This window comes from Danio rerio, chromosome 23 (assembly GCF_049306965.1).
Source record: "Danio rerio strain Tuebingen ecotype United States chromosome 23, GRCz12tu, whole genome shotgun sequence".
NCBI classification, from domain to species: domain Eukaryota; kingdom Metazoa; phylum Chordata; class Actinopteri; order Cypriniformes; family Danionidae; genus Danio; species Danio rerio.
Window position 1 is genome coordinate 19,863,182 of NC_133198.1, and position 465,066 is coordinate 20,328,247.

General features: G+C 35.9%; 8 protein-coding genes and 3 long non-coding RNA genes across 41 annotated transcripts in view; 8 read left to right on the plus strand and 3 right to left on the minus strand.

Annotated features, from left to right (window-relative positions):
* Positions 1-18,777, minus strand: part of dnmt3bb.3 (DNA (cytosine-5-)-methyltransferase beta, duplicate b.3) — a 20,715-nt gene extending 1,938 nt beyond the window's left edge. Inside the window, exons 1-20 of one of the 5 annotated variants that reach the window (XM_073938094.1) lie at positions 18,449-18,777; positions 17,699-17,797; positions 17,004-17,074; positions 15,430-16,898; positions 15,096-15,225; positions 14,038-14,139; positions 13,828-13,940; positions 13,689-13,742; positions 10,689-10,832; positions 10,493-10,600; positions 10,197-10,338; positions 8,593-8,889; positions 8,476-8,520; positions 8,315-8,394; positions 4,251-4,363; positions 3,309-3,492; positions 3,136-3,220; positions 1,429-1,574; positions 1,251-1,341; positions 862-1,010 (exon numbers count right to left, since the gene is read on the minus strand). In XM_073938094.1, the coding sequence (XP_073794195.1) occupies positions 862-1,010; positions 1,251-1,341; positions 1,429-1,574; positions 3,136-3,220; positions 3,309-3,492; positions 4,251-4,363; positions 8,315-8,394; positions 8,476-8,520; positions 8,593-8,889; positions 10,197-10,338; positions 10,493-10,600; positions 10,689-10,832; positions 13,689-13,742; positions 13,828-13,940; positions 14,038-14,139; positions 15,096-15,225; positions 15,430-16,898; positions 17,004-17,007 (3,456 nt within the window). In that variant the 5' untranslated portion in view covers positions 17,008-17,074; positions 17,699-17,797; positions 18,449-18,777. 5 annotated transcript variants of the gene reach the window in all.
* On the plus strand, positions 2,070-6,602 carry LOC141380474 (uncharacterized). The gene is made up of 2 exons (XR_012398437.1): positions 2,070-5,682; positions 6,163-6,602. It is a non-coding gene; the product is annotated as an uncharacterized lncRNA (long non-coding RNA).
* A 1,379-nt stretch (positions 18,778-20,156) lies between the features above and the next one.
* Positions 20,157-42,698, minus strand: dnmt3bb.2 (DNA (cytosine-5-)-methyltransferase 3 beta, duplicate b.2). Of its 5 annotated transcripts, XM_073937998.1 has the most exons (26): positions 41,251-41,320; positions 41,106-41,145; positions 40,207-40,329; positions 36,474-36,619; positions 36,185-36,356; positions 34,601-36,099; positions 34,315-34,462; positions 34,106-34,225; positions 33,887-34,002; positions 33,762-33,809; positions 29,075-29,218; positions 28,874-28,981; positions 26,890-27,031; positions 26,491-26,754; positions 26,356-26,400; positions 26,193-26,272; positions 25,330-25,442; positions 24,901-25,084; positions 24,531-24,615; positions 24,283-24,428; positions 23,539-23,629; positions 22,352-22,500; positions 21,105-21,190; positions 20,925-20,994; positions 20,721-20,842; positions 20,157-20,621 (listed from the first exon to the last, which is right to left on the minus strand). In XM_073937998.1, the coding sequence occupies exons 2-26, from the start codon at positions 41,137-41,139 to the stop codon at positions 20,465-20,467; spliced, it is 4,392 nt and encodes a 1,463-aa protein (XP_073794099.1). In that variant the 5' UTR covers positions 41,140-41,145; positions 41,251-41,320; the 3' UTR covers positions 20,157-20,464.
* Positions 40,744-46,137, plus strand: LOC141380473 (uncharacterized). Of its 2 annotated transcripts, none has more exons than XR_012398436.1 (5): positions 40,744-44,071; positions 44,170-44,305; positions 44,456-44,546; positions 44,675-44,769; positions 45,211-46,137. It is a non-coding gene; the product is annotated as an uncharacterized lncRNA (long non-coding RNA). The 2 variants fall into 2 exon arrangements; XR_012398435.1 differs by having other exon boundaries at positions 41,685-44,071; positions 44,456-44,542; positions 44,635-44,769.
* Positions 46,138-47,701: 1,564 nt separating this feature from the next.
* On the minus strand, positions 47,702-138,141 carry dnmt3bb.1 (DNA (cytosine-5-)-methyltransferase 3 beta, duplicate b.1). 8 transcript variants are annotated; one of them, XM_005162028.6, is made up of 22 exons: positions 138,041-138,141; positions 127,953-128,043; positions 113,930-114,080; positions 111,908-111,996; positions 109,231-109,374; positions 91,669-91,788; positions 89,071-89,229; positions 87,202-87,309; positions 86,481-86,622; positions 71,104-71,241; positions 70,036-70,080; positions 68,455-68,534; positions 68,022-68,134; positions 66,232-66,415; positions 66,064-66,148; positions 64,070-64,215; positions 56,915-56,996; positions 55,553-55,701; positions 55,379-55,464; positions 51,764-51,833; positions 51,485-51,603; positions 47,702-49,389 (listed from the first exon to the last, which is right to left on the minus strand). In XM_005162028.6, exons 2-22 carry the CDS (start codon positions 128,040-128,042, stop codon positions 49,248-49,250), a joined length of 2,442 nt encoding a protein of 813 aa, XP_005162085.1. In that variant the 5' UTR covers position 128,043; positions 138,041-138,141; the 3' UTR covers positions 47,702-49,247.
* LOC141380470 (uncharacterized) lies at positions 79,307-85,062 on the plus strand. Its single transcript, XM_073938759.1, has 2 exons — positions 79,307-81,794; positions 82,946-85,062. The coding sequence occupies exons 1-2, from the start codon at positions 80,955-80,957 to the stop codon at positions 83,621-83,623; spliced, it is 1,518 nt and encodes a 505-aa protein (XP_073794860.1). The 5' UTR covers positions 79,307-80,954; the 3' UTR covers positions 83,624-85,062.
* A 1,728-nt stretch (positions 138,142-139,869) lies between the features above and the next one.
* On the plus strand, positions 139,870-151,000 carry commd7 (COMM domain containing 7). Its single transcript, NM_001003577.1, is given in 9 exon segments — positions 139,870-140,026; positions 142,209-142,262; positions 144,752-144,854; positions 147,443-147,499; positions 147,568-147,605; positions 147,713-147,803; positions 147,904-147,953; positions 150,586-150,634; positions 150,726-151,000. Coding segments are annotated over 9 exon segments (603 nt in total). The 5' UTR covers positions 139,870-139,942; the 3' UTR covers positions 150,803-151,000.
* Positions 151,001-183,320: 32,320 nt separating this feature from the next.
* Positions 183,321-389,163, plus strand: nol4lb (nucleolar protein 4-like b). Of its 13 annotated transcripts, XM_073938732.1 has the most exons (14): positions 183,321-183,691; positions 183,818-184,183; positions 224,888-225,043; positions 234,304-234,415; positions 248,076-248,185; positions 288,596-288,743; positions 376,104-376,450; positions 377,125-377,304; positions 377,471-377,659; positions 379,800-379,919; positions 380,008-380,212; positions 383,051-384,793; positions 388,623-388,730; positions 388,996-389,163. In XM_073938732.1, exons 2-12 carry the CDS (start codon positions 183,851-183,853, stop codon positions 383,260-383,262), a joined length of 2,112 nt encoding a protein of 703 aa, XP_073794833.1. In that variant the 5' UTR covers positions 183,321-183,691; positions 183,818-183,850; the 3' UTR covers positions 383,263-384,793; positions 388,623-388,730; positions 388,996-389,163. The 13 variants fall into 13 exon arrangements, with proteins under 13 accessions (XP_073794833.1, XP_073794832.1, XP_073794834.1 ...); XM_073938731.1 differs by having other exon boundaries at positions 383,051-388,730; XM_073938735.1 differs by lacking the exons at positions 183,321-183,691; positions 183,818-184,183; positions 224,888-225,043; positions 234,304-234,415; positions 248,076-248,185 and adding exons at positions 258,015-258,116; positions 267,045-267,250; positions 269,967-270,053.
* A 2,945-nt stretch (positions 389,164-392,108) lies between these two features.
* srms (src-related kinase lacking C-terminal regulatory tyrosine and N-terminal myristylation sites) lies at positions 392,109-422,080 on the plus strand. 2 transcript variants are annotated; one of them, NM_001136250.2, is made up of 8 exons: positions 392,376-392,918; positions 399,727-399,848; positions 408,169-408,335; positions 412,017-412,164; positions 414,933-415,091; positions 418,563-418,744; positions 418,820-418,976; positions 421,881-422,080. In NM_001136250.2, the coding sequence occupies exons 1-8, from the start codon at positions 392,575-392,577 to the stop codon at positions 422,078-422,080; spliced, it is 1,479 nt and encodes a 492-aa protein (NP_001129722.2). In that variant the 5' UTR covers positions 392,376-392,574. The 2 variants fall into 2 exon arrangements, 1 of the variants encoding a protein (NP_001129722.2); XR_012398212.1 differs by lacking the exons at positions 414,933-415,091; positions 418,563-418,744; positions 418,820-418,976; positions 421,881-422,080 and adding an exon at positions 414,515-414,675 and having other exon boundaries at positions 392,109-392,918; positions 412,017-414,365.
* A 2,604-nt stretch (positions 422,081-424,684) lies between these two features.
* Positions 424,685-441,455, plus strand: ptk6b (PTK6 protein tyrosine kinase 6b). Its single transcript, NM_001076672.1, has 8 exons — positions 424,685-425,128; positions 427,066-427,187; positions 431,703-431,863; positions 432,371-432,533; positions 437,270-437,428; positions 437,566-437,747; positions 438,622-438,775; positions 440,531-441,455. The coding sequence occupies exons 1-8, from the start codon at positions 424,731-424,733 to the stop codon at positions 440,725-440,727; spliced, it is 1,536 nt and encodes a 511-aa protein (NP_001070140.1). The 5' UTR covers positions 424,685-424,730; the 3' UTR covers positions 440,728-441,455.
* An 8,477-nt stretch (positions 441,456-449,932) lies between these two features.
* On the plus strand, positions 449,933-457,577 carry LOC101885965 (uncharacterized). Of its 2 annotated transcripts, none has more exons than NR_170146.1 (4): positions 449,933-450,127; positions 454,907-455,025; positions 456,922-457,029; positions 457,103-457,577. It is a non-coding gene; the product is annotated as an uncharacterized lncRNA (long non-coding RNA). The 2 variants fall into 2 exon arrangements; NR_170145.1 differs by having other exon boundaries at positions 449,933-450,122.
* The last annotated feature ends 7,489 nt before the right edge of the window (positions 457,578-465,066 follow it).

The following is a 465,066-nucleotide window of genomic DNA, read 5'->3' on the forward strand; positions in this document are numbered from 1 at the left end:
GCATAGATTTTGAAAATGCGTTTAAAAAATTTATGCGCATAACCGAGTAGGATAAACTTTATTCGATAAGAAAAGATGCGCATAAACTACAATGGAAACACTTTTACCGCACAAACTCCAGCATGCGCATTAAAAAGGTCATGTGATTTTGTTGTAAGTGATCATGTCATGATAAAAATGTGTGTGAATGGACAAACCACCAGGCTGAGCATTGTAAACCATCTGAAATGTGGCTTTGGTCATTATAAAATGCCCCTCCGTTTAAGCATTAGTCTTATATTATTAATGACCTCAAGAATCGAGAGCGTCTGTGCTCTGTGTCTGACACCTTCAAATGCCACAGCACGTTCACTGCATCTCAGGATTGCCTTCTGAAGCTCAAGTCATTTATTAGATGAAGAAAAGATTGATGCAGCTACTCCTACCACAGCAAATTCCATTTTTACTGTTGATATTTGGCCCCAGTTAATCAGGAAGTGACGCTTTTGTTCGATTTGACTCGTTGGATGGAAACGCTGCTTTATTCGAATGTATTTTATGCGATAATCCAGTTTTGCAAAAAGTTCATTCGCATTTTTGGATGGAAACATAGCTACTGTCAGTCGGGTAAGCAGAATCACACATACTTAATTTCTAAATTAACATTCCAATAATTTTTGGCGTAAAAGAAAATTGGGTAATCTTGACCCATACAATATAATTTTGGCTGCTGCCAGAAACATACCTGTGAAACGCAACTGGTTTTGTGTCCAGGGTCACATACTAAAGCTCAAAAAATTACGAAACAAACACCCACTAAATTTGCATGAATTGCTGAGAGTCTTTATCAAACCTTTATGTAGCATAAAGTAAAATACTCACTTCCAGAAAGCGGCTTATGTCCGCTCTAACCCTGTTTTCCATTAACACTACATTCTCAAAGAGCCAGAAGAAGGGCCGTGGGTCATCCTCTTTCGGCTTCAAAACGTTCAGAAGCCGGTAGTACTCAAAAAACAGCCGTCCAGAGCCCTCTGCAGAGAGCAAAGCAGACCAATCAATTACATGTAATTATCGGTTTTAAAATGAGGCACATTTAGCAGAAGTCTCTTCAATAAAAAACATGATGTGAACCATGTGCTTGTGTATCCAGACTTTTGATTATCAGCAAAAAGGTTGCCACACCTTTATTAAAAGTGTGCATTCTAGTTCTATAAAGCTGCATGATGCCAGGCAAATCATATTGTGTGTAAAGTGCAACAGATTTGTCTTACCAAACAAGCCTTTACGGCCAGGATTGACTGTGCACAAGTCATTACAAGGACTTCCACCAATTAGAAGATCAAACGGGCCCCATTTATCAATCTGAACAATAAGAAAAAAACTCAATAAGCCAACTGCAGAGGAATCATCTTCAGATACATAATTAAAATACTCATTTTGCAAACATACGTGTTTCCTTGTAATTTTTTTCACATCATCAACATAGGTGATTTTTCCCTCGTGGTTGACCATGGAAATGGTAACAGACTCTTCATCCACTTCAGAGGCCACGTATTTTTCCACTTTGAAGCCAAGATCTCTCAGAACCAGGTATCCTGAAACGACATTGACAAGAACATACTGTGAGCATGTATTAAACTGCAAGTTGTAAGAATTGAAATATTGCAAATATTCTGATATCTTTGACAATTCAAAACATGAGCTGAAAACAGAGACTGGTGACTTCACAACCCACCAGGGAGGAATGCGGGAAAAACCAGTTCCTGCTGCATTTGCATCTGACTATGCTGAGACTCAGCTTGATCCCCCCAACTCACGCATATGGTCATTTCAATGTTTTAGATTAACCAAACTGACTTTAACTATCATGTTTGATATCATTTGAAATGTCTCAGTGCGATTGGTACAATGGTCTCATCCTCTCAGAAATAGACATAATCAGAACAATAAATATATAACTTCAGGAATCTTTTAAATCACTATGAGGGGTGTGACTTTTACACTAAGTGTGAATGCCTTCTTTGTTATTCACACCCCCTTCCTTGAGGGAATTCTTGGATTATTTAAGGTAAGGGTTGAGAAAAACTCAGGGCGATTCTGCCTAACCAGATCAGCCCATAACATGGGGTCTGCCCCATGTTATGTATATTTCAAAGTCAGGAATGCATCTTTTTCATCTTGGATTTATCTTTGATAATTTGATGTTTTGTATTGATCATTTATGAATTGACTGATTGAATTGGCATAATACATTTACCTGACTAATAAATTGTAATGTTTGACCATATTTTGCTCACTCTGTAATTATTAATTCAAGTAGATTACGCTGTATCCTTGTTTCCGCACGTCTTGCGTCAGGTCAGTAGACGGACTAAAATCCAATTGAGATGGAGCATTGGCACACTAATTGTGTTTTAGCGATCCGGCTGACTCTTGATATTGATTCATGTGTACTTAGGTGGAAAGGGCGATAACTTCCGTCTAGGTCAACAAGGTGTTGCACGACTAACCTAGATTGGGTACCCGACCTTTGTTTGAAGGTAATATTATTCTAAATTAAGTTCATATGGGAAACCATGGGCTTGGTGAAAACCAAAGTTACTATAGAGTCCAGTAGTCGGGTACATTTATATTAATGCCCTAACCTCTAATTAGAAATGATGATTGTCTTAACTCAAAGGTGTACATCTAAGCGGGACTAACTAAAGTATTTTAGAACGAGCGCGCTGGTAGCGGCCATCTAAAGTATTAGTCAATTTACCTCTGTTTAATATTCAAGACTGACCGGAGTGTGACCGTGAGGGACGCCTTCAGCCGAGGCGATTTCTCTGAGCGACATGAGCACCCGAATGAACGGATGTAATAGTTACTAGTGAAGACAAACGGTTCAAACATTTATCTAAATTACATATTGATATAATCTTCTTAATGTTTTATAATTGGAGTCAGATAAAACGAGGATAAATATATTAATATTCTAAACCACCTCATACTAAAATTGGAGTCAGATATGAGTTAAGTTTAATATAAATCAACATTGTGCACTGGAAAGACCGAACATGCAGTGAACCTTCATCCACCATTGGATACCGTCATTGGGCCAACTGGGTGGACCCTACAAAGTGAACTATGAACAAGGACTATGAACGGAGTTACCTGTGGCTATGCCATCAAATAATGAGAGGACTCTGACTGGCCGTCGCTGGTCAGCTGGGATTGATGGGTAAACACGATGGGGTTCCTGAAGAGGAGCAATGTCAATCAATAGACAGATCAGAAAGACCATCCAGCAATTTGGTCAAAACAAATAAAATGGAATGAACACTAACAAACTGCATGGCGCTGTTATTGGCGAATAACTCCTGCACTCTGATGCTCCAGTCATGCCTCGGCTTCAAGGCTCCAGAGCTGGTCTCAGGTGCACACAGGTAACAGGTCCAAGGGTCCACATTTTTCAGCTGTTTAAACGTCCCCTTTCCCACTAAGATATCCAGACAGTCCACACAGTAGCAGCTAGAGAATGCAATCAAATTAAAGTAAAATCTTATAAAAATGATTTTCTTTGTTACTTTCGTTCAAATTCCTCATTTGGGCAATTACGTCATCAAGATTAAAGATGAATGTTCATAAACCTGCATCTTAAAATATGTGATGCCACCTTTTGATCTCATTCAACAACTGCTTTTGACATGCATTCACTTTTTACCTGATCTGACTCATGTCACAAATTTATTAGTTACCAAGAAGTCACAGAACATCTGAATTGTAAATGATCGTTTTTGTTGTAAAATGTTGAAAATCCTTAAAAAGAAATATTACCTTTCAACTATGAAACCATTTTTTGATAATCTTAGTAACTGGGTGTCATTTGAAAAGTTTCCACATTTGGTGAACTATTAATGATAATGTATACAATATAATATGATGAATACAAAACATATTAATTTGTATCAGAAAAATATATTTAAAAAAAATAGAGTGCATCGATTTTTGCTATAAGGCCTAATCAACATTTTACAGGAATGCAACTTTTCAAATCTGGTAAATATTTTTTTTTTTTTTAACTAGATTTTATAGTTTGGACCTTTAAGTTAGGACCTACAGCTATGACAATATAAAAATGTATAATCTAATAATTACTTTCTTTAAAAAGCCACCATTAGATCTATTTCCCCAAAGCTTCTATGATTTACAATCATTTACAAATCCTAAAAGTGGGGGGATGGTTTAGTTGTCCTGGGTTTCTTCGTGACCACCACAAACACACTTACCGACAGCAGCTGTCATGACCACACAGAATGACCTCCATGCCAGAACAGCAGACGGTGCAGTACGACTGATAGCCATCTTCATCATATCTGTACAGCGTCTCCGTGAAATTAAACTATGTGTGACACCAAAAAAACATGCAATAAAAAAACCATTCAGCCAGAACTTTTTGCATTAACTAACTAGAGTTTAGTGGTAGCTAGAACTGCAGCAAAAAAAGTAGAATTTGCAAAAAATGCTTCATTGCAGATGGACACCATAGACAGATGTAGTTAAAATCCAATTGGCTATTTAACTACTTGAAAATATACTCTACACTGTAAAAAAATGATATCCAGCAACAGTAAATATGGCTGATTTAAATAAACAGATTTCACTTAAAAAGTTTAGTTTTGGACATTGCTTAATTTTAAACTACAAATGTTACATAAAATATTGATTTCACCGTTTACTTTTTTTAATTAAGAAAAACAACTAGCAATTTTTAGTAAAGTTAGCAATAATTTGAGGTTTAGTCAATTGAACCCAATATTTTAGGATCATTAGATTACCACGTGACGCTGTACCACAGCGCGCAATTTGAGAAGTCCATTTTGGAAAATCAGCTCGGGAGAAGGCTGTTCATCTTTTGGTAAGTAATTGCAAATGTTAGATGATATTCCTTATGCCTGCTTATAAATAATGCATGTCTAAATGTTTAGAAGGCAGTTTACAGTATAACACATGGACGCTTTTAATAAATGACCATGCTTGACTCAACACAACGTGTTAACCCATATCCACACAGGAGTGTTTAAAGCCAGGTCTGTCAGCTGATCTATTATATATCTCCTCCTGTTTGTATCTGTTAAGGTGCTTTTTACTGAGCTTTAAACGATTATCATTGTGGCCAAACACTGTTGAGCATGTGAACATGGTGGGAAATGCTGGTATACTCTCATTGTAAAAATTTCAGTACCGCCTAACTTTTGAAAACTTAAAAGTTTTATTGTATTGTTTTGTTTGTTTGTTTGTTTTTGTGTTGTTTTTTTTATTAAATTAATAATGAAAGTATATTTATAAGTAAATATAAGATTTGTTAATTTTCTTTTCTTTTTTTTAAGATCAAAGAAGAATTCAAAGGATTGAGGGCTGCTGATGTGGAGTCTACCTTCATTGAAAATTTGGACAATTACACAGAACAGCTCGTCCATTTATTTCACAAGAAGGGAGAAAGTGCAGGATGCAAAATCTGTGATGTGATGAAATTGCTGGAGCAGTTATTGTTTTAGCATTTAAATTTTAGATGTTCATTGCCTCTACCATGTAATGCATTGTAAAATATTACAATTTATTTATATATATTTTTTCTATTTGCCCTCACAGTGTGGACATTCTCTGGGAGTTGGTGATATGCTGTCTGACAACCTCGAGAAGCTGATTACACATTACCTGGTTAGTGAATGTAGCTCATTTAGTTCACTTTCAAATGACTTTTGTAGAAGGTTTTAATTGCAAACCTGAAAATACAATTAAGCATGTAAAATGACAATTTAGAAAGAGAAACTTTTTTTTATATTTGGGTGATTTTAGTCATCTTAAATTGAGTTCAACAAAAAATGAAAAATTCCTGTTTTTTTAAATCACCCCAGCCAATCGAAGATGTGGGTAACTTTTTTTTCTTCTTCAGTAGAACAGCAAAGAAAATTTGGAAATGAAGCACCTGTGGTCTTTGATAAAATGCTAGTTAGCAGATGCAAGTTAGTCAAAGACCACAGTTTAAATTCATTTTCTTTACTGTTGTACTGAAGAAAAGTTCTGACTTTCAGGTTCTGATTGTCTTTTTAAGTTTCTTACTTTTTCCCCCTTTTTTACTTGGCTATTTTTTTATGAACTGATGCATAATATACATTTTGTTTTATTGTTTTGTTTCAGGACATCTGTGGGGAAACAGACCAGCTGGACATTGGAGAGCACATACCAAAAACTGTGACCATACGCACACATACACTACGGACAATTTAGCCTACCCAATTTACCTATACCGCATGTCTTTGGACTTGTGGGGGAAACCGGAGCACCTGGAGGAAACCCACATCAACGCGGGGAGAACATGCAAACTCCACACAGAAATGCCAACTGACCCAGCCGGGGCTCTAACCAGCAACCTTCTTGCTGTGAGGCAATTGTGCTGAGTGTTCGACAAGCACAGCTTTGAACGCTACTTTTAAGAATACTCTTGAACCAGTTTTTGAACTATTGTTTCTATTAAAGCAGTACATTTGTAAAAAAAATTGCATTTTTTTGAACACCTAAAAATGTTTTCAGGAAATGTTTTAAGATGCATTTGTCTAATAAAGAAGTTCTTTACTTTAATCCTGTTATCTGTGTTTTTTTCCACCCTTTGTAATGTATAGCTAATTGTAAGTTAACTGATAAGTGACTTAGTATTTTAAAGTTGAAGAACTAAACATTTTCAGTTAAATTAGCTTAAGATTTTATAATTGGGTAAACAGAACTTTAATAGTAGAAATAGCTTAAATTTGTAAACAGAAACTGCTTAAAATATAAAGTTACACCAACCAATAAATGTGAGCAAAACCATTTGCTAGAATACTTAAAATATTAAGCATCACCAACTAAAGATTTTTAGGTAATATTGATTTAAATTTAATGTGAAAATTGCTTAAAAAGAGGGATGCAAAAATGATGCACTATATTCTTAGTAAATCTAGCATATTATTTTTTTTCAGTGTATACAATTATGCTGACAAGACATTTCAATTTATTCCCCCATTTATTCAATTAAAATTAACCATTAAACCTCACAGAAAGTTTGGTGAGAGTACCCAAGATACCTTATACACTTACCGGCCACTTTAATAGGTACACCTTACTAATACTAGGTTGGACCCCATTTTCCCTTCAGACTTGCCTTGATACTTCGTGGCATAGATTCAACAAGGTACTAAAAATATTACTCAGAGACTTTGGTCCATGTTGACATGTTGCTGCAGATTTGTCCGCTACACATCCATGATGTAAATCTCCCGTTTCACCACATCCCAAAGGTGCTCTATTGGATTGAAAGTCTGGGGACTGTGGAGACCATTTGAGTACAGTGAACTCTAGTCATGTTCAAGAAACCAGACTGAGATGATTCACGCTTTATGATATGGTGAGTTATCCTGCAGGAAGTAGACATCACAAGATGGGTACACTGGTCATAAAAGGATGGACATGGTCAACAACAAAGTCAGGTTGTGTGCCAAGAAAATATCCCCTACATCATTACACCACCACCACCACCAGCGCGAAATGTTAATACAAGGCAGGATGGATCCATGCTTTCAAGTTGTTGATGGCAAATTCTGACCCTACCATCCGATGCTGCAGTAAAAATAGAGACTCATAAGAACAGGCAACGTTTTTTCGATCTTCTATCATCCAATTTTGGTGAGCCTGTGCAAATTGTATACTTGGTTTTCTGTTATTAGCTGACAGGAGTCGCACCCGGTTTGGTCTTCTGCTGCTGTAGTGTGTTCAGAGATGCTTTTCTGCATACCTCAGTAGTAACAAGTGGTGATCAGCTCAAACCAGTCTGGCCATTCTCCTGTGACCTCTGACATCAACAAGCCATTTGCGCCCACAGAACTGCCGCTCACTGGATATTTTCTCTTTTTCTGACCATTCTCTGCAAACCCTAGAGATGGTTGTGCGTGAAAATCCCAGTAGATCAGCAGTTTCTGACATACTCAGACCAGCCCGTCTGGCACCAACAACCATGCCACGTTCAAAGTCACTAACAATCTCCTATCTTCCCCATTCTGATGCTCAGTTTGACTGCAGCAGATCGTCTTGATCATGTCTGCATGCCTAAATGCATGGGGTTGCTGCTATGTGATTGGCTGATTAGAAATTTGCATTAACGAGCAGTTGGGCAGGTGTACCTAATAAAGTTGCCGGTGAGTGTACATGTTTTACCAAACGGGCTAACTAAAACATCCAATGTCTTGTTCACATCACAATTCAAGGCTCACTGTCTGGATCATTTTATTTTGCGGAACTATGTTTATGGCAGTTTTACCTTGCATTTCACACACAGGCTTCCTTCGAACAGTGGGTGGATAATGTCAACAAATGTACTCCCACATGACAAGCAGAACTCTGAAAGAGGGGGAAAAAAATAAGTACTTGTTAATACTCAGCATCATCAGTTAACGCAATGCTTATGAAAGAGTGTTTCACCTTCAATGTCCATCTTGTTTTCCAGAAAAGCATGCACCATTTCATCTGTGAAAAGTAATAAACACTAGGTTAACACATTGCAAAATTAACTACAACAAATATTAATGATGTACATACATCTTTCTTGACTGTTCTGTCTGGAGTCAACCTTCATACTTTCCATGTCATTTAGATACCTCTTCCAGTGTGTATATTTCTTTTCTCTAGACTGCAAGGGTCTCAGACTCCTTTTTGGAAGCATGAATTTTCTGTAAACATGAGTTTTACCAATGTCTATTGAGCCTCTGTGCAGATCCAGAGATTCAGGGAGCTTATTGAGAGATACCGTTAAGTTAAACAACTTTTCTCGATGGTCTTTGAAGTTTGAAGATGGTCCATCATTCCCATTCACTGATCGTGGTGTAAAAACCAGTTCTAAAAAAAGGAACAAAAATAAATATACTGTTAAGTTCATATCAAATTAACAAAAAATATAAAACTGAGACATAAGGTGTGCTCCCACTTGGCAGGTATGGTTCTTGGGTACACTGTTAAAGACAGGACACACAAAGCTGGCATCAAAGAACTTGAGGTGAACTAACTGTGGCTGCCTCCCAGAACAATTTTTATGCCCTTCACTTTGACTAGGATGTAAGCCATTGATTACATTACACAAGTATTCACTAGTGTGTCCACTATTAAATGGGTTTAAAACTGAATTCCTTAAACAATTTAGTGCTTGAAAAAACAATGCTGTTGTGATGTCACAATCACATTGCATTCTAGGACATGAGTGTACATACAAAGCAGATTTGCTCTGTTGTCCAAAATCGAGGAGCAGATGGTTTGTCCATGCAAGCTTCCCTTATTCACTTCACAAAGTGGAACGCATTTTAGAATGGTGGCAGGGATTCCCCTGAGGGAAGGTGCCAAGTTTGCGAGTGCACATCCAAAAGTGGTGAAATGCAGCCTGAAAATTTTTTTATAAAAATGTGACAAAATGACAGCCAGCTTCTTTGTGCTCCCTCATGATAAGCATTTTTTGCTTGGAGCACAAAAACAAAAACTGAATTGATGAAACAGATTTGTAGCTGAACAGCCAATCAGGAGTACTCTTTTACAGAATGCCAACGTTGATTCAACATGCTGAATCAGGCGAACTGCCTCTGACGTGAGCCTGACGACCGGCAACACGTGGAACACACCAAGCAAACCAGCTTGACAGATGCTTGTTGATGTTTGTTGTGTCCTGCCAAATAGTGTGGTTGATTTGAATGAGTCAGAGCTAGTCTTTTGGAGCTGTATATAAATAATTAAGTGATTCTTTCCAGTGGTCAAATGCTACAGCTGAACAGTGAATTGGGCTATCTAGTGTGCTGGCTAGTGGTTTATAGCACCTATCGGCATGTGAAGGAGTAATATCCTCAGTAATTTGATTTCAAGTTGAGCTAAGTGAGACATTTAAAAGGTCCCTATTCACGTCCAAATAAACTCTAGAGTGATGAACTGATGAACCAAATAAACTGAGACATGAACAAAAAAAAGTCACAGAATGTGATCATAAAAAAAAACAGAATGCTCAAGCATGACCATATGAATGCTAAGAAAAGGATAAACATAAATTTTATTCTTCATTCCAACCCAAACAAAACAAGAGTGACGTACTGCAAGTGTGAACACACCCTTAAAGTTAAATACTGTAGTTCATGCACTGAAGGTTGTACAGCAAAAAGATTGCATACCATTGCATTCTGATTGAGGTCGAAGACCATCTTCTCCTGATGGTTTAAAGCCTCCAAAGGCCCAGTTCAACATAACTCTAAGCAACTCATCCATAGAGTCCGTGTCAGGAGAAAAAAACATTCTACTACGTCTGGAAGCCACCTAGAGTATATCATGTAGAAAACCTCACGTCAACAACATTTATTTTCGTATTTCCATGGTAAATCCTAAGAAATTAGAGTAAAAATCTGCCCCCTGGCAAATAGATCTTAAAGAGCCAAACAGATGACGCTAGCAAAATAAGAACTTTCATTACCTGCAGAGAATTGAAGATCGCATCTTTATATGTTGCTACCGTGGCAAAGGAATTAGAAGAGAAGCACTTAGCAAACGAAAAGAAGGGCGTGAGATCGTCTGCCTGAATCTACAATGGAAACATATGAAGTATGATCACTCTTAATAAGTGAAATAAGGTGAAATAAAATCTTGCACAAGACTAATAAAATCTCTACCTCAGACTGCATACTGTTTCCGAAGAAAAACACTTTACGCATGGAGCCACAAGGTTTCCTGCTGTCCCAGCTCTGAACCAATCCAGGCCAAAGACCAAAGCCTTCAAGCGGTCCCCAAACCATCTCACCGACTATGTAACTGCCCTGAAGAAATAAAATGCACTTAAGAAATGGAATAAAGTCAGGGGTGCACATAACAGGTGCACTTGGGTGATTTAGATTAAAAAAGCACCACATAAGACACTAAAGAAGTGCTTTTGGTACAAACACTGCTAGCACTATGAAGCCTTGTTTCTCAAGTTACTGCCATATATGGAATTTCCCATGAATCATTGATAAGATTAACACAAATGTGTTAAAATTAATGTGTGGGGTAAGAGGTGCAAATATTGCTCTTGTTTTTGTTAAACTACATATCAGAGCTTGAAATTGCGTTTGTTTTGGAAAAAATTTTTATCTACGCAACCTCAAAATATATTTGGGAGCATTTGTGTGAGTGCAAAAATTGTTGCCGTGCGACCCGTATTCACTGCAAAATGTTCACAGCATGTGCGGCTTTAGGAAACATTTGTGCAGAATGCATCTTTGTACCTAAAAACTTAAAACGCAGTGCTGCGAAATGGTTTATGTTGGTGGTTTATGGTTTAATGGTTTTAGTTGTCATGCCATCCTGCTACAGTAAACAAAAAGCCTTTAATACCCGCCCCGCATTTGCGCTCTTCAGATTGGTCCACTGCGCCAGAACTGAACACGAATGGATTGGTTAATAACAGCTGTCATTCATTGAATGATATTAAATGTCAGCTGAACATCTTCAGGTGACAGTGAGCAACAACTGCGAAAATGTAAATGGCTGAAGATGAGTGATAAGAATAACAAAGTAGATAATAATAATAATAACAGTTCTAGATAATAATTCTAATAATGAATTAGAAACCACCTAAAGTTACAAAAAAATGTCACATCTAATTAATGATCATGTGGCAAATGCTAATCCACAATTTTCACTTCTCGAAGACTACCAGTGGCTGCAAGTCCGCAAACAAAGTGGCTAAAGCCATTCACTGTAAAGTTGATGGGACGGAGTTTGCCACTAAATCTTTTTTAGTGCAAGTGGATTTATTTATTCCTTCATTTAATTGTCAAGATGTGCAGGGACGGTGGGTGCATGCAGATTTTGTTTGTTTGTTAGTTTTGATTAGTGTTGATTTTAAAGAGCCCATATTATACATGAAATAGGGTCATATCCTGGTTGTAAGGGTCTCCAACAACAGTCTAATATGCATGCAAGGTCAAAAAACACTTTCATGGTCTTATAATCTGCATTTATTTTTAGCTAATTATCCCAGCGACTCCTGTATGAATCGTCCAGTGATTCATTTGTTCCCAAACCCCTCCTTAGCGCGGAGCTAATCTGCGCTGATTGGACCGATGACAGTCTGTCGCGATTGGTCGACTGCCTTCAGTCAGAGAGGGAAATGGCCAATAGCTAATCAGCAATTTAAAAAGTAATCACAGTTCATACACGCTGGATAGTGTAGACGTGGATTTTAGCTGCCACACTATGGCGAGTGGATAGTGCCACGGATAACCGAACGAAGGAGACAGTCGTGCACTCGCCATACCACACACACACAAAAACACACACACACCTCCGGATACCAACGCTCCCGCTTCCGCCCGCACCCGCCAGGTTTTAGCCTGAGAACCCGCTCCGTTTTCTGCCCGCCGCGCCCGGTCCCGCTAGAGCGGAGAACACAACCAAAAATCACCCAGTATACAGTCCAGACAGCACAAAGCTCGTTCGTTCGTTCGCTCTCTCTCTCTCTCTCATACGCGCGCGTGCGCACTAACACACACACACACAAGCACCACGCAGACTCTCTCTTTCTAATTCGCATAGCAATATCCGTGATATTGCTAGACAGCCCGCTCCCGTCCCAAATTAAACCCGTTACCGACCGCTCCCGCGATTTATTCGGAAATTTATTCCCGCGGCTGTCCCCGCGCCAGATTTCTGCGGCGCGGGAATAAATTTCCGAATAAATCGCGGGAGCAGAACTCTAGCACGGAGCTCCATAAACAAACAGCACGCGTCGCGTTTTTAACGTGACTTTGCACGCGATAAGATAATATATCCAGTTAACCTGATACAGTACACGCGGTTACAAGTAACAAATCACAACTAAATACATTTGCAAGCTAGAGTCAACGAGGCAACAACTTTAACCGCACGTACTTACACTTGAGAAATGGAAGAAACCCATCCTGACGTCCATCAGTTACTCTTTACTGATCCTTCCTTTAACAAACTCAGATGAAGTATTCTTTGTAGCATGTAGCTTCCAGAAGTTTCCAACTGCTTGGTTATAATGCTGAGGTTTCATCTTTGGGTAGAGACTCAATATAATGTCCATCTGCAGTGTTACTTCAATCGACCGGCATGTTTGTGTGCGTGTGTTTGTGGGAGTGCGTGTGTTTGTGGGTGTGCGTGTGTGTCTGGGTTTCTGCGTCAGAGGGCGGGGCCTCAGGTTTGAAATCTCCCGGGTTTGCGCGTGCACGTGAATAACTTGGTTTCGTTCGTACGTCATGGCGAAACACCTAATGAGTCGGTATCAAGGCGACTCGTTTGAAGCACTTTGAGTCGACTCTTTTATAGATGAATCAACCGTTTTAAACACTGTATTCTTACAGATTTAAGCCTTAGCTGGATACTTCACTTCACTTAGAGCTGTGTTACACACTACATGGAGGGGAATTTTCAAAAACCCATAATATGGGCTCTTTAAATGCTATAAATATGTTAGTATAAAACATGTAGTAACGGTGCTCAGAATTTTTGGTGGGTGTGCCTAAATGTTAGATGATGCGTCTAAGATTTGAAGTTAGGAGCACCAGTGCTACCAAGCAAAAAGTTTAATTTCAAGCCCTTTATATACTAAACATATACACACAAGTGATACAAAATACATTTAACTTTAGAAAGGCTGAAGAAGTTACCTTGTATGGATTTTTTGTTTGCTCATTATTATGGCAGCTATTTCTTTTTCCTTTCTGGTAAAATAACAAAAACATTGCGTTCAATTACAGTATCCAGATTCGCATCACCCTACTGTGCAAACAGTAAGTACACATTTACCTCTCTCCATATGACATCACCATCATCATCACTACTGCTGTAATCATCATGGCTGCTGCTGCACTTATCATCATCATCATCATCATCATTACTTGACACATTCGGACAATTTCCTGATGGCAAAAATAAATATTTTGATTTGAGTCATGTGCCAAATTCTCAGAAAGGACAAAGTAACCGTTATAACATCTATTATATTTAAAGAGGAACCTTTTGTGTCATTTTGGCTTTCTGTGTCCAAATCCGACACCGGCAAAGTATCCTCTACTTCCATTGGCTCAACGTCTTCCTCTTCCCCCAAGTCAATGACATCTGAGAATAAAGCAGATTTTTTAAGGGGGTGACGCAAAAAGAGATCAGGGTCTGGTCGCAATATATCCTTTCACAACAGGAAATGTAAATATACTCCAAGAATGAAACTCATCTTCTCTTTGGTAATGGGGTATATGCACAGCTAGTGTTTTCAGCCAACGATAAACTTCCAGTGAAAGCTTAATGTGAGTATTTTCAATTTCATAAGGTTCCTTTTACAGCATCAATGTTGTAATGTAAATACCCCAACTCCCAATTAAATAGACTTAAGCATTTATTTAGTTGTTTAAGTGTAAAACCATCAGGATCGGCAGACGAGTGCAGAAACTCCATTGAAAATACTGGGATGAAATAAATAATCATCATTATTATATTTTAAAGAGATGGCGGGGGGAAATGGATTTGAATGCAGTGCTTCTTGTCTGGTCTGAGACCCATATTGTATATCTATCAGGTGGTGAAGATCGCTTAATTTTAAAGAAATCAGCCCTTAAGCATGGCAATTTTATAATTTTACCAGAAGCGCTGAGGCTGGCTGGCTGAAATTAAAAGTCTGTGTGTATATACCCCATTATTATGCATACCCGCTCTGTTCTTTTTTTTTCATATTTTATGTTACAATGTGAAAATACTATTGTAAGACTTTACATGCAGTTGGTTGGAAATGTTTAGCAAATATAATAAAATAATATATTTGTTGTTTATTTGTTTTGTTGTGTTGTTATATCAAGTGCTGGGGAGGGATTATTGAAGTACATTTTTTGTGACCAAATAAGGTATTATAAAAAAAGAGAAAATGGTGTTCAGGAACTTTCTCCATCTCAGAGATACTTCCAAGTCAAGCCCCAGGGCTCAGTTCCTCAACAGCCTATTAATTACTCTGTTGTCAAATTGTACGGTTATTATAAATCTTTTTTTCTTTAAAAGTATGAACACTGGTGTCTTTTACCCCTTACCTAGCATCTCTGGGCTGAGATGTGATGGAGCACTTTTATAAGAACTGCTGTCTGTGACATCATCCTCAGACACATGCTTCTTGCAGTCCTTCAGTTTTTTTCTCTTGATGTTGTCAGTGTGTTGAAACAGCTGAAATACAGACAATCGTGCACATAAACAAAAAACTCTAAATCTGAATTCATTTATTTTTCTGTGTGTCCCTGACTGTTCAATGACATCAACATATTAAACACCATCATTAGTTCCTTGATTCAAACTTTATTAAACATTATTTAGTCAAACTGATATTTGATAACTAGGTTTCTCAAGCTGTTCATGAACTCAGTAACTCACCCGTTCAAAATTCTGCTCTTTTTTCAGAGTTGTGGGAAGGGCCAACAAGCTTAGGATGACTTTCCCAAAACTAGATGCCTTCCCCATAATCCTCAGCTCTGTTTTCCAGTACTGCTTCATTGACTGGTCAGCTGGCTGTGCATCACTTTCATCAATAAACTGGTACTCCAAAAACTCGTCTTTGAGCAAGCTGACATTCTCTGAGCAAACACCAAAACCGATGCCTAAATCTTGGACCATTTTGCCCGTCACTTCAAGCTTTTTTCCTGGACTCAACACCAACGACAAGTTTCTCAGGGTGGAATCAGGGAGAGGCAGACGTTTGACAATATTAACAGTAACAGTGGTGTAGAAGGAGATGATGGATCTGTGAAATGTCTCCAAGTAGTCAGACAACTCTTCAGAGTGCTGCTGGAGAAAATCAGCAGCCTGTTCGCCGACTGCAACCTCTCCTCTAGGTAAATGTCCCACTGTCTCCTGTACAAGTGAGGTCTTTCCTCTCCTGTGAAAATACTCTGCTGCTTTTGGTCTGAGGAAACTCTGTGTGTAAAGCCTCAATAATTTAGAAGCATCTTGGAGCAGTTGTAAGACGCTGGCACCTTGGTCGATAATCTCCTGAAAATCACAAAGCGGCTGCAAAGCGTGGGTAAGAAAGAGAACGTTGAGCTTTATTTTGGGATCCTCTAGAAGAAGGCAGACTGCTTCTTCTTCTGTATCCAGAGATCCAAAGTACTTCTCAAGATGTGACCAAGCTAAAGAGATTTTCTTAATTATTCTCCAGAAGAGAGAGCACTGAGATGTCAGATTATCAATGTCTGATCCTTCAACATCTTCAAGCAAAGCTTGTAGATCTGCTGGGAAAGATGGGAAGTGTTTGTAGATCTCTATGATGAGATTCAGAATCAGGTCAGAAAACTCAATTTTCTCAACACCACTGTGACACACTTGTCCTGTCAGGTCTGTAAGTCCACATAAAGACACAATCTCAGCTTTCATTAACTGTAGACCAGCTACAAGATGTTCGTGATCTGGAAAATCTGAATATAATATGGCCATATTGGATATAGGTATTCCGATCTTCCTCAGCAAGTCCAAGATGTAGTTGCAGATGTCTTCAGTGGACTCTTTTGTTGGATAGACAACATCCAGCAGTCTGATTTTGTTTTTTCCAGTATCTTCGTCAAAAAAGCCCAACAAGAGCACACTGGCCTTCTTGTCATTCTCGATCTCCACTCCATGGTATAGATAAAGGCAGTATGGAGTCTGTCTGCAGATGGCAGTAATGTCCTCCCAGTATTTCTGGTCTAATGCTGGATTTTTTGAAACAGATCCACAATCTGAGGTAGATGAAGCATACCTTTTGATGAAACACATTGTGGCTGGATTGCAAGTGAATGCATTATTTGAATTTTGTTTGCCATTTTTAATTTGCTGTTTTGGACATCTGAGTCTTGATGAACGTCTTCTAGCTGAAATAATAATAAAAAACAAATAGCCAAAAAATAGTACAAGACCACCGATACAATTTTTGTTTTTTCAATATAAAAAAAAATTAATCAAAAGTAAACACCTACGCATTTCAAGCTCTGTGAACTGAAACTCTTTGAATGACAGGTTTTCTGGATGTTACCATTCAGCAGAGTTTCTAAAAAAAAGAGGTTAAAAATACATGGGTTAAAGTAATATATATATATATATATATATATATATATATATATATATATATATATATATATAGAACAGCATAATAAAACAAAAAAACGTCTTATTTGTAATTCTATAAAGATACGAGTCTGAACTCAGTAAAACAAAAAGTGCAAAAAGTTCATGTTAAGATTAAGTGCAAACAATACTTAAAGATTTTGAGAAAAATGAGATTGCACACAAATGTATTACTGTAAATACAACTGGTATACAAAAATCACAGAGGTAAAGTTGGATTTATATTCGCACATTCGTTAATTTAACTGTCTTTATACGTTTACCACACTAATTTGAATATTGGGTCTTAAATCACATTTAAATTACTTCAAAACAACATTAGCACCATTTAATTGACTGTGAACAATGTTGTACCTTGATAGTCATGGGCAGCTAATATAACTTCACTATTTAGATTTTTGCAAATAATACTTTTCTGAAATCATATTATTAAGGAGAAAGCCTGAAATAATATAATTAATAATATAATATAATTATAAAATAAACTCAATACAAAAATCAAGGTGTTTTAGACATCTGAAAAAGAAAAACACTAAAAAAACAATACCTGAGCAGGTGATGTACTCCACTAGACTGGTCTGTTACTGAATTACACTTGTAACTTGTAAACGTGTGTTTCTCTACATTCACAACCATTCTCCATAACCTGTAGATAAATGATTTATATTAATATGCAAGTTCTGATTTTAGTTTTTAAACATCTCAACTAAGACAATATGAAACCCTGGACCACAAAACCAGTATTATATTGCACAAGTGCATTGTTGGTAACAAATAAAAATACATTGTAAGAGTCAAAATGATTTACTGTTCTTTGAATATTAAAAAAAGCTGATGCTCCATAAAGATAAACTCGATTTCTGATTAATAACGTTAGTGATCTGCATTCATAACAACTTAATCAGGACAACTGTAAAGGCCATCTTCTCAGTGTTTTGTTCATTTTTACCCCCAGATTTAAAAAATAGTTGACTTTGTCAGCCAAATATTGACCAATCCTAAAAAGTCTAGTTACACCAGTGAAAAGCTTATTTATTCAGCTTTCATGTGAGGTTTAAATATCCAATTTACAAAAACGGACATTTATGACTGGGTTTTGTTGTCCAGGCAGGCTACATATTTGAAGGGCACTAACGATAACCGACCAAAAACGCCCATTCATATTCTGCGAATTTATACGTATAAAATCTCGTTTGAAATCACAACCATAGTATCATACCTTTAAAAGTCATCTTATAGAAACGTCGATAAACTAATGTCATTTAGTCAGCCGGCGGGTGAAGAGAGATTAACCTACCGTTATTTTAAATAAAACACTTGCGCGCGCGGTAACGTACTCAGCAAAAATAAATAAGAGTTGGTAGTGCATTTCTGTGTCTGCGCACACATGGCCTCAACCCCTTTACCGCGAAAACTTAAAACAGAGGAAACGGATGCTGCTGCAAATGAAGCGCAAACGGCCTCACACCAGCACAAGTTCCTCCTCACAGGACATACATGTAAACATGTTACACACGGTACTATTTTTATTTTCCTTCTAATCATTATAAAGAAGGACTAGAAAATTACTTACAGTGGGAAAGACATTGCCATGACTGTCCATCCAAAATACGATCTTCACTTTTCAAAATAAAAGTCCTTACACTACCAGTCAAAAGTTTGGTGCCAGTTTTTTTTTTTAAGAAAATTATTGTTCATCAAGGTGGCGTTTATTAAATGTTTTTTTTTTTTTTTTTTTTAAATATGTATTAAACTTTTTAATAACTGCTTTCTTATTGAATGGAGTTCCAAATGAAATTATTACTTTAGTCATTATTGCTTAAATTACTATTAGCAATTATTATAATTATTAATATTAATGTGATTTCTGAAAGATCATGTGACTAAAGACCTGAGTAATAAAGCTGAAAATTCATCTTTAATAACACTATAATACATGCATTCATTTTCTTTTCAGCTTAGTCTCTTTATTAATCAGTGGTTGCCACAGCGGAACCGACAATTATGGAAGTGTCAGAATCATCATAAATAAAAACGTTTATTGTTCAATTTATAGCTATATCCATTATGTTATTGCTGAAAAGTAGAAAAAAAACATACTTCTCCAATTCTGTGATCCATATGTGGTCATCTTTACCGTTCATGGTGACAGGTAAATGTGTCATTTGTGCCCTGCTTGAGTGAGTTTTGCCAGTTTGTTTTGTTTTGTTTTATGCAGGGGATGCCTTTTCAGCTGCAACCCATCACTGGGAAATTGGAATAAATTATTAAATTAAATGATAAACTACTTTTGAACAGTTATAATATAATGCAATAACATTTCACAACTGTGCAATTTGTACTGTATTTTTGATTAAATAAATGCAGCCTTGGTGAGCAGAAGCTTATTTTAAAACTTTTGACTAGTAGTGTATCTTGGAACATTTGATATCTAAATGAATAGAAGTAATAACAAATAATGGATTTAAATGAATGAATGTGAATTTTATGAAAGATAATAACTGAAGTTAATGCAGTAAATAAAAATGATCAGTGATAAAAAATGGCAACAAGTGAAAAATTTAGATACTTAAAGGGATAGTTCACCTAAAAATTAAAATTCTGTTATCATTTACACACTGTTCCGTTTTTAAAACTTTATGAGTTGGCATGTCTGTGTGGAGTTTGCATGATCTTTGGTTCTGTGGGTGCTCCGGTTTCCCCCACAAGTCCAAAGACATGCGCTATAGGTGAATTGGGTAAGCTTAATTTTCTGTAGTGTGTGTGTGTGTGTGTGTGAATTAGTGTGTGGGTGTTTCCCAGTGAAGGGTTGCAGCTGGAAGGGCATCCGCTGCGTAAACCATATGCTGGATAAGTGGATGGTTTATTCCGCTGAGGTTACCCCAGATTAATAAAGAAACTAAGCTGAAAAGAAAATGAATGATCCCTTTAAAATATGGAGACAAAAATGCCCAATGGTGTTCTTATATATATATATATATTCGTTAAATGTCTTGCAAAAAGCATTGCACACAATTAAAAGGTTTATTTTTTTTAGCTTGGTCTCACATCAACAATTTTCTATTTGCAACTAACATGTAAAACATGATTAGAAATTGTGAAAAATACAATTTTTAAAAAGTGACACGTGATTTTATGCATTATTCAATAAAATACAATCAACCTTCCCACGATTATTCCAAACTACTCTTCGGCTAGTCATAACAGTTTCATTAAAAAAGTTAAAAAACACTTAAAAAGCAACATAGTTGTGTGTCCCTGAGTCTTTTTACATTGACCAAAATAGAATTAAAATCCTCATCGTAGCCTCTCTTCATTTCACAGGGAATTCGTCACAAGCAAAGTAATCCTTCAGTGGTGCTAAAAGATGCCTAATGACAGGAACGCTCCAGGACTTCCCCAATACTCTCTGCCTCTGCGGACGACCCATGCTTTTCACATCAGTGTAATGCTTCGGAAATCCAAATATTCTGTGGAAGTGTCAGAATCATCATAAATAAAACATTCATCATTCAATTTATAGTTCTTTACACAATTTTATTGTTAAAAAGTAGACAAAAAAAACATACTTCTCCAATTCTGTGATCCATATGTGGTCATCTTTACCATTCATGGTGACGGGGAAATGTGCATCATTGGTGCCCTGCTTCAGGGAGTTTTGCCGTGTAGTGATAGTGCGAACTTTTTCATACTGGAAAATAGTACATTTCAGTGTTACGACCACTGTGACATCATTATAGTCAAGTGTACTTTTATTAGGTTAGATGACTAACCTTTGCAGTGCGGCCAGGCTCCAGACATTCTTGAAGACAGAGTTTATCATTCTGAGATGCTATGATTGGTCTGGCAAAATGTAATAAAAAGGTATGAGGTATACTGTCATGTTCATACACTTAAAACAGGTGATTGTATATTTCATGAAGTGTGATGGTTACACGATACCACTGACGCACCTGTTCATGCCAGGTATGTTCCCCCAGAAGTATCTTGCTCTGTGAGCTGGACTCACTTTCACGGCATCAACAAGCACAGGGTTACACTAAAAACAAAAACCACACAAATAAAAAAGCAAACAAATACATTTTTAAAACTATGCCAATATCCACTACCTGACAAAAGTCTTGTCACCTATCCAAATTTTAGGAACAACAACTAATATCTTGACTTTTAGTTGATCATTTGGTATCAGAAGTGACTTATATAAAAAGGCAAAGGCCAATAGATTAAGCTTTTTTTACCAAAATAAAATATGATCAAGCCTTGAACTGTAAGGTCTGACTCCCATGAGCTTGGAGGGCTGCATCCATACATGTCTGCAATGACTCAAATAATTTATTAATAAAGTCTTCTGGAATGGTAAAGAAAGCGTTCTTGCAGGACTCCCAGAGTTCATTAAGATTCTTTAGATTCATCTTAAATCCTCCATCTTTTCCCGGAATTTTCAATAATGTTCAATTCTGATCACTGGGCTGGCCAATCTTTGAGCACCTTGACTTTCTTTGCTTTCAGGAACTTTGATGTGGAGGCTGAAGTATGAGAAGAAGCGCTATCCTGCTGGAGAATTTGCACTGTCCTGTTGTTTGTAATGTAATGGGCAGCACAACTGTTTTAATACCTCAGGCTGTTGATGTTGCCTTCCACTCTGCAGATCTCTCGTACGCCCCCATACTGAATGTAACCCCATACCATGATTTTTTTCTTGACCAAACTTGACTGATTTCTGTAAGAATCTTGGGTCCATGCAGGTTTAAATGGTCTTTTGCAATATTTGTAATGATGGGATGAGGTTCAACAGATGATTCATCTGAAAAATCGACCTTCTGCCACTTTTCCAAATGATCAACTAGAAGTCAAGTTATTATTTGTTACTCTTATTACTGGGATTGATGACAAGACTTTTGTCAGGTAGTGTAGGACATTTTTAAAGGATTAATTCATCCAAAATGTAAAATTCTGTTATCAATTACTTTTATATGCCAAAAAATGGACTTTGAATGTCACACACACCTTGCCATCTATAGAGGATCATAGAGCTCATCTAAAATATATTAGTTTATGTTCAAAATATTATCGAAGGTCTCAAGGGGTCATGAGGGGTATCATGAGGGTGAATAATTAACACAAATTAAATTTTTGGGTGAACTAATCCTTTATATTGGCAATAAAATGTGCCAAACCTTTATCCAACATAAACACTTACTTCCAGAAAGCGGCAAATGTCCGCTTTAACGTGGGTTTGCATGAAGGTGACATTCTCAAACAGCCAGAAGAAAGGTTGTGGGTCATCCTCCTTTGGCTTCAAAACATTTAGAAGCCGATAGTATTCAAAAAACAGCCGTCCAGTGCCCTCTGTAGAGAGTAAAGATGATTTAACATCCAACAAACAGGGCTTGACATTAACACTCAAGAACACGCCAAATGCAGGTAAATTTCATCTAAGAGGATGATTAGGCATACGGTGAGACACAGGCAATCCTCGCTCACTGACGTTGTGAGCAAGGCACAGCTGATGAGATGTACGCGAGTGCTTAAAAGCTTCCGTTTCATTGCGCAAAACAACCGTGCCTGAAAATGTAACTGTTGTGATAATTTCTCTTAGAAATAATTGAAAAAAAATAAGCGCCTCTCGAGCACCCACAGTCCTGCTGCTTTCAAGAGATCTTCGGATTTTTTTGTATGCAGCAGTTATTGCCACTTTCGCTTTTACAATTCTTTGAACAGATTATTACTGGGCCTAACATTAACCGTGTGCATGTGATCATCTTTTTACCATCGCACACAATGTTTTTCACCAGCTTCCATTTGCTTGCAGTTATTTTTGGTAATATAGTTTAATTATTATCCTTTACAATAACATTGCTTTAAAAAGAGATTAACTCTCCATAAACTGATGATCTGGGACCTTTAGCCCAGACAAACTACTGTGTATAGTTTTAGATAAATGATAATAATTTTTTAAATTGTCAATTGTTTTCTTTTTTAAATTATAGAATAAAAATTGTATATATACTGCTACATTTAGCTTGTTTTGCCACATTATTTAAAAAAAATTGTGGCAAGGAAATATTTAGTTTGATGTGCAGAGAAAAATCGGTAAATCCAGTGTTGGGCCCTAAAAAGTCATGAAAAGTCAAAAAAGTTAAATTAATAAGGAGACGTGGATATAACAAGAAATGTCAATTTTTTAGCATGCCAAAGTAACATTTATGCATATAAAATACATTTTCCCAACAATAAAATTGGCTAGTGAAAATGGCGAGTGGCTAGTAACATTATAAAACTACTGGCATTAGTGGCTGGTGATCAAAAAAGTTAATGTCACGCCCTGGCAAATGAATATTTTATGATTTAATGCTTGAACTTTGTCTTTCAGTACTTTTGTCTTACCATACAAGCCTTTCCGAGCAGGATTGACTATGGACAAGTCATTACATGGACTTCCACCAATGAGAAGATCAAATGGACCCCACTGCTCTATCTAAAAAAATGAAGAATACAATCAATAAGCAGACTGCCGAGGAGTCTTTTTGATATGCGTGACTAAAGTCCCAAAAAGTACGAAGAGATGTTTGAACTCAAAATGCATCTCATAATTTACCCTCCCTTATATTCCAAACCTATAGAATATTTATTTATTGACAAAACAAAAAAATAAGACATTTAAATCTGAGTTATTTCTGTTCCTTCATTGAAAGTCAGTTCACTAAGTAAATCTGATGGTATAAAACATAAACAAGACTAAATATAACACATAAGTATATAGAAAGGTTTAATCCATGTCTTCTAAAGAGACAAATCCCTTTACCTGAACAGGTCTTTTTTATTTACAGATTATATATATATTTTTATTTACATGATTGACAAACAGCGTTTCCTGCCTTTACATTTACCCACAGAAGCTAGAGCATGCTTGCTGGACGCATGAGAATCGATGATATTCATTCTTGCCCACAGCAACATGTGTGAGCTACTACAAGAACCAATTAGATTTGTTCATGATTGTCAATCAGTTATCAGTTAAAACCTCTGATTGCTTCATTTGTGTTACAAAGAAGAGCAAGTCTTATGGGTTTGGACTGACAAGAGAGAGTAAATGATGACTGCTTTTTTTGTGACCAATTTGTAACTCACATGTTTTTTCGTAATGTTTTTCACATCATCCACTTGAGTGATTTTCCCATCATGGTTGACCATAGAAATGGTAATTGACTCTTCATCAATTTCTGAAGCCACATATTTTTCCACTTTGAAGCCAAGATCTCTCAGAACAAGATATCCTAAAAGATACAATGCACTTAAGTGAGCCATATGACTTGTATAAGAACAGACTACAATAGAAGTGCATTCAATTATAATTGAAGATATATAGGCAGTTTTACCTGTGGCTATGCCATCAAATAATGACAGGACCCTGATTGGACGTCGCTGGATAGCAGGGATTGATGGATAAACACGATGGGGTTCCTGCGGATGACAAAAATCACTAACTATTTTAATATAAATATAAAATCACAGAGACCATCTGCTATTTTTTGGTCTATATCAGTGGTTCTCAATCTTGTTCCTGAAGCAATTTCTATACTGCAGATTTTGCATGTCTCCATTGTCTTACACAACCATTCCAGGTTCTGGGGTCTTTGCTAATGAGCTGATGAGTTGAATTAGATGTGTTTGACTAAAATAATATGGTTGAGGGCATGGTTGAGAACCACTGGTCTAGATGATGAACAATATAAAACAAGCACTAACAAACTCCATGCCGGTGTCATTGGCAAAGAACTCCTGCACTCTGATGCTCCAGTCATGCCTGGGCTTTAAGGCTCCAGAGCTGGTCTCAGGTGCACACAGGTAACAGGTCCAAGGGTCCACATTTTTCAGCTGGTCAAATGTCCCCTGACACACTAAAATATCCAGACAGTCCACACAGAAAGAGCTACAAAGAGGAAAGATATACTTTTTAGCAGAGTAGGATTCAGAAGCCTGAAAACCAAACTAAGGAATCGATAAATGACTTATTAAAATAACAGTTTTATGAGTGGATAAAGCAACAGTTCAGTCTGTTTAAAATGCTATATTTGTATTATTACACCCTTGTTTTTATTCCTGTCACAAATTAGATTTTACGGTACCTTGAATAAGGCCTACAATCTAAATCACCAATTACTTAAACACACTTACCGACAGCAGCTGTCATGGCCACACAGAATGACCTCCATGCCAGAACAGCAGACGGTGCAGTACGACTGATAGCCATCTTCATCATATCTGTACAGCGTCTCCGTGAAATTAAACTACATGTAACAAAGACACACAAACACATCACTGTAATCTTTCACCTAAAAGTGTTGCTTCTTGTATACCAAGGTCTACCATTTATGTTTGTCAAATGGCAAGTTGACACTAAATGCGAAATTAAGCATTCGCACAACTTATTGCAAATTATATGCAAAGTAAATGCAAATAAACAAATAGAGGCGACTTTCTACAGGGCAATGCGAATGATGCGGAACGTTTGATCCGTTTGCACGAAAACATGGAATTCACCTGAATCACTTCTTTCGCATTAAAAAAATCGAGTTCATAAATGGTTCTGATCTGCATTTCCAGCAGATGGCAGTAATAGCAGGTAATCAAACTGAGCAACCGTAACCTTCAAGAAGTGCTGGAAGTGACTGTCATTCAGACATTTCCTAAAGGATATGGTGAAATTCAGAGTTTTGTGCGCCCCTGGATTGTGCCATGAATCTAAAACATGCCAGCATTTGGCTTTGTAGTGTTTTTGGTACTTTAACAATAGGTTCAATGCAGCAAACGTACTTATATCCATGTCTGAACTTGCAGGATGTTTTTCACATCACTCAAACAGATAAAAACATTGGTGTGAATGAATAAAGAAGATCAGGCGAGTAATTTAGAGGACATGAAGCAATGTGAACCCAGCATGAGGATGTTTTATATTTGTAACATTTAGTTACAGGTGTAGCTGAAATAACTAAATCCATGTGTGTTGAGAACTAAAGCTGTTAAACTACATGTAATACCTTGCAGTTTGTACACAGCTTTCCTTCGAAGAGTGGATGAATGATGTCAACGGACATACTGCCACATGATAAGCAGAAATCTGAGGAAAAGGATATGACATACGGTTAAACTTTCCTCATTATCAACCTAAATTAACACAATACTTATAAAAGAGTGTCCCACCTTCAATCTTTCTCTTGTTTTTAAGAAATTCATGCACCATTTGATCTGTGGAAAAAGTTCAGTAAACATCAGGTTTCTTTGTTTATTTGTCATCACAGTTTTAATAGCAGCAATGAATATAAAGCATGCACATACGTCTTTTTTGGCTGTTTTGCCTGGACTCGATCTGTACAGTTGGGATGATATTCTTATTCCGCTGTTTATATTTTCTACGGATCTTAACGGTCTGCATTGATCTGCCATTCCATTTTGAATACAAGCGTTTCTTGTCGGCGTCTGTTGTCCCGAGATCTACTGAGCCATTGTTCAGGTCCAGAGATTCAGGGATTTTATTGAGGGGCACAGTTAAATTAAACAACTTTCCTGTAGGGTTCTTGCGCTTTCCCTTTTTCACTTTCACTATTGTATATAAGAAAGTGTATAAGAAAGAAAGAGAATAGAATAAATTATATGAATACTGCATTGAAAACAATATGCCGCATACTGAAGTAAAACACTGAGGTCAAAGAAAGTCATTCAGTTGTTGTTGCATACCACTGTATTCTGCTTGAGGCTGGAGTCCATCTGCACCCAGTGGTTCAAAGCCTCCAAAGGCCCAGTTCAACATGACTCTAAGGAGTTCATCCTTAGATTCACTCTCAGGAGAAAAAAACATTCTACTGCGTCTGGAAGCCACCTAGAATCAAAGACATTTGTGTGCTTAGACTAGAATATTTAAAAAATTCTGATGCAACAAACTATCAGTATAAACAGATGATATTAACTGACATTGTTCACTCAAAAATTTTGTTCCAAACATAAAATAGTTTTGTATACAAACCACAAATAAAGCACTTTTCTACATATTTGAATATTGTTAATGACTTCTTCATTTCGGAGAGCTCATGTTGTTACAAAAACATGTAGTGTACGCACACTAGGCTATTCGAACATTTCCCGGGCGTGTTTGACCAACATCTACTGATTTATTTGACAAATGTGTGTGCTCCGTTCTGCACCCGGGTGCCGTTTGCTTGAGTGACCCTGGCCCAGTCGGATCAGGTGGGCCAGAGCTAGGCATGGGACCATAACCGTTTTATCACGGTTTGGAAAAGCCAAGGTTTTAAAACCATCAAAATTTTCTGCTACACTGTTCCAAAGGTATATGTTAGATTTTTTATTTACATTTTTTGTTTGTTTTTTAGGATAACAGTATCTCCAGCACAAAATACATGCAAAAATGCCATTTAAATTGTAAAGAGATCTGTGTTTTTAAAACAAAAGAAGACAGAAGTTAATTATCTATTTAAAAGAATTTAGCCTAACATGTTTACTGTTATAAAATATTTTAAATGTCTCTTAAAATAAAAAATATTGTGTTCAAAGGGAAAAAGTTGTATTTTTCCCCAGACATTTAAAAGGAACTTATTTTAAAGCAATAATCACAATACTGTGATACAGCAAAACCATGATATTTTTATCAAAGGTTATCATACCATCAGAATCTTATATGGGCCAAGCCTAGCCAGAGCATCGTTCGGTCGGGCTAGTGTGAGTGCAAAGCATTCCCAAGTGCAAAACTGTAGACGCTGCATTACTTTTAAGAGACTGATTTATATAAATTTATAAATCATTCTCATATTTTCAATGAACACAAACTGTCATAGTTTGTCAAAGATCCAAACCCCTTTCTGGACATTAGCTGCAACAGCAAACCTCCTAATACGTGCAGCACAATGATTTTATGAAAATGTATGAGTGTCAAAAGTGGTGGATCTGTTCAGCAAAAGATTTAACTGTGTGCCACTGCATCCAAAACGACTTACAAAATTACAAAACAATATAAGGAAAGCAATATCCAAAGTATGGAGTGAGAGCACTTCTCTTCCAAATTGAACAGTCACATCATCGATGACATAAGTGTGTTTGAGCTCAAAAAGTAAAAATGCAGTATGAGTCTGAGTAGTTGGGGGAACAGGGGACAATCCCACCCAGGCACTGTTCATGGCAACTGTGCCTAGTGTGAGTACACCTTCAAAAACTCAACACTGGTTAACGGCCAGCTATTGACACTTTTTACATTTGCGGGTTTTTCAGCAGTAGAAGCAGTCATAGCTGGGTAAACTTAAGAGCACAATGAATGGGAGAGTTTTTTACTCTGCTATCAGTGAGACTGATGACGGCAGCCAGAGGAGAGAATAATGTCAAATATACTCTAAGACCCATAGACACTGCATTAGAAATAAGCTGTAATTTGTTTTTTTTATAATTTGACGCAAAGATGACATAATACATACATAACAGCATATAAATGTTCATACGTTTTTTAAAAAATCTTAATATTTTAGCTTTTAAATATTTAAGATTATGATGACCGTTAAACGCGTTGTTACAGTCTTGTGAAAAGGGTCCTTTGGCTAGATGTGCTGGACCTTATCGTTTCAATATTTTCTTATGCCACAAACATAGTCAAGAAGAACTGCAAACAATGTGAAATAATATTATCACTACAGTGCACTAGAAACAGAATTTGCCTTACCTGCAGAGAACTGAAAATTGCATCTTTATATGCCATTACTGTAGCGAAGGAATTAGAACAAAAGCACTTGGCTAATGAAGAGAAGGGCAGAAGACTGTCTGCTTGGACCTGAAATAGATCATTTGTTATGTGTATTTTTTATTTATAGAGTGAGTAAAACATTCAAAAGCATGCATACATAATTAATTTTAATTTTTTTACTTCTGTCTGCATCCCGTTCCCAAAGAAAATCACTTTACGCATGGAGCCACAAGGCCTCTCACTGTCCCAGCTCTGAACTAGTCCAGGCCAAAGACCAAAGCCCTCAATTGGTCCCAAAACCATCTCACCGACTGAAAAACCACCCTAAAATGAGGAACACAACACTCATTAGATGATAAGAGTCTTACTATATTTTGTTACACTTTCTCCTGTTCCATGTTAAATTAACTGTTACCAGAATGTTATACTTTACAGCATAGGTGTCAAACTCAGTTCCTGGAGAGTGGCAGCTCTGCGCAGTTTAGTTCCAACCCTAATTAAACAAACCTGATCAAACTAAATGAGTCTTCGGGCTTGTTTATCTGCGTCCTAATTCGCATACTATCCATCCTAAATAGTATTTGAAAATAGAATTAGTATGCCCAAAATCGTAGTATTTTATAAAGAGTATGCCAAAGGTTCCTGGATGGTTTTCGTTCATTTCTGATGATATTGTCCACAGTACATTGTGTGTTGGACATGAATTCGACACTACAAACTACAACTACAAACTACAAACGCGGGTGAAAAGTGTAAATAAACTACAAACGTGATGTACGAGTAAGACCAACCGTGATATATACAAGCTTCAGTAAAGATGTTTGTATGACTTAATTAAAATCCAGCCAACTGGAAAATATTTAAATCGAGTTTTCTGTGTTACATTTCATCTGCAACAACAATATTGACCTTATTTAAAGACAAATTTCGACATTCGTCTGAATGCAGAATTATCCAAAAACCTGAGGAGATTTTTCTGCAAGAAAGGCCTGTGAATGGGAGATTATCCTGCTGCTGCTTCTCTAATGAGGTAAAAAATTAAATATGACAGAAATGTGGATGACTGACAGGGCTCATAACTTAACAACACAACGATCTGTTAACGAGGAAGTAGTATGTCCCAAAGCTTGCATACTCTTCTGCTACACACTCAAAAGTATAAACTTTTCCTTCACAAAAAAGTACATACCTTTAGGGGGTAGTATAAGTATGTAAATTGGGATGCAGCATTTTAAACCTATGGGTATGTGTGTTGAAGCATGGTTGAAACTAAACAGTGCAGGGCTTTACAGCAATAAAGCTATTTAAAAACCTAAATTACATGTTTGGCAAAATTGCTCTTTTGAGTCTGTAAGTTGTAGTCAAATATCTTAAAACACACAATAAATACATTTACAGGGGTTAAACTTTTTTTGGGGTGGAACTGTAAACTGTAAATGAAAACCTGGCTGGGAACACGGCAATAACAAGGATTATCTGTTCTTCAACGAGAAAAAAAAAAAAAAAAAAATCGCAGAGATTATTATACAACGCAGGTCGTGTTTACGATCATTGATAGTAACAACTAATATTAATAACATATTAAAAACTCCTTGCTTTAGACTTTACCTTCTAGAGCTTGTTCTTGTCGGCACAATATAAGTTTATTGCATGTAGGCTACAAATCAGATTATGAAGAATGATAAGAGCATGCTTTTCCTTCATTGCATCCTTTCCGTAACGTGTTTTATTTATTTATTTATGCACTTATAATTTTTTTAAATAATGATGACAATATTCACTGTCTATATATTCCTTCCGTAAACCACCAACAAATTACGCCCCTGTACCCAAGTAGCCTACCTAAGTTAATTTACATTTCATGTAAAAATTAAGAAATAAAAAAGACAAAAGTTTTATGCTAAATATTCATACAAACATACATGTTTATTGTTTAACTTTCGTTGATAAAACAACACACAGCCTATGATAATGTAAGCTAGTTAAAGATTAAATAACTTTAACTGCTTGAAACAGGAAACGTTACATTATAAAAACTTCACAAATAGCCTAAATGACACTATACTAATCAATAATAATATAAATAGTAACAAAGAACAAAAATATTAGCGGAGGCCTATTTGGGATTACAATGCTTCCAGCAGCACTGAATGCCCGTTCTGACGGTGTGCCTGTAGTGCAAGTGCAGATACTTTTTCGCAACCGTGGCAAAGAGAGGGTATCTTGCTCCACCGCCCGCATTTCTCGGAAACCAGCTCTACATTGCGGAGCAGCGCGTTCTCAACTACCAAATATGCTGCTCCATTTCTCATCAACGCCTACTATTTATCAGTTTATCTTTTGTATTTGGCCATTTTTGAAAAGGCCTCTCTGCCATACCTGGCTGACTAGCTGGGCGTTTACATTGAGAAGATGAAACCGGAGCTGGCTCCGCATGTCATGGCAGGGTGACATGACTGCAGATGGCTCTGGAGGTTCGACGTGTTTGTCCATTTAACAATTATTTTTCTAAACAAGCCCTACAAATAGCTTCATCCTAATTATTGATTCGCCTTTCTCGTTCATATTGATTCCAAAATGTTTCCAGATTGGCGATGTAAGAAAGGTTTTCCAGCGAGGTTCATGGCTGAACTTGAACTTGCTGTATCACGTCTAAGTTAAAGTTATATTCATAAATATAGTACTTGGCAACATAACAGAAAAATTGTATTCTAGAGCGATTGTCGTCACCTAGACCAGGGGTTCCCAAACTTTTCAGCCCGCGACCCCCAAAATAACAATGCCAGTGACTCGCGACCCCCAATATCCTCTAAGTTGGTTATAAATACAGAAACTTTGCATGCAATGATGCAGACACACCAATTAAATTTGTGTCAGTGCTTTAAATGTGCCAGAAAGTATAACCTGATGTTATAAAATCAAAATGCATCTGACGCTATTGCTGCCTTTAATATAATGTAATTACCCCAGGGGTCGCAATCCAATAGAACTAGTAACTATAAGCTACTATAGTAACTATATAGTATATAGTAACTATAAACTACTATTTTTATTTTCAATATAGTTATGGATAAAATAAGTTATCCCCCTTCATTGCCCCGCGACCCCTCGGGGGGTCCCGACCCCCACTTTGAGAACCACTGACCTAGACCATCACAGCCCTTACATATGATATTGCATGCATTTGCATACATGTTTTATAAGCTATAAAATGAAAGCCTCAGTTTGGTGCAAAGTTATCATAGACAAAAATCAAGAAAATCTTTGGATTTGTTTGATTCGTAGATTGTAGGCTATTTTAAAAGCTGATATTATATAAGAACTATTAATAACTGTAATTTTCCAAATAAAAAAAGGTTTGTTAGTTGTAGCCCACCCTAAATCATCAATAGCCTGTTTTTTAAGTTTATGAAGCGGCTCCAGACAGCACAGAGGTGATCAGAGCATCAGCGCTGGTTAATGTCAACTCATCTGTGTGAAATTGTGACCAGAAATGTCAGTCTTTCATTTTGCTTCTTTGGCAAAATACGTTTGTATAAATGTGTGTTTGCATGTGTTACCATCCCAAGAGTTAACAAATATTTGTTGTACATTTAGGGGCCGATCACAAAGCGCACGCCTTTCTGTTCCAAAATGCCTTTTATGTTGACGAAAAAAAGAAGCCCGCGCTTTTTTGTATGTCACTAGAAAATGACTGAATCAGCTGGTATGCGCGAGACGAAATGCGGTCGATGTTATAATTGTAAGTTTAATAATATTGTGATATTCAAGATCTGTAAAGTAATACAGCTCTGGATAACTTGAAACAGTGACCTTAAGTCTCTCCTCCATCATTAACAGTTTGCCATAGTCATCTTGACAACCCAACCCCCGCTGTCACCTCAACAGAAACCCTGCAGTGCTTTCATTTGACTGAAGAATGAAAAAGACTGAGGTAACACGCTTTTTCCACTCGAGCACACAGCGCGCAACGGCAAAACTTGAGGCGCACAGAGCGAGCATAAGCAGAGTGGTCGTCAGTAAACCATTAAACAGATGCCCCTTATGCAACTAAACTTTAAAAATATATAAAGCATATTTTTAATCGTTTAACTGGTACCATTAATCGGTTACAAACGCGCTCTTTTGGTTAACGGATAATCGGTTATTTTGAGCATCCCCAATTAAACCGCATGTGCAAGCTCTAAAATTTTTTTTTTTCTCTCGCGGCCGCACGCCAGAGATCCAGCATGGTGCCGGAATATTTTAAGCCCTGAATTTATTGTCTTAAGCACATCAGTAATGTGTAATTCTACATGATTTTTATACAGGGTAAATCCAGGAATCAGAGATTGAAATTCTATACTTTTTTTTAAAACCTTTTTAAAGATCTCTGCATACATTTTAAGACCTTAACACCACTTCAGGTTTCAATCAGTAACATTGCCGACATTTTAACTTGCAGTATATTTTTACTAAATACTGATTTCAAGAAACGAATCCTAAACTAAAACTGTATTTATATACTCAAAAAACTGGTAATCCAGCACGTACTGCCTTTACAACAGCAGGATTAACAGTGTTTTCTCTGCTTACTGAAGTAAACAAAGCAGTGTGGTGTCAAATCTAGCTGGATATTTTTTATTTCATAAACTACACAGCATTCATAAAAAATATAAAAAATTAATTCAGGTAAACTTTAACATACTGATATCGAATTAAAAACCTTGTAAAATAGCATTTAAGACTTTTCAATACTTTTTAAGGGCCTTAAATTTCTCTAAATTGATTTATCAATTTTAAATACTTTTAAGACCCCACAGATGCCCTGTTATAAATGCTGAAATTGGGTCATAATTTTTTTATATATAAATATTAAAGAATTTACCTGGTATGTATTATCTGTCATCTCATTTTGTGTATTTCCTTTATTTTTCTAGGAGAAAAACAAAAAGTTTAATCAAGACACCCAGAAATAAACTTAAAACATAAAACCAATGGGAAAATATTTACCGAATACTTCCACATGACTTCGCCAGCTTCACAGCCATAATCGTCATCATCATCTGTCATTTCATCATCATCATCATCATCATCATCTAAGACTATAGATACATGTGGAACATTGACTGTAAAAAGAAGGGAAAGGTAAGTTACTTAGACCTGTCTCACTGCTGCAAAACTGCCGGACAAAATACCCCTATTTTGGTATATCTGAAGAGCGCCTGAGACCTTTCTGGTTTTCTGTTTCGGAATCAGAAGAAATTGACACAATATCATCCACATCCATTGGTGCAATGTCCTCTATTTCCACTGGACCTATCTCATCCATTTCAGTAAGGTCAATGACATCTGAAATAAAAATTCATTTGTGATCCAAAGTCAGTAGTACAGATTGGCTTCTTGGCATGTTTTGATCTTTGTGGAGTTTGTATTTTTACCGGATATGCTGCTTCCCTGCGTCTCTGGGCTGAGATGTGATGGAGCGCTTTTATATGAGCTGCTGTCCGTAACATCATCCTCCATCATATCCTTCTCCTCACAGTCCTCTTTTCTCATCATCTTGAGATAGTCAGTTTGTTGAAACATCTGAAATATAGATTATTACACACACACAAAAAAACATTTAGATGTCTGCGTGAGTGAAATGTACATGGTTCTAGATGGATTGACATATGATCAATGATAATTAGGTTTCTGAAGCTCTTCATAAAGTCAGTAACTCACCTGTTTAAAAATGATCTCTTTTTTCAGTGTTTTGGGAAGGGCCAGCAAGCTAACAATTAATTTCCCGAAATTAGATGCATTTCCCATAATCCTCAGCTCTGTTTGCCAGTACTTCTCAGTTGGCTGGTCGACCGAGCCAGTGTCACCCCCATCAATTAACTGGTACTCCAAAAACTCATCCGTTAGCAGGCTGACATTGTCTGGCCTTATGCAAACACCGAAACCGACGCCTAAATCTTGGACCATTTTGCCCGTCACTTCAAGCTTTTTTCCTGGACTCAACACCAACGACAAGTTTCTCAGGGTGGAATCAGGGAGAGGCAGACGTTTGACAATATTAACAGTAACAGTGGTGTAGAAGGAGATGATGGAACTGTGAAATGTCTCCAAGTAGTCAGACAACTCTTCAGAGTGCTGCTGGAGAAAATCAGCAGCCTGTTCGCCGACTGCAACCTCTCCTCTAGGTAAATGTCCCACTGTCTCCTGTACAAGTGAGGTCTTTCCTCTCCTGTGAAAATACTCTGCTGCTTTTGGTCTGAGGAAACTCTGTGTGTAAAGTCTCAATAATTTAGAAGCATCTTGGAGCAGTTGTAAGACACTGGCACCTTGGTCGATAATCTCCTGAAAATCACAAAGCGGCTGCAAAGCGTGGGTAAGAAAGAGAACGTTGAGCTTTATTTTGGGATCCTCTAGAAGAAGGCAGACTGCTTCTTCTTCTGTACCCAGAGATCCAAAGTAATTCTCAAGGTGTGACCAAGCTAAAGGGATTTTCTTAATTATTCTCCAGAAGAGAGAGCACTGAGATGTCAGATTATCAATGTCTGATCCTACAACATCTTCAAGCAAAGCTTGTAGATCTGCTGGGAAAGATGGGAAGTGTTTGTAGATCTCTGTGATGAGATTCAGAATCAGATCAGAAAACTCAATTTTCTCAACACCACTGTGACACACTTGTCCTGTCAGGTCTGTAAGTCCACATAAAGACACAATCTCAGCTTTCATTAACTGTAGACCAGCTACAAGATGTTCGTGATCTGGAAAATCTGAATATAATATGGCCATGTTGAATAAAGGTATTCCGATCTTCCTCAGAGTGTCCAAGATGTAGTTGCAGATGTCTTCAGTGGACTCTTTTGTTGGATAGACAACATCCAGTAGTCTGATTTTGTTTTCCCCAGTTTCTTTGTCAAAAAAGCCCAACAAGAGCACACTGGCCTTCTTGTCATCCTCGAGCTCCACTCCATGTAAAAGATAAAGGCAGTATGGAGTCTGTCTCCAGAATGGTGTAATGTCTCCAAAAGATTTCTGGCCTGGACAATCCTTACTATTCACATTGTTTGATTCATCATCAGTTAAGGTGGATGAGCCATACTTTCTTATGAAAGATGTGAGTGGACTCCAGGAGACTGACTCTTGTGACGTCTTCTCAACATGTTGCGTTTTCTGGTTTGAACTGGTTTCTTCAGTATTGTAGAGGCTTGACACATTTTCCTTTTCAACTATGAATAAAGAAAATAGATGACATCATTAAACTTAAATATCAATTTTACAGAATTATTACAAACACAAAAAGTAAACACCTACTTGTTTCAAACTCTCTGCTTGATTTCAATGAAACTACTTCAGGTTTAATGAAGGCCACCTGTGGGTTACATTTCTGCTTTGCAAAATTGTGATCATACATGTCTTTGAACCATGTAAGCAAATCACACGTTGTCATAATATCTCCATTCACCAGCAATGTCAGCTCCAGCTCCTATAAAGACGAAAAAAGATGCCTGTTGCCTGTGTTGACCACTATAATTCATTCATTTAACTGAAATTGTACATCATAAACTTTCCATTCTACAGTGGAATTCTATTGTGTACTCACTTTTTGAATCTGTGCTTTGCTGAAAGCTTCCTGTAGCAGATTATAATTATTCAAGATGTCTAGGTTCTCCTCTGCTGTGAAATTCACTTTAGTTACGTCAATAGATCCAGGTTGAATGATGTCCATTAACTGACAAAAAGCAGCACCTGAAAAAGTGTAAACACCATAATATCTTATATTTATTATTAATATATAAGAGATATAACCCTCAAAACATGGGCGACACGATGGAGCAGTGGGTAGCATTGGCGCCTCAAAGCAAGAGGGTCGCTTGTTCAAGCCTCGGCTGGGTCAGTGGGCTTTTCTGTGTGGAGTTTGCATGTTCTCCCCGTGTTCGCGTAGGTTTCATCTGGGTGCTCCCGTTTCCCCCACAATCCAAAGACATGCGCTATAGGTGAAATGGGAAAGCTAAATTTTCTGTTGTATGTCCAGGTTGGGGGTTGAGCATTTGGCTAGCGACCCACCTCGTGAAAAATTAGATGTTACGAAACACCAACATGGTGTGGCTAAATATCAAATTCGATATAAATTACAGAGAGCTTAACATGCTGCAATTTAAGAAAAAGCATGCAATTACTAACAACGCCAGCAAATTAAGAATAGATCTTCATCAGTTTGACAGCACACATGCTGCAAATCCTTACAATGTAAAATAATAAAAAAACACGCTTTTGTGTGTGCTTATTTACACAACGCAAACATTTTATGAAAATGCACTATTTTCTCAAAACGAAAATGTTTCGAGGAGACCCTAAAGGCTGATTTGACAACACACACCTGTTAGCTGTGATCAGTGTGTTTGGGACTGAGAGCCACACAAACCCATTGGAGCAAGTGTTTACAAGTGTCGAGTCTAGGGGGAAACTGTTGTGTTGTGTTTACCTAATGATTAAAGTTGTTGCATGTCCGCCAGTTCCCACCTCTGAATCAGAGTTTGAACTACTTGTACATAAATGGCTCATTTCCACTGACTGGTACAATATGTTATGGTTTGGGTCGGTACGAGTCACCTTTATCAGGCTTGCTTTTCCACTAGCATGGGTACCTTTTTGGTGGGTGTGGTGTATGACAAAGTTTCAGTCGACGTCATGCTCGCTCGAGAAAATGTCTACATTAAAGCTGCACAGGTCGCTCCCATATCATATGAAAAGCAGTTCTCACAAAACAGACGCTTAACACACATAAATACTTCTGTATAAATGTTTATTACTAACTTTTCTATGAACATGAGTTACCAACTACAGAAAAAGTACACACAGCATACATTTCGTCCTTAATTAGGTTCAAAACAACACAAAGTATAGCCTACAGTCAATGAAAACCTCTCATCTGTGTCTGTAATCTTCAGCAGCACATGTAGCCTGTTAGAGAGTCATTCCATCATTCCCAGTTCATATTAGTCCAAAAGGTGATGATAAAAATTAAAACAAGGCAGTTTGTTCTCGTTTGCTGAAGAAATAACGTGCTCCTTGGCTTTCCTTTTTTTCCGTGCTCCACTCTTGCGTTTGTCCTTTTCTTTCTGAATGTGTCATTCTCGCGTTTGTCAGCTTCTCACAGGATCGGGTTTCCAAAGCTTGTCAATAATCAAGTGCACAATATTATCATCAGCTCAAGAAGTTAGTTATTTCAGATATAGACGTGCGGTGAGCGCAAGTAATCTCTCGCTGTGTATTTCAAACATGGCGGGTCCTTTGTTTACATTCTGGCTTGTTGCGAAAGCGAATGACATATCTCTGTAAACCAATAGCGTTCAGCTGCACATCTAGCTGCGCCTTTTGGTACCCTTTCTTGTGTTTGGGACCCTTTTGAAAGGGTGCCGAAAAAGTGGTATGGTACGGTTTGGTTCGGTATGCCTTTTGACTGTGGAAACAGCCATAAAAGCGTACCAAACCGAACCGTAAGGGCTGCTTGATTTTGGAAAAAATCATAATCACGATTATTTTGGTCATAATTGAAATCATGATTATTTAAAACGATTATCAGTTGAAGTCAAAAAAATTGGCGCTCCTGAGAATTATTTTTTTTTAAATAAATATTTCCCAAATTATGTTTAACAGAGCAAGGAATTTTAACAGTATTTCCTATAATATTTTTTCTTCTAGGCTTATTTGTTTTATTTTAGCTAGAATAAAAGCAGGTTTAAATATTTTGAAACCCATTTTAAGGTTAATATTATTAGCCCCCTTAAGCAATATATTTTTTGATTGTCTGCAGAAGAAACTACTGTTATACAGTGACCTGCCCACCTACTCTAATAAGGCCTTTGAATGTCACTTTAATCTGAATGCTTGTATTTTGAAAAATATCAAGAAAAATATTATTTACTGTCATCATAGCAAAGATAAAATAAATCAGTAATTAGAAATTAGATATCAAAACTATTATGTTCAGAAATAAGTAATAAAAAAAAACTTCTTTCCATTAAACAGAAATAGGGAGGAAAAGGGTTGCTAATATTCAGGAGGGCTAATAATTCTGACTTAAACTGTATACATACAGTTATTTTCCTCCCTGCAAAGGAAAGAGAAATAAATACAATAGAATAAAATATGAAACAAACTGTGCTTTAAGCATCTTAACTGTAAGAAAAACACTTTAGCTACAAAAGTCCTTTAGTCAGGAGCAGTGAGAGATTTTCTCCTTGTTGTTTGATTAATGATAAAAACAGGCGGCAGCAAGAATAGTGCGCTGTCTCTTTAATGGTTTCTCTTTCACGTTTCTGTTGATCATCAACTCGTTTGTTTATTACACAAATGAGGGTTAATATGAATAATCACTAAACACCGCGTTTTGAAACATATTTGACCATTAAAGCGCTCACGTTAAGATGACTTTAGATGTCTGCGCTCCTCTGCTCGTCTCAGTGTGCGAATGAGACCGAATGCTGACCGGTTGCATGCTTCTGACTGTGTGTGCAGGCGCGCGGTCTTTCGCACTTTTAAGCTGGAAAAGAGGGTGGTATATGATGCAATAATCATTTATCTCGATTAATGTTTTTTCATAATCGTTTGAAGCCAAAATCGAAATAGAAATCGGATTTTTGATTAATTGCACAGCCCTACGTACCGTACCACTCAGTGGAAATGGGCCATAAGGTAGTGTTCAGAAAACAACAAAACACCCACAAAGAAACGCGACACAGAGGAACATAAAAACCTGCCAGCTAGCATTTCAGAAGTGTTATTGCAGAGCAACACTAACAGCCCGCGGAATAATAAATGCATGACTATGTACAATGCACATAGATCACATCGATCCGTGGGTCACGTCGATCACTCGATGCAGAAGTATAAACCAGTCCTAAAACGTGAATGACCCGACTAATTAGGTTATGGTTATTTAGGCTTAAATACTAAAGACACTTCAATCGGGATATTAAAATAAACAAACAAAAAAAATATTTTTTTAAAATCGCCTACAACTACACTGAGCAATAGTCACAGAACAGCGGCGCTCTTCACATTTTTGGGCCCCCTTAAAACATTTCCAATGTTTTCTGTTCTTTTTGTGTTGTGAGAAAATGCAGCGTGTTTTTGTAATTTGTTTGCGTTGTGAGAAAATGCATTATATTGCTGGGGTTTTTGTAATTGCACAAGTTTTTCTTAAATTGCAGCATGTTAAGCTCTCTCGGCCACCGTAATAATAAACGATCTTGGGAGTAAGTAATCCTCAAAACAAGCTTTAAAATTAGCATCTATTTAAACATGTTTTAATTAGCCAGAAACAAAAATACCTGAGCAGGTGTCCTCCACTTGACTGAACGTGGCTTGAAGTAATCCATTGAGCCAGTCCAACAGCTCACAGAGACTCTGTTTATCATCTCCGATCTTTACATCTGCCACCATTTTTCCATAACCTGTGGAGATAAAATAATGTTAGTCTGAAGTCATTACTGTAAATTGTTTACACATAAATAACACTGACACATAACTTACATAATCATGTTACTATGCGATATTTAGTATGTATTAACTACTTTACAACACAAAAGTATTTCCAAGAGCACAGTTAATAAAATGCAATACATATGTAGCAAATATTTTGTTCATTATATATCTTCAAAGAACAAGACCAAATAGGACTGTTGTTCTTTACACGAGAGCGTCCATATAAAGTCGATTGGGAACAGTTAAATACGTTTCAAATAAGAGCGCTGTGAGAATGGCAGATACATTCAATGTTAATTTAGCAAGTACACGCATGCGCACACGGACCCCTCAATTTGCCGCGAAAACTTAAAGGGATGCCTCCCTGATGCCTCCCAGCAGTCATTCCTCCACACACTCGCTGCTCGACTGGACACACGCACACTACCCGAGAAACAAAGAGACGAACCCTTTTAAAAACGAGTTAACGTTCAGTTACTTGTCAGTACTAAAATGTGACTGAATCTAAACAACTTATTCAGAAGTTTGAGGTATTAACACAAGCTAAATGCAACTGGAAGTAGGTTTATAAACAGTTTTAGGAGCATTATATTTGTTTACCAGAATGAATATAGTGATCTTTTATTTGTAAACACGCATGTTTTTTGAAAAGCACGAGCATTGGCGATAACATTCACATGTGTTGCAATTACAGTCGACAACTATATTCTGATGTCGCAAATAATCTGTTTTTAAAAACACTCACTTGGCTTCATGTACTTTTCCCCTAAATGAAACATTTTGCGCTACAGCAGTGTTGAGAAAATGTAATTGGCGATTTAAAAAAAAGTATCTAAATGTGTTAGTTTTTAAGAGTAAGGTAGGATTCATTTATAATATAATCATTTTACCAAACACTGGTTAACAATTTGCAGCTCACGAGTACAGCAAAGTTAAGTTATTTCCGCATCCACACGCCGCGCGGTCTGCTCTTTACATACAGGGTTATATACGTTAGATCATGCAAAATCTATTGTGTTCGCCACTACTTACCACCACCGTCCGTCCAGTGTTTTGGTAATCGGTCTCCTCGGCGATACCGCGACTTCAGCAGATCATCGGATTGGTCGCTATCACGTAGGGAGTCGATTTTGTTAAGATCCAAAATCGTTCATAACATATGTGCTCCTGCAGAGCAACGTGGAAGCGCGTTGTTTCCGTGGAAATGGTGTTGATTCATCCAAGTGATTCGAATCTTTTGAATCAATTGACCAAAATGATTTGTTCTCGGATTGTTTAGTTACATGCTCACACCGGTAGGCGGCGACCAGTGTCTGTTCCCTGTGTGTCCTTTGTGTGTTTGTTCACGGAGGAAAATTAATAGTGTTGTCTTTACAGCGCAGCTTGAAAAGCCTACACGTTTTCACAAATCCCCAATTATCGGCGTTGCTTTAATCGATACTTTCTACTTCGCAAACTAAATTAAAGGAACGACGTGCCCCTCTCTTCTCGTGCTGACGACCCTGCAGACCTTTCCTCAGAGTCACTTTCAGTCTCAAACAATGAACGACTCCGCGATGGGGGCGGGTTCGTTCAGCTGGTTCAGCCAATGCTTTTGTCGCGCAATACTTTAAATACAAACGTCTTAAAAAAAGAAAAGAAAGGGAAATAAATAAAATTCGCAATTGAATGCTACTACGTTTACAGGCTACAAGCTACATTACAGTTACGTTTACACTATCCTGAATACCACATTTAATAGCGAGTTTTGATTGGATAATCCGGTGGAATATAACGTCAGTTAAACATTGTAAAAGTAACTTGTAAAAAATTAATAAATTATGAGCTTCCAGAGCGTCCTCAAAACCGCGTTGTTGAACTTTTGAATGAATCGTTTGTTTCGAGTGATTCATTTCGAGCCGCTAAAGTCACGTGATCATACGACCTTTTGGACTTTTTCAGTGTGAATTTACAAACCATTTTATTATTATTTATTTATTAGAGAATTCTGTTTTTTATTATTATTTTAATGGTAAGTTAAAAAAGTTATAGCCTATACGTTTTTAATCTCTCTTAACAACAAAAATGTGTTCTTGTTCTTATAGCTGTTGGCCATATATTATTATTAATAGTACTAGTAGTATTTATTATGTAAGCCCAAACATTTGTAACTTAGTCCCTTAATTAATCAGGGGTCGCCACAGCAGAATGAACCACCTACCATCATAGCTTCCAGCAACCAACACTGGGAAACACCCATAAACTCTTGCATTCACACGCACGTTCACTACGGCCTATTTAGTTTATTCAAGTCACCTCTTCTTCGCTGACGAGCGGGCGCCGCCATTCGAATCTTTTTGGCTCGAGACTTCCGGTTTCATTAACATCCATTTAATTTTAGACATTAAAACAGCTCGTTTCGCTGTTTGATGTTACAAACTGATATGTCCTGATTAGGCTATATTATTCTACTTGGTCTGTATAGTCATGCAAACATTTGTTTGTAGAGCAAGTAGTTAACGTAGATCGTTTTCTGCCGTTTATTATTCCTAGTCATTTCTCCCATAGGCGACTGAATCGGAAGTTCTAAGACAATCGCGAAAACAGGCGCAATTCTGACTGTGGAGGAAACCAGCACCTGGTGGAAACCCACGCCAACACGGGGAAAGCATGCAAACCCTGCAGGGGCTTGAGCGACATTGCACCACCGTGACGGCATTAGCACACTTTTTTTTCTTTTTTTTTCAAAACAACTCAGGAAAGATCAAACTATGAAAACACGAACAATATAAATAACAAATTGCAATACATTTTTTTTTTGCTTTTACAAATAATGATAACAACTGTGTGTCAAACTAATCATTCTCAAGACATGAATCAGCAATTTAGTTCTTGATATCAACAATCAGCATTCTTCAAGACTTGAAGTTGATTTGTTGATTTATCAGGTATTACATTTAGTAACAATGTTAATTCTTGATAATCAACAATTAAACGTCACCTGTGAAATTCACTCTTGATATCAAGAATTGAATTTCAAAGTTAGAAATATAGTTCTTTATTGTATTTTCACTATCATTTATATTCACTTTACATTGTGATTTAATTGTTTATATCAAAATCCAGCCACTAGTGCAAATGTCTGTTCTTGTTATCAACAATATACAGTCAAGCCCAGATTTATTCTTACCCCTGAAAAATTCTGACTTCAACCAGTGTAGGGTCCAGCCAGTTGATCCAATGACGGTGTCCACTGGTGGATGAAGGTTCACTGCATGCTCGGTCTTTCCAGTGCACAATGTTGATTTATATTAAACTTAACTCATAACTGACTCCAATTTTAGTATGAGGTGGTTTAGAATATTAATATATTTATCCTCGTTCTATCTGACTCCAAAACATTGATAAGATTATTTTCTTTTAATATTATTTTAGATTATGATTGAATATTCTCTTTGATTTGTTATTAGATATTATTCTCATTTACTCAGATTCCTATAGCATCCTGAGTCTTGTACCGGCCGAGTATACAATCTTGTCAGTCTTGGTCATGGTCTATATAGAACCAAAAATGGATCTATCAAGCGCTTCATATATGGAACCCCAAAAATGTTCTAAATAGAACCATTTTAAGGGTTCATTAAATAGAACCCCAAATGGTTCTTTCACTTTTAAAAGAAACGGTTCTTTATCTAGCCTGGAAACTGAACTGCATCATAAAACTTGTTCTTGGTATGTATCATTGTTTTAAAATCCATACAAACTGTATTGTGGTCAGTAAAATGAAATGAATATTATAAAAGACTTCAAGATTGTATTTATCATTACAGAAAAGTGTCATGGGACCCATATTAAGTTCCCAACTTTGGTCTGCAGGACACAAGTAGCTTTGAAGAAGAATGATCCCAGCTTAAAGAAAAACACGTCACATCCATAATTGTTTGACATCTTCTTCAAGCACACCTGGTAAAGTATTGTATTTTATAACATGCGTATTTCAGACTTGTTGGTTGTTGTGTACTGAAATATGTGATAAGTGAGAATATTAAGGTCGTTGCTTAATAAAAAGTCCTGCAGAGAAGAAATATGTATCGAAAGGTGTAAATTTGCCTACAGGATACCTTGTTGCAATGTCTTCAAAACAAACTTAAAAATGATGGGATCAAAAGGAAGTGAACTGGACTCTAAGGGAATTAACACAAGGCAAGTTCATTTCAATACATTTTATGTCAAGATTAATTCTGTGATTTAAATTCTTATTTACACACTCTACAAATGCTGTCTTCCTACCTCAGATGGTGATGCACCTAGAATGCGACACCGTTTACGAATAAGTCAAGAACCAAATGAAACCCACTATTTGAGTACAGATTATGGAGGGGTCTGCAAAACTAATGGAGCAGTTTCTTCTTTTTGAAGTGCCAAAGCTTGTGAGTAACCAAACACTGTTACATTGTGTGCCAAATATGAAAAATCTGTATATGACATTTTAAAGCTCATTTGGTAAAGCAATGCATTAGCAATGTCAAATGTGTTCCAGAGCTCACATATTAATAAATGTATAGATTAAACACAATCTAAGTCCCTTTGGATAAAAGTATCTGCCAAATATGATGTATGTTATTTGATATACAGTTATTTTGTTTTGTTCTTATTCTAATTTTATTGTTTTATTTAATGTACATACTGAATTGAGGTCACTCAGAAATGTCAATTTCATTAAATTCTGTAACAAATGAAATGCAGATTAAATAGAAAATTACAGCTGTCTACACTGTATTTCTGTATTTTTGATGACTTTAAAGTACTTGTATTGCTGAAAATGTGTTACTTGGAAACTTACACAAAGTAAACAAAATGTTTTAATTTAGGATGCTGCATGTAAGGACTTAGTGAAGAACACAGAAACATCTTTAAAAGAAATGGCCCAAAAGAAGGGAAGGAAAGAAGAAAGTGCTCTATGCTAGTCTCATTGGACCAGCAGAGGAAACCACAGAAGGTAACTACACTTTCCACTTTCACTTTCCAGCCACAACCCAGCACTGGGAAACACCCATATACTCTCTCATACACCTGATTCACTGATTCTCTCATTCACTCATATGGCCAATTCACCAATACCGTACACATGCCTTTGGACTGTGGGGGCAACTGGAGCACCCAGAAGAAACCCACACAAACACTGGAAGAACTTGCCAACTTCACACAGAAACACCAACTGACCCAGTCGGGACTCGAACCAGTGACCTTCTTGCTGTGATGTGACGGTTCTAACCAGTGAGCCACTGTGCCACCCATGGACAAAACTATTTACGTTATAAGAGAGGCCGGCAAACGTAAACATGCTACAGGTTGTGGAATGGCTGTTCTCAGTGTTTTGTCTAATCATTTTGCGATGATTTGTATGCCATTAAGCACTTTCTTAATAACTTTCATTGAAAATTATGTATAAACATGGATGTTGCCATGACCAATACGTACATGTACCGTTTGTTATTTAATAGATGTTTGTGTATTGTTTCTATCTGCATTGTAATACATTTTCATCATTTTAGAGATGTTTGAAGGTTAAGTTTTGTATTTGTTCAATCAGTAAACAAGCTTACAAATGTTTATTAAAAAGTGAAATCATTAGAATTAGATTGTTGAATGCCATTAAGCTGTTAATTATGTTCACTAAATAAATAATAAAATGTAAACTGTTTAGAGGTAGATCTTATACAAAGTACGCAGAGGTGCAATTTTAAATATTTAAAAAATTATTTTGTAAATGTAAATTGAATAAATTGAAACGATTAGAATTTTCTGCATTGGTTTTATTTTTTATTCAATAATAAATAATATTAATTAAATAATAAATAAAGAACCCTCAAATGGTTCTAAATAGAACCATGTAACTTAAATTCAAAGAACCATTTGGGGTTCTATTTAATGAACCCTTAAAATGGTTCTATTTAGAACCTCTTTGGGGTTCCATATATGAAGCGCTTGATAGAACCATTTTTGGTTCTTTATAGAACCGTTTCTTTTAAGAGTGCACACTGAATTAAAAATTCTGAAAACTGGACTGAAGCAGTTTCAATTTACTAGAACTTCTATTTTAACTGCTTTGACACAATCTACATTGTAAAAGTGCTATACAAATAAAGATAAATTAAATTGAAGTCTGTTGAACACAAAATAAGAAAATGCTGGTTGCTTGGACCCAATGACTACTTGATGAAGATGATGTACCAGCAACCAGCATTTTCAAAATATCTTGCAAAAGAAACCGATAATTGTTAAAGAGAGAGTAAATGATGATATAATTAGATTTTTTAGTTGAACTATCTCTTAAGGAATAAAAATGTTTGATTAAATTATAATTTTTTTAATCTTGGTTTAGAAAAAAACTGTTTCATAGGTTATTTTACATAGCAATTAATTTGGTCTGATAAACATACAGTGCTCAGCATACATATAAGTACACCCCTCACAAATCTGTATTTTATTGATAAAATGTTTTATTATAAAATATTTTCATATTTTACTAGGAAGCTATACAATATTGTATTTGTGCATGTACATAGATTAGTCAGTCCTAAAGACAAATCTGGAGCTTATCTAACAAATAAAAAACTTACAATAACGGTCTAAAGACTAGTACACACACATTTATATGTTCATTCATTCATTCTTTTTCTTTTTTCGGCTTAGTCCCTACATTAAAATGGGGTCGCCACAGCAGAATGAACCGCCAATGCACATGGCAGCATATGTTTTATGTAGCGGATGCCCTTCCAGCCACAAACCATCACTGGGAACACTCATACACTCTCATTCACACACTCATACACTACGGACAATTCTAGCTTTTCCAATTCACCTGTACCACATGTCTTTGGACTGTGGGATAAACAGGAGCACCCAGAGAAAACCCATGAAAACATGGGGAGAATATGCAAACTCCACACAGGAATGCCAACTGACCCAACCGAGGCTCGAACCAGCAACCTTCTTGCTGTGAGGCGATAGCATAACCTACTGTGCCACCGTGTCACCATTTATATGTTATAAAAAAATATTAAATACAAATTTAAAAATGAGGAAAATCAAGAAAAGCAAAAACATTTGAAAAATTTGTTGACATTTTTTATGTTGTATTTTTTTTTGCAGTATTTTGCTAGAATGTAATTGTTTTATCTTCAATTTCTAAAGATTAGTGACTAAAATATTATTTTAATTAATATATCTGTTTAATAAATCTGTTTTGTTTAAATCCACCAAAATACATTTTTTTAAACTGACAGAAACTAACATTTCATAATAACCACCTCCTCAAAAGCGAGCACTTCACACAAAACACAAGCTTTTCCAATAAAATGGCTTTGCAGTCCGTTTTTATTGTTTTTCTTAAGATACTAACTTTTTTTTGGTTATTTTTGTGTTTTATACCATAAGTCCCAAAAAGAAAAATACACTGTATACAAAACTACAAGAGAAAACGTATAAAAAAATAAAAATTGACTGTATAAAAGCACTGTTAATGTTCCAAAATACAGATGAACAAGTTTGTTACGTTACCACATAAACAAGTAAAAAGACACCTTTATATATATATATATATATCAAATTGTAAGAATCTACTAGGCAAAATAATCAGCCTATGATATCAAAATTGTGTTTACGCTACAATGATAAAAAAGGTGAAAATAAAAGGACAGTAAGCACTTCTCTTGTGCAGTTTTACATGCATGTTTTGCCCGTCAAGATGTGTACAGGACAAATAAGTGTAACTTGCATGTGATATCCAAAGTGTTCCACGTTTTAAAAGTATTAAAGTTACTTTAACTTCAAGCTTTGAGTTTGGACAGTAGTTTTCATTAAGCATATAATCAGACAAATAAACCATTTTCTTTTTTTCTTTTTTTTACAGCAAACAAAGGCAGAAAGTTTCTTCGCAACGCCCGTATGGCAGGCTGTATCTGTTCTCTTCAAAAGGCACCACACATTAAGGCATCAGAGTGCTACAATAATACAATGCGTTTGTTATTGTTGGCAGCAACAGTGAATATTAAAAACAACAGCATCAAACATTTTACATCTAAAGCAGGCTAAAAAACAAAGAAAGTATGGTAAGAAAGCTCTAAAAACTTGTTGAAATGTGTTAAAGTTTGTAAACATTACTTTCAAAGTTAAAATACAGTACACTGATCTCTATCTTGAACGATTGCTTGAACGACACAAATTACTTAAGGAAAGAACTGTAATGTTTAACAGGCTAATGCCCTCGAGTTCTGCTAATGATATAAAAGAAAACACCTTCTGGTTACTGTTATTGTGCAACGATACAGAGGGCATGGAGGCTTTATGAAACACAAATAGGGGCGATCGACTATTTGAACGCATCCTCTAAAACGCATTCTTTAAGGGTTCACAGCTTGGTGTTTGGAAGTTTGCATTGATACAATTTTTCAAGTATTTCTTTCACCCCGATAATATGGTGAACATGAGTCACATGCATGAATGAGGAATTTAAAGTTCACACATTTCAGCATTGCTTAGCCAGATTTGCTCTGGAAGAAACTAAAATGTTTTGTTCGATTAAAAATTATTATTTTTTTTTTCTCATGATAATAAAAGATTAATCTACCCGCATGTGAACCCTGGCCGTTTTCAGGCACATCCATTTTAAAAACGTCGAGTACAAAAGCTAACTGTGTTTTCGCTCTTAGCATCACAGTGTCTACCTTGAGTTTGGCCTGTTGCTCAACACTACCCTCGACCTCAAGTCACAGCTTCTCATGCTTGTTTTTCCAAAGCTGAGATGGTCTTGTCAAATTTGTGGGTCTCTAAGAGCTCCTTTTTGAGGACATTTGGTCTTGTACTTTGTGTTTGCTTTAGATTAACTGAACGCGGACTACATGTGCTATTCACACGCAAAGTAGTCCTTCAGTGGGGCGAACAGATGTCGGATAACTGGAACGCTCCAGGATCGCCCCAGCAGCTTCTGTCTGGCGCCACGGCCCATGTTGGAGACATCTGTGTAGTGAACAGGAAAGCCAAAAATCCTGGGAAGACGAGAGAAAGAGAGATTTATTTAAGTAAATTAACCCTTTTACCACTAATAACATCATTTTTTTTAAAACAACACATCTCTGGGTTTGTCAATTTTCATGTAATGGCCAATTTCACTGTTACACAGAAGAGGGCGCTATTACACATCTTCTGAAATTGTACAAACAGTAGCTAATGAGCATGTAAGCCAGGGGTGACCAAACTCGGTCCTGGAGGGCCGGTGTCCTGTAAAGTTTAGTTCCAACCCCAATCAGACGCACCTGGGCTAGCTAATCAAGCTCTTACTAGGCTTTCTAGAAACATCCTTGCAGCCCTCCAGGACCGACCCCTGATGTAAGATAACATGATTATTACACAGCATATACATTTTGACCGAATATCATTTGTGATTTCTCAGCTTTTTGTTCAAAATGTTGCTTTTCTAAAATTAAACATGCCCAAAAGCGTTGATAAGAACAAAGAATGCATGAAGGTAGAAACTGAAATACACTCATGTGTCCTAATATGAGCTAAATAAAAAGGGAAAATGAAGAGAGACTGGTTTGTAATAATACTTTATTATTATGTCAATAAGACAAAACTATTAAAATCATTCAAAACCAAGACCTTGACTGTAGGTCAGAAATTATTACAGGGCTTCTACAAGGTTATTCAAATCAAATTTAAGACATTTTAAGACCTTTTTAAGACCAATATGAATGAAATTTCAGACTTACACAAGGCTAAATGCTAAGGATTCCTTTAAACGGCACAATTAAAATATAAAAATGAACCTTAAAAACAAAAGTTATTGTAAGGAAGATAATAAAACCATATTGGTAAATTGTGTTAATAAATACATTTTTGTTAAAACTTTTGTTTTGTTTTTTGAGATGGAAGGTTAGTGATTGCATGGTTGTTAGCCCGATTTGGTAGCTTTACATGGATTTAGAAAAATTAAAACCTGTTTAAAGTGATTAGTTTTTGTACTTTTTTTTCACTTTTTAAAACACTGCAAACACACTGTATTAGATTATTTTACTTTATGACATAAGAAGGTTTGTTTTGAGCTTTGGTTAATATTGGAAATGAATGGGGACTTGTGCAAAAAAAATAGTAATAATAATTATATAAATATATATATTAGGGCTGCACAATATTGGAATAAATCTGTTATTGCGATCTTTTATATATACAGTTGAAATCAGATTTATTAGCCCCCATTTTTTCATCAATTTCTGTTTAACAGAGATTTATTCAACACATTTCTAAACATAATAATTTTATTAACTAATTTCTAATAACTGATTTCTTTTATCTTTGCCATGATGACAGATATTTTAAAAACATTTTAAAACGCAGGTTACGGTAATTAGGCAAGTTATTGTATAACAATGGTTTGTTCTGTAGACTATCAAGAGAAAAAATTGCTTAAAGGGGCTAATAATTTTCACTGTAAAAAGTTTTTTTTTAATTAAAGCTGAAAAGTTTTTATTCTAGCCGAAATAAAACAAATAAGACTTTCTCCAGAAGAAAAAATATGATCAGACATACTGTGAAAATTTCCTTGCTCTGTTAAACATCATTTGGGAAATATTTAAAAAGACAAAAACATTCAAAAACATAATTCTGACTTCAACTGTATATTGCAATATGACACAAATGATAAACTTTTACTCTATTCTGGTTAAACTAATAAACAATGACGTGTTCTGAACTGTGGTGTCTGGTCAACTATAATCCTGACTTAACATTGAAAATGATGTTGCGGACATGCACTATGTAATATCAATGCTGAACAAAATTTATAGCAGTCAACATTTGAAGTGGATCAAACCTTTTAAAACTGTTCAACAACACCTTTCTTGTCTTAGTACAATTTTGACAATATGACATTCATTTTTTTTAAATCATGAAGGTTAAATATTGTATAAAAAAATAAAAACTGTACTGCAAGTAACGATTAAGGAAATAATGTTTTACTTAAAAATGACAGCAAATTTTGTAAATGTTTGTTGAAAATGGCATAAATGTTGTCAAAATTAGCATAAATACAAAAAGCAGATTTTTACATCCTTCTAAAATTGAGATTTGCGGTTGCGAACACACCTCTCGAGCTCTGTGCACCACAGGATATCCTCTTTGCCATTCATCATGACAGGGAAATGCTGGTCTTTGCCTTGTTTGATGGAATTGGAGCGTGTTGTGATGGTACGTACCTTCCCGAACTAAAGACAGAGACTTAGAATTAAGACACTAGGCCTGATACAACACCATTCCAGGTCAAGAACTGAATAAAGTAATATAAAAGGCTCATGAGTTTACATTATGACCAGAGCCATTCATAGATGTCTTTCAAGGTTATGACAGATATGGAAAATAAGTCACCTTGGCAACACGGCCATGTTCCAAACAGTCCTGAAGCTCTAATTTATCCATCCCAGAGGCACACAGAGGCCTGAAAGAAAACACCCTTATTTCAGACTTGCAGATATGAATCAACTTTCTTGTGAGGCTGTGTTATATCATTCTCCTCCTCAAAATAGTCCCCTGCAAGTTAGCTAGGTAACAGCACTGCATAGTATAATTTTACCTGATGCAGCCAAGTTCCGTGATTATTACTTCAGAATGAGAGCATAGTTCCTAGTCATATTGACCTAGAAACTAGCAACCTCCTAAATATGGTCAGTTTTATTACCAGTGATGGGAATAATAGCATTATAAATTACAAATGGAATACTTTTTTCAGTAACAAGTAATCAAATAACATTACAACACTGTTATTGTTACTGACAAGAAAATGCAGCATTATCAAATAGATATATACTTAGCAATAGAGCTCACTGAAGAGCTTTTCATCTGACTCTGTCGGCCTGCTCTGGTGTGTATGAATGGGGCATATAACAGATGATGATTGGTGTGTGTTTCTAGGGGAGGGACAACCACATAACTGATAATGATTGGCTAAAAACGCAAATAAAGCCTATAAAAGGTAGACGGAGCCTAAAATACAAAACAAAACTAGTTTAGTGTTGTTCTGACATGCGGGAATAATCAACAGTAGCAAAGCAAGTCAACCATGTCAGTATATCTTGACAAAGTACTTTACAATCACATTTCCTTATCATCAGCTTGCTGTCAAGTGCCGCGTCAGTGCCAGTCATAGAAAGTGTGAACTCACGATTATCACGGTAGACCAGAGAGCAATTTACTACCGTTATACCATGATTAAAACATGAATGAACATTTGAAGGTTAAAAGAAAAATGCTGAAATGTACTGCATGTTATGTAATCATCACAGAATCTGTTTCAATCATGGAAATATGTCAATACTATTTTTATTTTTGACATAAATATACTAATAATACTCAAATTACTACTGTAATATTTACACTGAGTCATGGAACCTTAAAACTATTTTTTGAGATGTTAACAATATATGTGTGGTACATTGATAAAAACACTATTAGGACACCTACATTTCATTATCGACTGAAATTGTTTATTTTTGTGTTGTTTAGAACAAATTTGATCTTTTTAAAAACGAAATTTCGAAGCAACATCATGACTATTAGGTAAATGGTTAATTCTGAATTAATGATGAATGGCTGCTAGTACACTGTGGCATCAAATGATAAGCGTTTTTGCATATTAATTTATGAGAAAGAACTAGTCCAATTCCAATCACTGCACACTAATATGAATCAGATCTTTCATCTGACTCTTCCGTCTTACCTGTTACAGTGTCATTGCTCAGAGACACGGGTCTTCAGTGCTCCGTTTATAATTGTGCCAACACAAAAAAAAATACACTTTCCCAGTGACTGCAAGCTGTTGGTTAGCTGTGACCTAATAACACACGAATTTGTTTGTTTACCCACAAGCTTTTTTAATCTGGAATTGGTGAAATCCAGATATGCGAGTTGTCTCCTTAAAACTAAAGATGCAAAAAAGACTGTGTACTTAGTAGATTGCTGTTTATTCAGATGGCTATGTAAGATATTATCATATTGTCAAAAGTACCGTTTCAAATTTAGAATACATAACGTAGTCAAAGTGAATAAAGTTACTAATTAGTTTGCTTTAATATTGTATAATATAATATATTATAGATATTGTGTGCAACAATACGACACAATCCACATTTGTAGCCTACAGAGACCCAAAAGGGACAGGATGGTGGGGAAAAAATAGGTGGAAGAAAAAAAACTGGGTGGGAGAAAAAAAAATTATAAGAAAACATATTACTAAGGTTTTTGGGTTCCCTCGCAAGGATTTTGCATTATCTCGCAAAGATGTTTTGCGTTATCTGGCAAAACTGTTTCTCCACAAACACTTCCTGTTCACTTCATTCATGTAAACCCTCCCGTTTTTCCTGAAATTCTCCCGTATTTTACCTTTCTATCCCACTTTCTTTTCATTAAAGCTGTGCGTCGATCATCGCCTTTCATACGCTACCTCTGAACCAGTGAATGCATGTATAAGCGCTGACTGACAGACGCGCGCCGTATAATAAACTGATCCCAGATCAGTTTCTGTACATGCCATTTAAAGTGACACCTCTGTTATCAAACAAGTGAGCAGCAAATAAATCTCAAGTTTTGCTTTGATAGCAGAAGTGTCACTGTAGGAATGCACAGATCAATAATAAAGCATTCCATTACTTTAGAAACAGTTTGTGCTCATTTAAGAGAAAATTAGCTGTTTAAAATTAAACATGCAGGACGGAGATGTTTATATATTATTCAGTGTATTTGTCTGTTTAAATGTACACTCGAATCCAAAAGTGTCCTGCACTTTTGCTCCTCTGCAAATGGCGTGTACAATAGCTGATCTGGGATCAGTTTATTGTACGGAGCACTTGTACATGCATTCAGTGGTTCAGACGTAGCATATGAAAGGCGATGATCGACGCAAAGCTTTAATGTAAAGAAAGTGGGATAGAATGTAAAATACGGGAGCGTTTACATGAATGAAGTGAACAGGAAGTGTTTGTGGAGAAATGCAAAAAAAAAAAAACGTAAAATTTTCTATCACTCTGTTTTTTTTCCTCTCACCCATTTTTTTTTCTTCCACCAATTTTTTTCCCCACCATCACGTCCCTTCCGGGTCTTCGTAGTGGCCAAATGGTCATTGCATTCTTTATTTATTTAATCACTTTGTGTGCAAATTTACTTTTTTATTCATGCAATAAAATTCCGCTTTCTATGCAAATTCTTCCCTCTTTCCACATGCAACACTCCCACCTCAACATAGCTGAAAAAAATCCTTTTCCTTATGAGACAAGGGGTTTCATGACCCTTTACAAAGCATCATTTATTTTTTGACTTATTTGTTAGCCAGTTTTGTATGTTAAAAGTTCTAAACCATTCATTATGTTTAATTGTTCCACTATAGAAATGATCATATTGACAATAAAATCCTCAATTTTAAATTTGATCTCTCACATTTCCCCACAGAAACATTAATAAAATATAGAATAGTGTCAAATGTTTTATAATAACATATTATTTAATTTATTCAACACACAGTTTTGACAATCAACATATTTTTTTGGACATATTTTCTGTTTTTTAGTTACTTTCCCTGCTAATTAGTTACTTTTACGATGATGTAATTAAGTTACTAGCTCAGTTAATATTTGTGATTACTAAGTTACAGGTTACTTTTTCTATGTATTGTGCCCAACACTGCTTGGTACCTAATCTAACTACAAAAGAGTCCAGCTTTAAATAGGAAAATTATCTAAACTCTTTTTCTCTTATCTAAAATTTTAAGCAAGATGCTAATGGTTTAACCAGATTCAATGATTTATGCTAAGCTAAGCTAAAAGTGCTCCACCAGACCTGCAGATTGGCTGAGTGGATTAAAAAAAAAAAAATCGAATGTTTAACTCAAGGGGACTTGTAAAATGTTGTCTTGTTTTAAAAGAAAAGTGGAGTGTTTCTTTAAAGCCCACAATAAACACACAAGGAAGTGAATTGAAATCAAATGGCAAATACCTCTTCATTCCTGGCAGGTTGCCCCAGAAATAGCGTGCCCTGTGAGCAGCCGACACCTCTATGGCGTCAATCATCACTGGATTACACTATAGAAATAAGCAAAAATGAACTGAAATAAGAATCAACCAGAAAAATAGTAATTTCTAACAGCAGTAACCATGAAGAAACTCAAACCTCTAGAAAGCGTGAGATATCTCTCTTGTCATTGACGCTCATGGCCACCACATTCTCAAACATCCAGAAGAAAGGCCGGTCTTCCCCTTCCTTTGGTTTCGCTTCACTCAAGAGGCGATAAAACTCAAAGAACAGCCGTCCAGTCCCCTCTAAACACCATTACAAATCATTAGCGTATGTCTACACTTCAGCAGTTTTTGTATTTTCTGAAGAACATGTGTGTTTTATTAATGTACCCAGAGTGGTTTCTAAGGTGTTGAGTGGTTGCAAGCATAATTCTATGTGATGCCTAGGGTGTTTTTGGTGGTTATGCTCCCTACTTGGAGTTTATATTTCAAGGGCTAATTTAATGGAGCTAATTTGCATGTGACATACAGTCTATTTAAAAAGTTGGGGTAGAAGGTTTTGGTTAAGGCTGAATTTACTTTAACACTTTAATAGTGTCTAAAAGTATTACATTTTTTATTAAACATTATTTATAATGTTTCATTTTTTTAACTTTATTTAAATAGATAAACTGTCATTTAAAAAGGTAAAGCTAAATTGTTAGCAACATTACTCCAGTTTTCGGTGTCACACAATCTTATCATTATTTTAATGTGCTAATTTGCTTTTTATTGAATATTTTCAAATATAAATTTTGCTAAATATTGATTTTAATTACTGTTGAAAATAATTGTTATAACTGATATACGACAAAAAAATTTGAGGACTGTTAAGGGTTCCGTAATGAATAGAAAGAGGATTTGTTTGTTGTAACTTATTAATAACAAATAGGTTGGTGTGAATAAAATATTTATAGAAAATAGGAGGTCAAATCCATAGAACATGTTTCAAATATATGGTAAAAATATTAAATACACGTCCAAATTTCCAAATACATATGTGAAGCCATAAAGAGCATTTATGCATAACACAAATAACTTGAATTTATGCATTTAATTGTCTTTTTTCTTTAGTTCAATTTATTTTCTTATTTTGTATCATTTACATTTTAGAAGATATTTGCAAAATACTCGCTATTCGAAAATGTATGGTTCTAATTCATAATCTGCCTAATATTACATAAATGATGACTTAGAAAAGCTGTCAAATCTCCACTAAAGCTGCTGCATAATTTAAAGTATTGTTCGGAGCTGTTAAAATCTTAAGAAACAGCAATAGAAAAATAATATTGTAAAAAAAAATGACTGTGCACTCTGCAATAGCCTTCATAATACTGTAAACATACCATCATAATAATCAATGTGCCACAAAACAGATAGAATTTATAATAAATGGTAAAATCCACAAGGGTTTGTGTGGGAAGACTAAAGATTTCCATATAATGATTAATAAGCTATAATGTCTTACCGTACAGACCTTTCCTAGCAGGGTTGACAATTGAAAGGTCATTACAGGGACTTCCACCAATCACCATGTCAAAGGGCCCCCATTCAGCAATCTACAAAACATAAGACCGCCATCTAGTGTTAGAACATCCGCACTGCACTTTCACCCCAGCAGCTCTCCAGATCCATTAGATTCTTTCCAAATGTTTTTGGAAAAAACATTGGAGTGGAACACTCTACACCCCCTTTTTCAAGCAGCTGCAAGTGTTTCCAGAATTTCATTCCCATCATCTTTTTTATAGTCTTGTAAATGTGAACTTATGAGGTGAATCACACTATTGCAATCCTTTAATTTGTTGCAAAAAAATATAGAAAATTGGAGAAAAAAGGTTGAAGATTGTGTACTTCACGGCATTAATGAGGGTGAAAGCAATCCTATTAAGCACTGCAAATGACATCAGGTAAAAATCTTTGATTATCTATAGACAAAAACAGACTTGTTGTGACCTAAATTGACATTAATAGAATAATAGCCCAATAAATCCACTATGTTGAAGCATGTTGTGTAAATGTATTCCCACCATACTATTTAAAACTAATTATGCTTTGGAATTTTGCATTGGAATTTATCCTAATCTCACATACAGTTTAGCATGAATAGTCTCCAAATTGAAAAACACAGGACTTACCTTTTGAGATTTTCTTCTAGAATCATAGTTATTAGAGTACTAAGTTGTAGTGATGTATACAGATTAATGAAAAGCATAATCCATTATTTATTAGCTTCATACCAAACAGGTCTGAGGAACATTCCAGATTCTGATGTAAACAGAATTATACTGACAATTCTGCAAGCTGAGTAGGCAACCTCCTAAACATGTCCAATGAGTAAATCAGTGTATTACCGGTCACTGAGCCTTAGAGCTTATGGACATTTAATTTGACACCCCAGATGTTCTACTTCTGCCTGTCTTTCTGTGGAAATGTCTTTACACATCTGCGTGTGGCAGTGTGAGAGTGTGTTTGCAGCTGGACCTTTTTCAGGCCTTCTCATTCTTTCAGTGTTTCATAAATAACCCAACCCTGGGCCCCAAAACCCCCCTCTGATATATCCCTTCCCTCTTTTCTTCTATGACAAGAGCCCTTTTCATGCGCTCCTCTCTGCCCTCCCGCTCAATCCAGCCTGCCAGCAACAATGGCGGCGTGAATGAGTGATTGAATGGGAGGGTGAGGTGGTGAATGCATGAACTGAGGAGAGGGGATTTGGGAAGGGAGAAAGCGCTTTTGTGTGCCTTCCCTAAGGCTTAAGACAACTCGCTGCTCTCTGTGTTTGAGTGTTTAAATGCGAGATAATGGAAGCCAAACAGAAAAATAGAGGTGTGACGACAAAGAGCAGACTCAGGTGAGGCCATTAGCCTTATCAAGTGTTGTTGGAACAAGCAACATGATACTAAATAAATAATCGTGGCCAGGTGTGTGGCCTGTGATGTGTTGGCACCAATCGGCCTCTATAAGATTTTTTTTTTTTTTCAAATAAAACAGCTGAAGGAACAAGGAATTACTAACCTAATCTTACTGGGTTCATATAAAAGCAGTAAAACTGGTTGCTCAGTGCTGAACAATCATTAATCTTTCTCTATTGGAAACATCAAATGTAATGGTGTCAAGAAGCAGTGTTTTAATCCAAAAGGATATCACTTACAGTCATCTAAAATAAAGTGAACATGCAATATGTCATAATAATGACAAATCAATTTTTCTCTCAGGTTGTTCTTTTTTGTTGTTGTTGTCAGTGGATGTGCTGAGTTTTTTAAATCATTGTTTCTCAACCACGTTCCTGGCAGACCACCAGCAATGCATGTTTTATTTGTCTCCTTTGTCTGTCAAGCCCATTACAGGTCTTACAGTTTCTGCTAATGAGCTGATGATCTGAATCAGGTGTGTTTGGTGAGGAAGACATGGGCTGCGTCCGAAACCGCATACTTCCAAACTATATAGTACGCTAAAATCAGTATGCGAGCCGAGTTGTATGTCCAAATTCATAGAATTCGAAAATCAGTATGCGAGAAGTACCCGGATGACTTACTACTGATTCTGGAGATTCTGGAGTGCGCATCCCATGCATGCTGCGCTATCCCATAATGCCCCTTGAGAGAATTCATGAATGGAAGTGAGGCGACGCAACTGATGCAGGTAGGTCACGTGATTATGACAAAATGACGGATGTAGTACGTCCGAATTCCATTCAAACTTTTCACAGTAGTACGTTTAAATTCAAATGCAGTACCTACTGAGTAGTAGGCGGTTTGGAATTCCTCCCACCCAAATGGAATTCGGACGTACTACATTCGCCATTTTGACAGTCACGTGACGTACCTGCCTAATTTGCGTCGCTTTACTCCCATTCATGAATTTGCTCGCAGGGCATCATGGGATAGGTCAGCGTGCATGGGATGCGCACTCCAGAATCTCGCCGGTAGTAGTAAGTCACCCGGGTACTTCACGCATACTATTTCTTAAATTCTATGAATTCGGACATACTACTCGGCTTACATACTGATTTTAGCATACTATTTAGTACGGAAGCAGGTGGTTTCGGACGCAGCCATGGAAAATATGCAGAGCTGGTGGTCCACCAGGAACATGGTTGAGTAGCACTGTTTTAAATGACAGCAGTGTACCAAACAAATAAGCATAGGTTTGTTAAAAAGCGTTTTTAAAAGCTCTGACAGTTAGAAAAGTGCCTATTTTCGGAACAGCACTGGCATTTTCAGCTGTGCAATAACACTTCTGTGGGCATACGCATGTCATTCATTTTCTTTTCGGCTTAGTCCCTTTATTAATCAGGGATCACCACAGCGGAATGAACTGCCAACTTATCCAGCATATGTATTATGCAGCAGATGCTCTTCCAGCCGCAACCCAACACTGAGCAACATCCATACACACTCATTCACACTCATACACTACGACCAATTTAGTTCATTCAATTCACCTATAGCGCATGTCTTTGGACTGTGGGGGAAACCGGAGCACCTGGAGGAAACCCACGCCAACACGGGGAGAACATGCAAACTCCACACAGAAATGCCAAATGACACAGTCGGTGCTCGAACCAGTGACCTTCTTGCTGTGAGGCGATCGTGTCATTCTCGGCGCCACTGTGTCGCTCATGCACATGTCCAAACTTCTAAATAAAGTAGCCAATTGCTAACTGATAAAGTTATGCATCACTGAAGCTGCTATTAGAAGCAACAGGTGCTAGACAGTCCTAAAATGTTCATATGTATTTGACCATAAATAACTTTTGTTGAACAGGTTATGTCTTATATAGTTTGCTAATTTGAAATATGCAATTGAAAGGGGTACTCACTCTTGTTGTTTTCATATATTTAGTCCAGATTTGCAGAAAGTGGTGGTAAGACTTTATTTTGATGGCACCTATTGCACATTTTGTTGACTAAAAGTTGCATTGCAACTACCAGCCAATTACTTCTCATTTGAATATGAGTAGACTGTCTGCCGAATATCTGCTGATACTGCTCCTTAAACAGACATTCAACTAACTATAAGAAACTTTGCAAGTACATGTCAACTTACACTAACCCTAACCTAACAGATGGTTGTGTAGCAAACATGAAAATCTGCTGCAAAGTGACAGCATTTTCTACCTCAGTATTGAACTATTATAAGCAATACTGCTACCATGAAGTGGAAAAGCAGGTGTGCTTGAGCATTCTGTCTTCTAAACGGTTACATCTAGTGGCATGACACCCTGATTTTGGTTTGTTTAGATGTCTTTGGTCAATTTTGCGTTAATAATTCAGTTAAACTGCATGAGATTTCATTTAGAAGGAGACTAAGGGTGCTTTCACACCTAGACTTTTGTTTCAGAACCTGGCACATTTCCTTCATTAGTGCGGTTTGTTTGGCTGATGTGAATCTAGCAATTCCACTCAGATCCGCGCCAAGACAATCGGTCCAAGATCGCCTGAATGAGGTGGTCCAATGAACAAATGAACTTAGATCCAGGCAATAGCAGAGTGTATTATGGATTTGTAATATGCATACTGTTTATGGCTATATGAAAAGAGAAAGATGATTAGGGAGGGATGTCATCATTCCTACCGGTAAATATGCGTTTCATGTCAAAAACAAAAGTGAAAGTATGCCGAACTATTAACAATAGCTGTTTATACTTTAGTAAAATTGACTAAACTGCAGTCCTGGTTTTCTCTGTTATTTCTCTCTATAAAGAAAAGCCTCTAATACATACTTTTAGCCAACGGCTATGTATGAGAAAATCTTTCCACTAATTTAAATTTGATAACGATGTCTGTAAGTGTCACCAATCAAAATTAAAGCACAGCTTTTTGCTTATAATGTCTAATTGATCATCGTCATAACTTAAAATAAAGAATCATGACAGCTGAGCGAGATTCTGAAAAATAAACCATGGAACTCTGACCAATGTGAGAAGAGTTCTCGCACATGACTTATTGTAGCTATTTTGGCTCGTTTAGAAATGTTGCCATGTGAAAGGGAACCGCTAGAACAAAGAGCAACATTGTAACAATTTTAATCCCTGTTTTAGAACAAAACAATCGATCTACAGGTGTGAAAGCACCCTTAGACTTATCTTTTCAGTGATTTTTGTCTGCTGGTTTGGATGGAAGTGTTCACACTAATGCAAACGAATTGCACTAACAAAGCAATCACACTAGAGTTTGTTTTTCAATCCTGAGTTATATCCTAAAACACATGCTGTGCCCTCTATGGTCTAAACCGAACAGGTGGGCAAATCTAAGCTTATAATATAATATTGCTAATAATAATAACATTATACAAAATCAAAATGTCACGAATAAACCGAAAAAGCCTCCCGGGATGAAGAAGATTTTTATATTTATGTAGGCTAGAAAATAATATGTTTTGTAATCCTTTATATTTATATCCTAAATATATCCGTATTATATCCTTAATATTTTAATTCTTTTTCATATGTAAAGATATTTGCATATTGCTCTTGTGGAAATATAAATTTATATCATCTAATTTCAAATTAACAATAATCTACTTATAACTAAAAAGTTATATTCTCTGGTTTTTAATTATATAATTTCATTAACATTCCAGCTAGGAGGGACATTAACCTTTTGTCTTTCTGACTACAGGCTAAGCCAAAGTGATGCAATTATCAGTTTCACAGCATGGGGTGTATATTGTTTTCTCTTTTCGATCAAATGGTCAGGCGGTTTCTGTCTCCAGAACATGATGAGATTAGACCTGAGAAGCAGTTTACCCTGCCGACCACAACCCTTAATTTGCATGCTTTGTTTAGCCATATCCCCTCCTCCTAAGAACACAATATAGCCATGAAATCTTTGTCTTAATTCAGACTAATTCAGACTTGTGTGAGACTTGTGAGAGACTTGTGAAAGAACTTGCAGACTGCGGACCTCTAGTAGGCTCTTGCAGACACATAGACATCTTAAAGACGCTGTATGACTGCAGATTAACCAACACGTCTCAATTAAGGAATTCTGCTTGTTTCGAGTCTCCTGGACTGGGTTCTCTCTTCTTTTGACTCATTTTTTTTTTTTTACAACACTCTACATCTTGTGTGTATTAAGCAATGTGTAAGCGATAGGGTTGGGTACCGAAACCCAGTGCCATTATAGCACCGGTACCTTTGTAACAAATATATAGTGGATCAAATCAGCATATGAATTTCGGTGCCTAATTTCTGTGCCAATGGTGCTGCGACAAGGACGTAAGAAGCATTAAAAGGGGTGCATCAAAGGCATCTCTAAACATTTCATTCTAAACAAATTTGAGGAATATGGACAGGCGATGTCAGACGTTTGTTATTGTCGCTAAGGAACTGACGCACGCAACGCACGCAGTACAATGCATTCAGCCTGGTTTTCGCTGAGCGAGAGCGACACTCTTCAGATCAACATGCATGATCGCGTTCATCAAATTTGTTTAAACTAAGCATTCTTAAGTGTATTTTACAACCAAGGATTCAGACACAGCAACGTGCTTTACAAAAGTTGCGTGTAAGGGAGAAACATGTCAAAATTAATGACACATTTGAGGGCTCAAAAAGGCAATGGAATGCCTTTTTGAGCCCTCAAATGTGTCATTAACTCTAGTGCTCCCTCGGGCACTTGCTCCCTCTGCTTTCAAGGCCCTTGCTCTCTCTGTGACGGTGCTGCACGCATCAGTTCCATGCATTCATCAGAAGTTGACGCCTAAGCAGAGACCATTATTAATCAGAAATCTAGTGTACATAGTTTTACTAAAGGAAATGCAGTCTTGAATTTACAAACAGTCGGCAAGTACCAAAGAACAGATGCAACACATTGATCAAATGAAGTTTTCAGTCACGCTCATGTAAATCATATTCAACTCGTTTAGTTTTGCCTTCACTCATTTTTGAATTTAACATATGGTTTGTTTACAACACATTTTTAAACATAATAGTTTAACTAACTCATTTCTAATATCGACTTTTTTATCTTCCCCATAGTGACAGTTAGTGCAAAACATTTTACTAATACAACTAGCAAGACAGTTGTATTCAGACAAAGTCCCTTTTAGTATTTTATAGTCTTTTATTCAGATTAAATTCTAATTTAAAGACTTAATCAGTTAACTACAAAAGTTAAAATAATAAGTCAGATTATTTTGTTACTGATTTGTTGTGTAAATCAAAAATATACAGTAAATATTTCTTAAGGAGGCTATTAATACTGACCTTCATTTTTTTTTTTATTAAAAACTGCTTTTATTCATGAAATAAACAATAAGAAATACGACATATTATGACTTCACAATAATAATTTTTTAGCAAACACTGTAAAAAATTTCAGAAACGGGTGCAACAGGTGCAACAATGTGCCTTGATGTACTTGAATGTTAGAAATGTGTTATCCTACACTAGAACAAAGTTACTTGTCAAATATATGAACAAGGAAGATTGTTTGAGTTTAAATTATTTAATTATCTGGTTTATGAAGACTGCAAAGTGATGCAGGAAAAAAATGACTTCGAATAATTTTGTGATATATATGTTAAAATGTTCTCTCAAAAGTACGTGACCCCCATTTATTTTACATATACATATATCTGTTAAAGTCAAACTTGTGGTGCAGTCAGAAAATGATGACAGTAAACTCACGTTTTTTCTGGTGATGTTGCGAACATCATGCACATACTGGATTTTTCCTTCATGCCGGACAGCTCCCACTGAAATCGAGTCCTCGCATACTTCTGACGCAATGTACAAATCAACCTTGAAGCCCAAGTCCCGAAGCACCAGATAACCTGCAAATGTACATGAAAAACATCCCTAATATCAACTAGAGTGAATTTCACAATTATAATCAACAGTATCTGTATCCAAAAAAAAAAGTCACTATATTATATACTTAATATCACACATTCCTTTACATCATATGAAATCACATACTACATACATATTACTGATATCTGAGCATCCCTTTTGGTAAAATTAAGTAATTATTAGGGGCGTACGATATTGGCCAAATATTGTATCTCAATATTGCTTGGGTTTTTTCAATAATGATAATTCATGAGTTCACACTTATCTGATGATTGATAAGTAAGAGCGAGTTTGGCATGCTGTCCCGAGACAGCATAGATATATACACTAGATATCACATACAGACCCTGAGCATGCGTTAATAGCGCACCATAATTGTATAGTGCCCCCAGGACAAGTGACATTCAACTGCACTAGTCAAGACAGTGTTATTACGTGAAGATGCTGGACTTTAGCTCTGTCGTCGCGTGTAACGAGCAACCAAAGAAAACAAAGCACAAAAGCAGAACATTTCAAAAGTAAGATTTAGTTTACATTTTTATATGTTATGAACTTTTGAGCTAAGCAGGTAACGTTATTGATGATAATGCAGTCGCTTACTGCATTTACCATAAGGCAAAGTAGCACCAACTTGCACTAAATACACAAGGTTTTTGTCAGGAATGCCTGTATGGTCACTTATCCATCGATATAGGAAAGTGATGTAAAATTATAAGTTTCGTAATAAAAAAATTTGCATACTGACCTCAGGGAAAACTCCTGATCAAAGATATAAGTGTGTATGTGTATTTCTCTAGCTCTGGATGGCCACAGTCCTCCACTGCAGCTTGGTCCTGCATTCATTTCAATGGAGCGCTACCCTGTACTAAAATGGCGGCTGTATTGACGCATTCCAGACAACAACAGGGTAGGCGACATCTAATAATATATATATATATATATATATATATATATATATATATATATATATATATATATATATATATATATATATATATATATATATATATATATATATATATGCCGGGAGAGAGCCCTGAGTTTGGAAGATCTTTGAGCCTGGGGCTCCCTCCTGTTTCAGGAGTGAAAGGGGAGTTTGAAAGGGGAGTTTGAGCTCAGGTGGGTCTCTAGAGTTCCCCCGTGTTTAGTTAAGAAAGAAAGGAAAGAGTAGGGGTGGATGGGGGATCCTTCAAGATGAAGATGGCTAATGTAAGAAAATCTGGCAATTTATATGTGTTTGAATTTATCTGATTGGTATATCATGTGATTGCTAATACGGGACCTGCTGTCGTCAATCATAAGCACATGATCCTCTTGGAAATAGTTTATATATAAACTTCACTTAAAAAAGCCCATCATACATAAATATGATATTAATTAAGTGACTTTTGATCATTATCTTTGGTCATATTGATTCATTAATTTGTTCAAACAGTCTAATTCATTTAGAAACAAATTCATTTAGGAACAAAACGTGTTGCGTTGAGACAAGACAAATCTTGTGCTCTGAATTCATTTGGAACTATCTTCATTAGAGAAACAAACTAATAAAAAATGTAATCATTTACATGTTTTGGTGAAAAAAATCACTCTTTCATAGATGGATATTATTTGACTGTATATTCTGTCGTCTAATATACAAATAAACAAAAATTGTATTCATAACTTGAATTATAAGTTCAATCTATATAGTCTATTAGGCTTCATGATGCAGTGAATGCTTCTAGAGATGCAAATTGAGGGACACACTCAATAATGTCAGCTTACACATCAATAAATCAATAATTATAATATTATCAGAAACGTTAAACATTAAAACCCATATTAACCTGTGGCAATGCCATCAAACAACGAAAGCACTCTGATTGGCCGTCTCTGCTCTGCTGGGACTGCAGGGTAAATCTTTGGACTTTCCTGGAAGAAAAGAATGCAATCCTAATGTATGTATGATAAAAAACACAACTTCCCTCTATAGAAAAAGTGAACGTGAGACTTACAAATTCCTGGCCGCTGTCATTGACAAAAAACTCTTGCAGTTTGAGGCTCCAGTCATGACGTTTCTTTAAGACGCCATATTGCTGCAGAGGTTGGCACATGTAGCAGCGCCACGGGTCCAGATTACGGGCACTGTTAGCTGCTCCTGCTCCCACTAATATATCCAGACAGTCCACACAAATACACCTGCGGACAGACATAGTGATCAAAGATAGCCTCCAAAAAGGCAAATTAAATGAACCATGTCAAAGGTAAAGTGCACTTTTTTCAAACACATTCTGCTATTTGAGATTTATGCACAAGCCATTTATAGACTGAAACCGTGGCACATTTAAAATAAAGCTTCTTGTTTTGGTGGCCTCACATGCGTTTGAATAGTGAAAGTTTAAACTGTTTGGGAAAAAATCTCAGCATGTATGAACAGCAATACTGAAGACAAGCAGTTTATGTAAACAGGCCTATCTCAGTTTACACTCATTTACAAGTGGTGACAAAACTGAAGGAGAAAAATGCTGTTTGAAAGTATGAAAAAGTTTGTTTTATGGAAGATTGTGTGTCCAGGAAACAGTTTTAAATATGTTAATTCTTAAGAGACAAAGTTTGGGGACACAGTTTCCACAAAAGCATTAAGCAGCATTAGTAATTCTTTTAAATAAATCTTCCTTAAGCAGCGACATATAAGAATGATTTCTGGTCTCACTAACGAGATAATAAACAAATTTTGACAAAAATGTCAGATAGAACCTTATAATTCTAAAGTGACAATATATATATGGGTCAGTTGTTTCTAAGTGAAGTTTGTTCTCTTCTTGTTCGCGTACATTTCCTCTGGGTGCTTCGGTTTCCCTCATAAGTCTAAAGTCTTTACTTATTGGTTAAATCTGCCCCTGGTTTTATGTACTTACTATACTAATTACAAGAAATTTAGCATAATTACATGCAACTAACCCACATGCTTATTAGTTTACTCAGCAGTTAAATAAATAGTTTCAATGTAACAAGGACATCAATACATTGTAACCGAATACTATTTTCCAAGAAACCACAACGTATCACAGTATCTGGTTGCAAAACGTTAAGATTTAAATTCCTTAACAAATAAGATAATCTTTCACACATAAAAATGTTTTGTCCTCTATTTATTTATTTAATATCATTTATGTATATATTATATTTATAGCTGCAGGCTGTGTTAGCTTTGAAAACCATTATTGTACTAAAAACATCTGAAAACTACAAGGTAAAATGCATTTAGTAAATCCAAAGCAATACCTCAAAACATGTTCATAAGAGCTGTTTCATTGATATATCAGAGCTATAAACTGATATAAAACATTAGCAATTTGCAAACTAAATTGTTTAAAAATTGTCAGTTTGAGGCTAAAGGTAAATAAATGATACAGTAACACAAGTTCCAATTATCCTTATTAACTAACTTGGCTTATTACCTGTCTATTATTAAGATATTAGCTGTTTAATCTTCCTCTACCTTAATAACTAATAATAAACAGCAAATTAGGAGTTGATTAAGCTAATAGTGCTAGTTATTTTTTTAATAGCAAACATTTTACCTTAAAATAAGGTGTGACCAATGACACACTTGTCATTATATTCAAGGGAAGTAGACAAACATTTGAACAGTGCACAGATTGCAGGGGGGTGGTGGTACTTGAGCGGTTATGGAAGTGAAGTGTGACGAAATGCCAAGACGCAGGTAGATTGAAATGCGAGATTGAGTGAGAGACTGCAGGACAACCATGTGTTTTTGTGGGAATCGTGATGAGTTTCGTACCTGCAGCAGTTGGCGTTTCCACACAGCAGCATCTCACGGCCGCCACAACACACGGTGCAGTACGATTGGTAGCCATCGTCATCGTACATGTAGGAGTTCTCTAGATAAGCATCCTGACACGTAAAGAAAACACATGGGTAAATAACCAGCAGTGCCTGTTTGAAGTAGCGGATCATGTTGCGGGTGACAGGACTATGCATGCAGCCATAACGGAAACAATCTACGGTGAAATCAATACGGCCCAGACACTTCCTTTGTCCCCTTAAGGAAATCGATAGATGCAATACTGGTGTCCAGGTGGAAGGATCCAGGGCTGTTCTTTGACACTTTTATGAGCAATCGTGTCAGCGCGTGTTGGAGAAGCACGTTCCCAGACTCTCGAGTTTGTTGTGTGTTGTGTTTCGAGGATGTGGAGAATTAGGGCAAACCTTACCTTGCATGTTAGGCAAAGGCCTCCTTCAAACAACGGGTGAAAGGTCGCAACTCTTGTCTTTCCGCAAGAGAGGCAGAACTCTACGAGACAAAATCAAGCAGACATTGTGTTGATTGATGGATGAGCAAAACACAATCGACTCATTCTTGGAGGCATTCAAACAGAGGAACTTTAATATCATGGCTACTGTTTTGCTGTTGTTTGACTTTCTTCATAAACTAGTTGTCTAATAAACCTAATATTGTTCATATTAAAAGTTCTTTGAGAACTGTTTTCATTAGTCAGGTCAAAAGTGAATGAAACTTGCGGTGTAAATGGGGTTTAAAATGTTTTGAGCTTGTTGCTAAATAGTGGTGATCAAGTTGTAGCTGTATGGCGAGTGTGAATGTTGAAAATGAGAAGGTTTCATCCTAATTCAGTCGTGCTAGCCTGCAAAACCCAAATGTCTTGGCCATGTTGTCACATAGGCAGCGAAATAGACAATGATTTTCTTTGTTTAATTTCAGTGTTTTAAATGCGATTTAACTCGCTTGTAAAAGTGTCTGGAAATGACATCCACCAGTCGCATCCATTGGCACCATATCACTGTGCCAGAAAATAAGTGTATGAAAAAACTACTACTACTACTACTAATAATAATAATAATAATAAATATATATTTACAGTAATCAACATTTTAAGTGAATCCTCACCTTTTGTGAAAGTTGTCAAAGAACTATTGAACAACATCTATTCAGAAAAATGTTTTTTGACACACACACATATATATATATGTGTGTGTGTGTGTGTGTGTGTGCATGTGCGTGTCTGTGTGTGTGTGTGTGCATTCGAGAAAGAGCAGTAGTTCATTTCTAAATTGTCATTTTGTTCATTAAAAGCATGAAAAAAATCACATTGTGAGATTGTATTTTATCATAAGTGTTCAAATGCCTTCAAATTGCGACAAATGACCCTCTGCCAGATCCAACATTGTTATAAGACGTGTGGTGAGAAAATGCACCAAAAAACGTTATTAAGGTAATTCTATATAAGCATTAGATGACAACAAAGGTGACCTCAATTTAATATAATCGTATATGCAATTCTGACAGCCATACAAGCACAAGCAAAAAATCTGTCAAAATAAAATGTATTTAGCTAGTTGTCAAGCCAGTAAAAACACACTCTGCCAAACCAGCAGAATCTATCCCTACCAATGAGCCCTTGTAGAGTTAATAGCTGATTACATTCTATATTGCGAGAAGATAAGTTATCTTGAATGGTTGTTATTTTTTCTGCCTTTATTTAATAAGAAGAAGTGTTGAGATTTAGATAAGGACAGAACAGATGAGAACAGACTGGGAAAGGACCCTAAAATTGAGTCATCCCTGTTATTTTACGCTAGTTGTGTTTTTGTATTTGACTGAATTGATTTTCTCATTTTTTCTATGCAAACGTGTGTTTGACTACTGCGTTCTGTCTTCTGCCACATCTCAAACATTCTTAAAATAATTCATTAACACATTTTGAAAAACAATGTGCGAATTTTGTGTTTTAATGGGTGAACACAGTGCATGTAACAGGTACAAACAATATACATACCTTCTATACTTCTGTGATTCTTCAAAACTTCATTGACCATTTGTTCTGAGAAAAAAAAAACATGAAACGACAATCAAACTCTATCATGAGTTTAATCTGAATACTGCATCAAGGTCAGAGCATTAAACTAAATGACATCATTACTAAATGACATTTGCATACAGAGCTCAATTCTAAAAATGTATAATTCAAATCAATATCAAGATTAGACTCAAACAATTGTTTTGACATTCAACAAATAAACATAGTATTTTAATTCAATTTCTTTGATACCTCGTATGACATTTAGTTATCAATTAACATATATGTGACCCTGGATTACAAAACTACACTGTAAAACCCAACAGTCAACCTTATCAAATAAAATGAGTGTAGTTAACTCAAAGTTGACTGAAAGTTAATTGAAAAGAGTTTTGAACTCAGTGATGAAGGTAACGAGCTAATTAAATTGCTCATTTGTTCAACTTAAATGGAGTTTATAGTACTCTTATAAATTTGTTTTTTTACTCAAATGGTTTATTGCAATCGGTTTCCTCAAATGGTCTGGGTTACCTTAACTTTTTGGGTTTTACAGTGAAGCTATATGTGTCAATTTTTAGAAATTGAGATGTATACATCACATCAAAGTGGAATAAAAATGCTTATCAGTGATGTATAATTTGTCAGCAAAGGACAATATTGGACCAAGATCTGAAAATCTAGAATCTGAGGGATTCAAAAAATCTCAACTCTAAGAAAGGTTTGCTTTAAAGTTCTTAGTAATGCATATTACTTGTAAAAAACTAGTTTTCTTCACAAAAGATAATCATTACTAGAAAATCATTTTATTTAATTTTAGCTATTTTCAAAACATATTTGTGCAACAGGGTCCAGGTTCACAAATGCCAATCAATACAATAGTTTACCCAGAAAATTACAATTCTGTCAACATTTACACTGCATTCTCATTCCAAGCCTATTCAATTTTACTGCCTAGACTAGAATGAACATAGAGAAATTTCTCAAGACATCACATTTTGCTCGTTGACACCCATCAGCATGAATTTCAAGCTTTGTGTGACTTCTGACCTCTGCTGTAGACCTCCTCAATGCCAGGTTTAGCCTTATTAAGGGGGAGTCGAGCTCTTTTGGCAGAGGGGGGAAACTCTGGAGGGCTGGATTCCAGCAGCGTTGAGCTCTCTGAGGCCAGGGGGAAAACACAATACTCTGTTGGAAGAGACAACACAACACTGACATTACTCACTCTTACCATCAAACATGCTCGCACATGCATAGAGGAATAATGACATGTAGATTTCAGAGATCAGATAATGAAGCCACTTTTTTGTGTTGTGAGAACTACTTCAGCAGGTAGATAAAGGTGGTTATTATCAAGAATGTTCACAATGCAACAGATGTTATTATTTGAAATAGTTTGTGGTTGATTTCCAGGAATTTCATAATTATTAAATAATGATGTTAACCAAAATAATTTTTAAACAATAATTAAATTAATTAAATATGGCAAATTTTCTTTAAATGGATATTTTTCAAATATTATATTCTATGATTTCTCCTTTCATTCAAATGACTTTTTAATGTTTGTCATAAAAGTACTGACAGTGTTAGTAGATTGTGCCCTGACAAGAACTTCATATCACAAAAAATAATAACAATTTTTACTGTATTTTCTTATTTTAATATATATTTTTTACACTTTCTATGTTTAATCAGCAATTCCTCACAAAATGCAATTTGTGTCATTTGTTTTTGTAAAAAATTTAAATTTTGCACAAAAACAAACAAAACATGGCTGCCAACAGTCAAATTCCAGCAGTTAACCTAAAGAATTTGAATTTTGTGCCAAATTATGACCCCAGACATGAAGAAATTGTTCAAGATATATACAACACATCAGACAGGCAGCTGTTAGACTCGTACAAACCACATCTGTAATGACTGTGGGAAAAATCCAGCAGCCTATAAATCGTACAGGAATTAGATATGCTATTTCCTTTTTCTGATTCCATAGTAAGACCGCATTACCAGAGAATGGCACTTCAGCATGTTCATGCAGAAATATTACATAGTTATAAAGCTATGATGCTGAACTGAAATATCATCTAAGACAAAGTGTTGAATATTTGAAAGCAATTACTCTTTGCAAAGTCGTCATAGATTAAATATTTCTTTGATACACTTCAACATAAACATTTTAGAGGAATACTAATGGGCTTGACAAACTTGTTTAAATGGGAGGAGGTACAATCAACCTTGCCAACATATGACAGCACCCGCTCTGAATCTATGAACAGTTATGAATGTTTTAAATATTGCCTTTAGTAGTTGTGAAATCAATGACCGGGAAATAAAAAACCAGATGACAGTAGCCAACAAAAATGTTTGTATCTAACATTTTTTCCTCATTACTAAGATAAAACCAGTGTCATTTAATGTAACTGGAACTATATCCAAATGCAATGTTGTTGATGAAAAAGACAAGACTAAAATAGAATTATTACCAAATTATTTACCAAAACCTCTCTTGCTGAAAACAAAATATTAACAATCCTTTCTAAACTCACTTTTCATTTCAAATGCTTATTAAGTTTGATTCATTCTTGTGTTAAATTCACTTTACAATAGATGTAGATTCACGTCGTGGACAGGCCTTCTGTCTGCCTGGTGACTCTAGCTTTGTTGCTAACAAGGATTTTATTGAGAGAGTAACAGTGCTTTATGTGCTTTAGGAAGGCTGAAAAACAGTGTAGACTCGTTTGGAGCCGTGTCTGAGTCCATTATGCCCCGTTTACACTGCCCATTAAATGTGACCCAATTCCGATTCTTTGCTCATATGTGACACAGATTGGATCTATTCTATGACTGTGTAAACACGAAAAAAAGGCATGCATTCGGATATTCAGAGATCAATTTCAGGCCTCCTTCATATGTGAAAATAAATAGGATATAGATTGGAAATGTGACAATGCGACTGTCATGTAAACAGGCAGATCGAATTTATTGAGGCATTCCATTCTGTACATCATTAAACTTGCGACAATGTGGTGGTTCTCCGCTGTTTAATGACAGAAAGAAGAGCATTTGAGGAGATGTCGACGCGGTAAACAACATCAGAGGAAACATGGAGGAGGAAAGTGGTCAGTCACCACAATTTGCTCCCACCAGACCTCAGATCTCTCTCGTACCCACAAATTCCTCTGAATGGTGGAGGACATCATAAAGCATATAAACCATAAGCTTAAGCTGCGATGACGGCCCCCACCTCCTCCTCAAAATCATAGTAAAGTTGGGCAAACAACGTGTTGTAACTTTTGCTTTTTGTTGCTATTAATACACGCAATGCGGGCTACACACAGAATAACTTTATTCTCTCCAACACAAGTGCGCACACAGGCAAAGGCTACATCTTCAACTACACACACACACATCAGGGCCATACCATTACATAAACTGCGTGGGGGTAAATCTGGACCGAACCCTTCACTGCTTATACTTCGCATATTTCGCAGAGCTAAAAACAAGACAATTTCTTCCATCGTGGCTAGTCCCAGATAGCAGGTAGTAATCGGAAAGAGCTCGGCTGCCCTTCGACGCCTCTGGCTCCAACTCAGCTTTGGCGAGTGTTATCCGGGATGAATATGGCCCGCAGCTCACTCGCGCACATGCGTTTGTGATGCGGCTGTAAAGCACTGGCCCGATTCCTGTTAACCATATCTGGCCCGAGTCTGTGTGTAGAGTCCGGGCCGCTTCTAGCAAGGACTCAGCTTGTTTAACTGATGACAACTGATTAAATTCTTATTTTATCTAGTAATTTATTAGCTCCATGTTTAATGATAATTTGAGAAAATATCCATGGTATGACAGCAACAAAATAGTATGAATATTTTGTGTGGATGGTCGCAATGTTTAGATGCAAACAAAACAATATTATTTATAAATGGATTATACTTATCATCATGGCATAGATGCTAGAACCCGCCTTTATGCATGATCAACATCGTAAATTGTATAGCAAGTGTAAACACATGAATTGGATATGGGTCACAATTAAAACAACGTGTAAACAGACAGGCAACCAAATCAGAAATAGGCAACAAATCAGAATTGGGCATCAAGACCTGACAGTGTAAACGGGGCCTTAGATCCTTTCAGAGGTGCATCAGGTCTGTGAGGTCAAAAACTCCTCCAGAAACTGAAATTAGATTATGGAAGCTTTCAGCGGTGCTTCTGGCTAAGCCAAACCCAGTTTAATGAGCTGTTGTCTATTGTCTGCAATAGGATTTCCCCTTGTGCTTGACACTTCATTCATGTCTGGTATGAACGCACCCTAAAAATAGAAAATAAAATGTGGCCAGGCAGATTTAACTAGGATCTATACTCTCATTCTGACGTAATGGTCAATGAACTTTGTTGTTGTACCATGGCTGTAGCTAGCACAATGGTATTACAAGTTCCCAGCTACGTAACTACTAGGTGCAGTACTACATAATATCATTGTTCCTGCTGCAGCCATGGTATGGCAGCAAAGGCCCTTGATTATTATGCCGGAATGAGTTACACAGAAACACCCTGATATCACCTGGAAAAATTGAGGAAATAGATATAAATGCATGTGTGGGCGTTTGCTTTCAGGCTTTGCATGTATGAATCCATCTGAACCCACTGTGCAATATGTCTTGTGACGCATTGTTAAAAATGCTTTTAAATATAATTGTGCAGCTCTAATGAATCCCAAACGGAATCCCAACGTGTAAGAGTGTAACCTGACTGAGCCCTGGAGCTTGAGGGTTAGCTACTTAAATTTTAGGCAACTGCACAAAGATTTCATTACAGATTTCCACAGAATTTGATTTGTTTGTACATTAATTATTTCCCTTATTTTTTATTTTTTTATTTTGGGTGTTGTCAATGAAAGTGTTTGTGTTTCTGCAGCACAAAAAAGCTTGAGAGAAATTGCAATTTGTGTGTCAGTACAATATTTATCACGGCTGACACAGATTTACTCTGCTGCCATGTAGCATTCAAGTTAATGTTTAAAATAATATAAATACTTAAATAATACACTTTTTAAATAAAAAAATTCTCTGTGTAAATCAATTGCTGGATAAGCTGCAGTCTGACATACCATTCCTACTTAATGACAGCCTTTTATAAGTGGAGAAAAACTTGACCAACAAGTTACATTACTTTCCTGTTGCTAACGCTATATATGACTTAACAAGAGAGCAATGCAACAAGGCTTGGAGTTTTGCCAGTAGAAACTGCTGTCTTTAAAAACAGTTTAAGGCAGACTTTAACAGTTTCTTTTTATGTTTTGTGTTGCTTCACAACAGCCTTTCATTTTGATATTTTGTATTTTATTTTGACAGTTTGAAAACTGAGTGACCTAAAAAATCATTGTTTTAGAAACAAAACATCAAACCACATGAAATCACAATGAACATAGAACTAACGGTATATTCTCACCCATTTATGCTCCTCTCACATTATGAGAGGTCCACTTTTTGTCTGTACCACACTGATCACTGACATTGATTAAACATTTATTGTTTTTATTAAAGTTTTTCAGATATTTTATTAAAGCTGCACGATTTGGGAAAATTAGGTCAATGTTAAGATATGCAATTAAAAATGGTATCGTCAATTTGATGTGCTTTTAAGGAAAATGCACACACAGATGAGTAATAATGCTGAAATGTGTGTTTGTAAAACTAGAAATGGTTTCAAAAGAAATATAATTTTTTTACTAAATAAAATATTTGCATTAATGTAAACTTATTTAAAAACTTTTTTTTTTATTATTTATTTAATATAACAGCAAGATTTTCCTGACATTGTGATTGTAATACGATTAGAAGAACCAGCAAGAGTGCAGGACTCTGCAAGAGTCCTGTACTGTAAGTGTCATGGTCCTGACCTGACACTCTTGTGTGTCTTAATTTGTGTTGGCCATGTGCTCCTCTTGTCTTTCCTCCCCGTTTTCAGCTACCCTGCTCACTTTTTTAGACCTTGTTATCCTGATTGTTTTCACCTGTCTCTCGTGTGCTTTGTTCTAAACATTGTGCTGCATGTTCTTATTTCTTTGCTGGTTTGTTCCATGTGAGCTTGTCTTTGCTTATCTTGTCTCCTAGCCCTGTCTCCTTACATAGTATTTTGTCTTGCCTTTCTTCTAGTTCTCTTAATTATTTATTGTTTGTTGGTTTGTAGCTACTACTTTCTTTTGTTAGTTCCTAGTGTTTACTTAACTTTGTTCCTATCTTTACCTTAATTTTATCCTAAAGCATATTTTTGTTCCATTTTTCTGTCAATCCCAGTCATGTATTAGTAGTTGATTATTAGTTTTTTTTTTAATTGTTTCTCTCTTTAATAGTCTTAGTGTTTAATTTTTTGCAGTTTTATCTGTCGTCAGCCTAGTCGGTCTAGTTTCCTTTCTACTAGGATTTACATTTATTTAATATATTCTTTTAGATTTAGTTAGTTTTATTACTGTCTTAGGGCGTTCTCACATTATGTACAGTTGCCGGGCCTTTAACAGGGCCAAAGCATACTCGTCCCCCCTCCCATTTCCCCTGAAGGCCCGCACTCACATTACATTTGGGTCTGGGCACGCTTACGTCATCAATGATGCTCTGTTCATTAAGTGCTCAGCTCTGCCCAAGTGGCTTTGCAGTGAGCACCACTTGCTCTCGCACAGCACAGTGGAGATTTCTTTAGTTATATTGTTTTAGTCGTTTAATATCCAGTAACACGCAGTAAAATATTTTCCTGAACAAATCCGCCACATGACGCTCATAAACAATCATAAAGTCCAGGTGCTGCAGGAATTAGGAGGTTTGCTGAAGGCGCAGCTGTCGCGCAGTTAGGGGTTTGCATCTTTAATAATCTACAACAGTTTGCGTTTATTGAACAGTAAGAATGATCAATTAATCCATATGAAACAGTCTCTTAAAAGTCACGTCTTGCTTTCAGTGTCAAGCTTAAGCGCATTTTGCACTCACACACAAGCGTACCGCGCCAAAGCCCAAGTGAACCGTGCTCACCGTGCACACCTCTTCCAACCAGGCCAGGGCTGGCCAATTAAACTGTGCCTGAGCCCAATTCAGAGCAGTCGGATTCAGAGCACTCACACTTCTCAAACGATCCGGGAAACTGGCCTGGGCACGGTTTGGATAGCATAGTGTAAGTAGGCCCTTATACTTTTTCCTGTCCTATTCCATGTCCTAACTTCCCTGGCCTGCCAGTCTGTAGTTTACGTGGCTTACTTCCAGTACCTATCTCTGGTTTTGACCACTGTTGCCCCTACTCCTTGATGGCTGTATATTCTGATGCCATCTTGCTCCTGCCACTGGCTTCCCAGTGTTATTGCCCCTACTGTTTGGATATTGCCATCCCCTTGTCTGTCTACTTGTGCTTAATCTCATCAATAAACACATTTTTGTTTATTGCTGCAACTGAGTCCACTATCTTGCAACCGTGACAGTAAGGCCGTACTCACACTAGGTACAATTGCCTCGAACCGGGCCAAAGCACGCTTGTTCCCCCTCCCGTCTCCCCCGACGGCCCGCGCTCACACCATATCGGGCCTCGGCACGCTTACGTCATCGCTGCTGCGCTGTTCAGAAGCGCTCTCTATGGCAAGCCTTTTTAGCATTTAAATCTTTGTTCTGACTCCATAAATATATTTAGAGATATCTCTAATTATATTTTGACTAGTCATAATTATAATTCGACTAGTCAGAATAACAATTAGAGATATCTGCAATTGCAATTGTACTAGTATGAAATCAGATTGGAGATATCTGCAGATATATTATGACTAGTCATATTCCTCCATTGACTTCCATTGAAAAATATTTGCAGATATCTCTAAATGAGTTTTGACTAGTCACAATTGTAATTAGAGATATCTCTAACTGAGTTTTTACTAGTCATAATACATTTGGAGATGTCTTTAATTCATCATATTTAGAGATATTTACATATATATTTGAAGATATCTCTAATTAATTTACTAATAGTCGAATTACAGTTGTAGATATCTTGAATTGGATTTTTGACGAGTCAAAACTCAGAGATATCTGCAAATATTTTTTCAATGGAAGTCAATAGAGGAATATGACTAGTCATAATATATTTGCAGATATCTCCAATCTGATTTCGTACTAGTACAATTGTAATTGCAGATATCTCTAATTGTCATTCTGACTAGTCGAATTATAATTATGACTAGTCAAAATATAATTAGAGATATCTCTAATGGATAGTCAGAACAAGGTTTAAATGCTAAAACGGCTTGCCATACGCTCTCACCCAGTAGCACAGTGGAGATTTCTCTAGTTATATCGTTTCAGTCGTTTGATAAGCCGTCAAATATTTCGCCAAACAGTCCTTAGGGATGCGGGGACACGCAGTCAGATATTTCGCCGAACAGATCCGCCACTTTTGGCGCTCATAAACGATCATAAAGCACTCGTGTTGCAGGAATGAGGAGGTCTGCTGAAGGCGCACAGCTGTCGTGCTGTGAGGAGTTTGCGTCTTTAATAAACTACGGCAGTTTGCAATCACTGAACAGTAAGAATGATTAATAAATCCATATGAAACAGCCCCTTAAAAGTCACGTCTTGCTTTCGGTTTGGGGCTTTGGCGTGTTTTGCGCTCACACACAAGCGTACCGCACCAAAGCCCAAGTGATCCGCGCTCAGGCACACCTCTTCCAACCGGGCCAGGGCCGGCCAAGTGAACCGTGCTTGAGCCCGATTCAGCGCACTCACACTTCTCAAACGATCCGGGAAACGGGCCTGGGCACGGTACGGATGGCATAGTGTGAGTAGGCCCTATGATGCGATGAAGACCACAACTCCCATGATTTCACACTCAGTCATGACATCATCAAACTACGCATTTGTTTGTTGTGAATACACGCCATCTAGAGACAAAAATTATATACAGCGCAGTTAAACTTTACAGGTGAAATACATGTGTTCAGGAATTTGGGATGAAATTGAAAATGTTCCCAATGCAAGTTCTTGAAAGATTATGTGCATTTTAGTTCAGTTGCATTTACATTGATTAAACTCTGATGTGATATGATGGGGTGACCTGTGCCTCGACCCCCACAAACTGATAGGTGTGAACTAAATGACCCTTTTACAATCTCAATGGGTATTAGCAAAACAACAGCTGAAACATCTGAAGAGGGTCCTGCTGAGCCTCGTAAACAGAATGGTTTGTTTGATGCTAATATAAAGTACTGTCTCACAGACAGTACTTTGAGTTAAGTTACTTGAAGACCGACGGGTTAACATCACTGCTGAGGAACTGCACTATTGATTGTCTTCAATAAAGTCTTCTCTCTGTAAGAACTTTGGTCAGCTTACTTATTTTATGTATTAGAGTAATCTAATACATTGGCGAGCCACCCAAGAACGGTTAAGCCAAATACAGCAAAATCTAACAATTTGGCGAAGCCAGCCAGGAGAGACTGAAAAGAGGAAAACTCATCAACTGCAACAAGAAATGAACTGAAGAATCTTGGAGAATCTACAGTTAAAGCTGAAGATAAACGGATTTTGTTTGTGGACGAGTCCTGGATCTACATATTGTATCTGTGGACACACTTTATTTTAATCAACTGGATCTCATCTCAAAGATCCTAGTTTGGTGAGTGAAACTTATCAGCTCTCTTAAAGAACCCTTAAAAGAAACAACTTTTATAAGTAACCATTAAAGTAAGCAGATCGACCTGTATATGTAGTGCAGTAATAAACTACAGTGATAGTATTGCTGAAATTTCAGGCTTTTTCTCGATATTTGCAGAAATTGTTAAAGAAACAATTTGGTCCATTTATCAAAAGATTTTGAAAGAGCAGTGGAAATTTTAGGCTTAGTCCATTCTCAGGGTACTTGTAGGAATTATTTAAACAATTTGGTCCTTTCTCATGGAGATTGTAGGAATTGTTGAAAATAATTTGGTCCATTTCCCCAGGGGACTGTAGGAGCCGTAAAATAGTTTGGGACTGATGTTGCTGCAAGAATTAGGAATTTTTGACTGGGTGCTAATTCAGTAGCCACTATTTTAATTTTGAAGGTAACAGAGCCTTCTGTGATAGAAATCTTAAAACATTGTAGGTTTGGTTCGTTTTCTAGAGTTTGCATGAACTGTTAAATAATCATTCTGGTCCAATCACTAAGATTATGCAGAAGCAGAGCTTGGTCCATTCTCAGCTGTGATTGTAGAGATTGAAAAATAACAGTTTAGCTTATTTTTCCAAAGATGGTTATGAGCCATATAAAGCAAACATAAATAGTTTGCGACTGATATTGCTGCGAGAATTAGGAATTCTTGACTGTGGGCTAATTCAGTAGCCAGTATTGGAATTTTGAAAATTCTAACTGTGTTAAAATATGATGGCATGAAACTGTAAGCTGTTTGCCTTAGGTTTAAGGATACAGTAAGATTTAAGTACATTGTATTAGGGACAAATCCTAAAGAAAGTTACTTAGCCTTCTAAGATAATGCTCAGAAAGAATTGTTATTAGACAGAAGCTTTCAGACAATTTTAGGCTTGATTCTTGCTTTGAAGATTGTAGAAACTGTGAAAAAATAATTCTGGTCAAATCACTAAGAATGCAGAAGCAAAGCTTGACACATTCTCTGTTGGGATTGTAGAGATTGTAAAAGTAATAGTTTAATACATTTGTTCAAAGATTGTTAGAAGCCAAATAAGATTTGGGACTGAAAGAACGAAAGTGCTAATTTAATAGCCACTATTTTAGCTTTGAAACAAATGTTGAATCTGTCTATGTATTTGTAATGGTTTAACAGACTGCTGTGAATTTAAATTGGAATAAGCACCTTTGATAGCTCTAACACCTTTTGTTCTGTTTCACACCTCTGAGGGCACTGTCCTGTACTTCCCATGGCTGAGTCTGCAAGAAACTATGCTAATGGAGCTACCCTGAGAACAACAACAGAAAAGCATGGAACAGAACCTCCATGTGTTACCATTGATCAGATGTTGGAAAATCTGAATAAATATTTGGACAAAAGGCTGGGACTGAGGAAGTGTCGTGATGATGTATGCAAGAAGCACAGCATCAAGCACTCACAGAGTGGATTATGGGCATTGCCGGACATTAAAAGGGCTTATGGAAAGACACAGCGCTTATGCACAACCACCAAGAAGGATGGATTGTCTGTGATTTTGGTTAAGCAAATTCTTCAACATGAGCATAAGTGTGAGATTGACAGATTGGAACGTGAGAACAAAGCGGAGAAAGCTAAAGTTCGAGCACTGGCTGAACAATTGCAAAACTTAAAGAAGGATAAAGAAAGACTGGAAAAGGAAAACAACAAACTATTGACTTTGATCTCTAAACAGCTGGAATCAAGATCTTCAAGCAGCTTTGTTGACAGTGAGGCTGATCTTTCCATCAACACCTGTGTTCATGACCCAGTGAACTCAAAGATTAGATTAGCTCCTGTGATTGTCAAACACAGAAGGACTAACGTTGAAATTGACAATGAGGAGGGCTATGAAGACAATGGAGAGAGACGAACTCGCACTGTGACAAAAGTGGTAAAGAAGTATGTTCCATACAGGACATACCATCCAGCTACTCCAGAGCAAGTTGACAAATGGTCAAAAGAGCTGCCAGATGTATACAAACAACCACGAAAGGTTTGGCAGTTTCTTCAACGACTGCAGAAAATCTACATTTTACATCCACTAGACGGTGTGATGATTCTTAATGTCACCCTAAGGCCCCGTTTACACTAATGCGTTTTAGTTTGAAAACGCATAAGTTTTGCTACGGTTACGCCAACCGTCCACACTACGCCGGAGTTCTCGAGCGCCGAAAACGGAGCGTTTCGAAAACGCTGGAGAGGCCGTTTTCATTCTAATACGCTGCTGCTCCGTCTCAGTGTGGATGATGGAAAACGGAGACATCTGAAAACGGAGGCGGGGCTGCAGACGTTCGCCTCTCTGATTGGGGCTTTTCCTGAATATTAAGTAGCCTAACACACAGTTCAGTCCTGAATCTTCTCCGTGTAAGTTCAGACTTCGCAAGTTTGATCAAGGCTGCAGTCTCTTCTTCTCAGTTTGATATGGAAAAGCAGACTATACCGAGGACACGGGTAAATCTTCAAAGGGAACAATGTACTTTATAACTTCATTCACATCACCTTGGCTTCGTTGTTTCACTTTCTCAACAATAAAATGTAAACATGATTTAAGGAACTGCCTATTTTCATTTTAATATTAGCAACTTAGACAGCAGACATGTTGAGGCGCCGTGCTGCATATATGAGCGTCATCTTCACTGTCTGGATATTTATAACAAAACGGAGCCGATAACAACTGCCTCCTTTCAATTTCAGTGAAAATACAAAACATACCCTCTCTTTAGCTGAGTATCAGTTTTAAGAATCGATAATGGCCATTTTAAAAGTATAACATACAATAAGTTTATACATTATAGGAAATAAAGGCAAGCGATAAGTAAATATACAGAATGTACGTGGTTTCATTAATCATTAACTTATCTTTGCGCTCAGCCAAAACACGTTACCTGAGAACAAGTAATAGATTCCAATGCCCAAAGTCAGGGAATATGTCGTTAGATAAAGACAACAAGATGAATGAAATATCCCGTTTAATAAATATAGTGAGATTAGATCCAGCGGGAGATGCTTGATGAGAAGTCCGACCAGCAGAGCTCTCATCTGGGTAGATGGGCTGCAGCGCTTGCCCGAGAGCGTCTGTGTGGTCACGTGATGTGCGTTTTCAGCGTTTTGGTGTGGACGGAGAGCAGTTCAGAAACGCTGGGTAAAACGCGAGTGTGGACGCGGATCGTTTTCATTCTAAAACGCCGTTTTAAAACTAAAACTTACTAGTGTAAACGGGGCCTAAGAGACAGTGACCAAAAGAGACTCACAGAAAGTGTTGAAAGAAGGATTGGTGAATCACAAGAAAACATAGAGGATGGATGGGAAGCCATAAAAAACTTCTTGTTTGAACTGAAACCTGCAGAGGTCAATTGGGCAAGAATTACCTCATGCATGCAGAAAACTGGAGAAAGTGTTGCAGAGTTTGAAGAACGCTTCAGACAAATATGGACGGAACATTCTGGTCTGAATACAAGTGAAGATCTTGACAAAGACACTGGAATTCCCCTGAAAACAGCATTTGTCAATGGACTCAATCCTGAGATTTCTAAAGATCTTAAAATCAGGTATGATGACTGGGACAGCACTGTAACAACTTTCATCCAGATTGTTGAATGGTCAGCTAAACTGGAGAGAGCACAAGATGTCAGACTCAGATCTTTGCAATCGGAAAGTTTGTTTTACAAGAACAGAAGAATTGAGGATGAGCAAAAAGAACGTGAGTATATGGGATACTCAAAACTACGAACTAAAGGAAGATGCAGAAATTGCAATGAAGAAGGACACTGGGCCCGTGAGTGCAAGCTCAGTTTAAAACATCAAAGCAAGGATGATGACCACCTGTTCAAGCAGTTTCAGCAGCTAACAATACAACAAAAACAGACTCTGCTAAATGCTGTACAGCCACAAGGAAACTGAAGAACCTCTCTCTGCAGCACCAGCTAGTGACGTCTTTTCCAGAAGCTGATGAACTGAATGTGTATGCAAACAGTAATATAAAAGCTGACACAGAAGTCTCAACAGATGAAGACAAGTTTGATGTCCTAGTAGATGGTGTTGCCAAACAAGCCGTAAAGGAGAGAGGTGAACATACAGCGGCATTAAGACAGCTTCAGCAAGACCACCGATCAGTCTTAGACAGAAAGCAGACTGCAAATGAAAACTCAACAAAAGAAATGCTGATGGACGATGCAAAAGAACTGCGTGATGGCAACCAATGCAGTATGGATGGAAACAGACTATGCCCTTTTGAACATGCCCCAAGCCAGCCCATGTCCACTGAAAACCTGACATCTGACAGCCTTGTCCAAAATAAGGCAAGACGCAGCCTGGCCGTACATAAGGACATTAATCAAGTTTTGTCACCTCTGAAGAGGGGCCATAGTTTAGAGCCCAGAAAATGGGTAAAGATGCAACAACCTCAGATATTACCATTAAAATCTAGGTGTGAGAGCTCACATGAGAAGGTTTTAGTATCTGATTCAATAAATAAAGTTCAGGGACTTGATGAATGGATCAACGTGAGTTTGCCTAGAGACGAGGGATAGATGACAGTAGTGTTTTTCAGAGTCCAGATATGGCGGGACTAGAGTTTTTAGGCTCTAGCTTGTCGCCTGAGGATGAAGACATAAACCACCACTGATAAACACTGTAGTGTCCTGTCAATATTAAATAGGGACAGTTTCTATAGTTTCTATAGGCAGTTTGACAATTTCTCTGAAATCTTTTTCTGGGCAAGATACGTTTCCCTTTTCCCTTTTGTGTGATTGCAGGTGTTCCAGAGGATGACCAGAGACACACAACACTAGACACCTAGATGAACAAACCTGAACATCCACAGAACACAACCACATCCGCTACTTCCACAACATCACAACTTCAAATAGAAATGGACTCTGGCATTTGAGGAAATGCAAGCTTCACCATGACTTCTTATTCTGTCACTTTAAGTTATATAGCCTGTATTGCAGATTGCTGTATACATGATTAACTTGTTTTATGATCAAATATGATCAGAGGAGGGATTGAAAGATTATGTGCATTTTAGTTCAGTTGCATTTACATTGATTAAACTCTGATGTGATATGATGGGGTGACCTGTGCCTCGACCCCCACAAACTGATAGGTGTGAACTAAATGACCCTTTTACAATCTCAATGGGTATTAGCAAAACAACAGCTGAAACATCTGAAGAGGGTCCTGCTGAGCCTCGTAAACAGAATGGTTTGTTTGATGCTAATATAAAGTACTGTCTCACAGACAGTACTTTGAGTTAAGTTACTTGAAGACCGACGGGTTAACATCACTGCTGAGGAACTGCACTATTGATTGTCTTCAATAAAGTCTTCTCTCCGTAAGAACTTTGGTCAGCTTACTTATTTTATGTATTAGAGTAATCTAATACATTGGCGAGCCACCCAAGAACGGTTAAGCCAAATACAGCAAAATCTAACATTCTGCTTGTGTTCAAGTTGTTCTGTTAATCTACTAATCTGACGAAATGAGAAGCTGCTTGTTTCTGTGAACTGTTCTTTATACACTTCACTTCAATAAAAAGTTGACAACCTGAATATTACCTTTACTTAACCTTATCCAAAGTTATGCTATAATACATATAGTTTATTGCTTTTTTGGAGTAGAATTATTTCATAGATGTTTGTTTTTATATATCTGTTATCTGTTAATTGTCACTGAGACTCCACTAATGCCATTATTTCAGAAGTGCAAGGAGCAGGGGCCTCATGTACGAAGACTTGCGTTGAAATCATACTAAAACATTGTGTACGGACAAAGTTGTAAATGTGTGTACGCAGTAAAAAAATCAGATGTATACAACACTGCGTATGCCGAATCCCACGCATATTCTCTTTGTACATCCGAATTAACGTAAAACTGAGCGCACATGCACCCTTCCCTGCCTCCTCCCCTGTATGAATATGCTAATGATTCTACTTTGGCAAAATCAAACGAAAAAGCAATGACAAAAGCAAACAAGACGAGAAACTTTGAACAGAATGTGATTTGGAGGTGCTCTATCGGAGGTAGACCAGAGAAAAACGGTGTTATTTGCAAATTTGTCGTTGGAATGAACTAGTTGAATGATTTCCCCCCGTTTGACAATGTCATTCCTGAAACCGGTTTAAATCCAGCGTCCAAACTCATTCTTCCTTTTCCCCAACTACATATCAGATTTTACCTACTCTTCAACACGAGGAAGACAAGTAGGAATCATTAATAAGTGTGTGTATTATGTTAAGCGCATTTGAGCATCATAGTTTATTTGCACATTTATTGAATGGAAATGTTTCTGATTCATGTATGCAAATTCATCTTTAGATGGCGCCTTTATAGCAATGTGCGTGCAGTCGATCGCTCCGATTACATTGGGAAAACCGGCGATCGCTGCAAGTTGTGCTTTAATGTTTGGCTGGTCAACTGCATGGTATGGAAAACTTATATACCTGCTACACATGCGGATGATCCCGTCTCATACAGCTGCTATTGCACGGCTCAAAGATACTTTGTAGTGTGCAACTACACATAATTACCTCTAGGAGTTGCCAATGGAAATAAAACAAACACACACAAGAAATGCAAGTACGCCAGGCATAAAGTTGGCGTGGACCAGCGCACATTGTCACGTTAATTTCATTGTAAGTAAATCCAAATGTGAACGTGAAACCTGGCCAACGCAAAGTTTTAGTGCGTACGCAGCATTGATACATGAGGCCCAGGGTGTGTGATCTGAGATGCTGTCACTGCCACATGTTCTTACCTGCATTCTCTTTGGGTTTAAGACCCTCCTGACCCTTGGGCAGGAAGCCACCGTGAGCCCAGTCGAGCATGGGCTTTACCTGTTCTTCAAGACTGTCTGCCTCAGATGGAGGAAAAGTCTTCTCTGCACGTAAACTAGCCACCTGAGGACACACAGGAAGCACGAGAACAGTCCGTCAGAGTAACTTTAAGAAAACAGAAACCATTTATGAAACAAATGTCTCAGATGGAACAAAGCCAACTATGTACTGTATCTAAAATAACACACAATCAGTAAGTTTATCCTCTCAGTGGTAATGGAGACAAATCGCAGATATTAATCATGCTGTATAGAGAGAGAGAGGGGGGGGGGGATATCAACAGAGAATGAAGAAGGGAGAAAGTAAAGAACAACCAGTCCTGTCCTTCTGGTGCGTGTCTGAACTTGGATGCTTTTGTTGAGTTTGTTAGGAGCTACGATTCACAGAGAGATAATTAAGGAAGCTCAGGGGAATTCCAGATGAGTGTTTGCCCAGTCACCCACAAACTCACACACAAACACATACGCACTTCAAAACCACAATCACACTTCATGCTCCCAGATTTGCGAAGAGCAGGTGCATATTGGTATACATGTTTTGTATTAAATTACTTAATGGTGTTGTAATTTGATATGTTTTTTGGCTAATTGGGTAAGCATGTGTTGGATGAAAGTGCCATAACACAGTGGTCTCGGCTCTCACCTCAAGGGCCTGGAAGATCGCTCGACGGTAGGAGGCCAGCTTGGTGTAGGATGACTGGTTGAAAAATTTTGGGAAGGCTGTGATAGAGTCGAGTTTGTCAGCAGACACCTGCATGGAACACATGGCAGCAGGGTCAAAACGTAAACAAGGTTCACGGTAAAACAACTCAAAACACACCATGTTTAAGAAATATTGGGTGTTTCTATTTCTATAGTCTGAAGTTAAAACCATTGCAAATTTGAATTCTTTTTCAAATATTTTCAAAGTGCTGATTAACAGAGAAAAAACATTTTTAAACATTACACTAATAAAACACTTTTTTCTTTGCCGTGATGACAAAACATAACATTTTACGTGTTCTTATTACTAGTAAAGCTGCGGTCACACTGGACTTTTTGCCCCAAGGACTTTCATTCATATGCACATGAATGGGCCAGACCGAAAACGTAAGGTTGTGCAAAAGTTTCGCAGTTCGCATCATTGCAAAGTTCAAGCTTGGTGAACTCTGACCTGCGAATTCGCATCAGTTGACTGCGTGAGACCAATCGAGGATCCAAACATGACCTCTATAGATAGAAATTTAAAATATGGACCAATCACTCACCTTTTTAAATGTCTAATCATCTTGTTTAATCCTGCCTCTTTTCGCAGCGCCGTGCTACAGAATTTCACAAGCTCAAACTCTGGTACGATCGCAGCTTAATTCAGCTTACAATGGAATTTAAAAGCTAGACTGGGTAAATTAGTTTAACTAGGCAAGATAATTGGGCCTGTCATTAAACAACAGTGGTTTGCCAATTGAAAATTTTAGAAAATTTTCTAAAAAATGTTGAGCACTTTTTACATTTTTTTATGAAATATATATATATATATATATATATATATATATATATATATATATATATATATATAAATCCCTGCTCTGTTAATCATCACTTAGGAAATATCTGAGAAGATTCCACAGGAGTTCTAATAATTTTGTCTTCAACAATTACCTCACACACATTTTCTTTAGTTCTGCCAAATGTTTTGTTCTACAGTGCATATAATAACAGATATTAGTTTCAATCTAGTAATGTCAAAGGTACCAGCACTTCACAAGGAAGGAACAAATCAAAACATCAATAAAACAATGCAACAATACCAGTTTTTCAACTGCATTAGTATAACAAAATCTATTTGCCATTCAAGTGTTTCACCAAGGTCTTCCGTTGTTTATTTAAGCTTACACTACTGCTGCTGTATGCGTGATTCTGATTGGCTGATGAACATTCCTTGAGCAATTATTTTTATCATCAATTACTCCTTATATGATCAGTCCACTTGTAATACAATTAGCAATAAAATTAGTAATAAAATCTTAGTTTTATTGTCTTTGGATTGGCAAATTTTCTAGGATAATACAAAAACTATAAGCAATTAAGTTTTTAATGGGTAGGATTTCCAGTGATAATAGAGCAGCCTCTACTCGCTGCAAAAAACCTTTTCTTACTCAGATTTTTTGTCTTGTTTGTAGTCAAAATATCTAAAGATTCTTTAATCAAGAAGCATCCTCTAGACGAGCAAAAAAATATTGTCTAGTTTTAAGAATTTATGTGCCAAAATGAAGTCGGTTTTCCCTAAAACAAGCTAAATAATCTGCCAATGAGGTAGGCTAAACACTCTTGTTTTTCATTTTGACAGATTATTTTGCTGGGTGGGTGAACTATCACATTAAATCAGAAATGTCTTAATAAATGATTAATATTTACATAAATATTTAAAGTTTTTTTTAAGTATGTTCAAGCGCTTTTATTTTTTTGCTGTGCTACTGAAATTTTACCACTAATCGTCTTAGTAATAGTACTGCAGGCATTGTATTTTAGTTACCTCTGAGAATTTCCCATCACCAAACCACTGTAGCCAACGCATGCCGTGGGAGGCCTGCCTCCTCCCAGTTGCTCTCCAGGTCACCACCATCCCTGGCCACCACGAGAAGCCCTTTATCTTGCCCCAGACCAACTCTCCAATACCAAAGCCCTTATTATCCTGAGAAGAAAGATGCGCAAATAAGATGCAATTCTACACACTGGAAAATTTTTTATCAGTTTCATGTCCATCACATCCAGTTTAACTAGTTAAAAACTCATGTTTTACACATATAGGCATACTTTACCTGGCAACCAAAACAATAAGGGTGTGAAGTCAGTTTGTGAATTATACATTGACTATTGGTGGTTCAGCTTTGTTCTTCCAGAAGTTTGTATAATACAGATCACATGCTTTAGAGAACCAAATTCATTTTATATTTATTTATAATTCATTATATTTATTTCAAATAAAAATTTTAATGAAAATAGTAAATTAAAAAGATTACAACTTTCAGTCTCATGAGGGATAAATAGTGGATTCTGACCTACAGTAACCATTGTTTTACTGTTTAACTTTCATGTTTAGCGAACATAGTTGTCTATTATACACACCATGAGTCTGATTTTACTTTACTTTTAGAGTAAATGTAGGAACAAACACCTGGCTTGCAAGAAAAGTGCTTTGTGAACACTTTATAGGCTGGGACACACCAAGTCATATGTTCAAATAAAAAAGCAGGCTACCTCAAATCGGTCGCTCCACAGAAAATAAGCATTTGATCAATGTTCCACTGTAATTCTTATATCACAAACCTCTGTCAACATTTTAATAGAGGTCTAGTTAGTTTAAAGATTATGTCTTGAGCGTCTGGTTTTACCTTCGAGCTTGTGTGATTTTATTTCCTATATCACTCACGGTTCATGTGCGTGCGATGTGTGTGATTTAACACAATGTCATGATCACCAGCAATCTAGCCTGTGCAGATCGCTGGTATACACACAGATCACTATAAATCTGCCATTTCTAAAACTAATTTCCAGTCTAAGTTTCAGTCATGAACCACACACACACACACACCAGTTCCTGATCCCATTTGAGAACACTCACACAGCTGTAGCAGCTCAAAGACTGATTAGTTGGACTATTTATACAGCACACAAACACACAGTCTTTGCTGAGTCTTTGTTAAACTGAATTGTGAACATTACGATGTGTTATTTTTTGCCTTGTTTGTTTGTTTATTTATGTTGTTCTGCTGCCTGCCTTTTGACCATGTGCCTATTTACTGACCACGACACTGGATTGCCTGTATACATCTGTTTACCCCTGTCTTGATCGTTGCTCGCCTGACTATTCTTAATCAACTTTTGTTTGGCTCTGCACTCCTTTTGTCCAGCGTGACTTCACATTACAGACAATGATACTGACAATAACAAATATGAGTTGCACATTTATGCAGCCCATTTAAAAAAAATAAAAAATAAAATTATATATATATATATATATATATATATATATATATATATATATTTATATTTATATACATACATACATACATACATACATACATACATACATACATACATACATACATACATACATACATATATATATATATATATATATATATATATATATATATATATATATATATATATATATATATATATATATATATATATATATCTTTTAACTGATACTATCAATCTGTTAAAACGCACCCTTTCGGTTAATGGTGAATCGGTTATTATGAGCATCCCTAAGTAAGATCAATGCAAACTATTTTCCATCCCCCACCCCAAACCACCCCTGTAATTCGTACTCTTTGTGAAGTCTATGTAAAGTATGTGTACAGGTTTAAAGTGAAGTGACATAGTCAATTACTGGCCTATTGCAAAACTTTAGTTATTTCTGCAGATTCACGTAAATAGGGTGAATAGGGATTATATTTGTGGGCATTATTGAGTCCTTCTATGGTGTATTTCCTTCATGCTCCCATTTAGCTTCAACATAACTCCTAAATACCTTCCTCTGTATTTCAAGGAAACAACCGATCCCACAGGCTTCGACTAGTGCATCTTCAGTTTGGGGAGAATTAATCATGTTAAATAAGACGCACATTAACATTACCTCCGCACGGATTTCTTTGATCCAGCTATTCAAAGAAAAACAATCAACTTCTGTGTATCATTCAGAGAGCTGGAATGAGCCTTGACCGAGACACAAGCGAAACCTCTGACACTGAGCTTGTCTGAGCACGACTCTCAATCAATCAGGGCTATTTCAACAGCGCTGTTGTTTCCTCACCTGTGCAAGTGTTTGTGGGTGTTTATGAGAATGTGGTCAACACTACAAACCCACAAACTCTCATTCAGTGTCTTTGTCCCGGTCATCAGTGCTCTCTATACATGCAGCTGCCTGGCTTAGTGGCACGCAAAGGAGAGGATACACCGCAAGCACAAAGACTGTTATCTTCACATTCAAACAGAGCCACTCTTTGAGGTTACTGTTACATATCTAATGCAGGTGGACAAATATAGGCACTCAGAGGTTGTTTGTCTATGAGCATAAAAAGACGCGGGGCATGACCGGATTGATGTTTTGTGATGTCTTTACCTTGTATTCAGGTTGACTGGCTGTTTCAGTAGTGGAGGTGGATGTGGTGCTGCTCTGTGCAGAGTCTTTAGAGTCCTGCTCCATGAGCTCCAGTGCTGGACCTTCAGGGACACTAGCAACCTGCAAACACACACAGATTTAAAACTCAGTCAAAGCAAAGTAAAACAAAACAAAACAAAAAAACTAAATGAAGCAAAAAACAAAATATAGGCCCCCAGGAGCATTAAAAACATACAAACACATACAGAGCCAGAGCAAAGCAAAACACAAATATACAACAAAACAAAATGAAACACAAAACACTTTTCTGAAACACTAAACCTACAAACACAGCTATAAAACTTAAAAATAAATAAAAACAAAACAAACAAACAAACAAAACAAATTAAATACAAAACATAGGCCTTCAGGAGCTGTATAACCCTACAAGCACACACACAGCCATAGCAAAGCAAAAAACAAATATACAATGAAACAAAATGAAACACAAAACGCTTTTCTAAAAAACTAAACCCACAAACACAGTTATAAATTAAAAAATAAATAAATAAAAACAAAACAAACAAAAAATAAACAAGTGAAATACAAACATGGACCTTCAGGAGCATTATAACCCTACAAGCACACACAGTTATAACCCTGAGCCATGCAGAAAAAATCAAACACAAAACAAAATAAAGTAAATAAAATAAAATAAAAAATACTAAATGAAACTAGAAAAACTGAGTAACAGAAACCTACAAACATACAGGTCTATATCGTGCAGAGCGCGTTAGTTATGCCCATATGCATGTCCAAACGCTTAAACATTGCTTAATACACACAGAATGTACAGCAATACACAAATATCTTTATACATGAAAAATAAAAGGATTAAAAAGTTACAAAAATTATTATTTTCTACTTATATATAAAACCACTGCCTCCATGCCTTCTTCGCCTCGGGGGGCTTTTTTTTCAGTTTATTCATGACAACTTGCATTTGTATAATGTTATTATTAGTAGTGGTAGTAGTATTTATTATAAGCATATTTTATATTTGCTTTAATTAAACCAAGTTTAGATTTGTGCACCTGTCGGGATTTGCAGACCTATGCATTACCATATGGGGCATAAGAAGGGGACGTGTGTTTACACAAATATACAACAAAACAAATAACAAAATGAAAGACAAACAAAACACAAGACTTCTGAAACACTAGAAACTTACAAACACACACAGCTATAAAACACATTCAAAACAAAGCAAAATAAAACAAAATAATAAATACAATAAATTAAAAAACCAAATGAAGCACAAAACAAAACATAGGCCCTCACGAGCCCTAGAAACCTACAAACACATAATTCGAGCCAGAGCCAAGCAGAGCACAAAGCAAAATGAAACAAAAACAAAAAAAACAAAAAAAAAAACAACACAAATATATAACATTATGAAACACAAAAGAAAGAACAGCATCTCTGAAGCAGTGGACATGTTTGTCTACTACTACTGGCATAACTACTGCCGCCATTCAAATTCCCCATCTACCACCTGTGCACAAATCAACAGTGCAACTGGGTTGTAGTTTATGTTGCCAGATTGAGGTAAAAATGCATTAAGATTCAAATATTTCATTAATTGTATGAGGTGATGAGCTTCATAAAAGATCTGGCAACTTGACAAGCATGGACAAAAAAAAGATTTTTCGAAACTAGACTATGCTAATTATAGGGGTTTCTTGAAAGAAACAACAAAACAGGAAGGTGGGGGGAGATTGGTGTGAAGTACGGGAGACTTAAAATAGGAGTGTTGGCTGCTATGGAGTTCGACCATGCAAAATTCTGTAGTCCAGCAGTGCAAAAACAGGCAGAATAAAAGAAAGCAAGTGATTGCTCTACATTTGAATGTGTGCACAGAAAGATTATGTTTGGATCTTCTATGTTTGGGTCCCATGCAATCATGTGATGCAGTTTTGCAGGTCTGAGTTTACCAAGTTTGAACTTTGGAATGCAGCGTCATGCGAAACTTGTCACACGAGCTTGCGTTTCCCATCTGCCGCATTTGCATAAATTTAAATGAAAGTCTATGGGACGAAAAGTGAAGTGTGACAGTAGCTTTAGTCAAAGCAAAGCAAATTCAAAAAAAAAAAAAAAAAACATAAAACAAGAGACCCTAAAGAACCACATTAAAAACAAAACCCTCAGACCCTCAGAAAACCCTAAGACCCTCAGAAAACCCTAAGAGCCTCAGAAAAGACAGACCACAGCAACCACAAAAGTTCAACCCTCATTCAAAGCAAAGTTCATTAATTCATTCTTTTTCTTTTCAGCTTAGTCCTTTTATTAATCTGGGGTTGCCACAGCGGAATGTGAGACGTGACTTTTTTTAAAGAGCCCATATTATGGGTTTTTGAAAATTCCCCTCCATGTAGTGTGTAACACAGCTCTAAGTGAAGTGAAGTATCCAGCTAAGGCTTAAATCTGTAAGAGTACAGTGTTTAAAACGGTTGATTCATCTATAAAAGAGTCGACTCATAGTGCTTCAAACGAGTCGCCTTAATACCGAGTCATTAGGTGTTTCGCCATGACGTACGAACAAAACCAAGTTATTCACGTGCATGCGCAAACCCGGGAGATTTCAAACCTGAGGCCCCGCCCTCTGACGCAGAAACCCAGACACACACACACACACACAAACACACGCACACAAACATGCCGGTCGATTGAAGTCATACTGCAGATGAATATTATATCGAGTCTCTACCCAAAGATGAAACCTCAGCATTATAACCAAGCAGTTGGAAACTACTGGAAACTTCTGCAAACTACATGCTACAAAGAATACTTTATCTGCGTTTGTTAAAGGAAGGATCAGTAAAGAGTAACTTACTGATGGACGTCAGGATGGGTTTCTTTTTCCATTTCTCAAATGTAAGTACGTGCGATTAAAGTTGTTGCCTCGTTGACTCTGGCTTGCAAATGTATTTAGTTGTGATTTGTTACTTGTAACCGCGTGTACTGTATCAGGTTAACTGGCTATATTCTCTTATCGCGTGCAAAGCCACGTTAAAAACGCGACGCGTGCTGCTTTGTTTACGGAGCTCCGTGGACGAGGGTAGTGTGTGTGTGCGTGCGCTGTCATCCAGAGGTATGTGTGTGTGTTTGTGTGTGTGTGTGCGCGCGTTGTCGGCCGGAGGTGTGTGTGTGTGCGCGGACAAGGGCAATGTGTGTGTGTGTGTGTGTGTGTGTGTGTTTGTGTCTGTGAAAAGAGCAGAGTGAGACAAGCTATGTGATCTCCTCGACAGTTTTTGGAGTTTTTGCTCAATAAAATAGTTAGTCGTCTGAATTTTCAAGTCCATCGACTGTATTTACATTGACCCACTGGCAGCTAAAATCCACGCCTACATTATCGAGCGTGTATGAACTGTGATTACTTTTATATTGCTGATTAGCTGTTTGGCATTTCACTCTCTCACTGAAGGCAGTCAACCAATTGCAACAGACTGTCATTGGTCCAATCAGCGCAGATTAGCTTCGCGCTAAGGAGGGGTTTGGGAACAAATGAATCACTGGACGATTCATACAGGAGTCGCTGGGATAATTAGGTAAAAATAAATGCAGATTATAAGACCATGAAAGTGTTTTTTGACCTTGCATGCATATTCGACTGTTGTTGGAGACCCTTACAATCAAGATATTACCCTATTTCATGTATAATATGGGCTCTTTAATTATATTGGTCCATTTAAAAACAACAATTTTCATTCCTGTTTCAGCACCCTAATCATCAACACATTATTGTGAGACAATTGGAGTTTTTCTGTGGCAACTGACAGCAAACCACAGCAATGTCAACACAGCTTAAGTACATTTTCCCTGAAATACTCCTTTAGAATTGATTTATGTTTTTTTTTTTAGGTTTTTTAGGTTTTTTACAAGGACCCTTGAGCAAGACAGACTGTCAAGAGTGTTTTCCCTGCACAGTTCCTCAATTCACTGCTAATAACGTGATACTTTGCTGGAAAAATAAACAGTCTAGTCATGACAGTTTGCCAAAGTTGTATTAATTGTTAAGCTGGATCATAGTTAAGTGCCATAAATTGTTACTAACACTCGCAAAACACGGGAGGTACGCTGCAGGCGTAATCCTCACAACCTTCGTTCAATACATGTATCTACTATTTCACAACTCTCTCTCTCCGTGGGCCTCTGGAATTGTCAATCAGCTGTTAACAAGGCTGATTTTATTACCTCCATAGCTACATATTCTGACTATAATCTCATGGCTCTAACTGAGACCTGGTTGAGGCCGGAGGACACTGCTACACATGCTACTCTTTCTGCTAATTTCTCTTTTTCCCACACTCCTCGTCAGACAGGGAGAGGGGGTGGGACTGGACTACTAATTTCCAAAGAATGGAAATTTACTCTGATACCGTCCCTGCCAACAATCAGCTCCTTTGAATTCCATGCAGTCACCATTATCCACCCCTTCTACATAAATGTGGTTGTCATCTACCGCCCACCAGGTAAATTAGGTCACTTCCTAGATGAACTGGATGTTCTTCTCTCATCTTTTTCTAATTTTGCCACTCCCTTATTGGTGCTAGGTGACTTCAACATTTACGTTGACAAACCGCAAGCTGCAGACTTTCAGACTCTGCTTGCCTCTTTTGACCTAAAAAGAGCACCTACTTCTGCTACCCACAAATCGGGTAATCAGCTAGACCTTATTTACACACGACACTGCTTCACTGATCAAACAATAGTAACTCCACTACAAATATCTGATCATTTCCTTCTGTCTCTCAACATCCACATTACTCCTGAGCCGCCACACACTCCAACACTGGTCACCTTTCGCAGAAACCTACGATCTCTCTCACCCAATAGACTATCCACCATTGTTTCAGACTCTCTTCCTCCATCTCGCAAACTCACTGCACTTGATTCGAACAGTGCCACTAATACACTCTGCTCCACACTAGCATCATGTCTAGACCGATTATGTCCTCTTGCATCCAGGCCAGCCCGTGCCAGTCCTCCTGCACCCTGGCTCTCGGATGCTCTCCGTGAGCATCGCTCAAAACTTCGGGCTGCAGAGAGAATTTGGCGGAAAACTAAAAATCCTGCACACCTCTTAACATACCAAACTCTTCTGTCCTCTTTCTCAGCTGAGGTTACTTCTGCAAAGCAGACGTATTACCGTCTGAAAATCAACAATGCCACTAATCCTCGCCTACTTTTTAAAACATTTTCCTCCCTCCTCTATCCTCCTCCTCCACCCGCATCCTCCACACTTACTACTGATGACTTTGCTACATTCTTCTGCACCAAAACTGCAAAAATCAGTGCTCAATTTGCTGCACCTACAACAAACACGCAAGATACAACACCAACACCACACACACTCACCTCTTTTTCTCAGCTCTCTGAGTCTGAGGTGTCCAAACTTGTGCTATCTAGCCATGCAACCACCTGTCCACTCGATCCCATTCCCTCTCATCTCTTGCAAGCCATCTCTCCTGCAGTCATACCAACACTGACTCACATAATTAACACATCTCTTGACTCTGGTTTATTCCCCACTACATTTAAGCAGGCTAGGGTAACCCCACTGCTAAAGAAACCCAACCTGGACCATACGCTACTTGAAAACTACAGACCAGTATCCCTGCTTCCATTCATGGCCAAGATTCTGGAGAAAGTAGTGTTCAATCAAGTCCTGGACTTTCTTACTCAAAACAATCTCATGGACAACAAGCAATCCGGCTTTAAGAAAGGCCACTCAACTGAGACTGCCCTGCTCTCGGTCGTGGAGGATCTCAGACTGGCTAAAGCAGACTCTAAATCATCAGTCCTCATTTTGCTGGACTTGTCAGCTGCTTTTGACACTGTCAACCACCAGATCCTGCTATCTACGCTTGAGTCACTGGGCGTTGCGGGCACTGTTATACAATGGTTTAGATCTTACCTCTCTGACAGGTCATTCAGGGTGTCTTGGAGGGGAGAGGTGTCCAACCTACAGCATCTAAACACTGGGGTACCTCAAGGCTCTGTTCTTGGGCCACTTCTCTTCTCCATCTACACATCATCTCTAGGACCAGTCATCCAGAGACATGGATTCTCCTACCACTGCTATGCTGATGACACCCAGCTATACCTCTCTTTTCATCCTGATGATCCCTCGGTTCCAGCTCGTATCTCAGCCTGCCTGTTGGATATTTCACACTGGATGAAAGATCATCATCTTCAGCTGAACCTCGCAAAAACGGAAATGCTTGTAGTTTCTGCCAACCCGACTCTACACCATAACTTTTCAATCCAGATGGATGGGGCAACCATTACTGCATCCAAAATGGTGAAAAGCCTTGGAGTAACGATTGATGACCAACTAAACTTCTCTGACCACATTTCTAGAACTGCTCGATCGTGCAGATTTGCACTCTATAACATCAGAAAGATCCGACCCTTCTTATCTGAACATGCAGCTCAACTCCTTGTTCAAGCTCTTGTTCTCTCCAAACTGGATTACTGCAACTCTCTACTAGCTGGGCTTCCAGCTAACTCTATCAAGCCTCTTCAACTGCTCCAGAATGCAGCAGCACGAGTTGTCTTCAATGAACCTAAACGAGCACATGTCACTCCACTGCTAGTCCGTTTGCACTGGCTGCCAGTTGCTGCTCGCATCAAATTCAAAACTCTGATGTTTGCCTACAAAGTGACTTCTGGCCTAGCACCTTCTTATCTGCACTCACTTCTGCAGATCTATGTGCCCTCCAGAAACTTGCGTTCTGTGAATGAACGTCGCCTCGTGGTTCCATCCCAAAGAGGGAAAAAATCACTTTCGCGAACGCTCACGCTCAATCTGCCCAGTTGGTGGAATGAACTCCCTAACTGCATCAGAACAGCAGAGTCACTCGCTATTTTCAAGAAACGACTAAAAACTCAACTATTTAGTCTCCACTTCACTTCCTAAGCTGCAATTGCCTCTTTGAATATCACACTAATTGTACAAAAAAAAAAAAAAAAAAAAAAAAAAAACTACTAACACTTCCCTTCTTAGACTTTACAGACCTGAAACTTGCCTTTAGTACTTATTCATTGTTGCTCTTGGTTGTGTAAATTGCTTCCTTGTCCTCATTTGTAAGTCGCTTTGGATAAAAGCGTCTGCTAAATGACTAAATGTAAATGTAAATGTAAATTACGTCACAAAGTTGGTGAATTATTAATTTGTGCTATTTAATCAGTTAAAGATTGAATTAATATCACAGCATCTACAAAGTACTATTTTTGATCTCTTGTTTTGCTGATGTCTGATTCTATGGTAGATTTAGAGCAAATATTCATTCCAGAAACAACAAAGAGATAAGAGATATGTATATAATACAATTCAAGAGTTCACACTTTGCTGGGAGAGAGCCACGAGCTCATAAGATCCTCGAGGCCGGGGCTCCCTCCCGTTTGCAGGGTGAGAGAGGAGTTTGAGCTTAGGTAGGTCTCGAGAACTCCCCTGCTTATTATGCCTAATGACAAATTAGGGACTGCACTAATACGGTTTAGTTTTTAAACGCCGTTTTAAAACGAAAACGAACCATGTCCACACTGGCGTTTCATTTAGCATTTCTGAAAAGATCTCTGTCCACACTACACTGCTGAAAATGCATATCATGAGTTATTTGACAGATCGCTTGCATTTATTTCCTATAATGTATAAACTTATTGTACGTTATAATTTTATAATAGCCGTTACTGATTATTGAAACTGATATTCAACAAAAGAGATGGGGTGTGTTTCATATTTTCCGAAGAAAATGAAAGGAGGCAGTAATGTTAGAGGCTCAATTTTGTTATAAATATGCATACAGTGAAGATGACAGTCATATAAATATGTAGCTAGACGACGCCTTAACATTTTTGGTGTCTGTTAAATTGTTAATATCAAAATGAAAATATGCAGTCCCTTATATCAATTTTTTCAATCTATTGTTAAGGTAGTGAAACAGTGTAGCCAGGGTGTTGTGAATGACGTTATAAAGTACACTGTTCTCTTTGAAGATATACCCAACGTGTCCTAGGGCAGTGGTTCTCAAACTGTGTGGTACGCGGGCTTCCTCCAAGTGGTACGCGGAGGAACTGCTGAATAATGAAAGAAACAATTAACACTTTTAATCCTTTAATGCGTAATATAACATCGATGTGATCAGCAGTGGCTGTTTTGTGAAGCGTACGATCACAACGCTGTGCTTAGAATGTTTATTTTAGTGCATTGTGTCATAAGCTGCTGAAAATCAGTTTCCGAAGTTTAAGAATTGATTCTGAAGCGTGATTTGACTGACATGAAAAGTAGCCAATCACAGTCGACCTTGTCTAGTTGCGTGAAACGTAAGGGCGGGACAAAGGCTTTCTGTGTTGCAGAGACAGAAAAAACAACTTAAAAACAAATGTTTTGTTGGAATAATGCTTCTCGGATGTTTTCACTATAGAGATGTCTAGCAGAGTAATTTAACCGCGGACATATTTCCTGCCTTTTTGATGATCTACATACACGTTTCGGTTTCGCTCTCCGACAGCCAGTCGACTCGCCTCTCACCTGTCACTCCTCTAAATACATTCTGAATGGCGGCGCGGGAATGGAGGTATTGCGCAATTACTCATTTCTGCAAATGTGGCGAGTGCTTTATTTTAACACGACAGCGCAGTCATGTACGCAAATCGCTAAAACAGATATGCGAGCTTTTAAATATGCTTTTTTCAAATGAACTGCAAGACCTCTCATGATCGCCTGTGTGCTCAGATTGAATATAATCGCGATCTCTCCACTATTAAAGTAGACATTATTTATCTTTGCTCCTTGACTAAATTTAGTCAAAAGTATTCAAAGTTATCAAGTATTTAGAATTAGATTGATGCATGATCGATGACAATGCTAATGGTCTTCTTGTTTGGCTGTGTTGTAAAGTGAAACTTACTTTTAGCAAAGGTGGAATTTTTTTTTTGTTTCTTTACGACAAAAGAATTATGCTGGAAATGTTTCTGGATGAGGTATTTGTGTGATTTATACATTTAGCTGTATTCTGATCTGTCTTAAAGCATTACAGGTCAAAGCAATCCGTTGTTACTGTACTTGTTTATTTATCAAAATTAACAATAAGACTCTTAAAGCACTGCTTTGATAAATGTATTGTTGTCACATTTTAAATACCTCAAGTAAAATGAAGCCATTTGTTTTATTTTTTTACTGACAGTGTACTTGTATTTTTTTTAAAGTTTCTATTTTAGATTAAAATCAAGTGTAAAATAAAATCTACATGTGATGTACAGCTATTTAAGAAACAAATTTGCCATATTGTAAAGAAAAATAGTGTAACAAATGTAAATAAAAGGCTAAATTTAAATCTTTTTACCATATACTTTAATTTAACCTTTCAAAGCTTGAAAATATCGTTTAAAAATGGGCAAAAAGTGTCTATATGGCCTTTAAGATTATGTGGTAGTTTTACCAGTGCTTTTGAAAAATATTAATTGTCATGAAAGGAAAAATTGACCATACTTCCTTTGTTAGTGCAAATTCCTATACATGTAGCTTTGGGATTTAAGCAATTAAACCATTCAATCAGGTTTAAACTTAAAAAACGTGATTTCATAATATAAATCTGATTTTTTTTTTTCAAAAGTAACCAACTAGTACTTTTTAAAAGAGTACTTTTACCTAATATTAGTATTATTTACTAAAATTTGTGTTATTTTAGCAGTGTAATAGTAATTTTACTTGAGTACAAAAAAGATATCACAAGCATTTAGTGCAGGTTTATTATAATAATAATATATGATTAATACATATTATTATTAATGGTTTTTATTTGTATCTATTTGTATGCAGTGTTTTATGGGTTGCTGAGAATACATTTCAGGTCTTCAATACATAACATGTCAGTCTTGAAAAAAAATTAGGTGCTGGAAAAAGTGCTTAAAATTCCTTGATTTTCATTAGGCTGTGCCTGTATGAACCCTGTCATATGTACATTTAACATATTTTTCAAGATTTGTCTGAAAGTGTAGGAATATGACATATAGCCTATATTCATAAGGTCCAAGCAACATCTCCAGCTTTTGATGAATAGGCTACTATGAATACTTGAGATTTAAGTACAGCAGTTTTCTTTTTACTTTTTAAGAACTGGTAATTTTTAATGAACTTTTAAAAGCACATTTTAACTAAAACTTTTTTTTTTTAATCTGCAAGCACAGTTAATGTTCAGACTATTAAAAATGTTTAAAGTGATTGACAATAATACATATTCTTAATAATAGGAATTAATTTGCATCATTTTTAAACTGTGCACACCTGTAGCTGCTTAATTAGGCCTACGACGCTATTTTTTAATACTGGTTAAAAAATAGCGTCATAAGGTGGTACTTGGAGAGACAATTTTTTTCTAAGGTGGTACTTGGTGAAAAAAGTTTGAGAACCACTGTCCTAGGGAGTTTGTTTTCCATATAAAACTTGTGAAGTCTGAATTTCAGGCCTCTTCAGCCTTTTCAAAATGCTCAGTTTTCAGGGCTTGTAAAACTCTGGGGTATTGTAGACGGAAGGCATAAACGTAGCAAAACTAATGAGATTTAAAACTAAAACGTATTAGTGTAAACGGGGCCTACGAGTTCATCTATCCTGGCAATTTGGTTTGGTCAATTCACCAATGTCGCATGTTTTTGGACTGTGGAGAAAAACCTGAGAACCCAGGTGTAACCCTGGCCAGCATGGGGAGAACATGTAAACTCTGCACAGAAACGTTGACTCGCCTGTTAAGCTGGAATTATACTCGTGCCTGGCGCCGCATAGCGCGCCTTCACTGACTGCGCGCGCACCTCGCGAAACGGTCGAGGCTTTTATACTCGCAGCGTTCACCGTTGTGATATTCTTTAAAATGACAGGGGGCGGTCAAAAGAAACCCACCGTAAAGTCAGACGGATAAACAGAGAAGTAGAAAGTTTCCGGAACTACGTCATATCATAATATATGGTCCCACTTTATATTAAGTGGCCTTAACTAATATGTACCCACACAGGATTACACAGGATACTTATTGTGTAAATACATGTATTTACTGTGTACTTACGCTTGATTAAATACATGTATGTAATTACATCTGTAATTAACTTTTGTAGTTATATTTGTAAATACACTGTTGACCATCCCTTACACCTTAACCCACCCTTAAACCTACCCATGCCACCAAACCTGTCCATAACCCAACCTCTATCCCAACTCCAGAGCTCCACAAGTGTTCTCAAATACATCATAAACACAGTAAGTACATTGTATTTATTTTTTTAAGGTAAGTACATAGTAGTTAAGGACACTTAATATAAAGTGGGACCTAATATAGTTCAATATTATTAATCTATTGATTTTGTATTGTTTTTATTATTTTAATGATTATAAGTATTTTTTATAACAATTTAAGATTTATTTTATCAAATCACTTGCATTTGTTCATATCTCGGCCAGTTTTACTATTTAAAGTTTACTATAATATTAATCACAAGAGAACATGAGTTGCTTTACACATATATCTTATTATGGCAAGAATAGAAGCAAAAAAAGAAAAGATTTTTTTAGAAAAAGATTCTTTTTTAGATTTAGCCCCCTCCACAAATATATAAATAAGTGTTAATGGTGGAAAAACATATTCTGTATTTGTAATTAATGACACCAGAACATGAGTTACTCTACAAATATATGTTTTATTATCGCAAAAAAAAGCACACTTAATAAAAAATAGAGATTTTTTTTTTGATTTAGCCCGCTCCACAATTTACACATTATTGTCTGGCTAGTTTCTGTCTTCTTATGCTAAAAACGCAATGATGGTCCAACATTACAGATCATTATTACCAATAAAGCCCAGAGAAACAGGGCATCAGTATATTGTAAACCGATAGGTTTAAATATTCCTTCCCAGTTATCAAAGTAATACTTCTGTGACTTCATTAGTTTTGTAACTATTAAACTGTTTTAAATTCAAAATTAAACAAAATACATCAGTGTAAAACATATAAATGGTGGAAAAACATATTCTGTGATTGTGTACCTGGTCTCCACTTTTGCCATGGCCTCTTTTGGTTTTAATGAATTTAATCTTCAGGTTTTTCCAAACCTTTTAACAAAAACTTTCTCCTTTCCCACGCTTTCCCTTGCTATTTCTAGCCAAGAATTATTAATTATTAGGTTATCTCTCTGATCACGGGTCATTAGATGTGTGTACAGTCGTACTGTTTCAGACAAAATCTCTTCAAAGTGTATCATATTCCACTCAAATCAGTTGTGGCGCCACGCGCACTGTTCGCTCGAGTCTCAAAAAATGCCTGACGCACCGCCAGCCGAAATCATGCCGCGTGCACCCAAAGTGAACCTCCGCAAACTCCGCGATGACGTCACATTCGCCGCGCGCACTCAAGCGAACAAGCGGACGCGTCGAGTATAAACCAGGCTTTAGAGACTTGGACCACTGACACTCTTGCTGTGAGGCAACAGTGCTAACCACTGGGCTACTGTGCCGCCTTATCAAGGAAAAAGGAGTAGGAGTAGGGGTGGAAGGGGGGATTCTTTAAGATGAAGATAACTAAAGTAAGAACTTTAGGTTAGGTATCATTCAATTGATAAATTATGCATAAATAAACTTCACTATGAAAGCTGTAGATTCAGTAATTGCACTGCATGTTAGCTGGCTTTTTCCACATCAAATGAATGAGAAACTATGCTTATAATCAAAGTTCAGTTATACAAATTAGCAAAGCTTCTTTTCGTGTATGATATAACTTGATAGAAGCAAATGATAGATATAAACAAGACAGAAGTTAACAAAGCTTTTGTGAAAAGATGTTATTCGAAAATTAGACCTTATGTATATATTCGATTTCCATGACCTTAGTACTATATGCTAGAGGTGTGAACCTATACTGGTCCCACGGTTCGGTTCGGTTACGATTATCATGCCTTCGATTCGGTTCAATTCGATATCTCGGTGCATCACGGTGCATTAACGATGCTATCTATATACAGTGTTATATTTTAGGGGGGAGGCTATAACAAGCTGTCTGTATAAACACATAGACGCACAGCACCACACTGTCTCTCATTCAAACACATACACAAACATAGACAGCACCAATCAAGCACACACACACATACACACACTTAAGCCCTCGCAACAGGGAGAGCTCGCGCTGAGCGGAGCAGAAAAACGCAAAAAAAAAAAAAAAAAAAGCACTTTTTCGACGGTCCCTTACAGAGAGCTCCTCTCAGCGCGAGCTCTCCCGGCTAAACACATATTGCGAGAGCTTAAACAGAGCAGTGATCGTAATGTCGAGCGAAAAAAAAGAAAGACAACTGTGAAACATAACCAGCTTTGTCTTTTTGTAGGAAACACACTTTAGATCTTTTTAGGGTAAGAGGTTTTTGAGTTAATGCCGTCTATAACTGAATGTGTGTCAGGAAAATCGAAAACAAAACCAACTGAACCGCGCTCATTTCAGGCACCCCCCTGGATGTACAGCGCCCTTAGCATATGCCTATGGTGCCTATGCCACGAGCCGGCCCTAAGTTGACTGAATGTTGTAAATACTCGCGCTCACCTCCCTCGCGACAGAGCGCATAGGAGATAAATGACGTCAGTACATAATAACCGGTTATGATTATTACTGAACCGATACAGAATTAATTTTGACACCCCTACTATATACTCTACATTTAATTTCTAAACCAAATATCTCTCCAAATTGAAATGCCACACATTGGGCTCTATTGTGACGGTCCATGCGCAGAGCGCAAAATGCAGGGCGCAAACGCTTTCAGGGCATGTCAGAATGCATTTTTACTATTTTGAGGACGGGAAAATCCGCTTTGCTCCATGGTGCATGGTCTAAAAGGGCTGAGTTTATTTTCTTAATGATTTATAGGTGTGTTTTGAGACTAAACCAATCAGTGTCTCATCTCCCATTTCCTTTAAGAGCCAGTTGCGTCGCGCCATAAGCGCATTTGCTATTTACATGACGTAAAGTAAGTGTAAGTGTAAAAACTGAGCATTTCATTAGTAAGAAAACAGTTAAACAGAGCATCTAGAGATAAAAGTAAAAAACAGAGAATGAGAGATAAAAGATCTACTTTCACTTTCACTCTCGTGGATAGGGAAACCTTTTACGCACAGACATCAGTTAGCCTATAAATAATTAATTTTGTTTGTTAAGCGCAAAGATTTGTTTCAAAACTATTTCTAAATTCAGTTCTAATTTCCAGCAAACGAATAAATGAACAATAATAACGAAGTGTGCTCAAAAACCTGAGCCATATCCTAACACACATGCTGTGCCCCATATGGTCTAAAACCTGCAGGTGGACATATCTAAGCTTGTTTTTAATAAAACAAATATAAATATGGATATAATAAATAATACTGCTAATAATGATAACATTATACAAAAGCAAATTGAATGAACTGAAAAAGCCTCCCAAGATGAAGAAAGTATGAAGGCAGTGGTTTTTAAACTCATGTAGGCTAGAAATTAATATGTTTTGTAATATTTTAATCCTTTATATTTATATACAGGGCTTTACATTAACTTTTTTAATCACCGGCCACTGTGGCTAGTAGTTTTCCAATGTTACTAGCCACTCTGCATTTTCACTAGCCACAATTTTGTTGTTGGGAAAATATATTTTATATGCATAAATTTAATGTTGACATGCTAAAATTACTTGATTTAAATTTTGTGTTATGACCACATGCTTCCTCATTCATTTAATTTTTTGTGTGTCGAGTATGAGCTTGCTCAATGAGCATGAATTAATGGGTTGTGGTTTCATAGTGTTATATTGCAATTAGTTTTTTTCACATGACTTTTTTTTTAAAGCTCAAAATTAACGATGTACCAAATTTATCTCTATAACCACACTATAATTTTTATTTAACAAAACATTTCTCAAAAAGAAAATAAAGCAATTGACTTTTAAAAAATACTATTGTCATGTATCAAAAATATGCACAGTTATCTGTCGTGGCAAAAGATCTCTCTGATCAACAGTTAAGTGCACATAAATGGAGAGTTCATCTTTCATTAAAGCAATGTTTTAAAAAATAAATAATGATAATTAAACCATTTTAACAAAAATAAAAGCAAATAAAACCGTAAACAAATAAAAGCAGGTGAAACATACCATGTATGATAATGAAAGAATGATCACATGCTCACGGTTAACTTTAGGGCATTTAATTATCTGTTCAAAGTGAAAGCAACCGGTGCTGCTTACATAAAGACACATTTTGAGCTCTTAAAAGCATCAGGACTGTGGATGCATGTTCATCACTTTTTGTCTAGTTTATTTGAAAGAGAACCGATGACAGTTGCGTTTCCAGAACCTGTTCCAGACACGGTTGCTTCACGATTCGGGAGCGCGCACGCTTTAAGCAGTCGCGCGCATGCGTTTTAAGCAGTCATGCGCATCACATCAGCTGTTAGCGCAAGTGATCATCATCCTCTCATTCGGTATTCATTTGCTTTCTTCTGCTCGCGTGATCACAATTATTTTACTTCTCGATTCTAAGATCACATTTGGATGCATATTGGGCCATCCTTATATTGCTGAACCCTGCTTTTAGTTAAACTGTGGCTAGTGGCTAAAAGTGGCTAGAGGGATTGTCTGTCTAACCCGCCAAAGCTGAAATCTACCCGCATTTGGCGGGTGTTAATGTAAAGCCCTGTTTATATCCTATATATATCCTTATTATATATATTCTTAATATATTATATCTTTTTCATATGTAAAGATATTTGCCCTACATCTTGTGTGTAGTGTGTAAGCCAGGCGCACTCTGCGCCAGACAATAGACCGACTTTGTTCTAGTCTAAAGAACAGACTATTTACAGTTTCTCAAAATAGCAACGCGCCAAAACACGCCTGCTTTTTTAGACCAAAACGCCTATGGGCGCACATATGAGCGCAAATGCATTTGCTATTTAAACAGCGTGGCGCAATGCCTCAAAATGACCCTTGCACTGAGCTGAAAGTAGCAAATAACAATTGCGTTGCGCCTTGCGCCACATTGCGCCAGATATATGATAGGGCCCATTGTCTGTCTAACCGCACCGCTACACAAGCAAAAAAAAAACCAGACCAACTACAACCAAGTCAGGACATATTGAAAAAAGATGATGAGGAGACTTTCCGTGCTTAAATTTCCAAGACCACTGTTGTTGTTGTTTTTTTTTGGCTGGGTTCAGGTAACATCACATGTCAGATCACATACATCAGTGATAGACAGTTTTTCTTAAAGGTGTTGAGTTAAGTGCGAAATACTGACAGTAGCATGACAGCTTTAATCTGCCGCCAGGGTGAGTCTCAAGTTAAGCTTCATCTGAAATTGCATATTACTCATGTAGGTACTACACTTGAATTTAAAGGGCTAGTTCACCCAAAACTGAAAATTCTTTCACCCTTTACTTCTTTTACTGATTCCGAATCTGTTCTTCGTTCTGCTGACCCCAAAAGAAGATACTTGCTGTAAACCATTGATTGCCATGATATTTGTTTTTCCTACTATGGAAGTCAGTGGTTACAGGTTTTCAGCTTTCTTCAAAATATCTTCTTTTGTGTTCGTTCATTCATTTTCTTTTTGGCTTAGTCTCTTTATAAATCTAGGGTAACCACTAAACTAAATCTAGGGTAACCACTAAACTTATCTAGTAAAACTTATGCACCACATGTTTTACGCACTGGCTGCCCTTCCAACTGCAACCCATCTCTGGGAAACATCCATATACACTCATTCACACTCATACACTACGTACAATTTAGCCAACCTAATTCACCTGTACTGCATGTCTTTGGACTGTGGGGGAAACCAGAGCGTGAACAGAGGGAGAACATGCAAACTCCACACAGAAACGCCAACTGACCCAGCCGAGGCTCAAACCAGCGACCTTCTTGCTGTGAGGCGACAGCACTACCTACTGCGCTAACGCGCCGCCCTCTTTTGTGTTTAACAGAATAAAGAAAATCATAAAATCTTGAAACAACACGGGGGTGAGTGAATCATGATTTATTAAATTTTTTTGGGGTGAACTACCCCTTTAAATTTAATTCTCAAAGGTTAGAAAATGACATTCTATATAGTATGAACATGAGTAGTATGAATGGAACTTAGATTGTACAACTTCCGCCATTTGTCATTATCACATGACCTACCCGTTATCAGTTGTGTTGCTTCACCTCCATTCATAAATTCTTTAATGTGGCCTTTATAGTTAATATGGTAATATTTAGTTAATATAGTTAATATATTAATAGGGTATGTAGTTAATATAGTAAAGTATCAATTAGATGCACATTTCAAGATCTCGCTAAAAGTAGTAGATCATCCTGGTACTTCTCTCCTTCTGTTTTTTGAATACTATGGATTCGGACACACCATATAAATACTATGTAGTAGGGAAGTGATTTCAGATGCACAGTTAGTGTCTAACGGACAGATCTTCACTCAAAGAACAAAGGCTTTGTGTGTGTGTGAATGTGAACACTACCAGGTCGCTGTGATCCTCTTTGCTGTGTCCCCTTTCTCTGCTGCGGGGTTTACTGTGAGCTGTTAGTCCTGCCTGGAAAATAGTCCTGGGGCGAGGCCTTTGCCGGAGACCTGTCTCACAACCCGACCCAACCTCAGCCTTTTCCTGAAACCATAATGCCATGACAATAAGCTGATGCATATATCCTACAACTTTACTATATATTTTTAGATGTGACTGTCTCTTATGAATATTTATTATTTATGATTAGGATTTATCTGAATTATGACAAAACGTTTATATTTACGTTCATACACTGAGCAGACGCTTTTACTCAAAGTGACTTCAAATCATCAGAGAGCACAATATGTAGCCATGCAGGTCATATTTGCCATTAGAAGTCCAAGCTAATTTAGAATTCATTTTTATTATCAGCTGTTTTTTTGTTTATATATTATTATTATTATTATTATTATTATTGAATCTTTGTAGGAAAGTGTCTGGTGCATATAGAGATGAAAAAGAGTGTCTCCTAGTTTTCAATGCCTAAACATGTCCGAATTTGTGATAAATAGAGATAAAACTCCTAGTGCTAACACTACAATAAAAAGAAGTTGCTTGATGAATCTAACAGTCGGAAACAACAAAAAGCAACGCAGGCTCATTCTGATTACATACCCCTATATACATTTCTGGAGAGAGCAAAATACGTCCTAGGAGCTACATTTTTTTTTTTTGGTGTTTTTGTTTTCGAGAATCCACCAGATGCCGCTGTGTATGCTTTTTTAAGATCTCAAATTTCTCTCACGAGTGCCATTCATGCCTGCTGTTCTCACATAAATCCACCAAAGGCTGCTGTTGATTGACTGACCGACTGATTGATCCTCCCCCACCCACCCCCGTCCCTAAACCCAACGACAGTGTTTTGAAAAGCAATCCAGAAAAAGAAAAGCCTTTTACCTCATATTTTACCACATTCTCACCCTGTTATTTACTTTATCTTTCATTTTTTGTTTTCCCTGCTTTTTGGAATCGTTCTTCACCAGACTCGAAACCCTGTTGTCATGGTCAACTTTACTCTGGATTTCAAGTCGGCCAACCTACATGTCGAGCTACCGGACAAACTGATAACTGCAGAAAAGCTGTCTATACGGTCAGCTGGTAAGCGAAAAAAGGAATGGCATCATACTGCCCCGTGGCATTCATTTTAAAGATGAAATGCAGCCATATGTACTTCTGGCAACATAATTTGTGATCCCTGGAAACATATGAAGAGTTTAAATGAAAAAACCTCTAAGTGCCATCTGAAATTATCTTCTAATATTACCATTTTTCTCAGGCTCCATTGTCTTGATTCAGTCATTTCAATTTTATGGCAAAGAATAGATTATTTTCATAGCTTTTACTATAAAATAACTGAACATAAACACAAGAGGCTGAGAAAATTGCTCATTGAAGAAGAAAATTCCAGATGGCACTTAGAGGTTTTTGCATCTGAACTCTTCATAAATAGGGTTACGTTTTCAGAATGAGCCTGTGTTGACAAAAAGCTGTCAATAAAAAACTGACTAACCAATGAGAACTTGTCCCTATTAGCCACACCCACAATTAAATATAGCTGCGAATTCTGATGGTTGGAAGACTGTATGTTCATGCACAAGTTTTTGACCTCCAAATTCTGAATCAATCACATGAAATTACAGTACAAAAACATGGGAAGAAGAAAACACTGCTTTCATTGCTTTCTCTCTCCCCTATAATAGCTACTGATGCAAGCTGTGAATGTACACAAAACATACAGGTTATTTTTCAGTCCCGGGACATCTGATTATCCTGTGTGTGTGAATTTTCCAGATGGGGAAAAAATTTATGTACAAGCTCATGCAACAACAAAAAATCGCCCCATTTACACCTGCCTGAAGTCAAAATATTACACAAAGGCAATTTCATATAGATCCCTGCTCCTACTGGCTTTACACATTTAACACAATCAAATTCTGTAAACTGGCCGTTTCTCCTAATTTGACCTAAAATGTTATATACACAACAGCACCTGTTACCTGTAAACTACATCAGTTCCCATAATCTGACCTCTGTTTTCTATGTTATTCTCTTTTTTTTCTCTTTGCACACCAAAGATTAGATAAAAACGGATATATAATACACTCGTATCTGCTTATCATGATTTATCTAATGTTAAGGACTGTCAGAGACTGAACAGCTCTTATCATCTTGAAGGGTGAAATGTGTTGCTGGTACAGATATGTATCACAACAACACATAGACATGCATACACATGCACACAGTTTGCAGGTATCGCGCATGTGGAAGAGTGTTTGTTTAACGGGGCAGCACAATGCATTCTTCTGCATGTCTCAGTTCAGTATAATGCACAGAGGACCCAAGCTTCACATTCAATTTGTTTTCGTTTTTTCATTCATCTGGAGGCACTAACACACACACATACACTTACAAATGCTATTTTTTATATTGACCTCTATGCATATTTGATTGTGTCATCTTTAGTTTTTAATTGTGTCAGTTATTAAATACTGTTGTCATTGATTTACCACAAAATATTTCCTGGATTTAATTATTGAAGCAGGAAGTTGGACTTTGGAATGTCAGTGTTGTAATGAACCGTTCTGTCAGAGTGAGATAAGATCAGATGTCTAGTGTCTAGTCAGTGAATTCTCACCTCGCTGTAGGAGGAATCCCAGGCACTGTCTTCCTCAGTGTCAGAGCGCTTACGAGACCTCTTTCGTCTGATGCTGTTCACACTCTCATCTGAAAGAATAGCAGAGTTAATGCCAATGTTTAAGACATTTCACACACTTATATAATGCATATCTCATCCTAGCCTCTATATTGATCCTACATTCAAATTCGTAAAAGTTCGCAAAAAAAAACAAATAAACAAAAAAACTAAACAAATGTGAATTAGCTACATTTCCATTAAAGGTGCAGCAGATGATTGTCTTCAGAAACATTTTTGTTGTGCTGGTTGAAAGTCTCTTTACATTTCAATAGTTTTGATTAAAGTGAATTATCTAAATGTATTTCAAGAGTTCACATTTAGCTGATGATTGATAATAAAGCGTGTATGCTGTCCTGGGAGAAAGCCCTGAGCTCAGAATATCCTTGAGCCCGGGGCTCCCTCTTGTTTGAAGGGCGAGAGGAGAGTTTGAGCCAAGGTAGGTCTCGAGAACTCCCCTACTTGTGAACTGCTGAGATATATCTGACTAAGAGTTGCCTTAGGATGTTATTTTGAAGTATTCAATTTACTTATGGTGTATGTCTTTGGACGGTGGGAGGAATTTGGAGAGAACATGCAAACTCCACACAGAAACGAAGACCGGCTTGGAGAAAGCCGAACCAGCGGCGTTCTTGGTGTGAGGCTACAGTGCTACCCACTGGGCTATGGTGCTGCCCTATCAGAGAAGGGGAAGAGTAGGGGTTGAAGGGGGGATTCTTCAAGACGAAAATGACTGTAGTAGAAAGCTCTGGTAATTTATAGTGTGTCAGTATTTATCTAACCAGCTGTGTTCAATCATAAGCAGTGTTGTAATGAGCCATTTTGTCTAAAACCATTTCAACATGGTTTTAGCAGGTTTCATCAAGTCAAATTTAAGACATTTAAAGCCATTTTAAAGAACATTGGAAATAAAATTTCAGACCTATACAAGGATTCAAAAAACTGCTTTTGGATTTTTACTTCAAAATAAGCAAAAGCATTATTAAAATTGACAAGTTTTAAATATTAAAATAAACTAAATGTTTGCACAACAGTCTGTTCAGTTAAGTCTCCTCACCAGGTAGCTATAAATATATGGATAATTTTTTTTAAACAAATGTTATTGTTAGTAGTGAAAAAACTTAATGCGTACCATTAAGGTTTTAACAGTATTACTACTTTTATTAATATCACTCATTGGTTCGATACTTTAACTGTACTCTTATCAATACTTTTAGTGGTGTTTTTTTGTTTTGTACTTTAACGCCATTCTTATCTATATTTTTATTTAACAATATTTCTCCAGTACCAATAGCAGAACTGTTAACGTCAGAGCTGATTAATACTTCTGTCTTTTATAATTAAGCAGTACCGAACAGTATTTTAAAGTAACGAGTTTTGGTACGCATCCTTAAATGTAAGGAATATTATATTGGTAAAGGCATCACGGTGGGCAGTGGGTAGCACGATCGCCTCACAGCAAGAAGGTCTGAGTCCCAGCTGTGTCAGTTGGCATTTCAGTGTGGAGTTTGCATGCTCTTCCAGTGTTCACGTAGATTTCCTTTCCTCCAGGTGCTCCGATTTCCCCCACAGTCCAAAGACATGCGCTATAGATGAATTGAATAAACTAAATTAGCCATAGTGTATGAGTGTGAATGCAAGAGTGTATGGGTGTTTCCCAATGTTGGGTTGTGGCTGAAAGGGCACTCGCTGCGTAAAACCTATATTGGATAAGTTGGCAGTTCATTCCGCTGTGGTAACCCCTGATAAATAAAAAGACTAAGCTGAAAAGAAAAAAAAGGATGGGATATTTCAAAATGCAGATTAACACAGTGTGATGGAAACCCATCTAGTGATAACTGCATTGGAAAAGGGTTGTTTATATTACTAACATGTTCTTTTCTTTTAAAAACCATTGACTGAAAGCTTCTTCAGGGAACTAAAAATGTCAGTAATTCCTGTGAGTGATTGGATGGGTGAGTGTACCTGCGGGTGAGGCTGCACCACCGTTCTGTTTGGGACAGAATGGTGACGGGGGCTCTGCTGGGGTCAGGGGGCTGTTTTCACTGGTCATTTCCAGACCGCTGTCATTCTCTGACAATCCATCGCCCACAGATGTGTCTCGATTCATGGCAGCCTGAAAAGAGGGAGCCACTGTGTTGTTAATAACATCCAGATGTCACAGAAAACATCTCATTTGGACAACTCACAATCTTCAATAAAAAGTCATCTGGGAAAGATGTGTGACAGTACAAATGTTTGCAGTGCTCATTCATAAATGGGACAGTAAAAAACAGTTCCAAACATCTCACTGTCACGCTAACACAAGGCATGTTATAATTGTGTCTGGTTTATGTTTACCAGGCAGACCATGAGCCCTGGACCCTTACTTCTGTTAATAGATGCTGCTAGAATAACATTTTTTGCTTGTCATTAAAGCTGTATAAAAAAAAGCATAACAACACCCCCCTCCTCGCCTTCACTTCACATTGAATTTATTTCACATTACAACCAACAGCAGAAATGCATCTTGTACACACAGCAAATTTGCCACATGCTACTTCCCTACACAAACTGTTTACTATGGCCGTACTCACACTATGTACAGTTGCCTCGAACTGGGCCAAAGCACGCTTGTCCCCCCTCCTGTCTCCCCCGAGGGCCCGCTCTCACACTACAATTGGGCCTGGGCACGCTTACGTCATCGATGCTGCGCTGTTCGGATAGCATAGTGTGAGTAGGCCCTAAAAGTCACGTCTTGCTTTCAGTTTCGGGCTTTGACGCGTTTTGCACTCACACTACAAACGTACCACGCCAAAGCCCAAGTGAACCGTGCTCAAGCCCACCACTTCCAACCGGGCCAGGGCCGGCCAAGTGAATGATCTGGGAAACGGGCCTGGGCACGGTTCGGATAGCATAGTGTGAGTAGGCCCTAACAAGACGACCGTGCCAAATAGTGGCCTTAAATTTATTTGGGGGGCATGGGGGGGGGTGTGAATGTTTAAATGCAAATCATTTTGAAAATGTTGTCATTTAAATGTAAAACCTTCTTTAAACATAAGGGAAAAACATTCATTTTTGGCTACAACGTTGTAGAGACCTGTGTGCGATACCTCGAGTTGTCATAAATGCGATGTGCCATGATGCTGTGTTTCTCTTCTGGTTTGTGACCTGCTTTAGGCTATGATGTTTCCAATCTGTCACCTGTTCTATAAATCTATTACAAACTGTAATCTACAAAGCACAAATAACAAAGTGTTATTTTCTCTTATTTGTTTTGATGATGTACAGCATTCAAAAAACCTGCCTGCCTTGCCTGTTGTACGTTCGATTCTTCTAATGTAGTATTCATTTGTTGTTCCAGAAGCGGCTGTGTTGTGACTTGAAGAAGAGACAGTTGGATGTCTTGAGAAGATCAGATTGCTGGCAAAGTATCAACACAAGTGTCAACACTAAATCCAAAACTGATACATGGCTGTGAAAATGAATGTATCTATGTGTTGAGTCATGTCACTATAGCATGCAGATGGGTTGATGTTCTTAATGACTTCGAAAAATCTCTGAGAGATTGATGACTATTTAAATGCCTTCTTTTGATGCTGCTTGGTTGCACGGTTAGTGTGATTTCACCAAGTCGGACATGTTCCTGGATCAACATCTATGTTGATCCTGGAACAGCATTTCCATCAGACAATCAAATTTAAAGAGCCCTATTATGGGTTTTTGAAAATTACCTTTCATGCAGTGAGTAACACAGCTCTAAGTGAGTGAAAACATCCAGCTTAGATTTAAATCTGAAAGTGCAACGTGTTTAAAACTATTGATTCTCAAACAAAAAAGATTTGACTCAGAGTCAAGTTTCTGAACAATCTTGAGTTCTTTTGCTGTGTTGTATTGACATGGACATTAGGGTTGGGCGATGTCGACCAATCTGGCATCGTACGATATCTAATGTGAAACATCGCAATGGACGATGGCATCGTCGTCATAGGTGGAGATGAATTAATTATTTATGAATAATTAATTAATTCATAACGTATTAAATATTTGTAGACTACCGTTTCAACTACCTGACCCGCATGTCTTTGTTTTACCCATAACCAAAGCATAAATAAATAAAAATAAGTTACACACAAATTACCACCTGTCAATGGTATGAGTGATCTGTGTCGTTATAAGGGCGTCCACAAACTTGGTCAGTAAAAAAGGTGCCCAACCAACAGTATCTGAGGTTTTCACTAAAATGACTAAGTACTGAAAGCGAAAGATTGAAGCAGTGTACTGACGCTGTGACACGTTACCTGATAGGTTCAAAAGACTATAGTGAGACGCGATTTAGCTGTACATCCTTGATAAACTGTCCGACATGCACTGCTCTCTGGAGCTCAGACGACCGCATGACAGTGTGTGTGGCTGTGTGTGTGTGGCTGTCTGTGTCTGTGTGTGGTCACGTAATGTGCGTTTTCAACTGACGGAGGGCTGTTCAGAAATGCTAGGTACAACACAGCGTGGATGTGGATCATTTTCGTTCTAAAATGTTTTTTTCAAAACTAAGACGTATTAGTTTAAAGGGGCTTAAGTGTGTATTTTTGCGCAAGCAGGTTTGCTCTGGGGGCAGGGCGGAGGATCGGAGAGCCGGCTCAGTATCGTGTTGTCCAACCCTAGTGGACATGAAATATATCCAAATATGAGGTGCTGTATCCGGTAAAACTTGAACTTGCGTTTCCCTTCAGACATGTCATTGCTTCATGACTGAAGATCAGTGATCACTGTGAGATGGCTATAGATGCAGTGTTGTGGAGAATAAATGTTTACAGTTAGTTTTTACAACAATACCACAGTATAACCAAGCCAACATTGTGCTGTGTTTGTTCCTGTAATTTTTCTAATGATTAATACAAAAACCTACCCTGCAACACAGGATTCAAAAGTCGTTTGCTAAAGGATGAATCACCACCGAAGACTATAATATGTATTGGACTTCGTCAGACCTTAACGGAGACTTTGTCATTACACAGTTCATATAGACCAGTTGCTTCTTCCTCTGGATCACACCCTGAAAGTGTGATTAAAATGGTCGCCTCCTTGTTCTCTCTAGATTGCAAAATATATATTTTGTTGTGTTTTGTAACTTGTAATTGCTCTGCGTGACTTGTACTGTATCTCTCTGGTTAACACTCTATGGAGCATTTTACATATCAAGTGTAAAACCTTGTGGAAAATGCAATGCGTGCTGCTTCCTTTACCAATTTAAATACATTCCTGATTTTGCAATCCCCTGCCATTTTGTCCTTGCCATGGGCACCATCAGCTGTTACCACACCGCTGGCCTGGTAAAAGTTTCACTTTTGCAGATGTGTCAATTAATACTGAATGTGTGTCATTGTTATTTTGGGGGTTATGGTTAAGAATAGAGCAATGTGCTGGTGTTTACATGAATTGCTTTAACACATTCTTGCATTAAAGTGCTTCAACAATGTTAATAAGCTGTGGTGGGCATGTCTATCTTACGCTGAATGCAGTCAACCAATCCCTACAGACTGGGTCATCATCAAACTAATAACCACAGACTAGCATCACACAAAAAAAGGATTTTGATAAAAAATGGATTGTTCAACAAATCATATGGATGTTGTTGGAATAATTAGGTAAAAACAAATGCATATTATAAAACAACTGAATAGTTTTTTTTTTTTGACCTTGCATGCAAATCAGACCTCCAAAATATGACCTTTTTAGTTAGGGTTACATGCCCTACATCATTGTTATCCAACTATTTATCCTCTCTGATTTCGGGAATAATTTACAGTTGGGGTTAAGGGGTGTGGGTTAGGTATGGATTACATTTCTGAACAGTAATGATGTTCCAGGATTGTAAGTGCTGTTATCAAGCATTTTTGCATAATCACGCATTTATTTTTACATATTTGTTTCATATTTCATTCTTCAGTGATTTAAGGTCAGAATATTTTGTATTAATTTAGCTGAAGTGTATTTATAAATGTAAATGTGTTGGAAGGTTTAAATGTGTTATAATTTCATATGTTGTACTTTAGGACATTTAATATGGAAACGTGTCACTTTAAGGAAATGACGTATAATGTGAGTGACTTGTTTATGAATCTCCGCATAGACTGACGATGAACAGATGCATGTCAATGCTGTGTAAAGTTACATGTGTTTAGAAACCTTAAAGTTACTGCTCTCATAAGTCAAAGGGACAGTGAAGAAGACTTTATTAATCCAAGGACCCTTTTTTTACGACAAGCGACAAACAAGATATTTGTTTTGCTTATTTAATGTATAAGATAATCGTGGTTTGTATAATTTCTTATACGTTTGTTCTGTGTTCATTTACTAATACAGTACTCATGGCGTCATGGCGTCAGGCGCAAAGCACATTATGGACAACCTTAAATAAACACTGTTCTGGAGAAACATCCTGTGTCTGTGTTGTAGTGAAGAAAGTTACAAGGATGAAAAGACAGAGGTTAATAGAGAATTGCATCCTACTTGGCAAAATCACACCCACCATAATTTTATCAAGAAATGTTTTATTAAGGCAGGATGCATCAATCAATGGTGAGCCATTTTAAAGTGACTGATACTCTTCAACAGCAGGTTGTCTAAATGAAGGCCAGATATCTTACCATTTCATCCACAGCAAGAGAAGTTGGTCATATCAAATCTGTGATTTTTAAGAATATTGCATTTTTAAAATGCAATTGACAGCTTACTGTATATTGACATGGGATGTGCCAGTTGTGTTAATTTAATTAAGTGGTTCTCAATTCCGATCCTTGCCCTGGATTTGTATGTCTTCCTTACTTAACACACCTGATTCAGGTCATCAACTCGTTAACCGAGAGATTCATGAACTGATCCTTGTGTCTCAAATAAGCAAGACATACAAAATGTGCAAGGCAGAGGGGGCACGAGGTCTAAAGAGCCTCTATTATAGTTTAAAAAAAATGACCTTCAATGCAGTATGTGACACAGCTATAAGTGAATGAAATCATGCACTGCCTTTCTTTTTTTGACTGTTTCAATTGGATGTCTGTCAACATATGGGAAAAAAGGACTCTTATCTACAATTTCATAGCGACTTTAACAATTTCAATACGCTTCTGTGCATGTGTATTTTTTTTCACACTAAATACATTTTACAGGTATGTTATAATGCTGCTCTGTGCAGTCTAATAAAACGCAACATATTAAATGGTATTTGATGTCTCCTGTTCTCTATAGGGTTTCTTGGATATTTTAATGACAAAAAATATTGTGCCTTTCAGCTTAAAGTTTTTTCACATTGTCCTCATAACACAGTTTCCATGATCAGGAGAATCTGCAGACATCCATGCACACTGTCTTTGTCTAGTCCACGTGGACAGACAATGTGTATATATAATTGCAGAGATGCATGGTGAATGTTTAAAAAAAGAATAAGTCCACTAGTTAGCACTGTGCTCACTTGCAGTCGAGTATCCTTTAAAATCTGTCCAGCTGTGCACAAGAACATGAAAAAAGCAGTATACCTAGACCAAGCCGTTAAAACAATGCACATGAAATCACCTCATCCCCCCAAAATTGTCATCACTAGCTTGTTTCCCAAACTTGATGCGTTATAAACTAGACACTCTGTATTTCTACACAGTAATACACATTCATTCTTTGCTACATTTTCGTAAGATGATTTGGATAAAGACATCTGTTAAATGGCATAAATGTAAATGTTTATCAAGTGGCCCCAGTCTGGACAAAAAGAAGCATGTGGGAATTTGCATATGCACATGTGAAACTGCTAACTGCTAAAACTGCTAAACAGGCACAAAAAATCTGAAGAACTCAATCTGAAGCCTGAGCTTAAAGAAAAAACACATAGAGAGAAGACTGTGTGTTGGTGGATGTGGGAACAAACCGGGCTGCTGTCGCATTTCTGGAAACGTCTACTGGAATGCCAGACATCTTTCATGCCACAGCTGTGCTGCAGAGGATCAGAGGCCTTGCCAATACTCAACTACGCACACACAAGCACTCACACACACACACTCCTACCAACCAAAGCCACAATGGCTGAGTCAGTAGATAGTCCTTACAAGATCGAAATAAAAATCTCATTGTGCATGCAAATATTCTTCTTCTTCAACTTTTCCATTTGCAGTCATTTTACAACAGCTCATTAAATCAAATTCTGTCATAATTTATTCTCCATTATGTTGCTAAATCTATAAGACTTTGGTAAAACTGAACGCTGAAGTACAAAACATTTGCATTTCTATCTCCATCTCTATTTGAAACATTACATTTCTAGTTGCTTTGTATTACTATTGCATTATCTTTATTCCCTTCAGATTTACAGTTTTCGCCACCTCTTACAAGCCTTGTTGATATTTACTCTAGTATTTTCACAGGCTCTGTAGCTTTTCCTTTTTATTCTTCGGATATTCCATAAGAGGTTTCTAGGTTTTGATAATATCTGATTCACCGATGGGAGTGAAGACAGATGTTTTACTAGTTAAAAGCAGCTATCTAGAAAAAACAAAAAACTACAAATTATACAAGTGACACAGAAGAATTATTTACAATGGGTTCCCTTGAGATCTTACTGTGGGTTTTAGGAGGGGATTTTTCAACTTAAGAGAAAAATAATGTTTGTGCTAAACAATAAAATCTATAGACTCTCACCACCAAAGCACTCTAACCTAGTATAACTTAAAACAGACATAACAGCTACAAAATTGACATTTTTGTCTTAGAAAGTGTCTTATTATATTTATTTATTTTAGTTGTTATATTTGTTTATTTATTTTAGTTGTGATATTTGACATAAGATATGGCATTTTCACAAAGAAATGTGCAGCATTTTGTCCCTATCCGATATTGTGAAACCAGTATGATAAGCTGTATTGTGGGAGTCAAGCAAATTGTAACATCCTTAGTCTCTGCTTTACAACAATACAGGGACATAACATCACATTTTGGCTGTCATGTACCGTCAAGTTAATAATGATGTTGAATTCAAGCGCTTGCATTATCATATCATTATACTGTCACATTATCAGCCTGATGCATAAAAGCACATAATGACTAGAATTTGTGATAAAATATATATCAATAGCATTTGTATGAACTCTTCAGTTCAGGGCAAAATTATTAGCCCTCGTGTGAATTTTTCTTTTTTCAAATAATTCTCAAGTTATATGTAACAGAGAAATAGTTTGTCTTTTGAAGAAAGTCTTCTTTCATTTTCTTTGTCATTCAGGTTTTACATTTTTTTAAACCCTTTTAAAGTCAATATTATTAGCCTCCTTAAGAAATATATTTTGGCCTGTCTACAGCAGGGGATTCCAAACATTTTAGTCTGCGACCCCCAAAACACAATTTTTAATACTCATGAGTGCCACAAAGGTGTCAGAATGTTTAACCTGGTGATTGATAAAATTAACCTGCTGCATCTGACTATATTGCTGTGTCTTTAATAGAACGTAAACACAGCAGAGGTCGCAATCCAATGGAAAAAATTAAAATATTAAATTTGAAAGGCTGATATTTTATTTTGTTGCATATTGTTTTTTTTTTTATTTAACTATTAACTACTAATTTGTCTTCTGTAGGTTATGGATGAAATATGGTCATTCTAAAAGATTTATCAAATTAATTAGATTATTGGAAATTACAAAGAGACACCCCCTCATTGTCCTTTGACCCCTGGGGGGTCCCAAGCAAGGGTCTATAGAACCAGCTGTAATCCAATAATTTGCCTATTTTACCTAGTTTGCAATTTAAGCTGAATACTAGTATTTTTGCAAAATAAGCAGTAAAATGTTATGTCAATATTATGTGAGTTGTTAAAAATATTATTTTAAAAGTGTGTTTAATAAATCTTCTCTCGAATAAACAGCACTTAGGAAATAATTGAGAAAAAGTTTCAATTTGACAGAGGGTATAATCATTTCTACTGTATATTACCAGAAAAAAATAAAAAAATGAAGAATCCTGAACTGAAACACTCAGCCCTTTAATAAATCAATGCATGAGCTGCTTGACTCCTCTTCCCCTTTACACAAAGTATAAACTTACATAAACTAAAGCATATATTCTGTTTAATGAGGCAAGCAGAGGCTGGAGAGGTGAAAGGGTTTATGGGCTCCCTCATTCATTCAGTTGATCTTCCTGCTGGCTCCTAATGACACCCCCTGCACTGGTCTTGCCTGAAGGGGCCCCCGGCCCCGAGCTAAAGCTTTTGAAAAGCCGAAGAAAGTCAGTGGATCAAACCAGGTGGCTCAGATCCCCTTTATACAGACACTACAACACGGCACACAGAGGAATATCAATGTGTTGAAACTCACTGGTATTTCCCAGATTTCTGTGTGTTGTATGCCTACAGACCATGTGAACACACACTTTTTTCACAGAGCCAAAGGCACAGCGGAGAGACGCATCAGATAACAGTTACGTTTAAGCAGACATGCATAATTACAGACAAGATGCAACATGAGCAAAAAAGTGGAAGCACATGTCATGTCCTCAAACCTGTATGACAACTTGTTTTAGCCAGTAAAGCCTGTTATGGCGCAATTAATCCATGAGTGAAACTCAAAATGTCAACATAAACCACAGAGTATCCAGCCTCAAAGGGATATATCACCCAAAAATTAAAGTTCTGTCATTCTTTAACTCGTTAACCACTAACTCGTGTTTTTAAAAACCTGTGTGACTTCTTTTTCTGTGAACAAACCATTTTAGTGACAGCTGACTTCTATAGTAAGGACAAAAAATAGATTTGTTTTCTAAAATTAGATGAAAAGTGCAAAAATAATTAACTTTTAACTTTTACGTTTACAATAAATGGTCACGCTTTACAACAAGGTTTCATTAGTGAATGTTTTAGTAACATGACTTAAGAATGAACAACACTTGTTCAGCATTAATCAATCATAAGTTGTGCTTGTTAAAACTAGTTAATGCATTGTTACCAAAGATTAATGAATACTTTGATCAATGTATTGTTCATTGTCTGTTTATGTTACTAAATATGTTAACTAATAATAACTAATCTTTATTGTAAAATACTATCCAATAAATTATTAAAATCGTTACATTCTGAAAAAGTACCACTCCATATATTTTAGGGGAGCGTTAAATATATCCCAGGAACTACGTTTTTTTGCTGTTTTTGATTTCGCAAATCCATCAGAGGCTGTTGTGTACGCCTTCTGAGATCTCCAATTTTTATGTGCCATTCGAGCCTGCTGTTCTCGTGTAAATCTACCAAAGGCCTCTGTCGACTGACTAACTGACTGAACGACTGACTGATCGACTGACCCCTTCCTTCTTCCCTAAACCCAACCAATAGTGCTTATGAGCACCAACTGACCAGTGCCCACCCACTTCCCTAAACCCAAGCCACAGTTTTAAAAAGCAATCCAGAAAAAAAAAGCCCTCGCCTGATTTTTATTTTTTGGCTTCTGTTTTCGTCTTACCTGCGTTCTGGAACCGTTTTTTCGCTGGACTCAAACTACGTTGTCGTAGTAAACTGCTCTTTGCCTCTGAAGTCCGCCCACATACATGGCGAGCTACTGGTCAAACTGATAACATCGGGAAACCCATGCATAAGGAGGTAAGTGGTCAGCTGGTAAGCGTGAAAAGGAACGGTGTCATACCAACCCGTGGTGTTCATTTTAAAGACGAAATGCAGCCATTCATACTTCCAACCCAAGCTCATTCTGGAAACGTAGCACGCGGACGTTTCTGGAGACCGCGATTTATGTGGCCGGAGGTACGTACGGACACGTTTAGTTTTTTTCGAGCGAACGCTGTGGGGCGGTGTGGTGCCGCTCCGCTCCTCCTCTTCGCGCTCGCTGGCCGACGGCTTGCCTCCGAGTGGAGGGCTTTCCCAATGCAACCAGTTTGTTCGCTTAGCTCACAGCGTTGCGTCGGCGGAGCGGAGGCCCCGGAGGAGGAGGACCGGGATCGAGTCCGGAGAACAGCGGTTCCGGAAATCAGGTAAGACGAAAAACGGAATCCGAAAAATAAGGGCGAGAACACAGCGGGATCCGAAAACGCGGTCGAAATCAAAGACGAGGGCTTTTTTTTTCTGGATGGCTTTTGCGAACCGTCGCTCGGTTTTAGGGAAGGAGGGAAGAGGAGGGCGGCCGGGTCGGCCGATCCGGCGGCTTTTCGCACGAGAACGGCGCGGGCGCGAACGGCGTGCGCTCCCGAGAGGCGCCCGAGACGCGAAAAAGCGCGCACAGCGACCTCTCGTGGATCCGCAAAAACAAAAAACGCACGAATACGTACCTCCCGGGACGTATCTCGCGGCCCGCATAAACGTCCGCGGGGCTACGTTTTCACAATGAGCCCGGGTTGCATACTCCTGGCTACATAATTTGCGATCTCCAGAAATGTAAAAAGTGCTATATTTTCAGAATGAGCCTATGTTGTTAATTTGTTATGGCCACAATCACTTGACATTTCAGGAATTTCAAACATGCTATCACATTAGTTATGTTTTTGGCATGAACGCTTAAAAAGAACTTTTCAGCTAACAACTCTGAGGAACTGTTGGCTTAAAACATGCACCACAAAATCATTTCGGATATAGCAAGCCTGCATTCACTTGTTTAGAATTTCAGAAAAAAAAATATATATATGGGTATCGTGACAACCCTACACCACAGACTTCCTTTTCTGTCAGCTCTTTTTTTTTCTTTACATACTACAAAGACACAAGCTGAAATTGTTCTCTGCGATAACCGACAGCTTGTGATAAATGGTGTAAATAGCTTAACCTGTATTTAACCCTGAACATTCCTTTAAGAAATAAGAAATAAGCACTTTTCAGAATGCTGACATGTTGCAACATGAGCAAATGAGGTCAGAACCATTTAAGACATCTCAGTGAACAGATTGGCTGCTTCAGACGAGTTTCAGATGTGCTTGAAATGACAAGGCGCAAGTTCTTGGGTATATGAATGGCCAGTGTGCTCGCCTCTCCTCCACAGACCAAGCAGCTGCTCCATGGGATCAAGAGCACTTCCTCGGCCAGGTGCAGCGCTCAACGACCTTGCTTTTTATCTCTCTCTCTCTGCACTATAAGGAGAGCAGGATCAGAAGACAGTAATGAAGCGGTCTTGGCTCATTTACAGTCGCAAAGAATATGGAGGAAAATCCGAAAAAAAATGAGGTCAAAGTTGAATAGACCTTCCACTGAAAAACCTGTTAGAGCAGCTCTTCCACCCTCAGAACAAGACACAACCATTTTTCCCTCTCTCTGCTTTCTCTAATCCCATAAATTCCAGTGTACTTTTGGCCTTGTACTGAACTCAAAACACCAGAGATGAGTAAGACACCCACGCTGAGTGGCGCCTCCGTTTGTGCGCATACAGGAGAAGAAAGTGTCAAACGCATGGGTGGTTTGTAAAGTAAAAGTAAGGATGATAGCATTCAAGTGAGAACCAGTATTGTTTTTAAGAAATAACGGTCAAAGCTATTGCATAACGGATCAGAGTTTAAGGCCTAAAAGTGTGGTCATGCTTAACATTGTTGCAAGCCTTAGGTTCAGTCTCAGATCATTTAAATAGAAATGAAATTCTGTGTAAGGGCATGATATGAATTTGCAATACTAACTAGAAAAAAGCTGTTTGGTTTGAGAAGAGTTTTCTGTGAGCTATGATTCTAACAGTGAGTATGTTTACACGGACACTAATATTACATTTAAGACACTACTCTGACTACGAGTCTACGATCCTTAATCCGATGACCTTAATCCGACTAAACTCATAATCGTATTCAACACAAATCAAATTAAGATGTGGAGTATTCCTTTCATGTGAAGGATGCTGACAACTAAGTTGCAGATCCAAATACAGGATATATAACACAGAGAATGGTCAGGCAAACAATGGTCAAAATCAGGGGAAAACGGTCACATACAGGAAAATCTAGAAGAGACCCTTCAATCTAGACCCTTCAATAGCAGGCGAGTGGTCGATCCGGGTGGCAAACAACATAAAAAACTAACAAACAAAGCAAAGATCGGTACATGGCAAAACAAGGCAAGGCCAAACGCATCGCAATTTTCACTTGACAGCTTTCAAGGCTCAGCAACGTGTGTGTGTTTGAGAGGTATATAAACAGTCTGTTTAATTAGTCCTGAAAAGCTTCAGCTGTGTCTGTTTGCAATCATGGAGGATCTAGGCCAGGTGTGTGAGTGAAATACATCATGGGATTTGTAGTGGTGTTGAATGCGAGTGTTGTCCAGCAGCCTGCAAAAGCAACACTGCTGTTGATTATAACATAAATCTTACATCTTATTTTAGTTGCATTATTAAAGTTCATCACAGACATGCAAACACCTTAATTAAACTATTACCATCATGTAGGATCTTTCTCTGCAGTTTGCGACAGAATAGTCCATACAGTTCTACTTTTATTCAGCAACATTTCATTCATGCCCTCACAACAAACTTTTGAGTCTTGTTTTAAACAAACTTAATACCGCACACCAAATGGAAAAAAAAACTTATGGATTTACCAAACAGTATTTGTAAAATTGTAGTTCACTGGATGCACTTGGAGATATGGGTGTCAAGTGGTCCTGAACTGATTTGGTCAAACGGCCATGTGTGACTATCCTGTTGCAATATGTGTCAAAAAGTCCCACATGAAGGTAATAGTTTGATTAAGATGTTTACATTTGTTTACTGCGATAAGGAATTTAGTCAGATTAAGGTTATCAAAAATCTCTGTTTACATGGTAGACTCTTAGTCAGAGTATCGTCTTAATCATATTCAAAATGTTACACTACTGACAACAGTAATACATTTCACTAATGTGACCACATTAAATCAGGAAAACATTCAGAATTCAAAAATCTTTGTTATTTGCAACAACAATTTACACACATACTTATTCACTAATGTGACCACATTAAATCAGGAAAACATTCAGAATTCAAAAATCTTTGTTATTTGCAACAACAATTTACACACATACTTATAAAATTACAATTGTAATGTTATAACAGTTTAATATTAAATTATATTTGAGACTATAGACTATGCTATACATTTCTGTCTGTGAGACTACAGTTTGCAGTAATTGATTTGTATTTTTATGACATATTGTATGGTGCCCAGATGTCTTGTTTTTTCCTAAAACAGTCCTGTATTTGAGGTCTACTTTTAGTTTCTTATTTTCTATTTGCCATTTTCAAAATTTATGCACACCTTGGCATTTCCAATAAGAATTTTTTATGTGATAGTCCAAAATGCACATAAAAATAGGTGGAAAGAAAGAGTTGACGAGTGATAGAGAACCCAGTGGAGATGAAAAGCAATTTAATATAGTTATAGCAATATAACAAATAATTACTATATCAGTGTTTTAATGACAAAACAATGTGATTAAAACATCTTGTAAATTTTGTCACGTAACTTGCTACATTTACCCTAAAAAAACACTCAATATCCAAAACTCATTTGATATCAGGGAAATAAGTCATATAGAGAGAAGGATTTTGCTAAGTTTGTGGACTTTATTACACAAGTCCTATAAAACATAGTATAACAAAGGCCAAGCCATGTTGAAGCTAGATAAAAAAACAGATAAAACACCACTATTGAGTGTAGGGTAGTGTTTGGTATTGGTGATATGTAACAGGCATCAACAACTTGTATAGGTGTCATCTAAAATGTGCAAAAATAAATACCCAGAGCAAAATATTTTCAGGTTTTGTAAAATATAGAGGCCCATGTTTCCAATAATTCTCTACTGAATTTGGAATCTATCATTAAATGGCATAAACGTCATATAGGCTACTGTTATGATTCTTTTGTAGTGGTTTTAAAAGCTTTAGCTGCCATTCATTGTAGTTGAAACCTGCAACCAGAGCGTTCTTGAAATAACCTTCTATGTTCCCCAGAAAATAGAAAGTGAGAAAGGGTGGCTAAATCTCGACAGAACCTACAGTATAATTGCTAGTGTAACAGTCTTTCTCCATCTTACCGTGGCAGTCATCTTGTCACTTTCCGCGGAGGGGTACTTGTTGGATGGCATCACTATTTCAGTCGACTTTTTTATTTCTTCCTTCCTCATCCTGTGTGTAAGCATAAATAAAACAATACTATGAATACATTTGTTTTAATAAAGGATAAATAATATTCAGTTACACATAAACATGCATGGGAAAATAACAGGATGGATGGATAATGTGCTTTATTCTTTAACATAGAATAGAAATCATTGACCTGTCTTAACTGAACATGTGCTCATATTACGACTTAGGAAATGAGAATTTAGCTCCTTCAAAGATAACAAAATAATTCAGATTAACTGTGATGTCATCACTCTGAAACATTACATTACAACACATTAGTGACAGATTTAAAACAGTATAGATATGTATCACCTTAAATTTCCCTTGCGGTCGAGATTACGTTTACTTTCAGTTTCTGAACTACAGTAATTTGATTTAATGTCTGGTGATAGCTGTACGATCATAGAAGCCTAGAAGAAATAGTTATTCTTAAATGAATTGGCTGTTGTGTTGAGACAAACCGTCAGACCTCTCTAGCTATATGCAACTGCACGGTAAAAAAATTGTTGTTGCAACTTAATAATGTAAGTGTTCGTGCTAAGTTTCCTCCACATAAATAGTGAAGTTGTCTAAACTTAAGTTAATGTTGTCAGGACTTGGCAATGCCAGTGTAATAGGCATTGTGTAAGTTTAGTTAACTGAAACAGACAGGTTGTAATTAAGAATGATGTTGAAAGTACTTTAGAATTCAAGTGTATTAGGCATGGTTTAAGTTTAGTGAACTTAAATATTAAAGTTGTCTTAACTCATGTTGCACTGTTCATACACTAAAAAATATCCTGGTTGCCTTACATTTTTATGCTGAATTAAATTAACCTTTTGAGTCCATTGAACTTTAAAAATTAAGTTAGAACATGATTAACTTAGTTTAAGAAGTTACAATGACCTAAAAACATATGCTGTCAAGACTAACTGATCATATAACTTTTTACAGTGTACACACACACTACAATTTGCCCAATTTTTTTTTGTTTATTCAGTTCTCTAACAGAGCATGTCTTTGGATTGGGGGAAACCAGAGCACCCTGAGGAAATATATATTTTATATATATAAAAATATATATATTATAAATATATTATATATATATATATATATATATATATATATATATATATATATATATATATATATATATATATATATATATATATATATACAGGGCTCGAAATTGCGACCATTTTGGTCGCATATGCGCCCGAAATTTTATCTATGTGACCTTGAAATATATTTGGGTGCATTTCTGCGAGTGCTTAAAATTGTTGTGTGCGACCAGTTTTTACTGCAAAATCTTCAGCACATGCGCAGATTCGGGAGACATTCACGCACAAAGCATCTCTAAGCTTTTTGTTTGCACTTGAAACGTGAAACGCAGCGCTCAGGAATGGTTTAAAACAGTTGTCATGTCAACTTGCTGCAGTAAACAAATCTAAGTCCGTAATGCTTGCCACCCCTTCGCGCTCTTCTTATTGGCCCACCACTGCTCTAGCACTGAACGCGAATGATTGGTTAATATCAGCTGTCAATAACTCAGCGCCTTCTGGCTTCGGATGACAGAAAGCTACTACCGCGAAAAATTGTAAAGCGCTGAAGATGAGAATGAAGATAACGCTGACAGATTTAGTTTTAGAAACCATCTAGTTAACAAATAATGACACATCTTACTAGTGATCATGTGCTGAATGTTAATCCACCATCTACACTTTTCTAAGAGTAGAAGACTTCCATTGGCTTCAAGTCCGCTTTGGAGTTTTCAGGTAACTGTTTGCCACATCTAGCACGAGAGCTTCTATTTAATACTTAATATAATCGCAGATGCTGTCCTCCGTGCAAGGGGCAGCTATATGTCAAATTGAACACCACGTAGGCTACACCATCGCAAATGGGCTTACACTGAGTAAACTAATATCGCTACTCATGAAAAAACTGGTATTGCTATTAACATGTATGCATATAATAAGGTACAGTATGTGTCAAAAGCATTAGTGCAATATCAGACAGCACTTGTGAGAACAGCAAAGTTATACCGTTAACAGATTAATTCAAGCAGTGTTTGCACGGCCGGTGAGCGCTCCGTGTATCTTTTGCTCACTCAGTTCTGTTATAAAAATGTATTTTCTGGTGATAACGGGATTTCGTTGAGACATATTTTCCTCACGCTTGCATATATGTATTTGTTTTTTTTACTTGTTAGTTTGATTAGTGTTGATTTCAAATACAATAAATATGCTTGTATAAAACTTGTAGTAACGGTGCTCATAATTGGTGCGTGCGACTAAATTTTGGCTGATGCGCCTAAATTTTTTAAGTTAGGAGCACCGGTGCTACCAAGCAAAAATGTTAATTTCGAACCCTGATATATATATATATATATATATATATATATATATATATATATATATATATATATATATATATATATATATATATATATATATATATTGTAGTTGTGTCAACACATTCAAATCTTGTACTTAACTTGACTCTTGACAATCATTTTGTACAGTGTGTGTGAACCACCAAGCTTTTTATATACCGTTTTCAACAGCTAATAAACTTTACTTGGAAAAGCAGTTGCTGTTGTATAATAGAAATATGCACATTTGTACACTTAAAGTATTTATTTATGTGATACCTGAATTAATAATGTTGGATGTGATGATCGTATGATGAAAGATTGTTTGCGCAAAACAGTTTCACAAAAAAATCAGCTGATCAGTTTTGATCAGAAAGCCACGTGCATTTAGCTATTGTGTAAATTGTAGCCAACTCTATATAGCCTTTCACAAAAATAGTATTTTAAATGAATGAGAAATGTAAACCTTGCTAAATGTTCACCTGGTAAGAATAAATCAAATGAAATGATTCCAAATAGGTAAAACACAATCCAATATGGAAAATTCCTCCAGATTAACTCAACAGAATCTAATGTTTTTACAGACTTCTTTAAAGTTCCAGGACACACTTAAGTCGACATCAAAGATCTAGCGATTCACTTGAGAAAATGAGCCAAATACTTAATGACAAATGTATTGATATGGCAGCGGGCTTCTTTGTGTCCACTTTTGAATTCATTGTTTGCTTGGTTGCCATTTTTCTCCTTGTGGTTTGATTTGCTAGCTGAACTGTAGCTTAACAGCCCTCTCCCTCGTTGGTAGCTTCAATGCTGACACGTGGAAGTCACGAGAGTGGAAACGAGAGCCGACACGTGGAAATAACTAAACAAACTAGCCTGACAGACACTGCCCAATATTCAACACCAATGCCCAACTGTCGGCTTTTAGGGTATATTTGCACCGCAGCATTTCAAATAAAAGTAGAAAATCTTGTATGTGTCGTTTAGCACTTCAAAATGTAAACAATACCACTGCACAAACAGCAACTTATTGCGTTTGTAGATGCATATTGCGTTTGTGCAAAATGGTTTGTGCACTGAAGATGAGTTTATGTGCAGACACCAAATGTTTCATCAGAGACCTTACCACTAATAACCTGGCATGCATAATACACCATATTTTGAAGGGATGAAACCACATGGACATTTTTTCAACTTTATTTGACTTTATTTTAAATCGTAAAGACTTAGTTCACCCAGAAAATTCATTTATTTTATTAACTTACCCTCATGTCGTTCCAAACCCAAAACCCAAATTAAGATATTTGAAATGAAATCTTAAGAGTTCCCTCATCCTCCATAGTCAGCAACGACCAGAAAAACAACAAAAATTATCCTTAAAACAAACTATATTGCTTCAGTGGTTCAATTAAAATATTTTCAAGCTACAAGAATAACAAAAATTCTTGTATTCTCAGTGTCAGTATAGGGCGCATGTTCTCAAGAGCACAAAAACAACGACCAACAAAAACATTAAAAATCTGACAGCCAATATATTCTGCTTCCCTATTTTTTCATCAGTGTGTATGATGATTATTTTTGACAATGGTGTTGGTTATCAAAAACACAAAAAAATGTTCAGTTATTAAGTGCAATGTTAATGAGTAGCTGAACAACTTGGACTTGAATTTGACTGATATAAGGAATAGATTCAGGAATTGAGCTAATGGGTTAGGGAAACACTTTTTTTTAACATGATGTTTTATTCATTCATTCATTTTCCTTCGGCTTAGTCCCTTTATTCATCAGGGGTTTCCACAGAAGAATGAACTACCAACTTATCCAGCATATGTTTTATACAGCGGATGCCCTTCCAGCTGCAACCCAGTACTGGGAAACACCCATACACTCTCACATTCACACACATACACTACGGCCAATTTAGATTATTCAATTCACCTGTACTGCATCTCTCTGGAGTGTGGGGGAAACCGGAGCACCCGGAGGAAACTCAAGCCAACACGAGGAGAACATGCAAACTCCACACGGAAATGCCAACTGGCCTATACGGGACTCGAACCAGCGACCTTCTTGCTGTGAAGTGGCAGTGCTAACAACTGAGCCACTGTGTTGCCCAATAGTGTTTCAACGAATTTCATATTTTGTCTTGAGTTCCACAGAAGGTATGAAATGAAACTGTTGTCTGTTTTAGCTACAATTTTATATTTTTTTCTCTGTTGTGATTTTTACTGTGCAGCACATTGGTCAAGCTCTGGTTCTGTTCAATAATGCTATATGGATCAAGTTAATGATAGTGATGACAAAATTCAAAATGTGGCTAAAATGTCTTTACTATTGTCTAATATCGATTGTCAAGTTTCTCTGTAGCTCCAAAAAACTCACAAAGGCAAGAAACATTTAGCCTGCAACACAACAGTCATCAGTCATTTATAGCTTCAGAGCACAGCTGATGTTCATGTTACACCCTGAGGGTGGTGATGGCGAATGTGTTTGGGTGTCATTGTAACTCTTAATGACTTTTTCCCCATTGCTCTGGAAGGCAGTTTTTGCTCTACAGTCTATATCTGATGTGCACATTATATCTTGAGAAAAGAGAAAACCAAATGCAAACAGGAAAAAGGCAAGCCCTCCAGGTGCATCCTACAGGCAATGGCTAATGACATGCAGACATGCATGTGCAAGTACACACACACATACACACTAAGGTATTTACTACTTAACTTTTTCTATGGATCAAATTTCAGGTCCATTATCTTAGTGACAATGTAAACATTTTCTAAATGAGTTCTTTAAACACATCCTTTCTCCACAGCCCAGTGGGAGAACCAACAGAGTCTGTGAAAGTGAATAAGGCTGAATAAAATATGAGGCAAAGTCACATCAAATATCTGAATGACATTGTATAGATTAATGAAGTGTTGTGTGTGTGTGTGTGTGTGTGTGTGTGTGGACATTTAGGATCCCAAATACATTAATTTTCACATAAAAGACAGGCTAGGGCTGGGGGATATTAAATTATCACAATATTATGTTTCATATGATTAGGTATCGATAATGATTGAACATTTTCTAACGATTCATTGAGGAATAATATTTTTTATTTAACCACTTTATTTTAATTTACCTTACTAATGCAAGTAGTTTTATTAGTCAAAAACTAAAGAATTAAACACAAATTTGTCATCTTTTATGTCTTACAATGGGGATATCGATTGGTCAGTCAGTCAGTTAGTCGACAGCAGCCTCTGGTGGATTTACGCGAGAACAGCAGGCACGAACGGCACTCGCAAGATAAATTTGATTTCTCAAAAAGTGTACACAGCAGCCTCTGGTGGATTGCGAAAACAAAAACTGCAAAAAAAACTTAAGCTGCCTTTCCACTGCAAACGACATTCGTACACGACTGTCGAAATACGCCCCCTTGTGGCAGTGGCACAAAACTTTCTTGATTCTTATGGTGTCCGAAATAAAGGAGTGCGAGACCCTTATTCTCTGTGCATTCACCAGGGTTGAAAAAATGAATGAATGAATGAATGAATAAATGGATGAATTAATGAATGAATAAATGAATGAATGAATGAATGAATAAATGAAACTCATAAACCCGCAAAGATTCTTGGAGGGAATGTGGAGACAACATACAGTTATAAAAAGAAATGTTTTTTAATATAAACTTTTTTTTTAGTTTCAAAAAACAATAAAAAAACGACTATTTTTTATCACGCATGGACAGATCTGTTTGGATAACACTGGAATACATCACATCCGGTCAACTGGTCGCACACGGTTTAGTCGCAGGAGCTCAAATATTTTAACGGATCGGATAAATCTCATATCTCAAATCGGAGATGATCAGAACTCCATGCAGCTCCCGGACTACTCTCCATTGGAAATTACTTCGTCTGTCGCTTGTCATTTGTTGTGTGCAGTGGAAAGCCAGCTTCACTTACTGGGACGTATTTGGCGCTCGCAAGAAATGTGTATGGGGTGCGTAGGGCTGTGGAATTGCAATTGCAATTTGAACACTGAAAGGGGCTGCGATATGAAATATATATTATTTATCTTCCAACACCCAGAGCAAATGCATGACTGCTGTCTATGTGTGACAGTCTTACTAGCCCAATTAAGTGCGCACTTTCGTTCTTCTGTCCAATCAGAATTGTCCAACCAAACTATGCTAAACACCCACAAAAAAAAACAAGCAAACAGGAAAGAGCGAACGAGTGGGATGATGGCATCTGCCGCTTCAGAAGTATTAATAGATGAAATAATATTAAAAAAACAGCATGTCGGTAATATGGGAATATCTTGGTTTCATAGTCAAAGACACCAAACAAAACTAGGTAATTTGTAAGAACTGTTGCAGAATTGTTGCCACAACACAAGGAAATACAACAACCAGCACCTAAAAAAGCTCCACAGGCGGCTGCAAGGAGCGTCTTGCTAAAAAGTCAACTAAAAGTACCGCCAGTGACACTTACTCTAGTAGCAAGCAACAGTAAAGTACAATCTCAGAGTTGTTTGCTAATATAAGTTCATATTTTTTCATCCATTCATTCATTTTCTTTTCGGCTTAGTCCCTTTATTAATCTGGGGTCGCCACAGCGAAATGAACCGCCAACTTAGCCAACAAGTTTTTACGCAGCAGATGCCCTTTCAGCCGCAACCCATCTCTGGGAAACATTCACATACACTCATTCACACACACACTACGGACAATTTAGCATACCCAATTCACCTGCTCCACATGTCTTTGGACTGTGGGGGAAACCGGAGCACCCAGAGAAAACCCACGCGAACACAGGGAGAACATGCAAACTCCACACAGAAACGCCAACTGAGCCGAGGCTCGAACCAGCGACCCAGCGACCTTCTTGCTGTGAGGCGAACGTGCTACCCACTGCGCCAATGTGTCGCCCATAAGTTAATATAATTTAATATATTTTTATTTCCTTTTTTTAACTAAGAAGCTACAATACAGATTATGGAGCTGAAGTTTGACTACAAAATTAAATTGCAAATTAAATTGAACGCGCAATTTCTGTCAAGAAAATTGCAACTAGACAGCATCCCTAAATCGCACAGCCCTAGGGGTAGGTTTTCAGAATGAGTTGAATGATGAATGGGTTAAATTTAGTTACGAATTCACCGAGATTACTGAATTGCCTCATTTATTTAGATAGGACTTGGGCTGTGTTCTAGTCTACTTTCAGACACACACACTTGCAAAGTTCCCTTTCCTTGTTCCCTTGCTGAAATCCCCAACACCATTTTGAAGTTCATTCCAATTCATCAAGTGAAAGAGGGAAGCTTACATGGACATACCCTCGATCTTGTAAAATTATGTCACAAAAGTGTAGTTCCAAGTGCTCACAGGTTTAGGGTTCTTCTTTTAAACCCATTCAGATGTTCCGCCGTAGTGAACAATTGCGTAATGTAATCAATGACGTACATCTGAGATATCGAGATGGAGGAAAATTAATAAGTGAAGAGCATAAAAAATTGGACTGGAATGCAGCTATGGATAAACTTCTACAATATGCATAGGTAGTGTTTTTACAACACGCCAACTAGTGGTCTGGCATGCATAATACAGGTTTTTTTTTTATCCTTTTTCGCGGATCCGTACGACAAGTCATCTTTCCTGACAATGCAGTTAGTTGTACGTAAAAATGTTCAAATACACAAAGGGGAAAAGATTACACTTTTAGTACCTTTTTTGTACCCTAAATGACTGCAAAAGTCCTCTTTACATTACCAGAGGGTTCAGTTGGGACATTTGTTTAATTCATTTCATATTGATCTCAATTTATTTTTTGTATTTTCATTTAAGGCCAGTATTAAACAATATTTGTTGGTACCTATTAGAAAAAATGTTCATTCACTAATCTAACATTGCTACTTCCTTCCATTTTTGAGGACTATGACTGCAGGTGTGAGCTGACAGAGACAGAAAGTGAGTTATTGAATGAACGACTGAAAGTTCCGTGTGCAGATTCATTGTTACTTTAGGTTTGATTAAAGTCTGAGTCATTTCTATGCAGCAGCACAAAACCAAAGTGACGGCGCGGCATTCCTTCGAGAGGCCCCGCGGGCAATGAGTGCGCACTCTGCCGTACAGTCTACCAACACAAATTAGCACGTTACCCTCGCTTAGATGCACTCGCAACTCACATTCACCCCATGCAGAATTCACCTGCACTGAGCTCCGCTCACACACTTCTACTGCTTTTAAAGGGTTAGCTCACTCAGAAATTAAACTTCTGTCATCCTTTACTCGGCCTCATGTTGAACAAAACAATCAAGCTTAATTATCTTCTGTGGAACATAAAATGAGCAGTTAGACAGAATCACAGCCTAAACTACCATTTAATTTCCTTATACAGAAACAAGTAAGTGACTTATTTAGTGTTCCACAGAAGAAAGTTAAGTAATGACAGAACTTTCTAGTTATTTATAAATTATGCCCAAAGTGCAAATTTAGCAGTTTTGTTTTTTCTCATGTCCAATATACTTTGTGAACAGGACAGGGTTAATGGCCTATACTGCAGCCAACCACCAGGGGGCAGAAAAACTGTGGCCTCACTTTTTAGGACATGTGAGACACTTGTTAACAACAGAAAAAAAGCAATTCTGTACATTGTTATAAAATTTATACTTCAAAAAAACTTAAACTAAAAATTTACACTTTAATTTTAGAAATCTGCTATCTGATGGCTTTCTCCAAAATAAACTAAAATATCTGTAATAACAATATACTTATATTATATCATATAATATTATACTTCATACTAAGATATGTAATATTGTAGTGTACTAATATATATATATATATATATATATATATATATATATATATATATATATATATATATATATATATACTAATGAAAGTATGATAAATGAGTGCACTACATTATTAATATCCTGTGTTTTAATCATATTAATTAATTATTTTGTAAAAGTGATGTTGTTATGTTGTCACAACAGAAAAATGAGTACGCGCTCATATAACAAGTATGGCATTAACGGAATAAATATTTTTTTAATAAAACAGAAAGGATTTTAGAGTCCAGGGCCCTTGGGCACACTATGAAAGCTCGCTACTGTCTCTTAACAAAAAAGTTCACAAAATAAGATGCATAACTTTCCGTTATTAGCTATTATCTTGCCCTGTGAGGAAACCGTAACGTTACCTTACATTTCCTTGCACGCCGTCTTCTTCACCAACATCTGTATTTTCTTGTCAACGTGTAATGTTGAAATAATAAATTTCCCTGTAAGTCTAAACGAACAGACATTCGTTTGAATGTGCGCACGAAAAGCTAAATTACTCAAATAAACGAAAATAAGGAATAAATCTACCAAATCTTCCCCACGCTTTACTTACACAATCCCCAACACAAACCTTCAGCACGCTTCAGTCGTGCACGCGCAAAAACCTCACATTATAATATAACACGATAACTAGCAAAACAACATTAAATGTATTCTAATAACAAACATAGTCTATGTTTCAAAGCAACTGCAATATAATTAAGTTTAATAAAGTAGTCTCTATCATCAAACACGTGCAATCAAGCACTTGAAGTCTCCCCGTAAACGCGCACCAGTGCTCCGTGCAGAAGAGGCTTGAAACTTACCTGTCTTGTGGAGAAGTACTGATATTAGTTAACGCTTGATAGCAGAGATTGAAGGTGCCGTAAGAGTAGTCCACTGCCAAAGTGCCGAGGTATGTCAGGCTAATGTTTGCTGATGCACACGCCTTTAAAGCCCAAGGGTGAATATGTAAATGGAGTCTCGTTCTCAAGGACCGCTCGGTCTTTCGCCTCTACTACAGTCAGGCGTGACTTTTCCCGGGTCTCGAATCGCACTCCCTCTGAATAAAAGCTACTTTTACCTCCTACTGTTTAACCCTTTCTCAGGATGATGATGACATGTGTTGCCTGTGACAGTCTATCTTCAGCAAATCAACCATACGCATATTGAATTGTTGTAAGGACCATGTGACACTGAATACTGGTTATAAAATGACATTTGAAATATTTAGAAAACACCTATGTTAAATAATATTTCACAGCTACTCTGTTTTTATTGTATTTTTTAAGAGAAGAAAGGCTTCTTTAAAAAAAAATAATTTTAATAAATTATTTAGGTTATTTTAAATTGTTGTTTCAAACTTTTGCAGCTATTATGTTAGATAATGATTAAATATCTACTTATGTTGTACTATATTATATACAAATTAATAACTTTATAACTTAATATTGTTATACAGATATTGAACACATAGGCTATAAGATAAATTGTCAGATTTCTAAATTAATATTAGACATAAATGTTGGCCCCTTTTGTACCAAATCATCCATTTAGCATTGCTTAGAATTGAGATTATTGATGTTTACATTGTATTTACAGACTAAAGCATACAATATGCAGTAATTCGAACAAAATCATGAAATTTTATTCAGTTCAGATGTTTATATATATATATGAGCAATATCACACGAGTAGCAGTGCGATATGGCTGTATATCGGCACTGGTGGGAGGTGTGCGTTGGCACGAGGCCGCAAGCCGAGTGCCTTAGTGCCCCCACCAGCTCCAATATACAGCCATATCGCACTGCTACTCGTGTGATATTGCGTTTATACATCAGTTTGACAGCAAAATTGTGTATATTAAAACAAAATCAAACATGGAGAGTCTCAAAAACCTTTTTGTATGAGGAACTATTTTCTTCCGTATTCAAATCATAAGCTGACAGTTAAACAGCTTATGTAATGAGTATGTAGAGTAATACACAAAGGGTAAAGAGCCTGTAGGAGTTCTGATATTGCAGAATATCGCACGGCCATCAGCCAGTCAGATTTGAGAACCAGACATAACTGTTGTATATATATATATACATTCCCGGAATAAAAGAAAAAAATACTACAGTAATTTATAGTAAGTATAACCATACCATAAAGTAGGCTAATTACATTTATAAACATTTTTAAATTACATTAAATTCATAAACACATGACCCAATACTGTAGATTTCTACAACTATAATGTAGCCTATATTATAACCCACACTTACTGTAGCCAAAGCTAACTGACAGTACTTTATCGGTTAATACAAACTTTATCATTCATTAACAAGAGTTGTAAATCGTAAAATATATACAGTACAATACACTTGAATCCAGTATTTTTTAAAATGATATTACTATAATAAATTTTTAATGTGGACCCTTTTAAGGGTTAATTTCATGGAAGTTTACTGGCACAGAATTAATATGTAGTCTGAATTAAAAGAAATTAAACTGCTACTTTCTCCAATGTAAAATATATATAGGTTTAATTCATGTATATGTTAGATAGTATAGTTATTGCACATTAACACACCTAAATTGCTCAAAGAACTGCATAAAGTTCATGGTCACGTGCGCTTGAGTGTGCGGGTGGCGAAAGTGCCGAGCTGAATCTCTTGATTGAATGAGTGAGCAGCGGAAGTGCGGAAGCAGATGTGACAGTTCACAAGCGGAGCTGCAAATAAACAATGTTGCAGTTGCATTTCACCAATGATGCTTTACCTGACAATGTCAGCACTGACTTTCAAAATCTGAATAAATTCAGTGAACAGGTAAGAATATTGTTTGCAGGAAATGAATAAGGTATACTGTGATACTAATAATGAATAAATCAGTGTATTTGTTATCAACGGGCACTGTAACGTTTGGCTGTAGTTAATTGAGCTGGATGCAAATATTTTTTTTTGTTCGTCGCGACTTCAGAAAACTGTATCTAACTTTATGTGTAGCTAATCACGTGAGATTTAACGTGACACTTAGCATTAGCTCGACTAACGCGAGCTTTTCAGCATATAAACTCTCACTTAAAATAACACGTTTTGTATATTTTTGACAACGTCGTAACTAATACGCTTGATATTTTGTATATCCATATCTTAATTTAACACTGTCCACCAGCGAAATAAGGCGCTCATATAGAGGTAAATTTGATTTTATATTCGCACATTCAGACTTTCCTCCTAATAATATCCTAAAACTATTATTTGCAAACTCTAAATAGTGAAATCATTTTAGAAGCCAATGAATATCAAAGTACAACATTGTTCAAAGTCAAATAAACAGTGTTAATGTTGTTTTCAAGTCACACTTGCATGCTAATTCCGATCGAATATTCAAAGTAACATGGTAAACAATACAGAGACTTCTAAATGAATGAATGTGACAATATAAAACCAACTTTACCTCTATGGCGCTCATATTTGTTTTGCACATAAAATTTGAGGAAATCTACAACTTCAATATACTGTAGGCCAGTAGTTCCCAAAGTGGATAGAGGTAAAGTTGGTTTTATATATAGCAGTGTCAGCTGCAGCAGATTTATTATTTAGCACCAGGTTAAACTTTCTGACACCTTTATGGTATTCAAATACATTAAAAATGTAACTGAACATTTGTGGCTGTCTCCAAAGTTAAACCAAGAAAAGACTTGTGCTGAAAAGTCTTGTGCCCACCAGTCTCTTTAGCTAAGGTTAATATTAAATTAAACAATTTAAAATAATGACGAAAACAATTTTATTTTAGTTAGACTGTTGCACTTTTTTGTGTTGTCTATATGCTCGTGTTTATATATGCCTATTGTTGTGTGCGCAATATTTATATATTTCTAACCACCTGCAAAGAATTTGGGGGGCGCGAGTAACTAGTATTGTTATTATAGGGGTCACTGGCTGAAAAGTTTGGGAACCCCTGCTGTAGGCTATTTTCCCATTTAAATGACAACTTAGACATGCTCTCTATAATGTTTACCATGGTACTTTAAATATTCGGTCTGAAATCAGTTGTATGACTTCAAAACAACATTAGCACTATTTATTTGACTTACACAAAGTTCACACTTAATTTGGTCTCTACTCTTTTCAGTTTTCATTCCACTATCATCCTTTAAATATTAAATCCAGTTAACAGTACAAGCTCACTGTGCTTGTTTTTAGTTTTTCTCAGGTTTATATGTTTTTATCTGCATTTATGAAATGGTTATTGTATTGTGTCCCTGCTGCTTTGTATCTGTTTTTATGTTGCCTCTTGGCCAGGTCGTCATTGTAAATGAGAAGTGGTTCTCAATTGACTTACCTGGTTAAATAAAGATTATTAAGAAAAAGTCTGAATGTGTGAATATTAAACTAAATTTACCTCAATCTATTTCCTGTGTTTTACAATGTCATTTTTTCCTCAGCAAGAATCATTTTGCCATTTTTTTTACAAAGCTCATCTAAATGTCACTCAGTGTACCAATAGTTTACATACCAAAAAAATCTTGTCATGCATATTTAGAACAGGATTCATTTGATCACATGTTAAAAGACTCTATTTAGAGATCACAGCGTGGCCCCACACTATTAATTATTTGTTATTTAAAACATTTATTACAGTATATTTGCGGTAAAGTTTGAAGACATTTATATGATGTAAAAAAATGTCTATAGATATTTTAAATGCACGACATATGTTTATTTGTTTATGTAAATGTTTGGATTTTTATTTTATTTTTGTCTACCCCCCCACCCCCGTACTTATTTGTGTTTATTTCACAATTTATTGTACATCTAATATTATAACAACTGTTATTACAAGTTAGTAGTTGTGTAATTAGTAGTTTGCTTTAATCTGCATGCTTCTTTACTACTTAAGGTAATATCTGGTTTGATATACCTTCATTTTAGTTTTTCACGTATCTAGTACAAATATTGATCTAGGTTAAAGCTACTTAATTTAACTTTTCCTTTTTCTTTGCAGCAATTTGTGAGTCTGACAGATATCTTATACCAGTTTCTTCTAGAACCCAAAGAGGTGAGTCCACGCTTGCATATTACACCTAAAATAAGCCAAGAAATGCATGAAAATAAAATGGCTATATAACTTTCAGTCTTTTTATTGAGATACAAACAGGACATATAAGACACATGTACACAAAATTTGAACAAGAAATAAAGAAAAAAGTATTCTGAACAAAATTACTGTCCACAGAAAAAAATTCAATGTTAATGTGACACTGGGCAGACTGTGCTGAAGTTTTCTGAAGTAATGTGTAATGTAATATCAGGCCTCTTTCAGCACTTCTCAGAGTTCTTTACCTTTAGGCTGTTGGATCCTTAATTTTCTGTCCAGATGATCTCATACTGCCCTCATAATGTTACAATTTGAACACAGTGGAAGCTGTTTCATGACTGTCTTTTATCAGCTGTTTTTCTCTCTAAACATGATTTTATTAGCAGTAGGTTTGGAATTATCGTGCTGGAATATAAAATCATTAACAATGAGTGCTTTCTAGAAGAAAATACCATAATGGATTAAAACCTGTCTATATATTGTAGAGCAATTACATGTAAATGTCAACCGTGCCATTAAAAAAAAGTTTTAACCAAAATAGCAAACCGTTTCTAGGTTTTTTTTATGTAGGCTTGTATTTTACAGTACTGTAAAAATATTCAAAAATGTCTGTCAATGTAGACGTCACATTCATAACAAAGCTTTTTTCTCATAAATGCAAAAATGTTTAATAATAAACAATAAACATTAATAAAATCAATCATGTTTGTTCTGTAGAGAGCCAACTCTTATCTTATTAATTAGCATTGTTTTTTGGGGTTGTGCAGTTTAGTTCACAGAATTTCTACAAAGTCAGGCCCGTAGCCAGCCTGGTAAAAAGGGTGGTTGTTTTTTCTCAAAAAGTGGACCATCTTGCAGTTATTCGCCTTATTTTCTATTCAAGTATGTGGTTTAAATACTGCAGTTTAATAAAATTTTAAACACTATTTTTAGCTGGAGTAGCTTGTTGGATGGTCATCATAATTACACTTTTTGATGTACCAAAAACATTTCCTAAAGATTTAGAATAAAGAAATCTAAAAAATAAATAATGTTAATAATTACTATTATTTTTAAAATACAAATTTATCACATCACATATTGTTAGGGAAAAAGGAATCTGTTATGGCTTTAAATTAAAAACTGCCTATTAAGGCCAAGTATATTGTCGATTACTAGGCAAAGTACTAACTGGTCAGCACATTCAACTTCACTGTCAGACTTGGCCACGTCAATAATAAAAAAAATATTATAATAATTATGTAAAGCTTCCTGATTTTTCTAACCTCTCTTGTAAAAAGTACATTTGAAAGTTCATATATAACAACAAAAGCCTAATTAGTATTAAAATGCACTTTTCTAAGCTTCAAATTTTACTTTTGGTGCGTCACACCTTTTTATTGGTTCATTTTTCTTTCAAGAAAAAGGTCCAAGATTTATAATAAAAGTTACTTGTAAAATGATTTCGCTATTTAACAACAATACAATTGGTCAGTAGTGAAAGATGGCTTCACTTACCTCAGATTCTTCTCGACCTTAAAGCCTTCTTAAATGCGTTACTTTCACAATTTATGCTGTCATTGAAGTCAAAAAAGGAAAAATCAGCTTATGTATGAGACTAATTCTGGACCTTTGAGCTGGGTCTTTCGATCCCCCTGAACCCCCTGAATAAAGTATGTTTATTTTCCTAATTTAAAATATAAACACACTTTTTACAGACTGATATTTTTTCCGATCCTATAACTATGTCAACAGAAAACATCGGAAAAATAGATGTTTCAATATAATGTTAACAACATACTTTCTATGTGAATTCATGTTTTGAGTGTTTACTGCAAATGTCACATCTATAACGCTGGAATTGCTCAATAGCATTTGAAATCCCATCAATTCAGGTAATATTGCATAATATATATGCACTGGCAGAAATGCAACTCAATCTAAGAAACACCAAATAATTGTAATTCTTTTTCAAACACCCGTTATTCCATCTTACTCTGAGTCTTTAATATCATGTCATAAAATGTCCATCTTTAACCAATTTTTTGATTGTACACTTATAAAGAGAGTGAGAAATAATCCTATTGTGATTCCATTCATCACTAAAACAACAAATGTATTAGTGGCCTAAAACGTTTGTGTAAAGAAAATGTAAAAACATGCTTTATGTAGTTAAAGGGATGGTTTACCCTAAAATCAAAATCTTCTCACCCTCCAGTGGTTCCAAACCTTTTTAGTTTCTTCATTCAGTTGAACACAAAGTAAGATATTTTGAAGAAAACTGAAAATCATCAACCTCCATTGTTGAATAATAAAAATACTTTGGAAGAAGTCAATGGGTAGATGTTGTCAGCATTTTTCAAAATATCTTCTTATGTGTTTAACAGAAGAAAGAAACTCATAAAGGTTTGAAACAAGTAAATGATCACAGAATTTTGATGTTTTGATGAAATAACCCTTTTCCCTCTCAGTCAGAGCGATTTCTGCATCAGCTGACGGAGTTTGCTGGAGAGAATGGGATGAGCGCAGGGCCACTGAGGGCTCTGATGAAGAGCATCCTCCTCCTGCCTCATGGTAAAACTTCTGCACCCTCCTCTTAAACAGATTCGCCATTTTAAATGTAGCTGTTGAATAATGCACTGCTCTCCTCCTGGTGATAACATCCAATGTAGACATGTTGCCTGACCTAGCAGTGACTGCTATGATCCTAATCAGAGAGAGTGATTGTTCGCTGTATTTTACACTAAGCTGCTGCATTATGCGTCTAGAGGATCCTAACATATGCAAATGGCCTTGTTGTAAATTGCCCTTGGGAGTCTGCAGCTTATGTCACATGTAGACTGACCGACCCCTCCCAATCAGTATGCATCGGTGTGCTGCTCCATTTGCATGCAATGGCTGTCCCGCTGCCTGCGCTTTTATTCATTAGCATGCAAAGGACTGGATTAGATCAGTAAAAGTACTGATAAGGGAAAATGATCAAAGTGGCTGTGTAGAATAATACTGTACAAATTTGAAATCAGTTTGGAGGTGTCTACGTGAAATGTCCTCACCATTATTCTCATTCTCAAACTTTTATGACTTTCTTTCTTCTGTTGAACACAAAGCTAGGGAATTCTGTAGGAACACAAACACTGTGGAGGTCAATAGCTGCTGCTTTCTGAACATTTTTATGTTTAACAGAAGAACGAAGCTCTTAAAAGGTTTCAAACAACTGGGGTCTGTTGTTTGTTATTGGATTACTTGATTTACTTGATTTGATTGTTGATGATCTTACACGATCCAGAATAGTTTCGTTCTTCAGAACTGATCCCGGCGTTGTGGTAACTTAAAACTGCTATGTTAATATTAACATTATGAGATTCTGTAATTTCAAGCAAATGTGATACTGAAAGTATGTACCCACTGCTAATATTAGCTTACAAGAGTGCTTTATTTAATTTGTCAAAATAAGAATATTGTAAAATTATGTTTAAAATATGACCTTACGAAATATAGAAACTATCTGTGCGTTCACACCGAAGGCAGTGAAAGCGGCAAAGTTCGCTCTGGTCGCCCTGGCAACAACGCTGTCTCCCTTCAGCTCCGGAGGCGAGAGGGTCAAAATTCACTTTTGTATTAAAAGGGGCCGTTGCAGCATATCAGTTACATTCCCATATAAAACATGCTTTCTAGTGTGAAAATGTTGCACAATGCACACTTTTTTTTAATCAAATTCATAAAACAGAAATTGAATGACTTTAATAAAAAAGTGAAAATAAATGACTTTCAGCTACTTTGATGTTCTCGCTGCTTTCGGTGTGAACGTACAGTAATACTCAATTTTAGTAACTAATTTGTACACTTTAGGTAATAATATAAACATTTAGGTTACCAATTTGGATCTTTTAGATACAAACGTGTACTTTGAAAAGGTACAACCCCATCTTTAGTACAATTTATAGATAAATAATACAATGTATAGATAGTATGGCCAATTGTCTCATTGAGTATGTTTACTTCTCATTGAGTATGTTTACATGAACACCAATAATCTGATTTTAATAGGATTAAGACAATACTTTAATTAAAAGTCTACCATGAAAACAGTGATTTTTGATTAATTTAATTTGATGAAGGTCATAATCATACTAAACAGAAATCAGATTAAGACGTGGAGTATACCGATTTTAGTCAGTGCTGTACAGACATACAAACACCGCTATCAAACTATTACCGTTGTGTCGGATTTTCGCTGCATTTTTTTGACAGGATTGTCTATACACACAGCTGTTTGACACTATTCTATGCACCTACTGAGTCAGTGAAGGACCACAGACATCTGGATCGTGAAATGCAAAGGTTTTTTTTTTTTCCATACAGCGTGCGGTATCAAATTCATTTACAACAACACTCTTCTAGCTGTTCATACTCTCATCCAATATCTCGTTTGTCATGGGGGGCGTGCATGAAATGTTCCTGAATGAAAGTGAAAGTGCCAAACTGCAGTTAAATTCGGAAAAAAAAGGAACATTTAAAAAGCAACTCATGTAAACATCTTATATATAAAAAATCTTTCCTGAGGTGGCACAGTGGCTTAGTGGTTAGCACTCACGGCAGGAAGGTCGCTGGTTCGATTTCGGCTGGGTCAGCTGGCATTTCTGTGTGAATCTCACTGTTCGCGTGGGTTTCCTCCGGGTGCTCCGTTTTCCCCCTCAGTCCAAATTCTTGTGGCATAGGTGAAGGAATTAACTAAAATGGCCGTACTGTGTATTTGTGTGTGTGTGTGTGTGTGTGTGTGTGTGTGTGTGTGTGTGTTTGTGTGTGTGTTTGTGTGTGTGTTTGTGTGTGTGTTTGTGTGTGTGTGTGTTTGTGTGTGTGTGTGTGTGTGCGTGCGTGCGTGTATGTGAGAGTGTATGGCTGTTTCCCAGTACAGGGTTGCGGCTGGAAGGGCATCCGCTGTGTAAAACATATGCTGTAATAGTTGGTGGTTCATTCCTCTGTGGTAACCTCAATCAGGCGTCTAATCTGACTAAGCTAAAGGAAAATGAATGAATGAATAATCTTTGCAGAGCACTTTTTTTGTTTAATCTGTATTCATTTGAATCAAATGCATGTGAACAACTAATTTGACATCAGCGATTTTGTAATTATATTATTATCAATGTCTACCTCCGTTTCAGGTGCTTTAAAAAGAAACCTAACAGCTGAACAGATCAAACTGGACCTTCTCTCATTAGGTATGAGTTTTCAAGTTTAATTCTTTTTCCATGTAGTTAATATTTAACAATATGATAAACTCTTACAGGATTAAATGAAGACAAGGCCAGTCATTTCTCTGACCAGGTACTACTGTATATCTGTATGATAAGTTATTTCAGTGTCTCTGTTGGTTCAATGCAGATGTGGATGACTGTAAGATTCATATTGTTTGCATCTTCCATGTATTTTAGTGGAGAGTGCACTACCCTGTTTTAGCCAGGCTGGCTGTGGGACAGACACTCATGGTCAACCAGCTTGTTGACATGGAGTGGAAATTTGGTGGTAAGTAAACGATAAATATCTGTGTAAAATCTATATTTACTATAATGCAAATAAGGATGTAAATAATATATGGCTAATTAAAAAACATGATCCTTTGCAGTTACTGTTGGTACAAGTGAGCAGCAAAAGACTGGAAACATTTTTCTACAGGTAAAACTCCTTCATTCTTTTGAAAGCCAAAACAAACAAAAGGACCAAGAACCATAGCAAAATAGCAAAATTCTACCTTTTTATTTAACAACCATATGCGGCATAGCACATCTGATTAAAGACACAATCATAAATGCAGAAGTGGTCAAAGACTTTGTTAATTAAAATATAACAAATATGTTCCTTTATGTAATACAAACAGATGTTAACTTTTTATTAAAATTGGAATTGTTAGAACGCTAACAGTAAAAAACAAAAAAAAAAAACACATGTTAGCAATTACCACCTTATTGCAGACTGTGTGGGAACGTGAGTTAACGGAAAGAAATGCAAGATAAAAATGTCTACCCTAAGCAGTGCTGGTGCACCCTGACTGAATAACACAACTAACTCTAAGGAGCTTTCAATATAATGCATCCAATATAAAGTTGAAGACAAAATGATTAGTCCTTTTGTAAAATTGCCATACTTTTTCCAATATTTCACAATTGCTGTGTAACAAAACAAGGTCATTTTCCGCAGTATTTCCTGTAATATTTGTCTACTGGAGAAAGTTTTATTTTTAAATTTTTATTTTCTTTCATGTCAAAATTATAGCCCTCATAGAATTTTTGTTTTTTTCTTTCTTTTTCAAATATCTTAAAAATGCTATTTAACTGAGCAAGGAAAAGTTCACAATATTTTCTATAATGTTTTTTTCTTATTTGTTTTATTTTGGCTAGAATAAAAACAGCTTTTATTAAAAATGTAAACATTTTAGGGTCAATATTTTTAGCCTCCTTAAGCAATGTTTATTTTCATTTGTCTACAGAACAAACCATGGTTATAGAAAAGGCTCTATTTTAATGATCTAGGCGCAAAATCTAGAGCGTATGGCGCAAAACCATTAAGGTCATGTCTGAATCCACTTTTGCTATTTAAAGGACGGAAAAATACATTCTGCGCCATTCCCATTCAGTCTCTCATTCCCTTTAAGAGTCAGTTGCACCGTGACATGGCACATATGCTATTTACATGGCGGACTTTGTAAGTGGAAAAACTGAATGAAAAACTGAACGCTTCACTAGGGAGAAAATGGTTAAACAGACCATCTGCAGTGCGAGGATAAATAGTGAGCCTCCTCCATTCAGCCTCTTTACTTTCATCTTTTTTTGTTTCAAAACAAATCTTTGCTTTTTTTTTTTTTTTTTCGAAATTCAGTTCTACTTTCCAGCAAATCAATAAATAAACAATAATAACAAAATGGGGTCAAAAAACACACATCCAAAAACGCGTCCTATTCTTGTGCCCCATATGCTGATGCATTCGACTCCAAAACCCAACAGGTGGACAAATCTAAACTTATTTTTATTAAAACAAATATAAATATGCATTTAATAAATACTACTACTAATAATAAAAACATTATACAAACTGTTATGAATAAACTGAAAAAATACCCTCAAGATGAAGGCATGGAAGCAGTGTTTTTATATTTATGTAGAAAATAATAATTTTTGTAACATTTTAGTAATTGATTATTTTTCATATGTAAAGATATTTGTGTACTGCTCTTCATTCATTGTGTATTAAGCAATGTTTAAGTGTTTGGACCTGCGTAACTAACGCGCTCTGCGCTGGACTTTAGACTAGGTTTTAGTTGATCAATGGTGCAGTCTATTTTAGTTCCTTTAAATAACAAAGCACCAATGCGCCTTAACACACCTCCTTTTTAGACCAGAACACCCATGAGTACACAAAGAGCCACAAATGGATTTGCTATTTAAACATTGTGACTGAAAACATGTAAATTACTGTTGCGCTGGTTTGAAAATTGCAACAAATCGCATCATACATGTCTTGCGCCTTATTGCGTCAAGTGTATGATAGGGCCCAATAACCAGCCTAATTACCCATACTTCCCTAATTAACCTAGTAAAGTCTTTAAATTGCACTTAAGCTGAATACTACTATCTTGAAAAATAAGCAGAAAAATATTATGTACTTTCATTATGGCAAAAATAAAAGAAATCAGTTATTAGAAATTAATTATTAAAACTATAATGTGTTGAAAAAATCTCTGTTGAACTGAAATTGGATAAAAAATATAAAAGAATTCAAATTTAACAGCAGGGCTAATAAATCTAATTAAACTTCAGCTGTACATGTATAATAATATACAATAGTTTAAATAATAATAATGTACATATACACCCCAACTATGGGATAATCTGCACAATAATGTAAAATAATAAATATTTGTTTTGAAAATAACTGAATTCAATTGTATTTCTACTGTATTTTATTATAGATACAAAGGAAACTTAAAACAGAAAAATGTAAAAGAGGTAGAAATGTACGACATAATATCACTATATTTACTATGACACTAGTCTAAAATCCCTACAGATACGCTCTAATAAGAAGAAAATATAAGTTTTCAGCATTCTATATTATAGTGTTTTTGTCCTAAATGATTGGCCGTATTTGGCTGAATGTTTGGTGTTTGTGCTTTTGAATGGTTGTGTTTGCAGTCTAATGTTTCATTTGGGGATCAAACTCTTAAACACTAACATATGTCTGCTTTGTGAATGGTTCAAGTCACGTATAAGATTATGAGGCTCATTATGACATATTTCCTTTGTTCTGACAGCTGAAACTAGTGATCAGAAAAGGAAACACGACAGAAAATGTATACATGGGTGAGTTTGCTTCAAATCAGTGTTTTTTAAGTTGTCTTGATTCGTTATATGATGTATTTTTTACTCTTTTGTTTGTATCTCTTCACCTCAGAGCTCACTTTACCGCAGTTTTATAACTTTCTTCATGAGATGGAGCGAGCCAAAGCCAGTATGGATTGTTTCAGTTAACTGCTTCAGTGGTTTGACTGCCTACTGATAAGTAAACAATTGTAATAATGTTTTCACAAAATGTTTCATGATTTCAACTATTCTCAATCTAATTCCGTAACTTGAATGTTTATGTTCTTGTATGTGAGTTTTTGATTTGATCACTTTCCACTCCTTTAATCATTTTTTGATTACGTGTTTAATAAACTTTTGATGAAATGATTCTGTCATGGAGTTCATTAGAAGCCAAATATGTGTTGTGTTTATTATTATATTAATTTATTTGCAGCTATAAGAATGATGAAGTTTTAGTTTTGCTTTTTCAAATGGGTTTTGTTCTAATGATATTTGTTATGAATTTCAGTTTAATTTTAGTTTATTTTGTAAACGGTTTTGCTCGTTTATTTTTTATAGTGCTGCACAAAGATTGATCTCAAAGAATGACGTCCAAAATAAAAGTTTCTATTGACATCAGTGTTGGGGGTAACGCTTTACAAGTAGCGCAGGTTATGTAAAAGTATTACTGTTCTAAGTAATGACTAAAGTAATGCATTACTTTTAAAAATTAAGTAATAATATTTGAGTGACTTTTTAAAATGTAATTCAAGTTACTTTTCAGTTTAGTTAATTTGCTTTTTTAAAAATAAATTGCTGAATTCAAATGAACATCACATTGAATCCCTCACTCAGTGAGAGAATGCAGGAACAGACAGAAACCAAGATAGCAGTGCCTTACATACATTTGCTGGAAATATTCTCATTATTTTGAGCACATGGAAGAAAAGGAAAAGACGATTCTATGAATGGACAGTGATTTTAGTTTTTTAATATAGGACAAAAATGACAAAAGCAGCACATTGCTTTAAACTTTGATTAATCTGTATGCAGCATGTAGAGCTCTGGAGTCCGGATGTTCTCCAAAGATGTTAATATTCTACATTAATTTTGTGCGTTATTTTTTTAAAGGTAAATAGAGGTTATACAGTGTCGTTATACGGAGGGCACGTCTATTTAAAAAAAAATTAAAAAAGAAAAGAAAAAACTCTGCAAGTTCTGAAAGAGATCAAGCCTCAGCCAGGTCAGAAAACATGACTCAAAAGTAACTTATAACTAGGGCCAGACGGAATCTGCGTACATCTTTTGCTATTTCTGCGCAGAATTTTGTTAAAAATCTGCGAATTTATGCGGACTAATTTTGAGAGTATCATAACTAAAACCTTAATATATGAAATGAAAAATAACACCTTTTTAACTTGTATTTAATGTTTACAAAGTAAATCCAATTAGATCCACTTTATTTGGTAAACAAAGCAAGTCACTTGTAAAATATATCTACTAAACGACAGAAGATATTACTTTACTAACTGTATTGTAAATAAATTATATGAACATTTTCATATTAGTCAATAATATTACTAAATTTATTTTAAAAACTAAATTAGTATAAATGTACACACATTTACACAGGTAAATAAACAGAATCAATGATGAGCTAAAATCTGCGGAATTCCGTGTGGTCCTACTCATAAGTAATGTAACGCATTACTTAGTTACCATAAAAAGTAACTAACTAATGCAACTAGTTACTTTTTTGGCAGAGTAACTCAATATTATAATGCATTGCTTTCAAAAGTAACTTTCCACCTGGACATAATATACAGCTGAAGTCAGAATTGTTTGCCCCCCTGTTTTTTTTTCTCCCCAATTTCTGTTTAACTGAGAGAAGATATTTTTCAACACATTTCTAAACATAATTTTAATAAGTAATGTCTAATAACTGATTTATTTTATCTTTAGCATGATGACAGTAAATAATATTTAACTAGATATTTTTCAAGACACTTTATACAGCTTAAAGTGACATTTAATAGATTAACTAGGTTAATTAGGTTAACTTGTCAGTTTAGGGTAATTAGGCCAGTTTTTGTATAATGATGGTTTGTTCAGTAGACTATCAAAAATATATAGTTTAAAGGGGCTAATCATTTTGACCTTAAAATGGTTTTTAAAAAAATTAATAACTGCTTTTATTCTAGCCAAATAAAATACATAAGACTTTCTCCAGAACAAAAAAATATTATCAGACATACTGTGAAAATGTCCTTGCTCTTTTAAGCATCATTTGGGAAATATTTAAAAAAGAAAAAAAATTCAAAGGGGGCTAATAATTCTGACTTCAACTGTATGTACAGTATGTGTACTGTGTATATTTATTATGTATATATAATACACACATGCATATATTTAATAAAATGTTTATATATTTAAACAAATATTACAAATTATATTTAAACAGATAATAAATATATTTAAAACATACATATCTTATGTAAAATAAAATAGCATTTGATTAATCACTATTATTGTTTGCCCAGCACTCGTTCTATTTCATTTTTTATAGTTAGTTTTAGAGTTTAGTAATTCTAGTTAAGCAGAGTTAATTAGAGGCCATCCAGCGTAAACAACAAAAAAAGATAGACCATGTTTTATATACACATATAAAAGACATTTGTGTATATAGTAAACATGCTCTTGACTAAAACGCCATCTACTGTTTTTTTTTTTTTTTTTTTTTTTCTGAATAGTCGCCACAGAACACAGTTTTTGGCCACAGAACGAGTGCTTATTAATTCTGAAAAAAAGAAGTTCTCTGTTATTCACAGTTTCGTGTGACACATTACTTTTTGTCCCACATGAAAATTGCTTACAGATTGAGGGATAAATGCAGACTCTCTTCTATCTTCATGTAATAAGGCCTCTATAAATCACTTTTTTCAGCAAATTCTATTTTCCCTACTTTTGAAAAAGACACATTTAGCATTTAGTGTTTAAAATTCAACTACTGTATGCATTCATTCATCTTCTGCCACTTTTCCGGGGCCGGGTCGCGGGGGCAGCAGTCTTAGGAGAGAACCCCAGACTTCCCTATCCCCAGACACTTCCTCCAGCTCCTCCGGGGGGATCCCGAGGTGTTCCCAGGCCAGCCGAGAGAAATAGTCCCTCCAGCGTGTCCTGGGTCTACCCCGAGGCTGCCTCCTGGTGGGACATGCCTGGAACACCTCCCTAGGTAGGCGTCCAGGAGGCATCCGAAACAGATGCCCGAGCCACCTCAGCTGACTTCTCTTGATGTGGAGGAACAGCGGCTCTACTCCGAGCTCCTCCAGGGTGTCAGAGCTCCTCACCCTATCCATAAGAGTGCGCCCTGCCACCCTTTGAAGGAAACTCATTTCGGCCGCTTGTATCCGAGATCTTGTCCTTTCGGTCATGACCCAAAGCTCATGACCATAGGTGAGAGTAGGAACGTAGATTGCCCGGTAAATCAAGAGCTTTGCCTTTCGGCTCAGCTTCTTCTTCATCACAACGGACCGGTACTTCGACTGCATTACTGCTGCCGCTGCACCAATCCACCTGTCAATCTCACGTTCCATCCTTCCCTCACTCGTGAACAAAACTCCGAGATACTTAATCTCCTCCACCTAGGGTAAGGACTTTCCTCCAACCTGGAGATGGCAAACCACCTTTTTCTGGTGGAGCATCATGGCCTCGGACTTGGAGGTGCTGATTCTCATCGCAGCCGCATCACACTCGGCAGCAAACCGCCCCAGTGCATGCTGAAGGTCCATGTCTGATGAAGTCAACAGAACAACATCATCTGCGAATAACAGAGATGAAATCCTGTGTTCCCCAAACCGGACCCCCTCCAGCCCAAGGCTGCGCCTTGAAATTCTGTCTATAAAAATTATGAATAGAATTGGTGACAAGGGGCAGCCCTGCCAGAGTCCAACATGCACTGGAAACACATCTGACTTATTGCCGGCAATGCGAACCAGACTCCTACTCTGTTCACACAGGGACGAGACGGCCCTCAACAGATCGCCTCTGACCCCATACTCCCCAAGCACCCTCCACAGAATGCCGCGAGGGACACGATCGAATGCCTTCTCCAGGTCCACAAAACACATTCAAATATGCAATACATGATTAAACATTTCACATTCGATTGTCACCCAAATCGAATAGAAATGAGTCTAGCACAACTAACCTGTCTCTGCACTAGTGGGTGAAGAATTCAATGCTGGTCAAAGTCTTCATTAAATTAGGTAGATCTGACACTAACCAATCATAATGTCACCATTAACTCTCAGCCACCACAAGCCATTTTATACTTCTGGTAAATTTTCATTTGGTTTTTCACAATTGACCTCTTAATTTACCAAGATAACCCCTGTCATCCATTAACATTGTTATGTTTCTGTCCGCTTTAAACAAACACATTCAAGCTGCTTCTATATCAGATACATGCGTTTTATGGCCAGTTTATGAGTTGACATATGCATGTGTACAGGAGGATTAGTATATATTAGAAATCATTATTACTTAACTGATGTTATAAGTTGTATCTGCTCGTTGCTGTAAAATAATATTGTTAATATGTTATTGTTATTACAGTGACATATTAATTAGTATGATAATGTTAATAAAAATAACATAATTAATGATATTCAAAAAAATTATATGTAAATAAAGAAGGCGATTTGGAGTATATTTTACACGTAAGAAGATAACATGTTCATGTTTAATTTAATGTGCTACTTGTTAGTTGTTATTATTATCATTGGTAAAATGTACTAGCAATTTTAGTAAGGTCAGATTGTTTTGCTTTCCAGTAAATTCTACTTGTTTCCAGTAAAAACTACTTGTTTCAACAAGCACTTCTGAAAAATGGGAGAAAGTTCAGTTAGCAAAGAAAATAAATGACTCAAACTTTTCTTTATAAAAGGTATCAGTGTTAAATCGCCTGTACTCAAAAGTAGATCACCTCAATCCAAAGAGTAAATCACTACAGGTAAAACCATCAGTCATATCTTATATAGGTGACAATAACTGCTATTTACTGCTATTAGTAAGCCTATTCCAAAATGTCAAAATACTACAGTAAAGCATATTATAGCCTACTGAAAGGCTACATGTTTTTCTTTCAGGATTATCTTCACGAATACGAAGGTAAGGCAATATTATATTATTATATATATTAGTATTATATTGCAATCGCCAAAATAAAAATTATTATGTTAAATATTATATTATAAAATATAATATATAAAGTTTAAATATTATATAATATAATTGTTGTTTTAGTAAAGTGTATTATACTGTATATCTACAACACTTTGTTTGTATAGTAGTATTTACAACACTTTGAATACTACAACACACTGCAGTATTAACTAAAGTAAAATGATGATCTGTAACCAATATTGTCGTATACTTTAGTTTGTGCTATACAGTAAACTGGTGCATTGTAGTAGCACTTAGTATACCCTTGAGTTGTAGAAAACAAGCCTATTGGTTAATTTGTTACTATTGTTGTTGCATTCCCTATTAAACCAGCCTAAGCTGGTTGACCAGCCTGGTTTAAGCTGGGCATGGCTGGTTTTGGCCGGGCTTCCAGCCTGGCTAGGCTGGTGAAGCTGGTTTTTGCAGGTCATCTCCCATCCTGACCAGCCCAGGCTGAAAGTGGCCAAAACCCCTCTAAAACCAGGCTGGTCAACCAGCTAAAACCAGCCAACCAGCCTAGGATGGTTTAAGCTGTTTTTTTCAATGGGGTTACCACAGAAATAATTCCTATAGACTTCACTATATTTCAGTACACTGTAAAACTCAACATCTGAAAAGAATTTTGAACTCGGTGTTAAAAGTAATGAGTCAACTTAAATGGAGTAAGTTCACAGTACTCATATAGATACATTTTGAACTCAAATGGTTTGTAGCAATCAGTTTCCTCAAACGGTTTGATTTACCTTAAGTTTTTGGATTTTACAAAATTGTTTTCATGTGGGCTGTTAATTTTAACATTTGGTTAAGTTTAGATTTTAACTGGGTTAAATTAACAGTATAAATGTTAAAAGAGTAAAGATTGATGACAAACTTTGATGTTCAGTTGACAAAACCAGTCTGGTAGTTTAAAACCGCATGTAGAAAGCTTGAATAGAGCAGAAAAGACATCAGTTAGCATCTTGCTAACGTGTTTTTAGCATGTTTATCATTTTGATTGCACGCACTGACATATAGGATGTTTTCAGCTTTGTTTCACCATACTAACATGTTTTAGCATGTTGCTAGCATATTTCTAGCATACTTAGCCTAGGCTTTGCTTTAGTTAGCTGGATAGTTTAATAAATGAAAATCTAAACGTTTTGAATATGTAAGATAAATATTGGATAGATTTGACTCGCTCCATAACATTTGTGGAAAGCTTGAATAGAGTCGAAAAACATCAGTTAGCATATTGCTAACGTGTTTTTAGCATTTTGAGTTTATAATTTTGATAGAATGTAAATGAACATCTAAAAGTGTTATTGTGCATGTAAGATAAATATTTAAAAGGTTTGACTCACTCAATAACATTTGTGTTCTGTTTTACAAATTTGTCAAGCTTCATAATTAAATGCCATCACTGATGTGTACATACCAGTAGCTACATAATTGATATAGTATTTTAAAGGGTTAAATACATATACAGTAGTGGTTAAGGCCATCTCAAAGTCTGAGCAAATATACCAACCAGCTGTTTGCACAGTTTAAGATGCTGTTCAGTCAATACAGCACCAAATTGCGTAAGTAAAATCAATCATCACTAACCTCAGTGTGGCCTCAAAACTTACAGTGTAGCCAAAGACGTACAACAACAAAAAATCATGGCAGTGTTTTTAGAGTGATGTTTTCATGTACGATTATCACTTTGAAATGCTTTTGAAGAACACATTTGTCTGAAATCATATGAAACTCTGTCAGTTAAAATCAAATCGCTGCTTTCTGGGTTTAGGGTGTGTTGACATCCACGAAAAATGGTGCGTTCATTTTTGAGAGTTAATCCTGTGTGCTCCACCAAAATATTACAAAACTCCTGCTCTTCTTGCGCAACTGGTTCAAATGATCCAATGTTATCTGATGTTTATGAATGACAGTAGGCTCAATAAAATTTATTAATCTGCTGATTTTGAGATATATTCTTTAATGTCTTGTAAATCGTGTTTTATGCGTTTCATTCCAATGTTGTGCTCGATGTGCTATAGCATTTCTCTATACCAACAGAATTGAAATATTGTGAAATACTATTAGCTTTTCTTTGACTCTGACTTAGGAAGTGAAAAAGCTTCAGGCTGTGAATTGTTGTCATGAATCTGTCAGTGGGCAATAAATATGAGTGAAGACAGTGGTAATGTGCGTATGATGTTAAACAGACTCCATCTGAATAAATCCCGACTTGTTACTTGTCCTTTGATTTTTTTTTTCTTCCTCTGCAGGCCTGGCATGCTTGTTCACACCTGCCAAGCACTAAACACCTGGTGTGTGCGTGTGTGTGTGTGTGTGTGTGTGTGTGTGTGTGTGTGTGTGTGTGTGTGTGTGTGTGTGTGTGTGTGTGTGTTTGAATCGAAAAAGAGGTATGTGTGTAACTGAGAGTAGAGAAAGGATAGGGGAAAGTTACTGTTACTCTAGACTGCAAAAAGAGGAAGTTCAATTCCCACGAGAATTTACTAGACACCCTAAAGCAATTCCCCAACATCTGCCATTCACTTCTGGCAACTTTTGAGATAAAATGATATCTCATTGTCCACTGTGTATGTATAGCTGCACTTTTGGTGATAAGGAAATACATGGTGGACAGATTTCCATGGAAGTACTTGACTTGTGGGCAGTTGCATGACATTTAAAGAGGGTTTTTTTATATAAAGGTATAAAGGTTGAGAAGGGTTTCAATCATTAAAGGTGGTTGGAAGATGTTGTAAATCTCAATTCTACTGCCCAAATTGGTAAATGGACAAATGAGGGAAATGTTCTAGTTTTCTCTAAAAGTTTAATATTGACTCTTCAAAATCATTGAAATTAATCATGTGAAATTGATCTCTGCTTTTGGGCCAGATTACAGACTTCCTGGAGGTCACTGAGAAACGTGGGATTTTCTTTAAGTAAAAGAATGCCAGTTCTACCTTTGTTCAAAATTGTACATTTTACTAATGCCTGAGGCAGCAGAGAAAAACACTAAACTGTCATTCAAATCTGTTAGAGATATTTTAGAGATATGATGGAGATATTGATGCTTTTTTGTGTTCTTGTTTCCCCCATCCAAGTTGTGTAACAATAAAATAAACAAAAATACAAAATAATAAGTAAATCAATCAATCAATTAATAAATGAGTAAATAACAATGTCTTATTTATTAACAGCGTATAAAGTACTTGTTCATGCTTTTATCAGCAGCAGGGTGGATTACTGTAATGAACTCCTTACTGGCCTTCCCAAAAAGAGAGTCAGACAAATGCAGCTCATCCAGAACTCTGCTGCCAAAATTCTGACAGAAAATCAGAGTAAATCAGGTCTTTACACCGGCACCAGTTACATGTGCTCCAACATTAGGCATGATCAAATCAAGACTGAAAACATGTCTGTTAAGCCTTTTCTAATGCCTTTACTAATTGAGCACAGTGCTATGTGCGACAGACCGCACTATTATGTCTTTTTTTTCAACCCATAAAGAGTTTTCTCTTGATATGTGTGAACAGTTTTTAAATTATTTTGTTGATAAAATTGTCACAGTGAGATCACATATTTTACTTCCCTCGGTCGACCCAGCTACCACTACTATGTGCTCTGCTGTTTTTAAGCAGTTTGAGCCTGTATCTCTTGCGTCTTTAAGAGATATTCTTGTCAAGATGAAACCATCTACTTGTGGTACTGATGTTGTTCCTGCACATTTTTTAAAGAGTGTTTTTGAATCAATTGCTCCTTCAATTCAGAAATTATAAATGCCAGTCTCACTACTGGTGTTGTACCATGCAGATTTAAACATGCAGTAGTTGAACCACTGATCAAAAAGGCAAATTTAGGAAAGTTCAGTTCTTGCTCATTTTAGACCCATATCAAAACTCCCATGCCTTTCTAAAGTTTTAGAGAAGGTGGTATTTATACAACTGCATTCATTTTTAGACCTACATTGGTTTTACGAAGTGTTCCAGTCTAGTTTTAAATCTTGTCATGGCACTAAAACAGCACTTGTAAAAGTTTTTAATGACTTGTTGCTAGCCACTGACACAGGACATGGTGCTGTTTTTTTGCTCTTAGATCTTACAGCTGCTTTTAACACAGTAGACCATAATCAATTCTTAATGAAATTAAATATCGCACATTTGTGTGTGTGTGTGTGTGTGTTTAAGGTAAAGAGGTTTAAGGTGTGGGTGTGTGTTTAAGGTAAAGAGGGGGGAATTAAGGATTGCTATAAGGATATGCTACTGAAAGAAGCTCGTCTATGGTGCTGATTTGGTTTAGTCCGTTTACTTATGTCTCATGTCTTTGGACTGTGGGAGAAAACAGGAGAACCTTGGCGAAACCAACACGAGCATAAAATGGACTCCACACAATACTGTTAACTGGCCTGGTAAAGATCCGAACCAGAGACAATCTTGCAACAGTGAAGCAACAGTGCTTACCACTAGGATGCCGCACCCCCCTAAAGAGGGAAAAAAAAGGGGAGAAGGGGTGGAAGGGGGATCCGTCAAGATAAAAATAACTAAGGTAGGACACTTTGGTTATTTATAGTAAGTTAGGAATCTTCTGATTGGTAAATACCTTAGCTAATGCTAGACCAGCCGTGTCAATCATGAGCATGTGATCCTCTCGAAATTAGTTTATAAATAAACTTCAATCAGTTAAATATACTGTAGATTAAAGATTTTATTTGGTGAAAATCTACAAGGAAATTTCTCTTCAGAAAAGGTTTTCATTTGTTGATAATGTAAACACTTGGGACATCTGATCGCACATTTATTTTACTACACAGCTTTTATAATTTCATAACTAAGAATGTGTTTTTTTTACTATTTAAAAATATTTCTATTGAACTGTAGTATCATAATTTACCAACTACACCAACACTGGAAATATATCACATTGCAGAACAAAAATAGGACTAATAGTGTCCGGCTTCAATATGTTTTATATTTTTATTTGTTATATTTATTTTACTATATTTCAATCCTTTTTGCAGTTTTTCTCCCAACAATCAACACACACTCACACACACACACACACGCGCACACACACACACAAACGCACACACAATACTTTAAAAAATAAATAACAAATGTTCTGGCTGGCCTGTCAATGGCACCATAAATAAGCCAGGGTGAGAAATGGGACTTAAGCAGTTGCTCAGAAAAGGAAGACGAGGGTTTAGCACTTCAGCAGCCCCAAACAGAAGCTCATGGTCTGAACAGTTTCTAACAGGAAACAAGGCCAGTGTGGCTCCTACAGTCTTCCTCTTTCATACGTGTATATACAGCCCTGCTCTTCTCCCATCTGCGTTTCTCACAGCCGCTCTCATTCAGACTGTTCCTTTCACTCTCTCTCGCAGTCTCTCGTCCACTGGAGAATAATTGATGGCTTCTTCTGTGAGTTGCAGACCACAGACATCAGTGTGCCGTGTAGATTGGGACTGTGGTGCGCTGCGGGATTTCTGCAGTATTTCAGCCCCCAGGCACTTTGACCTTAATCTGGGCAGAACAGACGGAGGAAGGAAGGAAGAAGGGCCTCAAGTTGACCGCCTTGAGAAAGTGTGATTTTAAGTATGCTGAATATTACATAAAACACAGACAGTGGAGATATATAGATAAAAAATAAGACAAAAACGGCCATGATTATTTAACACCTGCTATTAAAATAAACATTCGGTTTTAAATACTCCTGTATACCTGTATGTCGTCTCAGTACCCTGAAACCTTCCTTCATCTTCAGGACACAAATTAGGATTGTCAATTGTCATGAGATGTTCAAAGTCCAGAAAAGGTAGACACGAGGAAGAGAGGAAGACACCATTTATTTATTTTTTTTTTGCACAAAAGTAGTTGTGGAGCTTCACATAATTACCCAATACAAATTTTGGGTTCATTTTCTGGACTTTAAACGTTAAAGGGTTGTTTTTTGGAGGATGAGAGAGCTCTCAAATTGCATCTAAAATATTTTCATTTGCCTTCTAGAGATGAATGAAGGTCTCAGGAGATTTGAAAGGCACTCATGCGGAAGAACGTGTTCAAACAGCTACAGAAAAGCCAGATACTCCACCTATTGACCTGATTAACCTTCACCCTAATCCCAAACTAACAACCAAAGAGTGCTGGTCAGATGTGGCTAGTCTTTGGTTTCATGAGTCAGTTATTTTCATTTATTATGATTTGGCCAGTTTATTATGTTTTGCCTAAGCACAAAATTATTTTCATTAAAAAATACTATATTTCCATGTTAACCTTATAAATTTAAATAAATAAGCAGTGCACCCAACCTGGATGGATTCAAACCTGGATGCTTTTTTTTTAAAGGTTATTTTTGAAGATATTGCTTGCCAAATAGTTTTTTGGCTGGAATAACATTCTGTAACAAAACAAAAACACAACATGTACAGTTGAAGTCAGAATTATTAGCCCCCCTGAGTACTTAGACTGCTTGTTTATTTTTTCCCCAATTTCTGTTTAACGGAGAGCGAATGTTTTCAACACATTTCTAAACATAATAGTTTTAATGCCAGGTAATCATCTTAACCACACTTTTTAAAGAACCAAAATATGTCCAAAACTCTTATTTTTAAAATACAAATTTATTACATTATATGCAGTTGAAGTCAGAATTATTAGCCCCCTTGAATTATTAGCCCCTCTGAATTATTAGCCCCTCTGTTTTTTCCCCAATTTCTGTTTAACGGAGAGAAGATTTTTACAACACATTTCTAAACATAACAGTTTTAATAACTCATCTCTAATAACTGATTTATTTTATCTTTGCCATGATGACTGTAAATAATATTTTACTAGATATTTTTCAAGACACTTCTATACACCTTAAAGTGACATTTAAAGGCTTAACTGGGTTAATTAGGTGACCTAGGCAGGTAAGGGTAATTAGGCAAGTTATTGTATAACGATGGTTTGTTCTGTAGATTATCGAGAAAAAATATAGTTTAAAGGGGCTAATAATTTTGTCCCTAAAATTGTGTTTAAAAAATTAAAAACTGCTTTTATTCTAGCTGAAATAAAACAAATAAGACTTTCTCCAGAAGAAAAAATATCATCAGACATACTGTGAAAATTTCCTTGCCCTGTTAAACATCATTTGGGCAATATTTAAAAAAGAAGAAAAAAAATTGAAGGGGGCTAATAATTCTGACTTCAACTGTATATGCATAAAGTGCCTGTGCTAGCATAAAAGTTCATGTGTATTAATTTCCATGTTAAAATAAAAATAGTTCCTTATAATAATGTTCAAAAGATCGCTCTTTTTTTACAGTAATTTGCTGTAATTATGCTGCCAGCCTTAACTTTACAATAATATTTTGAACACAAAAACATATTACTGTGAATATTTACAGTTAAATCCTGTAAATTGATAGATAGATAGATAGATAGATAGATAGATAGATAGATAGATAGATAGATAGATAGATAGATAGATAGATAGATAGATAGATAGATAGATAGATAGATAGATAGATAGATGATAGATAAATATAAAAAATATATATATTAAAAAATATAGACACAGCTGAAGTCAGAATTATTAGCACACCTTTGAATTTTTTCCTTTTTTAAATATTTCTCAAATGATGTGTAACAGAGGAAGGAAATTTTCACAGTATGACTGATAATTTGTTTTCTTCTGGAGAAAGTCTTATTTGCTTTATTTCGGCAAGAATAAAATCAGCTTTTAATTTTTAAAAACCATTTTAAGGTCAAAATTATTAGCCCCATTAAAATACTGAATTAAGTCAGTACTAAAGCCAATCTAATCAAGCTAATCTAACAAAATTAAAAAAAATTCAAATTTATGTTACAGAAAAATATTTTTAAAATAGCAAAAATCAAGAGAAACAAAAAATATATAAAATGTTTTAGTTTGCGGTCTGTAGGGGTAGTTTACAGTTTAACCCAAAGAAACAGTGGTAGAGCTGTCACCTCACAGCAAGAAGGTCGCTGGTTCGAGCCTCAGCTGGGTCAGTTGGCGTTTCTGTGTGGAGTTTGCATGTTCTCCCTGCGTTCGCGTGAGTTTCCTGCAGGTGCTCCGGTTTCCCCCACAGTCCAAAGACATGCAGTACAAGTGAACTGGGTCGACAAATTGTCCGTAGTGTAAGAGTGTGAATGAGTATGTATGGATGTTTCCCAGAGATGGCTTGCGGCTGGAAGGGCATCCGCTGCAAAAACGTGCTGGATAAGTAGAGGTTCATTCTGCTGCGGTGACCCCGGATTAAGAAAGGGACTAAGCCGAAAAGAAAATGAATGAATGAACCTAAATGTATTAACTTTCTATTTCTAAAAATAAATTTTTGTTCAAGGGCACCAAAATATATTACTATATTATAATATGTTTACTGAAAAAAAATTTATATATATATATATATATATATATATATATATATATATATATATGTATATGTATATGTATATGTGTGTGTGTGTGTGTGTGTGTGTGTGTGTGTGTGTGTGTGTGTGTGTGTGTGTGTGTGTGTGTGTGTGATTATAAGAGAAAAAACTACCACAAAATAATCATGTCATGAGAGGTTATTAATTAATTTATTTTCTTTTAGGCTTAGTCCCTTCATAAATCTAGGGTCGTCACAGAGGAATGAACCACCAACTATTCCTGCATATGTTTTACGCAGCAGATGCCCTTCCAGCTGTAACGCATCACTGGTAAACACCCATGCACACTCTTTCACACTCTACAGCCAATTTAGCTTATTCAATTCACCTGTATTGCATGTCTTTGGACTTGTGGGGGAAACCTGAGCACCCGGAGGAAATCCACACCAAGACAGAAAGAACATGCAAACTCCACACAGAAATGTTAACTGACCAAGCCGAGGCTTGAACCATTGACCTTCTTGTTGGGAGGTAACAGCGCTACCCACTGCACCACCGCGTTGCTCCTCCTGATTGTTTATTTTATATAAAAAATGTGTGAAAGATATGTGATAACAGGAAGATCACAAAATATCTTAATTCTCACAAGGATGTGTGTTCTGTGTTCCCTTGTCTTTCAGATTTCATTTTTCCAAGGTAACCCAAGCTTCACAAGTCCATTCTCTGCATTCTTGGAATTGAGAAACAGCTTGTTTTCATTGCTTTGTTTTATTTTGTGAAACCTTGCTATATATACACAGAATGATGGTTTATAAAAGCTACAAGCCCAGTGAAGCATTGATTTACAGTCAGTTTATAACAGTAAAGGGGATCGTCTAGCACCTTGCAAATCCCTTAATTGTTACTATAATATCTGATGTAAAGAGAGTTTATTGACTATATCTTGTCTATAAACTGCTACATTATCTAACACTCATCTCTTGTTTTCTCTTGTCAGTTGCTCGTCTGCTGATATTCAGCCTCTATCATCCCAATGCTTGCCCTCCTCTTAGAAGCCCATTCTCTGTCCCAAGGCCAATCCTCCCCCTCTGCTCTCCTGTCCTCCACCGCTCAGGCTGGCGCAAGGAGGCAGGGCACAGAATAATGTCGATGCCAAAACACACTTCAACTACAGCACTTCTCTTTGTTACAGCCTCTTCTGAGGGAATTTATTTGCTCTATGGTGGTTCATGCTGTCAGGAACTGAGAGAAGGAAAACAAAACAAAAAGTTTCAAAAACACAGATATTCTATTTTAAGCATAATCAAGAAGGCAAAATATGTTTGCTGTAGATACATACCTTACAGATGAAAGCATAAAACACCTTAGCAAAATTAATTAAATGACAATTGTCATCTTACAATAGAGAATACTTTATGTAAAAGTTTAGTACACAGCTCTCAGGAATACTTTATTCTAATTGGTCAATCGCGACATTGCACTGTATATTATAACAAATATAGGCTACTGAAACTAGGCTTATCCGGGTGCTACGAGTCATATTGAAAATATTCATATTTATTATATGTTAATTTAAGCTGCCGTTTTTGACTGTTTGGCGCCATCTTGCGACTGAACTATGAGTAGGTTAGTGCAGGGCAGGCTGCATTAAGCCGTTTTTTTTTATCAGCTTTACATTTGATGAAAGCATCAATATGTCTGATTGGTAAGTTTAGTGGCGACTAACTGTGTAATAAGCGGGATATTGTTCATCATAATATAGTATAATATAATATAATATAATATAATACTATATAATATAATATAATATAATATAATATAATATAATATAATATAATATAATATAATATAATATAATATAATATAATACTATATAAAATAATATAATATAATATAATATAATATAATATAATACTATATAATATAATATAATATAATAATATATAATAAAATATAATGTAATATAATATAATATAATATAATATAATATAATATAATATAATATAATATAATATAATATAATATAATATAATACAGTATAATATAATATAATATAATATAACATAATATAATATAATATAATATAATATAATATAATATAATATAATATAATATAATATAATATAATATAATATAAGGTAATTTAATATAATATAATATAAAATAATATATACATTATTTGGGCTAAGATATGTATACATGTTTTATTTATATATTATTAGGCTATTGAGAAAATAATACTATTATAATATATTATTTCGGAATCGAAGAAAGAGGATAAAATTTCTCAGTTTAGTAATGTATTAAAGTGGAACATTTTATTTTCTTTAATATGGTACTAATCAGGATAATCATGTTTTATAATATATAGTTTATTCCATACTTCTGCAGTATTATAACCTTTATTTTAACAGCTAAGCTGATACATTGAGATTAAAAATCTATTTTACAAGAGCGTCCTGGTCAAGACTAGGTGGTCTATGTCACATAGGTGTAACAGACAACAAACAAAAAACAATCACCACTTACAGTAACATGAATCACACATTGACAAGCAAGATATTCAAAACATCTACAAGTCTGTGTTTCAATTTCTAAATCATTTATACTCTTTTTACAAGCATTTAGTGAAGTCAATCCTTTAAACTGCAACTTTGTTTGTTGATTGTTCCATGCAAAAGGAGCTGTGTATTTAAAAGCCTTTTTTGCATGTCAGTTCACACTTTAGAAACAAACAGTAAACACATATCTTGTGACTGAAAGCCATAGCTAAGGACAGGTTTTGGAGATATGATGGGAGTAAACCCAATAAAGATTTGTAAACAAAGATATGCCAATGCTTGAGCCTACGAATGAAGTCTATATTTATTATATTATATTATATTATATTATATTATATTATATTATATTATATTATATTATATTATATTATATTATATTATATTATATTATATTTATTTTATTTTATTATATTATGTTATATTTATTATATTTATTATATTATATTATATTATATTATATTATATTATATTATATTATATTATATTTATTATATTATATTATATTATATTATATTATATTATATTATATTATATTATATTATATTATATTATATTTATTACATTATATTATATTATATTATATTATATTATATTATATTATATTATATTATATTATATTATATTATGGCGAGGCAATGGCGCAGTAGGTAGTGCTGTCGCCTCACAGCAAGAAGGTCGCTGGTTCGAACCTCGGCTCAGTTGGCGTTTCTGTGTGGAGTTTGCATGTTCTCCCTGCCTTCGCGTGGGTTTCCTCCTGGTGCTCCGGTTTCCCCCACAGTCCAAAGACATGCATGTCTGAAAATTTTATGTAGATGTTTCCCCGAGATGGGTTGCGGCTGGAAGGGCATCCGCTGCGTAAAAACTTGCTGGATAAGTTGGCGGTTCATTCCGCTGTGGCGACTCCGGATTAATAAAGGGACTAAGCCGACACGAAAATAAATGAATGAATGAATATTATATTATATTATATTATATTATATTATATTATATTATATTATATTATATTATATTATATTATATTATATTGTGTTTCCCAGTGATGGGTTGCAGCTGGAAGGGCATCCTCTGCGTAAAACATGTGGTAGATAAGTTGGTGGTTTATTCCGCTGTGGAGACCCCAGATTAATAAAGGGCCTAAACGAAAAAGAAAATGAAAAAAATGATTGAATATATTATGTATTAGTGTAAAAAGTGTTCCTTGTATTATATACGTACCAGACCTGGCTGACTGCAGTTATGCGCATTAGACACTAGAGGCCAGCATTGACTATACTGTTCTAAAACTACGGGTCTCATTAAGAACGAGACTGTCTGCAACAAGAAAGGCCAAATTAGGGTGAAGAAAACGAAGGGCAGATTACAAAAGATGGAGCTGGAGCGAAGGATGTGAACATGGGAGAGAGGATGGTGAAAGAAGGAGAGGACAGTCTAATTTAAGTTGTGAGAAAAGGGTCATATGGTGAAGCCAAGGGCACAGAGCTGTAGCACCTCAAATGAGACTTCAAAAAACACACTTCCTGTGATGGCCTGCGCAGACCAACCCACGCCTGCTGCACTGAAGAGAAGTAAAAAAGAAAGAAATAAGAGTCTGTCGGAGAGAAAAGAAAATTCACTTTGTATGCTGCTGTGGACAAAGGCTGGAGATTTTCACCTTTCCTCTGAAATGTTCAGAAAAATAACAGTGAAAAGAAGCCGAAGTAAAAGTACAAGGACGAGAAAAAAGGGAAGCTGAATCAACACAAAGCCCAAATAAAACAACTGGTTTCCTGGAAAGAAAGTAACTGGCCGATTGATTCCTCCATCTAACACATTATTGTCTGTAAACACCTTGATACAGGGAGTTGAGAGGATTGTACACTGCATGCTTGCTTGACCTGAAGGCAGGTAAGAGGGAAAGTTCAGAGAAAAGGGACTGATAATAAATCCATCGAGAGTGTTACTGTTAAGGAGCATCTTTAATTGCAGGTGATCCTAAAAGAGAGATGTGTTCATTAGTGTTTATTAGTGTTTATTTCTGGACGTTTCTGAGTGGGTGTTTCTATAAATGGATCTGAAGATGAACTAACATGTCAGTTTCTGTTCTTGTTAGCCCTCGTGTAAGTTAGCTATATAACAGACTACATCATTTATTTACTTAATATTTTAGTTATTTTCTTGATCACATTAGCCTCAGATTTGACAGATATCTTTAGTATAGAGGAAGAACCATATGTCGGCCAAATGATAGCCCTTGAAAAAACGTAGTTATTAACCATCGTTTTACTACAAATCTATAAATGTGGTTGTAAGTCAAGAATTGAGCATTTGTAGCTGCAGTTAGAAACTGCTTACTAACGTTTATTAATGTAGATTTAATGCATAACAGATAATAAATTCACTATTTGCTAATGCTTAATAAATGGTTTATAGTGTGTAGTTATTATAAAGTGTTACCCTATTTTTTTATATTTAGTTAAACAATGCAGGCTCGCAGCCAGTCTGGTGAATCTTTTTTCACAAAATGGAACCTTTTTGCAGTTCTTCATCTAATTTTAGAGACATTTTAGCTCTTTTTAAGTTAGCTTAGCTTGCCAGATAATCATCATAACCACACTTTTTAAAGAAACAAAATATGTCCAAAACTCTTATTTTTTAAAATACAAATTTATTACATTGTATGCAGTTGAAGTCAGAATTATTAGCCCCTCTGTTTTTTCCCCAATTTCTGTTTAACGGAGAGAAGATTTTTTCAACACATTTCTAAACATAACAGTTTAAATAACTCATCTCTAATAACTGATTTATTTGATCTTTGCCATGATGACTGTAAATAATATTTTACAAGATATTTTACAAGACACTTCTATACAGCTTAAAGTGACATTTAAAGGCTTAACTAGGTTAATTTGGTTAACTAGGCAGGTTAGGATAATTAGGCAAGTTATTGTATAATGATGGTTTGTTCTGTAGATTATCAAAAAAAAAAAAAGCTTAAAGGGAATAATATTTTTGACCTTAAAAATTAAAAACTGCTTTTATTCTAGCCGAAAAAAAAAAATCAAAATATTATCAGATACTGTAAAAAATGTCCTTGTTGTGTTAAACATAATTTGGAAAATATAAAAAAAAAAAAAGGAAATTCAAAGGGGGGCTAATAATTCTGACTTTATCTGTATCTTTAGAAAACAACAACATAAGAATCTGTTAAAGTTTTTAATTAAAACTGTAGCCAGTTGTAATTTATTAGGCAAACAACAAACTGGCCAGCACAATCAACGTTCTGCATTTCAATTACACTCCCTCAGTCAGAATTTGGCTATTTAAATAATAAAAAAAATTTAAATAAAATAATCATAAAAGAGGTTCATGACTTTTATTTGATTGAAAATTCATGGTATATTCATTCATTTTCTTGTCGGCTTAGTCCCTTTATTAATTCGGGGTCACAACTTATCCAGCACATTTTTACACAACGGATGCCCTTCCAGACGCAACCCATCTCTGGGAAACATCCACACACACACAAACACTACGGACAATTTAGCTTACCCAATTCACCTGTGCCGCATGTCTTTGGACTGTGGGGGAAATCGGAGCACCCGGAGGAAACCCACACGAACGCAGGGAGAACATCTCCACACAGAAACGCCAACTGAGCTGAGACTCGAACCAGCGACCCAGTGACCTTTTTGCTGTGAGGCGACAGCACTTCCTACTGTGCCACTGCATCGCCTCATGGATAACAACAAAAGCCAAATTAGTATTCAAATAATTGTAATTTGGGCCACTTTTGGTGCTTCACACGTTAATTTTTTTTAGGTCTAATAAGGTCCAAGATTTAGAATAAAAGTTACTTGCAAAATGTTTTTTCTATTTACAAACAGTAACTAAAGATGACTTCACTAACATCTAATTGTGTTTTGGATGTTGGACTCATGGAAAATACAAGTTTGCATAGGCCAAAACTGAGCTCACATTTTATTTTGATGGTCCGATTGTTGAATTTAAGTTACATTGAATCTACATGCCAACTAATTCTCAATAGATTATAAGTAGACTGTAAGGTTGGGGTTAGGGTTAGTGTAAGTTGACATGCTCTTGCAAAGTTTCTTTTAGTCAGTTAAATATCTGTTGAAGGTGCAGAATCAACAGATATGAAGCAAACAATCTACTAATACTCAAATGGACCATCAAAATAAAGTGTTACCAAAACTAATTAACTGCAGTCACACCGATGTGACGGAGGATTTGACTCTTAAAGCCTTTTTCAATGGGTTATTTTCACAATTTATCACAATTTATTAGCAATAAAAATATGACAACTTAGCTCATGTATGGGACAAATTCTGGACTTTTGTCATTGAAGGTTGGCTCTTTCTAACCATCCAACCCCCCAATGCACATAATGTTTTGAGTAGAATAAAAATAATGGAGGGCTACACTGTGGTGCAGTGGGTAGCGCTGTTGCCTCACAACAAGAATGTTGCTGGTTCAAGCCCCGGCTGGGTCAATAGTCATTTCTGTCTGGAGTTTGCATGGGTCTTCTCCAGGTGCTCCGGTTTCCCCCACAGTCTAAAGACATGCGGGACAGGTGAATTGAATAGGCTTAATTGGCCATAGTGTACTGTATGTGTGTGAATGACTGTTTCCCAGTACTGGGTTGCAGCTGGAAGGGCATCCGCTGTGTAAAACATATGCTGGATAAGTTGGCAATTCAATCCACTGTGGCAACCCCTGATTAATAAAAGGACTAAGCTGAAGGAAAATGAATGAATGAATGAATGAATAAAAATAATGAAATCTGATTCAAGTAGATCATCCAAATGGGTGTTTAGTCCATGTCTGTTGGCTTTGCAACTGTTTATAGTAAGTATATGCCCAACGTTAAGTAGATGATGTTTTATTTGTAAGATATGCCCCCCCCCTCTCCCCCAATACTTAGCTGCGGCTGGAAGAGCATCCACTGCATAAAACATATGCTGGAAAAGTTGTCGGTTCATTCCGCTATGGCAACCTCTGCTAAATCAGTGACTTAGCTGAAGGACAATGAATGATTGAACGTAAAGCTAACCAATCGATCTAACACACATCCAATCACCAACAATACATCTCAATAAAACTTTTAGCCGAATTATATTCATAACTAATATTATAACAATCTGTTGTCTAACGCGTGTTTGTAGACAGCTACAGTAGGGTCTGCTTGTTTAAATATATAAGAAATATACATACAGAAATGTACATATTTTTCTGCTTGGCCATTAAACATCTTTATCGTTTAGTCCTATATAAGTCTGAATTTTCATTTTTCATTGTTTAAAAAAATTCTTAAGAAGTCCTAAATTTGACTTGGTAAAACCTGCAGAAACCCTGATGATGCAAAACTAGTGAGTTAGCGGTTCAGGGAGGCATCTGTAAATTTATATTAGGCAATTGAATGTATTATACTTCAGTTATTAAAAAACAACAGTCAGTCACAGAGCTGAACATATTCGTAATCAGCTGTTGGCGTCGATGCTAACACTGTAGTCAACACTGTATTTATAGGTCACTAAGGGTCTTGCTTTATTTTTTTTTCCATTTTTCATCAGTGTACATATGTGTTTGTCTTTTGTTTTTAGCATTGCACTGTTTTTACAGGTGTTACCTATGAGGAAAGGATCTCAGTGTTTGGGTCTTATTGTTTTTAACAGCAATTATGGAAACATCTAATACATATCCCTTTACGACAACAAATCTATAGTAATTTATGGTAAATACTGTAGTGTTTTTGAACAATACTATAGTAAAGTACATCAATTAATCTGTTTGGTAGTTTTGTAGTTGCTCTGTTAATACAACAAATATACTGTAGTATTATAAACACTTTTCTACAAATATAAAGCAATATAAAGCAAATCCCCCTCAGCCATTTTATTAGGTACACCTGTCCAACTGCTTGTTAATGCAAATTTCTTATCAGCCAATCACTTGGCAGCAACTCAATGCATTTAGGCATGGTCAAGATGATTTGCTGCAGTTCAAACTGAGCATCAGAATGGGGAAGAAAGGTGATTTAAGTGAATTTGAACATGGCATGGTTGTTGGAGCCAGACAGGCTGGTCTAAGTATTTCAGAAACTGCTGATCTACTGGGATTTTCACGCACAACCATCTCCATAGTTTACATAGAATGGTCCAAAAAAGAGAAAAATATCCAGTTAGTGGCAGTTCTGTGGGCTAAAATGCCTTGTTGATGCCAGAGGTCAGATAAAAATGGCCAGACTGGTTCAAGCTGATAGAATGGCGACAGTAACTCAAATCACCACTCGTTAAAACCAAGGTATGCAGAAGAGCATCTCTAAATATACATTCAACCTTGAGGCGGATGGGCTACATCAGCAGAAGACCACACCAGGTGCTCCTGTCAGCTAACAACAGGAAACTGAGGCTACAATTCACACAGACTCACCAAAACTAGACAATAGAAATTTGGATTTTTAATTTTTCCATTTCTGCTGCGACATTCGTATGGTAGGGTCAGAATTTGGTGTCAACAACATGAAAGCATGAATCCATTCTACCTTGTATCAACGATTTAGGCTGCTGGTGATGGTGTAATGTTGTGGGGGATATTTTCTTGCCACACTTTGGGCCCATTAGTACCAATTGAGCATTGTGTCAATGCCACATTACACACAACAGTATTGTTGCTGACCATGTCCCTCCCTTTATGACCATAGTGGACCCATCTTCTGATGGCCACTTCTAACAGAATAATGTGCCATGTCATAAAACATGAATCATCTCAGTCTGGTTTCTTGAACATGACAATGAGTTTACTGTACTCAAATGGCCTCCACACTCACCAGATCTCAATCCAATAGAGCACTTTTGGGATGTGGTGGAATGGGAGATTATTAGCATCATCATGGATGTGCAGCTGACAAATCTGCAGCATCTGCATGATGCTATCATTGTCAGTATGGACCAAAATCTCTGAGGAATATTTCCAGTACCTTGTTTAATATATGCCACAAAGGATTAAGGCAGTTCCGAAGGCAAAAGGGTCCAAACCAGTACTAGTAAGGTGTACCTAACAAAGTGGCTGGTAAGTGTATGTATACAGTACATTATGCTACAATGCACCACAGTTTACTGTAGTAAACACTAAGGTATACTACAGTATTTATTGCAGTTTATCAGTTCACTATAGTTGTAAGACTACAGTATGATGTTGCATTAATTAACAAAGAGTTGTAAACACTGTAATATATACAGTTCATAATGTTTGAGCATCGATATTGCAATGTGTGTATCTGCAATAGTCCTAATGCAGGATTGAATTATTTATTAAAAATTTATTAAAAAAAAGATTAAGATATTGTTAAATAATATTATTATTTTTGTTATTATATCATGATTGTTCAACTTCTGTACTTAAATACTGTTGGATTCCCCAGAAAACCATAAAGCACTGTTCATTTTTTTTTTTTTTGCTTATAATTTATTAATTTATCATAATTTATTCAGATGTACTGCACAGAAAAATACTTGATTATCCCAGTCAATCTAAATTAAGATTTTTTTTTCCAAATACAGCTATTCAGATCTTCTGCTAAAACTCTATTCATATCACAATATATATAATGGCAAAACAAAACAACGCAATGTTAGAGTTTTCCAATATCGAGCAGCCCTACTCTTTACTATTGTATTTACTATAGTATTTTATTCATGTGGGTGAGCATTAAAACATGGTAAAAGACAAAAACACTTTCTTTATAGTCATCGCAAAGAATCTTACACTGATGAAGGCTTATCTAATGCTAAGAGTTCCACCATCTTGATCGCTATCTTTTCCTCTTCGACCTGGGGAGCATCATGGCACATGCATTTGAAGTGCATTCCAGGTCTTTGGTGTCTCCGGGCACCATTTTGATTATGGAAGATGGATAGAGGATCGTTAAACAGCTATTATGGCCGTGTACAGTCTTAGGACAGCCCGGTAATGAGGTGCAGCGCATGGGATTGATGGGTGTTTGGCTCCATAGTGTTGCAAGAGACCAGGGCTGCCCTAGATTTGGCCACTGGGACAACGCGAAACAGACAAACAATGAATCGGCGTCAAGAACAGATCATCAGTTAGCCTGTATTTTTGCTAGCGCTCATGCAGAACACAGGTCAGGGTATAAACAATATGACCCACCCTCACCTCCACACATATCTCAGCAATCATTTTGGTGTTTGATATGGGATGTCTTGTTTCGGTTGTGAAAAGATTGATTGCTCTGCGCAGTAGTCTTGTTACCTCAGTCTCACTCCTCATCTGTCATTCTCAACATCGCATCTTTCCGAATCAATTTTGGTACTTTTATTTTCAACTGCTGCCTGACACACAGTCGACACTCTTGTGATGACACTGTGAGATATTGATCAATCAGACATATCTAGAGTTCTCCCCCTATTCAGCTTCCTGTAAAAGATGAGGCTGGAGATCTGCTTGTGCATTGAACACCTGCTGGCATGCAAACGGATGGCCACAGCAACACTTGTGGTGGATGTTCTCTTCTCAAACCTCATAGATAGTTATGTGGGGTGATGATAATGATGATGATGATGATGAAGGGCAGTGCGGTGGCGCAGTGGTTAGCACTGTCACCTTAAAGCAAGACGATCGCTTGTTCGAGCCTTGGCTGGGTCAGTTGGAATTTGTGTGGAGTTTGCATGTTCTCTTCTTGTTCGCGTGGGTTTCCTCCTGGTGCTCTGGTTTCCCCCACAGTCCAAAGACATGTGCTATTGGTGAATTGAGTGAGCTAAATTGTCCATAGTGTGTGTGTGTGAATCAAAATGTATGGGTGTTTCCCAGTGATGGGTTGCAGCTGGAAGGGCATAAACTGTGTAAAACACATGCTGGATAAGTTGGTAGTTCACTTCGCTGTGGAGACCCTAGAAAATAAAGTGACTAAGCTGAAAAAAAAATGAATGAATGGTGATGATGATGATAATGATGATGATGATATTGTCAGCCTATACTGATGGGCTACAAAGATAACAGGTTCCAGACAATTCCTTCATGTTGTCCCAACACAGATCGATTAAGATAACAATTGTTTTTTAGAAATTTAAGTGGATTAAACATTTATTAAATATTATAAAACTATTAAGTTGTCCCAAAAACCCTTTAAGAATTGTTTTGTTTCAACTAATTTTAAACAAGTAGTTTAAACAAACAGCAAAAATCATTTTAGTGTACTCAGAATACTGCAGTTGATTAGTTTCTATCAGGAATTGTACTTTTACATTTACTGCACTACTTTAACCAGCACTCACTACTTTTGATTTTTTTGTTCTCCTCAATTGGGATTGGCTATAAAATAAAGATGTTTGCTGATTGTTATTATCATTTGTTGAAACAACACAGATTATTGTGGGGTAACTTAATTGTTTCATGTTCAACCCAATTCAATTTGTAAAAACTAATAAGTTAACTTAATTTAAAGTTTAACTTAATATGAGTGTTAACTGTCAACTGCTGGACACTCATATCTTATTAGTCCTAGGAGTTCAAGGTGCATAATCATTAACATATCGTCACAGCTAGATTTTTGCAGCTTTTTTTTTTATTTAGAGATTTTGATATTTATCAGCTTGCTCTCTGTCTGCTTATTATAGGTGAATTGTTGTAATGCATTCTTACATTGAGTTAATCTCACATTTTAATGTTATAGTTCACAAATGGAAAATAAATTAATTTACACTTATAAACATCCTTTAAAGAAACGGCACATTTTTAATTTGCAGGGTATAAATTATTTTCACAGCATACTAATCACTACTTTTTAATCATACTAAATACACTAATATTGTTTAGAACAGATACTTTTAATCTACTTGCACTACAATGAAAGGTACTTTTTACTTGAGTATGATTTTTCAATAATCTTTCCACCACTGAGGCTACATTCACACTGAAAGAATAAGTGCTCAATAGGGATATGTTGCTCGGAATAATTATTTATTCATTTATTTATTTATATACAGTTGTTGAAGTCAGAATTATTAGCCCCCCTTTAATTTTTTTATAAACCATTGTAAGGACAAAATTATTAGCCCCTTTAAGATAATTTGTTTCCGATAGTCTACAGAACAAACCATCATAATAGAATAACTTGTCTAATTACCCTAACTTGCCTAGTTAACCTAATTAACCTTGTTAAGCCTTTAAATGTCACTTTAAGCTGTATAGAAGTGTCTTCAAAAATATCTAGTCAAATATTATTTACTGTCATCATGGCAAAGATAAAATAAATCAGTTATTTGAAATGAGTTATTTAGAAATGTATTGAAAATCTTCTCTTCGTTAAACAGAAATTGGGGAAAAAATAAACAGGGGAGCTAATCATTCAGGGGGTTTTATAATTCTGACTTCAACTATATGTATTTTTGGTTTGGCTGTTTAGATGATTTGAACTGAACTATGCAAAAGACGGATATGCATGCAGCATGCTGTCATATACTGTAAATATATATTTAATAATCAAATTAATCAATGGTTAAGTGTCATATTGAAGTAGCCCTTCAATCGGAAAGCAAGCGCATGGCACAATACCTTCAATTTTAGCTGAAGGAGATGCAGTTTTAATTGAGGGGGTCCAAACAAAACTTCAGACATTTACTATCAGATTTATAGGCCAAATGGAAGTGCCCCAAATCAGAATCAAAACTTGATTCCAAGAACAAAGATTCCATATGGTTTGGGGATGTTTACACTAATTGTGAAAAAAAAGAGTAAAATAATGTCTGAATGTAGCCGTAGTGTGTGCTCACACTTTTGATTTTTGAGGTTTGCTGCCATTATTATCTCATAAGATGCTACCATAAAATAGCATGCTTGCTACATTGTATGTTATACATTGAAAAACAGGAATTGCTGCTGTTATTTGAAATTATTTTAAAGCTTCATAAATGCCCTTTTTTGATGTAAAATGGCAGTGTAAATGCTAAGCAAAGCAGGAACAAATGTAGTGTTTCTTTTGGCCCGGACCAAACAAACTGCAAGAGCAAACACATGCTTAATTATATAGAAGAATAAAATAAATTTATATAAAATACATGCATTTCATTATTTTAATTATATTTTTTATTTAGATTGTTGGTAGAGCTGATCTGTTTGTGAATAGGTATTATAGGTATTTGAAATGCTCTTCGCAGTGTTTCAGTAATATTAAGGCACTATGTAAAAGTTAGCATCATCTGTTAAATTTAACTTTAAAGTTAATTACTCACCTTTGCTTCATGCTAACTGTTTGCTATTGAAATAATTTGCTTAAATTTCATTAATAAAATGACAAAGAAACAGAAAGATATAATTTTTATTAAACACAAAATGTAAAATAAATTAAATGAATAAAATATAATGAATATGATATAATATAAATTAATGTGATATAATTCTCATAGACAGACTTGTTGAACTAAATAAAAAAAATTAGATTTTCATTTAATATGTCAGGATCAACATAATTAGCATTTTACATTTGCCTTAACGGAAGCAGTCCGAATTGCACAAACCCATGCACACAAGTAAGTCAGCAGGGATAAGCAGCACACTGTACCCTACACCCACTCACAGCCTCTGCTGATGACTGCCGTCATAGCAACAGATAGACATAACTACCCACCCTTACACAGAGTCCTGTATAGAGCAGAGCCTCACGCACATACACGTATCTCCAGTCCCATGTGGAGCCAGACACAGACATACTGCACAGGGGAGAAGAGGATAACAGAAAGCCGACACTCCACACATACAATACATTTCAGACATTAATGTTTACACACATTCTTATAGTACATTTCAACGGATCCACTGATGAAATGTGGCCCACAAGGACTGCTTAATACACTGTTAAAAGTAACGAAGCCTAAAAAAAAGGGAGTTTTATTCAAGTTTTTTATTATCATACAATAAAAAAAAGAAATATATATATATATATATATATATATATATATATATATATATATATATATATATATATATATATATATATATATATATATATATAAAATTAAAGAACCATTTTTATTCACAGTTTAAGGAACAATTTTATCAAAACAATCCTAACTTATTTCTTTTTCAGAGTCGATTTTAAAGGTTCTTCATAAAACCATTGATGCCAATAAAGGATCCTTCATTTTAAGTGTCTATAAACGCTTCAAATAGTCCCGTATGCTACTGGAACATGGTGCTGGTACTGGAACAGCGGTTGAGATTTCGACAGACAGAGTGACAAACATTTCAGGGAAGAGACTTAAGTGGGCTAACCACAGATGACTGACCACTTTTCTAGAAGCAGATGCTCGCTTCTCTCTTGGGCCACAGCTGAAAAGGGGAAAAAAAGGCAGGGAGGGAGTCAGCAGGGTTTTGAAACCCACTTTCACTTCCCAAAGCAAAAGGCTATTTCAATACAGCTCGTTCTAGTGCTTTGTTTCTCTCTGCCTGTACTGATAACTTTTGCTGAGTGCGAGCGTTCAGGATGAGGGCGTGTAGAGGAGACAAACCTACCAGTTCCAATTCAGGAACTGGAGTTCACCCAAAAGCGAAAATTTGCTGTTCATTTTTCCTCAGCCTCAGGCCATTCAAAGATGTAGGTTACTTTTTTCCTCAGGAGATCGTTAAAGAAGATTTTTAGCTGAAAACATGGTGCTTGGTGGTTCATAAAATGGAACTTAATACACGTTGAGAAGCTTTAAAATCTAAGAGAGAGTTAAATAACTACAGTATAAGCCTTTTTTTGTATAGGTTTGGTGCTAAAAAAAATAATGTCGGCAAGATTGTTGCAAACAATTTATGTGTTGAATTTAAACAAACAAATGAAATGTTGTAATATTCAGTTTAATTTGTTTCTTTAAATTCAGCCCAAATAAATTGTTTACAACCACATAACTTAAAATAAATTGAGTAAATCCAATGAATATTAAAAAAAAATAAAAATTTCAGTGATACTGCGTTAAACTGTTGAACAACCATACTGAAATTTAAGGGATAGTTCATCCAAAAATGAAACAAACTCGCTTTTTACTGACCCTCAAGTATTTTCAATCCTGTATGAGATATTTTGAAGAAAGCTGAAATCCTGTAACCATTGAGTAAATGACTTCAGCACTTTTCAAAATAACTTATTTTGTGTTCAACAGAAGAAAGAAACTCTTAAACATTTTAAACAAAGACCAAGTAAATGATGAAGAAATGTTAGTTTTTGAGTGAACTATCTCTTTAACGCAGAGATGCCCAAACTAAGGCCCGCGGGCCAAAGTTGGTCCGTGGTAACCTTTGATTTGGCCCACCTTCTCATCTGAGAAGAAAGGTAGAATGATGGCGATAGTTAAGAGATTGTCGAGTACAATTTTATGTAAGCTTATATTTGTTTTATTGTTAAGCAACAAAAAAAGCTAACTGTAGTTCAATGTTTCAATTTAAGTGATTTTAATAAGTCTTAATTAGTTTAAAATGTGCATACTGTCACCTGACGGACAGAGAACAATGCAGAGACTTTGGTGAGTGAATCAAGGCAAAGGCAGATTCTGCTTGGCTAGTGTATTCAGCATTCAACTCCACTGTAATAAATGCGATTATGTTTTTATGACATTTTATTGCAAGGCATAATTAAAAAATATTTCAGTATTAGGTAGTATGATTTAAAGGAATGTTTTCCATTTATTTATAAATATTATGAAATGAATTAGTAAATTACCTATTGCAACTTAAATGTTAAATAGTTTGGTATATTTATCTTCGGCCCATGACTTGTAATAATATTTGGTTCTTGGCCCTTCATACGAAAAAGTTTGGCCATCCCTGCTTTAACGAGTTCTTTTTAGTGTATATAGCACCCCAAAAAAAAAAAACCTTTGAAGACAAAATTGTGTGTGTACAGTAACAGTGTAATGTCTGTCTAGTGTCTACACTAATGCATGATAATGTTCTGTTTAAATGTTTAAATGCTTGTGCTCTTTAAAAGCTGAATGAATTCTAAAAGGTTGTCAGAATCATTCATCAACTGGAAACAAAATGCTCGGAAAGAGATTTCAACAATATATTTCATCCTTGTCTTCTGTATAAATGTGGAGGTGTTATATAACGCATACATGTGCTGCTACTCCTTTCTATTTAGAATGAATTTGAAAGCATTGTCTTTAATATTGTAACTATTATAGACTATTTTGAGGGATGTGAACGGAAACAATGGCCCCAACATATTTCCTGTTTTACATTTTTATTTCTATAGTTTCCAAGAATCCAAACAGCTCCACATATTAATAAATAATATTATGATAGCTGTTTTAACATTCAGTTATGATTGAATTGCCTCTTGTTAGTTAAGACATAGATTGATAACAAGCTGGAAATGTTCATTGGCCAATGAAATGACCACATTGAAATGGTCTATAGTTCCCAGTCCTGATGTGTTTTTTTTTTTTTTTACACTTTTGCATTTATTAATTAGAAAAAATCCCCAGCAGAAGCTGATTTTATGAAGTCTTGTATCCTTTGACAATACAATTATCATTCTGGTTTTGACATTTTGAAACAGGAAGTTTGAATAAGACATATTGAAGGCTTGTCTCTTTCTTGACAATAGGGTCTAATACTAATTGCCTGCTGGCGGGGGAGGGGCATGCTTAGAGTGCATCTGATTGGACACAAATCATTATAGTGCTGGATAAGTCATCAAAAAGTTTTGTTTGTTTTCCTGGAAAAAGTATTTTGAAAACTTTATTTTCAAGAGTGCACTTGAAAGTTTATGCCTTCGATATAAACAGATATGGAACAAAAAATAAATAAAAATTAAATGAGGTCAAGCTGTCCGGAAACTGAGCAGTTTTCCTGAAACATCAATAAATATGCGGAATTAAAACTTTTGAAAAAGGGTTTGAAAGCTCTTTTTAACTATTCCACACAACTGTTTGTAGATTCAGCACACTGCATGTGTATCTGTATGTTGTGTCTGAGCTGGACACACAGCACTCAGAGTTACACAAACGCACTCAGCTCAGCACAGAATGTCCAGGCTCACTGTTCACTCAAGGTCTCCTCCATCGCCCACAATACTTCATGGGCTGCAGTAGTATTTCTCTCTGATATCTTGGATGAGTTCTCCAGCAATGGAACTCACAAAGAAAGATTATTAATCATTTTCATTTAATTGAATTATTTAACCTTTATGCTGGTGAATGCTTAAATATTATCAATTAATTAAACCTGATAACAATTCAAATACTAGAGACTTGTGTTGTGTGTACATGTGTGTATTCATGACAAATCAGAAAAGAGATGCCACCTTAGTAAATCTGGTGTTCTAAGTGCACATGGAGTTTTTGTGTAGATTTTTTTTTTTTTTACTGTTAAGTCTGTCTAATCTCTTAGGAAATAGCCATGCTTGATGCAGAAGCAAAAGTTAATATTAGTAGAACTTTAATTTAATAAAACTCTACAGTCTATATACTAAAAATACATAATATATGATACATACAATAATCTCTTAATAGTCTTACAGTATGTTAATCGTTTCATTTACTTCTATTGTATTTCTCCTTAAGCATTGTAGGAGTAACTTCTAATAATATCCCTCCAGCTTTATGGAAATGAATAAATTAATCAACTCATCAAGGCACAGTTTTTCTTCTTTAATTAACTTAATTTTGGGATTTTTCGTGATTTTTTTAACACAGTTTTTCCATGCATGTACAAAGTGCAGTTTACATTTTTTTAAAGCTGAGAAAACATAATCAAAATGTAACCAATTTCACACACAGACACAAACACACATGTGCAGGTATGCGTGAAATAATCTTGCATGTACTGTATGTATAACTTGTATAAAGATTAGAAGAATGTGCATTTCCTGGTAAGCAGCTGTTTGATCTACAGGTATTTAATTAAATAAATAAAAACAACAAGTGCAATATCTCTATATCTGCCATAATTTTTATACGCTGGAATCTAGTTAAAATAATCAAAAATATATGCAAAAAATATGATGATGTCTATGATCTATATAAAATCTTATTCAGCAAACAATGATTTATTTCTGAAAGTATCTTGTCAGGCATGTTTAAAACAAGAACCATTTTATGAAATGTTTAAAAACTATTTAAGGTTTACGGTCAGGTAAAGGCTGTTCTGAACTGGTTTTGTCCTGCCTTCAACTTCTGTGTAAATACAGGATACTTAAAAAAAGGCCAAGAAATAAAATGCACCTGCCCTGCTCCAGCTCAGCCCAAGTGAATCAAGACAACGCCCCACATTCATTTGATGTATATTTTCATTTAAGAATAATATAAAATATTTTATCAAATATAATTGATATAAAGTGAATTCGGCTTTGTGTACTTTGTATGACATACAAGGAAATACTATATAAATAAATAACACAACGCAGTTACCTCCTGCCCAAAATTGGTTTCTATGTACTCGCGCTTTGTGTTGTTTTGGGCATATGGGTGCGTGCACTTCCTGGATCTGGACTGTCCCACCGCGAATGTGGGACATCGCTGTTAACGCATCCGTCCAACCGCCTCGTGGATCAGCTCAGCGCTGCGCCTCATCTCTCCCATTACCGCAGACTCCGGTGCTCCTCGTGGACGGGCGCGCGAATCTGCGAGCTCATTCAAACAGGTGGTGAGCGGTTTCAGGTGGAGCAGCAGCTCATTCACTGAGCGACCGGCGCAAGAGCTTCAACACGCCGATAGGACCACTTGCTTTCCGTTACAAGGACTCAATTGTGGCTGCTGCGCGTATTAACGCAATCTAACCGCCGTGCTTAGGTTATTTAGTCGAAGGACAGTTTGCTTTAATTAGCCCTCAGCTTACAGGTGGGCGAAAGCCGTACGTAGGACGGCCCCTCTTTCAGTTCCTCAACAGGAGACGCGGGACTGTCATTTGTTTGTCATCCTGTGGGACAGAAGAAACGGCTCCGTTAACAGGTGCGAGATCAAACAAAAAATACTACAAGGGAGTCAAGTCGTGTATTTGTGCAGTGAATAGGTTTAATTTGCATTCGCGGTAAATCAGGAGCTATCTCTTTATTAAAGCATTTTTTTCTTTCGAAGCCTCTTTCGTTCCGGAGGAGGACCGACAAAGCCATGTCAACCAAAAAACGGGTGGATTTAACGAGAAGGAGCCGAAGCCCCGCGGTGTCCGAGGCGGAGATGTTTGGTGATTTTCAGGAGTGGTGCCTTCGCACTTACGGGGACTCCGGGAAAACAAAGACCGTCACCCGGCGAAAATACAACAAAATTCTGCAGACCCTCTTACAGAGCGACGACTCGGAGGGCGTCATTATCGAGAGCAACCACATCAACGCCAAATTTAAGTTCTGGGTGAAATCTAAAGGTTTCCAGGTGGGCAGGAGCGAGAGCGAGAACGAGAACGGGGCAGCGGACAGACCGGTCCTGTACGTCCCCATCAAGGCAACGGTTAGTATGGGTGCCCTTCTCCCGTCTGCTTGTCACACGCGTAATAGTGCGCTATATTTGCCTATGCAAATCCTGCGCCACGCGCACAATGGCGCACATGTTTACGCATCGCTCGGCCGGTGAATCTCGTTTTCGGCTGTATGTGTGTAGTTGAGCTCATGTCACTTTCAGGTCTCTGATAACCACTTGTTCGTGTCGTGTGCCACTCCGCCCGGTATCCACGGGAACGGAGGCAGCTGTGCCACAAAATTGTCCCTGAGCTCTTTTTGTTACCACTATGTGCCACAGCTTACAGACAGCAATTTAATGTTATTAATATTAATAACATTTACAGCTAATAAAACTAATATGCATATTTCAACTAGATCGGGCATCGACACAGCCTGCTTGACCTGTTGTCCACAGGTTATCATTATTAAAACTAAATACTACATTTTCTTAGAATGGTGTCAGGAACCCAATGCAATTAATAAATGTTTTTCTTTTTCTTAGAGTGCTAGTTAAAGAGGTTAAACATAAATGAAATGTGCCTCATCAGTTCTTAAAGTGTATACACAGTTATGATGATGCTTCTAGTTTTTAAAAATAGTAGTTAAGTGTTACCAGCATGCAGCAAGGCATTTTGTTATCGTGTAAGATTTATGCAGATAACAGAGAAGGCAGATTTTAAGCCTCATGGGTGTTTAAGAAGTCTTTTATATAGTGACATGTTTTATTTATTCTAAATGTCAAATTGTACATATTGGAATGTTTTATTATTTTTTTGTCTTTTTTCACTTTATCAATTGAACTTGAGTAAACGTAAATGTATTCAGTGTTTATAAGAATATTTTATTACAATTCACTATGGTTATACAAATTAACATTTTCCTCTTCTTTCTTTTGTACATCCATATCTTTAATTAGTGGACAGTATGTAGGGTTAGATTGATCAATGTGTGTACAAATATGAATTTACACCAGTTTGCCTAAAAATAGTTAGAAATTGTTATTTTTAGTTATAAGTTGATGATTTTTTTCTTTGCTTGCGCTACTGGTTTATTGATTATTTTTTGCGCATAATAATGTGAATTCATTATGTTTGTGTATGTTGTTCTTATGCCAGGCTGAGACTCAGTCTTTTATAAATATCTCTGTGCATTGGTTCAATCTCATTCATACATTTTTGTAATTTTAACTAAATATCATTCATTGATTCATATTCTTGTCGGCTTAGTCCCTTAATATTGCGGGGTCGCCACAGCGGAATGAACCGCCTTAACTAAATTTAACTAAATATAAATATTTTACATTGGTTCAGTTAACTTGGGAATCCCAAGTCTCTTGTTTTATGCTCTGTTCAGTGACCTGAAGTCCTGTTTACATCTTACATTAAGATGCATTTGGTGGATCAGATCACAGTATGCTCATTGGGAAGGTGTCTGTTCTCTTTTTGATCAAATAATGTGAAATAAACATGGATACAATCACAAAAGGAGACATAGAAATCAGTAACAGTAGCTTTTGTTTCTGCTCAGATAGCCACCAATCTATGCTAAATAGATGGTTGGCGTTAAGCATGGAAAGATACAGTAACCGTTTTCAAGGTATATTGCGGATTGGAAAGGTCAAGGTTTTAAAACCCCAAGATTTCCCCCAAGATTTTCAGTGTTTTTGAAACTAATGAGGACAGAAGTCAATGATTGATTTAGAAGAATTATTGAATATTATTTGTATAATTGAATTATTTTTATTTTATTATAATATTAATTATTTAGCTTGACATCTTTACTGTTCCAAATGATTTTAAATCTTTCTCAAAATAAAATATATAGTGTTCAAAAAGGTAAAAAAGTAAATTTTTTTAACCAGACATTAAAAAAGAATTTTGTTTTAGAGCAGTAACCACAAAATCCTGAAACCTTGATATTTTCATTTAAGGTTATCAATCAGAATCTTACCCAGTTAAAGAACATTGTTCTTTTTACATTAAAACAAAAAAAGAATTTTCTAGTTTAAATCTCATTTGGCTAGAGCACTAGAGCAGCATGTCCCGTTATGTTTAAGAATTAGGTCAGTAGACAGAGAGTATGATGTTTTTTATGGCTGTTCGAACACGTGTTTTCAGCTAACTCTAGAAGTGGTTGAAAATGTACAAGCTTAAATTTTTTACTTCTGTATTTAGCATTGTCATCTATGTCATCTATGTTATTAGGTATGCTTTACAGAAACATTTTAATACCAGGTGTAGATTCTGGCGGTATGATAACCTTGGATAAAAATATCATGGTTTCACGGTATCACATTATTGTGAATACTTACCTCAAACATCTTCTTTTTAAATGTCTGAGGAAAACAGTTAAAAAGATTTAATTGTTTTATTTTAATACAATAGATTTTAATTTTTAAGAATTTAAAATATTTTGGAGCAGTAAACATGTAAGGCTAAATAATTAAAATAAATCTTTGACTTCTGCTATCTTCATTAGTTTAAAAACACAGAGTTCAAAAGTGTGGAGTTTGCATGTTCTTCCCGTGTTCATGTGGGTTTCCTCTGGGTGCTCCGGTTTCCCCCACAGTCTAAAGACATGCGCTAGGTGAATTGAATAAACTAAATTGTCCATAGTGTAGTGTGTGAATGATAGTGTATAGGGGTTTACTAATGTTGGGTTGCTGCTGGAAGGGCATCTGTTGCGTAAAACGTATGCTGGATAAGTTGGCGGTTCATTCCGCTGTGGCAAACCCTGATGAATAAAGGGACTAAGCCGAAAATGATGATGATGAACATAAAGTAAGCCACTCCATTGTTCTGGTCTATAGCATGCTTGGATGTCTTGTTTTGACCAGTAGCTTTTGATGTAAACGATCCTTTTATAGATACTGGTGCCCTAAAAAAATAATAATAATAATTTAAAAAGCAACTTAAATATACAGTAGGAACAGTATATTAGAAAATGTTGGCGGTTTTACAACCTTGACTTTTCCAAACCGCGGTAAACCTTGAAACCGGTTATTGTCACATGCCTAGTATAAACAGGGGCTGAGTGTTACATTTAGGGGTGATCCCTTATGCTTAATTTATGATGTGCTTAAAAAAGAAGTCTTAATTTCTTTCTTTCTTTCTTTCTTTCTTTCTTTTCTTTCTTTCTTTCTTTTTTTCTTTCTTTCTTTCTTTCTTTCTTTCTTTCCCATTATGAACAGCCTTTAGTGACATGAAATGAAATTCTTTCAGCATTTGCACTTGTATGTATTGAGAGGCGTTTTGCAGACATGATGCATGTGTTTAATAAGAACGACTCTTGTGCTTGTGTTATCTTTCTCCAACGATTAATCTTCATAATGTCTTTTTTTCTGAGCTAAGGAGTTAAGGTTTGGAGCTGTTGACTTTATTATAATAATTGACTAAACCCAAACACACCTGCTGATTTGGCTCCGTGAGACAATATGGCAGTGTGTGGTGGTGTTATTGGTTAAAAGACAAGTTGGCGGTGCGTGTTTGTGTGAGTGCAATAGAGAGAGAAGCAGAGGCGAGGTGAGCAGGTCAGCTCTCAACTGAACAAATGGAATAATGAGGAACCCAGATGGAGATTCATCTTCTGACCGTTTCACTGATAAAGGAAGGGAAACTGGTATGATGGAGAAGTTAAGATGGATGCGCCCTCCACTCGCTCTGTGTACCCTCATAATGAAGAGGCTGCCCCAGATTTGTCCTATTCAAATACTATTTTCGCTCACTCTCTCTTGCTTTGGGTCTGTGTGTGTGTGTGTGTGTGTGTTCTGCTTTCTATATGAGACGTGGCTCCCATTCAATTCACTCAGGGGGGCTAATTGACAGGAATAGGAAGAACCAGGAGTGATTCTCTCACTGTTCGATTAACAGCACAGGGACTGCATTGCAATGTGCATGCAGGTAACACAAGATCCTGATTGCATATCTAGACACACCAACCACTGACAAATGGCTCTGACCTGTTGGTGAGCTCAGTTTAAAGCTAACTTAAAGCTGTTGCAGGACTTGTCTCGCAGTGTGTTCATGTTATATGCATTTTTTGGAGATTGTCAGTTTTGTGTGGTGAAAAGTATGTAATTTTAAATAATTTGAACTTGTAAAAGGTGACTTGATGACCTTTTTGGTTGAATTTTAAAGGAATAATTTAGTTCATAATGAAAATTCTGGTATTTATTCACCTTAATGTTGTTCTAAGCCCATGTTTTGTTATATATTTTTTAATGAAGCATAAAGTTAGATAATTCTCTAGAAAAGGTGTGTGTATAGTTTCCATACACCAACAATATGCATAAAGTCTTGTAGGAATTTATGCATAAATGCAGATAATATTGACTGAAACATTGGTCAGTCCATCACATAAAACTATTGAATGGCAGAAAGAGATATTTTATTAATATTAAATTGTTATAATTGGGCAGCTCAGTGGGTTAGCACTGTCACCTTTTTTGCATGTTCTCCCCGTGTTGGAGTGGGTTTCCTCTTGGTGCTCCGGTTTCCCCCACAGTCCAAAGACATGCGTTATAGGTGAATGAGAGTAATTGGGTGTTTCCCAGTGCTGGGTTGCAGCTGGAAGGGCTTCTGCTGGGTAAAACATAGTTGTCGGTTTATTCCGCTGTGGCAACTTCTGATAAATAAGGGACTAAGTCAAAGAAAAATGAATGAATGATATTGTTATAATAATTATTATAATTCATAATTATTAGCTAATAAAAAATCTGAAATTAAAAATATTTTATTTAAAACAAACTGCATAAAACTTCTAAAAATGAAAGTGAAATCTGAAAGATTAAAAAAACCTCATTTATTTAAAAAAAAATAGCTAAAAGCTCATAACAGGTCATGTAAAGATAGGCTGTTCTTGTAATTTTTAAATGTAGGCAATATCAGATTCCAGTGTGAACTGAACACAATGCTGAAGAATTACGGTAGTCAACACAACATGAAGTCACTCTGAAAACTGTAAAAGAAGTCTTCGCAGCCATGCATATTAATGAAGTTGCATCTCATTCTCAATAGAGTGTGCTGATTGGTTGAAGTCTTTCTCATGAATGAATAAAAAGATGTGCTAAAAAGCTCTATTACGTCACTTTGTACCGAAGATACAGACGGTCAGCCTCCATGCTGGAATTTACGCAAGGATCTCATCATCGTGATGTTGCTAAAAAAATTTCTTTTCAAACCGGAAGAACGAATTTGCTCTAAACAATGATAAAACAACTAATTTTTACTTTTTGTTGAAATATGTCTCCTAGTGACGCATATTTTTAAACTAATTTCGAGAGAAGCACACACTTATAATTGATAGCAGCTGGTTCATTGGCTATCGCACGATCCACCAATCAGACGATTGCTTAATCACTTTAAATAACCAGAGTATCTTACCTTAGCCATCTTCGTCTAGAAGAATCCTCCCTTCCACCCCTACTCCTTCCCTTTCCTTGTCAGGGCAGCATAGAGGCTCAATGGTTAGCACCATTGCCACACAGCATGAATGTCACTGGCTCAGGTCTTTACCTGGCCAAGTTGGCATTTCTGTGAGGAGCTTGCATGTTGTCACCAATTTGCGTGAGTTTTCCCTGGGCTCTCCGGTTTCCTCCCACAGACCAAAAACATGTTACATATGTAAATTGACAAAGATAAATCAACATCATAGACAAGTGTTTCCATAGCCATTCATAATCTACATTCACCATTATCAAGCAGGGGAGTTCTCGAGACCTACCTGAGCTCAAACCCCCCTCTCGCCCTGCAACAGGAGGGAACCCCGGGCTCAAGGATCTCATGAGCTCAGGGCTATCTCCCGGGACAGCATGCCAAACACGCTTTATCATCAGCAAAGGGCAAACTCTTGAATTTTTGTTTTTAGCTGTCTGACTGTCAACGTCTCAAAAAAATGTTTTTTGGCGTTTCGTCACCCTTTAATTTCTGTTCTGATTGAAAATCTGATTTGGGCCATGTTTCCCTGCAGTGTGAAGATACTGACTATATGTTTTACAGCTTCACAGCCTCTAGAAACAATGAACTCTTGTAGAACTCTTAAATTTCTCTAAAAGTTCTACTTTTCTGTTGTGTTTTAAAAAACTAAGCGAATGGGTTTGGATAAAACACAAGTAGAAGTAAATAATGCCGTACTGTATTCGTTTTATTAACATTACTGTGTCTAAAATGTCTTTTTCCAATGATTTGAAGTGAAATCTACTGGCAGTTCTGTATTGTTTACATATTTCTGGTATGATTGTAGCACAGTAGTAGTTTTATACGGGGATTGATCAGCGGCACGCAATGAAGATAATAATCAGTCTGTTGTTACAACCGACAAGCGGTTTTCTCTCAGACACTTGCTGTATTACTCATCAAAACACAGAGCTCAAAATAATGGGAATAACACAGACATCATCCATACATCAAAGTGGGTCCTCATCTGACCTGTTGCACTGCTTCATAACATACATAAGTGAAGGAGAGTTATGTGAAAATGATGAGGTAAAATCGCTTACGGGGATGAAGGCGTGACAGGAGAAGAATGAAAGAAAGAGAATTTGTCCAAATCAACCCAAGACAGAAACATGACAGTGAGACGGAGTGAGAGAAAGCAGAGGGGATTTCAGGAGAGAGAGATAGAAAGAATAAATGATGAGGGAGAAAGAGGTGGCTGGAGGAAACAGTCACACAGCCATCACATGCAGTTGACACCAGCGTCTGTGGACACTATTAATAGCCCCTAACGTTCCTCTCTTTCCTCCCCTCTTTCTATCTCTCTCTCTCTTTCTCTAACACACTGAGCAACTGTTGCAAAAAAATGTTGTTCTCTATTTTTTTTTGTCCTGGAGCTTCTTTAATTTGGTGGGGTGGGGTAGGAAAGGGAATTGAGAATTTCAGGAGACTATGACAAGATTAAACACAGTAACTTCAAGAAATATTCTGGCTCTTACACAAATTAGTACATTTTATTTAAAATACTGAGAATACCTCTGAGAAAAGTTGAATGAAGGTACCTTTATTTATGAAGACAAGATCACAAGATGCTAGTTCAGTAATGTTATTTCAGTTATAATATTTATTTTGCTCAAACAGATGATTCACCTCAAAAAACCAATAAACCAAGAATGTCCTCATTATTTACTCCCATTCAAGCAGTTCTAAACTTTTTCTTCTACTGAACACAAGACAAGATATGAAGAGTTCAGATATTAAAACCTCTTAGTTTTATAATTTCTATCTAAAATCCTTTGTGTATGTTGACATATTTTACTTTAAAGATCAAGAAAATGACTTATTTTTGCCATAAAAGTAATATTATTGAACATACACAAAGGAGCCTGATAAAAATGCTGATTTCAGACGGCATTTAGAGGTTTTTGCATCTTAACTCTTTATATTCAGAAGAACGATGGTAATCAGCAGCCATCGACATCCATAGTTACCAAATATACTATAGCAGTCATTGGTTGCTGGTTTTCCAACATTCTTCAGAAAATCTTGTTTTGTGTTAAACAGAAGATAGAAACCAAACAGGTTTGAAATAACTGGATCCCTTTAACTGTGACTGCCAAAACTTAATTTAACCAGGTAAATTGTTTGTTGACTAGAGTCGTCATAGGGCAGTAGTCTCAAACTCAATTCCTGGAGGGCTGCCTACTTAGTTTAGCTCCAACCACCTCCAAATCACACCTGGTTAGTAGTCTTGAACACCTTGATTAGTTTGATCAGCTGTGTTTGATTAGGGTTGGAGCAAAACGGTGTTGAGCTGCGGCCCTGCAGGAATTGAGATTGATGCTCTATCTAGGGAACCAGAATACATTCATTTGATTCACTTGAAAAACAGCTTTTTTTAAAGGCAGCATTTGATAAACATAACTTTAATGATACATTTTATTAATGTCACTCACTAACAGACAGTGTTGTTCTGTTTATTCATGCTGCAGTTCTGTCATCTGTTTCTTTAAAATATCAAGCTCTTTAAAAAGGTGGATTTTGATTGGCTATTAATGTTTTTATCAAACATCTTTTAGATACATTTTTATCTTTACATCATGAATCAGATTATAGTTGGGATGTATGGCTGTATTTACAGTACATGCAGTCTCTCAGGAATTTAAGATAATTTGTATTCTTTATTTATTTATTTATTGTGTTTTTAGTAGAAGAACATCTCATAGGCTCTTTTTGTGCATGGCATCTGCAAAAATGTTACTCTGATTTACTAAAAATAACAAACCTAGAGGAGTCATTTACCCTGTAGGTACTATTGTTGTCCTGTATATTTTTTTATTTCAAGAGTTCACACTTACATATGCTTGACATCAACTCAACTCAACTCACTTTATTTCTATAGCACTTTCACAAATCACAATGGATTACCAAAGTGCTGTACATAAAAACATCAAAAGCAGGTTTGCCATGCTGTCCCAGGAAAGAATCTTATGCTTAAAGATAATTGATAATTGATAATAAATCGCTCCTGCCTGGTCAATAATCACATAAAGGGAGTCTAAGATCAGGTACAGGAGATCTCGAGACCTATTCCCCCTTGGTATAGGGAAGAAAAGGAGGAGATAGGGTGAAAGAGGGGAAATTTGGTCTATATATTGTAAGCTTGAATCTAGGGTTGTAACGGTATGAATTTTTCACGGTATGATAATCGTCTAAAACAATACCACGGTTTGACGGTTTCGCGGTATACGGTATGTTACAAAATAATAGAACAGTGAAGCAAATTTGACTTTTTCCAAATAATATATTTTTAGTTACTATAAACAACACCACTTACAATGAACAAATAAAAATAAGAAAATAATAAATAATGTGTCAAAGTCCAAATAAAGTCCAAATAAACATGGTGCAAATCCTCAGTAAAAAATAGATATAAATATTTACTATACTATAAATAGTTACATAACGAAACTAGATTCAATATGGAACATCCTTAGGTTTTATGTGCCAGCATGGATATGGTTGTCTATCGATATGGATTTGGATATGGTTGTCTGCAATGCAGACAAACAGCTGCATCTTCATTTGCGTCTTTTGAAAACAGCAAGAGCAGCAGTTCGTCTTTGCTGTGTCACTGTTTTGTCATGTTTCTGTGCTGCTGTGCATGCAAAAGTACTTAGTATGAGAATTATTTCATGAAAAACTTTTTTTTTTTTTGCGTTTTATTTAGCCGCGCATAAATGTACAGCCTATCTCTCATTCCGTGTTGTTCAAAAAGCTTGGTCCACAAACAAAAGCGAAACCTATACTTATTGGTTGTGATATAGCGAGTTTGAACCAATCTGGGCATGGAGGAGGGACAATGCATCAATGTATCATGTCTGATTTGTCCGGAGACACAGTGACGAGCGTTTCTTTGTCAAATCAGCGTTGTCAAATGTTGATGACGTAACCGCACTGGTTCCGGAGCCTCTGAAAGTCCGCGAATGTTATGTGATACAGCACTGGAAAGCTGAGATTCTCTTCTTTATGCCAATCTTTGAATTGTATGAATCGGATCAGCGGATCAAAAGTTATTAAACATTTAAGAGCAATACTTATTTTTAGCCGCGGGCGGCTGTCTCGGTCTTTAAGGGTTAAAACCGTTGATATGCAATTGTTCATGGTATGATAATCGTGCACGTTCAAATCGTGGTAAACCGTCATACCGGTATATTGTTACAACCCTACTTGAATCAATCTGTTTGCATTATTGCTGATTACGGATGAGAGGCCAGCTGTAATCAATCATATCACATGCTTCTCTAGAAATTAGTTTGTGCAGCTTCACTTATTCATTTAAAGGCCCCATGAAATTAAAATGAAACATTTTTAGATGTTAGTTTGTCTGTTCATTTTAAGTATGTCTATTAGCTTTTGTGCTCAAAAACAGTGACAACATTTGCATTTAGAAAATATAAAACAATTGTCTCCTCTGCCTAAATGGATCAATGATTTATTTCTCTTCAAATCTCGACCAATCAAATTCTCTCTAGTATCGGACATGCCACGCCCCCTTCAATATGCTTCTTACCGTACGTTCACACCGAAAGCGGCGAGAGCGTCAAAATAGCCGGAAGTCATTCATTTTCAATGAGAGCCGGCGGCGATAGGCGACGATAAGCGGCGAGGAGCAGCGCGGCGCGTCTTCGCCGGCGTGAGCGTCGAGGAGAGTTGAAATGAAGTCAACTTTATGGTAATGAGCTATGACGCGGTTCGGCGGCAAGCAATCAGAATGAAGAAGTCCATCGATTGATAGCAGTTCAGGGAACACAGACCTGTGAACTTTGGTTCCGACCACAGTTGTTCCCAAGGGTTTGATTATTGCGGTCGCCGGATTTCCAATTATTTACAATGTTTTCTTACAGGAACATACATTAAATAAGTTACTGGCGAGTTACTGATGTTCATCAATGTTATGTAAATTTATCTTTAAAAAGCGGGAATCTCACGCGATGTGACAGTACAAAACAGTATAGCTGCTTCAGGATATTTCAGACATATGGACACATATTGGATAAATAGAGCAAAGCCACACCACATGCAACTTGATCTTCCATTGTTATATGAATTTGATAAGAAGTGCGCAACATTTTCACGCTAAAAACATGTCTTATGCAGGAATGTAACTGATAATGCTGCAATGGCTCCTTTAAGTACAAGATCAATGTAGCGAGTTTTGACGCTCTCACCGCCGGAGCTGAAGGCAGACAGCGTTGTCGCCAGGGCGGCCAGAGCGACCTTGGACGCTCTCGCCGCTTTCGGTGTGAACGTACGGTTATTTGCTTTTCATTTGATGTGCTTGCGCTCAGCCACTCTCACCGGCAGAGCGGTGATAAAAACAAAAGACTTGCCTATTCTTTTTAAAGGGGAGGAGCTAATCTGTGTCCCACCCTCTCGTGGTTTTTTCAGTTGAGATTAGGTTAAACATCGAATAGAAAATGCACATATCAAAGCACTTCATGGATCTTAAAGGAATTGTCTGCATTTGTCAAGCTTTACACCATGTATGCAGCCTCTGAAAAAGGGGCAAATTTACAGTATTGTTTTGTTTTAGACTGTGTTTTATTGCATCATATTCATCCTTTAGCTAACTGAAATATGTGTAAAATGTGTTCCTCTCTGTCCTTAGTTCTCTCTGTGTACAGTATGTGTGTGTCTGCTCTGCCTAAGGGAGCATCTCAACTGGGATGGCCTGTTTTATCAGTCCATTCATCTCAGTGCCCTAAAGGAGCTCCAGACGCCGTGTTTCTGAAAGACCCTCCCTCAGCACACATTGGGTGGGAGTGTTTGATGGTTGTTTGTGTTTGTGGTCGGCCATGTGCAGGTGAAGAGTAAAGAGGACGTGGTTGTGATGGTTAACATCATTGTGGGGCGTACCCCTGCAGATGAAGTGGGTGGGGTATATGCAGTGTCTGTTTGGGCAGTTGGTGTGCTTTGACATGTTTACCAATGTTTCTGTTTAGGGATGGGCATTTTGGGTCTGTTAGTGTGTGTGTGTGTGTGCGCGCGCCGCGTGGATATTATGAACTCCTATTTGTTAAACAATCTCTATCTATCTATCTATCTATCTATCTATCTATCTATCTATCTATCTATCTATCTATCTATCTATCTATCTATCTATCTATCTATCTATCTATCTATCTATCTATCTATCTAGCTATCTAGCTAGCTGCCTGCCTGCCTATCTACAGCATCCATCCATCCATCCATCCATCCATCCATCCATCCATCCATTTCTCTGTCTGTCTGTTTATCCATCCATCCATCCATCCATCCATCCATTTATCTATCTACAGCATCCATCTATCTACAGCATTCATCCATCTGCCTATCCATCCATCCATCCATCCATCCATCCATCCATCCGTCTATCCATCCATCCATCCATCCATCCGTCTATCCATCGGTCCATCCGTTCGTTTGTCCGTCCGTCCATCCATCCATCCATCTATCCATCCATCCATCCATCCATCCGTCCGTCCGTCCGTCCGTCCGTCCGTCCGTCCGTCCGTCCGTCCGTCCGTCCGTCCGTCCGTCCGTCCGTCCGTCCGTCCGTCCGTCCGTCCGTCCGTCCGTCCGTCTGTCTGTCTGTCTGTCTGTCTATCTATCTATCTATCCATCCATCCATCCATCCATCCATCCACCCGTCTATCCATCCGTCTATCCATCGGTCCATCCATCCATCCGTCTATCCATCGGTCCATCCGTTCGTTTGTCCGTCCGTCCATCCATCCATCACCTTTTTTTTTCAATGTACTTTTTCATGCGGACGGCAAAGATGAGCTACCTCACGATAGCCCCTACCCCCAGTCACTGTTACCTGGGGCTCAAATATCTCTTACACACACAAAAAGCAGGTGTAGGGGAGCAGCTGGTAAGATTAGTGTCTGTCTGTGCGAGTGTGTGTGTGTGTGTGTGTGTGTGTGTGTTAGCTGGTTCAGGACAATGATCTGAGTGGCTAATCTTTCAGAACAAGTAAAGAGCCAGAGTTTGCCACTTCCTCCGACTGCCCTTCAATGCCTCTTGCTTTATTTGGCTTCACAACACCGAGAGAAGCAGAGAAAACATCTCACTCTCCTCTTTCCCTCAGATTAGCACTGCCACACACATACACTTGCGGTGGTCCTGACCCCCCTCTGGTAGTTGAGCAGCTGTAGATGTAGCTCCAGCGGTAATTGTGGTAGTGAGTGTTCAGGCTAACAGGAGCAGAGGAAGGAGGGGGATGCGAGGAGAGCTGATAAAAAGACCAATGTATTGGAAGAGAGAGAGCAGTTCTGTTGCAGAAGGGGCCCTACGGATGTTTGCAGAGCAGCTCGTGGTCAGCATGTTCTCTAGTACACACACAATGTCCTCTACTCTGTGGGACTTCATTAAAGCCTAATACAGATAACTGAATGATTCACAATAGAGAAAACTCTATTGCCTTTACGAAACTGTCAGTGGCATTTGCTCACATAGAACGAATCATGAAGATGTTTGGGTGTTACTATGCTGTTTTTAAAGATGTTTTGGGTGGTTGTTTTGCTTATTTGCTCTCTAGCACCATCGTAAAACCCATCTTGGTGGTTATATGTCCACAGCTAAAAAAACAAGCTGCTCATCTTAAAATAACGACACACTGTGAAAAAATATGCTTTTCTTGCTAAGATCTTTTGTCTTGTTTCTAGTCCAAAGGTTTTAAAAACTTAAGCAGCATCTTCTATCTAGACAATTGAAATTATATTGTATTGTTTTCAGAAATAATAAGTCCTAATTAAGTGAGTTTTTCCATAAAGCAAGTAAAATAATCTTATTTCAAACCAAAAAACAAGGTTATTGCATCATTGGGAGTTTATTTAGCTTGTTTAAGAGGAAAAAACACTTAATTTTGACTTATTTCTAAACAAAACAATTTTACTTGTCTAGAAAATGTTTCTTGATTCAAGGATTTTTTGATATTTGGACAAAATATGCGATTAATACACATTTGATAATACACAACTTGATTTCAACAAGTAGGGTGGTCCTGGTCTGAAACAACATTCCAATCAGCCAATCAGAATTAAGGTATATGTTTACCAAGTTTAGGTTTACGGTTAGGTTTATGCACTTCTACATGAGTGTTGTCCAACTGTTGTTATGTGTTTGTTAATAGTTTACTGTTATGGGGTAGGGAATAGGTATGTATTACATATTCAAGCAAAAATGATGTTCCAGGATCAACATAGCTGTTCATCCAGGATTGCATCATACTTGGCAAAATCATGATGTACATTTGATGCACCCATGTACAGCTCTGTAAAGCCAAGAACCCATATCATACACCTGCCACAATAAGGCGCAAGACGCGCTTGGCGTGATTTGTTGCCATTTTACGACTATCGCAACCCTAATTTTCCCCCTTTGCAACATGCTTGGTTAAATCAGTTTAGTCATGACAATTTGCATTTGTATAATGTTATTTGCAGAATTATTTATAATATGTATATTTGTATTTGTTTTAATAGAAACAAGATTAGATTTGTCCAGCTGTAGGGATTTGGACATGTACGCGTCACTATATGGAACATAGGAATAGGATGTGTTTGGATAGAGCTTATTGACCACACTTTGTTCTTATTGTTCATTTATTCATTTGCTGGATTCATTAGAACTGAATTTAGAAATAGTTTTGAAACAAATATTTGTGCTTAACAAACTAAATTAAATATGTAGGATAATGGATCTATATATGGGTCTTCAGTGAAGTGCGTAAAACAGTTTCCTTCCTCCACAAAAGTAAAGGAGTAAAGTAAAGAGTAAAGTAAAGAGAAAGTAAAGAGGCTGAATGGAGGATGCTCACTCTTGATCTGCGCTGCAGATGGTCTAATGAACTGTTTTCTTGCTAGTGAAGTGTTCAGTTTTTCCACTTAAAAATTTAGTTTCATGTAAAGCAAATGCTGCATGGCATGTTGCAAGGGAATGGTAGACGAGACTGATTTGTTTAATGCACGTTAAGCTCAAAACACAACCATAACCAGGGCTCGAAATTAACCTTTTTGCTTGGTAGCACCGGTGCTCCTAACTTTAAAAATTTAGGCGCATCAGCCAAAATTTAGTCGCACCCACCAATTATGAGCACCTATATGACAAGTTTTATACAAACATATTTATTGTATTTGAAATGAACACTAATCAAACTAACAAGCAAAAAAATAATACATATATTCAAGCGTGAGGAAAATATGTCTCAACGAAATCCCGTTATCACAAGAAAATACATTTTTATAACAGAACTGAGTGAGCAAAGCATACACGAAGCACTCACTGGCCCTGCACACACTGCTTGAATGAATCTGTTAACGGTATAACTTTGCTGTTCTCACAAGTGCTGTCTGATATTGCTCTGATGGTTTCGACACATACTGTACCTTATTATATGCATACATGTTAATAGCAATACCGGTCTTTTTAGGAGTAGTGATATTAGTTTACTCAGTGTAAGTCTGTTTGCGATGGTGTACGTGGAGTAAAATTTGACATATAGCTGCCCCTTGCACGGCGGACAGCATCTGGCGATTATATGAAGGATTAAACAGAAGCTCTTGTGCTAGATGTGGCAAACAGTTACCTGAAAATCCCATCCCACTGACTTTTAATACTGGACTTGAAGCCAATGGAAGTCTTCTACTCTTGGAAAAGTGTAGATGGTATTGACAGCTGATATTAACCAATCATTCGCGTTCAGTGCTAGAGCAGTGGTGGGCCAATAAGAAGAGCGCTAAGGCGGGGCAAGCAGTACGGACGTGGATTTGTTTACTGCAGCAAGTTGACATGACAACTGTTTTAAACCATTCCTGAGCGCTGCGTTTCGCGTTTCAAGTGCAAACAAAGAGCTGAGAGATGCATTCTGCGTGAATGTCTCCCGAATCCGCGCATGTGGTGAACATTTTGCAGTAAAAACTGGTCGCACACAACAATTTTAAGCACTCGCAGAAATGCTCCCAAATATATTTTAAGGTCGCATAGATAAAATTTCGGGCGCATATGCGACCAAAATGGTCGCAATTTCAAGCCCTGATAACTCATTAAGAGAATAAGCACAACCCTGTTAGACCATGCACCGGGGGGCAGAGCATTTTTCCATTCTTAAAATAGCAAAAGTGTATTCCGAGACGCCCCTAATGCTTTTGCGCCATGTGTTTTACACTTTGCACTTAGATCGTTAAAATATAGCCCCATATGTGTAAACATTGGTTTCACCTACTCCCCCTTTGGATGGTAGAAATAGTACTTTTACTTCTATAGTTTAGTAGTTTGCTTTGAAGTACTGTATTCAGTAGTACTACTTGTGCATTACAATGAGCAGTCCTGTGAAAGAGATGTAGAGTGAAGCAAAACAAGAGGGAAAGATCCTAACTAAATCTGAATGCAAGTGGTCACAAGAGACACATTTGAATTCATGTTAATGCCAACTGGAAATGGCAATGGGTCTCAGCTCTCCACTTGTGATCAGATCACTGTAAACACGTGCTAATACCAAAGTACCGTATGGGCTTGCTAGGATGTTCTGTGTGGTTGTTATATACAGTAGGTAGTTTTTAACTAGTGCTGCACAATATATCAGTTCAGTATCAATGTGCGCATCTGCAATAATCACTTTGCATCACTTTGCTCGTTAAATCTGGATTATAGTTGACCAGGAGCTATAGAATTGTGTTAAAATAATGTATTTATACTGTATTTATACAATTTATGCAACAAAAAAGTTTTTATCTTTGTTTCCAGTCCAAATATCTACATTTCAAAGTGAAAACATGATTATTTAACTTACCCCACTGGCAGATAATTTAGCGTGTTTTAAGTAAAAACTCCTAATTTTTGCCTTATTTCATTTGAATTTTAAACAAAACAATATTTTTACTTGATCTTTTTTTTTTTTTTTTTAGATATTTGGACTGGAAACGAGAAAAAGCAAATGAATAAAAGACACAATGCATTTTTTTGCATAGGGATTATTCAGATACTGTACCTAAAAACTGTTAAAACCGTCAAGTAGTGCTATTCAACTATCTTATGAAAGTACATTTATATCACAATATTTATTGCTGAAAAATAAAATATTTTTTTTCCAACATCCTTCAGCCCTAGTTTCTACCACCATTGTTGTTTTATAAAGTGTGTTATTTGTAAAGTGTGCACTTATCTTAGCTTAGCATAGATAATTGAATCAGATTAGACCATTAGCATCTTATTTAAAAATGATAAACTAGTTTTGATAATTTTCGACTATATAAAGCATGACACTTCTGTAGTTACATTGTGTACTAGGATGGACAGAAAATGAAAAGCTGCTATTTTCTAGGCTGATTGAAATTTTGAATCTAAAGGCTGATTCATACTTCTGCGTCGAGTGTTCGCCGTGACCCACAACGCCTGCTTTGCAGTAGTTATGCATTTATACTTATGTGTGCTGTTTGCGTTGCTCTGCAATAACACTTCCGAAACGTTAGATGGCAGTAGAGTAGTGTTCCTCTGTGTTGAGTTTCTTCACAGGTGTTTTGTTTTTTCTGAATGCTACAAGGAGCTTAATCTCGCCCATTCATCGACGGGAACCGGCGGATGTGCAACAACTTTAATCATGAGGTAAAGACAAAACAAAAGTTTCCATCTGGCTCGTGGCTCTCAGCACTGCCCACGCTCATGATCCGTAAAAAGTCAACCAATCACAGAGCTTGCGCTACACTTTGTTGCAACATGTAGTTAAATTTTTTGAGAGGTGCGCATCAGCCATGGTGAGGGCTATGTGACCATACGTGTTCTTGACACAAAAGTATAAATCAGCCTTAATGGGTGGTGCATGTATAGGGGAGGTGTCTGGCTGCAGACCTGGTGCAGTGCAATCTGGGCTGCATCCAATGCTTTTTAATGGGCTCACCTAACCCCACTCCTAACCCTACCCATCACAGTGACGTTACCTGCTCCATTTGAGTGCATTGTCTCTGACATTGCATTGCTGAGTGATGCAGTCTCAGCTTGCATCATAAAGGCTGCATCCAGATACTTTTGCAATTTCAGGTGTTATTTAGTATTAGTTTTATTATCCTCAAAGTTTCTTGAAATTTTTTCCAGAATGATAGTATACTACAGTTTGTGCATTTGCCGTGATCTGATTCAATGATCTTTGCTAAGCTAAGCTAAAAGTGCTCCCACCAAACACAAAGATTAGCTGAATGGATTCAAATATTTTAAAACTCAGCTATTTAACTCTCTTTTCAAAAAAGTGTAGTGTTCCTTTAAGCCCTTTGGGTCACTGACACAATAAAAAGAGCAAATCCCCAAGCATATGTAACTATGTTTAGACTATATGATGTAAAAGTGAAACTGAAGGTGTGGTATGGTTGAAAGTTGCCAGTAAAGTTGCTATGCTTTTTTCTAAGGTGCTTTTGATGGTTGATTTAAGTTTGTTAGTGGCAGTGGGATATACAAACACCTTATACAAAATACTTGGCTGGTAGAGTGTTGCTAAATAGTTTATGAAGTGCATTAATAGTTTGTTCTCTATGAATTTTTGGATAGTGATTGATTTGGGTAATTGTTTTTTGATCCAAGTTGTTGATGGCTACACATCCCACAAAATTGCTTTTGTTTATAAAGAGTCCTGCTGCTTATAAAAAAAAACATATGCATAAGTTTAATACTAAAGCTTAGTGGCTTGTTCAAATCACCATTTTCAAGTATTAGCATCAGCTTCAGCAGGCACCACCAATAAACTGGTCTCATGACATTGACACAGAGGTTGGATGTGGAATAAGAGATTAGAAGGTAACACTGCATCACACTCTATCATAGTGGAACTAATTGATTTGAATATTGTTGGTGTGAAGCTACTTTTGATATCTGCGAATAGAGAGACCAGTCTTGAATATTCATGGGGGGTTCAGAAGGTTCATGTCTAAGGCAAAGATCAAATCAAGCCTTTCATTCAGAGGAGGGTCTCTAATTTGGCCTCCCCAGGAGACTATCTGTGGCCATAGATTCAGCTGCGTAGCCGTGAGGACACGATAGTGAGACCGAGAGAGTGATTATTTATGAATTAGAGAAAAGAGGAAGTGTCGTTCCACTACCCTGGAAGTCCAACAGAAACACACACACACACAGCTGGAGGGAGCAAATGACAGGCCAAAATGATTAGTTTCATTTATCACCCATGAACAGAGAAATGAAATAAGTCTAATTTTCCTGTTAACTAGAAGAAGATTAATTTTATGCCACGCAATACACTCTAGGTATTCACCCAGTTCAGAATTAACTGATGCAGTGATAGTGTAGAGGGCTTCTATAGACTCCCGGTAGCCATGCATTATGGGGTTTACAATGCTGATGTTGTGGATATTTACGATATGAAAAAGATATTAAATAGCCAGTTTCCACCCCAAGTAACAAATTTAACTATAATTCTAATAATATTAATAAAATTTCCTTCGGCTTAGTCCCTTATTTATTAGCAGTCGCCACAGTGCAATGAACTGCCAACTATTCCAGCATGTTTTTCGCAGAAGATGCCTAGCCACAACTGAGTGCTGGTAAACACTCATGCACTCTCACATTTATTAAGTTACATTCATAAAGCAAATTTACCGCATGTCTTTGGACTGTGGGGGAAAGTAGAGCACCAGGAGGAAACCCATGCGAACACCAAGAGAACATGCAAACTCCACAGAGAAATGCCAACTGAATAATAACTGATAATAATAGCTTTATAAATATACATTATATTACATAAGCTGAAAAGAAAACGAATGAATAATAATAATAATGATAATAATAAATGTTATATTGTGAGATGTATAGTCACACTATAGGATATACAGTATATTTGCAATTTAATATCTCATTGTGACTAATATAAAAACACAATTTGCAGTTAAAATATTAAGGATCTGATTGTCAGTTCAAGACAGAGAATTAGTTCCTGCTATATGGAAAGATTTAAGAAACCACTTAATTTTCTCTAGATTTATATTATTCTGTGAACTACTGACCACATTTTTTCAAAGTAAAAAAAAAAAACTATATAATTTAAAAAATGTTGCACCCCACAAAACGTTATAGTTTTCAGATGTTTTATTTATATTTTAGAGAACAGTACCAAACCTCAGAACAGTTAACTAATGAATATTTGGTGTAATAACCCTGATTTTCAATTTGTAAAAAAAATGTTGTAATACCTTTTTTTTAAACTGCCAGTTCTTTATTTAACCTTACATTGTAATTGTCACAATCACCAGCGGTCTAATCCTGTCAGATTAGATCCTGCTGGTTAACAGGCAGATTGCTAATGGACTACAAGTCCGCCATTGCATGGACCACAAGTTTCAGTTATGCACCGATCACACGCACCTGTTCCAGATTACGCTGATTGCACACACTCACAGCCGGAGGATCATTATGGACTAATAACAAAGACTATATACACAGCACACACACTTCATTGCTGAGTCTTTTGATCAGTATTGTGAACATTATGAAACGATTACCAGAGATCTGCCAGGGTTAGATGATTTTAGATCATTTATGAAATACACTTTTTTTGCCATCATTTGTTTTTAACATTGCAAGTCATTGCTAACATTTTTGATGATTTTCACCTAAAGTTTAATGACCATCAGAATAATTTCTACAAATTTCTATGAAGATCTAAGCATCCCTTGTCATAATACACCTGAAACATGGATTGCTGCAAAAACTGTGTTGTAAAAAGCGTTTTCTCTCAATTGAAACATTATATTATCAATCGTGGAGAAATTAGGAAGTTAATATGGTAATTTCCACCTGACAGTGTCAATAATGTGTTATTTTATATTGTTATTTTACTATTTAAAATCCGAGTCTGACATGAAGTGTTTTAGCTTTGTATGGAAAGATATCAAGTGCACTTTCTTTATTTACATTTCTTTCACAAAAGAATATACTAGAGATGCTCCAATCGAGATTTTTGTAGCCGATATTGAGTAGAGATTCCTCGTCATTGTGATCAGCCGATACCAGGTACCGATTCTGATGCTTCAAGCTTTATATAACGTTGCCATTGCATAAGCACATTTTCCCTCTATGTTTGAGATCTCGTCTTACCTAAGAGAATAAATTAAGCATGTTGCACTCATATAATGGTCAGAAGCAGCAGAAAAAAAAAAACAGTAGATAAAAATGGTAAGAAAAATAACTGACAATACAATTTGGAAACATCGCTTACATGTTTTAGCGCTGTGAAAAAAAAAAATTAGCGAGTATAGATCGAGTCGTGAAATTTGATTATCAACTGATCGATCAGAGCATCCCTAGAATATACTATTTATACTACAAAATGATGTAAAATGTGATGCATCTAAAGCAATGACATAGCTATTGGTCAGTTTTGGACAAAGACATGTAGTCATGTAGTAAATGCCCCTAATAATGGAAAAAAAAACAGCACAAATATAGGCTGGTCCATTGGCCTGGATTCTAATGCTGCATCTCTTGCGTGAATGCAAGAGCTAACAATATAGCGGTAGTCACTCATCTTCATTTCCAGTGTCAGCATCTCAGCGTGTCTATAGTGACTGCAGGACAGCCTGCGAGAGGTGAGTGCCTGTATTCTGCTCTCCCTGCATTCCTGCCGTTGCCATGGCGAAGAGTGTCTGTGCTCTAGAGCAGGATAAATTAACAATGTTTTAATTGGCTCCGGGCTCTGAGTAACAGTCCCTCTTATCGCGACGCTGTCATTTGCTCTGCATTTCCATACACTCTGCATATGCATTCACTCAGGTGTGCGTGTTTGAGGCCCTTATAAATCCTAATGGAGCAGTGTAAGCCAGAGCGTGTGTCCAGTCTTATTTCCAGCTCACACACACATACACACAGCTCATGCCCCGTGAGCTATTACAGCCAAAACATACAATGTCAATGCACTTCACCAATAGAGAGCACAGCACTCCATCGAGCAAGCTAATCACGCACCTTACAGAAGCACAAGGAAAGAAAAAGAGATGGCGAGGGGAATACGGGAAAGAAGAGAAGAGGACAAAGAAAGAGTTGAGAGTATATAGGTGAAAAGCCTTGTGGGACTGAGAGAGGGCAGATCAAGAGAGAGAAGGTCTGCTCTGAAAGCTACAGCAGGTCATATTTAACATTGCTCTGCTAGATTTTGTGGGGATAGTTCAGGCATACCAATAAAAATCTTCATGAGTGCAAATTTTGTTTGGGTAAAGTTCCCCAGTTTGAAAGACTTCTGTGTGAGCTGAGGTTTATACATAGGTATGCCATTTACAATAGACAATGAACCTTTTTTTTCTTATGATAATACACCTGAGGCACTGTCCTACATTAAATTGAACCCTACAAGTATTTTGAGGTTTTGAAGTCTTCAGGCAAGGCTAGGAAAACAAGCGAAACAAGTATATGAAAACATAAAAAAGTAAACAGTTTTCTGTAACACTTTACTTGAATGGGTGTTCAACCTTTATAATTATAACATGACATGTCTAAGTATAATGTGCAATCAGCAGAGATGTATAGTAATGAAGTACAACTACTTCACCACTTAAGTACTAAAAGGCTGTATCTGTACTCTACTGGAGTATTGATTTTTTTCTCCTACTTCCACTTTTACTTCAGTACATATTTTCGATGAGTTTAATACTTTTACTCTGATGGATTTTTTTTATGTGCTGCATTGTTACTCATTACTAGGGGTGTCGAAATTATTGATATTGGTTCAGTAATAGATCATAAACAGTTATTATATTTTGACGTCATTTATCTACTATGCGCGATGTCGCAGGAGAATACTATGGCAAAGGAGGCGAGGGCGAATAAATAACGCTCCTACTACAATGAAGGCGGCACAGCACACAAGCCGCTATTTCACTACTATGGAGAAATCTTTACCTCTCTCTCTCTCACACTTTGGATATTTGACCCACTGGCTTGTTTTTCTCTCCTCTTGGCTGTTAAAGCGATACTTGTGGATCCTGACACAAGCGTGCCTGTGGTGCGAGTTTTCTCCACTGTGTCTATTACGGATTAACTAATATCCGCGTATAATGCGCATATAGACTGTAACCGCGGCTGTTCTTCCCGCCATCTGTGAACAGCACTTTTATTTCTAAAGCCGAACGCAGCCCTTTCTGTTGAGCAGGTGAAAACAATAACCAATCATATGGGTGTAAGACCTCGCCTGTCAACGATCAAAAAGCAAGATAATATAAGTTAATATAATATATAGTATATATTATATTATGTATAATATAATATAAGTAAGATAATATTTACATGAGTTCATTTGATATCAATGCTCTTCTGTGCATGTGTTGGAGTTTTGTTTGATACATTCAGAAAGAGTGTTTTCTTTGAGCAAATTAAATTCTTTGGTCAAATTAAGGGTACAGTTCATATACTGTATCTTACTGCTGTATTAAAGAACAAAATTGTATTACAAATAATTTATAAATATAAATATATTCATAGATTTTAATAATAAAAAAATATGTGTTGTGAAGAAAAAATCTAATTATGTATGGAAAGCATCGTCAATGCACCGAGATGCACCGAGAAATCAAATTGCACTGAACGAATGGCATGATAATCGTAACCGAACCAAACCGTGAGACCAGTGTAGATTCACACCACACTCGTTACAATTATAGACCTTTTTCTTGGCTGCTATTTTAGAACTTCAGTTTACAGCATTTACAACCGATAATTTGCGCTCCAAAAATGGGTTTCAATAGCGTTTTGAGTGGATTACGGAATGTTTTTGTGACACACAGCTTTGAAAGGTGTGTGTTAAAGCTGTTATAATCTGTCAGATCTGAGGTTCAAGCACGATAGAATCACGTGCCCCTCCTAATGCCTTTTGACTGCTTTTTTTTTAATAACAACACAATACTTGTACTTTTACTTTCAGTAATTGAGTAGTAAATTTTGAAATAAACTACATGCAATACAAAAAATGTTGAATACTTTAGTACTTCCTCTTAAATATGGTGCTTAAAGAGCACTTCAACTTTTACTTAAGTCACTTTTTTGATAGAGCACTTGTACTTTTACTTCTGGGTCTCTAGTACTTTATACATCTCTGGCAATCAGTGTTCAAACTATAACGTGGCCTTTGGGGAGCCCATTTTTCTAGGGAGTGGTGGTTGGACAGGGGTTGTCCCTTTGTTCTTGAGAGTCCTTTGCCATTTATGGCCTATAAAACGCACAGGATCCCTGTCCTTAAACAGCAATGTATAAACAAATCTGTAAATATAGAACTAATATTTATATAACTGAACTAATATTACAAAGTAGGCTAAATGAACAAAGCACCACAACAGTTTCGGTTTACTTTCTCGCTAAAAAGTGCTTGTTTTTCCATCAATAACTTTTTTGACCTTTAAAAATATCTTTTGCAGGATTTATTTTTACATGAACAAACAACAGCAGCCTAAACAACAGAACATGTTGTCTAATTTAACCTGCAGTGCTTCTGTGAGAGAAATTAGTTTATATAAAATCAACAAACACGAATATGTTTTACTTAACATCAAAATAAATAACCCAGTCTACTTTTTTTCTATTTGCTCTATAAGATCAAGATGATGATATTAAAGACAGCATATGCTTTTTATTTTACATAGGGCTAGAGAATGTCATGGCATCTCACTTTTCACTCCAGTAAAACATGATTGTGAATTGGAAAATGAAAGAAACACAATTGAAAGGGGTTCTGTTTTGTCAAGTTTACCCTGCTTTCAGCTTAATTGTCCAACATGTTTACTACAGCAATGTCATGGTGTTTAAAAAAGAAGAATTGTGTTGGCCCCCTGTATGAAGTAAATAAAACGAAACTAGGGATGCTCATAATAAACGATCAACCATTAACCGAAAGGGTGCATTTTCAACCGATTAATGGTATCAGTTAAATGATAAAAAAATATTATTACATACATTTTTAAAGTTTGGCTGCATAAGAGCCAATCACAGTGAACGCGCATGAGAGAGGCATCTTTTGAATGGTTTACCAATGTGCTCGCAGTTGAAAAAAGTCAATTCTGAGCAGTAAAAGCGCCTTACGTCAGTCATGTCTTTTTCATTCTTTAGTCAAATAAAAGCAGAGGCAGGGTTTCCGTGGATTAAATGCATATTTTCCGTGGAGCGACTCATTTGAGGGAGCCTGCTATTTTTATTTGAGGGAAGAAAAAAAAAACATATGATTGGACAAACAGCATATGCCGGTTCTTAAAAAGGATTCAGTCAGTGTTTTTGTTTTGTAATCTAAACTTGCCATTTAAGTGAAAAATATCTAAGGCATATTTATTTATTTTATTATTTTTATTTAGTTTATTCTGTTTTTCTATGCTGTTGGAAATGCTGCAGGAGCTTGAAAATGTGCTGTTGTACTGTGTGCTGTTGTTCACATGTTAAATCCTTATTTTAAAATGCAATAACTAATTTTTCAGACACAAACTGGACACGTCAATTAAAAAAAAACAATAATAATCTGACCAGTTATTTCTTAATATTCGGTTTAATGAGCGGCGGTTGTCAGTAGGTAAAATGAAATGAAATGAGCATCCCTAAACGAAACGCAACATCACATCATTTGTTCGGAAAAATGAATAAGCATTGTCTCAACGTCCATATGAAAGCATCTGGCTGACTTTGCTCCTCAGCGCCCCCCACACCTTGATGCTCATGACAAGAATAGAATGTGTAGTTATCTTTTTGTGAGGTGTAAATTGCCTTCATGCATGAATAAATTATGGCATAAATGGAATAAATTTTTGCACTTTTACACACTATAATCTATGATTACATTACACAATACTGAAACCGCACGTCAAAATTACACTTTGTCAATGTTTTTTAAGACCCCCAAAAATCACACTAATCATATTTTTAGAGGAGCACATGGCTTATTTAGAGGAGCCGCGCTCCCCCTAGCTCCCCTGTAGTTCGCTCCCTGTGTGCAATGGTGACATTGCTTGAGATGTGTTTGTTATGACAGCATGACAAACCTGTCACTGACTTTGACATGACTACTTGACATTATCAAGACAACATATCTTGTCATAAATCTGTCATAAACATAATTGTCATGAGGCCATTATGATTGTGTCAAATTTTATTACAGCGTCATTGAGGGCTGCACGATGTTGGAAAAATCTGAAATTGCAATAATTTTTTTTCTCTGCTATATAAATTGCAATATAAATAAATTTCATCAGATAGCTTGAATAGCTCTATTTGGAAAGAAAAGAGTATTTTAGATTGATTGGGTTGATTTTGTAAAGGAAAAACAACACAGTAGAGCAAAGAAAAAAATCAAATAAACAGTGCCTTAAGGTTTTCCGGAGAGTCAAACAGTATTCTGGTACAGAAATTGAATAATGAAATGTAAAATAACACTGTATAGTCTTCATTGTAATAATAATTCTGAAAAAAATTATTCTTCATAAAAGTTACAGGTGTATTTTTATGTGCCTGAATTCTTTAAACTCTTGAAATGCCTTTAAATGCATGCAAATTATAAACGTTGAGTCTGTTATGGTTACACTTTGCAATGACTCCACAAATCCACAAATAACTACAAAGCCAACTGCAAATACTGTGATGTGACTATTGCTGACACACATATTGCAATATCGATGTTGAAATGAAATATTGTGCAGCGCTAGCGTCATTAATATTTTCTTGACCTCAACTACAGGGGTACAAATTGATCATTAAAATACCGTTAAATGTTGTTGACTGTTGTCGTGGGTCATGTCAAGATTATAAAGGTTTCACAACAGTCCTATGAGCACCCCATCAAGTAAATTACCCATTGTGTCTATTAATAGAAATAATTCATTCATTCATTACTTCATTTTCTTTTCCCTTTTATTAATCCGGGGTCGCCACAGCAAACTCCACACCAGCGACCTTCTTGCTGTGAGGCGACAGCACTACCTACTGCGCCACTGCATGGCCTAAACGAAATAACAAACACAACAAAACTACAATTTCCTAAATTTTAGACAGAGGTCTGGTTGCAGACTTGGTGCAGTTGAAATGTGAGCTGCATGCAATGCTTTTTTAATGCTCACACCTAACTCCAACCCCTAACCCTACACCTTATAGTGATGTCATTAGCTCCATTGAGAACATTGTGTCTGCCATTGCAAGTCTGAGATATGTAGTCTCAGCTCGCAAATCCATGTCTGCATTCAGATGCTATTGAAATTTGGAGGTCACTGTGTAGTCTTGTTTAAGTTATCCTATTATAAATTATATTGTAAATAAAAACTCCTAAAAAAGTACTAATTTCTTTCCAAACAAATCTGAGTTTGGCATTAGCATGTGGCTATGCTAATGAACTAACACTCTAATTAAGGAGCGTTCATGTAATTATGTTATCTGGTAGTTACAGAATTACAGCTACAAACACTTTTTGCAGAGCAGGGAATTTTTTTCGAGCTTCAACTTGTACCACTTGAGTGCTGCAGATTAATTTAGGCATTGAAAGTGTTGCCATAGAAGCAAACCATTCTGAATCTGGGGACATGAGCCGCTCTGAGTAGAAGGTTGTGTGTTGTCATTTCAACATAGCGTGAATGCAACATTACTTTTGCATTGCCGGGCCTTCTGGTCTGGATGGCTTTGCAGCTTTCGTTGGCCAAGCACTGGCCAAAAGGCCATTTGACTGACAAAAACAATCAGTCGAAGTTCATTTTGTTCAGTGTCATGTTTGTGGTGTGAAAGTGTAGACGTCTTAACAATTATAGAAGCGTGCAGTCAGTAAATCATTACAACAAGAGCGACATCTTTAGTCAACAAGACATCAATATGGCATGAACTTCACACTGTTTAGTTAATGACAGTAAGGGTGTGGCGACAACAAATGACAGTGTTGTGTAAATTATTAAAGCATATCCACACTAACAATTAAAATGACTGGATTAGACATGGCAAGCCAGTACTTGGTGATGTTGTGTCATCGCAAAACATTTTTTGTTCATTTTAGTAGGGCTTGGCGATATGGCAAGAATGCAATCTTGATAGTTTTTTTTTTTGCCATATTGAATGATAACAATATATATTTCGATATAAGCTGTGAATGCTTCCAGATTCAATAGAGTTATCCAAATATGACTGAAACCACAAAATCTAGAGGGTTCATTATATGGCAGAAGATTTTTGTTGGCTAAAAATTCAGTACATCTCTAATATCAGCTCACTTTTAGATTCTCATTGTTGCACTTTTTTTTTTGCTGTGTGATTGGCTCCTAGATTAATATATAGTAAAAAAAAGTCCAGAGCTTATCATTGTTATTGACATAAACTTTGTTGCAATGTGATATAATATAATTTATTGGCCCAGCCCTACTTTTTAGCAAATAAAATTTACACTTTAGCTATTGATATTTCTTTAAGATATAAATATGGACTATTTAGATACAAACATGCACGTTTAAAAAGTACTTCCACAGAGTTAAGTACAGTTTCTAAGAGTGTATGATAATTGACATATATTCTCATTAAGAGATTTTATTGTATGGAGGAATAATTATATAATTATGTCCGCTGCCTGTGAATTGGTGCATTGATGATGATGATGATAATAATAATAATAATAATAATAATAATAATAATACCTTTAGGCGCCTTTCAAAGCACTTTACAGTATATAGAAAGCACATCATAAAACACAAGCTGTGTAAAGCAATCTATTCAAGCTAATCATTAAAGGCTATCATGAACAACTGAACAAACTGAACAAAAAAAAAAAACTGAACAAAAAAAAAGCCCTGCAACCAAATGAATTCATCTTAAAGTTTGGAACAGATAACAATTCAGCAGAATATAATCTCAGTGAGCGCACAAATGAAGAAGATCAGAAACATAGTGGGGTGCCAAGTTATGATGAACTTTGCATGTTTGTATGAGTAGGGTTTTGTTTTGTACATGATAGTTAACAGGGAGCCAGTGCAGGTGCAGAGAATTGGAGTTATGTGATCAGAAGCATGTGAGCACTGAGCAAGTAACTATCTTAGCTGTGAAATTCAAAATATTCTGAAAAATTCTGATGTTGCTTATCATGGATGCCAAATAAGAGAGAGTAATAATAATTCCTTACATTTTTAAATAGCGCTTTTTCTGGACACTCAAAGCACTTGAAACATTTTTTGGGGGAATCTCCTCATCCTCAACTAGTGTGCTGCGTGATCGAGGAAACAATTATCATATGGGGATGGTTAGGAGGCCATGAAGAACCTCCTGGGATTTTTAACGACCACCTCGGTTTAAAGTCTCATCCAAAAGATTGCGCTCACTGAGCAGTGTACAGTCCCTGTCACTATACTGGGGTGTTAGGATCCACACAGACCACAGGTTGGGCGTCCCCTGCTGATCTCACTTCTAGCAGCCATCTAGCTTTCCCATGTGGTCTCCCTTCCAGGTTCTCACTAGGCACAGCCCTGCTTAGCTTCAGTGGGCAACCATAGGCGAGTTGCAGTAAGCTAGCTGCCAGCTGAGTTATAGTAATCAATTCATGATGTAACTAAAGCATGGACAAGCAAGATGATTTCGTGTGGATATCGGGGGATTTGTTTTTCATAACAAAAACAAGCACACGTGATCTCAAATCAAGTCATCCAAATATTTTAATCTGATTCGCAAACTTGTTTGAAGCACCTACATGTGATACTCGGAGATAAGTTATCATTATTAATGATCTTTTAAAAAATATTTCTGTATTGAGATTTTACATTTACAATTTAAAGCTGTACATTATCACTCCCCTATCACAATCATGGCATTAAAAGCAAAAAAATAAATAAATATAGTAAAATAAAATATATATCGTTCCAGACTTTCTGAGTTGACAGTGAGAAAACAGAGAGTACTATATTTGTTCAGTCCATATGTTATCATTTAACATGAGAGGCTTGGCAACATCTAAAAGAAGGCATATTCAAAATAAGTCCATCTTAATAGAAGAAAACTAAGACAGGTCATATCATCTTGAGTCACAAAATCTTCATCCAGGAACATTTTAAATGCATTTGGAGTGTTTGCATGTCCCCAAAATTCTTTTGTACATAAAAGGCCAAAAAATAACAAAACACAATATTTTTTTCCTATTGTTGGTTCAAGGTTTTGTCATGTTACCACCCGAAATCTGAGATGAAACTCTTGTATTACAAAATTCAGCATTTTTTTAAAATGTGCAATTTTTTGTTTTCACTTTTTCATTTGTAATCGTTTTTTTTGCAATCTAAGTTTTCTGCACTAATTTGGGCTAAATAATGTATCTTAGGTGATTGCATAATTAAGTTTTTGGAATAGTTTGCGTATAGGGAGCTTGCCAACAATGCCTTAAAACGCTGCCTCTGTAGGACACTGGTTTTGGAAACATGCAAATATGTGCATACTCCTTCCGTCTAGCTCTCTTAGTCCTGCAAACACGCACAGACTCCATGATTTAGCCATCAGCTTGTTTATCTACGGAGCCATTTGCCAAGATTAGCCCATAAACTGTGACCGCCTGTCACTATTAGCACTAACCCAGTCAAACTCATTCCACTCCCACTCGATCCTGTCCGTCTACAGATAAAACCCTCTTCACGCCTCTCATGCTGCCTCTTCTTTTCTGTCCTGTTCCTGTTTTGTCTTTAAAACTCTAGATTTACTCAAGAAGCTAATCTGCCCCCTGGACGTGTTCCAAAACATACAACACTTGTCCTGGAAGGGGTATAAAGACGCTGCTAAAAAATTAGGACAGACAGGTCCGGCCAGGCCCCCCAGTCTTCAATATTTCACTCTCCCTTAAGCGTACATTTTTGTGTCACTATCAGCAGGTTTTCCGCCCTGAATTTGCAGTGCCGAGCTGGGCATGTGGTGCAGGTGCGCATATGTACTTTGCGAATTTGTGCAATTTTTGCCGTTATCGTTTGTTTGTATCTCTGTGTTTGGGCGGGGGGTCGTGTCTGTCTCTTCCTTTTGGCTGAGCACACATGTCTGAAGGGCTTCTCCCTCCACTGAACTCTTCCAGCATCCCTCCATCCCTTGTTTCCAGAGAGGCGGAGACGTGGGGGAGCTGCCGTCGCCAGCACTCCTGCTCCGACCCAGCCTGTCTCCTAGCAACAGGGCTGTTTGGTCCGGGACCTGGAAGCAGGAGAGAAACAGAGTAGCAGAAAGGAGAGAGTGTTGAGGGAGAGATTAAAGAGGGAAAAAGGAAAAGCTGTAATTATCCGGTGCTGCTAGAAGGGACGAGGGGCCTGGAAGAGCGGAGGAGAGATGGAGCGAGGGAGAAAGACGGTGAGGTTCTGGGTTAGAGGTGCTGGTGCTCTGAGAGGGGGGTATAGGAGAAATTAAGGCAATGGGGGAGGTTTCTGCTGCAGGGATGGAGGGAGAGAAAAGTATAAAAACGCACAAGCATCTGATTATAGAGGTTGGAGTGGAGAGAAGGAATGATTCCCCTTGCTCCTTTTGTCCTATGTCTAAAATGGTGGCCTTCTGCCCAGCCGGTCAGTGGAAATTTGACTTGACAAAAGATTTAAACTTTAGAAATTTTACATTTAGTTTCCCTGCAGGCACAGGACATCAACATAATGTCAGATTGACGTTGTACACCAACGTTGTGGGGACGTTGGATTTTGTTTGGAAAAGAAAATCAGGTTGACCTGAAAACCCAATGTCAGGTCGACGTCAATGTCCAACATCCAACCTAAAATCAACCAAATATCAATGTCTACTTATGTTACACCTTGACGTTGTGCGGACGTTACTGCTATGACTGCTATCAGATGTTGGATTTTGGTCACTTTCCATCACAACCTAAAATCAACCAAATATCAACATTATTTGACGTCGTTAATGTCCTTAGACGCTGGTTAGACTTTACATTTTGGTCACCTGACATCATGGTAAAACCTAATATTAATGTCCTATTATGCTGTGTGCCTGCTTTGTTAGCTCTCAAACTATAAATAAATGCTAATTTCTACTGTTCAACTTCGAAATTATTATTTTTTGGTGCTCAAAAACATTGTAAATGTTTGCCTAGACTGAAAATTAAAATGAGGTGGTCTCAGCTAGAAAAATACAAACATAATTGTTAAATCAGAGACCAGAGATCTTTTTGGCTCGAGACTTCCCGTCTCATTCACTTTTATTCATTTTTAGACATTAAAAACTGCTCGTTTCACTGTTTGATGTTGCAAACTGATATTTTCTTATTAGATTATTCTACTACTGTATAATCACGCAAACATTTGTTTGTGGAGCCAGTAGTTTGATCGTTTTCTGCCGTCTATTATTCCTAGTCATTTCTCCCATCAGGCGACTGAATCTGAAGTTCTAAAACAATCGTGAAAATAGGCGCACTTCTGCATTTTAAAATAAGGTAAAAAATGGAACAGTATGCAGTTTTCTGGCAGCATTTCGGTTTGTAGCTTTACCAAACATCAGTAAACCATAGTAGACCACACATTTTGTTTATAGACTAGGTGTTCTTAAAACAAGCCCAAGCACGTCACCTTAGGAAGATCACTTGCATACCTTTGTATGGTTTTGAACATTTAGGGCCAGATTGGGCAAAACAGGGCAAATTTGAGAGTTCAATTCCAAAACAGGGCTGATGGGCATAGACATTTCTTCAGATGATTTGCAGACATTTCTCCGGGTGCTTCGGTTTCCCCCACAGTCCAAAGACATGGGCTATAGGTGAATTGAATCAACTGGCCGTAGTGTATGTGCGTGAATGAGAGTGTATGGATGTTTCCCAGTGATGGGTTGGGGATGAAAGGGCACCCGCTCTGTAAAACATATGCTGAAAAAGTTTGCTGTTGATTCCACTGTGGCAACCCCTGATTAATAAAGGGACTAAACAGAAAAGAATGAGTGAATGAATGATTTGCAGACAATGCACACATTTACGTAACATTTCATTTACAAATCAAACAATGCAAATTAATGTATGGTCAAAAAAGCCAAAACTCATAATGTTTGGATGATCTACACTCTCAGAAATAAAGGTATGTGAGCTGTCACTGGGGTGGTACCTTTTCAAAAGGTAAACATTTGTACTTAAAGGGTCTATATCGGTGCCTCAAAAGTATTTATACAATTTTTAAGAAGAACACTTTTGTACTTTTTAGGTACTAATATGTCCCCTTGAGGTATTAATAGGAACCTTTTAGGTATTACTTTGTAAAGGTACCACCCCAGTGACAGCTCACAAACCTCTGTTTCTGATGACGAGGCATGGCGCAAGGTTTTATTCTCTTCTGGGAGTTGGTGGGACTTAGACTAATAATTCATATGAATATTTTAGCCTACTTCATAAAAAATTGCTATATAATAGAAGCAGCTAATATATTGTACATATATTAAACAAAAGAATAGCTTTAATTTGAATTCATTTTACATTTTCTGGTTTTACTTAAAGTAAGCCATATCTGTTTGTGTTTTTGAAAGTTCTGGCATTAGAACAGATTGTACGCCGTCTGAGGGAATGAAGATTGTGCTACCATTACGTGATTCACAGTAGTTGATTATTCCAAGTCATTTTTCATTTCCTATAGCAAATTAAAAATTACATGTTTGAAAAACATGTTCCTATGATATGTTCTTCTGGCATTCCAAAAACATTCATGTGGGAAAAATCGTTTACCTTACAATACACAGTCTCTGTTCTCTGTGCCGTCTCCTTCAGCAACTTTTTTTTAATTGTTAAACAATGGACCCTTTTCACAAGACTATTATGGCGCATTTGATGGTCCTCATAATCTTAAACCTTTGACAGATTTTAATATTTAGATTTTAAAAATATATATGAATATTTATATGCATTTATCAATGTATTATATCATCTTTGCTTCAAATTACAAAAAAAACAATGACCCCTTATGTTAGGTGTTTCTAATGCACCGTCTATGGGGTTGACATTAAATTTGACTTTATTCTCTATTTGGCTGCCGTTATAAGTCTCACACTATTTTTCCCTCTTTTCTGTGTTCTTGATAACTGTGCTCTTGTTCTGTTTTCTTTTATTATTTCAGAATATATATATATATATATATATATATATTTGTATACTCTCCGAGTATACTTCGAGTATACTCTTCTAAGTTTACCCAACCATGACATCTTCCGCTACTAAGAAACTTAGAAATGGTGGAGTTATCCAAAATTTGAGGTGTGCAAACATTAGTAAATTGCATTTCGTGATTCATGATAAATGCTAAAATTTGCGCGTGACCTGGTAACTTATTTAAATGCATATTCAGTAGGGTCAGGCACAAAAATAGCTGTGTCTGACTACTTTATTAAAACTACTTTTTAAAAGTGCTATAGAAATAAAGATGAACTAAATAGTAAATACTGGAAGCAATGTTTTAATTTCTAAAAGAAAATTTGGGCTGGCACGAGATGTTAGTAAATCTGGCCCCTTGTCTGTTTTTGGACCATATCAGAATCAAATATTTGACAACAACAGACCTCATTCATTGGTTGACAAAACTATAAAACAAAAATGTAATAATTAATTTACTATGCTCAATCGCTCCATCAGATATATATTTACCTCCAAGCAAACACTACATAGGATTTTAGCAAATCACAAGTAGTGAGAGATACTTTTATGATGCCTTCATAAATCTTTATAGACACTGAATTTTGCAAACCTGAATTTGGACCTTTACTGATGCATACCCTCTTCGATTTTACAAGCAGCCATGATGCTTTCATTTTCGATCCAACAAAATCTGCTCTTTATTTACATCCATGCATGTACATGTTGTGCACGAGATGCCATGTTGCATTGGCACAAAGAAAATGCTAATGTGGGACTGTGAGTGTGTGTTCAGGACAGCCTGGTTTTGACCTCTCAGGGTTCGGTGACTTTGACCCCGAGCGGGCATTGGGGGAAGGGGTATCTTTCTCTATCCTGCCCTCTCTGCCTTGAGGTGCACCCTGTGTGTTAGTACAGGCATGCGCGAGTGTCCTGTCTGCTGTGCCTGAAGGTGCTGCGCTGACCCCCTCCCTCTCGTGTCCCACATTGGCGCGTGTGGTCGGGCTGCTGCTGTCACACACACTATCGTCCCAGGCCGCTGATGTGCCCCGCAACGCTGGGAAAAGGGGGGTGAGGGGTTGAAGGCTGGCCGGCATCATGCTACAGCAGCATGAATCTCTAACAAACACACACACATTGGCAGAGCCTGGCACACGTGTCCTATCTCCTGAAGTTAATGTACTGGAGTGGAATCCAGCAGTAAACATGTGTGAGTGTGTGTGTCACATTACTGCAGCGTTTCGCCGCATGCCCCATCGGAAGTTTCTTGCTTTGTGCAGCGCCATCCTTACATATCCGTCTTTTTCTACACATGCCTTCTACGTTTCAAATCATGGGTTGCATGTCTAGTTTGGGGGACAAAAGGAAATCACTTCCAATAATACGGTTGTGCTATACATAATTCATCTACATAAGAAAAATTAAGTGACAGGTTAGATTGGGCATGAGCTGTGATTTTAAACATATAATAAATAAAAAGAAATTGTTATTGAAAATACCATCACAGTTTTTTTTTCATGGCATTAGCATCACAAGCAAATCTGTGGCCAAAGCTCTTTTAGTTTATGGTGTTTTGTTCATCCAGATTATTTTCTCTTTGCATTTCCTACAGCACACATATATTTAATATCCAGTATGTCTGTAATATTGCCTTAGACTTGTTTTTTGGGATATTTGTAGTCTGTCTGGAGTAATTTGTTTATTAATTCATTTTCTTTTCGGCTTAGTCCCTTTATTAATCTGGGGTCGCCACAGCAGAACGAACCGTCAACCCATCCTGCACATGTTCTAGGTAGCAGATGCCCTTCCAACTGCAACCCATCCCTGAGTAACATCCATGCACGCTCATTCACACTGATACACTACGGACAATTTAGCCTACCCAATTTACATGTACCGCATGTCTTTGGACTGTGGGAGAAACCGGAGCACCCGGAGGAAACCCATGCGAACGAGGAGAGAACATGCCAACTCCACACAGAAACACCAACTGAGCCAGCTTAGGCTTGAACCAGTGACATTCTTGCTGTGAGGCGACAGCACTACCTACTGCGCCACCACGTCGCCCGGAGTAATTTGTTAATTAATTAATTAATTCATTCATTCATTTTCCTTCGACTTAGTTCCTTTATTCATCAGGGGTCGCCACAGTGGAATGAACTGCCAACCTATCCAGCATATATTTTACACAGCGGATGCCCTTCCAGCTGCAACCCAGTACTGGGAAACACCGATACACACTCATTCAGACTCAAAGATACATACATACGCTACGCCCAATTAGTTTACCCAATTCACTTATAGCGCATGTCTTTGCACTGTGGGGGAAACTGGAGTGCACGCCTGGAGGAAACCCACGGCAATACGGGGAGAGTATCAAATCTCAACAAAGAAATGCTAACTGAACCAGCCGGGATTCGAATCAGCAACCTTCTTGCTGTGAGGCGACAGTGCTAACCACTAAGTCACCATGTTGCCTAATTCTAATATGTTTCCTTTTATATTCAATGGAGGATCTGATTTACGGCAGTTTAATGAAATGTATTCCCATAATTCAGACCAGTGGTGTGGGCTGTTGGGAAAAATTTAGATAGGCAACAGGATGATTTAAGTGGAATAAAGGGCTTTATACAGTATTTATATATTAACACTTTCAGCATTTAAAAACCAACAGCAATTTTTTTTTATAAAATTGTACAAATATCTGAGCATATAAACATATAAAAAAGGAGCAGATTCTCTGCATTTAGCCAGCAGGTCACAAGATGTTAATATTAGGTTAGATTTAGACCGTTATGTCAGGTGATCAAAATTTAATGTCTAGCCAGCATCTAAGGGTAATGTTATTTTGACATCTAATAGCAACGCCAAATGACATTGATATTTGGTTGATTTTAGTTTTTGTTGAAAAATGACCAAAATCAAACGTCCAGCCAACATCTTAAACCGTCACATTGCTGTCAAATACTGACATTTATTTATCAGGTATGGCAACCTAAGTCCAACATCTGATAGATGTCACAGTGGTAACGTCCACACAACATCAGATGTAACTTCATTAGACGTTGATTATTGGTTGATTTTAGGTTGGACTTGGACATGCTGATGTCGGCCTGCTGTTGGGTGTTGACGTCAACCGATTTTCATTTCCAAACAAAATGCTACATCCCCACGATGTTGGGGTAATTCTGATGTCATGTCATGTAATGTCATGATGTCATGATGTCAGCCAGATTTTTTTTATTTATTAATTAATTAATCAATTATTTTTATTATTGGGATACCACAGTTATGGCAAGGTGGCAAATGGCAACACACAGATATATCAACAGTATCTCAGTTTTGCGTTATGTGAATGTAAATGTAAATAGTCCATGTAAATAGTGAAGCGAGCTCAACTGGCTTGTAATAAGACCCAAACTCACCCACTCTCATTAAGAGAGTAGGGAAAAACCTTTTTGACAACTTGTGGGGCGCCTTACCAACCATGTTATTTCCATTGTTAAACTAGCAGTAGTGTATTGAGACATGTCCTTCTGTAAGTGCAGCTTACGCCATTAAAACAGGGTCCTCTGTTTACAGTCCACACTAACACAAATACAAACATTACCAGATTAATCCACTGTAGAGAAGGTCTAAAAGATTTATTTTGCGAAAGCATCTCACTGTAGATGATACACCATAACATTGAGGATAAAAATACATTTTTCATATAATAATTTATGATGAATAAATGTGATACACCTTTGCGTTCATGATCAAAATCCCTGTATGAGGTGTCTGGGGGGTCTGAGCAGAGACCATGTTGGAGGTGAAGAACTGAGGCTGCAGTAGTGGGTGATGAAAGGAAAGGAAGCTACAGATGCTGGGTTGAGTTTCCTACTTGCTAGTCCAACTTCGCCTTGATGCTGTGTGTCACATGACCCTTCTGCCCTGCACATCTACCCAAGGGGCCAGCAGTGGTTACCACGGTAATGAGGTTGTCCCTCCGGTGGGATCTGGATCCCCAAACTACCATTTACTGTTCAGCAGACCTGATGCTGTACAGACAAATAAAAAAAGATCAGTATGTGTGAAATATGCCCCTCATTATTTTTTAAAGCATGGAGTTTCATAGTTTTACATGAAAGCACCATGCTGTGACCATAAATACTGTATATATCATGGACAATGTATTTGTGATGATTATTCTTGCTTTAAGTCTGGTCTCTCCATTGCTGCTCCTCATATGGGACAAGAGAGGGTCTCCCCAGAATTGCTCTTTCAGCATTTAAAAGTCCCGCTGAGAGCCAGAGCCTTTGTAGTTCTCGGTTCTTTCTCCATTGTTTTGATTTTAGACAGCCTTCTAAATTCAAATGAGTTATTCTGCGCATTATGTATTCTGTATTATTTATATTTAATTATTCCTCATTTTCTTTGTTTAAGAGGACAGTTTCTCTTTGCTTGGGCTTTCTGTGTAAATAAAAATCTAAAGTTGCTATGAAATGGAGGTATGACAGATCGTTTCATCCTCATTCTCAGTGACATAAACCAAGAGGCAGTTCGAAATTCAAGCTTGCAGTCTATTTTCAGAAAGTGAAGGGGTTTTTAGAGAGGATACTAATTGGAATCAGTGTTGTGACAAAATCAGGTTCTTCCTTGAAATCATGTCTGCATCAATTATCAGTTAATAATGACACAAAGAAAGCACATGGCAATTATCTTAATGTAAAATATGTATATTTAACTTATATGTATCACAGTTCACTGACTAATGGCTAAAAATAGAAAGTGAATTACATTTTTTCTGTGATTAAAATATTTGGTGTTTAACATAATTAGATTTCTGTTATATTTATATGTACTGTAAAAGTATCAGTTTATTAACAGCTGCCTATTGCTTCAAGGGTTTTTTCTGTTTACTGTTTTCTGTCATTATATTTTCTGTGATGATGAAAATGCAGTTCAACACTTTAATAAAACCTTTAGCAGTGTTGGGGGTAACGCATTACAAGTTACTCGAGTCATGTAATAATATTAGTTTTCTAAGTAACAAGTAAATTAACACATTTCCAAAAAAAAAAAAAAAAGTAATAATATTTGAGTTACTTTTTTGAAAATGTAATGTGAGTTAGAGCTGGGATAAATATCGTTATTATATCGAATCGCAATAAAATGTATCTCAATAACAATGATATGTTAACTTTTTTTAACCTCCTTTTCCCCCAATGTATCTTATTTTCTATTTTTATATGCTACGTCTCTGTCTACCCCTGAAATGAGTGATGGTCGAAGGGGTCCAATTTCGCCGCATGTAACAGTGTTGTGACAAATAAAGGTTTTTCTTCATATTAGAAATGGAAATAGGCTGAAAATATGTTGTTGTTTAACAGACCCTCTATTTTTGTGGTTTCAGTCAATGTTGGCGTACTCTTTTAAATCTGAAAGCATTAACAACTTATATCGAAATATATATCGTTATCATTCAATATGGAACAAAAATGATCAAGATTGCATTTTTGCTATATCGCCCAGCTCTAATGCAAGTTACTTTTTAGTTTAATTGATTCGCCTTTTAAAAAATAAATTAAAATTAAAGTAGTCACATTGGATTACGCAGTCAATGAGACAATGTGTTCATTATTTTGAACGCATTTAAGAAAAGATAAAGGGGATTGTTTCAATGTACAGTGGTTTTACTTGAGACAAGGAAGTTCTGAAATAACATTATGCTAAAATATTATTTTTTGTGGTTTTTTTTAAGGTAATTTTAGGTGTAGGTTATACAGTGCATTGTTAAATACAGAGCCCCTTCCATTAAGTTCTGAAAGAGATCAAGCCTTAGACAGGTAATAAACAGTGACGCAAAAGGAACTCAAAAGTAACGTATTGCATGACTTACTGTAAAACAAGTAGACAACTAACTACTTTTTGGGGAGTAACTCAATGTTGTAATGAATTACTTTATAAAGTAGCTTTCCTCAACACTGATCTTTAGTAATTTAAAACAATAAAGTACTGGCAGCTCAGTACCCTGCACAGTATATCATTAAAAAATGAGTTAAAGTGTCCATAAAAGTCACTTTGTTAAACTTTTCAACATCAAAAATGCCCTGCACAGAAATCAAGGTTCAATTGCCCTTTTTCTTCACATATGACCGGATGCAGGCATTTGAATCTTTTTGTCTCATTCACTTCCATTGATTTTTAGATGGTAAAATAGCTTGTTGTGCTGCTTTACTTTGCAAACTGACATTTTCCTATTATATTATACTAATTTTGGCAACTAATTTGGTTGTTTGTTCAAGTCCCGGTCGAGTTTGCATGTTCTCCCTGTGTTTGCATGGGTTTCGTCCGGGTGCTTCGATTTCCCCCACAGTCCAAAGACATGCTTTAAGTGAATTGAATAAACTAAATTGGATATAGTGTATGGGTGTTTCCCAGTGCTGGGTTGTTACTTTAAGGGCATCCACTGCGTAAAGCATATGATAAAAATGTTGGTGGTTCATTCCGCTGTGGTGATCCCTCATAAAAAAGGGCCTAAGCCGAAGGAAAATGAATGAATGAATTTTTCAAATTTGTATGTACAGTAATGAACTCACTTGTTTGTAGAGCAAGTAGTTTTTGTTTATTATTTCTAGTCATTTATTAATCTGGGGTCGCCACAGCGGAATGAACCGCCAACTTATCCAGCATATGTTTTGTGCAGCGGCTGCCCTTCCAGCTGCAACCTATCCATAGGAAACATCCATACACACTCAAACACTGTATACAGACAATTTAGCTTACCCAATTCACCTAAAGCGTATGTCTTTGGACCTGTGGGGGAAACTGGAGCACCCTGGAGGAAACCCACGTCAACGTGGGGACTCCACACAGAAATGCCAACTGACCCAGCTGGGGCTCAAACCAGTGACCTTCTTGCTGTGAGGCAATAGTGCTACCCACTGCGCCACCGTGACTCCCATTAAACCCAATTGTGTGTAAAACAGACATAAATGGTCATTATGGTTCAAACTATAATCGTCACAGCATGGTTTTGTCAAATTTGTGATCAGGGGTTAATAGTGTACCCATTATAAATAATCTGAGATAAAACAACCCAGCTTTTTTAGTGTATGTTTCAGAAATCCTGCCGTGATAATTGTTGTTGTGTCGATGTAAAAGCATAACAGTCAAATCATTATAAGTAAATATCCTGTGTCTGTACTTCCAGTGTGTGGATGGGGTCCTGGGACCGGACGGCTCCTCTCTGAAAAGGGTGGCAGTGGTGGAGGACTTCTATGACATCATCTATGCCATGCATGTGGAGATCAGCAGTGACCCGGCCAAAGCCCCCAAACACGCCGGACAGAAGAAAACCTACAAAGCGGTGGGTAAAGCGAGGGGCTTCTTTCCCTGATAAAACATGGAAGTGTGTTTTTTGGCCTCATGCAGTTTAGATTTAATACCCCGTGTGGCTCTTTCTGCCCGCCTGTACATGTGTGTCAGGGAAAGTGTCCCGTACTCTGTCAGGCTGATTTATTTCCCCTGTGGTTGTTCTGAAGAGCAGCGAGGGGCTCGTGGTGTGAGCTGCTCTCCTGCTGTGTGTGTTGTCCTGGTATGATTTGTAGCAGAGATTCGCTGGCCTCTGTGAGTTTTGGGTGAATCAGTCAGAATATGCTTTATTAGACAATAAAGAGAAGCTGGAGGCAGTGCTATGTGGGAACCTCATTTCTTTGCGGCTTTGTTTTTTTGTAACTTTTTTTTCTGCATTCGTATTCTAAATGTTTTTTACATGTCTTTCTTTCTTTCTTTCTTTCTTTCTTTCCTTCTTTCTTTTCACTCTTAATGTCTTTGTGCATTTTTTTGTATTCCACAGTACATTCATTTTCCTTTGGTTAGTCTTTTATTTATCAGAGGTCACCACAGAGGAATGAATTGCCAACTTTTTGTATTCCACATTTCCTTTTTTATATATTTTTTGTCTTTTTGAATTGTGTGAATGGTTTTCTATTTTGTTTCTGCAAATGTTTTGTTCACTTGGTTTCTTTTATTTATTGCATGTTTTGTGAATTTATTAAACTTTCTGCTTTTCTTTTGGCATTTTGCTTTTTCCTTTTTTTTCTGGATTCTCAATACAGTTTTCTTCGGCCACAGCCATATCAACCTGCAGCCCAAGACCGATTACTCACTGAAGCTAAGCAGGGCTGAGCCTGGTTAGTATCTGGATGGGAGACCACTAGGGAACACTAGGTTGCTGTTGGAAGTGGTGTTAGTGAGGCCAGCAGGGGGCGCTCAACCTGTGGTCTGTGTGAGTCCTAATGCCCCGGTAAAAGTGAAGGGGACACTAAACTGTCAGCGGGCGCCGTCTTTCGGATGAGACGTTAAACCGAGGTCCTGACTCTCTGTGGTCATTAAAAATCCCATGGCACTTCTCGTGAAAGTGCAGGGGTGTTACCCCTGTGTCCTGGCCAAAGTCCCTCTATCGGCCCTCACGATCATAGTCTCCATCACCAAATATCATATCATCTCCTTCCACCAAATTGGCTCTATCACTGTCTCTCCACTCCATCAATAGCTGGTGTGTGGTGAGCGCACTGGCGCCGTTGTCCTGTGGCTGCCGTCGCATCATCCAAGTGGATGCTGCACACTGGTGGTGGTGTGAAGAGACCCCCCCCCCCTCATGATGGTGAAGCGCTTTGGGTGTATGGCCATACACAATAAATGCGCCATATAAATACACATTACATTAAATTTTACATTACATTACATTCTTTTCTTTTCAGCATTTATATATTTTCTTTCTTTCTGCATTTCTTTCTTTCTGCATTTCTTTCTGCATTTCTGCATTTCTTTCTAGACCATTTCAGTGTGGTCATGCCATTGGTCCATGAACATTTCCAGCTTCTTGTCAAACTATTTCACTGTAATGAGGCAATTTAATCATATCTTCATGTTAAAGCAGCCACCATAACATTATTTATTAATATGTGTCTCATTTTGGATACTTGAAAGCTATAGAAATTAAACATGCAAAACAGGGAATACATTAGGACCATTGTTATCGTTTACCTTCCTCAAAATGGTCTATAAATATCTTTATGAATTTCTTTATGTATTGTTGAAGTCAGAATTATTTGCCTCTCTTTGATTTTTTTTTCTTTTTTAAATATTTGCCAAATGATGTTTAACAGAGCAAAGAAATGTTCACAGTAAGTCTGAGAATATTTTTTTCTTCTGGAGAAAGTCTTATTTGTTTTATTTCAGCTAGAATAAAAGCAGTTTTTAAATTTTTAAAAGCCATTTTAAGCTCAGTATTATTAGCCCCTTTAAGCTATTTAACCTGCCTAGTTAACCTAATTAACCTAGTAAAATGTCACTTTAAGCTGTATAGAAGTGTCTTGAAAAATTTCTAGTCTAATATTATTTACTGTCATCATGGCAAAGATAAAATAATTCAGTTATTAGAAATGAGTTAATAAAACTATTATGTTTAGAAATGTGTTGAAAAAATCTTCTCTCCGTTAAACAGAAATTGTATAAGATGTATTTTATTTCAGCATTTTACTTTATATTTGTGCATTTTCCATTTTTTGGTATTTCTTTGACTTTATTTTTGCATTTCTAAATTCATGTTGTAAAGTATTTTATAAACCCTTTATTACTACTTTTATTTACTCTTCCTACTGTATTTCAATTTATTTTTTTCATTATATTTTTATTTTATATAGTTTTTATATTTTCATTTGTTATGCTTTTTTGCATGATTTCTTTTCTCTTTATTTTTGCCTATTTTCTTCTCCTGTTCTGCACTTCTTTTTTTCTTTCTTTTCTTCATTCATTCATTTATTTTCCTTCTGCTTAGTCCCTTTGTTCATCAGGGGTGACCACAGTGGAATGAACCGCTAACTTATCTAGCATATGTTTTACACAACGGATGCTTTCCAGCTGCAACCCAGTACTGGGAAACATCCATACACACACTCATTCACACTCATACACTACGGCCAATTTAGTTCATAAGATTCACCTATTGCGCATGTCTTTGGACTGTGGGGGAAACCAGAGCACCCGGAGAAAACCAACGGCAACACTCAAACTGGGCTCGAACCAGCAACCGTCTTGCTGTGAGGCGATCATGCTAACCACTGAGCCACCACTTCCCCCCTTTTCTTTTCTTTTTTTCTGTCAGCATTCATTTGCAGAAGAGACGAGCTGTAGGTCAGACGTATACAAAGTTGCTGTGAGCATCTTCAGTGCTGTCAGGAAAATTGAGTGTTATAAGCCACTCACTCTCACCTGCCGTTTATGCACATCTCCAGTGCTGCTGCCCTCTTTTGGACACTAACAAAAGTGCATTCAGTTTTTTTGTCACAAATATTACCAATAAATAATAAGTTTGTTTTTTGGTTGTTTCATAAATCATTTATGTTATATGCGATGACATGCAGATATTGTGCTCTCCATGCTAGTGTTGTCAATCGAAGCAATATTTTGATAGAATAACTACAGTATCCTGAAACTATACAAAATCTCTCTTCTACAGTAATGACACCTGCTGCACTCTTTTATTTCTTAAAGGGACAGAAACCTGCTGCCATCATTACTATGAAATGAAATCACTGTGAGGTCTACTGGAAGAACACTGGCTTAATGTGTATAATTATTGTAATGCATCTGGTTGTTTTATTTGATTTAATTTGCTTATGTGCATACTACTGACAGCTTGGTTGTCTTTAGTTGTTAGGCTAGTACACAGGTGTCAAACTCAGTTCCAAAAGGTCCGCAGCTCTGCACAGTTTAGTTCCAACCCTAATTAAACACACCTTATCAAACTAATTGAGTCCTTCAGGCTTGTTTGAAACCTAGAGGTAAGTGTGTTGGAGCAGGGTTGGAACTAATTTGTGCAGGGCTTCGGCCCTCCAGGAATTGAGTTTGACACCCGTGGGCTAGTACAACCCCAAATCAGAATATGTTGGCACTGTATGGGAAACGCAAATAAAAAAAGAAAGTAGGGATTTCTAAACTAATGTTGACTTGTATTTCATTGCAGACAATAGACAAACATTATTTAATGTGTTTCTTAAGATTTGTATTGATTAAACATGTTGAAAATTGGAATGTATGTTTATTTTGGAAAAAATAATAATAATGAGGAACACATACATGTTTGTTGCAAAGTAAAAGTTAATTTAATAATTTTAATAATAAATTTGTGATATTTATTATAGTTTTATGTGGCATTATTTATTTAAATTTTACATGATTTAAAGCAAAGCACTAAAACAAAACTACTATTTTATTTTTTTTTTAAATTTAATTTATTTTATTTTATTATTTTATTTTGGTTTATTTTATTTTATTTTATTTGGCTTATTTTATTTTGTTTTTTATTTTATTTTTATTTATTTGAATTTATTTTGGTTTATTTTATTTTGGTTTATTTTATTTTATTTGGTTTATTTTATTTTGTTTTTTTATTTTATTTCATTTTAGTTTATTTAATTTATTTTATTTTATTTTCATTTTATTTTACTTTTATTTATCTTTTGTTTTTATTTTATTTTATTCTGGTTTATTTTATTTCATTCGTTTTTTTATTTTATTTTATTATTTTTTATTTTATTTTATTTTGGTTTATTTATTTATTTTTTGGTTTATTTTGTTTTTTATTTATTTTATGTTATTTTATTTTTCGTTTTATTTTTCATTTTATTTTATTTAATTTTTTATTTAATTTTATTTAATTTAATTTAATTTTATTTTATTTTATTTTAGCTAGTGAAAATTTAGACATGGAAAATAATTTAACTAACTGGACCCATAACAAATTTAATAAAGTAAATTAACTCCGAAAAATTAGGAGAAATGAAGATGTGCCTAAATATTGTAAATTTAAGTAATGCTGTTGTATTATTTCTTTATATCTTTAGGTTAGAAAATGCTATTGAGTATCATTATTAATATTTAAGATTTTATTTAAAAAAAAATATTATTTTTATGTTTTCATAGGCCAGTGAAAATTTTGCAGGGCAAATAAAAATCCAAACAACTATTCTACATGAACCAGTAGTAATTTAAATATTTTAATTTAAGATTTTAAATGAAGACATGCGCAAATACTGTAAACTGAGTTAATGCTGTCTTAATATTTCACTTTGGTTTTAAAAACACTATTGAGTAACAATATTTGATCTATGACATCGAAGTTTAAAACCCCAGACTCTTTATTGTTCTCTTGATTGTTTCTGACAGCTATTCTAGATTTGCAGGGAGGACAGCCATCTGGGTTTGTGTTCCTTCTCATAGGATCTCCTGCAGGAATCAGAGAGCTGGAAAGAAGAATGTGGAGTTTTTTCTTTTTCTGCCTCTTGTTTCAGAGCTGTGGTGGGGTTTGTGTGTTTAGTTCTGCTTCTGCCTTTCGTAATACACACACACATACATGTTATACCCTCCAGCTGTGGTTGCTCGGCCGCTCATGCTTGTTTGTTAGAGCCTCATGGGAGATTGGAGAGGCACGAGGGACGCTCAGTGTGGGGGTGTGCTTTATTTCTTTGTCCACTTTAATGGCAGAAAGGTGGAAGACGGAGAAACTGAACACACACACACAGAGACAACTGGGTAAAATGATACATATAGAGAGTGTGCATATAAGGGAAAATTATACACTAAGAATATGTCATTTGTTTTCTACACGTCGAGAGCCGATGTTGAATAAATGGCTTAAAAGCTGTGTTTGAGTGTGGAACAGGATTCGTTGTGATTTATAGTTGTTAATCATGTGCAAATTACAAATGATGCACTGTGTAATAATGAATTACATTGTTTGGCTGATAGAGTGTTTGTGTGAAAGAATGTAAGACCATGCTGATCTTCTTTCAGTGTGTGTGTAAGGATTTATGTGCAATTATAACAAGGTCCAAGGAGTTTTATGGAAACTTACAAGTGTTACTTAAGGATAATTGTGTATTTGGTATATGATAAGTGCTAGAACAGGGGTGTCCAAACTCGTTCCTGGAGGGCTGGTGTCCTGCAGATTTTAGCTCCAACTTACCTCAACACACCTGCAAGGATGTTTCTAGAAAGCCTAAAAGCTTGATTAGCTAGTCCAGGTGTGTCTGATTGGGGTTGAAACTAAACTTTGTTGGGTACCGGCCCTCCAGGGCCGAGTGTGAACACCCGTGTCCTAGATTAAACTGCTTGTTTGAATTTGAAAAGTAATTTTGGTGACGTATATAAATAATAGTTAACATTAACACCACTGTTTTGTCAATGGATAAACAGTATTACAGTACAGAACAGTAATACAGTATTAATGTGTTTTCTAAGGTGTTTTCTTTATAAAATCTATCTAAATATAAGCTAATTACACTCAAAAAAAAACATTTTAGTCGCAGCCAGCCAGCCTCAGCGCTTCAGGTGAACTGTTTTTCCATTATAAAATTGCCATGTTTAAGGTCTGATTTCTTGAAAAGTCTTCAATGCCTGTTTAGATATACGATATGAAGTGGGTCTCAGACCAGACAAGGACCACTGCTTTCAATTCCTTTTTTCCCCTGCCATGTCTTTAAAATATGACTATTTATTTTACCCCGGTATTTTCAATGGAGTTTCTGTGTTAGCCTGCTGATCCTGGCAGTGCTAGTGGTTACGTGGTTTTTCATCTCGTTTTATTCTTGAACAACTAAATGAATGCTAAAGTCTATTTAACTGAATGTATTGTAATTACGTTACAACATCGATGCTGCAAAAGCAACCTTATGAAATTGAAAATCACATTAAACATATAGCAGAGGTTTATTGTTGGCTTTAAAACTCTAGCTGTGCATAAAGCTGTGTGTAAGCTAGTCCTGGTTTTAGCTAAGTCCTGTTTGTGAAATCATGCATTGATTGATCAAGTTTATCTCATAATTAATAATTTTCTTTTTAGAACTGTGAAGTATTATCTTAAGTTTTATGTAAAAAAAAAACAAGTTGATAATTTCCTGCAAACTAAGAGATACAATCTGAAATTACTGAGAAGAAAACTGCGAAAGAAAAAAGAAAATGCAAGAGTTAAAGTCAGATTATCAAGATACAAACTCAGAATTACATGAAATAAAGATGGTTAAGAGGAAAATGTCAGTATTTAGATGTAACTGCATGAGAGTATTGTGAAATCTAAGAAAATATTCGTTTTTTGTAAAATTGCTTCTTTTGTTTTTTTTCATCATTAAATCTGGTAACAATGTAAGGAGAATGTGTACTTTTGTAATTAAGTCATTTGAAAAAAAAATCTCAGATAATAGCATTTAGGTGATTTACTTTTGCACATTTATTTGGCTTAGTCTCTGATTTATCAATGGTTGCCACAGCAGAATGAACCATTAACTACTCTGGCCTATGTTTTACACAGCCCTTACAGGCACAACCCAGAACTAGGGAACACCAGTATAATCTCATTCACAAACACACACACTACGTCCAGTTTAGTTCATCCAAATCACTTGTACCGCATGTCTTTGGACTAGAAACCCACGCAAACACAGCGAAAAAAGCCACCGTGCCACTGCACATTTATTTTAAAAATCTAATTATATCTCAGTAAATGAGATAAATAAATAAAGTTAAACTAGCCTAGATGATTGCTTGTGAAACATCATGTAAAATGAAGTCAACAAAAATTAGAAGATTTTCCTCTCAAACAAATTCCAAACACACAAGATCTGAAAATCACGATGCATCATATTAAAACAGATTTTTTTTATGTGCTTGTTTATTTCACAGGGACAATACAGTTGACATTGTTTTACAAAGATAACCAATGTTGCGTACATAGAGCATATAGCATAAAGCTAATTTGCAGCCCTCGTCCCTGGTTAGGTTTTACATTAAATAAAAAAAACGAAACAATCAAGAATAAAACACAATACAAAAAACATGCACAATATTTACAGAGCCACAAACATAAAATGCAAGTCAATTTGCATAAAGAGAAGTGTAAACGTGGCCAACCTGAAAGAATAATACTTAATGCTCACATTGCTGTAAAGATTTTAACAATTCTTTCAGTTTTACAGAAAAAAAAAACTGTTGAGTTCTGATAGTAACTTTAAATGAACAGGCATGGCATTCCATAGATGTGAACCTTTTACTGAAAAGGATGACTGACCCAGAGCGGTTCTGCATCTGCGGATTCTACAATTCCCACTTACTGTCCCTCTAGTCTGTGCCACATCACTGCTGAATTTATGTACAAACTCACAGACTACTTAAGGGGCAAGACCATGTATACACTTAAACATTATAGTATCTTTTAAGATATTATAATACTCAATGAAATCAAAAGCTTTTGGCTTTTATAATGTATGTGTTAGCTTTAGGGTTCTTTAAAAGCTAGTATTCTTCAAAATGAAAAAACATTTGAATCAATATAAATATGAATCAACAAATATGTACTTTTATCTCAATTTACACCTTCCTGAAGACATATATATTGGATTTCATAAAAAATTGTAGATTTTTATGATTATTGTTTACAATAGTGCACATATATAATTACTATCTATCATTCATTTATTCATTCATTTATTTTCTTGTCGGCTTAGTCCCTTTATTAATCCGGAGTCGCCACAGCAGAATGAACCGCTAACTTATCCAGCACATTTTTACGCAGCGGATGCCCTTCCAGCCGCAACCCATCTCTAGGAAACATCCACACACACATTCACACACACTTATACACTACAGCCTACCCAATTCACCTGTACCGCATGTCTTTGGACTGTGGGGGAAACCTAAGCGACCGGAGGAAACCCACGCGAACGCAGGGAGAACATGCAAACTCCACACAGAAACGCCAGCTGAGCCGAGGATCGAACCAGCGACCCAGTGACCTTCTTGCTGTGAGGCGACAGCACTACTTACTGCGGCACTGCTTCACCATAAATTACTATTATTATACAGTATAATAGAAAAAGCATAGAAGCTGGTTAATCAATTGTGAAACATTAAATCGATTCTCCTAAAATGAAAAGAATGAATAAATATACTGTACAAACAACCCATTAAATAAAAATAAATTGAAATAAGTATATGAATATACAATAATATAAAAATAATATAAGAAAGAAAATAAATGAACATATCTCTAATTTAAAAGAAAAAGAATAAATAAACATTTAAAAGTAAATTAAAATCATCCAGATATTAACATCTCCAAATATGAATATAATAAATAAATAAATGAACATTTATGCATTCATTTAAAAGGAATCAATGTCTACACATTTCAGGTTATTTCAAAAATGAAAAGTATAAATAAATCACATAAATGACTATAAAATTGCATGTAAAGCTAGATGATTACTCGTTCACATCTCTTGTACAAAAAGAAATCAAGTGAATGAATAAATAAACAAACACTCTTACTGATTTATGGCTTTCATTTCTTTTCATGTTTGGGTAACTGTTCTGCATTTTTTTTCATAATCACCCTTGTTCCATCTTTCTTATAAATTGCCACTGTCGCCTCTGATCAGAGAACAGTTTACCTTACAAATAGCACAAAAGCTTTGCCACTACAGAATCAGATTTCTTAAGCCCTCAGAGTTTGAATGTGTGAAACCAATGAGTGTTGAAGTGTTAATACTCTTTGTTTTTGTGTGTCAGATAGCGGAGACATATGCGTTTCTGCCCAGAGAAGCGGTGACCCGTTTCCTGATGAGCTGTGGTGAATGTCAGAAGAGGATGCACATCAGCCCCAGCGGAGCAGAGTTCAAAGGTAGCCCTCCAAAACCACACATACACATAACGCAGGGTTACATATTTAGTGAGTAATGCCACCAGATTGTAAAGTTTACTTATTTACATGACTACTGCTTTGATGTGGCTCCAAATTGCATGATGTCACAGCATTTAGTCATTGGAAATACGTTTCTCTGCTTGCAGTACATTGTTGTGAAACATGAAATACATTGCTCCTGATGCATGTCGTTGCACGTTTCAGATTAAAAATCCACTAGAGGGTGCTGTATACATTTTTGCAAATCTGAAATGTTTTTCTTAGGGTTTGTTTTGTTATACGTTTTAAATACACATTCTTCTTGTACAGTTCCACAAAAGGCGGGGCTTATCATACAGATCACCGCTATCTGATCTAAACCCTTCCCTAAACAAAGCCAATATTGTTTTTAAAAACAATTGAAAGAGAAATGTGCACTTCAACTACATAGTTTCACCTTGATTCTACTTTGTTTTTATCTTCTTTTGTGGAACCAGACTCACCAGGCTCAAATCTGAATACATAAACACAACATCATACAAAGTAAGCTATCAACAAAACTGACCTCATCAGAAAATTTGTCAGTTTGGAAATAGATAGTTGAGGCAAATTTATTCGGTAACAAACTGTAGTCATTTTTAGATAGTTTTGTTGGTTTTTATTTGGCTTTGTGCAAAGAACTACAGGAAAATATTATTATTCATTATTATTTCACAAGTGTCTGGAAAACTTGAATTCGATTGGTCAATCACAACATTCCAAGCTATGTTATTCCCCGATAATAACCACCGAACTAATAAAACAGGCTCATCCAGGTACTTCAAATCTTCGAATCTTGACTATCTATAAATACATTCATTCATTTATTTATTCATTTTCTTTTCGGCTTAGTCCCTTTATTAATCCGGGGTCGCCACATCGGAATGAACAGCCAACTTAGCCTATTTAGCCTGCCCAATTCACCTGTACCGCATGTCTTTGAACTGTGGGGGAAACCAGAGCACCCGGAGAAAACCCACGTGAATGCAGGAAGAACATGCAAACTCCACACAGAAACGGCAACTGACCCAGCCGAGGCTCGAACCAGTGACCGTCTTGCTATGAGGCGACAGCACTACCTAATATATATATATATATGCTTGCATGTTTGCTCTGCTGTTTTTAACTGTTTTTGGTGTCATCTTGTGACTCAATAACAACTAGGTTAGTGTATGCTCCAATCAGTCATTTTCATTTTTATCAGTTTTGCTTTAATTAAAGAACTATAAACTATTATGGCTCAGAATAATGTTTTGTTTAATTTTTAAGTAGCCATGTAAAAATCAGGATAAAGTACTGCACATTAAGGCTGTTGTTTTTGAAGAATGAAGCCTTTCAGTCTTATACAACAGCCCTTGGCTTTGCGTCAGGTGTTAACGAACCAGTGCTTATTCTGCGATAACGCCTTTATCCCTTACGCCGGTATTTCTCAACCACATTTCTGGAGGACCACCAACACTACATGTTTTGGATGTCTCCTTTGTCTGTCACACCCATTACAGGGCTTTTAACCTCTGCTAATGAGCTGATGATCTGAATCAGATGTGTTTGGCTAAGGAGACATAGCCTGTTTCTCAATATGTGTTCTTCAGTGATCTTGCATCCTCGTGTTCTCATGTAAAGTCATCATCAACTGCCAAAGTTCAGTTCCAAAACTCAAGACCGCAAGAACAGAGGACGTGTGAAAGTTCCCGCATGTGTTCTTGATATAGAGAATGCACCGATGCAGACTTAAGTGGAAAGCCCGCTCGAGAAGTCACAGAAGTGATTGCGGCCGAGTAAAGGAGATGGGAAGCGCAGCATTTAATTTAGATTTATTATTAAAGTTCAGAGATACAACTTATTTGTCTCAGGAGTTTATCTAAATGAGATGGTGAAAGTAAACATCTCCATGAGAATCTTAATAACGTAATAAACACATTAAGGGTGTTTATTTGCTGATATTTATATTAAAATCTGTTTTTATTTATTTTGTCATACTGTACAGTATTTATTTGTCATCTCAACAACATAGCAAGAATTAGATGCTTTGTTTCCAGTGAAGACTTAGAAAAACTTGTTCATGCTTTTATCAGCAGCAGGGTGGATTACTGTAACGGCCTCCTCATGGGCCTTCCCCAAAAAAAACAGTCAGACAGTTGCAGCTTATCCAGAACGCTGCGGCAAGGATTCTGACTAGAAGCAGAAAATCAGAGCACATCACATCTGTCCTCAGGTCTTTACACTGGCTCCCAGTCACATTCAGAATAGATTTTAAAGTATTATTACTGGTCTATAAATCGCTAAATGTCGGCTTTCAGCTACTACGCCTCTCGCTGCTGGAATCAGCTTCCCGAAATGATCAGATGTGCTCCAACATTAGACACATTCAAATCAAGACTGAAAACACATCTGTTTAGCTGTGCCTTTACTGAATGAGCACTGTGCTGCATCTGATAGATCACACTATTGCGTCTTTATTTTCTTTTTCATTCTCTTATAACCTGTTTTACCATGTTTTACTCAGTTTTTATCTTTTTGATTATTTTTATGTGTTTTTTATTTTCGTATACTTGTCTTTTTTTTATTCTTGTTTATGTAAAGCAATTTGAATTGCCACTGAGTATGAAATGTGCTATATAAAACAGCTTGATTTGACTATTGTGCAACATATATTTGTAAGGTTTTTATCCGTGGAATATATTGTGAAAAGGGGAAAAACAAGAAAACGTTGTATGAATGCTTTAATGTTTAAATCCGTTTCCATTATAAATGCGTGAAGGTCATGTGTCCATCAGGATGAACGCAGCATCTCATTTCTCACAGGACGCGTTCTCGGTTTCGCGGTCTCCCATATTCGTTCTTCTGAGGTAACTTGGCAGGATCAGTCTTCCCAAGAACACAAGTCTGTGAAAATGTGCAAAGCTGGTGGTCTTCCAGGAACGTGCTTGAGAAATGTCACCTTACGTAATACATCCCTGTAAAATTATTACTGTCCTGTAGCTTTAATTTTACTTAGAAACTGCAGTCAGATGTTTTTGCAGTTTCACAACAATGTAGGATGAAACAGGCATTTCCAGTGAGCCTGTATTGGTATTATGCCACTGTCTTCGGAAAGTAATGTCTAGAGTGATGAAATTATTTTTTTTTTGTCATCAACTATAGTGCTGAGGCAACCAAAGATATCTCAAACCATCAGGCTCATCATCACTCATCGCATTTAATGCCTTTAATACCTGTTTGGCATCCATATATCGTCTTCATTTATTCATAGTGACTGAAAATGTTTCCCTGTAAGCTCAGTTTGTCAAAGGCGCTGCCTAGCAACATAGAATGTTAAATATAAGCAGCACAAAAAAATGACAACATGAATATAAAAGCGTTATGCAGGTAGATTTGACCTGCTGACACTTATAGGTATTAATGGCCTCTTTTAATCAGATTTGAACTGAACAACATTTTGTTCACAGGGGTTGTAAATAACAAAGTTTTGTTAAAATGACTAGTTTTAGGCATGATTTACTGAAGAATGAAAACTCTGTCATCATTTACTCTCCATCCATTGTTTCCAAATCAGATTGAACACAATATAAGATAATTTGAAGAATGTTGGAAACCATTAGCTATTGACTTCCATAGTAGGAAAAAGCTGCAAGTCAATGGCTGTCTGATTCCAACATTCTTCAAACTAAATTCTATAGTGTTTAACAGAAAAAAAGCTCATGAAGGTTTGAGTATGGAATAATGGAGTAAATGGGGAGTAAATTTTCATTTTTGCATTACCTCTGCTGTTTCCAGAGAGTTGACAGGCTAGAATCAGTTCATCCTCTTAATTTTTATACATATTCATTTGCATAATGCTTCATCGGACACTTCATTGTCTTTGTTTAAAAAAAAACCCTCTCGTCCCTTTTGTCCCCTGCCCACCCTGTAACGAGTTCCCCCCCGTCACGCCAGCCTGAAGCTAATGAAACCCCTATGGCCACACACACGTGCACACACGCACGCTCACCCAACACCCTCTGATTAGACCGTCATCACTGGAGTGTCCCGCTTGCCTCCCTACACACTGCAATTAGCCCAATTACAGGCCTTTTAACAAAGAAAATGCCTCTGAAGCCAGACTGTTTCTACAGAGAGAGAGAGAGAGAGAGAGAGAGAGAGAGAGAGAGAGTTTGTGGGTGGAATCCACCAAGGGGAGGGATTTGATAGGGAGATTTTCAGTAGGACGGAGAATTAAATTGATGAAATTGGTCTTTTTTTCATAATTTCGGCTATAAGCTGTGAACCCAGTGTGTTTAAATGCAGCAATATAGGCTGTCTTTGTGCTTTTTCTTACTGTATTTCTTTTTTTTTCTTTATTTCTTTCTTTCTTTCTTTCTTTCTTTCTTTCTTTCTTTCTTTCTTTCTTTCTTTCTTTCTTTCTTTCTTTCTTTCTTTCTTTCTTTCTTTCTTACTGTATTTCGTTCTTTCGTTCTTTCCTTCTTTCTATCTGCATTTCTTTCTTTCTGCATCTCTTTCTTTCTGCATTTGTTTTTTTCTGTATCTCTCTTTCTTTCTGCATTTCTTTCTTTCTGCATCTCTCTTTCTTTCTGCATTTCTTTTCTTCTGCATTTTATTTTGCATTTCTTTCTGCTTTTCTTTCTTTGTTTCTTTATTTCTGGATTTTTTTCTACATTTTCCGATGCATTTATGCAATTCTTTATAATTTTTTTTATTTTTGCATTTCTTTCTTTATGCAGTTTTCATCCATTTCTTTCTTTTTATATCTTTTTTTAATGCATTTCTTTGGAAATATTTTTGCATTCTTTTTAAATTGATTTCTTTCAAAGTGTGTTTGCCTTTTTCATCGATTACACATTTTTACACTCTTTCTGTATTTCTTTGCATTTTCATTTCAGTTCTACATTTGTTATTTTCTCAATTTCATTCTGCATTTCTTTCTTTTATGACTTTAATTTCCATTAGCATTTATGTCTTTATGCATTTCTTTGTATTTGTTTTTATCTCCATTTCATTCTCTTTCTCTTTATCTGCATTTCTGCCTATTTTGTGCATTTTTGCTCATTCTGTACCTCAACTTTTTTGCTTTAGCATTTTAAATGCATTCTTAAGGCTTGTACACACTGAGATGCTTTTCGTTTCTGTTTGTGATCAGCGTTTTTTGAGATTTTTTCTGCATTTAAACCCAGATGATTTTCATAAGCATAGAGAACATGCAAAATCACCGCCTGACATTAGATGCCGCTTAATAAAATTCCAAGTGATGAAAGAAAGAAAAGTGAAATGAAACTCATCAAATTCTAATTGCCACTCTCAACTCCTACTGACATTATTGTAGTTGTGGTTATCATACAGCTCTTTGTGCTCAGACACCAATGAAAAAAGCAGCTCCACATGACTCAGTGCATCATCTTCTTCATTGAATGAAAGTGAAACTGGAATCGTGCCTCCAAGTGGTGTTTACTATTACTTCAGCAGCTACAGGCGTGTGAACAAAGGTGTTTATATGATTGGTGGAGAATTTTTTGACACGGCACATCAAAACAAAAAAAAACGAGCATGAGTATGAGCATGACTTTTATGTCTGGCGTTTTGCACGTTGGTGTGCACGATCACATTGGTGCCCTTTGATTAGTCACGAGGCTTTAAACGTAGATGAAAAAGGCTAGCAAAAAGCATCCCGGTGTGAACGGCACTTCATTCTGCATGCTTTTGCATTTTTCCTTCCTTCTTTCTTTGCTTTTCTTTTTATTATATTGTTTAATTATATTTTTTAATGTTGTTGCTAATTCTTTAAAATTATTTCCTCTTAGTATTTCTGAATATCACCTTTCTTTCTACATTTCTCTATGTTTCTGCATTGTTTACACCAGTACCTAAATGATCCATTGGAACTTTAAAGTGTACCGCACCAGTGACAGTATTTGTACCTTCATTCCTGACAGTGTTTAGTCAGAGATTCATTGGATGTCACTGAGCAGAAAATGGAACAGATCATTTGTCATTTTGGTGAAACTTCGATCCCAGTTAATCCAAACCCAGCAGTGCAGGTTACCAATCATAAGCTAGAGCTGCCCTCAAGTGTCCCGCTTGCTGAGATAAACAGAGAGGAAACACCTCGCAGGCCTGAGCTGTCAAGCGTCGTGTCAGCTCTGGGTTTACTGTAGGTTGGGTGTTGCTCATAAAGAGAGCGGCTAATTGGCTTCTTGCCTATGGGGTGCACAGACCTCCCCCATCAGCCGGCCGGACGAAAGTTCACTGCTGAATTATTCAGAGTAATTAATTACTGCACACTCACTCTCTCTTTAATTGACACTCAGGTTGAAATCAGCCGTGATTTCGGCTCTTTTATCCTAATATAGCTGCTGTTGTTGCCGTTTGGCTTAGTTCGGTTTAATTTGTCTGATATTGTACTAGATTTCAGCTCTTTTGTCCATACATATATTTTCTTTTGTTACGGTTAGTTTAATTTGTCTGATATCGTTCTAGATTTCAGCTCTTTTATCCACATATATATTTTCTGTTGTTGCTGTTTGGCTTAAATTGTCTGATATCGTTTCTAGATTTTAGGTCTTTTAGCCACGTATATGTCCTGTTGTTGCTGTTTGGCTTCATTTGTCGGATATTGTACTATTTTACCTCTTTTATCCACATGTATATCCTGTTGTTGCTTTTTGGCTTAATTTGTCTGATATACTAGATATTTGCTCTTTTATCTACATATAGATTTTCTGTTGGTGCTTTTTAGCTTCCTTTGTCAGATGTCATACTAGATTTCAGCCCTTTTATCCACATAAAAAAATCTGTTGTTGCTATTTGGCTCAATTTAAAAAAATAAAGATATCTTACTAGATTTAGACACTTTTATCCACATATATATTTGTTGTCGATGCTATTTGGCTTAATTTGTCTGATATCATACTAGATATCAGCTCTTTTAGACACATATATAACCAATTGTTGCTGTTTCTCTTCATTTTTTGGATATTGGACTAGATTTCAGCTTTTTTTATCCTCATATATATTTGCTGCTGGTGCTGTGCGGCTGTTCGGCTTAATTTGTCTGATTTTGATTTTGATTTTGAATTTGTGCTAGATTTTGACTCTTATCCACATATATAGTTACTGTTGTTGCTGTTTGGCTAAATATATCTGATATCAAACTAGATTTCAGCTCTTTTATCCACATAAAGTTGAAGTCAGAATATTAGCTCCCCTGACTTATTAGACCCCTTGTTTATTTTTTCCCCCAATTTCAGTTTAACAGAGAGAAGATTTTTTAAACACATTTCTAAACATAATAGTTTTATTAACTTATTTCTAATAACTGATTTATTTTATCTTTGCCATGATGACAGTAAATAATATTTGACTTGATATTTTTCAAGACACTTCTATACAGCTTAAAGTGTCATTTAAAGGCTTAACTAGGTTAATTAGGTTAACTTGGCAGGTTAGAGTAATTAGGCAAGTTATTATATGGCGATTGTTTGTTCTGTAGACAGTCGGAAAAAAAATTAGCTTAAAGGGGCTAATAATTTTGACCTTTCAAATGGGTTTTAAAAAATGTATAACTGCTTTTATCTTAGCTGAAATAAAACAAATAAGACTTTTCTCCAGAAGAAAAAAAATTACCAGGCATACTGTGAAAATGTCCTTGCACTGTTAAACATCATTTGGGAAAATATAAACAAAGAAAAAAAATTCAAAGGGAGGCTAATAATTCTGACTTCAGCTGTAGATATTTTCAGCTGTTGCTGTTTAGCTTGATTTGTCATTTATATATAGACAAAGAAAATGTGGTATTAGTAGCACATGCAGAGGACATGAAAAAATCCTATCATTTTTTCCTTTCGCTGACAGGTGGTTAAATATAAGCTATTATTAGATTTGGTTTAACTCGACATCCATCTCTTCCATCTTTAGAAAGTAGAATATCGTTTCAGAATTACTTTTAAGCCAATTCTAGCTTCAACACCATGTTGATGCCTTTACCACACTTTTGGCAATATACTGTAGGAGGCTTATTTTTTTTTTTAAATGGAAAAACTTATCTCCTCCTTCCTATGAGATATTGATAAATGTTTAAAAAAAATTTTAAAAACATTTTTTTGCTTTTTAAACTCATTGAAAGGGTCTTTAAAATTATTTTTAGCTTATTTACTCTCTATTAGTATTTTTTGTGTGTAATTGTAATTTTATTTATGAGGGAAAGTTTGGCAATAATATTAAGTTCTATTTCCCATGCTATCCTGCTATTTTTGTAAAGGTTTGATAAACAGATAAAAATTTTTAACTGTTTAACTGTAATTGTCTAAATGAAGAAAATCATAGACTGAGAATTGCTTGAGGATGAGTAAATTATGGGGTCATTGTCATTTTTTGGTATATCTCTATATTTCTTGAACTATTTTTACCAAAAACAAACCTGTGGTCATTTTCGTCCACATTTTGCTTAGCCTTTTCTTAATTTGTGCAATTTCTTTGCTTAACATTTTAATACTTGGATTTTATTAGACATTTTGTTGTTTCAGGTAGGGCTGCACAATATATTGTTTTAGCTTCAATATTATAATGTGCAAATCTGCAATAGTCACATCACAGGAACTACAAGTTATTTTAAGTTAATTTAAACCATTTGAACACAAGATATTACAATGTTTTCTGCTTTAACAATTAGATTAGAATCAATTGTTTGGGTTTATGTGTTTAAAAATAGAAGAAAAAGTATACAAAATATATATAAATATATATAAACTACATATTTATTAAAAGAAGACATCACAAGCAATGTAAAATTGTGAGTTTTTTTCAAAATAGTTTTCTGAAATTATATTCATGTTGCAATATATATCACAGAAAAACTAAATATTGCAATCTCAGTTTTTTCCCAATATCGTGCAGCCCTAGTTCCAGGTGAAAAATGTGTTGGATGAGTTTATCAATGTGTGTGTTTTATTAGCCTGACTAAGCTGAAATCTTAAAATCTTTTTAGTTTTAAACATTATGATGTTGTTTTTGGTGGTGATCTAATTCCCTAAGGAATGTATTTTGTCTTGTGGTGAATCCATATGAAATGAGAAAATGAGGTTGATCAATATACTGCAAACAGCTCATCCATTACTGAGGGAATGTGTGTGTGTGTGTGTGTGTGTGTGTGTGTGTGTGTGAGTGTCATTATCAGCAGGTAATGGGTTGTTCATGGCTCTTTTAACTCAAAGCTGATAAAATCTATAAAGGAGAAAGATGTTACATGACTAAAATGCCTCCACATTCAAGAAGTCAAGAGGAAATTGTTGTCGCTTTGTGTTTACAAACTTTAGGACACTCAGGAGCACCATGAGTGTATAAGCGCGCATTAATCGCACACAACTACACACACTGACGAGTTAAAAACAAATCAGTCATCATTATTATCACCGTCAGAAGCATTACCATCACGATCCTCACACACATTCACAATGGTGTTTCACACGACTCCCAGGACATCATTACAGTTGTGTGGGAGGAGAACGGGCTTAACTTTTTGTATGCATATTAAAATAATTTGCATATGTAAATTTTATAATTAGGCCTTTGTTTGGCATTGTTAATTTGACAGAGGCAAAGTGTGCCTGCAATAAAGAAAAACTCTGGGGCAGATACTGACCTCTAGTGACTGCTTATAGAAATAACACACAAATCTCGCGCACATATCAGGCCTTAGGATAAAAATGTGGGCTCTTTTCCAAACAGCAGTCACTAGCCGCGTTTCCACTATCGCGCCTAAAGCGAGCGAGCCAGGGCGAGCCAAGGCCAGTGGGGTTTCCACTGTCACTTCCGGGGCCTAATCGGGCCAAAGCGGGGCTTTCTTGGGGCCAGCGGCCGGCCTTTTTCGGCCCGCCGAATACCTTGGGCCAAGGAGGGCCAGCTGGGGCTTCGGGGCGGAGTGAAAGAAGAGGCGGGCAGTTTTCTGATCGCACATGAGTACATGCGCCAAACAAATAAAGAAATAAGGGAAAGAAAACATCTAGCCTTATAGTCTGGGGTCTTTTTGCGTATGATCACCCTTATGTTTCCCTTTTAAATGTAAGGCTGCTGCATAAAATGATAAAGTAGTTTTAATTTATAGTGACGTTTTTTGCTGCGTCCTGCTTTGTTTCAATAACGCATATAATAATCATTACACCATATTAAAGACACAGCAGACAGTAAAGGTTTTCGAGAGTTTTTGTCAAGTTTAAAATGTTTGTGCGCGTTTAATGCCTGTATGTGTGTGTGAGACCAGGCAAGAGCGCTCCTTCACAGCTCTGTTATGCCGCGAGCGGCTTTTTTCTTTCTTTATTTTGGAGATAATACACAATATAATTACAACAGAAGGACATAAAACTTAACAAACTACGTGCCCACTTTCGTAGACTTTAAACAATATAGTGTCATATCTTGATAAAATAGCCTAAGCTATAATGAAATATAATTTAAAGAATTACAAATATCGGATAAATATAAAATCACATTAAATAAATAAACCAATATAAAATAAACAAAAGCTAGCTATATGTAGGTAGCCTATATACAATACATAAATCGAGCCGTTTTAAAGCATATATAGCCTATAACTTTCATTTTACAAAGACCTGTCTGAAAAAAAAAAGATTTTCGATATTTTATAAAAACAATTAACACCGGAGAAGGTTTGAAATATTATTTATAAAGTATTTGGATACGATGATATAAATCAAATCGCGCAAACGGAGCATTATTTGGGTGAGTGAAAGCAGAATCTCCTATACCTTTTTTTCTGTCACCCAGTCATGCGCAGCGCTCGCTGCTTTAAACGCATATGGGGGAAAGCCCAAACACAAAATGTGTTCTATATACTCAAACAACTGTTTATGTTTTTATATGACGTGGTTAAATTTATAAATGAAACTTTAAATAAAGAGCTTTAGTGAATAGCTGCCGAGCGCAACAAATATGGCTATATTATATAAGGCTACTCGCTCTTATGCTGAAACACTTAACACGACTTCTATCAAAACAAGGATGTTATAAAATACATGCCATATCGAGTTATAAAGGAGAATTTCTGTGGCTTTATATTATGGATGTGTGCGCTCTCTGTGATGGGTCCCTGCGTTCGGCGAGAGCAGTCGAAGCACAATGCCAGTTGGTCGGCGAGTAAACAAATGTAATGAATGGAAATACACAGGTCTGTGCGTATAGACATTTCATGTACTGCTGAACAGTAACGTGTCATTTGTTTGTTTCGGATGTCTTCATTTTAATGGTTTCGTTTCGTGATGATTCTATGGTGTGCTTTATCTGCCTCATTCCCGCTGGAGTGGGCGGGTTGTGTGACGTTTGATTCGGGGACGTTCTGGGGGCGGTGTTTGCGTGACGCGCTGTGAGCTATTAGCCCGTCAGTGGACACGCGACATGATTTCGGCCTCATTTCTCAACCTCCCGGGCTATTGGCCCGGCCCGGCCCGATTAAAGCCCTGGCTCGCACTGGCCCGATAGTGGAAATGCGGCTACTGATTAATTGAGTCTTATATATGTGTATATATGGGTCAAAGACAAGATGTCCCATTTTGGTGTTCCCCCATTTAATTTAACTAAGTTCATAAAGATGATTTATTGACAAAAAGTATATTTCATGCAATTAATTATTTCCTTAATTATTTGTGTAAATAAGATTTAAACTACGTTAAAAAGTCCAGTCATCAATTATGTTTGTTCTTATAACATAATATATAATAATAATAATATGATATAATATAATATAGTATAACATAGTATAATATAATTTAATATAATGCAGTTGCGCAATGGGTAGTGCTGTCATCTCACAGCAAGAAGGTCGCTGGTTCGAGCCTCCGCTGGGTCAGTTGGTATTTCTGTGTGGAGTTTGCATGTTCTTTCCAGCTCCGGTTTCCACCACAAGTCCAAAGACATGTGGTACAGGTTACTGGGTAAGCTAAATTGTCCGTAGTATATGTGTGTGAATGCAAGAATGTATGGTTGTGTTCCTATGACGGGTTGCAACTGGAAGGGCATCCGCTGCGTAAAACATATGCTGAATAAGTTGGTGGTTCATTCCGCTGTGGCGACCCTAGATTAAAAAGGGACTAAGCCAAAAAGAAAATGAATGAATGAATAATAGAATAGAATAGAATAGAATAGAATCTTGGATTCATTATTTGCATTCAGGTTTATCATTTAACTAAAACCCCAAAAGTTAATCATATAAATCTTGTTACTTTTATTAAAATAAATGCTAACTCAAGAATAAATTTGTATGTATATAAAATTACAGAAAATATATTTCATCATCTGTGCTAAATTACATTGTTATTATATATTGTGTGTGTGTGTGTGTGTGTGCGTGTGTGACTCATTCTAGAATTGCAGGCCAATTTCGAGCATGTTTTCTTGAACTGGAAGGACATACAACAAAAAAATAATTTATAGCAATCTGAATCCATTGTTAATGTTAAATAATGCAAAATAATTTTTAACAAAGAGTTTCAATTCACAAAAATCTAACCTCTTATTGAGGAAAAAAAACTAATTGGAAAGAAGTGAAGTCTCATTTTAAAATGAATGTTTTTCTTTAATATTAGTCTGTTTCACAGGAGTGTATAAGAGAAAACATAAAAAGCATGGACTTAAAGCTTTTGTGATGGCATCATTGTGAGGTTTTATGTAAACATAACCTTTTAATTTTGGTAGTTTTATTAAATTTAATCATCTTAAATTGTTTTTTAAATGTTTAAATAATCTTGTACACTTTCAGAAATAAAGGTCCACAATCTGTCACTTTTCAAAAGGTACATATTGGTACTTTAAAAGAATATATATTGGTGCCTAAAAAAATTTAAAGTAAATAAATAAATAATTAAATGCAAATAAATAAATAAATGCATCACAATGAGTGAATCTTAATAGTATATGTACAGTTTGAAGTCAGAATTATTAGCCCCCTGTTTATTCCCCCCCCAATTTCTTTTTAACGAAGAGAAGATTTTTTCAACACATTTCTAAACATAATAGTTGTAATAACTCAATTCTAATAACTTATATATGTAATATAATGTGTATTTATGTTATGTAGTGCATTTATCGTGTATGTGGCCATACACCCAAAGCACTTCAGAATTATGAGGGGGGGGGGGGGGGGGGGGGTCTCTTCACACCACAGGTCAACGGCGCCAGTGCATTTAAAGGCTTAACTAGGTTAATTAGGTTAACTAGGCAGGATAGCGTAATTAGGCAAATTATTGTATAATCATGGTTTGTTCTGTAGACAATCGAAAAAAATATATTGCTTAAAGGGGCTAATAATATTGTCCTTAAAATGGCTTTTAAATAACTAAAAACTGCTTTTATTCTAGCCAAAATAAAACAAATAAGACTTTCTCCAGAAGAAAAAACATTATCAGACATACTGTTTTTCCTTGCTCTGTCAAACATCATTTAGGAAATATTTAAAAAAGAAATAAAAAATCAAAAGGGGGCTAATAATTTTGACTTTAAATGTAAATGTGTCTAAATAGTTAAAAACAATTCAATTAATAAACAGCAGATTTCTTTCATAATAAGTGAGTTTATGTGGCCTCACTTTTTCTTTCTCTTTGTCTTATGTTTTTTTTCTCAGAGAATAACCAGCCGAGTTCTTTGGCAGCTGATCTTATAGACTACAACATGCCTCTTACCACAACATACCTGAAGCAGAAGAAACTGCAGTGCATGAACAACAACGAGCAGGTAAAAACACACTTCTCTAACCTGTGGGTGCACTGGCTGACATATACAAGTCAGTGTGCTGGCATGAGCGTCCTTTTCAGTCCATCCAGATGGTGCAGAAATCACTGTGGGCGTTGTGCTTTACTGACAGCAGGCCTTTTTTTTGCTTGAGTTTGTGTTTATTTATTTTTATTGGACAGCACTGTGTAGTCACCATTTTGTTCTTGTTGCCCTGTGCATTTCAGGGACTGCCTCCAATGTGCTGAAATTCACAGTTTATATACTTTCGACATTTTTTTAGTTGGACATTTTTATTACTTGCATTATTAAAGAACATTATACATTATTGTTCCCAGTGATGGGAAAGGCTGAAAGGGCATCCGCTGCATAAAACATATCCTGGATAAGTTGGCGGTTCATTCCGCTGTGGCGACCCCAGTTTAAAAAAGAGACTAAGCCGAAAAGAATTATTTCTTCATTTGAATAATTGCTGCTAAAATCATTGCATTTAATTTTTTATTGATTTTTAAATTATGCTTTTATAACTAAAAATAAACATTTTGCTTCATTGTGCATGTTAAATAAAATATTTAATATATTTAATAAAATAATTTATTATTTTAATGTTTTAATTTCAGATTTTATTTTAAATTTATAAATGTATTATTTTAATATTTTAATATATATTTTATTTTAAATTATTACATTAATTATTTTAATATTTTAATTTAGAATTTAATTAAAATTTATACATTCATTATTTTAATATTTTAATTTAGTTTTTATTTTCAATTTATTCATTCATTATTTTAATATTTAATTTTTTTTATATGTATACATTTATTATTTTAAATTTGATTTTATTTTTAATTTATACATTATTTTAATATTTAAATTTAGATTTTATTTTAAATGTATACATTTATTATTTTAATATTTTAATTTTAGATTTTATTTTTACATTTATAAATTTATTATTTTGATTTTATTTTAAATATTGACAGCAGGCATTTTACTTAGGTTGAGGTTTTTATTTTTTTTTATTTTTATTTTTATTTATTTTTATTTCAGCAGTGTCTGTAATGTGCAGGATGATGAACTGTGGTCAGCTGTGGGTGGATGTGAGTTTGTGTGCTGTTTTGAAGGAATGGCAGTCGGTTAGTTCCCGTCTAATTAACAAGTGTGTCTTGAGCAGCTGGCTAATTAGCTCAGGTGTGAGAGAACCGGTAGAGTGCCAATCTTAACGGAGAAAGGCAAACTCCATTAAGCCAGTTTGCACACACACACACACAGACAAATATCTTCAGCTCTTACTTCATTTGAAAGTTTGTTTTCAAAAAATGCTGCAAGTTTTCCTCAGAATTGGATGTATTCAGTGACTCTGCCAGTTTCTTTGCTTGATTTTATTAATTTATTATTTCTAAAAACAACATGTGCATCATTTATATAATGTATACATATTATTTTTTGGCTAAATGTACTATTTATTCAATTTTATATTTTAATTTAGTATATCATTTTATTTAATATATAATTTTATTCCATTTTTATTTAAGATTAATTTATATGAAAAATAATAGAAAAACAACATAATAAAAAAGCTACACTAAGAGTATTTATTTAAACTAAATGTATTTAGTTTGATTCATTTAAAACTCATCTTTGTGTTTTAAAGGGGATCAATTATGCAAAAATTACTTTTATAAGGGGTTAAAAAAAACTTGTGCGACAACAGTGTGTGAAAATAGCCAGTCTCTAATGGTAAAACTGTATTAATTCTATCTTTAAAAATCACACTTTATTAAAACTGCGGACACAATTTGATTAACATCTTTTCTTTGTACAAGTCATCAGAGGGGGAAAGTCAATCTCTCTTTCAAACATTCCTAAGTGAGAAGCAGTTGTCCGCCATTTGAGTTTTAGCACCATACCTGCTGAAGATAGTGTCAGTGACTAAGAGGCATTATAAATGTTGAGTTTTAGGATGCACAAATGAACACCATAGTCACCACAGACCTTCTTCTGAGACACTTTTTTGACATTGTCAGTTTTTTACACAGATATCATTAGTCCTGTTTTTAAATCTGCCTCTATGCTGGGGCTTAGGCATTTGAAAAAAGGGGTGGGTGGACAATCTCATTTTAATTTAAAGGAACAGTCATCAAAATTACAATTTGGATCAAAGCCTAAAAGGGGCAGTTTCAAAGAGTTATAAAAAAATCTTCGGTGCTGTATTTTGTTCTAAAACGTTACTTACACACTCTAGGGACCTCAGAGACTTGTCTTCTATATTTTAAAAAGAGAATTAATAGGTACCCTTTAAGATGACAAAACATACAAAGCATAGTTTTAAACAACATTAAGATATTGTTATGACCATCTATCTAGAGGCGATCACATACAAAAACATAAAAAAATATTTTATTATTTTTTACATTTTCAAGCAATATTTTAGAAAAGAAATATATAAATTTATTTACAAACAATAAGATTAATGAAGTATTAACAATAACAGGGATTTATTAAAAGCCAAAATAACAAACAAAATAATCTATTTATTACCTGATAAAAATGTAAATAACAAGAAGAAAAATATATTCACATCCTAATCCAAAAACAAATATCCGAACTACAGAATGAGTAAAACATCTCACTCCCTGCTTCTCATAACATGCATACAATAAATCAGCCTCGGTGGGTATAGTTTGCATGACTAGGAACAGATTCAAAGCAAACAGAGTCAAAAACAAAACATCAAAACAGAACGCCATGCAATCGGCTACTTCTAGAGTTGGGGAGGGCTTTTTCACATAAACCAGAAACCAATCTATTTGCGGATGAGCAATAGGATTCTCACTAGCTGGATGCAGATCATGTCTTTTCATCCATAGAGATACTCCAAAAATACAAACACATTTCCATACAAAAATACTCGATGTAACATTATTACTAGACCAACTATTAATAACAGGGTTCTAAAATACCTTTTCACTGCTGTAAAAACCTGTCTGAATCAGCATTGACCCTGGTCTACTGGTCTTTTCCACCTCGGTGCATATAAAATCGTTTTATACTCCGTATTTTGCTTCCATTTTCCTGTTATTGTGTGCTGGATGCGGGACAAGACATGCTGAAGTTTGATTTCCTCTCATTACAGAGTCTACCTGCGCACTGCAGTCATTTGCTTCCAATTTGCTGAGAAAATTCTTCCAAGATTCTTTTGTATCAAGCGTCCTAATATAAAAGCCCACAATACTTAGAAATCTATGTTTGGAAACGCATACCTTGTTTTTATGTAAGAAGGTTTCGCTTAGAGAAAATTGTGAGGAGCAGACCGGAAGTGCGTGTTTGTGCGTGTGTTGAGGAAACTCATTCCAGAATTCCATTCAAATTGATTAGACCGGAATGACATACAAAAATGTGTCGTTTAAAGTAAACTGAATCTTTTTTTATTGTAAAATAATAATGCAAACTGCTTAAATGTGATGACTAATGGGTTGACGTTTTCCTATATTTTGTGCTTAGCTAAAGATTCTAACTCCAAAGCCACATGTCAATGTATTTTAATCATATTATTTTTACTAGTAAATGAAATATTCACTGAAATAGCACAATAACTGAGTTGACATATGATTATTCTAATACTGATATATCCTAAACATTTTGCACAAATTAACAAGAGAAGAATAAAAATGACATGGCTCAATGCCTTCCAGAGTTTCCCACCAGATGAAGTGACATCCTATGAAGTTACGTTTTTTTTTTTTTGGTTGTTTTTTTATTGTTTTTTTTTTTCTATCAGTGCTTAACAGATTGTTATGCTGTTTTATAATCAGTGTAACAAAGTTGACCAGAATATATATGGACAAAATTACTGGTATTGAAAATATTACTGAGCTTCATATATATACAGTATATATATATATATATATATATATATATATATATATATATATATATATATATATATATATATATATATATATATATATATATATATATATATATATATATATATATGATGTTTTAAAACTATTAATGTAGAAATATTATTTAGATTATTAGGTAACATTATCAATAAAAATGTATTCAATACATGACAAAGACATGCACCTTTGGCATACTCAGGATTTTGGCCTGCTTTACCTCAAGAGTTACCTCATAATTTTGATATGAGCTGATCATTTGATTTGATAATTATTTAATATTAAGATATTAATTAATATTCATGCTTATCTACAATACAACATTTTGTTCTAATCTAACTAGCCTCTACTATAAATACTACTATATATTACTGTTATTATAGATACATTAGGGGAAATACGTATCGAACATGGGACAAATTCTTTCAGAATTTGCTGTTAACTTTAAATTTTCCCCGGATAATGGTAACTACCATAGGAATTCATATAGGCAAAGAAACCAAATTTAATTTGTTTACAAATTAAGTTCTGCATAATAAAATGAAATGACACACGGATGAACACGTGAAGAAAGAGAGGTGTAGAAAGGCAGTGGAGGCCCAGACAGCAGCTGATATCTCTCGGCAGTTCTTCAGCAACAATCTGCCCTTCATCATTGTAAATTAATATCAGCTGCTTCAGTCTAACATCCAGGGTGACATTTCAGCAGGACAATGATCTAAAACACAGCCAAGTAAACTCTCTAATGCTTTCAGATATAGAAAATCAAGCTGTAGAATGGCCCAGTCAATCACATGACTTGAATTCAATAGAAAACACAAATTAAATATTTCAGATGACCCACAGAAACATCAAGATTTTTACACTGAGTTGAAGTCTGTGAAAAAACTCACACCTGAGCAATGCATGACTTCATTCTCCATGTGAGAGGCGTATTTATGCTGCCAGCCCCCCCCCCCAAAAGCCTTTTATATTAAGTATTAAATACATTTCAGTAGTTCAGTACTTTTTCCTTGTGTCATCTCATTGTTATTACACACAACTCATTTTTCAGATTTTTGTTTTGTTTTAATTTGATGCTTTTTATTAATTTGAGCTAAATCTGATTTGATTCAATATCAACAGTTCTTTTAGAAATGTTATTATTTCCAAGATAAAAAACGACGTGTTTAATACTCGTTTCCCCCACTCTGTATCTGATATAATACAAGTAAATTTAGTCTAAATTTGCAATTAGGTTTAATAAAAAGACACAAAAAATATTAAGACACAATAAAATTTTTTTTTTCTTGCTAAAAAATAAAAAAAAGATTTGAAAAATTGTAAAGCATTCCTTTTTAATAATAAGTTTGCTAACATTATAAAAAAATATTGAAAATATTGGTAATTAGAATAATTAAATGAATATAGAGTATACTGTATATTTTACTTTCTAAAGCTGGAGGATGATCATTTTGAAGGTTAAGTTCCTCCTTTCATCATTAAAGGCTCTATTTTATTTTCCCCAAAGTGCCAAGAGGCTGATGGAGAAAGCCAGAGTAAGACGCACAGACTAAGTGCTGAGATATACAGTAGAAATGGCAAAAAAAGCAACTCAGAAACTGTGCAAATGGCACAAATAAGCAGAGTAATTAACGGAGAGGCCCTGGGCTGAGCACAGGAGCAGAGGATGTGTCTCGATCGGCCCTGCAGGACGCGAGTGTCCAGCTCAATTCAATAAAGAAGGAAATTAGCAGCATCCTTCCTGCAGGCTGCAGAGGGGGATGGAGGAGATTAAGCAGAGAGGGGATCTTCATTATCCTTTATGGCCTTCTTTTCCCCATTTGCTGTTTCTCCTCTTCAGGAAACTCATTTCATGCTCTTTCCTCCCTTAGCTCTTTCTCTCTACTCTGGGGAAAGGTGTGAGATTATCAAATATTCTTGCAAATGATGTTGGTGCGCTACTGTCATAGATAACAGATGATCAAATTTATTTCTTATTAGCTTTACTTTTACATGCATAAATGATCTGTCTGTCTGATTATCTATCTATCTATCTATCTATCTATCTATCTATCTATCTATCTATCTATCTGTCTGTCTGTCTGTCTGTCTGTCTGTCTGTCTGTCTGTCTGTCTGTCTGTCTGTCTGTCTGTCCGTCCGTCCGTCCGTCCGTCCGTCCGTCCGTCCGTCCGTCCGTCCGTCCGTCCGTCCGTCCGTCCGTCCGTCCGTCCGTCCGTCCGTCCGTCCGTCCGTCCGTCCGTCCGTCCGTCCGTCCGTAAATGGCAGCTGTGGTTTCTGTAATTTACTGTACAATATATGGTTGGAATATAAACTGTAAAAGAAACGTCTACCTTACCGTCACTAAAATTACCGTAGCCGTTCATTCATTTATTGTCATACACCAATGCTTTGAAGTACTATAATCTGAACAATGTAGCTTTGTTAGACAGACAAAAACACAACCATATACAGGTGTGAATAGGAAAGACTTACAATGAACCACAGCTCATCACATACAACTTTTCTCACACTATAAAACCTGATAAGTTATCTCAAACTCTTTGAGGAAACTGATTGCTGCAAACCATTTAAGTTTTGAAACAAAATGGTTTGAGTACTGTTAACTTATAAATACGGTACTATATATTGAGTAACATACATAATATGAGTCGCAAATATATCATTTGTGTTAATATTGTCAAACATTTACAGTAGAGTATTAGTAACTTAAATAAGTTCAGTTATCAAATCACTATTAGTTCAATTATTTAAATGAATTAGATCCAAGCAACTGTATAACTGCTCAAATGGTTTAGTATTGCTTTTAGAATTTAAATTAAGTTAACACACAAAAATATTATTAATTCATTTAAAACTCATTTGCTTTGAGTTCTGTTTAATATAATCAGTTACCAAAACTAGTTTTCGTTGATTCAAAAAATATTAATGAAGTTAAACTAATTTATTTCATTTGGTGATTCTCACTGTTAGGTTTTACAAAGCACAAGCAGGGAAACATACTAATATATACTGTAGAAGGGTCCCGGTGTCATTCACACAACTATTAAACCCTAGCATAGTAGCAAAGATAAATTTAAAGTAATGTAATAAACATTTTATATCAAAGTTACATGTAACATAAAACTCTAATTTTCATAAGGTAACTGTAAAAAAACTAAATACAACCATAGTTATGTCAACGAAAAAGCATAAAAGTGACGTGTCATGCAGGGAATTATGGGCAAGAGAAATTATGGTTATTCATAATATACATTAAGGAAAAGTACAGTTAAGCAGGTTATGGATTTTTACAGCACATTTTTATAACTTTTTACCATTAATAAAATCACCGACCTAATTTACAGTATATAGTGTGTTATGTTCTGTTGTATTTGGAAGTGTTTGGTCTAATATTTCTGGGTAAAAGTGTTAAGAATTGTTGAAAGATTTGCCTACATATATTAGACCAGGGGTCGGGAACCCTTTTTTTATAGCAAAAAGCCATTTCTGATTTTTTGGCAAATACAATTTTTAAGAGCCATTGGGGTGTGTGTGTGTGTGTGTGTATACACGCAGTAGGTAGTGCTGTCGCCTCACAGCAAGAAGGTCACTGAGTCGCTGGTTCGAGCCTTTGCGTTTCTGTGTGGAGTTTGCATGTTCTCCCTGTGTTCGCGTGAGTTTCCTCCGGGTGCTCCGGTTTCCCCCACTGTCCAAAAACTTGCGGTACAGGTGAATTGGGTAGACTAAATTGTTCGTAGTGAATGAGTGTGTGTGTGTGTGAATGAATGTGTGTGGATGTTTCCCAGAGATGGGTTGTAGCTGGAAGGGCATCCGCTGCGTAAAAACTTGCTGGATAAGTTGGCGGTTCATTTCGCTGTGGCGATCCCGGAATAATAAAAGGACTAAGCCGACAAGAAAATGAATGAATGTTGGTGTTGCAGTGCATGTTTATCCATTGGCTTAAACGTCTATTCATTGTAAACTTTTTTAATTTTATTTTGCTGTAAATTCAAATTACAGTAAAAAGGGAACTGAAATTGTATTTTCAATAGGAAACTGATTTCTAGTGACGGTTTGTTATTGTTTAAACTGAAAAATATTTTTGAAGGGAGACGTGGCTCGTTCCCTACCGCTGTAGATTGTCTCATGTTAATTTTTAAAGCTTATCTTCATCCCTCTTTTTTTCTTTATCTTTTTAAATCTACTGTTATGTATTTCTGGCATATAGTGGATGTTTTATTCTGTTGACTTGGACTATTAAAAATTAATACAAAGACCCTTTAATCAGCAGTTGCTGTGTAAAATGTGTCTTGTTAATATTTGACTTGCCGTAATCAAGTATCCTTGCAATCTTTATATTTATTGCAGTCTTTTTCATATTAATATTGTCATAGATTCCTGATTATAGATTTTATTCCATCAAGGTTTACATTTTCATGCAATACATGAATAGTCAATGTTTTCTTATAAGGCTGTCTTCGGTTTTGCTGTTGTTTGTAAGTGTTAAATGTATGTTGTTCATTGTCACGCTGAAATATTAGTAGTGTTAAATATGGCAGAGGTGGCAAGTCTTACAGTGTGAGTGAATGTGAATGTCATTTGTTCCTATTAAAAAATAGCTGTATTGTGCCATTTTGTCTGTAGGTGGCAGATTTACCAAGCAATTCTTTCTGCTAACTAACAACCCTTACTAGCTGCACAAAGCTGCCTCACATTTGCTGGCTTATTTTATACACAACTAGAGTTTTAAAAGTGGGGATTTTTCTGTTAACATGATTATTTTGGCTAATTGCTAATGCATTTTTGAGTATGCATTTATTTTGACATGTGTCATATATAATCAATTATAAAATGTCATATTTCTATGTTATATTTTATATAAACGTGTATATGGGATATTAATCCTAAAATTTAAAACAGGTGTCTATATAGATTATAAAACATATAGCTTACTAATAATTAAACACTTTTAATTGATCTAAAATATTAATTTATTATTAATATCACTTTATTATTATTATTAGCTATAACACCATTACATCACTTATTCCATTTTAAAATTTATTTTAGCACTGTATTTCCTGTATTCAGTTTTTAAACTTACTTATTTATTTTTCATTATTCATTTTACTTTGTACTTAGTTTGATTTATCATTTTATATATTTTATTGTGTAGAACATTTTTGAACAATTTTTATGTTATTTATTAGTCAAATTTTCATTTATATTAATGAATTTATCTGATTCTTTTACCCATATTGACATACGATGCATTGAAAGTTCAGATTTTATGTTTATTTTATCTCTAGTTCTTGATTTCACTATGAATTGAACACACAACTTTGGCATTGCAAAAATATGCTATGATTGTCACTTAAAATACAGTAATACATTCAATCTCCGAGCATCAATCTAAATATAACTTAAGAACAATATAATTGCTGTTATGTACAGTTTGCATTATAAGCCACAAAACTGTATTTTCCTTTTCCTTTGAATGTGTGTGCTTCTCTTGAGGGCTCCATTAGTGATTCATGAATCAAAGTGTGTGTGTGTGTGTGTGTGTGTGTGTGTGTGTGTGTGTGTGTGTGTGTGTGTGTGTGTGTGTGTGTGTGTGTGTGTGTGTGTGTGTGTGTGTGTAGGCTATATGAGTGTGTGCATGTGTGTGATGTTAACTGGGTAATAGGAACAGTATCACGATGGAAAATTGATATAGGCTATGTAGGAAAACTGTCCCGATTCTTGTTTGTATTTAATATGAATTCAGTGGAGTGAAGTAAGATGGAGGCAGAAAGGAGGAGATGTGAACTGCTGTAAAGTGATTTTGGTGATTCTGTCCCCTCACTGTACAGTAATTATATCAGGCGCGTGACGTCGGAGTGCGCGGTCCCGCCTCCGTCTTCGGGCTGGTTGCTTGCTGGAGAGGCTCTCGCGACCGCGCACAGATATTGTAGCGATATTAAACGGATAGAGAGAGTGGAGAGGAGAGGGGCTCTGCAACGAGGGGAGACCCTAGAAGAATATTAACAGCACACCCGCGAAGGTAAGGATTCAATTAGACTGGCATGACTTCATTATTTTAAATAGCAACATATTACGGATTTCCCTTCAACTGAAAACGGCGGTTTGTTGACTGGTGCTGCAAGGAGCGCGTGAGAAGGTCGTTATTTGTGTTTATTTGTTCAATAAGGCTTTTAATTCAGAGTTATGACATATGTAACGTAAAGTTGCACAGTTCAAATGAGTGTTGTTTATTAAGATGGTTATACCCTGTACAAACACGCAGCGCGTTTGCCGGTCAAGTTTAACTGTATAATTTGCTGACGGAATTTAGTATTATTTATGAAGTGGGGTTTTTATGTTTAACGAGTCGCAGTAGGGATACCTTGGCAACAGGATAGCGACTGTAGACGCTTAAGATTTGTTTACCATTAGTCAGCTTTTATTTAGTTGTGGCTGTCATATCTGCACGCTTGATGCATTATTGATCTTCCACGCACGTATGCTGACAGATGCGTGAATTTACCTTATTATGTTCAGATATGGGACATTCTACTAGAAAAGTACATTATCAGTCCCTAAAATAAAAACACAAATACAGTGTATAAAGAGTATTTCATCCCACAAATTTCTAAAATGGACTAATGTTTGATTTCTGTGAGTTGTTTTGTAAAATAATATGTGATTCATTTGGTTCTCAGATGTTGTCTTTATTAAAAAGACTTTACAATTTGTACAAACCCTGTCGTTGTCATTGTCCTCCGCCAAATTGAACCTACTAATAGTTTTGTTATGTTAAAAACTGTAATTTAGAAAAAAATACTTCAGAAACAGCAAGTTTAAGTTGTTGTCATTCACAACAACATATTACAAACATGACATTATGAATAAATTCCTCCAATAAATACTAGAAATATTTAATGCAAATAAATTGACAATTGTCCCCATGTTTCTGCCTGTCCTTTAACATTTGCATTAAATTTAACAGAAAATGTGTGCAATGCTATGACTCGGAAATGACATCATTTGACGGAGAAGAAGCTGACAATGATCAAGGGTGCTTTCTATCATTGAATTGTATGATTTATGCTTGTTTTGTGTAATTTTTTTTTAAGGAGGACAAGCTTAAGTCAGGCCCTGTCACATTTTTTATAAGTGAAAATGTACATTTCTGGTAGAATGTCCCATATATATGTGGGAAAAATATGTGTAGGACATTGAGTAGACTTTATGCAAAGTCCTCTCCTTGTAAAAACACTGCAGATATAGGAAAATGTGAGAATAGCATATAAATATGAGAATCTTCAGGCTGTTTTGGAAATTGTTTATGGATCATGACATTGTTCTAGTTTATTGAAAGTATGAATTGTAGCTTTATGAACTGATAATATAGTAATATTTTTTCATTTTATGTTGTATGAATAGATTCACGTCAGATCAGCTTGTTAGAAGCTTTAATGGTGAGAATTTTCCTGGACAATTGTACAGACAACATGATATATTGGATTAAATATCCACTTCCTCAATGCGCTTTTGCTGAACAATTGAAGAGTACGGATGCAAAAACCTCTAAATGCCATCTGAAATGTTCTCCTATAATGAGAATTTTTCTCAACCACCTACGTTTATGTTCCGTTATTTCACTTGAAAGGCAATGAAAAGAACTTATTCGTCACTATAGATGTACAATTACTGAGCCAACACACAAGAGTTGAAGAAAAATACAAATTTTAGAAGAAAATATCAAATGGCTTTCAGAGGTTTTTGCATCTAAACTCTTCAATTATAAATGTGCACTTAACTATGAGAACTTGTTTTAAACACATATTGCTTGTTGATTAGGAAGCTGCAGAACAAGATTCAGTGGTATAACTGTTCTTATTGGATAACTGTGTTTTATTCAAAATGTGTCTGGCATACACTTTGAAGCGTTTTTGTTGTGGGTTTTGTGTAGATCTGGCAAAGCTGGTTCTGCAGGCTGTCGTCGTTATATCGCATGATGGCCTGAAACCAGAGAACCGCTTGCTAACTCACAGATCTCACAAAGTGCTTTTTGCATCATTACATTTCAGAGATTTATGCCTTTGATGATCTTTTTAGGGTGTGTATGATACCATTTCACACACTACTGCTTTGAGTCACTATAAAAATCTTTAAAATAAAGACACTTTTATATTGATAGACATTGTACTCTCGTGTGAACAAGTATTGCAAAAAATAAAAAATAAAAATCTTTCCAAGAAAAAGTTACTCTGCATCGTTTTGCACAATTCATAGACAGCTCAGCAGATATTCCGGAGTTGTTTCTGTCTCTTCTGCTCTTCTGTGCCTCTGGCAGGTGATTTGCAGACTGATGTGGGCGTCTAAGAACCAGAGAAATGTGACACTTGAGTCAAATGCCAAAATTTATTTTTTTCTTAACTTTTTTTCCACATCACCTCATTTTGGCATGATACACAATTCATTTTTTCAGTACTTTTTCTCACATTTTACAGAGCCTCTTACATTTTTTTTGTTTAATGGCTTTATAAATAAAGAGCGAAGAGGGTTGACGAAGGGTTAAAGGCTTTAAAACCGCCTTTATCATCCTCTGCCTTCTGCCAGAGCTTCACAAGGATAAAGCCTACCAAAATAAAATCACTTTTCCTGACCCCCACGTCACACTGTCCAGCAGAAGGGAAGCTCTGTGAGCCATAATCCCTCCCTAAAGCCAAGCTGTTCGGCAGTGAGGATCTCCCTCGCTCCTTCTCTCCCTCCTCCTCGTGCTTTATAGGCATCTAAATAGTCAAACTCATCCTCTCCCATTTTTTTTTCTGTTCCCTTCTGCTTGTTCTCCTTATTCTCTCCCCCTCTGCCTTTCTCAGCTTGAATCTATTGTTCTTTGTATTGTCCCTGCGGTATTCCAATGACTGTCTCTTTTGCTTCTTGGCTCTCCGAGAGGGTCTGTACCATCCTCTGCTCTTCTCCAGCTATTACAAGACACATCAAAATTCCCATCTGGAGCCTCGCGATGCGCGTCTTTCTCAGCGCCACTGTTTTAGTGTCCCATGGGTCTGTATGACCACTTGTTCTCACATCTCTGCAGATGGGACGTGTCGTATCTTAAAGTCAACGTGAAATTTAAATTGACGCTATTTACTCTATTAATGCACACATTTTTGTTTTGAATGTTATTCCAGAGTAAAAAATGACTCATTAAAGGGATAGTTCACAAAAATGCTTACAATTATCTCATCATTTATTCTTCCGCATGTGGTTTTAAACATTTATGCATTCTTTCTTCTGCTGAACACAAAATAAGATATTTTGAAGGATACTAGATGCACATTGACTTTCATAGTAGGAATAAAATTATTATGGAAGTGAATGGGTTTTAGCAGCCAGCATTTTTCAGATCTTTGTGCTCAACAGAAGAAAGGAGCTCAAATAGGTTTTGAACAAGAGAATTTGAGTACATGATGGCAGAATATAACTTTTGGGTGAACAAGCCCTTCAAACACCACTTTGAGAATGATACACATTGAGTGATACATATACTGTATCTTGAAAGAACTTTCTGCTTACCAAAGCTACATTTATTGATCAAAAATACAACAAAAATATATGTATTTCTATAATTTTACTTTTTCTTTATTATATTTTGTTTATCTGTTTTAGTCTTGTCTTTTTTTGTCAGTGATATTGCAAGCTGAGTACTGTCACTGTTAAGCCCAATCACAATTCTGTTTTTTACCTCTTCCCCTACCCCTTCCCCTTGGCCCTTAAAACACAGGGTGAAGGGGAAGGGCTTTAAATTTGACCCCTAAGAAATGGGACACCACTACAACACCCGCACATGTCATTACAAGTCAGCGCAAGCTCGTACTTAATATGAGATTGATGATGGTGACTGCTGTAGTTATTCCAGTTGCGTTATTTTTTGGTATTTATCTACAGGAACTGAAGGCATATATCATGTTATCATAACAGTTTAATGCGGCAATAAGCTCGTAAATGTACTATGTATTTACACCGTGGCCACACCAGACACTGTAAAAAGCTCATTCCCACTAGACTTTTCTGACAGGGTATTCAAGTGTCATCAAGTGATAGATGTGAAAGTATGTTGCGGGACTAACGTTACTGTACAAGAGTTATTATTTAGAATTTTTTATATAAAAAGCATGATGGTAAAAGACAAATTCTGTTATGATTGTATTAAAACATATGCTTGTTAAATGTAAAATGTTGTAATAATGACTAAAAATTCTAATTTGTGCATCTCCTTACTTCCGTGTGCAGCCACGCTGCCGTTGTTGGTGGTACATTCTGGGAAATTCATTTACCCTTTGGGCTGTGTCCGAAACCGCCTACTACTTAGTAGGTACTGTATTTGAATTTAAACGTACTACTCAGCAGTTAGAAAAGTACATTTTATACAGTATGAATGGGAACAGTATGAATGAAATTCAGACGTACTACATTCGTCATTTTGTCATGATCAAGTGAACTACCCGTGTCAGTTGCGTTGCTTCACTCCCATTCATAAATTCTCTTGCGGGGCATCATGGGATAGCGTAGTGTCCATCCGATGCACACTTCAGAATCTTGCTGGAATTAGTAAGTCATCCGGGTACTTCACGCTTACTGTTTTTAGCATACTATATAGTATGTAAGTATGTGATTCTAGGATACAGACTTGGTTTCAGGCGTGGTCAAGAAAAATGTCTGTTTTATCTATCTAGCCCTTTCCCTTAACCTTACACCTTCATGCTAAACAGAATTGGGACCCCCCCCCTCCCTTGCACGTTTACGTATAGGGATCAGTGTTTCCTCTAGGATTTTTTCCAGCTTTTTTACACAAATATACCAACTACCTATGGCGTTATTTCAATAATTCAACAAATGGAGAATCACTTTTTTCTTGCATGCCGATTTTCTCTGCTCGTGCACAAAACTTCTTGCAGCCCTAAAATATATGTTACTCAAGTGCAGATCGATGCTTTATGTAGTACGTATGTCTCCAACATTTATAAGATTTGCTAGGAATATTTATGAATTTCTCCAATAGACCCAATGAGCGGCATTAATTCGTCCTGAAGTAAAGTGAAACGGCAATAAACTCCATCACAATTAAGTTACTGTATGCAAAACTTTATCTATAAATAAGGTATAATTATGGAAACTGTTCAGTTAACTGAAAGCTACGCCGTGTTTGCTGGCCTCACGCATCACGCACCCGTCAGTCTCTCAGCACGTCACCTTGAAGGGTTAAACAAGTAAAGCGCAGCACTACTACCGTTACAGAGAAACTTGCATTGTTTTAATTCACTTACCTTTTAATGCTTTTTGGTGCGATTATAACCCACTATTAAAAAAACAACAATGACTGAATGTCTTGAATGAGAAGCTATGTAATGTAGCTGTGGCTGGATGAATTTTGGTGTCCCCCGCATGGCAGAATGAATCTAGCGGAAACCATGTGGGTGGGGTGTCCCAATTCTGTTTAGCATAAGGTAAGTGGAAGGGCTAAGGGGTAGAATTGGGATTGGGCCTTAGTATGTAATAGTATCCACATTAGCCTTTATTATTGTCTCGCTTTTTTGTTGAAACTATATCACTGTTTACATGCATTCATCATATTACAGTTTTATAAAGCATTGCAATTTACATTACATACCAGTTTAAAGGTTTCCCTTATAAATTTTCTTTTACAGGACTTTTTTTTTTTTGATTTGTCATAGCATTCCGATTACCCAATAAGACACAGCAGGTTTGATCTTAATCATTTCTGCTTGTTTCTGTGCATCTGTGTCACAGAGCAATCTATTATCATTACATCTAAGTGCCCAAACCCAGTATGTTTGTTTGGATTGTTATTGTGGGTTTTTTTCACAGTCCATGTGAGCATCCAACTAACCAATGAGTTGCTCTGCTGATGATGGATCCCCCACCGTGTAATTTCCTGTCTTTTCACGGCTCGTTTCCTCTTGGGCAACATGTGCCTAGACCTGAGGGAGGAATCTAGGATATGACACACAGGCTCCCCAATGCCCTCTCTGCTGCTCTGTGCTTTTCTAGCACTTCACTGTATGTAAGACTCATCCAGCAGAACGTCAGGCCTCCCTGCAGGCCAGCCTGTGCTTTTTCATACTAATTTAAAGTCTGAAAGCGGTCCTTAGGGCGACTTCTCTGCTCAAAAGAAAGCTGGTACTTCTTTGGCTGAATGGCATCTGTATATTCTAACCATGATGGAAATAGATAGATTGCATTCAAAATCCTGTAGTTTTTGAATATTTGGTATTTTGGTAAAGTTTTTATATGTTTAAGCTTTCTGTGTTTCTGAGCATAAAGATACTTTATTTCAAAGGGACTTTGTCATCTGTACTTGATGCAACAATATAAAGTTCAGAAAAGTTTGCTCATATTTGCCAGGTTAACATTGCTTTTACATATTCTGACTAAACAGCACTAAAAATTATCATATTTTAGTTTTAGGTTTGCAGTTAAATAAGATAATATACACTCACCGGCCACTTTATTAGGTATAGTAGTATCGGGTTGGACCCCTTTTTGCCTTCAGAATTGCCTTAATTCTTTATGGCATTGATTCAACGAGGTATTGGAAATATTTCCACAGAGATTTTGGTCCATATTTACATGATAGCATTCACACAGTTGCTGCAGATTTGATGGCTGCACATCCATAATGGTAATCTCTCGTTCCACCACATCTCAAAGGTGCTCTATTGGATTGGGATCTGGTGACTTTGGAGGCCATTTGAGTACATTGAACTCATTGTCATGTTCAAGAAACCAGTCTGAGATGATTCGCGCTTTATGACATGCTAACCTGCTGGTAGTAGCCATCAGAAGATGGGTACCCTGTGGTCATAAAGGGATGGACATGGTCAGCAACAATACTCAGGTAGGCTGTGACATTGACACAATGCTCAATTGGTACCAAAGTGTGCCAAGAAAATATCCCCCACACCATTATACCACCACCAGCAGCCTGAACTGTTGATACAAGGCAGGATGAATAATGTTGTTACGGCAAATTCTGACCCTGCTATTCGAATGTCGCAGCAGAAGTTAAGACTGATCAGACCAGGCAAAATTTTTCCAATCTTCTATTGTCCAATTTTGGTGAATTGCTGTCTCAGTTTCCTGTTCTTAGCTGACAGTAGCCTCAAGATTGGATGAGTTGTGCATTCAGAGATGCTCTTTTGCATACCTTGGTTGTAACGAGTGGTTATTTGAGTTTCTGTTGCCTTTCTATCTGCTTGAACCAGTCTGGCCATTCTCCTCTGACCTCTGGCATCAACAAGGCATTTACACCCACAGAACTGCTGCTTATTGAATACTTTCTCTTTTTTGGATCATTCTCTGTAAACCCTAGAGATGGTTGTGCATGCAAACCCCAGTAGATCAGTGGTTTATAAAATAAAAAAAAAGTTTATGACCAGCCTGTTTGGCATCAACAACCATGCCACGTTAACAGTCACTTAAATCTAATTTCTTACCCATTCGGATGCTTGGTTTGAACTGCAGAAGATTGTCTTGACCAAGTCTACATGCCTAAATGCATTGAGTTGCTGCCATGTGATTGGCTGATTATAAATTTGGGTTAACAAGCAGTTGAACAAGTCTACCTAACAAAGTAATAAAGTGGCCGGTGAGTGTATGTGCGAATTATTTTTTTATTCATTCATTTTCTTTTTGTCTTAGTTCTTTTATTAATCTGTCTGGGTCGCCACAACGGAATGAACCATCAATTTATCCAGCATATAATTTATGTAGCGGATCCATCTCTGCAATCCATCTCTGGGAAACATCCATACACACTCACTCACACTCATACACTACGTACAATTTAACCCAATTCACCTGTACCGCATGTCTTTGGACTGTGGGGGAAACCGGATCACCTGGATGAAACCAGGGAGAACATGCAAACTCCACACAAAAATGTCAACTGACCCAGATGATGCTCGAACCAACGACCTTCTTGCTGTGAGGCGACAGCACTACCTTCTGCACCACTACGTCGCCTGAATGATTTTTCACCAAAATGTATTCACTCTTGTGCAGACAGCAACAAAGAGTTGAGCAGTGTAGTCTGATTTGAGGATGATTGACTCTCATGCTGTTTTTTTATTTTTATTTTTTATTATTGAATGAGTCAAAGCAACTCACAGATGAGTCACATTCAAACTCATCAGTTTATACTACTTTATGAAAATATATTATATTATATTATATTATATTATATTATAACTTGACTAAATGGAAAGAACTAGGTGTTTTGTATAAACCTTTGAAAATGTATTTATTACTTTCAGAAAGTTACTTTATAGTTAAGAAAATAACATAACATATGATACCACATTTTTGTTATATCACCCAGCCTTTATACAAACATGAACGCAGCCATTCAGGCACCAAACAAGGTGACAGAGACTTTCAGTTTAAACTAATTATACCATCACTGAATTTGACCCATATTACAGCACGTAAAAAGAGTTTGAATCAAAATTGCTAAATTCTTGTCCTTCACTTCCCTAAACAGCAATGCTTGTATTTTCAGCAAGGTTTCAAGGAGTTAAATCTGTGTTTTATTTGTGGGATTGTTGGTGGAGGAGGGAAAGGGGTTAATCGTTGAGATAGATTTGTGACTGACTGGATTAGAGGAGAATAGCAGTAGTAGGACCTACAGTAATCCGTGTGTCTGTTGAATGCAGGGTCTGACCTCTCCGAGCTTTGTGTGTCATCTGCGCTTGAATACTGCTAAGTGCTTCTTGCTCCCACAAATCAAACCGCAAATCTTGATCATCATTACTTTTTTCATTGCTTTCAGTTTTTCTTTAAATGTTAGATCTGAAAGAGTTGCTCCTGTAGTCTTCATCCCGCGTCGAACCTCGTCTAGTGTTCCTTGTCTAGTGTTCCTGACAAACCAAATTGATCATGCCCCTTTTGTTCACGCTAACAGAAAGGCTAGGACACTGCAGGCAGAGATGACGGGATCAGTAGCAGAGGTCGTTCACAGACAATAGTGCTCGGCTGCAGAAGCCGCATTGGAAGACATCAGTTGGTCACTGCATACAGAAAGAAAGGGCTGAGATCGGTTGCAGAGGTCATAAACTGCACGGCTGTGCCAGTCGTCTCTGCTGACCTGGATAAAGCCGTTGCTCCAAGGTATATCTTACAGGAAGTGAGGTCATCTCAGATATCAGTATTCTTCTAGTGACATTTTTTGCAGCGTAATCTGGTTTATATATACGCTACCGCTCCTATACGGTCCTGATGGTCAGTTTTACAGTTCGTGAGGACATGAGGACATCTATGCTAGTGCAATCTTATTTCACTTCACACTAACAGCAGGTTGTTAAGAGATTTCCAAGCATAAAAGGCGATAAAGCAAGCCTTTAATGTCAACATTTGTCAAGACATGCCTCACTTTAAAATTCAAGCAGCAATGCATGTGTCTTAGAAAAAAAACATCTATGCCAAAGAAGAAAGAAGAGAGTATGTTTTTGTCTTATCTCAGCAGGAGTATGCATCAAAGACTTATGTGCTTCACGGTAACATGAGACACTTGATCGAATAGAAAAGATGCCTGAATGTTTGTTTAATGACTTTACAGATGATCCGCTTTAAAAAAGCACATTCTTGTATCAGACTTAGAATATACCAGACACAGCCGACATCCCAGCAGAATTTCAGTTTTTTTAAGGTTCTTTGAGGTCCGTGTATAGTGTTATAATCAGGGCTTTACATTAACTTTTTTGATCACCAGACACTGTGGATAGTAGATTTCCAACATTACTAGCCACTTGCCATTTTCACTAGCCACAATTTTGTTGTTTGGAAAATATATTTTATATAAATAAATGTGACTTTGATATGCTTAAATGACTTGATTTAGATGTTGTGTTGTCCCAGATCAGCAGTTACTACACACAAATGGTTGGTTAATCTCATATTAAAGAAATGTTATTGTAAAGGATGATAATTAAACTATATTAACAAAAATAACTGTAAGCAAAAGAAAGCAGGTAAAATACCATGAGTGAAAGTGAAAGGATGATCACGTGCCTGAGAATAATTAAAACGAAAGCAGTGACTGCTGCTTACAAATATATATATTTTTCAATCTTGAGCTCTTAAAAGCAGCAGGACTGTGGGTACACGAGCATCGTTTTTTGTCTAGTCTTTTTCAAAAATAACCGAACGAAGGTGAACGGAAAAAAGCGCAAGTAAACGGGAGCGCGCGCACTTTAAAGTCGCGTGCATCACATCACCTGTGTATCATCCTCTCATACGGTATTCACCTGCTTTGTCTCGCGCGAACACAGTTGTTTTCAGTCGTGCTGTTTCTCGATTCTAAGATCACATTTGCACGCATATTGGGCCATCCTTATTGCCGAGTCGAACCCTGCTTTAAGAAAACTACAATGTAAAAATTATTTCCAACCCTGCCAAAGTGGCTAGCGGGAGCAGCTGTCTTACCCGCCAAAGCTGAATTATACCCGCATTTGGCGGGTTGGCGGGTGTTAATGTAAAGCCCTGGTTATAAAGCATTTAAAATGTTATAATTCCTAATTTTTAACATTAAAAACCTTTCAAAATATATAATAATTTAGTCAAGCTATATTTAATATATCTAGAAAAGTTAAATAAGAGTTTTTGCACATTCAAATAATAGATGGAAGCAGGTTTGATGTGCTGTGAAAACAATACATTATTTTGGTTAAAATAATGTATGTAATACTTAGCAAACCAGCGCTAGACTAGCTATAAGGCTGTTAAAGTGATGTATGGCTGTTGATCACACTTGTGTGTTGTGACATTACTGCCAGATCCAAGTATAGTTGGCAATGCATCACCTTTTATTTTTAGGCAAACTGTGTCTTTTTTTTAAAGATGAATCCACTGTAACATGAAGTGAACATACACAACTGTGTTTTACTAACACAATCTGGAATGTTGCACCATGGAAAAAGACAAACTAGCCAATTATAATCAGTGATTGTGTGTACACTAGCCGCAGAGCGGCACTTTGCAACAAATTCAAGACTGAAACCTGATGCCCTGAATTTCTAGCTGTACAGAAGCACTTATGCTACTTCTAAAAGAGAAATGGATTTGTGATGCAACAGTGGTCATGTCTGGTGTAGACAAGTTCTTAGGACCACAAAGAAAGCAATGTAAAGCAGTTCTAAGAACTGATTTCAAATAGATTCTTATTGATATGCTTTCGACTTTGATTCAGTTCAGTATTTAACTTAAGTTGTTCATGTTGTCTTTGAAATCGTTCATGTTGATGTGTTTGGCAGCACAGGTCTGCTATGCTGCTGATACTGCTTTGATTATTACAAGTACCGAGACTTGCTACTGCCAGTATATTCATAGACTGCATATTCACACACTGCTGCTGCAGACATAACACCTGAAACCCCTCAACAAAGCTGGAGAACATGAAGACAAAACAAACCAATGAAAATCTGATAAACAAACAGTTGCATTAGCAAACATGTACATATCCACAAGTGAGATGATTGAGAATTAAATAAACACTGCACTGCATCTTCTACTATGTGTGCCTGGGCTACCTTGCCAAATTGTTTAACACTAGTGGCCTTGTCGTATCACTGTGTGCCTGGGATAACTTACTGACTGGCTTAACTCTAAAACCATGCACTGTTTTGCCTTGTTATAAACGATATCACGTTGCAGGCTGATAGAAAAAAAACAACAACAACCACTTAAATAGGAATAAATTAGAACCTTGATAAAATAATTTCTATCTTGTAGTTAAATTCAGAATTGTGTTATCATGAATATTTCCACACCGGATGTTTTCATAGTGCAAAGACCTCTGACACAAACATGTCCTATTTGATTCATTTAGTAGTGGAGCAGGGAGCAAACATGCCTTCTGCAAGGAGGGGGGAGAGATCACATGTTTGGAGCAGCTCTGATTCAGGAAGCAGTGCAGGTACAGTAACCCTCCTCCAACCCCCATAAGCCATTGATTTAAAGCTGCGGTTTTATCATGGCTACAACGAACCACTCTGGGTATTCGGTTTTCGAGGTTATTTCCGCCCGTGCAGAAGTGAGCTAGTGAACTGTGGCTAATTTATTTTACTAATGAGCTACATAGATGTCATGATGGTTGACTGGTTTACCTGGATTTATTTTGAAAGAATTTATTTTTAGTAGTGTCTCTGTCACTTTAATTAGCATGCTGTGCTATTGTGTTGTGCACTTTTTGCACCTACTGACATGAACATTGTTGAGGTAAAAAATAATACTGTGCACTGGAGGGTCCTGCATTTTGTTACTCCATCAGTTTTGTGTCTATTGCAAGCTTTTGTGTGACATGCATGTGAGGTTCAGTAAGCTCAACACTAGTGTGATTATACAAGGCTTCCCTGTGGCCTATTCATTTACTAGTCATGAGAGGTTAAAGGGTTACAGTTGCTTGTTACAGCAGATGCTTGTGATCCATGAATTACGTAGAAATGTTTAACCGTCATCTGCATCTTCACAAAGACTGCAAGTGATTTGCATTTTTATTCAATGTTTGACGTAATCTTAAGCGAAACACAATGAGAGGGTGGGACATAGAGTAGCCCTTCCCCTTTTAAAAAACAGCCAAGAATGTTTTGTTTTATCACAGCTCTACCAGTGAGAGTGGTCAAGATCAAGCTCATCAAATGTAAAGCAAATGAAAAGCATATTTAAGGGGGCGGGGCATGTCAGATACTTGAGAGCGTTTGATTGGTTATGATGTGATGTGAAACTGTAGTATGGGTTGGCGTGAATAAAACTGCTGATCCATTTGGGCTGAAGTGAAAAACTACAAGCTTTATATCAGTTTTATATCTTATAAATGCTAATTTTGTCATTGTTTTGGTGTGCACTAGCTTATAGATATTTTAAAAAACATCTAAAGAACTTATTTAATTTCATGGAACCTTTAAGTTAGATTCCTTTTGCATATTCTTTGACTTGGATGCACAAATAGAAAAATAGTGGAAAAATACTTAATTTGTTTTTTGTTTCATTTTCTATTTTTTATTTAGTTTTTACAGAATTCTAGAAGTAAAAAAACTAATATCAGTTATACAGAACTTAGCATACCTCAAAGCCATCACACATTACATACTGTATCTAGTAATAATCACTCTCTCCCTCTCACTCACTATCCTTCGGCTTAGTCCCTGATTTATAAGGGGTCACAACAGCAGATTGATCTGCCCTCTTATAATAATGATATAAAGCATATTAGTAATATTATTAAATTAAAGAATACATGTAAGTAAATAAACAAATAAAAAGATGTTTACAGAGAAGACCAAAATATTTATAGTAACCTTTAACAGCATTGGATCTTAGCTAGGGATGTAGCGATTCACTTGACTCACGATTCGATACGATTCACAATACTAATCTCACAATTTAGTGACGATTTTTTTAACAAAATTATTTGAAACGAGTTTAGGTGAAGAGCCCTTTTATTTTTTCTTAAATGCTACACATTTTTTTTTTAGCAAACAAAACATCTTCTGCCATAAAGCGAATGCATTAAAAAAAGAATAACACAAATTAAAGAAGACTCATTAATATAAAAAAAACTAAAACAGAGACTGTGCTGGGATATTACATTTTTAAAAAGAAATGTCAGCAAATCTCTGTTTTCTGGTATAAGCTGAGGTCTTTGCACATTTACAATGCCCCCTGCTGAAACAAACTCTTTTATTGGGGACTGAGATGGCTGGTGTGGAGAGGTAAGCCTTTCCTAAACCAGAGAGAAGTAAGTACAGATGTGGTCAATAGGCCCTCTGCTCCAGGGAACTGTCCACTGGCATAAAATCTGATTATAAAATTATTCATGATATAGTAGGATAGAGACAAGAGTTGAACATGATTATGAAGATGAATAATTAATATTACCTGTATAATTAATTATTAAAAGTATCAGTGTGATACACTTAAGAAGAGATAATCATATTAAAATATTTTATTTACGTAAGTATTCAATAATAATAAGCAAATTATTCAAATATGCATAAACTAATTTGAAAAGAAAAGGGGGAACCAATCTTATTTCTGATCTGTAACCGATCAACTTTCTTTTTTTGTCTCAAAAAAATCTCTTCACACCTTCGCTATGAAAACACTGATGCACTGTGATCTCTGTAGCATTTGGAGCAAGCGGAGCTGCAAATCCACCGGTCCGTGTGTTTTGGTTTTTTGAGAGTTTTTTTGCGTATAGATGTCTGTGACAGTAGTTTTTCAATCTGCTGACGGTTTATGTGCATCATATTCGTTGTTCTGTTAATCGACGTCTTTTCACAGTCTTTGCACACAGTTTGTGTTTTGTCTGGCGCACTTCACCTCTGTCATTTTACTCTGCTGCCCCACCTCTTGCTCATCTCTGATGTGTAGATAAAGCGAGTTTGCACTTGTAAACACAGCGCCCCCTCTGTTCAAAAAATGTATTGCGATTTGTTCAACATTTCTACCAGTTCGTGTACCATGGGGTTCGTGTATACATGAAGTCACTTGTAACATTACGATTAGTTCATAGGTGATGGAGGACACATTTGTGGAATGTGAGGTTTTAAAATCAATTCTTTTATTTAACAATTACTATTAACTTGATGATACACACAATTACATTGTTAAAAAGAAAAAAAAAGAAAAACTAATTCCAAAATATTAAGAAATCAGCATATTACAATAATACTAAAAGATTCTGAACTTTGCCACTACAGCAAAAAAAAAATTTATATTTAAATAGTAATTGTTCAGATTATATTCTGATAGAAAACATTTATTTTAAGATGTAATAATATTACCTTTTTTACTCTATTTTGACAAAAATGGTGAATTTCACATTAAAAAATATGGCTCTCATGCTTTTTAACTTTGATGTGCATGTCAATGTAAATAAATGTTTATTTAGTTTCATGCCAACTTTCATGCATAAGGTGTTTATAGACATATTGTAGACCTGACTTTTTTTTTTACTAGAAATTAGCTTATTCTCACAAAGTCCACTTTCAGAGCTGCTAAAACCATAATCTGCACAGTTAAAGAAAAAGATTTTGACAGGACAAAGCATTTAATAAGTAGCTTCAAGTGTTGATTGGGAATGTAGCTGCTGGTTTATATGCTGGTTTCCAGGAACAACGGTACTGTACTTACAACCACAAAAGCTGGTCTGGTGTGCTCTGAAAAACTGGCCTTGATCTGGAAAGTGGATTCACTCAGCTTTTAGTGATTTATATTCACTGTGAAAGCGTTTTATTTCACAATGCATAGTTTTTTTTTTTGTTACCTGTTAATATTGCATTGATTTTTTTAAAGAAACGTTAATGGGAGCTTTAAAATAATATCATTCTTTTTCCACTGGAATGTTTAGTTGTCATTTCTTAGACTTGTTCTGGTTTATTGGCAAATTTGAGGAAAATTGAACTTGATGTTGGTTGTCATATTTGTGAAAAGATGGGTTTGATCAGCTCAGAATAGCTGAGGTAAACAGCGACTGTTAACAGAGACATGCAGTGAATTTCATTTCCAGAAATGTTTCATCTTCCTAGTGACTGTACTGATGTCTGTGCATACATTCATGCTTATTAATCTACAACGCCTACTGGTAAATGCTCACGTCATTCAGTGAAATATTGCGCTTGTTATTACATTCTGTGAGAGGGTAGTTGACAAGCTTGATAAAATGACTTTAATTAATGCTTTAAAAAGATGTTAACTTCTCCTAAATGTAGAAATAAAAAAAATAATAATACACAATATTTGAGATTGAAAATGATTTTATTCTCACCTTGTAGTCCTTTGCCAATCTCTCTTTCCCTCTGTCCAATCTGTGAAACAAAAAAAGGCCAAAATAAAAGTATGACGTTTTTGTTCATGTAAATTAAGGGTAATGTAAAGGCACGGTTTAAATACTTGACAATTGCATTCACAGCATAAAACTTTTACTGAAACAAACAAAAGTACTGTTTTATTTAACACTTTTTACATGTTATTGTTTCTTTTCAATAGGATAAAATAAAAAACGAAATAAAAAGCGCTCAGGGGTAGCTAAAATAATGTGTCGGTGCTCTTTGGGTACGTGATTCATCAGAATAAACAGCAAAAGTCAGTCCAAGGCACTCGAAAAATGTGGAAAAAAATATTGACAATAAAGGCTTTTTAATATTTTTTCCACATTTTTCAAAAGCCCTAGATTGACTTGTTTAAACTAAAATAAAAAATAAAATATATATAAAAAAGATATATATATATATATATATATATATATATATATATATATATATATATATATATATATATATATATATATATATATATATATATAATAAGAAAAATCACTTAAAATGAAAAAAAAAATTGCACAATCTATTGTCCCCAAAAAAGGAATTTTCTGGTCATCCTTGTTGTATTATTAGTTATTAAAAGATATATACTTATATATAATTTACTATTAGGTATATTAAAGTTAAATAAATAAAAAAGTAAGTATATTCATGACAACTATAGCTGAAAGTTAAAATAATAAAATAACAAAATAAAAGATTCCAGGTAATGTTTCATTTATTTCAAATGAAAATGATTTTAGTTGTACATATATGTAGTTGTACTATATTTGTGTCTTTTTTTATTTACTTGAAAGCCCAGCCTTGCATTGTATTGAAATAAGTGGCAAGTTTTTTTTTAATTATATTATTTTAATAATATTTTATTAAGTATTTTTTTAGTTTAGTTTTATGTTTCACAGAACAAAGGAACTGATTTTAACAAACAGCATCATTTAAACAATGAAGAAAGGGCACACTTTACCTTAAAATCTCATGCAGTTGGAGGGTTGGATGTGTAATGAGGGACGCTCTTGTCTGTCTTCTCTTTTTTTGGCTTTTGTTCTGGGCTCTGTGTGGAATAATGGGCAGGGGTGGAAAGCAAGCGTGCAGATTTGGTTTCTCTGCTCTTCGGAGAGGGAAAAGGGGGCATCGGCAGGCAGAAATAGCTCCCCTCCCCTCGCCTCTGGATCAATGAAGGTCCAGTCAGAATCATTGATCATAGCCCGTCTTCATGTAACAGAATGCTTTATGTTTTTTAGCCTGTGGCTGACAGTGGGGTGTAATATCACAAACAGAAACTGATATCAAAAAGTCTGTTTGTCCTTCCAGTGATTCGATCACATCCGCACTCACATTTTTTTTTCACAGTCCTTTGATCTAGCGTTTTTTTATGTACTTGCTTTGGATAAAAGCTCACCAACTATTTTGCCATCATTTTGTATGTATATCATGTGTGTCAGTGCTGGTGCTTTCCCAGTTTTCCTGCAGGATCAATATTCTGCAGTGGAAGCTCACCGTCTGCAAGATGTTAATCCTCATCGGGGCTTCACAAGGTGTGTTTTTGTGTGAGTGTTTGAGGGTGAATGGATCTGTGTATAAGCGTGCAGGCTTACATGCCTTAGTAGAGTAACGGCACCGTTATCAATACGCTCACCTTTCTGCGTTGAAATGATACAGTGTGCTTCCTTAGGAAACTATTGATCCGACTGAGCGAGGGAAGGCGGTCAGAGACAGAAAGCTCATGTAACATGCCCAGACATCTGTTGGATGTGAGAAATTAGGATTCGACGTGACAGACAGCTGTCAATGTTCATCTCGAAGCTCAGAAAGATTTTGTGACCTTGCGTGTGTTGTGACTGATGGATGTGTGAACTGTGAATGCGCTGTCATGATTTCTTGTGCCAAAACACTTCCTGATGCAATCTTGGCACTTGAAAGTCCTTTGCTTTTGAGGAAAATAGAACATTTCTTCAACAAATAAATGGGTGTTGATATTGCAACTGTATTTTGATAAAGGATTGAAAAGGAAAAAATTAATCAAGGCATTTGATTTGGATAGTTGCTAAATTTGACAAAAAGGTAATATTTTATTATTATCATCTTAAGACGTTTCATTTTAACAAAAGTTTGTGTCTAGATTTTTATATTTTATTTTCAAAATTAAAATATATTAGGGCTGTACAATATATTGTTTCAGCATCGATATCACAATGTGATCATTCACAGTAGTCACATTAAAGGATATGCAATGTTGGTTTTTTATCATAATTTATCATTTGCATGTATTATTGATGCTTGAGATTTTACTATGATTTAAAAAAAAAAAGTTGTACCACTTGTGACATTAGCTATTTATTTATGTGACCTCTATTATTTGTATTTTTATCATTCTGGTACAGTACTTGAATACTGTTAGACTCGGGAAATGATAAAACACTTTGTTTAACACTTTGCAGGGTTCAAATAAGGATTTTTTTCTACTGGCACAGTCTGGCCAGTGGTTGCACTGCCAAAATTTTCACTGGTTCACCAAAAAAAAGAAGTTAATAGCCCCTTTCACACAGTAATACTATTAAATATCCAGAAAATTACCAGAAAGACTTAAGTTCAAAAAGGCGCTGTGCACACAGACAAGGACGTTCCAGAATTTTTCAGAAAAAGACCTTTCACATCCATTACAAAATACTGGTAAATTCTGACCTCATTAATCAGAAATGAGCTCAAAACGTAATAGGGATCCGGCTTGATGGTTTCTCTTTTATTTAAAGCTTTAGCATTCTTGCAGCTTATTCCAGAGACATCCAAAGTCAGAAGTGCGAACCGCAGCTATATGTTTACACATTTGACAACATTACAAATTCTCTGAATAGGTAAGTACTGTGAACAGCTGCGATGAAAACATATGGAGGAACACTTTCGCATGTCGAGATGTACATAATGTGTGTGTGTGTGCTGGCGCTCACCGGAGCACTCCTGCACTTCACATGCACACGCGTCTAGCAGAGCTTTTTAAACAAACAGCGGTTTATCGTAAGCATTTTATTGATCATTTTTTTCCACAGTTAGCATTAAGAAGGAACATAGAAACTTTTTCTGACTAATATCTAGCAGTTAAATGTGTCTGGAAAAGTATCCAAAGGCTTTTATTTTCATAAACAGCATGTATGTGAGTGTGTCTATGTTCTGATTGGCTGGAGTAGACGTCTCACGTCAGATCATTCTAAGTGTGAATGTGCTCTTTCCGGCAATCGTCCTTTTGCGTTCACACAGTGGAGCATTCCGGCAAATTACCAGTAATGGTACAACTTCTCTTCTTGTAAAATTGCCGGAACGAATTTACCAGTATTTTCTAAAAGGGCCTGTTCACACATATAGACCTTTCAGGAAAATTGCAGGTAATTTTTAACAAAAGATGGCTGACTTGCCAAACTGAAGCCAAACTATGTAAAACACCATTTTTTTAGTGTGCTGCCTACGTAAATGTCTGCTTTCAATGCATTGGAAACAGACGGTTTCTTTTAGCCTTATAGTTTGATGTTGCCTCTATGTTACCGTCTCTTTGTTGTACTGGTTGTTAACAGGTTACAGAAAAAACAACTTGCTCACAACATCCAATCACATAAGAGTACAGAAAAGGTAGCATTTAAAGGCTTAAAAGCACAAACTGTTTTTCAATTCTAAGACTGTATTTGCATGCAGTTGACAAATAGTCACATTAATTAAAAATAAAACTTTAGTGACCGATCGGGCCAGTAAAAATCCTGTCTACTGTCCCAAACATCTCTCATGCTGTCTTCAAGCCATCGAGCAGTTCTTATTGTCAAGCCCTGCTTTGTTGTTATTCATGAAAATACTCAAAACCCATTTAAATACAGAAATGCACCGCAAATAGCACAGACCACAACGAAAATGTGTCCATAGTTTACGGAGATGCACTCCCACTGCAGCATCATCCCAATATATCATTAACATTATAAATTCTTTTCAAATAGAGATATTAAATCATCTGGTGAATATGTATTCATATCACAATATATATCGCAAAATAAAATAAATATCGCAATGTTGGATTTTTTCAGTATCGACCAGCCTTAATAATAAATTACATTTAATTAAGTCATTAAGTGTAAAAATAATAAATTAATACATAAATAAATTTATTTAACTTATTGTTATTATTATTAATATTATTATTATTATTATTAATAAAAAAATTTATTAGAAAAAACATTAATGCTAGTTCAGAAAATATTCCTTTTTTCAAAGGTTAAAATGGTTTCTTTCCATTTCTTTATATTTTTTCAGACCACACATACATTTCTGACCAGATAAAAAATGTATATCTGTTTTTTATTCCCTCTAAATCAGTTTCAGTATTGCAGATCTTGATCAGTTTCCATGGCAGCACTTCTATATGCTTAGAATTCCTCCCTTTATTTATTTATTTAAAAGTCTTTAAATTTATTTCTTCATGCATAGGAGCCATGTCGCTGTCCTTGCCATGCTAAGTATGGGCAGAGAGAGATGAAAGATGGAAAAAGGAGGGGAACTAATTGCAGGCCAAACAAGACGAGACACCGAGAACTATCTCCAGTTGCAGCCGCACATGCAAAACAATCACGCAGACACATAATCAATCATTTATACTCAGGAAATACCATGACCGCCTCACTCTTTTTGTTGATGCTACTTGCACGTTTTCCCCATTGCTGAATGAATCATTGCAGAAAAGGTGCTGTGAAAAGTCTAACCCAATTATATCAATACTAAGGGTATTTTGCGGGAGGTGTATTGATTTTTACTGTACGTGCGATGCAAACGCCATTTATCAGGTTAATTGTTTTGGACTTGCCAACTAAACCCAAGGGTTACATTTACAGCACCGGCATCTCACAAGGACACCGGCTTGCCGATATGAGGAAGGGAAGGTTGAAGAGTCAGACAGGAAGGGTTGGCTTGCTAACTGGATTAGCTTTAAATGGCCCTGGTACCAAAAAGCCTCCCCGTAACCCAGCCTAGAAGATCTCTCATCTCTCAGAGCAGCCGGAAGGAGCCAATCTCCTTACAAAAGCCCTTTTACAAGCTCAGGAAAGCAAGTTGCCCTCATGCTTTTTTTAAAGCGGTCTCAGGGAAAGATGTTCATTTGTATTCATATTTCAGTCCCTCTGTGCTTGACAAAACAGCACACCACGCTTCTGAAGGTAAGCATCAATCATTGAAGGTACATTAGGCGTATGCGTGTGCATGTGTATTTGCGCGATGAACCAACCGATACATTAATACACTATCTGTTTAGTTTTCTCCCATTTTTTAACTTGGAAGAAGAAAATAAACAACCAGGTAGTCTGACTCCCTTCGGCAGGCCATTAAAAATAAACTCTCTCCTCCTGGAGTTAATGATTTTTTAAAGACTTTACCCCCTTCACGTCTTAATTTAGACAATTTACAACTCTGTATACAGCCGGGTGGCTAACAGGCTAACCTCACTAATAAAGTCACTCTGCAAATGCCCGCACTCCTGGCTCGCAGGTTCACGCCACGTGAACATAAATCAGTTAAAGCGATAAAAGGCTCCTTTCATTCTCTCTCCCACCCAAAAGCGTATCATTATGAAAGCAAAGTTAATCAAGTAAATGAAAAAAAAAGCGAGACGGGACAAAGGTAACGCCCAGCCCTGGCTGAGAGAAGACCGTCTCCCAAGGACGTCTGCTCTTTGTGTTTTGTGTTCACACACGCCGCTGCCAGACAAAAGAAGCCCTGAAACACACACACGCACATCCCACAGAGCCACTCAGACCCTCCGCAAATGAAAGAAAGCAGGTGATTGGACTCGTTTCTTTCTGTTATTCTCATTAAAGACACAGTGGAGCCGGGATGGAGGAAAATGCCAGGCTGTCCCCGCTCTCTTTATCTGCATAGGCAGCAATTTGTCAGAGAAAGAGAGAGAGGGAGATAGCAGGGTGTCACCTGCATGCAGATGAGAGGAGGCCAAAAGCATGATCATTAATAAACAATAAAAACTAATAAAAGAGCGTCAGAATTGAGCCGTCGGGCTTCAGAGAGATGGAGTCGGACAGATTTGGCCGCTGATGACCTGCATTGTTCTAAATTGGATTAGCCGTGCGGCGCTGATCACGGGCTTGAAGCAGTTAAATGCGATTTTATAAGATTATAATTGAAAAGGAGTTAAATGTCAGATTAATAGCGGCTTGCGTTTGATGTCCTGTTGGACGATGATTAAGGAGGCGCAGGGATCGTCCGTTTCTGACTTCAGCGAGGGAAGGAAAATGCGGCAGAATACATTACGCTGAGTTTGGGGGGGTGGGATGGGTGTGTGGTCCGCTCCTCTTTGTTGTCTACCTGATGGTTTGAGCCACAGCACGTTGCCTTGTGACCTTTTAAGGGTGTTTTTGACCCCTCCCTCTGCTGTCTGTTCCTATCAGCTGACCCCGCTGACTTCTGCTGACCCCTGGGCATCCTTCTTGATCTCTGGAGGCTCGTTTATACACATACATGTATCCGGTTGCTGTATTTGTATGATGCATTATTCAAGTGTTGGATATTGCAGTCGGCACAGGGCTCAACCATAAGGGTGGCCTGTTGGTCGTGGGTCAGCGTGAGAGACTTTTAAGATCACTTGACGAAGAGCAATCACTTCCCTTTTCAGCCCAGAGCTATTAGATTTGTTGGTCTTGTGCATGCCTTAAAAGCTTTAACATTTGTTTTTTTTCCCTGCTGATTTTTCACCAAGATAATGTTAATATGGCCGGCTAATGTAGATGACTAACTAAATTGAAAGATGACTTGTGGTATTCTTGAGTGCATCAGAAAAAAAGCCAGTACAAAGCAATTGCTAATTTCTGCAGGTTATCATATTCTAGCATATGTGCTAAAAAACATAAAATAAAAATAAAATAAAAAAAGATTTTTGAGGGGTAAAGCTTGTTGCAAGTACTCTTTTTGATAACAAAAACATTAAGTTTGAAATATGTCATACATAGGCAATGTTTTTATGAAAGATATGTTGTGAAGTTTTAAATTTGTAGTTTTGAAATTGTAAATAAACCTTAATATAAATTAATATTAGGGCTGCACAATATATCGTTTCAGTAGTTACTTAGTTTTACAGTTGAAATCAGAATTATTAACCCCGTTTATTTTTTCCTCAAGTCTGTTTAACGGAAAGATTTTTTCAACACATATCTAAACCTAATAGTTTTAATAACACATTTCTAATAACTGATTTATTTTATTTTTGCCATGATGACAGTAAATAATATTTTATTAGATATTTTTAAGACACTTCTATACAGCTTTAAGTAGCATTTAAAGGCTTAACTAGATTAATTAGGTTAACTAGGTTAGGGTTATTAGGCAAGTTATTGTGTAACAATGGTTTGTTCTGTAGACAGTCGAAAAAATATATAGCTTAAAGGGGCTAATAATTTTAAAATGTTTTTTAAAAAGTTAAAATCTGCTTTTATTCTAGTTGAAATGTAACAAATAAGAGTTTCTCCAGACAAAAAAAAAATATTATCAGACATACTGTGAACATTTTCTTGCTCTGTTAAACATCATTTGGGAAATATTTAAAAGAAAAAGAAAAAAAATCAAAGGGGGGCTAATAATTCTGACTTCAACTGTATATAGCACATTTTGTAAATACAGCGTTGCCCAAAGTGTTGAGCACCATCAATACTAATTAAAATACTAAAATAAAGTCCTACAGCACATACGTAACAATGAAAACATAAGACAAACCCTCACCATTACAAAGGCTCAGTTGCTAATGAACAAAGATGCAGTTTTAGAAGGGTTTCAAAAACAGATAAAGTTGGAGCGTATCTATTATGGGGTGGAAGCTTGTTCCTGTATTTTGGGGAGATAACAGCAAAAGCCAGATCCCCACTTCGCTTGCACCAAGACCTTGGTACAGAAAGAATAAACTGATCAAAAGACTTTAGTGACCTACCAGGATAATAAACATGTAGGAGATCTGATAGATAAGATAGTGCCGGATCGTTTAAGGATTTATAGAAAAAAATGAATGACCTAACAGGCAGCCAGCCCAGAGAGGAAAGAACTAGGGATATATGTGTTCATGCTTTCGAGTCCCTGTCAGAAGTCTCGCGGCCGCATTTTGGACTAATTGCAGTCTATTCAGGGCATTTAATAGTCACATCGCAAGATATGCAATGTTGAGTTTGAATTGTAGTTGACCAGGAGCTACAGAATTGTATTTAATGACTGTATTATACAGAACTTATATGACTTCTAGTTCAAATATCTACATTTCTCAGTAAAAACAAGATTATATTGCTTACCCCACTGGCAGATAATTTAACTTGTTTTAAGTAAAAACCTCATTATTTTGAATTATTTCTTCTGAAGGTGAAACCAATATTTTTACTTGCTCTAGTGTTTTTTTTTAGATACTTAGACTAGAAATGAGACAAAGCAAAGTAAGAAAAGTATTTTTTTTCATTGTGATTATTCAATTTCTGTACCTCAATACTGGTAAACATCTTTTGAAAATCTTGTGAAAGTGTATTCATATCGCAATAGTTTTTGCAGAAAAATAAAAGATGGAAACATCAGATTTTTCTATATCGTGCAGCCCTAATTGATTTGATTAAATAAATACACTACAAATTTTTGAGGGGTAAAATGTTTTCATTTTAAATAGTATGTTTTTCTAAAAATCCCCAAAGCCACATTTGTTTTGATTAAAAATGCAGTAGGAGATATTATTGTAATGTAAAATTAAAGATTTATTTTATTTTATTTTATTTAAAGATTATTTTTGTTCCTGTAATCTTTTCTGTAGCTATTACTCCAGTTGCCATTTCTAAATTATCAGTTTAAATAAAACTGCATTAAAATTAAAATATATGATGTATTGTAATTTAATGCATTCTTTCTGGGTAAATGTACTAGTTTCTTTTTTTTTTAAATGTACTGAGACCAAAGTTTTGAACAATAGTGTACATAAACATAAGAACTGTGAAAGTGTTGAGATGGAATGTAAAAAAATAAATAAATAAAAAAAATAAATAAAAAATGAGGGTTATAATTATGTTTGAAAACAATTCCAAGAGCTTAAGTGAGACCAAAGTCTAACACATGCCAATGTGTATACTTCCTAATAAACTGTTGATGTCGAAGTAGTTTATGTTTTACTACCTGCATTAAACAGAATTAGTTAATAGACAAAAATTGTATTTTATTATAATATAATTATTGTATTATATCATATATTAAAAACAGGTTTCTCAAATGCTCTATAGTTCTATAATATGTAAATAATAAACTTTTGTCACCATGTTATTAGTTTCGTTGTCACAAAATATGTTGCAGATATGAAACAATAATGTATTATGGTTAGCTGGCTAATCATTTAACAGGTTTTTAAAATCACAGACATTTTTTACAGATAATTCTGTATATATATATATATAAATAGATATATGTAAATACCTTGCTTTATAGTCAAGTATTTGTATTGTATAAATTATTTAAACTGCAAAATCTCCTTTACAGGAGCAGCCGGAACGAAGTGGCCAGAAGAGTATTCCCCATTAATAATACACTGTCAAATTTGCATGTAAAGTGCCATAACCAATCAGAGTCGGCGCAGGGCTGGTGGTGGGTGGTATTGTGTGATTGGCAGCTCTGGGGGGAAAATGCGTCTGTTTAAACGGAGGTCTTGCCGTGTGGCGGGGTGGCGGGCTTCCCTACAACAACAGCCATGAGCAGATGGGTCCTCGCCCGCTGTCCCTGGGGCAGCTTTTACTTTCGCCTGTCTAATAAATCATCCTTTTCCATCCAGCACATTATACACAGGTATTTCATTGCTTTACAAACCCCGGCACAGCATGCGCAGGCCATTGAGCCGGTTTGAGATGCTCATGTTGATAATGAACACATGTTCCAGATTGTAACTACCGAACGGAACCGTCTGGGCTCTTGAGAGTATTCCGAGACATTCATTTGAGGATATAGGTGGTTATGTGATTAAAAGGAGATGATGGCCGTCCTCCAGAAATGGACAGGCTTGGCATGATGCTGTCCAACTGAGCAGGTTTATCAAATTGAGGAGCAATTTTATAAACCAAGGGAACAAATTAACTTTAATAGCCATTATTAGATAGTCATTACCTTTGCATCTATATATTTGTCATATCAAGAGGGATAAGTTCATCCAAAAATGAAACATTGCTGTCAATTTACTCATTCTCAAGCCATTTAAGTTGGAGGTTTTACTTCAGTGAAACAATTAAAGAAGCTTTTTGACTGAAACAGTGTTTCTTGTGGGTTTATTAATGCAATTCAAAGACTACTGGCAATTTGAGAGCCAAAACAAATACAGTCAAAGCCACATTAATACTTCTGGCTCTAGATGATACATTGAGGAATTATTTATTTTTTATTTTTTTGATTTTATTACTCAAAAAAAAGTGAATAAAAAGTCACCTACTGTACATCTTAGATTACATTTAAAGTGAGTTAATTAACTGTGGTTTGTCATTTATGCGTGAAGTATCATTTCTATATCTTTGTCTTTTCAGCATAGTAAACATTTGTTAAATTGTATTTAGCCAAGCCCACAGTTTGCATGAGTGTTTATTCTGGATAATACTTTTGACTGGTAGTTTTCCTTATCCAGCATTACAGATGTACTTGACAAGGATAAAAAAAACACTCATGTAAAGGAAGTGATGCTGTCAAATGTGGCAAAAAACATTACACTGATTTATTTGATTCATATATTTAAATAGCTGCAGTCATCACAGTCGGTGGGTGCTGCATGCTGTGCCTTTAATATATCGAACAGGAAAATGGACTTATTCAGGGAAACAATTGCTACAAATTGCTTTTCAGAACAAATGATTAATTAAATTTCAGGAAGAGATGAATAGACTGTGGATGTATCAGTTTGAGCTTGCTCCTTCTGTTCATTGAGGTTTAGAAATCGAAATTAAGACTATACAAAACTGTGCAGTTTAAGTATCTTAAGGATTAGCACTTTGTTTTCTCAACATAAATGATGCTTTAAATCGTGTATATTTTTATAAACTATATGGCGATATGGCAAAAATCTCAATAAATATATTGCATTTTGAATAATAAAGAAATATTTTTCAATATAAGTTGTTAATGCTTTCAGATTTAAAAGAGTACCCCAACTATGACTGAAGCCACAAAAATTAGAGGGTGCATTATAGACCATTCTGAGGGATGTATACAATCAATACATCTTGTTTACATCCCTCAAAATGGTCTATAATGCACCCTCTAGGTGACGTATTTCATGTTTCACATTTTACATTTCTATAGCTTCTGAGAGTCCAAAAAGTTCTCCATATTGATAGATAATGTTACGATAGCTATTATAACATCAAAATACAGTATGATTGAATCGCCTCATGTTACAGAAAGCAGGAAATGTTGATGGGCCAATGACGTCATCACATTGAAATGGTCTAAAGCACAACCTATTTCCGGCTGATACATTTTCAGTGGCAAAATTCAGTTCATTTCTAATATCAACACACTTTTAGATTCCCATTGTCGCCTATTTGTGATTGGCTCTTAGATTAATACAGAGTAAAAAAGTCCAGAGCTCATCATTGTTATTGACATTAAATTGATCGCTATTTGATAATATCGGTTTATTTGGCCCATCCATATTATGTACCACCATTTAAATGTTTGTGGTCTTTTCTTCTTTTTGGTTTTTATTTCTTAGAGTTCTCTCTTGCTTGCCAAGGATGAATTTAATTAATCAGAAATCTACTGAAATCATAACAATATGAAACTTTACAACTTAGAAAATCTGTGTAGCTTTTTCACAATGTTACGTGATCTTCAGAAATTATTCTGATGTGTTGATGTACTGTTTGATGTTCTGGGCTGGCTGCCTGTTAGTCTTTCTCGTCACTTTTGGCCAATTGAATGCATTCTTAATGAATAAGAGCATTTCTTTCCTTCAAAAAAGTCTCACTGACCTCAAACTTTTGAAAGATATACCACATTCAGGACATCTATACTACTAAAAAACAGTTTCCCTGATGATAGAAAAAGTTTTTCATCTGAACTTTTCACAACCTTACCCGCAGAATGAATTTGTCTGCTAATAAAATATCAGTTTCACATGCGCACCTTAGAAAATATTTCACACATGTTATTTACTTTTAGATGCTTCAATGCATGCTCTTCAGCAGATAAATGTTCTTACATAGCTATACATACAGTAGTGCAAACCGTTATTGATGCGCGTGAATTAAATATTATCTTGTACATGTTCCTTTAATTACAAAATGATTCATGCGCATTCAGTTGATTTTCAAAGCATTCACACTGGGTGCCTTGCCTTGAGGTCAGTCAGAGTGTAAGCATTTCAGAAATGAATCATATTTTTCATCATAGTAGAATAGATACTGGTTAAAAGTTTGGGATCTAGTAGAGTTTAAAAACGTTTTTAAAAAGACTATTGTGCTCACCAAGGCTGCGTCTATTTAATCAAAAATATAATAAAATGTGAATTATTATTACAATTTCAGAAAATTAAAAATGATTTTTAAATGTCTGTATTTTTTTATCAAATAAACACAACCTTGGTGAGCAGAATAGGCTTCTTTAAAAATATTTTAAAAATCTTACTGATCCCAAACTTATAAGGTGCGTCCCAAATTGCAAACTGTTGCATTATTCTACGCCATTTTGTAGTATAACTAGTTTAAGTAGTGCATTCCCACTGAAAACTCTAAAAATAATAAGTGCACTTCAGCTACCTGGACTCATTTAGCCACTATAATGAACTGTGGAATGAGGGACTCTTCACACACTCAATAGTCGCAGCTTTGCCCACGTAGCGGAAGGGGTAGAGCTTTCTGGCGCTCATGTTGGATTACGTTATTTATTTTGGATTGTGAAAGCAAATTTTTTTTTACGAGAGTAAGTATGCTAAAGTATAATAAAGTATAAGTATAATAAAATTAGTTTATTTCACTAATCTGGCAACCATCAAATTTCGTCAGAGAAACAGTTGGAATTTCCGTGTGCCATTGTGTGCCATTTGAGACACAGCTATAGTGTATATTAAAGGTGCAGTATGTAAGTTTGACACCCAGTGGTTGAACTAGGTATTGCATTCCTATGTCAAAACAAATGCAAGCGCAGGTTGCGAAATTGAGGACCAACAGGAGTGAGTGTGACGATCGAGCCAAACAGCTGATTTCAATTGTCAAATAAAAGCAATGGCATGCGTTAGAAGAAATATTTTCCATATTAAAATGAGTTTTTTGTTCTAACCAACACCTCGAATTAATATGTAAGAAACAGTGGCTGCGTCCGAAACCGCCTACTAATCAGTAGGTACTGCATTTGAATTTAAACCGACTACTCGGCCGTTAGAAAAGTATGTTCTATACAGTATGAATGTGAAAAGTATGAATGGAATTCGGACGTACTACATCCGCTATTTTGTCATGGTCACGTGACCTACCTGTATCAGTTGCGTCAATCACTTCCATTCATGAATTCTCTCGCGGGGCATTATGGGATAGCGCAGCGTGCATGGGATGCGCACTCCAGAATCTCACCGGAAGTAGTAAGTCATCCGGGTACTTCTCGCATACTGATTTTCAAATTCTATGAATTTGAACATACTACTCGGCTCTCATACTGATTTTAGCGTACTTTATAGTACTATAGAGTACTATTTATTTTTTTTGCAACTGAACAACAGTATAAACTGTCAATGATCACCTCAGGTACACTTCATGTGCTTTATTCAGTTTAAAATGCTAAAAATGTGAGTTTGATTGCCATACTACTGAAAGCAGCAGCAAATAGTTCACCTCACATCATGAAAATAAAATAAACGATTTGAAATAAAATTTTAGACTCAAAACCAATACATATCAGTGATTCAGCATGTACATTTAATTATGTTAAAGAGGATTAAAAGGGAATAATTAAACGATAAACCTTACCATTTCGCTGGAGTGCAGTAAGAGCACTATTCTGTGCTTCTGAATAACCGTATTTAAATTTCTGTTGTGTTTCGTCTCTTGCAAACAGCCAAATTGCTTATCCCTGCAAATCTCATCACGAAGCATGTTGTTAGGAAACATGATTACAATGTAACCTGCTCACCTAATGTTTACGCTCGTAATATTTATATTATTTGCTAATTAATAACCTCATGTGGAACTCTGAATCTGCATTTCATTTCGGACTCTTCTACTGTCCAAGACAGTAATAAACAAGAATATTCACTTAGCATGTTTCTTAAATATCTGCAAACATATTTTGGTATTTTTATGCTTTAGAAGAGTCAAAAACTTACATACAGCACATTTAAAGCCCCTCGCAGTTCGCACTGTGCTGTATCTGGCCTGTACCTTTGGTGGTCTCGTTGGGCCTGTGTGTGTGTGTGTGTGTATATGAGTGATGCTGTCACTCAGCAGGGGGTGACTGCTCTCTCTGACAGGCCTCCTCATGGGCCTGTTTGCCTGCCAACATCACAGCCCAATCTGACTTACACATCTATTCTAGTTTTTGCACACACGCCGATATGAGCAATCTTGCTTCAGCTGTCGCACTGACATCTCTCTGGCTCTGTCTCTCTCTTTCTCTCTCTCTGCAGGATGAGTGTTCAGTGAGTAGCGAGGAGTTTGATATGAGTGACCCCACATGGATATCAGCTGAACGTCACGGCACTCTGTCTGACCTGAATCACCCCTCCAGCGCGGATAGGATGCACAGCCCGCAAAACGCACACAAGGAAGAGGACGGTAAGAGTTAACCCACTGATTACTCTAGAGGCTCTAGTAAAGCGCGTGTGTGTAATAAGTCATTTCCTTAATCAGTATTTTTCTCTCGTTGTTCGGTAATTAAATATAAACATCTCTAAAAGGGATGCATAGTGTTGCGTTACACTATATGCATACCTGCCATCGTTTCTGCCATCTCTGAAACTCCGGGAGGGTGTGGTGTGTGGGTGGTGTGGGATGTCTAGGTGTCGGGGGTGAGGTGTCTGAATAACACAGCTAAGTAACTGTACTATGCAGCAAGTTTCGGGCAGCCACTGCGATCAGATACTATAAGTTGGCAATCTGGCGGTGTTATAAACTGTACCAGTAAGCTGAGGATGAAATTACGCTAGTTTTCCTGGAGAAATAACAAAACGGGAGGGTGGCAGGAGATGGGTCTGAAATACGAAAGACTGCCGGGTAAAAATGGAAGTGTTGGCAGGTATGTAAATGTTGGATATTTAAAGTAATAGTTTAATTAAAAGAAACATTTATGAATAAAAGGAGGTACAGTAAGATTTTTTTTTTCGATGACTAAATATTTTTAGCGTTATTTTCCTTGTAGTCAAGCCTGATTGTAGTTTTATGTGTGTTATTTGTGTAGTTTACTGCACTTGTTATTTATTGTGTTTAGAATAGTTGAATAGTTTAGAATTAGTGTGATTGTTACTATATCTGCTACAAAAGACAAATGTTTTTATTCTTTATTAAACAATTTTATTATTATTATTATTTAATCTGTTGTATAAAATGGTCTTAAAGTGTCAAACAAGATTATAGCATTTGTTTGAGACAACTTATCGCATACTAAAATGCCATGACAGGCCTAAAAGGAAGATTCTAGTTTATAAATGCATTTATTTTGTCAAATTACAAGGAAAACTAACGAACAAAAAAATATTTCTATAGGAAAAATGGCTATGATAAAGCTAAATTTTAGTGTCACAATATCTTTTAAAACTTAATGTGACATACTGATTTGATGTTCAAGTATTTGATAATATAGGCATCTGTTGTAACTTGTAAATATTATTGAAAGTATGAGTAAAAAGTACTCGAGTAGTGAGTATTACACTGTGCAAAGCAGATGCTTTTACATGCATGTGTTTGTGTAAACGTAACATTCTGTAGTGCATTTAGATATTAAGGCTATTTGAAGATTTCAGTCATTGTACAGTAAACATGAGCCTTATTCTCATGAAGAGATGAATAGACCATCTTCTCATTAGTGACATTCAGATTGAACAGTCATTGCGTGTAAAGATTTTGGACATCTTTGGACATCTGATCAAATTGTTCATGATGTTGCAAAATTATTATTATTTGATTGGATGGGAATCACAGGACTGATTTTTCATATCCCCATAGACAAGAACAAAATAAGGTAGTGACTGCAGGTTGAAGGAAATTAGTGGAGTAAAAGTACCAGTACAGCACTATAAATGCATTCAAGGGAAAGTAAAAGTACACATTTTGAAAACTACTTAGTAAATTACAATTCCTGAGAAAAAACTACTCAATCACAGTCATTTGGGTAGTTGTAATTTGTTACTTTACACCACTGCCTTTCTTATCATCAGATGTAATGCTTAATATTTTTGTGAAAACTGTGATACATTTCTCACTACTATCACTTCTAGCCAGTTTGATGCATTCTTGCTGAATAAAAGCCAGTGCTTCCCACACATAGACTTCACTTGGGCGGGCTGCCCAGGTATAACAATGGCTGTCCTAGTATACTTAGTAACTTTTTTTACTGTTATTATGAGGCTTTTACACTTTTTTGTATCCACCCAATATATTCAATGATCTACAATACAATGATCTATGTGCACGAGACCTGTCAACACTCCCACAGACAGTCTCACATGCTCTGCATACCCACAGAGACATGTCTTTTTGGGACTTAAAAAACTCTGGCTGGGGTTTCTACATCTCCTAAAATGTCTGGGATTCAGCTTTTGCTTTTGCTTTTGCTTTTTAAAGCTGTCTTTAATCGTGTGGGTTTTTGCATGAAAGCGAGAAAAATATTAAATAATTAATTCTTCGATCTAAACGTCTCAGAAAAACTTCACTATATACTCAACTAAACTGGCTGCTAAACAAGTGTACACCATTAGTAATGGTTAATCAATGCATTTGCCTTATTTAAATAATCTACACATTTTATTATTAAAATTTTTAGAGATATTGTCTGTTTTTATTCCCTTTTTTGTCATTTATTGTTTTTAATTTAATAATGTTAATGTAATACATTTGCTTTTTTATATACAGATCTAAAATGCTTTGGCATTCAAGTTTGCTTTGAACTTGAGAGAGAGAGAAAGAAGCAGATTTTACCTGTCAGTCCTGAATAGCGTAAAAGTAAGAAACATAGTGGATTTCTTTTTTATTTCAACAGATTTTTATTTTTTATTTTACTTTAACCCATTAAAAAGAAACAAAGTATATTAGTGTCATAATACATAAAATTACACTACCTGACAAAAGTCTTGTTTTAGGAACAACAAATAATAACTTGACTTCTAGTTAATCATTTGGCAAAAAAGCGTTCTTGCAGGACTCCCAGAGTTCACCAAGATTCTTTGGATTCACCTTCAATCCATCTTACCCCAGACATGCTCAATAATGTTCATGTTTATTGACTGGGCTGGCCAATCCTGGAGCACCTTAACCTTCTTTGCTTTCAGGAACTTTGATGTGGAGGCTGAAGTATGAGAAGGAGCGCTTTCTTGTTGAAGAATTTGACCTCTTTTGTGGCGTTTAATGTAATGGGCAATACAAATGTCTTGATACCTCAGGCTGTTGATGTTGCCATCCACTCTGCAAATTTCTCGCACACCCCCATGCTGATTATAACCCCAAACCATGATTTTTTTCCTTCACCAAACTTGACTTATTTCTGTGAGAATCTTGAGTCCATGCGGGTTCCAATAGGTCTTCTGCAGTATTTGTGATGATTGGGATGCAGTTCAACCGATGATTCATCTGAAAAATCTACCTTCTGTCACTTTTCCAAATGATCAACTAGAAGTCAAGTTATTATTTGTTGCTCTTACAACTAGGATCGTCGACAAACTTTTGTCAAATTGTATAGTTCAATTATGTTTTGTTTGTGGCTTATAGTTAGTCTTGTGATGTGGGTAAATAATGTGTTTCAATCCAGCTTCCACCGCAAGTATATTTCAAACCTATGGGAAGCACTGAAGCCATTCCAAATTTTTGACCAGTGGTGTAGATGAATATATATTCATATATGAATAAAAATTCATAATATATTAACTGGAAAACATATTGTTAGAAATGTACAGTGTTATTTACTTCTGCTAAAACTTTAGGTAAGGCTTAAGGAAAATTCTTATTGAGGTTTTGGGAAGTGTTATTGAGAACAGAGAAAGAGAGAGAGAGAGAGAGAGAGAGTATGTGTGTGTGTGTGTTTTTGTGTGTGTGTGTGTGTGTGTGTGTCAGCAGATGAAGCATGTTCTTTTATACACATGCTGTTTGAGAGCAGTGGAATGGCCAGAATGAGGCGAGAAGAGATGTAGGTATCGATTGTGATCGAGTGGCCTCCTCCCTGCTGCTTTCAAGGGAAGAGAAGGATCTGGACAAAGAGAAAAATTCATAGACGAATGGAGATAAGGAGAAAAAGAGCGATGGAAAGAGAGAGCAGCGAGTATATAGAGTGGTGTGGGCATGTTTTTAAATTGCTAAAGGAAAAGTACAGTTGAAAAAATCATTTATTCACACTTGTATCGTCTCAAATCTGTATTCTCTTCATGAACTTCCATGACCCTGAAGGCTCTGCATTTAGATAATGACGGGCAAAGCAGAGAGCGTTTTTCCTCTCCCTCCCCTTTTCCTCCACCTATGGTGCAAATATAACTGTAATCTTTCTACATTGAAGGCAAGTGCAAAAAGCTGCTTTTGAAAGACACATACATACAGTTTTCTTTTCAGATGCTTAGGATAAACATATAGGCTGAATGCAGACGTGGACACACACCCACACACACATGCGAACACTGAGCTTCTGAATCACAAATCGAGCCCTCCCAGCAGACACCTTTTCTTGCTCCTTCAGCCATGACAAGTGAACTCTCTCTTCAGAGAGAATCAATGAATTCCTATCAGAAATACATTGATTTCGAATAAGATTCAGCAAACTCTCTCTGCTCATGACAGTAATGCTGCAGTTCTTAAAGGGTAATTCACCTTACAATGATCATTTGCTCTTCTGTCACTCGACAATATCATTTAATCTTATGTCACTCCAACACTGACAAAAAGAGATACATATTGATGAACGGAGGTTAACTTTCATAATATGGATTTATGTCTATATTTTTCGGTTTTGCAAAAGAAAATAGTTTAAAGCCCCATTCATATCACCAGTGCTCCTATTCATTTCAATGGAGAGCTGGCCACTTCAAGCGACATGAGTGACAGTGACCATTTGCGACAAAACTTTAGAAAGGCTCTACTTTATGCAAATAAGAAGCGACTTTCACAAGTGATCACCAATAGGAGGGAAGTTAGTGGAGAGCATATGATTCATCTGCTGCAGTGGGGTTATGGCTACACAATTCAGGTTGTGCTCACTGTGCAGACAGACTGGCATTTTCACTTTATATGTAGATATTTAACTTCAATGGCAAACTTCACGCATTGGTTTCTTGTTGACATTAAACTCTTTATCTACCAATTGACATTTCGCTAAGCCCCGCCCTCCCTAGTTACTATTGTTACGCCTGTCAAGCTTTCGTGCCTGGCACATCTTTTACAATATGTATGCGCTGGTGTCAGACATTCCCAGGGATATAACTAGTCATTTTTGGAACACAGGTGAGATATCCAGGAAAGCCAGACAAAAAAAGACTGCAGTATGCATTGCAGGTGTATATTCACGACTTAATGTGCAACCGATTAGAAAATGATTGAATCGAAATTGAAGCTAGGTTAGCCTAGCCACCTCATATGCTGACTATTCAACAGTTTAGTTCATAATACCAAATTAAACCTCTTTTTAAAATTTCTCTATTTTTAGCCAAAAAAGCCTGATAGACTAATTGTAGTGCAATGAAATATAGAGTGACTAACCGACGAGGAAACACGCATGGACAGTGCTTCTACATAATTCATTCATAGAAAGAAAAGGCCAGAAAGGGGAAATTGATGGATTTGTGCCAAATATTATCACCATTGACCCATAACAATGCACAGTACCTATAACTGTCAGTATGTTTGTGTGCTTTTTATACTGTTTCTATTCTAATTTGCAGTTAGGTGAAATAAATAATTTAAAATTCAAATCAAAGTGTCAATAGCAAAAGCGAACAAATAAATCCCAGCAAATATAAATCAGACATAAAATATAAAAGCAGACACTAACCTGCTAAAACATCATCCCCATTAACTAAATCTCCAAAAGATTGCCATTGCCATCTATCACTGAATGTTTCAGCAATATTGAAAACAAAACCAACCTAACTCCGCTCCTTTAGTGCCCCTGCTTGATCCACGCTGACATTTCTCCCCTAGGATTTTAGGTTTTGAAAACTTAAAAAATGTCACGACCCCGTCCAAAATTTTAGGATACCAGTATCAGATTTGTACATGACTAGGTTGGCATTAGTCCCTATGTATTTTTAATAATTATCTAATTAATTAATATTTACGAATTGCATTATAAATGTGTCAATCTCATTGTAAATTCATAGCAGTGAGACAGACCGTCCACATGATCTTCTGATTGGCTGTGATTTCTAATTGATTTTTTTTTTGCATCTCAACTCGCAGTCCAATTTCTTGTTGCAGAAATCCCATCATGATGCTTAGAGTCGAGTGTAAGTTTCAAAAAACGTGCTGCAACTTTCTAAAGTGACTTATATAATGCTATTAGCATCAAGAAGATCCATAAAGTGGACACTTTTGTTTGTTTGAATAGTGCATTTTCAACATGCTGGTAAAATACTGCCATCTAAATGTGCGGTTCCTGGTCAGAATGAGCTGCAAAGTGCATTAGATAGAATGGCATTTCTATTTGCATTTATACAGGCATTACTACATTTTCTATGCTTGTTTGTAAATTAGATTTGGTGCAAGAGAATTAGAGAAGAATTTTAAATAGATGTTAAGAGTAGGGCTGCTCCAAAGATCAGTATCGGCCAATAATCACATTTCATGACTCGATCGGTAGTCGCCAGTCTGGCCAATCTCATGGAGCAATCACAAGTGTTATAGTTTATAGTTATAGCTTACAAGCAGAGGAAGATGCACAGGCGCTCTCATATAGCCTAAGCTGAAGTAAAATAAATGAATTGTTTTCTGTAAAGCTGCTTCTGGCCATGACATGTTCACACCTAAATGGTTATAAGGTATTATATGCAGCATCCTTAATTTATTCTCTTAGGTAAAACAAGATCTTCCCTTAAGGAACATTCATAGAGAAAAATTGTGCTTAATTCATTATGAAGCTTGAATCATCAGAATCGGTATCGGCTGATAACCATGACAAGGAATCGGTACTCCGTATCTGCTGCAAAAATCCTGATTAGAGCATCCCTAGTTAAGAGAGTAAAATAGTACATGTTTCAAGCTCTCCATGTCTTGAATTTCATGGTAAAAGTATGACATTATAAATTATAGAACATAATGAAATGTAAGCTGCTTTGGATAAAAGCACCCCTGGAATGCTTTAATGTAAAACTTTAAAATGGACATAAAAACAGTTGGCGAGTGCTGCTGACCTTTGAATCTTCTCTCATGGAGGTCCGGCGTGGGCACAGGCCTCACTGAGGCCCATCAGATGAGAAAGACCCACTGAACCCTTCTATCAGCTGGAATCTGACAAGAATGTAAAGAGTTGATGATGATGAAGGAGGAAGAAAGATGGAAAAGAGATAAAAGAGAAAAAAGAGGGAGGTCATGTAATCAAGACCACTCTCTTTGGCTGATTAGAGTTGCTCTTGAAAGTGAAATGTTCTGCCACATGAAAAAACCTCAGTCACCTCAGGCTGATTTCAGATTGTCTGAATAGGCAAATGCGATCTTATTTTCTTCTACAAGTTTCTTCTTATAGGTGCTCACATATTAGGTGTAGTCGTCTCTTTTCTTGTCTTGTACCTATTTAACCTCTTGTAAAAAGTTAATGATTGTCTAGAATGCACAATTGCTGTTAATCTCAAGCCAGCTTTGCAGTTTAACCTGTGGACTAAAAACAGATGGTATCTTACTTGAGTAACTTGTTAATTCATGTAGCTGTTGCATTCTTGTCATTTAAACTGGACAATTTGTGAAGTGACTATTTATTTTATATTTAGATGTTGATCTTTAGTAGTTTGTCTAGCTAAATGCTTTAAGGCCTTTGGTGAAAGTACATTTGAACAAAACCATGCCAAAACAAAGTTGCTACTGGAGTTTAAAACAACTTGCTATGGCAGCTTTATGGAAATCTGCAGGAGTGTCTTTTTACACCCACCTCTGTTCACCTTTTTGCAGAGGTATTTTGCACTGACTTTGCCTAGTTTGAACATTAAAATGATAATGTCTTCCCCCTCCTCACAGCACAAATGGTGTAGAGAGTAAGATCTGTTGTAGTGGAAACTTTTGACACGATTGACACAAGTTCAAATCCAGAACTTGCCAAACTCGTTGTTTCCCCCCCCCTTCATTACTTACCATATCACAAAAGCATTTATGGATAGTTGTAGTTGATTGTCTTATTAACCCTAACTGTCTGCTCTACCAAGTGTTTGACCGTGTTTTTGACTGATTAAAATAATGACTGTTAAATAAACTGTTTTAAATAATGCTTTACACTACACAGCATTGTTGGTTTGCAAAAAATCAAACAAACACAATCCTGTTGCATTACTACACTTGATTTTGGTTTTGGTGTAAAAAAAAAAAAAAAAAGCAAAAACATGTTAAATGAGAATCAGAATTATTTTACAGAATAATTAAATAAATAGAGATTATTTAGCATAAAAAATGTTTTATTTTGATTATGTTTTAAATAAACTGGTCTAAAACTTTTAACGCTTCTAACTAATTTTCTGATTTTCATAGTATATGTATTCTTGTACTTTTAACATAATCCAACATATCAACCATGTGCAAGAAGTTGATATTTTAAAAATTAAGTGTAAAAAGCTTCTAAATATACTGCACATAAAAATGCAGTTTTTACCTGCAATATGGTGTAAATAGAATATATTGTTATAAGCAGATGCTGCTGAAAAGTTCTCTCTGGCTGGCATCTCCCTTGAACTACCATTGGTTCATGGAGATTATGTAATGGGGAGGTGTGGCTACGTGGCTCTGCCTTTTTTGATTTGAAAGTCCTCTTTTGCTCATTTATTCTGTTCAGTCTATTGAGTATAAAAAACAGAAAGAAGAAACATCTCAGAGGTTGACATAAAGTGTTTTGTGCCTATGATTATTGGGCCAAATTTTTTATTATTATTATTTTTTAAGGAGTTCAAAAGAAAATTGCTGTTAGTTTACTTGCCGTCAGCCCATCTAATGTAGGCAACTTTTTTCTTTAGCTGATAATTAAAGATTGTTAGCTGAAACCCAGTGCTCGGTGATTCATGAAATGAATGTCATTGGCTAACGGGACCTAATGGTTCAAAAAAGGTCCAACAAAACTAATGCGATGATTGGAATGTGCAAGAAACTGAACCTTATAGTGCTCAGCATATATAAGTACAGCCCTCACAAATCTATCTTTTACTTTCGTATTTTTAATAGAAAGCTATACAATGTTATATTTGTGCAGATACATTAGATTAGTCTGTACTGAAGCCAAATCTGGAGCTTATCTAACAAAATAAGTTACGATAACTGTTCAAAAACTAGTACACTCAAATTTATGTTATAGAAAAATATTAATTACACATTTTTAAAAGAAGAAAAATCCAGAATTTTTTTTTTCAATATTTTGCCTGAATTTAATTGTATTATCTTTTAATTTCTAATTATGTTTAGTGACTAAAATATTATTTTAATAAATATATCTGTTTAATAAATCTGTTTTGTTTAAATGCACTAACATACATTTCCTATATTCATTGAGAAATTGATAGAAATGTTCATTTTCAATATTGGGTGTACTCAATTATGCTGAGCACTGTATTTACAACATTATCAGCTTTAATCCACAGCTTCTGCAATCCCCAGCCTTCGCTCAGTATGTTCAGGTGTACCGGTCTTGTTTGTGTAGGTGTTTTACATGTGGTTTGTGTGTGATCAGAGTGTTGTTCCTGACACTGAGGCTCCCGCTGCTTGTAGTCTTGTTTTGGTGTCCTCTCTCTGTGCTAGAGCCCGAGGTCAGACTGTTAAAATGGAGAAAGAGAAGAGAGTGGGGGAATGATTGAGATGGAGCTGCAGAATGAAGAAAATTTACTTAACACCTCAGTATGAGGTAGAAACACACATGTAGTGGAGTTCACTGATTTAGATAAAGGAGCTGAGAACAATGGAGCCATGTTCTCTGAACAGATGCCGTCAAGGTCACGGTCTGCCCCAAAGCACTGCACTTCTCCTGTACATCACTGCACCCCGTGATTGGCCTGGAAAGCTTCATCAGATCCCTCTGTTGTGGTGTATAATAGAGCTGAGATACTGCATTAAACCAGCCTTTATTAGTGATTGAGCCCTGCAGCAGTAAGGTAACTAGTATTTAATAAATGGAAACAAGTGATTCATATTCTTACCTGGCTAGTGTGCATTGAAAAGGGTTGTTAAGCTACATCAATGTAGCCAAACAGAATTTATTTTCGTTGAGTTTTAAAAAGTTCCACATTTACATGACAATGTTTTCAAAATGGTCCATGTTTGCACTTTGCACTATAGGCAAAACACTGTAGGTATACCTGTTCAGTATTTGGCTCTGTTACCCTGGATGTAAACAAGGAGGTAAGTTTATGAAGGAAGTGGTGATCACTTGGCGCTGATGTGTATGTAGAATTTACCATCTTTATAAGATGCATCTTTGCTTTTGGTTGTATTGTGAAGTAAATCCACTCTTTGCTTAAGGATCATTAGCAAACATGAGCAACAACAACAACAACACTATCCCTCACTCCACCTGTGTTGTGTGTTTGTTCATGCTTGCCTTTAATATACACCTGTCATTGTTTTTAATAACTCTCGTTTTCAGGTGTTTACATCGATATTACAATGGCGGTGTTTTAAAAAATTTCTGCTTTTTACTTCATCTTTTTATAGTACTAAAAAAAGACGTTGTCGTGTAGATTAACAGGCAAAATGCATAAAAAGTGCCCAGTTTTTGCCTATAAACATTGTTGTGTAAATGGCTTCTTAGTTAGAGCCTTTACTGTTTAGTGTGGAAATATAACTGATTAATTGTAATTGAGCATGCAACATGTTGCTGACAGCTAGCTCTCTGCAACTCTCATATAGTCACCCACTGAAGCTAAGCAGGCCTTCACCCGGTCAACACCTGCATGGGAGACCACATGGGAAAGTTGTCATGTTAGTGAGACCAGCAGGGGCGCTCAACCTGCGGTCTGTCTGGGTCCTTATGCCCCAGTACATTAATGGGGACACTATACTGTCAGTGAGCACCGTCTTTCGGATGAAATGTTAAACCTGACTCTCTGTGGTCGTTAAAAATCCCAGGATGTCTTTTGAAAAAGAATAGAGGTTTAACCCTGGCATCCTGGCCAAATTTGCCCACTTGCCTCTGTCCATCATGGCCTCTTAATCATCCCCATATCATAAATGTCTTCATCATTCTGTCTCCTCTTCCACCAATCAGCAGGTGTGTGGTCTGGCGCAGTATGTCTGCCGTTACGTCATCCAGGTGCTGCACACTGGTGGTGGATGAGGAGATTCCCCCCAAAAATGTGTAAAGCGCTTTGAGTGTCCATAATAAATATAAATGTAAGGAATTATTATTAATTATTATTATGTCTACATATCACAAAATATCCCCAGGACACAACAAATGTATTATTTACGGTAAATCAATAAAAAAAAAAAATAATACAAATAATTAAAAGTAATCTTATTTCAGACAGTGTTAAAATAGGCTTCACATCATACTAAGAGGAATATACTTCAAATATCAATATTAAAAAGACAGCCTTAAAAATAATATGATTTTTGATCACAAAATATAACATGTTAATGACACAGACAGGTACCCTTTGAAAAGATACTCCCCTGAATTTGTACTTTTTATTTGTGATCGGCATGTTCTTATTATGTATTGTAGAATTTTTGTTGAATCACTCTAAAAAGTATCAAACTGCATAAAAAGAGCTCGCTGCACTTTCATAATGTCCAGATGAACACTGGTCACGGTGCACCTTTGTGTCTAATGACAGGTTTCCTGTGTCTCATCAGAGTTGGTCATAAGCTGAAGCTCAGGGTCGCTCCAGCTTGAGTGATTCAGACCTGCTATTAGTGCTTGGATGGATTTGAATGACCTTTGTCATTACATGGGTGGATTTGTTTCAACCCTAGTGGCAAAGTAACTCAAAGGACAAATGCAGCCGAAGCCCAGAGCCTGTGCCGAGTGTCGAGTCTGTATATGTGTGTGTTTGAGAAAGTAGGCCATGTGAAAATGGCAGTGTGACTTTGACGGTTTTCCCTCTAGAGGCTAGGGATAGAGGTCAAGTGTAAAAATAAATAATTAGATAAGCGTGTGAAGCTCCTACTTTTATTTAATGCTCACTAAAGGTGTGATTGTCCTGGGGGCTATTAGACATGGATATCACAATACTGTCCTTATGTCCAACACTTCTCCTGCTCAGAGTGGTCCATGGTGGTGGTATGAGCTTTAGTTTGAACTCAACTGATCATGTGACCAATTTGTCAATATTTAAATGTTGGGGTCATTCATTTTTTTTTGTCAAAATACAGTAGACTGGTAATACTATATGAAATGTGAAATATTAAATAAAATAACTATGTTTACAGATATTTTAATTAACGAAGAAGTAATAAATGTAGTTGATCCTTTTAAATATTTAGGTATAATTATTAACCTAATTTAAATTTTAAAAAACACATTAAGAATGTTTTCTAAAGTGCTAGAGCAAGTCTGAGGATTTAGAGAAACAGTAGGCATCAGTTAACTGTGGCTGCTGTTAAACTTTTTATGAATACAATGATTTTCTTTTGTTTATCTTATTGTGCTACTAGCTATTGTGTAACATTAATACTACATTAAAACTATTGTATGTTATCTATAAACAAACTGTACAAATTTTAGCTAAAAAGCCAAGGAAATATCATCACTGTAACGGTATTGAACAACATGAATTACTAACATTAGGCAATTTTTAATTTGATGCTGATTAGGTTAGATTTCCTGTAAAATTTGTTTTTTCAAGACAGTATCTCCAGCAGAAAAGATGTCTAAAGATACCATTTTAAATTGTTAAGAAACCTGTGTTCTTAAAACTAATAAAGACAGAAGAAGTCAAAGATTCGTTTGAAATATTTAGCCTGAAATGTTTACTGCTCCAAAATATTATAGATCTTTCAAAAAATAAAATACATTGTTTTCACTTTGTAAAAAAAGTTACATTTTTTTACCTAGACATTTAAAAAGAATATATTTTAGAGCACCAAAGATGGAATAAAATACCCGTGAATATTAGTGAGAGCACCACTTTCAATCATTTTAAAACTGTTTTTAAAATTTGGCTTAAAAAAATCAAATACGCAACCACTGATTTTTATTTTTTTGACTATGATGTATGATATGTATTGTATTGTATTGAAAGTAAATATTGCATTATTTTAAATTGTTAAACTTGTTACAGGGACTACAGATGTAAATTAGCTATATAGCTAAATCTGGCACAACATGTCATGTCGTACATTGTCCCTGTATAAATAACTAAAATAAATAAATAAATGAATAAAATATTCTATTTGAATATAGGTTAAAATGTGATGCAGTGATTTTTAGTGGGATTTATTTAGCTTTTAGTCACAAATCATTCTGATATAACTGTTTGCTGTTTTAGAAACATTTCTGAATGCGGCAAGTATTGAAAACTAGGGATGTCCAGATCGGTTTAAGTGATTAGATATTGGGCCCAATCACGCGGTTTCAGACTCGATCGGAATCTGACGTTACCGATATATATATATATATATATATATATATATATATATATATATATATATATATATATATATATATATATCGGTAACGTCAGGTTCCGATCGAGTCTGAAACCGCGTGTTTGGGCCCGAAGTTGAAGTCAGAATTATTAGTCACCCTGTTTATTTTTTCCCCCAATTTCTGTTTAACAGACAGTATATTTTTTCAATATATTTCTAAACATAATAGTTTTAATAACTCATTTCTAATAACTAATTTATTTAATCTTTGCCGTGATGACAGTAAATAATATTTGTCTAGATATTTTAAGACACTTTTATACAGCTTAAAGTGAAATTTAAAGGCTTAATTAGATTAATTAGGTGACTATGCAGGTTAAGGTAATTAGGCAAGCTATTGTATATTGATGGTTTGTTCTGTAGACTATCAAAAAAGAATAAAAAAAAATATTTATATATATATAATTTTGACCTTAAAATGGTGTTTAAAAAATGAATAACTGCTTTTTTCTAGCCGAAATAGAATAAGACTTTCTCTAGAAGAAAAAATATTATCAGACATACTGTGAAAATTTCCTTACTCTGTTAAACCTCATTTGGGAAATATATAAAAAGAAAAAAAATCAAAGGGGGGCTAATAATTCTGACTTCAACTGTATGTATATATATTATTTTTTAACATATATTTTTTAACACTATAGTTATGCAGTGGCACAGAGTTAGACATCTTTCTTGACTTCACATGGAATCAAAAACGTGTGCAGCATGACACTGTTGCAGAGATGCTATTGGTTAAATGCTGGCAAAGTAGAACACGGAAGCAGCTTGAAGCAGAAAGCGCAAGTATGTCTGCGGTCTGGACTCTGGAGGTATTATAATGTTGATAAAGACAACATTGCCATAGCCAACTATGAGATATGGAAACTTGGGATTCTTTGCCAGGTATTGTTTGAGGTGCTATTTGTTTTTATATTATATTATTTTTATATTTACTGTTGCACTGAAGTCCAAAAGTGTAGAATTTATGTTATTTATTATTTGATTGTTCAACCTCTGCTCTGTTTGTTAACAGAGTTGTTGAATGTTAAAATAAGGTTAGTTAAAAAATAAGGAACAATTGGATCTGTTTCTTCCCTCTTCTTTATTTTTTTAAATGTATTATAGACGTATCAGATAAAATTTCGGTATAAGTAGATACTCAAAATCAAATGACTTGGACTCGGACTCGAGGGCAAAAAAACCTGATCGAGACATCCCTGTTGAAAACAATAGAGTTGCTTTTAGTGAAAGACAAACATAAATTAAAACATTAACATTGCAAATTCAGTGTTCTAATTATATTGTAAAATATCTAAGTAATTATAAGAAAGTAATTATATTATATTGTAAAAAAGTTTTTACTGCCACTTTTGAACACTTAATTACATGTTTGCAAAATATAAATGTAATAAAAAAATTATAAAAGTGTTACCAACTCCAAACCTACAAACAGTTGTTGATGTATAGTATAAGTGTGCTAAATATGTTATATATTATGTTATATATATATATATATATATATATATGTATATATATATATATATATATATATATATATATATATATATATATATATATATATATATATATATATATATATATATATATATATATATATATATATATGTGTTATTATGATATATTAAGTGTATCGAACTGAGTAATAACTGCAACAAAATGATAAAAGTTCAATCAATTGTGATGAAGAGTTTTGTTCCAAAGCATAAATGAAAATAAATGAGCCAATTCTGTTTAAATACACAGTCATACAACTGTTCGTAAGCATGAAAGATGTGTTTGTGTTTGTGTGTGTGTGAGGATACCTCTGGCTGCACTAGAATGCTTGTCAACAGGACTTGCAGAAAATCAGAGGCCCAAACATCAGTAGATCTGTCAGAGTTAAATGCTCTATCAGCCCTCTCTTTACCACTTCTCTCCTGTACTAACCTCCGTTCATCATCACAGCTCCTGTCACCTCCTCTCTCTCTCTCTCTCTTCTCTTCACACCAGCGCTCTCTGTGTTCATCCTTTAGACAGCAGATGTCTCTGATCTGCTCTGAACTGTCTCAGGGTTTACAGAGATGTCTAATGACAACATCCGCAGCAGGTACAGTCATTAAAAGCAGAACAAGCGAGTGTTGATCCACATTTTCCACCAGGAAACCATTTTAGTCTTGATTGAATGGGCAAGCTGAAGCCCCCAATCAGAGCTGCCACTCACTCAGGGCCTGTTTACACCTGGTGTTCACGTGTGTTTTGGTCAGTTGAGTCACAAGTACACAGGGGAGACACATTCCCGTTTAAATCTGACATTTAAATTCATTTCTACCACTTTCCTACACTTCTCTGATGCAGTAGGAGGCATTTACTGTAGACTGTACTCATTTTTTTTGTCATTTTGTCAACATTTATAAAGCTTAAAGTACAAAAGAAATAAAATACATCATTTTTTTTTTTACATTTGTTTGTCTCTAATACAAAATGTATGGTTATCATAAGCAAAGTTTAAATCAGTTTGGCCAGCAAATCACCAATGCAACACATTATATTTAAAAGAAATGTTTTGTGGCTGTTTGTACACATTTGAGTACATACTTTCAACCAAAACAGTTGAATTTAGTATAAAATTGTGTGAAATCCTGTTGTGCACCTTTGGATGTGATACAAAATGGTCAATACTAGACATTCACTGTTATTCAGTAATTCAATATATAATAATAATAATAAACTTCCACAATATTGATGTCATGGACACTTCAAAATACTGTGAATAATGAATTATTATTTAAACTTTTAGAGTGCTTTTTAAGAATATTTACGTTGTATTTGTGTGGTGTTTATACCAGCACCAAAGGTTTGGAGACTTACTTGGTTAATTAGCTTAATAGTTCAAAAATTTATATTTTAGCACATTAATCAGGATTAATTAATAATTAATCCTACTACATGCACAAATATTGATTGAAAATTTTGTGACTACTTATAGGGCTATTGAACCCTTGCTGGCCACTTTAATAGGTATACCTGTCCAACTGCTTAGAAATGCAAATTTTTCATAAGTGCAGCAACCCAATGCATTTAGGCATGTAGACATGGTCAAGATGAAATGGAGCATCAGAATGGGGAAGAAAGGTGACTTTGTACATGGCATGGTTGTTGGTGCCAGACGGGCTGGTCTGAGTATTTCAGAAACTGCTGATCTACTGGGATCTTCACGCACAACCATCTCTAGGGTTTACAGAGAACCGCCAAATAAATAGAAAATATCCAGTCAGTGGGAGTTGTGTGTGTGCAAATGCCTTGTTGTTAACAAAGGTCAGTTGAGAATTGCCTCAGTAGAACCTTCGAACCTTGAAGCGGATGGGCTACAGCAGCAGAATACCACACCGGGTGCCACTCCTACAGCTACAGTTCGCACAGGCTAACTCATCCCCTGGTTGGATGAGTCTGAATTTCTGCTGCGACATTCGAATGGTAGGGTCAGAGTTTGGCATCAACAACATGAAATCATAGATCCATCCCCAATCTCTGAAGACTATTTCCAGTACCTTGTTGAATCTATGCCATGAAGAACATAGAACTCGGTACCAGTAAAGTGTACCTTATAAAGTGACCGGTGAGTGTATGTAAACACAATGAAAACCTCAAAAGCTTTTATTAATGATTTTAGGTAATATTAATTTCTTAGTTGATTAATGTGTTAATAGTCGTAATAGTCATAATCTGATAAGTTGTAATCCTTTGATGGAATGGAGTTAATAACTATTAAGTATTCTATAAAATGTTGTCTTTTTTGCAAATAATAATAACATAGTAACTGTTATAAATATTTTCACTTTTGATTTTAATCCTTCAACTAACATTTTATAATGAGGCTTTATTGTTAAGTGAAACTCATTGTAATTTAATACGTAGAACATGTATATAAATAAAGGAGAACACAAAGTTATTATACCTGTTTTTTTTGTTTTTTTTTGCAGCTTAGGTAAAAAAAATGTACATCCTCAAAAGCCTCAAGATGAAAATGCAAGATAATACTAGGAATAAACAGGCCTTCACTCACTATTTGCTTTTGGTTGGTAACATAGTACAGACTCAAAAGTGCTAAAAAAAACAACAACAAAAAAAGACTATCTGAATGACACTGCACACGGTTTGGACAAAGAGTGTGAAAAAGACTTTGTATGTGTGTGACTCAGACTAGCAGCAGACTAAAACATGACAGTGGAAGCTTCACAAAAAATGAGTGTTATGGCCGTCTAGTTGCTTTGTGTGAGTAGACTGCGATTATGTGCATGTGGGACTGAATTTACAAAGAGTTCTTTTCTAAAGAGCACAGCAGTGACTGCCCACTTTTTCAGTGGCCTTGGTTCTGGAAGGATATTTTGCTATTCAATTGCTCAATGGGACTTTTAAAAAGTAGCTTTATAAAAGTTCTTCGATAAAGAAATCCAACATGAACAGCTCTGACATCTGCAACATTACAAACTTTTTTTTGTGGTGTTGATGTAGAGCTAGGACTTTAACCTCAAAATCAAAATCTTGATTAATTAAAAATTTAAACTCGATTATGATTAATGAATGATTATTTTATTTATTTATTTACTTTTTGCCCTCATACTGTAGTTTACTGAAAATAAATATGTACAGTATTTGTACAGTAAATATGTTCACACACTCAAAAAGAATATTTTGTATTGCTCATTCAAACTACTTATTTGAAATGAGCTGAAACACAATTCTTGAGATTTCATTGGGACAACTCAATTTTTTTATGTTCAATCCACAAAAATTTGTTAAAAACATTAAGTTAGCTTAATCAATTTGTGTTGGGACAACATTAATGAATTGTGTGAAACCATGCATTTTTTACAGTGCATATTAGAAATTGTTGAATGAAGGGTGCATTACTTGATTTTAAAATAATTGAATGAAACAGACACTACTATCTACTATCCATGATTATTTATTAAACATCGACAATGAACAACTGAAATTAATCAGTGCCGCTCACTCTCGTCACCACTATCAAATCGACTAATTACAAAGCCTTTGAGAGGTGCGTGGCCTGGGTATACGGCCGCATAAAGGCAGTGCCGCACCATACGTGTGAGCTCTACGCAGAAGTATAAATCAGTCTTAACAGAGCGGGGTCACGTGACTCCACACGTGGTAAGGAAAGTGATCGAAAAAATCGGCAAGGAATAATGAGAGCGCTTTTAGGCGCTATGACTGTCGATTTCGATTCATTATTCGATTAATCACCTGGCCCTATGCAAAGCCCTGTTATATGCCACCCATGTTTAAGTTTATGATATTTTGATTTTCTTCTAATAATATAATAGTTATAATTGAATTAATAAATGAAATAACAATGCAGCTTTATCCTGCAAAATACTGGGTTTTACCCATTTGTCAGCAAGATATTCAAATAGTTTAAATTGTAGTAGGATCACTTATTCTTTTGTATATTTTTAGAAGTACAGCTCATAATGAGTTAGTTATTTTGCTAAATGTTGATCAGGTGTTATTTACCAGTTTATTGATTTTACTTTCTCAAAAGACATTTGAAAAAAATGAAAGCAAAGATGTCTGGTATTAATGCACTTTTATTTTGAATATACTTGTTTACAGTATAAATCACTTCTACATTAAATTGAGGGATACACTTCCCTAAATGGTCAGAGTTTTGTAAGGGAATGTATAACTAATTAATTTACAACTATGTAAGGCAACGTCAAATTATTATTATTATCATTTAAGTTTTTTGGAAAGTAATTTTTTCAACAGTTCATAGCAAAGTTTTGTTCCATTGCTTAAATAACAACACAGGCTCATTGTGAAAATGAACCCCATATACAGTTTTGGAGAACTCGAATTATGTAGCCAGAGGTACATATGGCTGCATTTGATCTTTAAACTGAACGATACGGGGTGGTATGACGCTGCCGATGGCTTCTGTTTGTTTTCGCACTAACAGCTGACTGTTTATCTTTGTGTGAATGGCTTTACCGCTATTACCAGTAGCTCACCATGTATGTCGGCATACTTGAGACACAGAGAGGAGTTGACTGCAGCAACGAGGTTTGAGTCCAGCAAAGAACGGTTCCAGAAAGCAGTTAAAACAAAAAGCAAAAAATTAAATAAAGAAGTAACACGGTGAGAATGTGGTAAGATCTGAAAGCTTTTTGCTTTCTGGATTGCTTTTGAAAGCACTGTCGGTTGGGTTGGGTGAAGGGGATCAATCGATTGGTCAGTCAGTCAGTCGACAGCGGCCTCTGGTGGATTTACATGAGAACAGCAGGCACAAATGGCACTTGCAAGAAAAATTTGAGATCTGAAAAAGCATACACAGTGACTTCAGGTGGATTCATGAAAACAAAAACTGCAAAGTAACGTACGTCCTGGGTTGTATTTCAAGATCTGTAGAAATGTATATAGGGGTATGTATCAATATTGAGTCTGGGTTGTTAAATAACCTCAATGCTCAATCCTAGTCTTTTGTACAGACCCTTTTGAGGAATGTAAACAAAAACAATGGTCCCAACGTATTTCATGTTTACAATTATAATTACTATAGCTTTCGACAATCCAAAAAGAGCCACATATTGATAAATAATGTTAGGATAGCTGTTTTAACATAAAGTTATGATTGAATTGCCTCTTATTACAGTTATGAAATAGTTTAATAAGAAGCAGGAAATGTTCATGTGACAGTCACATGACCACATTGAAATGGCCTATATTGGAAAGAAATTGTGATTTTCATCATCTTTTGCTTTTATTCTCTGCACTTCCCGTATCAACATGGCTATCACATGCTAACATCATAGCATGACCTTCTGAATCTATAATGAAGCAAAGTCGTGTCCTTCGGTGAAGTTGATGGCATATGTTTGAGTGACAGGCAGGAGAGGAGCAGGCAGGTTCATTAATGTTGTCAGGTCATTCTCTAAGGTTTCAGCAGGTCGCCGATTCTTATCTGAATCAACCGTCCGACCGGGCAGCTATAGACAGAAATCCCACCCATGCTGATGAGTGCAGCTATTTCCATTAAGCCGCCCTGTCAGTCTTGCGCATAGATGGCCCGGCAAGCAGTCATTTGAAACAGACGCTCGTCTTCGTCTGCTTCCGAACATGATTGTGTGTCCTCCCAACATGAGCCTACGAGGGAATAAAGAGACTGTGTGGGAGAGACCAAGGGCGATAATCACATGATCACCCTAATGGAAATGTTATTAAAAATGCAAGGCCATTAACATATGACATTTCCCAGTGTGTGTTCTATTTGATTATGAGAATGTTTGCCGAGTTAATCTGGAGGACCAGGAGCCAGATAGCGAGGCACGGTGGGGAGGAATACGGATGGCTGATAAAATCTGAAGGCCTCTTCAAATGAGTCCTACAAAAGATTTGAGTGTGAAGAACAGGCCAGTGTTTTCTCCTCCACCCCCCTCTTTAGCACACATGATCAGGCTTCCCCCTCTCCCGTAATGACTGCACATGGGGGCAGCGGCTCATAAAGATGCATTTGGAGATAAAAGGACGAAGAGAATGTGAAAATGTGCCGAAGATCCCTCCCTTGATAAATCTGTAGTCTTTTAAGAGTATAAATGTCCCCTTGCGTCTGGGGCTGTTCAGATTTCGTACTTCCATACTACTCTGCGTGAGTGAATTCAGGGTGTATACAATATCTGACCTTCTACTGTATTTTTGTAATGCATGTGTACTGTGCGTATATATCTGGAATGCTGTATCACACAATGAGATGCATTCAACTTGACCTTCCAATTTCACCGTGAAAAATGTGTAAGTACAGTGAAGTGCAGTGAAATATTTTGTTTGCTCCAAGTAAATGCAAAAGATTCCTTTTGAGCATGGGGTTAAACTGTTGACATGATGTATTGCTATTTCTTTAAAATCGGTATATATTCAGACACTCAAGTTATTGGAGTCACAGGCGGCGCGACTTGTTGCTTGTGCACACAAAACCAGACCAAATCACAGAGACTAAAGCTTTTTCAGTGCCCATATACAGTATACTGGACATTCATGGGTGTAGTTCTATTTCGCTTTTCGATAAGAAGTAAAAAGCGGTCGGAAATAAATTTGCTGCAGTATATATATGTATATACTTCATATAAGTATATATGAATATCTTGCCATTCACAATGACAAATTTGTGAGAAAACGGCAGAGAGCTTCTGATTATAGTGACATGTTTGCTCAGACTTTCCAATTCACTGCCATCTTGTTGGCAGATGAAGTGGATAAAATCGATTGATTATGAAGTATATTTAAAAGTATTGACTATATAGATCTGGCAATGTGGGACTAAAGTTTTAATATTTTTTCTTTACATGACACATCAGCATTATGTAAAGAATAAAACTTTAAGCATTGTCTTCAACGTTGTGCCACTGGATCTCAGGATTGCTGCGAATATCAAATCCTTTTTTTTCATCAAAGAAAGTCCAAAGTCCTTTACTTGAACTCTAGATGGTCTTATAGACTGATAAGTAGGTAGTTGGAAAACATTTTAAACATTTTTTTAAAGGCTGTTGAAACACTGAAAATAAAAAGTGATTAATACATGAAAAATCTTACATATAGCCTATTTACTACTAAGTTAGTAAGTTTTTACTTAAATATAAATTAAACACCAAATAATAGTCAATAGATATCTTAAATGAGCCAATATCTGATTTAAATAGTGGACTAATTTAGTAAGTATATTATGCAGTTTGAAGTAGGGCTGGTCGGTTAAATCTGTATTGGTGTTCATTGACCGTACACCATAGTCTATAACGATAAAAATAAAGTTTGGTAAGAGGGCTATAGTTTTATTAAAATGCGGCTGCTGAGTGCACACCTTGGAAGCAATGCCAATGCCAGGGTGTAAGTTTGTCATTTCCAATGGAGGTGTGTGATTTGCGCTTGCTAATAAGTAGCAAGGCGCACATGGTGTGAAAGTGTTGTTCTCGTGAAGCGTGCGCATTTTCCAAGTACACCTAGTTGAAAAACATCATATTTTTTTACAATGCCCCGAGTGCACTGCGATTCATGTAAGTAAAACTAACTAATCTGCTTCAGACTTTGTATGGAATATATACATTTCAGCAATAACGTTAGATTGATTATCTCAGACAAACATGCCGCATCCAAAACTTATATCAGAGCTGAAGCAATGGTTTGTCTGTTTGTCATCCTCTGAGAAAATACTTTGTTGGTCATCTAGTTACAGAAAGACGCCAGGGAAGCGCGAACGCAAAGCGCATTAAAAATGATGAGGGAAACTACACACTTGTGCTTTTCATGTGCAAGTTTTGGGTTGCGTCATTTTCACCTCAGGTCAGAATAACAACATGTGAAAATGAATGCCGTGGCTGGTTGCAGTGAGGAGATAGTAAATAAAGGATGTCACTGGAGTGGCTTTTTGGTTTCTTTTCTTGTGCATCCAGCCACTAGCACCCCATCTAAAATATGTTTTAATGTAAGGGGTAATATAGTCATCCAACTTCACAATTTGTATTGTTCAGTATTTGAATAATGGTTGGTTCATTTACCTGAAAGTTCAGATTTGATTGTCATAATTTGTTTTATTTACAGAGTTTGAGGTTTACTCTATCATAATTATACACACCTTAAAGTTTGCATTTACACTATACCATTAAACACACTTTGTAACATTTTGTTTATCAAGTTTGACAGTCTCTCTAACCATAGTTTTTTTATTATAAAGAGAGCGGATATTTTGTTTAAATATTTTTGTTTTTGACTATAACATTTTTTTTTGCCTTAGTAATGTTGGTAAATTCAAAATAAAGTGGTTAAAAAATCAATACACAATAATATGAAACATGATATTGTAATAATTTTATTTGCAATATCGCCCTACCCTTGTGTGAAGGATTCACGAGGGCTGCTTAAGTAGTATGTTTATTTATTTATTTATTTATGTTCATATAAAATTAGTTTCGTTTGTTATACTTTTTTACAAATGGATAAATTGATAATTGGAGAAATTATTACGGATAATTTAACTAAACTAAGTGAAATGATATCACGTGGCAAAAATTACACTTTTTTTTTATATAGTACTATGTACACTACCTTAATATGAACTTGTGAATATTCTTATATTACTTATAGTGCATGAGCAAACTGGTATTGTATATCATATATATTGGTTTGTGGAGAATATAGTCTTACTGTACACTGCACTGCACACTGTTCTCCATTTATTTAGGTGTGCACATTTAAAGAAAAAGATGAATGTGTGTATTGGTGTGTGTTGGGGTGCTGAAGGGCTCATTTATTGTGAGAGAGGACGCTTTCCACTGAGCCAAGGCCAGAGGTTGCTTAATTATTAACTGCCACCCCTCAACGCCACCCTCAAATAACAAGCCTTTGAATTAATTATTACACTTATAGGTTTGTGCCTGTGACCGAAGCCTAACAATGTGTTTTGTTTGCAGGATTGACAGCCTGCTGTGATTTTTTTTTCTTTCTTTTTTTTAAGAAGCTACACAAGTTTTTATCTTGGGGCAATTAGATGGCAGATCTCTGATTACAGTGTTGCTTGCTTTTAATGAGTTGTGTGGACTGCTAGATACAATCGTGAATCATGAGGTGAAGTACAAAATGCATGTATTTGGTCACCTGTTCCAGCATGCTCAGCATTTCAGGCCTCGGTGTGTGTGTGTTTGTGCACCTCTGCCTGATTGTTTTATTGTGAGTGGGGTAGGGAGGCTGTGTAAAGGTTGCTCCATAAATCTCCAAAATGCCCCTGAAATTTGGACCCGGTGCTATCAGCTCCTTTTGCTTTTACTGGAGGGTGAATAAAACACCCTATTGGAGCAGGGAGATAAGATAAACTATTATAAAAAGAGGCATTGCACCGTGCCTGTTTGCTCTTCTAAATTTAAAGCAGGTGTGTTCGTGGCACCGGTGACCTTGGTTCGATTGGCACTCTTCAGAGAAAGGGTGACAAACATGGGTGTTTCCTCAGGAGAGATTAGGTAATAGTCTTCCTTTAAAGGAACAGTTCACCCAAAAATGAACATTCTGCCATCTAGGCCTGTCAAGATATCTATTTTTTGTTAGACGATGTATTTCACAAATAAAAAATATATATATATACTGCAATAAACATTTTTATTGTGATTTTAAGGCTATTTTCTGCCAATTATATAATGCCAGAATGACATGAAATATAATATCATCACAGTGCAAGTACACTCTTCCAAAAAACACATAATATTTTATTCATTCTTTCATTTTCTTTTCAGCTTAATCCTTTTATTAATCTGGGATCACCACAGCAGAATGAACCGCCAACTTATCTAGCATTTGTTTTACGCAGCGGATGCCCTTCCAGCTGCAACCTATCTCTGGGAAACATCCATACACACTCATTCACGCTCATACAGTACGGACAATTTAGCCTAACCAATTCATCTGTACCACATGTCTTTGGACTGGGGGGAAAACCAGAGCACCCAGAGGAACATGCAAACTCCACACAGAAACGCCAACTGACCCAGCTGAGGCTCAAACCAGCGACCTTCTTGCTTTGAGGCGACAGCACTACCTACTGCGCCACCGCGTCGCTGTAGTATTTTGTTTGTACGAATATTTAATTTAATTATAGTCATTTTAACAATGTAATAATTGGATTCAGAATGTGAAAACATATAACCCAAATAAATAATAAGAAATATTTAAAAAATGGTGCCAGGTAAAAAGTAACTGTCATGTGGGATTTGGTGGTCAAAAGAGTGGTCAGGTCACAGGCAAAGAGATCAGGCCAGGTGGCAGACTACACTGTTTAAAAAAATATTTTTTAATTTTTTTTATTTATTACACATACAGGACTGAGTCTTGTTTTACTGTTACTGTGGACATTACGACACATTTTTCTTGACTTGCCGAGTTTGACCTTTACTTTGTATCTTTGCTTTTGTACACTGTAAAAATTTTTTTAGTTATTTTACGTTAAATAATAAATAATAAAATAAAATAACGGCTGTTAAATTACAGACATTTACCGTAAAATAAAGTTTCTGTAATTTGCGGTCTGTTATTTTATGGTTAATTTTTGTAATTTGCGTTCTGTTATTTTTCGGTAAATTTTTATAAATTAACGGCCGTTATTTTTACATTGTCAACTGCAAATGTTTTTTTTCCGGCAACCCAGCTGCCAAAAAAAAAAAAAAACATTAAATAATGGATTTTTTTACTGTTTATGAAAACAAATATACAAAGCATTGGTCGAACTCGGAAAGGCAAGGCAATGAAACCACGTCATTATGTCCACTAACAGTGAAACAAGACTAAGCCCTGACTTTCCTCTCTTTCTGCACCAGGCACTTTCTTATAAACTCTCCATGATGCACTCAATAAGATTAAAATCAATAAAAATACAAAAATAGAATAAAAATTACCTTTTTGAAAAAGTACATTATAATGTATAACTGCAGATTAGCTATGTATACGCTCGACAGCTGTATTGTCCACCTTACTTAAACTTTTCTGTTTTTTATTGTATAGTGTAGTAATTGGTTATTGTGAATGTCATGTAATTAGTGTTGTAGTTTTTGTGAAAAGAAAAAAAAAGGATTTTAATTTTTAGGTTTTAAGGTCTGTAAGGACAAAAATCACCATAAAAATGTTCATCCTGAATTAATTTTTTCTGCATGAAGAGTGGACACATTCTAATAAAACTTACATTATGACGTTAAACATCAATAGAAGTCTTTAATAAGAAAATGAAATTAACCACTACAAAAATAACAATGCAAATTAAAGTGGCCCTATTATACCTTTTTTAAACAGTATCTTTCATACTGTGTGTAATGTAGATGTTTTTAATCAAGTATTAAGGAATAACAAATCACGTCATGAAAGAATTCTAAACTGCCGAGAAATAAGTCAACTGTCATTCCAGTTTCACTTCTATAACTGATCAATGTAGATGCATACAGTAATATGATTTTATATAACAAGACCTTGTGCTAATTTTAACTCCAGAAATAATGTTTAAAGCTAGGTGTTAAAGCTTTAGTAAGCCACAGCAATGGATAAGGCAAAAAAAAAAATAAAATGGTAAGAAAACAGATAAAAAACTGCATGTACTGATTTCTGAAGCAATTGACAAATTCAATCAGCTGAAAATAAATAATACAACGTTTTAGAGAGAAACCTTTTTTTGTAAGTTAATATTGGTTTTTAGGATTTTCCAATGTGAGATCTTACATCAAGGGACTGACTATATTTTGTGAAAGACCCAGTCCCATTATGGAAAATATCACCCAGGAAATCTCAACACTTTTGTGTTCCTCTGAAGAAATAAAGTTGATAAGGGTGGGTGAATGATGACAGCATAATCTTTTTTGGGTGAACTATTGCTTTAATATGTGATGTGCCACCAGCACCAAGGGCTTTTGGAAAAATAGCAGGCCGTATTAAGAGGCGAAACAGCTTTGGAAAGCAGCATCAAGTGCTGACCTTTGGCACATTTTCTGTGTTAATATCGGTGCGATGTAGCTGTAGCGCCAGAGAGGGATCCATTAGAAAGAGTTGGAAAGGCACAGATGTGAGATTGAGGAGAGGCAGGATAACATGGGATCACCCAGTGACCCAGCTGTTGGTCACAAACAGATGTGAGTTTAGATCAGATTTTAAAAGGGTTGTCGGTCGTACAGTAAAGCCCCACCACACCCACCAACTTTCCCCATCCTAACCAGGCCAGAGGATCAGTACATTACACTATCTGTATCTCTCTTCCAGCGCTACTGAAAACCCTCTTATTAATGTTAATGAGGTCTGCGCCCAGGCTTTTACACTTTTAACCCTCATCCGGTACAATCAGTAATCTCGATGATGCTTAGCAAGGGACATAACAGGGTTTTTTTCCCATACACAAACAAGACTCTGATCTCTTACGTTGTAAAGTGTAAAACTAAATTTTTCATTGACTTGTCAGAAGGTAGTCGGAGAAGATCGATGATTTGTTCTTAAAAAGCTGTTTAGTTAGGATTGTACAGCATTTGTGTAGACCAAGTTGGTGAATTTGTTCCACCCACATTATTTTAAAAACATAAATGTATCAAGAATTCTCAATGTCATATTGGTTATCAGAATAAATAAATGTGATTTTAAGGGTGGTGCATTTGAATGCTACAAAAATGAATGGGAAAAAATCCAATTTTGTTGTTAAAAATATGGTGGAAAACAATAAGAAATCTATGGTAAACTAAAGTATTTCCTTATGTTATGCAGTGTTCATACAGTGTTACAGAACACCAATGTATTGACAGACTAGCACACATTCTAGTCATTTTCATTCATTCCTTCCTTCATTCATTCCTTCATTTTCTTTTTTGGCTTAGTCCCTTTATTAATCTGGGGTCGCCACAGCAGAATGAACCGCCAGCTTATTCAGCATATGTTTTACGCAGTAGATCCCCTTCCTGCTGCAACCCATTTCTGGGAAACATCCATACACACTCATTCACACTCATACACTACAGACAATTTTAGCCTTCCCAATTCACCTGTACCGGGTGTCTTTGAACTTGTGTTGGAAACCGGAGCACTTGGAGGAAACCCACGCGAACGCAAGGAGAACATGCAAACTTCACACAGAAACGCAAGCAACCTACTTGCTGTGAGACGACAGCACTACCTACTGCTCCACTGCGTCGCCCACTAGCATGCATTACTTGAGAAACGTCTTTTCGCCTATCCAAGTTTTAGGAACAACAAATAATAACTTGACATCTAGTTGTACATTTGGTATCAAAAGTGGCTATTATGAAAGGCAAAGACCTCTAGATTACGCTTGTTTTACCAAAATAAAATATGATCAAGCCTTGATTTTTATCTATTTAATTAGGACAGTAAGGTCTGACTTTGACAAAAGTCTTGTCATTTAAGAGAAAAAACATACAGTATCGAATATAAAGCCATGGTGCAGTGGAAAAAGAATTAATATCGTGTATGACTCCCATGACCATGAGCTTGGAGGACTGCATCCATACATCTCTGCAATGACTCAAATAACTTATTAATAAAGTCATCTGGAATGGCAAATGAAGCGTTCCTGCAGGACTTCCAGAGTTCATCAAGAGTCTTTGAATTCATCGTCAAAGCCTCCTCCTTCATCTTACCTCAGACATGCTCAATAATGTTTATGTCTGGTGACTGGGCTGGCCAATCTTGGAGCACTCTGACCTTCTTTGCTTTCAGGAATGTTGATATGGAGGCTGAAATACTGTATGAGCAGGAGCGCTATCCTGCTGAAGAAGTTGCCCTCTCTTTTGGTTTGTAATGTAATGGGTAGCACAAATGTCTTGATACCTCAGGCTGTTGATGTTGCCATTCACTCTACAGATTTCTCGTATGCCCCCATACAAACCATGATTTTTCCTTCATCAAACTTGACTGATTTCTGTGAGAGTCCATGTGGGTTCCAGTATGTCTTCTTCAGTATTTGTGATGACTGAGATGAAGTTCAACAGATGATTCATTAGAAAAATCTACCTTCTGCCACTTTTCCTAATGATCATCTAGAAGTCAAGTTATTATTTGTTTCTATTCTTATAACTGGGATCGACGACAAGACTTTTGTCAGGTAGTGTACAATGTTGTTACTCTAGGGCTTGCAGATTTGAACATTGTGATAACGATGCTGAAACTACATATTGTGCAGCCCTTTGTTACACTGAAAAAACAATCAAAAGCAGGTGGTGATGGGAAAGTGATGAGCAAATGATGAGCCAGTCCTATTCATAAACCGCTTATTCACAAACAAAGAAACATACTAATAATTAGAAGATGTTCAGTGTTAATCTCACAACTGCTAAACTCTATCATGGTAACCCACGACACTACAGCGCAATAAATATTACTTATTAACATTGGATACAGCAAAAAACTCTTAATATACATCACTGATGTGAAATAAAACTAAAATGAACCATATTAACGTCAATAAAATAACATCAAACATAAATGTGTTGTACAGGGAATTCTGGGAAATTCAATTCATGGTTATTCACTTTATGGAAGATTTGTGTTACCCAGCTAACAATTGTGTGTTTAATAGACATCTAATAGACATCTAAATGTAGACAGCTTGGCTAAAACAAAGCTAAACTTGGGCTGTCAGTGAACATCTAATAGACATCTAAGAATGGCCCAAAACTAGACTAGTTGTGAAACAGACCGATCAGACAGACTTTATATGTGTAGTCATTCATTTCTGTTTATTTAATGACTATAGTTTTGGCCTTTTCTTAGGCGTCTATTAGATTTTCACTGACAGCCCAAATTTAGCCTTGTTTTAGCCAAGACGACTAATGTTTAGACATCTATTAGACATCTATTGGTCATCTTTTAAAAAACAAAAAGTGCTTGCTGAGTAACCAGGTAAAACATTTTTACTGTAGACTTTTTACATTTTATTTACCGTCAAAGTCAGTGCCATTGCAGTGTAAAGAAAAGCACTAGCATCCTAAAAAGGAGCATCTTAAAATAAGAAAAAATAATATTTATTTGTACGCCTAGTGTTTAAATCAGTACATGTCAGCTGTGTGTGGAATTAGCAGTGTGTGTATGTTATTAATGCTAGAAGTCAACTACTGATAATTATGTTAAAGGACGTATAAAAAGGCTAATGCGGGGTTAAATCCTCTTCCAGATCGCCATCCCATGTAATGCCTCGTCATGTGTCTGTTGTAACAGCAAACCTATTAGTCATACAGGATTAAACGGTAGTCTGTAGGTAAACTTACACCACATTCATTGTGTGATGATACGTTTCGGTCAATAGCAGCCATCAGGATCCCTTCCTCTTTTCCAGAGAACTTCCTGTTTTTTTTTTTTTCCACAAGAAGTGCTGCATAAGTACTGATATCTTAGACCTTCTCCCTCAGCGCTGGCACATTAGTGCAAGTGGGTTTGTGTGTAATTCTGCCCCCTACCCGCTGAGATGATTGGACGTTGTTTTGTGCCGAAGGGAAATTAGATCAGATAATGCTTTCCCACAATTTTGCTTCAGACCCACAACTGGTGCCTACACAAGTATACGATGAATGAAGTCTGAAATGATTGCAATTTCATCCAGTCAATAATGTGAATTTTTTATACCGGATGTACATTCACCACCTACTTTCTAATGTTGCTCAATAATAGAAATATCTGAACTCTTGTTCATGACGATTTGATTTTTGACGTTTAAACAGACCATTGGAAGAAAGAAAAGAAAGACCAAAAATTTTGTGTTTAAAAGATGTTTAATCGACTTCCAAAAACAGATGTCTTTGCTAAAACAAGGCTAAATCAGTAGTTATGTTTGGAATATAGGTTTTTTCAATCACGTGATACTGGTGACGTGTGAAATTCAGATGGAGGCACGAAGTAAAAACCTGAACGGGAGACATAGAGGGAAGTCCGTATTTTTGTGATTTATACCATATTTCAAAGGAGATATAAATATAAAATAACCACATATGTTTGCATAACTGTTTTATCATGAAGAGGGAAGCGTTTTTTACTGAACTAAAACATATTTGCCTGTCATCGTGGCCGTATATACTGTATAAGCTGTTAAGTTACATGAAAAAAATACTATAGTAAATGCTATAGTATTTGGAAGCATACTATAATTACTTGAATTAAACTGTTGTAGTAATTATATTGTTGCTGTGGTATGAAATAATAATAATAATAAACAAATTATTCAATAGGCTTCAGCTTTCTACGCTATAATTATACACTATCATAGTTTAGTATGCTAGAGTATTCTGTAGACAGAGATGTACACATTATACGCTTTACCATGTGGTTCAAAAACATGTTATTATAAATTACTATAATTTTTAACATTTTTACCAGACATCACAGATTAAAAAACGGATTAAAGCATACAAAAGCTTGGGGGCATTTTCTACATTATTATTTATTAATTTTTGTAAGGGGGAAAAGAAGTGCTCAACAATAATAACCATCTAGTTTTGTCACAAAGGTTGCCTTATTCTTTGGTTCTGTCGATGAACTTTCAACAAACATTCTCGATGTTCATGTTACAGTTGTTTGTTTCACCAAATGCCAGTAAAGACATGGATTATTGCAAAGCAAGCCTGACATTTCATTGCATCGATTACATGTCAGGGTACATTATTTATATTCTTCTGTATTTTATATAAGTGTGGTGGGGTTTGTATCTGATTTTATATAGCACGTTACATATTTATACACATAGCTTGGACTGTAATTTTTATTAGTGCTGTCAAACAAATTATCGCATTCAAAAAAGTTTTACACATGGATGTATTGAATAAATGTTTATTACATGCCGCTCTTCCATTTTTCAGACAGTTTATTGATCTTCCTCTCGTTTATGAGCAAAAACTTTTGGAAGTCTATAAAAGCTGTTCGGCATTTCTTATTTTGACCGATTTCAACAATAATAAACAGCATAAAACATAAACATTGGTAACACTTTATTTTGATGGTCCATTTAAGTTTTAGTAGACAGTCTGTTTAATATATGTTGATACTGCTGCTAAACAGACATTTAACTGACTATAAGAAACTTTACAAGTACATGTCAGCTTGCACTAACCCCAACCTAACAGTCTACTTATAATCTATTGAGAATTAGTTGGCATGTAGATACAATGTGACTTAAATTCAGCAAATGGACCATCAAAATAACATGTGACCTAAACATTTTGATGATCTGACAGCGGTTTCTATGTAAAAGAATCACTTCTAAATTTCACGCGTCATCGATATCGTCATGTAAAAACAACCTATTGCATTTTTCTTTAATAAGAAAAACAGACATAAACTACAATAGAAACGCCTGTATTGAACGAAATTCCAGCATGTGCATCAAAAAAGTCATGTGATTTTTGGTTTCACAGATCATGTGATAACTTAAATAGGTGCAATGGGACAACATTAATGAACAAACCAGTGGACCAACCTCATTGCACATCTGAAGTATTGTTTAGGTCCATCATCCTCAAAAATCTAATCAAAATTGATCAAATCAAAGTGGTTCAGTGTTATTACCTTCCAGAACTGTTTTGAGTGGCTGCGCTCCCAAAAGCAGTGTCTCGTGCCTCCAAAAGCTAGCACTTTTGCATTTTGTATTTGCCTTCTGAGGTGCAAGTAATTTATTATATAAGAAAAAGGGGCAAAGATTCAATTTTTCCTTTGGATATTTGGCACCAGTTTATCAGGAAATGAGGATTTTGTTTTCTTTGAGTCATTGGAGGGAAACATTGCCTTGTTTACAAATGTGTTATGGGTATGTGGGAAGTTTTGCACAGACATATTTGGATAGAAACATAGCTAGTGAATATCTAATAGACAAATAACAATAGTCTATAAATAGTCATCAAATAGACCGATTCATCAGACTTCACATGCGTAATCATCATTTATTATTATTGTTAGATTTTCAACCCCAAATTCAACTTTGTTTTAGCCAAGATGGCAATGTGGATATCTTTTAGACGTCTTTTAAACACAAAATAAAGCTTGCTGGGATGATGTTAGTGACGAGAAACTGCTGATCTACTAATTTTCACATACAGCCATCTCTAGGGTTTACGAAGAAGAAAATATCCAATGAACATACGTTCTATGGGTGAAATGCCTTGTTGATGCCAGAGGTCAGAGGAGAGTCACTACACTGGTTTTAGCTGATAGAAAAACAACAGTAAATCAAATGATCACTACTGAGGTCTGCAGAAGAGCATCTCTGAACACAAAGCCGTTGCAGTCATATGCTTTCTAAAACATTTCATTTCTAATGATTTGTGACGTCTGCTGCCCTGAGCATTGAATGAAAACACACTTGACTGCCCAGAATGTCTTCACTGATCTTGGATGATCAAAGCTAATGTTGAGAGAGATGTACTTACCTGCATTAAAGCTGCCGTACTAGCATAATTATCTACATTAAAGCTATATCATGAAAATCTGCAATGATATAAGAAGATGGCAATTACAATAGCTAGTCTTTGGATGTCTCCTCTAGCGGTAGGCACACAGGGATTGCCCTCTTAAACTGACAGTGGGGGCTTATCCTCAGAAACCAAATTGCCTAATGATATTAGCACTAATTATAAAACTGCTACTAAATTTACCAGAGTGAAACAGGGCTGTTCTTCATTTACTGGTTGAGCTTTTGTGGAAATAAACGAAACCTGCACTAAGGAAGTATTATTCAGACGTGCCATCTTTTTGTTTTTATGATCATTTTAGCTGTTAATGCTATCAAGTATTTTCATTAAATTGTTAATATTTGACCCCAATTCCATTTGCTTTCTGAATTTTAGCTGTTTTTTAAGTAACTTTGTAATATTTTGACATAATTTATTCTGTTTTCTACCTTCCTATTTTTATTTCTGCTCTCCTGTTTACATGCTTTTAGGGTATGGATGTCAGACTTTTTTGTGTGTGTATTTGCATTATATGTATAAAACATTTATTTTGATTAAATGATTGAGTTTTAAACATTATTACACCTCTTTAGTGGCACGTGACTATCATATATTCAGTTTGGATTAGCTGCTAAAGAAACACTTTTTATTATCAATGTTAGAAAATTCATATTTTTTTGTGGGAACTGATATTTTCAACTCATTCTGAAAACATAGCCCTGTATACATTTCTGGAGATTGTGAATTATGTAACCAGAAGTATGTACTGTATGGATGTATATCCTCGTTAAAACGAATGCTACAGAGCGGTTTAATGCCGTTCCTTTTCATACTTACCAGCTGACCGCTAACCTCTGTATGGATGGCTTTTTTGCTGTTACCAGTTTGTCCAGTGACTTGTCGCATACGTCGGAGGATTTAAGATGCAGTGTGTAGTTGACCATGACGACGGGGTTCGAGTCTGGCAAAGAACAGTTCCAGAAAGATAAGATAAGACAAAAGCCAAAAAAACAAGTAAATAACAGGGCGACAATGTGGTAAAATCTGAAGAACATGGTAAAAATCAGGCTGCAGCGAGGGCTTTTCTTTTTCTGGATTTTTAAACTGTCAGTTGGGTTTAGGGAAGAGGGTAGGTGGTGTTATCGGTCAGTCAGTAAGTCAGTCAGTCAGTCGACAGCGGCCTCTGGTGGATTTACGTGAGAAGAGCATAGGCTAATGGCACTCGCATGAGAATTTTGACATCTCAAATAGTGTACACTGCAGCCTCTGGGTCATTCGCAAAAACAAAAACTGCAAAGAACAACTCCTGAGATGTATTTCGTTCTTTCCTGAAATAAATACTGGGGTAAGTAATCAGAATGAGCCTGGGTTGGATGATTTTCAGGATCCTCTAAACCACATTTATATGAACTGGGAAAACTTTGATTAAGCTAATGCACCCTTGCTTAATAAAAAATAACAACTTAAGGGCTAATCACACCGAACGCGTTTTTTTGCGTTAAGTGTTGCCTTTTTTGAAAGATTTACTAATGGCGCATTTTGCACGTTACTTATGAGCAGAGAAGTCAACTCGGAGTGGAAAAAGCAAACGTCAGTCACATCATTTTCATTCTCCAATCAAATGAAAAGCAGAGACGGGGTTTATGTTGAGGTGACAGCAGTGACTCGTGGTTGCTGTTTTGAGTTATCCGGTGCTTATTGATTATTAAATATTAAAATTATACTTTTATACTTTATGCTAAAATTATATTTATATTTTATAGAATATAAAATATAATTTTTTCTTGTCAACAAAAAAGGCAGTGTAGTGCGCCTCGCATTTTTGGAACTCAAAAACGTGTTCGGTGTGATCTGCCTCTTACATTTGAAATTACACATTTGTTGTCATGAAAGCCACATCCACTTGTTAAGTCATAACTAGGGTCAGATAGAATCTGCAAACATTTTTTTGCTATGTCTGTGGAGAATTTTGTTAAAAAATCTGTGGATTTATGTGGAATTATTTTAGAAGTACAATGTAAATCTAATTAGATCCACTTTATTTGGTAAACAAAGCAAGTCTCTCATATGATATATCTACTAAAAGACAGAAGATATTACTTTACAAACTGTATTGTAAATGATATAAATGAACATTTTCATATTAGTCAATAATATTACTGAAATTTATTTAAAAATTCAATAAATATAAGTTTTTATACATTTACACTAGTAAATAAACAGAATTAATAATCGGTTAAAAATCTGTGGAATTCTGCACACACAGATTCTGTATGGGCCTAGTCATGACGTATCGGTGACGTATGGAATACTGTTTCTAGGTCCAAGCCACTACTTATTTAAATTGAGAAAATATTTGTTTATGGCCACTTTTTAGTCATATCAGACATTGAAGTGAATTTTATATATCGGTCTCTGGACTTGCTGCATCACAAATACCAACATTTGAACAATTTATAAAAAATGAATCTCCTTCTGGCCATCGTATATTAGGCATGGATGTATATATAATGCAATATTGATTTTCAAAAGTATTGCATCTACAGTACATCGCTTTGTAAACATTTATTATTACCATTTGATTCGTGTGACGTCACACTTAATTAATTCTAACATTTAAACATTAGACAACATTGCAAAGGATTATTATCAATCTCATTTATTGGGTTTTGAGAATGAATCTGTACAAGCACATTTAAACACGTCACCACAGAACTGGAAACCTGTATCCTAACACCATGTTTTTAGCTTAAACCGTAGATTGCACTCTACAGAGCTGTGTGAAGGCAGTAAAAGCACAAGGTCTCTGTAAACAGCGGCTCTCTGTTTATTGCCCTGTAGACTTTTCTGTCCCTGACAATGTGAGGCCATTTTCATTTTCACCTTCACTGTTCCCCTCCCTTCCTCCCCTCTGTCCTGAATCCAGCACAGTTTATCTTCCGTTCAGCCTTGAGGAGGAGGCCGACTGGAACCTGTGTCTGTGTGTGTCTGTGTGTCTGTGTGTCTGTGTGTTTCAGGGTTGTAACGTGAGGGTTCAGTCCTCATTGGCATACAGATATTATTCTTAATACGAAAGTCTGCTTTATAACTTTATATAATGTAATGTTGGCCAAATCTATCTCTCTATAGAGGGCCATAATCAGACATTGAGGGAGTGTGTACGGGCAGTCAATCAATATGGTGTTTTTATCAGTTGATTCTTACACACTGCTGCTCGTTCTATTGGCCAATAAAGTGAAAATAATGGTGTGTTACTACAAATTCTCTTTAAAGCAAAGTGATTCTTATTCTTAACAGAAAAAACACAACTAAGTGTTTTTATCTTTTAGAAATGAAATGAAAGTGACAGGTTCAAGAAATTGATTGAATAAATAAAATAAAATAAATGGAGCTAATTAAAAATTAAGCTCATTAACATTTTAATGCTGGTAACAAGCTTGTTACTTTTTCTTCTGTTTCACCATGAAATGGAAGCAGGGGCGGACTTAACCAATAAGCGAGGTAGGCAGTCGCCTAGGGCCCCATGAAATCTGAGGGGTCCCCAAATAAATGCCTAAAAGTATAAATTATAGCTATAAACTATATTTATAAATCATTATTTTCCATCATGTTTTTTATGGTGAGGGTCTAACAAATAAAATTTAAACTTTAATTATTACATCTACGCAAACTTGTCCCCCACTCCCGACCTTGAAGCTGTCCAGACAGTCAAAAAAGTTTATTATTTTTAGTTGTGAATTCATTTTAAGGAAACAAATCATTTAAAAAGTAGAAATTGCATTACAATAAAACAGAAAAAGAGAGAAAAACACCAGTATTAATAAATAGAAAATAAATAAAAGGACAGAAGGTGAATTTTAGGACTGTTGGGCACCTTGACTGGAATTGCTTAGGGCCCCCAAATCAATACATCCGCCCCTGAATGAAACATATTATTTTCTAATTTACCAGAATTTAATCTGTATTTAAAATGTTTTGATGTGTAGCATCTGCAACAGCGTTTAGTTAACAATCTTTATAAGAATCATTTTTGCTTGCTTTAAGTAGCATTTTAACATAATAAAAGATGTCAAAGATTTCTCATGGAAGAAACTTTATTTTCAAAAGTGAAATATTTTAATACATGAAAAAAGGAAAGACATGCAAAGACTAAAAAAGACTAAAATAGGGAACCTTCATTTGTCTTTTAGGATAATTGTTTAGATACATAGTTGTAGTAGTAATATAATGTAGTGCAAATATATGGCTTGAGCCCCAGTTGCAGTCAAATTTAGATAAAGAGCTGCTGCTTGTGTTCTCATCTATCCGCCAGAAGACCCCTCCTCCTCCTCCTCCTCCTCCTCCTCCCCCCATCTCTGTGATGCAGCACTGCCCCATCATCAACACACCCACCCGACGCCAGTGCCAACACCACTCTCACACATCCTGTCTCAAAACCAGCACTCTGACTGGCCTTTTCATTTCTTTTGTTTCTCTGTAATAAAAGCAGCTCACTTTTGTTCATATATATATATATATATATATATATATATATATATATATATATATATATATATATATATATATATATATATATACATATATATATATATATATATATATATATATATATATATATATATATATATATATAATTAATAACTGCATTTAATCTAGCCAAAATAAAACAAATAAGACTTTCTCCAGAAGAAAAAATATTATCAGACATACTGTGAAAATTTCCTTGCTCTTTTAAACATCATTTGGGAAATATTTACAAAAATAAAATCAAAAGGGGGCTAATAATTCTGACTTCAACTTTTAAATAGTTATATCTTAGCCAAATAATGTCCTGGTATAACAAACATTATTTGTTTTTAAAAATGGCTAACTGGTTTTATGATCCAGGGTCACATATTGCACTTGTTAGGGACCGAGCACCAGTGGTGCGTAGGCCTTTTGCAATTGCTTTGTTTCTTCTTCTTCTTCTTCTTCTTCTTCTTCTCTTAAATGCATTTTAGAGGGTCTAAACATGCCCAAAATAGTGCAGTTTTTGGCATTTTCAGGCGTTTTAATGAACTCCTCCTAGGAATTTAATTAGATCAACACCAATGTTTGGTATTTTTATCTAAACGCCTTAGCGATGTTAAATTGCGAAGATCTAGAGTTTTGGTTGAAGGGCACGTTCGTGGTGGCCTCACAAACTTTGATGTTTCACCACAAAACAGAAAGTTGATTTCAGGCATGCAGTGTCTGATCTGCCTTAAAATCCACACGTTTGATAAGATTCTTGACCTGAACACATGGTTTACATGCCAATATCTAGTTACAGTCATAGTGCCACCTGCTGGCAACAGGAAATGACATGTTTTACAGTGTACCAAACTCCTCCTAGAAACTTTATTAGATCAAATCCAAGTTTTGTCAGCCTAATCTAAAAGCCTTTGTGATGTGTAATTGTGAAGATCTAGAGTTTTCGTCGAAGGGCATGTCCGTGGCGGACCGACAAAGTTCAGTGTATCACAATGGTGGACAAAGTATTGATAACTCAGCCAGATGTGCCTGAAAAAGCAGTTGGTCAATGAGATTTCCCTCCTGAAGACATCTACATGCCAAAATTCAGTCACAGTCATGGCCGCCACCTGACAGAGTGAAATTTGGCATACATTTATGATTCATACATGGTTCATACATACATCTCAGCTTAAATTATTATTATCCACCGTTCTCCTTCATCCTAAGGCCATTGAACGTTGTTGAGCCGGGGTGTGAGGTCCCTTTCATTGCTGCTTGCAGCTTTAATAACTCTATTTGAGTTATATTTATTCCCATACAAATCAATCTGTTCCACCTGAAAACAGTACATTCCTAATGACTAAATAGGCCATGTTATGATTCCACAATTACCATATTTAAAAAACAAAATTAGCCACATCTACTTCAAAAATTCATTGTTGACAGAGACAGACACACACATGCAAACACACAAACAGGATTCATTTTATAAGTCTATAAGTTTAATTATTTAACTTATTATTAAATTCATTTGAAATGAACATGATCTATGAACATTTTGTAATTGTTATTTTAACGTTGTTTGAGCTGACAATGTGGATGTCTATATTTTGAGAAAGAAAAACACACATTGACAGTCCATAATTATTGACTGCATGATATAACTTATTAGAATGCTGTTAAAATAACCCCATAATTCAGGATATGAAAGCAAAAAAATAAATAAATAAATAAAAAAATGTAAAAATCAATGTATGTTTTTTTTTTTTGTGACACATGAATGATATGAAATATATGAATGAAGTCTTAAAAATGAATACAAATTTCTCACTAACAGGCCAAAGCATAAAATGGTTGTGAATTGTTATGGCATTGTGTTGCCATAAAATGTTTCAAATTGTTTAAAAATAAATAAATAAAAACACAACAATTAATTATGATTTCTTTTTAATTAATTGTGAAATTTTGTATTAATTACTGAGAGAAAGTCTCTTTTACAAAAGTGTAAATTAGCTTAATTCCTCTACAGTTCCACCTGTTCCTCCTGCAGTCGGTGTAATATGTAAATCCACAGCATGGTAATTTCCTGACGACTGAATCAGCCGTGTCTGGACTCAAATTAAAGATGCATATGGAAAGTCCTTTAGAAAAGCGTGTGCATTATTGTGCCCACTCACCGCGGAGAGTCAGACTGGGCTGTTCTCTGGAGGGAGGGAGGAAGGGAGCGAGGGAGACACAGCATATGGAGGTGTGGAGGAGTGTTTGTTCACCAAACAAAGAGAATGAGAAACTGTTGTCCACAATGGCACACAGGCTCCAACCTGACCAAAAGAGAAAGAACAAGACGGCGTGTGTGGTTTTTGTGTGTGTGTCTTGATGGTTTAAGACGATGTTTTCTAGCACTGCCTCAGGCTGGAGCAAGATAGCCTTACAGACAGAAAACAAAGGTCATAAACTCAGCCTTATTATTCTCCAGGAATATAAAAGCCAAAGTTTTCTTGGCTCATCCTGTGTTTTTGCTATTGTTGTGTTGGTTGTGATAAGCCGCCCGCGACACCTGTGTGAATGTAAATGAGACTGTTCTCTAATAGAATCCAGAGGCCTTGACTGGCTGTCACAGGTCAGAAAGACTTCATAATGACTGCTGGATTGCGGCAGGCTGCTGTAAAGGTGCCATCAGTGTGCTGTTGCTAATGGGACGCATGAACCCAAAATAACCACTCTGTGCTGTTCCCACATCACTTGTGTTCGGACTCAATCACAGGCTGAATAACAAAACGGCTCTTTATGCACCCCCCACACGCACTGGGTGGATTCACTCTACGGCACAGCTGAACCAGACTGGCTTTCTGTCTGTGCACATTTCTGTATTTCTGTCAGCATTTCTTTCTTTTTGCATTTTTTATTTTGTTTCTGTATTATTTCTTTCTGACAGAATTTGTCCTTAAATTTATTCTGTATATTATAATATTTATTAATATAATATTAGTTATAATATTAGAATATAATTCTGTATATTATTTTTTCTGTATATTATTTTCTAAATTATTCTATTTAGTTCTTTTTTTTTTATTTAGCCTTTTGGCATATCAACAGTTGCTTCTTTCTTTCTTTCTTTCTTTCTTTCCTTTCGTTTCTGTCTTACTTGCTTCAATTTGCCTTTGTTTGCATTTTTAGCTGGTTTTCTTTGCACTCATTGCTTTCTGTATTTCTTTTCTAAATTTTCTGTCTATTCACATTTTTTTCAGCATTCATTTATTTATGTCAATTTCTATCTTTTTGCATTTTCTATATTTTTATACAGATTTTTTGCCTTTCTGATTTTTTAATTTTGTTTCTGCATTATTTCTTTCTGACTGAATTTTTCTTTAAATTTATTCTGCATTATTCTACATGTTTTTCTGTTTTCTGTATATATTTCTTTCTTCCTCTCTCTTCCTTCCTTCAATCTTTTTTTTCAACAGTTTCTACATTTTTGCTACTTTTTATTTCTGCATTTTATCTGTATTTGATCGATTCTGCAATTGATCCTTCTGTCTTTCAGATTTTTTCTTAAAATATTTTTCTATTTTCAGTTTTTCTGCTTGCGTCTAGATTTATTTATTTTTGCATTGTTTTTGGCATTCCTGCAGTTGATCTTTCTTTCATTTATTCTTTTTTCCATTTTTGAATTTCTGCATTTTCTTTATTACTTGCTATCATTTGCCTTTGTTTGCATTTTTAGCTGATTTTATATTTCTTTATTACAGATTTTTTTTGCCTTTCTAAATTAAAAATTTTGTTTCTGTGTAACTGAATTTTACTTTAAATTTTTGAAATTTTTTTCAGCATATTTTTCAGTATTTTTCTTTAGCTTTTTGGCATATCTGTCATATTGTCATATCGAATTTCTCTCTTTTTTTCTTTATTTCAATTTTTTTATTCAATTGTTTCAGAATTCTTTGCCATTTTTATATCTGCATTTAGTCCATATTTTTGTCTGCAATTTGACCATTCTTTCTTTCTGGGTGAATTTTTCTTCAGATCTGATCTTTCTTTCAAATTTTTTTCATTTCTGCATTTACTTTCTTACTATTGCATTTTTTGCACTTTTAGCTGATTTTCTTTCTTTGCATTCATTGCTTTCTGTATTTCCTTTCTGAATTTTCCAAGCTTTTTCTATTTTCCCAATCTAAATTGAACCCTTTCTACATTTTCTTCCTGTCTGTATTACTTCTGCTAAGTTGCATTGTCCTGAATTTCTGTATTTTTTATACGAAATTTCTTTTTAGTTTGTTTTCCTGCATAAATTCCTTTATACATTCTGCATTTCTTCAGCACAAGTGACATAAATGATAGTGTCAAGTTTATATGTGCTATATCATTGCCTAAACAACTACACTTTTAATGTTTGCTTAACCAACAATAACCCATGAAATGGCCAGCCATAGAAGATCATGAAGACTTGATCTTCAAACCACCCAAATTTTCCACAGAATATATAAAAGTCTCATTCTTTGTTTTTTTTCTATACCTATGCCTTAAGACAGTACATGCTATCAAGAAAACTGTACAATAGTGCCTTTCATGTGTTTGGAATTTGGGGCATAATCTTCTTCACCTCCATGTGTCTGCAGACAGTGTTTCTGCACACACACATACACACACACACACACACACACACACACACACACACACACACACACACACACACACACACACACACACACACACACCCTACCCATCCTCCTCCATTGCAATCCATTAAAATGAAAGCGGCTGTTAGTCATTAAGAAAAAAGGAGCGCAGTGGAGGCTTTGTGTCATATGGGTCCAAATAAAAGGCTGCTACCTCTGTTTGCCTGTGCGTCCTCCTCCTCCATCACCACTGCTACTCTCTACATCCTCTCCTCCCCCCTTCACCATCTCTGGGATGCGGCAGTGACCCATCAGCATCCACCACGGGCTCCAAACAGCAGCTCAGGACATGCCTGCCTTCCTTCCTTCCGTCTCTCCTTCAGTGGTACTGTATTGCAGCTCATTCTGCCACTCGTGAAGCCATTGTGCATGTCTGTGCATGTAACATTTTGTGAGCGAAGAATTTTGCAATGATTTGTCAAGTACATGATTGCGGTAATTAGGATTCCACAGGAAGCTTGTTGATGTCACGGTCGGGCACTATGTTCGTGCTTGGCGCTGCGGGCTACAGTAATAGTGAATGAGCATGCGGATTGAGTGGGTGACACGGGGTGAGAGAAAAGGTGGAACGTGCCACTCCCACTCCTACATATTCATCCGCTTAATCGCTTCTTAAACCAGAGGAGCCACAGGCTGCGTCTGCACTCTCAGCTGACCCCCAGAGTTATGTGGGCTGCTCAGACTTCGCTCCTCCACAGATACACACTTGTGTGAGTTTTCACAAGTTAGTCCGCTGAGTGTGTGTGTGTGTGTGTGTGTGTGTGTGTGTGTGTGTGTGTGTGTGTGTGTGCAAAGCTGTGGGGTTTGAGCTTGGAAAGTAGTCGCTGAGGAATGTAAAGAGCTTCTCCCAAGTCTTTGTTTTTTCTATTTCTAGTATAATTGCTTTGGGATTATCAGGGCTGATGTGATTATGAAATTGCCAGTGATTAATTGTTATACAAATAACTTTTGCTTAATTTGGTTGATTTTTTTAAAAGTATAAATGTAATAAGTAGTAGTAGTTTATTCATATTGATCTTGGAGGAATGTGGCCCATGGGAGGAATGACATGGGTTAGAGCATGTCGGTGTTACATTACATTACATTACATTTACTTTCAAATGCTTAAAAACATTTTATTTAAGTTCAACTTCATTGCAGAATTACATTTTTTTAATTATCATGAATGTTTTTTTTTATTACATTATTTTTTATACTTTTTGTAACTAAGTTACATTTGCTGTTATTGCCATTTATAATAATACAAAAGTAAATGGATTTTTGTTAATTAAAAGTTTTAGGTAAATGTTATTTTAAAGTTTTTTCAAAATGTGTTTTGACTGGTAGATATGACTAACAATGTTTAATTGCACTGAAGGCGTGGGCTAGCAAAAAAACAATAAATAAATAAATAAATAATATTTTAAAATATGTTTTCCTCAATTTCTGTTTTACGTGGAGCAGATTTTTTCAACACATTTCTAAACATAATAGTTTTAATAACTTATTTCTAATAACTGATTTTTTCATCTTTACCATGATGCCTGCACATTATATTTCATTAAATATTTTTCAAGACACTTCTTTACAGATTAAAGTGACATTTAAAGGCTTAACTAGGTTAATTAGGTTAATTGGGCAGGTTAGGGTAATTAGGCAAGTTATTGTATAGCGATGGTTTGTTCTGTAAACTATCAAAAAAATTAATGCTTAAAGGGGCTAATAATATTGGTTTTAAAAAATTTAAAACTGCTTTTATTTTAGCCCAAATAAAGACTTTCTATAGAAGAAAAAAAATGATCAGACACACTGGGAAAATGTCCTTGCTCTGTTAAACATCATTTGGAAAATATTTTAAAAAGAAAAAAATTTAATGGAGGGCTACTAATTCTGACTTCAACTGTATATTAAACAAAATAACATTCAAACATCCTAAACAATTCTGTGTGCTGGGCTGAATGCACATGCTGTACATGTAGATGGTATTTTTAGCAGCCGAGAACTCACAAAGGAGTCAAATCAACTTCCAAGAATTCTTCTGTTGGATTTCACACAAAGATCTTTTGAAAGAGACTTTAGAGATGTTTTAAAATGTAATTGGAAATAATGCGAGTATGATGAAAAAAAATAGGTGCTTGAGCATTTTGTCCCTTATATTATCACATCTTGTGAATTCATGTTGTGCTTTTGGATTAGATATCTTGGATCTGTGCTGCATATTTTTAAGCAGAATTACACCAAAATTATTTTAGAAGTGGACCGATATCCATCATTTAAACAGCCTCAGTCCACTTACTTTGCAGGATTCAGATGGCAGCGTTCACACTTGTCCAAATGATCAATCAGACCATTCACCTCAGCGCTTTTGGAATTTTAACCAATCCAAAGCTGCAAAAGTATGATTACACCCTAAGGCTAATCAATAATAGCATAAAATAAAAGAACATATGAGTAATACCAACACAATCTCACGGCAATTCGTAACTTTTTGATTTAGTGGCTATTTCGCATGAATTTGAACGATCTAATTTGTACAATTTAGTTGGACTTGCTCATCCCTCAATGACGGTTGGGTTTAGGGGTGGGGTTTAGGTGCCATGCCTCCTTTTTAAAATCGTACAATTTCGGATGACTGAACTCGTACGAATTGGTACGAATTAACATAAAATACTTACTTTTTCTCGTGAGATCAGGCTGGTAATACTGATAATTATTAGTCAAAACACTCAGACCAGAGCACTTTGTATGATAACTCAATGTGAAGCACACATTACGAAGTCCACTTGAAATTTTCACAAAGCATCCTACAATTTTAATGTGGATTTCACAGCATTTCTTTATTCACATCAAATTCTTTCTGACAGATATGTGCGACTGACGTTGAAAGTGCAGAATATATGTGGTATTTCAGACGATCGCAATCAGATCAAATAATCTTCTCAGAACGTAAATGCATCTGGTGAGAGCTCAGGAAGAGCGAGCAGAAGTGAAGAGCGGGTTTCTTTATGGCTCAGTGTGTTGGGGAGGGGGTGTCAGCTCTCACCCGTTCAAGGCCACAGAGAGAGAGAGAGAGAGAGAGAGAGAGAGAGATGGTTAGAGTACTATAATACACTCCTGCAGCACCACATGCCTGCTCTATCAGTGGAGACGCTGTGGAAAGGACAGTTGGTGACGGGGCAGGAGAAAAACATGGTTGTAGGTCATGAGACGTTATTTGGAATGAGAGAAGAGGCGAATGGAGAAGAGCGATAATGAGAGATGACTCAGAAGATGGGCGATCAGAGTAACTAGGAAGGAGAGGACAGCGTTTAGCTCTGACAGATCTGGTGATTTGCGTTTGTGTGTGTGAGTGTGTGTGTCCTTAATGTGCTGGATCTCTCAAAGGAAGTGTGTCTGAAAAGTCTCTTTAGTGTGGAGTGTGACCACTTTCAGTTTTACACTCGATCCAATTTTCCACTACTCTTTTTAAATGTTCAGCATTATGCAAAATTTTTTTGCAGAATATATTCATTTATTTACATACTGTATATGATAAATAGGTAAAATGTAGTTGTTTCACAGATTGTGGAAACTTTAATGTTGGAAAATACCTATAAAGTCTTTTAGTATGTCATCAAATAATTATTTTCAGGGTGTGAATTATACATTGATGATCGGGCTGTGAAACTTTTTTGTAATGTTAGTTTGTGGAATAATTGCTTCAGTGAATGAAATTTATGTATTTATTTAATTTACATCTAATCTATTAATAAAACGTATCTAAATGTTTAGTGTTTTAAGGGATATTTAGTGTATTCTGACCTACAGTCACCTTTAATTAGCTATTTTAGAGGCTACTGTAGGTCAAACTTTATAAACTATGCATTTAATTTGGCTTTACTTTTATATGTAGATGCAAACACCTATTTTACAAGAAAAGTGTCTTGTGAACACTTAAAAGGCCTCTTGGTGCTCTTGATCTGCAGTTCTTGAATGTTGAATGACTTCTCGTATAGACTGATTGGGGTAGATATGACTTGAAAATAGAACCAACCTTTTTGGGGTGATGAAAAGACTATTTATATTTTAATATTTTAATTAGGGCTGTGGGATTAATCTAAAAGTAGTTAAAATTGACATTCAGAACCGTTAATCGATCAAAATTTTCCAGGTCAATTTTTTGGATTATTTTTGCTGTCAAGTTACTAAACCCAGCTGAACTGAAAAGTGTTCAGCATTTTGCAGCCAGATCTGATCTCTATGGCGTTATTTCAATAACAAATGTTGTGAGTGCAATATTACAAGTTGAGAGCGCAATAATGTAATAGGAGCATGCAAATCTCTTTGCCTCGTGCCAATTTCCTCTGTTCGTGCACAAAACTTATTGCACACTCTCAAATATTCGTCGCTAATTGATTTTTCACTTTTTTAGAAGAAAGAAGAGACTGCTGGTTTCAGGTTTCAACGTTGTATACATAAATCGTTGAGAGTAGATGTGTGTTTCTTTCAATTAACTTAAAATCAAGTAATGCACCTTTCATTCAAAAAGCTATTTCGGTTATATATTTCGGTAAACTATGAGGCAAAACAATTATAATAAAAAAATGATAACAAACAAAAAATTATAATAATAATCGTTCATTAATCGCTAGAATGTTCAATTAATCAAAATTTTTATTTTAGCCCTAATTGCGCAGCCCTAATATTACTTATGGATGTTATTTAGGATACAGATCAGAGAAAACTATTTAAAAGGCAGACCCCCCTATACATTTGGTTTTGATTTCTTTCAGGGATATCAAGCATTAATGAAGGGGGTCAGAACAACTCAAACCCCCCTGTAATTGGTATCCTAATTTCATTTCTAAATATGATTGTTACTTTATAAACTACTGTTACGCTGAATGACATTTTAGTGGATGTCTTTTGTAAATCATGGGGGGAAAAGGCTATATTACACTTTTATTTGTTCTAATGCTTGAAAAGCCCTCATCTTTGACCACTTTAGGTTTATTCTTAATTCCTTATATTTTATTATTATTTTTATTAAATTTAATTTTTTGATTAAATTAATTTGTGGTCGAGTAAGTAATTAGTACACTGTAAAACCCAACAGTCAACCTAATCAAATGAAACGAGTATAGTTAACTCAAAATTGGCTGTAAGATAATTCTACTCATTTGAAAAGAGCTTTCAACTCAGTGTTGAAGGTAATGAGTAAATTAAATACCTCTTTACTTCAACTTAAATGCAGTAAGTTCACAGTACTCGTATAGATTAGTTTTTTCTTTAACTCAAATGGTTTGTAGCAATCAGTTTCCTTAAAGGGTTTAAGTTGCATTAACTTATTGGGTTTTACAGTACTCAGTTGGTTTGAGATCTCATCATTTATTGGGTTTTACTGCGCTCAAATTGCTTCATTTACTCAAATGGGTTAAGTTCACAGTACTCATTTGGATTCATTTTTTAACTGAAATTTTTGTTGCAATCGGCAATAGTTTCCTCAATCAGCAATCATTTCCTCAAATGGTTTGAGTTACCTTAACTTTTTGGGGTTTACAGTGGAAAAAAAATGCAGCAATTTATTCAAAATTGACCATAAAGACATTAATAATGTTACAGTTTTATTCTATCTTAAAAGTTTGTTAACATGAGAGACTTCTTAAAGCATTTAGCAGAGCCCAAACTTCTGAATGATAGAGTATATGCATTCACAAAGAGACATATGAGCACAAGAGCAACATCCAATAGAGTCTTACTGATAGTCATCTAGCATCTGTGATCAGGAACAGCACATTCATCAATATAGTACAGCTCATGTGTGTATAAGAGGAGAGAGAGATCCTGCAGTGCGTAATGAGACGGAGAGGTTGAATATTAAACATGATGAAAATTCTAATGGGGAACAGGCGCAGAATGCCAGTGACCCAGATTAAGATCACCTTTCTGCTAAATCTTTTATGAGGAACAAAAATGGGAGCAAATGTAATTTACAATAGAGAGAGAGAGAGAGGAAGGCTGACCGGAGATGCCAGTGCTGCTTTTGGAGGACACACATGGATGAGAATCAGTGAAATGAATGTTTCGTTGGCTTGTGTTTGTTTGTGAAGTATGAGCAGTTTAATTGATGGTTTAATTTGTGAATTAGGAGCTCACAGAGCATGTTTTAAGAGGTCATGGACTACAAGTGTTGAAGAATGTACTTGACATACATGATAAAGCTCTTATTAAGCTCAATACAGTAACTCTCTATGCCAAAAGTGTCCATTCTACAGTGTGGGCAGATCTGTTGATTATAGATGAAGTGATTTAGTTTTGTTTACTCTGCAGATCAGGAAGTTTGTAGATGAATTAGTTACTTAACAACTTATAGTAAATATGTGAATGTTTGTGTTTTTTATATTACTGAAATATTACTGTTCTGAAATATTAGTATGTGCACTAAAATATTGTTATTGTATTACTAAATAAATACTTTTTATTTGGTTTTTATATATTTATAGTGATGTATTTTAATAAGTATTTTATTTATTTATTTAGTAATTGTACTTTTCAATATTACTATCATCATTATTATTATTATTAGTAGTAGTAGTAGTAGTAGTAGTAATAGTAGTAGTAGCATTATTGTCATATTGATAAATAATCAAACTATTATTTTTTTCAGGGGCCAAATTTAAAAAAAAAATCTATCTATCTATCTATCTATCTATCTATCTATCTATCTATCTATCTATCTATCTATCTATCTATCTATCTATCTATCTATCTATCTATCTATCTATCTATCTATCTATCTATCTATCCATCCATCCATCCATCCATCCATCCATCCATCCATCCATCCATCCATCCATCCATCCATCCATCCATCCATCCATCCATCCATCCATCCATCCATCCATCCATCCATCCATCCATCCATCCATCCATCCATCCATCCATCTATCTATCATCTAATCTGTCTGTCTGTCTGTCTGTCTGTCTGTCTGTCTGTCTGTCTGTCTGTCTGTCTGTCTGTCTGTCTGTCTGTCTGTCTGTCTATCAATTTTAGCAAAATCTTGCACATTACTGGCTATGTGGTGTTCAAAATGTAAGAATATTTTTGAAATTACAATTAAATTCTGAAAAAGCTGCAGACAGGATGCAAAATTGAGAAAACTTGCATAAATTAGAGAGATTAGCATTTTTAACTGAAAACATTAGTGGACATTTTTTTGTGTAGGAATTAGCTTTCCATATACCACACTGAGAATAATTTTGATAATATTTATGTTATACTTATTTATATAACAATATATAGCATAAATAGTTTGTTTTCTTTTAGCTGTTTAAATTCAGCTTTTTGGTACATGATTCATCTGATCATTCAGACTGTTGATTCAATTATTCATTAAGGCAGTTATGATTATGAAGCATATGAATCTAATGATATGAATCATTTATATTTTGCAGATCAAAATAGCCGCCCCATGCTTGTAATAAAACAAAGTGCTGGAAAAGGTGCATTTGTTGTGGATAGAATTGACTGATGTTGTTTGTCAGTGATAAAACAGTTGTTGTGTGTATCAAAAATTAATTTGGGGACTTTGATAGGATATGTGTGAATCTTCTTCAGTGCAAATTACAGGTCATGGCATACAATAAAATGTCTGGCAGATCAATTCCAGCTGTGGTTTTAAAGCTGTCTTAGGTAGGGAGGATTGATGGCCTGGTGTGTGGATTGAGCCACATTATCTTCATGTTGCTGGATTAACACAGGCTATAGTAATCCTGGGATTACATAGTAAAGTGAGATGGTAAGACCACTTACGTCTTCAGCCTGCTGATGAAACTGAACAGAATCAGATCTTGCTGCAGGAACCACTTGTTTTTATTTCTGCACAGCTGGATCTGTCTTAAAAACGCAGTCATCTCCTTAACAACAGCCATGCAGATTCCCTCACATCTGCCGATGATTGCAAACGTCTCCTCGGTAAATGTAGTTCTGCACGGTGTGGGCTTGTGTTTCTGGTCCAGTAGGTTGTCTCTTCCATTTGTTCCAGGAATTTGTGCGGTCCAAAAAGTGGGTCAGTTTTCAAAAACGCTGCTTTAAAAAAAGTATTTTTGTCTTTTGAGGTATCATGAATCATGAGTCTGACAGTGGCAGAGGATAACTATTAGTGATTTCCCTTAAATAATCTGTTAACAATAACAGTTATTAATTGTCATTTTTATTGCTTATGTGGGAAAAGTTTTCTGGGTTATCTATATGAAAGGTGGACATATCCATTGCTATGGTCAGTGACTTTCTTTTCTGCAGTTTTTAAAAAGGCATGAACTTTCCTGTGCTTTTATTTTGATATTTAGAGGAAAGAGTGCAGAACAGATTTTTATAGTCATTTAAATGTACTGGACTGCATCTGGATGTTCAATGATTTTCCCCACTTCATTTTACATCTAAGGCACTTTTACATCTAGTATTAAGATGTGTTTTTGTCAATTCAAGAACAAGTGGACAACACTAAGTACAGGTGTGAATGATGTGTGAAACGTTTTGAGCTTGTCACTTTGACCGCTTTCTGAGGTATTCGAAAATGCATTTGACAGGATTGCTCTAGCAGTGTGAATGCATATTGTTGAATGTGTTTGAACAGCAACTAATCACCTTTGTTGTTGTTAATCTAAGTCTTGTATTCATAAAGTAGAAAGGTTTCTGGCCAGTTCCGATATGTTAATCATTTTCTTTAGAAAGAATAAATAGGCCTTGAAAAAAAGTACTGTTTCTCTTGAAACAGCTGCTCTAATGTACTGTAGCGCGCTCGAACATGGTGTTTTTCATAAGATACAACTTTGTGAATGTTTTATTTTGATGTTTACTGTTAATAATCTTATTCTATTCAAAGCAACATTCTGGGATGCCAGTTTCACTCTTGAAATCTTTGGATGATTCATGTTTTGGATGATCGTTTTTTTCTGCATGATCAATTTCTGATCATTGGTGTAATGCTTTTATTCACTTAATTTAATTACTTTTGATGTTGTGAAAAGTAAACAGATTTATATAGAAAGAAACAAATTTAATTGATGTGGAAAAGGTTGTGTAGTTTCTTTGCTCACTTGTGATCGACTCAACGAAACCACATCAACACCAGATGAACAGGGCGTAATTTAAACCAACATTGCTTTGGTCCTTCTTTAAAAAGTTCAAACTAGGTGATTCCTGATTGAATATCACTGTAATTACATTTCTTGTGATATAACATTTCCCTCGAGACTTTACATTTTAGCTTTTATTTATGTAATGCTTGTAAATCAAGCAGTTTATAAACATTAATAGCTACTTGTGCTGTTAGTATTCATTTTTGGAAGAACTTTGGCACTAGTCAGTAGCATAAAAGCACTTACTGGGGAGGGGGGTATAAAGATAGTAAGGCCCTGTTTGAACAGTTTTGGATAAAGAATCGATGCAACACATAAACGCTTGCCTAATAAAATACATTTCATTTACCGCACATCTAAGTGATTCGGATATTGCATGATTTTGATACACTGCACATTTTTGCGATATACTGCTTGGCCCTACTAAACATGACAATGTGAATGCTTAGTGACCCCTGACTAAATGTATCAAGATAAATATACTACAAGCATGAACACAACCTTGATTGCTTGTTGATTTTAGAGCGATTTTGTGTTTATAATTTGTAGAAAGCATAGTACATGTCTGCAACACATAAGTCAACACATGTATTGGGTGTTGAAAACTAGTCTCAGAATTGATTATGAATAAATATTAAGAAACATTGAAGAAAGATTTGCAATGATTCTGAGAAGTTTTCTTCCCCTACCACTTCTACCACAGTAGGAAACTGCTCACCTCTGTGACAAACGCTTTAACAGGGCACGTCAGATGCTGTTTGAGCTTCGACTATGTTATTTTACCTTAGACTGATTAAACTGCAGCCAGTCTTTCACCTACGCTCTGTGTCAAGGTCCACGTCTGCCACCTGTTTTGATTGAGTTGGACTTGTTCAAGACTCCCCAACTTCCTCAAACACGTGGGCTGGTGTCGATGTAAATGTGAACTTCAGATGGATTTAGTCAAGACTGAGACAGAGGAGTGTTTGGCCCATGAAGCACACATTAACAGAAAAAAGCAAGAATACTCTGCAGGTGCTGACAGATCAAGGCCATTATTACAGCTCAGGAAATGCCAGACAGCTGCTTACGCCAAGATGAAGCTGCTTACTACTTTTAGTCCTGATGTAGTTTCAGCCTTACGTTTTGACTGCTCACAACCGCTTCAAGTTTATTACACACAGAAAAAAGGGCAGAAGCTGGTAAAAATGGAGTGAACCAGATTTGTCATTCGACTAGGATATAAGTTTGTTTACTAGTGATCAAATCACTTGTAGTGGCTAGATTTTCTAATCTTTGTTAGTTTGTTTGTTAAAAATATTAGTTCTGTTTGAGAAACAAGACACTGCTTAGGTGTTTCTCAGCCAGTGTTTCTCAGCCACGTTCCTGAAGGACCATTAGCTCTGCACATTTCCAAGTCTCCTTAACCAAACAGACCTGATTCAGATCATCAGCTTATTAGCAGAGACTGAAAAAACTCCAAAGGAGACATTTAAAACATGTAGTGTTTATGGTCCTCCAGGCACATTTTTGAGAAACACTGCTTTGGACAGTCACATATAACTTTTTTATGTGATTTTGTCTCAGTAAATGAAACAATCCAATATTTTGGAATTTTAGCGATTGGTTTGACATCTGTCTGTACAATGCGACTGCAATTATAACTATGTTGATACTGGTTTATTTATTTTAAGCACACACTGCAGGTTTTTTTCTCCTGCCTCTTTGTTGCCAAGCTCTTCAAAGCAAGGTAAATTCTGCCTTCGAAATTAACCTAGTTATTTTAACTATCAGAATATTTAACCATACAGTCACAAAACCACAACATAACCAGGTCACATCGAACTCAATGTTGTATTTAGATTATTAGAGTACTACATATTAGAGTATGTTTTACTTACAAAGTGGGGTATAAATTTGTAACAAAATACTTGTTGTCAGTTGCAGAAAAAAAAAAGATTGATAGAAGTGTCATTATAAACCGCTGTGAGTTTAACTGCACGCGAAGGGGAATCAGATTTGTCCCGGAGTCTATTTGTGATACAACTTTCCTTCACCTCCTCTTACAGGTAGACCCACACAACTTGTGATATGCACTGGTCACTAATAACAGAATGGAGTAGGGGCACACAGTTAGGTTTTGTTAAAAAAAGTGGCATATAAAATTTACGTTTCAAAACCGCCCAAATTTGATCTGCCCGCCAATGGCATTTTTTACCTGCACAATCAAATTCAAAACCGTCCAATCTGGCAACACTGAGTCTGGACTCTATTCTTCTCTATACGATATTGTAACTCATTTAAAATTCAATCTTTTTTGTTGTGCATATGTGGATTTGTCCTCGCTTTGTCAGCATCTGCTGTTCTGTTACATTCTTATTTTTTATTATTGGCATCACTGGTACCTTGAAGAACCTTTAACATCTGTGGAACCTTTAAATTCCACAAACCATTCTTTATCCCTGTTCTTTGGAATATTAATATTTTAGTTAATCAAAGAAAAAATGCTCACTGAAAGGTTCTTTGGGAAATCAAAGGTAAATTAAATGTAGTTTTTTTATGGCGTCATAGTGAAGTCGCCCTTTTAAAGGTTTTTGTTTTAGTATACATGTAAACTAGATGAAGGGCTTGTAAATTATGATTTAATACACAGCACAGTACTATGAATCTATTCCAGCCATCTTAAGATACTAATGTATCCTTTCAACCCTTCAATGTATGTAAAGAGTATGAGGATGAGAAGAGAATATGAAAGAGGACAGATAGAGGCGGAGATCTCTGAATAGACTGCTGAGTCACACACTTAAGAAGCACAAACCACAGGAAACCTGACCCTCACACACTCCCAATCAACCTTCATCACTAATATTCCATATATAATATGTGTGTCTTAGGATGCACGGCTCACAGTTGATTGGCATTGTTCGCTAAAGAGAGGATGAGAAATGTATGATCATCAGGGTCTGAACTACAGTAGAAGCGTCTCTCAGTGGGCTTTCTGCCATCTCTCTCTCTCTCTCTCTCTCTCTCTCTCTCTCTCGATCTCTCTCTCTTTCTTTCTCTCTGCTGGAACATGAAGAGGGGAGGGGTTAATATGTTTTGACAGCGGCATGTGACTGCCCACCCTAAATGAGGACTCGCCGCCAGTGGCCACACTCCCACTCCATCCCACTGTGTAATTAAATTTAAAAATTTTGTGAGCTACAAAACAGCATACAGTAAGAACTGACCCATTACTGCACATTTAAAGAGACATCCTCCTGCTGTGCCTTCTGTTTGGAGTCTGGTGTGGGATTCCAATAAAACTGCTGTTTAGCATTTTAAGCAGATACATTTCCACATGCATGACAGAACTGAGCAGAACCCAATTACCAATGATGAAACCAGGCAGACCAAAGGCATTTACACTTGAGCTGTCGATTAGAAGTTTGTTTGTGTAAATTACATATATATATATATATATATATATATATATATATATATATATATATATATATATATATATATATATATATATATATATATAATGTAAACATGCAGAGCTATGTAAAAAAAAATAATAAGAGACCCCTTATTTTTTCTGGATTTATTTAATATGAGTTTGAATGTTGTTATGATTTGAGAATGTTAATATGTTTTATTATATGAAGGTGTGATAAGATTTGTTCAAAATTTTAAATGTAAAAAAAGACTAACAGTGCTTTGGTCACTTCAAAACAATTTCCTAAAAAATATATTATACACATAGATATCACATTTTGAAAAGAACACTATTTATACAGCATATATAGGACACTATAGACAACATCTTGATCATCAACTTTCTGATGTTGACTGTAATGTAATAAAATGCACTTTTTATAAAGCAACTATTTTCAAACGTATTACACAAATGAGTTTGTATTTAATTAAATTTGTGTTATGTAAGCTATGTGCTTTATTATTGCAGTATAAAACCTGACAGGTTTATCAGCAGCCTAATGTGAAGGGGAGGGTTTTTGTATGATCTTGTGCAACAACAACCGGCTGGATGTACATTGTGCAACTTATTACATGACTACTTGCCACAAACTAAGAAATTAGACACATACTATGGATCTGAGCTGTAATTATTTACTAGCACTTTAATTAAATGTAAAGCTTGCTGAACAAAATTTGTTCTTATCAAACAGCTGGATGCAGCCTATACTAACCTGCTAATTATTATTATTATTATTATTATTATTATTATTATTATTATTATTATATTTACTTGTGTAGTGATGTCAAACAGGCAAAAACAGTGGAGTAAAAGATAAGCAAATTATATTTAACAGTCAAGATCAGGGGACACAAGTCCTTGTCCTGAAGGGCCGGTGTTTTTACATATTTTAGCTTCAACTTGCCTCAACAAACCTGCCTAGAAATTTCAAGTACTGCATACCTAGTAAAACCCTGATTAGCTTGTTCAGGTGTGTTTGATTAGGATTGGAGCTAAACTCAGCAGGACACCGGCCCTCCAGGACAGTCGATTTGAATGTCATCACTCAATTGAATGGGGGTTATTAGTGGTCATCAGCTGAGAGATATGTGCCAGTAGACATGCGCTATAGGTGAATTGAATAAGCTAAATTGGTTGTAGTGTATGTGTGTGAATGAGAGCATATGGGTGTTTCACAGTGATGGGTTGCAGCTGGAAAGGCATCTGCTGTGTAAACATATGCTGGATAAGTTGAAGGGACTAAGCCGAAAAGAAAATAAATGAATGAATAATCATCTAAATTACATCTAAATCAATTTTTTTGATTTATTCTGTAATTACTGCTGATATTTCTTCAAAATTGCATCAAAGCCTTTTACACAATACCAATCTTTTAATGTCAAAAGAGTTAGTATGTATGTATAAAATGTATGTACAATATATATGAGAGCAGCATTATTGAGAGGTGTCACTGCGGTGTTCAGGCTATGCATGTTAACCACAAATGTGCTGTGTGCTGACAGTAAAGGTATTTGCTCTCTTTGGCACACACCACCCCAAACTGCTTTCTCTCTCTTTCTTCATCCCATCCTCTATTATTTTCTTGTTCAGCTTTGGCTTTTCTATTTTTCTTGCACATTCTCCCTCCACACCCCTACAGTATATCGGTTTTGCCTATTACTGCTAGTCCACACTTGTGCAAAGATGCAATAATTCAGTCTCCCATTCTCTCTCTTGCTCTCTCCTGCACTTTCAATATTCCTCCTCTCTCCCTCTAGACCACCGCAGCAGGAGGAGGACGGTTTCTTTAAGACAGCAAATGTTCCCCATAACCCTCCCCCCACCCCACCGCCAGCACCCGTTCCTCCTCTCAGACTGGTGCATTGCTAAAAACCCCCATCTCTTACTTTCCTACCCCTCCGCTTCCTGCATATCTCTTCCCTCTCTCATGACCTCACATCCATTTTTTTGTTTTTCAATCTGGTCTGGCACCAAGACGTGCACCTGCATTCAGAGACAATCGGACATTACGCAGGTCTCCTATCGCGTCAGCTCAACTAAAATTGGAGAACGTGCTTGTGTAAAGTCGTAGCTTAGGCTTGCCGGTGTGTTAGTATGTATAGGGCCTCCGACCAAAGGCAATTTAAGCACAGATTCGCCCCCCGTTAAGTATTGGAAATCATTGCTTGTTTTGAGTTGCACTACAGACTTGCAAATGAGCATGTGTGTGACAAAAGAGAGAGAGATAGGGAGCAAAAAAAGGTTAGCTGCACCTTGTTCTCTCACTAAACTCCTCCCGTCTCTGGGATACAATATTCATTTGCAGTAAAGTGTGACGGTGTGTGTGAAGCTCCTCAACCTGTTGTTCATCTGCTCTCCCTTGTGTATGTTTAAAATAGAGGAGCTCTTGCACATTACAGAGATGCAAGGAGTTGTGAGCAATTATCCGGGCTGTAGAAATACGAATGATCTGAAAAGTCAGAGGCACATTATAACACCTTAACTCATGAATATTAACTAGGTGATATAACATCCAGCTGGTAAATGCGACTGACTTGTTGAAAAGCAGATAAGTTGGCGCCAGCTGTTTAAGCGTGTTTGTTAGTTTATTCTTCTGATAGATAGAATTGTTTATAACACTGGGACCATTCTTTGTTTTTAAACAGCAGCTAAAAACAAACCTTTGCTTAAGGTGGACATTAATGCATAAGTGCAATTTATTTTATTTTATTTTTTTAGGGGGGTTTCAACTTTAAAACCTCTTAAGGCCCAAGGTGTTTTTTACATGCATTTTTTTCTCCTTGCTACTTGGACTTATTAGAACCTAATTAGAATAAAAACCTAAGGATCATCTTTTGATACGATGTACTTTTAGAGAAAAATGATGTCCATAAATGTGGACTTGTGGTCTGAATGTACATAAAACACTTTTTCCTGGCTGTTTTTTATGCATATTTAACATAGATTTTTTTTTTAACATGTTTTGACTATCAGAGTAAAAACTATTTTTTTTCCCATTTTGGACAGTAAAAATATATATGTTTGGGACATTTCATATGCATTTCAAAACAGTTGCAGGATGGCACTGTATGTCTGTAACAAAATATAAAACATTCAAAGTATTTTAAATCAGGAGTTTTCAAACTGTGGGGTGCCCCACCAGGGGGGCGCGAGACATTGAGCTGTGCACTCGAGTAAATTATGATGACGATTTTTATGCGTTCACTAGAGAGAATAATATGATTAACGTAGGCTTTACAGCTAACTATCAGGCACCTTTAGAGTTAATGCGTTCCAGTAAAATATATACAAACAGAATGGAGCGGGTGCTTTTTAAAACGAATGACGGTGAATGAAAGAAAGTCAAACCAGTGAGCCGTCTGACAAAAAAGTTCCTTTCTGAATCAAATCAGCAGGATGCCCTTCTGAATCTTTTACTTACTTTGAAGACATACTGACTATGTTTTACATGGACATCAGTAATAGTTATTTGCCTTAATCTGAATAACACAATAATATAATAACCTGAATTGCTTTTTGAATGTTGTGTCACCAGGCTATTCGTGTTACCTACAGAGTCTCATGTAGGCTAATTTTGTTTCATTATCAATTTCTCGACTTTAACTGCAGTTCCGCAGTTTAACTTTCACTCATAAACATTTCATTCAATCTCCCTGACAAACTGGGGTATTTGGCGTGAATATAAAGTAAGGACTGGTGGAAGAGTGTTTATTTTATTGATACCGCACGTTGCATGGACAGGAAAAAACTTCTGTGTTTTGCGATGTGTGTGTGTGTTTGTGTGTGCGGTCCTTTACTAACAGCCGCATGTGTTGATCTTGTCACAAAATGCAGCGAAAAGTCCTACATGACGGTAATAGTTTGATTGCAGTCTTTACTATAATAATGCCATTAATATATGCATACTCCACGTCTTATTCCATTTCTGTTTAGTTCAATTATGACTTTAGTCAGATTAAGGTAATAAAAAAATTGCTGTTTACATGGTAGACTCTTAATCAGAGTATAAAAATTGTATTAACGTATTGTTGTCCATGTAAACATACTCAATGTTCAACTCAATCACACTGTTCAGCGTGAGTGAAATTGGACATTTGGGGGGTGTTCTAAAAGTTTGAAAACTCCTTAAGAGCTAAATTGTGCTGTCCACGTATGTGGCCACTAAGCCCTAGGACAGGGGTGTCAAACTCAATTCCTGGAGGGCCGAAGCCCTGCACAGTTTAGTTCCAACCCTGCTCCAACACACTTACCTGTAGGTTTCAAACAAGCCTGAAGGACTCAATTAGTTTGATCAGGTGTGTTTAATTAGGGTTGGAAGTAAACTGTGCAGAGCTGCGGCCCTTTTGGAAGTGAGTTTGACACCTGTGACCTAGGAGGTTAATTTGGATAGGATAGTGAAGGTTTCAGGAAAGTATTGGGAGCAGAGAGAGGGGAAAGATCAGCAAAGGACCTTGAGCCGGGAATCGAACTCGGGTCATCGTAAGCATCATGGTTAAGCAGCACTTAACCATTAGGCTATTGGCACCGACAAATGGTGCAATTTTTAATGATGTATGAGCTTGTATCCAATTTATTGCACTGGCATCAATGACTTCGATTACATAGACATCAGTTTTCAAATTATTTGCCTTAATTTGAATAAGACAATAATATGATTAAGGTGTTTACATGTGTTTACATTCCCTTCATGATCACGTTTGACATGTTATAGCACATAACTCAATTAACGTCTCTGCGCTATCCACATGTCCACCAGAGTTTCATGTAATGTTGTGTGTTTCATTTTAAATTTATTGACTACTGCAGTTTGGCACTTTCCCTTTCATTCAGGAACAGTTTATGCATGTCCCCGTGACAAAAGAGATATTGGATGCGAGTATTAACTGCTGGAAGAGTGTAGTTTTAATGGAATACAGCATGCCGTATGGGAAAAAAAACTCCTTTGTGGTCTTTCACTGACTCGGTAGGTGCAGATAATAGTGTCAAACAGCCATGTGTATAGACAAGATGTCCCAAAATGCAGCGAAAATCCTACATGACGGTATTAGTTTACATGTCTGGACTGCTCTTCAGTAATGTAACTAAAATCAACGTACTCCACGTGTCTTAATTCGATTTCTGTTTAGTTTGATTATGACTTTAGTCTGATTAAGGTAATCAAAAATGACTGTTTACATGGTAGACTCTTAATCAGAGTCTTAACCGTATTAAATTGAATTATTGGTGCCAATGTAAACTTCCTCAATGATTCTCGTATGGTCATGGCTCGTATTTAAAAAGTTTTGTAGTTGTCTATTTATTTGAATTTGAACAATCAATAGGACAAACTCACTGAACAGTTTAGTGTAGTATTGTGTGTCATGCATGACAGAGTCATCTCAGATGATAGTTTACATTGGAAAAGGATATAGTATTTACTTTATAATTGTGTGCGACCAGGTGTACTGGTTTCCTTGTGCAGAAAATGAACCTGTATGTTTTATGTACATTCGAGGCTCGCATCACTAGCTGTTATAAAAGACAGAGAGACACTAAAAATGAAAATGAAAACACTGTTTTTCTCTGTCAATGTTTTAGGCGCATAACTTCATGCAAATCGCAAGGTATATGACTGTACTCAAGCGCTTTTCATATAAACTCATGACGTATGTCTGGATCTACAATCTTACAACCATCAGAATTTGTACCATGTACACCAGCCTTTAGAAAGAGTGCAATATGTACAAAAATATTCAGATTTTCTGGGATACCTATAGCTTTACACTCGGTTAGGTAACTGTTTTAGCATTTATTTTTTATTTTTTATTTGAGCTTTTCATCAAACTTCCAAATTTCAGTGTCGCAGCCATGACACTGTTGGATTTTTAGCATCAACCACCAGCCTATGGTGTCACAAAGAACAGACTGAGATCCGCATGTAGCCTTGGACCACTGACAGCAGAACAGACAAACAGTGGGCTGATTCTGGCACAAGCTACTGTCTGTTGCCCTCTCTCTCGATGTGTGTGTATGCACACTTTATGACTGCTATTAGCAAGGCTACAGAGGTACAGTGTACTAAGCTGAACAAGGGAGGAATGGTTCTTCACGGCGTGTAATTTTGTCATTCCTTCAATCTCATGATAGACCCTCCACTCCCCCCTCCACCATCCTTCCCTCCATCTGCCTCTCTATCCATCTCCTCTGCTGTCGTCCATTCTACGCTAAATGCTCTATTTGTTTCCGCCCTCAGCACAGTCATAACTATTCAGAGCAGAAAAATGGTGCACACGCACACGAAACATACCCTGACACTTTTCCGTCAGATGTCTTTCTTATTCCTTACGCTCGCTCATGCCGTTCCTACGGTATATGGCGCTCAGAAAAGATGGAAAGAGGGAAAACAAAATGTGACAGGGGGAAAGTCACTGCCTTGGGCACTCTCTGTCTTTACTTCTCTTATTCCGTCTCTCATTCTCTCTGTCCCATCCCCCTTTCCCTCTCATGGAATTGGGTGAAAGGCCGATGGAAAGGCTTTCACGGGCCTGTCTGCTCACATCCTATTACCAGCTGAATTGCTGCCCAGATTCAGCATCTCAGCTGACCGCAGCTCTACTGTACCTCGAGCCTGACCTCCTCATTTATAATGCGGCTCAGGCCGGCCGCTCAGACCGCAGGGTGATTTTTCTATAGCACCTGCCACTTGTACAATCATGAAGATGTGAAGCGGACATTGCAACATATCATTTATTTCGTTTTGTGACAAGAAAGAAACAGTGGCTCTGGTTGCATTGCTTGTTGATTGGATTTTGATATGTGGGTGATGCTCTCAAAATATGAAGGCAGATGAAGGTGAGCTTGCAGGGTCTGAGTTTAAGATGAGCTTAGGAAGGTGTAGTTATAGTCTAGCATACATTTTGATTAAACACATCAAGGCCAAAATATATACACACATAATTTGTTGACACACTATAACATTCAAATGTGTTACAGAAACAGTACATCTAAAATAATAATAAATTGAGCATTTATTGCAGTGGATCTTAAAGGGCCATGACACCCCCCTCTTTCGATTCAAGTCTACCTCAGAATTTTTTCAAAAAGTGCATCCTAATGGGCGTGCAGCTCCGCGATCAGAGGCAGGAGTGGGCGTGGTCAGCAGAGCAGGGGAGAAGGAGGGGAGCGGACAACTGTTGTCAGCCGGCTTACAAAATGAGACACAAACTGTGAGGAGACTCATGATTTTTCAGTAATTTATTTTCTTGTCGGCTTGGTCCCTTTATTAATCTGGGGTCGCCACAGCAGAATGAACCGCCAATTTATCCAACACATTTTTACGCAGCATATGCCCTTCCAGCAGCAACCCATCTCTGGGAAACATCCACACACACTCATTCACACACATTCATACAATACAGACAATTTAGCCTACCCAATTCACCTGTACCACATGTCTTTGGACTGTTTGGGAAACCGGAGCACCCAGAGGAAACCCACGTGATTACAGGGAGAACATGCAAACTCTACACAGAAACGAGGATCGACCCATTGACTTTCTTGCTGTGATGCGACAGTACTACCTACTGCGCCACATGATTTTATAGTTTGCAAAGTTCAAATGCAAAGAAATAAACAGTAATTTAATGCCCTGCTTCATTGGTTGTTCGTAATTTCATACACACAACCACAATTTATATAATCATAAAGATAATCTTGTTTATATAAACACTAATGAGGACTTCTATTTCAATCCCCGGGTCTGAATGCAGACTCAGTGCCGCAGGTCTCTTGTCTTGCACATTTCAACCATTAGCCCTGTTGGTAATCTAGAGGATTTAGGCAAACACAGCAGCACAACGATGTGTCTAAATGTGAACGAACTCCACTGATAAAAGACAACGTCCGCCATTCTTCAATTCTCATGCTCTCCAGACAAAAATGCTTGCTGCACACAAACAGCTTTGCTGGATCGGCCCTGAAAGCATTGCGGGGAAAAACATGCAACACAAACCCCGTGGATCATGGAAACAAACACATACAACCCTTCATGAACAGCTAAATACTGTGTGCCGTGGGTCCGTGGACACGGTTTCATCCAGTCATCAAGATAGGATCTAACAGCTTGGCACTGGCAGCCTTCCCTTTGAAAAGCACACGCAGTCATGAATAATCAAGAACCAGGCTCGTCTCATAGGATAAGAAAAATCAGCTATGAATAATAATGAGAAACCGACCGTCATTTTTGCACTTGCAGTTTCGCGCTACGTCACCGATTTTGATCCCGCCCCAATAATCATTTTAAACCTGGAATCTGAAATTAACTGAAAAAAGCTCAAAATTATTCAGTTTACTCCACTGTTACAGCTAACAGGTGCTAACATTGTCTAAACAGATGCTCAACACACACAACTCTGTTAAAATCTCAAAAAAAGTACTCAAGAGTTTCTTGAATCTTTAAAGGAACACCGCTTTTAATGAAAATAGGCACCCCCTAGTAGGGTTGGACACTTTGCTGGTACTATGGTAGCATCGTGCTAATATGGCTCCAAAATATAGGTGGTACATTTTTGACCACTTTATATAGCCAAATTTTCTCTTTGTGTAATGAATTTTGTTTGGTATAATTTGCATTTTTATTTTAATGTATTTTTTTGTTGGTCAGTTATCTACAAAATAAACAAAAAGAACTGATGCATTTTAGGTGTAGTGATGTGCAAATAGTTTTTTCAATAATAAGGGAATTATGAATTCAATTCAAGTAGACCTATTATAACATATAAAATATAGTATTTCTGACAAATTTCTTTATTTCATAGATTTGAGTTATGAATTACAGTTTTGCAATACTACTATCACGATATATCAGTTGGTATAGTATCATAATGTGAATTAACTGTATCGTGACAACCCTACCACTTAAAGTTAAACAGTTTTATCATTTTTAATCCAATCAGATGATCTCCAGTTCTGGCAAGAGCACTTTTAGCTTAGCTTAGCATAGATCATTGAATCCGATTAGATCATTAGCATACCATAAGCAACTTTAGATACTGGACAAAGTAAAATGTGTAAATGTGTACAGTATGTCAAGCACCTGTGTTGACACATGCATCAAATGAAGTATACTTTAGCTGTACAGTATGTATATGCTAAAGTTGACATGCCAAGTTTGATGCTGTAAAACTATAAGCAACAAAAGTGTCTCAACATTGGCCGGCGACCAATCGGCGACTTGTCACGACTCTGTCTCTGCATTAACACAGATGAAAAGCCTTTAGAATGCATTCAGCCACAGTGTATTAGTACTTGTGTTTCTTGGGAATTCAACCCATGACCTTGGTGTTGTTAACACTATAGTGTGTCTGTTGAGCTACAGAAAGTTAAAAATAATCTTATTTTTACTAGTAACAAGAAACATTATAAATGCATTTCTTCATAAATTCTTCATGAAAATACTTAAATGGTTTAGAAATATTTTAATAAGAACTCAAAGACATGACTAGTTCACAATTCTATGTACATAAATAATTGAATGGTGTAGTCTTGTGGTATTTTGTTAGAAATTGTGGGTAAGATGACACATACAAGCTTTATTTCTTAGTTCTGTGTAGAGTTTAGACTCTTGGGTTTAGTGTATTGAGGTATTACAGATAAACAAAACAGCCCATTTAAAACAATCCAGAAAAAAAAAAACTCTCTTCTAAAGAAACCCCAGCAGTCCTAAGAGAGAAACTAGGAAGAGAGCAAGGGGGAGGGAAGCAGAAATTAATAAATGACTTTTGGTTATTAGATGTGAAAGGGGGTTCTGAGCCCCTCTCTAATTATCTCTGCTCAGTTTGGAGCCCAAACTGGGGAATTTCAGCCAGGCCCATTAAATCTACCTGATTACGGTCTCTCATCAGCCGTGCCATTAGGATTTACACATTAAGTGTATGTGAGGGGCATAGTTAAACTTCTTAAAATTAAACCCTGCATTCCTCATGTAGATGTGCATTCTCTTAAAGGGATAGCACAATAAAAAAATGAACATTTTTATATATGTTTTTTATTTTATTGAATAATTGTTTATTTAATATAATTTCTAATCTTTTAAATGTAATGAAACTGAATAGAGATTTCAAAGCAGCAAACTGTAAGAGTACCATAAACGTGGTTTGTAACACTAGGCCTCATCTTTGACTCCTCTTTGTCCAATATTAGGGCTATTCACACTGCTCTTAACCCTGGGTTATCATCAATCTAAACACTGCTTTTAACCCCAGATATAGGAATGTTTTACACTTGTCGTTTAGAATTGAAAGCATCACCCCATTTTACCCAAGGTTATGATATCTTGTTAAATAGCAGTGTTAGCACCACTTTTGCATCATTAATGTGGAATTGCAAGGCCAGCCATTTACAGTGTGAAATGTTCTGTTATTTGAATGTTATGGATAGATGGATAGCAACTGACAGTCCATTACTTGCCTTGTATGTGCATGCTTTGGACAGTCACAGAACATGTGTGTTGCCTGTTAAGTCACAGCAAGAAGGTCCCTGGTTGGAGCCTCTACTGAGACAGGAAGTTTGTCAGGAAGGGTTTCCTGAAGGACATGCAGGTTAGGCAAATTGGAGAGTCAGAATTGTCCATGCATGTTAGAGGCATCTCTCCAGGGTGGCTTCCCCTGCCTCTGGCCGAAGAAACTGGGATAGGTTCCAGCCCTATGACTCAAGAAGGTTGTAGAACAATAGAGAGAAAAATATTGTGTGCATGGTACCCGTTTCCTGTCCTGCTTGTGTAATACTTAAATGGGTTACATGACGCCTTTTGAAAATATGTAACAAGTCTCTGGTGTCCCCAGATTGTCTGTGAAGTTTCATCTACAGTACCCTACAGGTCATTTATTATATAATGTGCAATTTGCTACATTTTGTGTGATCAAAAATGCTTCATTTTTAAGCATGTAAGCCTGCTCCCCACCTTCCTTTTCCAAAAGTGCAAAAATTGAAGTGTTTTATTAGTTTATTACTTTTTATTAGTTTGTACTTTTAAGAAACTCTGTATCTCTTTAAGTCCTTAAACAATCACACTAGCACCTTTCACACATACAGACCTTTCCAGAAAATTACTGACAAATTTCCGGAAAGGGATCATGTGTGAACAGGCCCATTTTCACACCGTTAAATGCATTCCAATAATTTTCCAGAAAGAGAAGTTGTAACGTTACCGGTAATTAGCCAGAATGCATCACTGTGTGAGAAAGAGCGCATTCACACTTAGAACGCGCTGACGTGTAACGCATTCACATCCACTCTGTTTATAAAATTAAGTGCCTTTGAATATTTGTCCAAACACATTTAGCTGCTTGTTGTTGGTCAGATAACATTTCTATGTTCCTTGTTAATGCCAACTGTGTAAAAATTCTTTATAAAACGCTTATGATAAACTGTTTGTTTACATTCAAGCTGTAATTTAGTTGCTTGACGCATGTGCACGTGAAGCAGCCGTTGAGCGCCAACACACACACACACATATATTATAAACTTCTCAACAAGCAAAAGTGTTCCTTTATATGTATTTATGGAAGTTTTTCACAATACTTATCCATCCACAGAATTTGTAATGTAGTCAAATGTGTACACATTTAGCTGCGGTTCGCGCTTCTGCCTATGTATGTCTCTGGGACAAAGCAGCTGCTTGAATGCTGAAGCTTTAAATAAATGTGTAACCATCAACAAAAGATATTTAGAGGTAATTTCTGGTTAACGGTGTCAGAATTTACCAGTATCATGGAATTGATATGTGAACGGTCTTTTCCAGAATAATTCCAGAATGTCTTTTCCTGTGTAAATAGCCTTTTTTTTATGGGTGAAGTCATTCTGAAAATTTTCCAAATATTTAAAGCTATCACTGTGTAATAGGGGCTACTATCTAGTATAATAATAATATCACAGAGCTTAGCATGAATTGTCACTTTTTAAGACAAATAAGTGGCATAATGCGGGGATTTTTTCATAGTAGCGTAGAAACTGTATGTGAGGGTAAGCATAATCAAGGAGTTTTCAATAGGCCTTCATATTTAGAGTCCATTAATGAGTGACTTTGAGTTGTGTAACTTTGCATATATTATATATAAAGATCTTATATGTAAACAAAAACATCTTCTGTACATAACTCACACACAAAAAAAACAAAAAACATGTGACCTCTTAAATAAATCATCAAAGGTGTTTTGTGAATAAAATGCATTGTGAAGGTAAAGGGGGTGGGGGGACTATTATGTTCATATTATTTGCTCTCCACTAATGCTTCTTGACTTGTATAATAGATAAGTGTAATATTATTTAAAATTACATTTCACTGAAGAAAGAAAGTCATGCAGGATTGACATGAGAAAAAGGAAACAATTATGACCAAATATTTAAAAAAAAATGTCCCTTTAAGTTTCAGTTTCATAAAGGGGATTGGATTTGAGAGGTCTGTCATGTGTTCATGCTGAGTCTTGCACAGGGCCGCAGCTCTTGCTAGGTGTGCCCGCAGTGAAGATTATCTGCAGTGTCAGGAGCACCAAGACAGTAAAGGACAAACCCGGGAAGATGAACCTCTCACTGTTTTCTGTTTTCCTTTCATTCCAATGCAGGCTTGATTTTACCTCCATCTGTCAGTCTCTCTATGTTTTTGCACATTGCCAGTTTATTTCAAATTCTCTCCTTTCCTCTGTCACTCCATTGACCCGTCCCTCTCTGTGTTTTGGGTAGGGGACAGCTGGCACTGCTACAACACTGGCTTTTCCAAGTAGGGGGGGTACAGGGGAGGGATTGTTGCTATGGCAATGCCAGGCCTTGTGCCGGCATGGGGAGCAGCTCGTGCCGCGTCTTAGCAGGATAATCCATTGTAATCCCACAGAGGGGAGTCCGACACACACACACACAATTGTGCCGCACACACACACACACTCCCTGCAGGGCTGCTGGGGAAGTAGAAGTGAAAGAATTAGCATCTGTTACCGCTTGTGCTCAGGTCAGCTCCACTGAGGCTTGGAGAAAAGCAGGCTGACAGAAGCTTTTGGGCCTCATGTGAATAAAAAATGAGACCCTCCTCATATAAAATTAGTCACATAAGTGCTGTATGACCAGTTTGACTTCCTATCAGGTTCTCATACTGTCCTGTCACAGTGTTCATAAAGACACAATTCTGTCATTATGAGTGGAAACCTTATGGGAATGGAAACACAATTTGATTATGTATTAGCTTACTTCATTTTATGCGTTAAGCACTGGCAGACATGATATGAAGGTAAGCTTCCAAGCGATTTAGAAACAAGTAGAAAATAGTGAATTTTCCATGAATTTTTATTTTTGTACAAGCCCTTAAAACAACATTTGGGCTCTATTTTAACGTTCTAGGCGCAAAGTCTAAAGCGCATGGTGCAAAAGGATTAAGGGCATGTCCGAATGTACTTTTGCTATTTTAAGGACGGAAAAAAATGTTTTTAGCCCCAGTGCGTGGTCTAACAGGGTTGTGCTTATTCTCCTAATAAGTTATGGGTGTGTTTTGAGCACAACGTGCATTAAACCAATCAGTGTCAGCTCACATTCCCTTTAAGAATCAGTTGCGTCGCACAATGGCGCATTTGATATTTACATGGCAGACTTTGTAAGATGAAAAACTAAATGCTTGAGTAGTGAGAAAATAGTTAAATAGACCACCTGCAGCACGAGGATAAAGAACAAGCCTCCTCCATTTTGCCTCTTTACTTTCTCTTTATAATACTCTTTACTCCTTTACTTTCGTGGATAAGGAAACAATGGTGTACGCACTCAACTGAAGACATTCATTAGCCTATATATTTAATTTTGCTTGTTAAGCACAAATATTTGGTTTAAAACTATTTCTAAATCAGTTTGAATTTCCAGCGAACAAATAAATAAACAATAATAATGGAATGTGGTCAAAAAACAGAGTTATATCCAAACACACGTCCAATTTTTTTGCCCCATATGGTGACGCATACGTCTCTAAAATGTGGACAAATCTAAACTTGTTTTTATATCATAAATCATTGTTTTTCATATATTAAATAATACTGCTAATAATAATAACATTATACAAAAGCAAATTGTCATGAATAAACTGAAAAAAGCCCCCTGAGATGAAGGCATGAAGGCAGTGGTTTTTAAATCTATGTAGTAAATAATAATTTTTCTATTATTTTAATCCTTTAGCCCACAATGCACCTATACACACCTCCTTTACAGAATGACACAACCATGAGTCCACAAAACAGGGCAAATGGATTTACTATTTAAACAACGTGGTGCAAAACGTATAAATTAGGGTTTCGCTGGTCTGAAAATGGCAACAAATTGCACCAAACACATCTTGCATCTTATTGTGCCGGATGTCTGATAGGGCCTATTACTTCTTGAAATTGCCTTTTAATGTGTAGTAGAAGTCACATGATTTGAAATCAGACAAAATATAGCAAAGATTTTTTTTTTCGACTTTTGGTGACAGTAAATGAGGGTTTTTTAACTGCACATAATAGAAAAATAGTACATATTGCTTGTGTATAAATACTATACACACTGTATCAGAACAAAGCTGGTTGAAAACTTTAATTGTGTCTAAAATTTAGGTTTACAAGTTTAGAAAATGTAAGTTTGATCAGTATGGTTCATTGCTGTTTTGGACTCTGTTTGACTTTGTATGCACAGATAAAATAGGTGTAAATGATTTTATATCTTTTGATCAAAAGTCATTTTTTATTGTTATCGCTCATAATTGTGACTGTTGTTGGCTGTACAAGGTTTGTGTGTACTGTCCATTAGGAATAATTATAAATTTTGACAGAAAGTACCAAGAATTTAGAGTTTTTATGAAGCTAAAGGCACATGAAACATTCCTTTCGTTCTCTGTGCTCAGATCTGCCAAATGCATGGATAATAGTTAATACAATCAATTACATACCTTTTGTGCACATTTTGTTAAAAAAAAAAACCTCTTTCTTTCCCCCTTTTAAGTGACAAAGAAAGAAAATTATATGAAATGTCCACGTGTCCTTGCTGCTCTGACCAAAGCTCCTTTAATGCACTTCATAATTAGACTTCCGAACATCTCAGTAGGAATTTCCAGAAAAACTCCTGCCGAGTTACTGCTTAGTTAAACTCAGTAAAACGTCAGAAAAGAATAAGTGCCTGAATATTATAAAACTACTGTGGTTTTACTTGAGCAGAAAGTCTGAGCTTTAGCCTTCACACTGGTCATTTCAGCATAACGTCCATAAAATATACAATCTTAATTGCATTTCTTTCTTACACACCTACAGTGAGATATTATGCTGGAATGCATATATTCATGAACATACTGTATATTATTTGGAAAAACAGACATTCTTATGCATGAATATATACATGGATAAGTGTGCGCGGGTGTAAAGAGCTCTGTTCTTTGTCCAAGTGTGTGTGCGAATGAATCAGTGTATTATATGATTGTGACAAATGGAATCCGAGTCACGCCGTGTGTAGTCTCATGGTCTCATAAATTGACCATTGAGTGAGACGTTTGTGTATTTTTTTTCTGCGTGCATTTTGATTTGTTAACATACAGTGACCCTGAAAGTTCTTTGGACATGCTTAGACATCATTTCATTCAATCTGGAAAGATTTTTTTCTTACAGTAACGTTTAAATAAGAGCATATTTTATTGACATTTTTAAATTTCTTTTTTGAACTCCTGAATTTTCAGTGTGTGCGTTCCTAAAGGCATTTCACCATGTGTGTTGAAGCGTGTTTGGTGTGACTTTTGGCATGCTCATATGTGCACGTGAACGCGTGTGCATGTGTGAAGGCCCACATGGTTAAGTAGTATTTTTAGCTCTGTGATTCATGCTTTAGTTGTTCTGATGTGGTGGAATAAAGATGATTTGGTGAACTAGATGTTTGTGTGGCCCGCTGTCCCCTATACACACACTGCAGGAGCCACAGGCTACGCTCTGTACATGACATACTGTAATTTAATTCATTGCCCCATTCCTGCATTAAAGAAACAATTCCCTTAATTAATGCCATGCTTTCTCTGTAGCGTTTATTCAAATCAATGTTCTCCGACTGCACTACAATGAAAACATTGATTTATGCCGACTCCTGTAAAATATGAAATCGCTGTTGTAGATTAAATCATATTGATTAAAATGTTTGTGCTTAATCCTGAGAAGTGTCAGTGTTTAGTCCAAGTAAAGGTTGATTTATGGCTCGTTTTAATTAACAAGTTGTTCTTACAAACGGTGTAGAGAAGTGCTTATTTCTTTGATTGGATAAGAGTAAGACTTAAGCTGTTTTCAGAGGCCAAAAATCTTTTCTAATGGCCACGGACAGCAGAAAGACACAGATAATTGAATATACTCTTTATGCTCTGTTCCAAAACATATAGGCAACTCACCAAGACTAAATCCCATCTTAATAGACCGTCTTAAAGGGATAGAAAAATGAACACCCAAAAATGAAAATGACCTTATCATTTACTCTCCCTCATGTGATTTTAAAGCCTTTATGAGTTTCTTCTGTTGAACACAAAAAAAAAAGATATTATAAAAAACTTTGGTTTCTGGCACGCATCGACTTCCATATCCGGAACAAAAAACATTCCAAAAAATATTTGTAAAATTCTGCATTGATATTAGGGTTGGGTCCATAAATTGTGCCATCGTCCATCACTGATGGCCAATAGACATCACGGTGCTTAGCCTGCCCCTCCCTGCCCTGTAGAAAACGATACATGTCCACACTGGCGTTTCATCTAGCATTTCAGAAAAGATCTCCGTCCACACTATACTGCTGTAAATGCACACCACGTGACCCCATTCACACACACATACACTCTGGCATGAGCTGCAGCATATGAGCACGTCTGAGCTCTAAGCAGTCAGAGGGTGCTTTGAGCATTAAACCACAGAGAGCAGTGCACGTCAGACAGTTTATCGAGGATGTACCGCTGGATTGCGCCTCACTATTGTTGTTAAATGTGATATTTAATTAATCTTTTTTCTATCTAACAACTCTTCTGTCTTTTGAATCAATCAGGTAATGTGTCAGCTTAAGTACACTGCTTCAATCTTTCGCTTTTGAGCTTGTACTTAGTCATTTATGCGAAACCCTCAGATACTGTTGGTTGGTTCTTGTTTGTTGGGCACTTTTTTTACCAACCAAGTTTGTCGTCGCTATTATAATGACACAGATCACTTTGCCTATTTATGTCAGAGTCCTGCAGAAAAAGTCATTGACAGGTGGTCATTTGTGTGTAACTTATCTTTATTTATTTATGATTTGGTTATGGGTAAAACAGACTATGCGGGTCAGGTAGTTGGAACGGTAGACCACAAATAATTAATTTGTTATGAATTAATTAAATATTCATAAATAATTAATTCATCGCCACCTATGACGACAATGTCATCGTCCATCACTTTGTTTCACATTAGACATTGTAAGATGTCAAATTAATCAACATTACCCAACCCTAACTGACATGAAACCTACCTTGTGTCGAACATTATAGCAATGTGCTCTATCAAAAGACCTAATCATGCTAAAACATGTTAGCAATGTTTTAAAACATTCCAGCTGTGGGTAAAAGCATGCATGCAGACCTGCTTTATACTCACCTACTACTATATACTACATTTAATCATTTCATAAATTTAGTCAATGCACTTAAAGCCCTGGTATACTTCAAATTAGGTTCTTTTTCCTTTTCATTTGTGGGCAAAAAGATGTTTGAAAAGGCTGGGTGATGGTCATAATGTTTTCAAACTTTCTGACACTCCCGTGCTGCAGTAGGTGGAGTTATAAAGGTGTTATGCTGCAAACACACAGTTTTATAAAGAACAAAAGAACAGTTTTATAAATATCTGTCAACCTTTAGCATATCAGACGACAAGCACCACATCCTTACATTGTTTTCTATGTGTCGTGAGCAGACACCAAATGGAACGATGTTTAGAACTGTATAAGACGTGGTGCTCTTCTCATCAGTCTTTAAAATCTTTCCACGAGTGATTTTACAGGTGCGGATACATCTGTACTAGCTCTGCTACACGATACTCCAGCTTTTGTATGTTGCTAACTTGGTGATTTTGTGTCGAATGTTTTTCCTCTGTCCGACCTCCGACCTCTGAGACACGAATCACATCAAAGAAGGCTGAGTTTTACCCCCCAACTGCGTGATTGCTACAGACCATTTGTAGCTCAAAGATGTTTAGGAGCCAAAATTAAAGATCCTCTTAACTTAAAATAAAGTTTTTATATAAGCAAATAAGATATCTAGATATTTAGATTTCTTAGATGAACATATCTTAGTTTTTAGATATCCATAAGCTAGTGTGCACCAAAACAGTGACAAAATTTGGATTTAGGGAAATTTAAAAACGTATAACATAAAATCATTTATAGCAAATAAACATGAAAAGCTTGTAGTTTGTCACTTCTGCCTAATGGATCATCGGTTTTATTCACATCACCTCATACTACAGCTTCTCATCAAATCATGATGACCAATCAAATGCTCTCTACTATCTGACATGCCCCGCCCCTTTCAATATGCTTCACATTTGATGCGCCTTCACTGGCAGAGTGGTGATCAAACAAAGCTCTTTTGGCTGTTTTTTAAAAAGGGAAGAAGATACACTATGTCCCACCCTCTCTTTATGTTTCGGTTGAGATTACATCAAACATTTAAAGATTCACATTTCAAAGCACTTCACGGGACCTTTAATTCTCCAGAAAGGAGTTGTTTTGGTGAGCTATTTTTAATTGGTTAAACAAACTCAAAATGAACTTTGTTTGGCTGGATTTTATTTAAACTTGCATCATTTCATTACCCGTTTTTGTGTCTGTGTTTCTTAAGGAAGTATTTTATGATGAGTCTGTTGACAGTTGGTGGCTGATTCTGCACTTTATTCTCCTAAACCCCTGGAGAATCATGGGTGTAGCATTGATTGACTGTCTGTGCAGCATCTTCAACTCAACAAGCCTGCTTTCAATCAGCATGTTTGTGTGTGTGTGTGCCCTTCTGCCTGTTAGACCCTTGCCCTCTTAAACACACACGCGCTCCAGTGTTGTCCTGTCCCCTGTGCACTAAATGCCCCAATGAATCACTGTGACATTCAGAGCAGCCGGACCGCGCTGTCAGCTCGTTCTCTTTCACTTCCTGTGTCTCCGCTCGGGATGAGGCGAGGAGGGGTGGAGAGCGCACAGTGCAGGGTGGGTCTCTATTGTGCAGATGTGAGAGGCAGAGGTCAAGGTGGAACTAGAGGGATGGAAAAGTTGAGTAATGGAGTTTTCTGTCCTTCACATCAGCTTTCATTTAGAGAAAATATCTAAAACTATGTTTACAAGAAATATTAAAATTGTGATCCCATCGGCACCAATAGCCTGGTGGTTAGGTGATCTGACAAATAGCACCATGATATCCTGTCTGCAGCTTCCACTGTTCTATTCCAATAAAAGGTGAAAAAAAAATTTAATTAATTAATTAAATTGTGGTCTTGAACCATAAATCAGTCATAAGTGAAATCTGGAATCTGAGGGTTGAATAAAAAATCTAAATACATAGAAAATCATTTTTAAAGTTGAACAACTTATTTTCTTAGCAATGCACAATACTAATCAAAAAGTTAGTGGGCCCACACAGAATCTGTGCGTGCAGAAATGCGCAGATTTCAGCAGATTTTCAGCCCATCATTGAGTCTATTTATTTACTTGTGTAAATGTGTGTAAATGTATAATAATTCAGTTTTTAAATTAATTTCAGTAATATTATTGACTAATATGAAAATGTTAATATGATTTATTTACAATAAAGTTTGTAAAGTAATATTTTCTACCTTTAAATAAATATATTATATGATAGACTTGCTTTGTTTACCAAATAAGTGGATCTAGATGAATTTGAATTGTAAATATTAAATAAAAGTTAAAAAGCTACTATTTTTAATTACATATATTACATTTTAGTTACGATTTTCCCAAAATAATTCTGCATAAATCTGCAGATTTTTTAATTTTTTTTTTACAAAATTAAAAAAAAAATGTCTGCAGATTCTGTCTGGCCCTAGTTATTATATATTTACAGTAGGACATTTACAACATATCGTCAAGGAACATGTTCTACTCTATTCTATTTTATATTGTATAGATATTTGGGGATGAAAGTGAAATCAATCATCTTTACCCATACAGTGTGTTTTTGGATACTGCCAGATACATATAAATTACAAAAGAATGATCAATTTCAGACAGCAATATATATATATCATCGGGTAAAATTGTATATATATATATATATATATATATATAATTTTACCCGATGATATGAATATCTCTATTTGGAAAGATCTTATCATTTTAGGTTGATTAGAATGATTCTGTAGGCATTTATTATAATGATGATGATGAAGCCCTTATTTGTCACATACACTTTTACATGTAGCGAAATTGGACCCCCGACCATACACAAACATCACACATTTCCATACACAAACATCACACATTTCCATACACAAACATCACACATTTCAGATGACAAAATTTCTTTGTTTATTAGATTTCATAAAAAGATACAATTGAAATAAACAGGGTTTTATTATTTTTTGAGTCTAACAGTATTTGAAATATATACAGTAATTGAAAAATCACTTACTAATGGTACAATTCCTTATAGCTGAATGCTTTTAAAGCCCTCATACAGTCACAGGCCTCAATCACATACAAATTAATAAATAAATTCCAGAATCCAACATTGGATATCCTCCGATGTGACTATTGGGAATGATCACATTGCGAGATCGATGCTAAAACGATATGTTGTGCAGCCCTAATATTTATCTATTTTTAATTAATTAAATAAAACAACTAATTAACTAATAACATTAATTGAAATCGGTATATTTGCATTAACTAAACTTTTTTCCATTAGAATATTTCTCATTTAATTAATTGCATTTATACCCATTTATAGTAATTATTTGGAAATTTAGCAATTTCAGAGTAAAACAGTTTCGTCAGTTTCTTCAGTTGACATTGCAGATTTATTTAATATTGAACCACAGCACTAAAGTCATGTAAGTTGTGTGAAAAATCCTCAAGTGGTAGACACAAACGGCAGATTGTGTGTGTATGTGGTGAATGAGATCGTGTTGGACTGCAGTGGGGGATCTGACTGACAGACTCTGGCTTATCGGAGGAGCACACTAATTGGAGGTCATCCGCATGAATTAAAAAAGCAGTCAATTACACTGCAAGGAGAGAGCGGAGCATCTCTCATTCCCTCCCGCGTGCTGCCACCCTGTTTAGACAGCATGTACATACGTGTGTGCTATTCAGGATGTATGCAGTCTCTGCTCTGTGTCGATCACTGCGGCTCCTGATGAAATGTTTGTGTTACGGCGACTCCTCTCAGGCCCTGCTGTGTGCACTGGATCATTACGCCTGATTGGTCGTTACTGTGAGTCTGAGACAGGAAGCACAGCGGTGCTATCGACTGTTGTGCCTGCACCCCTCTGTGTGTCTGTGTGTGTCACATGCAAACACACACACCTGCTCGAGTAATTGCACAAATAAACATAGACACAATCAGCGACCCACAGACATGTAGATATTAATGTACTGTATTAAAGCAAGACACTGCGGGCAAGCACATGTTTTGTTTTTTTTTTCTATCGTATGTAAAGATAACTGAATATACACTGCTACAGGGATAGTTCACACAAAATGTATTCTCTATTAAATGTGTAATTTCTAAATATATATGTACTTGTAATACAAATTCGTCCTTCAAAACAAGCTGTCGGACATAGGAACTCTATCTTCAAGTTTACATGCTCAAAGAAAACACTCTGCATCAAACAAAACTCAAGCACATGCACAGAACAATATTTAATGTAAATGCAAATGTAAATATTATCCCATTTGATTTTTGAGAGTTGTAGTGAGTTCTTATTCACCTTATTCTCAGCTGTCAAGCGGGCGCTGCCATTTGAATCTTTTTGTCTCGCGACTTCCGGTCACATTCACTTCCATTCATTTTTGACGTTAACAACTGCTCGTTACGCTGCTTGATGTTGCAATTTAATATTTTCTTATTATAATATGCTACTTGGTCTGTGTAGTCATGCAAACATTTGTTTGTTGAGCAAGTAGTTTGGCCATTTTCTGCCGTTTATTATTCCTAGTCATTTCTCCCATAGGCGACTGAATCGGAAGTTCTAAGACAATCGCGAAAACAGGCGCACTTCCGCATTTTAGAATAAGGTCAATACACCCATGATTGATCACACGCTCAACAGAACAGGCTGCGATTGGCTCTGGTGCTGTTCAGCATACAGTAAAGCCAACACTGATGTTAAACAGCCTCAGCGATCAGCTGATCCATTATAGATGGCGACACAGTGGAGGAAACTTGCTCTGCAGACACGCTCGTCTCTGGATCCACAAGTAACGTTATTGTTGTGATAGTCGAGAGGGGAGATAAAACGTTATCTCACGAACACCCCAGCAGGTCAAAGGAACCACAGAGAGAGAGAAAGGCCCAATTCCAGTTTTACCCCTTAGCCCTTCCCCTTGCGTTCACGTGAAGAGATAGGAGTGTCTCTATTCTCTTTTGCTTGAAGGCGTAGGGCTAAGGGGAAGGGCTATATACCCCTTAGAATGGAGATTTTTCTGGACCACATTGAAACCAAGGGGTCAGAAAATTTCCCAGAATACACCAGCCAGCCACAACGACAGCATAGCTGCACCCGAAAGTAAGGAGATCCACAAATTAGTATTTTTTTATCATTATTACAAATTTTTACAACAAACAAGCACATTCTTTAATACATTCTTATCCGCGTTCGTGTTTTACCTACATGCTTTTAAAAAATATTGCTAAAATAAAAACCGCTACATTTTGCGATCTATCATCTATAATAATACCCTCTATATAGCAGTCCCACAACATTCTAACACTCGATGACACTGAAATACCCTGTCAGAAAAGTCTAGTGGCTGGAAATGACCCTTTTACAGTGTCTGCTATAATGCAGGGGTGATAGCGTTCCGGCACCACGCCGGATTTCCGGCGTACTGTGGCTGTGGGGAAAAAAAAATCAGGTTCACGGATATTGATCTGTCATTTCTCTAGATTCACAGAATTCACTCACTGCTGAAAGCGGCGGATTGGTTTTTATTAAGTGCCATTTTGTGTGCTCGTGAGTCATCTTTTGAGTGTAGACGCCATGTAAATAAAAGATTAATTGTGTAATTTAGAGAGCTTTATAAATTATAACGGATCTTTGTGAGATCTCTATGAACTAAGATTAGTGACGCTTTTAGTGATAATAAGAGGAGCGTGCTTTGCACTTTCCAGGCTATAATCCATTCAGAATTTGTATGAAACTTTCGTTTTCGGCACATATACGCTGATATGTTTTGGGAATGACATCTGCATATTTACGCTGGGTTTATTCTCGAAATAACGGTGAAGCAATAGACGGGACAAAAATATATTTCCCCCTTCTCCTTAAACAACTTAGTGTTTCAGCTATGAAAGAGTTCAGTTTTGTATGTAGCCTAATGGCAAAGTGTTTATATTTAGTTTCGTTTTTTATTCAGCTTATTTAGAAAAACGTTTGGAGCATTTTTATTCGTTAAAAATAAGTTTTTTTTTAACGAACAGCGCCCAGCGGAAGACCATCATTGTCTGTTTGATCAGTTTGCCTTCTCAGATCATCACGACTTGCCTAAAATAAAAGATATAAAACAGTTCAAGTATAAAACAATGGTAGCTTAAACGTTAAAGAATGTGTGCTATTAGGCGCATAGTTTGCTTATAAAAAGCTTGCAGGACATCGAGGCGCCAGAGCAATCACTTGCATTTTTTCAGTGGGAGCAATTTAAAGTTATCCGTCATTTTTGCTCACAAAGTACGAGTAATACATCAAAAAACGTTACAGCGTTTTTATAAAATAAAGAAAACCAAAATTATGCGCTTTCCGTCGTCTGGTTTTTGAACAGGAGCGCTTAACAAAATGATTAAAATGTATATGCCTCACAGACATAATAAATATATTTATAGAAAGCTTTAAATTATTACTTAACGAAATAAAACAAATCGAAAACAAAAAAACTCCTTAATGTAATCCGTAAAGATGAATTTCTCTCTAAAGGCGAGTCCAAGAGGAGATTGCCAGTCAGGATCTTTGCGACTCAGAATAAGTTTATTAATAAATAATTATGATATGATCCTTACTCTTTCCTCGACACATTCATTGTTATTTGTTTTTGCCGGTGCTTGGGGCGAGTTTTAGCTTATTGTGTGCGCATGAACGCGGTTTCACAGTAGCAGTTTTAACATGGAGTGACACGACATCTGACGTACAGATGACACTGGCACATGCCACTGAGTGTAGTGACACTTCCGGTGGCAAAACCATATTTAATCATTACGCGACTTTTAACCTAATTTATCGCGTCGCAAGTTAGTTTATTTGCTGAGCTACTCTTTTAATTTAAACGCATTTATTTTATGTATTCGTAGTCATACTTCCGTACGTAATATAGTCATTTGACAGTACATGTCAGTCAAATTTATTGTGGCATGCTTATGTATGGGAGGGGTTACACTTATCTGTTGTACTGTATATTATTGCATCCTGGCAGTTCCTTTGTTCCCTACAATATGGACTTCTCTATGTTTTTAATTCATTCATTTATTTTATTATTTAACTTATTTTCATTTTAAGGTATTTTAAATAATATCCTTTACAAAGTTATAATAAAATGCATGTTGAAAACTCATAACATATATGCATGTAAGATAACAGGTGTCATTTGTCTAATGATTTTTAAATATTAAAGCAAAGAGACTTATAAGATTAAGGTGCTTATAACGTGCTTATACTGACACCTACTGGCACATGTCACAAGATCACTGACATTACTGGAATGTGTCACTGACATTACTGGCATGTGTCACTGACATTACTGGAATGTGTCACTGACATTACTGGCATGTGTCACTGACATTACTGGCATGTGTCTAAAAAGAGCCACTTGACAATAATGATGATCAGGGTTACACATAGGCTGTTAATATATTTGGGCCCAGGGGCCCACAAGTTATGTGTTAAAAGTGCATTGCATACATAGTACCCCCACCCCTACTCACCTCAGGGGCAAGGAAAAAAAGTTCAGGCTCAGGAATTTTTTCCACTATCAGCCCTGTATAATGTTAATGCTGTTTTTTGTGTGTTAACATAGATGAATATGGCCACGGTGTAAATGCAAAGTATAGTTCCGATCTTATCACCACATTAGATCATTATGATAACATAATATATGCCTTCAGTGATTTAATAACAGAACTGGAATAACTACAGCAGTCGCCATCGTCTGATCTCATATGAAGTAAGAGATTGCCATGACATATGATGACGTGTGCAGGTGCTGTAGTGCTTCCCATTTCTTAGGAGTAAATTTTGAAGCCTTTCCCCTTCATGTGTGAAACATTAAACAAAACTAACTATACAACTATAATATAAATTTATATAAATATAACTTTTGACGTTTAAACATAACATTTTTAGATTTAAAAATAATTTGTTCTTTAATTATTGATTTATTCAGTCAGCTGGGGCGGAATGATGTCAGTAAGTAGGATTAAAAGATCATATTTACCTGCAGTGTTCAGTCTTAATGTATTTGACATTGAATAAAGTAGAATGTGGAGATGCAGCAGAATCTAAATAGCCTTTGACTTTACATTGGAAAAACTGGTAGGATTTTACACTAAAATCGGGATGGATGGATGGATGGATGAACAGACGAACGAATGGATGGATGGATGAATGAATGGATGGATAAAGTCCAGGATGTTCAGATGTGCATGTCTGTCAGTATGGCTTGTACTCTGGATGATTAAGGAAAGTGTCCGCAGGAGTGAACTGGACCGGGGCCAGTTGAGTGACATGAGCCGGGGCTAATCATATTTCACGCTTGTCTCACGGTTAAGAGGTTTTATTGGCTGTTATTATTTGCATCAAATGAGAAAGGAGAGCCTGAGGAAGCTGCCACCTGCTTTCAGGGATTCAGATGATGTAAAGACGGTTATCAAAGCCCTTTCTTTTGACAATGACAAAGCATGAGTGTCTGAATGCAGGCTTCTCTGAGCTTGTCTTAATACTACAGTATTGTTATAATAACTCCCTTCAGTCCAGTTATCTCAAAGATTCATTTTGTGTGTACTCATAAAAGTGACAAATGAGTTCTGACCTGCTGGCTCTGGAACTTTGAGCTTAATATTCCCTTTTCTAATTGGTTATCAGATATTTATTGTCTGATCTACTTATAAATGCTGTTTCCTAATTTCATGTATGTTGTTTGCATACAAAATAGCTAAATTGATCTTGTTTTAGTGGAATCATTTAGACTGCAAAACAATGTTTTTTAATAAATGTAATGAGATTTTACTAATAAATTTAGTATTAATGTTATGTATAAATTACTAATTATAAGTTAGAGGTCAAATCCTTTAATTGAGCAAGCATTCACTAAATAGGCTGAATCAATTTCTCCTCACCTGCAGCTGGTGTGTGGTGGTGGTGTGCAGAGACCCACTCATATGATTGTAAAGTGCTATATGTGTACTGCAATTGGCAAATCATTCATTTATTAATCCATTCATGCATTAAATAAATGTCACTAAGGTGACTGTAAATACATTGTATCATGTTTTTTTACAGCCAAACAGCATATTAGAAAACATTCTAAAATAAGTTTGAAGCTATAAATGAAAGAATAAATGAATCAAATAGAATTCAAGTATTTAAAATGATAAAAATTTGTCGGTGGAGGTAGTTTGGTGGTCAGTGTGTCGACATGCAGTATAGCATAACTTACTGTAGGTCTGCATGATATTGTAAAAATCAGACCAATATTTTGTTTGGCCACGATATATATTACGATATCAATTTAAATTCACCAGAGGATTTGAACAGATGTTTGGAAAGATTTCATTAACTTAGATCAACTGTTAATGCAGAACTTTTTTTACATTTATTACAATCAAAAGTAAATAAATAAACAGTGCTTTATGGTTTTCTGAGGAGTCTAATAGTATTCAAGCGCAGAAATGAAACAATCAAATGAAAAGCAACGCTGTCATCATTGTATAAATAATGAAAAAAATTATAATATCTTTATCTAGAATTCTTTCCTCAATTATCTAATCCTGCGATGTGACACATTGCGATATCGATGCCCAAACAATACATTGTTCAGCCCTAGCGTAATTTCACTGCGGGATTTCTAAGACCAAATCCCTACTTGAGGATCTTCCCTGCTCCCATCCCTCTATTTCTCTGTCTACATATGCCTTTCTATCATAATTTGGACAAAAATGTATTGTAAGGCAAAATTAATATTTAAATTCTTACACTTTTGCACAATATTTATGTTTTTCCTGTATTTTTTTTGTTCAATTTAAAGTCTGTCTAAATGAGTTAGTCATTAAATCATTCATTCAAATGTTTCTTTCAAAATGACTTATGATTTAAAAATGAAGAACAAATTAATCATTGAATCATTTTCTTAAACGATTTTCTTAAATGAATTCAGGAACCGCACAGTATATTTGTTTGTGTAAATGTTTTGAATATCATATTTGTTTAACGGAGAGGAGACAGAATGATGAAGCCAATTATGATATGGAGATGGTTAGAAGGCCATGATGGACAGAGGCCAGTGGGCAAATTTGGTCTGGATGCCGAGGTTAAACTCCTACTTTTTGAAGGACATCCTGGAATTTTTAACGACCACAGAATGTCAGGTTTATTGTCTTATCCAAATGATGGCACTCACTACGAAGTGTAGAGTCCCCTCACTATACTGGGGTATTAGGGCCCACACATACTGCTGGTTGAGTGCTCCCTGCTTGCCTCACTAACACCACTCTTAAAAATGGTGGATGAGCAGATTCCCCCAAAAAATGTGTAAAGTGCTTTAAGTGTCCAGAAAAGCGCTATATAGATGTAAGGAATTAGAATTATTATTATTATTATTATTATTATTATTATTATTATTGCTATTGCTATTATTATTATCATTATTGTTATTATTATTGTTATTGTTGTTGTTTTATTATTGTTGTTGGTATTATATTAGTGTTGTTGTTGTTATCATTATTATTAATTTATTGTTAATTAATAATTATAATAATAATAATTACTAATAATAGTAATAAAACATCATAGTAAGGATATTTTGTGCTTTCATAATTTCATAATCATTTTATTTATAGTTATAGTTTCAATCTAACTGTATTATAATAGGTTTCATCAGTCAGTGAATGCTTTTAGATCCTCAAGGTGTATTTTTGTTTGTTTTTGTTTTGTTTTTTGTAAAGAGAAAGATAAAATGAGACATTCTCTTAGTGTTAGAACAAAAAATGATGACATCACAGCTGTCAAATATCACACACCCCTAAACACAGAGCGCCAGTGCATCCCCCATTTGTCAGCTGGCTGAAACATACCTGAAAGAAATGCTCCAGCTACAGCCTCAGTCCAGTATCTGCATTTCAAAAGCCTGACTGCTGCAGCCGTTCACCGAGCAGACTCAAGCAAATAGTGTATTCAGCACATCAGTGCACAGGAGACACACGTCCACCGCAGAACACACTCACACATTCATGGACATTACACGAGCAGCTCTCACATCTGTCATTCAAACACCTCTCCTGAAAAAGCAACGACAGAGGGAATAGCAAGAAAAAGTGGGAGTGTGTGTGTGTGTATATGTGGACGCTTTAGAGCTTTTTAGCAGAGCTGGCAGGCATTAGTCCGGCCTTCCTCTCCCTGCATGAATACTCTTTATACTCCAATAAATATGCGGCTGTCTCTGCCACACTCGCCCCCTCCACACACTCCCTCTCACTCTGGGGCTTATTCTTCCATCCGTCTTTCTTTCTGCCCTTCTCCCTTTCCGTACCACCCGGCTTTCCTTCATCGTCCTCCCTCTCCCATCCTCTGCTCCAGTGTCCTCCAGTGATGGTTTCCCCCTCCCCCAATCCTCCTCTCCCTTCCTCCATCCATGTTCACTGCCCCTGACTCTGACCTGCCTCCCGAACTCACTCCACATCACCCCCCTCCCCTCCCGTTGCTCATCCAATCTCCATCCCGGCCCGTGCCCTCGCCTCTACATCCAATCCATCCTGTCCTCCCTCTCTCTATATATTTCTTTCTTTCCTCTCTCTCGCTTTTTCCTGCTGGCACTGTAGGCTGACCCCAATTCTGCCCTCACTGTTGTTTCCCCCTATAGCTGTGTGTAGACATTACAAGTGCGTGTGCATGTCCTTTTTTTCAGCTCTTTGCATTTAGATTTGTCAGCCAGTCATGTTTTTGATGGCTTTTAACACTTAAAGAAGTGTTTAGAATAAAAGATTAAATACTTTAAATTAACATAATGAATATAAGGCTTTTTAAGTATAATTAAATACAAAATTATGACAGTTTATATTTGTATTAGATACAGTTAGTGCACCTTATAGGGGATAGTTCACCCCAAAACTATGTAGGTAAAACTAATTATTGGTGATTCATAAAATAATTGCAAAAAGAACAGTCTGTGCTAGGAACTGAACATTATTTATAACAGGGGTGCCCAAACTTTTTTATATAAAAGGCCAAAACCAAATATCATTAACAGCCCTAGGCCGAAGATAAATATACTAAACTTTTTTACATTAAAGTTGCCATGGGTAATTTCCTAATTTATTTTATAATATTTAAAATGAAAGTCATCCTAAATCGTACTTACTAATGCAGTGTAACTTATGTAATTCTAACTGCAATTGCAATAAAAACATAATCACATTTATAACATTGTGGTGCACACTGCTGACACTGGTCAAGGACAGTCTGCCTTTGCCTTAATTTGCTTACCAAAGTCTCTGCATTTTCCTGACAGTATGCACATTTTAAACTAAATAACAGCATTTAAATTTCACATTTAATTTCAGTTCAAGTAGCTTAAAATTAAAACACACAAATAAAAGGTTACATTACATTTGAACTGAAAATCTCTAAACCATCCCCATCATTCTCTGTCTATTTTCAGATGGGATGAAGGGCCAAATCATGGGTTACCATGAGCCAACTTTGGCCCACGGGCCCTAGTTCGGGTATCTCTGATTAATAACATATGTAAATAAATTCTTTATTACTTCAGTTAGCCAGTTATTTAATCTGTATGTCTTCTAAAATACACTTTTTAAGATTTGTAGTACATTACAAGTGCACATTCAGTAAAATCAAGTGCACTTCTTTTCATAAGGCTATGACACAATATAATGCAATACATATATACATATATTGATTCATTCATTATGCTTTCGGCTTAGTCTCCACAGCGGAATAAACCCCCAACTTATCCAGCAGATGTTTTACACAGTGGATGCCCTTCTAGCTGCAACCTTATACTGGGAAACAACCACACACACTTATTCAAACACATATGCTACGGCCAATTTAGCTTATTCAATTCACCTATAGTGCATGTCTTTGCACTGTGGAGGAAACTAGAGCACCTGAAGGAAACCCACAGCAAACACAGGGAGAACATGCAAACTCCACACAGAAATGTCAACTGACTGGAATCTCGAACCAGTGACTTTCTTGCTGTGAGGCAACAGTGCTAACCACTGAGTCACTGTGTCACCCTACATATAATTAAAAAAAAAGATTTAATGCAATACATGAAGTGTCCATGTCATTGATTAAAAGAGCACTTGTATTTTTGATGTGTGTATCTGGAGTGTGTTTATTTATCGAAGTGTAATCTCATTCATACCCAGGGGCAGATTTAGTGATTTGGGGGCCCTAAGCAATTCCAGCCACGGGGCCCGAAAGTTCTAAAATGCACCTTATTTACTTTAATTTATGTTTTTTAATGGATTAACATCACTCGATCACTTCTTTTCTACATTTTGTCTTAATGCAAATTGATAATAACAACATGTAAAGCATCTTGTGAAACTTTTTAAATGATTTGTTTTCTTAAAATGATTTCACTACTAAAAAGTATATACATTATATAAACTATTTCATTTGTAAAACTAAATCTTTACCTAATTTGACTGCTGGGCTTCTCCATGATTGAGCATGGGGGATACATTTGCGCAGATGTAAAAGCATTAACCTTTTATTTGTTTAGACACTCATCATACAAAATATGATAAACAATGGTGTCATACGTAATTTATATGTATAATTTATACTTCTAGGTATTTAATTGGGGGACCCTCAGATTTCCTGGGCTCACTTATCTTGCTTATTGGTTAAATACGGCCCTGTTCATACCTCCAGCTTGTTAAACTGGACAGTGTAAATAGCACTGTTACTCTATCAGCTGCCATCTGGTAAAACAGACTTCGTATTGCATGCAGATACAGCCTGACTTTCATCTGTGGATGTTACTAGTACTTCCTGTGTAGTACATTAGCATGCTAACATTGTTAGCATGACAAGAAGAAGTCCTGGCAAGGGGAATCATAAAATATGTACGTTAAAAGGGTCATCATCCAAGACAGCAACATATATGTTCTTGGACATTGCAAATATGGAACTGTCTGTGGCAAGGATGCATGGCGCTTTGGCAAAAACTATTACTTCATGGATACATGCAATAACTAATATAAAAGATATGCTATTGTGATTTTTTTCTTTTCATTTTATTTAACCTACTGTATGTGTAAAAGTCCAATGTATCTATCTTTGTTAAAAGTGTTCTTGTAAGAAGTTAAATACAGAGGTAAATTTATTTTAATTTTTTTTACTTTATTTTTATTTTTTATTTTATTTATTTATATGTATTGTAACTTTTTTTTATACAAATTTTTGTCTTTTCTTGTTTTTGGCTCTGATTTGTTTCCTTTTTTGTTTAATTATTTATCATTTTCGCTAAGGGTGAGGTGGGTGTGGTGTGGTATTAATAGAAAATGCAGTTGGTTGCTAACCTTGTCTATAACAATGTGTGCCAGATTATTTCCAACTGTTCAGTAAAAGATTGGTCACATAAAAAAATCCAAGACAGCAACAAATAGTAATCGCACTTGTAGTCAAAAGTTTCCTGTGCAAAAAAAATTGAGCTGTTAGCTATTTGCTTGGAGCAGAATGCATTTAACACACAGTAAAATATGACCAGCAGTTTATTTGTGTGTTAAAATACGTTTTTTTTCCCCCTCAAATAAAACAATTGTAAGTAAACAATTACTTTGTTCATTTGCACAAAGGTTGTAGGAACAAATTGAATTTTGTATTAGTTGTTTGAGGATCTCGATATTTAACGTTTTGGTCATAGCCACCTATTTTTCTGACCAGTAATTGAATGTTTAGGAAGCTAATGATAATATATTTTGGAGAAATTATCCTGATATCCTATCCTATATAATAATGTATTTTATTGTCCAGTGTGTTGTAAAACTAATTTAGCTTAATATTGTGTGTATTTTCAGATGACTCATCTTCTGAAAGTGGTAGTGGCAATGGCATTCGTACACTGACTCCTCCTTCGGTCGGCGCGGCTGGTGTGAATGACAGTACAGGACCAGGATCGGGCTCATACGCAGAGGTTAACGGAAACAGCACCGCAGCACCACTCGACTTCAGCACCACTTCCTCATCCTCATCCTCAGAGGACCAGCAACCCGTCAACCTCAGTGACAGACTGAGTCAGGCTCTGCCCACTGCTGCCGCCATGCTGGCAACCTTTACCCCCGAACACACAGAGGAGCTGCGCAGAAAATACCCCAAATCCACAGAGCTGCGCCTTGACAGAGACATCAGGGACTACAACAACAAGGTACATACATTTGCTTATGCTAAAACGGTGATCAAAATAACATCCATGCTGTTGGTAATCACCTTTCAATGGCATCAGAATTTTTTTTTTATTTAGTAACAACTTTCGACTTTATTATGGATTGACTTCTCATTAATACAGTATCTGCACACTTGCCACTGTTACTTTTCCTTCACCCTTTGCACAAAACATATTGTGAGTTGTTTTGCGCGTACAAAGCCAGTTGAACCAACAGTCGTGAAAGGAGCTCAATTAAGCCTCATTCATTGGTTTAGCTAGTTTGGCAGTGCAGCGTTTTCCATTCAGCTTGAAGAGCAGAAGAGGTTTGAACACTCAGTGCAAGGCTCCGGTCTGAATAGAAACGTTCATTTCATTCCTCCTTTCCACGGTCAACCTTTATTGCTTCCGTCTTCCTTTTTAATTGTATTGTTTTTGTAAAAAAGAAGAGCTCAAAACTTTCTTTCAAATGAGCGGATTCTCAATCTGAAACGCAGAGCTGGGCACCAAGAACGTCTAAATAAGACGGTTAGACCTTGAAGAATCGGTTTTCATCTTTTCATCATAATACACATCAACTTTCTGATACATCTTTCAGTCCGTGTCCTCCTTTGAAAGGCGTCTATTGGCTCTGGCACACAGATGGCTTACCTTGGTTCCTTTGTGTGTTTGTGTAGTCTCCTCAATACAGCTCAGGCAGCTATGATTCGATAAAGATGGAGATATGTGCTGAGGATCTGACTGTCGGTCGCTCTCAGGCGGCAGATGATGATGACGATGACCATGATGACCACGACGATAGCGATAAGATCAATGATGTCGAAGGAGTGGATCCAGAGCGGTTGAAGGCCTTCAATGTGAGTAGTCATTCAAGTCTGCATAAAGAGCTGTACAGTCTTCTTGTAAACCATGTGGTCTGTCATGGCCTTTTGAATCATGAGTCAAACTGCAAATTCTCAATACATTTCACATTTAAAAGATTTCATTTGTTGAAATTGAGCTGTTTTTTCGTTCTCTGTTTAGATGTTTGTACGTCTCTTTGTGGATGAGAATCTGGACCGGATGGTGCCAATCTCTAAACAGCCTAAAGAGAAGATCCAGGCCATTATAGAGTCCTGCAGCCGTCAGTTCCCGGAGTTTCAGGAGCGCGCTCGCAAACGCATCCGCACCTACCTCAAATCCTGCCGCCGCATGAAGAAAAACGGCATGGAGGTACATGCACTGCTAAACTGAGCTGTCCCTTCTGCGATGGTTAGATGGCTTATATTGCTCCCTGGTGGTCAATACTATACATTGCAGATACTGGGAAATGTAATGAAAGGTTTTTAAATACATTTTTAACTCAGTTTTAAGCTGTTTATTTGTCCATATTTCATTACAACTTATTTATTATTATTAACATATTTTTAGATTGTAGTTTTGTTTAATTATAAAGCAAACATTCTGAATTAATATGTTTCTGTTTTCATGCACATTAAATAATGCGGTGTATAAAAGTCGATAAAATTAGTCACATTTACCAGAGGAAATTCATTTGTCCAAATTTTAGAATGAATTTAGAGGTGTTATGGAAATGTATTCAACGAAATGTATAGCCACATTTTTTAAAATGTTAACACTTATTAATTGTGCTGTATTCACAATATAACAAGACATAATGTCCATCATTTTGTCAAATTTTTTCAGAAAACCTTGCCATAAAAATTGTATGTGCACACTATTGTTTGTACATATACAGTAAGAATTACTAGCCCCCCTCCTAATTTTTTTTTCAATTTCTGTTTAACGGAGAGATTTCTTTAACACATTTCTAAACATTCATTCATTCATTTTCTTGTCAGCTTAGTCCCTTTATTAATCTAGGGTCACCACAGCGGAATTAACCGCTAACTTTTCCAGCACATTTTTACGCAGCGGATGCCCTTCCAGCCGCAGCCCATCTCTAGGAAACATCCACACACACACACACACACTACAGACAATTTAGCCTACTTAATTCACCTGTACCGCATGTCTTTGGACTGTGGGGGAAACCGGAGCACCCGGAGGAAACTCACGCGAACACAGGGAGAACATGCAAACTCCACACAGAAACACGAACTGAGCCGAGGTTCGAAGCAGCAACCTTTTTGCTGTGAGGCGACAGCACTACCTACTGCGCCACTGCGTCACCCATTTCTAAACATAATAGTTTTAATAATTCATTTCTAATAGCTGATTTCTTTTATCTTTGCCATGATGACAGTAAATAATATTTGACTAGATATATTACAAGACACTTTTATACAGCTTAAAGTAACATTTAAAGGCTTCACTAGGTTAATTAGGTGAACTAGGCAGGTTAGGGTAATTAGGCAAGTTATTGTATAACTGTGGTTTGTTCTGTAGACTAACGGGAAAAAATATTGCTTAAAGGGGCTAATAATAATGACCATAAAATGTTTTTTTAAAAATTAAAAACTGCTTTTATTCTAGCCAAAATAAAACAAATAAGACTTTCTCCAGAAGAAAAAATATTATCAGACATACTGTGAAAATTTCCTTGCTCTGATAAACATCATTTGGGAAATATTTAAAAAAGAAACAAAATTCAAAGGGAGGATAATAATTCTGATTTCAACTGTACATACAGTACTGTGTACTTTTTGTTCAACTAAAACATTTAGAGCAGATCTGGGCAAACGCGGTCCTGGAGGGTCGGTGTCCTGCACATTTTAGCTCCAACTCTAATCACACACACCTGCTTATAGATTTCTAGTGATCTTGAAGACACGGATTAGCATGTCCAGGTGTGTTTGATTAGTGTTGTAGATAATTTATGCGGGACACCAGCCCTCCAGGAACGAGTTGGCCCACCCCTGATTTAGAGTCAGTAAGTATTTATGTTTGTTGTAAGTTCTTTTGTTCTTTCAAGGATGCATTAAATAGATCAAAGCTGAAGTAAAAGCATTCATTAATTAAGATTTAAATCAAAGAAACCAGAAAATGTTTCACATTTAACAAAAAAAATTATCTAGATTTTGATGATTTTAAGAAGTGATATTTATTGAGCAATAACTATTTTGGAATGGTTTCTGAAGTGTCATGTGACTGGAGTCATATTTTTCAAAAATATTAGAAAACATATTTTATATCAAAATTATTTGAACAGTTTTCATCAAATTATTGCAGCCCTAACATAAACAACACAAACCAACTTTGAAGTAAAACAGCTGAGCATTACACACTTAACATATCAAATTGAAAAGAATGTTCTCACTATGACCCATACAATTAGTCCACAGAAGTTAACTGTGCTGTGTGTGTCTGCCTGCATGTGCTTGTGTATCTGTGTGTGTATGTGTATCAGCAGACTCGACCCACACCTCCCCACCTGACCTCAGCTATGGCTGAAAACATCCTAGCAGCCGCCTGCGAGAGCGAATCACGCAAAGCTGCCAAAAGAATGCGCATGGATGTCTACCAGGCACACGTAAGGAGCCTTGCATAACTTTGCTATGTACGTTCATGTGTCTTTATTTAAAAAGCGGGTCTGATATATTGGTGTGTTTGTCCCCCAGGAGGAGCCGGTATCTTTGGATAAGGCGGTCTCTCGTGAGCCGGTCTCACTGACCCACTCCGCTTACTCTCTCGCAGCCTCAGCCTACAGCCAGGACCAGCTCTATATTAATGGAGGCCTGAACTACAGCTACCGCGGTTATGGAGGACTGTGTGCCAGCATGCAGCACCCGGTGACTCTGAACACAGCTACTGCACAGACCAACGGTAACTGATCTGAAAATATCATTAATGCTTAATCACACTGTTGCCTTAGCTGTGAAGGATACAAAATGTGCCTTTGTAAGTCTGACCCAAACAAATAACAAATGTATGATGCTTAAGCAATGGTTCTTATTAGGGGGGCCATAAACGGGTATTTTTGGAACTTCTTTTATTATAATTAAGAATAATAATATAGTTTTTGGCATATTAAAGTATGGGAAATTATAAATAAAATAAAACTATAAATAAATTATTTATAGTTCATTAATTTATCTATATAGGCTTTCCTATAGCTTCAACTACTAATATTAGTATTATTTTATTTACCTTAAAAACAATTTCCCCAATTTTTTTTTTTACTGCACGTCAAGTTAAGCCGTTCTAAAAAAAGAAAAACAGTCGAATATTTGTATAGATCTATCATAATGTGTGCAGTATAGGGTTAAGAATATTTAAATAGTATTTGACATATTAAAATTTGGTAAAATGTACTGTCAAGATGTAAATAAATTATATATATATATATATATATATATATATATATATATATATATATATATACATATATATATATATATATATATATATATATATATATATATATATATATATATATATATATATATATATATATATACACACACATATATATATATATATTTCTCTCAGTAAGTTTTGTTTTCATTGAAGCAGTTTTGAAATGTTTGGATAGCATCAAATTATTTATTGTTCATTAATTTACCTATATAGACTTTCCCAGCTTCAATAAATGGGCTATATATGCACACAGACTTTTAATTTTCAGACTTTTGTCTTTCCATTACAACATTGTCACGCTTAAGACAAGAAGCACTGCAGTAAACTCCATTTCCCCACCATGTTTTTAAAATTTTACAATTAATTTTACCCCAGTATTTTCAATAGCATTTCTGCACTAGTCTGTTGCTACTTACGGCGCTAGCGGTTACACCGTCTTTCATCTCGTTTTACAATTCAACAACTAAATGAACGCTTAAGTCTATTTAACTGAATCTAATGTAATTACATTACAACATTGATGCTGTAAACAACCTTATGAAATGAAAAATAGTCACATTAAGCTTTCATCGGAAGTTGATCGTTGACTTTAAAACTTTAGCTGTGCATAGAGCCCATTACTAATATTGGTATTATTTTATATGGAGCTCTGTTACAGTCAAAAATAAAGCTTTGATAAATTGTTACATAATTTTACAGTTGTTGTAATAATTTGTAGTATATAGTATTTATTGTATAGTGTTGCCAGATATAGCTGACTTTTTCCAGCCCAATAGCTGTCCAAAGCCTGCCAAAACGCAATTTTATGTAATTTTTTTTTTTATTTAAATCTAAATAACCTAATTACTTTAACTTTCATAATGTTTAACCATACAGCAACCAACACTACCAGTCACAGAACCACAACATAACCAGGTCTCATTGAAACACTGCCCCCCTCTCACTTACACACTGCACTTAATGTTAGAGTATTGGGGAATCGAAATGGGTAATAAATTTGTCCTATTTGGCGTTTTAAATTCTTTTAAACATAATTAGGTACTGCTTGTCCATCAGACAATACTTTTGTGTTTGTTCTTGCTGTCAATTACAGAAAAATTATCAGTAAAAGTGTCATGATAAACCGCTGTGAGTTTGACTGCAGGCGCTGCTTGATGCTCGTGCACGCGAAGGGGAGTCAGATTTGTCCGGGGAGTCAGATTTTGATGCAACTTTCTTTCACCTCTTCTTACGTGTGGGCCCACATGGTTTGCGCTATCCACTGGTTACAACTAACTACTGTAAATGGCGTTGGAGCACACACTTATGTTATGTTAAAGTTGCATAAAAAGTTACATTTCTAAACCGCAAAGGTATGAAAACACCCAATCTGGCAACACTGATTGTGCCATTATTATGAAAAACTAGACAGCCTAATTGTATAATGTTTAATATAATAAAATATTAATAATATTTGCATAGATGTGCTTTCTCAATTTGTTTTGTCTGTTTTTAATAAAATAATGCACATTGTCATGGCTAGTAAAAAAATACTTTTAGCAGTTAAACAGGAAATGTTTCACCTCTCAAATTACAAATAAATTGATCATAATAACATGACAAAAACTATTAATTACAGTTGCTACATTTAGTTTTTAATGATTGCAACTAAAAACCATCTGCGAAGTCAGTCGAAACTAACTAAAGTAACTTTGAAATGAAGTTTTTAATTTAATTGTAAATATAAAAATGTGTAAAGTATTATGAAACTTAATTATAAAGCCACTCTTTTCTCCCCGTGTTTGCGTGGATTTCTTCTGAGTGCTCCGGTTTCCCCCACAAAGCAAAGACATGCGCTATAGGTCAATTAAATAAACTAAATTGTCCGTAGTGTATGTGTGTGAATGAGAGTGTATGGATGTTTCCCAGTAATGGATTGCAGCTGAGAGGGCATCCGCTGTGTAAAACATGTCCTGGATAAGTTGGTGGTTCATTCTGCTGTGGCAATCCCTGATTAATTAAGGGACTGAGCTAAAGACAATGAATGAATGAAAGAATTGGTTTAAAAGAGTCATTAAATAGTATCAGATGCTGGTTGTTTCCAGTAAAAATAACATTTTAACTGACATAATTTCCTGTGGGACTTGAGATTAGAGCTTGAAACGAGTGCAGTCTTGGGTTTTTAAGAATTGATACCGAGATCATTCAAATGCAGTTAGCAGTTTATCATAAAATCAATATTTTTTTATCCTCCCCTTAGATCTACCATGTCTGTGTTTTTATCCCTTTTCATGTGTGTAATTACATTTTACTCTCTCCTTTCAGGGCCTACTGATCTCAGCATGAAATCTCTGGCCTCGAACTCATCCTCGTCCAGCTCCAGCAGTCTGGGCAGGAATGGGGGCGGAGCCTCAACTCAGCTCAGCCATACAGAAGTGGCGGCGGTGCGTCAGCTGATCGCAGGATACCGCGAGTCTGCGGCCTTCCTGCTGCGATCGGCAGATGAGCTGGAAAACCTCATACTGCAACAGAACTGAACCCGTCTGCAGCACTCTCGCTCTCTCTCTCGACTACACACAACTGACCCATCATCATCATCATCATTCTCTCTGAGGAAAAGCATCTGGCTCTTAAAGAGAAAACACGCAGCTTCTGCTTTCATGGCTTCAGCGTGGAAAGGAACCTCTGAAGGACACTGCAGTGCTAAAGCTCCTGCCTTTCAAGCCTTCTCCACGTCCCTCCGAGAGCCATCGATTCCTCATGTTCTTTGTTTTTAGCTACTTCAAAGGAGGCCAATCCTCCTGACAGCACTAACTCCATGAAGACACTTTTGATTTGGAGGCGTAATGGAAAGAAACAAAGAAGAAAAAACTTAAGAGACCTTTGTATTTGCTGTAAATAAGCACTCGCTGTGTCCTGAAGCACTTTTCCATTCGTTCTGACCTCTGAATCATTAATTTATGCATATAGATACGCAGGTGGAAGCTCACCTGGAAATACCTCAGCCCGTCTCTCTCTCTCACAGCGTCCCCTTCTCTGTATGTGGGAGAAGAAAATTATCGCCTGTCCGTCCTCGACTTTGCGGTCCACTGATTTGGACATGGAAAGCAGAGAGTGGGAGTGAATTGGTTTCTGTAATTGAAGTGCAGATTTTTTTTTCCACCTCCTCCTAATGTCTTGTGTATATATGAGTATATATCCGATCCAATTCAAGGTATTGATTGCAGAAAAAACACTGGACTTGTTTTGGGACCGGTTTCGCAGATGCCAACACTCTCTTTGTTTTTTTTTTCCCCACTGTACGGGTCGCCTCCTGTTCTCCCCTGTCCTTCCATTTCTCCTCGACGTTCCTCTCCAGGGAGAGGCGGGATCCGGAATGGAAGATGTTAGTCTTTTTATCTGTTGACTTTTCTTAATGGCCATTAATCCACTCTGCTGCTATGGACTCCAACGTAACGCCACAGACCTGAAACCTCAAGCCTCCCAAACACAACCAGAGCACCTCAAGGCGACAAAAACAAGGCAAAAAAAGACTAAATGGAAGCCAAATCCAAACGAAAGATAAAAAAAAAAACTGCCGAGCGTTTGATTTAACACTGAGGGCTGCTTGTGTTTGTTTTCGTTTGATTTGTTGTGTGCTTAAATCTCGCGATCAACTGGGATCGAATCGTCTTTGGCACAAGAGCTTGGCGCAACACACACGCACATGAACACGCATACGACACACTTTCAAGGTCTTTAGTGAAGTGAATATTTAGCAGGAGAGGTTTGAAATCGTGTAGTTAGCGAGTGTAGATTTGTTTAGGGACTGAATGACAGTAATGTCACTGTAATTTGCTCCATTTGCACACAGAGGCAGTGCTGATCTGTGATTGGGTTGCACTGCTCGTGGGGGATGGAGAACCGATATCGCAATGCAGAAGATAATCAAACACATTTATTTCTGGCCCTAAAGGAGACCGACGAACACAGAGAGTCTTTCATGACCCCTGCTGAGGAGCCTTCAGAATCAGTACATCCGTGATCAGATGACCGGGACCGCATGATTGAAAGCCACGATGATGAGGAGTGAGTGTGACCAGAGACTTCACTGCCCTCTTTAGACGCATTTGTGTGCAAATTTTTTTGACAGCCTCGCTCAAAACAACACAGTGCTACACGTTCGGTAATCATTCCTTAATGTGTTATATTTATGGTAGACCTTCACAGTCCAGCCACTTTTGATTTGTGAAGTGGAATGTTGTGCTATAGATGTGAGGACATATGCAAAATCGACAGCGTGAGGCCTCACTATATCTGTTTAATGTCGCTGTGAGACCCTGACCTCTCTCATCATTTCAGACTACCTTCTTTAACGGAATGTTTAAAGTGAACTAGAGTAATTAGGGTGTTTTTTAGGGGAGAGTCCATATTGAACATCTTGAACATCTTCATTTAAAAATAAATAAGAGATGTGTAAAGAAAATTACTTCTATATATAGAAGCAAGATTTTTGCATGGCATAATTGTAATGTCAATCACCTCATTTTTTTCCTTCATAGGACTAACATATCAGAGATATTCTTTAAATAACACTTTTTGTAATTGAAATTACAATTTTGTATTTGAAAAATCAGAATATTGGTGATATAAGTTATAGACATTTAGTCATAAGATATTTTGATTAAACACCAGTATTTTAAACAAATGTATTGCAGTAGGAATTGACAGTAAAAAAAAAAACTGTAATAGTTTGTATTGAACTACTAAGAAGTTTAGTTTGTATGTAATTTCAAAATGCTGAAGTTACATATTAAAATATGATTCCGTTTTGTTTTACATAAATGAGAACTGCTGTAAATTATGCACAGGCATGTATAAATACTATTTACCTACACACACACACACACACACACACCTTTTAGTGTTTTGACATGTTTTTCTGTCCAAATATCTTCACAAGTTTAAAGCAAAATACATTTCATGATTTTGTATGGTGGCGGAGAGAGCTTCATGTGCTGCAATTTAAGAAAACATGTGCTATTACAAAAATGCCAGCAAATTAAAAAAGATCTTCATCTGTTTGGCAGCACATGTGCTGCAAATCCTCACAATGCATACATATCAGAAATGTGCTGCAATCTCCTGCAGCACAAACAAATGAATAAAACATGCTGCAAATATTCACAACGCAAACAATTTACAAAAATGAGCTACATTTGCCCACAACGCAAACAAAAAACTTTAAAACACACTGCGTTTTCACACAGCGCTTTTAAAAACATTGGAACGCAACGAAAATGCTTCAAGTGGACTCAAACGTGATGGACGCTGCTGTGCTGTAAATATTGCTCTGTAAAGTTGTAGGTGATCTTTGAAAGGTGAATTTTTTGTTTGTTTGTTTGTTTGTTTTAATATCCCGGTTCTAGTGTCTTTAGTATTTATTAGCCTAAATATCCATAACCTAAATAGCCGGGTCTGTCATTTTTTAGGGTCCCCTTGAAACATTTCTGTTGTGTTCTATGCTATTTAAAAGTGTTGTGAGTATATGCAGCACATTTTATTCATTTGTTTGCATTGTGAGAAAATGCAGAGCGTTTTATTAAATGTTTGCGTTGTGTGAAAATGCAGAGCGTTTCCGTAATATGTTTACGTTGTGAGTAAATGCAGTGCATTTTATTTTATTTTTGCGTTGTGAGAAAATGCAGCATGTTTTATTAATTTGTTTGCATTGTATGAAAATCAGCACGTTTTCAGAATTTGTTTACGTTGTTTGAAAATGCAGCACGTTTTATTTTTTTCATAGTGAGAAAATGCAGCGCATTTTTGAAACATTTGTATGCGTTGTGAGGATTTGCTGTACATGTGCTGTCAATCCAAATTATATAGTAAAAAATTTATTATTTTAAAAAGCGACAAGTTGACTTTACTTAAAAAAAGTGACTAAACCCATTGTTACTTGGAATACTTAAGTTGACTTAATTGTGTATATTTATGCACATAGCTAATTTACTTAATAATTTGAAGGCAACAGGTTAACTCCCTTTTTAGAGTCAACTAATCATATTAAAATCAGTAAGTTTAATCATCTTTTTAAAGTAAAATCAACTAATATATTTTTGCAGTGTGAGTTAATCTTATTTTTATTTCTGAAGAAAACAAAGCTATATCTTAAGTCTAATGCTATTTTAAATCTTAAGTCGTTTATCTTGACTTCAGAATGTTTAGATATTTGGACAAAAAATTGGAAAAAAAATACTGCGCACATCCAAATACAGACATCCTCTCTTTGATTTCTGTGTTGTGTTCATCTCTCCTACACCTGCTCATGATCTTTTCCACATAGTTCTCATGGTGTTCACTGGTAAACACTGATGTTGAGAGGTCAGGTTGTAGATGATTCTCTGTCTCTCGGTCATCTGTCTTTCTCTCATGGAGGTCTAACACGAGTCCCACTGCCATCACACTCTACTGATCACACATCAACCTCACACACTCTTCTGTGGATTTCAAACACACATCTGATGGAGATGAGACTGCAAAGCGCATCAGTGTGGTGGAGACGCTTAAAAACACATCAGAAACTCTCCAGCTCACTACTGAGAAAAAACAAACAAACAAACAAACTGTAAAACGAGGCAAACGACAATCTTGAACAAGGTGTAAACTTGTCGACGGTTTTGTTTCCATGCTCTGTGTTCTGTGTGTGCTTGTTCAGCGCAGCGCGTCCCGGGGCGGGAGAGTGAGGGGGGATTTCAGCCATAATCAGAGCATCTCTGTCTCACTCTCAGATCCCAGGACTCCTTGTGGCCCACTGTCGAAAACAAAAAAAAAACCTTTTTATCTGACTCCTATTTTTATTATGATTATCTCGATTACTATTATTTTGTAATTCTTTTTGTATCGCAAGTGGTCTTTTCAGAACCGTTTTGTACCGACATCACATGTGACGTGTGTCCTGTATGCCTACACATTCCAGACGAGGATGTCAACATGCCACGCAGCCAGCCAAAACCACGCTCACATCCGAAAGTATAGACGACACAGTATTAGTCCCACTGAGAGCCTGAATCTCCCCAAACACACACCCCAAAGAACGACTATCTCAGTACTGTATGTTCTGGAAAAAATTGTTTAAAAAAATAAATCTGTTTTCTGATTAGCGCCGTGCCTTTAAAGGGGCTGAACACAACTGATTGTCATTAATGTCCCTTTATTGTATTGAAAACCCCTTCAGCTTGTACCTCAGAGCCTTTTTAGTTTAGTTTTGTTCGTTCAAGCAGTACCGCGATCTACTGTGATATTAAAAACGGTCAGACATCGCTCATCATACGGGTTCAGGCTTTGCGTTCAGGTGTGGCGCTGGTTATGGTTGCTGCTAAACTACACGAAATGCTCTGGTTTGATCAGATGTATAGCTCTGAACAACAAAAAAAGACAAGTTGACTTTTATTTTTCTACCACAGTGGTGTACAGCTGCTTTCAAATTCACGTGGTTCCCTGTCTGTTCTCTTTTCTGATTTGTTGGTGCTTTGGATCTTTTCCATCCCGTCTCGGTTTCCTCCTGATTTTATATGTATACCGAAAACCAATGTGAAACTGTCTCTTTCCTTCTCATTTTGGACTCAGTGGAAGTGTGATGTTTACATGTACAGATTTTTGGAGATTTTTCTCTCTCTCTCGCTTATTTTTGTTGTCGATGTTCCCCTTTTCTTTTCTCTTCCCTTCTTCTTTTGATTGCTTAATTCGATCTGATTGCTTTTTTAGTGAAGGGAAATGGGACTTGCAGCAATTTCCATGCATTTACAGTCTGGGAGACCCTCGTCATTGACCCCAATCACTGCTGTCAACAGATACACAAAATGAAGAAGGCTGGTTGTAATGAATCTTTTTCTTTTTCTCTCTCTCTGAGCGTTAGGGACAACGTGGCCGTCTGTTCCTTTATGATTAAAAGCCATTATCACACCCTTCGTCGGGTGCAGACGTCAAGTATTAGAGGACAAGAACAGCAGAGTGAAAACCTCAGGTAAATGATTGCTGTTTTTTAGGTGAAAATATTGGCAACCCATTTCCCCCTTTAATACCATAATATATATGAAATAAATCTTTTTTTATATTTATTGTGTTATATATATATATAAATATATGACGGTGAATACTTTTTTTCAGTACATGTGGCTAAATATTTTAATTCTTTAGAAAAGTGTTGATACATACATATGTGAAGAAACTGAACGATTGAATGAAAACGAAGACTAAAAAATGGATTTTTGTTGTTTAATTCAAAACAGCATGGGCGGCTCCTAACATATCACTTTCATTAATGAAAACCAATGATTTGAGATGAAGCTTTCTCCAATGGGATGTCACTGCTGAAATGACATTGTGACTTTTTTTTTCTCCCAAGCTGTACGTCACAAAGCTAAATATACTAATAAAACCGTGTGCTATATATCAAACTGTGTAGCATTTTTTTCCCACCTTGAATCAGCATCAATATATTGGATCAGACTAGGTCAAATGTGAAACCCTTGACATAAGATTAAAAAAAAAACATCAGTACTTTTTAACTTAGTTTATCTCATATAGGGTATATGCCGAAGCATGCTAATAGGACTTTTAATTTGCCAGTAACCTGGGTTAATCGTTTCCGGCGAACAGTATGCCATTGCAAAATCGGTGCGCTTAAGGTCTGTTTTCTTTAAAAATCAACGATCTCCACTGGCTGAGTGATATCCGATATAAAGAGGGACTCAGATTGTATAAGAAGCACTGCAGTAAATTACATTTTCCCAGCCATGTCTTTATAATATGAGCATTTATTTTACCCCAGTATATTCAATGGAGCTTCTGCGCTAACCTGCCGATTCTGACGGGCGCGTGCGAGCAAACGGCTTTTTGTCTCGTTATACGCTTGAGCAACTAAATGGATGCCAAAGTCTGTTTAACTGATTGTATTTGAATTACATTACAACATCGATACTTTAAAAGGAACCATATAAAATGGAAAAAAAATCACGATAACAGGTCACCGGAATTGTATCAGCATGGGAAACACATTAGCTCGGCATATACCCCGTTATATTTTAAGGGCTAATCTCTGGTGCTTAGATATCAGTTGATTCCAAAAACCGAGATGTTTCTTACCGTTTATTCACACTCAAACAGTTCCAAATCTGTAATAGTTTCTCTCTTCTGGTGAACTTATTTTAAAGAATGTTGGATATTGGTTGCCACTTTCATATACTAATTTAAATAGCTACCTGTTTTGAAAATTCTTCAAAATATCTTCTTCTTTTCAACAAAAGAGAGAAACTCGAACAGGATTGGAACGAGTGGTGGTGAGGTAATGGTGGCAGGCATTTCATTTTTGGGTGAACTATCCCTTTATAAGTGCTTGATGTAAAACTCTTGCTTTTAGCGACACCTGTGGCTGGGAAGTGAACTGCGGCCAGTAGCATTGCTGGTGTAGAATATAGATTTCATCCGTTTTCCCACTTCCCTCACAATTATATTATATTATATTATATTATATTATATTATATTATATTATATTATATTATATTATATTATATTATATTATGGTCCTATTTTATCCTTCCCCACACACATTAAGCATGTATTTACTGTGAGATACTGTACTTAAAGGGATAGTTCACCAAAAAAAAATTACATTTACTTAGCATTTACCTGTCCTCAAGTAAGCTATTTTTTTCTATAAAACACAAATGAAGTTGTTTTAAAGAATGTTGGAAACTGTTAGCCACTGACATCCATAGTAGGGGGGAAGATACTATGGATAATAGCTTCCCTGTCCAACATTCTTTAAACTATTTTCTTTTGTTTTCAAGAGAAGAAAGAAATGTAAGGTTATTTATTTTGTCAAAATACCTGCTCATCAGAGTAAAAATGTCAGTCCGGTTGCTTTTATGTTATTAAAAAATTTAAAACTGAGCCAAAGACTAGAATATGACCTATTCTAGAATGTTCTTTCTCTCATGTTTAGGGAGTGATTAATATGTAAAGTATCAGTAGTCCTGTACATGCAAATCAACAACATATATACTGGAGTTTTAATTGCAGTAACCTTGCAATTTGAGAAAATTATGCAAACCTATGCAAAATATTGAGGGATGTAATAAAGGGATAATTCAGCAAAAATGCACTCACCCTTTTTTATCGAACACAAAACATGATTTTATATATGTGATATGTTATGTATGGTTATTTTTTATATATATTTTATATATATTTTACTTTGAAAGACAACGATTACTGTTAACTTTGTTGTTCCCAACAGTCTTCTAAATATATCTATAGAAGAAAGTCACAAACTGAGGGTGTGTAAATTGTCTGTGAGTAAATTAAGGGTAAGTAAACTGTCTATTTTTAGATGAAATACTTCAGGACGGGGACTTAAAAGAACATAAAATTATGAAAAAAAAAAAGATTTAAAAAGCAGGATATGTATAGTCATTTGTTATTTCCTGTAATTTACACTGAATATGCCTATATCGTTTTTGGTAATACTTTAGTTTAACTAACAATTCACACTATTAACTACTGGCTTATTAACTGTTTATTGGTACTTAAAAATGAAGATCTTATTCTACATCCCTATACTCATATCCAAACCCAACTACTAGGCTACCTTACTAACTATTAATAAGCAGTTAATTGGTAGTCTATTGGTTTGTATAGCGTGATTTGTATCTTTTAAAATGAAGTTCCAGACAATAGTATTAAGATTCCCTGTGATAAAAAGCGAAAGAGATTAATTTCCCCAAATCAGCTATTTTTTATTTGTTAAATGAACAAAGCAATATGTACAACAACAGCTAAATAAGTAAATAAAATTAAAACAAAAGTAGCCTAAGGAACAAACAGCTGCAAAGATGTTTTATTGTATAACAACAATAGCATACAAAATATTGAGGAATACAGTACTTACATTATTTTTACATCAAATCAATGGAGATTATATGTTTTAATTACAGGGGACGTATAAATTTAAAGAAATTCGTATAAAAAATGATTCCAAAATCGTACACATCCTTATAGCTGTTTTGCTTTCAATGTCTTTTAGGGACAAACAGCTCCAGAGGAGTTTAATACAAGCATGACGTCACCTCCATTATTTTCGGGTAGTGGTTTTAAAAGGAGCCAATATGTGCACGTTCAATGAAAGTCCCCGTCATGTACAGTAATAATAACGTGAACACGAACAGTGTTATTTCTCTCTTGCACGATTCCCCTGATGCATCTGATGTGCACGCAAATATTCCTCTTACAGAAGGGAGGTGTATTTTAATAATTGCAGAGCCTACGTTTAATGAGTGGATCTAAAAATAAACACACGCTGCTTTTGCCAGCTCAAGTGTGCGGCGCTTGCTTTCCAGTGAACAGATGATCGCACTACAGGAGCGAAGCGTCGCTCTCCGCCAAGTTTACGTACTGCGAAGCGTTTTGCTCCGGAGCGGAGAGAAGAGCGGCACCAAACACTGCGGCGCACTGCACCGCTCATTATAGGGCAGAAGAGGGACGCCATGGACAGATGCAGATGAAGAGAGCATGTTCTCCAACCACCACATCCATCCTCTCATCGTCTTCAAGTCTCGTTGAACAATCCAGCATGTCTTTTCCGCATACCTTGATCCATCCTGAAGCAGAACCGGTTTCACCTGATCCTCCGCTATGATCGCAGCAGCCCGTGCTTTAGCTCAACAAAGGCGATCCTGGTACAGAGTCAGTCGGTCACCCTCGGTGAGAGACCCACACGCCTCTTTAATTTTGCTCTCAACCCGTTTCGCTCGGTGGACGGCGGCCAAATATTCTGGCTACGCTGGAGTCCGTGGAGAGAGCGCGCTGGGATGGAGACGTGCTGTCGCTGCTGTATGCCATGCCTGAAGCGGTTATGGGACAGCATATGGCCCGAAAACTATCCGAACCTCCATCGTCCGGACGACATTCGTACCGTTTCAGGTGATATCCGGGTCCCGGCGCCCAAGAAGAAGCCCGCGCAGCTGTACGCGGCTCTGTTCGACTTTGTAGCCCGCAGTGAGGAAGAGCTGTCGGTGAAGGAAGGGGACAAACTGTCAGTCATAGAAAAGAGGGGAGATTATGTGTTCGCCAAGAAGCTGACGGGGTCCCTGGAGTCCGGACTGATCCCTGCCAATTATGTGGCCCTCTTGAAAGACGAATTCGCTAACTACAAGTAAGTGCTGTGCGTGACTATAGCGAGATACAAAACTAAATTGGTTTTACTATTCATTTTGTTGACTTTCAGTGCACATTCTCCAAGAGTCGAAGGAATAGCTGGAGTCAGCCACACACGTTGGCTACATTTGTTTTCTCAATGGTTGAACTTTCAATTGACTTCTGTTGTTTTTATGCTAAATTCACAGAAACATTGCTCTTTAGAATTCCGCCAATGCACTATTAAAATGTAAATAGGCCTCTTTTAGGTTTATGGTCTATGAAATTGGCTTGTGAAAATGGTTTTGGGTAGCTTAAACACTAATTTAGGGTTAAAAACCAAACCCTCACAATATTATAACAATGGCTTTACTGCAAAAATGTAACAAAATTATGTTACAAGTTAATTGAACATGGTTTTGCCATTTCAATCATGATATTTGTAGTAAAACTTGCACAATAGTATCAATACACCAAAGAGACGTGGTTACACATTTACTATAATAAAACCAAGGCTATTTTTGTAAGTCTGTTGTGTCAGAGGTTTTGACAGGCATTCGTGGAATGTATGTATGAATGAATGAATGAATGAATGAATGAATGAATGAAACTGAATATTTGCAGGCCTGGATACCTGGGAGGGCAACATATTATTAGAACCACACACATCAGTCAGAACTTTCGATTCAAGCCACAAATATTTACGTTGATTCATCTCTAATAAAGAAAATGTATGAACAATCTATAATAGTATTTCAATCTATAAAAAAATATGATGGCTTAATGTATTAAGAGGATGATCAGATAATAAATAGGCCTATTATTGATGATGCACATAGATATGCAGATCTATATAAGCCACATTAAGCATTTTCTTTACAATAGTTTTCATCATCATCATCATTTACTCACAAGCAAGCCAGGAGTTCTAAACATTCATGCACTTCTTTTTCCTGTAGACAACAAAACATGATATTCTGAATAATATTGGGGGAAAAGCAGCCATTGACATCTATACTATGAATGAAAATGACTATTAAAGTCAATGGCTGTTTTTTTTTCTTCAAAATTCTTCAGTATATCTTTATTTGTGTTCGACAGAAGAAAGAAACTCAAACATGTTTAAAATAAGTGGAGGAAGAGTACATTTCTGAGTGAACAATTCCTTTAACGTTATTTAGTGTGCCCATGATTATATTCTATAGGTCTGTTAGTGTTAGGTTAGTGTTAGGGTTTGGGGGAAATCTGTTCACCCATATGTAGTTGCATCGTCAGTGTTTAAAGAAATCATGGTTTAATATCACTCTCTTAATGCGCGAGTACTTAGTACTAAAAATGAGTGATGGTCAAAGACAAAAAGGGCTTGTTTTATCCTCAATGTGGGGGTTTCCATAAATATGTGGAGTCATGAAATGTGACACTTCCAACATTTTCCAGTCAATAATTTTGAAGTCATTTTCCATGACACAGAAAACAGTTCATATTCTTATGTCAACAGAAAATGCCTGCATTGGTTTTGAAACAGCTGACAAGATGCAGAAAATAAGGTAACATTAAAACTAGCATCTAAGTAGTGATGTCAAATAGTGTCTCACTGACGTCAACATTAATCATCGATCTTCTCAAATTTAAAGGTTAAACATCCAAATTCAAATAACACTCCAGACATTATTTTCAAGTAGGGTTTGTGATTGTGTATTTCTTTATTATATATTATTATAACCTTTTAGTGTTTTAGTTAAACAGACATTTCACTCAAAAATAAAGCATTTACTTGCAATTTTTTCACTATCAAGTGGTTCCAAACCTTTGAGTTTCTTTTTTCTGTCAAGCACAAAACAAGATATTTTGAAGAATGTAACCATTAACATCCATAGAAAAATAAATACTATAGAAGACTCTAGTTACCGCTTTCCAATATTTTGCATTCAACAGATGAAACAAACTAAAATAAGAGCAAACTGAAGGTGAGTAAATGATGACAGAATTTTCATTTTTTGGGAAAATATCCTTTAAAATGGTGTAAATCAATACGTTCAGAAATGACTTTTGCTACTTGTTTAAACTATTTAAAATGAGCTGAAACAAAACAATTAGTTTTTTTGGGGACAAATTAATTGTTTTAATAAATTAGTTGTTTTACATTTACAAATTTACAAATAGCCATTTTACAATGACATTTACATTCCAATAGGGATGCACAAATATTTTGCCGATATCGATAACCAATAACACCTAAAATATGGAGGCCGATAATCGGTATATTAGCCGATAAATATAAATATTTCAAAATGTTACATTTTTGTGCAGTGAACAACTTTACACTCTATCTAAAACATCTAAATGATAAGGAATATGGTTACTTACTGAGTTATTAGTGCACAGCAATAGCACACAAAGAAAGGATGAACTTTGAAGGAATAAACAATGAGGAAAGCTCTGTTATAGTGCGATTGACAAGTCTGAACAAATTCCACATGTGCAAGGCAGGCAGTTCTGTACAATTAAATAAGTTATCGGCACAAAGATATCGGCCTAATTTTGATATCAGACCAGTAACGACAACCTTAAAAATAGCATTTATCGGCCAATATCGATATGGCCGCTGACATATCGTGCATCCCTACATTCTACCTCACCGCTGTCAAAGTTATAATTGGACATTTACCTACTGGGACATTTAATACTATATATAATTGGACATTTACTTTTTTAACATCAACTTATAGAATCTAAATAACTTAAGTATTTTAAAGTGATTATGGCTATTTGCATTATTATGCGTTTATATAATCATAAAATGATCAATGTGACAAAAATATCGCTCATTGCAATGATTTCTGTGACAATATATCACACAACAATCCTTATCATGACAGGCCTATTTAATTCACTTAAATCTGTTAGTTATTTTAATTGATTCGAGTTGGGACTGCATGAAGAAATTGTGTTGAACCCAGAATTTAAGTGTAGCTAATATTGCTAAACCAGTCACAGAAAATGTGTAAAAATTCCGAACGATTTCTAAAACACACTTAAAACCACTGTATATTTCAAATTGTAACAATACACTGTAAAACCCAAAGATTTAAGGTAACCCGATTTCCGAATCCGAAACCGATGGCAACAAACCATTTAAGTTCCAAAACTAATCCTAATGAGTACTGTGAACTTACTCCATTTAAGCTGAAGTAATGAGCTGTTTAACTCATTACTTTCTTCACTGAGTTCAAAGCTCTTTTCATTCATTCATTTTCTTTTCGGCTTAGTCCCTTTATTAATCTTGGGTCACCACAGCGGAATGAACCGCCAAGCTCTTTTCAAATAAGTAGAATTAACTTTCAGTCAGTTTTGAGTTAACTACACTCATTTCATTTGATAAGGTTAGCTGTTGGGTTTTACAGTGTAGGTCAAATCCTGACCTTTATTGTTCTTAACTTAACAGAACTGTTCATATACCTGCAGGCTTTTATCATTGTCTATGTAAACAATGGTCTGTCTGCTGTTATTTGCGCTATCCTTTTCTTCTCTTGGGTTACTGTAACAGGGTCAGTCGATTGTGTTCGCTACACAGACCTGGTGATAGTGTGGACAGGTAGCAGGGTTGTTATGTCAGTGTTGTGCGCACCTGTCACCAGCCAGAGTTTCACTGAAACTGAAGCACCATGGGATTGTGCTAAACAAGCATGTGCACCTGCCGCACCCATATTTAACATGGCAACACTTTGCATGACTCTGCAGTGTTTACTGTGCCTAGCCGAATGTGGTTCATGTGGACAAAATATGAACCTATATCTTTTTCTCATTTGATTAAATATGAGCAAATGAAGGACATCAGAGGCTTGAGTTTATAACAATGTTTGTGTGATAGTGAATTAAGAACCTCCCAGTATATATTTTCAATTGTCCCTGTAGTTGTGTATGAAATCTGTTCATTTCTGAGTGCTTCTATATACTCATACCATATACTGATTAAGCATTTTGTTTTTTGTAATCTTTAGTATATCTGACATTATAATATGCTACTGTTATGAAATATTTGTCTCTTACTGTATTTCAGATGTTTGTAGTCAACAGCTTTTTATGTTACAGTGCTCATACAATGCACACGTTGACATAATTATGTAAGAATGTGTCAGCTATAATTACAGTAAAATACATGTTGTTGCGATGCCTGTAATATAAAAATAAGGGATTGAACATGTATCTTATTATTATCCTGATTACTGTATGCTATTATTATTGTAGCTGCTCGTTCAAAGCTATTAGCTAAAAAGTGTGCTGTTTTTATCTATCAACATCAAAATTGATTTATATTGCAGAAAAGTAACTTTATGGCATTGAAATGTAGTTCTGATGGTTTTACTTAGGCAGTAATAAATATACATATAGTCTGACTGTTTTACACAATATATCGTTTTAGCGATCTGTGAGTCTGCAATAGTCACATCACAGGCATTAAAGTTGACCAGACAAAATGGTTAACAACATAGTGGAGTCATTTCATGTTTATACCTCAGGGTGAAAGTTTATTATTATTAATATATATTTTTTTGTTATTATTATTATTATTATTATAAAGCCTGTGACTGTGTAAGCATTTCAAGATTTAAGCCATTTGGGCACAATAAATTAGAAGTTTGTTTTACAACAACTATAGATTAATTGTACATTATATAATTTTTTTATTTAATATTAATGATAGTTTTATTATTATTATTATCATTAATATTATTATTATTAATTTATTCATTCATTCATTCATTTTCTCTTTGGCTTAGTCCCTTTATTAATCAGGGGTCACCACAGTGGAATGAACCGCCAATTAATCCAACATATGTTTTACGCAGCAGATGCCCTTCCAGCTGCGACCCAGCACTGGGAATTATTATTTATATTTGTATATATATATATATATATATATATATATATATATATATATATATATATATATATATATATATATATATTTTTTTTTTTTTTTTTTTTTTTTTTTTTTCGTAATACTGTTTAACTGGCCAAAAATCATAAATCATTTATTTCTAAATCGAAAATTATGAATTAATTACAAAACGGGCTATTCAAGTCATCTGGTGAAATTACATTCATATCACAGTTTTTATCGCAGTAAAAAATATTGCAATGTCAGCTTTTTCCAGTATCGTTGAGCTTTATTACATACAGTTGACAATTTTTTTTACTGTGAAATTTTTTATTTCCAAAGTGATGTTGTAACAGGCCGAGGAAATTTTTCTCAGTATTCCCTATTTTATTGGAATATATTGTTATATTATATTCCCTATTATATTGATCTTTTTAGGTTAATTTCTTTTTGTTTGACTGGAATAAAAAAAGTACAAAAACTAAGATCAATATTATAAGACTCTTTAGAATGATAATTTTATTGATCGGTTACAGACAGGCATGGGTCGCTATAAGTTTCTGACGGTATAACCTTGGATAAAAACATCATAGTATTGTAATTAATCATGCTTTAAAATAAGTTATGTTAAATGTCTGGGTAAAAAAAACAACAAACCCCCACCCCCTCCCCATAACAGTAACCTTACGTTCACACCAAAAGCGACGAGAGCGTCAAAGTAGCCGGAAGCCATTCATTTTCAATGAGAGCCGGCAGCGAGGAGCAGCGTGGTGCATCTTCACTGGTGTGGGCGTTGAGGAGAGTTGAAATCAGGTCTACTTTATGGTATTGACCTATGAAGCGGTTCGATGGCAAGCAATCAGAAGGAAGAAGCCCACCGCTTGAGAGCAGTCCAGAGAACACAGACCTGTGAACTTTGGTTCAAACCACAGTTGTTCCCAGGGGTTTGATTATTGCGGTTGCCGGATTTCCAATTATTTAATGTTTTCTCACAGGAACATACATTAAAAAGTTACTGGTGAGTTACTGATGTGCATTAAATGTTATACATATATTTATCTTTAAAAAAGCGGCAATCTCATGCGACTATACAAAACAGTATTGCTGCTTCAGGATATTTCAGACATATGGACATATTGGATAATTAAGTGGAGCAAAGCCACACCACATGCAACTTGATCTTCTATTGTTAAATGAATTTGATCAGAAGTGCGCAACATTTTCATGCAAGAAAGCTTGTTTTATGCGGGAATGAAACTGATATGCTGCAACATCCCCTTTAAATACGAGATCAATGTAGCGAATTTTGACGTTCTCACCGCCGGAGCTCAAGGCAGACAGCATTGTCCACAGGCCAGCCAGAGCGACCTTGGACGCTCGGACCGCTTTCGGTGTGAACACAGTAAGTGTGTCAGGCTAAATAATTAAAATAAATCATTAACTTCTGCTATCTTCATTAGTTTTAAAAACACAGATTTCTTTACAACACATAAAAACCAGACATATACCTTAGGAACGGTATAACAGAAATTTTTAGTGGTTTCAAAACCTTTTCCAAACCCCACAAAACTTATTTACGTTTTTAAAATTAAATTTAAGCTAAATACTAGTGTCTTACAAAATTAATGGTAAAATATTATGTAATATCAACGTGGCAAAAACAAAAACTTAGTCTTTTCATTGTTGAACAATATAACAAAAAAATGTGTTTTTATATTCTATAACAAATTAGGCGGTTCATTCTGCTGTAGCGACCCCTGATTAACAAAGAGACTAAGCCGAAAAGAAAATGGATGAATAATAAATTAAATTATTTTTTTGTTTATTTCTAGATGTTTTTGTTTGTTTTCTATAAAATATGTAGAGTATTTGAATCTGGACAGCTTATGAAGTAATCATTGATTGGTTGAGATATTCAGCTCTTCTCTGTGCGTCTGCTTTACAGATGGTACTATGGAAATATCAACAGACAAAAGGCTGAGAAGCTGCTTTTGTCTTCAGAGAATAAAACTGGCTCCTTCCTGGTGAGGATCAGCGAGAGCCACAGCGATGAATACACTATCTCTGGTACGTCCCCTTATTTCTGTCGTTTGAATGTTGTCCAGACCTGCAGCTTCTACACTTTTCCTTGTCTTTCTCTTATAGATCATTTTCATCTTCTTTCTTTTCTCATCTCATCTGTTCTGTAGCCTCCGCTTTATTAATCTTATTATTTTTCTGCATAAGACATCCACTTTCAGCTTATCCTCCATCCATTCAGACCAGCATATCTTTCTCTTTTTCTTTCTGTTTCTCTCTCTATCCTTTCTAACCCACAGCTTGAAACCCCATATTGGTCTTCCATGTGCAACTGACTAAGCATTTTTTTTTCAACAGGAGGGTAGCGGGTGTTTGTTACTCACATTACATCCTGTTTAGGATCTTAAAAACACCATGTTTTCATATACCCCAAAAACAGGTTTAAAATAATTAACTTTTGCTCATCTTGTTAGAAATTATAAAATGCTTTTAAATACCTTTATTTCTGGTCGAGAAAAAAAATAAGGGATAATGGTATGTATTGATACTTTATGTTGAAACTGATCTCTTATATCTACATTAAAGGTGTGTGGCTTGAGTAGGTGTAAAAAATCTGTAGAAATGTTTTTTACAAGTCCATTTAAATCCCTAGAAATTGGCCTTATAGTGAAAGCTCAGTTTTGACCTTATTTGGAAGGGTCATGATGAACATTAATGAGCTCTTCTCGCATGCTGCGCTCGGCTCATGTCTCTGATGTGCATATTTATACACATATGTACAATAATCATACTTCAGTTGTCAAAACACATTTGAACACACTGACCAGATGTCTTGTTAATGACAGTCATTTTAACTGAAGTGGAGAAGAGGTTCATGTTAGGAGTGGGCTATTTGTAGTCGGTTTGTTCCATTACTGCTCCTTAAGTGTTAAGTGTTATGAATAAAATATAGGCTAAATTATAATTCTATGTAATAAAAGGGACAGACAGTGATGTATTTTTTGAGTTTAACATGTATGAAAACCTGGTTAGCAATTTAAATTAATGTCTGCATAAACAGATGGGTATTATAAAGTGTATCGGGGTTAGGAATGCTAATTTCGGTTAATTTTGCCAACTGACTACCGCCGCTCGTTAACCGAATATTAAGTTAACTGGTCAGATTAATATTCAAATATTATTTAATCAAAAAATAAATCAATAATTGACGTGCCTATTTTGTGTGACACTAAATAGGCTATTTCATTTTAATATACTGATTCATTTAACATGCGAACGACAGCATAAACAACAGAGCAGCTTCACTCACCTGCAGTGTTTCCAACAGCATAGAAATAAAGAATAAACTAAATAAAAAGAATTAAACAAATGCTTAAACAAGTGCTCTGCGTGTGATGAAATTCAATCTTTGAAAATCTTTGGAGTTGTTTGATTCGTAGATTAGGTAGGCTAATTTAAAAATTGATTGTTTATAGGAACTATAAATAACTAGTTTACAAATAGAAAAAGGTTGGTTTGTTGGATGTAGAGTAAATCATCAATAGCCTATTTATTAAGTTTATGACGTGGCTCCAGGCAGCACAGAGGCGATCAGCTACAGCGCTGGTTTGTGTCAACTCTGTATCAAACTGTGACCAGAAATATCCTTCTTTCATTTAGCTTTTTTGGCAAAATATGTCTGTAGGCAAGTGTGGTTGCACGTGTTACTGTACTGCGAGTTAACAAATATATGTTGCACTGTTGCACATTTAGGGGCCGATCACACCAAGCACACTTTTCCGTCCCAAAAACCAAGGTGCACCACACTGTCTTTTTTTGTTGACAAGAAAAAAAAAGCGTGATGCTCTTTTTTTATGTCACTAGGAAACGACCGAATCCGCTGCGTAGTGATTGTGCGCGAGTGTTGCTGTCAGTGTTGTTATAATTCTAGTTTTAATAACATTGTGATATTCAAGATTTGAAAGTCATACAGCTCTGGATAACAGCGACCACAATCATTATCTCAATCTCTCCTCCATCATTAAAAGTTCATCATTAAAGTCGTCTTGACAACACAAACACTGCAGGTACCTCATAGGAAACCCCGTCTCTGCTTTCAGTTGACTGAAGAATGAAAAAGATGTGACTGAGGGAACATGCTTTTTCCACTCGAGCACATATTCCGCAACAGCAAGACGCACAGGGCACATAAGCAGCGCAGCTGTTAGTAAACCATTCAAAAGAAGCACCTCTCAATGCAAAAAGCACGCTCCCTGTGATCAGTTTCTAGCTGAACTTTAAAAATATATAAAATAATAGTTTTTAATCGTTTAGCTGATACCATTAATCTACAAACGCACTCTTTCGGATAACGGTTAATCGGTTCTTTTGAGCATTCCTAATCGGTGTCCTTTCACTCCAAAAAAAATCACAGTAAAAGCTGAGTGATGTGACATGATGCATAATAAACGTGCATTACACACTGACGTTTAACAGTTAGATATATTTGTTGCCTCATTAAAAGCGTGTAGAAATTTTTTACAATATAAATGTTAAACTAACAAACATTGTAACTAACAGACTATTTGAGGTGACACTGAATAAATGTATAATTGCAGAATTTTGTGATCTGAGAAACTGTGAACAGACGAGATAATAGGGTCCATGCATGGCTGCCTGCTTCCTACTATTTCTGAAAGCCTGTCCAGTTTTCAAAATAAGAGTCCACCATACATAGAAAATGCAATAAGCTGGGTTATACTTAGAAAATAAGGAACATAAAATACTCTGGAAGTCAGCTGCTGTTTTTTTATGATGGTATGCTGTGACATGATGCACAAAAGTGCATGAAACACTATTAGTCAGCAGTTTACATTTATACTCAGAAAATAAGGGTCAAAAATGCATCATTTTATAATCTTGGTTGTGGCCAATCAAATGCAGCCTGGGCTGTTATATGCATTTATTATATTTCAATGAAAGATATTATCAAGCGCTCTCAAGATATTTCTGCAAAATGTATTGATTAACTAATTTTACTTCTAATCAAAGGGCAAAAATATGCTTTTTTAAGTGCACTTAACTTAAAAGAAGAGTTACAAATCCTCACCACTTTATTCACACTCCAGTGGATTCCTTTCTTCTTTTCAACACAAAACAAGATATATTGAAGAATGTTGGAGAAAAAAAGCAGCCATTGACTTCCATAGAAGGAACTAAAATACTATGGAAGTCAATGTTTTCTTTCAACATTCTTCAATGTATCTTCCCTTATCTTCGACTGAAGAATGAAACTTAAACAGGTTTTTAAACTAGTGGAGGGTGAGTAAATGGTTATATCAATTACTTTTTTAGGGTGAACATAATTTAAGTTCACTTAACAGTCACCGGTGTCACTAATAGCAAGGGTTTCTTTTTTCCATCAATTCCTTGTGTTAGTTCAATATGTATACATATCTGCTGAATATCAGTGTTTAATACACGTTCATGCATCATGTCATATCACTCAGCTTTTCTTGTGATTTTTCTTGGGTGAAAGGAAACCATTAGTTTAGTTTTAACTTTATTATGTGTTCTCCTTGGCACAGAAGGAAATGTGTCTTTAACACTGGATTTAAGACAACAACTGCATAAATACAGCCATACAACAATCGCACAATAGCAACACTCATCAAGACAACAGCATAAGTTAAAAACTTAAAAACCAAATTAGCCCCATACATATTACTGCAGATCATTCTTGACAAACCACTCCATTCACTTTGAACAGTGATCTGATTTAAGACAACAACTGCAATTATGATAAGTGATTTTTATCAGCATTTCTTCAGGCTTTAGGAATTTTCAACCTGTGTCCTGATAGTCTCTACTTCAAAAGCTGAGTTAAGGGGATGCATATTGTCTTTAAAACTTGCAATTGCTGTTCTTTCTATAAAGGAGTCAAATAGAATCTGCAGTGAATGTTGTTTGTAGACAGTTATCTTATTTGCCTGATCAATAAATAATTAATAATTGATTATACTTTATAAAATCTGTTAATGATGAGGTAATTCAATTCTGCCAGTCTTATTTTCATATATGTTTGACCCACAAAATACAACTTTAAATGCATCTCTCATGCTTCTTTTTGTTTTAATATAATTTAATTTAGCACATATATCATCCACAACACACAACTCAGCATCAGTATTGGAGAAGTAGATTTATACAGATAGCTCACTCTCTCCTAACGTTCACCTCTTCTAGACTTAAGTTGTAATGGTTGTTTGACAAGGCATCTACTCACTTTGAAAAAATGTTTTTGGACAAGACAAAGTATGATTATTTTGCATGTGTGTATTTCAGGTTACATCACACTGTGCATGTGTATGTGTGAGAGCAGGCGAGCTGTAGAGTGTCAGAGTAGAGCTCATTACTATTCACAAAGGTCACACTTTAGTTTGATGGTCTGTTCCTTGAAATTTAGTTACACTGTATCTACATGACAATTTATTCTCATTATTTTAAGTAGACTGTTTGGTTGGGGTTGGGGTTAGGGTTACTTTAAGTTGATAAGTACTTGCAAAGTTTCTTATAGCCAGTTACATGCCTGTTGAAGGAGCACATCAACAGATATTAAGCAGACAGTCTACTAATACTCAAATGGGCCATCAAAAAAAAAGTGTTACCTTCATAACCATTCCTTATATGGTCAAACCTGAGATTTCATTTTAGAAGTAGTTCTGTTTATATATGAGCTTATGAAGTTTACATAAACTGTTTACATACACTGTATAAAAAGGCACTTAACCATTTAAAAAAAGTCAGATGTTAATGTGACTAAACGTTTTCTCTTTTAGATAAGTTAGGATTATCAAATTTGTTTCTGTTATGCTTAATATCAGAATAATGAGAGATTTTGGTAACACTTTATAATACTACACACTATAAATCATTTATTAAGCATTAGCATCTAGTGAATTCATTATTTGTTAAGCATTAACTCTACTTTAATAAACGTTAATAAGCAGTTTATAAATGCAGCTACAAATGTTTAATTCTTGACTTATAAGCACCTATATAACATGCTTATTAATTGTATTTTCATACTTTGTTAAAGATTTATTTTCATTTCTAAATTGAGTATCACATTATTTACAAACCATTTGTATTTAAGAGTAGTTGAGGGGTTTTTGAAAAATTCGGAATGAGTTAGTAAATGATTAATAAACTATTGAAATCAACATTTATATATCTTATTATTCAGGCATATATTAATAGTTAACTAATATGTTAATAAATGCTTTATTAACTCAACTTCATGCAGTTTTGTGATAATCTAAAGTGAGGACTATTTATGCTTTATAAATTCCTTATAAATGACCATTTAAGGCTCATAATCAAATGAACAATAATCTTTGCAATCTTTCTAAAAAGTAAAATTACTGTAAAGTATAAACATTGCTGAATAACAGGAGTATCAAAATCCGACATCCAACTGGATAAAACAACAACAACAATATAATAATTTAACAATATAATAAGATTCAATGTTTTAACTCTACACTGATTTTAGATAAGGTTGCAAAGATTTATTTTTTATTTGAAGTACAGTTTCATTTGAATAATATAGTTTGCCATTTTTCTGAGCCTTTATTTGTCATTTATAAGGGATTTATAAAGCATAAATAGTCCTCACATTAGATCAGGTCACAAAACTGCATGAAGTTGAGTTAATAAAGCATTTATTAACATACAAATTAACCATTAAAATATGCCTGGTTAATAAGACATATAAACGTTGATTTCCATAGTTTAATAATCATTTACTAACTCAATCTGAATGATTCTAAAAACCCTCAACTACTCTTAAATACAAATGGTTTGTAAATAATGGATACTTAATTTAGTAATGACAAATAAATCATTAACAAAGTATGAAAGTAAAAGTATTAAGCACATTATAAATATGTTTGTATAAATAAGTCAAGAATTGAGCATTTGTCGCTGCAGTTATAAACTGCTTACTAACGCTTATTAATGTAGAGTTAATGCTTGACAGATAATGAATTCACTCTTTGCTAATGCTTAATAAATCATTTATAGTGTGTAGTTATTATAAAGTGTTACCGAGATTTTTTGAGATTGTTTTTCTTGAAAGTCAAGTTTACATACAATAAGGTTATTATGCCTCTGAAAAAGCTCAGATGATGGTGTCAAGGTTTTGGAAGTTGCTGATTGGCTAATTGACAACATTTGAGTTAATTGGAGGCACAACTGTAAAACAGTATTTAAGGAAAACCTCAATCACACTGCTTCCTTTTGTGACAAAATGGGAAAATCTACAAGCCAGTATCAACAAAAAAAGCCAGATTACAATTTGTTAAATTACACTTTGAAAAGAATAATTTTTGGAGACATGTCCTGTGGTCTGATGAAACTAAGTTTGAACTGTTGGGCCATAATGACCAGTGTTACATTTGGAGGACAAAGGGGAAAGCTTACAAGCCTAGGAACACCATCCCAACTGTAAAGAATGGGGGCGGCCGCAACATGTTGTGGGGCTGTTTTGCTGCAGGAGGTACTGGTCCACTTCACATGCATAGATGGCATCATGAAGAAAGAACATTTTGTAGAAATACTGAAGCAACGTCTCAACAGCCAGGAAATTAAAACTTGGCCACAAATAGGTCTTCCAAACAGACCATGACCCTAAACATACTGCCAAATTAGTTAAAATGTGCTTTAAGGACAACAGAGTGAATGTTTTGTAGTGGCCATCAGAAAGCCCTGACCTCAGTCCTACAGAAAATTTATGGACAGAGTTGAAAAAGTTCTGTCAGGAAGAATGGGCCAAAATTCCTGCAAACTATTGTGAAAAGCTTGTGGAAGGATACCCAAAACATTTGACCAAAGTTGTACAGTTTTTAAGCAAAGCTAAAAAATAACAAGGAAATGTAGGTAAACTTTTGACTGTCTAGAAATTGATAAAAAAATGCTCAATTTTTTTTCTCTCATTATTCTGGCATTTAGCAAATATAAATCATTTAGGTATTTCTAACGGACCTAAAAAAGTAAACGTTGAGTATGATTCTAACAGACCTAAAAAATTAAACGTTTAGTATGAATTACTATCATTTTTATCATTACTATCATGAATTACAATTACATTTAAAAAAAATGGTTATGTTCCTTTTTTTAAAGTGTATGTAAACTTCTGGTTTGAATGGAAAAGACGAGGTATTTTTTCAATCAAATGTTAATTGGAGTATGTAGGATCATATTCAGATTTTTTCAATGTAATAGTTTGTACAGTAATTTGTACATTATGTCACTTTAATCCTTTACAAATATCACCAGGATTCTCCTCCACTTTAAAAATAATGGTGGAGGAAGAATCTGACAAAGACAGAGCCAATTCGATGTAATGAAAGAAAGTCAAATCTGGGGTGTGCATTGGCATTATGGAGCGAAGGGGCTTCGATAATCCTCCACGAAAAAAAAATCATCAGACATAAATCGTCCACATTACTTTTGTGAGCCAACTTCAAAAATTCCTCCACATGCTGTTCGATGGAGCGGTTACCTTGTTGCAGGCGAGTAATTTTTCCCTGTGCTGGATCCATAGTGGCGGAATCTTTCTGTCACCGGATGTCAAGGGAGCAAGGACAAGAGGTTGGATCCAAATGCAATTTTTAATGAAAAAAGATTATTCGTGCAGGCAAAAATCAATGAGGTCAAAAAACAAGAACTCGGGTATCATGAAGGGCATTGAAAAATGCAAAAACAAAGCGATGATGTAAGTACAAAAAGTTACAAAACAATCATCAAAACATGACTAGAAAAACTATAAACAGGACAACACTCACTGAAGATCCAAAAGTTTACGTTCATTTATTTATTAATCACCTGTTTCTTAATGGTCTGTCTCTAAAAGTGAGGGGACGTATCCCCCCAGTACCCCCCGTTTGCTACGCCCCTGCTGGAATCACTCGTTTTTTTCCAGAATCACAGAAGTCATTTTGAAATGTTATTACTGAACGATCCAGCTAATCAAACATTTTTAAGGCAACATGTTACATAATACAGAAAAGAACTAGTGATATTTTATGTCAGTAATACTGATTAAGAAATTATTGAACATTTCTGATTAATCATTGCCTTTTGAAAGCTTTTATACTTTTACACTCTTAAGTGTTTCATGGAAGGCAGAAAAATATTTAAAAAAAATGCTTATGATTGCATTAATAAATCAAAGCTTTCTGATATTGTTTAGCAGTTTTTCACATATTTAATCAAATAGCTTTATACCATGTTGCAAAATAATCAATCAGTTAGAAAAACTTCAAAACCTTTAGTTTCCTAAAATATTCATGCTGGAAATTTCTTATTTGATTTTTCTGCTTCACAGCCAGAAGTGAAAACAGTGTCTTCCATTTCCGTATTCATCGCTCGCCAATTGGTGCTTACTTCGTGTCTGAGAAGATCTCTTTTGGCACTCTGGACGAGCTCATCAGATACTACCAGCAAAACTCCAGAAGCCTGGGATGCCACATAGACCAGCCGTGTGTACAGCGAGTATGACACTCCTAATATTCATACACACATATATACACACACACACACACAACCTTCAGCTCTTAAAGGGACAGTTCACATAAAAAAACAACGTTTATTCACAATTTAATGAACCCATGAGCGGTTCCAATCCTTTATAACTTTCTGTTGAGCACAAAAAAGAAGATATTTTGAAGAATGTTTCGTACAGAAGAAACAAACTAGTGGAGGTGTCAGTAAATAATGACAAGACTTTATTTTTGCATTAACTATTCTCGTTTTGTTAGTGTGAAACTATCTCTCATAAATGTGCATTTCATTTCATGGTATCAGTTCTGCATTAGTGATCCAGTTAGAGATATATTGAGAAGCGGCCTGTTTCTGCAGAAGTAGCCCACGGCGAAGGCTCCAGTCAGTCTCAGCGGTCACTAATCTCTCCTTCCTTTTAATCAGTGGCTTCGCGCATAATATATATATATATATATATATATATATATATATATATATATATATATATATATATATATATATATATATATATATATATATATATATATATATATATATAATTTTTTTGTGTGTGTGTGTGTTTTGTCCATCTGGGTTTGGGCTCGTAGTGATAGACTGCTTTTCTCTCCTCCTCACTGAGGCTAAATAATAGAGCCGTGGACAGGGGTGTTACTGGACATAAAGCTCTACTGAGACACAGGCCCCCTCAACCAACATGGTTGTACATAGAGAATAATGTCTTCATTACGACTCTTAATAAATACACTTATATACTCTAACTCAAAGCATTTACTGGGGCACTGTCGATGGGGTCTAGAGATGCCCCTGGCCGTGGACACATATAGTTAAAGTCAGAATTGATAGCCCTCCTGTTAAATAAATTTTTTTGTATATGTGTTTTTTAGATTTTACTAGATATTTTTCAAGACATTATAATTCATCTTAAAGTGATATTTAATGCTTAACTAGGTTATTAGGCAAGTTAGATTAATCAGGCAAGTCATTGTATAATGATGGTTTGTTCTGTAGCATATTGAAAAAAATATAGAGCTTTAAAGGGGGCTAGGATTATTGCCCCGTAGAAGCTTGAAAAAATTACAAACTGATTATATTCCAGCCAAAATAAAACAAATAAGATTATTATTTAAGCTCTAGAAGAAAAAATATTCTCTGAAATACTGTGAAAAATTCCTTGTTCAATTAATTATCACTTATATTTAAATAAGGGATAATTTAATATTTAAAAAAGAGATATTTCTGTTTTGAGAAATATAAAAAAGAGTAAATATTTCAGAGGAGGGCTAATAATTTATAAACTGTAGATCCACTGAGACACATTTACTCACTCATGGGCTAAAAAACTGCGGAATTCTGCTCGCACAAATTCCATGAGGACCTACTAAGAACACTTTATAAGAGTTGGTAGGAACCCCACGTTTATAGAACCACTTAAACTGACATGGAGGTAACAAAACTAATGCAATACTAAAACCACACATCTGTCTTTGTGTAAACATTTGACGGCATGCAAATACTTTCACTCTGTGATGTAGATATGTAAAGGACAGTTTGACTGAGGTGTTTTTTTTTCGACAGTTAAACAGAAATAAATATTTTGTGTGACTTTGAGCTGTGAAACTGCAGATCTTACACATATTTAAACAGCTACATACACTAAAGAAAATATGAAAACACATCACATGACCCCTTTAAAGTCTAATGTCAGGTTCAGACTGCACAATATCAGTGTTACGTCTGTTTGACGTAGGATATCTGGCTGGTTTATAAATGACAATGAGGAGTGTTGGGAGGCAAGAATCGGTCATTTATAGCAGCGTGTCTTTGCAGACAACAAGCAGCACAGTGTCTGGGACAGAAAGCTTTTTCTTTTGGTCCTCCATGATTGATTCTTTCACCCTTTGACACTTAACAATAAAGCACAGGAGCTTTTTTTATACACAGCTTTTAAACATAGAGGAATAAAAGAGAGACGGTGCTAGATGGAATTATGCAATAGATAAATATAGGTGTATGGAGATAAAACAATACAAACACACACCTTCAGTGGCTCCTTCAATGTTGATTTATGATCTTTTTTTCTGAAATCAGTCGTACTTTGGCTTTCTTAATGACATCATGTAGTTTTTTTTAATTTAAGTGTCTTGATTGTTTACCCATAGAAAGCTATCCTATAGAATACATTACATTAAAAATGGTACATAAGATTACCTTCATTATTTAATAAAATTCTCTCTAAGGTAAATAAGCAGCATTGCTATAACCCCTTTTAAGGGCTTAGTCTTTCTTGAACACGTTAACTTTGGATAATAAAAGCATCACAATATGGACAGTTTTAGATTAAAAGTTGTCTTTTAAGTTGGTTGTTTCGATGATGACTTTGTATTACGTTTGTGGTTTTTTTTGCCTGTTAAATTTAGTTATGTAAAACTGCATTGTCATTTTTGTATTTAAAATGCAGACCTGTTATCGAAAATTAAGTTTCACACACAAAAATAGTGTGTATCTGAACCAAGCGCAAAGCTTAAGATATAAATTAATAGTATATAAAATAATTTTTTTAGGGATAGGGCCTTAATGAAACTTCCCATATCAGTGAAAAACTTGCCTTAAATGTACACAGTAATACATTTAAATATGACAGTGCACATATGAATCAGTTAAGCATTTGTTCATTTTTCAAAACATTTTGGAAATTAATATGAAGCAAAAACTCATGCCGACTCATCCAGTTATGTTTTACACTCATTTTTATAAACAATTACAATTATTATTATATATTTTGACCAAAGATGAAACATCCGATTATATTGCGTGTATCAGAATTACAGTGTTTTTATATATACATTGAATGAATAACTGTAAAGAGTCAATAATTTTTTTTATATTTTAGCAAAAATAAAATGGGTATAGGTCAAATAATTTTCCATCATTGTTCTGCGTAACAGTGCATTCTTGTAAAAATTAAACACTTTCTAACCAATACTTAATAATGTATTCATATTTAGGACAAGAATCATTAGATGACAGACAGATCACAATGCAGCCCTAAAATAAACATTAATTGTCATTTTATATTTTAGACATTGTCACGATCCTTCAAATTACTAGCTTTTGCCAATATAATTGGACTTTTTGTATTGATGAAAAAATATATTTTTAAAAATATTAAAAAATTATTATTTTAAAATGACTGATAAAATTGTAATCTGGAATATGTTTTTGATTTATAATAATTTATTGATGTTGTACTCTAAAAACTAAATTAAGACATGGTTCCATTAATTAAATGTGTTATTTTAAGGGGGCTTGTTTTTTCACTTGCTTTACCTTAGAATTTAAGATCTTAGATTTTACCTAAGGATTTAGATAAGAACATATGTGGATCTAGCCATATGTCATATTTGTCAAAACCATTTTCTGTTTAATTATGTAAAGCAAATGACAAAATACATATCATTTTCTTGTCCTACATTTCAAGCTGCATGTCCAAAGCAAACTCCTCAGTGAACAAACGGTCTCTCTTTCTCTTTTTTCTGCCTCATGTTTACACAGTTAACAAAGTGGAACCGTTCCCTAGTCTTCTACTCACTGTGTTTAGAGTAATGTGATGTAAGGGCTTGGTTCCTGGAAGAGGTGTCTGGTAACCTTTGTTTCGTGTTTGTCCTTGTGCAGAGGGAGTTATTTGACATGGAGCCATGGGAAAGACCCAGAGAGGAGTTTATGCTGGTCAAGAAGCTTGGAGAAGGCCATTTTGGAGAGGTCTGGGAAGCCATCTGGAAAACACAAAAGAAGAAAGTGGCCATCAAAATGCTCAAACAAGGTAACAGATTACACAAAATTCACTGTTTTAAAGTGACAAACCAAAATGACACACACAAAAAGCTCACAGAATTCCTCACTAATGCTCATATTTGTGACATTTGTCATTTTATGTCCACCAAAATTTACTTTAGGGATTGGGGAAATCTTATTGTTTGCGATATATTGGTAAAAATTATCCCCATGACAAAAATAATTGATGTAATGAAAATGATTATAATGAAGATGTAAAAAAAAAACTGTAATTGGTATAACTAGTCGATAAAAAAAAAAGATTTACTTAAGACATAACATCAGTATGAAATAACTAATCATGCTATTTTATAGAAGTATTTATAATTACAAGTAATAAAGGCTAGGTCAATTAGCATTGCATTATAAATATAATCCTGATATTACACCGTGTTTGTTTATTGTCTTCATGTTTGATCGAATTTTTATCATCTTCATCTTCTTTGCTTAGCTGCCATGATAGCTGATGTATTTTCTTTAAAAGTCAATATGTAGAGTTTATGCACTTGTTCACCCTCTAGTGTCTAGTATGAATGATACAGAAATAAATTCTCAATGTATGTTGAACTCACATTCACACTGCAGGAAAATGTGACCCAAATCTAATTTTTCTGCCCACATGTAATCTCGGATCTGTTTTTGTCATGACAGAATCTGATCTTTTCAATTCTGATTTGTGCCACTTTCATATATGGTATTAAATCTGATACAAAACTGATGTTTTGCAATCCGACTTGAACATGAACATTTATGTAGGAATTCGTGTGACTTTTACATCATTTTCAATCGACACACGTCATTATTCTATACTGGTTTAGGTTCCTAAAAATACTTTACCAAAAATTAAGGTTGTTCATTTTGAATATCTTTTAAATGACAATTGACGCTTGTTAACCAAACATTAACTATTAGCATGTAAACCAAAAAAAAAGTATTGTTCAGTTAGATTTACAATACCACCATAATTCAGGGTTCATACGGTCATGGAAAACCTGGTAAAGTCATGGAATTTTGACATGGCGTTTTTCAGGCCTGGAAAAGTTTTGGAAAAGTCATGGAAATTACATTTACATTTAGTCATTTAGCAGACATTTTGTCCAAAGTGACTTCAGCTGCAGCCACACTAGAGCTTGTGCTTGTAAAATTCTGTCGTATGGCCAGAGAAAAGGGCAGGGTTAAACAATATGATTTGACACAAATACAAGTGAGCGATTGCTCTATATTTTAAATTTCTTACTTTAAATAGTCTTTTATTGGACTCACGCAATTACCTGAAGTGATTTCGCAGTTGAGAATTCATCAAGCTTGAACTTTCGAATGCCATGAAACGCGAAACAAGTGCTTGCGCTTCTGGTCTGTCGCATTCGTGGAAGTCTATGGAGCGAAAAGTGCTGTGTGATTGTATATTTATAATAGAAGTAGTTTTGCCTACTAATTCTAGTTTAACAAACTATTAAGATTATCTAAAATTAGTTTTATTAGTTCTTGGCCAAAAACATGCTCTCACATTATTAGTGCTGTATAAGCTGCATCTACTTTACCTAGATATAAAAATAAATTGAAACTATGGCGTGTTTTATGATATGCTGTAATAAACTTGAACATTTCTTATGATTTACCATGTACAGTTAAAGTCAGAATTATTAGCCCCCCTTTGACTTTTTTCTTCTTTTCAAGATATTTCCCAAATAATGTTTAACAGAGTGTTTTATTTTGGCTTGAATAAAAGAAGTTTTTATTTTTTTTAAACACTATTTTAAGGTCAAAATGATTAGCCCCTTTAAGCTATATATTTTTTCGATAGTCTACAGAACAAACTATCTTTATACAATAACTTGCCTAATTACCATAACCTGCCTAGTTAACCTAATTAATTTAGTTAAGCCTTTAAATGTCACTTTAAGCTGTATAGAAGTGTTTTAAAAATATCTAGTCAGATATTATTTTCTATAATCATGGCAAAGATAAAATAAATCAGTTATTGGAAATTAATTATTAAAATTATTATGTTTAGAAATGTGTTGAAAAAACCTTCTCTCCATTAAACAGAAATTGGGGGAAAAAATAAACAGGGGTGCTAATAGTTCAGGGAGGCTAATAATTCTGACTTCAACTGTAGGTCAAATCTTTTTCATCTTTGTTCTGCGTGTGCATTTATGTAAAAATGAAACATCATAGTTTGTAACAATAGTCTTTGTGTTAAAAAAATAATTACAAGTCATAAAAATTTTACAAGTCATCTAGAATTAAAACAATGAGTTTTACCGTCTTTGAATCCATTCATCCAATTTCCAGGCCATTACATTCGTTTGTTTTAGAAAAATATACCATTCATACAGCTTGTTTGTTTCATTTGATAAAAATCGAATATTATTTGGTATTTTGACCAATGGTCATTTGATGCTCTTATTGACAATTGACATTTTTATTTTAAATAAAAAAAAACTGCAACTAGTTAGCAGAACAAATCATAGATTACGTTATACTCCAACATGGAACTAAAAAATGCTAATCCAATTATACTAAAAATTTCTAAGTGCTCTCTTATTTTTCCTCATAGCTGTTTATCCATCTGGACATATTCAGCACAATAAAAGTCCTTATCTGTCTGGGATTTATTTGCGGAAACAACCGAATGGCTGTATATTATTCCTTTCTTTGTAAATGGGACCTAATTGAAAAGTGTTAACTAAAAAATAAATAGACATACATTTTTTTTTAACTTTCCAACCTTTATTCTCTGTCTGCGCTCTATAGAGGACACAAAGCTGGATGAGTTTGTGAAGGAGGTTCACGCACTGAAGAACCTGCACCACCCCAAACTGATCGAGCTGCTGGCTCTGTGCTCACGAGGCGAACCCGTCTACATTGTCACAGAGCTCATGGCGAAAGGAAGTCTCAAATCATACCTTTCATGTAAGTGACATTCGTATCTTGTGCTGGCATGTGTTCAATAACATTACTCAAGATTACTGTATATGATCGGAGAGAGAATTTACGAGTGTACGAATTTACGAAATGTCTTTTTTCTCTTATCAGACAATCACGTCCACACTGGCATTAAACATTAATAGCTTTATATCACTGCAGGGTTTTATGGTTATAAGAAGTCTTTGAGCACAAATGTGTTTATATTCTTGACATAAAGCTCACTTCCTTTAAAATAAATATAGCTCTCATAATGCTGTATGACCACTTAAATGCTTAAAAGTGTTTCATTTTCATTTCTGTGAACTGATGCGTTAGTTCTTAAAATTAGTGTCTTCGCTTTATTACTTAAAGGCCTGTAGTAAATAATGGTTTAAATGGTTTATTGACCTTTAAAAACTAATTTACTTATATGATTTTTTTTTTTCATTTTTGGAACACAAATTGAAATATTTATAAAAAAAAAAAAGAACTTTCTGTCTCTCCATTGATTGAACATTTGACCAGAACTAGGAATGTATTGATGTATCAGCTACCAATATTTATTGGTCAATATTGGAGTGAATCAAAGCCATCAGCATATCAGCAATATATGATAAAGGTCATTGGTTAATAATTGCACATAGGCAAAGAGTTGCAAATACAACAGTTTTCTCTGAGCAAAATCATTTAGGGCTCTATTTTGAAGATCCAGGCACAAAGTCTAAAGCATTAAGGGCATGTCCGAATTAACTTTTGATATTTTAAGAACAGAAAAATCTTCTTTGCGCAGTGCCGCATAGTCTAACAGGGTTGAGCTTATTCTCTTAATGAGTTATAAGTGTGTTTTGAGAATAAACCAATCAGAGTCTCATATTCTATTCCCTTTAAGAATCAGTTGCGTCATTCTCAAAACACACCTATAACTCATTTAGAAAATAAGCTCAACCCTTTTAGGCCATGTGCCACTGCGCAAAGTGGATTTTTTCGTCCTTATATTAGCAAAAGTGGATTCTGACATGCCTTTAATGCGTTTGCGCCCTGCGCTTTGCAGTTTGCACATGGATCGTCAAAATAGAGCCCTTAGTGTTTAGTACTGTCGCCTCACAGTAAGAAGGTCGCTGGTTGGAGTCCCGGCTGGGCCAGTTGGCATTATTTATTTGTGGAATTTGCATGTTCTCCTCTTGTTGTCATGGGTTTCCCCTGGGTGCTCCGGTTTCCCCCACAGTTCAATGACCTGCAGTATAGGTGAATTAAATCATAGATATTTACACTAGATGCTGCCTACTCTATTGTTGTCTATTGGAAGAAATGCGTCAATAGAGCCACCATTTTCACACAGGGTAGCGCTCCATTGAAATGAATGCGGGACTAAGGTGCAGTGGAGGACTGGAAGAGAAATACACAAATACACATATATCTATGATGGGGAGTTTTCCCAATGGTCATTATGCAAATATTTTTGTTAAATTACGAAAAATTATAATTTTTGATCACTTTTCTATATTGATGGATAAGTAACTGCACAGGCATTTCCTGACAAAGATCAAGTGTTTGTGTGCATGGAAATGTACTATCCACTTTGCCTATTTAATTTGATCTAATCCATGTCCTGAAACACACCCCCTCTCATTCTTTCACTTCTCATTCAGATGGAGAAAGCGATTTGTTTGTGAATGAATCTCCATTATGAACGACTCGTTCACTGAGCCGACAATAATCCAAGTTTCTGGCAGCGCAGCGTCTCGTTGTCGTATTTCATTTACATTGTTTATCTATTTTATTCAACAAAAATACCATAGTATTTAATGCAAGTTGGAGCTACTTTGTCTTATGGTGAATGCAGTAAGTGACTCTATTATCATCAATAACGCTACTTTTTTGCACAAAAGTTCATAACATAAAAAAACGTAAACAACTAACTCTTACCTATGAAATGTTCTGCCTTTCTGCTTTGCTTTATTTGGTTGCTCGTTGCTACACTCGTATACAGCGCTAAAGTCCATTATCTTCACATTGTCACACTGTCTTACTTGTGAGGTTGAATGACTTTTGTCCTGGAAACACTCTACAAATATGGTGGCGCTATTGATGTATGCTAATTCCGTATGTGATATTTAGTGTATATATCTATGGAACTGAATAAGCTAAATTGGCCATAGTGTATGTGTGTGCATGTGAGAGTCTATGGATGTTTCCTAGTACTGGGTTGCAGCAGGAAGGACATTCGCTGTGTAAAACATATCCTGGATAATTTGGTGGTTCATTCCACTGTGGTGACCCCAGATGAATAAAAGGACTAAGTCGAAGAAATATTAATGAATGAATTTGAATGTTAAATGAATCCATGCCATGTTCAGTCAAATTAATTCAACAGAGAAAGAAAAAAAAAAACCATTGACCAACATCGGCAACGGTAGCAACCAAAAGAATCTTCTCTGTGCCAGAACTCTGATGCAGACATTCATAATAACAATTGCATTTGAATTAAGTGGTTTAATCCAAGTCTTCCACAGAAACATTGGTGAAGAAATTTATGTTTGACTTTTATCCATGTATAAATATTGTTCAGCACACATCTGACATGCACCTGTTAAGTTCATGTCTTAGAATATATTACATATTTCTCTTTTTTGGAATTAATACAAAATTGTTGTTTTGTTGTCCTTTGGTTTTAATATTTATTGAAATGTCCATCAAGTCATGGAGAAAAAAACATTATTCATAATTTACTATTAGGTAAATAGCACTATATGAAAATTATGAAGTGTCTAACAATAAAGATAAATCGATCTCACAGTAATTGTATATATTATTAGGAGTTCATTCAATCTTTTTATTCTTTTTCTTTTTGGCTTAGTCCCTTTATTAATTTGGGGTCGTCACAGCGGAATGGGTTGCCAGCTTATCCGGCATATGCTTTACTCAGCGGATGCTCTTCCAGCTGCACCCTATCACTGGGAAACATGCACACTCATTCACACACATACACTACAGACTATTTAGCCAATTCACCTATACCATATGTCTTTGGACTATGGGGGAAACCAGAGGAAACCCACACGAACACGGGGAGAACATGCAAGCTCCACACAGAAATATCAACTCACCCAGCCTGGGCTCGAACCAGCGATCTTCTTGCTATGAGGTGATCGTGCTACCCACTGCGCCACCGTGATGCCCATTATTAAGAGCTGTTTTTCCTAATGTTTTTCTGTCATACCATAGGACGTGTTTAAGGTACAATTCAGTAAAATCATTTTAAAAACACATTCGACTTCAAACTACATAAATATAACATTCTTTTCCTCAAAACACTTGTCAACTACCCAAATTCTGTTTTATCCAAGTTAGCAATCAACCTGAATGTGATTGCAGATTTTTATTATCGGATTATTTTCTATCCCATATGCTTGGTGTGCTCTCAAACATTCAGACTCATGCTCCTACTGATCAGTGTTTATCCATCTCTCGGAGCAGCAGCGGAGGGTCAGCTGTTGACCTCGGCTCATTTGATCTACATGGCTGCTCAGATAGCAGAAGGTATGGCTTATCTGGAGGATCGGCACATTGTCCACAGAGATCTAGCAGCTCGAAACATCCTGGTTGGAAATGACCTGGTGTGTAAAGTGGCTGACTTTGGTCTGGCGCGCATCATCAAGGTAACTGTTGGATGTTATGATAGAGAAATGCATGTAAAGTCGATTCCCAGTTTATAATGATGTGTTTGTGTGTAGGATAGTGTGTTTACAGCAAGTAAAACCACCAAGATTCCTGTGCGCTGGACCGCTCCAGAAGCTGCTCTCTATCAGAGATTCTCCGTCAAATCTGATGTCTGGTCTTTCGGAGTGCTGCTGTATGAGATGATGTCACGGGGAAAGATGCCCTATGATGGTATGGGCCTCTGTTCATTTAAATTTGAGGTCTCACATTATATTAAGTGTCCTTAACTACTATGTACTTACATCAAAAAATAAATACAATGAACTTACTGTTTTTATAATATATTTGAGAACACTTGTGGTGCTTTTGAGTAGGGATAGAGGTTGGGTTATGGACAGGTTTGGTGGCATGGGTAGGTTTAAGGGTGGGTTAAGGTGTAAGGAATGGTTAACAGTGTATTTACAAATGTAATTACAAAAGTTAATTACAGATGTAATTACATACAAGTATTTAATCAAGCATAGGTACACAGTAAATACATTGTAACAAACTATTAAATCCTGTGTAAGTACATATTAGTTAAGGCCACTTAATATAAAGTGGGACCAAATTAGAATACCCACACACACACACATACTTGAATATGTGATTCATGAGGATTTTCTATTGGTGTAATATAGACTATTTCAATGTGGTCATGTCATTGGCCACTAAACATTTGTTTGTTGTCAAACTATTTTAATAACTATTTTTAATAACAATTCAGTCACATCCTAATTTGTCGCAACATTATTTATCATTTTGTGGACCTTTAAGGATTCTCAGAAGCTATGGAAATTCAAAGTCACCTCAGCTGACTTCTCTCGAGCTCCGAGCTCCTCCTGGGTGTCAGAGCTCCTCACCCTATCCATAAGAGTGCACCCTGCCACCCTTCGAAGGAAACTTATTTCAGCCGCTTGTATCCGAGATCTTGTCCTTTCGGTCATGAATTAAAGCTCATGACCGTAGGTGAGAGAAGGAACGTAGATTGATTGGTAAATCGAAAGCTTTGCTTCTTGGTTCAGCTCCTTCTTTACCACAACGGGCCCGTACATCGACCGCATTACCGCTGCCACTGCACCAGTCCGCTTGTCAATCTCACGTCCCATCTTTCCACACTCATGAACAAAAACCCAACCTCAATGTGAACTTTCATGCCATATTAAAATAGCCACCTTTAAAATGTGGTTCTTGATGATATTCACTGCCTGATGGATATAGATATAAAGTGGGTCTCAGACTGGACAAGAAGCACTGCATGAAATTCCTTTGTTCTGCTCCATGTCTTTAATTATGAAAATTTATTTTACCACAGTATTTTCCATGGAGTTTCAGCACTTACCTGCTGCTCCTGATGGTGCTTGCATTTAAAGTTTCCATGAAATCAAAACTAACCATATAATTTTGTTAGCTCACATTGTTAGTTTTGTATTGACCAATTCATCTGTGTAAGTCATTAAGAAAATAAAATAGTTTGCCCTTCTAATCTTTATTTGATATCTGAAAATGCACTTCCTGTTATTTTTTCGGTTAATTTGTCAGATTATGTATATTTTAGGAATTGGGCGTAGCTAACATATTTAACCACTCCCTTTCAACTGTCAGTTTTGATATCAAACAGAAATGGTGAGCAGGAGGAGTCTGGCTGTGATAACTCTCCCTAAACTCTTTTCCCGATCTTTCTGAATGAAATACCTACTTTACTACATCCAATCAGCTCGCAATATAAAAAACAAGCCACGCCCACTGTTCTCTCATTTAAAATTTTGTTTCTCTAAGAACTGCATCACAATACGAAAAACAATACGAACGGTCGCAGCTTCTGGTTCATGAGGACTTTAAATGCCTTTCATCTCATTTTACGCTTGAACAACTAAATGAACGCTCAAGTGTATTTAACTGATTTTATTTCCGTTATATTTTCATTATTGATGCTAAAAAACGGAAAATCAAATCTTCACCAGAAGTTTATCCATAGCTGATAAACTCTTGCTGTGCATTTAGCCCATTGTGTTTTATCACTGACAACCCACTAGAGTTTGAGTTTAATCAGTGAATTCCACCCACTGATCTATATATAATAAGATACATAGTGGATTATATAATTCTCTAGTATAGATCAGTGATTCCGCCATCACTGACACGACACCAACTCGAAAACTCTGTGCTCAAAGAAAATGTCCGATTTCCCACTCGTAACAACCACCTTGTAGTGGCAAACATGTGCATTCAACTCATAAATATGATTCATCTGACATAACTTGAAGGCACTGTGTGGTTTTCTGGACTGCATGGGCCGGGGGTGGTAACTTTATTTAAAGCTAGCAATTATAACCCACCACACCTGCATCTATTGGTTTAGAAATAGTTGCACGGCATAACAAGGGTTTGATGTTGTAATATTAAATAAAAAAATAGCAAGTGCCAAACACAAGGCAGCAGTGAGTTTGTGTCCTGTACACACACTGAACAATAATTTAGGGAATTTTCTCACTCTAATTAAAATCCAGTGACTTTTATAGTATGTATGTTGCATAAACATCAGATTGCATATAGTGGAACTTTGTTTATTAACCCTTTTTTGTGAAAACCCATATAAGGTCACTTCATTGACATTGATTACATCTATAATTAATGTAAAGTCATAAATGTTCAAAAGTCTTGTAATAACTCCCTGTAACACTCCACATTCCTGGGTTTTTTCCAGTAAGTGCCCGAGTTAACAGTGATTAAGACTACATATAAAACAATTATAACTATGGAAATGTTGTGAAAATCAATCACCCTCTAATTGCTCCTTATTAGCCTGCTTTATTGTTTTTATTAATTGTATGATTGTTATGATATATTATATTGTGTTAATATTCATTTTATTCGCTTTTTATTATCTAGAAAATAAAGGTAAAATAATCCCAAATTTAAGATTGGATAAATGTTAAAGTATGGCCATGTATGAAACTGAAACGCTTCAATCTAGTGATTTGAAACTGTAATGTGGTCAAGGTCTACTTGGAACTACTTCAGCTGTGTCTTTACTAAAACTTAAGAGGATGCGCATATATCTCATGCACAAATACCACAATCTGTTTCCCACAGGGAAGACTAATAAGGAAGTGATGGAGGCCCTGTCGTCAGGTTACAGGTTAGCGTGCCCAAACCACTGTCCACCAAACATCTACCGCATTATGTTGGAATGCTGGAACAACGAAGCTTCCAAACGGCCCTCGTTTCATGCCCTTCACAGTCAGCTGGACAACATCTACTCCAGACTTTACTTCAAAACCATTGAGGTGTGAAGATGTGGACAGAAATACGTACAAAGGAACGATTTGCATGGACAAAAGTGCACATATGATAGACTCTCTTTTTGAATGCTTGTTTTAATGAAGTTATGTGCAATGGTAAATGCTTGCTTAAGAGGATAAAAGAGCATGAAGAGTGGAGGAAATAGTGGATTAGAAATTGTGAAAAGGTGAAATGTGCATCTCCTTAATCTGACAGGGCCAGATTATCTGTAGCTTGTCATAGCAACCCTTGATCATAAGTGGATTTAAGTAGATGTTGAGCACTGATATGCACCATTATAATACACATCTTTTGAGCTGCACTTACTTTTTTTTTTTGAGCTAGAGTTGATCTGGCCCATTCAGTTTCTGAAGCAGTACTCTGGGGATAAAAGTTATAAAAGCTGTCACTGGGCGGTATCAGCGGTACCTTTGCTAAATATGTACCTTAAAGTCTATGTTTAATCAAAATTTAGTTCATTTTGCTTGCACACATTGTTATTCTTTAGGTCAGTGGATCTCAAAGTGGGGGTCGTGGGACAATGAAGGGGGGTCGCTTGGTGATTTCCAAAAATCAATTTATTTTTATTAAACCATAAGAATTACCATATTTTATCCATAACCTACTGAAGAGAAAAAATTGTCATTTATATTTACTATATACTATATAGTTACTATAGTAGCATATAGTTACTAGTTCTATTGGAACTACCCAGGGGTAATTACATTATATGAAAGACACAGCAATAACTTTACATACAGCAGATTGATTTTATAACACCAAGTTCTGGCCCATTTACAGCACTGACATTCATTAAAAAATCAAACAAAGAATAGACTTGGGTCTATGGTGTGTGTGCGCCATTGCATAAATGTTTTTTTGTATTTATAACCACCTTAGAGGATATTGGGAGTCGCGGGTTGAAAAGTTTGGGAACCCCTGCTTTAGGTGAACACTTCCAATGAAAAATTTGGTCACCCTTTATTTTGATGGTCCATTTGTTGAATGTAAGTTACATTGCATCTACATGACAACTAATTCTCATGGGATTATAAGTAGACTGTTAGGTTAGTGTTAGGTTAGTGTAAGTTAACATGTACTTGCAAAGTTTCTTATTGTCAGTTAAATGTCTGTTGAAGGAGTAGTATCAACAGATATTAAGCAGACGGTCTACTAATACTCAAGTGTACCATCAAAATAAAGTGCTACCAAAAACGTTTTGTAATCTTCAACCAAAGTCGGACCATTTGCCTCTGCATTTGGAGTGGCGGTCCTTCTCTGTTGGTTAGTTTGAAGGCTTCAGCTACTATATTTTTAACTACGTCCCTCTTACCATTAGTTTGTTATGAGGTAACGATTCATTCCGCCCACTACTCAATATTTTATTTCATTTAAAAGTACATCAGCATACTGCAATAACATCATACTGAAGTCATTACTGACGCACTAAACTTCAGTTTCATGCTGACTTTATGTTACTAGTATGAACAGTTGGTTAAATTTCATACTTTTCACACTGCACTTAACCCTGAGTTGTGTTTTTAAGCACTGCTGTTATCCACGGGTAAATGAAGGTTTTATGTATTTTATGTGGAACCAGGGTTACCACTGCTGTTTACCCTAGTTTATGAAACCCTGGAGCAACTGTCAGCTAATTAAATCCTTTGTACAGTCACACAAAAATTGTGTGTTATATAGTTTTACATAATCTAAATTAAAGACAAATAGTGATGGAAAAGGCACCAATTTGTGTACAGAAGAGTTTCAATCTTACCTTTATAGTCTGGATAGTGCAATGGGTCACATACTGCATATTTCCAATCGCTGACACAACAATTAATCATGTGAATACCCAGGAATATTTGTGAGTGGTGTGAATTGTGATAACCCAGGATTTCCTATACCCAGAGTTAACAGATTCAAGATTGTCAAGCCCAGATGTACCTTTAATGTAACATTATGCACTCTTGTAAAGTAAATAAGGAACAAAGGTTTAGTCTTTACAAGCTGTGACAGCTTTTACAACTTTATTTCAAAGAGTGTTGGTACAAGAGGTCTTATTTGATCTGAAGCTTTCAGGTCTGAGTTTATGTTTACAAAAGTCTCACCTGTCAGAGTACGGGCAGGTGTCAAGATGGTGAAAACTATGGCCATTTTAAGTTATAACTGTTGAGTGTCTTGAGCCTATGTGAAGGCAGGCTGCACAAATAACTGTTTTCTACCAGGTAAACTGATCTTGAAACACTGTGGTGAACACAGGAGCCATATGACTAAACTACCTGGGTAGCTTTCTTTGTGATCGGTTTCGTAGAAATCATCCATGTCAAAAGTCAATTGTCTTCCAGTGCATTATTATATAAGATGAATTCTTCAGATGACACTTGTGAATAAAGTATTTTTTCAGTATTCGTGTTTCTGCCGTCTCTTTATCATTTGTTTTCTGAACCATGTACCCGCATTGACGAGAAGTCTGCAAGCATGCTGATAGCCTGTAAAGCAATTAAACTCAAATAATAAAGTATGCCTGTTTAGCCTTTGAACTTGTGTCATATTGTCGTCCACAGGCGTGGTTCAAATGCGGAAGGTTTCACTTTAGTGACAGTTCCTCAAAGCATCGCGCTCATATGGGAATAATCCGCGAGAGCAGGTGCTTTTTACCTCATGGGGGAATGTTGTAGGAAAACTTGCCCATGTCTCAAGACAATATGGGACAAAATATACGGACCACCACAAGCGGAGGGGGAAAATAGCGTGAAAGTTGACGGTGACTTTACGAACAAGGGCTTCGACAAGAATGAGACTGAACGCCGTTATTCGAAGCCGAAGATCAAGCCGCCTTTACCACCGAGTGCAAACAACAATGCTGCTATTTACATGGCACTGTGGGACTTCAAGGCGCGCAACGACCAGGAGTTGTCCTTTAAAGCTGGAGATAAGTTCGAGATTACCGACCGTTCCGGTGACTGGTGGACTGCCAATAAAAAGGACATATTCGGCCGTGTGACCACCGGTTTTGTTCCTTACAATTATCTGGCTCGAGATTCCGTAGAGTCTCAACCGTGAGTGTGAAAAAAGCTATTCCTAAATGCAGTCTGTGTTGACTTTACAGCGTACATATTCAATTAAACGTGCAGGGATAGTTGAAAAGCCAAAAAAAAAGATGATCCTGTCATCATTTACTCACTTTTATTTGTTTCAACGTTTAAGAATTTCTTTTTTCTGATGAACAAAATATACTTTGAAGAAAGCTGGAAACCTGTAACTATTGACTTGTATTTTTCTTACTACACTGTAAAAAAACGCAGGGTTCCACACTATTCATTCATGTTGTCCCAACACAAATTCATTAAGTTTAATTAGCACTTCAAACTAATTTCTGTGGATTGAATATGAGAAATTAAGTTGTCCTTTTAAGTTTGAACGAAGAAAAAATTATATATATATATATATATATATATATATATATATATATATATATATATATATTTATATTTATATTTATATTTATTTATTTATTTATTTTTGAGTGTATGAAAGTCATTGGTTAGGTTTTCAGCATTCTTCAAAATATATATTTTAACTGTTCAAGAGGAGAAAGAAAGGTTTGAACCACTTGAGGCTGAGTAAATATCGAGTAAATTTGCCTTTTTTGGTCAAACTATTTTTTTAAATGATCTAAATTACATTCTCTTGCAATTATTTCAGTTATTTTATTTAGGTTTTGGAGTCATTGTGTTGTATATGAAATGTAATGGGCATTTCAGTGGTTATTCTAAATGCTGCCAGATTTCATGATTTCAGTTTTATTCCAAATAATAAATCATTTTTTTTCAAAGACTGTAAACCAGTTGTTGGTTAACCACATCATCTCAGATGCAATAACAATTCTGACTTTTGTACTGGGCGTGACGTTCATATGACATAAATAGATAAGACATGGAATAAAAATTCAAAGAAAAGAATACAATACAAAAATGTTTTGGAATTTGCAACAGTATGCCTACCAGTATCATAAAACTGATTTGTTTGGAATATTGCAAATAAACTACAAATATAGTGATACATGCATAATAAAAAATGTAATGATAAAAAATATCTATTAACGTACAAACAGACAAGAACTTGCTGTTCATAAGCTTGCATCGTTGTTATCTGTTGTTTTAAATATTCCAGCTCTTTAAAGCTGGGTAGTTTTAGGTGGTTTTGTATAAATCTGAAACTGATTTCAGTGATGTAGTTCCTCCATGTCACTATGATCATAGCTGTGATAGGATTTTCTCTCATATAATTATCTAATATAATTTCAGTTATTATATTATTATTTAAAGAGTTTTTCATTTTTGTAAAGTTTTATGTAAAGATGAAAACATTTTTTTTGCCATGTCACTTTTGTCTTCACATCACATGCATCCCTGTAGTTCACATTTTAGTTTTAGTTATGAAAAAAATCAGATCAGACAAAGCTGTAATAGATTAAGCATGTAACAATCTGCTCATGCACATGGCATCATTTTCCAATTTGTTTTTATTTATTTTTTGAGTTTCTGAGGTTTACATAGGGGGAAAAAAACTGTTTTCAGACCCTCAAACACTTTTGTAACTTAAATAAATAACCAATGTAATAAAAAAATGAGTTGTAAAAAAGCTGTGTTGTGAAAACATACCTTGAATCATCATCCTTTCTGTAAACATAAAACCAAGAACAGAAGAAACTGATTAGTCTGATTCATAAACAAATCATTTAGATGGTTTTATGAATCAGTTGGACTAACAATTAATTGAACAAATCTTATTCAAATGTTGACACCATTGTACTTGCACTTCGAAAGTGGTGTTTTTGATGCTTTTGTAGTGTTTTGGGAGTATTATTAAAGCTTGATTTGTTTCTCAATCTTGCACTGTATCAATTTAAACTTGATATTTCAGGATCATCAGTTAAAAGAACATTTTTAAACATCTAAACTGATGCAGAGATTTTTTTTCTCTGATCTTTTAGGTGGTTTTTTGGAAAGATGAATCGTGTTGGAGCAGTGAGCCACCTCATGTCTGATGAAAATAATTATGGATCTTTTCTTGTGCGGGTCAGTGAGAGTGACGACATGGGCTACGTACTGTCAGGTGTGTGTGTTGTTGTTTAATGAGAGTTATTGGTGAGTTTTATACAATGGGTTCCCACAGGTCATGGAATTCGAGGAACATCATGGAACTTTAAAAGGTTCTCTCAGACACTGAATTTAGGTCACTTTGAATTTTAGTTTCCATTTATCAATATTTATATATTTGTAAAAAATGTTTTAGTTGTTTCACTTTTATTGTTATGGTTAGCCCATTTTATTTCTTGTACACTTCTCACTCATCAACAAAGTCAAATGCAGTCAGCAGACAATATATCTTACAGTTTTTTACAATGGCTGTGACACTTTTTTCAATACATTTAACAAGTTTGCTAAACTCTTAACGCAGCAACACACCTAAAACACACAATTGGCAAAACAGTTAATTTCATGCTCAAAATCACACATTATAAACTAAAAACCTCTAAACTACTTTACAAAATACAATAATAAACGAACACACTACACCATGTCTAACAAAACACTGCAAACATGTTTCAAAATGAAATTATTGTTTAAAACACAAACACATGTTCTCTTCCAACAGAAACATTCAGTCAATCAGAACACACTGACAATAAAAACACTATCATCAGCTGACATTACAGAAACTGCATTAGGTTCTGTGTCAGCTCTGCCCTTATATTTGAAGTCTCGTTACAGTTTTGTTTCGTTGGGTTAAGTTAATGCATGCATTTTCTTTCTTTTACTGCAAAAATTCTATACAAAACGAAGAAAAATAATTGCTTTAATGTAAAAAAAAAATACAGACACAGAATTGCTGCAGTACAGACTTTTTTTTAGAAGAACATCACTGCAAACAGAAAAAGCACCACAATTATAATAAAATAACAAAGTAATCTTCTATTCTGCCCGTTCTTTTGCCACATGTTCTCATCCACATTATACTTGGTATCTTCTGTGGCCCGGCACAGTAACTGTGGCCCTTTGGCCTATTATGTTTTTCCTACGGCGACATCCCCAGCCTTGTCAACATTGAAAATTTCATGTGGTACTTCATTGGCCTCTAACTTCATGACTCTCTGAAAGTAATTAGACACAGTGTATGCAAATGCTGTACTGTATATGTACTGTATGTACTAATGAACCCCAGGTTTAAAGAGTAGTTTACTGCAAAACACACTGTGTATTGTACTGTAAGGACTGTATTGCATAATCTTACATGGACGTATTGGTGACAGAGTTCTTTGATGGGCTCACTGTTCCTTTCAAAAACCTCAAGAGTCCTCTATTTGTATATTTGTATCTATTTGTACATGTATATATATATGAGAGACAGCATATTGCGGTTTTATATATATATATATATATATATATATATATATATATATATATATATATATATATATATATATATATATATATATATATATAACCACAATATGCTGTTTCTCATTGGCAATTGAATAAAATATAGGGAATATATTTGTGTTTAAATTCACAACTAGAACAGCTGTTCACTATGACTTTATTCTATATAATTTCTGTTTAGAACATGGTGTTATCTGTTCTGACATACTGTGTTAAAGCATTTGTAAATTTGACTGTAAAATTACATTGTTTTGTTCTTGGTTGTGCTTATGTGTAAAAGATGATTAAGCATTTTTAATTTGTGTTAACTGGATGCATTTTGTGTTAAAACAACAAGAAATGTGTTAATTGTATAGCCCACGAAGACGGATGTTGTGCAAACTGTGTTAAGAGTTTAGGAAACTTGTTAAATGTATTGATAAAAGTGTCATAGCAATTGTAAAAAACTGTAACTAAGCCAAACATGTCAAATATAAATTATAAAAGCTTTTGCTTCAAAATGACCACTTCAAAAACTGGGCCTTAAACAGTAGATGATAGAAAAGCTAAATAAAAGATTTGTAAAACTTTGCCCATTTTGCAACCACAAAAACTACAGCAAGTCCATTGTTCACAATGTAGCTGTTTTAGTAGCCTGTGCCTTTAAATCCAAATGAGCTGGTTCTCTCTGCTCACCACTCAGATGTGCTTGTCTGCTTCTCCTGTGCAGTGTTGCCAATTTAGCGACTTTGTCACTATATTTAGCAAATTTTCAGACCCCCAGTGACAAATCTTTTAAAAAGCGACTAGCAACAAATCTAGCAACTTTTTCTGGTGTTACTAGAGATTTATTTATAGATTCTCATCTGTCCATATTGTACCATTCCTGCTCTTCTCAACGAGTTGCGGGTGATGTTGTCAGCCCCTCCCCCGCCTCAGAGCACTAAAAGGGGGCCCAGTACCCCACAGCTGTCTCTCACATATGCAGATCACCCCTCTGCGTATCAACGGCAAATGATTTAGCTCTGCAAGTTTGTGTTATTTCCCTTGTACAGTCAAGCCGATTTGCGTCTCTTTTCTTTTAAATTTAACCGTTTCGTTTCACGTTTTTTTTTTTTTCTTGTTCATAATCACAGATATTTTAGTGACCGTTTCCAAACTTGTGTGGGTTTATTATGTCAGAGAGATTACTGCAAATTCACTAAACATCTAGATGTACTCTATCCAAACAACAATACATTTAATTAGGTTGATATGCATATGTAAAGTGTAACTGTTAGTGCAAATATAAAAACCCATATGCTGTTAAATAAACAAAAACTGCTGGACGTGATGATGTCACTAATATGCAAATTGACGTATGACATAATCTAGCAACACTTAGCGACTTTTCGAGCAGAGCTAAGCGCCTTGTCATTGAAATTAGTTGGCAACACTGCTCCTGTGTTACGTCAGATAAACAGCCGTCAGTGATAGAAACAGACACGGATGAAGCTGAAATAAGGTCATGAGTCAAAATTACCAAGTAAGTTTAGTTGATGTATTTGCAGTGGAGTACTTTTTAAGCCTTTCTGAAACGATAAGCCTACACCAATGCCATTTGCAGTACACACACTAGGGGTGTCATATGCAATTGTTTTTTTCGGTGCACCGTAATGCAGATGGGGACAATTTGATATCGGTTCAGTAATAATCATAACCGGTTATTACAAACTGACGTCATTTATCTCCTATGCGTGATGTCGTAGTAGAATACTTTGGCGAAGGAGGCAAGGGCGAATTAAAAAAAAATGCTCCTACTACTTAAAAATTAGATAATTATGCACAGTTCAACTGCTTGTAAGTTTGCTGGAAAGTCTTTCATTGACACTGAAGAAAGCACAGCACACGAGCCACTATTTTACTACTACGGGGAAAAGCTGTAAAATGTTTGTGAGGTAACTTTTCCTTTTCTCTTGGCTATTAAAACGATAGTTGTGGATCCAAACTCGAGCGTGTCTGAGATGTAAGTTTTCTCTACTGTGTCTATTATGGATTACTGATAATCGCGTATTATGTGCATATAGACAATAACTGCGGCTGTTCTTCCCGCGTCACTCATTGGTGAACAGCGCTTTCACTTCTAAAACCAATCGCAGCCTTTTCTGTTGAGCGGGTAAAGACCAATCATTGAGGTGTAAGACCTCATTTGACAGCGCTAAAAAAGCAAGCGAGATAATATTTACATGAGTTTATTTGCTATAAATGCTTGTGCTGTCTTCTGTGCATGTATTGGAGTTTTGTTTGATACATTCTAAAAAGCGTTTTCTTTGAGCAGGTCAAATTAAAGGTCGGTACATATATCTTACTGCTTGTATTAAAGGACAAAATTGTATTACAAATAATATATAAATATTAATCTATTTATAGATTTTAATAAAAAAATATTCTTGTGTTGTGATGAAAAAATCTAATTATGGATGGAAAGCATCGTCAATGCACTGTGATGCACCAAATCAATGGCATGATAATCATAACCAAACCATGAGACCAGTGTAGGTTCACACACTCACACACACACACACACACACACACACACACACACACACACACACATATGCATATTTATTGACACCATGCGGCTAAGGTGATTATAGTGGTTGAGAATTTGAAAGCGATTTTACTCTCTTTATTAAAAACATGCTCTGTTTTAAATGTATTTTAAACTTATAAAATTAATCATTGATAACAGAGAGTTGTAACATATACTTTAATCCCAGATTAATCCCCAAAAAATGTTCCGGGACATGTGTATACATGTTATTATGGTGACATGGCACCTGTCAATTAATTCGGTGGGAAAACCGCACTCCTGCATCACATTGCGGTGGTCCTCAAAAACACTGAGATTTTGGCGTTGTTTAACGTCAGTAAAATTTACAAAAGAGAGTTGTGTTTAAATCACTCCAATATGACTGTGGACACGCTATACATACAGACAGTTCTGTCCAAAAAGGCTACAAAAGTTGTTTTTAATATTTGATACTATATTGATTATAAATAAGCACAACAACAGCCTTGTTATGGAAATCAAGCTTTTTAGTCTGTAAAAGGGAGGGAAAAGTCAGTGAATGTGGCTTAAAGTAGGAACCCAGAATAAGATATATATATATATTGGAATCCTCAAGGCCAAAACTGCTGTCTGAATTTCTAAATATTTTTATCTTAGTGAGGACAAAGGAAAATGCAAAGCACTTCAAGATCTTTCAGACTGGTGATCAGTTCTACGTGGATGCGTTGTTTAAGTTCAGCAGTATAGTAGAAGTGATTGAACATTATCAAAGTCACCCACTCTCCATTGGGGACCTACTGAGTGAGCCTTGCATTCGGGTGAGACTTTCTTTCTTTTTCCATTTTTGCTTGTTCTCTCTCATTGTACTGGTTTTACATTGTGCTGTATTCTCAGAATTTGCTTAGCTTTGATCAAAAGAGGAAGTCTGTGCAAGAGTTTCTAAATTTCTGCTATTTCAGCTTAATTTTGAAATTGCATCACCATTGCATGTGCATCAGAGCGTAAATATCTGCCAAACATCAAGAAACAACTATTGCATAGTACTCTAGCAAATATACTGCCTGATTGTAAACCATCTGATTTAATACTGTAAATATGTGATATATATATATATATATATGTATATATATATGTATATATATATATATATATATATATATATATATATATATATATATATATACATATATATATGTATATATATATATATATATATATATATATATATATATATATATATGTATATATATATATATAGTTTGTCTGAGAACAAATGTGCATGTAAGTTTCTTTCCTCTTGACACTATTGCATCATCTTACTGTAGATAAAGCCGGAGAATGTGCCACCTCCCTCAACGGATGAATGGGAGCTGCCTAAAGAGGAATTTCAGCTGGAGAATCAGCTTGGCAGTGGTCACTTTGCTGATGTGTACAGTGGCAAATGGAAAAATCACTCTAAAGTGGCCATAAAAATCCTCAAGAACAACGGTGAGCTCATATTAGAATACAAGCATTACCCACCAAAATGATAGTTGACCCTGTTCTTATTGTGCTAAATAAATTCTTTATTTTTATTATGAGAATATTTGGTCTCACTTTATATTAAGTGGCCTTAAGTAATATGTACTTACACTGAACTTAATAATTTGTTACAATGTACTTACTGTGTAAATACATGTTTTTACATTGTACTTATGCTAGATTAAATACCTGTATGTAATTACATCTGTAATTAATTTCTGTAATTACATTTGTAATTATACTGTTGACCATCCCTTTTACCTTAACCCTCCCTTAAACCTACCAATACCACCAATCCTGTCCATAACCTGACCTGTATCCCAGCACCAGAAGTGTTCTGCAATACATTTTCGACATGTTAAGTCATTGTATTTATTTTTTGATGCAAGTACAAAGTAGTTAAGGACACTTAATATAAAGTGGGACCGAATATTTTTGTTACATTCAAATCCCTGTACTACAAAGTCCTGAAAAGGATGAATAGCATTTCAGTCTGGTGTTGTTCTTGCAGCGTAGGAACCTTCTCTCTTTTTCAGACAACAAAAATAGAAAAAAGTCCTTTTCACATCCATATAATCAAAACAGGCTCATTATATTTATGTACTCCTACATACATTTCTGGAGAGCACAAAATACGTCCCAGGAGCTACGTTTTTTGCAGTTTTTGCTTTTGTCAATCCACCAGAGGCCGCTGTGTACACTTTTTCAGATCTTAAATATCTCTTGCGAGTGCCATTCGCACCTGCTCTTCTTGCGTAAATCCACCAGAGGCCGCTTTCGACTTTCGACTGATTTAATGACTGACCAACTGACTGATAACCTCACCCATCCCCCTTTCCTAAACCCAACCAATAGTGTTTTAAAAAGCACAGATTGACCCACCCACCTAAAAAAAAGAAAAGCCCTCATTTGATTTTTACCACGTTTTCAGATTTTACCACATTCTCACCCTGTTACCCATGTTACTTGTTTATTTTATTTTTGGGCCTCTTTTTTTATCTAACCTGCTTTCTTCACTGTTCCTCACCGGACATGAACCCCATTGTCATGATCAGCTCCTCTCTGCATCAAGTCCACCAACATACATGATGAGCTAACTGGACAAGCTGGTAACAGCGGGAAAGCAGTCCACACATTGTTAAACAGTGAGCTGGTAAGCGTGAAAAGGAACAGCGTCATAACTTGCAATCTTCAGAAATATATATAGGGCTACACATGAGTGCCCATTTTTCACTCCTGGAGCTTTTAGCTGCAACACATCCCCTAGAAGTCTTGGAGACACAGACTACCTGGTTAATGTGTGTTTTATATGAATAGACTCTTAAAAATAAAGGTAGTTTGTTGGCATCAGTGGTTCCAATAGTTCCATAAAACACTTTACAGTCAAAAGAAACTTTCCATTTCACCTAGACCTCTGTGCATTGAAAAAGGTTTCTTTAGATCATTAAAATGTTCTTAACACTAAGAAAAGGATTCTTTTAAGAAGTCTGGTCCAACTTTATATTAAGTTTGTATAATTGCTATGTACTTACACTGAAATTAATAATTTGTTATACTGTATGCATTGTGTAAATACATGTTTGTACATTATACTTTTGCTTGACTAAATACCTTCATGTATCTACATCTGCAATCAATTTTTGCAATTACACTGTTGATCATCCTTTACATCTTAACCCAATCTTAAACAATACCCAGACCATCAAACCTTACGCATATCCCACCTCAATGTCAGATGTCTTCTGCAATACATTAAGAACACGTTAAGTACATGTGTATTTATATTTTGATGTAAGTACATTATTAGGAACCAATACATTTTATGTCATGGTCTGCAAAACCTTCTTTTTGGAACCTTAATTTTAGGAGTGTAAACTTTTCAGGACAGTGGCCCATCAGCAACAGATTGCATCAGAAATATTATCACATCTACTGATTACATCATTGATCTTAGAGCAGGACTATTCCTTTAAGAGACTCCATTAGCAATGATGTACACTCCAACTGTCACAACAATTGTTTTATTTTTGATTAATGATGTCTGTATGTGTATATACAGTTGAAGTCAAAATTATTAGCCCTCCTGGGCATTTTTTTTTTCTTTTTCAAATATTTCCCAAATTATGCTATGAGAGCAAGGAATTTTTCACAGTATTTCCTATAATATTTTTTTTCTTCTGACAAAAGTCTTATTTGTTTTAAGATGAAAACAGAATGATAGCAGTTTAACATTTTTTAAAAATAATTTTAAGGTCAATATTATTAGCCCTCTTAAGCAATAATAATAATAATTATATATATTTTATATTTTATCTTATATTCTGTTTACCAGCGACCTCCGGTGGTTAGATCGCTGGTGATCGTAACAGTACTGTCTTCATAGCAAAGATATTAAATTCTTTTATTATAAATTCATTATTAAAAAAAATTTTTAGTAAATATGTTAAAAAAAACTTCTCTCCATTAAAAAAATGTAGAGTTTTTTTTTAAAGATTTTAGCAGGATTTAGATTTTAGCAGGAGGGCTAATAATTCTGACTTTAGCTGTAAATATAGTTAGTATTTGGGACATTGTTGTAGTATAAACTGACTCTTGAGTGTCTAATAAAAGGATATAACAGGTTAAGGTTTTATTTTAACACAAGAGACATTCACGCCTGTGTTTGAACCACCTTTCCTCAAGAGTAAACCTCTTCAAAAGCAAGATACACAATACTCCAGGCAGGAACTCAGGAATTCTTGCTTTTGTCAGTCGCGGTGTTCAGGAATTTCCTTCAGGGAATGAACTGAACATGCATGACAATGAAAAGCAGTTTTAGATGTAAATGAGTAATGTGACATTGAGGGAAAACAAATCGCATAATACAGGCAAAATAAATGTTTCCTTATGAAAGCAATTACCTGCCTTGCAGCTTTAGGATATGAATGCATTTTTGGTGAACACTTGTTTTTAATCTGGTACATGAACACAATGTAAGTCATGCACAATAATAGTGTCCTAAACATTACCCTAGTAAATGTGCAACTAAATACTCTGCAGAAAAAGTCTTTTGTAAATGGCTATTTAAAACTCAGAGCCTGGCTGAAATACTGTAATTTGGTTCACCCAAGTGGAATAAACGCAGTACTACAGATACACTGCCACACATTTATTGTCATGTTCTTCAATTTAAATTGAAATGTACCTAAAGAGGGCCTATTTTCCCAAATTTCTTTAGTGTGAGCATGGAAAAGATCACTTATAAGTTTACTCCAGAGAAAGATCCTTTGTAACAGTAAATAATGTTTCTGAATACACTTTGATTTGAGTTATCCTCAGGGAGTTAACATACAATTACTAGACACTTTATTAGGGACAGCTTACTAGTACCGGGTTGGACCCTCTTTTGCCTTTAGAACTGCTTAATCCTTCGTGGTATAGATTCAGCTAGGTACTGGAAATATTGCAAGAAACCAGTCTGAGATCCTTCACACTTTATGACATGGTGCGTTATATTGCTGGAAGTAGCCATCAGAAGATGGGTACACTGTGGTCATAAAGGGATGGACATGGTCAGCAACAATACTCAGGTCGGCTGTGGTGTTGAGCATCATGCTCAATTGGTATTAATGGGCCCAAAGTGTCCAAAGATAATATCCCCCAAACCATTACACTACCACCAGCCTCAACCGTTTATACAAGGCAGCATGGATCCATGCTTTCATGTTGTTTAAAATTCGATACTCATCGGACTAGGCAATGTTTCTCCAGTCTTCTATTGTCCATTATTGGTGAGCCTATCCAAATTGTAGCTTTGATTTTCTGTTTTTAGCGGACATGAGTGGCACCTGATGTGGTTTCCTGCTGCTCTAGCCCAATTGCCTTAAGGTTCTACGTGTTGTGCATTCAGAGATACTCTTCTGCTTACCTCAGTTCTAACGAGTGGTTTTTTTAAGTTACTGTTGCCCTTCTATCAGCTCAAACCAGTCTGGCCATTCTCATCTGACCTCTGGCATCAACAAGGCATTTGCGCACACAGAACTGCTGCTCGCTTGATATTTTCTCTTTTTTAGACCATTCTCTGTAAACCCTAGAGATGATGTGCATGCAAACCCCAGTAGATCAAGAGTTTCTGAAATACTCAGACTAGCCTGTCTGCCACCAACCATGCCATGCACAGTTTGAACTCCAGCAAATCGTCTTGACCATGCCTAAATGCATTGAGTGACTGCCATGTGATTGGCTCTTGGAGCACTTGGAAAATAAATAATGTGTACCTAATGAAGTGTACTTGTACCTAATAAAGTGAGTGTATGTTCAAGGCAAACGCTGTAAAAGCAATCTATATTTTTTTACTTCTACCTGAATGGAATTTACAGCATGGCTTCATAAATTGTCTGTTAGTTGTTTGTGCTAAAATTTCACAGATATATTCTGAGGACAACTGAGATAATAATAATAAAGCATGTTTTCCCTTTGTTTTAAGCTTATATTGTGTGTCTACACCAGACAAAACCCACTAAAGTTTGTTTTTAAAACAATACAAATGTCTTAATATCCAGTATTGCTTTACTGACTGTCCTGATTTCTAATATTATTTCTAACAATATTTTGAATAGATATGAAATATATCTTTGTTAATAATAAATAAAAATGCATGATATATTATGCTAGAAGTAAATATAACAACAAATAATATTTCTGCTTTTATCTTTTAAACACAGATGCTCTTGTGCTGAGGGAGTTTCAGTTGGAGGTGCAGATCATGAAGCGTTTACGTCACAAGCACCTGATTTCTCTCTTTGCTGTGTGCACTTCCTCCTCACCGTTTTACATCATCACCGAACTAATAGAAAAGGGCGACTTGCTTCATTTCCTCAGAAGTCAGTCACTGTCTGATAGATATAATTTTAAGAAGTCTTAAATTTTTTATGCATGGGCTGCTCTTATTTTATTGATTTAAATATATACACTTTTTAATACAAATTATATATATATATATATCTTCCTGATCATGCAGATCCAGAGGGAAGATCATTGCAGATGGAGTCTCTGATTGACATGGCAGCTCAAGTGGCAGATGGGATGGCATATTTAGAGGCAAATAACAGTATTCATAGGGACCTCGCTGCCAGAAATGTGCTTGTAGGAGATGGATATGTCTGCAAAATTGCTGATTTTGGCCTAGCTCGAATCATTAAGGTAAGATTGATTATTTATTTTTTTGCTTCACAAACTGTATCTGAATTGGTGTTAATAAGTGCTTAAGAATTGGCCCATTAGTGTTACTATTACTGTAGAGCTTGGGGTGATTATTGATAGTGCAAACAACAAATCTGCAGCAAATGCATGATGCTATTAATAATATGGGCCAAAATCTTTGATGAATATTTCCAGGATCTTACTGATTCCATGCCACAAAGAATTAAAGGCACAAGACATAAGAAAAACACTATACGAGTGGTATATATTATGCAGACTTATGTGCTTTCATTATCCCAAATGTTTCAAAGAATGTTTAAATTTAGATAACTAAGCAATTTTATCTAGTGACAAGACTGTGTCCTTTGTCACCATGTTAATGATGTCTGTTAATGATTTCTGGTTTGGTTTTATAGAAAACAGGGAAACACTAAAGACGTTTTAACATGTTGTGTGTTCTAACGTGTCAGATTGACTGACCTCCCATTCAAAAAGTATGAAGTACATTTTGATGACAAAATATGCTACTCATCAATGCTATCACCTAAATATTAATGTGTAGTGGTGTGATATGAATGGTATGTGGTATGAGTTGTATGATAAAATGAACACTGAACACTCAGAACACTGGCGACACCAAGTCGACGGCAAACAACTAACACCAACAGAAACTGTTGAAGCCCAATGGCGTTGACTTGGTGTGTCCCCACTGAAAATGTAATTCTGTGCCTTTTAGGCAGTTCTGAATGCAAAAGGGAGTTTAATCTAGAACTAGCAATGTGGACTATCTTAAATTGCCCACAGAGTTTATAACTGGAAATGAAGTTCATAGCCTAAGCTAATGTAACATCTAATAAATTTTGTTCATGTCTAGGAGCCAGTTTATTTAAGCGATGACAAGAAAATACCATATAAATGGACAGCACCTGAGGCCATTGGTCATGGCACTTACTCCAGTAAATCTGATGTCTGGTCCTTTGGGATTCTCCTTTATGAGATTGTTACTCATGGAGGAATACCTTATCCAGGTCAGGTTCAAGACAATCATTTATTCTCTTTGTTTGGGGGGGGGGGGGGGGGGGGGGGTTGACACAATATATTTTTAAATCATAAACATTATTTTTACTTTAAATATTTATATTTTTATGGCATACATTATTTATAGTTCAAAATCTGTTGTAAAACAATTTGAAGGGAAGAAACTACATGCAAAACTTAATTTTTTTTTATTTAGCAGTTCTGTTTGGTGTTTATAGTGGTTTTTGGTAATACAATAAGGTTGTATCAGTTAATGTTAGTTAATGTATTTAGTAACATGAACAGACAATAAACAATACATTTATTACAGTATTTATTTATCTTTGTAATGCTACTTATTTCATTGTTAGTTCATGTTAACTCACAGTGCATTAAATAAAGTTAACAAGCATTTGGAATTTTAATTATGCATTTATAGTAAATGTTGAAATATGATTAATAAATATAGGGGCCATGTTTTTTAAATGTTGCACAGAAACCATTCTAAATTTGTTCTAAGGTCATTTCGCAAAAGTCTGTAAGTGTGATTCAGAGGAAACGAACATGTACATGAAAAACATTGTGATGTAACATTTATAAATAAAAAATGACTTTGAAATTGTGCTCAGCTGTCAGATCTCCACTTAGAAAATGCCCCCTAATTAATATCATTACCATATAAGAGAGGACAATGACCCTTAGTATGCAGCCAAAAGAACAAAGGAGGAGCAACGGGATGACCCTGTGAATGTCTTTGAGTGGCTTAGCCAGAGCCCAGACCTGAACCTGATTGAACATTTCTGGAGAGATCTAAAAATGGATGTGCACAGGGGCGTTGCTAGGGTTGGAAGGGATAAGGGGCTTACACAAGTCCATATGTTTCCTTCAAATTTCTTTGAAAGCTGATTTTTTTTTTCCAGTTTTCCTCAAAAAAGGTTGATGTGGGCATTGTAGCACTTTAAATGCATGTAATGCCTGTTTCATTCACACTTGAGCAGAAATTACATACATGCCTCACAAAAGTAGTTGAACATTCCAGGAAATCCCTAATATGGATGAAGGTATCCAGCTATTGCTGTAGTTGAATGAAAAAAACATAAAACATAAACATAAAAAGGTAAACATAAAAAGGCTTTAACTGATCATTTTCACTACTGCGGCAATAAATGGTTTATATGTGTTCTTCCAGCCATCTTAGGTTTTTCATAAGAAAGTCGATTTATAATCCAATGCTAACTGACATAACATGTTACAGTAGAATATAGCTATAAAATAATAGATGCATGAACACACTGTGATTTAACTATTACAGAAACAGATGTGACTGGCTATACCATATCTAGATAACTTTGTCTAGATATCTATATCATATCTAGAAAGCTTGTACAATTGTTGTTTTACTTAATAATTTGCGAAACAGTTGTATTATTACCTGATCAGCTTCAGCTCCTCTAAAAAAATTAATGAATGAATGATGCAGTGGCGGGATCTTTTTAACATGTGCCACTCCCACCTGCCAGTAGAAACAGGTACTGCTGAACAGCTGAGCAACACAAAAACTGCCGTAAGTGGTATGCGTGTGATGTAAATGGTAATTTTAAGTACTTAGATAACAAAATAAATGTTATACAACCTATTTTTATTCAAGTGCAACATACTCCAAAAGATCAGGGGCTATTGACAATACATCAGGGGCCTAAGACCCCAAACACCCACTAGTGTACTAGTAGACCCTTGAACTAGTAATATTTGCTATTCTTTTATAGGTGTCAACACTGGTGAGGTGTATGATCTCATAACGAAGGAAAACTACAGAATGCCTTCACCACCCAAGTGTCCACAAGCCATTTACAACATCATGCGAGCTTGCTGGAGAATAGAGTCAGTGGACAGACCCAACTTTAAGGTTTTGAAGGATGAGCTGGACAACTATCAAGGCCAATATAGCAGTGTGGGAAATTAACACAGACAGATAACAACATCCTGTTGGCTGAAACTTTTCTAAAAGACAGATCCATCATATAATCATCTTCAATGAATTAAATGGACTGGCAATTAGTCCACCGTATCAGTTTTCAGAAAATGAGGATGCGCACTTGAAGCACTTTTTGGAAGCTCTTAGGGAATAATTTATTGGGGTTTTGGGCAATATACTGTTTTATTTTATAATGAACAATGTTAAAGAGTAGATTGTACTGATTTGAAGACCACGAAATAAATGTTTAAATCTGTAATTAACAGTTTAGTCAATCAGATCAGTTCTGGGGCATCAAAAGGTTTGTAAAAATGTCTGATTATATACTGTACAGATACACAACCCTATACAAACCAACACAATATGAATGATAGTTGTATATAAACATGGTATTATCATAGTGAACATGAAGCTAAATTAATATTTCAAAGAATATATAAAATGATAAATGATATGTATATTTATGATGATTTTTGTATTTTAAATATTGAGTAATTTGTAAACTGTAATAGTGCACTGCATTGTTGATTTTTGCAATTTACCCAAGCTAATTCTTCAGTGCAGTCATAATTACCAGACTTTTAAGAAAGAAAGTGCATGCAAGATTAGACAAAAATTATGTTATTCATACTTTTAACTTTTATTCCAAATAGACACAATCCTAGTGTACATGACCTCTAAAGTTTATGACCTTTTATAATAAAAAATTAACTGATCACAATGTATCATTTGATGTTTTATTAGTATTACACCTGCAAATTCCAGATAGCCTATGTTCTTGGATCTGTTTCGGGGAAATAGATAAGAATGTGTACATGTTTTGCCCAAAGACTTGTCTTAACAGCTGTAAAATATAGGGTTTTGCCAAATGTAGTGAATGTTTAGCAGAATCAATGTGAAATGTGACCAGCAGATGGCGATAAAATATAATGTCAACGATTAGCTGTAACTTGCAGTCAGTAGTTGTGTCATTCTGGTCTACTTATGATTAATTATAAACTTGTTCGTCAGATTTACTGATATAGCATGTGGGCCAATAATTTTCAATAAAATATTTAATTAAATTTAAATATTTAAAATGACCTTGATGCGTTTACTATAACAACAAACCTACCCCTGTTTTTGAAGCTGTAAACTTCAACAGCTATTTGTTTAAACTAATCACAAGAGCTGCTGGTGTAGGCTGGGATCATCTGTCAAATATCATTGAGCAGGGTCATTCGTGTTAGGCTCATTCACGAAGAAATTTACAACATAAATTTGTATTATAACTATATTTCGTCCTGTTCCGTTTTGGTTTGTTCATTTACCTTGGATTAAACAAAAGTAAAATACATCTGAGAAGAAATGAAAAGTCTTACACGAGACCACTGTTCATGCAGTCAGTGCGTGACCAGCAGCACGCCACAAAATAGCCCCTCGCCTCACCACACATCGATCTGCTTCCTGTAAGTCACTCATGAGCCTTTTTAGGCTAATACAGCTGTTTTAAAGTCGGCTATAATCTGACCTTACTTTAAAAATAAAAATGAAACCCATTCGCTTGAGAAATTCTATGTTATTGTATTTTTTTATTTGGAATTCCTAAAGTATCAGCATTTTTCACCTAGCAAAACTATTGCAAGCAGTCTCGAGTAAGAGTTTACTCATGTTTTTACTCCATCCAACTTATATATATTATGAACTATTTAGCCAATAAGGAAATCTATAAGAGAAAAAAAACTGGGTCAGTATCTATAACTGCACTTTTGTCAAATATTTACATACAGCCTGCTCGAGGTTATGCTAGGTAACACTCAAGTGTTGGAGTGTGTTCACAGTTCTATTTTGGTTCTGTTGGTTTTGATTATAGAAGTTTATAGAAGAATTCTATATAATTATAGAAGTTGTTAGTGCTGGTTTGCTGATTTTTAAGTCTAAATCTTAAGATAGCCTACATAAGAATATTTATTTACAAAAAAAAAGGTGTGCTGGGATGAAAATGCTTGTTTTATTTACCTGCTTTTGTATTTTCTCATTAGCTGAGATCACATGAAGACTTATGATGTATAAAGAAGCCAGAGCAGCACCAGATATCCCTCCGTTACACAAACAAATATCTTCTGCAATGTTGCATTTCCAACACCTGTTCAACTGTAATGGCCAACGTAGCTCAGAGAACAAAACAACAACCACAACAAAACAGGTATATTAATTTTCTGTCCTTTTTGGTTGTATTTGATGACATCATGTCCTGTTTTTGGTTTGTTTAGATGATTTGGTCTGTTGTGTTCATATTTCAACAGCACCTTCATTTGGAAGCAAACTGACCTGTGGTTCAGATGTTTTGACTAAGCTCTGCCAGAGCAATCGCAGTAGATTTTGTTTAAATCATAACAAATCTGCCAAATTTAAACAACTTAAATCTATTATTAAACAGGCTTCATCTGGGGGAAAAAAATACAAGTTCTGTTAAAAAAAAAGGTGTTTTTTTTTTCATTTATTTATGCTTTTAACAACTTTTAATCTTGAAACTTTTACAAACATTTTTAATAGTTTTAATAGTTTAAAGTGATATATTGTACATTGTTTTGTTAATTTACCAGACTTATTTCTGTATATATTATTTAATATTTACATTATATTGTTTTGAAACTACAAAAATGTTATTATAAGTCACTTTGTTAAACTCTAGAGTTAAATATTCAACATCAAAAGTTGACAAAGAAGAGATCAAGGTCCCATAATGCAATTCACAACCATAAAAATCAGTAAACACTCGTAAATCACAATATACAGAAACTGTTATCAACAGAAATTTTCGGCCTGAATAGTTCATATGTTTACAGTTTAGCAGTTTTTAAAATTATAAATTTTATAGGATTTTAAAGTAAACAGTTTAAAAAGCTGATATTTCAGTTATTTATTAATTAATGGCATAGTAATGGTTCACAGTGTAGCAGTAAGTTGAACAAAACTAGCAAAACATAGAGTCAAGAGTTTTGCTCTTATTTGCAGTCATTGTTTGCGTGAAGCAATTTATTATTAATAACAACATGAGTTTGAACTAATGATTCATGTTGAATTACTCATGCAATGTTTTGTGCTGTTATTGTTTACATGTTTCACTACTGTCAGTTTTGCACTTCAATAACCTTCTCTGGTTGTGTATAGGAGAAAATAAGTCATCCGGCCTGTGTCTTGGTGTATACCATCAAGCCCACACTGTTAACCACACGACTCCTGATATGATGACAATGATGATCAGCAATTCTGATGTCAATATATACCTCCCAACTAACCAGAGGGTTTATAAATAACACTACCATGTTGGCAGCATCCCATTTTGGTATAATTATACAGTCAATTGAGGTCAACCGGAAATAGACATGCACCCACTAACCTCTGGCACCAAGCCAAAACTTTTACAGTGCTGTAAGTTCAGTCAGTGTGACTGATGTTTCATTGATGTCATCTTCAGGTTCATTTAAACCTGTCTAAATGAAGCCCTTCATTTTTAACCCACCTTCTTAGTCTGTTGAACGTGAGTTCCAAAGAAGAAAATATAAATATGGGATTTAATATGCAATGCATGAAACCTTCTGTAGCTGCTGGCTTATTGTATGTTTTAGCAAATTAGTGAGTAAAACCTGAATTTTTATGATCGTGTTTGAATTTGCATTTGCTCACGGTAAGTTTTGCCTTTGACAAAAGTTTTAGATGTTACACATTCATGGAAATGTTTCATTACACATTACTACAGTAATAAAATTAGACATAATCACATGTAACTAACCCTAAACCTAACCCTTTCTAAAACCCAACCATATAAGTACATGTAGTTATTTATTGTTACTCAGTACTTAAAAGAGTAGTTGCAATGTAACAACAACTACTTCAATCTTTTCTACCTTTATTGTTTTCATTAATAATTTAGGAAGGGAGATTTCTTGCAGGAATGCAAAAGTTTGCATTCAGTGGCGTCTCATTCATTAATTTTCCTTCAGCATATAGTCGCTCATTTTGTTCAGTGGTGTGAGGAGTCAAATCTAAAACTTATTGCAACAAAAACTAAGGACTTGATTATTGATTTTGGAAGGAACCATACTGCAACTGAGGTGAATATTATCAGGGGTCAAAAACTAGAATGTGTGGAGAACTACAAATATACCATTATTGTTCATTTTTTAAACTTCGAGGCATACTGTGATGCTGTGTGCAAGAAGGGGCGTCAGTGCCTTTATTGTTTCAGGAAACTAACACGTTTCCCAATATCCTTACTCTTTTCTATTGTGCTTTTATTGAGTCTATTATATCCTTCGCTCTTGGGGCATGGTTTGGAAGTCTGTCTTTTAAAAGCAGGAATAGACTGAGCCAGGTTATTAGGTGGTCCAGCGGGTGGATTGGTGTCACAGCTGAGTACTGAATCCCTGTATAATAGGCAGCTTTTACTGATTGCCCAGAACATTAGTAACTTTAGCTCTTATCCTCTGTCTGATGAGTTTATCCTGCTCCCTTCTGGTCGAAGGTTTCAGATGCTTTTTAGTAGGACAAAACGTTACAGGAATAGCTTTCTCCCTCTGAATAAATTGTAATATTTTATAATGTACTTTTGTATGTGTATATGTGGGTAAAAAAAGAATCTACCAATACCAGGTACCAATAGGTTTAAATCAACTCAACTCTCTAGTTTTATCAGGGAATGAACTGCCAACTACTCCAGCATATTTTTTTTGCGCAGCAGATGCCCTTCCAGCCGCAATCCATTACTGGGAAACACCCATACACTCTTGCACTCATACACTAGTGCCAATTTGTTTTAACTAAATTAGCTATAGCGCATGTCTTTGGACTGAGGGGGAAACTGGAGCAACACTGGGAGAACATGCAGACTCCAAATGTCTGGCCCAGTCGGTACTCAAACCAGGGGCCTTCTTGCTTTGAGGTGACAGTGCTGATCACTGAGCTGCCATTCAGTGGAAACTGCATAATACATTTCTTGCAATTGTTTTTCATTTCCATACTGCAGTTCAAGGAGTGAGTGGACTTTGGGTCCTTTGTTCTTTCTCCTAGTCCTGTTTCAGAAAAACTAATTAGTCCCTCCAAGATTTTGCAAGTCTAATGGTTCTAGAGTTTACAAAATAATTATAAATGACCAGATTCTTTTTCATTTTATTTTTTTCAGCAAAACATGCAAATAATGACATAAATTTTATCAGGCTAACTAATCCATTAACATTTAACACCCTTGTGTAAAACAAGTTAGTTTTTTTTTTTTTCAAGTTTTATTGTAGTAGTTAGTGTGTAGTTACAGCACTTTGCCTTTAAAGTGCAGCACAGATTACAAACAACCTTCATAATATCTTGTTTTCTTTTGTATCACATAAGTTTAAAATGGCATGAGGTACTACCCCTTAAATATTAGCCAATATTAGCACATTTACACAAATACTGCCAAAATAATGCATTTTTCCAATGGACATTTTTTGGCAAGTGGACACATTCTCTGTATATTTCAGCCTTATGCTTAACATTATTCATTTGCTGAAATCTTTATGGGTGAAATAACTTCAGATTCAATTCATAAGTTTGTAAAGTGATATTAATCCCATAACAGCACACTTTAAATATAGTAAAGTGATATAGTAAAGCAGTTGTGGGGTGTCCTTTCACCACATCCTTATTGTGAAAACATTTCAAACCCGAAATTGACCTAATTTAGCATATCTCATAGGGCAAATGTACAAAAAGGCTTTGTTTACTCAGTACTCTGTGCCTATATCTCATTTACCCCATTTTACTCTGCTCAACCTTCACCTTTAGACAGAATGACCTTTAAAATGCTAGACAGAAGATGTGCATGCTTCACCCCAATAGCTCCTCCTGTTCATCACATCACTCATTCACAGGCCTGACACATGACGCATGCCTGAAGCAGTTTTGTTTTTCTTCCCAGCACAGAGAATATAGGTCAAAGTTGATTGATGGCTTGCAGGGTTTGCTCTAGACCTGAGCTGGACTCTGCAACATGCACAATATTGTAGAAATGCAAGAATCTATAGATACATTAATGGATTAACATAAAAGTTAGTCCATTACTTAATTTCAGTTCAATACACATTATACTACTAGGCATGGGCGGGTATAAGATTGTGACGGTATGATAAGCTTGGAAAAAATTATTGTGATTACTGCTCTAAAATCAGTCCTTTTTAAATTTCTGGGTAAAAAAACTCCTTTCCCCCTTTTGAACACAATATATTTTGATTTTAAAAAACACTTGAAATATTTTTGCCCTTTTTATTTTTAAACTTATTTTAAAATAATTAAAATAAATAATTAAAATAAATCATTGACTTCTGATCTTTATGAGTTTCAAAAACACAGATTTTTAGTTTACAACTTGAGAAGGCATCTTTGGATATCTTTCTTTTCTTTGTATATAAATTAAGCCACTAGTCAGGTCTATAGCATGCTGGATGTTGGTGTATAAGTGACTTGTTTTTCAGATGCTTGCTGAATCGTGGGCTGACCAGTAGCTTTTGATTTGGAGGGTCGTTTTGCTGGAGATACTGTTGCCCTAAAAAAAATGAAATTATTCATTCATTCATTTTCTTTGCGGCTTAGTCCCTTTATTAATCCGGGGTCGACACAGCGGAATGAACCGTCAACTTCTCCAGCATATGTTTTATGTAGCCCTTCCAGTTGCAACCCATCACCGGGAAACATCCATGCACACTCATTCACACACAGACACTACGGACAATTAAGCTTACCCAATTCACCTGTACCATGTTCATGGACTTGTGGGGGAAACCGGAGCACCCGGAGGAAACCCATGCAAGCACAGGGAGAACATGCAAACTCCACAAAGAAACGCCAATAGACCCAGCCGAGGCTCAAACCAGTGACCTTCTTGCTGTGCCACCCACTGCACCACCGTGCAGCCCAAAACTAAAATAGCTAGTCGTAAAAAACAAAAGTGTATTTATACCTTAGGAATGGTATAACAGAAAGTTATGAATTTTCCAAACCGTGGTAAACCTTGAAACCGGTTATCGTCCCATGTCTACGTATATACTACATGCATTAACAAACTCCCGCCTCTTTAATCTTCTAGATGTCCAAGCTGAAAGTTTGCAAACTGATCTGGTCATGTGAGACTGATACTGTTTCAATTGTGACTGATGGGATTAATTTTTTTTTTTTAAATCATAGTTAATAATAATAATCAACCTTTTATCCAATAAATTCCGTTTAAAGGGCTCCAACTGTGACAATTTTTTACAAGATGTAAGTTTCAGTTTGAATTACCTCTCAGATCATTTATTACACCCTGTTGAACATTGTAATTTTTTTAATTTTAATAATAGGGATTTTTTGCCATTTTGCGCTGATGCCTTCAAATGTAAATGTATGTTTAATATGATGCACTGTTGTGCACATACTTGTGCCAAATGTGACAGAATACCTACACAGAATAAACATACATACTGTATATGCTTTATAGATATCTGTTGAAGCTAGTGTACAAAATAAACAAGAGTTAATGTTCACAAACTGGGACTTTTGTTGCTGTATGTTTATAAAGCATAATCATTTTAGGAGTTCAGATGCAAAAGTGCCATCTGAAAATGAGCTTTTATTCAGGCTCCTGTGTCTGGGTTCAGTAATTTCACTTTTATGGTAAAGAATAGGTTGTTTTTATTCCCTTTAACATGAAACAACTGAACATAAACATATGAGGCTGAAAAAAAATCTCATTGTAAAAGAAAATTTTAGATGACACTTAAAGGTTTTTGAATCTAAACTCTTGATTTATAGTTCACTGTGGTGATTCGAGTGGCAATAAATTACACAGCGATTTTACTGTCTTGATTTACATGAGAATGATTTGAAAATTTTAATACAGTGTTCCACTTATTCTTGTGGTGAAGCTAGACAGTTTGCATAGATCTATCTTTTTTTATCCCAATTTCTTTGCAAATCCTGCCTTGAGGCATGATAATACATGTCTGTCAATCAGTATTGGTGGGAAAGGATAACTGCACTGCTACATCACTATGTGGCTGGCCTTAAAATCGCTGAGTTTTGGATTCTGGCTTATTGTAGGAAATAAAACAGGTGATGTGTTTACACCACTCTGATATGGCTATGTACATACTATACCATAAAAAAAAAAAAAAAAAACTCACTGGATAAAGTCAATGTAATTGAGGACAAGATTTCCATCCAATAAATTTGTTAAACACCAACTAATTGGTCCAATTATTCTTATGTAACTTAAACTCAAATGTCTGATAATATAATGAATGTCTATTATGTGTCGTAAATTTTAAAGTTTAATTCAAAGTTATCAAAAAAGAGCCTTTTTAGCGTATTTTATGAGTTACACATACAGTTTATTGAGACTGATCTCAGAACTCATTTTAGGATAGTTATTGCTCACTGAGCAAAACAACAAACTGCATTTTTACTAGTTAAGCTGCCAACACCTAAAGCATGGGGGCTTCTGCAAGGTGATAATCTCAAAACTTAAAGCATTACATGAAACTCTTCTAATTCTTAAAAGCTAAATATTATCTTAAAACTAAAATTATCCTAAAATTAAACTCTAACAAGTCTTTCTATTAACTTTAAACACCTAAGATTACTTTTATTGTCAACATTTACCTCTTAATTCAATCCCACACAAAGCATGCTGGGAATTAGAAATCCCCTAATTAGGTAGTTGAACCAACACAATTTCTTCATGTTGTCCCAACACAAAATAATTAAGTTAACTTAATGGTTTACAAATGTAAGTGGACTGAACATAAAACAAATTCATTAGCCAAATAAATGACAAGAATTGTGTTGTTTCAGCTCATTTTCAACAGGTAGCTTGAACAAGCAGCAATAAGTGTACACATTTCTGTTCAAAATATGCTTCATAGATATGTTTTTGCATAATAGGTGCCTTTTAAAACCAGTACACTCTTAAAAAGGAATAAAAAATAAAAAAAACACCCATTGATTTGCTCTATATCGTACCCCACTTTGGTTTAAAACAACCATTTTAGCATGTTCATTTCTATTGATGAATTTGCAGAAACTGGAAAATATTGTATCGGAGTGTAATCCTGTATATTCCTTCATTTCCCATGTCGTATTCAAATGATCACGAAAACAAAGGGGTGTTTCTCAGGGTGGGACCTTTACTTCCTTAGCGAATTGCTTGTCAGTCCTTTAGCCTGGAGCAAAGGAGGGGTTCGATATAAAGCTATGGTCCGTCTCATCTGCGTTTGGATATGCTCAGCCATTTCACTGGCTTTCCCTTCTACATGAGACTCAAAAAAGTTTTTTCTGGAACATATATTCTGCCGCTGGACTTTAAGGATTTTTACACATGACAGACAGCAAAGGCAAGGTCCACTCAAAGATAACATCAAGACATAATGCATGGACTTTCACATGCCAGATATATGAACGGCAATGTTACTGTTTTTAGACTTGAAGGAATGCTAAACGCTTAACATAAAGCAGACGTCTCACACGTGTGTGTGTGTGTGTGTGAATGCATGTATATATATACACTGACCTAGATATGTCTTATATGTTGACATAACTAACCAAGCAGCTCTGTGAGAAAGCATACTTTGGTCCAGGGCTTTTTAATTGTGTTGAGTTGTTTTCAGATACTAACTGGTAGTTTTATTTGTCCAGATATGTTTTCATCTTTGTTTCTCCTTCTCTTTCTCTGCCACCACATACATCAATTCTTTTTGTCTTTGTAAAATGCCCAGAGGGCTGACGCAGCTCTTTTTTAGTAGAGTGAAATTCTACGCTCAATCCCAGTCATTTCTGTGCATGTACTAACCTTTCACCATCCTTAAAATGAGATCAAACAACATTGAGTTTTCCTTTAATCCCTCACCGTTTGACTCTTTAACACTATCAGACTCTTCTGATGAAACTCTGCTCACACTGGCATTATGTCACGGTGGATTACCCTTCTTTAAACAAAGGCTTTTGTGCTCAAGATCAATTTGATGTCGAAGGATTAGTGCTCAGAACTAGTTTTGCTCTTAACAGAGCCCTAGCCAAAAAGCCTGTTAAAGTAAAAAAAAAGACCAAGCAGAAGACTGCAATTCTGTTGAAAAGCATTGTCTTCTGAATCAAAACAAGGCCACCATTATGGATGAGATCAAACGATATACGCTTGTGGCTGGTTATATAGAGCAAAGTTCATTCCCATAATTAGCAGCCCTTAGCTATGACTGCATGCTGTGTTCACTTACTGTTAGAGCAGAGGTAGTGATTTTATTTTTAGAGACGGAAAGACATTCCTTGTATACAACAAAACACTCTGTAGATGAAGTGACAAAGAGCTGTCAAACTATTATCATGACAAATGACAGAAATTAGCCTGTGTAAACTTTCACCAGCAACAATCAATCACATCACAACCATTTTTCACTTTCAATTGCATCAATACATCAGAAATTATGTAAAAGACTTGTTTAAAATGACTTGATAATTGAGTCTCTGAATCATTCTTTCAACCAGTTTGTTCAAAATGTTTATTGTCCTTCTAAACCCTGCCTTGAAATAAATGCTTAATTTTTTTTTTACAAATAGGTTCATTTTGGCTCAATACCAATTCTATTTTTGTACCCCTTCCCCTTGGCCCCCAAAACCAAGTGTGATGGGGAAGGGCTTTGAAATTGAAAACAATCGGGACTGCTGTAGTTATTCCAGTAGTGCTATATTTTGGTATTTATCTTTAGGAAATCACTATTATGTTATTCTAACGATCTAATATGGCAATAAGATCGTAAATATACTGTGCATTTACACCGTGGCCATATTCATCTATGTAAACACACCACAACAATCTTAACATTATAGCCGACACTGTAAAAAGCCCAATAACAGCCACTAGACTTTTCTGACAGGGTATTCCAGTGTCATAGAGAGTCAGAATGTTGGGGAACTGCTATATAGGAGTTATGTTTATGGATTATAGATTGAAAATTTAGTAGGGGTGGGTTTGGGTCTTTAAGCATGACGGTAAAACATGAACGCGGTAGTGAATGTATTAAAACGTGCTTGTCTGTGGTAAAAAATTCATAATAATGACAAAAAGTACTAATTTGTGGATCTCCTTACATCTGGGTGCTGCGATCCTGCTGTTGTGGCTGGTGTATTCTGGGAAATTTTCTTATTTTCTAATCCCTTGGTTTTGAGTGTGGTTCGAATGGGGTATTCACCCCTTACCCTTAACCCTAGGGCAAAGCTGCTTAACTCTGTTCCTGGAGATCTACCTTCCTGCAGATTTCAGCTCCAACCCTGATCAAACACACCTGCCTATAATTATCAAGAACTGTTCAGGTCCTAATTAATTAGTTCAGGTGTGTTTGATTAGGGTTGGAGCTGAAATCTGCAGGAAGGTAGATCTCCAGGAACATGGTTGAGTACCCCTGCCCTACGCCTTCAAGCTAAGGAGAAATGGGACACCCCAACCCTCTTTACGGGAACGCGCAAAATGAGGGGTAGGGCCTGGATAAAGGGAAAGGCCTTAGGGGTAGAATTGGGATTGGGCCTGAGAAGTCACCTAGAGTTAAACAGTTGTGCGTAATCATTTTTGAATCCATTCAGCTTATATCCTGGTCTGACAGAAGCAATTATCTCTTAGCTTAGCATAAATCTATGAATCGGATTGGACCATTAGCATCTCACTCAAAAAAGAGAGGTTTTAATCATTTTCCTATAAAGCTTAACCTCTCTGTAGTTACACATTGTGTGTCAAGACCCTCAGAAAATGAAAAGCTGCTAGGTCAATATGTCTAGCAACTATACTCTCATTCTGGCATAATAATCAAGGGATTTTGTTGCTGCTTCATGTCTGCAGCAGGCGCAATGATATTATGCAGCACATGAAAATAGTCCCCAACTAGGTCACTGGGAATCTTTATTCTTTAATCTTAAAGCATGATGTCAGCACAAATGAATATTTAAAAATACCAATAGCTCTTTTATATACTACATTTTTGTTTTGTGGTATTTCAGGGATTATATTAATACAAGACAATGCATACTTCTCTTGGGATGTGGGACAAAGCCAGCCTAATCTCACAAGAAAACACAAATATTTTACATTTTGTCAGTTTAGTGGGTGACTTATACAAATTTGTATGAGTTCAGTCATACGAAAATGTACGATTTTAAAAAGGAGGCACCCAACCCTGCCCTTAAACCCATCATTGGAGGATAAGCAAATTGTACGAATTTGTACAAATGAGAATGTAGAAATTCTTACAAATTAGCCACTAAATCAAAAAGTTAGGAATTGCCATGCGATTGTTGGCAAAGACCCACTTTTTCGAACTGTGCAATTCTTAGTGTACAAATCTGAGTGTGCTTCACACAGATATAGCATTGCTTGCAATAGCATTATATATTGCTGCTCTCTGATGATTTAAAGTGCTTCTTTTATTCTCATTTGTAAGCTGCTTTGGATAAAAGAGTCAGCTAAAGGAATAAATGTAAATGACTGTCCTGTGGTACTATAACTTGATGCACAACAACCAGCCAATCACCTGCTTCATTTGCACATGCTTTGTTAAAAACATTATATGTTGTGTAAATGTCATTTCAGCGATTGAAAAAAAAAAAAAGCTTGTGAAACAAAGTGACAGGAAACACATTTTCCATTAAATATTTACTGTTTGTCTGTCAAAAACACTTGCTAGTAAGGTGTGATATAATATGCAGAAGTATTCGTCTGAAACAATATTATTTACAGAAATTATCACTCATTTGAAGAGTAAAATGACTGGTTCATCCAAGAATTAATCTAGTGAGTCACTGAATCAATCACTTAAACATTTGTTCAAAAACAGTATATTTCAGAAATGGCTGTCTGTGGTTAATCAAAAGCAAACATATGAAAAACCCAAATGCATGCTTACATTTTTCATTGAAATTCTAGATTAAAGAGTTCACACTTAGTTGATGATTTATTTTAAAGTGAGTTTGGCATGCTGTCCTGGGAGAGAGCCCTAAGCTCATGAGATCCTCGAGCCTGGGGCTCCCTCCCGTTAGCAGGGCAAGAGAGGGGAGTTTGAGCTCAGATATGTCTTGAGAACCCCCCCCTTACTTAGCACTAATGACAAATTAGGAATTGCTGTATAGAGATATACTGCTGGTTAAGAGCTTGACTATAGTGTCAATTTACTTTAGATGCATGTCTTTGGGCTGGGAGGAAACTGGAGAATGCGAGGGAAACCCACAAGACCCCGGGGAGAACATGTAAACTCCACACAGAAATGTCAACTGGCTTGTTTAAGGCTTAAACCCTTGCTGTGATGCAACGGTGTTAACCACTGGGCCACCGTGCCATCCTATAAAGGGAAAGGTGAAGGAGAAGGGGTGGAAGGGGGTATTCTTCAAGATGAAGATAACTGGAATCATCTGATTGGTGAATCATGTTTTAGCTAATGCAGGAGCAGCTTAGATCAATTATAAGCACATGATCTTCTCTAAATTAGTTTATGAATAAACATTACTCATGCATATACTGTATAGGAGCATGTAGCCTTTTAAAGTTTACTTCTTTGTGTATATTTAATAGTGTTTCATACATTTTTTTACTATGAAAAAATTCTGGACCAGTTAATCGCTTTTGGGAACTTTACTTATACATTATTATAATGATGTATATAATGATTATTACGGATGAGAGGGAGAGAAATGCATAACATGTACTGTTTGCAAATTTTAGGCACTGCATACTCTGGTGTATGTGTAAAAGTCGTGCTTTGGCATTAAAATTGTGGCTTCCACAACCCTAAAACCACATAACCACAACCCTAAAAACCACAACCACATAAAACAATTCAGTTCACAATTTGAGTAAAACTGGGACAAAGGGTTTTTCTTTGACTTTTGACACACCTATGATTCACCTGTCTACAACAACATGTTTATTTTATGTGGAGTCAATAAGTCCTGTCTTTATTTAAACCACGATAACAGTTTTTGGTTTTCCAAAAAGGCTTAGACTTTGACCAGTATTTTCCCAGAAATTATTTTGTTCCATGTTTATGTCGCTCTGATGAGAATATTTATTCCCCAACCATAAAACAAATAAATCTCATTCAGCAGTGTCCTCAACGGCTCATTCTTTGCTATATGTTTCTTCCAGGTTCCAAAGAACACTCCACTTTCCAAGCATTCGGTTCTGCCATATTTACACGTAAAAGCTGACCATGACCACTGTGAATGCCCCCGTGTGTCTGCTCGCTCGGAATGAGTTTTATCGGAGTAAGTGCAGCTCTATTTTTAGCTCTCTGCTGTTTAACCAGCCGCTGAACACGTGTTATTCTGACTGCTGTTTGCTGAGCATTCTCATGAATGAACTTGAACCTGCATCTACAGCACACACTGTTCCAATTTTAGCTTTATCAGACGACGTAGACATTGACGAATCGGTTAAACAAATAAAAACATTGCTCGTTTTGAGAATTGACAGAAATAGACCTAAATTCATTGTTTAAATGGAAAGGTTAAAGGGACAATATATAAGATTTTTTGGTATCATTTTATTTACTTTAACGCATTTTGTTGAATTTGTTCCAACTAGTTTTCAATAGATTATAAGTAGACTGTTAGGTTGGGGTTAGGGTTAGTGTTAGTTGACATGTACTTGCAAAGTTTCATATAGTCAGTTAATGTCTGTTGAAAGGGCAGTATCAACACATATTAAGCAGAGTCTACTAATACTCAAAAGAGAAATAATTGGCATGTTGTTGCAATTCAACTTTTAGTCAACAAAATTTGAAATAGGGACCAAAATAAAGTCTTATCAATTGTTTCTGTTCAAAACATCTAAAAACCACTAGAAGTTACATATTTTGCTGACTTTAGTACTTATATTGTCCCTAATATTTTGGTGAATGTTAAAATCCAGAAAAATCCAATAGTATCTGGATTTATGATCCTTTATGATGCCTTTATGATGCAAGCTGAGATTGCATCACTCAGCGATGCAATGTCAGACACAATGCACTCAAATGGAGCGAGTGAGGTCACTGTGATGGGTAGGGTTAGGGGTGGGGTTAGGTGAGCCCTTTAAAAAGCATTGAATGCAGCTCAGATTGCACTGCACCAGGTCTGCATCCCGACCCCTCTCGAAAAATAAGCAATTTTATCTAGTAATTGGTCCATATTCTGTCACCATGCTAATGAGGTCATAAATCCTCAACTTTCAGTTTGGTTATAGAAAACAAAAATCCCAAAGATGCTTTAATATGTTGTGCATTTTATTAATCTGCACTGAGCAGCATTATAACAGTTCCTTAAAACACATGTAATATGGGGAAAACACTGCTTGTCGTGCTCGTCTCTCATCAACAATTGCAGCAGCGGTCTTTCAGTTGGACAGCTTTCAGTTGGACTCTGCTTTATACTACTATGACAATAAGTCTTGACTACTCTAGGTCATCCATCCAACATGATTTCTGCAGAAGTAAAGCAATGTCTTTGTTTGTTGTGAATATGCACCCTCTAGTGGTTAAAATACCACACAGTGCCTTTAATAGACCACTTAGAAATTCTCAATTTCTCTTGATTTATATGAGTGAAACAGAATTATTTAGTTTTATTCTGTAAACTACGGATGCGATTTTTCCCAATGTAAAAATAAATATAAAAAATATAATTTATGCGTGCAAAAATTAACAAAAAGGTGCCATTGTTATATGTTTATGTTTAATCTTTAGACTACGCCATTTACCTGATTATCAATAACATCAAATAAAAACTTCTGTTAATTATGATCTGGCCAACAGTCTGGTTTGAAAGAAAAAAAATATGATCTAATGGACAATATGTTTATTTTATTTACAAAAAAAATGTATACATACATTGACAAATATTAGCATTTTACTCAAACCCAAATAAAGCCAGAAGAACTAAAAAGTCTCCACATTTTATATCTCCAAAGCTGTATGTTTTATTAAAAACTCTTAATCCTGAATAAATTGCCATTTCAGCAGGGATTACACGTTTTGATTTTCTTTTTTATTTCTGCAATTCACTCTTTTTTTTAATGAAATGCATGCCTAAGAGGATTTACTCAGAGGTCAGACTCAGTTTATCTAGTTTTTCTTCAGATTCTGTGTATTTCTCTCTGTATTATGATTCTGTTTCTGTTTGCAGGCATCTGTCCGACAGACAAAATGAAGGCTGTCGAAAATCTTTCTGATAACTTAATGGAACCAAAGCAAAGACAACTGACTGTCTGGGTGACCAAATCCAAACACCAAGGTATGGTACAATCTTATATTTAGCTCTTCTTACAATTATCTCACTTTATTAATGTCTCCTTGTCTTAATACAGATTTTTCCAAACCTTTGAGCAACGGCTGGACAATCAATGTGGTTTTAAGGAACCCGGCATCTAGCGGAAACTCTTCCAAACGTCCTGCTGATCGTGTGGTCAAGTAGACACCTGCAAAAAAGCTGCAGAGAGCTGAAAAAACTGTGCTTTGCTGTACACGCACATTTGAATATGCTGCTTTAGTGATACTATTTGTTTAAAACTTGTTTAACTTAAGGCTAAAGAGTGTTTAAAGATCTTCACTACTGACAAAAGTCTTGTTGCTTATCCACGTTTAAGGAACAACAAATAATAACTTGACTTCCAGTTAATCATTTGGTATCAGAAGTGGTTTATATGAAAGACAAAGGCCTCTAGATTATGCTTGTTTTACCAAAATGAAATATGATTATGCCTTGATTTTTAGTCATTTAATTAGGACAGTGAGGTCTGACTTTGCTTAGACAAAAGTCTTGTCGGTTAACAGAAATACTGTACAATAAGAATATAAAGTCATGGTGCCGTGGGAAAATAATTTAAATTATGTATGACTCTAAGGAGCTTGGAGGACTGCATACATACATCTCTGAAATGACTCTAATAACTTATTGACAAAGAAAGCGTTCTTGCAGGACTCCCAGAGTAATTCTTTGGATTCAATGCCTCGATCTTAACCCAGACATGCTCAAAAATGTTCATGTCTGGTCACTAAGCTGTCCAATCGTGGAGCACTTTGACCTTCTGTGCTTTCAGGAACTTTGATGTAGAGGCTGAAGTATGAGGAGCGCTGCTGAAGAATTTGCCCTCTCCTGTGGTTTGTAATGGAATGGGCAGCACAAATGTCTTGATACCTCAGGCAGTTGATGTTGCCATCCACTCTGTAGATCTCTAGCATGCTGCCATACTGAATGTAACCCCAAACCATGATTTTTCCTTCACCAAACTTGACTGATTTCTGTAAGAATCTTGGGTCCATGTGGGATGCAGTATACTTCTGCAGTATTTGTGATGATTGGGATGCAGTTCAACAGATGATTCATGAAAAATAATCTACCTTCTGCCGCTTTTCCAAATGACCGACTAGAAGTCAAGTTAATATTTGTTGCTCTTACAACTGGAATTGAAGACAAAACATTTGTCAGGTAGTGTAAGGCCTTATTTGCTATAATGTTATAGCTTATGCTACTGTTCAGAAACTTTGGGTCATTAAATGTTTTATACTGATTAATGCTGCATTTATTTGATATACAGTGAGATTTATATGGAAAGTTATTGCAGTTTAAAATTAAAGAAGCATTAGGAAAAAGGCAGGAAAAGGGGGGAATTTGTGCTGGGTAATATTTTACCTAATTATTTTGAATTGGGGTACAATAACTGTTTTCATCCACCTACTGTATGTTTGAGCTTTAAGGATATTGCATAAAAAATAAGCAATTTTACATACATTCTGATATTTACATCAAAACCTAAAGCTATATGTGCAGTCAGTTGAGTCAGAATGTTTTTTTAGATGAAAATATTTCTGTACAATGGAAACACAATTACTGAATAAATGCCTTGATTCACATGAAAAATATGACATTTTGTTTCAGCATGCAGATGTGGTGATTGCTGTGTTTATTATAATCTAAATATCCGAGCAAAAGTCCATTATCAGAATGAATTTGTGTAATTACCTCCCAGAACTGACTCACACGTGTGTGTTCCAAAACACCAGGCACCCGCTTCCAAACTCAAGATAAGATGAAGCGATTGTTGTTGTGTGTCATCTGCCGCTCTGCTCCGAGGTGACTCACTTATTATGGAAAAAAGAAGCTACAGTTTTAGCACTTTCAAGTTTAATGTACTATAAAATTTTGCGCAAAAAGTTAAATCTTCCATGAAGGTATTTTGTAAAATTTGAACTAAATATATTAAAACTTAATTTTTTAATTTTTGATTAATAACCTGCATTGTTAACAACTTTAAAGGTGTAAATTATTAGTGAACCTGCAGATTCCAGTTATTCAAATAGTTGTATTTCAACTAAATATTGTCCTACCATAATAACCCATACATCAACAGAAAGATTGATTCAGCTAGAATTTAGTATTGTTATTTAAAAAAAAAACACACAAAAAAAGATAAATATATTTATTTATATATTTATACTTTCAAATTTAATTGAGTTAAAGGTATAGTTCATTCAAAAAATGAACATTTCCTGTAAATTGCCTTCCCAGACATTCTGTAGGTCTTATGAAGTGAAGCAATTGTTCTGTGCAAACGACTGAACATTATTGAAATGTTTATTACCTGCTATTACTAGGCCACAGGTGTCAAATTCCTAAAGGGCCACAGCTCTGTACAGATTAGCTTTAACCCTAATTAAACACACTTGATCCAAGTAATTGAGTCCTTCAGGTTTGTTTAAAGCCTCCAGCTTAGTGTTTTGAAGCAGAATTGAAACTAAACTGCAGAGCTGTGGCCCTCCAGGAATGGAGTTTGACACCCCTGACCTGCAAAAGCCTCTGAGTATGTACACTAAAGTATGCACTGCAAGCATCAAATCGCATAACACTGTGCCCTGGCAACATGTAACACAACAAGATTCCAGTGACAAGCTGTTTTTCTGTCTGCACCAGATGCAAAATAACAGGAAAGTTAAATACCGGCCCATTCAAAAGCTCAAGAGTGCACTGCATTCCCAACAGAAATGGAAAGGTTTATAATATAATTAATACACATTAAACCTCTTTAACCGTATTAAAAGTGTTTGCTGAGTGACTTACATTGTTGGTTTGCACTGCCACATCTCTGGCTTCAATTTTCAAAAAGATCTGAGGTAAACTATCTGCTGAAAATCTTCCCAGTGAACTAGCGATCACAGGACCTGTCACAGCCTCTTAGTTAAAACCAGTTGCTGCAAACAAAAGGGAAATCATGTCTGAAAAAAGAGCAGAGTCAGCACACTGCAAAGAGGCTTTTCCATGTATCTAGCCAACCATCGCTGCTTAGTGACCTGAAAAATCCATGTACACACTGGAACAAAGCTGTACAGCGTCATCTCCACCCAGCAATTTTCCATATAGACTGTTTTCCATATCCACTTTGTGTTTGGTCTGCCACCCACACTGCTTATGTTCATGTTGATTGGCTCACTATTCTATCTGTTTTGGTTTACAGAAACTAGGGCTTCACGATATTGAAAAAAAAAATGACATTGCAATAGTCAGATTTACTGCTCTTTGACGTTCACCAAATGATTTCTCTGTTTGGAAAGAATGAATCATTTTAGACTGACTACGATGATTCTGCAGGGAAGTGTATCTTAAAATATAAATAACAAATTAGAAACGTATAAAAATAAAATTCAATTCATCTTTATTTCTATAGTGCTTTTACAATGTAGATTGTGTCAAAGTAGCTTCATATAGAAGTTTTAGTAAACTGAAACAGTGTCAGTCCAGTTTTCAGAGTTCAGTTTAGTTCAATGTGGTTTAATTTTCACTGCTGAAAGTCCAAACACTGAAGAGCAAATCTATCGATGCGCAGCTCCACAAATCCCAAACCAAGCAAACCAGTGGTGAGGAACAAAACTTTACCAATTGACGAAAGTGAAGAAAAACAAAAACTGAGAGAAACCAGGCTCAGACAATTTCTCCTCTGGCCAAACTTCATGTGCAGAGCTGCGGTCTAGGCGCTGGAGGCTGGAGAGCGCTGAATGTCCATCGTGGATAAGCTGCAGGTGTGAGTAGGTCACCAGCGGGTGTTCAGGCTGGCCAACGGGATCAATGTAGAGACTCATCGGTCATTTGGATCTTTCAGGAATCAGTCTTATGCTCTCCACTCATCAATGACCGCTACAGCATCTGCTCAGAATACGGCCTGGTCCTGGATTATGGATACCTCTAGTAGTCAAGTAATTGCTTCATACTGTTTTTATTCTTTCTTTTCTTACATCCTGTGTCTTTTAATCACCCATAGAATGTAAGAGAAAGAAAAAATAAAAACCGTATGAAGCAATTACTTGAGTGCGAATCATTAGCTTTTTTGAACAATAGCATTGACAAGATTGACGCACTAAACCAAAGAAGTTTCTAAAAAAAATGCAAGCGCGCAAGGCAAACTTCAGCAACTCTACCTCTAGAAGTCCTCGTCTCATCTTATAATCTCTTCGCAGGTCACAATCTCTAGATGACTTGAGGATGTACATCCCCATGGTGAAAAAAGGAAACAAAGAACATAATTAATTATCGAATAAACATGAAAAGCACACAGATATTTCCGAAAAAAAATCCTGAATCAAAACTTTAGAGCCACAAAATTATGGTAGATTACTCTAGAAAAATCTTTTATTTGACAAAAATCTTATAATCATTTTAATTGAACGATAAAATAAAATATTAAAGTTTATTTAAATTTAAATAATAGAGCTAAGATACAAATGAAATATACAGTGTTTTATGGTTTTCGGGGGTTCTAACAGTATTCCAGTAGAGAAATTAATCAAATGGAGTTAATGCGTCAACAAAAGTTTAGCAGCGGAACCACGCCCCACTTAGTCTCCTTAACCAATCACCTACTCGCTAAAACTTATTTAAGGCAAACTAGCCCTCTTCCACTGTTCTTCTCGTTTTCTCAAACCCACCCTTCCTCCCTTTATTTCCTCACTTTCTTTTAACAATCCTATAACCCTCTCTTCACTCCTAGGTTGAATCGGGGGGTCCAATTACTCTACTAAAATATTACAGAGACGGTACCTCTACTTTAAGTCTCTGGGCATGCCCGATCAACCTACCTGTTCACTATTTATACTCTTTCTTCCCCTTCATCCCACTGTTCCTTACCATCTCTTTCATCCCTACAATAAAGTCTAGCTCAAAGTGTGGCGTGGTTTATGCTGGTGAAATGTATAGAATAACTTTCTATGTTCTCATCATATAAATAATTTTATACTACTAGGTTGATGAATTCTTGATTCTGATTAGCTGATAGACATAAGGCATGCAATGGAAATGCATGGCTACAGTAGTTCCAGGCGGAATTTGACCGCATTACAGTTCCACATCACTGAATGATTTCAGTTACACTTGAAATATCTGTAAATTGTCTTCGGTGCTTTGTGATTCATGTTTTTTCCACTTCACTATGATTTTGAACCACATTATGGGACCTTGATCCAAAAGCTTTTGATGTTGAAAAATGTACTTTTATTGTTTTCAATAGTTTGAAGTAAATGGTTGGTGTTGTAAATTACAGTACAAAAACCTGGTAATAAGCTGACAGTACATTTGCTGTTATTTTACAAACCTGATTTCTTTATATCTTGTCTCAAACTACTAAAATGTCAATAAAAATCACTGGATAAATGTAGCGTTCAATTTTTAACATCAAAAATGGACAGCAGAAACTCCCATAACACAATAATCAACTGTAAATGAACAGAAAAGACTTGTGAAGCACAAAATATAGGGTTTGCACACTTTCATGAACAGCATAGTCAAGCACTTTTAAAAACACTGTTAAATTTATACAGCAACGTTATAATTGGTACCCCAACTCTACTTAATACTTCACTTAGACTTATCATTTGTGTTAAAAATGTCAGAGTAATTTTAAAAGAAAAAATTAACCATTTAAACAGTCATGTTCAAACAACTTTAATAAAATCTGATGAATTGAATACTGGTAATATTCAAAAGCGGTTTCTAAAATATTGATCTAATGTGCATTATTTGTCAGTGTTATTGTACAAGATTTAGAATAAAGAATTTTAATTTAAGAATGTCTCAGTTTTTTTTGTAACGTTTTTGAAAATTAAATAAATTGTTGAAATAAAACCATGAACAAATTGTTTTTCATTTAATTCAAGCACTTTCAAGTACCTACGTTTATTTTTAAGCACTTTCCATGCCTTGAATCCACATACCTGAAATTCAAGTAATTTTCAGCACTTTCAGGAAGTGTGGGAACTCTGTTAACACATATTTTTTAGTGTACTTCACAGCCTACAACTGTCAAAAATACAATAAAAAATAACCTAAAAACTCTGGATGAGATGTGAAAGAAATTATTCCTACAAATCTGAGCTTTCTGAGGACAAAAACCTGACAATCATTTCGAAATAAAACATCTGAACAGTATGTGCTGTGGCTATAGCATTATTGGAATAATTTACTCCTGGCCATTGAATAGTAGAAAATTAGAAATGAATGGCCACTTCCCCTTGCATTGTGGTCATATCATTACCTCGGTTTTCTAATAGATATACACTTAAACTGTGTTAAAGCTACAAATGTTAGTAGTTTTTTTGCCTGAATGATTTACAGCAAACCTGGCTTGAAATGCTTGCACAATCATAGTCCTCAGAAACTCCTTTATTTGAACAAAACTTCTTCCAAACTGTCCATTATTAAGTCAGTGTAAACCACTTTTATTTCAGTATGTTGACGGACTTCCAACTGTAACTTAATATTGAGTAGGGGGCAAGGCTTTCTTTAGCAAACTACCGGTAAGTGTGGTTAAGAATATTGCGGCTGAATCCGTCAAACTGACGTCAAGAGAGAAGGACCACCGCTCCAAACATGGGAACAAACTGACATTGATATGACTGAAGAGCATCAAAACAAACATTTTTTCCTGTAGATTAGCTATCACGGATTGTTTACCTATGAAATAATAATGTGCTGGCGATGCATTGTACATTTTGCTTTCAATTTCTTGCATCATTTCTATATGACTGGAACTGATATTTCAAGATCAGTTTTTCATAGGTACGACATTCTGCCCTAAACAGTCACCATCAAATAGTCTTGTTTGTGTCCTTGCCAAAGTCCAAACTGAACGCTAATGTTCTGAATTTAGCTTCAGCGTGCTTGTTACATAATCCAATCATTCTTTTATGAGAAATTAACAGGCAGAGGAGGAGCCTTTACAGAGCACACTTCAAATAAAGACAAATTAGCAGGCTACATGATGATTTGCACGTTTACATTTTCCTACGACAGGTCAAACAGCAAACCCAAGGATTTCTGCAATGCAAAATTGTGGAACCCAGTCATAAAAACTGTGTGGTGCAGGATGTGACAGACTAGTGTATGTAAATATACCTATTAAACTATTTACCAAATGAAGTCTGCTTTTCTCTGTTAAGAAATGGCATGTCTTAGTTTACTACATACACTTTAGGGCCTGCCATCTCATCCTCATCATCTATTGGTGCTAAAATTAATTTCAAGAGCTGTTCTGTTTTAACAGATTATATAATGGTCATACACATATATTAGTATTTACCACACTATTGTTCACAGTGTATTTAAATAAGAGATTAAATATCAAAAATAAAGGGCTATAAATAGTAGTTATATGAATAAACATGGAAAGCACAAATATTTCTAACAAAATTCCTGAACTGATACTTTTGAGCCACAAAATTATGGATGCGCAATCACTGTCCTCAAAAACACATAAATTCTAAACTTTAATTTCATTATCCGTAATTTGCAAACCAACCCTTTTCTTCAAACTATTAAAAATGTCAATAAAAGTCACATTTCTCAACATCAAAAGGAAAGATCAAGCTCCTATGATTTGATTTAAAATCATAAGTAGAAAAAAAACATGAATCAAAGTACGGAAATAATTTACAGATATTTTAAAAGTGTAGCTGAAATACATAAATACACACACATACACGTCAACATTTGAAGAGGATCAAAACAAGTTTTCAAATTAGTACCAACAAGAATAGATAGTTCAAAAACTTTAATAAAAGTTTCACCACATCCACCTCAAATGTTGACGTGCGTGTGTGTGTGTGTGTGTGTGTATATATGTATGTATATATATATATATATATATATATATATATATATATATATCAATTGACTTAATTTTGAAAATAAAACTGTAGAAAAATACATATTTTCTAAAATACCACTTTCCTATTTTTGTTAAACATTTAAATTCTTAAAAACCAAGCACGTTTCATTATTGCATTTATG

Bases quoted from the DNA above. Each gene is read 5' to 3' on its own strand.
- ptk6b (NM_001076672.1), top strand. From the start codon at position 424,731: ATGGGGGAATGTTGTAGGAAAACTTGCCCATGTCTCAAGACAATATGG. The intron at 432,534-437,269 runs GTGAGCTCATAT...TTTTAAACACAG, and splicing joins AAAAATCCTCAAGAACAACG to ATGCTCTTGTGCTGAGGGAG. The intron at 437,748-438,621 runs GTAAGATTGATT...GTTCATGTCTAG, and splicing joins GCCTAGCTCGAATCATTAAG to GAGCCAGTTTATTTAAGCGA.
- nol4lb (XM_073938731.1), top strand. From the start codon at position 183,851: ATGTCAACCAAAAAACGGGTGGATTTAACGAGAAGGAGCCGAAGCCCC. The intron at 225,044-234,303 runs GTGGGTAAAGCG...TTTGTGTGTCAG, and splicing joins AGAAGAAAACCTACAAAGCG to ATAGCGGAGACATATGCGTT. The intron at 377,660-379,799 runs GTACATGCACTG...GTGTATCAGCAG, and splicing joins TGAAGAAAAACGGCATGGAG to ACTCGACCCACACCTCCCCA.
- dnmt3bb.1 (XM_005162028.6), bottom strand. From the start codon at position 128,042: ATGAGGAAGGAAGAAATAAAAAAGTCGACTGAAATAGTGATGCCATCC. The intron at 89,230-91,668 runs GTAAAGACATCA...CTTTCTTCTCAG, and splicing joins CCAGTCAACCTGAATACAAG to GATAATAAGGGCTTTGGTAT. The intron at 66,149-66,231 runs GTAAGTCTCACG...CTTTTCTTCCAG, and splicing joins ATGACAGCGGCCAGGAATTT to GAAAGTCCAAAGATTTACCC.
- dnmt3bb.2 (XM_068216669.1), bottom strand. From the start codon at position 40,318: ATGGTGGCAGATGTAAAGATCGGAGATGATAAACAGAGTCTCTGTGAG. The intron at 26,401-26,490 runs GTATGTGCATGC...CTTTTTCCACAG, and splicing joins GCAAAACAGCCAAAAAAGAC to ATCAAATGGTGCATGAATTT. The intron at 25,085-25,329 runs GTAAGTGTGTTT...TCCTCTTTGTAG, and splicing joins GGCCATGACAGCTGCTGTCG to CTCTTTCTGTGTGGACTGTC.
- srms (NM_001136250.2), top strand. From the start codon at position 392,575: ATGGAGACGTGCTGTCGCTGCTGTATGCCATGCCTGAAGCGGTTATGG. The intron at 418,745-418,819 runs GTAACTGTTGGA...GTTTGTGTGTAG, and splicing joins GTCTGGCGCGCATCATCAAG to GATAGTGTGTTTACAGCAAG. The intron at 418,977-421,880 runs GTATGGGCCTCT...TGTTTCCCACAG, and splicing joins GGGAAAGATGCCCTATGATG to GGAAGACTAATAAGGAAGTG.
- LOC141380470 (XM_073938759.1), top strand. From the start codon at position 80,955: ATGGCTGAGTCTGCAAGAAACTATGCTAATGGAGCTACCCTGAGAACA. The intron at 81,795-82,945 runs CTAAGGCCCCGT...TGTAAACGGGGC, and splicing joins TGATGATTCTTAATGTCACC to CTAAGAGACAGTGACCAAAA.